General features: G+C 48.2%; 3 long non-coding RNA genes across 3 annotated transcripts in view; all 3 read left to right on the forward strand.

Moving 5' to 3' along the window:
- LOC132691454 (uncharacterized) overlaps positions 1 to 5,138 on the forward strand; it is a 15,801-nt gene extending 10,663 nt beyond the window's left edge. The window contains exon 2 of the long non-coding RNA XR_013554844.2: positions 4,877 to 5,138. This is a non-coding gene — a long non-coding RNA (uncharacterized LOC132691454). The remainder of the gene's footprint in view (positions 1 to 4,876) is intronic.
- Positions 5,139 to 57,865: 52,727 nt separating this feature from the next.
- LOC132691456 (uncharacterized) lies at positions 57,866 to 328,252 on the forward strand. The gene is made up of 4 exons (XR_014137561.1): positions 57,866 to 58,140; positions 60,402 to 60,425; positions 66,208 to 66,297; positions 328,155 to 328,252. It is a non-coding gene; the product is annotated as an uncharacterized LOC132691456 (long non-coding RNA).
- On the forward strand, positions 74,407 to 80,061 carry LOC144616078 (uncharacterized). The gene is made up of 6 exons (XR_013554949.2): positions 74,407 to 74,535; positions 77,061 to 77,115; positions 78,225 to 78,260; positions 78,341 to 78,408; positions 78,532 to 78,626; positions 79,789 to 80,061. It is a non-coding gene; the product is annotated as an uncharacterized LOC144616078 (long non-coding RNA).
- Positions 328,253 to 576,716: the final 248,464 nt, after the last annotated feature.

Here is a 576,716-nt window from a genome sequence, read left to right on the forward strand (position 1 = left end):
CGCTTTGGTTTTAACTTCTTCTGTTCCAGACTCATCCCAGCTGGCACATTACAGTCATCCTATCTCAGGCTCCACTTGGCCATGACAATTTTTAGATTTTCCATATTTTCATAATCTGCAAAGTTTTGAGGGTATGTTTGTAGAATGTATTTTGTAGAATGATCCTTGGTTGGGATATGTCTAATGTTTGTTCAAATACTTAGGCCAGAGTTACTGTGTTTTGGAGCAAAAGATCCAGGGGCATAAAGCCATCCATAATTATCATTTCACATAAAGGTTGTTTACTCTGAAGGCTGGGGTCTTTTGTGGTTCCATACAAATTTTAGGACTCTTCTAGTTCTGTGAAAAATGCTGTTGGTTTTTTTTTTTTTTTTTTTTTTTAAATTTTTTTTTCAACAGTTTTTATTTATTTTTGGGACAGAGAGAGACAGAGCATGAACGGGGGAGGGGCAGAGAGAGAGGGAGACACAGAATCGGAATCAGGCTCCAGGCTCTGAGCCATCAGCCCAGAGCCTGACGCGGGGCTCGAACTCACGGACCGCGAGATCGTGACCTGGCTGAAGTCGGACGCTTAACCGACTGCGCCACCCAGGCGCCCCATGCTGTTGGTTTTTTGATGGAGATTGCATTAAAAGTGTCAATTGCTTTGGGAAGTATAGACATTTTCATGAAATTTGTACTTCCAATCCACAAGTATGGAATGTCCTTCCATATCTTTGTGTCATCTTGAATTTCTCTCATCACTGTTTTATAGTTTTCAGAGTATAGGTCGCTCACCACTTTGGTTAGATTTATTCATAGATATCTTATTATTTGGTGTACAACTGTAAATGGGACTGTTTTCTTAATTTCTCTTTCTACTACTTCAGTATTGTCTAGAAACACAACAGATTGCTGTACAATGATTTTGTATCCTGTGACATTGCTGAATTCATTTATGAGTTCTAGTGTTGCTGGGTGGACTCTTTAGGGTTGTCTATATATAGTGTCATGTAATCTGCAAAGTGTGAAGATTTCACTTCTTCCATATTTGGATTTGTTTTTATTTTATTTTATTTTATTTTATTTTATTTTATTTTATTTTATTTTATTTTATTTCTTTTGTTTTGGTTCATTTTGTTTCATTTCATTTATCTGCTGGCTGTGGCTTGGACTTCCAGTACTATGTTTATTAAAAGTGGTAAGAGTTTATGGCCTTTTGTAGCAACGTGGATGGAACTGGAGAGTGTGATGCTAAGTGAAATAAGCCATACAGAGAAAGACAGATACCATATGGTTTCACTCTTATGTGGATCCTGAGAAACTTAACAGAAACCCATGGGGGAGGTGAAGGAAAGAAAAAAAAAAAAAAAGAGGTTAGAGTGGGAGAGAGCCAAAGCATAGGAGACTGTTAAAAACTGAGAACAAACTGAGGGTTGATGGGGGGTGGGAGGGAGGGGAGGGTGGGTGATGGGATTGAGGAGGGCACCTTTTGGGATGAGCACTGGGTGTTGTATGGAAACCAATTTGACAATAAATTTCATATATAGAAAAAAAAAAGTGGTAAGAGTAAACATCCTTGTATTCTTCCTGACCTTACAGCAAAAGCTCTCAGATTTTCCCCACTAAGGTTGATTATAACTGCAGGGTTTTCATAGATAACCTTTATTACATTGATATATGTTCCCCATAAACTTAATTTAGGGGGTTATAATCATGAATGGATGTGTACCGTGTCAAATGCTTTTTTCTGCATGTATTGAAATGACCATATGGTTCTTTTCTTTTAAAGTTTATTAATCTTGAGAGAGAGCGTGAGCATGGGAGGGGCAGAGACAGAGTGCAAGACACAGAATTCAAAGGAGGCTCTTGGCTCTGAGCTTTCAGCACAGATTCTGATGTGGGACTTGAACTCACGAATCATGGGGTCATGACCTGAGCTGATGTCGGACTGTTACATTATTGAGCCACCCATATGCCCTGATCATATGGTTCTTATCCTTTCTCCTGTTGATGTATTGTATCACATTGATTGATTTGCGAATATTGAACCACCTTTGTAGCTTGGGAATAAATCCCACTTAATTGTGGGATATATTTACAGATGTTAGATCTTCTTTTTGGATTGTACCCTTTACTGTTATATAGTGTCCTCCTCTGTCTCTTGTTATGTACTTTTTTTTTTAAGTGTATTTTTTCTGATACAAATTTTGCTACTCCAGCTTTTGTTTTTTCATCCATTCTTACACCCTATGTCTCTAGATTGGAGCATTCATTCCATTTACCTTCAAAGAAATGATTGATATATATGTATGTATTGCCATTTTATTACCTGTTTTCTTGTGGTTTCTAATGATTTTCTCCGATCCTTTCTTGTCTGTCTTTCATGTTTTGCTTATTTTCTTTAGTGATCTATTTGATTTCTTTATCTTTATTCTTAGCATATTTATGACTGGTTTTAGTATATGGTTACTTTAGGTGTTTATATAACCTCTTCTGCATTTAGCAGTTTGTATTAAGTTGATGGTCATTTACCTTTGCACCCATTATTTTCTCCTCCCTAGGTTTTTGGTAGATGTTATTATATTTCAAATCCATTTCTCTGAGTTTCTTAACTGATTTTTTACAGAAATATTCATTTTTTACTTGATTTGTGTCTTCTACTCTATACTGTCACTTTGGTCTCTTCTTTCCACTCAGAGTCCCTCTTAATATTTCTTACAGGACTGGTTTAGTGGTACAAACACCTTTAGTTTTTGTTTGGGAAACTCTGTGTCTCCTTCCATTCTGAATGATAGCCTTGCTGGATAGAGTATTCTTGGCTGCTGATTTTTCCATTCAGTACTTTGAATATGTGATGTCACTCACTTCTGGCTTGCCAAATTTCTGTTCAGAAATCTGTAGCTAGCCTTAAGGGTCTTCCCTTCTAAGTTAAGGTCTCTTTGTCTTGCTGCTTTTAAGAGTTTTTCTTTATTGTCACTGTAATTTGCAAGTTTGCTTACAATATGTTTGTGTGTTGGCCTGATTTTGTTGATTTTGATGGGAGTTCTCTAGTCTCCCGGGTGTGGATGTTTGTTTCCATCCCCCAATTAGGGATGTTTTCAGCTATTATTTCCTCAAATAAATTTTCTGCCCCCTTTTCTCTTTCTTCTGGGACTCCTACAATATGAATATTATTATGTTTGCTGTAGTCACTGAGTTCCCTTAGTCTCATCTCACATTGCAGAATTCTGTTCTCTCTCTTTGGTTCAGTGTGATTAATTTCCATTACTCAGTCTTTGAGGTCCCTGGTTTGTTCCTCTGCATCTTCCATCCCTCTGTTCATTCCAGCAAGCGTGTTTCTCCTTTATTGTGTCCTCAATGTCTACTGTATTATTTCTTATCTCTAGTCAGGGGTCTCACTCTTCTACTCATTTTGCAACTCCAATGAGTATCCTTATAATCATTGCTTTCAATTCTTTATCAGGTATGATACTTATATCTCTTTGGCTTAGGTCTCTGGCTGTGGCTTTGACTAGGTCTTTCATTGTGGACAAACATCTCTGTGTGTCCATTTTGTCTGTCTCTCTGGCTCTATTTCTCTATGTTAAGAATGTCAGCTGTGCCTTCTGCTCTTGAAACTAATGACATTATGAAGAAGAGGTTCTGGAGACCTCCGTAGTGCACGTCTCCATTTATAGGACCTGGACCTTCAGGGGGATATCATATTGCTCACGGCCTGATGTTGTGTCTGGGTTACTTTTCCTTTTAGTACAGGTGTCTGCACTGATTGCATGCCTGTTGTGGGCTGTGCTTGCTCTCATTGGTGTTAGTGGGACCCAGGCAGGCCATCTGCGGAGTGTTATGCCCGCTGGGTAACTTGGGAGCAGGGCAGGAGTGGTAGCAAACTTGCACAGGGCTACTAGTCCTATGCCATATTTCCCAATGTTTGGTGGCTGGGGCCAGGGGTGGAAGCTAGGGGCTTGAGGATATGCACAGAGCATATCTATGCCTGAGGACATGTGGCTGGGTGAGACGGATGAGGGTGCCTGGATGTGCACAGCTGGGTGAGGTTCAGATGTGCACAGCATGCTGTGGCAGCTATGCATGCAAGTTGTCCGGCAGGGTGCCCTTGTGGTTTTAAGAATGTTTTCCCTGGGGCGCCTGGGTGGCGCAGTCGGTTAAGCGTCCGACTTCAGCCAGGTCACGATCTCGCGGTCCGTGAGTTCGAGCCCCGCGTCAGGCTCTGGGCTGATGGCTCGGAGCCTGGAGCCTGTTTCCGATTCTGTGTCTCCCTCTCTCTCTGCCCCTCCCCCGTTCATGCTCTGTCTCTCTCTGTCCCAAAAATAAATAAAAAACGTTGAAAAAAAAATTAAAAAAAAAAAAAAGAATGTTTTCCCTGAGACCAGCAGTCTTGGTTTGGTGAGTCCCCCAATGAACCCTTGGGACTGGCACACTGCTAGCGGGTTAGGTAGCAAGTGTCTGTGCAGCCTCACCCTCTGGTGGGTGCTTCTATGCTTATTCTGGGAGGCTGGGGAGAAGAATGGTGCCTGTGAGCGCCCTCATTGTTGGAGAAGTCCTCCAACACACTCAGGAATCAGCATGAATACATCTGTCTCCTGTGGCCTCGGCATTGTGTAAAATGCCATGTTCACATCGCCTCACTACACAGGCAGGGACTTGGCTATCACTCATCCCCCTGGATCACCCAGTGCTGGGTCAGCTGACCTCCAAAGCTCCAGGATCTAAACTCAAGGGAATTCAGCTCCTCTGGGTTTTAATGCCAAGTGTTATGGAGATTAGTCTTCCCTGTGTCAGCTCCCTGGTGTGAGCTCACTTTCTCTGCCCATTCTGCAGGCAGCCAGCCTCCACCTTTCTGACCTTCCTAACCTTTCTGATGCAGCTTCTTTCTATTTAGGTGTGGAGTTTGTTCTGCCAGTCTTTGGATCGCTCTCTGGTTCATGGACTTGGATGTGGATGTTATGTAGTTGAAAACATGGGGCAGGGTGAGCTCAGGGTCCTCTTATTCTGCTATTATTAATTTTTTAAATGTCTTATTATTTTGGATTTTTGAGACATGGGCAGACTCATATCACTCATGCGCTTCAGTATTAAAAAGGAACTTTCCCACATTTTCTTCTAGTATTTTATGTTTTGAAACTCTCTTTAATGAGGTATAATTACATATAACAAATAGCCTCAAGTTAAAGGGTATAATTTGATGAGACTTGAGGGTACAGGACCATGGGTACAGCACCATGAAATCATATGGTTTCCTCCTAAACCTTCCATCACGATCCCTTTGTCTAAGGCTAATGTTGCTTTTGAAGTAAGGAGTACTTTTTTTTCACGTTTTCAGATATTGCCCAGGTGTCTGAAAGCCTGCCTTGTGGCACCTCCTTTTCCGATAGTCTATATTCTTATAAGTATTGCAGTCCGTCTACCTTTGGACTTTTGCTTCTAGTGTATCTCTCTGTATGTTCACATACTTTTGTTCCACTGCTTTAATGTTGAGGCCTTCATCATTGCTTTAATTTTCACTAAATAGTATGAGCTGTAGTTCCACTTATGACAGAAAGCACAGGCTTCCTGTGTTAGGTGTTCAAGAGCAAGGCAGATATCCTGAGCACTTGAGCTGAGAATTTCACTGTGTCTTTTTTCCAGCCCTCTTCCCTTCGCTTGGAGACAGGAATCTCCTTTTGTTCACACAGAAATGTGGGTGAAGTCAGTAGAAAACATTCCCTTCTCTCCTCTTCCCTTTATCTCTCAAACTCCCTGTCGCTACCTTCTGCCTTTCCCTTTCTCTGACTCAATCCCCCAGGCCCACTGTTCCACTCCAGCCATGATCAGGGTGTCCTCCAGCTGCTGGCCTCTGCCCTGTCCATCCCTCAGTAAGGAATCTGGAGTAGGATTATGGAGTTCACAGGACTGATCAACAAATCTGTGATCCTCAGAGCCCTTCTGCACAAGGTTGCTCTCTTGTGGAGACATGACATCCTGGGTGAGGATCTGACTCCATGTCTGGTCTCCTCACTCATCTCCCACAGTCACTGTTGGTCCCTGATCCTTACCCACCCTTAGAAACCAGCCATATGCTAGGGTCAGGTACCTGTCTATCTGACCCCAAGCACCAGGAGTCAGTGAATATTTCTAAAATAAATGAGCACAAGCACCCCATGCATCTAGATGTAGGAAGTTACCATCACCCCAGAAAACTCTCTTGGGCTCCTCTGCACAAAGGGTTATCTTGCTACTATCCTCCATCACCTCAATTTCTGCTAGTTCATTACCGGTGTGTATAGGAACCGACTGTGTGCATTCGATGGGCAGTGAGATTAGGTGCTCCTAGAAGCAGACACTGAAACAGAGACAGAACAGTAAAAGTAGAATTAAGGGATACTAAGAAGGACAAAGTGGAGAGCGCAGGGTGGGCAGTGAAAGCATGCAGACAGATCTGACACATTTTTAAGATATATAACCACCATAGTCTGTCACGTCACACAGTCCTCTTGAAATTTCAAAATAGGTGTCATATAAGGCAGTGAGATTTACGAGATTTGGGGTTATTTCCCTATGGTCTTATGTTTTCCTACATGCATTCCTCTTCAGTAGTTAATCAGTGGCCTCAGATGAACACTTTAGTGTGTGGATGCATCTGCGAGTCTATATGTAATGGAATATGATTGTCTTCAGATCTCAGATGTAGAACTCTGATATACATACAGATTCTCATAATTATCTTTTGCTTTCTTTGTCTTGTAGGGCCTGAATTTTAATAGAAAAAGTGTGTCTTTGTTTTATTGTTTAAAATGGCGATTCCCAATCCCTGGGCTGAGGCGTTAACAGTCTTAGTTTAATGTACTTCCGTGAACATCTTTTTTTGATGATCATTTGTGTGGAGATATCTTAATTGAAACTGTGAGAAGGGTGAGTGGACATTTCCCAGACATTTTGCAGATGCATTCTGTATTCAATGTCTTCTTTTTGTTATGTCCTTAGAAACAAATATTACCTCTGTTTCACAGATAACACAGCTCAGGCTCTGTGTAGGTCCCACTGAGAATTGGTATTCTGGCTGAGACAGCAGGAACACAGGCAAATCCTTGGGATATTGTGAGAGAAGTTTAAGGAGATAGATGCAAAGCTGTAGTCAGGGTGATGTCAGGGGTCCAGCAGGGGTGGCATCTGGGCATCCCTGAATTGTAGGTTGACCCAGGCTGAAGGCCAATGCAGGCACTCAGCTGATCTAGATCCTGTCTTCGCTTTTAGTCTCACTGAGGGATATGAACTTAGGCAGACAAGCAATTCCTTAAGACCAAGTTAAATTTCCTATATATCCAGGGCATTTTTTTCACCCATAAATATCCAGAACCTTAGAAAATGCAGGGAGACAACCACCCTTTTAGATGATCACCTAGGTGCACTTTGACAAAAATGACATTTTGGAGATGAACCCTGCATTGTGCACTGAGAGTGATCCCACATAACAGCTCTGTGTGGAACTCATGCTCCCTGCTCAGGCTGTGGTCAGGAATGGCCTGCAATTGCATCTCACTGAACCCAGGACCCTCCCCTCTGCACCTCCTCAAACTCTGCTTACTGTCCTCAAATTCCCTTCTATTCCTGTGTGATTCAAGTTTCCCCCACTCCTTCACTGGTGCTTCCATTATGGTGACCACAAGGTCTGTGTCATATAATGTCTGTGCCCTATTTCACACAGGACACCTGGAGCACCTACACTTAGGGGTGCATCTCATCCTTCACAGAACTCAAAACATTGTGTCTGTAAAATATGCACCAGTACTCCCGATACATCTGCCTTTGTGTAAAAATCCTTTCTTTTGACCTCATTACAGGGAAATAACACAGTCCATTGTATATATGTACTGAGAAACTTGAGATATGTTACACTGTCCTCAGGCAGGTTTGCAGTTGAATTGCCAAGCCCTCACAACCATCTCTACAACATTCCCACCAAGTCTTTCATTAAGAAGATGAATATGCTTTACAAGACCCTCATCCAGTTCAGGTCATCTTACCAAATGGAGGAGATTGGGGTGAGTGGTTCATAGCCCATGACTGGTGATGAAGGACGGTCCATGGAGTAGGACATGCAAAGCAGTCGTGGGTAAGGACCAGGCTCTCTTGTATACATAATGACCCATAGAATATAAATTAAAGGTATAACATTTCCGAGGCTGTGTCATCCCCCTCTTTCCGATTACTAGGGTTAGGACTCTCATTTTTTTAGTAGAGCATTTAGGGGCTGAGCCTTAAGAGAGAAGTTTGGAATTCAGTTTTGAGAGTAGACAGCCAGTCCAAGAAAGCCTTGTAATTGGCTCTTAGTTTTAGGTTGTGAGAGATTGTGGATGCCTTGAGTCTGCCTGGATCTAGATGTGGGCCTTGTTCTGAGAACAGGTGAGCTAAATACCTAACCTGAGTTTGAGCAAACTGTAATATTTCTTTGGAGATTTTATGGGCGTTTTAAAACCAAAAGTTTTCCTAGGGGGATGCTGTCTTCATGTGAAGAGGCATGAGCAGGGGAGCAGAGAAGCAAATCATCTACACATTGTAACAAAGTAGAGCCTGCAGAACACTTTCCATCATCCAAATCAGCCTTTAAGGTTTGTGGGAAACATGAATCACTCTGTGAAACCTGTACATTTTAATTTCCTACTTAATTTCTTGGTTAGCCCATTCATTCTTTAGTAGGATGTTCTTTACTCTCAAAGTTTTTGTGGAGTTTCCAAATTTTATCTTATGATTGATTTTGAGATTCATAGAATTGTGATCTGAAATTATGCACAGTATGATCTTGATCCTTTTATACTTGTTGAGGGCTGATTTGTGACCCAGTAAAGTAATCCATTCTGGAGAATGTTCCATGTACACTGAAGAAGAATGTGTATTCTTGTGCTTTAGGAAGAAATGTTCTGAATATGTCTGTTAAGTCCATCTGGTCCAGTGTATCATTCAAAGCCATTGTTTCCTTGTTGATTTTCTACTTAGATGATCTGTCCATTGCTGTGAGTGGGGAGTTGAAGTCCCCTACTATTATGGTATTATTATCAAAAAGTGTCTTTGTATTTGTGATTAATTGGTTCACATATTTGGGTGCTCTCACGTTGGGGGCTTAAATGTTTACATTTGTTAGCTCTTCTTTGTGGGTAGACCTCTTAATTATGATATAATGCCCTTCTTCATCTCTTTGCACAGTCTTTATTTTAAAATCTAGTTTGTCTGATATCAGTATGGCTACTTGGTCTTTCTTTTGGCGACAACCAGCATGATGGATCCCCTTACTTTCTATCTGAAAGTGTTCTCCATCCCCTTACTTTCAATCTGAAGGTGTCTTTAGGTCTAAAATGGGTCTTTTGTAAACAGCCTATAGATAGATTTTGTTTTCTTATCTGTTCTGATACCCTGCATCTTTTGATTGGAGTGTTTAGTCCATTGACATTTAGAGTGAGTACTGAAAGATATAAATTTATTGCATTGTGTTGCCTGTAGAGTTGGAGTTTCTGGTGGTGGTCTCTGGTCCTTTCTAGTCTTTGTTGCTTTTGGTCTTTTTGTTCTGTTTCATCTTTTCTCCCCTCAGAGAGTCCCCCTTAACATTTCTTGCAAGGCTGGTTTGGTGGTCACAAACTCCTTTAGTTTTTGATTGTCTGGAAAACCCTTTATTTCTCCTTTATCTTGAATTACAGCCTTTCTGGGGAAAGAATTCTTGGCTGCATATTTTTCTGATTCAGCACAGTGAATATATTCTGCCACTCTTTTCTGGCCTGCCAAGTTTCTGTTTAAAGGTCTGCTGCCAACCTGACCTGTCTTCCCATGTAGGTTAAGGACATTTTTTTCCCTTGCTGCTTTCATGTTTCTTTCCATTACTGAATTTGACTATGATATGCCTTTTTGATGGTCAGTTTTTGTTGAGTCTAATGGGAGTTCTCTGTGCTCCTTGGATGGTGATGTCTGTGTCCATCCCAGATTAGAAAAGTTTTCCATTACAATTTGCTCACATAAACCTTCTGCCCTCTTTTCTCTCTTTTCATCTTCTGGGAGTCCTATGATTCAGATGTTATCCCTTTTTTTTTAAAGACTGAGTTCTCTACTTCTTGTATTATGCTCTTTTGCCCTTGTTTCCCTATTTTTTTCCTGCTTAATTATTGTCCATAATTTTGTCTTCTGTGTTGCTGATTCACTCCTCTGTTTTGTCTACTTTTTCCACCATGGCATCCACTCAAGATTGCATCTTGGTTATAGTAGTTTTAATTTCATCCTAGAAATTTTACTAGGTTCACTAGATTTTACTTCCTTTATCTCTGCAGGAAGGGAAATGGATTCTATGGTTTTCTCAACCTGTGCTAGTATTCTTATTATTGTGGTTCTAAATGCTAGTTCAGACATCTTGCCGTATCTGTGTTGAATAAGCCCCTGGCTGCCACTTCTTCCTGTTATTTCTTTTAGTTTGAATTCCTTCACTTTGTCATTTTGGAAGAAGAAAAAAACATTAATAAAATAAAAATTAAATTAAAAAATTAAAACAACACATAAAATCAAGTAAAGGTAGCTAGATCCTAGGTGTGTTTCAGTCTGGTGGTTGAAAGAAGTTTGATAGAATAGAGGAATAAAGGAAATAAGTAAAAAAAAGAAAAAAATAAAAAAGTAAGAAAAAGTTTAAAAATTAAAAACAAATATATACAACAAAATACAATAAAATGAAATGAAGAAATTAAATAGAATAAACATATTTACAAAAAATTTTTTAAAACATGGTAAAAATTTTTTTTAAAAAAAGGAAAATAAAAATATTTTTTTCCTTTCTGTATGTAAGAAAAAGAAAAGAAAGGTGGAAAAGGCAAAAAAACAATAGAACACATGAACCAGCAGACAGAACGAAATCTGAATCAAGTTACATCCAGTTTCCCCTAGAACTCAAACTATGAAGCACTCTATAATCCATACTCTAAGCAGGCAGAGAGTTTGTGGTCATCCTCTAGGGCATGTGCTTAGAAGTCATAGTTGGGCAGGGCTTGATATAATGGCTCCATTATCCACTAGGTGGTGCTGCTTAGCTTACTGGGCTGGATTGTTGTGGCATGTGAGCACGTGCATGCACATGCATGAGACAGGTGAAACTGGCATCACCCAGCTTCCTAGTTTCTGGCACAGGAACCCTGTGCTCTCACCCACCCACAGTCAAGTATTCCTCCTTTTTCTCTGGCTTCCATCCACTCCCCGCTTCTACACTGTCCGTGTCCAAGCTGTCAGCCTGCCAGGTAGCACCTCTCTCTAGAATTTTATCTCAGATGGGGCTGTGTTTCCAAACCCCTCAGTTCTGAGAGCTCTGCTGCTTGGACCCACTCAGACCATCTGGGGGAGGGTCTCACTGAGCAGTGGCTGGATGCTAGCTTGCCCCAGAAAATATTCATGCGATCCTTCCAGTGGTAAAGGTTCAGAGATTATGGCAAATTACAACACATAGCTGGCACCAGGTTTCACTCCACTCTGGCATCTTTGTTCTAATACCAGCAAACATGGCTGCTCTCCAGGGTCCGCTGGGACCTTTGCCTGTGGGAAGACTGTATGGCCTCTACCAAATGCCCTCCAAGCAGGGGAACCACTTCTCCACATGTGGCCCACAGACCCCTCGGGCCTCGCTGTCTGCTATTGGGGATTCATCCGTCCCACCAGAGCACCACCAGGTATTGAGCTCTGGAATTTCCAACTTTGTGCTCCCCTGTTTATAGAGTCCTAATGGTATTGAAACCCTCTCCTTTCTCCCCATCAGTGGTTTTGGGGAACAGATTTCTTGTTCAGTCCATTATGGGTATTTCCACTCTTCCTCTTTCTCTCCAGCAGCTTTCAGGGGAGTGTTTTTCCTGTTCTCTCACAGTGCACCACACTCTCCCCCAGTTTCTCTGTCCTCTCTCCCCCAAAACAGCTCCTCACTGTCTGCGGCCTTTCTCTCCCCCACTTTACTTCTCTGCACCACGTACCTGAAAGTCCTGTGGCTCAAATTATGCACATTGTTGTGTTAATCCTCAGATCAATTTCCTAAGTGTGCAAAATGATTTGGTGCTGATCTAGCTGCATTTCAAGGATGAGAGAAACTGAGAACTTCCATGCTGCTCTGCCATCTTGGCCCCACCCTGAGAAGTTTCTCTGTTTCTCTAAATCTAGTTCAGGATGTTACCAGTGGGAGAGTTTTATGCAATATTTGGCCTAGCCCTCAGCAACAAGCATGTGAGCCAACTGATAAAAATCTGACAAACCAGGTTGGTAAGTTGGAATAAATATATTAAATTGTTCAGCAAACGTATCGCGGTCTTCAGTCACTTTAGGAAATGCTTTAACTCTGGCTTGAAATTCAGCTTTAGTCTTATGCACATAAAATACTTGGGGTCTGTTTATTTTGATGAATTTCCAATAGTTTATTTTTGCTTTTGATTCCTTTGTCTTAGATGTATCTAGAAAAATGTTGCTGTAACTGATGTCAGAGAAATGACTGCCTGTGTTTTCTTCTAGGATTTGTATGGATTTATGTCTTTAATCAATTTTGAGTTTATTTTTGTGTATGGTGTTAGAAAGTAGCCCAGTTTAATTATTTTATATGTAGCTGTCTAGTTTCCCCAGCAGAAGTTATTGAAAAGACTGTCTTTTCCCTATTGTATATCCTTGTCTCCTTAGTCATAGATTGGGTGTCTACCTGTGGGTTTATTTCTGGGTTCTATATTCTGTTCCATTGATCTATGTGTCTGTTTTTGATCTAGTACTATCCTGCTTTGATTACTACAGCTTTAGAATATATCTTCAAATCTGGATTGTGCTATCTCCAGCTTTGTTCTTCTTTCTCATTATTGCTTTGGCTACTTGGGGTTTTCTGTGGTTCCATATGTATTTTTGGATTGTTCTAGTTTTGCACAAAAATCCTTTTGTTATTTTGATAGGGGTTGCATTGAATCTGTAGATTGCTTTGGGTAATATGGAAGTCCCAACAATCTCATTATTCCAATCTATGAGCATGGAATATCATTCCATTTGTGTTATCTTTGATTTCATCAGTGTTTTATAGTTTTCAGAATGCATGTCTTTCACTTCTCATAAAGAACTTTTGCACTGCAAAGGATACCATCATCAAAACAAAACACAACCTACTGAATGGGAGAAGGTATTTGCAAGTGATATATGTAATAGGACTTAATATCTAAAATATAAAAAGAACTCCTACAATTCAACACCAAAAAATGATCCAATTAAGAAATGGACAGAGGACCTGAAAAGACATTTTTCCAAAGAAGTCATACTGATGGCCAACAGACACATGCAAAGATCAGATGCTCAACATCATTCATCAACAGGGAAATGCAAATCAAAACTGCAATGTGATACCACCTCATGCCTGTTAGAATGGCTAAGATCAAGAACACAGAAAACAAGTGTTGGTGAGGATGTGGAGAAAGGAGAACCTTGTGCACTGTTGTTGGGAATGTAAGTTGGTACAGCCACTGGAGAAAACAGTATGGTCTTTACACGCAAAATTAACAACAGAAATACCACATGACCCAATAGTACCCCTATTGATCTTTACCCAGGGAAAAGGAAAACACTAACTAGAAAAGATACACACACCGTTATGTTTATTGCAGTACTATTTACAATAGCCAAGATATGCAAGCAACATTAGTGCCCATTAGAACACAAACGGATAAGGGAAAATGGCATACATACATGATGGAACAATATACAGCTTTAAAAAGCATGAGATCATGCCATCTGAGACAACATAGAAGGACCCACAGGGCATTATACTGAATGAAATAAGTCATGCTGAGAAAGACAAATACCATATGATTTCACTCATACATGGAGTCTAAAATAGTGAATAAGAAAACAAGCAGAATCAGAACTATAAATACAAAGAATAAAATGATGGTTGCCAGACGGCTGGGGGGTACAAAATGGAAGAAGGGGAGAAGGAGATACAGGCCTCCAGTTGTGAATGGAGTAAGTCATGGGAATAAAAAGCAGAGCATAAGGAATACTTATTATATTAATATAATATGTAATATATAATAATATGATATTGTAACAGTGATGTAATGGGATAGGTGGTAGCTATGTGGTAGAGGCCTTCTCAGAACAAAGGAAGGCAATGTGGCCCCATGAACTCCCACACATATATGCATAGCTCTGACATAACTCTGTAACTTGGAGTGGGTCCAATCAGACTATATGTGTCAGCACATATGGGAGACAAAGAAATAGAAATTGCATAAAAGGCTACATCACGCTGTACTTGGGGTTCAGTTTTTCAAGTATGAACCCACTGAGCCTGGGAAAGCACGACGACAAAAGTTGCTTCCAGGACAAAGAAAGCCTCAGTGTCTTGTCTCTCTGCAAGAATCCTGTTATATTTCTTGGGGGTTTGCTTGTGGGACTCAGGGATGGTGCATTTCCACCTCCTTTATCGCTGGGGTATGAACCTTGGAGCTCCAGGAGAAGTGACCTTGCCTGGTGCCATCAGACCACTTGATTCTTAGGAGACCAGCCCCTCCCGACACACTGGGGCAAGGGCCCCAGATACACAACAGAACATGGTGAGGCCCAGGAACCAGCTCAGGGAGCACCAGTGGTCAGACTGGTAAAAACCCAGGTTCGTTTTGGTAGACCTGCCCCTAAGAGGCAGAAGGGGAGCCTGATCACCTCCCAGAGATGCCTGAGTAGTTCCATAAGAAATAAGGAATAAAGCCGCAACTCTAAGGTGCTGGTCACTGGGCGGCTGGTTGGAGTCACTCTATGACTGTGTGAATGAGGTGGACAGTGGAAAGGTTCCTACCTGATGAGGTGGCTGAAGCGAGTGCTGAATCCCAATCTGTAGTTCTTTGGTGACCCGTATGGCTTAAGGCAGTGTCAGAATTCCTCGGGAGTCTTATCCGGGTCAGGACTTGATACTGGACCTGCCAATGCTAAGAGGTGCCTGAAATACCTTTTGGAGAATGGAGATGCCTGGTCTCCTGATGGAGGCATTCAGTCAGTACTATCTTAAAGTTTGATCTATATTGTAAAAGAGAGGGTACATGGTCAAAATTTCCTTATGTAAGAGTTGTAAGTTAGGTGCCAACCTTTTGGCCCTTAAAGGGGCTGAGAAAAGCAAGTTCTTGCAGACTTGCCCTCTGAGGGCTTTTCTCAGGAAAAGCCACCTGTTAGACCCTCATGCCCTCCTTATCCAGAATTGTCAGAGATGAAAAATCTTCCCCTCGAAAGGAAGGCACATTCCTTTGTATCTATTGACTAAAATGCTTCACGGTGAATTTGGTCCCATGAAGGTTCCATTTTCATTGCAATAGTCTAAGCAAATAAAAGGACCTGAGCAAAGTTGCAGACAACCCTGAGCAATATATAGAAGTGTTCCAAAACCTAACCCAGGGTGCTGGGGAAAGAAAAAGGCACAGGCCATCCCTAACAAAGGGGACTCTAACACTCTTTCACTGCTTTTCCTAATACATTCCGGTTACTGTAACTGTATGTGGGGGCCTCTCCCTCATTCATTTCCTGGTTCAATGACTATGGTGATTAGAGCCAACTGTCTCTAGTTAGTCTACCTCTGAATGGAGGCTTTCAGGAATATTCCCAAGCTGCTGCCAAAACTCCTTTTAATTGGTGGGAAGTTCTCTGTCTTCTCTAGCCCGACATGGACTGCCTAATTTCTCTTGTTGGTGGAAAAAAACCTGACGTCTGCTCATCTGTTCAAGTTGACAGACTTTAGGACCAGAAGATGTCTCTCTCTGCCCTCTAGGCTTTTATCTGCCTCAGGCTTTTAGGCAGAATCTTGCCTCTTCTGCCTTCCCCTCCTCCTCCTGTTTCTGCTCCACCTTGGGTGAGGCCTGCATAACTGGCTCCTATACCATCCTCAGTGCCTTAGGCACTATTGGCTTCTCCTCCCACCCTCTAATGTCAGGGAGTGAAGAGCATGACATTGGGCCACCCACTTCAGATCTCCCCACTAGTGTTCCAGGTAAAAACTGACAATAGGGAACAAATTGAGTGTCTTTTAAGTGGATGTAAGAGAAACTTAATTAGGTATGTAAACGAATTTAAGTTTGTTGGCTTAATTAAAAGTAGAGTTGTCAGCATTAAATAGAAAACTTTATTCTATCTAGGTTTACTAAAGGTCAAATAAGCTCATGTTATCTGTGTTGCAATTTGTTAGCAAAAAGGTAACTGAAAATGATGGTTAATTCTTTCTCAAAGTTTTCATGGGTAATTGTGAAGATGGCTTTCAAAGTCTTTGGTAACCTGAAATGTATAAGTTTTGCTAGGATGATAAATTGAAATTGAATTCATTGGACATCTAGGTCTTTTCCAAAAGAGATAAAGTGATAAAGCTTTGATTGCTAAACATAGGTTTGTGCTTTTGGCTTCTTATTGCACAGAAACAAAGGATATTTGGGTCTTTCAGAAAACATGCTTTTGCTTAATTGATAAACTTGCCATCTGCAGAATTCTTCTGTAACAGTTTACAATTGGTTAATACTTAGTTTTCACTGGAGACTAAGGTTTCTATGAATTAAAATTCTGCTTAATGTAATTAGATGGATAAAAATAAGAAAGTTATTATGTATAAAAGTAGAGATATGTAAGAAAGATATAAGGAATGGGAATAGATTTTTCTTGAAGGTAAAAGAAAGTAATTTTGTCCCAAATGAGACTGCTTGTTTGGAGAAAAGGGGCTTAGGTCACAATCTGAAAGCAAGAGAAAGTTGTAGAAGGTTTGTGAAGGGAAATATTTGGAAATAAATTTTATATGTGCTCAGGATGGACTAAGGTTCAAATAAATGGATTTTAAAAGTACAGTGGTATAAGATTAAAATTCTGCCCTAGTCTCTGTTACAAAAGCAAAGGTTTCTTGGATTGTTGGTATGCTTTTGATGAAAAGAAAAAGAAAAAAAGGTAAGGAAAGTTCCCCCCTCACACTTTTTTTTTTTTTTTTTTTTTTTTTTTTATTTTTTTTTATTTTTTTTATTTTTTAATATATGAAATTTACTGTCAAATTGGTTTCCATACAACACCCAGTGCTCATCCCAAAAGGTGCCCTCCTCAGTACCCATCACCCACCCTGCCCTCCCTCCCACCCTGCCCTCCCTCCCACCCCCCATCAACCCTCAGTTTGTTCTCAGTTTTTAACAGTCTCTAATGCTTTGGTTCTCTCCCACTCTAACCTCTTTTTTTTTTTTTTTTCCTTCCCCTCCCCCATGGGTTTCTGTTAAGTTTCTCAGGATCCACATAAGAGTGAAACCATATGGTATCTGTCTTTCTCTGTATGGCTTATTTCACTTAGCATCACACTCTCCAGTTCCATCCATGTTGCTACAAAAGGCCATATTTCATTTTTTCTCATTGCCACGTAGTATTCCATTGTGTATATAAACCACAATTTCTTTATCCATTCATCAGTTGATGGACATTTAGGCTCTTTCCATAATTTGGCTATTGTTGAGAGTGCCGCTATAAACATTGGGGTACAGGTGCCCCTATGCATCAGTACTCCTGTATCCCTTGGATAAATTCCTAGCAGTGCTATTGCTGGGTCATAGGGTAGGTCTATTTTTAATTTTCTGAGGAACCTCCACACTGCTTTCCAGAGCGGCTGCACCAATTTGCATTCCCACCAACAGTGCAAGAGGGTTCCTGTTTCTCCACATCCTCTCCAGCATCTATAGTCTCCTGATTTCTTCATTTTGGCCACTCTGACTGGCGTGAGGTGGTATCTGAGTGTGGTTTTGATTTGTATTTCCCTGATAAGGAGCGACGTTGAACATCTTTTCATGTGCCTGTTGGCCATCCGGATGTCTTCTTTAGAGAAGTGTCTATTCATGTTTTCTGCCCATTTCTTCACTGGGTTATTTGTTTTTCGGGTGTGGAGTTTGATGAGCTCTTTATAGATTTTGGATACTAGCCCTTTGTCCGATGTGTCATTTGCAAATATCTTTTCCCATTCCGTTGGTTGCCTTTTAGTTTTGTTGGTTGTTTCCTTTGCTGTGCAGAAGCTTTTTATCTTCATAAGGTCCCAGTAATTCACTTTTGCTTTTAATTCCCTTGCCTTTGGGGATGTGCCGAGGAAGAGATTGCTACGGCTGAGGTCAGAGAGGTCTTTTCCTGCTTTCTCCTCTAAGGTTTTGATGGTTTCCTGTCTCACATTCAGGTCCTTTATCCATTTTGAGTTTATTTTTGTGAATGGTGTGAGAAAGTGGTCTAGTTTCAACCTTCTGCATGTTGCTGTCCAGTTCTCCCAGCACCATTTGTTAAAGAGACTGTCTTTTTTCCATTGGATGTTCTTTCCTGCTTTGTCAAAGATGAGTTGGCCATACGTTTGTGGGTCTAGTTCTGGGGTTTCTATTCTATTCCATTGGTCTATGTGTCTGTTTTTATGCCAATACCATGCTGTCTTGATGATGACAGCTTTGTAGTAGAGGCTAAAGTCTGGGATTGTGATGCCTCCTGCTTTGGTCTTCTTCTTCAAAATTACTTTGGCTATTCGGGGCCTTTTGTGGTTCCATATGAATTTTAGGATTGCTTGTTCTAGTTTCGAGAAGAATGCTGGTGCAATTTTGATTGGGATTGCATTGAATGTGTAGATAGCTTTGGGTAGTATTGACATTTTGACAATATTTATTCTTCCAATCCATGAGCAGGGAATGTCTTTCCATTTCTTTATATCTTCTTCAATTACCTGCATAAGCTTTCTATAGTTTTCAGCATACAGATCTTTTACATCTTTGGTTAGATTTATTCCTAGGTATTTTATGCTTCTTGGTGCAATTGTGAATGGGATCAGTTTCTTCATTTGTCTTTCTGTTGCTTCATTGTTAGTGTATAAGAATGCAACTGATTTCTGCACGTTGATTTTGTATCCTGCAACTTTGCTGAATTCATGTATCAGTTCTAGCAGACTTTTGGTGGAGTCTATCGGATTTTCCATGTATAATATCATGTCATCTGCAAAAAGCGAAAGCTTGACTTCATCTTTGCCAATTTTGATGCCTTTGATTTCCTTTTGTTGTCTGATTGCTGATGCTAGAACTTCCAGCACTATATTAAACAGCAGCGGTGACAGTGGGCATCCCTGTCGTGTTCCTGATCTCAGGGAAAAAGCTCTCAGTTTTTCCCCGTTGAGGATGATGTTAGCTGTGGGCTTTTCATAAATGGCCTTTATGATCTTTAAGTATGTTCCTTCTATCCCGACTTTCTCAAGGGTTTTTATTAAGAAAGGGTGCTGGATTTTGTCAAAGGCCTTTTCTGCATCGATTGACAGGATCATATGGTTCTTCTCTTTTTTTTTGTTAATGTGATGTATCACGTTGATCGATTTGCGAATGTTGAACCAGCCCTGCATCCCAGGAATGAATGCCACTTGATCATGGTGAATAATTCTTTTTATATGCTGTTGAATTCGATTTGCTAGTATCTTATTAAGAATTTTTGCATCCATATTCATCAGGGATATTGGCCTGTAGTTCTCTTTTTTTACTGGGTCTCTGTCTGGTTTAGGAATCAAAGTAATACTGGCTTCATAGAATGAGTCTGGAAGTTTTCCTTCCCTTTCTATTTCTTGGAATAGCTTGAGAAGGATAGGTATTATTTCTGCTTTAAATGTCTGGTAGAACTCCCCTGGGAAGCCATCTGGTCCTGGACTCTTATTTGTTGGGAGATTTTTGATAACCGATTCAATTTCTTCGCTGGTTATGGGTCTGTTCAAGCTTTCTATTTCCTCCTGATTGAGTTTTGGAAGAGTGTGGGTGTTTAGAAATTTGTCCATTTCTTCCAGGTTGTCCAATTTGCTGGCATATAATTTTTCATAGTATTCCCTGATAATTGTTTGTATCTCTGAGGGATTGGTTGTAATCATTCCATTTTCATTCATGATTTTATCTATTTGGGTCATCTCCCTTTTCTTTTTGAGAAGCCTGGCTAGAGGTTTGTCAATTTTGTTTATTTTTTCAAAAAACCAACTCTTGGTTTCGTTGATCTGCTCTACAGTTTTTTTAGATTCTATATTGTTTATTTCTGCTCTGATCTTTATTATTTCTCTTCTTCTGCTGGGTTTAGGCTGCCTTTGCTGTTCTGCTTCTATTTCCTTTAGGTGTGCTGTTAGATTTTGTATTTGGGATTTTTCTTGTTTCTTGAGATAGGCCTGGATTGCAATGTATTTTCCTCTCAGGACTGCCTTCGCTGCATCCCAAAGCATTTGGATTGTTGTATTTTCATTTTCGTTTGTTTCCATATATGTTTTAATTTCTTCTCTAATTGCCTGGTTGACCCACTCATTCGTTAGTAGGGTGTTCTTTAACCTCCATGCTTTTGGAGGTTTTCCAGACTTTTTCCTGTGGTTGATTTCAAGCTTCATAGCATTGTGGTCTGAAAGTATGCATGGTATAATTTCAATTCTTGTAAACTTATGAAGGGCTGTTTTGTGACCCAGTATATGATCTATCTTGGAGAATGTTCCATGTGCACTCGAGAAGAAAGTATATTCTGTTGCTTTGGGATGCAGAGTTCTAAATATATCTGTCAAGTCCATCTGATCCAATGTATCATTCAGGGCCCTTGTTTCTTTATTGACTGTGTGTCTAGATGATCTATCCATTTCTGTAAGTGGGGTGTTAAAGTCCCCTGCAATGACCACATTCTTATCAATAAGGTTGCTTATGTTTATGAGTAATTGTTTTATATATCTGGGGGCTCGGGTATTTGGCGCATAGACATTTATAATAGTTAGCTCTTCCTGGTGGATAGACCCTGTGATTATTATATAATGCCCTTCTTCATCTCTTGTTACAGCCTTTAATTTAAAGTCTAGTTTGTCTGATATAAGTATGGCTACTCCAGCTTTCTTTTGGCTTCCAGTAGCATGATAAATAGTTCTCCATCCCCTCACTCTCAATCTAAAGGTGTCCTCAGATCTAAAATGAGTCTCTTGTAGACAGCAAATAGATGGGTCTTGTTTTTTTATCCATTCTGATACCCTATGTCTTTTGGTTGGCGCATTTAATCCATTTACATTCAGTGTTATTATAGAAAGATATGGGTTTAGAGTCATTGTGATGTCTGTATGTTTTATGCTCGTAGTGATGTCTCTGGTACTTTGTCTCACAGGATCCCCCTTAGGATCTCTTGTAGGGCTGGTTTCGTGGTGACAAATTCCTTCAGTTTTTGTTTGTTTGGGAAGACCTTTATCTCTCCTTCTATTCTAAATGACAGACTTGCTGGATAAAGGATTCTCGGCTGCATATTTTTTCTGTTTAGCACACTGTAGATATCGTGCCAAGCCTTTCTGGCCTGCCAAGTTTCAAAGGAGAGATCCGTCACGAGTCTTATAGGTCTCCCTTTATATGTGAGGGCACGTTTATCCCTTGCTGCTTTCAGAATTTTCTCTTTATCCTTGTATTTTGCCAGTTTCACTATGATATGTCGTGCAGAAGATCGATTCAAGTTACGTCTGAAGGGAGTTCTCTGTGCCTCTTGGATTTCAATGCCTTTTTCCTTCCCCAGTTCAGGGAAGTTCTCAGCTATAATTTGTTCAAGTACCCCTTCAGCACCCTTCCCTCTCTCTTCCTCCTCTGGGATACCAATTATGCGTATATTATTTTTTTTTAGTGTATCACTTAGTTCTCTAATTTTCCCCTCATACTCCTGGATTTTTTTATCTCTCTTTCTTTCAGCTTCCTCTTTCTCCATAACTCTATCTTCTAGTTCACCTATTCTCTCCTCTGCCTCTTCAAGCCGAGCCATTGTGGATTCCATTTTGTTTTGCAATTCGTTTAAAGCGTTTTTCAACTCCTCGTGACTGTTCCTTAGTCCCTCGATCTTTGTGGCAAGAGATTCTCTGCTGTCCTGTATACTGTTTTCAAGCCCAGCGATTAATTTTATGACTATTATTCTAAATTCACTTTCTGTTATATTATTTAAATCCTTTTTGATCAGTTCATTAGCTGTTGTTATTTCCTGGAGATTCTTCTGAGGGGAATTCTTCCGTTTGGTCATTTTGGAGAGTCCCTGGCGTGGTGAGGACCTGCAGGGCACTTCCCCTGTGCTGTGGTGTATAACTGGAGTTAGTGGGCGGGGCCGCAGTCCGACCCGATGTCTGCCCCCAGCCCACTGCTGGGGCCACAGTCAGACTGGTGTGTGCCTTCTCTTCCCCTCTCCTAGGGGCGGGATTCACTGTGGGGTGGCGTGTCCCGTCTGGGCTACTTGCACACTGCCAGGCTTGTGTTGCTGGGGATCTGGCGTATTAGCTGGGGTGGGTAGGCAAGGTGCACGGGGGCTGGAGGGGCAGGCTTAGCTCGCTTCTCCTTAGGTGATCCACTTCAGGAGGAGCCCTGTGGCAGCGGGAGGGAGTCAGATCCGCTGCCGGAGGTTTGGCTCCGCAGAAGCACAGAGTTGAGTGTTTGCGCAGAGCGAGCAAGTTCCCTGGCAGGAACTGGTTCCCTTTGGGATTTTGGCTGGGGGATGGGCGGGGGAGATGGCGCTGGCGCCTTTGTTCCCCGCCAAGCTGAGCTCTGCCGTCCGGGGGCTCAGCAGCTCTCCCTCCCTTTGTCCTCCAGCCTTCCCGCTTTCCGAGCAGAGCTGTTAACTTATGACCTCCCAGACGCTAAGTCGCGCTTGCTGTCGGAACACAGTCTGTCCGGCCCCTCCGCTTTTGCCAGCCAGACTCGGGGGCTCAGCTTGGCCGGCGAGCCGCCCCTCCGCCCCGGCTCCCTCCCGCCAGTCCGTGGAGCGCGCACCGCCTCGCCGCCCTTCCTACCCTCTTCCGTGGGCCTCTAGTCTGCGCTTGACTCCGGAGACTCCCTTCTGCTAATCCTCTGGCGGTTTTCTGGGTTCTTTAGGCAGGTGTAGGTGGAATCTAAGTGATCGGCAGGACGCGCTGTGAGCCCCGCGTCCTCCTACGCCGCCATCTTCCGGAACCCCCGACCCCCCTCACACTTTTGTGCACACTTTTGTCTGCCCAAAAAGATGGAAAAAATGTGATTTTAACCAAAAGGGCAGGACAGCATGCCGTTTTGATTTGTTTTACTCAAGCCTTGGTTGAAATTTCCCCTTCTTTGATCCAAAGGCTGGGGAGATGGTGACAGTATCCTCGCTGCCAGACTCCAAATGCTCCACATTTGGGTTGTTTCTTTTTAGAACAGGAATGGATGCCTGTACCACTTAAGGGATAGATCACTATTATATATAAAGGGCTTGTACTAAATACATAGGAGCCATTTTGCTACACTTAGCCCAGTGTCTGCCAATTTGTAACAACCTAGATACTCTAAATGGCTGGAACATATTTCTGTGGGCACTGCTGAAAAGGGCAAGGAAATAGACCTGTATTTTGGCCCTTTTAGCCCTCTTGGCTGCCGATTTTATCCTTACAAAAAATGGTTTTTGCAAGCCTTTCAAAATATATTTGTAAAGACGATTACTGTTGGGCCAAAATAAAATTAGTGCATCCTTCTACAACCAGGGAAGTCTTGCTTGGTCGTAGTCTATACCCCCAAAGTCCTGCAGGTGGAAAACGGAGGGATAGGAGAAATCAGGGAGGACAAGGTCCATTCTGGGAGGTAGGGTCAAGCCTGGATAAGAGTGACTGCTCCCAGCATCTCATGAGACTGACAAAGCTTCTGGTTGCCAGTCAAATAGCCAGACAAAATGCAGGGCCCAGAGATGAAGCTTCTTCTCCTGTCCAACTATCAGGGTCAGGACATGAGGCTTCTTCTGGCCAGCTATGAAAAATTAAGATAAGGGATACCTCTTCCTGCTTTTCCTATAGATGGGCAATTCCCCAACCAAGGCCAATACTCCTGTGGGAGGCATTCTGAAAAGTTGGATGATTTTGACCCGTAAATTCTGAAAGAAAAACATAAAGACAACTCATTAATTATCATGGGGTTGCAGGCCCTATAGGGAACTTCCAGTTTCCTACTGGGGCCCAGGTAATTACATCCCAAGATCCTAATTGGGACTATGACCATCTCATTAAGAATGGTATTGCCACCACTTCTAAGCTTGTGCTTTAGAGACATTAAGGAGGTCTAAGGTTAAGCCCTTAAATTATGTTAAATTAGCCACAGTTTTACCAACACAAAATGGGAGCCCGATGGCCTTTCTAGAGAGGTTGAGGAAGGCTCTCTTTAAATATATGGCTATCTCCCCTGACACCCCTGAGGCTGAGATGATTTTAAACGACAAATTTGTCACTCAATTGCCCCCAGATATTCAGAGGAAGCTGAAAAAATTGAGTATTGGCCTGGAAGGGATGCTGGAGGTGGTCTTATGAGCTGCCAATTGGGGACATTACAACCAAGATAAAAACAAATCAAAACAAAACAACAGGAATGGAGCCTTAAGAGAAACCTGAGGCCTTAGTCATAGCCTTACACACTATGTCAGACAGAAGAAGGTGGGCACCAGAGGCAGGGCCTGAGGTGTGGCCTGAGCACAAGGTGGTTGCCTCCTGTCTGTAGACAGAGAAGGTGGGGGAAGGGACGAAGAGGACTCAGAAGCCCTGTTTTGTCTTTTTAATCTATGCTTGCGTCATTTAGTTTGTAAATTGTATTTGGAGAGATGGAATTTTTGATTCTTGATAGCATTTGGAAGCTTCAAAACACCTATTGAAATAGACATATCATTCAGTTTTGTCCATTTTAGAACCACAGTTGTTCAATTTAGCTTTGAGAAAATTAAGTTTGAGATGACCAAAAGTTCCCCATCATGGCCATTGAAGTTTTAAATTATTTCTGGTTAAGTCAGTCTATTAATTTATAAATGTGTATACAGAGAGGGACCACTGTTTTTTAAACATAAAACCATCCAGAGTCCCAGTAGGCAGGATGCCCTCAAAACATTTTGATGTCTGGGATCCCATTTCTTAGAAACTTTTCAGGGATAGCCTGTTTCCAGAAGGAATCAGACCCAGGCCAGCACAGTTCCAGAGAGAAGAGTCGAGTCCCAAACAGGTCATAGACTGAAAGCTAACACAGTTCCAACTAATAGAGTTCCAGTGGGAACAGTCCAGTCACAAAGAGGAATAGGAACAAAGGCCTTCACAATTCCGACTGGCACAGTTCCAACTGGAAAGGTTTGATTGTGAAACGTACTCAGGCTGAGGGCTAGCCCAGTTCCATTAGGAGCAGTCTCATTCAAAACAGGAATTAGACCAAAAGCTAGCACAGTGCCTTTAGACTGAAGGCCAAACGAGTACCCCCACCCCCCCGAGATGATTAAAAAAAACCCAAACAAATCGTAAATAGATCCCAATTAAATCCTGGAGAGCTGACACATGAGGTGTGGAGCTTGAAATCCAGGATAAAACTTGTACTTAAAACCCCAGGGTAGGCATGAAAGCAGCTCAAAAAGGTCCATGGGTACTGCACCCATTTGCTAGCCAGCTCTGGAGCAGTTGGGGTCTTCTCTGGAGCCCACTTCTGATCACCACTTCTGATTGTTAACCTCAAAAATAGAAACTGCCAGTTATTTTACCAGAAGAAGATGTTTTTATTGAGGAATGAAAGAGAATTGTAATCTGGGACATACAAGCTGTGCCAAAACCATAAGCAAGTACAGGAAACAAAGGAGGGGAATGCTTTTTTAAGGAGAAAAGGGGTAAGTAGGAAAGGCTGATGAAAAGTCCATTGGAGTAAAATGAGGGTTTGAAATGTGGTGGCTTCTCATTGTTTGAGCTGTTGCAGAGATGGTGGTGGTGAGGAAAGAGTTTCTTCGCTGTGGCTGGAGTAGTAGATTAGTATCCACATGCAAGGTCAAGTCTTTGTAAGGTCAAGGCCTTCTCTTCCTGTTGTGTCTACAATTAATTTGCCATGGTAGGGTGGGAGAGTTGCCCCTACCAAAACATCCTGTGTCCATTTTGTCATGTTTTCCATTACTAATTTTCACAAGTTCATACATGTTTTTAATGAAATGTGAAAAATTTTTTGAAGGTTTGGGTTTGAGCGAGTGAACAGCTAAGAAAGAATTCTTGAGATGTCTTTGGTGCAAAAATGTGATTTTTTTTATAACACAGGGACAGGAACCATGGGCAGAAAGATCTGCACTGGGATTTTTAAAATTTTATTTTAAAGAGAGTGAACACAAGTTGTGGAAAGGGGAGAGAGAGAACCCCAAGGAGACTCCATGCTCTGCCTGGAGCCTGATTGAGCTCTTCTAATCTGGAAGAGCAAACATTAGAGAACAAATAATGTTTCAAACAAAAATCATAAAAATCATATATTTTTTTCAGTTCATTTAGTGTCATGTTACTCATCTTTTGTTCAGTTTGAATGTAGCTTCTTAGTTCTAGAAATTCTTGCCCATTTCACTTTTATGATTTTGAAGATATCAAAAAGCTGTATTTGTTTTTTTAAAGTTCTTTTTATGAATCTTCTTGAAGATGAAACTTATTTTGCAAATGACAAATGACTGTAATGCACTTGACAAGAAAATTCAGTTATTTTTGTGACACAGAACACTTCAATAATCAGAATATCAAGTGATGACCTTATTATCAAAGCATATTAAAACCTCCGGAATTTCATATATATATATTTGAACACTTACAGAATTTACCCAAGCACTACAACCTAAGGTTTATCATTATTTGTTTGAGAGTTCTTTCCAAGTAATTTAACATACCAAATAAAAAAGCCTAATTAGTCAAAAAGACTTCATTTACAATTCACATCTTGAGGAAGTTTGTTAAAACCCTCTGAGAGTTTTACATTTATTTATTTTTGAGAGAGAGAGAGAGAGAGACAGAGCACAAGTGGGGGTGGGGCAGGGAGAGAAGGAGACAGAGAATCCAAAGCAGGCTCCAGGCTCTGAGCTGTCAGCACAAAGCCTGATGCGGGGCTCAAACTCACAAACCATGAGATCATGAACTAAGGTGAAGGTGGATGCTTAACTGAGTCACTCAGGCACCCCAACCCTTAGAAAGTTTAAACTACATGTCTAAATAGGATTATGGATCATTATAAAACTTAAAACTTAACTATTTATTTAACCAAGGTGGCAATAAGATTTTAAAGGCAAATATATAGAGTTATATAGCTGTGAGTAAAACTTAGCTCCTTTAATATTTAGAAGTTTTAACATTTTGTAAGTAACCAAAGACCTGATAAAGACAAAACATAGAAACTTTGGTTATCTAGGGAGACAAAAGAGAAGAAAAAAACAACCTTGTTTACATTTTTTCATCAAGAGCCAACCAACAATCCAAGAAACCTTTGTCTTTTTTAAAAGAGAGAAAAGCAGAATTTCAATCTTATACCAGTGTACTTGTTAAAATCCATTTATTTCAACCTTGTTCCAACAGCTTGTAAAATTCCTTTCCAAAGATTTCCCTTCATGAAACTTTTACAACCTTTTTTAAAAAAATTCAGAGTTGCTTTCCTTATTTCCATCAAAGTTAATTGCATTTAGCAGAAGAATTTTAACGCTTAGAAACCTTAGTCTCCAGTGAAAACTAAGTAGTGACCAATTGTGAACTGTTACATCAGAATTTTTCTAGATCTGAATTTTAATACAGGGGTTTTTCCCTAGTACAATCTTTCAACGAAGCACGCAGCATATTTACCAACAAACCCAAGTATGCTCAGGTTCTGTGCAATAAGAAGCTGAAAGCACAAAACTACCTTCAGTAAACATTGTTTTCGTATTTTATCTCATTTGGAAAATAATACCAATGAATTCAACCCAATTTATCATTTAACTTAGCAAAACTACAAAGTTACAGGTTACCAAAGCTCTTGATAGCTATCTTAACAATTACTCATGAAAACTTTGAGACAGATGAAATTAACCATCATTTCAAGTCATCCCTTTGCTGACAAATGGCCACAGAGATAACAGGAGCTTATTTGACATTTAGCAAATGTTGGTAGAGTAAAGTTTCACATTTCATGCTGACAACTCCAAAGACATGTCTATCTAAATTAAACCATCAAACTTAAATTAGTTTAAATATTGAGTATGTTCCACCCGTGTCCACTTAAAAGTCAACCAATTTGTTCCCCATTGTCAATTTGTAGCTGGGACATTGGTGGGGAATCTGAAGTGAGCATTTAAAGTCCAAGGGGGTGTTCTTTGCTCTCTGACAGTGAAGGGAACAGGAGGAGCCAATGGTGCCAGAGACACCCAGGATGGTGTAGGAACCAGTTAGGCAGGCAGTACCCAAGATGGTGCAGTAACAGGAGGAGGGGGACGGGAAGGCAGGGATGGGAGACCATCTTCCTGCTGTCAGGCAGGCTGGAGGCAAGTCAAAGCCCAGAGGGTAGAGAAAGAGCTTTTCTGGTCCTAACGCCTGTCAGCTCAGACAGATGACCAGATGCAGATTTTTTTCCCCCACCAACAAGGGGAAATGAGCAGTCCATATCTGGCCAGAGAAGACAGGGAATTTCCCTGAAACAAAAGGAGTTTTGGCAGCTGCTTGAGAATATTCCTTAAACTCCCTGTCCCAAGTAGACTCACCAGAGACAATTGGGTCAATTATCATAGCCATTAACCTGGGAAATGAAAGAAGGAAACGCTCCCACTTACACCTAGAGGAACCTGAGTCTGTAAGGAGGAACGAAGAATGTCAGCATCCCCTTTGTTAGGGATGGCCTGTGTTTCCTCCAGCAAGCTGGGTTTATTCAGAGGAGGCTTGTTGAGACAATCATCCAATATATCAGAAGGCAATTTATCAGCCTGGTTAGTGGCCAAACACATTCTGCAAGAGGCCCTTAGATTGGGCTCCTGATTTAGGACCACTCAGGCTTGGACATAGGGTACCTCAGTCCATGTGCCCTGTTTCCTGCAGAATAGACCTAACGGAAAGTTTATACTGAAGCTTAATGTCCCATTAACTGGCCATTTTTCCTCATGTCCTAAGGAATAATGAGGTCTTGCAGTGTTAGAGAAGACCAGTCCTTTTGTAAGCCTTGCAATCCTAATTGGTTCCAGTGGGTTGAAAGGTAGGCCAAAGGAGAGTCCTTGGGAACCAACGAAGCAGCTAGAGAAGGTCCATTACCAAAAATCCACACCATCCGTGCCCCCGCTCCCACCCCCCCTCCCAACTCCTGGGTGGAATCCCACACAGGATATGTCTTGGACACTAGGAACCTATGTATGACCTACCGTAGTTTTCATTTGGGTTCACTCTTGGATTGTACATTCTGTTGGATTGGACAATTTTTGATGACATGTATCCACCATTATACTATCATACCCACTAGTTTCACTGCCCTAAACGTCCTCTGTGCTGCACCTATTCATCCCTCCACTTCCCTCTGCCCTAAGTCTTGACAGTCACTGACCTTTTTACTATCTCCATCATCATTCCTTTTCTAGAATGTCATATAGTTGGAATCATAGTGTATGTAGCCTTTTCAGATTGGCTTCTTCCACCTAATAACATCTGTTTAGGTTTTCCTCCGTGATTTTTCACAACTTGATACCTTATTTCTTTATAGCCCTGAATAATATTCCATTGTCCAGATGTACCACGATTTTCTTTCTTTTTTTTCTTAAATTTTTATGTTTATTTTTCAGAGAGAGAGAGAGAGAGAGAGAGATAGAGATAGAGAGAGACAGAGCGTGAGAGGGAGAGGGTGAGAGAGAGAGGCAGACACAGAACCTGAAGCAGGCTCCAGTCTCTGAACTGTCAGCACAGAGCCTGCCACGGGGCTTGAACCCACAGAACACAAGATCATGACCTGAGCTGAAGTCAGACACCTCACCGACTGAGCCACCCAGGCGCCCCATGGATATACCACAGTTTTCTTTATCGTTCGCCTACTGACAGACACCTTGGTTACTTCCCACTGTTGGAAATTATTATTAAAACCGCTCTTATCATCCATGTTCAGGGTTTTGTGTGGGTAAAAGTTTTCAACTTTTTGGATAAGTACCTGAGGAGCACAATTACTGGATTGTACGGTAAGTGTTTTGTAGAAACCACCCAACTCTCACCAAAGTGGCTATACCACCATTGTGCATTCCGTCCAGGAATGTATGAGTTTCTGTGGCTCCACATCCACAACAGCATTGGTGTAATCAGTGCCCTAGGTTCTGGCCATTCTAACAGGTGTAGTGGTATCTCACTGTTGTTTTAATTTGCATCTACCTTGTGACATATGATGTAGGGCACGTTTTCATATGCTTATTTATTATGTGTTTATTATTTATTTATCTTCCTGTTGTGGCATCTGTTAAAGTCATAGCCCCATTTTTCTATCAGGTTGTTTGTTTTCTTACTGTTGAGTTTGAAGAGTACTTGGCATATTTTAGATAACAGTCCTGTACAGGTGTCTGCTTTACAAATATTTTCTACCAGTGTGTGGCTTCTCTTTTTGTTCTTTGATGAGGATGACTTATTATTTGGTTTTGCTCCTAATTTTGTATTTGAAACATTGGAATCCAAAACTTAATACTAGTGTTGAGAAAAGAAAGCAAAACTGTTTGAGAATTAGCCCTGAAAACACCTTGTGTATTTTAGCTTACTTTGTGTAATAACATTGAAGCTATAGTTGCAACTATGTGCTCATTCCTGACATAAGGACTTACTGAGTCAAGTGTTGATGTAGGAGAGTTTGGATGCAAATTTTCTGACAAAAATTATGTGTCAACTATACTTTAATGTTTTGAAATCCATTCCTAATTGTACAATACTATCATGAAAATTGTTCTTTTTAAAAATTTTCTTGGAGAGACAGTGCACATGAGCAGGGGGAAGGAGCAGAGAGGGAGAGAGAGAGAATTCTAAGCACGTTCCATGCTCAGTGTGGAGCCCAATGCAGGTCTCCATCCCATGACCCTGGGATCATGACGTGAGCCAAAATGAAGTCAGATGCTCAACAAACTGAGCCACTCAAGCAACCCAAAAATGGTTCTTGTTTAATGAAAAATATTTGAAGGCTTCAGAAATGTTCTCAGGATATGGAATCTGCTCGTTTTTTTTCTTAAAGGGCTTGTCACATCATTCCTCCTGTTCATTTTCTCTCCTTCAGATGTTTCTGATCTAACTCTCTGACATCCTCCTTTGTCATGTTATGAGTGATTTCAATACTTTCCAGCATCAGTCCTCTTAGCATCTTGAAATCTTATACCTCATAGACCATTGGCAGCAGAGGCCAGCTTCAAGAATGTTGCAAAGAGGGTGAGGAATGGCCACTTGAATGAATTAGAGAGGAATACGTGAGAACATTACCCAAGGACAAAACTTTCTAGGGAAAGAATTTAGTGTGTTTTCAGTTGTACAAGGTTTAGTTGGATCCTGGGGGAAGCATGACTTTGTCATTGAATTTGTGTGGAGGTTACATGTGGGTTTAGGAAATGTGTGTGGTGCTCTGCTGATGCATGACAAAGCCATCACAGTGATTAGTGGTACATGCAGCAGGTTCCTTAGGAAAATCATTGTGTTAGTGGCCAGTGCTGGTTCCCTCAGCATCATCCTAACCATGGATCCTAATGAGGATCTGGATGATCCCTTCCCCATGGTTCAGTCTGAAGCAACTGACTGTTCTAGGGCTAAGATGAAATTTTCTAATGCCCACACCACCAGGGCCATGATAGTTGCTACTTTCATCCCTTCTGAGATGGACAAGGCCTCTCAGAACTTTTGTACTCACTTCTGAGGAGGAAGCCTGTTTGAGGGATCAAGGGAGGATCTCATCAGCCCTTCTTTGCTGCATAACATGTGGGATCAACACCTGACCCTTCTAAGTCACTGCCTCTTGTTCTCTACTACAAGGGGCTTTAAGAATGGTTAGTGGTCATTCTGGGGGTGGGAATACCAAGTGGGAGAGGGCCTGGGGAGCCAACTAGGTGGCTGGAGGTGTCCTAAGAATCTTGATGTGGTAGGTGGTTACACAGATGAATGCACATTTACAAATTTCATTGATCTGTTTTACAGTATGTGTGCAAATTAAATTGTGTATTTTATAAACTCACATATTATTTTAAAATAATTTTGATAAGAACAAAGTGTACTTAAAAGCAAGTGCATCTAGCAGTGATGGTTGTAGAACCTTATGAATATACTAAAATCCACCATGATAAATTTCATGGTGTGCAAATATCTTTTTCTCTCATTTTCTAAAAAAAAATTAACTGAAGTATAAAATATCTACATAAGAGTGCTCAATGAAGTATCCCACAGTATGTCAATATCTCAATTAAAATATCCAACCCAGAGTGATTCTGTGATAATTACAAGTTGTTCAGCTTCTCTGGAACCTCAGATTATTCATCCTCCACTCAGCTTGTTGTCTTACTGTGACAGAGAATGGGGAATGGATGTTGGGTGACAGTTATCATCTTGGCTATAAATGGTCTGGAAGGTCTAGACCAAGCCCACCTCTCAATGACCCCTGACATCCAACCCCCGACACTCAGTAGTGTGTGTATGACCCTTCTGAGCATTCCTCCGGTGCAAGCTGCCCCCCTTCCACGCACCCCACCTCACCTGGTAAAGTCCCATTTATCCTTCAGATGTCAGGGCAAGTAGGACTTTTTTTAGGGAAGGTATCATTTTTCTCCTAAAATAGGTAATTTCCTTCTAAATGTATCTTCATGGCCTTATCCGGTCCTTCCCATAATAGCACTTATTTCAGTTTGTGGCTATATTCTTACCACATGGTTTTTAGACTAAATTTTTTTCCTCTTCTGTATCTGATTCCCATGAAGCTGGGCCATGTGTTCTGGTTCACCACGATGTACTTTGCTTAGAAGAGAATAGGCTTATGATGGGGGAGTTGCCCAGCAAGGTGACCAGGTAGAAGTAAAGCACCTCCCAAAACAGAGGACCCCGAAGGGGACAAAAACCTGAGAACCCCAGCAAAACAAACTCAGTTACTGCTGTGCCATTGCCACTACCCATATCCTCAAGTCCAGACTGGAAGAAGGAGCTGGGCAGGGGCTCATGCAGCACCAGAAGGCAGCTAGTCAAAGGCAAAGGCTCCTGCTGCAGTAGGAAAGGCATGAAATAGTCTACAGGAACATTGCAGTTACCAGGAATGAGATGGGTGAGCACCTGAGTTGCCAACAATTCCCTCCCAGAAAATCCCTCAGAACAGAAAGAAGACAAAACAGAGGAATAGAGGGAGAATGGCAGGCCTTCCTCAAGCCTGGGAACTGGAAAGACATCAGGGTGGTTGTTCTACTCACTGAGTCTGGGTTCGAGGAGCAAAGAGCTGGTACAGGTAAAAGAACTCCCTTTGAGAAAGTCATGGTGAAAATGGGCAGAAAGATGGGTGAGCAGACAGAATAAACAAAGCTAGTAGCAAACTGGAAGAAAACGAGATCAACCATGAGGCAGAGGAAGAGCTGGAGTGAGAACAAGAGAAAGAAAGGAAAGCACAGAATCACAGGATAAAGAGAGAAGGCACAGGGTGCTTTTACCTACAGATGAGTCCCCAGAGCCCTCAGGATGCCCTCCTTGGCAGCACATCAACAGGTGCTCTATCCCCCCAAGAGCCAGATTCCCAGAGGATAGGGAGGGAAAAGAGGCAACAGAAGCTAAGGAGGGGGAAGAGAGTTTTGTCTGGGGCCCAGGAATAAGGGAACAGTTTTCTGCTGCCCCATCACCATGCCTAAGCACCTCTGAATTCCCTGCTGTCAAGCCTGGGGTCTGGATCCCACCCCAAGGACAGTGGAGAGACCATAGTGCAGACACGGTAGAATGTATCTAGGGTCCCTCTGCAAGGCCTGGATGAATCTTGGCTCAGAAACAAAGTGTTCTATCTCCCTGGCCAATGCCTCTCTGCTAAACTGTTCAGTCTGCTGCCCTAAAGGCTGCCCTCTGCCCGTGGCCCATTCCAAGAATCAGTCCTGGGCTTCTCCTATCCAGCACCTGGAAAGCAGTGAAAGCACTTTTTCAAAATCCTTTTGTAAAACAGTGCTAATACTCAAAGAAAAGAAATTGCTGAAATAGCTAGCAGGTCTGACTTCTGGTAGAACTTCCCAAACCAGCCCAAGGATCCAGACCTGTCTCCAGCTGCTGAGGAAGGCTCTAGAAATAGGAAACACTCACCCAAATCTCAGCTGGGGCAAAATCGTCCCAACAGCTGGTGATGACAGAGATGGCCCAAGAGAGTGTCTGGAGCACTAATGGCCCAGTGAAGAAAGACCAGAGAGAAATTACAGATCCTTTGAATTATATGTTATCACTTAACCAGGAAAGAAGTCTTCTTCATTTCCATTAGTTCACGTCCTGTTTAGTGTTCTGTGGTATCCTTCTAATTCAAGGAAGTCTCTTGTTTGTTTGTGTTAGAGTCTTTCCTAGGCTGCAAAAAGTTTATTAAGAATTTCAAATAATTCATGTAAACAGTCCACCTTCAAGGAGGGGAAGGATAACTCCCTACTCCTTAAGTGTGGGCTACATATAGTGACTTTCTGGAAAGAAGGTGACAAAAGAGTAACTTTACAGTGGAGCAACCTCGCAAACACCACCTCAGCCAAGTGATAATCAGCTGTGTCAAATCATGTTGATAGTATGTACCTTTGATCTCGTGTGATGACAATGGCATGTCACTCCTGTGGCCTTTCTCCTGAAACCCATAACTCCAGACTAATCATAAGAAAAATGTCAGACAATTCCAATAGAGACACATGCTACAAAATATCTGACCAATACTCCTCAAAACTGCCAAGGAAGGTCATCCAAAACAAGGAACATCTGAGAAACTACAGAGCATAACAACTAAATGAAATGTAGTATCCCTGAAGGGAGAAAAAAAAGAATATTGGGCCAAAACTAAGGAAATCTGAACAAAGCGTGAATCTTAGTTAATAATAACATATCAGTATTGGTTCACTAATTGTGAGAAATGTATCATACTAACTTAAGACGTTACTAATAAAGGAAACTGGACACGGAGTAAAAAAAAAAAAAAGAAGAGAAGAGGCTTTCTGTTAGTATTCATGGAATGAATGAATGAATGAATGAATCAGAAACTTGGATACAGACAAGGATGTAGGGGAACCTTTGCATGTTCCTTCAGTTGTTCCTTAGCACACGGGAAAACTAGGTCTTGGATCTCAAGTTCAGAGTATCTCCACATTATTTTAGAAAATCCTTCAAAGTATAAGAAATGTTGACTTTGTTCATACCTCTGTGTGTTATCTGCCTACACGTTGGAGCGAGCCATATTTTTTTTTAAAGTTTATTGGTTTATTTTGAGAGTGCGGGGAGAGGGAGGGGCACAGAGAGAGGAAGAGAGAGATAATCCCTAGCAGGCTCCACACTCAGCATAGAGCCTTATGTGGGGCTTGATCCTATGAACGTTAAGATCATGGCCTGAGCCGAAATCAAGGGTCGGATGTTTAATGGACTGAGCCACACAGGTGCCCCTAGAATGAGGCATTTTCATTAACCTGAAAACTCATAAGCTGAGATAGTAATACAATAGGACATGTAGGAGGCAGTCTTCAACTTCAGATCAGAAAATCTTACTGACTTTGTTACAATTACAGTCCATGTGCCAAAAAACATGCAGCCTGAACATTAGAATGAAACAGGTGATAATTCAACTCTGAGGCCCCAACACTAGCTGGTGACATGGGACAAATTACTTCACCATTTGAGTCTGTGTTACCTTAGAGAAACTGGGGAAGTAACTGTGTACTTTCTAATCCTTTATGAAGTGTAAGAGTCATGATGTGTGGAAATGAATCTGCACCACGCTTGCATACTGTAACAGCTTAATCTGTGGTAACCTTCTTATCATTGTGAGAATGTAACTTACTGAGAGTCTGTTTGTTCTCTACGGTGTCCCCAAGACCATGAATCATGTCTGACACATAGCAGGTACTTAACATTTGTTGAATGAATATTTGGCAGTCTTGGAGAGAAAGCAGAAGGAGGAATGGGACATATTTGTAAAATAAAGTGATTTTTCTAGGAAAAAGTTTACATTATCCTACAGCACCCCATTTCCATGTATATTTAGACAATAGAGAGTCTTTTCTTCTTTTTCCCAAAACATGCTCATATAATGAGGAATAGGATGCAGAATTTTCCTGAAGGTTTCAGATGAAGCCCCAGAGCTCAGGGATGACTAAACATGTGTCCTCTTCCCTGACCAGAGGCAGTGAGGTAAAAAACTTTGGGGAGCATGTGACTATCATATTTCTTTTTTTTTTAATCCTTATTTATTTTTGAGAGGGCAGAGAGAGTCAGAGTGTGAGAGGAGAAGGGGCAGAAAGAGAGGGAGACACAGAATTTAAAGCAGGCTCCGGGCTCTGAGCTGTCAACACAGAACGCAATGCAGGGCTCAAACTCACAACCTGCCAGATCATGACCAGATCTGGAGTCGGATGCTTCACCCACTCAGCTACCCAGGTGCCCCATGACTGTCATATTTATTACATGGAGTGCCCATTCTTCATATCTGGGGCCCAAGACAGAGGCAGGTCACAGGTATCTGGGCTCCCTGAGACAGTTATCCTACATACCAAAGTAAGATGTGACACTCCAAAATATTACACTTTATGGCCTGGGTCACCCAGCCTTGCCAGTTGCTCAGAAGCTGACAAGGAGTCATTGATCCTTCAGGTGCTGAATTGGGCCAGTGAGGTGGAGAATGCCCTGATGGAATATCTGGCAGTAGCTGAATCAGCTGTGGTGAGCAGCTGCACCCAATTCAAAGGGAGGTAGGGACGAGGACACAGAGAGCATCATGTCTGTGTGTGGCACCCGGAAGGCAAGTGCAGGAAAAAGATTTTCCAGGCCATATCTCCCCAGCCTCCCACCTAAGGTGGAGGGAGGGCAAAGTGAATGTGCACGTGCATTTACACTGTGTGGCCATCAGAAGGTATTGTGGCCCTAACTGTGTGTGACAGAAAATGAGGCTTGTGAATGCTGCTTCTGCTGCTGCTGCTGCCAATCTCCTACTGAATGAGACCTTACTATGTACAAGCTCATTTTCCCTTCACAACAGCCTAATTCATTAAGGATTCTGATACCCTTTTTTAATAGCAAAGAAGCATAAAGAGATTAAACAACTTGTCCAATCACAAAGCCCTTAAGTGGTGGAGGTGGAATGGGAATCTGAGAGGTCTGGCTTCCGAGCATGCATTCATTGATTCAACATGTGTGTGCTGAGTACTCACTATGTACAAGGCCCTGTGTCCATAAACCAGGTTTATGGTTGTAGGGTTATGGCTAGAGTTGGTATGAAGTTTAAGTTGAAGGGTATGTTTAGGGTCACGGTTACTGTTAGGGGTAGGACTCAGTAGGTTCCAGGAGGTGAACCCCTAGCAATGCAGTTGTCTCCACTGAGGGCTGAGTGGAGGCTGCATGGGAGCCTTCAGTTCAGACTTAGTCTTTTCATGCCAGGACCAGAATCCCTTGTGTGTGACTCTTCAGTTGGGCCTCAGAAACCTCCTTGTGCAGCTCCATCCTGGCGGTTCAAATGACATGATGATGTTCCAATTCCATCCTGAACAATACAGCAGGGATTGGGCGCTATGTGCGTGGTGTTCTCAGAGTTAGGAACCGAATCCCCATTGGGAGAGAGCTATAGCTAGGGTGAGGGATGGTTCCAGGGACATAAGCATGGCCGAAGCCACACCAGTCCCGTTATCTACATGGAGGGCTGAATGAGGGCTCATGCACGGGTGTGTAGGGTTAGGGTTAGTGCTGGTGAGGTTGAGATTGATGTGTTTGGTTCTGGTGACTATTAGGTTTGGGATGACATCCCAGGCGGCTCCAGGCGATAAACCATCAGCAGTGCAGGGAGCTTCCTGAAGGGCTTAGTGGAGGGCACATTGGAGTTTGCCCATCATGGTTAGTCTTTGTGTGCAGGGGAAGCCTCCCTTGTGGGCCACTCTTTGGTTGAGCCTCAGCAACTGCTTCTGCAGCAACATCTGGGCTTTGGATATTACATGGTGATATTCTTTGTTCCACGCCAAGAAATCCTGCTCCTCTTCTGGACCCATTGTGTGTGGTATCCTCAGGCTTAAGAATTGGTTCACCATCAGGAGAGAGCCTTAGTTTGAGTTAGGGTTTGGTTCAGGGCCGTAATCAGGGCTGAAACAACACTACATCTGTTATCTACATTGGGTGCTGAATAAGGGACCATGCGCGGGTGAGGGTCACATATAGGGTTAGCATTAGAGTTGGAGTGAAGTTTATGTTAAGGAGTACAGTGAGGGTCACAGTTAGGATTAGGATCCAGGAGGCCCTAGGTGCTGAAACCCAAGAAGTGCAGTGGTCCTCATAGAGGGCTGGCTGGACGGAGCATGGGAGGGTGCCGGTCAGGCTTAGTCTGAGGCTGAGCCTCAGCAACCCCCTTGTGCAGCTCCCTCTGGGCTTTGGAAATTACCTGGTCATGTTCCACGTTCCATGCCGAGGAATCCGGCTCCTCTTCTGAACCCCATGTGTGTGGTTTGCATAGAAGTAAGTATTGGGTCGCCATTGGGACACAGCCTTAAATGGAGTTAAGGTTTGGTCCAGGGACATAAGCAGGGCTGAAGTGACAGCAGTCCCGTGATCTCCCTGGAGGGTTGAAGTGAGGGCCCCTGCAAGGGTGTGGGTCAGTTGTAGGTTATGTTTAGAGTAGGGTTGATGTTTAGGTTGAGGGGTACTTTGAATGTCATGGTTAGTGCTAGGTTTCACAAGACCTCAGGCACAACAACCCCACCAGGGATGTGGTCTCCCAGAAGGGCTGAGTGGAGCCCACATGGGATTGTGCTGGTCAGGCTTTGTCTTTGAGTGCCAAGTCAGTCCTCTGTTGTAAGCCACTCTTCAGTTGTGCTTCAGGAACCCCCTTGTGCAGCTCCTTGTGGGCATTGGAAATGACATGATTATGTTCCAGGATCCATGCCGAGTAATCCTGCAAACCTTTGGGCCCCATGTGTGTGGTCTCTCAGAGTTTGGCATTGGATTCCCATCAGGACTCAGACACAGCTAGGGTTAGGGTTTGGTCCAGGGAAGTAAGCAAGGCCAAAGCAACAACAATCCCATTACCTACACGGAGGTCTGAATGAGAGCCCATGCGCGGGTGAGGGTCAGGTGTAGGGTGTCAGGTGTAGCCTTGGAGGTGGGGTGAGGTTGAGGTTGAAGAATATGGTGATGATCATGGTTAGGGTTTGGGTTATGTTCCAGGAGGCACAAGGTTCTGAAACCCAAGCAGTGCAGTGGTCTCACTCGAGGACTCAATGGAGGTCGCATGGTAGGGTGCCAGTCAGGCTTAGTCTTTGGGTGCTGAAGCCACCATCGGTTGTGGGCCAATCTTTGGTTGGGCCTCAGCAAACCCTTTGTGCAGCTTCCTCTGGACTTTGGAAATTACCTGTCAATGTTCCACGTTCTATGCGAGTAACGCTGCAGCGCTTCTGGACCCCATATGCATGGTGATTCAGACTTAGGAATTTGGTCCTCAATGGGAGAGAGCCATAGCTCGGGATAGGCATCGGCCCAGGGATGTAGATAGGGCCAAAAAAACATGAGTCCCATGATCACTCTGGAAGACTCAATAGGGCCCATGCTTGGGTGTGGGTCAGGTGTAGGGTTAGTGTTAGATTTGGTGTGAAGTTTAGGTTGAGGGGTATGGTGAGGGTCAAGTTTAGTGTTAGGGTTAGTTCCCAGGAGTTTCCAGAAGGTGAACCCCTAGCAACGCAGTGGTCTCCAAGGAGGGCTGAGTGGAAGCTGCATGGGAGCCTACGTTTAGACTTAGTCTTTGTGTGCCAGGGCCAGCCTCCCATGAGTGGCATTCTTCAGTTGGGTCTCAGCCACCTCCTTCTGCAGCTCCATCTCAGCAGTGGAAATGAAATGATGATGTTCCAATTCCACACTGAAGAATACTGCAGGGGTTTGGGCCCTATGTGCATGGTATTCTCAGAGTTAGGAACTGGATCCCCATTGGCGGAGAGCCATAGCTAGGGTCAGGGTTCGGTCCAGGGACATAAGCAGGACCGAAGCGACACCAGTCCCATTACCTACATGGAGGGCTGAATGAGCGCCCATGCAGGGTTGCAGGTCAGGTGTAGGGTTACCTTTAGAGTTGGGGTGAGTTTGAGGATGATGTGTATGGTTCCGGTTAATATAATGGTTAGGTTATGTCCCAGGTGGTTCCAGGTGCTGAAGCACCAGCAGTGCAGTGGTCTCCCCAGGAGGCTCAATATTGGGCACATGGGAGGGTCTCAGTCATGCTTAGTCTTTGAGAGCCAGGGCGAGCCTCCTTCATGGGCCACGCTTTAGTTGAGCCTCAGGAACCGCTTCTGAAACAACATTTGGGCTTTGGATATTACATGGTGATATTCCATGTTCCATGCCAAGTAATCCTGCTCTTTTTCTGGACTCCATGTGTGTGGTATCCTCACACTTAAGAATCAGGTCACCATCAGGAGAGAGCCTTAGGTAGAATTGGGTTTCGATCCAGGGCCATTAGCATGGTCGAAGCTACACCATTCTACTTACCTCCATGGGGTGATGAATGATGGCCAGTGTGCAGGTGAGGGTCAGTTGTAGGGTTAGCGTTAGTGTTGGAGTGAGTTTTAGGTTCAGAGTATGGCGAGGATCACGGTTAGTGTTAACTTTAGGGCCCAGGAAATTCCAGGCAGTGAACCCTAAGCATCGCAGTGGTCTCCACAGAGGGCTGAGTGGAGGCTGCATGGGAGCCTTCAGTTGAGACTTATTCTTTGTTTCAAGACCAGCCTCCCATGTGTGCCACGCTTCAGTTTGGCCTGAGCACCCTCTGTGGGAAGCTCCATCCCGGCACTGGAAATGAAATGATGATGTTCCAATTCCATACCAAATAATACTACTGAGGCTTTGGCCTATATGCGTGGTGTGTCAGAGTTAGGAACTGAATCCTCATTGGGAGACAGCCATAGATATGGTGAGGGTTCCGTCTAGGGACATAAGCAGGGCCAAGCGACACTAGTCCCAATATCTCCATAGACGCCTGTATGAGGGCCAATGTGCAGGTGAGGGTCAGGTGTAGGGTTAGCATTAGAGTTGAGGTGAAGTATAGGTTGAGGAGTACGGGAAGGGTCACGCTTAGGGTTAGGGTTTGGTTCCAGGAGGCCTAACGTGCTGAAACCAAAGCAGTGCATTTGTCTCCTTGGAGGACTCAGTGGATGGTGCATGGGAGGGTAATGGTCATGCTTAGTCTTTGGGTGCCACGACCAGCTCGTGTGTGTGCCACTTTTCGTTTGGGCCTCAGCAAGCCCCTTGTGCACCTCCCTCGGGGCTTTGGACATGACATGGTGATGGTCGACGTTCCATGCGGAGTATCCTGCACTGCTTCTGGGCCCCATGTGCATAATGTTCTCCGAGTTAGGAATTGGGTCCCAATGGGAGTTAGCCATAGCTAGGGTAATGGTTTGATCCAGGGAAGTAAGCAAGGTTGAAACAACAATAATTCCCTTATCTCTGCGGAGGTCTCAATGAAAGCCCATTCACAGGTGCGCATTAGGTGTAGGGTTAGCGTTAGTGTTGGGGTGAGGTTTAGGTTGAGGAGTACGGTAAGGGTCATGGTTAGGGTTAGGGATAGCTCCAAGCAGCCCCCAGGTGCTGAATCCCAGTCAGTGCAGTGGTCTCCCTGGAAGGCTCAGTGGAGGGCACATGGGAAGGTGCTGGTCAGGCTTAGTCTTTGGGTGCCAGTGCCAGCATCATGTGTGGGTCACTCTATGGCTGGGCTTTAGCAAGACCTTTGTGCACCACCCTCTGAGCTTGGACATGACATGGTGATGTTCCCGTTCCATGCAGAGTAATCCTGCACTGCTTCTGGGCCCCATGTGTATGATGTTCTCCCAGTTAGGAATCGGGTCCCCATCAGGATTGAGCCATAGCTAGGGTTACGGTTTGATCCAGGGACATAAGCAAGGCCAAAGCAACAACAATCCAGTTATCTCCATGGAGGTCTGAATGAGGGCCCATGTGCGGTAGCAGGTCAGGCAGGTCTAGGGTTAATGTTAGTGTTAGGGCGAGGTTTAGGATGAGGAATAGGGCGAGGTTCATGGTTAGGGTTTGGGTTAGGTTCTAAGAGGCTCTAAGTAGGGAAACCTGAGCAGTGCAGTGGTCTCCTGGAGTATTGAGTGGAGAGCGCATGGGAGGGTGCCAGTCAGGCTTAGTCTTTAGGTTCCAGGGCCAGCCTCGAGTGGGGCCAATCTTCAGTTGGGCCTCAGCAACACCCTTGTGAAGCTCCCTCTAGGCTTTGGAAATTACCTTGTCATGTTCCACATTCCATGCCGAGTAATCCTGCTCTTCTTCTGAACCACATGTGTGTGGTGTCCTCTGACTTAAGATCTGTGTCACCATCCTGAGAGAGCCTTTGCTAGAGTTCGGATTTGATCCAGAATGTAGATAATTCTGAAGCGACATGAGTCCCCTGAAGTGAGAGTCCATGCGTGGGTGAGGGTCAGGTGTAGGGTTAGCCTTAGAGTTGATGTGAGATTTAGGTTGAGCAGTATGATGAAACACATGGTGAGGGTTAGGGATAGGTCCAAGGAGGCCCCAATGATGAACCAAACGCAGTGAAGTGGTCTCACTGGAGGGCTCAGTGGAGGGCGCAAGGGAAGGTGCAGGGAAGGCTTAGTCTTTGGGTGTCAGGGCGGCTGCAGTTGTGAGCCACTCTTCGGCTTAGCCTCAACAACTCCCTTGTGCAGCTCCCTCTGGGCTTTGGAAATGCCATGGTGATGTTCCACGTTCCCTGCCAAGTAATTTTGCACCACGTCTGGGCGCTACGTGCGTGGTGTTCTCTGAGTTAGGAATTGGGTCCCCATCGGGAGTGAGCCATAGCTAGGGTTACGGTTTGATCCAGGGATGTAAGCAAGGCAGGGGCAACAATTCAGTTATCTCCATGGAGGACTGAATGAAGGCCTATGCACGGGTGTGGGTCAGGTGTGGGGTTAGTGTTAGAGTTGGGGTGAGGTTTAGGTTGAGGAGTATGGTGAGGGTCATGTTTCAGGTTAGGGTTAGCTTCCAGGAGGCCCAAGGTCCTTAGAGCAAACCAGTGCAGTTGTCTCCCTGGAACACTCAGCGGAGGGCACATGGGAGGGTGCCAGTAATTCTTATTTTGGGTGCCAAGGCCTGCCTTGGGTGTGGGCCACTCTTCGGTTGGGCCTCAGCAACCCCACTGTGCAGCTCCCTCTGCGCTTTGGAAATTACCTGGTCATGATCCATGTTCCATGCTGAGGAATACTGCTCCTCTTCTGAACCCCATGTGTGTGGTGTCCACAGACTTAAGAATTGTGTCACCATCAGGAGAGAGACTTACCTAGAGTTAGGGTTCGGTCCAGGGACGTAAGCAGGGCCGAAGCAACAGCAGTCCCTTGATCTCCCTGGAGTGTTGAAGTGAGGGGCCATGTGAGGGTGCGGGTCAGTTGCAGGGTTATGTTCAGTAGGGGTGATCTTTAGGTTTAGAGGTACGTTGAAGGTCATGGTTAGGGTTAGGTGCCAGGAGGCTCCAGGTGCCAAAACACCAGCAGGGATGTGGTCTCCAAGAAGGACTGAGTGGAGGCAACAGGGATCGTGCTGGTCAGGATTTGTCTTTGAGTGCCAGGGCAAGTCTCCGGTGTGGGCCACTCTTCAGTTGGGCCTCAGCAACCCCCTTGGGCAGCTCCATGCAGGCAGTTGAAATGACATTATGCTCCACATCCCATGCCGTGTAATCCTGCACTGATTTGGACCTCATGTGTGTGGTCTTCTCAGAGTTAGGAATTTGATCCCCATCATGAGGGAACCATAGGTAGGGTTGGGATTCGGTCAAGGGACATAAGCAGGGCTGAAGTGACACTAGTCCCATTAACTCCATGGAGTGCTGAATGAGGGCCCATGCATGGGTGCGGGTCATATTAGGGTTAGTGTTAGAGTTGAGGTGAGGTTGAGGATGATGTGTATGGTTTTGGTAATTATTAGGGTTGGGGTTACATCCGAGGTGGCCTCCTGTGCTGAACCAGCAGCAGTGCAGTGGTCTCCCCCGAGGGCACAGTGGAGGGCACATAGGAGGGTGTTGGTTGTGCTTAGTCTTTGAGTGCCAGGGAGAGCCTCCTTTGTGGACCACTCTTTGGTTGAGCCTCAGCAGCCCCCTTCTGCAATGACATCTGGGATTTGGATATTACATGGTGATATTCCACATTCCATGCCGAGTAATCGTGGTCCTCTCCTGGACCCCATGTGTGTGGCATCCTCAGACTTAAGTACTGGGTCACCATCGGGAGAGAGTCTTAGCTAGAGTTAGGGTTCTGTCCAGGGACGTAAGCAGGGCCGAAGCAACAGCAGTCCTTTGATGTCCCTGGAATGTTGAAGTGAGGGCCCATGCGAGGGTGTGGGTCAGTTTTAGGGTAATGTTTAGATTAGGGTGATCTTTAGATTGAGGAGTAGGTTGAAGGTCACTGTTAGTTTGGGTCTCAGGAGGCTCCAGGCGCAAAAACCTCAGCAGGGATGTGGTCTCCCAGAAGGGCTGAGTGGAAGCCACATGAAATTGTACTGTTCAGGCTTTGTCTTTGAGTGCCAGGGCAAGCCTCTGGTGTGGGACACTCTTCAGTTGGGCCTCAGCAACCCCTTAGTGCAGCTCCATGCGGGCAGTGGAAATGACATGATTATGCTCCACATGTCATGCTGAGTAATCCTACACTGCTTTTTGCCCCACGTGTGTGCTCTTCTCAGATTTAGGAATTGGATCACCATCAGGAGTCAGCCATAGGTATTATTGGGGTTCGATCAGGGATCATAAGCAGGGCCAAAGCGACACAAGTCCTGTTATCTCCATGGAGGGCAAAATGAGGGCCCATGCAGGGGTTCGTGTCATCTGTAGGGTTAGTGTCAGAGTTGGGGTGAGGTGGACAATGATGTGTATGGTTCTGGAAATATTAGGGTTGGGTTTACATCCCGATTGGCCTCATGCACTGAACCAGCAGCAGTGCAGTGGTTTCCCTGGAGGGCTCAGTAGAGGGCACATGGGAAGGTGTTGGTCATGCTTAGTCTTTGAGTGCCAGGGCGTGCCACCTTTGTGGACCACCCTTGGGTTGCGCCTCAGCAACCCCTTCTGCAACTATATCTGGGCTTTGCATATTACATTTTGACATTCCACATTCCATGCCGAGTAATCCTGCTCCTCTTCTGGACCCCATGTGTGTGGTATCCTCAGACTTAAGAATTGGGTCACCATCGGGAGAGAGCCTTGTTGCATCCACACGACTCCTGAAACAGAATGCTACGGGCACCAGTGACAGTTGCAACAAAGTTTATTACAATGAGAGGCAAGGCCGACCGGTCGGAACCAACACTCTTGATAAGAGTGTGGCCTCGAACAGCCGGGGTACAGAGTTTTTAAAGCCGATCACATCGTTTTATCATTATCTGGGAACAGAACAGAGAAACAGTTCCCAGATGAGTTAGAAACAGTTGCCAGATGAGTCAGAAACAGTTATTGAATGAGGTGATTATTTTAGACTTTCTGCCACTAAGTTGCAACCAGTGGATCTCCTTGACCTTGTCTCTGATGCTCTTTTTTGAGGGTTTGTTTCCTTCATTGGTAAACCCTGATTCACAAGAGTATGAAGTATGATTTACAAGAGTAAAAGCAAGGTTGTTATCTTTTGACCTTCAGTGTCAGAACAAAGTTATCTTTCAAGCTAAGCGTTAGCCCTACAGTACAATTTAACCCTTACAGCCTTAGCTAGAGTTAGGGCTCGGTACAGTGACATAAGCATGGGTGAAGCTACACCAGCCCATTATCTCCATGCAGGTCTGTATGAGAGTCCATGTGTGGGTGAGGGTCAGGTGTAAGGTTAGCATTGGGGTGAAGTTTAACTTTTGGAGTATGGGGAGGGACACTCTTAGGGTTGGGGTTAGGTTCAAGGAGGCCCAAGGTGCTGAAACCAAAGCAGTGCAGTTGTTTCCCTGGAGGACTCAGTGGAGGGCACATGGGAGGGTGCAAGTAATGCTTAGTCTTTGGGTGCCAGGGCCAGCCTCGGGTGTGGGCCACTCTTTGGTTGGGACTCAGTGACCCCCTTGTGCATCTCACTAGGGGCTTTGATAATGACATGGTGATATTCCACGTTCCATGCCTAGTAATTCTGCACCGCCTCTGGGCCCTATATGCGTGGTGTTCTCCGGGTTAGGAATTGGGTCCCAATCGGAGGTGAGCCATAGCTTGGGTTACGGTTTGATCCAGTGACGTAAGCAAGGCCAAAGCCACAAAATCCAGTTTTCTCCATGGAGGGTTGAATGAGGGCCCATGCACGGGTGTGGGTCAGGTGTAGGGGTAGAGTTAGTGTTGGGTTGAGGTTTAGGTTGAGGATTATGGCATGGGTCATGGTTAGGGTTAGGGTTAGGTTCCAGGAGGCCCAACGTGCTGAAACCAAAGCATTGCAGTGGTCTCCCTGGAGTGCTCGGTGGAGGGCGCATGGAAGGGTGCCATTCAGGCTTACTCTTTAGGTGGCAGGGCCAGCCTTGCGTGTAAGCTACTCTTCAGCTGGGCCTCAGCAACCCCATTGTGCAGCTCTTGAGTGCATTGGAAATGACTTGTTTATGCTCCACCTTCCATGCCGAGTACTCCTGCACCACTTTGTGCCTCTTGTGTGTGGTCTCTCAGATTTCGGAATTGGATCCCCATTGGCAGTGAGCCATAAATAGGGTTAGGGTTTGGCCCAGGGACGTAGATAGGGCCACTCACTTGATTGCCCTTGAGGGCTGATGTGACGGCCCATGGGCAAATGCTTGTCAGGTGTAGGATTATGTTTCCAGTAGGTGTGAGATTAGGTTGAGGAGTATGGTGAGGGTCATGGTTAGGGTTAGGGGTAGGGCCAAGGAGGCTGCAGATGCGGAAACGCAAGCAGTGTAGTGTTCTGTATGGATTGGGAGAGAGTCCTAAGTAGTCTTGGGTTTTGGCCCAGGGACGTAGATAGGGCTGATTCATGGGGTGCTGAATGATGGCCAGTTCTCAGGTGAACGTCAGTTGTACGTTTAGCGTTAGTGTTGGAACGAGTTTTAGATAGAGGAGTATGAAGAGGGTCATGGTTAGGGTTAGGGGTAGGTCCAAGGAGACAACAGATGCTAAACCCCAAGTAGTGCAAGGGTCTCCCTAAAGAGCTAACTGGAGGGCGCATGGTAGGGTGCCAGTCAGGCTTAGTCTTTGAATGCCAGGGCCAGCCTCGGTTTTGGGCCATTCTTTGCTTGGGCCTCAGCAAATCCCTTGTGCATCTCTCTCTGGGCTTCAGAAATTACCTGGTGATGTTCCACGTTCCATGGCGAGTAACATTGCACTGCTCTGGGCCCCATATGCGTGGTGATATTAGAGTTAGGAATTGGTCATAATCGGGAGAGAGCCTTAGCTAGAGTTAGGGTTTGGCCCAGGGATGTAGATAGGGCCGAAGCGACACGACTCCCATGATCACCCTGGAGGGCTGAAGTGAGGGCTCATGCAAGAAATGTGTGTCATGTGTAGGTTCACGGTTAGAGTTATTGTGAAGTTTAGGTCCAGGTTATGGTGAGGGTCACTGTCAGTGTTAGAGTTAGGTCCCAGGAGGTTCTAGGCGGTGAAACACTAGCAGTGCAGTGGTCTCCCCGTAGGGCTAAGTGTAGGGCACATTGGAGGGTGTCAGTCATTGTTAGTCTGAGTGACAGGGCAAACCTCCTTTGTGGGCCACTCTTTGGTTGAGCCTCAGCAACTGCTTCTGCAAGTACATCTGGGCTTTGGATATTACATGGTGATATTACATGTTCCATGCTGAGTAATCCTGCTCCTCTTCTGGACCCCATGTGTGTGGTATCTTCAGACTTAAGAATTGGGTCACCATTAGGAGAGAGCCTTTGATTGAGTTGGGGTTCTTTCCAGGGCCGTAAGCAGGGCCAAAGCTACACTAGTCCAGTTATCTCCATGGGGGACTGAATGAGGTCCCATGCAGGGGTGAGAGTCAGGTATAGGTTAGTGTTAGTGTTGGGGTGAGGTTTAGATTGAGGAGTATGGAGAGGGTCATGTTTAGGGTTATGGGTAAGTCCAAGGAGGCCCCATATGCTGAGGTCCAAGCAGTGCAATGGTCTCCCTGGAGGGCTGGGTTGAGGGCGCATGGTAGGGTGTCAGTCATGCTTAGTCTTTGGGTACCAAGGCCAGCATCAGGTGTATGTCACTCTTTGGTTGGGCCTCACAACTCCCTAGTGCACATCTGGGCTAGGACATGACATGGTGATGGTAACCTTCCATACGGAGTAATCCTGCACCAATTCTGGGTCCCATGTCTGTGATATTCTCCGAGTTAGGAATTGGGTCCCCATCAGGATTGAGCCATAGCTAGGGTTATGGTTTGATCCAGGGACATAAGCAAGGCAGAAGCAACAACAATCCAGTAATCTCCATGGAGGTCTGAGAGAGGGCCCATGCCTGGTAGCATGGAGTATGTTCAGGGTCACGGTTAGGGTTAGGGGTAGATCCAAGGAGGCTCCAGATGCTGAACCCCAAGCAGTTCTATGGTCTCTACGGAGGGCTGAGAGGAGGCTGCATGGGAGCCTTCAGTTCAAACTTAGTCTTTGCGTGCCAGGACCAGCTTCCCATGTGGGTCACTCTTCAAGTGGGCCTCAAAAACGTCCTTGTGCAGCTCCATTACAACAGTGGAAATGACATGATGATATTCCAATTCCATCCTGAACAATACTGCAGGGGTTTGGGCCCTATTTTCGTGTTGTTCTCAGAGTTAGGAACCGGATCCCCATTGGGAGAGAGCAATAACTATGGTGAGGGTTTGGCCCAGGGACATAAGAAGGGCTGAAGCGAATCCATTCCCGTTATCTCCATAGAGAGCATGCATGGGTGCAGGTCAGGTGTAGGGTTAGCGTTAGACCTGAGGTGAGGCTGAGGTTGATTTGTATCGTTATGGTCAATATTTTGTCCCCAGTGGATTCAGGCGCTGAAGCACCAGCAGTGTACTTATCTCCCCGGAGAGCTGAGTGGAGGGCACATGTTAGGTGCCAGTCAGGCTTGGTCTTTTGATGCCCGGGCCAGCCTTGGTGAGGGACACTCTTCGGTTTGGCCTCAGCAACCGCCTTGCTCTGCTCCCTCTGGAATTCAGAAATTACCTGGTGATGTGTCTCGTTCAATGGCAAGTAACACTGCATCGCTTATGGGCCCCATATGCGTGGTGATATCACGCATCATGGTGAGGGTCAGGGTTAGTGTTGGGATTAGGTCCCAGGAGGTTCTAGGCGGTGAACACCTAGCAGGGGAGTGGTCTCCACAGAGGGCTGAGTGGAGGCTGCATGGGAGCTTTCAGTTAAGACTTAGTCTTTGCGTGCCAGTGCCAGCCTCCCTGATGGTCAACTCTTTAGTTAGGCCTCATCAACTGCCTTGTGCAGCTCCATTCTGGCAGTGGAAATGACATGATGATGTGCCAATTCCATACTGAATAATACTAAGGGGGTTTGGGCCCTATTTCCGTGTTGTTCTCAGAGTTAGGAACTGGATCCCCATTGGGAGAGCCATAGCTAGAGTGAGGGTTCATTCCAGGAATATAAGCAGGGTCGAAGCGACACCAGTCCCGTTATCTCCATGGAGGGCTGAATGAAGGCCCATGAACAGGTGCGGGTCAGGTGTAGGGTTAGCATTACAGTTGGGGTGAGTTTGAGGTTGATATGTATGTTTCTGGTCAGTACTAGGGTTAGGGTTACATCCCAGGTGGCTCCAGGCACTGAACTGCCAGCAGTGCAGTGGTCTCCCCAGAGGGCACAGTGGGGGACACCTGGGAAGGTGTCGGTCATGCTTAGTCTTTGAGTGCCAGGGCAAGCCTCCTTTTTGGGCCAATCTTTGGTTGAGCCTCAGGAACCGCTTCTGTAAGTACACTTGGGCTCCAGATATTACATGGTGATATTCCACGTTCCATGCCGAGTAATCCTGCTTCTCTTCTGGACCCCATGTGTGTGGTATCCTCAGACTTAATAATTGGGTCATCATAGGGAGAGAGCCTTGCTTAGAATTGGCATTAGGTCCAGGGCCGTAAGCAGTGCCAAAACTACACCAGTCCAGTTATCTCAGTGGGGGCCTGAATGAGGGCCAACGTGCAGGTGAGGGTCCGGTATAGGGTTAGCATTAGAGTTAGGGTGAGGTTTAGGTTGAGGAGTATGGTGAGGGTCATGGATAGGGTTAGGGGTAGTTCCAAGGAGGCCCCAGATACTGAAACCCAACCAGTGCAGTGGGTCTCCCTGGATGGCTGAGTGTAGAGAGCATACTAGGGTGCCAGTTAGGCTTAGTCTTTGGGTGCCAGGGCCAGCCTCAGGTGTGGGCCACTCTTCAGTTGGGCCTTAGCAAACCACTTGTGCAGCTCCCTCTCTTCTTTGGATAGTACCTGGTGATGTTCCACGTTCCATGACCAGTATTGCTGCACCGCTTCTGGGCCCAATATGCATGGTGATATCAGACTTAGGAATTTGGTCCTCATTGGGAGAGAGCCTTAGCTAGGGTTAGCGTACTTCTGAAGGACGTAGATAGGGCCATAGTGACATGAGTCCCGTTATTGCCCTGAAGGGTTGAAGTGAGTGCTCTTGTGCGAGTGCGTGTCAGTTGTAGGGTTGTGTTTAGAGTTGGTGTGAAGTTTAGGTTGAGGGGTATGTTGAGGGTCACTGTTAGTGTTAGGGTTAGTTCCCAGGAGGTTCTAGGCAGTGAACTCCTAGCAGTGCAGTGGTCTCCACGGAGGGCGGTGTGGAGGCTGCATGGGAGCGTTCAGTTCAGACTTAGCCTTTCTGTGCCAGGGACAGCCTCCCGTGTGTGCCACTCTTCAGTTAAGTGTCAGCAACCTCCTTGTACAGCTCCATCCAGGCAATGGAAATGACATGATGATGATCCAATTCCATACCGAATAATACTAGAGTGGTTTTCACTTTATGTGCGTGGTGTTCTCAGACTTAAGAACTGGATCCTCATTGGGAGAGAGCCATAGCTAGGGTGAGGTTTTGGTTCAGGGACATAAGCAAGGCTGAAGAGACACCAATCCTGTTATCTCCTTGGAGGGCTGAATGAAAGCCCATGCACAGGTGTGGGTCAGCTGTAGGGTTAGCGTTACAGTTGGGGTGAGTTTGACACCCCTCTGGTTATCTCCCTGGAGGGGTGAAATGAGGGTCCATGCGTGGGTGAGGGTAAGGTTTAGAGTAAGGGAGTAAGGGTGATGGTTAGGTTGAAGAGTAGGTTGAAGGTCACAGTTAGGGTTAGGGTTAGGTCCCAGGAAGCTCCAGACCCAGAAACCCCAGCAGGGATATGGTTTCCCCGAAGGTCTCTGTGGAGACCAAATGGCATCGTGCTGGTCAGTCTTTGTCTTTCAGTGCCAGGGCAAGCCTCTTGTATGGGCCACTCTTCAGTTGGGCATCAGCAACCCCCTTGTACAGCTCCATCTGGGGTTTGGGCATGACATGGTGAAGTTCTATGATCCATGCTGTGTAATTTCTCACCACTTCAGGGCCCCATTTGCCTGGTGTTCTCAGACGTAGGTATTGGTTGCCCATCGGGAGAGAGTCTGAGATAATCTAGCATTCTGTCTAGGGACATAGATAGGTCCAAAGCGACAGGAGTCCCGTGATTGCCCTCGAGTTCTGAAGTGAGGGCCCTTGCGCAGGTTCGAGTCAGGTGTAAGGTTAGGGTTAGAGTTAGGGTGAGGTTTAGGTTGACGGTTAATGTGCGGGTCAAGGTTAAGGTTAGGCTTAGGTCCAAGGAGGCTCCAGGCACTGAACCGCATCAGGGCAGTGGACTCCCCAGGGTCTGTGTGGAGGGCTGATGGGTGGGTGCCAGTCAGTCCTAGTCTTTGGGTGCAAGGGCCAGCCTTGGTTTTGGACCACTCTGCAGTTGTGCTGTAGCACCCTCTTTGTTCAACTCCATCCAGAATTTAGAAATGACACGGTCATGTTACATATTCCATGTTGAGAAAACCTGCATTTCTTCTCGGCCCCACATGTGTGGTGTTCTCAGACTTCTTAATTGGGTCTCCATCGAAAGGGAGCCTTAGCTCGGGTTAGGGTTCAATCCATGCATGGCACCAGGGCCTACACGATACCAGTCCCGTGTTTTCCCTGAGGGCTGAAGTGAGGGCCTGTGCACCAGTGCGGTTCAGGTGTAGGGTGAGGGTACACTTGGGGTACCCTTGGGGTAGATTGAGGGGTATGGTGCGGGTCAAGGTTAGGGCTAGGGTTAGGTCCCAGGAGGCTCCAGGTGCTGAACCCCCATCTGGGACGTGGTGATGTTCCACATTCCATGCTGAGTAATCCTGCACTGTGTCTGCGCCCCATGTGCGTGGTTCCCCTAATTCCAAAGGAGAGATCCTTAGCTAGGATTAGGGTTCGGTCAAGGACATAGATAGAGCCAAAGCAACACCATTCCCGTGATTTTCCTAGAGGGATGTTTTGAGGGCCTATGCGTGGGTGTGAGTCAGGTTTAGAGTTCGGGTGACGTTTAGCTTGAGGGATAAGATGCGGGTCATGTTTTGGGTTTGGGTTTGGTCCAAGGAGGCTCCAGGCACTTATACTGCAGCAGAGCAGTGACCTCTCCAGAGGGCTGAGTGTAGGGTGCATGAGAAGGTGCCAGTCAGGTTTAGTCTTTGGGTGCCAGGGCCAGGCTCGGGTGTGGGTCACTCTTTGGTTGAACCTCAGAAACTCCCTTGTACAGCTCCATCTAGGCTTTGTAAAAAACATGGTGGTGTTCCATGTTCCATGTCAAGTAATCTTGCAAATCTTCTGGGACCCATGTTGGTGGTGATCTCAGACTCAGGAATTGGGTCCCCATCAGGAGAGAACCTTAGCTTGGGTTAGCGTTTGGTCCAGGGATATCACTAGGGCCAAAGCAACACCAGTCCCATGATCTCCCTGGAGGGCTGAAGTGAGGGTCCATGCGCTGGTGCGAGTCAGTTGTAGGGTTAAGGTTAGAGTTGGGGTGCAGTTTAGTTGAGTTCTATGGTGAGGGTCATGGTTAAGTTTAGGGTTAGGTCCCAGGAGACTGCTGGCGCTGAACACCCAGCAGGGAAGTGGTCTCCCTGGAAGGGTGAGTGGAGGGTACATCAGAAGGTGCCGGTAAGCTTAGTCTGTGGGTGCCAGCCCCAGTGTCTTGTGTGGGCCACTCATCATTTGGGCTTCAGAAACCTCCTTGTTTACCTCTGTCCACAGGCTTTGGAAATGCCATGGCAATATTCCATGTTCCATGCCAAGTAATCTTGCTCCTCTTCTCAGCCCTATGTGAGTGGTGTTCTCTGATTTAGAAATTGGGTCCCCATTGGAAGAGATCATTACCTAGGGTTAGCGTTAGGTTCAGTGTTGTATATTGGGCCAAAGTGACACCAGTCCTGTTATCTCTCTGGAGGGCTGAAGTGAGGGCCCATGCACGGGTGTGGCTCAGGTGTATGGTGAGGGTTACATTTGAGATGAAGTTTAGGTTGAGAGGTACTATGAGGTTCAAGATTACGGTTAGGGTTAGGACCTAGGAGTCTCCAAGCCCCGAACCCCCATCAGGGCAGTGGTCTCCCAAGATGGCTGAGTGGAGGGTGCATGGAAGGGTGCCAGTCAGGCTTAGGCTTTGGGTGCCATGGCCAGCCTTGGGTGTGGGCCACTCTTCAGTTGGGCCTCTGCAAGCCCCTTGTCCAGCTCCATCTGGGGTTTGGAAATACCATGGTGATGTTACACATTCTACGCTGGAAAATCCTGCATTGCTTATGGGCCCCATGTGCTCGTGTTCTCACACTACGGAGTTGGGTCCCCATCAGGAGAGAGCCTTAGCTAGGGTTAGGGTTCTGTCCATGGACGTCTTCAGGGCCAAAGCGACACCAGTCCCGTGATCTCCCTGAAGGGTTGAAGTGAGGGCCCATGCGCAGGTGCAGTCAGGTGTAGGGTTATGGTTACAGTTGGGGTGAGGTTTGTGTTCAGGGATAAGTTGCAGGTCAAGGTCAGGGTTAGAGATAGTTCCCAGGAGGCTCAGGAACTAAACCCCCAGCACTACATAGGTCTCTCTGGAGGCCTGAGTGAAGGCTGCATGGGAGGGTGCTGGGTCAGGCTTAGTCTTTGGTTGCCTCCGCCTGCCTCATATGTGGACCACTCTTCTGTTTGGCTTCACCAAACCCCTTGTTCAGCTCTGCCCCGGCAGTGGGAATGACATGGTGATGTTCTATGTTCTGTGTCAAGTTATCCTGCACCACTTCTGGGCCCCATGTGCGTTATGTTCTCAGCCTTAGGAATTGGGTCCCCTTCAGGAGAGATCTTTAGCTAGGCTTAGAGTTAGGTCCTAGGATGTCACCAGAGCCGAAGTGACAATGGTCCTGTAACCTCCCTGGATGGCTGAAGTGATGGCCCATGCACAGGTGCGGGTCTGGTAAAAGGTTAGGGTTAGAGTTTGGGTGCGGTTTAGGTTGAGTTCTACTGTGAGAGTCAAGGTTAAGTTTAGGATTAGGTCCCAGGAGCCTCCAATTCCTGAATCCCCAGTAGGCCATGGTATCCCTGGAGGGCTGAGTGGAGGCTGCGTGGAAGGTGCCTGACAGGCTTAGTCTTTGCATGTCAACACCAACCTCTTGTGTAGGCCACTCTTTGTTTGGGCCTCAGCAATCCCCTTGTGTAACTCCATCTGGGCTTTGAATATAACATGGTAATATTCCACGTTCCATGCTGAGTAATTCTGCACTGCTCTTGGGCCCCATGATTGTAGTGTTCTCAGACTGAGGATTTGGGTCCCCACTGGGAGAGACCCTTAGCTAGGGTTAGGGATTGGACCAGGGATGTAGCAAAGGCGAAAGTGACAGCTGTCCTGAGATCTCCATGGAGGCTGAAGTTAGGGCCCATACACAGGTATGGGTCAGGTGTAGGGTGACGGTTAAGGTTGACGTGAGGTTTAGCTTCAGGTGTATACTGAGGGTCACAGTTAAGGTTAGGGTTAGGTCCCAGGAGGCTCCAGGCGCTGAACCCCCAGCAGGGCTGTCGTCTCCCCGGATGGCTGTGTGGAGACCGCATTGGAGGGTGCTTGTCAGCTTAGTTTTTGGGTGCCTGTGCCAGCCTCAGGTGTGGGCCACTCTTTGGTTTGGCCTCAGCAACCCCTAGTGCTTCTCCTTCCAGGAGAATGTTGGAATGTTGGATTACTCGCCAGTGTTTCACATGGCGAGTAATCCTTCACGTCTTCTCGGCTCCATAATGGTGGTGTTTTCAGACTTTGGAATTGGGTCCCCCTTGGGAAAGACCCTTAGTTAGGATTAGGGTTCGGTCCAGGGATGTCTCCAGGGCCAAAACGACACCAGTTTGGTGATCTCCCTGGATTGATGAAGTGAGGGCCCATGTGCGGTGCGGGTCAGGTGTAGGGTGAGGGTTAAAGATGAGGTGAGGTTTAGGTTCACATGTATACTGAGGGTCACCGTTAAGATTAGGATTTGGTCACAGGAGTCTTCTGGCACAATACCCCCAGTAGGGCAGTGGTCTCCCCACAGGGCTGAGTGGAGGGTTTTTTGGAGGGTCCCAGACAGGCTGAGTTTTGGGTGCCAGGGCCACTCCTCGGTTAGTCCTCAAGAAGTCCTCTGTGAATCTCCTTCTGGTCTTTGGAAATGACATGGTGATGTTCCAGGTTCTATGGTGAGTAATCCTCCTCCGCTTCTGGGCCCCATGTCCATCATGTCCTCAGACTTAGGAATTGGGTCCCCATTGGGAGAGAGCTTTAGCCAAGGTTACGGTTCGGTCCAGGGACGTTGCCAGGGCAGAAGCGACACCAGTGCCGTGATCACCCTGGAGGTCTGAATGAGGGTCCATGCCCGGGTGCGGGTCAGGTGTAGGGTTAAGTTTAGAGTTGGGGTGAGGTTTAGGTTGAGCGGTATGTTGAGTGTCACGGTTAAGCTTAGGGTTAGGTCCCAGGAAGCTTCAAGCGCTGAAACTCCAGCACAGTAGTGGTCTCCCCAGAGGATTGAGTGTAGGTCTCATCGGAGCAGGCTGTTCAGGCTTCGTCTTTTCGTGCCAGGGCCAGCCTAATGTGTGTGTCATCTTCAGTTGGGGCTCATCAACCACCTTGTGCAGCTCCATGCAGGCCTTGGAAATGTCATGATGATGTTCCCCGCTCCATGCCGAGTAATCCTGCACTGCTTTGGGCCCTTTGTGGTGTTCTCAGAGATAGGAATTGGGTCCCCATCCAGAGAGAGCATTAACTAGGGTTAATGTTTGGTCCAGGGACTTCACCAGTGCTGAAGTGACACCATTCCTGTGTGTCGTGGGCATTGGGTTAGGGTTTGGGATTGGGTTTGGTGTTAGGGGTTAGCGTTAGGGATTAGAGTTAGGTTTATGCATTAGGGTTGGGTTTAGGGTTATGGTTAGTGTTTAGGATTATGGTTATGGGTTAGGGTTTGGAGTTAGAGTTAGGTTTAGGCATTAGGTTTGGGCTTGGTTTAGGCTTAGGTTTAGGGTTTGGGTTTGAGAGTTAGGATTATCGTTAGAGAGCTAGGTGTTAGCATTAGTGTTAGGGTTTGCATTAGGTTAAGGGTTAAGTTTAGGGCTAGGTCTAGGACTTGGATTAGGGTTAGGGGTTAGGGATTTGGATTAGGGGTTATCGTTAGGGTTACTGTTAGAGTGTTATGGTTCAGGTTAGTGTTAATTTTAGTTTTTTTAGTTTTAGGGTTTGCGTGTTAGAGTATCAGGGTTAGGGTTTTAGGGTTAGAGTGATAGGGTTAGGGTTAGAGGGTTAATGTTAAGTTTAGGGTTAATTAGGTTATGTTTACATTTACGGTTAGTTAGAGTTAGAGATAGGGTTAGGGGTAGTGGTAGGGGTAGTGTCAGGGTTTAGCATTAGTTTTATGGTTAGGATTAGGTGTTAGGTTTAGGTGTTGGGATTTTGGTTAGTGATAGGGTTAGTGTTAGGGCAAGGAGTAGGTCATGCTTGCACCCGCACTTGGAGTGGGAGGGTGTTCATGCCTGGATACCCCCCTCCATCTGTGAGGGAGTGTGTTCTTGATATTGCCCCAGTCTCTCTGCACTGGAGGTTGTTCTCGCCTCTCCCCAACCCAGCTTTGCTCTGGAGTGTTTCCTGCCGTCACTCCTCCTTCTCTTTGTATGGTAGGATTTTATGTGTCACCCCATCCCTTTTTGGTGCATGGGGTGGGTTCACACATGCCACCCTCTAATCCTTCTGCATGCGAAGGCATCACCCATGTCCTCACCACACCTTAGATTGGGATTAGTGATGCCAGTATTAAAACTGATGTTTCTTGAATGGCTATTTTCACTTTCACAGGTGAAGAGGCAGACATCTATTAAGGTAAGGGTTATGGTTAGGATTAATAATAGGTGTCAGTGTAAAGTTTAGGTCATGATCTCAATCCACCCTTAGTGTGCAAGGGCTTCATGAATGTGCCCCATTAGCTCTACTTTATCTGCGATGTAGCCGTAATACTCCTTTTAATTCAGATGTTTTCTTTGACTCCTAGGTGGCTCATTGGGTTAAGCGTCCCACTTCATCTTGGGTTGTGGTCTTTAGGTTGCTGGTTTTGAGCCCTGGGTGGCCTCTGTGCTGATGGCTCTGAATCTGGAGCCTGGTTCAGATACTGTTTGTCTGTCTCTCTCTGCCCATGTCCCACTTATGTTCTGTCTTTTTCTCTTTCAAAAATTAATGTACCTAAAAGCATTTTCAATCAGACATTTCCTGGATGGCTCTTTTCACTTTCATTCCTGAAGAAGCAGGCATCTGTCTCATCCATTGTTCTTTTGTTATCTTTGGAATAGGTGAAGACATATACGACATTTCCCCAGCCAGCATCGGGGATGTGCAGCATTTGTTCTATCAGCTGGATACCTCTCATCCACTGAAATACTGCATTCCTCTATCGCATCCTACATGCTCCCAGAAACTGGACTGTAACTGTGGATGGTAGCACTGTCCCATAGTCTTCTGATGGTATTTCAGGAGGCTCTTCATTCACATCTTTGAATACCTGAGTGTCTTCTGACATATTCTCTCATTTTTCCACTAGGCCGCTGCTATGACACCCGACAGGGAACCTGAAGTAGAGAGGGATCCAGGAGCAGCCCAGCTACTCTTGGCTCCCAAAAGTAGTCACCCTGCAACTCTTTATGGAAGAGGAGAAAACATCACCACCACCACCACCACCACTACCATTTCATAACCCTGCACTGAATGTGGATACAACAAGAACTCACTCCCAAAAGGAAACTCCAGCAGGGTACATGTACAGAACCTACAGTGTTGGTCAAGTATTTTGGATCACTAAGTGAGATTGTACTTTTGACTGGTAAGTGTACATCTAAATCTCTCGGAGGGGATTTTATTCTCCGAGGTCACCACAACCTAAATTGTTGGCCCATGGGGAGATGTGTTGTCCCTATTGGTTGTATTGATGTAGTCTCTTTGGGCCAGTGAATTAAAGCTCCATAGGGTCTTGTCCTATTCCCGCCTCTTCACGGGAAGGTCCATTTCACCGATTGGAAGAGACGGTAAAACCCTCGTGTGGCCATTCATATGAGTCACTATTTAGTGACTCATGTCACTAAACAAGTGATTATGCTACCTTTGCACGATCAGGATACCACGGCCATTTCACGAATGTCCCTGGGCAGGCAAGGCCTCTAATACTAGAAATGCTAGAGGTGATTTTACTGGTAAACAGGCGGGGTTTGTGTTCGCTGATTTCCTTTACTTCTTTTCATCTTTGTGTGATTGTCTATCTGTGTTGGGTCAGCAATTGGTTTGATATTGACTTTACAGTTAGGTTATTTTTATCTCATTGTTAACTATCCGTGTTTATCTGCTTTGATAGGAGCTTATGAAAGGCAAATATTTCTTGTTGCACATACTAGCATTATTGCTTCTATTGTGAAATTCACCTAGTCATAACTTAGGAGTTGGTTGTCTGGTTTTGGTATTCAGTTCTTAAGATAATATACCAATGCCTGAGCCCTACTATGAATGCTCATCGCCACAGCCCTAACAGCCACCTACAGTACACAAATCATATTTTTCGCCCCTCTAACAGCCTCAGTACACCTACTTGGCGATGCAGGGGTGTAATGCTCGAACCCCTCATTGGCGATGGAGGGGTGTCACACTTGCACCCCCCCCCCCCCATCAGCAAGGAGGTAGTGATGCCACTACTAAACCTGACATTTTGTGAATAGCTTTTTTCACTGTCAGAACTGAAGAAGCAGTCATATGTTACAGTTAGGGTTAGGGTTAGGATTAGAGTTAGAGTTAAGGGTTAGGGCAAAGGTTAGGTCACACTTACACCCTCCATTAGGTGTGGGAGGGAGACACCCATGCACCTTGCCACACCTCAGCATGGGAGGGGGTCATCAATATGCCGGGCCCCCCTCAGTGAGGGAGTAGTGATGTCCCCCCTCTGCATGGGAGGGTGTTCATGTATGTGCATGAACCACCACCCCCGCCCCCCCGCCCAGCATGGGAGGTGGTTCACGCATGTGCCCTGCCCCCCTGTGGCACTGGAGGGGTCACCCGTGCACAGCGCCACCACTCAGTGAGGGAGTAGTGATGCCACTATTAAATCTGATGTTTCATGGATGGCTGTTTTCACTTTCACAGCTTAAGAACACGCATCTGTTAAGGTAAGGGTAGGGTTACCATTACAGTTAGGGGTTAGGGTAAGGGTTAGGTCATGCTTGCTCACCGCCTCTGTGTGGGAGGTTTTCACGCATTACCCCACCATCCTCAGCATGGGAGGGTATACACCCTTTCTCCCTGCCCCGCCCCTCAGAGCGGGAAAATATTGAAGCATGTGCCCTGCTCCACTTCCGTGGGAGAGGGCGTTCACGCATGCACAGATCCCCCCTTGGGACAGAAGATTTTTCACACATGTGCACCACCACCCCTCGGTGCAGGAGTGTGTTCACTCATGGGCACACCCCACCTCCGCATGGGAGATGGTTCAGGCATGTGCCCCACCCATCTCAGCATTGGAGAGTGTTTAGGCATGTGCACAGCCCCCCTCCGTGTGGGAGAAGGTCACCCATGTGGAGCGCCTCCAATGAGTGCCTCCAATGAGGCAATAGTGATGCCACTATTAAGTGTGACGTTTCATGAATGGTTCTTTTCACTTTCCCAGCTGAAGTAGCAGATATCTCTGAAGTAACGGTTAGGGTTAGCATTACCATTAACGGTTAGGGTAAGGGTTTGGTTGTGCTTCCACACCCCCTCATCGCCAGAGTGTATTCACGCAATAGCACCACCCCTCAGTGCGGGAGAATATGTACGCATGGGCCCTGCTCCCTTCAGCACAGGAGGGCGTTCACACATGCGCCCTGTCCCCTTCTGCTCTGAAGGGTGTTCACGCATTCCCACATTTGCACAGCCCCCCCACGGGGAGGGAGGGCGTTGGCACGTGTGCCCTCTCCCCCTCGGTATGGGAGGTGGTTCACACATGCTCCCCACCCCCTCAGCGAGGGAGGGTGTCACCGGTGAACAGCACCACCCCTGGGAGAGGGAGAAGTGTTGTCACTATTAAATGTGATATTTCATCAATGATTCTTTTCACTTTCACAGCTGAAGAAGCACGCATCACTTAAGGTAAGGGTTAGGATTAGCATTTCATTTAGGATTTAGGGTAAGGGTTAGGTCATGCTTGCTCCCCCTCTCTGCAGGAGAGGTGTTTCACTCATGCTCCCTGCCCTGCTCGGCACGTGAGGGGTTCACGGATGCGCACAGCCCTCTCTCGGGGTGGAAGGGTGTTCTCACGCACAACCCTTCTTGGCCACAGAGGGCGTTTTTGCATGCACCCTGCCTCACTAGCACAGGAGTTTGTTCTTGTGTAAGGCCCCCCTCCTGATGGAAGGGCGTTCACCCATGTGCACCACCCACCCCCTCCTTTGGCATGGGAAGGTGTTGACCTATGTGCCTTGACACGTCAGCATGGGAGAATATTCACGCATGGGCCCCGCCACCTTTGGGTGCAGAAGGGTGTTCGTGCATGCGCCCAACCCCCTTCGGCATAAGAGGTGGTTCCTGTATGCCTCTTCAACACTCTGGCGTGGGTGGGTGTTCATGCATGCAGACAAATCCCCTTCAGCGAGGGAGGGTGTTCATAGATGCACACAGCACCTCTCGTGGCAGAAGGGTTTTCACGCTTGCAAGCAACCCCTGCTTGGGGAGGGATGCCATTCGCGCATGGGCCCTGTGCCATACCACGGCGGGGGGGGGGGGGGGGGACTGTTCACACATGTGCACAGCTCTCCCTACTGGCGCAAGTGTGTTCACGCATGCACACAACTCCCGCTCCAGGAGGTAGCATGATTCCACATGCGCACAACCTCCCTCAGCAAGGGAGAGCATTCATGCATGCTCCCTGCCCTCTACTGCAGGAGGCTGTACACGCTTGCACACAGCCCACTCTACTGGCAGGTGTTCATGCATGCGCACAGCCCCCCTCAATGAGGAAAGTCATTTGCACATGCGCCCCACTCCTCTGGGTAAGGAAGGGTGTTCAGGCATACGCAGAACCCCGACCTCAGTAAGGGAGGTTGTTCGCGCATGCGCCTTGCCCCACTTAGCACAGGAGGTGGTTCAGGCTTCCGCCTGGCCCTCTGTCAGCATGTGAGTCGGTCACCCATGCACAGTGCCACCCCTCAGGGAGGAAGTAGTGATGTCACTATTAAATGTCATGTTTCATGAAAGGTTCTTTTCACTTTCATAGCTGAAGAAACATGTGTCTCAAGGTAATGTTTAACGTTAACATTACTATCGGGTAGGGTTAGGGTTTGGTCAAGCTTCCTCTCCCCCTGGGCATGGATTTCCAAGCATTAGCGTGTCCCCCTTTGGCACGGGAGCATGTTCACCCACGTGCCGGACCCCACTTTGGCACAGGAGGATGTTGACCTATGCGCCCCACCCTCATATCGCAGGAGGCTATTCATACACGCACACTGCCACCCCTAGGGAGAGAAGGGAGTTCACACGTGTGCACAAACCCTCTCATTGAGGGATGGTGTTCATGTATGCGCCCAGCCCTCTCCACAAGGGAGATGGTTCTCATATGCACCCCACCCCTGCGTCAAAACGGGGTGTTCACACATGTGCAAAAACTCCCTCCTGGCGGAAGGGTGTTCAGGCATGCCTTCAACCCCTGCTCGGTGAGGTAGACCATTTTGACATGTGTACAACCCTCCCTCAGTGAGGGAGAGTGCTCGTGCTTGGCCCCACTCACCTCGGCAGGGAAGGGTGTTCACGCATGCACAGAACACCCCTCGGCGATGGAGGGTGTTCACCCTTGCACGCTGCCCCATTTGACACCAGAGGTTGTTCAGGATTCTGCCTCAACCCTGGTTGGCGCGAATGCTCATGGCTGCATCACTAACAGCCCCTGCATGTCGCTAATCATATTTCTCGCCCTTCTTGGACAGCCTCGATATACCTACATTGGCGATGGGGGGGGTCTGACGCTTGCTCCTCTTCTGTGCCCCTTCATCAGCCATGTAGATATGGCACGTCTGTGCACCTTTATGGGCCATGTAGGGGCGAGCTGCCTGTGCCTCTTCATGGGCTATGTAGGGGTGTGCCACCAGCACCCCTTCATGGCTACTATATGTACTGTCTGTGGTTTCAGGGACCCTCCTGGGGTCTCTGGACATATCCCCATGGATAATGTGGAGCTTCTGTAGTCGTGTTCCTCTGCATTACAACTACCCACAAGACCCTCATCTCCAGATAAATATTACAGGATCAGGAACCAATTTTCTTTGCACTTTCTGCTTAGTGGAAACATCTTGCTTTTCTTACCATGGCCGCGTTGCCCTTTCTTCCATCTCCAGGAGGTTCCCTTTACCTGCACTTCTCTTCACTCACTGCTTTTGGGTGTGCTGTCTGCCTCCTGTCCCAGTCCTGCACCAATGGTAGTTTGTACCATGAGTGGCTGTAGGAAACCGCCTATGGAACTGGGACTCTGGGACTGGACTGCTCTTCTCCCTGGTAGACATACAAGTAGCTTCCTTGATGGCAGAAGTGGATACTGGTCATTGGTGGCAAGAGGTGATTTCACATTTGCTCACATTTCCACTGGTGCTGGTGTTGAATGATGGAGGACACCATGCTGGAGGATCGCGGATGGAGTCATCACTGTGGCTGTGGGGGGGGGGGGGGCAGCTACAGAACCTGTCTGGGGTGAGTTTTGGGTGTATAGGGTATACGCAGGAAATAGGATGGGTTGAAAGCAAGGGCAACACATCAAAAAACATATGGCCTCATGAGTGGGTATCTTGTGTTTTGTTGCCAAGGGAAACGGCTCCCCCTCATCTGAGGAAAATAGTCTTACCCCACCCCCAGGACTCCTAGAGGATAGGTTTCAATGGCTTCACCTAAGACAATACAGTCGTGACAGAGAGCAGTGATCTTCAGGCTCCGAGTCTCTCATCTGTGTTTACTTCCTGGAAAATGATGGGATGCAAGTGTATTCCAAATGGAGGTACAGAATCGGGCCCACACAGGATCCGGTGCCCATGCAGGAGAGTTGCAGAGTATTACCACTTCGCACTGGTAGGAGATGGGGGGACGAATATGGGAGTGGGTTCAAAGAATATTACACCAAAGAGGGTGACATATGACAGGCCAGACATGGATACACGGTTCTTCCTGCAGGAAATGTAATTCAATGTGTTGCCTGGAGAACTGGGAATGGTCATAATAATGACTCAATGGCTGCCTGCAGTCAAGTAGATTGAAATGCCAGAGCTTCCCTGATTTTCTCAGGGAAGGAAGACTCCAAAGTCTGAGGGAGATGGAAATGGGGGCCTGTTGTGCACACACCTGCTCGTTTACCATAAACTTGGTGGTTTATGAGAACAAAATCATGTTCTCCCACAGTTCTGGAGTCCAGGAACCCAAAATTTGCTTCACTGAGCCTAAGGCGTCAGCAGGGCTGTACTCCCTCTGGAGACTCCAGGGCTCCAGGGGACAGTGTATCCCTTCCCTCTGGTATCTCCTGGTGGCCACCAACCTCCCTTGGCTTGTGTCCACATCACCCCGGTCTGTCTCCATGGACACAGTACTTCCTCTTTTGTCAACTCTCCCTTTGCCTCTCTAAGGATGCTCGTGATTCCATCTAGGGCTCACTCAGACAACCCAGGACTCAAGATCCTTAACTAGATCCCATCGATGGGAGTTAGATTCCAGCTATTAGGACTTGCTTTCTTTAATGGCCATTGCCCAGACTGGTACAACCTGTCCTTCCATAGGGAGACAGCCAAACCATGCTATCCCCATGTGGTGGGGCACTCACCGGTCAGCAGTCCCATGGCATGCACTGCTGATAGACATTGCAGCAGGACCAAATCTCCAGAGAATTATGCCCAGAGGGGAAAAGCAAATCCTAAAAAGGTCACATGCTTTTTTATTCCATTTGTATAATATTCTTGATGTGACAAAATCATAAAAATGGAAAGCAGATCAGGGATTGCCTGGCATCAGAGAGGTGATGGATGCAGGAAGGAGGTGGGAATATCTACTCTAAGAGGACAACTTGGGTGTCCCTATGGAAGGCTTGATGCTGTTTCTCATGTGCATCAGTATTGAAATGCTGGCCATGATCCTGTTCTACCGGCAGAGAGAACATAGGGCATCTTTATTGTGTTTTCCAATCACACACAGTACCAGCACCTCACAGCCATCCACCTTAGTACATCTATCCCCATGGCTTTGGCTGGTATCCCGTTGCCACAGTTGAGTCGTGTGCCTAGGGGAGGAAACCATGTCTCGCTAACAGGCCTCCCACACCGCTTCCCTCTCTCCTGCACACCGGGAGTTTCTTAGGGACCTGGCCATCCTGTGCACCTGCAGCTGTTTCTCCCAGCCCACAGGGAGCAATCACTTCCCATACAGCACCAACTGTTTGGTCTTCCTATGCCTAGCATTGCACATGCCGGCACCTGACGTCCTTACCTCGTTGTCTCTGTCAGCTGAGTCTGAGTGGGCTTCCTCTCCCACTCGTCCCTAGTTCTCATCTCATTAATGAACGACACTCACATCGCTGAAGCTTACAGTGAAGTCTCAACCCCCAGTATGTGGACTACGTGGCACCATTTTACAGACTCACTTGATTACTCCCTTTAAAAATTACTTCCTTCCTCCTCCCACCGTCTGGGCCTCTGCTCACCAGTGTCTGTGTTGGTTGGTCCACATCTTCCCGCCCCCCATTTGCTTTCCGTCTGCCCTTACTCTGGGGTGATCTCAGCCAGCCCCAGGCTTTTATATACCAGCAGCTGGGGCCTCCAAGTCTTTATGCACTGCCCCCAGCTCTTCATGTCTCCAGACGCCTGACTCCAACTGTGCACCACACAGGTGCTACCCTCCCCAGACTCTGCTACCTGCCTGAAGGTATCTCCTCTTCCCCTCCCCTTGTTTACTGGTCTGTGGCCACAGTGACCCCTCCCTGCTCCCTGAGGACGTCAGGCACATACATACTCCTGCTTCAGATTTTTGCACTCACTTTTCAACTCTCTGTCCGGAATGTTCTCCCATATGCCAACATGACATACTCCATCATTTCCGTGATGCTTGCTCTGACATGTGCTCAGAGATCAGTGGGGTCTCTGCTAGCACTCTATCTAAAACTGAAAACTGTTCATTCTCAGACCTGGACACCTGATATCACTTCCCTGCATTCTTTTTCTTCCCCGTCCTTGGCATCATCTGTTTTTCTTACTTGCTTGCTGTCTGTGGCCTGCTTCAGTCCCTGCCAGAATGTTGGCTCCATGGGGTCCAAAGACCAAACTAGCTTTGTTTAGGGTGTTTCATCAGGGCCCTAGAACAGTGCCAGACTTCTTCAAAGGCTCAAACACTATTCATTGAGGGAGTAAATGTTGGGATTTTGTATTAGTTGGCTGGGTCAGCCACCACAAAGTACCACAGACTGGGTGGCTTAAGCAACAGGAATTGATTTATTTATTTTCTCACACTTTAGATCAAGGTGTGGCCAGGGTGGGTCTCCTCTCTCCGTGACTGGTGGACGACCTCCTTCCCACTGTCTTCACGGGGTCTTCCTTTTGTGTTTGTAGGTGCCCATTCTCTTCTTATAGGACACCAGTTATCAGATTAGGGTCCTTCCCCCAAAATGAGCTATTTGAACCTCCACTTTACCTTTCAAGATCTGGTATCCACGTATAGTCACATGGGTAGTTAAGACTTCAACGTATGCATTTTGGGGGCAAATTCATTCCATAACAGGTTTCTGTCTGTTGTACCTAGTCACTACCTACATGGGCTTTTTTCCTGTATGCCCTTGTCCCCATTATTTGCTCACTCACTGCTAACTAATCCCAGTTTGCCCTTAGCCCAATTTATAACTGTTTATTTATTTGTATAGGCTTGCATCTTCCCTCTACCTCTATACTCCAAGTTCCTGGCTGGCACTGGAATTACATCCTTAGCATGGGCATCATGCCCTCCAGGTGAGGTAAGTATGATTACTCTCATTTTGAAAATTGACAATCTGAAGCTCAAAAGAGAGTAGGTCATGTTTCTGAGATCACAGTACTAGTAAGTGCTGTCCTTCTGATAATTTGTTCTCATAGTTTCCAAAGCCCAATTTTTTTTATCTACCACACTGTCCCCAAGATGAACAGGGAAAGCCATACTTCAGCCTGATATATTATAAGCAATTGTACCTGTAAAGCTCATGTCACATTTCAGGAAATGGGTTTAAGTTTAGAATCTGAGTAATTATACCCACAGGTTGAATTTGAATCTGACATCCTTTAATTTTTTACTGCTGCAAGTTCTGTTATCTTTAATGATTATCTAAATGTATTCTTCCCTTTGCAAAGTTTAGCCACTAAGAGTACTAAGAGAGTTTGTTTCCTTTGTAAGAGGTCGGAATTATACAATGAATTCATAATGTCAAGGAAATAGCTGTTATTTTATCATAAAATATAGAGGAAAAGGTCATTGCCTTTGTTGTAAGAGTTTACCATGTGTTATTGATAACATGCCTGAGCTCTATTGGTGAAACCATCGTAGTCTTTGAAAGTCAGTTATTTATAATTAAGAGAGTATTGTTCTCTCTTTGGGTGCAGCTGATTGTTTAAAATAGAACTTAGGATTTTTTTGCATAGATTTTATGTTTCAGAATGAGCTTTGGTTTAAAAAGTATGTTAAATTTGCATTCATGCAAGTTGTGCAATCATTAAATTGATGGGAAAGCAGTTATTAATAGTTTTCTTTTGAACATGTAGATGGAAATAATGTAGGTCATGTTGTTACTCCTTACACATGTTGAGCTCTGGTTTCGTTTGGCATTTCCAAACCATTGTCCTGAGCTTATGGATGTTGATCAAGTAGCCATGTAATGGTTCTTTTAAATTGGTAACAGGGGTGTAGAGATGATTCTTAAGATGTGTATGAGGAATCTGTTGGTTTCTGCTTCTATGTCTGTGTAGCTCTTAAAAATAGAAGACTAGGGCATCTTATTGAAATTAATTTTGTTCAAAGTAAATGCACCTTGTGAATGAGCTAAAGGCTTAGATAATAGTCAATACTTTTGGAGTCTGATATTAATTTGCAAATTTAAAATAGGTCTAGGGGCATCTGTGTGGCTCAGTTGGTTAAGCATCTGACTTTGGCTCAGTTCATGATCTCACTGCTCATGATTTTGAGCTCCGTGTTGGGCTCTGTGCTGGCAGCTGGGAGCCTAGAGCCTGATTCATATTCTGTCTCCCTCTCTCTGTCCCTCCCTGGTTCATGCTCACTGTCTGTCTCTGTCTCTGTCTCTGTCTCTCTCAAATATAAACTAAAACATAGAAAATAGGTCTAGGATAAATCTGTAGACAGTAACATACTTATAGTGACTGCTGGTTGGAAGAAAGAAACAACCTGAAACTCCAAGCATAAATTACTGTTGTTTTCCTAGGAACCCATCATATATCAAGTTGACCATTAAGCTGAATACAAGCATTTATCTTTTAGAAACTTGGAAGAGATAAGCATACTATATTAGCTAGGAAGGTTTGGTATATGTCATTGTTGTAGACCTATTTTCTTTAATGATCAAAAAATTAATTTGAGATCTCTTTTATTTGGGTATTCAGGATTTAGATAAATAACCTGAGGCATATGAATTAAGACCATTTTAGAACTGACCTGGACTTAAAAATCCAGAGAATGGAGTCATGATAAAGATAGTTTGAACATTCCATTTTATCAAAAAAAAAAAATTACAGCTCCTGGGTGACAATAGTTATGTTGGAGAAGGGTTTCTGTGGTTCCCTCCACAAATGGTACATGATTTTGAGTCAAGGATACAGCCTCACTGACTGTACTTTTACTGAAATGATGGATCAGATAGCAACATTTCTGAATACCCTCTTTCTGAACCATAATCCCATTTGTATTTAGAGTTATTAAAAATAGTATTTCTGAAAATGCTTAATAAATTGGAAGTCAACCTAAATTTGCTTGTGAAGTTATCAAATGGAAAACTGTTTCCAAAGCAGTTATGTTACATTTTATAGGAAAAATAATCTTTTATGTCCTTACTGCATTTATATCATATTCACTTTTGTTTCATGCTATTTGTGTGTGTGTGCGTTGTGTGTGTGCATGTGCACATGTGTGTGTGATTAAGTGAAATGTGCAATATTTTGTCATTTAAAAAGCTTCACTAATTTAGGCAAAGTCAGCCAGAAACAAATGCAGTACATTATGTCGAAAGTAATCATGTAGATTTCCATCATGAGAAATAGTTGGTTTATCTCAAATGAATTTTCTTTCCTCTTTTCTTTTCCTTTTAACAATCTAAGTCATAGGACAATATTTTCTTTCTGCTAACCTTGAGACAGGGCAAGCGCAGATTTGTGTCAGAGCACATGGTCTGTATTTATGAGAAAGTAGGGAAATTAAGAGAACCACTTAGTTACAAAGCTTAGTGGGGACTCATGACTGACTCAGAGTTTTCAACATTATTCTGTGGGGAAGTCTTTTATTTACTTGTTAGTTTTTTTTTAATTTTTACTTTATTTTTTTAAGTTACATCCAAGTTAGCATAATATGCAAGAATGATTTCAGGCATAGATTCCTTAATTCCCCTTACACATTTAGCACATCACCCCTCCCAAATCCCTCCAGTAACCCTCTGTTTGTTCTCCACATTTAAGAGTTTCATATGTTTTTGTTCCCCTCCGTGTGTTTATATCATTTTTGTTTCCCTTCCCTTATGTTCATCTGTTTTGTATCTTAAAGTCCTGATATGAGTGAAGTCCTATGATATTTGTCTTTTCCTGACTAATTTCGCTTAGCATAATACCCTCTAGTTCCGTCCATATAATTTCAAATGACAAGATTTTATTCTTTTTGATTGCTGAGTAATACTCCATTGTGTATGTATATATGGTATATATATGTGTATATACATATATGTATGCATATATATATGTATATATGTGTGTGTGTGTGTGTATATATATATATATATATATATATATATATATATACCACATCTTCTTTATCCATTCATCCATCGATGGACATTTGGGCTTTTTCCATACTTTAGCTATTGCTGATAGTGCTGCTATAAACTTTGGGGTTCACGTGTTCCTTTGAAACAGCATATCTGTATCCCTTGGATAAATACCTAGTAGTGCAACTGCTGGGTTGTAGGATAGTCCTCTTTTTCATTTTTTGAGGAAACTACTTACTGTTTTCCAGAGTGGCTGCACCAGTTTGCATTCCCACCAGCAGTGCAAGAGTTCGTCCTTCTCCATTTCCTCGCCAACATCTGTTGTTGCCTGAGTTGTTAATGTCAGTCATTCTCACAGGGGTGAGGGGGTGTTTTATGTGGTTTTGATTTGTATTTCCCTGATGATGAGTGATGTTGAGCATTTTTTCATGTGTCAGTTGGCCATCTGGATGTCTTTCTTGGAGAAGTGTTTGCTCATGTCTTTGCCCATTTCTTCACCGGATTACTTGTTTTTTGGGTGTTGAGTTTGATATGTTCTTTATAGATTTTGAATACTAATCCCTTATCTGATATATCGTTTGCAAACATCTTCTCCCATTCTGTTGGTTGCCTTTTAGTTTTGCTTATTGTTTCCTTCTCTGTGCAGAAGCTTTTTATTTTGATGAGGTCCTAATAGTTCATGTTTGCTTTTGTTTCCCTTGCCTCTGGAGATGTGTTGAGTAAGAAGTTGTGGAGGCCAACATTAAGAGGTTTTTGCCTGCTTTCTCCTTGAGGATTTTGATGGCTTTCTATCTTACATTTAGGTCTTTCAGCTGTTTTGAGAGTCATTTTGTGTGAGAAAGTGGTCCAGGCTCATTGTTCTGCATATCACTGTCTAGTTTTCCCAGGACATTTGCTGAGGAGACTGTCTTTATTCCACTGGATATTCTTAATTTTTGTCAAAGATTAGTTGGTGATACATCTGTGGTTCCATTTCTGTGTTTCTATTCTGTTCCATTGATCTGAGTGTCTGTTCTTGTGCCAGTACCATAGTGTCGTGATGATTACAACTTTGTAATATAGCTTGAAGTCCGGGATTGTGATGCCTCCTACTTTGGTTTTCTTTTCCAAGACTGCTTTGGCTATTCAGGGTCTTTTCTGGTTCCATACAAATTGAAGGATTGTTTGTTTTAGCTCTGTGAAGAATGATGGTGTTATTTCGATAGGTATTGCATTGAATATGTAGATTACTTTGGGTATTTTGACATTGTAACAATATTTGTTCTTCGTATCCAGGAGCATGGAATGTTTTTCTTTTTTGTGTGTTTGTCATCTTCAATTTCTTTCATAAGCTTTCTTTAGATTTCAGTGTATAGATTTTTCACCTCTTTGGTTAGAGTTATTCCTAGGTATTTTATGATTTTGGTGCAATTGTAAATGGAATCGATTCTGTGTTTTCTCTTTGTGTTGCTTCATTGTTTGTGTACAGGAATGCAACTAATTTCTGTGCATTGATTTTATATCCTGCCACATTGGTGAATTCATGGTTCATTTCTAGCAGTTTTTTGGTGGACTATTTTGGGTTTTCCACACAGAGTTTCATGCTTACTTCAAAGAATGAAAGTTTGAGCTACTCCTGGCTAATTTGGATGCCTTTTATGTCTTTGTGTTGTCTGATTGCTGAGGTTAAGACTTCCAATATTATGTTGAATAACAGTGGTGAGAGTAGACATCCTTGTCTTCTTCCTGACCTTAGGAGGAAAGCTCTCAGTTTTGCCCCACTGAGCATTTTAGTGTCGGGTCTTTCATATATAGTTTTTTTGATCTTGAGGTATGATCTTTCTATCCCTACTTTCTTGAGGATTTTTATCAAGAAACGATGCTGTATTTTGTCAAATGCTTTCTTTGCATCTTTTGAGAGCATCATGTGGTTCTTGTCCTTTCTTTTATTGATGTGATGAATCACATTGATTATTTTGCGGATATTGATCCAGCCTTACATTCTAGGTATAAATCCCACTTGGACGTGGTGAATAAAGTTTAAATGTATTGTTGGATCTGGTTGACTAATATCTTGTGGAAGATTTTTGCGTCCATGTTCATCATGAAAATTGGTCTATACTTCTTGTTTTTAGTGGGATCTTCATCTGGTTTTGGAATCCAGGTAATGCTGGCTTCATAGGAAGAGTTTGGAAGTTTTCCTTCCATTTCTATTTTTGGGACAGCTTCAAGAGCATAGGTGTTAACTCTTCCTTAAATGTTTGGTAGAATTCCCCTGGAAAGCCATCTGGCCATGGGCTTTGTTTTTTGGGAGATTTATGATTACTAATTCAATTTATTTACTGGTTATGGGTCTGTTCAAATTTTCTATTTCTTCCTCTTTCAGTTTTGGTAGTTTGTATATTTCTAGGAATTTGTCTATTTCTTCCCGATTTCCAATTTTATTGCATATAATTGCTGATAATATTCTCTTATTATTGTTTGTATTTCTGCTGTGTTCGTTGTGATCTCTCTTCTTTCATTCTTGATTTTATTTATTTGGGTCCTTTCCTTTTTCTTTTTTGATCCAACTGGCTAGTGGTTTATTAATTTTATTAATTATTTAAAGAACCAGCTTCTGGTTACTTTGATCTCTTCTACTGTGTTTGTTTTTTTCGTGTGTGGGGGGGAGGTTTTGTTGTTGTTTTTTGTTTTCGATTTTGTTTTCAGTTTTGATAGCATCGATTGTTGCTGTAATCTTTATCATTTCTTGTCTTCTGCTGGATTTGGTTTTTATTTGTTGTTCTTTTTCCATCTGTTTAAGGTGTAAGGTTAGGTTGTGTATCTGAGACTTTTCTTCCCTCTTTAGGAAGGCCTGGATTGCTATAAACTTCTACTTATGACTACCTTTGCTGCATCCCAGAGGTTTTGGGTTGTGGTGTTATCATTTTCATTGGCTTCCATGTACTTTTCAATTTTCTCTTTAACTTCTTGGTTCACCCATTCATTCTTTTTTTAATTTTATTTTTTATTATTTACAATTTACATCCAAATTCGTTACCATATAGTGCAAGGGTTATTTCATGAGTAGATTCCTTAGTGTCCCTTACCCATTTAGCCCATCCCCCCCCCCAAACCCTACAGTAACCCTATGTTTGTTCTCCATATTTATGTATGTGCTTCTGTTTTGTACCCCTCCCTGTTTTTATATTATTTTTGTTTCCCTTCCATTATGTTCATCTGTTGTGTCTCTTAAAGTCCTCATATGAGTGAAGTCATATGATTTGTCTTTCTCTGACTACTAATTTCACTTAGCATAATACCCTCCAGTTCCATCCATGTAGTTGTAAATGGCATGACTTCATTATTTTTGATTGCTGAGTAATACTCCATATTATACACACACACCACATCTTTATCCATTCATCCATCAATGGACATTTGGGCTTTTTCCATACTTTGGCTATTGTTGATAGTGGTGCTATAATCATGGGGGTGCATGTGTCCCTTAGAAACAGCACACCTTTATCACTTGGATAAATGCCTAGTACTGTACTGGCTGCATCATATGGTAGTTCTGTTTTTAGTTTTTTGAGGAACCTCCATACAGTTTTCCAGGATGGCTGCACCAGCTTGCATTCCACCATTCATCCTTTAGTAGGATGTTTTTTAGTCTCCAAGTATTTGTTATCTTTCCAAATTTTTTCTTGTGGTTGATTTCGAGTTTCATAGTGTTGGGTCTGAAAATATGCACGGTATGATCTCTATCTTTTTGTATTTGTTGAGTATAAGTAAACATAAAATTATTTATGTTTATTTATTTTTGAGAGACAGAGAGAGACAGAGCGTGAGTGGGGTAGGGACAGAGAGAGAGGGAGACCCAGAATCCGAAGCAGGCCTCAGGCTCTGAGCTGTCAGCACAGAGTCCAACACAGGGCTCAAACTCACAAACCACGAGATGACGTCCTGAGCTGAAGTCTGATGCTTAACTGAGTGAGCCACCCAGGCACTCACTTTAATGAAATTTTAAATGACATCCTTCAAAGTGAAGTTGCTACCAAACTCAGAAAGAAAGAAATGAGAAGAATCAATAAGTGATAAGAGTTTACTGCTGAGTTTTACTGTAATTTGGCTTTGGAGGCTTTTTGTTCATTGGCTGAAGTGAGCACAGCATATTTGCTTGCCATTTACCACAGTGGAGAGTGGGCCTCTGGGATCCAAACCTCTTTCTGACCAATGAGCTGGAATTTTATAGGACCACGAAGATGAGTTTTGCTATTTCAAGGACTAGGAGTTATCTTTTATTTTCACAACTAGGTAATTATCACATCATTCAACTCTGCCCTCCAAGATATGTACAAAATACCCAACTATAGTTGAGAGAAAAAGGGTAATAGCCAATGTGTATAATCCTTTCCCTTAAATTTTTTTAAAAATTATTCCTTATGAATTCTTAAAAAAATTTTTGTGAGAGAGGTCATGAGAGTGGGGGAGAGGGGCAGAGGGAAAGAGAGAGAATCTTAAGCAGGATTCATGCTCAGTGTGGAGCCCAACACATGTCTGGATCGCATGATCCTACAATCATGACCTGACCCAAAATCAAAAGTCTGATGCTCAACTTACTGAGCCACCCAGGTGCTCCATAGTCTCTTTCTCCCTGAATGGTGAATAGTGAATTTTCAATGTGAATGGGGGGATAAACACATACATACATACATACATATGTATACCACTAAGAAAGCCATTTATGAGTTGTTAGACATGAACTATTTTCCACCATCTTTGTCTTCTAGTTATATTCATGCCTCAAGGTGTTTGTTCATTGCAATGCACGATCTTGCTGTGTGAGGTACAAATTGTGTGATCAGTTTTCCGTGAAAGTCTTTCCTCATATCTGCCTTAACCACAAGATGCAAATATTGAATTCGAGGATGTAGAGCTAAGAACCTTGAGGTCCAATAACCGTCAACTAGAAGGTATATTTTCTGTTGGGGAGAAATCCCCATATGATGGCAATGACTTTGCATTGGTAAGGGAAAGAATACCTTTACGCCTTCATGGTTCTTGCCCTTTTTCTGTCTCACCAAAATCAAGACTCAGGTCATGTGCATGTTTATTGAGAAAACACCTTTTTTTTTCCCCCAGAAGATAAAAAGGTATTGGAAGACAAGTGTAATGCATTGAGGTCTGTGAAAGCCACAAAGGAACAAAAGTTAAACAGCTGAAGGAGAAAGCACATAACCTGGAAGAATTTTATGAACAAAGAAAAGTGCCTACAGAAAAGTAAGATGGAGCGCCTGGGTGGCTCCATAGGTTGAGTGTCCGACTTCAGCTCAGGTTACGATCTCACGGTCCATGAGTTCGAGCCCCATGTTGGGCTCTGTGCTGACAGTTCAGAGCCTGAAGCTTGCTTTGGATTCTCTATCTCCCTCTCTGCCCCTCCCCAACTCACGCTCTGTCTCTCTTTATCAAAAAATGAGTAAACGGTAAAAAAAAAATGTAGAAAAGTAAGATGTTCATGTGAGAACTGTCACAAGGACTGCGTTGTATGAGAGAACGTGGTGGCCAGTAGAGATAATTGTATTTCTTTTGGAAATGGGTCCAGAGCATTTTTGCCAAATACATTTAGTAGAATTGTGCCTGCCCTTCCTATCTTGCTTTCTGTAATGTAACCTGCATTTTCCTTTCTGTCCTAAGTGCTTGTCACACATTGGGTCATGTATTTGGGGTGGAAGAGGGAAGGTACCATCATGAATAATGATACCTGGATCCACTCTGGATCCACCTACACTGTCCTATAGGTTTCAATCGCATCACACTGTTTTGTCATCCAGCAATTAGGTCATTTTTCTTCAGGACCAGACATGGGTCAAAAATGTGTGGGGAAAAAATTGAATTATCTTGCTGGAGAAACAATGGAAGTTGCTTTCTGGAAAGTGGGTAGGGGTGCCAGAAGTACTGGATCCCTATATCCATTCTGCCAGTGAGATTGTTCACTGCAGGCCCAATCCCTAAGAAAGTCAAGTTGTTTCCTGTCCCCTGATTTTTTTAGTGTAACTTTTCTGAGTCTTGACCAAAGCCCGCAGCTTCACTAGGGCTCATCTTTGCTGGCCACCCCTGAACTACACTTGTTTACTTCTAAGTCTGTGCCCATAAAGTTGTCCAGCTTCTTTGCCATTCAAATGTATGTCCCCCATATCAGAAATGAGTTCTAGGGAGTTTGGGTCCAACTGCCAGGCTGGCTTTGTCCTGGGCTTGCCTCTTCTCCATCTTGGTGTTGTGTGTTTTCGTGGGGTTGTTAGATATTTGGTGCATTCAGTCACACGCTTCCTCCCTTGTACAGTATTTCCTTTTGTTCTCAGGAGGATATCGGGGACTTTAGAGTCCCTCACTCATGTTGGAAAGTGAAGTCTTCCTTCTCTTCCCTGGAGACTCACCTTTATGTTAGTCCTTCCCACACCTGGGGTTAGCACCTGCTCTGTCTCACTGGCATCTTGTTTTTGTTAATTCATAAGCTCTTTCTGTGAGTGGGTACAGCACCATGGCCACCCCTCTATCTTCAACCCCTTACAACAGAGCCACTACATTACAACCACTCCAGCAAGCATTTGCTGAAGAACTGCCTGAGGGGCCAGAAGGAAATGCATGTGACTTTCTCTGTCTAGTGCTTTTGTGTCTGTTTCTTAATTTTTTTTTTCCAACGTTTTTTATTTATTTTTGGGACAGAGAGAGACAGAGCATGAACGGGGGAGGGGCAGAGAGAGAGAGGGAGACACAGAATCGGAAACAGGCTCCAGGCTCCGAGCCATCAGCCCAGCGCCTGACGCGGGGCTCAGAGCCTGACGCGGGGCTCGAACTCACGGACCGTGAGATCGTGACCTGGCTGAAGTCGGACGCTTAACCGACTGCGCCACCCAGGCGCCCCTGTGTCTGTTTCTAAGAGATTTTCAATTTTGCATGTGATTCTTGAGAACATCAATGTCAAGTTGAAACTGTCTCAATCAACACCACAAACAAATTAGTCTGAGGGCAACACAGCCACCCAGCCTTGCCAAGCATTGCCTTTTGCTGCCTTCAATATCAATGGAATGAGTCTTGTTAAAGTAGATTTGGCTCCATGTAGTTGAGAGTTTTCCATCTGAAATCTGTTTCCTGGAAGTAAACCCAGACTGTGACACTTCATATCAGGTGGTATTTCAGGAGATGTTGTTGCTCTAAGATTGGCCTTTTCCTCCACCAGAATAGGTGAAGGTGGAGGCAGGGGTTGCAATCTTGAATTCTAGCGATGTCTGGGAGTGAGCTGCAATGTTGGTGAAGCCATATCCTGGCAGGTCGTCTTTCATGGTGATTGTCTGTGTCATGGTACAACTTTCGGCCTGAGAATTGGGGCTCCCCATGGAAGTCTAAGACTAGTGATGATCCCCTGCTTCATCCTAATGGGTACAGTTGGCCAGACATGGTTTTTCACTCACTGATGAAATGAGTCTTCACCATCTCAAACAAAAGACCAACTCTGGGAAGGCACAAAGTGCAATGTTATTTGATGACTTTATGATAAAGGAGAGGAAACAGAAAACTAGAAAGACAGTTCCCATAGCATAGATGTGGCAGCAGACAGAAGTTTAATTTTCTTTAACTTAAATGGGGTGTTCACTTCATTTCTCTGATTGGGTTGTCAGTCGGTGCACTTATGGGAGAGGTGGGGGAAGGGATATTTGCATAGGCCTTCAAGAGTGCTGGGAGGTAAAAAGGGGGATCTTCTGGACCTTCTGGACCTCCTTATAGTGTATATATCTTTCCCATCTTAGGAAGCTGAAAATGACACTGAACCGGCGGCAAAGAAGAATCAGCTGGCAGCTGCAGGTAAAACTTGAAAATAGCTACAGAAGGGGCACTGGGGTGGCTCAGTTGTTTAAGCGTCCAACTTCAGCTCAGGTCATAATTTCACAGTCTGTGACTTCAAGCGTCGTGTCAGGCTCTGTGCTGACAGGTCAGAGCCTGAAGCCAGCTTCGGATTCTGTTACCTCTCTCTCTTTGCCTCCCCCTCTCATGCGTGTGCTCTTTCTCTGTCTCAAAAATAAATAAACATTAAAAAAAGAAAATAGCTACAGAAGAAATAAACAAGTACAAGTGAGTTCAGCTACGAATTACCAACAGCTCATGAATCCACTGTTCATTTTTTTGTTTTTAATCTTTTTGCAATGTTTAAAGTCAACATAGTAATATAAACAAAAATTCAGAGGACATATGCATAGAGTATTAACAGATAAAAAAGGTAAGTTTTAGAAAGAACAGAACAATTGAGTGCCTGAAAATTTGCGGATCTCAAGTAGTGGGCAGACTGTGTGGAAACTTTGTCCATGCCAACATTCCTTGGGGGTGGTGTCAATTGTCACAATGTATAGGAAAACAGTGTGTCATACGATGAATCATATCCTTCAACATGGTAGTGCCATTTCATGGCCCTCGTCTTTGCAACCCTGGGAAACATGGTAAGGATATAAGTTAATGAAGAATAGAGCTTTATGACAACAGACACTTGTCACATGATGAGTTATGGAAAGATTGAAAATGGGAAGGAATTCTATGAACTCTGAACCCTATGGGAATGGAATAATGAGTAGGGAAAGGATGTAACGATAGCTTTGATCCTACTGTACATTGATAATCATGTGCAAAGTGTTTCATGTATAAGAATAAATTGTATTAGGAGACAGATATGAGGTTGTTGGGAACGTGGGCAGATTATTTAAAATCATACCCAATATTGGGCCTTATCTGACAAGAGCAATTGTAACTCACAGGCAACAAATTGAACAAACACAGGAATAGTTGCAGCAGGCAGAGCTCACCTTTAGATACCATGTAACCTGAGTTCTGCCTGACATACTGAACCCTTAGCACCTCATGCGGGTGAGAGTAGTGGCCCTTGGAATCCCTAACCACGGGTTTTTCATTGTTGGCTTTTTCAGATTGCAGTTCATGAGAAGAATGCTCAGGACAACTAGGTAAGTGTTTTCTTGTTTCCCCGCTTTCTTTGGTGCACAGTCTGACACGACTGAAGGTAGATGTGTTTTTTCTCCCCCAGATCAAGACTCAGATCTGGGACAGGAAGATGGCGGAGCAGGGCAGGGAGGTCACTTACTTGAAATACAGGTATGGTCATTTGACTTGCGTTTTTATGGGTGTTTCCAGGGATGACACCCGCGCTGTTTGTTGTCTAGTAGACGACGTGGTGTTGCAACTCTTATAGAAGTCCATTATTTTTCTGTATCCAAGACTGAACGGGATGGGAGCAAAGAGGCTGCCTGAGGGATACACAAGGCAGAAACCAATGGCTGCAAGACCAGAGACGCAGAACCCTCCAAGGAGAGGTAAGGAGCACGTTGTGATGTGCCGCAGTTTAATTTCTGTTGTGCAGCCTGTTCCTGTTGATGATCATCGTGTGGTCTGGAAAGAATCACAAGCACTAAGGACATCAGGTGGTCTGAAGGGGTGACAGAAGGGTGTTCTCCTCTGGTGCCGCAGGCAGTGAGGCACTTGTCCCTGTGACTGGTGGAACTCATGCCCCTCCTCTGACTGTGACCCTCCCACCTCCTCTAGAATCCCCCTGTCTGAAGAGCCTGGAAAGGATGACAGGACATGGGCCTCATCCTTCTTCCCACCCGGACTCAATGTGAAGACTTTAGTTTATTTGAGAAGAAGGTCATTTATTCACTATTTTTAACGGTCTTTATTTTTGTTTGTTTTGGGGAACTGTAGCCCTACATCCCTAAATTCAAGTTCCATAGAGCTTAGCTTAGTCCTCTGATGGTATCAGTGTAACTCTGCAGCTTCACTGCTAAATTCTCATAGTTTTCCTTTTCTCAATAGTGTAAAATTAGTCTTTCGTTATACAACAACTGCTCTCATGTGGAAGACAGCTTGTAGATAAGCTGAGAGATTTAACAATTTGCTGAAGTCTGAAGAAATGCACTTCTTCTTGAGGATTCATTGAGGATATACACCAAACCAGTATTCTCAATTTTATTCTTTTTTTTTAATGCTTATTTATTTTGAGAGAGGCAGAGACAGAATGCCAAGCAGGCTCCACACTGTCAGTGAGGAACCCAACGCTGGGCTTGAATTCACAAGCTATGAGATCGTGACCTGAGCCAAAATCAAAAGTCGGATGCTTAATCCAAGCATCCTCATATTTGTTCTTGATCTGTAATAAAATCGTGATTTCCCATGAGGTTTACTGAGAAACCTCTGTTTTACTGATGAATTCTAAATTGCTAGTTGTGCCTGACCTGTCCACAGTTATGTGATTAATTACAAAACAACATGAACTAGGGCACCGTGAGGTCTTTATCAAGGTGAGGGGATGGTTCTCCCCCTTATCTTTGGGGGTCACCTGAGGCATGTGGGATACCCTCTGCCTCTGGTCAGGGACCTGAGTGTAGGGAAATTTTAAGATATTTGAGGAATGAGATGAGGGATTGTTTTCATTCCGCACAGTCCTCTAAAAGCAGAATAAACCTCTGTCCCTTCTAGGGTCTTTAGTAGATCGAGAAACTGCTGAAACCTCTGTGAGTTACAGCAGCTCTGACTGTACCAAGAATGCAGACAAGGACAAGGTAAATGCCAGGGCCATTATCAGTTGTAACTCTTTTGGGAAACCCTCATCTTTATGTATAGCACGCTTTCCCGGCCTTGTCTCGTTTTGCGTGTTGTGTTATATGTCTGTTTGTTCTTTGTTTTCCAAGTGCACACTCAACCCAGGGGCCCACAGGCTTCTCAATTTTTAGTCTGTCAGCTTTCTGTGGTAAGTTTGAAGCCAAAAGCGCTTACAGACTGAGTACATTAAGGTTTTTCCATGAATTTCAGGAAATAATGAGAGGAGGATGACCTCACACTCCAAACAGAAGTCTCCTGGCCTGGGTGACCCCTTCGAGACTTCACCTCTGTGGGAACAGTGTGGTTGCTGCGTCTTCCTTTCTTGATTCTGGCTAGGAGATGAATCTGTTAGAAACGATATCATGACTCCAACTTTATATTTTGTGCCCTGTGCCATTTAGAGTGGTCCTAGATAAAGTCAATGTCATCACTCATCACCTTCCCGTCTTGGTTGGTAAATGATTTGTCTGGAATCCTTCCAGCTATACCTTAGGTAAACATTGTTTGAACACTGTGTCCTTCAATTGTGTTTCTATAAGCAGTTTCTGGTTGTGTCCCCCGTCACAATTAGAGTTGATACAGTCTCATGACACATACCAGGAGTTTTATACCAAAACACTTGCATAAAATCTGTTATGTGAATTTCTCCCTCTTTTTTTCTGTTGCACATAATTACTCTGTGTCCTGTAGTATGCTTAAAGTCAGAATTCCCTATGATTTAAGATGAACACATCTGATCTTTGTAGACATTCACCACAAGTAACGTGTTCCTCACAGAAGACTCTCATTCCTTACAAGATTCCAGGCATCCTCCACTTCCCAGAGGTCTCAGAGGCCTGTGACAACACTTCAAGAGGGAAGACTCCTTTCTCAGGGAGAGGAGCAGAGGAGGCACAGTGAGGGTCAGGCTTCAGAACTTTTTGCCAGGAGTGGCTGTGATTCCATGAGCAGAATATGAGTCATTTATTCCCACTCATTTTTTTGTGTTCTTAATATACCAAAAGCAGAGCATCTGGAGTCGCCATCGAGGAGGGATGAAGGGTGAACCAGGACATTGATGGCTGCCTGTCTGGAGAATGCTACTTCATTAGTCTGTAATTACTTCTGTTAAACCTCTAGGACAGGACACTTGCCATTTTACTTCCGCAGACCTGGGCAGTGATGTGTGGTGGCCATAGGTTAACCTCTTGCATCTACTACCCCAAGCTGTAGGTGGTATCCAGTGTCAGGGACAGAGTTTTCAGGTAGTGATGTTACTCTCTTGGATCCTGGTGGCAGAGAATGTGGCAGGTGCTGACGCATTCTTCTCTGGGTTACAGCTGCTTTTGGTATTGGTTCTCTTCTCTGGCATATGGATATAGCTGTCACTTCTGCAGGGCAGTCTGGATCCTGGGGATCTCCTCTGTTAACTGGACTATTCTGCATGCCTCGCCCCCATGGACTATTAGGCACATCCACCTCCTGAACCTTGGTAGCCCTGAGGCCACCCGGAACCCCTCCACCTGCAACACTTGGTAAGATGATCTGAGCACTAGAAGTTGACTTGTAAAACACACTCACCTTATTTTTGTTGCTGTTAAGTCTTGGGCCAAGGTGCAGAGGCGGTACCACAGACCATTGTGATGCAAGGGGAATGTGTCTGTTGCCATTACCACATTCCTCAAGTTTCTTAGGATCTCATCTTTGTCATTTCCCCCCACCATGTGTTGGTACAGGTGTCTCTTGTGGAGAAGGAATGGGGCTGTATGCAGAAAAGCAGACAGAGCGCTTCAGCAGAAATGCCCTGTACACAGTCCACGTGCTGGAATCTGTGAGGCCTGAGGTACAACGTTACGTATGTCCATCCAGTTGTGCCCCAAGCCATCCATAGTTGTTCGACGAATGATGAATACATCTGAATCAGGGCTTTTAGGGGTATTCATCAAGTTATACAGGATGGTTCTTCAAGTTCTTCTTGGGGATCACTGGAGGCATGTGGGATACCCTGTGCATGTGATTTGGGATCTGACTGGGGCAAAGAGTTTAAGTTGTCAGAAGTATGAGGGGAGGGTGTTTTCTTTTTGATCTCCAAACAGTCTACTCAAATCAGAATAAACCTCCATCCCTTCTAGGGCTTTTTGCAGGTCCAGAAGCAGGTGTCACACCTAAGAGTGACATCGACACTGGCTCTGCCAGAACCGCCAAGAAGCACAAAGTAAATTCTGTGGCCCTTTTCAGTTCTAAGTCTTTATGGACAGCCACATACTTCTGTACAGGACACTCTCCTGCCATTGTCTCTGGTTTGTGTGTTGTATGGTAGGTATGCTGTTTTTTTTTTTTTTTTTTCCCAAATGCAAAACCTTTACCCCTGAGTCTTCAGGCTTCCCTGTTTTCCACCTGGCATCTGTTTGTGGTAACTTGAGCAGCTAAGCGTGCCTAAGGGTGGGGACCATAGGGCTTTTCCAATGTGTTCCTGGAATAAATCAAGGAGGATGACACCACACTCCACTTGGAAGTCTCCTACCTTGCCTCATTCTTTGTGGATCTCCTCAATGTGGAATCATTGCTCTTGCTGTTTCTTCCCCTCCTGTTTCCTTCTATCGAGGGTTTTACTGTGGTCAGAAAAATCTGTGGGTATCCTTACAATTTGAAAAGGCGAACTCCCTTCACTCCAACTTTTATTTTTGTATGTGTCATTTAGAATGGTCTTAGACAAAGTAAATTTCATACCCATCAGCATTTTGGTAAACATGCTGCCCAGAATCCCTTCAGGTGTGTCCTGGGCATAAATACTCTGAACTATAAGATGTGGCATATTTGTCATAGAAAACATGCACTGAAACTTAAGTTGTGAAGAGAAAAAATTCAAAATTACTTGTGTGGCAAGTCCCCACCATGTCCTTCACTTGTGTTCACATGAGCACGTTCTCTCGTGTCCTGTGTCACAGGTACAGCTAAAACATGGAAACTTACACCAGACATCAAAGTGCATTTGTGTTAATTTTGTCTTTTAGAATTTCAGCTCATTTTTCCAGAGGACACAATTACCCTGCAAAGTGTACTGCACTTAAGCTGAGAAGTACCTCCGAAGTAAAATAAATTAGCTGAAACCAACTAACATGTATAGGTTACCCGTTTCTCTAAGAGCATGCTTTCCCAGGTCCTCTGCAGGCCCTCAGGATCTCCATCTCCCCATGTGTCTCTGTGCCCATGGATAGCACTTGCAGAGAGGAGGAGAACCCATTGTCGGGACAGAAGTAGTTTGGGCACAGGCAGGGGCTTAGAGGCAGAGCTTTGAGCCACGAGGGCTATGATTCCATGTGTGGACACTGGCATTGTCATTCCTTCTCATTCTGTAGTTCTTCAGATACACCATAAACAGCCTCTGTGGTGGAGTGGGATGAAGGGTGGATGGTGATCCTGGACACAGATGTCTTCCTATCTGGAATATGTTACTTTGTTAATTTGGGGTTCAGTCTATAAATCTTCTAGGAAAAGGACCCTTGCTGTTTCTACCTTTCCAGACACGTGGAGGCACTAGTTTATCCCAATGACATCCATTCCCCACCCCAAAGCTGTAAGTGGAACCCAAAGTATGGGTAGAGATTTTGGCGCTGCTGTTGCTCTCTTGGAACCTGGTGGTGGGGAAGCTAGTAGGATGTGAGCACTGTTTCTTTGGGTGTCCACTTTTTGCTGGTGTTGGCGCTCTGTTTGGTCCTATGAACATACCTCTCATTTCTTTTCCGCAGGGTATTTTGTATGCAAGAAGGCCTGGTCCTTTCCCAGGATCGCCTTGCAGGCTGTACCCCATGGACCACCCTTCACCACCATCATGGGCTATAGGCCACATACCCCTCCTCTACCAGCTCCTCCACCTACTCTATTTGTTAAGATGACCTGAACTGGATGAGTGGCTGGTAAAGTATATTCATCTTCTTTATGATTGACTTTGTGGCAATGATGTAGCGATGGTTGTAGGTCTTGGCAATCCAACTACAAACTGCCTGAGGACACTGTAGCATATCTCAAGTTTCTCAGGACATACATACAATGGGCAGTGTCATGTCCCTGTAATACAGTGAGCTATATGTTTCTCTTGTCAAATGAAAGAGGATGCTTTACACAAAAGCAGACTTATCAGCAGTACTGGTGCATATTTTGGAGACACAGTGTTTTGAGTTCTGTAAAGAATGAGGTGCCCCCCTAACTTTTAGAGCATCAGGTTTCCTGTGTGAAAGAGGGACAGTCATTAAACGATGCAGACCTTGTGATCACCATAATGGAAACACCAGTGAAGGATCCAGTGCAAAAACGGGGGAAACTTGCATCATACAGGAATAGAAGGGAAGTTGAGCACAGTAAGCAGAGTTTGAGGAGGTGCAAGAGAGGAGGGTATTGGGGTCAGTGAGATGCAGTTGGAGGTCATTCCTGGCCACAGCCTGAGCAGGGAGTGTGAGGTCCATACAGAACCGCTATGTGGGATCGCTCAGTGCACAATGCAGTGTTCATCTCCAAAATGTCAGTGTGTTGCCAAAGTGCACGCAGGTAGTCATCTAAAAAGATTGTTGTCTCCCTGGATTTTCCTGAAGGTTCTGGATATTTGTGGGGGGAAAAACTCTGGAGATATGGGGAATTTAACTTGGTCTTATGAAAATGCTGTATGCCCAAGTTCATATCCCTCAGTGAGACTCAAAGTGGAGACTGAATCTAGATCAGCTGAGTGCCTGCATTGGCCTTCAGCCTGGGTCAACCTACAGTTCAGGGCTGGCCAGATGCCACCCCTGCTGGGCCCCTGTCATCACCCTGACTACAGCTTTGCATCTCCTCAAATTTCTCTCACAATATCCTGAAGCTTTGCCTGTGTTCCTGCGGTCTCAGCCCTAATACCAATTGTCAGTGGGACCTACACAGAGCTTCAGCTGTGTTATCTGTGAAAACAGGGATAATATTTGTTTCTAAGAACAAGAGAAAAAGAAGACATTCAGTGCATAAAGCATCTGCAAAATCTCTGGGAAGTGTCCCCTCATGCTTCTCACAGTTTCAATTAAGATATCTCCACACAATGATCCTCCAAAAAAGATGGTCACAGGAGTTCATTAAACTAAGGCTGTTAGCTCAGGGAGTGGGAATCACTGTTTTAAAAAATAAGACGATGTCCCTCATTTTTCTATTAAAATTTGGGCCTTGTCACACAATGAAAGAAAAGATAATCATGAGAATGTGTACATTCAGAGACCTAGATCTGAAGACAATCATTTTCTAGTACACGTAATCTCACAGATGCAGCCACACACTAAAGTATTCATTTGATACCGCAGATAAACTACAGAAGACAGAATGCATGTAGGAAAACATAAGATCACAGGGAAATAAACCAAAATCTCTTTGCCTTATAGGACAACTCTCTTGAAATTTGAAGAGGACTGTGCACGGTGACAGACTATGGTGATTATATACACATTTTAAGAAGATGTCAGATCTACCTAAATGCTTTCCCTGCCCATCATGTCCCCTCCAGTTTGTCCTTCCTACTGTCCCCTAATCCACCTTTCATCGTTTTGTCTCTGTGTCAGCGTCTGCTTCTGGGACCATCTACTCTCACTCCCCCATCGAGTGCACACAGTGGGGTTCCTGTACACACAGGTAACAAAGTGGCAGAAATGGTGGTGATGGAGGATAGAAGCAAGATCACCCTTTGTGCAGGGGAGCCCAAGGGAGTTTTCCGGGGTGATGGGAACTTCCTATATCTAGATTGATGGGGTGCTTATGCTCAATTATTTTGGAAATATTCCCTGACTCCATGGTGACTTGGGATCAGATAGACAGGTATCTGTCCTTAGGAAATGGCTATGTTCTAATGGTGGAGAAGGATGAGTGGTGGAGAAGGTGGAAATGGTGGAGAAGGATGACCAGCAGTGACTGTGAAGAGGAGTGAGGGTCAGACCCACGCCCAGGATGCCAGGTCTCCACAGACAGCACCACGTGTAGGAAGACTCTGAGGAGTAGAGATTTCTTGATCAGACCCATGAACTACATAATCCTCCTGCAGTTTCCTCACTGAGCGATGGCCAGAGCAGAGGCCAGCAGCTGGAGGACACCCTGATCATGGCTGGAGTGGAGCAGTGGGTTTGGGGGATTGAGTCAGGGAAAGGGACAGGCAGAAGGTAGTGACAGGGAGTTTGAGAGACGAACCGAAGAGAAGGGACCCTTCTCTGCTGATTTCACTGACATTTCTGTGTAACCAAAAGAGATCCTTGTCTCCCAGGGAAGGGAAGAGGGCTGGCAAATAGAGTGACATTCTTAGCTCAACTGCCCAGGTTATCTGCCTTGTTCTTGAGTACCTAACACAGGAAGCACGTGCTTTCTGTCATGACTGGAACTGCAGCTCGTACCATTTAGTGAAAATCAATCCAATTATGAATCCCTCAGCATTGAAGAACTGCAATGAAATTAAGTGAACAGACTGAAGATACAACACAGGATAAAGTCCAAAGGTTGACCAACTGCAATACTTACGGGAATACTAGAAGCAAATGTGGGAACGTTCCTTTCTAATCCTGAAGTGCATGTGTGATATGAGTCTTTCTGCCCATGTCTCAAAAATCCAAAATAATAAGACATTTAAAACATTAATAATAGCAGAGTAGCGGACCCTTATCTCACCCTGTCCCATATGTTCAACTACATAATATCCACATCCAAGTCCATGAAACAGAGAGCAATCCAAAGACTCGCAGAACAAACTCCACACCTAAATAGAGAGAAGCTGCATCAGAAAGGTTAGGAAGGTAATGGGGCGCCTGGGTGGCGCAGTCGGTTAAGCGTCCGACTTCAGCCAGGTCACGATCTCGCGGTCCGTGAGTTCGAGCCCCGCGTCAGGCTCTGGGCTGATGGCTCGGAGCCTGTTTCCGATTCTGTGTCTCCCTCTCTCTCTGCCCCTCCCCCGTTCATGCTCTGTCTCTCTCTGTCCCAAAAATAAATAAAAAAAGCATTGAAAAAAAAAAAAAAAAAAAAAAAAAAAAGAAAGGTTAGGAAGGTAAGAAAGGTGGAGGCTGGCTGCCTGCAGAAGGGGGAGAGAAAGTGAGCCATCATGCAAGGAGGCTGACACAGGGAAGACTAATCTCTATAACATTGGGCATTAAAACCCAGAGGGGCTGAATTCACTTGAGTTTAGATCATGGAGCTTTGGAGGTCAGCTGACCCAGCACTGGGTGATCCAGGGGGATGAGTGATAGCCAGGTCCCTGCCTGTGTAGAGAGGCAATCTAAACATGGCATTTTACACAATACTGAGGCTACAGCAGACAGATGTATTCATGCTGATTCCTGAGTGTGTTGGAGGACTTCTCCAACAATGAGGGAGCTATCAGGCACCATTCTTCTCCCCCAGCCTCCCAGAATAAGCATAGAAGCACCCACCAGAGGGTGAGGCTGCACAGACACTTGCTACCTAACCCGTTAGCAGTGCACCAGTCCCAAGGGTTCACTGGGGAACTCACCACAGCACGCCTGCTGGTCTCAGGGCAAACATTCTTAAAACCACAAGGGCACCCTCTCCGACAAGCTGCATACATAGCTGCCACAGCACGCTGTGCACATCTGCACCTCACCCAGCTGTGCACATCCAGGCACCCTCATCCGTCTCACCCAGCCACATGTCCCTGGGCACTGACAAGCTCTGTGCATATCCTCAAGCCCCTAGCTTCCACCGCTAGTCCACAGCCCCCAGCCACCAAAGCATATCGGGAAACCTGGAATAGTGCTAGTAGTCCTGTGCAATTTTGCTAACACTCCTGCCCTGCTCCCATGTTACCCAGCGTGCATAACACCGCACAACTGGCCTTCCTGGGTCCCACTAACACCACTGAGAGCAGGCACAGCCCACAACAGGCACACAATCAGTGCAGACATCTGCACTGAAAGGAAAAGTAACCCAGACACAACTGAAGGCCGTGAGCAATACCCATACAATATCCTCCTGAATATCCAGGTCCTGTAAATGGAGACATGTACTGCTGAGGACTCCAGGACCTCTTCTTCATAACGTCCTTAATTTCAAGGTCAGAAGGCACAGATGACTTTCTTAACACAGAGAAACAGAGCCAGAGAGACAGACAAAATGGACACACAGAGATGTTTATCCACAATGAAAGACCTAGTCAAAGCTACAGCCAGAGATCTAAGCCAAAGAGATATAAGTATCATACCTGATAAAGAATTTAAAGCAATGATCATAAGGATATTCATTGGAGTTGTGAAATGAGTAGAACAGTGAGACCCCTTACAATGATATAACACAGTAGACATTGAGGACACAATAAAGGAGAAACACGCTTGCTGGAATGAACAGAGGGATGGAAGAAGCAGCGGAACAAACTAGTGACCTCGAAACTGAGTGATGGAAATTAATCACACTGAACCAAAGAGAGAGCACAGGATTCTGGAATGTGAGATGAGACTAAGGGAACTCAGTGACTACATCAAACATAATAGTATTCATATTGTAGGAGTCCCAGAAGGAAGAGAAAATGGGGCAGAAATTTATTTGAGGAAATAATAGCTGAAAACATCCCTAGTTGGGGAAGGGAAACAAACACCCACATCCGGGAGACTAGAAAACTCCCATCAAAATCAACAAAATCAGGCCAACACACAAACATATTGTAAGGAAACTTGCAAATTACAGTGACAATAAAGAAAATCTCTTAGCAGCAAAAGAGTCCTGAACTTAGAAGGGAAGACCCATAAGGCTAGCTACAGATTTCTGAACAGAAACTAGGCAAGCCAGAAGTGAGTGACATCACATATTCAAAGTGCTGAATGGAAAAATCAGCAGCCAAGAATACTCTATCCAGCAACACTATCATTCAAAATGAAGGAGACACAGACTTTCCCAAACAAAAACTAAAGGAGTTTGTACCACTAAACCAGTGCTGCAAGAAATATTAAGAGGGATTCTTTGAGTGGAAAGGAGAGACCAACAGTGACAGTATAGAGGTAGAAGACACATCAAGTAAAAAAATAAATATTTCTGTAAAAAATCAGTTAAGGAACTCAGAGAAATGGATTTGAAATATAATAACATCTACCAAAAACCTAGGGAGGAGAAAATAATGGAGGCAAAGATAAATGACCATCAACTTAATAGAAACTGATAAATGCAGAAGAGGTTATATAAACACCTAACAGTAACTATATACTAAAACCAGTCACAAATATGCTAAGGATAGAGATAAAGAAATCAAAATATATCACTAAAGAAAATAAGCAAAACATGAAAGAAAGGCAAGAAAGGATAAGAGAAAATTATAGAAACCACAACAGAACAGGCAATAAAATGGCAATATGTACATACATATCAATCATTACTTTGAAGGTAAATGGAGTGAATGCTCCAATCTAGAGATGTAGGGTGTAAGAATGGATGAAAAAACAAAACAGATTTAGATGCCTACAAGTGACCCACTTTACACCTCAAAATGATAGTGAGAGGATAGAGAAACATCACACAAATCAATGTCAAAGGAAAGCTGGAGTAGCAATACTTGTATCAGAAAAAATACACTTAAAGTACATAACAAGAGACAGAGGAGGACACTATATAACAGTAAAGGGTACAATCCAAAGAGAAGATATAACAACTGTAAATATATCCCACAATTAAGTGGGATTTATTCCCAAGCTACAAAGGTGGTTCAATATTCGCAAATCAATCAATGTGATACAATATACTAACAGGAGAAAGGATAAGAACCATATGATTGGGGCACCTGGGTGGCTCAATCCTTTAACAGTCCGACATCAATTCAGGTCATGACCCTATGATTCATGAGTTCAAGTCCCGCATCAGACTCTGTGCTGAAAGCTCAGGGCCAATGGCCTCCTTTGAATTCTGTGTCTCTCTCTCTCTCTGCCCTCCCCTGCTCACGCTCTCTCTCAAAATTAATAAACGTTAAAAGAAAAGAACCATATGGTCATTTCAATACATGCAGAAAGGAGCATTTGACAAGGTACAACATCCATTCATGATTGTAACCCCCTAAAGTAGGTTTACAGGGAACATACATCAAAGTAATAAAGGTTATCTATGAAAACCCTGCAGTTATAATCAACCTTAATGGGGAAAATCTGAGAGCTTTTCCTGTAAGGTCAGGAAGAAGACAAGGATGTTTACTCCTACCACTTTTAATAAATTACTGGAAGTCCAAGCCACAGCCAGCAGACAAATGAAACAAAACAAAATAAAGTAAAATAAAATAAAATAAAATAAAATAAAATAAAATAAAATAAAATAAAAACAAATCCAAATCTGGAAGAAGTGAATCTTTCACACTTTGCAGATTACGTGACACTATATATAGAAAACCCTAAAGAGTCCACCCAATAACTGCTAGAACTGATAAATGAATTCAGCAATGTCACAGGATACAAAATCATTGTACAGAAATCTGTTGCAATTCTAGACAACAATAATGAAGCAGTAGAAAGAGAAATTAAGAAAATAGTCCCATTACAGTTGTACACAAAATAATAAGGTATCTATGAATAAATCTAACCAAAGTGGTGAGCGACCTATACTTTGAAAAGTGTAAAACATGATGGAAGAAATTCAAGATGACACAAAAAGATGGAAGGACATTCCATACTTATGGATCGGAAGTACAAATATAATGAAAATGTCTATACTTCCCAAAGCAACTGACACAATTAATGCAGTTTCCATCAAAATAGCAACAACATTTTTCAGAGAACGAGAACAGTCCTAAAATTTGTATGGAACCACAAAAGACCCCAATCTTCAGAGTAAACAACCTTTATGTGAGGTGATAATTATGGATGGCATTATGCCTCTGGATCTTCTGCTCCAAAACACGGTAACTCTGGCCTAAGCATCTGAACAAATGTCACACATATCCCAACCAAGGATCATTCTACAAAATACATTCTACAAACATACCCTCAAAACTTTGCAGATTATGAAAAATATGGAAAATCTAAAAATCGTCATGGCCAAGTGGAGCCTAAGGAGACAGGATGACTGTAATATGCCAGCTGGGATGAGTCTCAGATAGAAGAGGTTAAAACCAAAGCAATCTGAATACAAATATAAATTTTACTTCATACTACTATATCTCTTGGGGATATTGATTGTGATTATGTACCAACTCATATGACATCAGTAGTCAGAAAACAGTCTGATGTATGTGGAGACTCAGAAATACCTTCCCAATTTTTCTGGTAAATAGAAACCCATCACACATGAAAAGATTATTAAAATCATGGTTTTATGTTTTCAACACATAATATTATATGACTAGTTCTAGTATTAGTTCCTAGTGATGGCCATGTACCTATTCTTATTGTTCTTACTATTGTTTAACTTAAATAATATCATTCATGGTACAGAAAACTGAATGCATGATATACAATTCATACAAACATCTACTTTACATATTTTAAGACAGTAATGTATGTATATACCACTGTATTATGTGGTATGTAAATTGTTTTTCTGATCTTGAACGAGCATGTCATTGAATGGCTTTCCATAAAGGTGGTTATCCTAGATAAGGAACGATACTTAGATTTTACAGATCATGCCTGAACATTGTCAAAAACAAAAATATACACACGGCCAGATGAATCATTGCGACTGGCTCACTTATTGTAAAGAATCCTTGCTTTAATATTTTCACACATATTTTTAGCAGGAATACAAGAGAATCAAATATTTCCAAATCAAAGAGATATTCAAAGACTGGAAGAATGATAGGGAGTTCAAGGGGTTTCAGAAGGAAGAGATGTGGCAATGAATGGGAGTCACAGGCAAGCAGCTTTCTCTGGGCCACTCTGACATGTTTGCATGAGGATATGTGATTTGCCAAAGGGTAAGACCCAGAATTACAGGAGGGAAAGACAGCGCTCTGGGAAGAGGTGACTTGGAAAAGGTGCTTCTGTGCCTAAGTGATGGCTCAGCAACCTAGCTGGGAATCCCTGGGTCAAAGACTTCAAAAGGCTAGCAGTAAACTAGACTCACAAATATCTTAGTAACATAGATCAATGTAACTTAGAGCCACAAAGATCTTAGAGCCACAGAGTTGATCTTCACCTATGATTAGGAGATGGCCACAGTTTCACAGGATATGATCATTGGGCCTGCAGTAGATGGCTAAAATATTATTTAGGGCTATATTTTTAATAAAAAAATGTATGTGTAAAAATTTGGGATTGGAATGTTAAGAAAAATCACAGGCCCAACGTTACTTACTTTAATGTCCCATGTCACTAAACCTAATTTCATTCCTGTAGGAATCTAACCTTTAACCAGTCAGCAAAGAATTTCTTAGTCAGTGCTGGAAATTTAACTGATAGATCCATGCCATTCCCCTCAGAGGCAGTCTTGCCTAAATAAGGTATTCCATGCCACTAATTTTTTTAAGTTTATTTATTTTTAGAGCAAGAGAAAGAGAGCACATGTAAGGGAGGGGCAGGACGAGAGGGAAAGAGAGAATCCCACAACCAAGAGGTCATGATCTGATCAGGATCAAGAGTCAGACACTTAACCAAGCCATCCAGGAACCCCGAGATTGTGAGGTTTTAAAGGTTAGCAGGCTTGATGGGATACAGCCCCGGGGGCACTGGCCTACTCCTGAAGAGAAGGCAGCAAACAATTTGCAGGCAGACGGCATGGAAACAGTGATCTGTACAACGCCTGGTGCACACCGTGTGGAGATTATGCACTCATCGTGGAGAGCATACCTGAGAAAGTGTTCACAATGAGGGGACAAAGGAACTAGGACAGAGGAGCTGTGTGGTGCCATTTCGCTGCTCTGCCACCACCCCCCCCCCCCCCCCCAACATAAACACGGAGCCGTCTGCTGGAAACAAGGCAATTCCCACACTGGCTGCCCAAGCTGCTTACACCAACCCCACCTTCCTGTGCTCTGGCAAGACTGGTTTTCTAGGTCATTCAAGCTTGCCTCAGTCCCAATGGAGCTGGCCCCTTCCCCAGAAGACCAGGTGAAGCCCATGACTACACCACCTCTCTTGACCAGAGAGTTGTGCAGGGCTTCACTTCTAGTGGCAGTCGTTTCAAGTCTGATTTAACAAGCAGATCATAGCATACCTAGATAAGACCCACCACATTCTGGCCAAGGACCATACCTTTCCCATACAACTGGCCTGAAGGATAGTGCAGTCAGAACACAAAACAGTGCATGTAACACACAACACAGACACTCCCTGATGTGCCAGGCCCTGCACATTGGATTACCTCCTCTTCATAAAACCATTCAACTCACAGGCAGGTAACATAATGAGCTTTGGTAACAGAGAAGGCAAATACTCAGCCAAAATGCCAAGACAAGAAGAATGCATCCCAAATGAAAGAACAAGATAAGGTCATGGGCAGAGAAATGGAAGGAACACTTCCAAACTCATTCTATGAGGCCAGCATGGCCTTGAGTCCAAACTGGACAATGACTCCACTAAAAAGGAAAACTACAGACCAATTTCCCTGATGACCCTGGATGCAAAAATTCTCAACAGAAAGTAGCAAACCTGATCCAAAGATACATAAAAAGAATTATTCAGCACAATGAGGTGGAATTTATTCCTGGGATGCACAACAGATTCAATACCTGAAAATCAACTGATGTGATACCTCACATTGATAAAAGAAAGGATAACAACCACATGATCCTCTCAATAGATGCAGAATAAACGTTTGAACAAAATGCAGCAGCATCCTTTCTTGATGAAAAAACAAAAAACAACCCTCATGAAAGGAGGGATAGAAGGATCATTCCTCAACATGAGAATGTCCAGATACAAAAGTCTCACAGCTAATATCTTCAATGGGGAAAAACTGAGAGCTTTCCCCCTAAGGTCAGGAACACAACAGGGATGTCCATTCTCAGCACTGTTATTCACCATTCTGTTGGAAGTCCTAGCCTCAGCAATCAGACATCAAAAAGAAATACAAGGTGTCCAAGTTGACAAGGAGGGGTCAAACTTTCCCTGCTCACAGACATGATACTCTCCGTGGAAAATCCAAAAGACTCCACCAGAAAAATTCTAGGACTGATACAGGAATTCAGGAGAGGTTCAGAATATAAAATCAATATACAGAAATTGATTGCATTTCTATACCCCAATAATGAATCAGCAGAAAGAGAAATCAAGAAATTGATCTCATTTAAATTGCACTGAAAACCATAATATACCCAGGGATAAACCTAATCAAAAGGTAAAAGATCAGTACGCTTAAAACAATAGAGGGGCGCCTGGGTGGCTCAGTCGGTTAAGTGCCGACTTCGGCTCAGGACATGATCCTGCATTTGTGGGATGGAGTCCCACGATGGGCTCTGTGCTGACAATTTGGTTTCTGGAGCCTTCTTTAGAGTCTGTGTCTCTCTCTCTCTGCCCCTGCCCTGCTCATGCACTCTCACTCACTCGCTCACTCTCTCTCAAAAATAAACATTAAAAAAATTAAAAGAACAAACCATACAACGTCTATGAAAGAAGTTGAAGAAGACACAAAGAAATCGAAAAACATCCCATGCTCATGGATTAGAAGAACAAATATTGTTAAAATGTCAATACTACCCAAAGCAATCAACAAATTCAATGCAGTTCCTATCAAAACAACACCAGCATTCTTCACAGAGCTAGAACAAACAACCTTAAAATTTGTATGGAACCAGAAAATACCCCAAAGAGCCAAAGTAATGTTGAAAAAGAAAAAACAAAGCTGGAGACATTACAATTCTGGACTTTATGGTGGATTAGAAAGCCACAATCATCAAGACAGTATGGTACAGGCACAAAAACGGACACATAGATCAAAGGAACAGAATAGGGAACCCAGAAATGGACCCTCAAACAAACGGCTTAGTAATATTTGACAAAGCAGGAAAGAATATCCAAAGGAAAAAAAGAGTCTCTTCAGCAAATGGTACTGGGAAAACTGGACAGTGAGAAGAATGAACCTGGACTATGTTCTTAAACTTCTTTCTCTCTCTCTGTCTCTCTCTGTCTCTCTCTGTCTCTCTCTCTCTGTCTCTCTCTCTCTCTCTCTCTCTCTCTCTCACACACACACACACACACACACACACACACGCACACACACACACACACACCTCAAATGGATGAAAGATCTAAATGTAAGACAGGAAACCATCTAAATCCTAGAGGAGAAAACAGGAAAAAAAAAAAAAAAAAACTACCTCTTTGATCCTGACCACAGCTTCTTCTAGCTTGTCATGTCTCCAGAAGCAAGGGCAATAAAAACCAAAATAAACTATTAGGACCTCAAATAAAAAGCTTCTACACAGCACAGGACACAATCAGCAAAACTAAAAGGCAACTGAATGGCATGGGAGAAGATATTTGCAGGTGACATATCAGATAAAGGGTTAGTATCCAAAATCTATAAAGAACTTATCACACTCAACACCCAAAAACTAAATAACCCAGTGAAGAAATGGGCAAAAGACATGAAGAGACACTTTAACAAATATGACATCCAGATTGGTCACACAGGAAAAGATGCTCAACCTCACTTATCATAAGTGAAATACAAATCAAAACAATAATGAAATATCACCTCACACCTATCAGAATGGCTAAAATTAACATCTCAGGAAACGACAGATGTTGGCAAGGATGCAGAGAAAGGGAAGGCTTTTGCAATGCTGGTGGGAATGCAAAGTGGTGTAGCCACTCTGGAAAATAATATGGAGATTCGTTACAAAAACCAAAAATAGAACTACACTAGGACCCAGCAATTGCACAACTAGGTATTTATCCAAAGGATACACTAACTCTGACTAAAAGTGGCACATGCACTCCAATGTTTATAGCGTCATTATCAACAATAGCTAAGTTATGCAAAGAGCCCAAATGACCATTGATAGATGAATGGATAAAGAAGATGTGGTATATTCATGCAATGGAATATTACTCGGTGATCAAAAGGAGTGAAATCTTGCTATTTGCAACAAAGTGGATGGAACCAAAGTTTATTATGATAAGCAGAAATAAGAGAAAGACACACATCATATGATTTCTCTCATCTGTGGAATTTAATAATACTGATGAACGTAGTGAAAGGAAAGCAAAACTAAAATACAAACAGAGACGGAGTCAAATGATAAGAGACTGTTAAATAGAGGGAAGAAGCTCAGGGTTCCTGGAGCGTTATTGAATAGGGGTATGGGCTACATGGGTGATGGGTATTGGGGAGAGCAATTGGGATGAGTACTGGATATATATTGTAATTGATGGATCACTAAATTCTAATCCTGAAACTGTATTCCACTATAAGGTAACTAACTTGGGCTTAAATTTAAAAAAAGAAGAAATATTTTAAAAAAGTAAAGAATGTACTACTAGTCAAAAGAAAAGAATATTTAAATCAGACTCTATGAGTGGAAATGAAAGACCAAAAGTGTTACAGACAAGAAAGGATCAGAGAAAACATCAAGAAACAATGGCAAAGCAACTAGTAGAATGGCACTAATATATACCTATCAATAATTACTCTGAATGTAAATCGACTAAATGCTCCAATCAAAAGACATTGGATAGGGTGTCAGAATGGACCCCCCCCCCCAAAAAAAAAAGAAAAGAAAAGAAAAAGAAAAGAAAACAAACAAACAAACAAACAAGGCCTATCTAGATGCTGCCAACAAAGCTTTATTTGGACTGAAGACACCTGCAGATTTAAGTTGAGGGAATGAAAAAACATTTATCATGTCAATAATGTGAAAAGAAACCCAGTAGCAATACTTGTATCTGACAAAATAAACTTTATTTTTTATTTATTTATTTTTTCAATATATGAAGTTTATTGTCAAATTGGTTTCCATACAACACCCAGTGCTCATCCCAAAAGGTGCCCTCCTCAATACCCATCACCCACCCTTCCCTCCCTCCCACCCCCCCATCAACCCTCAGTTTGTTCTCAGTTTTTAAGAGTCTCTTATGCTTTGGCTCTCTTCCACTCTAACCTCTTTTTTTTTTCCTTCCCCTCCCCCATGGGTTTCTGTTAAGTTTCTCAGGATCCACATAAGAGTGAAACCATATGGTATCTGTCTTTCTCTGCATGGCTTATTTCACTTAGCGTAACACTCTTCAGTTACCTCCATGTTGCTACAAAGGGCCATATTTCATTCTTTCTCATTGTCACATAGTACTCCATTGTGTATATAAACCACAATTTCTTTATCCATTCATCAGTTGATAGACATTTAGGCTCTTTCCATAATTTGGCTATTGTTGAGAGTGCTGCTAGAAACATTGGGGCACAAGTGCCCCTATGCATCAGTACTCCTGTATCCCTTGGGTAAATTCCTAACAGTGCTATTGCTGGGTCATAGGGTAGGTCTATTTTTAATTTTCTGAGGAACCTCCACACTGTTTGCCAGAGTGGCTGCACCAATTTGCATTCCCACCAACAGTGCAAGAGGGTTCCCGTTTCTCCACATCCTCTCCAGCATCTATAGTCTCCTGATTTGTTCATTTTAGCCACTCTGACTGGCGTGAGGTGATATCTGAGTGTGGTTTTGATTTGTATTTCCCTGATGAGGAGCGACGTTGGGCATCTTTTCATGTGCCTGTTGGCCATCCGGATGTCTTCTTTAGAGAAATGTCTATTCATGTTTTCTGCCCATTGCTTCACTGGGTTATTTGTTTTTCGGGTGTGGAGTTTGGTGAGCTCTTTATAGATTTTGGATACTAGCCCTTTGTCTGATATGTCATTTGCAAGTATCTTTTACCATTCCGTTGGTTGCCTTTTAGTTTTGTTGGTTGTTTCCTTTGCTGTGCAGAAGCTTTTTATCTTCATAAGGTCCCAGTAGTTCATTTTTTGCTTTTAATTCCCTTGCCTTTGGGGATGTGTTGAGTAAGAAATTGCTGCTACTGAGGTTAGAGAGGTCTTTTACTGCTTTCTCCTCTAGGGTTTTGATGGTTTCCTGTCTCACATTCAGGTCCTTTATCCATTTTGAGTTTGTTTTTGTGAATGGTGTGAGAAAGTGGTCTAGTTTCAATCTTCTACATGTTGTTGTCCAGTTCTCCCAGCACCATTTGTTAAAGAGACTGTCTTTTTTCCATTGGATATTCTTTCCTGCTTTGTCAAAGATTAGTTGGCCATACGTTTGTGGGTCTAGTTCTGGGGTTTCTATTCTATTCCATTGGTCTATGTGTCTGTTTTTGTGCCAATACCATGCTGTCTTGATGATTACAGGTTTGTAGTAGAGGCTAAAGTCTGGGATTGTGATGTCTCCTGCTTTGGTCTTCTTCTTCAAAATTACTTTGGCTATTCGGGAGTTTTGTGGTTCCATATGAATTTTAGGATTGCTTGTTCTAGTTTCGAGAAGAATGCTGGTGCAATTTTGATTGGGATTGCATTGAATGTGTAGATAGCTTTGGGTAGTATTGACATTTTGACAATATTTATTCTTCCAATCCATGACCACGGAATATTTTTCCATTTCTTTATATCTTCTTCAGTTTCCTTCATAAGCTTTCTATAGTTTTCAGCATACAGATCTTTTACTCTTTGGTTAGATTTATTCCTAGGTATTTTATGCTTCTTGGTGCAATTGTGAATGGGATCAGTTTCTTTATTTGTCTTTCTGTTGCTTCATTATTAGTGTATAAGAATGCAACTGAATTCTGTACATTGATTTTGTATCCTGCAAATTTGCTAAATTCATGTATCAGTTCTAGCAGACTTCTGGTAGAGTCTATTGGATTTTCCATGTATAATATCATGTCATCTGCAAAAAGTGAAAGCTTAACTTCATCTTTACCAATTTTGATGCCTTTGATTTCCTTTTGTTGTCTGATTGCTGATCCGAGAACTTCCAACACTATGTTAAACAACAGCGGTAAGAGTGGACATCCCTATCGTGTTCTTGATCACAGGGGAAAAAGCTCTGAGTTGATGTTAGCTGTGGATGGTTGTTAGCTGTGGATGATGTTAGCTGTGGGCTTTTCATAAATGGCTTTTATGATGTTTAAGTATGTTCCTTCTATCCCGACTTTCTCGAGGGTTTTTGTTAAGAAACATTGCTGAATTTTGTCAAATGCCTTTTCTGCATCGATTTACAAGATCATATGGTTCTTATCTTTTCTTTTTATTAATGTGATATATCACATTGATTGATTTGTGAATGTTGAACCAGCCCTGCATCCCAGGAATGAATCCCACTTGATCATGGTGAATAATTCTTTTTATATGCTGTTGAATTCGATTTGCTAGTATCTTATTGAGAATTTTTGCATCCATATTCATCAGGGATATTGGCTTGTAGTTCTCTTTTTTTACTGGGTCTCTGTCTGGTTTAAGAATCAAAGTAATACTGGCTTCATAGAATGAGTCTGGAAGTTTTCCTTCCCTGTCTATTTTTTGGAATAGCTTGAGAAGGATAGGTTTTATCTCTGCTTTAAACGTCTGGTAGAACTCCCCTGGGAAGCCATCTGGTCCTGGACTCTTATTTGTTGTGAGATTTTTGATGACTGGTTCAATTTCTTCACTGGTTATGGGTATGTTCAACTTTCTATTTCCTCCTGATTGAGTTTTGGAAGGGTGTGGGTGTTTAGGAATTTTTCCATTTCTTCCAGGTTGTCCAGTTTGTTGGCATATAATTTTTCATAGTATTCCCTGATAATTGTTTGTATCTCTGAGGGATTGGTTGTCATAATTCCATTTTCATTCATGATTTTATCTATTTGCATCATCTCCCTTTTCTTTTTGAGAAGCCTGACTAGAGGTTTATCAATTTTGTTTATTTTTTCAAAAAAACACCTCTTGGTTTCGTTGATCTGTTCAACAGTTTTTTTTTAGATTCTATATTGTTTATTTCTGTTCTGATCTTTATTATTTATCTTTTTCTGCTGGGTTTGGGGTGTCTTTGCTGTTCTGCTTCTATTTCATTTAGGTGTGCTGTTAGATTTTGTATTTGGGATTTTTCTTGTTTCTTGAGATAGGCCTGGATTGCAATGTATTTTCCTCTCAGGACTGCCTTCGCTGCATCCCAAAGCGTTTGGATTGTTGTATTTTCATTTTCATTTGTTTCCATATATTTTTTAATTTCTTCTCTAATTGCCTGGTTGACCCATTCATTATTTAGTAGGGTGTTCTTTAACCTCCATGCTTTTGGAGGTTTTCCAGACTTTTTCCTGTGGTTGATTTCAAGCTTCCTAGCATTGTGGTCTGAAAGTATGCATGGTATGATTTCAATTTTTGTATGCTTATGAAGGGCTGTTTTCTGACCCAGTATGTGATCTATCTTGGAGAATGTTCCATGTGCACTCGAGAAGAAAGTATATTCTGTTGCTTTGGGATGCAGAGTTCTAAATATATCTGTCAAGTCCATCTGATCCAATGTATCATTCAGGGCCCTTGTTTCTTTATTGACCATGTGTCTAGATGATCTATCCATTTCTGTAAGTGGAGTGTTAAAGTCCCCTGCAATTACCACATTCTTATCAAAAGGTTGCTTATGTTTGTCAAAATAAACTTTAAAACCGAGACTGTAGTTTGGTACCCTTTGGGTCAATACCTACTAGTAAAATTACATGCACCATATATTTATAGCAGCATTATCACCAGTCGCCAAATTATGGAGAAAGTATCCATCAACTGATGAAGGTATAAAGAAGTTGTGGGGTGTGTGTATGTGTGTGTTTGTGTGCATGTATTCGCATATGTACATATGTGTATGTTCATATATGCATACATTACATTTGTATATACAATGAAATATAAGTCAGCTTCAAAAATAATGAAATTGTGCCACTTGCAATGATGTGGATGGAGCTAGAATGTATTATGCTAAGTGAAATATGACAATCAAAGACAAATGATTTCGCTCATGTGGAATTTAAGAAACAATACAGATGAAAACATGGGTAGGGGGCAGGAAAGAGAAGAGTGATAACAAACCACATGAGTCTCTTAATGATAGAGGGAAAAAAAAGTGAAGGTTGATGGAGGGAGATGGGTCAGCGCTGGCCTGATGGGGAAGAGTATTAAGGAGAGCACTTGTTGTGATGAGCACTGGGTTTTGTATGTAAGGGATGAATCACTGAATTCTACTCCTGAATCCTAGAATGCACGGTATGTCAACTAAGACTTAAATTAAAAAAATAAATAAAGCTCTAACAAGAGATGAAGATGGGCACTATCTCATACTAAAGGGGACAACCAAACAAGAAGATCCAATGATTGTAAATTTTGATGTACTCAACATGCAATCACCAAGTATATAAAACATTTAACAACAACCATAAAGGAACTCATTTATAATAATATAATTATAGTAGATGACTTTAACACATCACTCCCATCAATGGACAGAATCTGTACACAGAAAATCAACAAGGAAACAATGGCTTTGAATGACACACTGGACCAGATGGGTTTAACAGATATATTCAGAACACTCCATACTAAAATGGCAGAGTACACATTCTTTTCAAATGCACATGGGGAATTCTCCAGAATTGATCACATTCTAGGTCACAAATCAGGCCTCAAGAGGTACCCAAAGACAGAGATCAGACCAAGCATCTTTTCTGACCACAAAGCTAGGAAGCTTGAAGTTAACCACACACACACACACACAAAGGGGGAAAGGCCACAAATAAAGGGAGGTTAAATAACATGCTACTAAATGAATGGGTCAAACAGGAAATTAATGAGAAAATACACTGAAACAAATGAAAATGAAAATGAAAATACACCTGTAAAAACCTTTGGAATGCGGCAAAAGCAGTCTACAATGGAAGTATATAGCAATACAAGCCTATCTTAAAGAGCAAGAAAAATCTCAAACTATCCTGACAACTAAAGGAATGAGAAAAAGAACAGCAGAAGGAAGGAAATAATAGAGATTAAGGCAGAAAAAAGGGATATAGAAACCAAAAAGACACTAGACCAACTCAATGAAACCAGGGGCTGGTTCTTTGAAAACAGTAATCAACATGAAAACCTCCTAGGTAGACTTTTCACAAAGAAGAGAGAAAGGACTCAACTAAATAAAATCACAAATAAGAAAGGAAAAATAACAGTTAACACCACAAATATACAGCTAGAAGATAATATTATGAACTATATGTAACAAATTGGACACCCTGAGAAAAATGGACAAATTCCTAGAAACACACAAACTACCAAAACTGAAACAGGAAGATACATAAAATCTGAAAACAGAAAGAAATCAAATCAGTAACAAAAAAAAAATCTCTCCCCAACACAAGAGTTCAGGGCCAGATGGCTTCACTGATGAATTCTACCATCCATTTAAGGAAGAGTTAATATGTATTCTCCTCGATTATTACAAAAAATAAAAAAGAAGGAAAACCTACAAATTCATCTTGTGAGGCCATCATTACCCTGAAACCAAAACCAGATAAGGCCTCCACTAAAACCAAAAACTGGAGTGGCGCCTGTGTGGCTTGGTCGGTTTACTGTCCAACTCTTAATTTCTGATTAGGACATTGTCTTGCGGTGAGTGGGTTCGAGTCCCACGTTGGACCCTGTGTTGACAGTGTGGAGCATGGCCAGTATTCTCTCTCTCCCTGTCTCTCTGCCCCTCCCTCACTTGTATGTACTCTATCTCTCTAAGTAAGTAAATAGACATTTTGAATATGTTAAAAATTTTTAAATAAAACTGCAGACCAATAGCCTGATGAGTATGTATGCAGAAATTCTCATTCAAATACCTTCAAATTAAAGTCAACAATACGTTAATAGAATCATTTACCATAATCAAATAGGATATATTCCTGGGCTGGGAGGGTGGTTCTACATTCACAGGTCAATCAACATGATGCACCACAGTAATAGAAGAAAGCATAAGAACAATATGATGCTTTCCACAAATGCAGGAAAACCATTTGACAAAATGTCGGATCCATTCATGATAAATACCCTCAGCAAAGTACATGGAGACTCAACCTACCTGCACATAATAAAAGTCATCTAGGAAAAATCCACAGGTCATCTCATCCTCAATGGGGAAAAATTGAAAGTTTTTCCTCCAAGGTCAGGGACAAGACAGGGATGACCCCTGTCACCACTGTTATTCCACATAGTACAGGAAGTCCTAGCCATAGCAATCAGATAACAAAAGAAATAAGAGGCATCCAAATCGGCAAGGAAAAAGTAGAACTTTCACTATTTGGAACTGACATGATACTCTCTATAAAAAACATGGAAGACTTTCATAAAAATTGCTAGAATTGATATATGAATATGACAAATCACAATATATAGAAATCAATGTACATAAATCTATTGCATTTCTATAGGCGAATAATGAATTAACAGAAAGAGGAAGTAAGGGATCAATCCCATTGACAGGTGCACCAAATACCCCAAGATACCTGCAATAAACCTAACCAAGGAGGTGAAAGACTTGTACTCTAAAGGCTATGAAACAGTGATGAAAGAAATGGAAGAGTACACAAAGAAAAGGAAATACATTTCATGTCATGGATAGGAAGAACAAAATGCTGTTAAAATGTCTACACTCCTCAAAACAATCTACACATGTAATGAAATCCCTATCACACTAACAAAAACATTTGTCACAGAAGTAGAACAAATAATCCCAAAATTTGTATGGAATGACAAAGACCCCAAAGAGCCAAAACAAAATTAAAGGTGAAAACTAAAGCTGGAGACATCACACTTCCAGACTTTAGGTTATATTACAAAGCTGTACTGAACAGAACAGTATGGTATTGGTAACCAACAACAACAACAACAAAAACACAATGCAGAGATCAATAGAATGGGAACCCAGAAATGAACTCAAACCTATATGGTCAATTACTTCTCAACAAAGCAGGAAAGGATATCCAATGGGAAAAAAAAGATAGTGTTGGGACACATGGGTGGCTCCAAAGTGTGTGAATGGGGTTTCAGCTCAGATCATGATCTCAGAGCATGAGTGGGATTCTCTCTCTCCATTTTTCTCTGCCCCTCTTCTGCATGTTCTCTCTCTCTCTCAAAAATAAATACATAAACTTAAAAAAATTCTCCTCAACATATGTTTTGGCAAAACTAGACAGCAACCTGCAAAACAAAACAAAACCAACAAAGGACCACTTTCTTACACCATACACAACAATAACTCCAACATGGATAAAGACCTATGAGTGAAACCTGAAACCATAAAAATCCCAGAGGATGATAACTAACACAGGCAGTACCTTACTTGACACTGGCTGTACAAACATCTTTGTAGATATATCTCCTGAGGTAAGAGAAACATAAGCAAAAATAATGGGACTTCATAAAAATGAAAAGCTTCTGTCACCAAGGAAGTAATCAACAAAACTAAAACACCTACAGGATAATATTTGTAAACGACATCTGACAAAGGGTTAGTGTCCAAAATATATAAAGTTATACAGCACCCCCAAAAAATGAGAAATCCGATTAAATATGGGCAGACGATATGAATGAACATTTTCCCAAGGAAGACATACACATAGCCAAGAGACACATGAAAAGATGTTCAACATTACTCATTTTCAGGGAAATACAACTCAAAAGTACAATGAGATAACACGTCATATCCGTTAGAATGAATAAAATCAATGAATGATTAAACAGCAGGTGTTGACGAGGATGTGGGGAAATAGAAACCCTCTTGCATTGTGGGAAGGAATGCAAGCTGGTGCAGCCACTCTGGAAAACATCATGGAGATTCGTCAAAAAAATGGAAATAGAATTACCTTATGATACAATAATTTCACTACGAGGTATTTACAGAAAGAATACAAAAATAATTCTTCAAAGGGATACATGCACCGTAATGTTTACAGCAGTATTTTCTACAACAGCCAAATTACAGAAACTGCCCAAGCATCCATCAACTGATGAATGAACTGAGATATAGTATATGGAATATAATATTATTTAGCCATAAAAACATGAAATCTTGTCATTTGCCAGGAGGTGCATGGAGAGAGAGAATGTTATGCTGGGTGAAATAAGCCTGTCAGAGAAAGACAAACACCAGATGATTTCACTAACACATGGCAATAAAACAAAACAAGGGGGGAGGAAGTAGACAGTGACAAACAAACAGACTCTTAAATAGGAAACAAACTGAGGGGTTCCACAGTGAGGTGGGGAATGGGTGAAACCACTGATGGGGATTAAGAAGTGCACTGGGATGAGCACTGGGTGACTTGTGGAAGTGTTGCTCTATATTGGACACCTGAAACTAATATTACACTGTTATCTTCACTCACTGGAATTTAAATTAAAATATAAAATAAGGTTAATGACACTTATCTACCAGGTTTTCTGTAGTTCTCAATCACTTCATTAGTTTGGAAAAATAACGATTAAATTTTTAAAAAAGTATGTATGATGTGGGGGACAGTTTGTGCCCTTACCTCAGTCTGGTTCCAGCAGCACTCGGAAAGTGGGTCCCAGCTCATTCTTCTGGAAGGTCATGAGACGAGTATTTCATGTATTCATGTCCTAACAGAATGCAGCTCCTGTTCTTCTAATTTTCTGTCAGGGTTTCTTCCCAGAAACAAGCCTGAATCTGGAACAAACCATCGACTGCATCTATGAGGTGATGTCATGGTACTCCACAATCCATGAGTCCTTTAGCAAAATACATCTTGTTCAAAAACTGTCCAGGAAGGGGAGGAATGAAACACGGGAACAACCCAGAAAATGCAAGGGCCTGTGCAGCTCAGCAACCAGCTTTCCCAGGGAAGCCACCCAGCGCCCCCTCCTCAGCACTCAGTACAACAAGGCAGCTTCTCTCTGGTGACTCAGGAGACGCCAAGTTGCTGCAAAGCTCCCAAGGTCTCCCCTGGTGCGGACAGCAGAACCTGCTGGAAATGCAGCTCTGCTCTCTGTCCTGAGGCGGCGGCAGAGGCTCGGTGTCCTCTGGGAGCAACAGCAGCCCTTCCTGCTCTGAAGTGCCCTGGGTCAGAAAAGCCAATGGTGTGTCCTCTGCTAGCCATCACTGCCCAGGCAGAGGAACCTACCCTCCAGGTATCTGGTGCTCGAGCTCTCTCTGGTATAACTAAGGAATACCACTATGGGTATTCCTTCAATATGGAAGGCTGTGGTCGCTCAGCATAGAGACCAAAGGTGCTCTGGGCAACTAAGCCTGTTCTCCACAATGGGAAGGGTCTTAGTGATAGGGCCTGGGACACAAAGAAATCTTTTCCTTCTCCTTTCCTGTGAGTGAAGAATGAAACCGAATTTATTAATGTAATGACATCATTTGTAATGTTTTAAGCAATGTTCACAGAAAAATGGATCGCCAATTTACACATGCTGAACAAGAGGTAATTGTGTTTACCATCATAATATTTAGGTTAGATAAAGAATTGACACCTTTGAGAGAGAGATACTGGCTTCCAGGTATGGAATGAATGAGTCCTAGGGATACAAGGGACAGCCAATGGAATAGAGTCAATCCTGTAATAATACTGTTGCATGCTTTCACAGGATAGCTACACTTGTGCTGCAGTACAACATAATTTATAGGCATATGGAAGGACTACAATGTATGTCTAAAACTAATGCAACAAATGTGTGAACAATATTTCAATTAAAAGTCGGCATCTTTTATGTTATCTTTAATTTCTCTTTCTTTGCCAATAAACTATCATTCCTGGGAGCTTGGGTGGCTTAGTTGGTTAAGCTTCTGACTTCCACCCAGGTCGTGATGTTGCAGCCCATGAGTTTGAGCCCTGTGTCAGGCTCTGTCCTGACAGCTCAGAGCCTGGAGCTTGCCTCAGGTTCATTGTCTCTTGCTCTCTCCCCCCACCCCCTTTCTCCTTCAGGCTCTAACCAAAAAAGAAAAAGAGAAACATTATAAATGAAAAAAATCATTCCTAATTTAGAATCTGTGAAATTCCATTTATACCAGATTCTCTAACGTCACCACCTTGATGTTGAGAGCTTATCTGAATAGTCACTAATAATGTCTTTGATGACACATATGTGACAAGGTCAGAATGCACCTTACAGGGAGCTACACATCTGTTATGAATTTACTGTATGTATCTTTAGCTAATATTTCCAATGAAATGTGCTTTAGGGATACAGATGGATGAAATAGTGTCCATCAGTCATATAGGTCAAATTCCTATAGGACCATTATGCCTTCAATTACTAATTGCCATCTCTTCAAAATTAAAAGAAAGCTGGGACAAAAAAATGTGTTTGAATTTGATGTAAGAGAAGACTATGGTGTTTTAAAGGGTTCACCTACCAACTGGCCTCCGCAGTTTGGCAGTAGGCAGGAGGATAGCAACCCACGGTCCTGATGAACACTGCTAGTTCCAGAGGGAGAATTATGGACCTTATTGTCAAATACTTTTTATCAATATCAGCAGTTCAACTCTGACAGGTCCAGACTGCCGGAACTGGGGGCAACACAATGCCTGATGCCTGGGATCAGAACATGAAGAAGGCCAGCTGGTGGGGACGGGAGGCGGGGGGATATCCGACAGGGCCTGGGGCAGTGAGGGAGATGGCTCCAGGTCACCTCCCCACAGGGAATGCTCTGGAGTTTACCCACCAAAAAGCAGCACACTCTCCCTCAAGACATCCTTCTCCATGACAGAACATGAGGCTGTGCCTCCACAATTCCAGGAGAAATGAGGGATACCCATCTTTTCAAATGCAATGTCTTCTGAAAAGCTTGGCCCCAAGGATGTTGAAGTCTTGGAGTCACGAAACTCTGATGCCCATGATACCAGCCATTTCTGCCCCAGCACTCAGAGACACTTCATACACCCCTCTCCCCTGGCCCATCTCACCCCATCCACATACCTGGACCAGGTCTCTACTTTCCTCCTTGTACTTCCTCTTTCTCTCTGTTTCTCTCTAACCACATCTCTCTCTGTTTCTGCCTTTCACTCTCTAGGACTTGCCCAATTCCCCTATCACTCATTCAGGGTCTCTCTCCTGCCTGTCTCTTTCCCTACCTCTCCCCAGGCTTCAGGCTATGTACTCTGTGCATGCAGCCCTGTCCAGGAGCAAGGGCACTCCTGTATCTCCCTCTCCACATCATGTTTTGTCCCAGGCCCTGATCACAATGGAGGAGAATCCCCTGTACAGAAGCTGCTCAGGTTGACATTTGCTAGAGCAATGCTGGCAGCATGTGGACAGCCAGACATTTACCCTTAGTGGCCCAGCCATGACCCAAAAGCTGCTGGAGGGCTGGATGCTTCCCTAAGCTGGGAGGAAAAGGGGGCTCAGAGGGTTCAGGGTCCCTGGGGCAAAGTGGATTGGATTGGCCGATGTAGAAGGAGCCATATGCTTACACACAACTCTCCTGGGAGGTGTCAAAGGAACCTATCTCAGACCATGGACCTCTGCCCTACCTATCCCTCAATAAGGCAACAGGGGAAGCTTTGTGGGACATGATGTGACTCGCCACAAAAGTTGTGCCATTTGCCCCCTTGGAGGCCACCTGGATTGGTGCTATTGGGGGCAGCTGGTAAGGTGCACAAGGGCACAGGAGGTGAGTTAATGCAGGGCTTCCTTACTGGTCTCCTGAAACCATTCCTAACCATCAGAAGAGACCCTTTCCTGGAGACAGATGCCTGCCCTGATAATCAACACAAACCCCATCAACTAGCATGTGTGCCATGTGCTCATGAGTATCTATCTACAGAATTAACAATGATCACCAGAGCTCCCTAAAGGATGTATCTAACTCCTCAGATGGAACTATAGGTCCCTTCCAGGCAATAAATTCCCAAGGAATGATCTGTCTTCTTCCATCAATACTATACACATTATGTGTTGGTTAACTGCTATACAGGAACCCCCAAAGTGTATACTTGATGGGGAATGAGTTTCGATTTCCTGGAAGCAGACGCTGACACAGAAACACAACTGTGACCAGCGTATTAGGGGACATTAGGAAGGACAAAATGGAGGGGACGGGGTGGGCAGAAAAGCATTCACCAAGGGGCAGATTAGACTCCATCTCTAAATATATAATAACCACAGCTGATTTGTAATGGTTCAGTGTCCTATTCAAATTTCAAATTGATTGTCCTCTATGTCAAAGTGCTTTTGAGTTATTGAAAAGGGATCTTCTGTTCTCTTCTATGCATTTTGTCTTCTACAATACATCTGTGGCCTTGGATGAGTACATATTTGTGTGGCTACATTTGTGTGTCTACCTCAGATCTTAGGTGTAGATCCCTGAATGCACACATTATCATACTTATCTTTTCCTTCTTTTTAAAGTAGGACCTGAATTTTAAAAGAAAAAACTCAGGGGTCTTTGTTGTATCTTTTGAAACAGGAATTGCCAATCTCCCAGCCTCAGGCATTATAGCCTTAGTTTCATGAAATTGAATGAACATCTGTTGATGAACTTCTGTGTGCAGATACATTCATTTCCACCCTGAGAAGGGTGAATGCCTACTCATCCCATACATTTTACAAATTCCTTATATGCTTAATCACGTCTTCATTGCACTGACCTCAGGGACCAACATTGTCCCTGCTTCTAGATTACAAAGCTGAGGCTCTGAGATGGCCCCACTGAGAGCTGGCATTAGGCTGAGACAGCGGGATCACAGGCAATGCCTCAGGAAATTGTAAGGAAAATTTTATAGATGCAAACCTTCATGCAGGGTGGTGACAGTAGGTTCAAGGGTGTGGTGACAAGAGTCCAGCAGGGGCGTTTCCTGGTCATCCCTGAATTCCCCGCTAAGAGTCTGACTCAGGCTGAAGGCCAAGGAAGCTACACAGCTAATCTAAAACCTTTCATCACATTTAGTCTCACAGAGGCACACAAACTTAGGCAGGCAAGCATTCCATAAGAACCAAGTTAAACTACAAATCTCCAGGGCATTCTTTCACATGGATCCAGAACCTTCAGAAAACCAAGGGAAACAACAGTCTTTATTTATATAAGGAACTAGGTGCACTTTGGCCACAATGGTATTTCAGAGATGATACCTGCGTGAACTCTCCTTGAATCCATGCAGCAGCCCTGTGTGGACTTCACGCTGTGCCCACTCTCCCTGCCTAGGTTGTGGGGCCTGCCAGATATGGCTTCCAACTCCCTCTCACTGATCCAAAATCCTCCCCTCTGCACCATCTCAGCTATCCCTTCTCATGCACAGCCTCCAATTCATTTCCATGAGATTCATGTCTCCGTCTCTTGTACTTGAGGACCCATTACTGGAGCTGCCACTATTGTAGATCAGAAGCTCCATGTAATTTAACGCATGTGACTCTCTCCCCATTAGGACAGTTGAAGCCCCTGATGGTAAGGGTTTGCCTCATCTCTCACAGAGCCAGGGACATGGACTGTGTACAAGGCACTTCTGCAGAACTGATATGCCTGCTTTTCTATTAAAAGACTCTTTTCTTCTCCACAAGAGACATATGCAGCCCAGCTGAGTAATGGAAATGACATAGCCCAATATATTTATGTCCTGAGAAACTTGAGAAATCTTAACTGTGTCCTCATCCAGCAGCACCTTTGCATTACAAAGCCTGTGAGGCCATCTCTATGTCTTCTCAAAGACTCAACAACACAGAAGCTGAACATGCTGATCATGTCAATTCATACTGTTCAGATCATCTCACAAATAGTCGAGGTGGAGGTGGTGGGTCCTGTCCCTGAGAACACCAAGGAGCTCAAGGTGGCTCATAGAGCCCATGAACAGTGATAAAGGATATCTTTTGGGGGTAGACCTGGGAAAGGAGGAGGTCCTCTTGCATCAATAGGGACCTACAGAACATAAGTGACAGGTATGTTGGTATGACAGACAGAAGAAGAACGCACACAGGAGTTGAAACACAATGAAGCAGGTGTCGGCACCTGGCCTCTTGTTCATTCATTGGTTCTAATAGAACAGATCATCAGTGCCAGAAAACTCTACCCTCCCATGATGTCCCACCTACAGCCTGAAGGTACCAGATGGCACAACAAAAAACTACTGTCGTCGCACGTCACTGCCCATGTTTACAAATGCAGAAAACCAAGGAGTCCTATTCTAGAAGATTGATGGCAGTAATGCCAGTCTAATAAAGGAGTGTATTCCAGAGAGGCAGGCATCTGTGTCCAGGACCCCTCTGGTGTCCTCTTCCACCAGATCTGCAGACTTTTTATTTGCACATTGAGAATAGACAGAACATGAAGGAATGAAAGAAAAGCCCAGCACCACAGAGATTCAGGGCCACCCCAGGGTCAAAGCTCAACCTACCATCCCATACCTGTCCTCACTCTGCTTCCCTCCCTGAAAAAGACATCTTCTGTGCAAGGCCAGGGAGACCTTTGAGGAGATGGGGATTCCTGAAATCCTGCAGGGGGCCTGGAAATGTATTTTCTGAGAGAAACACGTTACCTGTGCACATTTATTGGTCTCAAGTATGTTTATCTTAATTCACAGGTAATTCAGCTTTTAAATACAGTATGAGTTGCAGAGCTATTTTGTCCCATTGTAAAAGAGAGGCAGAAGTTCTACATAAAAGAATGAACAGAAAAATGTCTCAATTTCAGGTGTAAAACTCCCATACGGTATCATGAGATAAAGTACCAATTACAACTGCTCCCGGGACACAAGAGAACCTGCTCATATAAACACAACTGAAGAACTGTGAGATACAAGCCCTGCAGGTAATCACTGATTCTCTCCCGTCACGACTGCAGTTCCACATACATTTTCGATTACACATGCCCCTTCTGAGAATTCAGAGTATTTGAACCTAGGGGACAACTGGAGAAATTCTCTATCGCACATTGACCAACACAGAAGAACCAGTAATGAATTCTGAAATTTATCTAAGAAACCTCAACACTGCACAAAGCACACAATATAATGTTGGAAAGAGTTGTTATCTTTTCCAGTCACGAGGCTCATAGCAGACATTCTGAACAAATTCATGGCCTACACTGAAATAGGAAAAAATGAAAATAATAAGGATAATCCCATGTAAAGAAGGTGTGGAAGGAGTCAGATGCCCCAGAAGACTTGAGGGTGCAGTGAAGTGTCATCCTCATCAAGTTATTTCCACAAACACAAAGTGAGAGCCACGTGGTCCTCTGTCTCCATGTACTTGTGGCGTCCAGAGGCACTAGATAACATGATGATGTTAAACTGCAGAAGCCTGGAGGCTTGTGAGGACATAAATCAAACAGTAAAGATACCAGAGGGCATAGAAAACCAGACAAGGCAAGATAAAAGTTTCCAGAAAGCATTGCAACTGGAACAGGCAACAGAATTTACCTTGTCTTTCTCTGTATCCTTGGTAGAGACACAACTGATATTCCCCATGGGAGCCGCACCACGTCCTAGGTCTCATAACGGATGCAGGTGGATGGAGGTTGATTCTGACTTGCATAGACTGTGTGGAAGAAAAACAAACCATCTGTCACATGTTTCATTATATTCAACTCATTCACACTCTCGGGTCCCTTACCAGGAGCAGAGGGTTTTTCATGTGCTTCGGGTGACCCTTGAGGATAAGAGGGAGATCTGATCCTGTCTCTTGAGGAAGGTTTACAGGGCCTTGGTTCAGGTGTTTTTATAACTAATCAAGCAGCTGTGAACAGCTCAGGCCTCAACTCTCTAGAAAATAAGTTATGGGTGTGTCACATCCCTCTGAGAGCCCAGCACATAGTCTCTGTACAAGCTACATCTTAGGGAGTGCTATGTCTCTCAGCCTGTATAAGGCCTATTTCCTTCTCTATCAGAGACACGTGTTGCCCAGCTCACTATGGGGAAATGACTGCCCATTTCGTGCATGTCCTGAGAAACTTGAAGAACATGATAACGTCCTCACTCAGGCTGATCTGAAAGCCCTGTGGTGCCAACACTGCATCTTCTCCAAACACATAAAAGTTAAAGACAAAATGTGTTTTATAAGTCAATTCATACTGGTCATATCATCTACATGGTGGAGGAGGAAGGTGAGGTCTCACAGGACCCCAGTTTGGAGAAGGTGGGGGTGGCCCAAAGCCACGGATAGTGATAAAGGGCAGCCCATGGGGTATGACATGGAGGGCACTTCTTGGAAAGGAGGAAATATCCTGGAAAGCACGTGGACCTGCAGGACATAAATTAAACTTTTGAGATTTGGTAGGGTAAAAGGTGAAAAATCCAATACCAACACCAACACTAACATACCTGAACCCCAATGAAGCTGGAATATGGTACCTCTCTCCTTCCCCTCCACCTGGTTTCAACAGCGCAGCATCAGTGCCACTAAACTTCACCCTTCCCACTGGGTCTCACCTAGAACTTCTAGGAGTTGGAGGAGACAAAGCAGTACATTGTTGGCAGCATGCAGGGTACTAACTGTGCCTGAAAATGTAGGGAAGTGGCTAGTCTTAAAGGATCAGAGGGATAATTCCAGACTACTAAAGAAAGTCTGTTCCACACACACAGGCTTCTATTTCCAGGACTTATCTCCACCCAGCCCTTACTACCTCAACAGCTCCATCTTGGCATAATAAGAGCTGAAATGATGAGGAAGGATTTTGTGTCTGTACCATTCATTTACATCTTTAATCCATTTCAAGTTAATTCTTGGAGTGCTATAACATAAGGTGCTAAGCTTTATTCTTACACATGTGAATATCCATTTTTCCCAGCACCAGTTATTTAAGAGACTACCCTTCTCCACTGTGTATTCTTGACTCCCTTGTCAAATAGTAGTTGACTGTGCATACATGGGTTTGGTTTGGGCTCTCAATTTCCGTTCCATTGTCTTGTGTGTGTGCTTATCCCAGTGACATAACTGATTTCTTTGTGTTAGAATGCAGCTTGAAATCAAGAAGTGTGATGCCTCCTGTTTTGTTCTTTCTTGCATTGGCTACTTGCAGTCTTTTTGTGGTTCCAAATACATTGTAGGATATGTGTTTCTAATTGCATAAAAATTGCATTGGAGACTTGATAGAGATTGCACTGAATCTCTAGAGGGCTTTGGGTAATATGAACATTGTATCTATATTAATTCCTCTGAAAGATGGACGTGGGATGGATTTTCACTGACTTGTGTGCTCTCCTGTTTCTTTCATCCAAATTGAATTTCTTCCATTTCTGCACACAGGTTTTATAGTTTTCTGTAGAGAGATCTTTTACTTCCTTCGCTAAATTTATTCCTATAAAGTTTATTGTTTTTGATGCTATTGTAAATGGGATTGTTTTCTTTCCTTCTTAGATAATTTGGTTAGTGTATAGGAATGCTATAGAATTTGATATGGTGAGGGAGGTTCCGGAAGATGGCGGCGTAGGAGGACGCGGGGCTCACAGCGCGTCCTGCCGATCACTTAGATTCCACCTACACCTGCCTAAAGAACCCAGAAAACCGCCAGAGGATTAGCAGAAGGGAGTCTCCGGAGTCAAGCGCAGACTAGAGGCCCACGGAAGAGGGTAGGAAGGGCGGCGAGGCGGTGCGCGCTCCACGGACTGGCGGGAGGGAGCCGGGGTGGAGGGGCGGCTCGCCGGCCAAGCAGAGCCCCCGAGTCTGGCTGGCAAAAGCGGAGGGGCCGGACAGACTGTGTTCCGACAGCAAGCGCGACTTAGCGTCTGGGAGGTCATAAGTTAACAGCTCTGCTCGGAAAGCGGGAAGGCTGGAGGACAAAGGGAGGGAGAGCTGCTGAGCCCCGGATGGCAGAGCTCAGCTTGGCGGGGAACAAAGGCGCCAGCGCCATCTCCCCCGCCCATCCCCCAGCCAAAATCCCAAAGGGAACCAGTTCCTGCCAGGGAGCTTGCTCGCTCCGCGCAAACACCCAACTCTGTGCTTCTGCGGAGCCAAACCTCCGGCAGCGGATCTGACTCCCTCCCGCTGCCACAGGGCTCCTCCTGAAGTGGATCACCTAAGGAGAAGCGAGCTAAGCCTGCCCCTCCAGCCCCCGTGCACCTTGCCTACCCACCCCAGCTAATACGCCAGATCCCCAGCAACACAAGCCTGGCAGTGTGCAAGTAGCCCAGACGGGCCACGCCACCCCACAGTGAATCCCGCCCCTAGGAGAGGGGAAGAGAAGGCACACACCAGTCTGACTGTGGCCCCAGCAGTGGGCTGGGGGCAGACATCGGGTTGGACTGCGGCCCCGCCCACTAACTCCAGTTATACACCACAGCACAGGGGAAGTGCCCTGCAGGTCCTCACCACGCCAGGAACTCTCCAAAATGACCAAACGGAAGAATTCCCCTCAGAAGAATCTCCAGGAAATAACAACAGCTAATGAACTGATCAAAAAGGATTTAAATAATATAACAGAAAGTGAATTTAGAATAATAGTCATAAAATTAATCGCTGGGCTTGAAAACAGTATACAGGACAGCAGAGAATCTCTTGCCACAAAGATCGAGGGACTAAGGAACAGTCACGAGGAGCTGAAAAACGCTTTAAACGAAATGCAAAACAAAATGGAAACCACGATGGCTCGGCTTGAAGAGGCAGAGGAGAGAATAGGTGAACTAGAAGATAAAGTTATGGAGAAAGAGGAAGCTGAAAGAAAGAGAGATAAAAAAATCCAGGAGTATGAGGGGAAAATTAGAGAACTAAGTGATACACTAAAAAAAAAAAATATATATACGCATAATTGGTATCCCAGAGGAGGAAGAGAGAGGGAAAGGTGCTGAAGGGGTACTTGAACAAATTATAGCTGAGAACTTCCCTGAACTGGGGAAGGAAAAAGGCATTGAAATCCAAGAGGCACAGAGAACTCCCTTCAGACGTAACTTGAATCGATCTTCTGCACGACATATCATAGTGAAACTGGCAAAATACAAGGATAAAGAGAAAATTCTGAAAGCAGCAAGGGATAAACGTGCCCTCACATATAAAGGGAGACCTATAAGACTCGTGACTGATCTCTCCTTTGAAACTTGGCAGGCCAGAAAGGCTTGGCACGATATCTACAGTGTGCTAAACAGAAAAAATATGCAGCCGAGAATCCTTTATCCAGCAAGTCTGTCATTTAGAATAGAAGGAGAGATAAAGGTCTTCCCAAACAAACAAAAACTGAAGGAATTTGTCACCACGAAACCAGCCCTACAAGAGATCCTAAGGGGGATCCTGTGAGACAAAGTACCAGAGACATCACTACAAGCATAAAACATACAGACATCACAATGACTCTAAACCCATATCTTTCTATAATAACACTGAATGTAAATGGATTAAATGCACCAACTAAAAGACATAGGGTATCAGAATGGATAAAAAAACAAGACCCATCTATTTGCTGTCTACAAGAGACTCATTTTAGATCTGAGGACACCTTTAGATTGAGAGTGAGGGGATGGAGAACTATTTATCATGCTCCTGGAAGCCAAAAGAAAGCTGGAGTAGCCATACTTATATCAGACAAACTAGACTTTAAATTAAAGGCTGTAACAAGAGATGAAGAAGGGCATTATATAATAATCACAGGGTCTATCCACCAGGAAGAGCTAACTATTATAAATGTCTATGCGCCAAATACCCGAGCCCCCAGATATATAAAACAATTACTCATAAACATAAGCAACCTTATTGATAAGAATGTGGTCATTGCAGGGGACTTTAACACCCCCCTTACAGAAATGGATAGATCATCTAGACACACAGTCAATAAAGAAACAAGGGCCCTGAATGATACATTGGATTAGATGGACTTGACAGATATATTTAGAACTCTGCATCCCAAAGCAACAGAATATACTTTCTTCTCGAGTGCACATGGAACATTCTCCAAGATAGATCATATACTGGGTCACAAAACAGCCCTTCATAAGTTTACAAGAATTGAAATTATACCATGCATACTTTCAGACCACAATGCTATGAAGCTTGAAATCAACCACAGGAAAAAGTCTGGAAAACCTCCAAAAGCATGGAGGTTAAAGAACACCCTACTAACGAATGAGTGGGTCAACCAGGCAATTAGAGAAGAAATTAAAAAATATATGGAAACAAACGAAAATGAAAATACAACAATCCAAACGCTTTGGGACGCAGCGAAGGCAGTCCTGAGAGGAAAATACATTGCAATCCAGGCCTATCTCAAGAAACAAGAAAAATCCCAAATACAAAATATAACAGCACACCTAAAGGAAATAGAAGCAGAACAGCAAAGGCAGCCTAAACCCAGCAGAAGAAGAGAAATAATAAAGATCAGAGCAGAAATAAACAATATAGAATCTAAAAAAACTGTAGAGCAGATCAACGAAACCAAGAGTTGGTTTTTTGAAAAAATAAACAAAATTGACAAACCTCTAGCCAGGCTTCTCAAAAAGAAAAGGGAGATGACCCAAATAGATAAAATCATGAATGAAAATGGAATGATTACAACCAATCCCTCAGAGATACAAACAATTATCAGGGAATACTATGAAAAATTATATGCCAGCAAATTGGACAACCTGGAAGAAATGGACAAATTTCTAAACACCCACACTCTTCCAAAACTCAATCAGGAGGAAATAGAAAGCTTGAACAGACCCATAACCAGCGAAGAAATTGAATCGGTTATCAAAAATCTCCCAACAAATAAGAGTCCAGGACCAGATGGCTTCCCAGGGGAGTTCTACCAGACATTTAAAGCAGAGATAATACCTATCCTTCTCAAGCTATTCCAAGAAATAGAAAGGGAAGGAAAACTTCCAGACTCATTCTATGAAGCCAGTATTACTTTGATTCCTAAACCAGACAGAGACCCAGTAAAAAAAGAGAACTACAGGCCAATATCCCTGATGAATATGGATGCAAAAATTCTTAATAAGATACTAGCAAATCGAATTCAACAGCATATAAAAAGAATTATTCACCATGATCAAGTGGCATTCATTCCTGGGATGCAGGGCTGGTTCAACATTCGCAAATCGATCAACGTGATACATCACATTAACAAAAAAAAAGAGAAGAACCATATGATCCTGTCAATCGATGCAGAAAAGGCCTTTGACAAAATCCAGCACCCTTTCTTAATAAAAACCCTTGAGAAAGTCGGGATAGAAGGAACATACTTAAAGATCATAAAGGCCATTTATGAAAAGCCCACAGCTAACATCATCCTCAACGGGGAAAAACTGAGAGCTTTTTCCTTGAGATCAGGAACACGACAGGGATGCCCACTGTCACTGCTGTTGTTTAATATAGTGCTGGAAGTTCTAGCATCAGCAATCAGACAACAAAAGGAAATCAAAGGCATCAAAATTGGCAAAGATGAAGTCAAGCTTTCACTTTTTGCAGATGACATGATATTATACATGGAAAATCCGATAGACTCCACCAAAAGTCTGCTAGAACTGATACATGAATTCAGCAAAGTTGCAGGATACAAAATCAATGTGCAGAAATCAGTTGCATTCTTATACACTAACAATGAAGCAACAGAAAGACAAATGAAGAAACTGATCCCATTCACAATTGCACCAAGAAGCATAAAATACCTAGGAATAAATCTAACCAAAGATGTAAAAGATCTGTATGCTGAAAACTATAGAAAGCTTATGCAGGTAATTGAAGAAGATATAAAGAAATGGAAAGACATTCCCTGCTCATGGATTGGAAGAATAAATATTGTCAAAATGTCAATACTACCCAAAGCTATCTACACATTCAATGCAATCCCAATCAAAATTGCACCAGCATTCTTCTCGAAACTAGAACAAGCAATCCTAAAATTCATATGGAACCACAAAAGGCCCCGAATAGCCAAAGTAATTTTGAAGAAGAAGACCAAAGCAGGAGGCATCACAATCCCAGACTTTAGCCTCTACTACAAAGCTGTCATCATCAAGACAGCATGGTATTGGCATAAAAACAGACACATAGACCAATGGAATAGAATAGAAACCCCAGAACTAGACCCACAAACGTATGGCCAACTCATCTTTGACAAAGCAGGAAAGAACATCCAATGGAAAAAAGACAGTCTATTTAACAAATGGTGCTGGGAGAACTGGACAGCAACATGTAGAAGGTTGAAACTAGACCACTTTCTCACACCATTCACAAAAATAAACTCAAAATGGATAAAGGACCTGAATGTGAGACAGGAAACCATCAAAACCTTAGAGGAGAAAGCAGGAAAAGACCTCTCTGACCTCAGCCGTAGCAATCTCTTACTCGGCACATCCCCAAAGGCAAGGGAATTAAAAGCAAAAGTGAATTACTGGGACCTTATGAAGATAAAAAGCTTCTGCACAGCAAAGGAAACAACCAACAACACTAAAAGGCAACCAACGGAATGGGAAAAGATATTTGCAAATGACACATCGGACAAAGGGCTAGTATCCAAAATCTATAAAGAGCTCATCAAACTCCACACCCGAAAAACAAATAACCCAGTGAAGAAATGGGCAGAAAACATGAATAGACATTTCTCTAAAGAAGACATCCGGATGGCCAACAGGCACATGAAAAGATGTTCAACGTCGCTCCTTATCAGGGAAATACAAATCAAAACCACACTCAGATACCACCTCACGCCAGTCAGAGTGGCCAAAATGAAGAAATCAGGAGACTATAGATGCTGGAGAGGATGTGGAGAAACGGGAACCCTCTTGCACTGTTGGTGGGAATGCAAATTGGTGCAGCCGCTCTGGAAAGCAGTGTGGAGGTTCCTCAGAAAATTAAAAATAGACCTACCCTATGACCCAGCAATAGCACTGCTAGGAATTTATCCAAGGGATACAGGAGTACTGATGCATAGGGGCACCTGTACCCCAATGTTTATAGCGGCACTCTCAACAATAGCCAAATTATGGAAAGAGCCTAAATGTCCATCAACTGATGAATGGATAAAGAAATTGTGGTTTATATACACAATGGAATACTACGTGGCAATGAGAAAAAATGAAATATGGCCTTTTGTAGCAACATGGATGGAACTGGAGAGTGTGATGCTAAGTGAAATAAGCCATACAGAGAAAGACAGATACCATATGGTTTCACTCTTATGTGGATCCTGAGAAACATAACAGAAACCCATGGGGGAGGGGAAGGAAAAAAAAAAAAAAGAGGTTAGAGTGGGAGAGAGCCAAAGCATAAGAGACTGTTAAAAACTGAGATCAAACTGAGGGTTGATGGGGGGTGGGAGGGAGGGCAGGGTGGGTGATGGGTATTGAGGAGGGCACCTTTTGGGATGAGCACTGGGTGTTGTATGGAAACCAATTTGACAGTAAATTTCATATATTAAAAAATAAAAAAAAAAAAAAGAAAAAAAAGAAAAAAAAAGAATTTGATATGGTGACTCTCTAGTTTGGAACTTTAATGCATTTCTTGATTAGATATTAACAGGTTCATCTGCATTAAACTTTTTATTTAATTCTTTTACCTTAAAAAATCATGTTATTTGGGAATAGCTGACACAGTATGTTACATTAGTTTCAGATGAACAACATAGTGATTGGACAAGTGTATACATTCTGCTAGGCTAACACAGGTGTAGCTACAGTCTGTCACCATGCATCACTATTCCAGTACCATTCTGAATGTTCCCTATGCTATATCTTCTACCTGTGATTTATTCATTCCATAACCAGAAGCCTGCATGACCCAATCCCCTTCACGTATCTAGGAGGGCATCCTTGTCTTGTGCCTGATCTTAGAGGGAACTCTTTCACAATTTCACTATTGAGTATGATGTTAGCTGTGGGCTTCACATACATGGCCTTTCTTATGTTGAGATATGTTCCTCCTACCCGGAGTTTTTAAAGAGTTTTTTAGCACAAATGGATACCAAATTTTCTCAGAACTTTCTTTCTGTGTCTATTGACATTGTCACAGGAGTTTTCTTTTTAATTTTTAAAATGTATGGGGCGCCTGGGTGGCTCATTTGGTTGAGAGTCCGACTTAGATACAGGTCATGATCTCACGGTCTGTGGGTACGAGCCCCGCATCAGGTTCTGTGCTGACAGCTCAGAGCCTGGAGCCTGCTTCGGATTCTGTGACTCACTCTCTCTCTGCCTCTCTCCTGCTCATGCCCTGTCTCTCTTTCTCTCTTTGTAAAAAATAAACAAACATTAAGAAAAATTCTTTTAAAAAGTATTTATTTATTTTAGTTTCAATTTATTTATGTATTTCTTTAGTTTTTATTTTTTCAAGTTTTTATTTAAATTCCAGTTGGTTAACACACAGTGTAATGTTAGTCTCAGGTATAGAATGTAGTCATCCATCACTTACATACAACACCCAGTGTTCCTCACTACTGGCGCCCTCCTTAGCCTATCACCCATTTAACCCACCCGCCTCCACAACTCCCTTCTAGTAACCCTCCGTTTGCTATTTATAGTTAAGAGTCTGGTTTCTGGTTGATTTTTCTTTCATTCCACTATGTGAGGGGTCATATTTATTGATTTGCATTTCTGAAACATCCTTCCTTTACAGGGAAAAAACCCTTCATCATGGTCAATGATCCTTTTAATGTGATGCTGAATTTGGCTTGCCTGTATATTACTGAGAATGATTCATCTATATTCATCACGGGGATACTAGCCTATAGATTTCTTTTTAGGTAGTATCCTTTTCTGGCTTCCTACCAGGGTAATTCCAGTCTTATGAAATGAGTTTGGTGGTGTTCATTCCTTTTGAATCAGTGAGAGGACTGCTGTTAGTTTCTTCTACAAATGTTTGGTCATATTCACCCGTGAATCCACCTGGTCCTCTGCTTTTCTTCCCTGAGAGAATTTTGATTACTGATTCCATTTACTTACATTGGTTATCTTCTTGTATTGATGCAGTCTTCCTTTAATGGGTCTGTGCAAACGTTCTATATCTTCCTGATACAGTCTTGTTAGGTTGTGTGTTTCTAAGAACTTATCCATTTCTTCTAGGTAGGAGGTTTGCTGGCATCTAATTTGGCCATAGTCACCTCTTTGTCACTTTTATGTTTCTTTGGTATCAGGTGTAATGTCTACTCTTTTATTTATAATTCTTTTGATGGGTCTTCTCTCTGTCTTAGCATAGTCTATGTAAAATCTTGACAATTTTGTTTCACTCTTCTGAAAACCCACTTTTGGTCTTCTTCATATTTTCTATTGATTTCATGGTCTCAGTTTCATTGGTTTCCACTCTCATATGTATTACTTTATCTCTTTTGAGAACACTGGATGTAGATTGTTGTTTTTTTTCTAGTTCTTTGAAGTTAAAGGTAGGTTGTTCATTTGAGTCCCAACTCTTTCCTCCATGCATGCAAGTCTAGTGACTGGTCAGAGAAGCTTCAATAGGTATTTTCTGTCCTATTTCTCATTCTCAGAACTCTGAGAAATAGAACCAGAAAATTTATTTGAAGACACAATAGATGAAAACTTCCCGAATGCGGGGAAGGAAAGAGATCCAGAAGCAGGAGGCACAAAGAACCCCCAATATATTCAACAGAAGCAGATCCACACCAAGTCACATAGTAATTAAAACACAAAATGTCATGATAAAGAAAAATTTTTACAACAGAAAAACAAAAGATGACAGTTACTTGCAAGGAAAACCCCATAAGGTTATCACTGGATGTTTTTCAGAAGAAACTGTGAAACCCTAAGTGAGCAGTATGGTATGGCAAAGGTGCTGAATGGGAAATATCTGCAGCCAAAGAGAGTCTATCCAGAACACTATCATTCAGATGGAAGGAGAGATCAAGAGGTTCCCAAATAAATACCTAGCAAGCTCACAACCAATAAACCACCCCTGCAAGTAATGTTAAAGGGGACCCTTTAAGTGGAAAAGAAACACCTAAAGTGACAGTATTAAAGTGCGAACTGCAAAAGCAATAAAAATGAGTATATCTGTAAAACATCAGCCAAAGTATTCGCTATATGAAAGGTTTTGAAATATTACATTACATATCTACAACATGGGGAGGAGAGGAGTAAACAACTGGTTCAAACTTAAACAACTATCAACTTAATATAGACTCCTATATGCAGAAGTGGTTAGGTATAAACCTAATAATAACTATAAATCTAACACCACTAATACATATGCAGAGTATAAAGACAACCAATTTCAACTGTGCTACTAAAGAAACTCAGCAAACCATAAAAAAGAGAAAGAGAAGAAAGGATCAGAAAGATTCAGAAACAACCATCATCAAGTAATAAAAGGACAAGTACGTGTCTATCGATTACTTTGAAAGGAAACAGACTAAATGCTCAAATCAAAGGCACTGGATGACAGATAGGGGCATATGGATGGCTCAATCATGAGATTTCCACTCTTGATTTCATCTCAGGCTATGATGCCAGGATCACGGGATTGAGCCCCAATCTGCACTGAGCATGGAACTTGTCTAAGATACATACTCATTCTCAAATTCTCTCTCTCTCTCTCTCTTTTTCTATCTTCCCCCATTTCCCCCACCTCACCCTCCCATGCCTGTGCTCTTTCTCTTCATAATAAAAGGCACTGGGTGATAGAATGAATGAAATATATGACCCATCTATATTCTATCTAAAAGAGAATAATTATAGAACTAAAGTATCAAAAGAAAACTGCAGTAGCCATACCTATATCAGACAAATAGATTTCAAAATAAAACTGTAACAAGAGGCAAAGAAGGACACTATAGTAATAAAAGGTATAATCCAACAAAAAGAACAATTGTAAACATATATGCGCCCAACCTGAGAGCATCCAATACACAAAACAGTAAAAACCTAAAGTAAAGAATTGATACTCATAGAAACATAGTAGGGCTTTTAACACCCCAATGACATCAATGGAGACATGATTCCATCAGAAAATATACATGTGTATATTTTCTAACAACAGAATGCACATGGGTTTGAGAATCGGTGAAGAAATACTCGACATGGAACATGGAATATCACTATGTCATTTTCAAAGCACGACTGCAGCTGCATGAGAGGATTGCTGAAGCCTACCCGAAGGGTTGTACATACATTTGTCTAGCTTTGGAAGCCAGAGAATAACCCTGACCGGCACCCACCCTTGTGTACTCCACTTAGCCCTTTGGGGAGACAACTGCTCTGCTATGGGGTAACCGCCTGGAGCTTCCTGGGACCTAACCCTAAACCTAACAGTAACCCTAACCAGAACCCTCTCCCTACACGCGACCCTATATATCACACTAACTCTACAACAGATCCACATATGAGCATGTGCCCTCACTTTAGCCTTCCATGCAATTCACAACACTGATGTTGCTTTGACCGTGGCAACATCCCTGGACCGAACCATAAACCTAGCTAAGGCCCTCTCCTCATGGGGACCCAATTTCAAAGTCTGACAACAACAAGCACACGGGTTTGAAAATCAGTGCAGAAATACTCAGCATGGAAGATGGAACATGACCATGTCATTTCCAAAGCTTGACTGCAGCTACAAGAGAGGATTTCTGAGGCCTACCTGAAGAGAGTCCCATACAGTTGTCTGGACTTAGAACCCAAGGACTAATCCTGAATGGCACGAACCCTTATGCACTCCATTCAGCCCTTTGTGACACAACTGCACTGTTGTGAGTTCAGGTCCTGGAGTCTTATGGGACCTAACCCTAACCCTAACCCTAAACTTATCCCTGTCCATAATCCTCAACATACACATAACCATAACTCAAACCATAACCCTACACTAGACCACGCACCCTCACATGGGCCCTCAATTCAGCCCTTGAGGGAGATCATGAAACTGGAGTCGCTGCGGCCCTGGCGATGTCCCTGGATGGAAGTTGAACCCTAGCTAAGGCTCTATCACCTTGGGAACCCAATTCCATAGTCTGACAACAGCAGAAACACGGGTTCGAGAATCAGTGCAGAGATACTCGATATGGAACCTGGAATATCACCATGTCATTTCCAAAGCGCAACTGCAGCTGCATGAGAGGACTCCTGAGGCCAGCCCGAAGGGTGGCCCATACATTTGTCTGGCTTTGGAACACAAAGACTAACACTGCCCTGCATCCTCCATGTGTACTCCAATCAGCCCTTCGGGGAGATAATTTCACTGCTGTGGGTTCAGCATCTGGAGCCACCTGGGACCTAACCCTAAAACTAAACCTAACCCTAACCTATAACCCTCACTCTACACCTAACCTACGTATCTCACTAAGTCTACAGCAGACCACAGCCACGCCTGTGCCCTCACTCCAGCCCGCCATGGAATTCATAACATTGGTTTCACTTCGGCCCAGGTGACATCCCTGGAACGTACCCTAACCCTAGCTATGGCTCTCTATTCATGGGGACCCAATTCCAAAGTCTGACAACAACATGCACACGGGCTAGAGAATAGGTGCAGAGATACTTGGCATGGAACCTGGAACATTCACCATGTCATTTCCAAAATGGAATTCCAGCTGCATGAGAGGATTCCTGAGGCCTACACGAAGGGTGACCCATATATTTGTCTGGCCTTGGAACCCTAGGACTATCCCTGAATGGTACCCACCCTTGAGTACTCCACTCAACCCTTTGGGGAGACAACTGCTCAGCTTTGGGTCAGTGTCTGGAGCCAAGTGGGACCTAGCCCTAATCCTAACCATAACCCTATCTATAACCCTCAACCTACACCTAACCCTATCTATCTCACTAAGTCTACACTAGACCCACAGCCGCCCATATGCTCTCACTTAAGCCCTCCATGTAATTCACAACACTGGTGTGGCTTCAGCCCTGGTGATGTCTTTGGACCAAACCGTTATCCTAGCGAAGGCTCTCTCCCCATGAAGACACAATTTCAAAGTGTGACAAGAGCACGCACATGGGTTCGAGAATAGGTGCAGAAATACTTGGCATGGAACCTGGAACATCACCATGTATTTGCAAAGCACGACTGCAACTGCACTAGAGAATTCCTGAGGCCTAAATGAAGGGTGGCCCATACATTTGTCGGACCTTGGAACACAAAGACTAATCCTGACCGGCACCCTGCCATGTGTACTCCACTCAGCCATTCAGGGAGACCACTGCTCAGCTGTGGGGTCAGTGCCAGGGGCCTCCTGGGACCTAACCTTAACCCTAGCCATAACCCTAACGTATAACCTTCAACCTACACCTAACGCTATTTATCTAAGTCTACACCACACCCACAGCCACGCATGTATCCTCACTTCAGCCCTCCATGAAAGTCACAACACTGCTGTTGCTTCAGCCAAGGCGACGTCCCTGGACAGAAACCCAAAACTAGCTAGGTCTCTCTCCCCATGGGAACCCAATTCCAGAGTGTGACAACAGCACGTACACGGGGTCGAGAATTGGTGCAGAAATAGTTGACATGGAAGCTCGAACATCACCATGTCTTTTCCAAAGTGCGACTGCAGCTGCACAAGAGGACTCCTGAGGCCTACTTCAAGGGTGGCCCATACATTTGTCTGGCCATGCAACCCAAAGACTAATCCTCTCCGGCATCCTCCCTTGTGTACTAGAGTGAGCCCTTCATGGAGACAACTGCTCTTCTGTGGGGTCCATGCCTGGAGCCCTGTGGGAATTAACCCTAACCCTATCCATAACCCTCAACGTACACCTAATCCTAACTGGAACCCTAACCCTACACTTGACCTGCCCCCTCTCATGGACCTTCAAATCAGCCCTCGAGGGAGATCATGAAACTGGGTCACTGTGGCCCTGGCGATGTCCCTGGATGGAACCTTAACCCTAGCTAAGGCTCTTTCCCAAAGGGGACCCAATTCCAAAGTCTGACAACAGCACGCACATGGGTTGGAGAGTCGGTGCAGAGATACTCGGCATGAAACCTGGAACATCACCATGTCATTTCCAAAGCGCGACTGCAGACGCAGAGAGGATACCTGAGGCCTACCCGAAGGGTGGCTCATACATTTGTCTGATCTTTGAACCCAAAGAATACTCCTGAGCAGCACTCTCCCTAGTGTACTCCACTCAGCCTTTTGTGGAGACAATTGCTCTGTTTTGGGGTCAGGGCCTGGAGCCTCCTGGGAACTAACCCTAACTGTAACCTAACCACAACCCGCAATGTATACTTAACTGTATCTCTAACCCTAACCCTACATTTGACCTGCACCCTCTCATGGGCCCTTAATTTGGCCCTCGAGGAAGAACATGAAACTGGGTCACTGGGGCCCTGGTGATGTCCCTGGATGGAAGCTTAACCCTAGCTAAGGGTCTCTCACCTTGGGGACCCAATTCCAAAGTCTGACAACAGCATGCACACGGGTTTGAGAATCAGTGCAGAGATAGTTGGCATGGAAGCAGGCACATCACCATGTCATTTCCAAAGCGCAACTGCAGCTGCACAAGTGGATTCCTGAGGCCTATCTGAAGGGTGGCCCATACATTTGTCTGGCCTCGGAACACAAAGACTAATCCTGCCTGGCAAACTCCCTTGTGTACTCCACTCAGGCCTTCGGGGAACAATTGCTCTGCTGTGGCGTCAGGGCCTGAAGCCTCCTAGGACCTAACACTAACCCTAACTGTAACCCTAACCTATAACCCTCAATCTACACCTAACCTATCTATCTCACTAAGTCTACACCAGACCACAGCCGCACATGTGCCCTCCCTACAGCCCTTCATGGCAATCAAAACCCTGGTGTCACTTCGGCCCTGGTGACATCGCTGGAACAAACAATAACCCTAGTTAAGGCTCTCCCCCACGGGGACCCAATTCTAAAGTCTGACAACAGCACACACAAGGGCTGGAGAATTGATGCAGAAATATTCGGCATGGAACTGGAACATCACCATGTCATTTCCAATGGATTGGAATCTGCTGCATGAGAGGATTCCTGAGGGCTACCTGAAGGGTGGCCCACACATTTGTCTGGCCTTGGAACCAAACACTACTCCTGACTGGCACCCTCCCTTGTGTACTCACTCAGCCTTTCGTGGAGACATCTGCTCTACTGTGGGTTCAGTGTGTACAGCCTCCAGGGACCTAACCCTAACCAAAACCCTAACCATAACTTGCAACGTACACCTAATCCTATCTCTAACCCTAACCCTAAACTTGACCTGCAACCTCGCATGGGCCCTCAATTCAGCCCTCAAGGGAAGTTATGAAACTGGAGTCGCTTCTGTCCTGGCGACATCCCTGGACCGATCTCTCACCCTAGCTAATGTTCTCTCCCCATGGGGACCCAATTCCAAAGTCTGACAACAGCACGCACACAGGTTGGAAAATTGGTGCAGAAATACTTGGCATGGAACCTGGGACGTCACCATGTCATTTGAAAAGTGCGACTGCAGCTGCACAAGAGGATCCCTGAGGTCTACCCCAAGGGTGGCCCATACATTTGCCTGGCCTTGGAACCAAAGACTAATCCTGTTCTCCACCCTCCCTTGTATACTCCACTAAGCCCTTCAGGGAGACAAATGCTCTCCTGTGGGGTCAGTACCTGGAGGCTCCTGGGAATAAACCCTAACCCTAACCGTGACCCTAACCATAACCCGCAACCTACACCTAACCCTATCTATCTCACTAAGTCTACACCAGAAACACAACCGCGCATGTGCCCTCACTTAAGCCCTCCATGGAATTCACAAGAGTGGTGTCGGTTCAGCCCTGGCAAAGTCTTTTTACCAAACCTTTATCCTAGCTAAGCCTCTCTCAGCTTGGGGACCAAATCCAAATTCTGACAACAGCACACACACGGGTTTGAGAATCGGTGCAGAAATACTGGGCATGAACCTGGAACATCACCATGTCATTTCAAAAGCATGACTGCAGCTGCAGGAAAGGATTCCTGATGCCTACTTGAAGGGTGACCCGTATATTTTTCAGGCCTTGGAACCCAAAGACTAATCTTGACCGGCACCCTACATTGTGATCTATACTCAGACCTTTGGGGAGACAACTGCACTGCTGTGTGTTCATGCTTGGAATGTCCTGGGAACAAACACTAAACCTAACCCTAAATTTAACAAGAACCCTCAACAGAAACCTAACCCTATCTCCAACACTAACCCTGAATTTGAACCGCACCTTCACATGGGACCTCACTTCAGCCATCAAGGGAGAACATGAGACTGGAGTCGCTTCAGGCCGGCCAACGTCCTTGGACTGAACCCTAATGCTAGCTAGGAGTCTCTCCTCATAGGGACCCAATACCAAAGTCTGACAACACCACGTGCCTGGGGTCCAGAAGTGGTGCAGGATCACTCAGCATAGAACCTGGAACATCACCATGTCATTTCCAAGGCCTGGCTGCAGTTGTCCAAGAGGATTCCAGAGGCCTAGCTGACCAGTGGCACATACAGTTGTATGGCCTTGGAACCCAAAGACTAATCCTGACCGGCACTCTCCCTTGTGCCCTCAACTCAGTCCTTTGGGGAGACAACTGCACTGCTGTGGGTTCAGCGCCTTGAGCCTAATGGGAACAAACACCGAACCCTACCCCTAACCCTAATCAGAAACCTCAACTGAAACCTAAACCTAACCCGAACCCTAAACCTACACTTGCTCTGCACCGTCGTATTGGCACTCGCTTCAGACCTCGAGGGAGATAACAAGACTGGATTAGCTTGGAGCTAGTGACGGCCCTGGACCGGACCCTAACACTAGTTAAGGCTCTCTGCCCATTGGACCCAATACCAACGTATGACAACACCACACCCCTGGGGAACAGAAGCAGTGCAGCATCACTCGGGATAGAACCTGGAACATCATTATGTCCTTTCAGAAGTCTGGCTGAAGCTCCTGAGAGGATTCCAGAGGACTACCATACTAGTGGCCCATAGAGTTGTCGGGCCTTGGAACCCAAAGACTAATCCTAGCTGGCACTCTCCCTTGTGCCCTCAACTAAGCCCTTCAGGGAGACAATTGCTCTGCTCTGGGTTCAGCGTCTGGTGTCTCCTGGAACATAACCCTAACCCTACCCCTAAGCAGAACCCTCAACCGAATCATAACACTATAACGACCCTAACCCTATACTTGAACCCCACCGTCACATGGGCCCTTACTTCAGCCCTCGAGGGAGATCACGAGACTGGAGTCGCTTCGGCCTTGGTGGAATCCTTGGACCGAACCCTAACCCTAGCTAAGGATCTCTCCCCATGGGGACCCAGTACCAAAGTCTGACAACACCACGCACCTGGGGTCCAGAAGCAGAGCAAGATCACTCAGCATACAACCTGGAACATCACCATGTCGTTTCCAAAGCCTGGCTGCAACTGCCCGAGAGAATTCCTGAAGCCTACAGACCAGTGTCCCAGAGAGTTGTCTGGGTTTGGAATCAAAACACTAATCCTGACAGGCAACCTCCCATGTGCCCACAACTCAGCCCTTTGGGCAGATGACTGCAATGCTGTGGGATCTGCCCCTGCAAAGTCCTGGAACCTAATCCTAACTACTAATCCTAAACCTAATCCTAATCCTAACACTAACCCTATCCCTAAATCTTATCACTAACACAAACCAGAGTACTAACCATACACAAACCCTAACCACAATCCCAAACATAATCCTAAACCTAAACACTACACCATACACTGAACAATAATTCCCAAAACCTAACCCAAACCCTAAACGTAAATCTAAGCCAAAATCTAAACCCTAACACTAAACCCTAACCCCTAAACCATAACCCCTAAACCCTAAGCCTAAACCAAACACTGACCCTGACCCTAACCATAAATATTAACCCCTAATGCCGAAAGCCTAAACACTAACCCCAAACCCTAAATCTTAAACTCTAAACCCTAGCCCCGATCCCCTGACACTGACACTGACGCCTACCTTCATCCTAACTTGATGCTAACCCTGACCCTAACCCTAACCCCTAACCTAAACCTAACCGTCACCCAAACCCTAACCCCTAACCCCTAACCCTAACATTCACCCTAATCCTAACCCTCTAACTCTAACCATCTAAACTTAAACCTAACCCTAACCCTAATTCCTAACCACTAACCCTAACCCCTAAACCTAACCCTAACCTCATGGACAGTCCTTCATCCCCAGTCATGGGCTATGAACCACCGCCCCCCCTCCTCCACCTCCTCCATTTGGTAAGGTAACCTGAACTGGTTGAGGGATTTGTAAAGCATATTCATCTTTTTCGTGAAACACTTTGTGGGAAAAATGTAGAGATGGTTGTTAGGGCTTGGCAATTCAATTGCAAAACTGCCTGAGGACTTTGTAACATATCTCAAGTTTCTCAGGACATGTGTACAATGGACTGTGTCAATTCCCTGTAATGAGGTCAGCTTTAGGTTTCTCTTGTCAAAAAGAAAGAGGATTTTTACACAAAGGCAGATGTATCGGGAGTACTGGTGCATATTTTAGAGACACAATGTTTTGAGTTCTGTGAAGGATGAGATGCACCCCTAAGTGTAGGTGCCTCAGGTGTCCTGTGTGAAATGGGGCACATGCATTATATGACACAGACCTTGTGGTCACCATAATGGAAGCACCAGTGAAGGAGTGGGGGAAACTTGAATCACACAGGAATAGAAGGGAATTTGAGGACAGTAAGCAGAGTTTGAGGAGGTGCAGAGGGGAGGGTCCTGGGTTCAGTGAGATGCAGTTGCAGGCCATTCCTGACCATAGCCTGAGCAGGGAGCATGAGTTCCACACGGAGCTGGTAAGTGGTATCACTCTCAGTGCACAATGCAGGGTTCCCCTCCAAAATGTCATATTTGTCAAAGTGCACCTAGGTGATCATCTAAAAAATTTTGTTGACCCCTGCGTGGTCTGAAGATTCTGCATATTTATGGGTGAAAAAATGCCCTGGATGTATAGGAAATTTAACTTGGTCTTAAGGAAATGCTTGTCTGCCTAACTTCACATCCCTCTGTGAGACTAAAAGTGGAGACAGGATCTAGATCAGCTGAGTGCCTGCATTGCCCTTCAGCCTGGGTCAACCTACAATTCAGGGATGCCCAGATGCTACCCCTGCTGGACCCCTGACATCACCCTGACTACAGCTTTGCATCTATCTCCTTAAACTTCTCTCACAATATCCCGAGGATTTGCCTGCGTTCCTGCTGTCTCAGCCAGAATACCAATTATCAGAGGGACCTACACAAAGCCTGAGTTGTGTTATCTGTGAAACAGGGGTAATATTTGTTTCTAAGGACATAACGAAAAGAAGACATTGAATACAGAATGCATCTGCAAAATGTCTGGGAAATGTCCACTCACCTTCTCACAGTTTAAATTAAGATATCTCCACACAAATGACCATCAATAAAAGATGGTCACAGAAGTTCATTAAACTAGGACTGTTAACACCTCAGCCCAGGGATTAGGGATCACCACTTTAAACAATAAAACAAAGACACGCTTATTCTCTATTAAGATTCAGGCCCTACCAGGCAAAGAAACAAAAGATAATTACGAGAATGTGTATATCAGAGATCTACATGTGAAATCTGAAGACAATCCTATTCCATTACATATAGACTTGCAGATGCATCCACACACTAAAGTGTTCATCTGAGGCCACAGAATAACTACCGAAGAGGGAATGCATGTAGGAAAACATAAGACCATAGGGAAATAACCCCAAATCTCATAAATCTCACTGCCTTATATGACAACTATTTTGAAATTTGAAGAGGACTGTGTGAGGTGACAGAGTATGGTGATTATATATGTTAAAAATGTGTCAGATCTGCCTGCATGCTTTCTCTGCCCACCCTGCACTCTCCACTTTGTGTTTCTTAGTATCCCTTAATACTACTTTCACTGTTCTGTCTCTGTTTCAATGTTTGCTTCTAGGAGGACCTACTCTCACCCCCCATCGAATGCACACAGTGCGGTTCCTACACACAGGTAACAAACTAGCAGAAATTGTGGTGATGGAGGATAGCAGCAAGATCACCCTTTTTGCAGAGGAGCCTGAGAGAGTTTTCCGGGGGGATTGTAACTTCCTATAACTAGATGCATGGGGTGATTGTGCTCATTTATTTTAGAAATATTCACAGACTCCTGGTGCTTGGGGTCAGGCAGACAGGTACCTGACCCTAGCATATGCTGATTTCTAATGGTGAGTAAGGATCAGGGACCAGCAGTGACTGTGGGAGATGAGTGATGAGGCCACACATGGAGTCAGATCCTCCCCCAGAATGCCATGTCTCCACGGACAGCAACCTTGTGCAGGAGGGCTCTGAGGATCACATATTTCTTGATCAGTCCTGTGAACTGCATAATCCTACTCCAGATTTCTCACTGAGGGATGGACAGGGCAGAGGCCAGCAGCTGGAGGACACCCTGATCATGGCTGGAGTGGAACAGTGGGCCTGGGGGATTGAGTCAGAGAAAGGAAAAGGCAGAAGGTAGAGACAAGGATTTTGAGAGATAAAGGGAAGTGTAGAGAAGGTAATGTTTTCTACTGACTTCACCGACATTTTTCTGTGAACAAAAGGAGATTCTTGTCTCGCAGGGAAGAGAAGAGGGCTGGCAAAAAGACAGAGTGACATTCTTAGCTCAAGTGCTCAGGATATCTGCCTTGCTCTTGAATACTTATCACAGGAATCCTGTGCATCCTGTCATAAGTGGAACTGCAGCTCATACCATTTAATGAAATTAAAACGATGATGAAGACCTCATCATTAAAGTAGTGCAACAAAAGTATGTGAACATACAGAGAGATGCAATAGAAGCAAAAGTCAAAAGGTAGACCGACTGCAATATTTATCGGAATATAGACTATTGGAAAAGGAGGTACCCCAATGCAGGCTTTCAGACAGCTGGGCAATATCTGAAAATGTGGAAAAAAAGGTGTCCTTACTTCAAAAGCAACATTAGCATTGGACACAAAGCGATTGTGATGGAAGGTTTAGGGAGAAACCATGCGATTTCATGGTGCTGTACCCATGGTACTATACCCTCAAGTCTCATCAAATTATACCCTTTAACTTGAGGCTGTTATATGTAATTATACCTCATTAGAGAGAGTTTCAAAACATAAAATACTAGAGGCAAATGTGGGAAAGTTCCTTTTTTTTTTTTTTTTTTTTTGGAAAGTTCCTTTTTAATTCTGAATTGCATGGGTGATATGAGTCTGCCTGCCCATGTCTCAAAAATCCAAAATAATAAGACATTAAAAAATTAATAATACTAGAATAAGAGGACCCTGAGCTCACCCTGTCCCATGTTTTCAACTACATAACATCCACATCCAAGTCCATGAACCAGAGAGTGATCCAAAGACTGGCAGATGAAACTCCACACCTAAATAGAGAGAAGCTGCATCAGAAAGGTTAGGAAGGTCAGAAAGGTGGAGGCTGGCTGCCTACAGAAGGGGCAGAAAAAGTGAGCCTTCACACCAGGGAGCTCACACAGGTAAGACTAATCTCCATAACATTGGGCATTAAAACCTAGAGAGGCTCAAGTCCCTTGTGTTCAGATCCTGGAGGTTTGGAGGTCAGCTGACCCAGCACTGGGTGATCCAGGGGGATGAGTGATAGCCAGGTCCCTGCCTGTGTAGAGAGGCAATCTAAACATGGCATTTTACACAATGCCAAGGCAACAGGAGACAGATGTATTCATGCTGATTCCTGAGTGTGTTGGAGGACTTCTCCAACAATGAGGGCGCTCACAGGCACCATTCTTCTCTCCCAGCCTCCCAGAATAAGCGTAGAAGCACCCACCAGAGGGTGAGGCTGCACAGACACTTGCTACCTAACCCATTAGCAGTGTGCCAGTCCAAGGGTTCACTAGGGGACTCACTAAACCAAGACTGCTGGTCTCAGGGCAAACATTCTTAAAACCACAAGGGCACCCGTGGAACAGTCTGCTTGCATTGCTGCCAAAACACGCTGTGCACATCTGCATCTCACCCAGATGTGCATATCCAGGCACCCTCATCTGTCTCACCCAGCCACATGACCCCATGCACAGATATACTCTGTGCATATCCTCAAGCCCCTAGCTTCCACCGCTGGTCCACAGCCCCCGGCCACCAAAGGACTTTGGGAAATCTGGCATAGGACTAGCCGCCCTGTGTTATTTTGCTAACACTCTGGCCCTGCTCCCAAGTTACCCAGAGGGCATACCACCCCACAGCTGGCCTGCCTGGGTCCCACTAACACCAATGAGAGCAAGCACAGCCCACAACAAGCATGCAATCAGTGCAGACACCTGAACTAAAAGGAAAAGTAACCCAGACACAACATCAGGCCGTGAGCAATACCCATACGATATCCTCCTGAAGTTCCAGGTCCTATAAATGGAGACGTGTACTACGGAGGTCTCCAGGACCTCTTCTTCATAATGTCATTAGTTTCAAGAGCAGAAGGCACAGCTTACTTTCTTAACACAGAGAAATAGAGCCAGAGAGACAGACAAAATGGACACACAGAGATGTTTATCCACAATGAAAGACCTAGTCAAAGCGACAGCCAGAGATCTAAGCCAAAGAGATATAAGTAACATACCTGATACAGAATTGAAAGCAATGATCACAAGGATACTCATTAGAGTTGTGAAATGAGCAGAAGAGTGAGACCCCTTACTAGAGATAAGAAATAATACAGTAGACATTGAGGACACAATAAAGGAGAAACACACTTGCTAGAACGAACAGAGGGATTGAAGAAGCAGTGGAACAAACTAGTGACCTCAAAGACTGAGTGATGGAAATTAATCACATTGAACCAAAGAGAGAGCACAGAATTCTGCAATGTGAGACAAGACTAATGGAACTCAGTGACTACAGCAAACATAATAATATTCAAATTGTAGGAATCCCAGAAGGAAGAGAAAAGGGGGCAGAAAATTCATTTGTGGAAACAATAGCTGAAAACTTCCCTAATTGGGGGTGGGAAACAAACATCCACATCTGGGAGACTAGAGAATTCACATCAAAATCAACAAAATCGGCCAACACCCAGACATATTGTAAGCAAACTTGCAAATTACAGTGACAATAAAGAAAAACTCTTAAAAGCAGCAAGACAAAGAGACCTTCACTTAGAAGGGAAGAACCATAAGGCTAGCTACCAGATTTCTGAACAGAAACTTGGGAAGCCATAAGCGAGTGACATCACATATTCAAAGTACTGAATGGAAATATCAGCAGAAAAGAATACCCTATCCAGCAAGTCTATCATTCAGAATGGAAGGAGACACAGACTTTCCCAAACAAAAACTAAAGGAGTTTGTACCACTAAACCAGTACTGTAAGAAATATTAAGGGGGATTCTTTGAGTGGAAAGGAGAGACCAACAGTGACAGTATAGAGGTAGAAGACACAAATCAAGTAAAACATGAATATTTCTGTAAAAAATCAGTTAAGAAACTCAGAGAAATGGTTTTGAAATATAATAACATCTACCAAAAACCTAGGGAGGAGAAAATAATGGGTTCCAAGGTAAATGACCATCAGCTCAATACAAACTGCTAAATGCAGAAGAGGTTATATAAACACCCAACAGTAACCATATACCAAAAACCAGTCACAAATACGCTAAAAATAAAGATATAGAAATTAAAATACATCACTAAAGAAAATAAGCAAAACATGAAAGATAGACAAGGAAGAATTGAGGAAATCATTTGAAACCACAAGAAAACAGGTAATAAAATGGCAATACATACATACATATCAATCATTTCTTTGAAGGTAAATGCAATTAATGCTCCAATCTAGAGACATAGGGTGTAAGAATGGATGAAAACACAAAAGCTGGAGTAGCAATACTTGTATCAGAAAAAATACACTTAAAAAAAAGTACAGGGGCACCTGGGTGGCTCAGTCGGTTAAGCGTCCGACTTCGGCTCAGGTCATGATCTCGTGGTCCGTGAGTTCGAGCCCCGCGTCAGGCTCTGTGCTGACAGCTCAGAGCCTGGAGCCTGTTTCAGATTCTGTGTCAGATTCTGTGTCTCCCTCTCTCTCTGACCCTCCCCCGTTCATGCTCTGTCTCTCTCTGTCTCAAAAATAAATAAATGTTAAAAAAAAAAGTACATAACAAGAGACAGAGGAGGACACTATATAACAGTAAAGGGTACAATCCAAAAAGAAGATCTAACAACTGTAAATATATCCCACAATTAAGTGGGATTTATTCCCAAACTGCAAGGGGGTTCAGTATTCACAAATCCATCAATGTGATACAATATATCAACAGGAGAAAGGATAAGAACCATATGATCAGGGCACCTGGGTGGCTCAATCCTTTAACAGTCCGACATCAGCTCAGGTCATGACCCCATGATTCGTGAGTTCAAGTCCCACATTGGACTCTGTGCTGAAAGCTCAGAGCCAAGAGCCTCCATCGAATTCTGTGTGTCCCACTCTCTTTCTGCCCCTCCCTTGCTCACGCTCTGTCTCTCTCAAAATTAATAAACGTTAAAAGAACCATATGGTCATTTCAATACATGAAGAAAAAGTATCTGACATAGTACAACATCCATTCATGATTATAACCCCCTAAAATATGTTTACAGGGAACATACATCAATGTAATAAATGCTTTCTTTGAAAACCCCGCAGCTATAATCAACCTTAATGGAGAAAATCTGAGAGCTTTTCCTATAAGGTCAGGAAGAAGACAAGGATGTTTACTCTTACCACTTTTAATAAACATAGCACTGGAAGTCCAAGTCACAGCCAGTAGATAAATGAAACGAAACGAAACAAAACAAAACAAAGTAAAGTAAAATAAAATAAAAATAAAATAAAATAAAATAGAATAAAATAAAATAGAATAAAATAAAATAGAATAAAATAAAATAACATAAAATAAAATAAAATAACATAAAATAACATAAAATAAAAACAAATCCAAATCTGGAAGAAGTGAAACCTTCACACTTTGCAGATTACATGACACTATATATAGAAAACCTTAAAGAGTCCACCCAATAACTGCAAGAACTGATAAATGAATTCAGCAATGTCACAGGATACAAAATCATTGTACAGAAATCTGTTGCAATTCTAGACAACAATAATGAAGCAGTAGAAAGAGAAATTAAGAAAGCAGTCCCATTTACAGTTGTACACCAAATAATAAGGTATCTATGAATAAATCTAACCAAGATGCTGAGGGACCTATACTCTGAAAACTATAAAACAGTGATGAAAGAAATACAAGATGACACAAAAAGATGGAAGGACATTCCATACTTATGGACCGGAAGTACATGGGTCCTTAACATAAGCAACTCCATGGGCCCACACCCACCCCACACTGGCTGCCCAAGTTGCTTACACCAACCCCACCTTCCTGTGCTCTGGCAAGACTGGCCTTCTAGGTCATTCAAGCTTGCCTCAGTCCCAATGGAGCTGGCCCCTTCCCCAGAAGACTAGTGGAAGCCCATGACCACACCACTTCTTTTGACCAGACAGTTCTGCAGGGCTTCACTCCTAGTGGCAGTCGTTTCAAGTCTGATTTAACAAGCAGATCAGAGAAGACCTAGATAAGTCTCACTGCATTCTGGTCAAGGACAATATATTGCCCATACAACTGGCCTGAAGGATACTGCAGCCAGAACACAAAACAATACATGCAACACACACCACAGACACTCCCTGATGTGCGAGTCCCTGGACACTAGATGATCTCCTCTTCATAACGTCATTCATCTCACAGGCAGGTAACGTAATGAGCTTTGGTAACACAGAGAAGGCAAATAGCCAAAATGCCAAGACAAGAGGAAGACGTCCCAAATGAAAGAACAAGATAAGGTCATGGGCAGAGAAATGGAAGGAACACTTCCAAACTCATTCTATGAGGCCAGCATGGCCTTGAGTCCAAACTGGACAATGACCCCACTAAAAAGGAAAACTACAGACCAATTTCCCTGATGACCCTGGATGCAAAAATTCTCAACAGAAAGTAGCAAACCTGATCCAAAGATACATAAAAAGAATTATTCAGCACAATGAGGTGGAATTTATTCCTGGGATGCACAACAGATTCAATACCTGAAAATCAACTGATGTGATACCTCACATTGATAAAAGAAAGGATAACAACCACATGATCCTCTCAATAGATGCAGAATAAACGTTTGAACAAAATGCAGCAGCATCCTTTCTTGATGAAAAAACAAAAAACAACCCTCATGAAAGGAGGGATAGAAGGATCATTCCTCAACATGAGAATGTCCAGATACAAAAGTCTCACAGCTAATATCATCTTCAATGGGGAAAAACTGGGAGCTTTCCCCCTAAGGTCAGGAACATGACAGGGATGTCCACTCTCAGCACTGTTATTCACCATTCTGTTGGAAGTCCTAGCCTCAGCAATCAGACAACAAAAAGAAATACAAGGTGTCCAAGTTGACAAGGAGGGGTCAAACTTTCCCTGCTCAAAGACATGATATTCTCCGTGGAAAATCCAAAAGACTCCACAAAAAAAAACTTCTGGGACGGACACAAGAATTCAGGAAAGTCTCAGAATATAAAATCAATATACAGAAGTTGATTGCATTTCTATACACCAATAATGCATCAACAGAAAGAGAAAGCAAGGAATTGATCTCATTTACAACTGCACTGAAAACCATAAAATACCCAGGGATAAGCCTAACCAAAGAGGTAAATGATCAGTACACTTAAAACAATAGAGGGGCGCCTGGATGGCTTAGTCGGTTAAGTGCCGACTTCGGTTCAGGACATGATCCCGCATTTGTGGGTTTGAGTCCCGCGACGGGCTCTGTGCTGACAGCTTGGAGCCTGGAGTCTGCTTCAGATTCTGTGTTTCCCTCTCTCTCTCTGCCCCTCCCCTTCTCATGCACTCTCGCTCGCTCACTCTCTCAAAAATAAATAAACATTAAAAAAATTAAAAGAACAAACCATACAATGTCTATGAAAGAAGTTGAAGAAGACACAAAGAAATGGAAAAACATCCCATGCTCATGGATTAGAAGAAGAAATATTGTTAAAATGTCAATACTACCCAAAGCAATCGAGAAATTCAAGGCAATTCCTATCAAAATAACACCAGCATTCTTCACAGAGCTAGAACAGTCCTAAAATTTGTATGGAACCAGAAAAGACCCCAAAGATCTAAAGTAATGTTGAAAAAGAAAAATCAAACCTGGAGACATTACAATTCTGGACTTTATGGTGCATCAGAAAGCTGCAATCATCAAGACAGTGTGGTATGGGCACAAAAACGGACATATAGATGAAAGGAAGAGAATAGGGAACCCAGAAATGGACCCTCAAACATATGGCTGAATAATCTTTGACAAACCAGGAAAGAATATCCAAAGGAAAAAAAAGAGTCTCTTCAGCACATGGTACTGGGAAAAATGGACAGTGCGAAGAATGAACCTGGACTATGTTCTTAAACCTCAATCTCTGTCTCTCTCTCTCTCTGACACACACACACACACACACACACACACACACACACACACACACACACCTCTCAAAATGGATGAAAGATCTAAATGTAAGACAGGAGACCATCAAAATCCTAGAAGAGAAAGGAGGCAACCTACCTCTCTGATCCTGACTGCAGCAACATCTTGCTTGTCAAGTCTCCAGAAACAAGGGCAATAAAAACCAAAATGAACTATCGGGACCTCAAGATAAAAAGCTTCTGCACAGGAGAGGACACATCAACAAAACTAAAAGGCTACTGAATGGTATGGGAGAAGATATTTGCAGGTGACATATCAGATAAAGGGTTAGTATCCAAAATCTATAAAGAACTTATCACACTCAACACCTAAAAACCAAATAACCCAGTGAAGAAATGGGCAAAAGACATGAAGAGACACTTTAACAAAGATGACATCCAGATTGGTCACACAGGAAAATTGCTCAACCTCACTCATCATAAGTGAAATACAAATCAAAACCACGATGAGATATCCCCTCACACTTATTAGAATGGCTAATAATTAACATCTCCAGGAATGATAGATGTTGGCAAGGATGCAGAGAAAGCGAACGCTTTTGCAACACTGGTGGGAATGCAAAGTGGTGTAGCCACTCTGGAAAGTAGTATGGAGATTCGTTACAAAAACCAAAAATAGAACTACACTAGGACCCAGCAATTGCACAACTAGGTATTTATCCAAAGGATAAACTAACGCTGACTCGAAGTGGCACATGCACTCCAATGTTTACAGCGGCATTATCAACAATAGCTAAATTATGCAAAGAGCCCAAGTGACCATTGACAGATGAATGGATAAAGAAGATGTGGTATATTCATACAATGGAATATTACTCGACCATCAAAGGAATGAAATCTTGCTATTTGCAACAACGTGGATGGAACCAGACTTTATTATGCTAACCAAAATATGTCTGAGAAAGACACACATCATATGATTTCTCTCATCTGTGGAATTTAATACACTGATGTATGTAGTGAAAGGAAAGCAAAAATAAGATACAGAGAGGGAGTCAAACGATAAGAGACTGCCAAATGGAGGGAAGGAGCTCAGGGCTCCTGGAGGGTTGCTGAATAGGGTATGGGCTAAATGGGTGATGGGAATTGGAGGGGCACTTGGGATGAGTACTGGATATATTTTGTAATTGATGGATCACTAAATTCTAATCCTGAAACTGTATTCCACTATAAGGTAACTATCTTGGGCTTAAATTTTAAAAAAAGAACCAATATAAAAAAGAAGTAAAGAAATGTACTACCAGTCAAAAGAAAAGAATATTTAAATCAGACTCTATAAGTGGAAATGAAAGACCAAAAGTGTTACAGACAAGAAAGGATCAGAGAACACATGAAGAAACAATGGCAAAACAACTAGTAGAATGGCACTAAATATATACCTATCAATAATTACTCTGAATGTAAATCGACTAAATGCTCCAATCAAAACACAAGGACAGGGTGTCAGAATGGAAAAAAAAAAAAAAAAAAAAAAAAAAGGATAAGAAACAAAACAAACAACAACAGAAAAAACAAGGCCTATCTAGATGCTGTCTACAAAGACTTATTTGGACTTAAGTCATCTGCAGATTTAAATTGAGGGAATGAGAAAACATTTATCATGCCAATAATGTCAAAAGAAAGCCAGTAGCAATACTTTTATTAGGCAAAATAAACTTTAAAACCGAGAGTGTAGTTCCTCGAGAGGAAGAGAGAGAGAGAGAGAGGGAGAGCGAGAGGGAGTTTGGGACCCTTTGGGTCAATACCTAGTAGTAAAATTGCATGCACCCAATATTTATAGCAGCATTATCAACAGTAGCCAAACTATGGAGAAAACCCAAGTATCTATCAACTGATGAAGGTATAAAGAACTTGTGGGGTGTGTGTGTGTGTGTGTGTGTGTGTGTGTGTGTGTATGTATATGCATATGCCTATGTGTATATGTGTATACTTATATATACATACATATATACATACGTATATACAATGAAATATAACTCAGCTTCAGAAAAGAATGAAATCCTGCCATTTGCAATGATGTGGATGGGCCTAGAATGTATTATGCCAGTGAAATATGTCAATTAGAGAAGACAAATATATGATTTCATTCACATGGAATTTAAGAAACAATACAGATGAAAACATGGGAAGGGGGCAGGAGAAGAGAAGAGTGGTAACAAACCACATGAGTCTCTTAATGATAGAGAAAAAAAGTGAAGCTTGATGGAGGGAGATGGGTCGGTGCTGGGCTAGATGGGGGACGAGTATTAAAGAGAGCACTTGTTGTGATGAGCACTGGGTGTTGTATGTAAGGGATGAATCACTGAATTCTACTCCCAAATCCGAGAATGCACTGTATGTCAACTAAGACTTAAATTAAAAAAAAATAAAGCTGTAACAAGAGATGAAGACGGACACTATCTCAAAGTAAAGGAGACAGCCAAACAAGAAGATCCAATGATTGTAAATTTTGATGCACCCAACATGCAATCATCAAGTATATAAAACATTTAACAACAACCATAAAGAAATTCATTTATAATAATATATCGATAGTAGAGGACTTTAACACATCACTCACATCAATGGACAGAAACTGTACACAGAAAATCAACAAGGAAACAATACCTTTGAATGACACACTGGACCAGATGGGTTTAACAGATATATTCAGAACACTCCATACTAAAATGGCAAAATACAAATTCTTTTCAAGCGCACATGGGGCATTCTCTAGAATTGATCACATTCTAGGTCACAAATCAGGCCTCAAGAGGTACTCAAAGACAGAGATCAGACCAAGCATCTTTTCTGACCACAAAGCTAGGAAGCTTGAAGTTAACCACACACACACACACACACACACACACACACACACACACACACACACAAAGGGGGAAAGGCCACAAATAAAGGGAGGTTAAATAACATGCTACTAAATGAATGGGTCAAACAGGAAATCAATGAGAAAATACACTGAAACAAATGAAAATGAAAATGAAAATACACTGGTAAAAACCTTTGGAATGCAGCAAAAGCAGTCTAAGATGGAAGTATATAGCAATACAAGCCTACCTTAAGGAGCAAGAAAAATCTCTAACTATCCTAACTGACAACTAAAGGAATGAGAAAAAGAACAACAGAAGGAAGGAAATAATAGAGGTTAAGGTGGAAATAAGGGATATAGAAACCAAAAAGACACTAGACCACCTCAATGAAACCAGGGGCTGGTTCTTTGAAAACAGTAATCAACATGAAAATCTCCTAGGTAGACTTTTCACAAGGAAGAGAGAAAGGACTCAAGTAAATAAAATCACAAATAAGAAAGGAGAAATAACAGTCAACACCACAAAATACAGTTAGAAGATAATATTATGAACAACTATATGCAACAAATTGGACGCTCTGAGAAAAGTGGACAAATTCCTAGAAACACACAAACTACCAAAACTGAAACAGGAAGATACATAAAATCTGAAAACAGAAAGAAATCAAATCAGTAACAAAAAAAAAAATCTCTCCCCAACACAAGAGTTCAGGGCCAGATGGCTTCACTGATGAATTCTACCATCCATTTAAGGAAGAGTTAATATGTATTCTCCTCGATTATTAAAAAAAATAAAAAAGAAGGAAAATTTACAAATTCTTCTTATGAGGCCATCATTACCCTGATACCAAAATCAGATAAAGCCTCCACTAAAACAGAAAACTGCCAGGGTGCCTGTGTGGCTCGGTCGGTTTACTGTCCAACTCTTAATTTTGGATTAGGACATTATCTTGCAGTGAGTGGGTTCGAGTCCCACGTTGGACCCTGCGTTGACAGTGTGGAGCATGGCTAGTATTCTCTCTCTCCCTGTCTCTCTGCCCCTCCCTCACTTGTATGTACTCGATCTCTCTAAGTAAATAAATACGCATTTTAAATATGTTAAAAAAATTTAAATAAAACTGCAGACCAATAGCCTGATGAGTATGTATGCAGAAATTCTCATTCAAATACCTTCAAATTAAAGTCAACAATATGTTAATAGAATCATTTACCATAATCAAGTGGGATATATTCCTGGGCTGCAAGGGTGATTCCACATTCACAGATCAATCAACATGATGCACCACAGCAATAGAAGAAAGGATAAGAACAATATGATGCTTTCAACAGATGCAGGAAAACCATTTGACAAAATGTCGGATCCATTCATGATAAATACCCTCAGCAAAGTACATGGAGACTCAACCTACCTGCACATAATAAAAGTCATCTAGGAAAAATCCACAGGTCATCTCATCCTCAATGGGGAAAAATTGAAAGTTTTTCCTCCAAGGTCAGGGACAAGACAGGGATGACCCCTCTCAGCACTGTTATTCCACATAGTACAGGAAGTCCTAGGCATAGCAATCAGACAAAAAAAGAAATAAGAGGCATCCAGATCGGCAAGGAAGAAGTAGCACTTTTGCTATTTGGAGCTGACATGATGCTCTCTATAAAAAACATGAAAGACTCCCATAAAAATTGCTAGAATTGATATATGAATTCGACAAATCACAGTATACAGAAATCAATGTACATAAATCCATTGCATTTCTATAGACGAATAGTGAATTAACAGAAAGAGGAAGTAAGGGATCAATCCCATTGACAGCTTCACAAATACCACAAGATACCAGGAATATACCTAACCAAAGAGGTGGAAGACCGGTACTCTAAAGGCTATGAAACACCGATGAAAGAAATGGAAGAGGACACAAAGAAAAGGAAATACATTTCATGTTCATGGATGGGAAGCACAAAATACTCTTAAAATGTCTATACTCCTCAAAACAATCTACACATATAATGAAATCCCTATCACACTAACAAAAACATTTGTCACAGAACTAGAACAAATCATCCCAAAATTTGTATGGAATGACAAAGACCGCAAACATCAAAAACAAAATTGAAGAAGAAAACTAAAGCTGGAGGCATCACAATTCCAGACTTTAGGTTATATTACAAAGCTGTACTGAACAGAATAGTATGGTACTGGCAAAAAACACCATCAACAACAACAACAACAACAACAACAACAAAACACAGATGCGGAGATCAATAGGATGGAAACCCAGAAATGAACTCACACCTATATGGTCAATTAATTCTCAACAAAGCAGGAAAGAATATCCAATGGAAAAAAAAAGATAGTGTTGGGACACATGGCGTGGCTCCAGAGCATGTGATTGTGGATTCAGCTCAGGTCATGATCTCAGGGTAGTGCAGAGCATGTGTGGGATTCTCTCTCCCCATTTCTCTCTGCCCCTCTTCTGCATTCTCTCTCTCTCTCAAAAATAAATACATAAACTTAAAAAAGTCTCTTCAACATATGGTTTTGGAAAAACTAGACAGCAACTTGCAAAACAAGACCAACAACGGACCACTCTCTTACAACATACACAAAAATAAATCCATATGGATAAAGACCTATGTGTGAAACCTGAAACCATAAAAATCCCAGAGGATAATTAACACAGACAGTATCTTATTTGACATTGGCTGTACAAACGTCTTTGTAGATATATCTCCCGAGTTAAGGGAAACATGAGCAAAAATAATGGGACTTCGTAAAAATAAAAAGCTTCTGTCACCAAGGAAATCATCAACAAAACTAAAACACCTACAGAATACTATTTGCAAATGACATCTGATAAAGGGTTAGTGTCCAAAACATGTAAAGCTATACAGCACCCAAAAAATGAGAAATCCAATTAAAAATGGGCAGAAGACACGAATAGACATTTTCCCAAGGAAGACATACACATGGCCAAGAGACACATGAAAAGATGCTCAACAATACTGATCTTCAGGAAAATACAATTCAAAAGTACAATGAGATAACACATCACATCTGTCAGAATGACTAAAATCAATGAAGGCTGAAACAGCAGGTGTTGCCAAGGATGTGGGGAAAGAGAAAGACTCTTGCACTGTGGGTAGGAATGCAAATTGGTGCAGCCACTCTGGAAAACATCATGGAGATTTGTCAAAAGAAAAAAAACTGGAAATAGAACTACGTTTTGATCCAGAAATTTCACTACGAGGTATTTAAAGAAAGAATACAAAAATAATTCTTCAAAGGGATACATGCACCGTGATGTTTAAAGAAGCATTTTATACAACAGCCAAATTACAGAACCTGCCCAAGCATCCATCAAATGATGAATACATTGAGATGTAGTAAATGGAATGTAATATTATTTACCTGTAAAAACATGAAATCTTGTCATTTGTGACGAAGTGGATGGAGCGAGAGAATGTTATGCTGGGTGAAATAAGCCTGTCAAAGAAAGAAAAATACCAGATGATTTCACTAACACATGGCAATAAAACAAAACAAATGGGGGGGAGGACACAGTGACAAACAAAGAGACTGTTTACTAGGAAAAAAACTGAGAGGTTCCACAGTGAGGTGGGGAATGGGTGAAACAGCTGCTGGGGATTAAGAAGTGCAGCTGGGATGAGCACCGGGTAACGTGTGGAAGTGTTGCTCTATATTGGACACCTGAAACTAATATTACACTGTGTCTTTACCCCACTGGAATTTAAATTAATAGATAACATAAGGTTAATGATACCTACCTACCAGGTTTTCTGTAGCATTCAATCACTTCACTAGGTTGGAAAAATAACAATTAAATATTTTAAAGCATGTATGATTTGGGGGACAGTTTATGACCTTACCTCAGACTCTGGTTCCAGCAGGACTCGGAAAGTGGGTCCTAGCTCATTCTTCTAGGAGGTCGTGAGATGAGCATTTCATGTATTCACATCCTAACAGAATGCAGCTCCCGTTCTTCTGAATTTCTGTCAGGATTTCTTCTCAGAAACAAGCCTGAATCTGGAACAAACCATCCACTGCATCTATGAGGTGATGTCATGGGACCCCGCAATCCACGAGTCCTTTAGTAAAATACGTCTTGTTCAAAAACTGTCTGAGAAGGGGAAGAATGAAACACGGGAACATCCCAGAAAATGCAAGTGCCTGTGCAGCTTAGCAACCAGCTTTCCCAGGGAAGCCACCCAACGCCCCCTCCTCAGCACTCCGTACAAGACAACTTCTCTCTGGCGACTCAGGAGAAGCCAAGTTGCTGCAAAACTCCCAAGGTCTCCCCTGGGGTGGGTGGCAGAAAGCACTGTAAATGCTGCTCTTCTCTCCCACCTGAGGCAGCAGCACAGGCCCTGCCTCCTCTGGGAGCAACAGAAGCCCTTCCTGCTCTGAGGTGCCCTGGTCAGAAAAGCAGATGGTGCGTCCTCTGCTGGCCACCATGGGAATTCCTGCAATGTTGAAGACCCTGGTCGCTCAGCTGAGGGACCAAATGTGCTCTGGGCAACTAAGCCTGTTTTCTACACTGGGAAGGGTCTTAGTGACAGGGCCTAGGACACAAAGAATTCTTTTCCTTCTCCTTTCTTGTGAGTGAAGCATGAAACCTGGCCCTGCAGGTAATCAATGATTCTCTCCCTTCATGACTGCAGTTCCTCGTACATTTTCGAGTACACGTGCTGCTTCTGAAAATTTAGAGTATTTCCACTAGGGGACAACTGGAGAAATTCTCTATCGCACATTTACCAACACAGAAGGATCAATAATGAATTCTGAAATTTATGTAAGAACACTCAGCACTGCACAAAGCACACAACATAATGTTGGAAAGAGTTTTCATCTTTTCCAGTCACGAGGTTCATCGCAGATTCCGAACAAGTTCATCGCCTACACTGAAATAGGAAAAAATGAAAATAATAATCATAATCCCATGTAAAGTAGGTGAGGAAGGAGTCAGACGCTCCAGAAGACATGAGGGTATGGTGAAGTGTCATCCTCCTCAAATTATTGCCACAAAGTGAGAGCCACGTGGTCCCCAGCCTCCACACACTTGTGGCTTCCAGAGCCACTAGCTAACATGATCATCTTAAACTGGAGAAGCCTGGAGGCTTGTGAGGACGTAAATAAACAGTAAAGATACCAGAGGACATAGAGAACCAGACAAGTCCAGATAAAAGTTCCCAGAAAGCATTGCAACTGAAATAGGCAACAGAATTTACCTTGTCTTTCTCTGCATCCGTAGTAGAGACACAACTGATATTCCCCATGGGAGTTGCACCACGTCCTAGGTCTCATAAAAGATGGAGGGGGATGGAAGTTGATTCTGATTTGCATAGACTGTGTGGAAGAAAAACAAACCATCCGACACATGTTTCATTATATTAAACTCTTTCACACTCTCACGTCCCATAACAGGGGCAGAGGGTTTTTCAGGTGTCTCAGGTGACCCTTGACGACAAGAGGGCGATGTGATCCTGTCCTTTGAGGAAGGTCTACATGGCCCTGGTTCAGGTGTTTTTATAACTAATCAAGCAGCTGTGAACAATTCAGGTCTCAACTAGCTAGAAATAAAGCCAGGGGTGTGTCTCTTACCTCAGAGAGCCCAGCACATGGTCTCTGTACAAGCTACATCTTAGGGAGTGCTGTGTCTGTCAGCCTGTATAAGGCATCTTTCCTTCTCTATCAGAGACACGTGTTGCCCAGCTCACTACGTGGAAATGACTGCCCATTTTGTGCATGTCCTGAGAAACTTGAAGCACGTTACAACGTCCTCACTCAGGCTGACCTGGAAGCCCTGTGGGGCCATCACTGCATCTTCTCCAAACACTCAACAAGTAAAAAGAAAAAACGTGTTTTATAAGTCAACCATACTGTTTCAATCATCTTTCCAGATGGTGGAGGTGGAGGGTGAGGTCCCAGAGGTCACCAGGTTGGAGAAGTTGGGGGTGGCCCAAAGCCCATGGATGGTGATAAAGGGGTAAAGCCCATGGGCTATGACATGGAGGGCACTTCTGGGAAAGGAGGAAATGTTCTGGAAGCCACTTTGACCTGCAGGACAGAAATTAAACTTTTGAGATTTGGTAGGGTAAAAGGTGAAAAATCCAATACCAACACCAACACTAACATACCTGAACCCCAATGAAGCTGGAATATGGTACCTCTCTCCTTCCCCTCCACCTGGTTTCAACAGCGCAGCATCAGTGCCACTAAACTTCACCCTTCCCACTGGGTCTCACCTAGAACTTCTAGGAGGAGACAAAGCAGTGCATTGCTGGCAGCATGCAGGGTACTAACTGTGCCTGAAAATGTAGGGAAGAAAGTGGCTAGTCTTAAAGGATCAGAGGGATAATTCCAAACTACTAAAGAAAGTCTGTTTCACACACACAGGCTTCTATTTCCAGGACTACTCCCCATCCAGCCCTTCACCACCTCAACAGCTCCATCTTGGCATAATAAGAGCTAAAATGATGAGGAAGAATTTTGTGTCTGTACCATTCATTTACATCGTTAATCCATTTCAAGTTAATTCTTGGAGTGGTATAACATAAGGTGCTAAGCTTTAATCTTATACATTGGAATATCCAATTTTCCCAGCACCAGTTATTCAAGAGACTACCTTTCTCCACTGTGTATTCTTGACTCCCTTGTCAAATAGTTGTGCATGCGTGGCTTTAGTTTGGGCTCTCAATTTCTGGTCCATTGTTTTGTGTGTGTGCTTATGCCAGTGACATAACTGATTTCTCTGTGTTACAGTGCAGCTTGAAATCAAGATGTGTGATGCCTCCTGTTTTGTTCTTTCTTGCATTGGCTACTTGGGGTCTTTTTGTGGTTCCAAATACATTTTAGGATATGTGTTTCTAATTGTATAAAAATTACATCGGAGCCTTGATACAGATTGCACTGAATCTCTAGAGGACTTTGAGTAGTATGGACATTGTATCTCTATTAATTCCTCTGAAAGATGGACATGGGGTGGCTTTTCACTGACTTGTGTGTTCTCCTGTTTCTTTCATCCAAATTGAATTTCTTCCATTTCTGCACAGAGGTATTATAATTTTCTGTAGAGAGATCTTTCACTTCCTTGGCTAAATTTATTCCTATAAAGTTTATTGTTTTTGATGCTATTGTAAGTGGGATTGTTTTCTTTCCTTCTTAGATAATTTGGTTAGTGTATAGAAATGCTATAGAATTTGATATGGTGACTTTCTATTTTGGAACTTTACTGCATTTCTGGATTAGATATTAACAGGTTCTTTTACATTAAACTTTTTATTTCATTCCTTTATCTTATTTTAAAAAAACATGTTATTTGGGAATAGCTGCCACACTATGTTACATTAGTTTCAGATGAACAACATAGTGATTGGACAAGTATATACATTCTGCTATGCTAACACAGGTATAGTATCATCTCTCACCATGCATCACTATTCCAGTACTATTCTCTATGTTCCCTAAGCTATATCTTCTATCTGTGATTTATTCATTGCATAACCAGAAGCCTGCATGACACAATCCCCTTCACATATCTAGGGCATCCTTGTCTTGTGCCTGATTTTAGTGGAAAATCTTTCACAATTTCACTATTGAGTATGATATTAGCAGTGGGCTTCACATACATGGCCTTTCTTATGTTGAGATATGTTCCTTCTACACTGAATTTTTGAAGAGTTTTTTAGCACAAATGAATACCACATTTACTCAGAACTTCTCTTCTGTGTCTATTGACATCATCACATGAATTTTCTTTTTATTTTTTAAAATGTATTTATTTATTTTAGTTTAAATTTATGTATGTATTTCTTTACTATTTATTTTTTCAAGTTTTAATTTAAATTCCAATTGGTTAACATACAGTGTAATGTTAGTTTTAGGTATAGAATGTAGTCATCCATCACTTACATACAACACCCAGTGATCCTCAGTACTAGCGCCCTCCTTAGCCCATCACTCATTTACCCCATCCCCCTGCCCACCTCCCTTCTAGTAACCCTCCGTTTGGCATTTATAGTTAAGAGTCTGGTTTCTGGTTGATTTTTCTTTCATTCAATTATGTGAGGGGTCACATTTATTGATTTGCATTTTTGAAACATCCTTCCTTTACAGGGAAAAAAAACACCCTTCATCATGGTCAATGATCCTTTTAATGTGATGCTGAACTTGGTTTGCCTGTACATTATTGGGAATTATTCATCCATATTCATCACAGGGATACTGGCCTATAGTTTTCTGTTCAGATAGTATCCTTTTCTGGCTTCCTACCAGGGTATTCCAGTCCCATGAAATGAGTTTGGAGGTGTTTATTCCGTTTTAATCAGTTAGAGGACTGCTGTTATTTTCTTCTACAATGTTTGTTCAAATTCACCAGTGAATGCACCTGGTCCTGGGCTTTTCTTCCCTGAGAGAATTATGATTAAGGTTCAATTTACTTGCATTTGTTATCTTCTTGTTTTCATACAATCTTCCTTTAAAGGGTCTGTGCAAACCTTCTATTTCTTCCTGATACAGTCTTGGCAGGTTGTGTGTTTCTAAGAACCTATCCATTTCTTCTAGGTAGGTACTTTGCTGGCATCTAATTTGGCCGTAGTAGCCTCCTTGTCTCCTTTATGTTTCTTTGGTATCAGGTGTAATGTCTTCTCTTTTATTTATAGTTATTTTGAATTGGGTCCTCTCTCTGTCTTAGCATAGTCTATGTATAGTCTTGACAATTTTGTTTCACTGTTCAGAAAACCTACTTTAGGTCTTCTTTATATTTCCTATTGATTTAATGGTCTCAGTTTCATTGGTTTCCACTCTCATATGTATTATTTTCTCCCTTTTGAGAACATTGGACATAGATTGTTGTTGTTTTCTAGTTCTTTGAAGTTAAAGGTAGGTTGTTCATTTGAGTCCCATGCATCCTCCACGCATGCAAATCCAGTGACTCATCAGAGAACCTTCAATAGGTCCTTCCTGTCCTATTTCTCATTCTCAGAACTCTGAGAAATAGAACCAGAAAATTTATTTGAAAACACAATAGATAAAAACTTCCCTAATGCAGGGAAGGAAACAGATCCAGAGCAGGAGGCACTAAGAACCCCAATATATTCAACAGAAGCAGATCCACAGCATGTCGTACAGTAATTAAAACACAAAATGTCATAATAAAGAAAAAATTTAACAGTAAGGAAACAAAAGATGGCAGTTACCTATAAGAGAAACCCCATAAGTTTATCATTGGATGTTTTTCAGAAGCAAATTTGAAACTGTAAGTGAGCAGCACGGTATGGTAAAGTTGCTGAATGGAAAACATCTGCAGCCAAAGAGAGTCTATCCACAACACTATCATTCAGATGGAAGGAGAGATCAAGAGGTTCCCAAATAAATACTCAGGGAGTTCACAACCAACAAACCACACCTGTAAGAAATGTTAAAGGGGACTCTTTAAGTGGAAAAGAAACACCTAAAGTGACAGTATTAAAGTGTGAAATGCAAAAGAAATAAAAGTGAGTATATCTGTAAAACATCAGCCAAGGTATTCACGATATGAAAGGTTTTGAAATATGACACTACATATCTACAACACGGGGAGGAGAGGAGTAAAGAACTGGTTCAAACTTCAACAACTATCAACTTAATATAGACTCCTATATGCAGAAGTGGTTAGGTACAAATCTAATAATAATCACAAATCAAACACCACTAGTACATATGCAGAGTATAAAGTCAAGCAATTTCTTTTTTTTTTTTAATTTTTTAAACGTTTTATTTATTTTTGAGACAGGGAGAGACAGAGCATTAACAGGGGAGGGTCAGAGAGACGGAAACACAGAATCTGAAACAGGCTCCAGGCTCTGAGCTGTCAGCACAGAGCCTGATGCGGGGCTTGAACTCACGGACCGAGAGATCATGACCTGAGCCGAAGTCGGCCACTTAACCGACTGAGCCACCCAGGTGCCCCAAAGACAAGCAATTTCAACTGTGCTACTAAAGAAACCCAGCAAACCATTAAAAAGAGAAAGAGAAGGAAGGATCAGAAAGATTCAGAAACAACCCGCATCAAGTAATAAAAGGACAAGGACATGTCTATCAATTACTTTGAATGGAAACAGACAAAATGCTCAAATCAAAGGCACTGGGGGACAGATAGGGGCACCTGGATGGCTCAATCGCTTGAGATTTCGACTCTTGATTTCAGCTCAGGGTATGATTCCAGGATCCTGGGATTGAGACCCAACTGGGCTCTGCACTGAGCTTGGAATTTGCTTAAGATACATTCTCACTCTCATTTTTTCTTGCTCTCCTTCTATCTTTCCCCATTCCCCCACCCTGCCATCCCATGCCTGTACTCTCTCTCTTCATAATAAAAGACACTGGGTGATAGAATGAATAAAATACAGGACCCATCTATCTTCTACCTACAAGAGACTAATTATAGAACTAAAGTATCAAAAGAAAACTGCAGTAGCCATACCTATATCAGAAAAAATAGATTTAAAAAGAAAACTGTAACAAGAGACAATGAAGGTACAATCCAAAAAAATAATAATAAATAATTATAATAATATAAATAATAAAAAGGTACAATCCAAAAAAATATAGAACAATTATAAATATATATATGCTCAACCTGAGAGCATCCAAATACACAAAACTGTCCAAAACTAAAGAATTGATAGTCATACAATCATAGTAGGACACTTTAAAACCCCAATGACATCAATGGAGAGATCATTCCATCAGAAAATCAATAAGGAAGTAGTGACTTTGAATGATAGAGTACACAAGATGGACTTCACCGATATATTTAGGACATTCCATCCTAAAACAGCACAATACACATTCTTTTCACGTGCACATGGAACATTCCCCACACTCGATAAAATATTAGGTCATAAAACAAGCCAAATCAAAATCAAACCGATGAAAGTCATAGCATTGTGTCTTTTCAGACCACCATGCTATGAAAGTAGAAATCTACAACAAGAAAAAACTCTGGAAAAAGCACAAAAATATAGAAGTTTAATAACATGCTCATAGACAATCAGTGGGTCAACCAAGAAATCAAAGACAAAATCCAAAACAACATGGAAACAAATAAAAATGAAAACACAACAATCCAAACTTCTGTAAAGAAAGAAAACTGGTTCTAACAGGGAAGCTTATAGCAATACAGGTCTGCCTCAGGAAAAAAAGAAAAAACAAAAAACCCTGAAGTAAACTCCATAACCTTATAACTGTAAAAGCCAGACAAAGGACAACAAACCCCCAAACAGCAGAATGAAGAAAATAATTAAAAGCAGAGGAGAAATAAATGATTTAGAAATTAAAACTACAGTAGAACAAGGTAAGTGAAATTAGGAGCTGCTTCCATGAAAAGAACATTAAAATTGATAAGCCCTAGCCAGACTAATCAGAAAACAGAAATGACGCATATAAATAACAATGACAGAGAAGAACAACCAACACGACAGAAATACAAACAATTGTAAGAGAATATTATGAGAAACTATATGCCAACAAGCTGGACAAACTGGATTCTATGGATCAATTCCTAGAAACATGGAACCTACCAAAAGTTGATGAAGAAAAGTTGATGCCTATACTTGTCAAACTATTTCAGAAATTAGAACAGGAAGGTTAATATCCAAATTAATTCAGCATTACCCTGATACCAAAACCAGATAAAGACACCACAAAAAACCAAAACTACATGTCCATATCGTTCAAGCACACAGATGCAAATGTCCTCAACCAAGATTTGGCAAACAGAATCTAACAACGTATTCAAAATATAGTCAACCAGCATAAAGTGGGTGGTGAATGTAAAACTGAGGCAGGTCTACGAATCTCTGAATGAGAAAATGGGCAAAAACAGAAACATAAAAAAAATGGAAATGTATCAGACAGGAGATCTAAGCATCAATTTTCATAAAGACAAACTATCTTCAGGCTTTTTCTTCTAAAATTGATTCACAATGCTTGCTTAGTACAATCTTGCCCACACTGAGAAGTGGCCTTGTTCTTTGACCAGCAGCAGTCTCAGAGGGATGCCGTGAATCAGCTTTTAGTAAAAACTGCAATCAATTTAAAAGTATTTCACTTTTTCACACGTTCATGAGAAATTAGAAAACATGCCAAATCTCAACTGAAAAAGAGATAAGGTAACTAGCATGTTTTTAAGATATTATTGATGAGATTCCTTCCAATGAAGACAAGAAAGGATAACTGTAACAAATTCTGTTGTAGGAATAATACTGAACATTCAAATAATGGGAGGTGCCTGACAAAAGGCACCTGTCAGGTTTTCAGTTGTTTTCAGCGACTACAACATTGTTGGGGAAAAAATACCCACTGAAAATTAATAAAAGCCTGTATGATGTGGAGGGCACATTGTGTTTTTACCCCTGGCTCTGGTTCCAGCAGGACTGGGAGAGTGGGTCCCAGCTGATTCTTCTAGAAGTTCCCGAGAGTCAACATTTGGTGTCTTTACTTCCAAACTGAATGCGACTCCTGTTCCTCCGAATTTGTGACAGGATTTCTCCCCCCAAACAATCCTGAACCTGGAACAAAAAAAAAAAAACCCAGCCTCTCTGATGTGGCATCGCAGGATCTCCTGAATCCACAGATCCTTGAGTGAAATACATCTTGTTCACATACCGGCAGGGGAAATGAGGAACAAACCACGGAACAGCCCTGAAAATGCAAGGGACTGTGCTGCTCACTGACCATCCAGTGTTTCCTGGAAGCTGCCCAGCACCCCTCCCCAGTACTCAGCCCCACCACTGAGGAGACACCAAGTGGCTGGGAAACCTCCAGAGTCTCCCTCAGGCCTGGGCGCGGAGCCTGCTGGAAACCCAGCTCTGGCTCTTTGCCCACACTCAGAGTCACTGGGTCCTCAGGAGCAAGGGAGCATTTCCAGCTCTGAGGCACCCTGGATCAGAAAAGCCTAATGGGTGCCTTCTCTGGCCATCGCTGAGCCTGCAGAGGACCGGCCCCTCCATGGGCATGCTGTGTGCGCGCCCTCTGCTGGCCGCCGTGGGAATTCCTGCAATGCTCAAGGCCATGGCCGCTCAGCTGGAGGTACTGAGGGTATAGCTGGTCCAGTTAAGCCTGTCCTTCAGATTGGGAAGGGTCTTAGTGACAGGGCCTGGGACACAAAGAAATCTCTTCTTTCTCCTTTTTACTGAATGAAGGATGAAACCGAATTTATTGATATAATGATGTAATTTGTAATGCTTTAAGCAGCATTCCCAGAAATACAGACTGGAAATTGACACATGCTGAATGAACCACAGGCAGTGGTGTTTACCATGAAAATATGTGGGTTGAATAAAAAATTGACACCCTTGAGAAAGAGATACAGGCTTCCAGCTATGGAATGAATACGTCATTGGAATACAAGGTACAGATTATGGAATATACTCAATCCTGTAAGAAAGTGTTGCATGCTTTCCACGATCGCTACGCTTTTCTAGGTATATGGAGAGCACATTGTGTACACACGGAATCACTGTGATATACGCCTGAAACTAATACAACATGGTGTGTCTACTATATGTCAATAAAATTTGACAATACTTTAACTTTCTCCTTCACCATTAAAATTTATTTCTAATTGAGAACACATGAAATTCCTTTGACACCATATTCTCTAATGTCACCATCTTGATGTTGAGAGCTTATTTTTCATGTTGTCAGTAATGTGTTTGATGACACAAATGTGACAAGGTCAGAATGCATACCTAGAGGGAGCTACACATCTGTTATGAATTTCCTGCTTCTATAGGGGTAATATTTTCTATGAAAAGTGCTTTAGGGTTGAAGATGGATGGAATAATTTCCATCAGACTCATAGGTAGATAATTGTGCCTTCAAATAATAATTGCCATGTCTTCACAATCAGAGGAAGTCTGGGTGAAGACATAGGTTTCTCTTTTCATGTAAGAGAAGGTGGTGGTGTTTTAAATTGCTCACTTACAACCCAGAATCCAGAGATCAGCAGTAGATGTAAGAATAGCAATGCACTATCATGTTGCACATAACTAGTTCTGTTGGGGAAGTGGAGAAAGTACACTAAAGATGGCTGATTGGACTAAAACAAACTCTGGTCTCTAGCTTAGAGACCCCCTCCTCTGGGTTTTTCTTCCTTTGTTTGCTGCACATTTGAAAACCACCCCCTCCACACTCACAAATATGGAGGCTGATACCTATAAATTACTTTTCCTGCTCACATTCGGGGCTCATATCTTTGGAGAAATACGGTCTCCTCTGAGCCCGTTGGTGTTAAATAAATCTCCAATCCCCCAAATCTCTGAGTGCCACTTGGTTTTTCCACCAGCATTCCAACCTGGTTCTGTAACAAATTTGGTTCCCTGAGCAGGAAACCCAACCATGCTGGCTCATTGTTGCCACCGGTTTGGAAGAACAGTGAGGAGGTGATGGAATGAGGGATCACAAGGTAGAGTGAGCAACCTGCCTAAATATTGGCAGTCTCCTTCTCTGTCCCATTCAGGCAGCACCTCTCCGCCATTCCCACCGGACTCAAGGACACTCGGCAGGTGAGGTACTGGACCCGAGGGTCAGAACCGGTAAGGCTGGGGCCCAATCCAGTCAGGGCCATTCGCAACAGAGGAAGGATGACCTGATCACTCCCCAAGACTTCAGAAGTCTCACAGGTAGGGAATATAGTAACCTCTGGTGTGTATGTGAATGTGAATGTGCGATTCGGTCTAGCTTGCCTGCTGAGTAAGATTCTATGACTCCAAATACAGGTACCCTTGGCGTCCCCAGGGGCCAATGGAGACTGAGTGGGCCTGTCTGAGATTCCATAATGAATGGAGCTTGGTCTGTGGTGATATCAGAATGGTTTCTGATCGTGTGTCACAGGGCTGGGACCTGTGGGGCTGAGCTTCACCTGGGTTCCTTCAGGACATAGCCAGGCAGGCATCTGCTGGTCTCCTCATTGGAGGGGGTGCCCCTGTCCCTCTGTCTTTGTGACTCTGTCTCATGGGTGAATTGTGGAGTCGGGATGGAGCAAGGAGAGCCAGGCAAAAGTTTTACCACTTTATCCAGAGACCCACCCAAGGAACAAAAGAAACGACAGACTGCTCCTCTAATGTTCCCCTCTTCATGACACTTTAGGCCCCCCACTCCCCTGAGCTTGAAACTTCTCCCCTGGCAGGCTGGCTGCTGCCACTGCTGCCACTTCTGCAGCCTCCCCAGCCAGGGAGCTGCCACTGCAGCCGCCTATTTTCCTCCCCTTCCATGCCAGACAACCCTCCCCCCAAGGTCCTGTGGCCAGATTGTGCCCTCAGCCTGGCGCAGGTGCTTTCCAGATACAGGACCACCACATCTGCTGATATCAAGAGGGTCTCAGGGAGATCACAACAGGGGGCTTATAAGGCCATAAATATTCCCAGTAGCAAGGGAGGAGGCCGAGAAACTCCTTAGCAAGGGGTCAATGATCCTACCTCAAGGGGAAAGGACATTGGAAAGAATAAGTGTCCCAACCAGGGAAAGTCCCAAAAACCCAGCAGATATCAGGAGAAACCTCCAGAAGAGGACTTTATTGGTCTAGCCGAGATAGACCTGACTAAAAGTGGACACTGACTCTCTCTCCCTGTTCCTCTGCTTAATAGATGTGAGGGATTCTCCCTCATTTCCCAGGTTAACAGCTATAATTGGAATGTGCCATGGGGCACACTCTGGACGTTACCTGCTAACAAGCTGCACACTCTGCCTCAACCCATTTCTATCCATGACTGATACTGAGATGGCCTTAACATGCCAGGCAAAATGAGGGGCACCCATCTCTTGTAATGCCCAAAGTTCTAAAACCTCCCACAAAAGACCACCAGAGTCGTAAGTCAAAGCCAAGCGGCAAGGGTCGTTTATTGCAGGTTCGAACCTGGTCCTCTGCGCACTCGTCGCCGGTGACGCAAGAGGCCACGAATAGGGTTGGTATAGCGTTTTTATAGACAGAGACAAATAGCACAGGGGAGGTTTTTACTTGTGGCGAGAGGAAGAAAGGGGGAAGGGGGTAAGTGAGGAATGTGCTAAGCAAGCAGGTTTACAGAAGCGAGAAATGCCGGTTAGTTTGTATACAATCACTTATTTCATTACATATCAGACTACATTTAGGAAGTTTTACAGCCCATTCTACTACACAGCGGGTTACAGGAAAGGTCTCACAATGCTTGTAAAACAGACTTCTCAGCAATTGTATTTCTTATCAAAGATCCATAATAAGCAGAAAAGAGAACCTAGCTTTAAACTAAGGCAGGGCTGTCATTTGAATTCAAAGCTGTTCCTTTCATTCCCCCCTTTTCCTTGTGCCTAAAGAGCCAATCTTGGATCTTCAGTTTTCTATTTGTAATGTCTCGAGCGGTTGGTACTGAGTTCGTAAGACCATTAATTGTACAGCATTGAACCTGTCTTGGATAAGATTAATAATTTTGTTTATGATGCAGGGGCCTAATGTGAGAGCGAGAAGTAGAATGGCCAGAGGCCCAAGTAAAGCGGAGAGCAGGGTAGTTAACCAAGGGGACGCGTTGAACCAGGATTCAAACCACCCTGCCTCCTGTTCTCTTTCTTTTTTTCGTTTGGCTAGCCCTTCTCGAATCTTGGCCATAGAATCCCTTACAATTCCTGTGTGGTCAGCATAGAAGCAACACTCTTCTCCTAGTGCTGCACAGAGACCACCCTGCTGTAGGAACAGCAGGTCTAATCCTCTCCTGTTTTGTAAAACTACCTCTGAGAGGGAGGTTAGGGATTTTTCAAGAGAAGTGATGGCAGTCTCAATTCTTTCTATATCTTTGTCAACCGCTTCTCTAAGTATACTAAAACCCTTGTTTTGTATAGTTAAGGCCGAGATCCCTGTCCCTGTTCCGATGGCCCCGAGTCCGAATATGGTGGCTAGAGTTAGAGCCCCTGCAGTAATGAATGCTCTCTTAGTTACTCTTTTGGGTGCTATCCACATCTGGTCTACATACTCAGTTGTGTGGTATATGATTTTTGGGAACACAATTACCATTATACAGAATTCTGACTGATTGAACATATCCTTATAGAGGCAAGGGGTTAATCCTGCATGAGAACAAAGCCACCATGAGTTATTTGGTGGAATAATCCAGTTTTCTGAAGTATTGAATATATTTCTGTTACTTATGCATAAGTGGCTATATTTTGTTGGCACTGTTCCTATACATGTCCCATTTCCCGTAAGCACTGGTAGTGTGAGGCCGGGCCTCTGTCCCCAACTGCAAGCGTCTGAGTTGTTTGCAGTGCTATAATTTCCTACTATTGCTACTGACTCGTAAAATGGAGGTTTTGTGGAATAGCACAGCCAACAAGCTTCTGTTTCATTGGGTTTAGTATGGTTTAAGGCCTTATAAGTGGTATTCATCATTACCCATAAGGGGTCATCTTTGAATGGGATTTGAATTTTTTGGGGTTTTTTTGGAGTAGTCCTGGTTACAGTGACTACCTGAGTGGCCGGAGGATTAGTACCCTTATTTGTGGACTGCGGGGTAGTATTAGGCTTACTTGTGGGCCATACTGACTGGTTTGGCCCTATTAGTGTTGGTGAAGCTTTGGGTTTTATTTTTAATCTTATCTGAATAACAGTTGCAAAGTAAGGTGGTCCCCGATATAGGTAAATTCCCCAATTTAGTCCTGTGATCCATCTTGTCTCCTTTTTTCCGTCCTCTAGGAATTTGATACGAATAAGGTTACAGGCACGGGTTTGCTTGGGACAGGGGCTGGCAAATTTCATGTCAATATAATGGGGTTTTACTTCCCATTTCCAGTTTCCATCACTGATAGTGACACAACTCCAAGCCTTACAGTAGAGGGATTCGATTCCTCCACAGGTTTTTTTCATTGCTCCTGTTCTGAACCCGGGACATGCATAAAACCCACCAGATCTTATGCGCTTTTTTTCATTTTCTGGGGTTCCGGTCCATGACGGATTAGGACGCTGGCGGCTTCCGTTGGGGGGAAGTACCCCCATGGTTACGGCTACGTCCTCTAGGTTAAAATATAGATCAGGCCACCAGGCATTTAGGGGAGTATCGTCTGCTGTGGTAGTATTATAGACTTCCTGGGTTTCTAAATTAGAAACCTCCCAAGTTAAAGTATAGGGTATGTGGGGGTTGCCCATAATACTTATCAGTCCGTAGGAGGTGAGCAGGAGCACGCTAGTGAGTGTTCCTCCGATCATTGTGGGTCCGGAGCTGCTGCAACAGTCTTGGTATGGGACACCCAGGCCTTTGGTTTCAGCTGGTTTTCGGGGTCAGGTTTTCGACGCAGAGTCAATTTTAAAGGATGTGTCTTACTCTGGTCAACCGTCCAGGCGGTGTTGGCTTCTGGCACGAAGTCTTCTCGAACCGCAAAGGGATCAGCTGGTCGGGCGTGGGTGTAATGGATCCAGGTAGCAATCCCGTCGACTTTGAGAGCAGTGGGTGTGGTTAGGATCACAATGTAGGGTCCCTTCCACCGTGGTTGGAGGGTCTCTTGCTTGTGTCTCCGCACGTATACCCAATCTCCGGGTCGGTAGTGATGCGGCTCAGGAGGGGGCCCGTTTTCATAAATGGCTCTCAATCTGGGCCAAACTTCCTGGTGGGTGTGCTGGAGTTCCCTCAGGGAAATAAGAAGTTTATGATCATCAAATTCAGTTAACACATTAGACTGTAGGTTGGGAATTATAGGGGGGGGCACTCCATACATGATTTCAAAGGGGGTTAATCCCAGTTTGTAAGGGGAGTTCCGCACCCTGAACAGAGCGTAGGGGAGTAAGACTACCCAATTAGCGCCAGTCTCCATGGTCAATTTAGTTAAGGTCTCTTTTAGAGTTCTATTCATTCTTTCTACCTGTCCTGAGCTTTGGGGTCTATATGCACAATGTAGTTTCCAATCAGCCCCAATAAACTGCGCTATCCCTTGTATTACCTTTGAAATGAATGCTGGTCCGTTGTCTGATCCTATTAGGGTAGGAAATCCGTACCTGGGTATGATGTCTTCTAACAATTTTTTTGCTACTACCTGCGCAGTCTCATGCTTGGTGGGGAAGGCCTCTGTCCATCCTGAAAAGGTATCTATAAACACTAACAAATATTTATATCTATATTTTCCAGGCTTTACCTCGGTGAAGTCTACTTCCCAATAGGCTCCCGGCCTGGTTCCGCGGGTTCTGGAGCCAGGGTTTTTCCCGTGGTTGGTGGCGTTAGTTAATTGACAAGCTTTACAGCTAGTAACTATCTGCTCAATTTTTGTCCTGGAGTCTTTAATGGTGATCCTAGCATGTCTTATTAAGTCTTGCATTTTTCTTGTGCCCATATGAGTGGCTCGGTGCATCTTGGATAAGACTTTATTTCCCATTTCTTCTGGGAGGATTATGCTACAGTCTGCTGCTCTCCACCATCCATTAAGGCACTGAGTGAAAGGTAATTTTTGGATCCAGTTTAGGTCTTCTTTAGTGTAGGTGGGATTTTCTGGTAAGCTAGCTGACCCGGGGTCTGGTAGGGTGGTCATTAAAGCACAGTCCACCTGTAAGGCCGCCTCTCGGGCCACCTGGTCAGCCAAATTATTTCCTCTGGCCACCGGTGTGACCGGTTTTTGGTGGCCTGGGCAATGTATGATGGCTAGTCGTTTAGGCAGCCAGAGTGCCTTTAAAAGAGCCAATATTTCTTTTTTGTTTTTGATAGTTTTCCCCTCTGCAGTTAACAGCCCCCTCTCTCTGTATATAGCTCCGTGTATGTGGGCCGTAGCAAAAGCATATCTGCTGTCGGTATACACGTTTAGTTTCTTGTCTTTTCCTAAAGTCAGTGCCTTGGTTAAGGCCACAAGTTCAGCTCGTTGGGCAGAGGTGCCAGCTGGTAAAGGCTCTGCCCAAACAGTCTCAGTTTCAGTTGTGACTGCTGCCCCCGCGTACCTTTGACCCTGATGTACAAAGCTGCTGCCGTCAGTGAACCAGGTAACCTCAGCGTCTGGTAGCGGGTGATCCTGTAAATCTTCCCGAACTCCATGAACCTGTGCCAATATCTCAGCGCAGTCATGGAAGGGGGTATCCAAGTCCGAGTCTGGTAACAGGGAGGCAGGGTTTAGTGTTCGGGGGGGAGCATAAATGATTCTGAGGGGATTTAATAATAGTCCCTGGTAGTGAACCAGTCGGGCGTTACTTATCCATCGGTCAGGAGGTTGTTTGAGGACTCCCTCGATGGCATGAGGGGTTGTAACACGTAACTCTTGTCCCATAGTTAACTTATCAGCATCCTTTACCATTAGAGCTGTAGCAGCGATCATAGGCAAGGGGGCCAGCCAGCCGCTACTGGGTCTAGTCTTTTCGAAAGATAGGCAATGGGCCTGGGCCATGGACCAAGGAGTTGCGTCAGCACTGCTTTGGCTACCCCCTTGTTTTCATCTACGAAGAGATGAAAGGGTTTGGAGACATCGGGGAGCCCTAAGGCTGGCGCCGACAATAGGGCGAGTTTGATTTGCTGGAAAGCCTGCTCAGTTTTCTCTGTCCACTCAAAGGGCGCCTGTTCTCGGGTGACCAGGTAAAGAGGCTTAGCTATCTCGGCGAACCGAGGTATCCACAAGCGGCAGAACCCGGCCGATCCCAGGAATTCTCTTACCTGCCTTCGCGTTGTGGGTCGGGGGATGCGGAGGACGGTTTCCTTCCGTGCATCAGTGAGCCATCGTTGGCCTTCTCTTAACAGATACCCCAAGTAGGTTACCTCGGATCTGCAAATTTGGGCTTTCTTTGCTGAAGCCCGGTACCCCAGGGCACCAAGTGTCCGGAGGAGATTTTTGGTGCCTTGCAAGCAAGCTTCGGCAGTCTCAGCGGCGATTAAAAGATCGTCAACGTACTGCAAGAGAGTCACTTTGGGGTTTTGATTCCGGTACTCACCCAGATCCTCATGAAGTGCCTCATCGAACAAGGTGGGTGAGTTTTTAAATCCTTGGGGGAGCCGGGTCCAGGTGAGTTGCCCATTTATGCCTCTCTCAGGATCAGACCACTCGAAGGCGAAGAGCTCTTGACTTTTGGGGGCCAGAGGCAGGCTGAAAAAAGCATCTTTTAAATCAAGGACAGTATACCATTGTCTTTCTGGGCTGAGGGCACTTAGGAGGGTATAGGGGTTGGGTACTGTTGGGTGTATGTCCATGACTCGGCGGTTAACTTCTCTCAGATCTTGTACCGGACGATAGTCCGCACTGTTAGGTTTTCGTACAGGCAGCAGGGGGGTGTTCCAGGCTGAATGGCAGGGACGCAAGATGCCTAAGTCTAGGAGACGACGGATATGTGGCGTGATGCCATTTCTGGCCTCCATTGACATCGGGTATTGTCGGACCCGAACTGGATCTGCCCCTGGTTTCAGCTCTATGAATAGAGCTGGGCGATGTTTAGCCAACCCCATACCCCCGGTTTCAGCCCATGCCCCTGGAAACTGTTGGAGCCAGGGCTCTATGTTTTGACTTTGTGAGGGTGGCCCCTGGTGGAGTCGGTATTCATCTTCTAATCTTAGAGTAAGTGTGGTAATGGGTTGGTTGTGAGGGCCAGTCACTTGGGGGCCCCCTGGCGTAAAATGAATTTGAGCCTCCATTTTAGTGAGTAAGTCTCTTCCTAATAAGGGGCATGGGCTGTCGGGGATGACTAGGAAGGAATGGGTGACCTTTCCATTTCCTAGGTCCACAGTCCTCTGGGTGGTCCAGGGATATTTTTTTATTCCGGTAGCCCCTTGGACCCAGGAAGATTTTTTAGAAATTTTTCCATGCGGCCTGATCAAGACCGAATGTTGTGCTCCTGTGTCAACTAAAAATTGAACTGGGTTCCCCTCCACTTGTAGCGTTACCCTAGGTTCGGGGAGGGGATCCGAACCCCGTCCCCCCTATTCTGCATCTTGAGTGAAGAGGGAGGGTGTGGTTTTTGGCCGCCACGGTTTCTGATCATGACGTGGCTTTTTCTTTCTAGGGCATTCTCGGGCCCAATGGCCTTTTTCTTTGCAATAGGCACATTGGTCCTTATCTAGGGGCTTTTGGACAACAGCGGCCAGGACTTTGGTCATTTTCTCAGTGGCTTTAAGTTGCCTGTCCTCTGGAGTCTCTCTATTATTAAAGACACGCTGGGCAATGCGGAGTAAGTCCTGAATCTGTTTTCCCTCCAGGTCCTCTAGTTTCTGGAGTTTCTTTTTAATATCAGTGGCTGCCTGATTTACAAAGGCCATTACAACAGCAGCTTGATTTTCGGGGGCCTCGGGGTTCATGGGGGTATACTGTCTGAAGGTTTCCATTAATCTTTCTAAATAAGCGGCAGGGCTCTCTGTCTTACCTTGTATCACTGAATACACTTTTGCCAAATTAGTGGGCTTGCGTGCAGCAGCCCGGAGACCCGCCATTAGAGTCTGGCGATAAATGCGTAGCCGTCCCCTACCTTCTGCCGTGTTGTAGTCCCAGCCATCCTGTGGGGGTCGGGTCAAGGGAAAAGCTGCATTAATGAGATCAAGGTTAGCAGTGGGTTGGCCGTCATCTCCAGGAACCAGCTTTCTTGCTTCCAATTGAATTCTTTCTCGCTCCTCGGTGGTGAACAGGATTCGGAGGAGCTGCTGACAATCATCCCAGGTGGGTTGGTGGGTAAACATAACGCTGTCTAAGAGACTTATTAAATCTTTGGGGTTGTCAGAAAATCGGGCATTCTGGGTTTTCCAGTTATATAGGTCACTGGTAGAGAAGGGCCAGTATTGAAGTCGGGGGCTCCCCGTCTCATCGGGAGGCCCTATTTCCCGTAAGGGTAAAGCTACGGTGGAGTCAGGAAGGCGGAGTCCTGGCTCATGTGGGGCCCGCCTACGGGTACGTCCGGCCGGCCCTTGGACTTCGCCCCCACTAGGCATAGGCGCGGGTTGAGCCTCCCTATTCTCTAGTTCTCCTATGGGCTGGGCTACGGGAGGCTCTGCCGGCGCAGCAGGGATAGGGGCAACTTGTGGAATAAGAGGAGGAACCTGGTAAGGGGGAGGGTCAAAGGAAAGTAAATCTTGGTTGTCGGGGAGAACAGGGGGTGCAGTTGGAGTTGGCGGCTTGGGAGGGTTGATAGGTTTAGCCGCTAGGATTTGGCATGACTCTGCTATTAAGGAAGTGGCCATCCAAGGAGGTGGGTTTTCTACTAAATCTTGCCACACCAGAATATAGGGAATCTGATCCGAGTGACCTTTTTTTTCTAGTAGGAAAATTTTTGATTTTACTTTAAGGACCACAGGGAGGCAGAAGGTTCCCTCTGTAGGCCAATTGACCCCAAAGGTGGGCCATTCAGAGCGGCAATAGGTGATCAACTTCCTTTTGCGAATGTCTAGGCTTAAGTTGTGTCCTCTAGCTTTTACGTCCCTGAAGTTGGCGAGAAGGAGGGAGAGAGGGGTGCTCTGCGTTTGGCCCATGTTATGATTCTGAGGAAGAGGAGAAGAGAAGGGGGCGGCACGGAGGGGCGGGAGGGAAAGCCGCAGGCAGCTGAGGAAGGAGGAAAGAGGAACAAAGGATGGAATAATTAATTCTGATCAGCCAAAAAAACACTTAATTCCAATAAAACATCCGACGCACGAAAGAAAAACAAGAGCCAACAAGAATCTCTGACAGTGGTTTCAACTTTCTGGGGCCGTCTCGGCCAGCCCAACAGAAAGGGTTATGGCTAGGACGGCGGTTATTACAAGGGCCCAGGGGTGACAATACATTTAGACTGACATAGAAGCACTCGCGTACTCGCCCGTCCGCGTCCCTCGCGGGAACTTAGGTGCCTCTTAGCATGGGCGGGCAGGTATAAACCCCCTGCTTGGATCAAAATAAATTTTGACCGCCTTAAGCCGTATGAGGATCACCGCGGAAATCGGGTTAGAGCCCACTCGAATCCCGTAGCTTATGCCGTGGGACTACACATAGGGTAAGTCAGGCGCGTGCCCCTGACTCCCAACAATCATTCCAGTCGATTTAACAGACAGACACACAGACACACATCACATCAAAATACGGATAACAATTGGCATGCCTAGATGGTTTTTTTTCTTTTAGACGCCTAGAGATATTTCTTAGCACTCTGGAAGTTCATAGAGAAAATGAAAGTATTTAGTTCGCAGGCGCGTTGGGCATAAGCAGCCCACAGAAAAGAATCCTGATGGGCCAAAAAGGCCCCCCCGATGGACCAGGAAGGTCCCTTGATGGACCAAGAAGGTCCCCAGATGGGCCAAGAAGGCCCCCAGATGGACCAAGAAGGTCCCCAGATGGGCCAAGAAGGCCCCCAGATGGACCAAGAAGGTCCCCAGATGGGCCAAGAAGGCCCCCAGATGGACCAAGAAGGTCCCCAGATGGGCCAAGAAGGCCCCCAGATGTCAGTGGACGTCTCCAACTGACCCCGGCCGGGTGCCCTATAGCGCGTCCGCCAGGGTCACACCAGCTTCCAGACAGAACCGGTTCTCCAGAGAAGAAACACAGATCAGAGAGAAAAGGAAGAACGTTAGAGCCGGCTTACTTACCGATCGGAATCAAATACGACCCGTTGACCAGAAGTCTGGTGGGCTCGGGGGAGATCTCGCTGGGGCCTCCAAATGTAATGCCCAAAGTTCTAAAACCTCCCACAAAAGACCACCAGAGTCGTAAGTCAAAGCCAAGCGGCAAGGGTCGTTTATTGCAGGTTCGAACCTGGTCCCCTGCGCACTCGTCGCCGGTGACGCAAGAGGCCACGAATAGGGTTGGTATAGCGTTTTTATAGACAGAGACAAATAGCACAGGGGAGGTTTTTACTTGTGGCGAGAGGAAGAAAGGGGGAAGGGGGTAAGTGAGGAATGTGCTAAGCAAGCAGGTTTACAGAAGCGAGAAATGCCGGTTAGTTTGTATACAATCACTTATTTCATTACATATCAGACTACATTTAGGAAGTTTTACAGCCCATTCTACTACACAGCGGGTTACAGGAAAGGTCTCACAATGCTTGTAAAACAGACTTCTCAGCAATTGTATTTCTTATCAAAGATCCATAATAAGCAGAAAAGAGAACCTAGCTTTAAACTAAGGCAGGGCTGTCATTTGAATTCAAAGCTGTTCCTTTCACTCTCCAAAGGCAATGGCCTGCACAGAGGTTGCCCCAGTGAGGTTGGAGCCTTGTACTCAGGGAACTGTCATGCCCAGGGTTCCTACACTTTCTGCCTCCAACACTAAGAGCATCATCACAGAGCCCCTTCTGCATGGCCCATCGCCCCCTCCACACACTGTGACCAGCTCCATCCTTTCCTCCTTGTTTCCTCTTTGTCTCTGCTTCTCTCTACTCCTGTCTCCCTCTGTTTCTTCCTCTCACTCTCTCAGACATGCCCAATTCCCCCATCACTGACTCAGTGTCTCTCTCCCTACCTGTCTCTTTCTCTGCCTCTCCCCAGGCCCTTGTCCTTCTTCTCTATGCAGCCCTGTCCATGAAGTGTGGCACCACATGTCCTGTGCCCTCTCTCCTGACATCATTTAGCTCAGGCCCTGATCGCAGTGTATGTGAATCCTGTTCACAGAAGCTGCTCATGCTGACCTGTACTGCAACATTGCTGTTCCAAGACACTCCTGGAAGCGTCTGGACAGCCAGACCTTGATGCCTTGGTGGCCCAGCCATGACCCCAAAGTTGCTGGAGGGCTGGTTGCCTCCACAACCTGGGAGGAAGGAGGGCCCTGCAGGCATCAGGGGCTCAAGGGCAGAATGCATGGGCTTTGAAGACCTGGACAGAGCCCGATGCTTACAACAAACCCCGCCTTGGTGGTGAGGGAGGAAAGGGTATCATGTCTTCGACCTCTGCCCTGCCCATCCGTCACTAAGAAAACAGTGGGAGGAGGGGCACCTGGGTGGCTCAGTCGGGTAAGTGTCTGACTTTGGCTCAGGTTGGGATCTCATGGGTTATGAGTTTGAGCCTCTCATCAGGTTCTGGGCTGACAGCTCAGAGCCTGGAGATTGCTTTGGATTCTGTGTCTCCCTCTCTCTCTCTGCCCCTCTCTCACTTGTGTTCTGTCTCTCTTTCTCTCCTGCTCAATAAATAAACAACCATTGCAAGAAAAATAAAAGAAAAAATAAAGAAAACACTGGGAGGAATATGAGACCTCATAAGTCTCACCCCAAAGACTACTACCATAAGTCTACCTCAGCTCCCACCTGGATTGGTGCTACTGCGAGGTAGCTGGTAGTTGGGAAAAGTCCACAACATCTGGATCAATGTAGGGTTTCCTCACTGCAAACATTGCAGTGTTCTACTGCAAATATGTCTTCCCTGAGAATTCATAATATTTTTACTACATGAACAGCTGCAGTGACTCTGCAAAAGCACATTTCCCAGAGATGGGAAAACTGATGAATTATGAAATTTGGAAAAAAATAACCTTTGACTAATGCATTCAAAATTGATAAGCACATCTCAGAAAGTAGGACTTTTCATGTTTTTCAGTTAGTGAGGATCACAACCAAAGTTCTAACCAGGTTAATTACTAACTCTGTACAGAAAAGGAGTAAAATGACAACAATTAAACTGTTTCAGTTTTCAGGAATATTCCCATGAAAGGAGGTCTGGAAGAAGCGAGCCAGGCCAGGAGACGTAAGTGTGGAGTGAGTTGTCATCCTCCTCATGTTATTTCCACAAACACACAGTGACTGCCCTGTGATCCTCAGCCTCTAAACAGTAATGGCTTCTGGAGGCACCACCAAAGATGACAAACAAGCTAAGAACAGAGAGGCCTGTAGGCTCCTTGGGAAAGAGTTTTACTCTTTGTAAAATAAATAACACCATAGATATATGTCAGAACACATAACCTAGAGACAACTCCAGGAGAGACTGCTGTATAAAGAGACAAAAGATTCCAGAGAGAGAGTTACAACTGAAAATTGTCACATCATTTCCCTTGATCTTCTCTGTGTCCATAGTAGGAACTGAATTCTTGTTCCTCACCGAAGCTGCTCCAGGTTCTGCATTTGATAGAGGCCAAAGAAGGGATGGAGGTTTATTCCCGGGTTGCATAGACCGCATGGAAAAAAACAAACAAAACAAAAGAAAACAAAACCTCTGTGCCTTCCTCCACCATCTTTCACTGCTTCCTACAATCAGGTCCCTTACCAGAAACAGAGCGTTTTCCACATGGCAAAGGTGACCCCTGGGAACTCAGGGGAGCCTTGAGGAAGACACCAGAAGGCTTTGTTTGGATATTTTTAATAAGCCAACTGCGGACAGGTCAGGGCTGAATTTATTGGAAATCAACACTAAAAGAAGGGTTTCCTAATACACATTATGGGAAACGACAATTTATCACACGTTAAAAATTAAAATATGAATGGCTTAGTTAGGATAATGTCTGTAAATGTCAGCATGAACAGCACACTGTCCTTTTCTACAAGGCATGGGTGGGATTTTTCAAATGGTGTACTGTATATATCATCTGTCTTATATATCTGACAAGGGATTATGTAAGTATTCATGAAAATAAATGATCTTGAAGAGACTAATACTGTAGTAATAAGGAAGGGAAAGGTTAATGCTATGTGGAATGAGCTGCAAAGTTTCAGAGTTACAAAAATAAAATAACTTTAGAGGAGTGAAATTTCACAAGGATTTACTTTACTAATGGAGTACTATAGTTCACAATACAAAAAAAAAAATTAAAGAATAAAGGGACCTCTAAATAGAGGAAGAAATGTGTGCTTTCTTTATACAAAGCATATTTTCTATGGGGCATTTATCCAAAAGCCAATTCAAGAAAGCTCATCAGGACATACAGCCTCCAATTCATGCTGTTGTTCACGTCATTCATGTGAAACAAAAGAAAAAGCCTTCAACATTGCCTCAAGGTGGAAGGGGCGCTGACCCATGATCGTTCTAGCACCCTCTCTCCAGTGAAGTGTAATCCGGATGTGGCAGCGGGACCCACAGTCAGTGGAAGGGTGTGAGCTTCACCACACACAAGGGAGAGACCCAAAGAGCCCTGCTGGTTGGTGCATCTGAGGGAACTAGTGTCCCATCACCACTGTGAGACAACCTGTGCCCTCTTTCACCACCTGGGACTGTTGGCATGAGACCAAACAATGACACCCACTGGAACAAGAAGCCGATTGTGTGGATGTTGCTGTGGAAGTTAAGCTACTGCATTTCACAATGTGCTCCGTACCTCTCCATGGAGGGATATTCTTGTCAGGTCCTTGTGCCATTGGTTTGTGCCTCCTGAATTCCTCTGGAAGCCTCTGTCTTCGGATGACTTCCAGTCTTGAAGATCAAGATGAATCAGTTTCACTAAGAGCTACCACAACCAGACCTCCATTGGACACCAAATGGTTTAGACTTTTTAAAAAATGTCACAGCGCCCTTAAAAGAAATATTTCAAAATCCTGTACTTGCATTTCAAGTAGGCGGCCTCCCTGCTCTGCTCCACCACTGCCCTCTCCAGATCATGAGCCCTGAGCTCAAGAGAGAAACACATCCAAGTTTAGCTGTGGCAGGGTGTGCATAAGAGGAGGAGAGAAAACATTCTCACCCAGTTGTCCTGAAACACGTCCTCACAAAGAGCAATCAGAAACAGTCAGCACATCAATAAAACCCATATGGAGAGATTCAGTGTCCCATTATGATCATCTGTGTTAGGTGCTGAAGCACTCAGGAACTCCTAGGCAGAGTGCAGGCTACCTGGTGTCTGAAGGTGAGCTCTGACTGCTGCAGCTGTTCTTGTGTTTCTTCTACTCTTCTCCTGGGTGTGCAATGGCTTTCATCAGATGAAGCACCATGCTGAGGGTGATGTTAATTGCCCCAGGTTCCCATTATAAAAACTGAATTCTCATACACATGACCCAATCATAGAAGACACATTTCACATGAGGAGGAGAGTACAGAAAGCTCAAAGCCATCGCTACATCATCTTGGATTTATTATTTAATGCCTGTGGGGTTCCACGTTGACATGGTCTCCTTAACTGTGGTGACAGTTCTCTAATTCTGCAGTGAGGATCTTTCATTGTAAAGTTCAAACTTTCTTTTCCTTGTATCCTTATAATATTTCTCATGGTTACAAGTGGGTCTCTAAAATGGGATCGTCATACTTGTTGATGTGATTTGTCCTCAACCAAACTGCTTCCTGAGGTCTGTAATCATTTCCAGTACCTCCAGAAACATGTTCAGAAACGATTTCCACGTAGTCTGGCCAGGATTGAGGATCAGGAAATCTTTAGTTACTTAACTTGTTTAGATTAATAGTTTTAACTTAACATCTGGAAAATGTTACATCTCTTTTGAAGTCCCTATAGAAATGAATGTCTCCTGAATGTTTGGGTATATTTGTATGCTACTTGACTCTAAACACTGTACAAAGTTTCAAAGTAATACAATGGCCATCGTGTGAGCTGCTGGTAGGAGCTGAACTCACTTGTAGTTCCAAAGTTCTTCTGCAGCTAATTTCCCTTTCCCCTCTGTGGCTGACAGCTGCTTCTCCCCTTCCACTGCTCCCATTCTTTCAGTCCCAGCTTCCTATGAAGGGAAAGAAACATATATTTCCTGGTAACCCATGTAAAATTCTGCCTTTATTCCCCCTCCCTGAAATCTGAAGACAGGACTCAAATGTCCCCTCTGCCCTTCCTCGTAAATGCACAGATCCACAAATACACAGGGGGAAGCAATGACGCCCCCCCCCCCCCATTAAGGGACTAAAAAACGCAAACTCCAGCATGCTGACAAGTCTTTGGCAACACTGAGCTTCTCCTCACAGCTCTCTATTCATACTCATCAATACATCACATAAATATAAAAAGCCCACATGAGATGCACTAAGAGCCCTCCCAGTCTCAGGCTTTTGTGATTGGGATGGCAAAAGTGTATTTCTTTTCAATGTACAAAACTAAGCCTGGCCAACTAATCACAACTAAACACATAAGGATGATGCAGGGGTTTCTGACTTGACTGATTTCTCCAAAGGGTCTGAACTTTCAATCAAGGTTCGGGCCATGACATTGCCATAGAGACATCTTTCTTGGACATGGTGTCATTGACACTGTACAATTACCTCCTGGATATTTCTACAGTTCACGAGGGAACTCCTACCTCTTGCCTCAAAGACACCAGTTGAGAAGAATGTAAAATACACTGATGAAAAGAAAATGATGTGAATTGCCCACCTTCATAATATTTTCTCCTGGAAAAGGAATGCGGGGAAGGGAAAGGAAGGGAAGGGAAAGAGGGAAAGGAACGAAAACTGAGTTCACAGGTTTCACTAATGCTGGCACTCCTGATCTCCTACCAGACATAACTCCCATATCATCTGCAGCAAGATACCATCACAGTACACCTGAATTCTCCTCCCAATATTTCCTACCTAATGTCTAGAGTTTAAACAAAAATATATATACATATGGCAGTCATGTCGCTATGATGGGGCTGAAATGTAAAGGACAATGAAAATGAACCCTGAGGTTTCCACAAAGTAAAGGAAGGTGCAGATCACAGAAATCAAGGCAGAAGGGAGAAACACAATTCTTTACTGATTACTACGGTAAAAGTATGGTTGGTGTTAAATGTGCTCAACAAAAGAAAATTATCCCCACTGTTTGACACATTCGTTCTTACAACAGTGTTTGTAACAATTAACTCCTGAAAATCTTACTCTTCTGTGAGCTTCTGTCTTTGTCCACACATTCCATCACGAACATCTACATTCTTCTTCAGCGTGTCCCATTTGGCGTCCTTTGCCCCTTTCACACACCTAAGTGCATCACAGTTGTCCCCCAGTTCCCTTTTTCTGCCTGTCAAGCATAAAACAGTTTACTTGAGTGTGCACACCTGTTTCCACGAGTGTGGCCATGAGGGGGTAGAGGAGAAAGGACAAGATTCCCCAAACAGGAAGCCACTTTTTACCTTCCCAGAGCAAACTCATTCTACCAAGTGCGGTTTTCTCCCCGCCAAAGCAACACCTATTCCAGGTTACATTATTAGATGTCAAGACTCCTTGCATCTAATCCTAGATGCGTGCAGTAGTATCTCCTGACTTTAAGACATATTTGAGAAAGGTGGAATGACTATAGAAGAATGTACAGTTTAGTGAATGTACTTACCAATACTAAAAGGTGCACTTAAAGGTTTATGATGGGAATCTTTCTAATGCATGTATTTTACCACAGTTAAAGAAGAGAAACTTAAAAAGAAAGTAATGATGTTCTGTTCTCTGATTTATATTACATCTGATAGTAAATTATGTTACCTGATTCTTTTGGATCTTAAGCTGAGCATTTTCTTTCTGCAGTGGCTGTTTTTCAGACTTCGATTTCACTTTGCTGGTATCAACTTCATTAAGGGAGTGGTGAACCTGAGCAAAATATTCTCTCTAGTGACTTCTTCCCAAGAAGAAGATCACTCAGTAGATAACATATAAATCGAATATTCTAAGACATGAAGATTTGTTTTTCCTCAAAGCTAAAGTGCACAATGGAAATCCTGCAGGAAATAGAAGGAATTTACTTCTGAAACTTCTAAAGTGTTTACTAAATTAGCACCTTTTAAGTTCTTTGTAGATTTTTCCTTTCCCTGATTTGCAAGTAAAATAGAAACAAAACGTGTACTACACTTTCCAAACATACACTGGACAATGTGTCACGAAGAAGCATTGTCAATAGAACATACCCCACAGTCAGTCTCTGTATCATTAAAATAGTCGATCCAGTTTGGGACAAAGCGAAAAGCCAGACACATAAAGAAATGAAGGACAAGGAGAAGAGTGGAAGTTGTAAATGTTTCAGAGCAACTATCTTGGTTTTGAACAATGGAACTGTGACTGGATGACAATGAAAAAGTGAAGAAAGTGTAAAATCTTTCAAGCCAAACAGCTCCAATGAATGACTTTTCTTTACGGAAGAGAAATATTGTCACCAGATTCACTTTCAAAATTCTCTGAATTAAGAGGAACACAACTGTTCAACATGGCGAGAAACCTCTAGTGCTCTCTTCTGGCAGCACTGAATGATATAAAACTTAAGCCTGGGTTATGAAAACAAATTCTGCCTCACTCCTACCTAAAAGAGGTACTGTGGTGTTCCTGCTTGAAACAGCAGTGAACACCATGGAAGGTTGAGGGGCTCAATTCACCCAATGACCAAAAGGGCTCAAACATCAAATTATGGTAGCTCAGGAAGCCCCGATTCCTGACATTCTGATTTCTCTCAGACTGCAACGAAGCGTGCACACTTGGAACGATGTCCTAAAAAATTCATTAGTGCGCTCAAGTGTCTCATGGTTCTTCTTCAACAAAACACATAGTCATCAGGAATACTTACTCCTTACTTTTACTTCCATTTGTAAAGGACAAAGAAGGGATTTTAATACTTTTTTAAATTTATTTTTTGAGAGAGAGACAAAGCGAGCGAGCAGGGAAAGGGCAGACAGAGACAGAGGGAGAGAATCCCAAGCAGGCTCCCCACCATCAGCATGGAGCCTGATGCAGGGCTCAAACTCAGGAACCATGAGATCATGACCCAAGCTGAAACCAAGAGTTGGATGTTTAACCAACTGAGCCACCCAGGCGCCCCAGGACAAAGAAGGGATTTTTATCTTACATCTATGTGCTTCATAACAGGGAAGATTATTTTGCCACATGGTTTCTTGAGCACATTTCTTTGCTCCATTGATCTACACGAATATGCAATAAAGGATTCAGAATTCAAAGACATTAATTACGCTGACATAAAAACCTATCTCTTGTGGGTAAATCATTACAGAAATAAAGGATGTGGTATTTTACATATGTGATGATTGCTTTGAATTTAGCCTGGTAGAGAATGGGATGAAATGGGATATCAGGATAGAAGAGGAGATGGAAAAATCAGTGAACCATAAGTGAACACATGTTCATAAGTGAACACATGATGAAATAATGAAAATGAAAAAAAAAAAAAACGGGGGGGGGTGGTTATTCCTGCTGTTCACAAATGGATATTTTTTTCTGAACGTTTTGCATTTTCCTTCATGTAGTACTTAATCTTCTCAGAAATTTGATCTAAATTAACCAAAAAAGATTAATAAAGCAATTTCTTAAGATTATTACCAAAACCAGTAAAATCAAATTACCCATTGTGTCAACAGAAAGGCACATGATCTGGCACTTTGGTCACACATAATATTTTGGCATTACTGTGGTCCCTGAAGAAAGCAAGTTTTAGTTACTGGCATTTTATTTTTCTTTCTCTCTTTCTCTCCTTTCTCTCCTCTCTCTCTCTCTCTCTTTCTCTCTCTCTCTCTCTCAGTCTCTGTCTCTCTCTCCTCTTTCTTTTTCCTTCAGAGAGAGAGAGAACACATGAGTGGGAGAAGGGTAGGAAGACAGAGATATTCTTAAGCATATTCCAGACTCAGTGGGAGTCCAAGTCAGGGCTCCATCCCATGACCCTGCGATCATTTCCTGAGCCAAAATCGAAAGTCAGACACAACCGACTGAGACACACAGGTGTCCCCTAATATGCCATCATTAAGCAAGATTATTCTTAGAATATATGAACAGTTCAAATTTCCCTGATTTCACTGGAGGAGAAATGGAGAAAGTCAAGTCTCCTACATACTTATATTCTGTATTTCATGATCAAATAAACAAATCAGTTCAATTATTTTAAAAACAAAAGTCAAACAGAAAAAATAACCTACCTAATTTCATCCAGGTTTTCCCCCACTTTCACTCACACTTTAAAAATAAAGAAAGGGACTCCTGGGTGGCTCAGTCAGTTGAGATCCAACTTCAGTACAGGTCATCATCTTACCACTCACCAGTTTCAGCCCATATCAGGCTCGCTGCTGTCAACACATAGCCTGCTTCAGATCTTTTGTCCTCTCCCACTGTCCCTTCCTCACTTGTACCCTCACTCCCTCTCATAAATAAATAAATCTTTTAAATAAATGGATACATAAATAACTATAATAACTATAACTATAACTATAACTATAACTATAACTATAACTATAACTATAACTACAAGAGAGTCAGGCTTCTGGGCACGTGATCAGTTGATTTTGGCTCAGCTTATGATCTCACGGTCGGTGAGATTGAGCCCCATGTGAGGCTCTATACGGAAAGTATGGAGGCTGCTTGCAATTCTCTATCTCTCCTTCTCTCTCTGCCCCTCCACCACTCGTGCACACTCTCTTTTTCAAAATAAGTAAATAAACATTTAAACAAATACTGAGAGAGAAGTTATTCTAAATGTCACTTTTTTGGCACTAGAGGCCTCCAATGTCTTTCTGCTGTTCCACAGGGTCCCATCCATGGGACCCAGGGTGGGATGCTCAGGTGCATATGACCTTGGAATCAAACACACTTGGGTAAAAATCTCAGCTTTACTACTTAGTAGCTAGAACCTTGGATAACTCCTCATCTCCCCAAATCACAAGATGGTGAAAGCCCAAGATGCAAACATTACCACCTGCATTGTTGGTAAACACCATGCATGCAGGAACCACTCATCTTACACGTGGATAGCACATGGAAAGCACCTAGAACAGGGCCCAGGACTCCAGAATCTTCTGACAGGCATTGAATTCTATTGTTCAGTCCCAAGCTGCAAGCTTACCTTCTATTTGTACAATGTGAGAGCTCTGCTGCCCTGAGGCCACCCTTCTCTATACCAGCAGTACTGTATTCCCCATAGCAACACCAGCATTTGAGGACCCACTATATGCCGGGTCACTTAATCAGCCCAGTCCGTGAAGCCCATACACAATCCATTAGCCCCATTTTGCATCTTGTTCACTTCCACTCACTCTCCATCCAGGACTCATAACACATGTTTAAACCTCTCTAGTGACACACCCGTGGCCTTGCAATATCTGACTTCTTCTCTAAGCCTTGAGCCTCTTGACAGGCTCAGATAGTACCTTAATTTGTACATTTCCCCCAGTAGGCAGGCCATGTCAAAATAGTCCTGCCACTGTATACTTAAACATTTCTGACCAGAGTTAAATTCATTCAGTTCTCTCTAATTGTCTGATTTTTTCCCTCTACTTGGTCACCTGTCTCAGTTGCTGGCAACTCAATCTGTGTTATCACATAGGGTGCAAACAAGGAAAAGTCACTGTAAAGAGTTAAGGGGCTAACTAGACCTGATAAGTCAATGACTTTACTTCTAGCTGAATTAGAAACCACAGTGAACAGCTGTATTTAAAAAAGATTAAGGAGCACCTGGGTGGCTTAGTCGGTTGAGCATCCAACTCTTGATTGTGTCTCAGGTCATGATCTCATGGTTTGTGAGATCGAAACCTGCACCAGGATTTTGAATCTTTTAAAAAGAGATTTAAAAACAAAAGATTACAAGGAAAATAGAAGCCTGAAATCTTACCTTCATATACTCGATTCTACCTAGAAGAGGGATAAAGAAAATTAAATTTGATAGAAACACTATTTTTGATAAAAGTATACCTCATGACAACAATGTCAAAATCATAATCCAATGTGGTATTATAATAAGGGTGGTTCAGCAAAATAAATTATTTTTGTAACTGTTGCAATTCTGGTATAGTTAACATACAGTGCTATATTTGATTTGGGCGCATATATCTGGATTCAACAATGCTGTACATTACTCAGGGATCATCCTGGTAAGTGTACCCTTTAATCCCCATCACCTATTTCTCCCATCCCCCCACTCCCCTCCGCTTTGGTAACCATCACTTTGTTCTCTGAAGTTAGGAATCTGTGTCTTGGTTCGTCTCTCTCTTTTCTCCCCCTTTGCTCATTTGTTCTGTTTCTTAGATTCCACATATGAGTGAAATCATATGGTATTGATCTTTCCTTAGCATTATATCCTCTCTTTCAATCTGTGTTGTTGCACATGGCAAGATTTCATTCCTTTTTTGGCTGAGTAATATTCTAGTGTGTGTGAGTGTGTGTGTGTGCGCGCGCGTATGTGTGCGTGTGTGTGTGTGTGTTAATGTATATATCACCTCTTCTTCATCCACTTATCTATGGATGGACACTTGGGCTGCTTCCACAATTTGGCTATTGTAAATAACGCTGCAGTAAACATAGGGGTGTGTCGTAGACTCTATGTCTAAAGTTCTCTTTTGGCCAGCAAAAGAGCAGATGCAGGATTCAAACGAGAGATGGCTAATGTCCAGGAAAAGGACAAGAGCCCCGAATAAGGGTCCTTGCCCCATATTTATTCAGATCAGAAGTCTTGCAAATGTGATGGGTGTGTACAAAGACACAAAGAAACTAGGAACATTAACTTGTGGATGTGAGGAGGAAAAGGGGATTTTGAAGATATACAGTGTTTGGGGTTTGGGTCAACATAAAACAAAACCCAGGCACCGGACAGATGGGTAGATGGTTGTTAACAGCAGACAGGAGGTGCTGTGCCTATTTATCTTTGCCAGCCTAGGGGATGAGACAGATATGGAGAATAACCTCAGGGTTAATAAGCCACCTTTTCTTTTGTTAGCCATTTCCACTCTGGGCTGCTTTGCCTGAATCGCAGTGGTCCAAAGTCCAATTCACCAATATACCTATCCTGGCCCTATTCTCCTATGAAAGCAGCTTTCTGCTATAGTACTAAATTTGGAGTACTTTCACCCAGAATATCTAATCTTGTTATTTCTGTGTATTGGCCATCTTTTCACCATTTCTATTTCAGTCCTTTACCTCTCTCTATATATTTTTGGGGTTCAGCACCCCCTGCCCATTTTGGGTTACTTTTGCACCTCCATATTCCTGGCACCTTTGTTCCTCCTGATTCTCAGGGTGTCTTTGAACCCCTCCCTATTCTTGGAGTGTCAATCTGGTTTACCCAAACTCGGTTGTGAGTATTATATTGACTTTGTGTTGATTTGTGCCCTGTTAACCCATTGGTGTAAGCCCAGGCGATTCTTAAGCTTATCCCACACAGGGTTACTTATATCCTTTAGAAGTAGGGTTTTTTTTTTGTTTTTTTTTTGTATTCTTTGGGTAAATTCCCAGTAGTGCAATTACTGCCTCACAAATTAGTTCCATTGTCAATTATCTGACGAAACTCCATACTGTTTTTCAACATGGCAACAGCAATTTGCATTCCCAGCAGAAGTGCATGAGTGTTCCTTTTTCTCCACATCCTCACCAATACTAGTTTTTTTTTTCTTGTCTTATTGATTTTAGCCCTTCTGACAGGTGTAAGGTGATATCATGTGGTGGTTTTGACTTGCATTTCCCTGACCAGGAATGATGTTGAGCATCTTTTCATGTGTTTGTTGGCCTTCTGAACATCTTCTTCGTGGAAATGTCTGTTTGTGACTTTGGTCCACTTGTAAATTGTATTATTTGTTTTCTGGCTGTTGAGTTGTCTAATTTATTCATATATTTTGGTTACTAACCCTTTATCACCTATGTCATTTGCAAATATCATCTCCCATTTAGTGGGTTGCCTTTCAGTTTTGTTGATTGTTTCCATACCTGAGCAGGAGTGATTTATTTTGATGTAGCCCCAATAGTTTAATTTTGTTTTTATTTCCTCTGCCTCAGGAAACACTCTAGAAAAGTGTACCCATGCCCTAGCATACTAAAACTTTAGAAGAAGAATAACCTACGGAAAGAATTTCCTTTTTACTTGCTGATATTTCAACCACCATTTCTATGGAAGAGAATTAAGGTAGATACCTTATATTTGACCAAAAGCTCTGTTTCCATTCTATGAAACAGATATCAAACTAGTAATCTTCAATAATGGAAATTGCAGGCTTATTTTAATTTAATAACCAATGCACCATTTACTTACAATTCTTTTTTGTCAAGTCCAATTGCCATAATAAATTCCAGAACCACAAATATTTCAGAGATTCAGACAAAACAAAAGTAAAGGTAAAATCTTTGGACTAAAAGATGCCTCTGACCCACCAGAAACACTGGAGAAATGTCTGCTGCAGTTGGATATTTTCTGAACTGACAAACAATTCTGTAAAATCAGGTCCTATGATTTTTCCCACATCACCAACAACAAAGGTTTTCAAATCAGAAAGGAAGTGGGAGATGGCTAGAGAAAACACACAAGCAACAACAAAAATGAAAACAAACGTTTCCAGAAAGTGCAAAAAGTGCTTCCTTGACCAGAGTCATTCCCTGAAGACATTATAAAATTAGAGCAGGTACTTAAGACATTACAGAGAGATCTGAACAAAGTAAACGAAAACATAGGAAGTATGTTCTCAGACCACAAATCACTCAAACTAGACATCAAGAACAAAAAGTTCTTAGTTGGACAATGAAACAAAATGAGATTAAACAACAACCTTCTCAAAAAGACATGGATTCGAGGGGAGTTGGGTGGGGGGATGGGAGAAATAGGTGAAGTAGATCAAGAGTACACTTGGGATGAGCACGAGAAATGCATGAAATCCCTGAATCATATGGAACACCTGAAACTGATATTGAACTGTATGTTAATTATAGTTGAATTAAAAAAAAGTCCATATAGGTCAAAGAAGACATTTCTGCAGAAATTTTAGCGTATTTAGTCTCAATGATAATGAAAATTGAACGTATTAGAGGGAAATTTGTAATATTGAGTGCATATAAAAGGTCCAGCTAGTATAAAATTTTCTGCTTACTTATGATTACAAGTCTATCTATAAGGTACTTTGGTATACACACAGCAAAACAAGTTCACCAGAGGTAAATTAGACAAGCGTTAGTTCCCGCGGAGGCATGGGAACTGCTATGTTTCCAGTGAATTTCAAACACATCACAGCCAAGAGAGAAATGTTCAGGCAAAATACGGACAGGGTGAAATAATATTGGAGATGATGAGGAATCTTAAAGACGTTTACAATATATCTGTCATAGATAATCATCCTTATAAACCTACCAGCCTCCAGGAGGTTAATAAGCACACCTCTCAAATGTCTCCTCATGGAAGATCGAGAGGACAGATGGCTTACAAAGGAGCAGGAACGAACTTATGAAGACTGTGTTTGCTATCTTACTGTGGTCATGGTTTCATTGCTGCTTACATTTGTCAAATATCAATGAATTGTATTCTTTAAAAAGGTATTGTTATTCTATACAAAGTATAGGACACTGAAGCTGTAGGAAAGATATAATAGGCAACACTGAGAAGTTTTATTTTGCTGACAAACATATTGCAACTGTTTTAATAGTAAGGATGTGTAAGCCAATGTAAAATAGAATAATTAAGAAAATGCAAATTTATAGTAGATAAGAAGTCAATGACTTCTATTGTACATTCAGGAAGTACCTGGATAAAATGCTTTGGAATATCTCTAAACTATGCCCAAAATTCATGGAAGAATGGAAGAAAGTAAAAACACAAAATGTACTAGAGATACAAATGAGATTGTTCTAAAGAAAGATGTTTACAGATATGGATATATCTGAGAGAGATGGGCAACTGCTATTATACTAATATGCGATTATTTTTCCAAGAAGAGGAATTACACATTAACGTTCACTTTTTGATGTTTTCTTTCAATGTTCACTTTGATTCTGAATCACAGCTCAAAATGTCAGATTTCTGAGGTACAAAAAGATTTGCATAATCAGGTTGTATAGTTTGATAATATATGTGGTATTTTAACTTACCTGAACACACATCTCCAGATAGCCAGTGAAAGGAATTCATGTTTCTATTTCATGGTATTGTGCCAAAATCAATCACTAGCAACTCTGAAAATTGATCTCTAAAAGAACACAGGGATGCCTGGGTGACTCAGTTGGTTCAGCAACTGACTTTGGCACAGGTCACGATCTCGTAGTCCATGAGTTTGAGCCCCACATGGGGCATTGTGTTGACAGCTCACAGCCTGGAGCCTGCTTCACATTCTGTGTCTCCTTCTCTCTCTGCCCCTCCCCTGCTCACACTCTTTCTCTCAAAAATAAATAAACATTAAAAAATATTTAATAAAAAATAAAGAATACAAAATTCCAGGATATGGTTACCAAAACAACAGAACACATATCATTCTACAAAAACTGGACTTAGAAGCACTTTAGGAGCAAAACAGTCACAATGCAATTCACACTAATTCACATACCAAGCTTAATTTTGTGCAAATGAACATATCTAGAAAGTAGCCTCTGAAATCTGTAACATTTTCATCTTCATCTCTCACAGATGAGGTCACAAAAATGTGTAATGGTGGGAAATATACACTGTCTTTGTCTAGCCACTGTCTGAAAGAAAGCAGTAGCTGTCAGCACAATGGTTGGTCATGGGGCTCAAATGCACCAAAGACACAGGCCATCTTGTCACGAAGGTAAAACATCCTCAGCTGTGGGCACTCTTGGTGCATCTGGCAGCTGTCTGGCTACTGATATTGGGAGTTGACGCTGAACTAGATTAGATCCATTGGGGCCAATAACACTAGGTTCTCACAGTCAATGGCCATGAGTAGGTGGAGGTGGGAAATGCAAGACAAGTTAGTTGGTGGAAGAATTCAGAGATGAGGTAAGGAGAGTTGAACCTATCTGTGAGAGGCAGGTACAGGAGGGAAATTCTAATAAAGACGATCAAGAATTTTCCTCCTTTGCATTCTCAAAAGAAAGAGAATTGATTCTATTTAGATTGGAGGCATTCATGTGGAATGATTCTGCCTCAGTGCTAGGGTTATTCCTGACTACTGGGACTTGTCAGGTCCTGCTGTAAGGATCTGGTACATGCCAATCTAAAGAAATCGACTTATCTCTACGGTGTTCCCTGTCTGTCTGCCTCTCTCACTCTCCTAGGGGTACGAGTTTTGATTAGTCACACTGGTAACCAGATATTTCATTTTGTTTGGACAATCCCAAGGACATTCAAAACCCTTCCTGTTTTGAGTAAATCAACACTCTGCACATACTTAGCTAAAGAAAGGACAACAATTTATCCACTTCCTGATCATGTAGCTCCTAGTGACTTTCCTATTGCAAATGTCCAAGAAGATGCAGTCACTTAGTTTCTGCTGGGCTTATAAGGCTCCCAACAACACAGTTGGACACAGAGTCCCTGGGGGAAGCTTCTAAGACCAGAGGCAAAGGGATGACTTAGAAGTTGCTAAAAGTCAACACAGCAGGACGTACAGAGCCCAAAGTCATTACACTTTTTAACACTCTAGTACTAACCCCAATCCAGTGATCACTGTTCCCAGGCCTACCAAACATCACAAATATGAACAATGTGCTGATAGGAAAATGAACTACATATAAGATGGACCCTAAGCTTACAAAGCTTGAAGCAGGATCTTAACAGGGCTTCCAGGAGCCAGTCCCATACCCATAGTTCCTATTAAATAAGAGTTTTTGACGTTTTTAAAAACAACTCTAATGAAATAATTCACACATCAGAGAAACACCTATTTCAGTCAATCAGCTCTATAGCTTTTAGTATCCATAAGACAGAGATCTTGATAGCAAACCATCTGAATCCCACAGCTATATCCATATGTGTGTACACATGGCCATAACACTGCAGAGGACACATTCACCTTAGGCACAGAGGATACAGTTACAAACATTCACCCTATTTATTATGGCCATAAGGGAAATTTCAAAGGAGTGAAATGATTTGAGAGGAAGGAAATCACACAAAGCATGGTTTGATATTAGAATGTGCTAGAAATCACTAATAAAGAGGTAACTAGAAATTCCCATATATTTAGAAATTGAGAAATTCCTCTAGAAGTAGAATATGAGTCAAGAAATCCCAAAGAAACAGAGCGATATTTGACCTGAATGATAGAAGCATGATAAAATTGTAATCCAAAATGTCTCCTGGCCTGCAATATCCTGGAATATTGGTGGGAGAAGATTGTCTGGTCCCCAAATCATCTCTAATTGACCTAGACATTTTAACACCACAAACAGTGGTAGATCTGTCACTTATCTGTGTGACCCTCCTACCTATTGGCATGGCTGTACATTATGAACTTATGGGGTGGTGAGGGGGGTCGTCAGAGAAGAAATCCAGCTGACTCAATAGGGATCTCCTGCGATCTCCAGGAATGACAGCATTTTAAGAGAAATAGTTCATCTGTGTCTCTCCTGGGGGACCTGCAACAACACCCAGATTGTTGGCAGCACCAGGTGTGCTGGGCAGGGAGGGCCAAGCGTGTGGGCAGGGTCCAGGAACCCAGGGGACTAGACAAACCTACTGTGTTCATCTCTCCTGGGCTCTGTCCTGACCTGAGCTTCCTAAATAGTTTCTCTACATGATTGACTCAATGATTACCCATCTGAAAATCATTGTTCTAAATCCCTTCACTTTTATTTTTATGTAAATTAGTTGTAACAGGAACCACTTTGGCACTGCTAAAAGAGCAAAGGAAGGTCTCCAACCTAAGTATAAAGAAACCATACAAAACAATGAAAACCAAACCCAAAACAAAACAGGAGTGAAAAACCAATAGTTACATTCCCTTAAGATCCTGCTGCCTGCCTAAAGAGCCCCAGTGTTGGGCTGTCCTGGTTATACAAGGAGAGGTCAGCTCCAGAGGGGGTGGAGTCTGACTGGCCCAAAAGTGAATGGGAGAGAGGCCCTGATTATAAGGGGGCCTAGGGAATTCCAAGAAGGGTGGCCGGGGTCACCCTGATTATAACTGGGGGAGAGACCAGGGAAAGTAGACCCAGTGAACAGAGTTTTGGCAGACTTGAACAAGTGAGATCATTCATTTCAGTGTCCCCAAAGCCAATGTCAGCCTCATCTGGGGAGCCTCTCATTGCCCCTGGCAGGAGAGCCAAGAGCCTAGAGTTTGAGATCCAGTGTGCTGCTTACCAGCTGTGTGAGCCTGGGCTGATTTCCTCCAGTAAAATGGGAGTGTCCATGTCTGTGTCCAGAACTGTGCTGAGGACAAGATGAAACCACGTGCTGAGCACTAGTGGATAGCAGCGACATCACCTCCCTGGGGCATATGTCTTCCCAGTTTGGTGCCTTAAAAGTTGCACAGCAGTTAAAGGCAACAAAGATGAAAACCACAGTTCCCTCCAGTTGCAGGCCTGTGCCAAACCTTTGCCTTTGCAGACATCAGCGCTCAGGGCCCAGCGGCAGTACCATCTCTAACCCCTTGCACAGATGGAGAACCAGGCTCAGAGCCCTCAAGGGGAGGGCTGGACTCAGGCTGAGAAAAGGCTCACAGCTGACATGGGTCTGGAAGGGCATGTTGGGAGAGTGGGAAGCTGGGGCCTGGGGATTCCAGAAGGAGCAGGGTCCACAAAGATGCTTGGCCCCATAGCCCAGCTTTGTTCCAGGTCAGCCTGTACAGAAGCAGAGGCCAAACCAGAGGGCAAGGTCACATCCCGGCTCCTGCACCTCAGGCTGATGGTCATTCATCTCTGTGGTGAGGATAATGCTATCATATACTAGTCCTGATGATGCCATTAGTGCTATTATTGTTGTGGGAGAGAGCTCAGCCCACTTTGACACACCAAAGGATTCTGGAGAGGCCTGTCTCCCTCACTTGACCTGGCCCCATACAACACCCCCACTCTAAGTGTACCCTGTCTCTACCCTGTCTCCTGTCCCTGTGTCCACCCTACCCTGGCCACTTTCTGGAATCCAGGACTGGGCACTGTTAGGATGTCCTTGGAACCACAGTAGAGGGGACGGCCATCTTGCCAGCTCAACCCAACGAAAAGCCCCTAGTAGCGTGCCAGAACGAATTGGAGGTCAACCAATCACTGAGCGACAGCACGACCTGATGCGAAAAAGGCCCACCTGGACCTAAACCTGGAACAGCTGCAGCTTAAAAACCCCACACCACCACACCTGGGCGTGACTTCCCTGACTCCTCTCTCTCTCTCCCTGAGTCACGGAATCTCGCCTGAGACCTTAGTTCCCAAATAAAGCCTTTGATTGCTAAAATTTTTTAGCCTCTGACTCCTATCTTTACCCTGCATTATGCCTGATCCTAACAGGCACAACCCTCCATAAAACACTGACATGTGGCAGATGCCCAGCCCAGAGATGGAACCAGGAAAACACCCCCTTCCATGACAACTTCAATGGGACAGGTCATGCCAGAGTCTGTTTCCCCCCTTCTTGTAATGGCCTGTACTGCAGTGCCAGACCTGTCCTGGAGAAAGAGACAGAAACAGAGAGAGAGAGAGAGAGAGAGAGAGAGAGAGAGAGCGCGTGTGTGTAATCTGCATTATGCATCTGTGAGGCTGAGTTCTGAGTCTGTGGGTATATTGACTGTGGACATGAATTTCCTGTTATTTGGTTGTTTTCATGTTTTCTGACGAGGGTTTGGGTGACAGTGGGGTTCATAGTGTCTGGAGCTGACGGTCAAGAAAGAATTCTTGAAGTCATCTTTGTTGCAAAAAAGGTGATTTCATTAAAGATCTGGGACAGGACTCGGCCAAAGAGCTGGCCAGGCACCAGGAGGAGAGACTAGTTATACATGGAGCTGGGGGGAGGTCAAGTCTAGGGAAGTTTCCAATGAGTCTTTCATATGCTAAAGAGATTCCCAGGATACTGGAGGCCTATATATTGTCAAACTAGGGTTGTTTGCCCTCTAGCAAAGCATTAGCATCAAGACAAAGGGAGTTCCTAGAGAAATGTTTTAGTCTGCATACCTCAAGTATCTGTCAATGGGCTTCAGGGTATAAGGAAATTTCATTCTTTCTGCCATTTCCTTCTGCCTTTGTTTCCTACAACACTATGGAGGGATGATGTTGGAGTTCTAGGAAACCAAGTCCATAGATTTCTGGAGATTAGTCTATTAATAAGATTGTGTTTTTCTCGTGATTTATTAAGTTATTTGTAAATAGATGGAGACAGGCCCTGCAGGACTATGATCTCTATCAGTTAACCATTCATTTTTTTCTTTTCCTTTGTTCTTGGGCAGCCAGCAGTGCCCAGGGGATATCACACATATCCCACCTGGGGGTGGGGGTGGGGGTTTGAGGCCCTGCAGCTTGCCTTATGATCCCTCATCATTTTTCTCTGTTGTTTGTCTATATGCATGTGTATCTGTGTCTGTGTCTCTGAATGAGCATATATCCACTGTGTAAATCTCTGTATCTGTTACTGTACTATCTGTCTCTTTTGGGTACATGTGTCCCTGTGGGAGTATCTGTGTGTATCTGTGTTACGTGTCTGTGTGTGTATTGGTTGCACGTGTGAATTTGCTCTCACTTTGAGTGTTTCTGATCAACAACTGTGTGTGTGTGTGTGTGTGTGTGTGTGTGTGTGTATTTTCTGTGTGTCCAGTGTGTGTAGGGTGTGTTTCATGGGAGGGCTGCCCATGTCCCTGAATGTGTGTATCTCTGTGTGTGTCTGTATGTGTGTACATGTGTGTGTGTGTGTGTGTGTGTGTGAGAGAGAGAGAGAGAGAGAGAGAGAGAGTGAGTGAGTTCCTCTCAGGGTGTCTATGTCTGCAGTGTGAGTCTGTGTGTGTGTGAGCCTATCCACGAGCCTCATACCTGAGTCCCCAGGGAAGGCTGTGCGTGGTTCCATGCCTGTGTGTCTCTGTGCTTGTGGTGTCTGTTTCTCTGTGCATGTGTACTTTTGTGCACCTCAGAAATGAGCAGCTGCAGAGGGGGGGACACTTCAAGAGTGACTCTTGGGGTGGGTGAGCACGAGACAATATGTGCTTCCCCCAACCTCAGGCTCAGCTCCCTCTACCCATTTTTCTCTCATCCTCCCATAATCTCATTCCCCAAGGATGTATGGAGTGAAGAGTCAGCTCAGGATCACAGGCCAGCAGCTGGGAGAGCTGCAGATGGCAGGAGGAGGTCATAAGGAGTGTGTGTGTGTGTGTGTGTGTGTGTGTGTGAGAGAGAGAGAGAGAGAGAGAGAGAGAGAGAGAGAGAGTGTTTGTGTGTGTGTGTGTGTGGGCGGGTGGGGGAGCTCTGGGCCCCTGGCAAGGCTGAGGGATTCCTGGGCCCTGAGAGGGGTACATGAGTGGGGGCCCCTATGAAGGGCCGAGGAATGGAGCTCCTGGGCACCATGGAAGGAATGTGGGACTGGGAACCCCTGGAAAGAGCTGGAGGAGTCCTGCAGGACTCATGAGTCCCCAAAGGGCAGAACCCTCACTCACCTGTGCTGGTGCAGGCTGGGGGGTGGAAGCAGTAGCAGCATCCAGGGGCAGAAGAGGCAGCAGATCCATGGGGTGGTGGATGGAGCAGTGAGCCACTGCAATGATCTTGCAAACAAGTGGAATCACCACTCTGGGTTGCCTTTGGTTCTTTCCCCCTTCCCCATCCACCTCAATAGCTCTGGCCCTGGCTTTACCCTCCACCAGGGCATGGGAAAGCCAGGCAGAGATGGACATGTGGGCCACAGGAGTGTCCCCCCTGACCTCTTTGTCCTAGTTTTTGTACAGGCATAAGGAGTCACCCAGGGACCTTGGAACAAGGAGGGAGAATCTGGCCCCAGAGTCTTCTCCAATGGGGTTAGGAAAAATTATGGAGGGACAGCATTTAGTGCCAGTTCATTCACAGAATAAAAGCACAACACAAGGTCACCTTGGCTGCTGATGTCAGTGCTTTCTTACCCAGGCCACATTTGACCACTTACCCAGGGACTTGGAGGACTTAGATGAAAAATAACTTAAAATTCAAAACTCTCAATAAATTTGGTATAAAAGGAATTTACTTCAACATAATAAAGGCTATTTATGACAAGCCCACAGCAAATATCACATTCAGTAGTCAAAGCTGCAAGCTTTTGCTATAAGATCAGGAGCAAGATAAGGGTGTCCACTCTCACCACCTCTATTCAACATAGTATTGGAAGTCCTACCACAACAATCAGGCAAGAAAAAGAAATAAAAAGCTTCCAAAACAGGAAGGAAGAAGTGAAATCACCCATTTGCAAATAACATGATCTTATTATATAGAGAAATCACAAAGGCTCCACCAGGAAAGAAAGAAAGAAAGAAAGAAAAAAAGAAAGAAAGAAAGAAAGAAACATATACACGCTATTCCTACATTTACCAAGTCACCGTATTTTAAGGGCAAATCCTGGCAATATGCCATTCTATCCATTCCAAGGCTCTACAGTAGTTGCACTTAATCTGCTGTATGTACTGCAGTGGCTGACTCGGTCAGTGGAGCATGCAACTCTTGATCTCAGGGTCATGAGCTTGAGTCCCACGCTGGGTGTAGAGATGGCATAAACATACAAACAAACAAACAAACTTAAAAAAATAGAACTACCATATGATCCAGCAAACCTACTCTGGATGTACAACCAAATCTGTTTACTCTCTTAGGAAACAAAGTCACTACCTCAAAGAGATATCCTCTCCTACATGTTCACTGTAGTATTACTCAAAATAGCCAAGACATGAATGGATAAAGAAGATGTGATATGTGTATATGTATGTGTGTGTGTGTGTGTATATACATGTGTGTATGTGATATATATATATACATCATATATATATACAATATATATATGATATATCATATGGATATATGATCTGTAATATGAGTATCACATATATAATGAAATATTCTTCAGCCATAACAAAGGAAATCCTCCCATATGTGACAACATGGATGGACTGTGAGAACATTATGCTAAGTAAAATAAGTCAGACAGAGAAAGACAAGTCTTGTATAATACCACTTATTTGTGAATCTCAAAAAGTCATATTTACTCATAGAAACCGAGAGCAAATTGGTGATTGCCAAGGGCTAGGGATGGAAAGATGTTGGTCAAAGTGCACAAACCTTCAAGTATAAGATGAGTAAGTTCTGGGGATTGTGCCACATGGAGACAATGGTTAACAATACTGTACTGTGTACATGAGAGTTGCTAATAGAGTTAAGTGCTTTTACCACCCCCAACCCCACATACACAAACAGGTAACGATGTGAGGTGTTGGATGTGTTGACCAACCTTACTATGGTAATATCTGTTTCACAATATATATGTGTACCAAATCATCACATTGTACATCTTGACCCTACATAATGTTATTTGTCAATTATATCTCAATAAAACAAGAAAAAAATGAGGTCAAGCATCTAAGGTCAAAGACTAGCAAGGATGGGGGCAGATAATATAAGATCTCATAAGCCACAGGGTAATGACTTTGGGTTTTACTCCAAGAGAGCTGGAACACAATGTAGAATTGTGAGTAGAAGAGTCACATAATCATACTTCAGTTTTTAAAGGACTATTTTGGCTTCTGGGTTAAAATAATAATGATCAAATTATGAGTCAAAGAGGGATAAAGGAGGATAACAATGAGAAGGCGGTTACAATGCTTTAGAAGAAGAATGATGGTAGCTTGGACCAGGGTGGTCATTTCAGAGAGGATGAAAAGGAGTCTGATTTAGATATATTTTAAAGGTATGGCAAATAGTACCTGATGAGAGGCTGGATATGAGGGTAGGGTATAAAACAAACTGGGGAGTCAAAAAAACCTCCAAGATATGAAAACTCAATACATGGGAAAATGGAATTTATATATTATTAAAAAATTTTTTAATGGTCATTTATTTTTGAGAAAGAGACAGAAAGAGAGACAGAGTGTGAATGGGGGAGATAAAGAGAGATGGAGATACTGACTCCAAAGCAGGTTCCAGGCTCTGAGCTGTCAGCACAGAGCCCAACATGGGGCTTAACTCACAACCACGAGATCATGACCTGAGCTGAAGTTGGACGCCTAACTGACTGAGCCACCCCGGTGCCCCAGAATATATATTTACTATGTGTAGAGGACTTTGGAATGAGAAGGTTGTAAGAGGATCATGATTTTTGTTTTCAATATAATGTGTTTGAGACGTTTGTTAGACATACAAGCAAGGGCATCAAGTGGAAATAGGAGATGGCAGTTCACGGGGAGGTCTGGGCTGGTGATTTAAATTTGAGGATCATCAGGGGAAAAGGTATTTAGGAGAGTGATAACAGCGAAAAGAAGAGATGTAAGGATTGAGACAGGGAGCCTCCAATATTTAGGGTTGGGGAGACAACAGAAACGAGCAAAGAAAACACTGAGTTAGAAGAGACTTTATCGATGTGGTATATTGCAAGATAAGTGATGAAGCTGATTCAAGGAGAGTGTCTTAGTTCTGATTAACATAACAGAATACTACACATGGGTGGCTTTTAAACAATACAAACTTGTTTCTCAAAGTTCTGGCGTCTAGAGGACCAAGATCAAGGAGCATCTTGTTCAGGTTCTGGTGAGAGCTCTCTTCTGGGGTACAGATTTCTCTTTGTATCCTCATGTGCCAGAAGCAGAGAAAGGAGGCAGGCTCTCTCATGTCTCATTACAAGGGCACTAATCCCATCCCTAAGGACATCATCCTCATGACCGCATCTAATCCTAGTTACTTCCCGAATGTCCCACCTCCTAATACCATCATATTGGCGAGTAGATTTTTAACATATAAATTTAGGGTAGGACATAAACACTCAGGCCCTACCAGTGAACATTTGCATTGATCTAAATATTATTGATAGGTCAAGTAAGATGAAGACTAAGAATAAAGAAAGAAGTCTCCTATTGCCCAAGGGACTTAGCAATATGGAGGTCTTTGGTGACGTTGAAAAAAAGAAGCCTTATTTGAGTAGATTCTAGAGGTCATGGATGAGAGAAACTGGAAAAAATGAATGTATCTCTGGTTTAGGCAGAGAAAGGGGAACAGAAAAAGGGAATGGGATTTAAGAATGACCAATGGGATCAGGACAGGAATATTTTTCTTAGGGGAAAAGCAATAACATGTTTATATGCTTTGGGGGATGATGCAGGCAATAGGGGAAACTTGACCATGCCAACGAGGTGAGAGTTGCCAACATCCTAAGGAAGGGGGAAGGAATTGAAGGTCGTGAATTTAATGGGATCTAATATAAGGCTGGAGGGGCTGGCCTTGGGCAGGAGCATGGACAATTCCTCTCTAGGAGCAGCAAGATATACCTACTAATTCTGCTTTTTCAGTGGAATAGAGAACAAAGGAATCAGATGAGATGAATGATCAAGACTGATGTATTAGAGGGGCCCTGGGTGGCTCAGTTGGTTAAGCAACGGACTTTGGCTCAGGTCATGATCTTACGGTCTGTGGGATCAAGTCCTGTGTTGGGCTCTGTGATGAGAGCCCAGAGCATGGAGCCTGCTTCAAATTCTGTGTCTTCCTCTCTCTTTGCCCCTCTTCTGCTTGCTCTCTTTCTCTCTCTCAAAAATAATCAATTAACATTAAAAAAATTAAAAAAGACTGATGTATTAGAGATTGGAGGAGGGAAGGAAGGCTATGGAACAGTCACGTAGGTGAGTGGAACAGAGAAATGCAGTAGGATGGCAGGGCAGCACCACCCCCCATTTAATATTAGCACTTAGGGTTTCAATGAGACCAAGCATCTAGAAAAGACAGGGACAGAGGAGGCATGAGTGAAGAGTTGGAAGGTTTGTTAAACAGTATAAAAACCCTATTAAGGATTTTATCCTCCAACCTACAAGATAAAGGGAAGCTAATCCTGCTTGTCAAGCAGGGCAATGGTATAATTTAATTGGGCTTGCCAGAGAGAAAACTCTGTTGGATAAGAACATGATGGGCTCAAATATTTTAGTGGAGATATGGGCTTTGTGGTATCTAAAACTCATGCTTATGACCAAAAAATATATATATAGTTTGCTCTTTAAACCTAACCAAGCAGGGGAGGAGCCAAGATGATGGAACAGCATGGAAGGTTTTTTTGTGTCTCACATCCATGAAATACAGCCAGATCAACACTGAACCATCCTGCACACCTAGAAAGCTTATTTGAAGATTAACACAACAATCTGTATAACCTAAACAACAGAACTCAGCAGGTATACAGTGCACATAGATGAATGGGGGAGAGAGAAGCTGCAGAGGGCTGGGAGGTGTTTTAGCTTGCAGACAGAGAACAGAGATGGGGAGAGATTATGGGAAAAGCAGCCCCTTCAAAGCAGCCAGAAAGAAAGTTGAAAAGTGTCAACTGTCGCAGGGACTGAACTATAAAGGCAAAAGGAAGGGGGTTTAAAATCCATTAAGACTCTATAAACAGGGGGAGTACAGAGTCTGAACCTCCACAGCTCAATACTGGCAGTATTCTGGTGGGAAGGGCAAATACCCAGGAGCAGAGTGGGTTCCGGGAGGTCCTTAGTCCACCCATGGAGAAGCGGTTCCACTGCTGGAAGGACATTTGGTAGAGGCTGTGTGGCCACCTGGTCCCAGCAGTCCCCAGCAAACAACCACATTTGCTGGTGCTGGAACAAAGTCATCGAGGGTGAAGTCTGGTGCCAGATGTGTGTTGTGATTTGCCATAATCCCTGAAATGCCGCTGCTGTAGGATCAGGTGAACGTTTTCTGGGGTGGGCTAGCACCCAGCTGCAGATGTGGGCATTGGCAGCAGCATGGGCCTGGGTGCGGATGGAATCCAGCCATTGCTCAGTGATAGCCTCCCCCAGAAGATCTGAGCAGGTCAAACCTACAATGCCTCAGAAGTGAGGGGTGGGGAAACACAGCCACATCTGAGATAAAACTCAGGAGGGAGGTGCCACCTGGAAACTTGAAGGCTTGTTAATGGACAGTGTTAAAGTGGGGAGTAGAGAGAAACCAGACACAAAGGATGGGTGTGCAACTGCTGGTCGGCGAGAGCACAGAGTTACGATACTAGAGACTGGGTTACTGGGTGATGCCATTTTCACCATTCCATGCATGTGCATACACACCAACAAGCTCCACAACATTCCACCCTTAGCTTCGTAAGCGAAGCAACACCATCTAGTGGAGAACAGAGCTGTTACACTAAGCCCCACCTGACTGGGCCAAACTCACTCTTCAGGAAAAACACAAATCTCTCTGCCTGCTTAGTTGATGGACTACAAAGTTCTTCATCGTTTGACTTCTAGGGGAAAGCAATGTAATTTCAATCGTACTTCAGTCTGTTGGCTGGTCCATCTATTCAAATTTCTTTTTTTAATTTCTTTCCTTTTTCTTGTATACAGAAAGAGTAAAATTTATTTTTATTGTCACTTTTTTATTAAAAATATTTTTCTGTATTTGTTCTGGTATATGTTTTATTTTTTTGTACTTTTTTTCAAATTCTATTTTACATCCCTTATTTCATTTTATTTCATTGTATTCATTTTCTGAAATTTTCAAACGTTTTCCTTTTTCTCCCCATTTTTAATCTAATCTATCAAGCTTCTTTCAATAACCAGACAAAAACAAACCTAGGATCTAGCATCATTTATTTGATTTCTGTGTGTGTGTATGTGTGTATATGTTGTTTTTAATTCTTTAAATTTAATTGATTTCCTTATTAATTCCTTTTCTTCCTTCAAAATGAGGAAAAGGAATTCACCCCAAAAGAAATTGCAGGAACAAATGACAGCCAGGGACGTAATCAACACAGGAACAAGCAAGATGTCTGACCCAGAATTTAGCATCACGATAATAAGAATACTAGCTAGGGTCGAAATGCTATAATTGAGCTGCAATCTCTAATGGATGCCACGATGACAAGGATGGATAAGGCAGAGCAGGAATTCAGTGATAGAGAGGACAAACTTATGGAGAATACTGAAGCAGAGTAAAAGAGGGACACTAAAGCAAAAGAGCACTATTTAACAATTAGAGAAATCAGTGACTCATTAAAAAGGAACAACATCAGAAACATCAGAGTCCCAGAAGATGAAGAGACAGAGAAATAGGGTAGAAGGGTTATGTCAGCAAATCAAAATGGATATTTTTCCTTACCTGGGGAAAGGCACATACATCAAAATCCAGGAAGCACAGAGGACTCCCTTAAGATAAAACAAAACCTGCCATTAAAATACATATCATATTCAAATTCACAAAATACTCAGGCAAGGAAAGAATCAGGAAGGAAGCAAGGGAAAAAAGTCCTTAACCTACAAGGAAAGACAGATTAGTTTTGCAGCACACTTATCCACAGAAACTTGGCAGGCCAGAAAGGAGTGGCAAGATATATTCAATGTGCTGAATCAGAAAAATATGCAGCCAAGAATTCCTTATCCAGAAAGGTTGTCATTCAAAATAGAAGGAGAGATTAAAAGTTTCCCAGACAAACAAAACTTAAAGGAGTTCGTGACCACTAAAGGAGCCCTCAAGAAATTTCGGGGGGACTCTCTGAGGGGTGAAAACATGAAAAAAAAAAAAAACCACCAAGAGCACCAAAGACTGGAAAGCACAAGAAAACACCACCACAAAATCCAACTCTACAAGAAACATAATGGCAATAAGCTCATATCTTTGAGTACTCACTCTGAATTTCAATGGGCTAAATGCTCCAATCAAAAGATACAGGTAACAGGGTGGGAAAAAAAAAACAAGATCCATCTATATGCTGTTTACAAGATACCCACATTAGACCTAAAGACACCTTCAGATTGAAAGTAAGGGGGTGAAGAATGATGTATCATGTTAATGGTCGCTTAAGAAAGCCGGAGTAGCCTTATTCATATCAGACAATATAGACTTTAAAATAAAGACTGTAATAAGAGATGAAGAAGGGTGTTGTATCATAATTAAGGAGTCTATCCACCAAGAAGACTTAACAATTGTAAACATTTATACTCCAAATGTGAGAGCACGCAAAGATATAAATGAATTAATCACAAATATAAAAAAGCTCATTGATAATAATACCATAATACTATGGGACTCCAACACCACACTTACAGCAATGGAAAGATTATCTAAACAGAAAATCAACAAACAAACAATGGTTTTGAGGGAGACACTGGACCAGATGGACTTAACAGATATACTCAGAACATTTCATCCTAAAGCAGCAGAATATACATTCTTCTCCAGGGCACATGGAACGTTCTGCAGAATAGATCACTTACTGGGACACAGATCAGCCTGCACCAAGTACAAAAATATCGAGATCATACCGTGCATATTTTCAGACCACAACGCTATGAAACTTGAAATCAACCACAAAAAAAAATTTGGAAAGATAACAAATATTTGGAGACAAAAGAACATCCTACTAAAGAATGAATAGTGGAAAGCAAGCTGGTGCAGCCTCTCTGGAAAACAGTGTGGCTGTTCCTCAAAAAACCACAAAGAGATGGGGCGCCTGGGTGGCTCAGTCGGTTAAGCGGCCAACTTTGGCTCAGGTCATGATCTCGCAGTCCGTGAGTTCGAGCCCCGCGTCGGGCTCTGTGCTGACGGCTTGGAGCCTGGAGCCTGTTTCGGATTCTGTGTCTCCCTCTCTCTGACCCTCCCTCATTCACGCTCTGTCTCTCTCTGTCTCAAAAATAAATAAACATTAAAAAAAAACCCACAAAGAGAACTACCCTACGACCCAGCAATTGCACCCCTAGGCATTTATCTAAGGGATACAGGTATGCTGTTTCGAAGGGACACATGCACCCCCATGTTTATAGCAGCATTATCAACGATAACCAAAGTATGGAAAGGGCCCAAATGACCATCGATGGATGAATGGATAAATAAGATGTGGTGTATATATATATATACTCCATATATATATATATATATATATATATATATATATATACATATATATATATATATATATATATAATACTCCATATATATATGGAGTAATTCTCCATATATATATATATATATATATATATATATATATATATATAATTACTCGGCAATCAAAAAGAATGAAATCTTGCATTTTGCAACTGCAAGGATGGAACCTGAGGATATTATGCTAGGTGAAATTAGTCAGTCAGTGCAAGACAAAAATCATATGACTTCACTCATATGAGGACTTTAAGAGACAAAACAGATAAACATAAGGGAAGAGAAACAAACATAATATAAAAACAGGGAGAGGGAAAAAACAGAGTTGACTCATAACTATGTAGAACAGACAGAGGGTTACTGGAGGGGTTGTGGGTAGGGGGATGGGCTAAATGGGTAAGGGGCATTAAGGAATCTACTCCTGAAATCAATGTTGCACTTTATGCTAACTAATTTGGATGTAAAGTGTAAAAAATTAAAAAATAAAATAAAAAAAAGAATGAAAAGGTGAACCAAGAAGTTAAAGAGTAAATAAAAAAGTACATGGAAGCCAATGAAAATGATAACAGCACAGCCCAAAACCTCCTGGATGCAGCAAAGATAGTCATAGGAGGAAGTTTATAGCAATCCAGGCCTTCCTAAAGAGGGAAGAAATGTTTCAGATACACAACCTAACCTTATACCTTGAAGAGGTGGAAAAAGAACAACAAATAAAAACCAAAACCAGCAGAAGACAAGAAATGATAAAGATGAGAGCAAAAATCAATGCTGTCGAAACTGAAAACAAAAACAAACAAACAAAAAAACCCACATAAAGCAAACAAACAAACAAAAGGAACAGATCGATGAAACCAGAAGCTGGTTCTTTGAAATAATTAACAAAATTGATAAACTACTAGCCAGTTGGATCAAAAGACAAAGGAAAATACCCAAATAAATAAAATCAAGAATGAAAGAGGAGAGATTAAAACCAACACAGCAGAAATACAAACACTAATAAGAGAATATTATCAGCAAATATATACTAATAAAATGGGCAATCTGGAAGAAATGGACAAATTCCTAGAAATATATAAGCTACCAAAACTGAAACAGGAAGAAATAGAAAATTTGAACAGACACATAACAGTAAAGAAATTGAACTAGTGATCAAAAATCTCCCAAAAAACAAGAGCCCAGGGCCAGATGGGTTTCCAGGGGAATTCTATCAAACATTTAAGGAAGAGTGAACACCTACACTCTCGAAGCTGTCCCAAAAATAGGAATGGAAGGAAAACTTCTAAACTCTTCCTATGAAGCCAGAATTACCTTGCTTCCAAAATCAGACAAAGATCCCACTAAAAAGGAGAAGTATAGACAAATTTTCAGGATGAACATGGATGCAAAAATCTTCCACAAGATATTAGCCAACCAGATCCAACAATATATTTAAACATTATTCACCATGACCAAGTGGGATTTATACCTGGAATGCAAAGCTGGGTCAATATCTGCAAAACAATCGATGTGATTGATCACATCAATAAAAGAAAGAACAATAACCACATGATGCACTCAATAGATGCAGAGACAACATTTGACAAAATACAGCACCCTTTCTTGATAAACACCTTCAAGAAAGTAGGGATAGAAGGATCATACCTCGAGATCATAAAAGCCATACATGAAAGACCCAACGCTAATATCATGATCAATGGGGCAAAACTGAGAGCTTTCCTCCTAAGGTCAGGAACTAGACAAGGATGTCCACTCTCGCCACTGTTACTCAACATGATATTGGAAGTCTTAGGCTCAGCAATCAGACAACACAAAGACATAAAAGGCATCCAAATCAGCCAGAAGGAGCTGAAACTTTCACTCTTAGTACATGGCATGAAATTCTATGTGGAAAACCCAATATAGTCCACCAAAAACCTGCTAGAAATGATCCCTGAATTCAGCAAGTTGCAGGATATAAAGTCAATGCACAGAAATAAGTTGCATTCCTATACACCAACAATGAAGCAACAGAAAGAGAAATCACGGAATTGATCCCATTTACAACTGCACCAAAAACCATAAAATACCTAGGAATAAATCTAACCAAAAAGGTGAAAAATCTATATACTGAAAACTATAGTAAGCTTATGAAAGAAATTGTAGATGACAAACACACAAAAAAGAAATATACTGCATGCTCCTGGATAGGAAGAACAAGTATTGTTAAATGTCAATAGTTCAAAGCAATCTACATATTGAATGCAATACTTACCAAATAACAGCACTATTATTCCAGAGCAACAATAAACAATCCTACAATTTGTATGGAACCATAAAAGACCCCAAATAGCCAAAGCAATCTTGAAAAAGAAAACCAAAGCAGGAGGGATCACAATCCCAGACTTCAAGCTGTATTACAAAGCTGTAATCATCAAGATAGCATGGTACTGGCAGTAGAACAGACACTCAGATCAATGGAACAGAATAGGAACACAGAAATATACCCACAGATGTATCACCAACTAACCTCTGACAAAGAAGGAGAAAATATCCAATGGAATAAAGACAGTCTCCTCAGCACATGTGCTGGGAAAACTGGACAGGGATATGCAGAAGAATGAGTCTGGACCATTTTCTCACACAAAAATAAACTCAAAATGGATGGAACACTTAAATGTAAGATAGGAAGCCATTAAAATCCTCAAGAAGAAAGCAGGCAAAAACCTCTTTGATGTTGGCTTCCACAACTTCTTAGTCAACAGAGGCAAGGGAAACAAAAGCAAAAATGACTATTAGGACCTCATCAAAATAAAAAGTTTCTGCACAGTGAAGGAAACAATCAGCAAAAGTAAAAGGCAACCAACAGGATGGGAGAAGATATTTGCAAACAACATATTAGATAAAGGATTAGTATTCAAAATCTATAAAGAAGTTATCAAACTCAACACCCAAAAAACAAGTAATCCAGTGAAGAAATGGGCAAAGACACGAGAAAACACTTCTCCAAGGAAGACATCCAGATGGCCAACTGACACATGAAAAAATCCTCAACATACTTATCATCAGGGAAATACAAATCAAAACCACAATGAGATACCCCCTCACCCCTGCAAGAATGGATAATATTAACAACTCAGGCACAGCAGATGTTGGCAAGGATGCAGAGAAAGAGGAATTTTGCACTGCTGGTGGGAGTGAAAACTTGTGCAGCCACTCTTGAAAACAGTAGGTAGGTTCCTAAGAAAATGAAACAGAGGACTACCCTACAACCCAGCAGTTGCACTACTACGTATTTATCCAAGAGATACAGATATGCTATTTCGAAGGGTCATGTGAACCCCAAAGTGTATAGCAGCACTATCAATAATAGCTAAAGTATGGAAAAAGCCCAAATGTCCATCGAAGAATGAATGGATAAAGAACATATGATATGTATACACACACACACACACACACACCATATATATACCCACACATATATGTTTATAAATATATGTGCATATATATATGTATACATATGTGTATATACATATATATACACACATATATGTGTATGTATATATACCTACACAATGGAGTATTACTAAGCAATCAAATCTTGCCATTTGAAACTATATGGATGGAACTAGAGGGTATTATGCTAAGCGAAATTAGTCAGAGATAGACAAATATCATAGGACTTCACTCATATCAGGACTTTAAGATACAAAACACAAGGGAAGGGCAGCAAAAATAATATAAAAACAGGGAGGGAGTGGGACAAAAACATAAGAAACTCTTAAATGTGGAGAACAACCAGAAGGGTTACTGGAGGGATTGTGGGAGGCGTGATGTGCTAAATGGGTAACGGGCATTAAGGAATCTACATCTGAAATCATTGTTGCACATTATGCTAACTAACTTGGATGTAAATGAAAAAAAATTAATTAAGTAAAAGTTAAAAAATAAAACTAACCCAGTAAATAAAAGACTTCCCAACAGAATATTGTTGAAATCTTCGAGTCAGGCATGAATCCCCACTAAGCTTTGTAACTAACTGGCTTTCTTAATTTCCCTAGTTTCTCATAAATATGGAAAATGTGCTCTGACACAAATCTGCTCTTGCTGCCTCAAGGTTAGCAGAAAGAAAATATTCTCCTATGACTTGGCTTGTTAAAAAGAAAAGAAAAGAGGAAGGAAAATTCATTTGAGATAAACCAACTATTTCTCATGATGGAAAATCTGCATGATTACTTTGGACATAATATATTGCATTTGTTTCTGGTTGACTTTGCCTAAACTAGTGAAACTTTTTAAATTACAAATATTGCACATTTCACTTAGTCACACACACAAACGCACACACACACACGCACACACATAGCATGAAACAAAAATGAATAGGATATAACATAAATGCAGTAAGAACATACAAGATTAGTTTTCCTATAAAGCGTAAAATAACTGCTTTGGAAACAGTTTTCATTTGATCACTTCACAAGCAAATTTATGTTGACTTCCAATTTATTAACCATTTTTAGAAATATTTTTTTAAATGTTTTATTTTTGAGACAGACAGATAGAGTGTGAGTGGGGAAGGGGCAGAAAGAGAGAGGGAGACAAAGAATCTGAAACAGGTTCCAGATATGAGCTGTCAGCAGAGACCCCCGACGCGGGGCTTGAAACCATGAACTGTGAGATCATGACCAGAGCCTAAGTCGGATGCTTAACCGACTGGGCCACCCAGGCACCCCTAGAAATACTATTTTCAATGATAACTCTAAATACAAATAGGATTATGCTTCAGAAAGAGGGAAACATTGTTTTCTCTTTAGTAAATTAATCACGCCGAAAACTGAAAGGATATCAGTTTTGCAAAAGACAATTCCAACACACAACATTGTTGGTATCTGAACCATCATTTCAGTAAAAGTACATTCAGTGAGGCTGTAACCTTGAATCAAAATCATGTACCATTTGTGGAGGGAACCCCAGAAACTCTCCTCCAACATGATGATTGTCATCCAGGAGCTGTAATTTTTTTTTTTTTTTTATTGATGAAATGGTATGTTCAAACTATCTTTATTATGACTCCAGTGTCTGGCTTTTTAAGTCCAGCTGTGCTCTAAAATGGTCTTAATTCATTTGCCTTGGGTTACTTATCTTAAACCTGAATACCCAAATAAAAGGGACCTCAAATTATTTTTTTTGGTCATTAAAGAAAATAGGTCTACAACAATGATATATACCAAACCTTACTAGCTAAGATAGTATGCTTATCTCTTCCAAAGTACTAAAAGATTAATGCTTTTATTCAGCTTAATGGTCAACCTGATATATAATGGGTTCCTAGGTAAACAACAGTAATTTATGCTTGGAGTTTCAGGCTATTTCTTTGTTTTAATCAGCAGTAATGCTAAGTATGTTACTGTCTACAGATTTATTCTAGACCTATTTCCTATGTTTTAGTCTATATTGAGAGAGAGAGACAGAGCATGAGCCAGGGAGGGCAGAGAGAGGGAGACACAGAATCTGAATCAGGCTCCAGGCTCCCAGCTGCCAGCAAAGAGCCTAACACGGAGCTCCAAGTCATGAAGAGTGAGATCATGACCTGAACCCAAGTCAGACCTTTAAAAAACTGAGCCACACAGATGTCCCTGGACCTATTTTAAATTCTCAAATTAATATCAGACTCCAAAAGTATTAACTATTACCTAAGCCTTTAGCTCATTCACAAGGTGCATATACTTTGAACAAAATTAATTTCGATAAGACGCCCTAGTCTTCTATTTTGTAGGAGCTACACAGACATAGAAGCAGAAAACCAACAGCTTCCTCATACACAATGTAAGAATCATCTCTACACCCCTGATATGAATTGAAAACAACCATTACATGGCCACTTGATCAACATCAATAAGCTCAGGGCAATGGTTTGGAAATGCCAAATGAAACCAGAGCTCAACACGTGTAAGGAGTCACACCATGACCTATAACATTTCCTTCTACATGTCCAAATGACAACTATTAACAGTTGCTTTCCTGTCAATTTAATGATTGCACAACTTGCATGAATGCAAATATTACATACCTTTTAAAAAAAGCTCATTCTGAAATATCAAATCTATGGAGAAAAATCCCGAGTTCTATTTCAAACATTCAGCTGCACCCAAACAGAGAACGATACTCTCTTAACTATAAATAACTGACTTTCAAAGTCTACGATGGGTTTTCACCAATACAGCTCAGGCATGTTATCAAGAACACATGACAAACTCTTATAACAAGGGCAATACCCTTTTCTTCTATATTTTAGGATAAAATAACAGCTATTGCCTTGACATTATGAATTCATTGTATAATTCAGACCAGTTAGAAAGGAAACAAACTCTCTTACTATTCTTAGTGGCTAAATTTTACCAAGGGAAGAATACATTTAGAAAATCAATAAGGATAACAGAAATTGCAGCAGTAAAAAAAATAAATAAAATAAAAATATGTGAGATAGAAATTCAACCTGTGGGTATAATTACTCAGATTCTAAAGTTAATCCCATTTCCTGAAATGTGACACCAGCTTTACAGGTACTATAGCTTATAATATATCAAGCTAAAGTAAGGCTTTTCCCCGTTCATCTTGGGGACAGTGTGGTAGATGAAAGAAAGTGGGCTTTGGAGCCATGAGAACAAAGTTATCCAAAGGACAGCACTTACTAGTACTGTGATCTCAGAAACATGACCTACTCTCTTTTGAGCTTCCGATTATAGTTTTTAGAAATGAGAGTAATCATAATTCCCTCACCTGGAGGTTATGATGCACATGTTAAGGATGTAATTCCAGTGCCAGCCAGGAACTTGGAGTATAGAGGTAGAGTTAAGATGCAAGCCTATACAAATAAGTAAATAGAGTTATAACTTGGGCTAAGGGCAAACTGGGAATAGCGCTGTGTGAGCAGATAATGGAGACAAGGGCATACAGAAAAAAAAAAAAAACATGTAGGTAGTGACTAGGTACAACAGACAGAAACCTGTTATGGGACAGATTTGCCCCCAAAATACATATGGTGAAATTCTAACTACCCATGTGACTATACATGGGTACCAGATCTTGAAAGATAAAGTGGAGGTAGAATGAGCTCATTTGCGGGGAGGGACCCTAATCTGATGACTGGTGTCCTATAGGAAGAGAGTGAGCACCTGCACACACAGAAAGAAGGCCATGTGAAGACAGTGGGAAGGAGGTCATCCACCAGTCATGGAGACAGGACACCCACCCTGGCCACACCTTGATCTAAAGTGTGAGAAAATAAATAAATCAATTTCTGTTGCTTAAGCCACCCAGTCTGTGGTACTTTGTGATGGCGGACCCAGAAAAATGATACGAAATCCCAATATTTACTTGCTCAGCAAATGGTGCTTGAGCCTTTGAAGGAGTTAGGCACTGTTCTAGGGCCCTAAGGAAACAGCCCTAAACAAAGCTAGTTTCGTCTTTGAACCCCATGAAGCTGACATTCTGGCAGGGACTGAAGCAGGCAACAGAGAGCAAGCAGGTCAGAAAAACAGATGATGCCAAGGGCCCAGAAGTAAAGGAAGGTGGGGAAGGGATATCAGGTGTTCAGGTCAGAGAAGGAGCAGTTTTCAGTTTTAGATAGAGAGCTAGCAGAGACTCCACTGAGCAGGTGATGTCAGAGCAAATATAGGACAGAAATTTGGACTATGTCATGTTGGCACATGGGAAAATATTCCGGACAGAGAGATGTAAAGTGAGTGCAAAGACCTGAAGCAGGAGTATGTGCCTGACATACTCAGGGAGGGAGCAGGGAGGGGGCCAATATGGCCGCAGCTTAGTAAACAAGAGGAAGGGAAGAGGAGATACCTTCAGGGAGGTAGCAGAGTCTGGGGAGGGTAGCTCCTGTGTGATGCCCAGTTGGAGTCAGGCGTCTGGAGACATGAAGAGCTGGGGGCAGGGCATAAAGACTTGGAGGGCCCAGTTGCTGGTAGATAGAAGCCTGAGGCTGGCTGAGATCACCCCAGAGTAAGGACGGGCAGAAAGCAGATATGGGGGCAGGAACAAGATGAGGAACAATCAACACAGACACTGGTGAGCAGCGGCCAGGTGGTGGGAGGAGGAAGAAAGTAATTTTTAAAGAAAGGGAGTAATCAATTGTGTCTGTAAAATGGTGCCACGTAGTCCACATACTGGGGTTGAGACTTCAACGAGAGCTTCAGCAATGTGTCATTCATTAATGAGAACTAGGGACGAGTGGGAGAAGAAGCCCACTCAGACTCAGCTGACAGAGACAACGAAGAAGGTCTGCAGGCTCCAGCAGTGCAATGCTAGGGGCATAGGAAGACCAAACAGGTGGTGCTGGATGAGAAGTGATTGCTCCCCGTGGGCTCAGAGAAACAGCTGCAGGTGCACAAGATGGCCTAAGGCTTACCCTACCCCTTATGGCAATGCTAACCTTACCTTAAGAGATGTGTGTTTCTTCAACTGTGAAAGTGAAAAGAACCATTCGTGAAACATCACATTTAATAGTGACATCACTACTCTCTCCCTGAAGGGTGGTGCTCTGCATGGGTGACTATCTCACAAGCCAACTAAGGGCAAGGCAGAATCATGAACCACCTCTTGTGTCAAGTAGGGTGGGGCACATGTTTGAATGACCTCCGTCACCTAGGGGTGGTCTGTGCATGCGTGAACACCCTTCCCCACTGGGGTGAGTGAGGCCAAGCACGAACTCTCTCCCTGCTGAGGGAGGGTTGTGCGCATGTACAAAAGGTCTACCTCACAGAGCGGGGGTTGTGGGCATGCCTGAACACCCTTCTGCCGGGGGGGGGGGCTTTACACATGAGTGAACACCATCCCACACTGAGAGGGTTTGTGCACAAGTGTGAACAACCTTCTGTCCCTAGGGGCCGTAGCGTACATACGTGCGATATGGGGATGGGGCGCATAGGTCAACACCCTCCTGTGCCAAAGTGGGGTTGGGTGCATGGGTGAACACGCTCCCGTGCCAAAGGGGGACACACTAATGCTTGGAAATCCGTGCCAGGGGGAGGAAGCTTAATCAAACCCTTACCCTACCCTGATGATAATGTTAACCCTAAATATAACCTTAAGAGATGTGTGTTTCTTCAGCTGTGAAAGTGAAAAGAGCCATTCATAAAGCGACACATTAAATAATGACATCACTACTCCCTCGTGGGGGGGGGGGGGTGGGGGCAGGGTGCATGCGTGAACACCCTTCTGCACCAAGGGTGACGGGTCAGGTGTGATCTTCCTCCCTTGCCAAACGAGGGGTGCAAGTATGACCTAACCCTTACCCTAACCCCAGGGTACTCCAAACCTTAACCCTTATCATAAGAGATGCTTCTTCTTCAGCTATGAAAGTGAAAAGACCCATTCATGAAACGTCAGATTTAATAGTGGCATCACTACTCCCTCGCTGAGGGGGGGCTGGCACATGGATGACCCCCTCCCATGCTGAGGGGTGGCAAGGTGCATGAGTGCCTTCCTCCCGCACCTAAGGGGGGATGTAAATGTGACATAACCTTTACCCTAACCCCTAACTCTAACTCTAATCCTAACCCTAATCCTACGGTAACATATGACTGCTTCTTCAGCTCTGACAGTGAAAAAAAGCTATTCACGAAATGTCAGATTTAGCAGTGGCATCACTACTCCCTTGTCGATAGGGGGGGGGCAGTGCAAGCGTGAGTGACACCCGTCCATCGCTGATGAGGGGTTCAAGAATTACACCCCTGCATTGTCAAGTACGTATATCGAAGCTGTCCTACAAGGGTGAAGAATACGATTCGTGTACTGTAGGTGGTTGTTAGGGCTGTGGCGATGAGCGCTCGTAGTAGGGCTCAGGCACTAGTATATGATCTTAAGAACTGAGAACCAAAAATACACAACCAACTCCTAAGTTACGACTGGGTGAATTTCATAATAGAAGCAATAATGCTAGTATGCGCAACAAGAAATATTTGTCCTTGTATAAGCGACTATCAGAGCATATAACCACGGATAGTTAACAATACGATAAAAATAACCTAACTGTAAAGTCAATATCAAACCAATTGTTGACCCAGCACAGATAGGCAATCAAGCAAAGATGAAAAGAAGTAAAAGGAACTTAGCAAACACAAACCCTGCCTGTTTACTAGTAAAATCACCTCTAGTATTACTAGTATTAGAGACCCTGTCTGCCCAGGGACTTTGTGAAATGGCCGTGGTATCCTGACAATGCAAAGGTAGCATAATCACTTGTTACCTAAATAGTGACTCATGAATGGCCACGCGAGGGTTTTACTGTCTCTTCCAATCTGTGAAATGGACCTTCCCGTGAAGTGGCGGAGGAATAGGACAAGACCCTTTGGAGCTTTAATTCACTGACCCAAAGAGACTACATCAATACAACTAATAGGGACAATAGATCTCGTATGCGCCCACAATTTAGGGTGGGGTGACCTCAGAAAATAAATCCCCCTCCGAGGGATTTAGGTGTACACTTACCAATCGAAAGTACAACCTCACTTACTGATCCAAAATACTTGACCAATGCTGTAAGTACTATACATGTACCCTAGCCGAGTTTCCTTTTGGGGATGGGTGGTTGATGTCTTCACATTCAGTGCAGGGTTATGAGACGGTGGTAGTGGAAGTGGTGGTGGTTTTCTCCTCTTTCATAAAGCGTTCCAAGGTGACCTTTTTGTTGGAGCCAAGCGGTAGCTGGGCTGCTCCTGGATCCCTCTCTGCTTTGGGTTCCTTGTCGGGCATCATAGCAGTGGCCTAGTGGAAAAAATGAGAGAAGATGTCAGAAGACACCTAGGTAACCAAAGATGTGAATGAAGAGCCTCCTGAAATACCATCAAAACACTATGGGACAGTGCTACTGTCCACACTTACAGTCCAGTTTCTGGGAGCATGTGGGATGCGTTAGATGAATACTGTGATAGAGTGGATGAGAGGTGTCCAGCTTATAGAAGAAATGCTGCACATCCCCAATGCTGGTTGGGGAAATGCCATATTTGTCGTCACTTATGCCAAAGATAACAAAAGAACAATGGACGAGACAGATGCCTGCTTCTTCAGGAATGAAAGTGAGAAGAGCCATCCAAGAAATGTCTGATTGAAAATGCTTTTAGGTACATTAATTTTTGAAACAGACAAAGACAGAACACTGGTGGGGCATGGGCAGAGAGAGACAAACAGACAGCATCTGAAGCAGTCTCCAGATTCAGATCCATCTGCACGGAGGCCACCCAGGACTCAAAACCAGAAACCAAGGGACCATGACCCAAGACGAGGTGGGACGATTAACCCAATGAGCAACCCAGGTGCCAAAGAAAACATCTGAATTAAAGGGAATATTACTGCTACATCGTGGATAAAGTGCAGCAGATGGGGAACATTCATGTAGCCCTCGCACACCAATGGGAGACTGGATTAAGAATTAAACCTAACAGTGACATGTAACATTAATCCTAACCACAATCCTTATCTTAAGACATGCCTGCTCCTTCACGTGTTCAAGTGAAAAGAGCCATTTATGAAACATCAGATTTAATACACACATCAGCATTCCCTCTCTAAGGAGTGGCAAGGCACATGTGTGATGTCTTCCCATGAGGAGGGGGTGGAGGGTCAATGCACGAATGCACCCCATGCACCAAAAAGGAATGGGGCGGTACGTGAAATATTACCATCCCAAGAGAGGGCGGAATGACGGTGAGAAACACTCTGGAGGCAAGCTGGAATGGGGGTAGGCTTGAATAACTTCTGTACAGAGAGAATGGGAAAAGAATGAACACACTATATCCGGGGAGGAGGGAAGTATCCACGCGTGAACACCCACCTGCCTGAAATGGGCGAGAAAGCATGACATAACCCTTCCCTTAGCCCTAATCCTAACACTAACCCAAATCCCAACACATAAATATAACATCTAACCCTAACACTAACCCTTGACTGTACCCCTACCACTAAAGCTAACCCTAACCCTAATTAACTCTAAAGGTAAACATAACCCGAACTAACCATAACCTTAACCCTAAACCTTTAATTCTAAACCTAAAAACCTAACCTTAGTGCTCTAACTCTACCCGCTAGCCCTAACTCTAAACCTAACACTAACGCTAACCCTAACCTTAACCCTCTGACACTAACCCTATGATAATACCTAACTCAAAACCCTAAACCATAACCCTAACCAAAGTCTTAGACCTAGCACTAAACTTAACCCTAAACCTAAGTCTAACCCTAACCCTAACCCTAACCCTAACCCTAACACTAACACTAACATCTAACCCTAACCCTCTAACCAAAACGCTATCAGACCCTAAGCCTAACCCTAACCCAAACCTAACGCCTAACCCTAATCTCACTCCAAACACTAACCCCTAACTATAACCCTAAACACTAACCATAACCCTAACCCCAACCCTAATGCCTAAACCTAACTCTAACCCCTAAACCTAACTGCTAACACTAACCCTAACTGTAACCTTAACCCCTAACCTCAAACCCTAACTCAACACCCAAGACACACAGGAATGGCGTGAAGTCCCTGGACTGAACATTAACCCTAGTTAATGCTCTCTCTGGTTGGGGACCCAATTCCTATCTCTGAGAACATCACAAAGGGCCCAAAAGCAGAGCAGGATTACTCGGCATGGAGCATGAAACATCATCATGACATTTCCAATGCCCTCATGGAGCTGCACAAGGGGATTACTGAGGCTCAACTGAAGAGTGGCACACAGGGGAGGCTGGTCCTGGCACGCAAAGACTAAGTCTGAACTGAAGGCTCCCATACAGCCTCCACTCAGCCCTTTGTGGAGACTACTGCACTGCTGGGGTTTTACCACCTGGAACCTCCTGAACCTAACCTAACACTAACCATGACCCTCACGATACCCTTCAACCTAAACCTTACAACAGCGCTAACCATAACCCTACACCTGACACGAATTCATGAATGGGCCAGTACATCAGCCGTCCAGGGCGATCACCCGTCCAGGGCGTCAGGACTCATGTCGCTTTGGCTCTATCTATATCACTGGGGGGAACCATAACCCTAGCTAAGTCTCTTTCCCGATAAGGACCAAATTCCTAAGTCTGATATCACCAGGCATATGGGGCCCAGAAGTGGTGCAGTGTTATTCCCCAAGGAACATGGAAGATCACCAGGTAATTTCCATAGGTAACAGGGAGCTGCACAAGGGGTTTGCTGAGGCCCAAGCAAAGACTGGCCCACACCTGAGGCTGGCTGTGGCACCAAAAGACTAAGCCTGACTGACACCATCCCATGTGGAATCCACTCAGCCTTCCAGGGATATCAATGCACTGCTAGGGGTTCACTGCTGGGAGCCTCCTGGGACCTAAACCTAACACTACCTGTGACCGTCACCATAGCTGTGAAGGTAAACCTCACCCAACTCTAACCATAACCCCACACCTGACACGCATTCGAGCATGGGCACTCACTTCAGCCCTCCAGGGCAATCACGGGACTCCTGTCACGTTGGCCCTATGTAGGTCCCTGGGCCAAACCCTAAACCTAGTGTAGGCACTCTCCCGATGAGGACCAAATTCTTAGGTCTGATATCACCACGCATATGGGGCCCAGAAACAGTGCAGTGTTACTCCCCATGGAACATGGAACATCAACAGGTAATTTCCAAAGCCCAGAGGTAGCTGCAAAAGGGGTGTTTTGATGCCCAAACAAAGACTGACCCACGCCCAAGGATGAACTGGGCACCCAAAGCCTAAGCCTGAAGGGGACTGTACAATTTGTCCTACACTCAGTCCTCCAGGGAGACCACTGCATTGCTTGGGGTTCAGCTTCTGGGCCTCCTTGTACTTACCCTTGACTCTATCCATCAACCTCACTGTACCCCTCAACCTCACCCTCATCCTCTCCCCAACTCTAACGCTAACCCTACACCTGATGTGTACCCATGCAGGGACCCTCATTCAGCCATCCATGGATATAACAGGACCTATGTTGCTTCAGCCCTGTTTATGGCCCTGGACTGAACCTTCATACTAGCTATGGCTCTGTCTCATAGTGATCCATTTCTTAACTCTGAGAACACCATGGACATAAGGCCCAAACCCCTGCAATATTATTCAGAAAGAAATTGGAACATCATCATGTCATTTACACTGCCAGGATGGAGCTGCACAAGGAAGTTGCTGATGACTAACTGAAGACTGGCACACACGGGAGCCTGGCCCTGCCACGCAAAGATTATGTCTGAACTGAAGGCTCCCATGCATCCTCCACTCAGCCCTGTGTAGAGACCACTGCACTGACAGGGGTTCACCGCCTAGAACTTCCTAGGACCTAACCCTAACACTAACTGTGGCCCTCACTTTATCCTTCATCTAAGCCTCACCTCACTGTAACCCTCACCCTATGCCTGACTGGCACCTGCGCATGGGCCCTCACTTGAGCCCTCCAGGGATATCACAGGGCTGGTGTAACTTTGGCCCTGGTGACATACCTAGAATGAATCCTAACCCCAAATAAGGCTCTCTCCCAATGGTTACACAATTCCTAAGCCTGATGATACCATGCACATGAGGCCCAGAAGTAATGCAGGATTACTTGGCATGGAACGAGGAACATCACCATGTCATTCCCAAATCCTGGCTGTTGTTGTACAGGGGATTCATGAGGCCCAACAATAAGAATGACTCACAAAAGTCTGGCCCTGGCACCCAAAGACTATACCTGACCGGCGGCTTTCCAGGCGCCCTCCACTCAGCCCTCGGGGTTGATCACTGCAATGCTGAGGACAAAGCACCTATAGCCAACCGGGACATAACCCTAACCCTAAACCTAACCCTCAAGAGAAAAAACAACTTAATGGTTACACTATACCCTAAACCATAACATGCAAACCCTAACCCCAAAACCTAACCCCAAAACCTAACCCTTAGCCTATACCTAAGCCTAACGAACCATAACCCTTAAACCTAACCCTTAATCCCTAAACCCTAATGCTAATCCTAACCTAACCCCAAACCCAAATCCTAAACTCTAATTGCAAACATAATCCTAAACTTTGAACTCTAAATCCTTAATCTATTCTGGACAATGATATTTGACACAGACCCCTACCCGATCCCAAAAGCTAACACTAACCCTAACCCCTAACTACTGACACATAATACCCACACCAATCACAAACCTAAACCAAACCCCAAAGCACAACACCTATCCTAACCACTAACCCTTATCCCCATCCCCCAACTTCAATGCCACCCCTAACTCCTAGTCCCTAACCCAAAACTAAACACTAAACACCAAACTCTTAATCTCAAACACTAAACCCAAACCCTAATGCTAACCCTAACTCCAACTCCTAACCCATAACCTTAATTCTATCCATAAACATAAATCCTAACCCTAATCCTAACCCTGAACCTAGCCCCTAGCCCTAACCTCTAACCCTAACCCTAGCCCTAACCTTGAACCCCAGCTCTAACTCTTACCCTATCCCCTAAACTCTCACCATGATCCTGACCCTGATCCTGACCTTTTACCCTGACTTTCACCTTGATTCTCATCTTACTCATCTGTTCTTAATGCAGATTCTGACCCTTAACCCCTGAATTATCTTTTTCCTTTGACCATAACCCATAATGTAACTGTAACATTTACCCATTCTAATCCCATCCTCATACCTTATTCTGGACATGACCATGGTTCTTTAAACCCTAATACCTTTCCCAGTCATATAACAACAATACATCACAAAACCTGAAAAAAAAATCTGTATCCCTTAAATACAGATCTAAGAATCCTCCAGAGAATACAGCGATATAAAACCAAAACACATAAAAGTATTGCACTCCATAAGCAAGTCTACCCCAGACATTCAAGGTGATTCAACACAATGAAACCAAGCATTGGTATGCACCACAATTTTTTTAAATGAAAACATGTGATCATATTAATTGATACAGAAAAAAAACTCTAAAGAAAATCCAAAGCTAGTTCATGATATGGCCCCAATAAATTTGGAATAAAGAGTAATTTGTTTAATAAACCATAGCAAATATCATTCTCAAGTTTCAAGACTGTAAGGTTTCCTCTGATACCGGGGACAAGGCCAACATAAAGGCTTTGCACTCATTACTCAATACTGTACTGAAAGTTCTACCCAGAGCAATGAGAAAAGAAAAAGTGTATCCACATGTGAACGGAAAAGGTAGAACTACATCTATTCAGAAACCAGAGATGACATCATCTTATATAAAGAACCTCCTAAAAAATCAACAAATGATTGGAGTTACTCACCTAATTCAGGAAAGTTACAGAGCAAAATATTGATGCACAAATATCTCACTTATTTGTATACACTAGTATACTAGTAATGAATCTTATCTGTATACACTAGTATACACTTATTTGTATACACTAGTATACTAGTAATGAATCTTATGAAGAAGAATTTAAGAAAACAATTCCATTTTACATAACAACAACATCAATAAGATACTTGGGAATAGATATAAAAAACACTGCGGAAAGAAATTAAAGACAATCTAAAATGTACTATTGCTATATGGTGATAGTACACAATGCAACATGTAGTTTCAATGTGACTTCCAGGAAAATTCACAAAGGCCTCTGAGAAGAAATGCACAAGCTCATCCTAATAGTCACATGGAAAATCAAGGGACCACAAAATAAACAAAACAATCAAAAAACTCAAAGGTAGAAGCTCATACTTCCCAATTTCAAATCTTCAAACAAAGTAACAGTAAATAAACATTGTGATACTTCAATAAAGATATACACAGATCAGTGGGATTTAATTGAAAACTCAGAAATACACCCTTTCATCTATGGTCACCTGAATTTTGACAAGGGCGGACAACATGATATTGGGGAAACAATGGTCTTTGCAAAAAAAAAAGGTGCTAGACAATTGGCCATCCGTGGCCAGAGGAATGAAACTGGACCCTTACCCTCACACCAATTACAAACAGTAACTCAAAGTGGATCAAAAGCTTACATGTAAGAGGTAAACTTATAAACTCTAGAAGAAATAAATGGAGATAAATCTCCATGAGCATTGAGTTTAACAATGCTCTTAGAGCTGACACCAAAGCACAAGCAAGGAAAGAAAGACCAATTTAGCTTCCTCAACATTAAAAACCTTTGTACATCAAAAGGTGCTATCCCAAAAGTGAAAAGACAATACCTAGAATGGAAGAAACTATTTGCACATTATTTGTCTGGTAAAAGTCTCTTAGACAGAATATATAAAGAGCTTGTACAACTCACCAAAAAACCACAAAAACACACCATTTTTAAAATGGACAAAGGAATTGGATATACCTTTCCCCAGAGAGATCATATGTATGGTGAATAGACATGAAAAGATGTTAAACGTCATTAGTCCTTACGGAAATGAAGATTTAAACCATAGTTAGATAGCCTTTTACATGCACTAAAATTTCTATAATCAAGAAAACTAAAAAATAACAAATGTTGGCAACGATGTTGAGAAATCCAAACCTTTAAGCCTTGCTTGTGTTCATGTAAAATGGTGGAGCCTATATGTAAAATAGTTTGGAAGTGGGAGGGACCCCGCACGGCTGGAGCGCCTGGAGCATGAGCACTGCCCAGGCACTTGCTCCCAGACCGCGAACCGCGTGAGGACGTGGGGACAACCCAGCGGGCATGGAGCAGAAACAGGAACGCGTGGGCCCGCGGCCCCGCGGCCACAGAACCCGGAGAGTGAAGACCTGACAGCCTCACACACAGCCCCGCTGGGGACACACTATCGCTGCGCTGGAATCCGCGCCTGACCCTTCCCTCGCGGGTTCCTGCACGGTGACTCCCTCAGTGTCCATGCTCAGGAAGCTCCTCCTCCCCAGGCCTCGCTTTCTCACCTGCTCCTCCTGGCACCGGTACTGCGGTGACCGTGTTCCTGCGCCTGTGGATGCAGCTTCATCCCTCCGGAATCCTCCACAGCGGATCCTGTGGAGGCCGGGTTTTTATTGGCGTGGATGCGAGCCCTCGTCCTCCCGATTCCTCCATAGCAGATCCTGAGGAGACCTGGTTCCTGTCCCTGTGGATGTGGCCGCAGGTCCTCCAGAAGTCTCCACAGCTGGTCCCGAGGAGGCGGCCCCACTCCTCCTGAAACTTTCACAGTGTGTTCTGAGGAGGCGGGTCTTCTGTAAGCATGGCCGCGGCCCCACCTCCTAGGAAGCTTTCACAGTGGGTTCTGAGGAGGCCGGGCTCCTGTACCTGTGGATGCGGCTCCACGTGCCCCTGAATTCCCCACAGCGAGTTCTGAGGAGGCAAGTTTCTGTCATCATGGCCGTGCAACACCACGTACCCCCCAAAATCTGCACAGCAGGTCCTGAGGAAGTCAAGGAGAGAGGTGTCAAGACTCCTTCACAGCCATAACTTCTAGAAGACAGATGATCCTTTCTACTCAAGGAGGTTCATATATGTTTTCTACCTTGGATTGGCTGCCTCTGCCTGTGGTGACTCATATATAAATACCTTCCCCAACTGACCAATGTTGACCCATAGGTAGGGACATCACTATGCCCCTATTCAGCAGAAAGAAGTTACAAAAGAGAAGACCTTCCTCTCTTAGGAACCTTAAAGATTTTAGGGTCAAAATTGTGCAGGGGGAAATGATGTGGGAAACAGAGGTAGAAGGAAATGACAGATAACATTAAATTTCCTTATAACCTGCAGCCCATTGACAAATACTTGAGGCTGGCAGGGTGTCTTTGTGTTACTGCTTTGCTAGAGGGAAAAACAATCTTAGCTTGACAATAGCTAGGCCTCCAGTATCCTGTGAGTCTTCTTTAGCATATGAAAACCTTTTTGTAACCTTCCCCTGGACTTTACCTCCCCCAACTCCCAAGTATATAACCAGTCTCTCCTCAGGGTTCCTGGGTAGCTCTTCCTGACCATGGGTCCTGTCCCTATGCTGTAATGAAATCACCTTTTTAGGACCAAAGATATCTCAAGGATTCTTTCTTGGCCAATGGCTCTGGATAGCGCCATCATGCCAAAAACCTCATCACTCAGGGGTGCCTGGGTGGATCAGTTGGTTAAGCATCTGACCTCGGCTCAGGTCATGACCTCATGACTTGTGAGTTCAAGCCCCACGTCAGGCTCTGTGCTGACAGCTCAGAGCCTGAAGCCTGCTTCAGATATTCTCTCTCTCTCTCTCTCTCTCTCTCTCTCTCTCTTTCGGTTCCTCCCTGACTCAAACTGCCCCGTCTGTCTCAAAAATATATAAACGTTAAAAAAATTAAAAACTTTTAAAACAAAAGAAAAAAAAAAAAACTCATCACACAGAGGAAGAGATATCTCATCTCCATCACCGATTAGAAATTAGAACATGTGTTTGACACCCCTGGGTTCAGCCTCTCTGATCCTTTCCAGGGAAGGATTGTGTCACTACTCCTCAGTGCTTCCCAGTGGGCCTGGGAAGTGTACCTCAAAATTGGAAAACATACAAAGATTGCTTTCGGGAACCTAGAAATCTGCTCAGGGGAATCTTTCCCCTGTCTTGTGAATTCCTGTGTCTCCCCACAGTCAAAGCTTCCTGAGAGGATGCCAAAATCCTAAAACTTTCTTAACTCTGATCAGCCTAATGTTGTATGCTTACTGCCTTATTGATGGTACAATAAGCAACTCAGAACTGTGAAGCTAAAGGCTACTGGTGAGTGACTCTCCACATCACTGTTGTACTTCAGCCTAGAGTTAGGATGTCCTTGGAACCACAGTAGAGGGGACGGCCATCTTGCCAGCGCAACCCAATGAAAAGCCCCTAGTAGCGTGCCAGAACGAATTGGAGGTCAACCAATCACTGAGCAACAGCATGACCTGATGTGAAAAAGGCCCACCCAGTCCTAAACCCAGAACCACTGCAGCTTAAAAACCCCACCCCACCACACCTGGGTGCGACTTCCCTGACTCCTCTCTCTCCCTGAGTCACGGAACCTCGCCTGAGACCTTAGTTCCCAAATAAAGCCTTTGACTGCTAAAATTTTTTAGCCTCTGACTCCTATCTTTACCCTGCCTTACGCCTGACCCTAACACCTAGGACACAGGGTGAGGGGAGCACAGATTGGCAATCCCACTGGGTTCTTTTTGTGCTCCTGAAACCACCACTTTAGGCTGTTATCCTGATAAGGTGATCTTGAGAATGTCTTTCATTTATGTTTAAGATTACAAATGCTACTCTACGGGTGAACTTTTCACTCCAGAATCACCTGTGTAGCTTTTTCAAAAATTTTTTTTTTTCAACGTTTTTTTTTTTTTTTTTTTTTTTTTAATTTATTTTTGGGACAGAGAGAGACAGAGCATGAACAGGGGAGGGGCAGAGAGAGAGGGAGACACAGAATCGGAAACAGGCTCCAGGCTCCGAGCCATCAGCCCAGAGCCCGACGCGGGGCTCGAACTCACAGACCGCGAGATCGTGACCTGGCTGAAGTCGGACGCTTAACCGACTGCGCCACCCAGGCGCCCCATGTGTAGCTTTTTCAAATGGAAGATGCTCATGCCTGCTGCCCACATCAAGGCACCTGTACTTTTTGAAAGCATCCAGGTGAATTTCAGCCACGGCCAGGGTCAACTCCCTCTCAAAGAGATTCTAATCATCAGATGATCACCAATGACCAACCTGCTTCTGGAGTTCTATGATCTGCAACAAAACATTTCTGTCTCCACAATAGTGAGAGAAAATGACATCCCATTGTTTGTTCTGTTGGCCTCTTCTAGGACCCCAAGATTCTTAGGAGAAGGTGTTTAGTACTGAGCATAATGTCCGGGTTTAAAATCAGATTTCATTTTCCTCCTAATGCTCACCATTACTAAGTGAGAGGTAAATGAGTGGTTGTGGTCCTCCTGACCCACTCCATTACTGAAAGGAATTGAAAGGTCTCAAAACAGTGTCCCTGGCCAAGCCATCAATAATGTAAAAACATGTTCCCTGTGGATTGCAAAATAGATGTCTGTCTCAACAGGAGCATCCTGTGTGGCCTTTGTGTGTCAGGGGTGACTATTTAATTAAAAGAGTGCAGAGTCCCTGTCAGAATGAAGTTGCTGTTCAAAAGCCAGCATCAAATCTTAACCAGAGCAAGTCTGCCACCCGGTGTTCAAAGCCAGCATGAAATTCTGTCAGCATTCCTGGAGAAGCAGCTCCTTTCCAAGGGGGGGCCCACTTCCATTTTACTTGCTTTAGTTAAAGTCAATTCTGGGATTCTTGGGGCTATAGGGAGAGGCACTTATTTCTGGGTAAAGCCTATAAAAATACAAACACTTGCACTCATTACCCACTCACTCACTAAGACAACAAAAATCATACCAAAAAAGTCACGATCCATCTGCCTGACCTTCATTCTCAATAAATTGACGCCAACAACTGGGAGCCAGAACTCCAAGTTTGTGGAGCCAGAACTTTGCTGCAGTCAGTGACAGGTGGTGTCTCCAGGCAGGTCTATAATCCTGAGGAACTTCTGATCTTCATTTGCTGAAGGTAGTTGGTTAATTACAGTAATTGAAATGTCAACAATAGCTGTATTTTGGTGCTAAAACTTACATTTTGCAAAGTATCATTCACATCAAAATGTTCTGTCCCTAGGAAATATCTGGGCTCACAGCTCTGGGGACTAATCAGTCCAAACTCCCTGGGTGATTATGATAAAGACACTTAATCTCTCAATCTCAGCTGCACAATAAGACTGAATTTACTTACAAAGAAGTGTTGAGGAATAGTACACAAGAGTAAAATTCTGTTCGAAGTAAAATATAGATGTACCTTACCTGACATAAGGCCCCTTCCCCCATCAGGACTGGCCAGGGATGGGTCACCATCAGGTGTCCTGAGACAGGAGACCACCTTCCTCCTGGTCCCACCTGGACAGTGCAGTCTATCCTCTTTCCACTGAAGAAGTGGGAGTTTTGGTGTGGTGAGGGGTTTGGAGCTGATGGCCAAGAAAGAATTCTTGAAAGGCCTTTGTGGCAAAAAGATGGTTTCATTAAAGCATAGGGACAGGGCCAGCAGGCAGAAAGAGCTGCACTGGGGTTGTGAGGAGTGGCTGATTATATACCTTCAAGTAGGGAGGGGTAGAGGCCAGGGGAAGTTCCCAAAAGGACTTTCATATGCTAAAGAAGTCTCACAGGACCCTGGAGGTCTAGGTAAAGTTATTTTTCCTTCTAGCAAGGCATTAATATTAAGACAGTTGGGAGTTTATTAGAGGAATATTTCTGTCTATCTCAAATATTTGTCAATAGGCTACCGGTTATAAAGAAATTTAATTTTGCCACCATTTCCTTCTTGCCTTTGTTCCTCACATCACTATAGAGGGGAGGGTGATGTTAGGGCTCCATAGAAACAGAGTCTATGGGTTTCTGGAGCTCAGGATATCAGGCTGTTGACAAGATTGCCCCTTTCTTGTAATTTATTAAGATATTTATAAACTGATGAAGACCCCCATCCTGCATGACTGTGATCTCTATTAGTTAGCCATTGTTTTTGTTTTGCTTTGTTTTTTGTTTTGTTTTTATTTTTGTTTTTTCCCCATTTTCCTTTGTTCTTGGACAGCCAGGAGTGCCTGAGGAATGTCACACCCTTCCCACCATGGGGGGGGGGGGCGGTGGAGGGCTGGTTTTACTTCGTTTACTTTTACAAAGTTTTTACTTTCTCCTCAGCTTGCCTTTGGCTCCCTCTTCACCACTAAACCAGGTTAAAGATAAAATAGCCATGACTTACTGGCAACAGATAAAGGACTAATGGCCATGATGGGAACTCATCTAACCCCACTGACTGTTGTCTAAAACTGACCCTTCCTGTAGTTACCACATTTCACCACAAAAGGAACTAACCAGCATCAATCAAGCACACAGGATTCGCTGGGCACCATGTTTTACCTACATTATTACTCCCATTTACCAGGAAGTTAGAATTACCTATCTGACACAGAAGCCCATTCTCTTCCTGATACCCTGCACCAATCAGACTGGAAGGATCTAGAAGTCCTCCCAACATCGAGGAAATCCTTGGTTCCATTTACCCTTGGTACCAGATGCCACCAAAGCACTAGGAAAAAAGTTTTTGAGAACCCCAAACCAATATACCTCAAAGATTACTTAATCACATTTATATTGTCTGGTACCAATACTTCCGTGATCTAAATTCATACAGACAAAAAGTCACCCAAGACCCTTTCACCTCATGACAGGATTTTAACTACAGTCTCTTAACTGATATCCTTCAGTCCATTAGTCTTTCTTCCCAATCCATTAGGCTTTAAATTAATTTTTCTACATCCTTCCTGCATCAAAACACGAGGGGCACCTGGATGGCTCAGTTAGTTAAGCAGCCGACTTTGGCTCAGGTCATGATCCCACAGTTCATGAGTTTGAGCCTCACATCGGCTCTGTGCTGACAGCTTGGAGCCTGGGGCCTGTTTCAGATTTTTTCTCCCTCTCTCTCTGGTCCTCCCCTGCTTGGGCTCTGTCTTTCCCTCAAAAATAAATAAACATTAAAAATTAAATTAAAAATTTTGAAAAAGAAAACAAATTCAAGAGTTTGTATTTTTCCCGTGGGTGGAATTTGAGGTTTTACTCAATGTTACCATAAGCCACAAGTCCAGCTTTATCTGCTCCTTGATTTCATGCATCTTCCTTTTAATCAAGTGTAGGTATCTATTTATGAGAAAAATCCCTTGCTTACATTTGTCTGCTCCTTCATCTACCATATTCCTCAAATCTGAATAAATTTTCTAATCCTGTCTGCTTGTTCTGATGCTCCTATATTTTCTTAGTCTCAGCTTTATTCCCTTCTCCTTTATGAGGACTTCCCTATCATGTCAGCTCTCAGTGGTGACTCTGACCACAAAATTCCTCCTGCCCTGCCAGCCTTACATGGTAGAGTGTATGTGTGTGCATGTGTGTGCATGTGTGTCCACGTGTTTTCCTACTGTACTGAAGTACCTTTGGAGCAGACTGAAAGGAACAGCTTTGAATCCAAATGACAGCCCCGCCTTAGTTTAAAGCTAGGTTCTCTTTTCTACTTATTATGGATCTTTGATAAGAAATACAATTGCTGAGAAGTTTGTTTTGCTTGCTGTTTACTATGAGCATTGTGAGACCTTTCCTGATTGTAACCCACTGTAAAATGGGCTGTAAAACTTCCTAAATGTAGTCTGATATGTAATGGAATGAGTGATTGTATACAAACTAACCGGCATTTCTCGCTTCTGTAAACCTGCTTGCTTAGCACATTCCTCACCTACCCCCTTCCCCCTTTCTTCCTCTCGCCACAAGTAAAAACCTCCCCTGTGCTATTTGTCTCTGTCTATAAAAACGCTATACCAACCCTATTCGTGGCCTCTTGCGTCACCGGCGACGAGTGCGCAGAGGACCAGGTTCGAACCTGCAATAAACGACCCTTGCCGCTTGGCTTTGACTTACGACTCTGGTGGTCTTTTGTGGGAGGTTTTAGAACTTTGGGCATTACATTTGGAGGTCCCACCGAGATCTCCCCCGAGCCCACCAGACTTCTGGTCAACGGGTCGTATTTGATTCCGATCGGTAAGTAAGCCGGCTCTAACGTTCTTCCTTTTCTCTCTGATCTGTGTTTCTTCTCTGGAGAACCGGTTCTGTCTGGAAGCTGGTGTGACCCTGGCGGACGCGCTATAGGGCACCCGGCCGGGGTCAGTTGGAGACGTCCACTGACATCTGGGGACCTTCTTGGTCCATCTGGGGACCTTCTTGGTCCATCTGGGGGCCTTCTTGGCCCATCTGGGGACCTTCTTGGTCCATCTGGGGGCACTCTTGGCCCATCTGGGGACCTTCTTGGTCCATCTGGGGGCCTTCTTGGCCCATCTGGGGACCTTCTTGGTCCATCTGGGGGCCTTCTTGGCCCATCTGGGGACCTTCTTGGTCCATCTGGGGACCTTCTTGGTCCATCTGGGGGCCTTCTTGGCCCATCTGGGGACCTTCTTGGTCCATCTGGGGGCCTTCTTGGCCCATCTGGGGACCTTCTTGGTCCATCTGGGGACCTTCCTGGTCCATCGGGGGGCCTTTTTGGCCCATCAGGATTCTTTTCTGTGGGCTGCTTATGCCCAACGCGCCTGCGAACTAAATACTTTCATTTTCTCTATGAACTTCCAGAGTGCTAAGAAATATCTCTAGGCGTCTAAAAGAAAAAACCATCTAGGCATGCCAATTGTTACCCGTATTTTGATGTGATGTGTGTCTGTGTGTCTGTCTGTTAAATCGACTGGAATGATTGTTGGGAGTCAGGGGCACGCGCCTGACCTACCCTATGTGTAGTCCCACGGCATAAGCTACGGGATTCGAGTGGGCTCTAACCCGATTTCCGCGGTGATCCTCATACGGCTTAAGGCGGTCAAAATTTATTTTGATCCAAGCAGGGGGTTTATACCTGCCCGCCCATGCTAAGAGGCACCTAAGTTCCCGCGAGGGACGCGGACGGGCGAGTACGCGAGTGCTTCTATGTCAGTCTAAATGTATTGTCACCCCTGGGCCCTTGTAATAACCGCCGTCCTAGCCATAACCCTTTCTGTTGGGCTGGCCGAGACGGCCCCAAAAAGTTGAAACCACTGTCAGAGATTCTTGTTGGCTCTTGTTTTTCTTTCGTGCGTCGGATGTTTTATTGGAATTAAGTGTTTTTTCGGCTGATCAGAATTAATTATTCCATCCTTTGTTCCTCTTTCCTCCTTCCTCAGCTGCCTGCGGCTTTCCCTCCCGCCCCTCCCCCCGGGGCCCAGCCAGGCCGCCAGGGGTCTCACCCTCGGAGGTCGCCTGTGCGAACTCCATCGCTGATTTCAGCCGCTTCAGGGCCCCCTCCGTGCCGCCCCCTTCTCTTCTCCTCTTCCTCAGAATCATAACATGGGCCAAACGCAGAGCACCCCTCTCTCCCTCCTTCTCGCCAACTTCAGGGACGTAAAAGCTAGAGGACACAACTTAAGCCTAGACATTCGCAAAAGGAAGTTGATCACCTATTGCCACTCTGCATGGCCCACCTTTGGGGTCAATTGGCCTACAGAGGGAATCTTCTGCCTCCCTGTGGTCCTTAAAGTAAAATAAAAAATTTTCCTACCAGGGAAAGAAGGTCACTCGGATCAGATTCCCTATATTCTGGTGTGGCAAGATTTAGTAGAAAACCCACCTCCTTGGATGGCCACTTCCTTAATAGCAGAGTCATGCCAAATCCTAGCGGCTAAACCTATCAACCCTCCCAAGCCGCCAACTCCATCTGCACCCCCTGTTCTCCCCGACAACCAAGATTTACTTTCCCTTGACCCTCCCCCTTACCAGGTTCCTCCTCTTATTCCGCAAGCTGCCCCTATCCCTGCTGCGCCGGCAGAGCCTCCCGTAGCCCAGCCCATAGGAGAACTAGAGAATAGGGAGGCTCAACCCGCGCCCAAGCCTAGTGGGGGCAAAGTCCAAGGGCCGCCGGACATACCCGTAGGCGGGCCCCACATGAGCCAGGACTCCGCCTTCCTGACTCCACCGTAGCTTTACCCTTACGGGAAAAAGGGCCTCCCGATGAGACGGGGAACCCCCGACTTCAATACTGGCCCTTCTCTACCAGTGACCTATATAACTGGAAAACCCAGAATGCCCGATTTTCTGACAACCCTAAAGATTTAATAAGTCTCTTAGGCAGCGTTATGTTTACCCACCAACCCACCTCAGCAGCTCCTCCGAATCCTGTTCACCACTGAGGAGCGAGAAAGAATTCAATTGGAAGCAAGAAAGCTGGTTCCTGGAGATGACGGCCAACCCACTGCTAACCTTGATCTCATTAATGCAGCTTTTCCCTTGACCCGACCCCCACAGGATGGCTGGGACTACAACACGGCAGAAGGTAGGGGACGGCTACGCATTTATCGCCAGACTCTAATGGCGGGTCTCCGGGCTGCTGCACGCAAGCCCACTAATTTGGCAAAAGTGTATTCAGTGATACAAGGTAAGACAGAGAGCCCTGCCGCTTATTTAGAAAGATTAATGGAAACCTTTAGACAGTATACCCCCATGAACCCCGAGGCCCCCGAAAATCAAGCTGCTGTTGTAATGGCCTTTGTAAATCAGGCAGCCACTGATATTAAAAAGAAACTCCAGAAACTAGAGGACCTGGAGGGAAAACAGATTCAGGACTTAGTCCACATTGCCCAGCGTGTCTTTAATAATAGAGAGACTCCAGAGGACAGGCAACTTAAAGCCACGTCATGATCAAAAACCGTGGCAGCCAAAAACCACACCCGCCCTCTTCACTCAAGATGCAGAATAGGGGGGACGGGGTTCGGATCCCCTCCCCGAACCTAGGGTAACGCTACAAGTGGAGGGGAACCCAGTTCAATTTCTAGCTGACACAGGAGCACAACATTCGGGCTTGATCAGGCCCCATGGAAAAATTTCTAAAAAATCTTCCTGGGTCCAAGGGGCTACCGGAATAAAAAAAAATATCCCTGGACCACCCAGAGGACTGTGGATCTAGGAAATGGAAAGGTCACCCATTCCTTCCTAGTCATCCCTGACAGCCCATGCCCCTTATTAGGAAGAGACTTACTCACTAAAATGGAGGCCCAAATTCATTTTACGCCAGGGGGCCCCCAAGTGACTGGCCCTCACAACCAGCCCATTACCACACTTACTCTAAGATTAGAAGATGAATATCGACTCCACCAGGGGCCACCCTCACAAAGTCAAAACATAGAGCCCTGGCTCCAACAGTTTCCAGGAGCATGGGCTGAAACCGGGGGTATGGGGTTGGCTAAACATCGCCCAGCTCTATTCATAGAGCTGAAACCGGGGGCAGATCCAGTTCGGGTCCGACAATACCCGATGTCAATGGAGGCCAGAAATGGCATCACGCCACATATCCATCGCCTCCTAGACTTAGGCATCTTGCGTCCCTGCCATTCAGCCTGGAACACCCCCCTGCTGCCTGTACGAAAACCTAACAGTGCGGACTATCGTCCGGTACAAGATCTGAGAGAAGTTAACCGCCGAGTCATGGACATACACCCAACAGTACCCAACCCCTATACCCTCCTAAGTGCCCTCAGCCCAGAAAGACAATGGTATACTGTCCTTGATTTAAAAGATGCTTTTTTCAGCCTGCCTCTGGCCCCCAAAAGTCAAGAGCTCTTCGCCTTCGAGTGGTCCGATCCTGAGAGAGGCATAAATGGGCAACTGACCTGGACCCGGCTCCCCCAAGGATTTAAAAACTCACCCACCTTGTTCGATGAGGCACTTCACGAGGATCTGGGTGAGTACCGGAATCAAAACCCCAAAGTGACTCTCTTGCAGTACGTTGACGATCTTTTAATCGCCGCTGAGACTGCCGAAGCTTGCTTGCAAGGCACCAAAAATCTCCTCCGGACACTTGGTGCCCTGGGGTACCGGGCTTCAGCAAAGAAAGCCCAAATTTGCAGATCCGAGGTAACCTACTTGGGGTAAAGAAGACCTAAACTGGATCCAAAAATTACCTTTAACTCAGTGCCTTAACGGATGGTGGAGAGCAGCAGACTGTAGCATAATCAACCCAGAAGAAATGGGAAATAAAGTCTTATCCAAGATGCACCGAGCCACTCATATGGGCACAAGAAAAATGCAAGACTTAATAAGACATGCTAGGATCACCATTAAAGATTCCAGGACAAAAATTGAGCAGATAGTTACTAGCTGTAAAGCTTGTCAATTAACTAACGCCACCAACCACGGGAAAAACCCTGGCTCCAGAACCCGCGGAACCAGGCCGGGAACCTATTGGGAAGTAGACTTCACCGAGGTAAAGCCTGAAAAATATGGATATAAATATTTGTTAGTGTTTATAGATACCTTTTCAGGATGGACAGAGGCCTTCCCCACCAAGCATGAGACTGCGCAGGTAGCAGCAAAGAAAATGTTAGAAGACATCATGCCCAGGTACGGATTCCCTACCCTAATAGGATCAGACAATGGACCAGCATTCATTTCAAAGGTAATACAAAGGATAGCACAGTTTATTGGGGCTGATTGGAAACTACATTGTGCATATAGACCCCAAAGCTCAGGACAGGTAGAAAAAATGAATAAAACTCTAAAAGAGACCTTAACTAAATTGACCATGGAGACTGGCGCTAATTGGGTAGTCTTACTCCCCTACGCTCTGTTCAGGGTGCAGAACTCCCCTTACAAACTGGGATTAACCCCCTTTAAAATCATGTATGGAGTGCCCCCCCCCCCATAATTCCCAACCTACAGTCTAATGTGTTAACTGAATTTGATGATCATAAACTTCTTATTTCCCTGAGGGAACTCCAGCACACCCACCAGGAAGTTTGGCCCAGATTGAGAGCCATTTATGAAAACGGGCCCCCTCCTGAGCCGCATCACTACCGACCCGGAGATTGGGTATACGTGCAGGGAACACAAGCAAGAGACCCTCCAACCACGGTGGAAGGGACCCTATATTGTGATCCTAACCACACCCACTGCTCTCAAAGTCGATAGGATTGCTACCTGGATCCATTACACCCACGCCCGACCAGCTGATCCCTTTGCGGTTCGAGAAGACTTCGTGCCGGAAGCCAACACCGCCTGGACGGTTGACCAGAGTAAGACCCATCCTTTAAAATTGACTCTGCGTCGAAAACCTGACCCCGAAAACCAGCTGAGACCAAAGGCCTGGGTGTCCCATACCAAGACTGTTGCAGCAGCTCTGGACCCACAATAATCGGAGGAACACTCATTAGCGTGCTCCTGTTCACCTCCTACGGACTCATAAGTATTGCAGGCAACCCCCACATACCCTATACTTTAACTTGGGAGGTTTCTAATTTAAAAACCCAGAAAGTCTATAATACTATCCTGCTCTCCGCTTTACTCGGGCCTCTGGCCATTCTACTTCTCGCTCTCACGTTAGGCCTCTGCATCATAAACAAAATTATTAATTTTATCCAAGACAGGTTCAATGCTGTACAATTAATGGTCTTACGAACTCAGTACCAACCGCTCGAGACATTACAAATAAAAAACTGAAGATCCAAGATTGGCTCTTTAGGCACAAGGAAAAGGGGGGAATGAAAGGAACAGCTTTGAATCCAAATGACAGCCCCGCCTTAGTTTAAAGCTAGGTTCTCTTTTCTACTTATTATGGATCTTTGATAAGAAATACAATTGCTGAGAAGTTTGTTTTGCTTGCTGTTTACTATGAGCATTGTGAGACCTTTCCTGATTGTAACCCACTGTAAAATGGGCTGTAAAACTTCCTAAATGTAGTCTGATATGTAATGGAATGAGTGATTGTATACAAACTAACCGGCATTTCTCGCTTCTGTAAACCTGCTTGCTTAGCACATTCCTCACCTACCCCCTTCCCCCTTTCTTCCTCTCGCCACAAGTAAAAACCTCCCCTGTGCTATTTGTCTCTGTCTATAAAAACGCTATACCAACCCTATTCGTGGCCTCTTGCGTCACCGGCGACGAGTGCGCAGAGGACCAGGTTCGAACCTGCAATAAACGACCCTTGCCGCTTGGCTTTGACTTACGACTCTGGTGGTCTTTTGTGGGAGGTTTTAGAACTTTGGGCATTACACAGACACCATGTTTCCAGTTCATTCATTGAGAAACTACTTTGTGCTAGGCAATAATCTCCGTGCCACCTTATTTATACTCTTTTTAAACCCAAGCATAATACCTGACAGGCAGCTGGATATAAATTGGATGTTCAGGATATATTTGTAGAAAAGGAAAGAAAATTAACACTTTTAAAGGCAAATCTCTATAGTAGATGTTTTTTGTATGCTATATTATTTATCCTAAAATTTTATTTTATTTACCCTAAAAACAACCCTAGAAGGAAGTTATTTTCCCATTTTTGCAGATGAGAAACCATTATTCTAAGACCTTAAACATTTACCAAAGGTCACCTAAAATGTCATATTTGCATCAAAGATAGTTGTTCTCTCCAAAATATGTTTTTTTTCTACTGTGTTATGGAGTTATCTTGTCTTTATCATAGTTAAAAAACTCCTGTGATTTATTTCCACTTCAAACAAATACTTAAATAAATTAATTGGTAAGAGATTCCTTGTAAGAATACCTTTCTTGGGAGACACTTGAGACTTCCAAATAAATGCCATGTTGTGGGGAGAATCTTGTTTTGTCACCAGACTGTACCCTAAATTAGTTAGGTGTACTTGAGCTGAAGCTATAAATTTGATGATGCAATCTTGTTATAATATTTTGAATACAAGCATAAATACTGTGATTGAATTTTAAGAATGGAATAATATGAAAAATTGTGTTCCTAAAAGTTAAACTTCTAGATGTAACTACAAGGTTATGGAAAATATAGAGGTCTAAGGACAAGCTGAACAATGTCATGAAGAATCAATCAGCAAATCTAGAAATGTGAAGAATTTTATGGGACAAATGACCCAATTTGGACAATAGGTCAATGTCTCATCAATCAGTGGCTGAGCCAGAACTGAGTCCAGGCAGTCTGCAGTCATCCCGAGAATCTGGTTCTTAAACACTCAACTGCCCATCACAGCATAATGTTGTACATCCTCCCTTGACAGCTTGTTCTCTGATCAAGAGAAACAAAAAAAGAAACATCTCAATGTGATGCCACTGAAACTTACATCAGAAAGTGAACAGCTTCACTTTTCTCAACAACAACAGAAGAGGAAAAACCATTCTAGAAATGTCTGATTCTTAGGGCATCTGAGTGAATCAGTTAGTTAAGCGTCTGACTCTTGATTTCAGCTCAGGTCATGATATCGTGGCTTGTGAGTTCGAGCCCCACATCAGGCTCTGTGCTGACAGCATGGAGCCTGCTTGGGATTCTCTGTCTTCCTCTCTCTCCACTCTTCCCCCACTCATGCTTGCTCTTTCAAAATAAATAAATAAACTTAAAAATATTTTTAAAAAAGAAATGTCTAATTCTCTCCCAGTGGTATAAATACTCCTGAGAGCTGGCTCCTGAAAGCATAGCTCAGGGCCAGAGTAAGACATAGGACCCCAGAACCATTCCTGGGCCACCACCCCTGACATAAGCAAGACCAGGGAAGGGCTATCAGGCTCCAACAATGCTATGAACACCATTGCCTTGCAGCCCTGGTCATTTCCCTGATTGTACGACATGACCATGTACAATAACTGGGATGCATTTCTACCAGGTTGGATATTGGCACTTATGCAACCATACATTAATGTACACATTTCCAAGCATTTACACTTTGTCAAGCAATTTAAGACAAAAATTTTGAAGACAACCCAAATTGATAGCTAACCATTTTCTATGGTTTTAATTCCTTATACTGGGATTTTACTCATTTGTTTGTACTTTCCTCCCAGCAGAGAGAATGCATTTCTGGAATATGAAAAAGCTCAAGGATGACAGAGCTCCAAGGCTTTGAGTTAGTGAATCAAGACCTAACTAGTCATCAGAACTTCCTGGCTACATTTTCAAAGCACAGGCTCCATGCTCCACCTGCAGCCTCTGAATATAATTGTGATGAGGCCCAAGAATTTTGTAAAACTCCCAGTGATTCTGATGGTCAGTTTTCCCTACAAACCCAACTCCCTCTGCATGCAAGTCCCAAGGTCTAGATGGCCATGGGTGAAAGGAGATTCGTATACAGACAACAAAACGGCTCATGCGTGTTGATTCCTATCAGATTCCTAAATCTGTGTCTCCACTGGCTCCTCCAGAGCTCCTAGTGAAGACCGCCTGACATCTAACATGTCCGAATGGCCCCAGGCCACACTTCACCATCAATAAAGAGCTGAGTACAAAGTTGGAGATAAAGCAGGCAAGAATTTTGTGAAGGGTGCCTTTTAGGACTGACTCTGCCAAACCTTGCCTATGGCATCAAGAGGTCTGGACTAGGGGAGAGGGCAAAGGAGGAAGTACTGGTTACAAAAATAAAAATAAAGGGATTGCAGGGGACAAAACAAAAACTATTCTCTCCCAGTTGCCTTTCCTCAGTGGAGCCAGGTGCACCAGCATCTGAGGGTAGAGGGCTGATCCTTCCAGCAATTCTTCCTTCTCTCTCATTATACACATACACACAAACACATATACACACTCACTCCCCAGCATATACACACATATGCACATGCATACACACGTATGTGCACCCCACATACAAACATGCAAGCATATACACACGTATGCATATGCATTCAAATGTATACACACATACACATGTATGCACATCCGCACACGTGTACACATGTATACACAACCACATACCCCTCAATTTAAATGTATTCTTATGGCCTAGTCACCTGACCCAGTGAAAACATATGCCTTGGGCATGCCATTTTGCTGAATGTGTTTCAGTGTGAATTCTATGTTATTATTGCACAACAGATCAAAAGCAGGTTTTCCAAAAGGAGTGCTATAACAAAATACTCCAAACTGAGTTCATGTCAGCTTTCTTTGTTTAAACTCCATTATGTTGCAGGTATACATGGAGAGTGTTTGTTTGTGTCACTTATAAAAAGTGCCCATGTTTTTTCCATTTTAAAGATAAATGCTCTTTATGGAACCAGACAGAGTTCATGTAGAAAAGTAAATATATCTTTCAATACACTTCAATCCAGATTGTGTAGGGGAAGTTTTTATTTGGAGCTCCAGAGTGTACTGGCAGAGTAGCAATGAGAAAAAGTGTCAAAATGAAACATTCCACCAGGAAGCAACTGATGCCAAAAGATGGAACTAAAGGCCTCTTAATGTAGCAAATTATCTTCCATCAGAGTTTAACTAACATGTATACAATCAACATGCATCAAGCTTGATTTAACCAACTTAAATTTGATTATAATTCACATGGCGGCTAATCTTTTAATTTTCTTGTGTATGTGAAGAAAGAGTTTATGAAGAAAATCAAGGGTATTGATAGGATATATGGGAGAGTGATTCTTAACTTGTGTGAAGATAAAGAAAGGAAACATCATTTAAAATGCAGTGGAGGGGGGCACCTGGATGGCTCAGACGGTTAAGGATTCGACTTTGCTCAGGTTATGATCTCATGGTTCATGGGATTGAGCCCCACGTGGGGGTCTGTGCTGACAGCTCGGACCCTGGAACCTGCTTCAGATTCGATGTCTCCCTCTCTCTCTGTCCCTCCCCTGCTTGTACTCTGTCTGTCTCTCTGTCTCTCTCAAAAATAAGTAAACATTAAAAAAGTAATAAAAATAAATAAAATGTAGTCAGGAATCCCTGGAGGCAGGTCTCATGCACAAACCACTCCTGTAGCCTATATCACTAGCAAGAAAAAGGAAGATAAAAATTATTTTGACAAGGGAAGACATTTTTTTTTTCACGTAAGAATTTTATCTCCTGTATTGTTTTATTTTATTTTATTTTATTTTATTTTATTTTATTTTATTTTATTTTATTTTTTATTTTGAGAGAGAGAGAGAGAGCAAGAAAGCATCAGTAAGGGAGAGGGGTACAGGAGAGAGAGAGAATCCCAAGCAGGTTCCATGCTCAGTGTGGGGCTTGATCCCACAACCCTGGGATCATGACCTGAGCCAAAATCAAGAGTTAGATTCTCAACCAACTGAGCCGCCCAAGAGTCCTCTGTCTCCTGCTTTAAAGAACACACTAATCACTGCTTCCAGGTGGTAAGAAACCACCCTAACCCTGAACTCTTGTTCTCCAATTAAGTTGTGTTCAAAGAAATCTTCCCCAGTTTCCTCCTAAAACCTAGTAAAAGCTGACCTTCCTTTTGTCTCTTTGGATTTGCTTATGTTTCACCACAGCTTGCATGTCCCAAATTGCAATTCCTCTGCCATGCCTAAACTCAATTTTACTTAAATAAAATTGTTCCTTGCTTTGTTTAAACTTAACGCTTGAAAAATAAAGAGTAGCCACTTTATATAAATCTTTGGCAAAAATAATATTCACTTCAGAAGCAAACGCTATTGCCTCATCACATGTAAACACCTGTATGCTGTTATTTAGCAGAAACAGGTCAGCGCTGATGTGTGTGAAGAGTCTTAGTGAATGTGCTCTCTGATCTATTCTCATTTTCTTCCATGAGCCTCCTACTGACCAGTCAGGCTCATCTGCAGAAAAATGACTCCAACCCAGAGGAATACTCATGGACCAATATGCAGATAGTTCTAAATTGGTGAGAACTGTGCCCTGACTTGGTTGGAATCATTTTTCTGCAGATGAGCCCGACTGGTCAGTAGGAGGCTCCTAGTCCTCATTGAAACTGAAACATGGCTTTAACAGCCCTCACCAACCTGTGCGCACGTGTGTAAACAGCGCAACCACAGTACCTGAAATCAGTTGTTTCATGAACTTACCTGTTCATTAATGTAAGCCTTCTAGGAACTTTTGTGTGCAAACAAGCCCTTGAAAAATTCAACTGAATTCATTTACAATTTTTCCTTTCAAATTTATTCAATTTACATGGACATATCCACCCCGTTCATCTAAATGTAACATGGAACTAGAGTGTTGAGTTCTGAAGAACTCATTTGATGTGTGCTTTACAAAATGCTTCCCAATTATGAGATAAGCTGAAACAGTGCTCTTCTGCATTTTCCTTTAAGAGTGATTATATATTATCCATCTTGCAGCTAATATTTAGAAGTAAGCGATCTCAATAAATTTATAAACAAATAGAATATGTTTCAAGGGCATAAGGACTGATTCTGTCATTTTTTAATATGCCTCACATCAAAGGCATTGATTATTTTTTGACATTGATATTCTTAGGTTATCTGGCAAGATGAGATCCCAAGCAAGGTATGATTTAATCAAATATCTGGAAGTCATCCAATTTCACATAAAAGTGAGCGAAAGAAAACACATTAACTGTCAAATAGAGTGTATTTCCACCTATAGGAATATTGATTTGCTCATATGAATGAAGATCACCTATTTACTTTACCAGTGAAATATCTCATTTGGACCCATAGGGTCTATTTTGCACAATAATTTCAAGCATTTGAAAGTTAAATTCTTCCACCAAGTTCCAAATTTATTCCTCTTACAATAAAAAATTTATTCCTGTGTGTGATTTTCCCACTTTAGCATGAAAAATGTATTGCAAGATGTCTTTAAAAGACGGCAAAAACTATGATTACCTCTTCGATTCCCTTTTAATCAAAAAGTGGACTGGAATGCATAAGGATCTTTCAGTTACATATGGAGGGAGGAAAATTTAACTAACTTGCTATTTTCTTATACAATTTCAGGAAAGGAATCCTTCTAAATAACGTTTGCTGTTTGTTAAATCTCTTTTCCTAGAGGAAATGCCAATAGCTGAGTGATGGTGACAAGAAAAACAAATTGTATTCTTCTGCTTTTTCTTCACAGCCCACGTGAAGAAGGATAAGAAAGAAAGCAGCAAAGTGCCATCTCACAGTAACAAGAAACAAGGTCACAACCATCGGAGGAGTGTTGTGTGTGAAGGGGCAACTCCTTGGCATGTTAAATGTTGAAGGACATAAATCAGCATCCTCATCTATTGCAAGATGATGTTCAGTTAGACAACTGATAAACATCATATCACAGCAACACTGAAGGGGTTTGAATTACAGTATATTTTAGGGGTTTTGGTTCAAGATGGTGACATAGGAAAATCCTAAAGTCACTTCCTCCCATGGACACACCAATCTACAGTTGTATATGGAAAATTTTCTTCTGGAAAAAAAACCCTAAAAATTAGTGAGCAGAAGAGAAATAAAACACATGGAAGGGGTAGGAAAGACTGATTCATAATCTCACCATAAACCACACCTCCAGCACCTACACCCACAGTCAGGAGGGGATGGACGACCCAGAGCTTCTCCCTGAGGAGTCAAGGGTTCATGTCCAACATTGGGCACCCTGAATTTTAAGACCTGACCCCGACTGATGACCTGCGAAAACATCCAGCTATGAAAGCCAGTAAGGCTCATAGCCAAGGAGCCAGCAGGCTCTGAAGACCTGAGAGATGTCTCTTCTAGGGACCCTGTAGAAGCTGCTTTTTTGTTTTAATTTTATTTTTTTATTTTTAAAAATTTACATTCAAATTAGCATATAGGGAAACAATGATTTCAGGAGTAGGTTTCTTAGTGCCCCTTACCCATTTAGCCCATTCCCCCTCCCACAACCCCTCCAGTAACCCTCAGTTTGTTCTCCATATTTATGAGTCTCTTCTATTTTGTCACCCTCCTTGTTTTTATATTATTTTTGTTTCTCTTCCCTTATGTTTATCTGTTTTGTCTCTTTAACTCCTCATATGAGTGAGGTCATACGATTTTTGTCTTTCTCTGACCCACTAATTTCACTTAGCATAATACCCTGCAGTTCCATCCACGTAGTTGCAAATGGCAAGATTTTATTCTTTTTAATTGCCGAGAAATAATATATATTAATAATATATATTATATTAATTATGTATATATTATTATATTATATTTGTATTAATATATATATGTATATATGTATATATCACCTTTTCTTTATCCATTCATCCACTGATGGACATTTGGACTCTTTCCATACTTTGGCTATTGTTGATAGTTCTGCTATAAACATGCAGGTGCATGTGTCCCTTTGAAACAGCACACCTCTAACCAATGGGTAAATGCCTAGTAGTGCAATTGCTGGGTCGTAGGGTAGTTCTATTTTAGTTTTTTGGGGAACCTCCATACTGTTTTCCAAAGTGGCTGCACCAGCTTGCATTCCCACCAACAATGCAAAAGAGATACTCTTTCTCTGCATCCTCACCAAAATCTATTGTTGCCTGAGTTGTTAATGTTAGTCATTCTGACAGGTGTAAGGTGGTATCTCATGGTGGTTTTGCTTTGTATTTCCCTGATGATGAGTGATGTTGAGCATTTTTTCATGTGTCGGTTGGCCATCTGGATGCCTTCTTTGGAGAAGTGTCTATTCATGTCTTTTGCCCATTTCTTCACTGGATTATTTGTTTTTTGGGTGTTGAGTTTGATAAGTTCTTTATAGATTTTGGATACTAACCCTTTATCTGATATGTCATTTGCAAATATCTTCTCCCATTCTGTTGGTCACCTTTTAGTTTTGTTGATTATCTCCTTCGCTGTGCAGAAGTGTTTTATTATGATGAGGCTCCAGTAGTTCATTTTGGCTTTTGTTTCCCTTGCCTCCGGAGACATGTTGAGTAAGAAGTTGCTGCAGCCAAGATCCAAGAGGTTTTTGGCTGCTTTCCCTTCAAGGATTTTGATGGCTTCCTGTCTTACATTGAGGTCTTTCATCCATTTTGAGTTTGTTTTGTGTATGGTGTAAGAAAGTGGTCCAGGTTCATTCTTCTGCATGTCACTGTCCAGTGTTCCCAGCACCACTTGCTGAAGAGACTGTCTTTATTCCACTGGATATTCTTTCCTGCTTTGTCAAAGATTAGTTGGCCATACGTTTGTGGGTCCATTTCTGGGTTCTCTATTTTGTTACATTGATCTGAGTGTCTGTTCTTGTGGCAGTACCATGCAGTCTTGATGATGACAGCTTTGTAGTATAGCTTGAAGTCTGGGATTGTGATGCCTCCTGCTTTGGTTTTCTTTTTCAAGTTCACTTTGGCTATTTGGGGTCTTTTCTGGTTCCACACAAATTTTAGGATTGTTTGTTCTAGCTCTGTGAAGAATGCTGGTGTTACTTTGAAAGGGATTGCACTGAATATGTAGATTCCTTTGGGTAGTATTGACATTTTAACAATACTTGTTCTTCCTATCCTGGAGCATGGAATCTTTTTTTTCCTTTTTGAGTCTTCTTCAATTTCTTTCATAAGCGTTTCTATAGTTTTCAGCATATAGATGTTTCACCTCTTTGGTTAGATTTATTCCTAGGTACTTTATGGTTTTTTGTGCAACTGTAAATGGGATCGATTCCTTGATTTCTCTTTCTGTCGTTTCATTGTTGGTGTATAGACATGCAACCGATTTCTGTGCATTGATTTTATATTCCACAACTTTGCTGAATTCATGAATCAATTCTAGCAGTTTTTTGGTGGAATCTTTTGGGTTTTCCATATAGAGTATCATGCCATCTACAGAGTGAATGTTTGACCTCTTCCTGGCTGATTTGGATGCCTTTTATGTCTTTGTGTTGTCTGATTGCAGAGGCTAAGACTTCCAATACTATGTTGAATAACAGTGGTGAGATTGGACATCCCTGTCTTGTTCCAGACCTTAAGGGGAAAGCTCTCAGTTTGTCCCCATTGAGGGTGATATTAGCGTTGGGTTGTTCATATGTGGCTTTTATGATCTCAAGATATGCTCCTTCTATCCCTGCTTTCTTGAGGGTTTTTATCAAGAAAGGATGCTGTATTTTGTCAAATCCTTTCTCTGCATCTTTTGAGAGGATCATATGGTTCTTGTCCTTTCTTTTATTGATGTGATGAATCACGTTAATTTTTTTGCGGATATTGAACCAGCCCTGCATCCCAGCCCTGCATCCCCACTTGGTCGTGGGGAATAATTTTTTTAATGTATTGTTGGATCTGGTTGGCTAATATCTTCTTGAGGATTTTTGTATCCATGTTCATCCGGGAAATTGGCCTATAGTTCACCTTTTTAGTGGGGTCTCTGTCTGGTTTTGGAATGAAGGTAATGCTGGCCTCTAAGAAAGAGTTTTGAAGTTTTCCTTCCATTTCTGGTTTTTGGAACAGTTTCAAGAGAATAGGTGTTAACTCTTCCTTAAATATTTGGCAGAATTCCCCTGGAAAACGATCTGGCCCTGGACTCTTGTTTTGGGGCAGATTTTTTATTACTAATTTGATTTCCTTACTGGTTATGGCTCTGTTAAAATTTTCTATTTCTTCCTGTTTCAGTTTTGGTAGTGTATATGTTTCTAGGAATTTGTCCATTTCTTTCCGATTACCCATTTTTTTGGCATATAATTGCTCATAATATTCTCTTATTATTGTTTTTATTTCTGTAGTGTTGGTTGTGATCTCTCCTCTTTCATTCTTGTTTTTTTTTTTTTTTTTTTTTTTTTTTTTTTAATTTGGGTCCTTTCCTTTTTCTTTTTGATCAAACTGGCTAGTGGTTTATCAATTTTGTTAATTCTTTCAGAGAACAAGATTCTGGTTTCATTGATCTGTTCTACTGTTTTTTTTGCGTTTCGGTAGCCTTAATTTTTGCTCTAATCTTTATTATTTCCTGTCTTCTGCTATTTTGGGGTTTTATTTCCTGTTCTTTTTCCAGCTCCCTAAGGCGTAAGGTTAGGTTGTGTATCTGAGATCTTTCTTTCTTCTTTAGGAAGGCCTGGATTGCTATATACTTTCCTCTTATGACCGCCTTTGCTACATCCCAGAGGTTTTGGGTTGTGGTGTTATCATTTTCATTGACTTCCATATACTTTTTAATTTCCTCTTTAACTGCTTTGTTAGCCCATTCATTCTTTAGTAGGATGTTCTTCAGTCTCCAAGTATTTGTTACCTTTCCAAATTTTTTCTTGTGGTTGATTTCGACTTTCATAGCGTTGTGGTCTGAAAATATACATGGTACAATCTCGATCTTTTTGTACTTACTTAGGGCTGATTTGTGTCCCAGTATATGGTCTATTCTGGAGAATATTCCATGTGCACTGGAGAAGAATGTTTATTCTGCTGCTTTAGGATGAAATTTTCTGAATATATCTGTTAAGTCCATCTGTTAAGTGTCATTCAAAGCCATTGCTTCCTTGTTGATTTTTTGATTAGATGATCTGTCCATTGCTGTGAGTGGGGTGTTGAAGTCTCCTACTACTATGGTATTACTATCGATGAGTTTCTTTATGTTTGTGATGAATTGATTTATATTTTGGGGTGCTCTCATATTTGGCACATAAATGTTTACAACTGTTAGGACTTCTTGGTGTATAGACCCTTTGATTATGATGTAATTACGTTCTCCATCGCTTGATAGAGTCCTTATTTTAAAGTCTAGATTGTCTGATATAAGTATGGCTACTCCGGCTTTCTTTTGTTGACCATTAGCATGATGGAAGGTTCTCCATCCCCTTATTTTCAATCTGAAGGTGTCTTTAGGTCTAAAGTGGGTAAACGGCATATAGATGGATCTTGTTTTCTTATCCATTATGCTACGCTATGTCTTTTGATTGAAGCATTGAGTCCATTGATGTTTAGAGTGAGTACTGAAAGATATGAATTTATTGCCATTATGATGCTTGTAGAGCTGGAGTTTCTGGTGGGGTTCTCTGGTCCTTTCTAATCTTTGTTGCTCTTGAGATATATATTTTTTCATCTTTTCTCCCCTCAGAGAGTCCCCTTTAAAATTTCTTGCAGGGCTGGTTTAGTGGTCACAAACTCCTTTAATTTTTGTTTGTCTGAGAAACTTTTTACCTCTCCTTCCATTTTGAATGACAGCCTTGCTGGATAAAGAATTATTGGCTGCCTATTTTTTTGATTCAGCATACTGTATATATCCTGCCACTCATTTCTGGCCTGCCAAGTTTCTGTGGATAGGTTTGCTGCAAACCTGATCTGTCTTCCCTTGTATGTTAGGGATTTTTTTTTTTTTTTTACTTTACTGCTTTCATGATTCTCTCCTTGCCTGAGTATTTGGGAATTTGACTATGATATGCCTTGTTGGTGGTCGGTTTTTGTTGAATCTAATGGGGTCCTCTGTGCTTCCTGGATTTTGATGTCTGTGTCTTTCCCCAGGTTAGGAAACTTTTCCACTATGATTTGCTCACATAACCCTTCTACCCCTATTTCTCTCTCTTCCTCTTCTGGGACCCCTATGATTCTGATATTGTTCCTTTTTAATGAGTCACTGATTTCTCTAATTCATAAATCATGTTTTTTTTGCCTTAATCTCCCTCTTTTTTTTCTGATTTATTACTCTCTATAAGTTTGTTCTCTATATCACTGATTCTCTGTTCTGCCTCATCCATCCTTGCCACCACTGCATCCATCCGTGACTGCAGCTCAGTTATAGCATTTTTAATTTCATTCTGGCTATTTTTTTACTTCTTTTATCTGTGAAGAAAGGGATTCTAATCTATTTTCGACTCCAGCTAGTATTCTTATTATTGTGATTCTAAATTCTGGTTCAGACATCTTGTTTGTATCTGTATTGGTTAAATCCCTGGCTGTCCTTTCTTCGTGCTCTTTCTTTTGGGGTGAATTCCTTACTTTTGTCATTTTGAAGGGAGAAAATGAATTAATGAGGTGGCAAAATTGAAAATAAAATACTAAAATTAAAAAAAATATTAACATTAAAAATTAAACACACACACACACAGACACACACACCCACACACATAAATCGAATAGGTGATGCTAGATCCTAGGTATATTTTGGTCTGGGTGTTGAAAGTGGTTTGACAGATTAGAGAAAAAGGGTGGGGAGAAAAAAAAGGAAATAGTTTGAGAATTTGAAAAGATGCATACACTGAATTAGACTAAAAAGGGATGATGTGGGTAAAATAGAATTTGAAAAAAATATACACAAAAGTAAAGAATATAGTAGAAAGAAATTAAAGAAATATTTTTAATAAAAATTAAAAATAAATATGAATTTTTTTCTTTGTCTCTATTCAAGAAAAAAGAAAAGCAATGAAAAAGAGAAAAAAGATTTAAAAAAAGAAAAAAGAAAAAAGAAGGAAATCGTTTGAAAATTTATAAAAGTGAATACAATGTAGTGCACTAAAATAAAATGATGTAAGTAAAATAGAATTTGAAAAATGTTACATAAAACCAAAAAAGTAATAAAATATTAAATGAAAATATTTTAATAGGAAGTGAAAGTAAAAATGAAACTTTTTTCTCTTTTTGCATTCAAGAAAAAGAAAAGAAACAAAAATGAGAAAAAAAGAAAAAGAAAGAAAAGAAAAATAAAGGAAATTGTTTTTGAAAATTTGAAAAGGTGAACACACTGAATTAGACTAAAATAAAATGATAGAAGTAAAATAGAATTTTAAAGAATTCACTCAAAAGTAAAAAATATAGCAATAAAAATTGAAAAATAATGTTAAAAATTGAAAATAAAAATATATTTTTTCTCTTTCTGTATTCAAGAAAAAGAAAAGAAGTGTAAAAGAGAAAAAGAAGAAAGAAAGAAAATTGAATAGATGAACCTGTTAATAGACTGAAATTACTTTGTTTTCCCCTAGAAGTCACTCTATGTAGCACTTTGTAGCCCATAAACTAAGCCGGCGGTAAGACTTGTGTTTTTGAAGAGTGAAGTTGGCCCAGTTGGGTGGGGCTCAGAGTAACTGCTTCGCTCTCCAATAGATGGCACTGCTAGCCTACTGGGGTGGATTGTTGCGGTGCTCATAGGTGCATATGCGCATGTGTGGGAGCGGTGAAAATGGTGCCACCCAGCTACCCAGTCTGTTCTCCTGGCTCAGCAATTGTGCACCCGTCTTCTGTCTTCAGCTTTCGTCCACTCCCTGCTTTTTCACTCTCCATGACCAGGCCCCAGGCAGTACCTCTCTCCTGAGTTTTGTCTCAGATGCGGCTGTTTTCCCCAGCCCCTTACTTCTGAAGGACTGTGGCTTTGACCCATTCCACCCCTCTGCAGGAGGGTCTCACCGAGCAATTCCCGAGTGAGCAATGGCCTAATGTCGGCTGTACCCAGGAACACTTTCTGGACCCTGCTGCTGCTGGTGCCCCAAGACTGTGGCCAGGTGCCAGCCTGCCACAGAAAAAGTTCCCGAGATAGTGTAGCAGCAGCGTTTCAGGGATTATGGAAAATCACAACACACATCTGGCACCAGGCTTCACCCTTAATGACCTTGTTCCAGCATCAGCGAATGTGGCCGTTTTCTGGGGTCTGCTGTGACCAGGTGGCTTCAACAGTCTCTACAAAATGTCCTTCCAGCAGTGGAACTGCTTTTCCCCGTGTGGTCTGAGAACCTCCCAGACCCCACTCTGTTCCTGGGGATTTGGGCTTCCACCAGAGGACCACCAGGTATTGAGCTGCAGAGTTGCAGACTTTGCACTCCCCTTGTTTACAGTCTTAATGGAATTTAAACCCTCTCCTTTCTCTTTTCTCCATTTTTAGTTTAGTCCCTGCGGCTGTTTCCAATTTTCCACTTTCTCTCCAGCTGCTTTTGGGGAGGGGTGCTTTTCCCATATTCTCCCCCTCTCTCCAGTCTCTGTCCTCTCTCTGGCCCCAAAAGTGGTTCCCTACCTTCCAAGGCTTCTTGCTCCCCAAATTCACCTCTCCGCACTGTGTACCTGCTGAATTCTGTGGCTCAGGTTGTGAAGATTGTTGTGTTAATCCTCCAATCAGTTTTCTAGGTGTGTAGGATGGTTTAGTGTTGGTCTGGCTGTATTTCATGGACGCGACACACACACAAAACTTCCATGCTGTTCTGCCATCTTGGATCTTCTTCCAGAAGCTGCTTTTTTGAAAGGGGACCCAGACTTGCTGTGAAAGAAGTGTGTTTGCTCATTTTAAAGCACTGCACTGGGGAACAGAGGCTTGCTGAGGTACTCTTGGGGATGGACACCAGTGGGTGTCCTTCCTGTGCCTCAGAGCCCCAAGATCTCCCATACAGGAACATCTGCATGTGTCTGGGGTATCCTGTGCATCCTGTGTATCAGGTTTTGAGGATGCCACCCAGGGATATCCTTTGATTTCCTGGGTCTGGAGGCTGTGGGGCTTGTACTGTAATTTAATACTTTTCTATCTTAGAGATGGACATTGGAGGCTATCTATCTAGATGACCCCTTGTGTTTTGCGGATGTGGAAACTAAGGCCTAGGGAAGGTAAGGGACTTGTTAGAGCATTAGTTTATTTATTTCTATATTTTTTGAGAGAGAGAGCAAGAGAGAGCAAGTATGAGCAGTGGAGAGGGACATAAGGAGAGAGAGAATTTCAAGCATGATCCATGCCCAGCACAAACCCTGACATGGGGCTTGATCCCATGACCCTGGGGTCATGACCTGCGCTAAAGTAAGAATCAGACTCTCATACAACTGAGCCACCCAAGCAGCCTGAGAGTTCAACAAAAAAAATTAAGGCTACAGGAGGGAATAGAGTTCCTTGTCTTCTGGCTTTTAAACAAGTGCTTGAAGTGAAATATGTTCTAGCCCATCCAGCTGACTTGGAACAAAGGATCAAGTCACTATTTATTGAGCTCTTCCTATGAGCAAATACAAGGAAACCCTGTGTACCAGTTATCAATGTATTGTCTCTCAGCTTTCAATTCTCCCCTTAATACATGCTCTGCAATAATGGATGGATTTTTCTTATGCATCTCCCTTTTATATTGAGTGTGATGTTAAGTAGAGGGTGCTGCAGCAATATTTCAGAAGAGAGGTTTTTGTTTTCTGTCACTGCATAAGCAATCAGTGATGTTGGAGTGAAGGCATTGGGTTGTGCTTGGCCCCAGCCATTTGTCTAGAATGCAGTCCTTTGATTTCATTACAACCCTGGCTTGGCCTATGGGGCCATCTCAACCCTGACAGCAATGATGCCCTGTCACATACCCTCAATTGACTGCATCCCTTATGTGCCCTACAGATTCCTGAAGACTTGTTCCCTCCTGCCCATGGTCTGCAGACCAGCTCTTGCCCATGGTCAAACTAGCAAAATCTGTGATCCAGTGGGCTGCAACTACATGTTCAACAAAATCTGAACGCCAACCCAAGGGTGAGCCCTTCGTTCATGTTTGTCTTTCCTGTATACTCTCCCTCAGTCCTAGTGTACCTATGAGGCTTCTTATATCTTATAATTATTCTCCTATCATAGTTCAATAATTTTTTTATATCTTGCTTCTCATATTTATATCATTTCATGATTCTTGTCTCCTGAGTAGACCCAGACTGATAAACCCTGCCAAAGATGGAGTCATAGCTATCAAACTAAGAAACACAGCACCAAGAACAGTGATAAACAAAAATCTGCCATTGAAGATGCTGTGAATGGAGCCAAGTCATCCAAGGTGCCTGGTTACTACTCAGCTCTCAGCTACAGAACAGAAGTTCTTTTTTCCTGAGTGGAATATGTGAGTTTAGGTGAAAACCTAATTGTTCGGGATCACAGACAGGATTTGATAGCCTGTGAGATTAAAAAAAGAAAGAAAGAAAGAAAGAAAGAAAGAAAGAAAGAAAGAAGTGTGAAGTGTAAGAAAAGGTAAAGAACATATCAGGAAGTGCAGAATTAGGTTATTCTGACTTTGGTTAAGCTGAGTCCTGCCTCAAGGTATGCCACTAGCAAGAAGAGAGTCTGCTCACAGGAGCCATCCTGCCCAGGATTAAATGAGCTAATACTGCTATGTCAGCATAATAGGGCATTCCCAATTCCTGTGCAGAGGCCCAGTGGGCCTCAGGCCTGTTGTCTCCGGTTGCAAGAAGCTGTACTCAGATCTTGAGGATTGTAAGAAGAGCAAAGGAGGAGAGGCAAAACAGAATGTTATCATAGTTTTTACCATCTAAAATGAAGTTTTGGAAACTTTCTTAACAGGGCATTCAAAACAGCACAGTTATAGAAAGTATAGAATAAGATAAAAATGAATAGGGTAAATTGCATTGGTGGAGAATAAAACGATGTCAGGTAAAGAAGACATAGCACACTATGGAGGGAGTGATGGCAAGATCTAGTAAGGGAACATAGTTGGGTGAGTTGTGAACAGTGTTGTTCTGGGAAAGCTTCACAAAGAATGTGAGTTCTCCAAATCTGATCTTTGCTGTGGGTGAAATATAAAACATACCTGAAAACTTCCATTTGCCCCTGAAGGGAAAGCAGGCCGGCTACTGAAAGTTTCTGTGTTGACCCAGAATTGCAGCCATGGAGTCTTCAAGGGACTGGCTCCATCAGAGAAGAGGGTAGATCCTGCCTGCAGAGGTGTTTTCCTGGCGTGCAATGCTTCCCGACCTGTCCTGTCCTGAAAGCTTTCCCTGAAATGCCCCTCTGCTCTGCTCTGTAGGCTGCAGGCTGAACGCCTCTGAACATTTCATCTCAGCTTGAGGGAAGTTGGGGTTAACCTGTATTTCCAGACTTCTGACCATCATTACCTACCTTATTTCATGAATTCTGAAGACGCTGATGCTATTTTCTAGGTGAAGAAAGACATCTGCCCCTTCCCTCACCTCTGGCTTACCCATGGCCACTCCAGTTATTTTGCATTAGAACCTCTTGTTCTGTAGTCAAGCCACCTGAATCTGGAGGTCTCACACAGGCCACATAAGTGCTGAATGGCAGAGATATTCTGGCGGCCCCTGCCTCCCTCCTTCATTCAGCAACTATATGCATGGGTCCCCTGCTGCAGGCCAGGCACTGGACTCAGCCCAGGGTGCAGTTATGAAAACACCTACTTTTTCAGATTTGAAAGTCTATTGCGGAGACCCAATATATGCATGGAAATGATGCAGGAAGGACCATGGGCTTCTGTGAAAAGCAGGCGGCAGCCAAACCAGGTCCGAAGGAAGGAGAGGCTTCTCAGAAGTGATATGTCAGCTGTTGAGACTGAGCAGGGATTGGCAGCTGACTGTCTTCTCACCCCCAGGTGTCTAGACCCTGCATTTCCCAGGTCCTGAAGGGCCCCCAACCTGGTGCCTCATCCTAGCTTTCTTTTCCCAGGAGACACTGCATTTCCCCTGTCATTCCACGCTCACCCCCAAAATGAAGGAAGCAAGCCCCTGTGTCATGTTGTCTTGAGTCCTTTGTAAATCGTGGTCATAGTCACATCACCTGAGATACCATTTTGACTACACCACTAATGAGCTTTGTGAATAAGGCAAATCATATTTCTTTTCTCACCCCCAATTTTCCTTAATCTGAAAGAGAAAAGAGAAAGAGTAAATGAAATAGCGGTGTTATTGATCCCACATGATAGTAGGAAACTTTAAAGAAGTAGAATTATCTCACAGATAAATTTCTGTTAGGCCATCCCCATCCCCTCCCATAGTGTCACTAATATAATTACCAGCAGCAACAGCCCCCCAAAATAACATTTTTATTGCTTACTTTGGCTTCCATGTACAGCATTCTACAAATGTGTTTCAATCATTTAATCTTTCCAACAGCTCTGAGGTAGATATGCTGGAGGAGGGCATCAAGAGGATACAGCCACTGGTTGACCCACAAACTGGGCCTGGGCAATCTGAAGCTCTTTCCTCCTCCACCCTGTCTTTGGGATTTACATTCTCCCTACTATTCCCATACCAGCAGCCATTTCCAGGACACAGCCTGACAGTTTAAGTGTTGTTGAGAGCATGTGTACTGAATTCACTGAAGCAATTACTGCCTCTATATAAACTGAAGATTCTGGCAAACAGATACAAACATCTACCTGTCCACAGCTGCCAAAGACAAGCCTCTATGTATGTTCCCTTGCTTATTAAACCTGTGACCTACCAAAATAAAGTGGCCTGGCTGCAAATACAAGGGCCACATTCAAATTTACCTGGGGACCTCCTGAGCTTATGAATCAAGATATTACTATTATTCCCATTTTCAGATAGATGTGAGGAAGGGAGACGCTCAGTAATCCATGCATGATAACACAGCCAAGAAGTGATGGAACCCAGAGCATTTGTGCCTGTGAGCACATCACATCTGACCTCCCTCACTGCCCGAATATCTGCTTCCAGACCCTCCCTCACTCTGCCCTGGAATTGTTTTCTGTGGTCCACAGGGAAAGGCAGAAGCAACTTTTTCTTGATGGCACCACAGCAAGGCTAACTTTTATATGCTGCAAGCACAGAAAATTTCCATCCACTTCTTCAACAGGCAGGCACACAAAGTTAGAGTGTGACAGAGCCCTGTTCTAAGTCACCACCGGGAAAGTGATTTCATTGAGTGGTTCAGAAGTAGCAGATGAAATGGAAGCCTCCTGCTGTAAGTGCTAGATGTCCTTTTAAACAACAGCATCAACCTCTCTTTGCAGAAAGCAGCCTGTGAATTCAGGACAATAGACTCATTGTCTCTATTCCGATCTCTGGATTAAGTTCGAAAGAGTAGAGAGAGAAAATAAGAGGGTTCCTTGAGCCTAGGGCCTTTTTGTTACCCTGAGATTTCTGGATGCCAATTATCACCATTGATGCTCAAGATAATCGCACAATACTCACTCCTGTTCTCTGTTGAAGCTCTTGGGCAACTTGCTTTCCAACAAACAGCAGATTCAGAGTCCTGGATGGTATATGCCCAAGGCACTCTTCCAGAAGCTCATTTTCATTTTTTTTTTTAATTTATTTTTGGGACAGAGAGAGAGACAGAGCATGAACCGGGGAGGGGCAGAGAGAGAGGGAGACACAGAATCCGAAACAGGCTCCAGGCTCCGAGCCATCAGCCCAGAGCCTGACGCGGGGCTCGAACTCACGGACCGCGAGATCGTGACCTGGCTGAAGTCGGACGCTTAACCGACTGCGCCACCCAGGCGCCCCCAGAAGCTCATTTTCAAAATAGAATTGAATCCGTTATAATTTGGGGGAAGACCCTAGAAATATGCAGTGTGAAGTAAAGTAATAAGGCAGGAGGTAAGACAAAAAATGAATGAAACAAACAAAAAAGACAAACATGTCTGTTGAAATAAAATAGTCATGTCAGGAAATGACATATTTTCTGAAAGGAAACTAACCATATGCCTACTGGATGGCCTGGCTGCTCCATCTACACCTGACCCCTTTCTTCCTCCTCACCACTTGGCCACCCTTTGGGTCTTCTGACAAAGACTTAGCTCACAAGGATGGAGCTAGTTCATCTTCCCTATAAAGTAGCTGGCACATACTAGCACTGGTATGTGAACTCCCTCATCTATTGACCTCTGGGCTCCCTTTTTCCAGCAAGGCCACTACCTGCAACCAGACACCTCACTGAACATGGTTAGCCAGGTGTTTTCTACTCAACTTCCATGGTCTCTGTCTTAATTTAGGCTGCCATAACCAAATGCCACAGATAGGGTGGTTTGTAAGCAATAAAAGTTTTTTTTTTTTTCACAGCTCTGGAGGCTAGGAGTCTTAGATCAAATTGCAGGGTTCTGGTGAGAGTTCTATTCCAGTTTGCAGACTGTGACATCTTGATATGTGCTGGGAAAGGTGAGCTAGCTTTCTGGGGTCCTTTAATGAGGCACTAATCCTACTCATAAGGGCTCCTTCTTCGTGACCTAATCACCTCGAAAGGCCCCACTTCCTAACATCATGGCCTTGGGCAATAAGATTTCAGCATATGAATTTCAGAGGGACACAATCATTCAGACCATTGCCTTCTCCATACACATGTAAAGTAGCAGCAGGGTTGTTGTCATGGAGCATTTCCCATGGTGTCTCCAGCTGTGCCTATTAAGCACCCTACACACAATACAGCTGATCTTTTTACATCTTCCCCAACAAATCACACTTTGTACTTCTGTCACTAGAGGTGCCTATCTCTGGCCTGTGGCATGACACCTATATGACAAAATGCAAAAGGGAATAAATATTCTCGCTTTATAGTAGTTTTTATTCCAAAGAAAATCAGACTTAAGGGGGAATAATGGTGGAAAGGGGCACCACAGTCTTTGGAGTGAGACAGATCTAGGATTGAGTCCTGGCCTTGGCAATATGAGCTATTCATCCTGAGGCCATTTCTACAACTTCTTATGGGTAAAATGGAGTTACTAATGCCCACATAGTTTGCAGGATTTCATGAGTTTTAACAAAACTTAATAAAAGTTCCTATCCCTTCTAATTCTACCCTTTAGCCTCTTTCTTCCCAGACTTACCTGACTTAATTTTTAATATTTATTTATTTTTGAGAGAAAGAGCATGTGTGCATGTGTGCAAGAGAGAGAGAGAAAGAGAGAGTGGGGAGGTAGAGACAGAGGGGGACAGAGGATCCATAGCAGGTTCCAGGGGCTCCATACTAACAGCAGTGAACCCGATGCAGGGCAGGAACACACAAGCTGTGAGATCATGACCTGAGCTAAAGTTGGATGCTCAAGCAACTGAGCCACCCAGATGCCCCGCCAGACTTAATTCTGATTAAAATTTGGTTCTTGTCAGAAGTATAAACATTTCATATGATGAAGCTTTGTCACTACTGAGTTACAAAGAAAAAAAGACCACAGATTTTGAAGGCAATTCATAAGACCATTTCTCGATGGCCTTATTATTACTTTAAAAGTAATAATTGGTATTTCATGAGTTTTGGTCTGTTGACATGAAATTAGTTAGATGTCTGGTGGTGGTCAATCATGCCATTGTTAAGCACTGCTCTTCTGAAGGAACCACTCTGCCCTGTGAGAAGTACAAGACTGAGTAATATCCAGTCTTAGTTTTCCTACCCAAATGATAGATATGTTTTGAGAACTGACGTAGGAAAATGGCACACGTGAAACACTCCGTAACTCTGTAAATAAATAGGGGGAGTATTGGTCAGGAATCTTTTAGTCACAAGCTCAATTTGCTTAAGCAAACAATAAAGGGAGGAAATCTTATTCCTCAAGCAGTTAAAATCCAAGAATATTTAGCCTCAGGTATGGCTGCATCAAATGATCCACTGATGTCATAATGTGTGTGTGTGTGTGTGTGTGTGTGTGTGTGTGTATGTGTGTGTGTGTTTGCATGTTGTGTGTACTCCATTCCAGCACTTTTCCCTTGTTGACTTCTATTTCAGACAGGCGGTCCTTTGTGTTAATCAGACCTTCAGCTGTGGTGGAAAGAGTTTCTCTCTCTCGTGTTAATTACAGCATAAGTCTCAGATTGCATCTCAACAGTCCAGTAAGGATCATGTGACCTTCCATGAACCAAACACTGAGGCCCATTCGATGCCATGCTATGATTGGTGAGGCACCACTCATATGCCCTTTCTTGAAACTGAGGGACTAGGATCGGTCTTCCCTAATCATATGGACAAGAATAGGAAAATCAGGGTGATGTTTCCTGAAGAATGGGAAATGTATGCTGGACATGCATAAACACTATGAAGTCTATTGATTTAAATTATATTAGAATGTGAGTGTCAGAATAACCCAAATTTATAGTGGTTTAAACAAAAATAGATGTTTATTTCTCTCTCATATTCAAGAAGCCCAATAGTACATCAGAACTGTTAAGTCACTCAAAGTTGTAAGAGACCCAGGTTCAATTACTTTGTTGTGCTTTATAGTATTTCTATTCTAAAGGTTGACTCATAGTTCAAAATGTGTGCTGCAGCTCCAGCTATTACATCCCATTCTTCCCAACACATAGGAAGAAGTATACAAGAGATGCAGATCTCACTCCATCTTTAAGATCACTTGCAGTTATATCCCTTTGAGTAGAACATAGTCATTTGGCCATATCTAGCTATAAAGGAGGATTTGGAATCTATGGCATTTATTCTCAGTTACCATGCACTAAACCAAACTTTGGGAGTTAAAAATTAAGATTTTTAGACAATAAGGATGACTACTAGGAGAAAACTAGAAGTCTTTACCACACAGATTTAAATAAATACTTACTAGTGCAAAATAAGGCGTAAGTGTTAATAAGACAAAATAAGAGAATGGTGTGTTTGAGTTTATATTTCTGGAACACTTAGCTGTAATTCAAGTTGGTCTCTTGACAACACAGCCAAATTAGGGAATCATTGATTCTGAAGAATACTAAATAATGATAAGAATAAAATTGATGCAGCCAGATACTTAAAGCATATCACTTATATAGCTTTATACACTCATCAAATACATTCTTTTGAGAATAATAATGAGATACTTTTAAAAAAGATATTAGGAGTTTATAATTTCAGATCTTCAAATCATATCACAAATAACAATCAGTTTGTACGATCACTTTGAGAATACTCTTGTTTCCCTAGTTCTATTATTAAGGAATCAGAATCAAAACCCAGACAACAAAGGGTCTAAGAACACTATATAGTCCACAGAATACAATAAAGAGCCTTATTTCAAAGATCATTACCATTACACTTTTAGTCTCTCACCCTAGACATTCCTACCACCACCAGTGCTGCAGCAGAACTATGCATTCATTTTGCACTGTCCCTGCATTTTCTTTTGGTGGTGATGGGAACTCTAGGTAAAACGTCCTGAAACATGGCTTCTTTTTACAATTGCAAAACCATCAAAGAACAATAAATGAGCATATCAGGAGAAAATAATGACTAAAATAAAAAATAAGAAAATAAAAAAGAAAGTCCTCCAAGTGCCAAATAATTGAAAAAAAAATATGATCAAAGATAAGTGTATTCAATTTTTGTAATTGTTTAACAAAGACAAAAATAATTATCAGATGTTCATCAAAATAAAAATAATAAACAGAGCAACTATAATTCTAAAACTATGTTACAGATTTATGACATAATCTATATAAATAAACTAATATACCAAGAAGACAAGAATCAGTGAAGTAATCAAAGACATGAACAATTAATACTGTATTGGATGAATTAGATATATGAAATATATGTTGGAATACACACACGCACGTGCACACACACACACACACACACACACACTTACATGCATACAGCCAATGAAGAATATACACTTTTTGGATATACACGTAACATTCATAAAAAAAAATTTAGACCTTTGTAATAATCTCAATAAATTCCAAAAGATCAATATATAATTAAATTTTCTGTTCCAACCATAGTGAAATAAAATTAGAAATTAATGCCAAAAGTATAGCTATTAACACATTTCAAATGTTTGGGGACTAAATGACATGACCAAGAAACCCAGAGTTAAGAAAATGTAAACAAAATTAAGAACTACTTAGAACTGAATAGAAATGAAACCATTCATAGAAAAATTTTTTTGACATAGCTAAGGCAGTGCATAGAGAGAAAATTATTATTTTACACGCATTCACTAGGAACTAAGAAAGGATAAAAATAGACATCTTTATTATTTATTTCCTATTAATCTCTTTGTTACTCTATTCCAATTCATTGAGTTAAATATTGTACTTGAATGACTAATAAGTATAGGAAAAACGATGCTCAGCTTCATTAGTATTCAGAGATAAGAAAATGAAAACAATGAGATACAATCTGATTTGTTACCCACATCTGCAAATACAAGATACCTCCTTACTATATCTGGTTTCCAGCCACCAGGATAAGAAGTAAGGAAATGAAGGGCAAAGGGGGAAACCCTTCCTTTTAAAAGGGTATGAGAGATGCAGATGCACACATGACCACATCTCACATCCCATGGCCCCGTGCTTGGTGACATGACTACACATGACTATACCTCAGAGCCCTCTGAGCATCTGGGGATGTATGCTCTTTGCAAGGGTTCTGAATCTAGGGTTTCTATTACTGTAGAAGGAACAGTGAAGGAATACAGAATGGACAGCAGGCATGTTCTGTCACAAGTGTCATAAGTGGCACACTTAAGTGCATTTTCTTAAACTCTCAGACTTCTGTGGGTATTCCAACACTCTGTATTCTCAGATAGTTTATTTGGTTGTGAAAAAGATTTGCTGCTCAGATTTGTCATTTCAAAAATAGACCAAAAATAGCTGTGGAAAGAAGAAAAAGGTATGCATGCAATGCTCTTTTAGGAAACTATTTAGTCCAGTGTTTAATTACTAGAAGCTTTCTGGGGGCACCTGGGTGGCTCAGTCAGTTAAGCATCCGACTTCGGCTCAGGTCATGATCTCATGGTTTGTGAGTTCGAACTCTGTGTCGGTCTCTGTGCTGACAGCTTGGAGCCTGAAGCCTGCTTTGTATTCTGTGTCTCATTCTCTCTCTGCCCCTCTCCCACTTGTGCTCTGTCTCTCTCTGTCTCTCAAAAATAAATAAATGTAAAAGAAAAAAATTTAAAAAAATATTTGATGCTTTATAAGCATGTACCTTTCACGGAGCTTTTGGAATAATGTTATCTGCAGTCTTATAAAGTAGAACTAATAGATAGTTCACACCCTGGGGATTGATGGCAGCCAACTACCTACAGTTAAAATCAGTTCTATTTCTGTGTATGATATTCCATTATTTACTAATGGCTTTACCTTTTCCATTCTTTTCACCCTAAAACAACAATAACAACCCCCCCCCCCAAAAAAAAAAACCTATAAATCTCTTTGCATGCTGTTACAAGAATTTTCAATACCTCATTAGTGTGAACACAATCTCTGGAAAATAAATGGGCATTTGAAAAATCAGTTAATTGCTTAATTGAATACTAAGTAGAATATTTTCTTTGTGGTAATTGGATCCTCCCAATTGATTTGAAATGCCATAATTTCTTCTGACAGGCTACTTCCTTTGATTTTCCAAGAAATAGAATGATCAGGGTTATCAATTTAAAAAAAGCCTAATTTCTTTATTCACAAGCATTTTAGTCTCCAACCTTCAAGGGAAAAATCTTAACATTCTGAGAGAATAAACAATATAAGAATCAAGAGACCTGTTGCCACCTATGACTCACAACAAATAGAAGAAAGCAGAAGAATGAGAGTATATGGGGAGAAAAGCAAACCAAGAGAGGGAGGGCTTGATATGAGGTCAAGAGATGTTACCCTTTGGGGCCAGTTTTAGGGTTCATGATTTTGTAACCATCCAAGTTCAGCAGGACCCATATCCTCAACCAGCTGCTGGAACAGGGATAAATACCACTTTCCAAAATGCCTCTTCTCTGCTTTCCCCCAGCCCACTTAAACAAATGTAGATATGAGTAAAATCAGTCTAAAATTTATATTTCTTTGGAAGAATGCATAAAAGGGAGAAGAGTATAGGAAGTGGTAATACTGTCTATTCACTGGGGTGTATGGACTGTCTGTCAAAGTCAATGCCCAGGACTGGGCATAATAATAGCAGATTTATTATACAGCAGACTGGGTATAATAAATAGCAGATTTATTATACAGAGATGGATCTAATTATAGCCAGGGAAACATAGCTTCTTTCAAGTGACAAATGTCCTTTCCTATGGCCCTGGGCTCTGAAATATGTGTTTGTGTTCATACATTTGTCTATCCTTCCTCCACTCTTCAGAAATCTTGGGAGAGGCTCAGCAGGAACGGGCAGGTACAAGAGGTGCAAAAATGAAAAAGGATCAAGAGGAAGCATGAGAACCAGTGGTTGACAAAGACAGTGTAGGGGGTTGAATTGTGTCCCATAGAAAGGAATGTTCACTAGGACTCAAGCAAAAGAGGGCAAGACATTGGAAGGAACTGAAATACAGGTAGCAGTGTGCAGCGAATAAAAACTAAAAAGAAGCTTTTTCAGGGATTAAAAAGCTTTCTATGAGAAAAAGAAATAGAGTGAATGGTATATAAGGGCTTTAAAAAATTAAGATTTCCAATATGATTTAGCACTTCAGTCTATATGAAGGTATAATTTGATTTATTTTTTAGGTTTATTTATTTATTTTTGAGGGTGAGGGAGGGTCAGAGAGAGAGGGAGACAGAATCCTAAGCAGGCTCTGCACTGTCGGCATGGAGCCCGAATCAGGGCTCTATCTCATGAACCATGAGATCATGACTTCAGCTGAAATCAAGAATCAGACACTTAACTAGCTGAGCCACACAGACACACCTGAAGATATAATTTGATTTAAAATTAAACATTAAATTATGTTTTAACAAAACTGAGAGAGATTGAGATTCAATTTCTAACCCTAACCTAACTTCTCTTGAAGTAGTAAGTGTGTGTGTTTGTGTGTGTGCACGTGTTCCCACCTCAGTCCTGTTAAAAATGGCGAAAAAGTGCAAATGGACTTGAAGAACCATTTGTGGGTGATGGAAAATTCCTAAAAGTGGATTGCAGTAATGGCTCACAAAGTTAAATTACAATTTTTTTTAACAAGTCTTGAGGTATACCTCAATGAAACTATAAAAAGAAAAGAAAGCTAAGATAAAAATTTTCCATACATGGTATATCTGAGACAATTCATATATTTGTCTATATATTAATAAGATATATTTGTGGTTAGCTGCAAGTTAAAACTTAAAAATCGTTTATATACTCTGGGCATGACTCCACCACAGTACTTCTACTCCTTTCCCCTGCATGCTTTAAAATTGCCTTACAACATCAGAAAACCCTCATAATGATTCAAATAAGTAACTAATCTGTATGTTTAAGTACATATTTAAAATCTCTGCTCCTGGGTTATGTTGTATATTTGGATGAATAGAAACAATTCATTTTTAGTTCTGGCCTTTTAACATCTCTAACATGTAGATATCTCCAGGAAGAGTAAAAGCCCATAAAACCACTTTTTAAAATTATTTATTTATTTATTTATTTATTTTTTCATGTTTATTCATTTTGGAGGGACAGAGCATGAGCAGGGGAGGGGCAGAGAGAGAGGGAGACACAGAATCTGAAGCAAGCTTCAGGCTCTGAGCTGTCAGCACACAGCCCGACGTGAGACTTGAACTCACGAACTGCGAGATCATGACCTGAGCCAAAGTTGGACGCTCAACCGACTGAGCCACCCAGGCGCCCCATAAACCCACATTTTAAATTTGGGTAATATTTTTAGCATTTACTTTGATTATAAACCTTTTTTCCTCCAAAGATAGCACATGGTGCAGCATATTTTTACTAATCAGAATCCCTCATCAGGTAAGTCAGAACATTGGGAAGCAGACAAGTCTTGTGTGGTAGAGCATTTCCGCCTCTTAGGTCTAGGTGGGACTCCTTGTGATAAACTCTGAACTTGCAAGGTTACAAGTTACTTAAGCTCCATATGCCTTTTCTTAATGTGTACATCTGAAATAAAACTTTCACATAAAGATTTTGTGAGGATTCAATGGGTTTGACATCAGTAACATAAATGGAGAAAATGGTACTAAAACTCCCATAGCCAATTGTGCTTGTTAAAGAGTGCTTATCATAATTCATTTTAGTATAACTAAATCTCTGTTTTCTATTTGCAGATATAGCTATGAAAGAGGGGGAAAAACAAAGACTGAAAACTCTGGTCATTGCTGTTATATTTAAGATCTAAAGCAGGGAGAAGGCACATTTTTAATAAAGAATCAGATATAGTAGCTTTTAAACATTCCAGGAGATAAAGTAGAGGGATTAAAGGTTTGTTTAAGACAGGTATGTTTAATATTCTATTCTGTTCTGTTTGTGTTATTGCAATGTAACTGAGTTTTCAATTCCCAAGCCTTCCTTAGCTTGCTACACAAACCAAGACTCTGTGTAAATAGTTTGAGAGGAAATCAAGTAAAGGAGCAGAATTCCATCCCTGGCTTTGTATGGACCAGAAAGAACAGCTACAGAGACAAACAATATCAAACACTCAGGAGTATGAACCTGGGGCTATACTGAACACAAGCCCCAGGAAACAGTTCCTGTTGAACATAAGCCCCAGGGAAGTACATTGAACTTCTTAGAGTATAGATGGTTCCATCCATCATATTTAGACCCCAAACTGAGAGAATTGAGTTATAGACGGAATAATACACAAATTACTTAGTGCAGTGGCTGCTATAAACATTCTCTCTCTCTCTCTTGATAGATAGATAGATAAATAGACACATACATACATGTATACATAAATACACAATTGAGCCTAATTATTCATGGATTCCATATTTGCAAATTCAACAACTTACTCAAATTTATTATAGCCCCAAGTCATTACTTGTGGCATTTTTGCAATCACCTGTGGACATGCACAGAACAACAAAAATATTAATTCACCCAATGAACACATTTCCAGTCCAGGATGAACAAGGCAATGCTCTGCTTTCTTGTTTCGGCCCTCATACTATAAATAAATATCTTTGTGTACTTTATTTAGTGTTATGTTTTTTTGTATTTCAGTTATTTTTATTTTGATATCACTGTTTAAATGGCCTCCAAGCAGTGCTGAACTGTTGCTTAGTGTATCTAAGCAAAGAAGGCTGTAATGTTTTCTAGCCTTGACAAAAAACCCCATATATATATATATATATATATATATATATATATATATGTATGTGTGTGTGTGTGTGTTAGATAAGTGTTGTCCAGTTATGAGTTATAGTGCTGTTGGCCATGATTTCAGTGTTAAAGAATCAATATATATTAACTAAGGTCTGCGTTGACCCAGAGTCTAGCATCATGCTCCACAGATTAAAGGGTGGTCCCCAACAACACTGCTCTTACTTCAGACCCCGCCCACAAGTTTGGGTGCACATATGTGGAAATCAACAAGAGTAACTTCAGAAATTCGGCAGAGTGCATGGCTGTGAGCCAGGCACTATCTTTGACATTACTGAGGGGCTGTGAATAGATACTTGCAGTAAAGAGGGAAAGCAGGGAGCTGACAGAAGTTTGCTTTTGTTTTGTTTTGTTTAAGGAAGGAGGCATGAATAATAATAATTCCAGAAATGGCTACAGAATACCTATCACCTCCTGGCCTAAAGTTATATATGTTTGAAGACAAAGCAATCATCAGTTGCCTTCAATGTCTTCTTCTGAAAAAATAAGGAGTTGTGCAGTGTTTTTGGAAGGATTACTATAAACAGTTTAAGAATATTGTAATACTGGAGGTCATTTGTAGATTTGCTATGTGGAAGCTTTTAATATGTTGTCTTCAATCCATGGCTTAACTCAAAAGCATGTGAGTATCATATTTCTAAAGAGTCAAATATAAAGCCCTATTATAAAAGCAACGTGTCTACAAAAGATGTGAAGAAAAAAATAAAAATTAAACAGTCAGGAAAAGCTACATAGCATATGTTTGTATGGATATTGTGCACGTGTCTGATTAATCATCCTACTTAAGCTGACACAAAATCACCATAAACCTAGAAACTGGAAATTAGGGATAAGCCCGTAGACTTCTTTGGATAAATAAAGTGCAGAGTGCTAGATGTCATTATTAAAATTTTTTTTTAAATATTTATTTATTTTGAGAGAGAGAGAGCAAGTGGGCACATGAGTGGGGGATGGGCAGAAAGAGAGGCAGGCACAGGATCCAAAGCAGTCTCCAGGCTCTGAGCTATCAGTACAGAGCCCAACACGGGGCTCAAACTCACGAACCATGAGATTATGACCTGAGCCAAAGTTAGCCACTTAACTGACTGAGCCATCAGGCTCCCCTAGATGTCATTCTTCAAAGAAGATATATGAATTTCATTTTCCCTAAGAAATAATTTTAGAAAAAATTAAAAGGGTAAAAAATGGGAAATGCAGAGGAAAACGAAATTATGAAGTAAACAGATATTCTTTTTTTGAGAGAGTGAGAGAGAGAGTTGGGGAGAAGGAGAGAGTGAGAATCTTAGGCAGGCTCCATGCTCATCACACAGCCCAACACTGGGCTCAATCCCATGACCCTGGGATCATGACTGGAGCCAAAATCAAGAGTTGGACCAACTGAGCCACTTATGTGCCCCAGTAAACAGACATTCTTCCTCTGATTTTTTATGTTGACTCTTGTTGTTACACTACTAATAAAAAATATATAGTAGTGAGAAAATGGAAATCAATAAATTAATGTGAAACTCTAATTTACAAAAACTAAACTCCACCTAAACTGACAATAAAATAATACATTCAATTTCAAATAGTATCTTAGAAATAAGTAGCTCCTGCACCTAAAAACTGAGCTGAGTATTTAAGATGGAGGAGTAGTGTGGAGACCCTGAGCTTGTCTCCTCCCTGAAACATAGCCAGATCAGCATTAAACCATTTTGAACAACTAGGAAATTGATTTGAGGATTAACACAGCAACCTACATAATTTGATCCAGAGAACTTGGCAGGTATGCAGTGAGGAGAAGTGAGTGAGGGCAAGGTGAAAGCGAGGAGGGTAGGGAGTCACAGAAAGCAGGGAGCCTTTTTTGCATAGAGAGGAAGGAGAAAGAATGAAAAAGGGATAGAGTGCTGCATGTCAGGATCATGCAAGAAAAGCACTCCTCCTGAAAGTATCAGGAGAGAAAGATTGAAAACCTCCCAGGCAACTGGAAAAGAAACCTGTTCCCCAAAATCATTGACAGGGAAAAGGAGAGAGTTTCAATACCACCAGGATTCTATAAACAGTGGAGTGCAGAGTCTCAAGTTCCTGAGCTCAGTACCTGGTTGTGCTCTGGTGAGGAAATAGGGTGAATCCCCAGGATCAGGCAGCTGAGTCTGAAGGGTCCATGTGCCACATGGGGAGAAACCATTCCCCTGCTTGGAGAACATTTGGTAGAGACCCATAGGGCCTCCCTACAGGCAAAGGTCTTGACAGACCCCGGAGACCAGCTATGTTTGCAGGTATTGGGACAAAGACGTAAGAATGCAGCAAAACTTGGTGCTGACTGTGTGTTGTGATTTACCATAAATTCTGAGAATCTCCTGCTGCTGCGCCATCACATGAACATTTTCTGGAGCAAGCCAGCACATAGTCATTCCTCATGAGGCCCTCCCACAGAGAATCTGGGTCTAAGCCATGGGGGTGTCTGAAGTGTGAGGTTCTGAAACATAGCCCCATCTGAAGTAAAACTCTGCAGGGAGGTGTTTCCTGGCATGCAGACAGCTTGGACACAGACAGGAAAGAGCAAAAATTCTGTTTTATTTTCTTTAGTTTTTTTGTTCTATTTTATTATTTAAAAATTAAAAAAAATATATATATATATATATATTTCAACTTTTTTCCTTTCTGTTTTCTCCTCTTTGCTATCAAGTTTCTTTCAACAAGCAGACTAGGATCTAGCTTCCTTTATTTAACTCTTTTGGTTTTATTTTTAATTTTTTTTTCTTTTCACTTTTTCTTTTTTTTAAAATTTTTTTCTTCCTCCAAAACGACAAGATGGAGGAATTCAACCCAAAAGAAAGAAGAGGAAAAAATGATGGCCAGGGATTTAATCAACACAGATATAAGTAAGATGTCTGAACTAGAATTTAAAACCACTATTATAAGAATACTAGTTTGGGTTGAAGAAAGCAAAGACACCAGAGAATCCCTTTCTGCAGATATAAAATAGCTAAAGTCTAGTCAGGTGGAAATTAAAAATGCTATAACTGAGATGTAATTTCGAATGGCTGCCATGATGGCAAGGATGGATGAAGCAGAGCAGTGAATCAGTGATATAGAATGAAAAATTATGGAAAATAATGAAGCTGAAAAAAAGGATGGAAACAAAGGAAAAAGATCATGATACAAGACTGAGAGAATAGAGTGACTTATGAAAGAGAAATAATATTTGTATCATAGGAGTCCCAAAAGATGAGAGAGAAAAAAGGGACAGAAGGTTTAGGTGACCAAATCATAGCTGAAAACTTACCTAATTTGGGAAAGGACACAAACATGAAAATCCAAGAATCACAAAGAACCCCCCTTTAGATTCAACAAAACAGACCATCACCAAGGCATATCATAGTAAAACTCACAAAATACACAGACAAGGGAAGAATCATGAAAGCATCAAAGGACTAAAAGTCCTTCACCTAAAAGAGAAGACAAATCATGTTTGAGGCAGATATTTCCACAGAAACTTGGAAGTTCAGAGGGAGAGTGGCAGGATATATTCAACAGGCTGAATTAGAAAACCATTCTGCCAAGAATTATTTATCCAGCAAGGCTGTCATTCAGACTAGAAGGAGAGATGAAGAGTTTCCAAGACAAGCAAAAACTAAAGGAGTTTGTGAACACGGAACAAGACTTACAAGAAATTTTAAGGGGGATTGTCAAGTGGAAAAAATCAAAACAAAACGAAGCAAAAGACCAAAAGCAACAAAGACTAGAAAGGACCAAAATCACCAACTGTACAGGAAACACAGTGACACTAAATTTGTATCTTTCAATAATCACTCTGAATGTAAATGGACTAAATGTTTCAATCAAAAAGACATAAGATGTCAGAATGAATTAAAAAAAAAAAACAAAACAGGATCTAACTGTATGCTCCCTACAAGAGACTCATTGTAGACTTAAAGACACCAGTAGATTTAAATTGAGGGGATCGAGAACCATATATCATGCTAATGGACATCAAAAGAAAGCTCAAGTGGCCATACTTACATCAGACAAACTAGATTTCTTTTTAAAGACTGTAACAAGAGATGAAGCAGGGTATTATATCATAATGAAGGGGTCTAGCCACCAAGAGGATCTTACCACTGTAAATAATTATTCTCCCAACCATGCACACCCAAATATATAATCAGTCACTAACAAACATAAAGAAACTCATTGATAATGATACAAAAATAGTAGTGGACTTTATCACCCCACTTACAACAATAGACATATCATCTAAGCAGAAAATCAACAAGGAAACCGACTTTGAATTCACACTACACCAGATGGAATTAACAGATATATTCAGAACATTTCACCCTAAATCAGCAGGAGGCGAGCACTCTTCTCAAGTGTACATGGAACATTCTCCAGAATAGATAACATACTGGATCACAAAACAGCCCTCAACAAGTACAAAAAGATCGAGATCATACCATGGGTTTTTTCAGACCACAGCACTATAAAACCTGATATCAGCCAGAAGAAAAAATTTGGAAGGACCATGAATACTTGGAGATTAAGGAACATCCTACTAAAGAGTGAGTAGGCCAACCAAGAAATTAAAGAGGAAAATAAAAAGTACATGGAACCCAATGAAAATGAAAACACAACAGTCCAAAACTTTTGGGATGCAGCAAAGGGAGGGGGGGGTCATACGAAGGAAGTATATAGCAATCCAGGCCTTCCTTTCTAAAGAAGGAAGAAATGTCTCAAATGCACAACTAATTTTACACCTAAAAAAGGCTAGAAAAAGCACAGCAAATAAAGCCACGAACCAGCAGAATAGGGGAAATGATAAAAATTAGAGCAGAAATAAGTGATATTGAAATAATAATTTTTTTGAAAAGTAGAAGATATCAATGAAAGTAGGAGCTGGTTTTTTGAAATAAGTAACAAAATTGAATAACCCATAGCCAGGTTTATCAAAAAGCAATAGGAAAGGACCCAAATAAATAAAATCACAAATGAAAGAGGATAGATCACAACTGACACTGCAGAAAAACAAATAATAAGAGAATATTATGAGCAATTATATGAAAACAAATTGGGCAATCTGGAAGAAAAGGATAAATTCCTAGAAACAAAAACTACCAAAACTGAGAGGAAGAAATAGAAAATTTGAATAGAACCATAACCAGTAAATATATTGAATCAGTAATAAAAAGTCTCCCAACCAACAAGAGTCCAGGGCCACATGGCTTCCCAGGGGAATTCTACCAAACAATTAAAGAAGAATTAATGCCTATTCCTTTGAAGCTGTTTCCACAAATGAAAATGGAAAGTAAACTTCTAAACTCATTCTATGAGACCAGTATTACCTTGGTTCCAAAACCAAAGACCCTACTAAAAAGGAGAATTACAGACAAATTTCCCTAATGAACATGGATGCAAAAATGGTCAACAAGATACCATCAAATTGAATCCAACAATTCAGTAAAAGAATTATTCACCACGCTCAAGTAGGATTTATTCCTGGGTTGCAGGGGTGGTTCAGTATCTGCAAGTCAATCAACGTGATACACCACATTAATAAAAGAAAGGATAAGAACCACATGATCCTCTCAATAGAAGCGGGGAAATCATTTGACAAAATACAGCATCGTTTCTTGATAAAAACCCTCAAGAAAGTAGGGAAAGAAAGAACATACCTGCAATCACCCACCTACCTCCTGCCTTGATGCACTCACCCACTTGCCCCATTGCATACACTGGCCTGCCCGCCTGCACACACCCACCTGTCCCACTGCGTGTACCCAAACACCTTCATTCCCCCTGCAGGCACCCACCTGTCCCCCTGACCCTCTGTAAGCACCCCTCTGCAAGCACCCACCTGCCCCTGCATGTATCCATCACCTCCCCACCTTCAAGCACACACCTGCCTCCTGTGTGCACCCACCCTACTTCAGTCCTCTGGACTCACCAGCCTTCCCCTTTATGCATACCCATCTGCCCCCCTGCCCCTCTGCAAGCACCCACCTAACCCTAACCCACCTTCCCCCCGTGGCCCTGCTGAAAATACCCACCTGCTTCATTGCACACACCCACCTGTCCCTTGCACACATCTGTGAGCCCCCCTGCAATCACCCACCTGCCCCCTGCCCCCCTGAATGCACCCAACTGCCTCATTCATTCTGCACATACCCACTTGCCCCCCTCCATGCACTCACAGTCCTTACTCTCCCTGCATGCACCCACTGGCCCCGCTGCATGCACCTTCCTGCCCCTCTGCACACACCCAGGGGCTGCTATCCCACATCTCCCTCTAGGACACCCTGGCCCCAGTTACAGGGAAAAGATGAGGTTAAGCAGTCATGGGGACACCTAGTTTAGCCAGAGGAAAATCCTGGAGTACCACCTCCTAGGGAGGAAGAAGGGGTTCCCATGCTTGCAGCAGGTGTGGCCAAGTCCTTGACGTGCCTGAGAGGCTGCACGACACGACTGGAGCCAGGGAAGCCCTCATCTAAGCTGGAACATGAAGAGTAGAGTTTCTCTCAGGATCTTCCTGGATTCGGGTCCTACGTTACTGGAGGTTTATCTCAGGGGAAAGCCCGTGAGTGGAACTTCTGACTTGTCCTGTAATGTCCTCCCTGGAGGGAAGGTCTGCATGGGTGAGGAGGTCCCTGGTGGAGGTCGGCTTTGGGGCCTCCAAGCGGGCGCTGCTCTGCCCTCAATGGTGCCCTGTTCTTCTGCCATCTCCCTTCTCCAGGTGTCCGTGAAACAAGCAGGGAAATGGAATTGCTGGTGAAGAGGCTACCTCCCCTTACTTGCTTGGAACCGTCATCCCTGACACTCATGGGATCACTAATGTCTGGTCATCACCTGCCCGCACTCTGTGACAATGACTTTTCTTGTTGTGACCTACTTTACTATTCCTGAGACTTTCACTCACTGTACAACCATGATTGATTTAAAGATCACAAAGGGCTCTAATCTGGGCAGTTTTTCTATGTGGCTTCTATAATTTAGTATGTTTTCAGTCTGCGTTCATGTTGTGACATGTTTTAGTACTTCCATCATGACTTTAATTGTGGTTCAATTTACAAAACATAATAACGACCATTTAAAAGATTTTAGGTCTACAGTGTATGACACTAAGTATATTCCCATGTGCACACATCACTGCCTTCCACCTTGAGAATGTTTACATTTTGACCTAGTGAAAGTCTGTGTATATTAAACATTAACTCCCCATTTCCCTTTCCCCTCTGCTGGCAACTATATTTTACTTTTTGTAAGTGAATTTGATTATTTTGGATACCCCAAACAAGTAGAATCTTACAATATTCTTTTCTGTGATTGAATTCTTACATTTGTCATAGTGAATTGAAGGTTCATTCATATTGTGATATGAATCAATACTATATTCCTTTGCATGGCTGAATAATATTCCATTGTGCATATATCACCCGTTCATCCTGCAATGGACATTTGGTCGGTTAGCCTTTTGACTATTGTGCATAATGGTTCTATGAATTTGGGGGAAGAAATGCAGATTGAGTCCCTGCTTTCAAATATTTGGGGTATATACCCTGAGGTATATTAATTAATTCAATTGTTAAGACTTTGAGGAACCACCATTCAGTTTTCCCCAGCAGCTGTACAGTTTTACTTCATTCCTTGATGTGTTGGAAGAAGATTTCAGTGTACGGATCTACTCCATGTTGTATATTCATTTACACTTTTTTTTTGGCATATTTTGTACCATTTTCCAAATGTGAATGGTGTTGATATGAATATTTATGTTGGTTTTGTTTATGATTATGGTTCTGATTCATAATGTATGGATCATGGTTATGGTTTATTCCTATGACTTAGAGTATCCAGTTAGAGTTCATGGTGTATGGTTTATGGGTTATGGCTTTATGACTCTATTGTTTAATGGTGTATGGTTATGGGTTTATGATATATGCTTTTCGATTACACACCCTATGATTTGGATGTTCTAGTATGAAGAGGTGGAAAGAAGAGGGAATGAGTGTTATTGGATTTGAAGCAAAATGTTTTTGAGGAGTGAGTGGATGATGGGATGAGGTGGTGTGTATTTCTGGGGGGAGGGTTTAGGAGGTTCTTTGGGTGGTCTCTGGGGAGCTAGTTGGTTCAGAATTTGGAGGGTGATGGTTTAAGGGTGAGTGAGTGAGGGTTTGAGAGGATGTTTAGGTGGCGACAGAATTGGGTGTATGTGTAGAAGGTTTTGAGGATGACTGCTTATTAGTTGAGAGATTAGAGGGATCAGCTGGTAATGGTTTAGGGAATGAGAGTTTAGGAGATGAAGATAGGAGTGAGAACTGAGTCACTGGAGATAATGGTTAATGAGTTTAGGCTGGGGCACAAGATCCAAAGAGAATCCTGTTGTCCAGAAGACTCATTAGGGAGAGCACTAGACTCAGTAATGGAGTTTATGGGTTCCAACTTAGAGGTAGAAGACCTTGAGAGAGCTAGGGTTTAGGATCAGGGTACATTCTGAATTCAGATACGTGGTTTGCAAATATTTTCTCCCAGTTAGTGGCTTGTCTTTTGGTTCTTTGAACAAGGTTTATCAGAGTAGAAGTTTTAATTTCATAAAGTCCATGTTATCAATTTTTCTCTTTTTTGGATTGGCCTTTGTGTTTGTGTTTTATTTTTTTTAATGTTAATTTATTTTGAGAGATCAGCACTGTCTGCACAGAGCCCAATGTGAGATCGCAATCGTGTGATCAATGACCTGAGTGGAAATTAAGAGTCAGGCACTTAACTGACTGAGCCACGCAGGTGCTGCTTGTGTTTCTATTTTATTTTATTATTGTATGTATTTATATATGTATGTGGATACATATGGTGCAAAAAAGTGATTTTATTGAAGCACGGGGACAGCACCCGTGGACAGGAAGTGATGCCCGGGTACTATGAGGAGACTGGTTATATACTATGGGGTTGGGGGAGGTAAGTCCTGGGGAAATTTCCTGTGAGATTTTCTTATGCTAAAGAAGACTCACAGAATACTGGAAGCCTAGCTATTGTCAAGCTAAGGCTGATTTTCCCCCTAGGAAAGCATTACTGTTCAGACAGTAGGGAGTTCCTGGAGAAATATTTTACTATGCGAGCCTCAAGTATTTGCCAATAGGCTGCAGGTTATAAGGAAATTTAATTTTATCTGCCATTTCCTTCTGCCTTTGTTTACTACATGATTTCCCCCTGCACAGTTTTGACCTTTAAAATCTTTGAAGTTGCTGAGGGTGGAAGGTCTCATTTTCTGTAACGTCCTGCTAAGTGGGGGCATAGAAATGTCCCTAACTATGGGTCAACATTGGTCAGTTGGGGAAGGTATTTATATATAGGAGTTACCACAGGCAGAGGCAGCCAATCCAAGGTAGACAACATATATGAACCTCCTTGAGGAGAAAGGATCATCTGTCTTCTAGAAGTTATGGCTGTGAAGGAGTCTTGGCACCTCTCTCCTCGGCTTCCTCAGGACCTGCTGTGGGGGATTCTGGGGGGATGTGGGGCCGCGTCCACAGGGATAGGAACTGGGTCTCCTCAGAACCCACTGTGCAGATTTGGGGGCGGGGAAGTGGGGCTTCGCGGCCATGATGATGGAACCTTGCCTCCGCAGAACTCGCTGTGGGGAATTCAGGGGCACGTGGAGCTACATCCTCAGGTACAGGAGCTCGGCCTTCTCAGAACCTGCTGAGAAAGCTTCCTAGGAGGTGTGGCCGAGGCCATGCTTACAGAAGCCCCGCCTCCTCAGAACACGCTGTAAGTTTCAGGAGGAGTGGGGCCGCCTCCTCAGGACCAGCTGTGGAGGCTTCCGGAGGACGTGGGGCGGCGTCCACAGGGACAGGAACCAGGTCTCCTCAGGATCTGCTATGGAGGAATCGGGAGGACGAGGGCTCGCATCCACGCCAATAAAAACCCGGCCTCCACAGGACCCGCTGTGGAGGATTCCGGAGGGCGTGGAGCTGCGTCCACAGGGGCAGGAACACAGTCTCCTCAGGACCCCCAGCGGGAGGAGAAGGTAAGGATAAAGCGAGGCCTGGGGAAGAGGCGCTTCCTGATCAGGGACACTGAGGGCGTCGCTTTTCAGGAACCCGCGGGAGAAGGGTCAGGCGCGGATTCCTGCGCAGCGACATCGTGTCCCCAGCGGGGCTGTGCGCAAGGCTGTCGGATCTTCCCTCTCAGGGTTCTGGGGCCGCGGGGCCGCGGGGCGGCGCGTTCGTGTTTCTGCTCGGCGCCGACTGGGTTGCCGCTGCGTCCTCACGCGGTTCGCAGTCTGGGAGCAAGTGCCTGGGCTGTGCTCGCGCTCCCGCCGCTCCAGCCGCGCCGGGTCCATCCCACTTCTGCACGCGGGTCCTATGTCTGCCCCGTGTCTGCGATGGCATTGTGGGGAGTTCAGTGCCGATGGCCCCCCGATCTGCAGATCGCTTCGGGCAGGACGGAAGTGGTCACAGGATAGATTCCTCCACGTCCAGGAGCACAGAGTAGCTTTTCATCCCTGTGCGTCTTCATCCATTTCTGTCCCCAGTGTCCTGTCCTCAGAGAGTAGGTCTGTCACCTCCTTGCTTAAATTTCCTCCTGGGCACTTCGTTCCTTCTGATGCGGTTGTAAATGGTACCATCTCTTTATTTTGCTTTCCGATGGGTCGTCATGAGTGTGTAGATGTTCACGTGGTATTTGTGTATTAATCTCGTATACTACGAGTGTACTTATTCATTAGTTCTGTTAACCTTAAGTAAAACACTGCCGTTTTTTTCTCAGCAAAAATGGGTTTATTTGGGAAGAAGAGAGTATTTGTCCTCCTGTGACTGGTGTATTTCACTCAGCATAATGACTGCAAGGTTCCGTCCACGTTGTAGCTGGTTGTAGCAGAATTCCCACCCTTTGTAAGGCTGAGCCATATTCCATTGTGTATAGCCATATTTTGTTTATTTCTCTGTCAACGGTCACTTGGGTTGCTTCCATCTTGTGGCTGTTGTGAAGAAGCTGCTATGAACACCGGAACATGAATATCTGCTCAAGGCTTTGCTTTCAATTTCTGGGTGTGTGTGTGCAGAGGTGGAGTTCTGTGTTAACTTTATGAGGAACCCCTATAGTATTCTCTACAGCCACACCATGTTACTTTAGTCCTTTATATGACAGAATGATATTGCTGTTTATGGGTCTACCCCAGGTTTTGTTACCCATTCACCCACTGATGGGCATTTGCATAGGTTCTACCATTTGGCTATTGTGAACAGTGCTGCTGTGTATGTTTCTGCATGTGCTCTTTTTGTAAACTACTGTTTTCAGTTCTTCAGGATACATATCTAGGAGTAGAATTGTTGAGCCAAATGGTTATTCTGTGTTTTTATCTTTCTGAAGAAAAGCCAAACTATTTTACATATAGACTCCACCATTTCACATGAACACAAGCACGGCTTAAGGGTTTGGATTTCTCAACATCGTTGCCAACATTTGTTATTTTTTAGTTTTCTTGATTATAGAAATTTTAGTGCATGTAAAAGGCTATCTAACTATGGTTTAAATCTTCATTTCCGTAAGGACTAATGACGTTTAACATCTTTTCATGTCTATTCACCATACATATGATCTCTCTGGGGAAAGGTATATCCAATTCCTTTGTCCATTTTAAAAATGGTGTGTTTTTGTGGTTTTTTGGTGAGTTGTACAAGCTCTTTATATATTCTGTCTAAGAGACTTTTACCAGACAAATAATGTGCAAATAGTTTCTTCCATTCTAGGTATTGTCTTTTCACTTTTGGGATAGCACCTTTTGATGTACAAAGGTTTTTAATGTTGAGGAAGCTAAATTGGTCTTTCTTTCCTTGCTTGTGCTTTGGTGTCAGCTCTAAGAGCATTGTTAAACTCAATGCTCATGGAGATTTATCTCCATTTATTTCTTCTAGAGTTTATAAGTTTACCTCTTACATGTAAGCTTTTGATCCACTTTGAGTTACTGTTTGTAATTGGTGTGAGGGTAAGGGTCCAGTTTCATTCCTCTGGCCACGGATGGCCAATTGTCTAGCACCTTTTTTTTTTGCAAAGACCATTGTTTCCCCAATATCATGTTGTCCGCCCTTGTCAAAATTCAGGTGACCATAGATGAAAGGGTGTATTTCTGAGTTTTCAATTAAATCCCACTGATCTGTGTATATCTTTATTGAAGTATCACAATGTTTATTTACTGTTACTTTGTTTGAAGATTTGAAATTGGGAAGTATGAGCTTCTACCTTTGAGTTTTTTGATTGTTTTGTTTATTTTGTGGTCCCTTGATTTTCCATGTGACTATTAGGATGAGCTTGTGCATTTCTTCTCAGAGGCCTTTGTGAATTTTCCTGGAAGTCACATTGAAACTACATGTTGCATTGTGCACTATCACCATATAGCAATAGTACATTTTAGATTGTCTTTAATTTCTTTCCGCAGTGTTTTTTATATCTATTCCCAAGTATCTTATTGATGTTGTTGTTATGTAAAATGGAATTGTTTTCTTAAATTCTTCTTCATAAGATTCATTACTAGTATACTAGTGTATACAAATAAGTGTATACTAGTGTATACAGATAAGATTCATTACTAGTATACTAGTGTATACAAATAAGTGAGATATTTGTGCATCAATATTTTGCTCTGTAACTTTCCTGAATTAGGTGAGTAACTCCAATCATTTGTTGATTTTTTAGGAGGTTCTTTATATAAGATGATGTCATCTCTGGTTTCTGAATAGATGTAGTTCTACCTTTTCCGTTCACATGTGGATACACTTTTTCTTTTCTCATTGCTCTGGGTAGAACTTTCAGTACAGTATTGAGTAATGAGTGCAAAGCCTTTATGTTGGCCTTGTCCCCAGTATCAGAGGAAACGTTACAGTCTTGAAACTTGAGAATGATATTTGCTATGGTTTATTAAACAAATTACTCTTTATTCCAAATTTATTGGGGCCATATCATGAACTAGCATTGGATTTTCTTTAAAGTTTTTTCTGTATCAATTAATATCACATGTTTTCATTTTAAAATTGTGGTGCATACCAATGCTTGGTTTCAGTGTGTTGAATCACCCTTGAATGTCTGGGGTAGACTTGCTTATGGTGTGCAATACTTTTATGTGTTTTGGTTTTATATCGCTGTATTCTCTGGAGGATTCTTAGATCTGTATTTAAGGGATACAGATATTTTTTTCAGGTTTTGTGATGTATTGTTGTTATATGACTGGGAAAGGTATTAGGGTTTAAAGAACTATGGTCATGTCCAGAATAAGTTATGATGATGGGATTAGAATGGGTAAAGGTTACAGTTACATCATGGGTTATGGTCAAAGGAAAAAGATAATTCAGGGGTTAAGGGTCAGAATCTGCATTAAGAACAGATGAGTAAGATGAGAATCAAGGTGAAAGTCTGGATAAAAGGTCAGGATCAGGGTCAGGATCACAGTGAGAGTTTAAGGGGTAGGGTAAGGGTTAGAGTTGGGGTTCAGGGTTAGGGTTAGGCATTAGGGTTAGGGGCTAAGGTAGAGTTTAGGGCTAGGGGTTAGGGGCTATGTAGAAGTTTAGAATTAGGGTTAGGATTTATGTTAGAGATAGGATTAAGGTTAGGGGTTAGGAGTTGGAGTTAAGATTAGTGTTTAGGGTTTGAGTTTAGTGTTTGGGATTAAGGGTTTGGGGTTTAGTGCTTAGGGTTAGTGGTTAGGGAATAGGAGTTTGGTATGGCGTTGAAGTTGGCATGGGGTTAGGGGTTAGGGGTTATGATAGTTGTTGTGCTTTGGGGTTTGGGTTTAGGTTTGTGATTGGGGTGAGGATTATGTGTCAGTAGTTAGGGGTTAGGGTTTGCATTTGGGTCGGGTAGGGGTCTGTGTCAACGTCATTTTCTAAAATAGATTAAGGGTTTGGAGTTCAGGGTTTAACGTTATGGTTACACTTAGGGTTTATGATTTGGGTTTGGGGTTCGGTTTAGGATTAGCTTTAGGGGTTAGGGATTAAGGGTTGGGTTTAATTGTTATGGTTGGTTAGGCTTAGGTATAGGTTAGGGTTATGGTTTCAGCTTAGGGTTTGCGGGTTATGGTTTAGGGTATAGTGTAACCGTTAAATTGTTTTTTCTCTTGAGGGTTAGGTTTAGGGTTAGGGTTATGTCCCAGTTGGTTATAGGTGTTGAATCCTCAGCAGTGCAGTGGTCAACCTGTAGGGCTGAGTGGAGGGTGCCTGGAAAGCTGCCCGTCAGACATAGTCTTTGGGTGCCAGGGCCAGCCTCGTGTGTGCGTCATTCTTATGGTTGGGCCTCATTAATGCCCTATTAGAACAACAGCCAGGATTTGGAAATGACATGTTGAAATTCCACCTTCAATTCCGAGTAATCCTGCATGGCTTCTTGTCCCCAAGGGTGGAATGTTCTCACACTTAGGAATTGGGTCTAAATTGGGAAAAAGCCTTAACTAGGGTTAGGTTTTGGTACCGGGACATCACCAAGGCCAAAGTGACCCCAGTCCCGTGATCTCCCTGGAGGGCTGAAGTGAGGGCCCATGCACTGTTGCTGGTCATGTGTAAGGTGAGGGTTACACTTGGGGTAAGGTTTAGGTTGATGGGTAAAGTGCGGGTCAAGGTTAGGGTTAGGGTTAGGACCCAGGAGGCTACAGACACTGAAACCTCAACAGGGTTGTAGCCTCAGAGGAGGGCTGAGTGGAGGGCTCATGTTAGGGTGAAAGTCAGGTTTAGTCTTGGGTGCCAGGACGAGCCTGGTGTGTGGGACACTCTTAGGTTGTTCCTCAGCAACCCCTTTGTGCAGCTCCCTCTGGGCTTTGAAATGACATGGTGTTATTCCACGTTCCATAACAGGTAATCCTGCATCGCTTCTCGGCACCATGTGAGTGGTGTTTTCATATTTAGATTTGGGTGCCCATTGGGAGAGAGACTTAACTAGGGTTAGAATTCGTTCCAGGGATGTCACCAGGGCTGAAGCGACACCGGTCCCATGATCTCTCTGGAGGGGTGCATTGAGGGCCCATGCGTGTGTGCAGGTCAGGTGTAGGGATAGGTTTAGTGTTGGGGTGGGGTTTAGTTTTGGGAGGTATGGTGAGAAACACGGTAGGGTTAGGGATATGTCCCAGGAGGCTCCAGGCGATGAACCCCAAGCATTGTTGTGGTCTCCTCGGAGGACTGAGTAGAGTGTACATGGGAGGGTGCAGGTCACGCTTAGTCTTTGGGTGCCAGGGCCAACTTTGTGTGGGGGCCACTCTTCCGTTAGGTGTTAGCCACCACCTTGTGCAGCTCCCTCTGGACTTTGGAAATGACACAGTGATGTTCCGTGTTCCATGTCGAGTAATCCTGCACCGCATCTGGGCCCCATGTGCGTGGTGTTTTCAGACATAGGACTTGTGTCCCCACTGTAAGAGAGCCTTAGCTAGGGATAGGATTAGGCCCAGACATGTAGAGAGGGCCGAGACAACACCAGTTTTGAGATCTCTCTAGAGGGCTGAAGTGAGTGTCCATGCGTGGGTGTGGGTCAAGTGTAGGGTGAGGTTTACAGTTGGGTTGAGGATTAGGTTGAGGGGTACAGTGACAGTCAAGGTTAGGTTTAGGGTTTAGTCCCAGAGGCTACAGGGTCTGAAACTCCAGAAATGCAGTGATCTCTCTGAAGGGCTGAGTGGGGGGCTAATGGGTGGATGCTGGTCATGCCTAGTCATTGAGTGCCAGGACTAGCTTCATGTGCATGCCACTCTTTGGATGAACTTTAGCAAACCCCTTGTACACCTCCATCCAGGATTGGAAATGACATGGTGGTGTTTCACGTTCCATGCCTAGTAATCCTTCACCATTCTTGGGCCCCATGTGTTTGGTGTTCTCAGATGTAGGCACTCGGTCCCCATCAGGACAGATCCTTAGCTAGGGGTAGGGTTCATTCCAGAGATGTCACTAGGGCTGAAGTGACACCAGTCTCAAGATCTCCCTGAAGGTCTGAAGTGAGGGCCCGTGTGCCAGTGCAGGTCAGGTGTAGCGTCAGGGTTATGTTTTGGGTGAGGGTTCAATGAGGGGTACAGTGAGGGTCATGGTAAGGGTTAGGATTAGGTTCCAAGAGGCACCAGCTGCTGAACGCCAAGCAATGCAGTGGTCTCCCTGGAGGGCTCAGTGGAGGGTCCATGGGAAGGTGCTGGTCAGGCTTAGTCTTTGGGTGCCAGGGCCAGCCTCAGGTGTGGGCTACTCTCTGGATGGGCCTCAGCAACCCCCTTTTGCAACTACATCTTGACATTGGATATTACATGGTGATATTCCACATTCCATGTCTAGTCATCCTCCTCCTGTTATGGGCACCATGTGTGTGGGCTCCTCAGACTTAAGAATGGGGTCACCATTGGTGGAGAGCAATAGTTAGAGTTAAGATTTGGTCAAAGCCATAAGCAGGGGCAAAACCACACCAGTCCCGTTATCTCTATGGAGGGCTGAATGAGGGCCCATGCGCGGATGCGGGTAAGGTGTAGGGTTAGCAATAGAGATGAGGTGAGGTTTAGGTTGAGGAGTATGGTGACAGTCACAGATAGGAGGAGTATGGTTAGGGTCGCAGACAGGGTTAGCGTTAGGTTCCAGGAGTCACAAGGTGCTGAAACCCAAACAGTGCAGTGGTCTCTCTGGAGGGCTCAGTGGAGGGCACATGGAAGAATGTCAGTAGCGCTCAGTCTTTGGGTGCCAGGGCCAGCTTCGGGTGTGGGCCACTCTTCAGTTGGGCCTCAGCAACACCCTTGTGCATCTCCCTCTGGGCTTTGGAAATTATCTGGTCATGTTCCACGTTCCAAGCTGAGTAATCCTTCTCCTCTTATGAACCCCATGAGTGTAGTGTCCTCAGACTTAAGAATTGGGTCACCATCGGGAGAGAGCCCTAGCTAGATTTCGGGTTTGGTCCAGAGATGTAAGCAGGGCCGAAGTGAAACCAGTCCTGTTATCTCCATGGAGCGCTGAATGAGGACTCATGCACGGGTTTGGGTCAGATGTTGGGTGAGCGTTAGATTTTCAGTGAGGTTGAGGTTGATGTGTATTGTTCTGGTCACTATTAGGGTTGGGGTTACATCCCAGGTGGCTCTAGGCGCTGAACAACCAGCAGTGCAGTGGTTTCCCCAGAGGGCTTAGTGGAGGACACATGGGAGGGTGTCGTTCATGCTTAGGCTTTGGGTGCCAGGGCGAGCCTCCTTTGTGGGCCATTCTTTGGTTGAGCCTCAGCAACCACTTCTGCAACTACATCTTGGCTTTGGATATTATATGGTGATATTCCACGTTCTATGCCGAGTAATCCTGTTCCTCTTCTGGACACCATGTATGTGGTATCCTCAGACTTAAGAATTGTGTCACCATCAGGAGAGAGCCATGTTAGAGTTGGGGTTTGGTCCAGGGCTGTAAGCAGGTCGGAAGCTACACCAGTGCCGATATCTCCATGGTGGGCTGAATGAGGGCCCTTCAGTGGGTGACAGTCAGGTGTAGGGTTAGCATTAGATTTCGGGTGCGGTTTTCGTTGAGGAGTATGATGAGAGTCACATTTAGTGTTAGGGGTAGGTCCAAGGGGGCCCCAGATGATGAACTAGCAGTGCAGTGGTCTCCATGGAGGGCTGAGTGGAGGCTGCATGGGAGCCTTCAGTTCAAACGTAGTCTTTGCATACCAGGTCTAGGCTCCCATGTGTGCCACTCTTCAGTTGTGCCTCAGCAACCTCCTTGTCCAGCTCCATCACGGCAGTGGAAATGACATGATGATGTTCCAGTTCCATACCGAATAATACTGCAAGGATTTGGGACCTATGTGCATGGTGTTCTGAGATTTAGGAACTGGATCCCCACTGGGGGAGAGCCATAGCTAGGGTGAGGGTTCGGTCCAGGGACATAAGCAGGGCCAAAATGACACCAGTCCCATTATCTCCATGGAGGGCTGATTGAGGGCCCTTGCAAGGAGCGGGTCAGGTGTAGAGCTGAGGTTAGTGTTTGGGTGAGGTTGAGGCTTATGTGTATGGTTCTGGTCACTATTAGGGTGGGGTTACATCCCATGTGGCTCCAGATACTGAACCACCAGCAGTGTAGTAGTCTCCCCAGAGGGCTCAGTGGAAGGCACAAAGGCAGGTGCCGGAGGATTAGCATTTAGGTGTCAGGGCCACAGCCACGCATGTGGACCACTCTCCTGTTGGGCCTCAGCAACCCCCTTGTGCAGCTTCCTCTGGGCTGTGGAAATTACATGGTCAGGTTCCTCATTCCATGTCAAGTAATCTTGCTCCTCGTCTGAAACACATGTGTGTGGTGTAATCTGACTTAAGAATTGGGTTGCCATCGGGGCTCCTGGGTGGGTCAGTCTGTTAGGCTCCAACTTCAGCTCAAGTAATGATCTCACGGTTCATGAGTTAGATCCACACGTCGGGATCTGTGCTGACAGATCAGAGCCTTTAGCTGCTTCGGATTCTGTGTTTCACTGTCTTTCTCTGATGATCCCCCACACTTACTTTGTCTCTCTCAAAGCAAATATTAAAAATTAAAAAAAATTTTTTTAAAAGAATAGGGTTACCATCTGAAGACAGCCATAACTAGAGTTGGGATTCGGTCCAGGGACATGAGAAGAGCTGAAGCGACAGCAGTCCCGTGAACTCCCAGGAAGGGTGAAGCTAGGGCCCATGTGAGGGTGCGGGACAAGTGTAGGGATAGACTTAGAAATAGGGTTGGGTTTAGTTGGAGGGTTATGGCAATGGTTACAGTTAGGGTTAGGGTTAGGGCCCAGGAGTCTCCAGGCACTGAACCCACAACAGAACAGTTGTCTCCACGAAGGGCTGAGTGGAGTGGACAAGGGAGGTGCTGGTCAGGATTAGTGTTTGTGTTCCAAGTCCAGAAAACTGTATGGGACGCTCTTCGGTAGGCCTCAGAAATCCTCTCTTGTAGCTGCACTCCCGCCTTGAAAATGACACGATGCTGTTCAAGGTTCCGTGCGGAGTCTTTGTGCACTGATTCTCGAATCCATTTGCATGCTTTTGTCAGACTTTGGAATTGGGTTGCCATGGGGAGAGAGCCTTAGATAGGGTTAGGGTTCGGTCCAGGGAAGTTGCCAAGGCCCAAGTGACTCCACTTTCGTGATCTCCCTCAAGTGCCCATGCAAGGGTGCAGGTCAAATGTAGGGTTAGATTAGAGATAGGGTTAGGTGTAGGTTGAGGGTTATGGTTAGAGTTATGGTTAGGGTTAAGTCCCTCTAGGCTCCAGGAACTGAACCCACAACAGTGCTGTTGTATCTATGAAGGGCTTAGTGGAGGGCACAAGGGAGGGTGCCAGTGAGGATTACTCTTTGGGTTCCAAGGCCAGACAACTGGATGGGATGCTCTTTGGGTAGGCCTCAGAAATCCTCTCTTGTAGCTGCAGTCACCCTTCGGAATGATATGGTGATGTTCCCCCTTGCATTCCGAGTATTTCTGAACCGATTCTCGAACCCGTGTGCCTGCTGTTGTCAGATTTTGTAATTGGGTCCCCATGGAGAGAGAGGCTTAGCTAGGGTTAGGGTTCAGTCTAGGGATGTCGCCAGGGCTGAAGCGACACCAGTGTTGTGAATTCCATGTAGGGCTGAAGTGAGGGCACATGCCGGGCTGTGGGTCTGGTGCAGACTTAGTGAGACAGAAAGGTTAGGTATAGGATGAGGGTTATGGTTAGGGTGACGTTTAACGTTAGGGTTAGGTCCCAGAAGGCTCCAGGCACTGATTCCAAAGCAGAGCAGGTGTCTCCTGGATGGGCTGGGTGAAGTACACAAGGGGGGGTGCTGGTCAGGATTAGTCTTTGGGTCCCAAGGACAGACAAATGTATGGGCCATCCTTCGGGTAGGCCTCAGAACTCCTCTCATGCAGGTACAGCCACACTTTAGAAATGACATGGTGGTGTTCCACATTGCATGCCAAGTATTTTGGGACCGATTCTCAAACCCGTGTGCGTGTTATTGTCAGATTTTGGAATTGGGTTCCATTGGTGAGAGAGCCTTAGCTAGGGTTAGGGTTCGGTCCAGGGAAGTCGCCAGGGGCGAAGTGAATTCAGTTCTGTTATCTCCCTCGAGTGCTGAAATGAGAGCCCATGCGAGGGTGCGGGTAGAGTGTAGGGTTAGGGTTAGAGATAGGTTTAGGTGTAGGTTGAGGGTTATGGTTAGGGTTATGGTTAGGGTTAGGGTTAGGTCCCAGGAGGCTCCAGGCACTGAACACACAATAGTGCAATTGTCTCCATGAAGGGCTGAGTGGAGTGCACAGGGAGGGTGCCATTCAGGATTACTCTTTGGGTTCTAAGGTTGACAGCTGTATGGGACTTTCTTTGGATAGGCCTCAGATATCCTTTCTTGTAGCTGCAGTGTCACTTTGGAATGACATGGTGATGTTCCAGGTTCCATGCTGAGTATTTCTGCACCGATTATCAAACCTTTGTTCATGCTGTTGTCAGACTTTGGAATTGGGTCCCCATGGGGAGAGAGTCTTAGCTAGGGTTAGGGACTTGTCAGGGTCATTGCCAAGGCCTAAGCGACATCAGTGTTGTGATTCCATGGAGGGCTGAAATGAGGGCACATGTGTGGCTGTGGGTCTGGTGTAGAGATAGTGTGATAGATAGGGTTAGGTGTAGGTTGTGGGTTATGGTTATGGTTACGGTTAGGGTTAGGGTTAGGTCCCAGGAGTCTCCAGGCAATGACCCCACAGCAGAGCAGTTTTCTCCCCGAAGGTCTGAGTGGAGTACACAAGGGACGTTGCTGGCCAGGATTAGTCTTTGGGTTCCAAGGCCAGACAAATGTTTGGGCCACCTCTGCATGGGCTGCAGGAATCCTCTTGTGCAGCTCCAGTCACACATTGGAAATGACATGGTGATGTTTCCCCTTGCTTGCCGAGTATTTCTGCACCGATTCTTGAACCTGTGTGTGTGCTGTTGTCAGACTTTGTAGTTGGGTCCCCATGGGGATATACCCTTAGCTAGGCTTAGGGTTCAGTTCAGGGACGTCACCAGGGCCAAAGCGACACCAGTGTTGTGAATTCAATGGAGGGCTGAAGTGAGGAATATGTGCTGCTGAGGGTCTGCTGTAGACTTAGTGAAATAGATAGGGTTAGGTGTAGGGTGAGGGTTATATTTAGGCTTATGGTTAGGGTTAAAGTTTGGACCCAGGAGGCTCCAGTCACTGAACCCACAGCAGAGAAGTTGTCTCCCCAAAGGCTGAGTGGAGTACGCAAGCGAGTTTGCTGGTCAGGATTAGTCTTTGGGTTCCCAGACCAAACAAGTGTATCGACCACCATTCGGGTAGACCTTAGGAATCCTCTCGTGCACCTGCAGTCAAGCTTTAGAAATGACCTTGTGTTGTTCCATGTTCCATGCCGAGTATTTCTGCTCCGATTCTCAAACCCATGTGCATGCTGTTTTCAGACTTTGGAATTTGGTCCCCATGGGGAGAGAGTATTAGCTAGGGTTAGGGTTCAGTTCAGGGACCTCGCCAGGTCTGAAGTGACACCAGTGTCATGAATTCCATGGAGGGCTGAATTGAGGGCCCATGTGAGGGTGTGGGTCAAGTGTAGGTTTAGGGTTAGAGATAGGGTTAGGTGAAGGGTGAAGGTTATGGTTAGGGTTATGGTTAGGCTTAGTGTTGGGTCCTAGGAGGCTCCAGGCCCTGAACACAGCAGAGAAGTTGTCTCCTCGAAGGGTTGAATGGAGGACACAAGGGAGGGTGCTGGTCAGGATTAGTCTTTGGGTTCCAAGGCCAGACAAATGTATGGGCCACCATTTAGGTAGGCTTCAGGAATCCTCTTGTGCAGCTGCAGTGTCACTTTGGAAATGACATGGTCATGTTCCAGGTTCCATGCTGAGTGTTTCTGCACTGATTATCGAACCTATGTGCATGCTCTTGTCAGACTTTGGAATTGGGTCCCCATGGGGAGAGAGCATTAGCTTGGGTTAGGGTTCAGTCCAGGGACGTTGCCAGGGCCAAAGCGACTCCAGTATCATGATCTCTCTGGAGGGCTGAATTGAGGGCCCATGCGAGGGTGCAGGTCAAGTGCAGGGTTAGGGTTATAGATACGGTTAGGTGTAGGTTGAGGGTTATGGTGGGTTACAGTTACAGTAAGGGTTAGGTCCCAGGAGGCTCCAGGCACTGAACCCACAACAGTGCAGTTGCCTCAACGAAGGGCTGTGTGGAGTGCACAAGGGAGGATGCCAGTTAGGACTAGTCTTTCGCATCCTAGGGTAGAAAACTTTATGGGATGCTCTTCAGATATGCCTCAGAAATCCTCTTTGTAGCAGCAGTTGTGCTTTGGAGACGACATGGTGATGTTCCAGGCTCCATGCCTAGTATTTCTGAACGGATTCTTGAACCCGTGTGCGTGCTGTTGTGAGATTTTGGAATTCCATCCAGATGGAGAGAGAGCCTTAGCTAGGGTTAGGGTTCGGTCCAGGGATGTTGCCAGGGCGGAAGCGCCACCAGTATTGTGAATTCCATGGAGGCCTGAAGTGAGGGCACATGTGCAGCTTTGGGTCTGGTGTAGAATCTGTGTGACAGATAGGGTTAGGTGTAGGTTGAGGGTTATGGTTATTGTTCCAGGTAGGGTTCAGGTTAGGTCCCAGGAGCCTGCAGACACTGACCCCACAGCAAAGCATTTGTCTTCCTGAAGGGCTGAGTGGAGGACACAAGGGAGGGTGCCTGTCAAGATTAGTCTTTGGGTTCCATGGCAAGACAAATATATGGGCCACTCTTCGGGTAGGCCTCAGGAATCCTCTCGGGCAGCTGCAGTCGTGCTTTGAAAATGTCATGGTGATGTTCCAGGTTCCATGCCGAGTGTTTCTGCACTGACTTGAACCCACGTGCATGCTGTTGTCAGACTTTGGAATTGGGTCCCCATAAGGAGAGAGCCTTAGTTAGGGTTAGGGCTTGGTCTGGCGACATCGCCAGGGCCAAAGCGCCTTCAGTCTCATGATCTCCCTTAAGGGATGAATTGAGGGCCCATGTGAGGGTGTGGGTCAAGTGCAGGGTTAGGGTTAGAGATAGGGTTAGGTGTAGGTTGAGGGTTATGGTTAGGGTTACAGTTAGGGTTAGGGTTAGGTCCCAGGAGGCTCCAGGCACTGAACACACAACAGTGCAATTGTCTCTACGAAGTGCTGAGTGGAGTGCACAGGGAGGGTGCCAGTCAGGAATAGTCTTTGGGATCTAAGGACAAACAAGTGTATGGGGAGCTCTGGGTAAGCCTCAGAAATCCTTTCTTCTAACTGCAGTTGCTCTTTGGAAATGACATGATGATGTTCCAAGGTTCCATGCCTAGTATTTCTGCACCGAATCTCGATCCCTTTTGCGTGCTTTTTTAAGACTTTTGATTTGAGTCCCCATGGGGAGAGAGCCTTAGCTAGGTTTTGGGTTCGGTCCAGGGATGTCGCCAGGACCAAAATTACACCATTGCTGTGATTTCCATGTAGCGCTGAAGTAAAGGTACATAGGCGGCTGTGGGTCTGTTTTAGTGATAGTGTGATAGGGTTAGGTGTAGGTTGAATGTTATGGTTGTGGTTACGGTTATGTTTAGGGTTAACCTTTCTATCAGAGATAGGGAAAGTGTTTGATCAAGCTTTCTCCCCCCGGGTATGGATTTCTAAGCATTATCGTGTCCCACTTTGGCACGGGAGCATGCTCACCCATGTGCACAACCCTACTTTGGTACAGGAGGGTGTTGAACTATGCTCCCCGCCCCTATATCGCGGGAGCCTATTCCCACACACCCACTGCCGCTCCTAGGGTTAGAATGGTGTTCACACGTGTGCACAAACCCTTTCATTGTGGGAAGGTGTTTACGCATGTGACCAACCCTCTCTGCAAGGGGGATGATTCTCATATGTACCCTGACCCCACGTCATGGCAGGGTGTTCACGTATCTGAATAATCCCTGCTCTATGAGTGGGGTGCTTTCACGCATGTGCCATGCAACTCTGTCGCGAGGGCGGGAATTGACGTATGCTCCCCGCTCCCCTCACCAGGATGGTGTTCACGCATGTGCAAAGCCCTCCCTCCTGACGGAGGTGTGTTATGGCATGCCCATAACCCCCTCTCTGTGAGGTAGGCCATTTGTACAGGCGCAGAACCCTTCCCAGCAAGGGAGAGTGTTTGCACCTGGTCGCAGTCACTTCAACGGAGAAAGGTGTTTACGCATGCACAGAACCCCCTTGGCAATGGAGGACGTTCAAACATGAACCCCACCCCACTTGATGCCAGGGGTCTGACGCTTGCAGCCCTTCTGTGCCTCTTCATTGACCATGTATATATGTCACACCTCTGCCCCTTCCTGGGCCATGTAGGGTCTAGCCGCCTGTGCCCCTTCATGGACTATGTAGGCATGAGCAGCGTGCACCCATTCATGGGCCCTGTAGGGGTGTGCCACCAGCACCCCTTCATGGCTACTATAGTATTTGTACTGTCTGTGGTTTCAGGGACCCTCCTGGGGTCTCCGGACATATCCCCATGGATAACAGGGAGCTTCTGTAGTCGTGTTCCTCTGCATTACATCTCCCCACAAGACCTTCATCTCCAGATAAATATTACCCGATCAGGAACCACTTTTCTTTGCACTTTCTTCTTAGTGGAAACATCTTGCCTTTGCTTACCACGGCTGCTTTGCCCTCTCCGCCATCTCCTGGAGGTTCCCTTACCCTTGAACTGCTCTTCACTCACTGCTTTTGGGTGTGCTGTCAGTCTCCTGTCGCAGTTTTGCAAAAATGGTAATTTGTACTATGAGGGGCCACAGGAAACTGCCTGGAACTGGGACTCTGGGACTGGACTGCTCTTTTCTCTGTTACACATACAAGTAGGTTCCTTGATGGCAGAATTGGATACTTGTCATGGGGATAAGAGGTGATTTCACATTTGGTCACATTATCACTAGTGCTGGTGTGGAGTGATGGAGGACAGCACGCTGGAGGATCGCAGGTGGATTCATCACTGTGGCCATGGCGGGCAGTTACAGAGCCTTTCCGGGTCAGTTTTGGGTACCTGGGGTATACGCAGGAAATAGGATACGTTGAAAGCAAGGGCAAAACGCAGAAAATGTATGGCCTCATGAGGTGAGTATCTCGTGTTTGTTGCCAATAGAAGCAGCTCCCCACTGTCTGAAGAAAATAATCTTACCCCACCCTCAGGACCCCTAGAGAAAAGGTTTCAGTGGCTTCACCTAAGACAATACTGTCATGACCGAGAGCAGTGATATTCAGGCTCCATGTCTACCATCCGTGTTTGCTTCCTGGAAATAGCGAGATTCCAGTGTACTCCAAACGGAGGTGTGGGATCAGGTCCATGCATGATCAGGTGCCCATGCAGGGAAATTTCAGGGTATTACTACTTTGCACTGGTAGGAGATGGGGGAATGAGTATGGGAGTGGGTTCAAAGAGTATTACACCAAAGAAAGTGACATACGATAGGCCACACATGGATACACGTTTCTTCCTGCAGGAAATGTAATTTAATGTGTTGCCTGGAGAACTGGGAATGGTCATAATAATGACTCAATGGCTGCCTGCAGTCAACTAGGTTGAAATGCCAGAGCTTCCCTGACTTTGTCAGAGAAGGAAGACTCCAAAGTCTGAGGGAGATGGGAATGGGGACCTATTGTGCCCACATCTGCTCTTTTACCACAAACTTGGTGGCTTATGAGAACAAAATCGTGTTGTTTCACAGTTCTGGAGGCCAGGAACCCGAAATTCCTTCACTGAGACTAAGGTGTCAGCAGGGCTGTACTCCCTCTGGAGACTCCAGGGCTCCAGGGGACAGTGTATCCCTTCCCTCTGGTAAATCCCGGTGGCCACCAACCTCCCTTGGCTTCGACCACATCACCCCAGTCTGTCTCCATGGACACAGTGCCTCCTCTTTTATCAAGTCTCCCTTTGCCTTTCTAAGGATGCTCGTGATTCTATCTAGGGCTCACTCAGACAACCCAGGACTCAAGATTCTTAACTACATGCCATTGATGAGAGTTAGATTCCAGCTATTAGGACTTGCTTTCTTTGAGGGCCATTGCCCAGCCTAGTACAAGGTGTCCTTCCATAGAGAGACAGACAAACCATGCTATCCCCATGTGGTGGGGTGCTCACAGGTGAGCAGTGCCAAGGCAAGAACTGCTGACAGACAATGCAGTAAGACTGAATCTCCGGAGAATTATGCCCAGAGGGGAAAAGTAAATACGAAAAAGGCCACATGCTTTTGATTTGATTTGTATAATATTCTTGAGGTGACAAAATCATAGAAATGGAGATCAGATGATGCATTGCCAGGCATCACAGAGGTGATGGGTGCAGGAAGGAGGTGGGAATGTCTGCTGTAAGAGGACAACATGGGAGACCCTATGGAGGGCTTGATGCTCTGTTTCTCGAGTGCATCAGTATTGAAATTCTCGCCATGATCTTTTTTTTTTTTTTTTATGTGATGTGGCAGTTAAAAAAAACACAATAATTTGATACCCTTCCTATTGAAGGTGGAAACTATGCCCCTCTCCTTGAATCTGATTGGGTTTGTGACTACTTTATCCTTTAGAACCAGCGGAAGTGATGCTATAGTATCTCTGTTGTTTCTACTGGGAAACTCCTTCTGGAGCATTGAGTCATTATTTAAAAAGTGATCACTCTGAGTCTTCCATGCTATCAGAAGTCCTTGCTACAAGGAATGGCATGAAGAAGAACTCTGTGGTCGTCAGTCCCATCGGAGACAAATTTTTGAGGCCTTCCAACACAGGCATTAGCTATGTGGATAAAGATGCCTCCAGGTGATTATAGTCTCTAGCCCTTGAGTCACGCTCACTACCAACACTACAGGAGAAAGTGTTAAGGGCTTAAAATGAGAAGAATGCTATTAAAAGCTGGAGGAAAGGAGACTTTTGTTCTGTCATGGCAGAAAGTTTAGTAAAACTCTTGCCTGCATTAGTGTGGAAAATAGAAAATGTAATAATAACAGGAATGCTGTTAACGGGATTTCCAGACAAAATATTGAAAGTGCCAACCAGCTCTTTTAGCTTTTATGATAAGCTACAGATAGAATTACATAAGCTAAAAAAGATCTGTGCAGTTTTTTTTTGTTTTTATTTTTTTAATTTTTATTTTTATTTTTATTTTATTTTATTTTATTTTATTTTATATTCAGTTGATTTTTTTTAATTTACTTTTTAATATATGAAATTTACTGTCAAATTGGTTTCCATACAACACCCCGTGCTCATCCCAAAAGGTGCCCTCCTCAATACCCATCACCCACCCTGCCCTCCCTCCCACCCCCCATCAACCCTCAGTTTGTTCTCAGTTTTTAACAGTCTCTTATGCTTTGGCTCTCTCCCACTCTAACCTTTTTTTTTTTTCCTTCCCCTCCCCCATGGGTTTCTGTTACGTTTCTCAGGATCCACATAAGAGTGAAACCATATGGTATCTGTCTTTCTCTGTATGGCTTATTTCACTTAGCATCACACTCTCCAGTTCCATCCACGTTGCTACAAAAGGCCATATTTCATTTTTTCTCATTGCCACGTAGTATTCCATTGTGTATATAAACCACAATTTCTTTATCCATTCATCAGTTGATAGACATTTAGGCTCTTTCCATAATTTGGCTATTGTTGAGAGTGCCGCTATAAACATTGGGGTACAAGTGCCCCTATGCATCAGTACTCCTGTATCCCTTGGATAAAGTCCTAGCAGTGCTATTGCTGGGTCATAGGGTAGGTCTATTTTTAATTTTCTGAGGAACCTCCACACTGCTTTCCAGAGCGGCTGCACCAATTTGCATTCCCACCAACAGTGCAAGAGGGTTCCCGTTTCTCCACATCCTCTCCAGCATCTATAGTCTCCTGATTTCTTCATTTTGGCCACTCTGACTGGCGTGAGGTGATATCTGAGTGTGGTTTTGATTTGTATTTCCCTGATGAGGAGCGACGTTGAACATCTTTTCATGTGCCTGTTGGCCATCCGGATGTCTTCTTTAGAGAAGTGTCTATTCATGTTTTCTGCCCATTTCTTCACTGGGTTATTTGTTTTTCGGGTGTGGAGTTTGGTGAGCTCTTTATAGATTTTGGATACTAGCCCTTTGTCCGATATGTCATTTGCAAATATCTTTTCCCATTCCGTTGGTTGCCTTTTAGTTTTGTTGGTTGTTTCCTTTGCTGTGCAGAAGCTTTTTATCTTCATAAGGTCCCAGTAATTCACTTTTGCTTTTAATTCCCTTGCCTTTGGGGATGTGCCGAGTAAGAGATTGCTACGGCTGAGTTCAGAGAGGTCTTTTCCTGCTTTCTCCTCTAAGGTTTTGATGGTTTCCTGTCTCACATTCAGGTCCTTTATCCATTTTGAGTTTATTTTTGTGAATGGTGTGAGAAAGTGGTCTAGTTTCAACCTTCTGCATGTTGCTGTCCAGTTCTCCCAGCACCATTTGTTAAAGAGACTGTCTTTTTTCCATTGGATGTTCTTTCCTGCTTTGTCAAAGATGAGTTGGCCATACGTTTGTGGGTCTAATTCTGGGGTTTCTATTCTATTCCATTGGTCTATGTGTCTGTTTTTATGCCAATACCATGCTGTCTTGATGATTACAGCTTTGTAGTAGAGGCTAAAGTCTGGGATTGTGATGCCTCCTGCTTTGGTCTTCTTCTTAAAAATTACTTTGCCTCTTCGGGGCCTTTTGTGGTTCCATATGAATTTTAGGATTGCTTGTTCTAGTTTCGAGAAGAATGCTGATGCAATTTTGATTGGGATTGCATTGAATGTGTAGATAGCTTTGGGTAGTATTGACATTTTGACAATATTTATTCTTCCAATCCATGAGCAGGGAATGTCTTTCCATTTCTTTATATCTTCTTCAATTACCTGCATAAGCTTTCTATAGTTTTCAGCATACAGATCTTTTACATCTTTGGTTAGATTTATTCCTAGGTATTTTGTGCTTCTTGGTGCAATTGTGAACGGGATCAGTTTCTTCATTTGTCTTTCTGTTGCTTCATTGTTAGTGTATAAGAATGCAACTGATTTCTGCACATTGATTTTGTATCCTGCAACTTTGCTGAATTCATGTATCAGTTCTAGCAGACTTTTGGTGGAGTCTATCGGATTTTCCATGTATAATATCATGTCATCTGTAAAAAGCGAAAGCTTGACTTCATCTTTGCCAATTTTGATGCCTTTGATTTCCTTTTGTTGTCTGATTGCTGATGCTAGAACTTCCAGCACTATATTAAACAACAGCGGTGAGAGTGGGCATCCCTGTCATGTTCCTGATCTCAGGGAAAAAGCTCTCAGTTTTTCTCCGTTGAGGATGATGTTAGCTGTGGGCTTTTCATAAATGGCCTTTATGATCTTTAAGTATGTTCCTTCTATCCCGACTTTCTCAAGGGTTTTTATTAAGAAAGGGTGCTGGATTTTGTCAAAGGCCTTTTCTGCATCGATTGACAGGATCATATGGTTCTTCTCTTTTTTTTTGTTAATGTGATGTATCACGTTGATCGATTTGCGAATGTTGAACCAGCCCTGCATCCCAGGAATGAATCCCACTTGATCATGGTGAATAATTCTTTTTATATGCTGTTGAATTCGATTTGCTAGTATCTTATTGAGAATTTTTGCATCCATATTCATCAGAGGTATTGGCCTGTAGTTCTCTTTTTTTACTGGGTCTCTGTCTGGTTTAGGAATCAAAGTAATACTGGCTTCATAGAATGAGTCTGGAAGTTTTCCTTCCCTGTCTATTTCTTGGAATAGCTTGAGAAGGATAGGTATTATCTCTTCTTTAAACGTCTGGTAGAACTCCCCTGGGACGCCATCTGGTCCTGGACTCTTATTTGTTGGGAGATTTTTGATAACCGATTCAATTTCTTCGCTGGTTATGGGTCTGTTCAAGCTTTCTATTTCCTCCTGATTGAGTTTTGGAAGCGTGTGGGTGTTTAGGAATTTGTCCATTTCTTCCAGGTTGTCCAATTTGTTGGCATATAATTTTTCATAGTATTCCCTGATAATTGTTTGTATCTCTGAGGGATTGGTTGTAATGATTCCATTTTCATTCATGATTTTATCTATTTGGGTCATCTCCCTTTTCTTTTTGAGAAGCCTGGCTAGAGGTTTGTCAATTTTGTTTATTTTTTCAAAAAACCAACTCTTGGTTTCGTTGATCTGCTCTACAGTTTTTTTAGATTCTATATTGTTTATTTCTGCTCTGATCTTTATTATTTCTCTTCTTCTGCTGGGTTTAGGCTGCCTTTGCTGTTCTGCTTCTATTTCCTTTAGGTGTGCTGTTAGATTTTGTATTTGGGATTTTTCTTGTTTCTTGAGATAGGCCTGGATTGCAATGTATTTTCCTCTCAGGACTGCCTTCGCTGCGTCCCAAAGCGTTTGGATTGTTGTATTTTCATTTTCGTTTGTTTCCATATATTTTTTAATTTCTTCTCTAATTGCCTGGTTGACCCACTCATTCGTTAGTAGGGTGTTCTTTAACCTCCATGCTTTTGGAGGTTTTCCAGACTTTTTCCTGTGGTTGATTTCAAGCTTCATAGCATTGTGGTCTGAAAGTATGCATGGTATAATTTCAATTCTTGTAAACTTATGAAGGGCTGTTTTGTGACCCAGTATATGATCTATCTTGGAGAATGTTCCATGTGCACTTGAGAAGAAAGTATATTCTGTTGCTTTGGGATGCAGAGTTCTAAATATATCTGTCAAGTCCATCTGATCCAATGTATCATTCAGGGCCCTTGTTTCTTTATTGACCGTGTGTCTAGATGATCTATCCATTTCTGTAAGTGGGGTGTTAAAGTCCCCTGCAATGACCACATTCTTATCAATAAGGTTGCTTATGTTTATGAGTAATTGTTTTATATATCTGGGGGCTCGGGTATTTGGCGCATAGACATTTATAATAGTTAGCTCTTCCTGATGGATAGACCCTGTGATTATTATATAATGCCCTTCTTCATCTCTTGTTACAGCCTTTAATTTAAAGTCTAGTTTGTCTGATATAAGTATGGCTACTCCAGCTTTCTTTTGGCTTCCAGGAGCATGATAAATAGTTCTCCATCCCCTCACTCTCAATCTAAAGGTGTCCTCAGATCTAAAATGAGTCTCTTGTAGACAGCAAATAGATGGGTCTTGTTTTTTTATCCATTCTGATACCCTATGTCTTTTAGTTGGCGCATTTAATCCATTTACATTCAGTGTTATTATAGAAAGATACGGGTTTAGAGTCATTGTGATGTCTGTATGTTTTATGCTTGTAGTGATGTCTCTGGTACTTTGTCTCACAGGATCCCCCTTAGGATCTCTTGTAGGGCTGGTTTAGTGGTGACAAATTCCTTCAGTTTTTGTTTGTTTGGGAAGACCTTTATCTCTCCTTCTATTCTAAATGACAGACTTGCTGGATAAAGGATTCTCGGCTGCATATTTTTTCTGTTTAGCACACTGTAGATATCGTGCCTAGCCTTTCTGGCCTGCCAAGTTTCAAAGGAGAGATCAGTCATGAGTCTTATAGGTCTCCCTTTATATGTGAGGGCACGTTTATCCCTTGCTGCTTTCAGAATTTTCTCTTTATCCTTGTATTTTGCCAGTTTCACTATGATATGTCGTGCAGAAGATCGATTCAAGTTACGTCTGAAGGGAGTTCTCTGTGCCTCTTGGATTTCAATGCCTTTTTCCTTCCCCATTTCAGGGAAGTTCTCAGCTATAATTTCTTCAAGTACCCCTTCAGCACCTTTCCCTCTCTCTTCTTCCCCTGGGATACCAATTATGCGTATATTATTTCTTTTTAGTGTATCACTTAGTTCTCTAATATTCCCCTCATACTCCTGGATTTTTTTTTATCTCTCTTTCTTTCAGCTTCCTCTTTCTCCATAACTTTATCTTCTAGTTCACCTATTCTCTCCTCTGCCTCTTCAAGCCGAGCCGTTGTGGTTTCCATTTTGTTTTGCATTTTGTTTAAAGCGTTTTTCAGCTCCTCGTGACTGTTCCTTAGTCCCTTGATCTCTGTGGCAAGAGATTCTCTGCTGTCCTGTATACTGTTTTCAAGCCCAGCGATTAATTTTATGACTATTATTCTAAATTCACTTTCTGTTATATTATTTAAATCCTTTTTGATCAGTTCATTAGCTGTTGTTATTTCCTGGAGATTCTTCTGAGGGGAATTCTTCCGTTTGGTCATTTTGGATAGTTTCTGGAGTGGTGAGGACCTGCAGGGCACTTCCCCTGTGCTGTGGTGTATAACTGGAGTTGGTGGGCAGGGCCGCAGTCCGACCTGATGTCTGCCCCCAGCCCACCTCTGGGGCCACAGTCAGACTGGTGTGTGCCTTCTCTTCCCCTCTCCTAGGGGCGGGATTCACTGTGGGGTGGCGTGGCCCATCTGGGCTACTTGCACACTGCCAGGCTTGTGTTGCTGGGGATCTGGCGTATTAGCTGGGGTGGGTAGGCAAGGTGCATGGGGGCTGGAGGGGCAGGCTTAGCTCGCTTCTCCTTAGGTGATCCACTTCAGGAGGGGCCCTGTGGCAGCAGGAGGGAGTCAGATCCGCTGCCGGAGGTTTGGCTCCGCAGAAGCACAGAGTTGGGTGTTTGCGATGCACGAGCAAGTTCCCTGGCAGGAACTGGTTCCCTTTGGGATTTTGGCTGGGGGATGGGCGGGGGAGATGGCGCTGGCGAGCGCCTTTGTTCCCCGCCAGGCTGAGCTCTGCCGTCCGGGGGCTCAGCAGCTCTCCCTCCCTTTGTCCTCCAGCCTTCCCGCTTTCTGAGCAGAGCTGTTAACTTATGACCTCCCAGACGCTAAGTCGCGCTTGCTGTCAGAACACAGTCTGTCCGGCCCCTCCGCTTTTGCCAGCCAGACTCGGGGGCTCTGCTTGGCCGGCGAGCCGCCCCTCCACCCCGGCTCCCTCCCGCCGGTCCGTGGAGCGCGCACCACCTCGCAGCCCTTCCTACCGTCTTCCGTGGGCCTCTCGTCTGAGCTTGGCTCCGGAGACTCCGTTCTGCTAATCCTCTGGTGGTTTTCTGGGTTCTTTAGGCAGGTGTAAGTGGAATCTAAGTGATCAGCAGGATGCGCAGTGAGCCCAGTGTCCTCCTACGCCACCATCTTCTGGAACCTCTCTCTCCTTCTATTCTAAATGACAGACTTGCTGGATAAAGGATTCTCGGCTGCATATTTTTTTCTGTTCATCACATTGAAGATTTCCTGCCATTCCTTTCTGGCCTGCCAAGTTTCAGTAGATAAATCTGTCACTAGTATTATCTGTCTTCCTTTATATGTTAGAGCGTGTTTATCCCTAGCTGCTTTCAGAATTTTCTCTTTATCCTTTTATTTTGCCAGTTTGATGATGATATGTCATGCAGAAGATCGATTCAAGTTACGTCTGAAGGGAGTTCTCTGTGCCTGTTGGATTTCAATGCCTTTTTCCTTCCCCAGATCAGGGAAGTTCTCAGCTATGATTTCTTCTGGTACACCTTCAGCACCTTTCCCTCTCTCTTCCACCTCTGGAATCCCAATTATGCGTATGTTATTACGTTTAATTGTGTCATTATTTCTCTTATTCTCCCCTTATACTCCTGGATTTTTTATCTCAATTTTTTAAGCTTCCTCTTCTTCCATAATTTTGTCTTCTAATTCACCTATCCTCTCCTCTGCCTCTTCAATCTGAGCTGTGGTCGCCTCTATTTTATTTTGCACCTCATTTATAGCATTTTTTAGCTCCTCCTGACTGTTTCTTAGTCCCTTGATCTCTGTAATAGTTTCTCTGCTGTCCTCTATACTTTTTTCAAGCCCAGTGATTAATTTTATGACTATTATTTTGAATTCCTGTTCTAGTATATTTAAATCGTTTTTGATCAATTCGTTAGCTGTCGCTACTTCCTGGAGTTTCTTTTGAGGAGAATTCTTCTGTTTCATCATTTTGGATAGTCCCTGGAGTGGTGAGGAACTTCAGGGCACTTCCGCTGTGTTGTCTGGAGTAACTTGTGTTGGTGGGCGGAGCCACAGTCCGGCCTGATATCTGCTCCAGCCCACTGCAGGGGCCACAGTCAGACTGGTGTGTATGTTATCTTCCCGTCTCCCAGGGGCAGGACTCACTGTGGAGTGGTGTGGCCCCTGTCTGGGCTACTTGCACACTGTCAGGCTTGTGGTGCTTCTAATATGGGATCTGGCATATTAGCCAGGGTGGATCCGCAAGGTGCACAGGCCTGGAGGGGCAAGCTTAGCTCCCTTTGCCTTCAGTGGTCCCCTGTGGGAGGAGTCCTGCAGCACCGGGAGGGAGGCAGGCTGACCCGTCGGAGGGATGGATGCACAGAAGCACAGCTTTGGGTGTTTGCGCAGTGCAAGCAAGTTCGATGACAGAAAATGGTTCCCTTTGGAATTTCAGCTGGGGGATGGGAGAGAGAGATGGCACTGGCCAGCGCCTTTGTTCCCCAACGAGCTGAACTGTTTCTTCCGGGGTTCAACACCTCTCCCTCCTGTTGGCCTCTCACCCTCCTGCTCCCCGAGCAGAGCTGTTGACTTATAACATTCCAGATGTTAAGTCCTGGTGGCTGTCAGAGCTCACACAGTCCGGCCCCTCCGCTTTTGCAAGCCAGACTTGGGGGCTCTGCCTTGCCAAGCAGGCTGCCCCTCCACTGCCCCTGTCCCTCCACCCGTCCGTGTAGCGTGCACCTCATCTCCACCCTTCCTACCCTCTTCCGTGGGCCTCTTGTCTACGCTTGGCTCCAGAGAGTCCGTTCTGCTAGTCTTCTGGTGGTTTTCTGGGTTATTTAGGCAGATGTGGGTGGAATCTAAGTGATCACCAGGACGCGGTGAGCTCAGTGTCCTCCTATGATGCCATCTTCTCTCCTCTTTCCATGCACTTTTTAATTTACTCTTTAACTTTTTGGTTCACCCATTCATTTTTTTAAATTTTATTTATTTTATTTTTTAAAATTTATATCAAAATTAGGTACCATATAGTGCAACAATGATTTCAGGAGTAGATTCCTTAGTGCTCCTTAGCCATTTAGCCCATCCCTCCTCCCACAACTCCTCCAGTAACCCTCCGTTTGTTTTCCATATTTATGAGTCTCTTCTGTTTTGTCCCCCTCCCTGTTTTTATATTATTTTTGTTTCTCTTCCCTTATGTTTATCTGTTTTGTCTCTTAAAGTCCTCATATGAGTGAAGTCATACGATTTTTGTCTTGCACTGACTGACAAATTTCACCTAGCGCAATACCCTCTAGTTCTATCTGTGTAGCTGCAAAATGCAAGATTTCTTTCATTTTGATTGCTGAGTAATTCTCTCATATATATATATATATATATATATATATATATATATATATATGTATGTATATAAAGATGATGTGATTTATGTAAATCACATCTTTATCCATTCATCCATCGATTATTGATGGACATTTGGGCCCTTTCCTTACTTTGGCTATTGTTGATAGTGCTGCTATAAAGATGGGGGTGCATGTGTCCCATCGAAACTGCACACCAGGATCCCTGGATAAATGCCTAGGAGTGCAATTTCTGGGTCATAGGGTAGTTCTCTTTGTAGTTTTTGGGGAACCTCCAGACTGTTTTCCAGAGTGGCTTCATCAGCTTGCTTTCAACCATTCATTCTTTAGTAGGATGTTCTTCAGTCTCCAAGTATTTATCTTTCCAAATATTTTCTTGTGGTTGATTTCAAGTTTCATAGCATTGTGGTCTGAAAATATGCACAGTATGATCGTTACCTTTTTGTACTTGATGAGGGCTGATCTGTGTCCCAGTATGTGATCTATTCTGCAGAACATTCCATGTACCCTGGAGAAGAATATATATTCTGCTGCTTTAGGATGAAATGTTCTGAATATATCTGTTAATTCCATCTGGTCCAGTGTCTCATTCAAAGCCATTGTTTGCTTGTTGATTTTCTGTTTAGGTGATCTCTCCATTGTTAAGTGGGGTATTGGAGTCCCATACTATTATGGTATTATTATCGATGAGCTTCTTTATATTTGTGATTAGTTCATTTTTATATTTGGGTGCTTTCTCATTTGGAGCATAAATGTTTACAGATTTTAAGTCTTCTTGGTGGACAGACCCTCCTAATTACGATAGAACATCTGTCTTCATCTCTTGTTACAGTCTTTATTTTAAAGTCTAGATTGTCTAATATGAGTAAGGCTACTCCGGCTTTCTTTGGTGACCATTAGCATGATAGATGGTTCTCCATACCCTTACTTTCAATCTGAAGGTGTCGTTAGGTCTAATGTGGGTATCTTGTAAACAGCATATAGATGGATCTTGTTTTTTTTCCCCCACTCTGTTACCTGTGTTTTTTGATTGGAGCATTTAGTCTATTGACATTTAGAGCGAGTAATCAAAGATATGAGCTTATTGCCTTATGTTTCTTGTAGAGTTGGATTTTGTGGTGGTGTTTTCTTGTGCTTTCCAGTCTTTGGTGGTAATTTTTTTTTTTCATTTTTTCACCCTTCAGAGAGTTCCCCTGAAATTTCTTGAGGGCTCCTTTAGTGGTCACGAACTCCTTTAAGTTTTGTTTGTCTGGGAAACTTAATCTCTCCTTTTATTTTGAATGACAGCCTTGCTGGATAAGGAATTCTTGGCTGCATATTTTTCTGATTCAGCACATTGGATATATCTTGCCACTCCTTTCTGGCCTGCCAAGTTTCTGTGGGTAGGTCCGCTGCAACCTGGTCTGTCTTTCCTTGTAGGTTAAGGACTCTTTTCCCTTGCTTCCTTCCTGATTCTTTCCTTGCCTGAGTATTTTGTGAATTGAATATGATATGCCTTTCGATGGTCGGTTTTTGTTGAATCTTATGGGAGTCCTCTGTGCTTCCTGGATTTTGATGTCTGTGCCTTTCCCCAGGTAAGGAAAGTTATCCACTATGATTTGCTGACATAACACTTCTACCCCTTTTTCTCTCCCTTCATCTTCTGGGACTCCTATGATTCTGATGTTGTTCCTTTTTAATGAGCCACTGATTTCTCTATTGTTAAATAGTGCTCTTTTGCCTTAGTGTCCCTCTTTTATTCTGCTTCAGGATTCTCCATAAGTTTGTCCTCTCTATCGCTGATTTCCTGTTCTGCCTTATCCATCCTTGCCGCCGTGGCATCCATTGGAGATTGCACCTCAGTTATAGCATTTTTTATTTCATCCTGACTAGGTTTTATTTCTTTTGTCTCCACAGAGAGGGATTCTCACCTATTTTCGGCCCCAGCTGGTATTCTTATTATCGTGATGCTAAATTCTGGGTCAAACATCTTGCTTTTTCCTATGTTGATTACGTCCCTGGCTGTCGTTTGTTCCTTCTGTTTCTTTTGGGGTGATTTCCCGTTTTGTTGTTTTGAAGGAAGAAAAGGAATTAATAAAGTAAAAAATTAAAATTAAAAAATTAAAACACACACATACACACACACAAATCAAAAAAATGCTAGATCCTAGGTGTGTTTTTTTCTGGCTATTGAAATGAGCTTGATAGATTACATTAAATACGGGGGGGAAAAGGAAAACTTGAAAAATTTGAGAAAATGAATACATTGAAATAAAATAAAATGAAATGAGGGATGTAAAATAGAATTTGAAAAAAGCTACAAAATATTAAAAAATATAGCATAAAAATAGCAAAAAATATTTTTAATAAAAAGTGACAATAAAAATAATTTTTCTCTTACTGTATCAAGAAAAAGAAAAAATACTAAAAAAAAGAAAACTGAATAGACGGACCAGCGAACAGATGGAAATACGATTGATATTACATTGCTTTCCCCTAGAAGTCAAACGATGAAGCACTTTGTAGTCCATCAACTAAGCAGGTGGAGAGATTTGTGGTTTTCCTGAAAAGTGAGTTTGGCCCAGTCAGGCAGGGCTTTGTGTAACAGATCTGTTCTCCACTAGATGGTGCTGCTTAGCTTACTGAGGTGGAATGTAGTGGCGCTTGTTGGTGTGTATGCACATGCATGGGAAAGGTGAAAATGCTATCACCCAGCTACCCAGTCTCTAGTATTGGAACTCTGTGCTCTCGCCGACCAGCAATTGCACACCCATCCTTTGTCTCTGGTTTCTCTCTACTCCCCACTTTAACACTGTCCATGATGAAGCCTTTAAGTTTCCAGGCGCCACCTCCCTCCTGAGTTTCATCTCAGATGCAGTTGTGTTTCCCAACCCCTCACTTCTGAGGCACTGTAGGTTTGATCTGCTCAGATCTTCTGGGGGATGGTCTCACTGAGCAATGGCTGGTATCCAGCCACACCCAGGACCATGCTGCTGCCAATGCCCAGATCTGTGGCTGGGTGCCAGCCCGCTCCAGAAAACGTTCACCTGATCCTGCAGCAGCGACATTTCAGGGATTATGGCAAATCACAACACACATCTGGCACCAGACTTCACCCTCAATGACCTTGTTCCAGCACCAGTGAATGTGGTTGTTCACTGGGGACTGCTGGGACCAGGTGGCCACACAGCCTCTACCAAATGTCCTTCCAGCAGTGGAACCGCTACTCCATGTGTGGCCCGAGGACTTCCTGGAACCCACTCTGCTCCTGGGAATTCGCCCTTCCCACCAGAACACTGCCATGTATTTTGCTATGGAGTTTCAGACTCTGCACTTCCCCTGTTTATAGAGTCTTAATGGATTTTAAGCCCCCTCCTTTCTCCATTTATAGTTCACTTCCTGCAACGGTTTCCACTTTTCCACTATCTCTCTGGCTGCTTTGAAGGGGCTGCTTTTCCCGTAACCTACTGCCACTTATGTCCTCTCTCCAGAAGCCAAAAGAGCTCCCAGCACTCTGCTACTTCTCCCTCCCCCGTTCACCTATTTGTACTGTGTACCTGCTCAGTTCTGTTGTTTTGGTTATACAGATCAATGTGTTAATCTTCAAATAAGTTTTCTGGGTGTACAGGATGGTTCAGTGTTGATCTGGCTGTATTTCATGGATGCAAGACATGAAAAAAACTTCCATGCTGTTCCGCCATCTTGGCTCCTCCCCTACTTGGTTAGGTTTAAAGAGCAAAGTATATATTTTTTTGGTCATAATCATGAGTTTTAGATACCACAAAGCCCATATCTCCACTAAAAACTTTTAGCCCATCATGTTCTTACCCAGCAGACATTTTCTTTTGCAAGCCCTATTAAATTATGCCATTGCCCTGCTTGACAAGCAGGATTAGCTTCCCTTTATCTTGTAGGTTGGAGGATAAAATCTTTAATAGGGTTTTTATACTGTTCAACAAAACTTCCAACTCTTCACTCTCGCCTGTTCTGTACCCGTCTTTTCCAGGTGCTTGGTCTCATTGAAATTCCTCTGTGCTACTATTAAACGGGGGGTGGTGCTGCCCTGCTATCCTATAGCATTACTGTGTTCCACTCATATAAATGACTGCTCCATAGCCTTCCTTCACTCCTCCAATCTCTAATGCATCAGTCTTTTAAATTTTTTAATGTTTATTATTTTGAGAGATAGTGAGAGAGAGAGAGAGAGAGAGAGAGAGAGAGAGAGAGATCAAGCAGAAGAGGGGCAAAGAGAGAGGAAGACACAGAATTTGAAGCAAGCTCAATGCTCTGGGCTATCAGCACAGAGCCCGACACAAGGCTTGAAACCATGGACCATGAGATCATGACCTGAGCCAAAGTTGGTTGCTTAACCAACTGAGCCACCCAGGTGTCCCTCTAATACATCAGTCTTGATCATCCATCTCAGCTGATTCCTTTGTTCTCTATCCACTGAAAACGCAGAATTAGTAGGTATATCTTGCTGCTCCTAGGGAGGATTTGTCCATGCTCCTGCCCAATGCCAACCCCTCCAGCCTTACATTAGATCCCATTAGATTCACAACCTTCAATTCCTTCCCCCTTCCTTAGGATGTTGGCAACTCTCACCTCGTTGGCATGGTCAATTTTCCCCTATTGACTGCATCATCCCCCAAAGCATATAAACATGTTATTGCTTTTCCCCTAAGAAAAATATTCCTGTCCCGATCCCATTGGTTATTCTTAGATCCCATTCAATTTTTCTGTTCCCTTTTCTCTGCCAAAACCAGAGATACATTCATTTTTTTCCAGTTTCTCTTATCCATGACCTCTAGAAGCTACTCAAATTAGGCTTCTTTTTTTCAACGTCACCAGAGACCTCCATATTGCTAAGTCCCTTGGGCATTACTAGACTTCTTTCTTTACCTTTAGTCTTCATCTTACTTGACCTATCATTAATATTTAGATCAATGCAAATGTTCACTGTTAGGGACTGAATGTTTATGTCCTACCCTAAATTTATATGTAAAAATCTACTTGCCAATATGATGGTATTAGGAGGTGGGACATTCAGAAAGTAATTAGGATTAGATGCGGTCATGAGGATGATGTCCTTAGGGATGGGATTAGTGCCCTTGTAATGAGTCATGAGAGTACCTGTCTCCTTTCTCTGCTTCTGGCACATGAGGATACAAAGAGAAATCTGTACCCCAGAAGAGAGCTCTCACCAGAACCTGAACAAGATGCTCCTTGATCTTGGTCCTCTAGACTCCAGAACTTTGAGAAATAAGTTTGTATTGTTTACAAGCCACCCATGTGTCGTATTTCGTTATATTAATCAGAACTGAATAAGACACTCTCCTTGCATCAGCTTCATCACTTAGCTTGCAATATACCACATCGATCAAGTCCCTTCTACCTCAGTGATTTCTTTGCTGGTTCCTGTTGTCTCCCCAAACCCTAAATATTGGAAGCTCCCCATCTCAATCCTTACAGCTCTTCTTTTCGCTGTTATCACTCTCCTAAATACCTTTTCCCTTGATGATCCTCAAATTTAAATCACCAGCCCAGACCTCCCCGTGAACTGCCATCTCCTATTTCTCCATTTGATGCCCTTGCTTGTATGTCTAACAAACGTCTCAAACACATTGTATTGAAAACCAAAATCATGATCCTCTTACAACCTTCTCATTCCAAAGTCCTCTTCACATAGTAAATATAAATTCTGGGACACCTGGGTGGCTCAGTCGGTTAGGCATCCGACCTCAGCTCAGGTCATGATCTCTTGGTCCTGAGTTCAAGCCCCATGTTGGGCTCTGTGCTGACAGCTCAGAGCCTGGAACCTGCTTTGGAGTCTGTGTCTCCATCTCTCTGCATCTCCCCCATTTGCACTCTGTCTCTCTTTCTGTCTCTTTCTCAAAAATAAAGAAACATTAAAAATTTTTAAAAATATATAAATTCTATTTTTCCATGTGTAGGGTTTTAATATCTTGGAGTTTTTTTTTTTTTGACTCTCCAGTTTGTTTTATACCCTACCCTCATATCCAGCCTGTCACCAGGTATTGTTTTCCATACGTTTAAAATATATCTAAATCAGACTCCTTTTCATCCTCTCTGAAATTGACCACCCTGGTCCAAGCTGCCATCCTTCTTCATGTAGAGCATTGTAGTTGCTTTCTCATTGTTATCCTGCTTTATCCCTCTTTGACTCATAATTTGATCATTATTATTTTAACCCAGAAGCCAAAATGGTCCTTTAAAAACTGAAGTATGACTATGTGGCTCTTCAACTCATAATTCTGCATTGTCTTCCAGCTCTCTCAGAGTAAAACCCAACGTCATTACCCCGTGGCTTTTGAGATCTTATATTATTTGCCCCCATCCTTCCTAGTCTTTGACCTTAGATCCCTGACCTGATTTTTTTTCTTGCTTTATTGAGATATAATTGACAAATAACATTATGTAGGTTCAAGGGGTACAATGTGATGATTTGGTACACATATATATTGTGAAACAGATATTACCATAGTAAGGTTCGTCAACACATCCAACACCTCACATCATTACCTGTTTGTGTATGTGGGGTTGCGGGTGGTAAAAATACTTACTCTATTAGCAACTCTCATGTACACAGTACAGTATTGTTAACCATTGTCCTAATGTGGCACAAACCCCAGAACTTACTCATCTTATACTTGAAGGTTTGTGCACTTTGACCAACATCTTTCCACCCCTAGCCCTTGGCAATCACCAGTTTGCTCTCTGTTTCTATGATTGAATATGACTTTTTGAGAATTATAAATAAGTGGTATTATACAAGACTTATCTTTCTTTGTCTGACTTATTTCACTCAGCATAATGCTTTCAAGGTCCATCCATGTTGTCACATATGGGAGGATTTCCTTTGTTATGGCTGAAGAATATTTCATTATATATGTGATACTCATATTACATATCATATATCCATATGATATATCATATGACATATCATATATATGTATATATATATAAATCACACATACACACATATATTTATACACACACATATATACTTGTGTGTGCATATATATATATATATATATATATATATATACACACACACGCACACATACATACATACATATACACACATCACATCTTTATGCATTCATGTCTTGGCTATTTTGAGTAATACTGCAGTGAACAGGTAGGGGTGGATATCTCTTTGAGGTAGTGATTTTGTTTCCTAAGAAAATACTTATATTTTTTTTAAAGTTTGTTTGTTTGTTTGTTTATGCCATCTCTACGCCCAGCGTGGGACTCAAACTCATGACCCTGAGATCAAGAGTTGGATGCTCCACTGACTGAGTCAGCTAAGTGCCCTGGTAGTTCTATTTTCCATATTTCGAGGATCCTCCATACTGTTTGCCATAGTGGACATACTAATTTATATTCTTACGAGCATTGCACAAAGGTTCCCTTTTCTGTACATTCTCATAAATACTTGTTATCGCTTGCTTTTTTTTTTTATTTTTTAATATATGAAATTTACTGTCAAATTGGTTTCCATACAACACCCAGTGCTCATCCCAAAAGGTGCCCTCCTCAATACCCATCACCCACCCTGCCCTCCCTCCCACCCCCCATCAACCCTCAGTTTGTTCTCAGTTTTTAACAGTCTCTAATGCTTTGGCTCTCTCCCACTCTAACCTCTTTTTTTTTTTTTTTTTTTTTTTTTTCCTTCCCATCCCCCATGGGTTTCTGTTATGTTTCTCAGGATCCACATAAGAGTGAAACCATATGGTATCTGTCTTTCTCTGTATGGCTTATTTCACTTAGCATCACACTCTCCAGTTCCATCCATGTTGCTACAAAAGGCCATATTTCATTTTTTCTCATTGCCACGTAGTATTCCATTGTGTATATAAACCACAATTTCTTTATCCATTCATCAGTTGATGGACATTTAGGCTCTTTCCATAATTTGGCTATTGTTGAGAGTGCCGCTATAAACATTGGGGTACAGGTGCCCCTATGCATCAGTACTCCTGTATCCCTTGGATAAATTCCTAGCAGTGCTATTGCTGGGTCATAGGGTAGGTCTATTTTTAATTTTCTGAGGAACCTCCACACTGCTTTCCAGAGCGGCTGCACCAATTTGCATTCCCACCAACAGTGCAAGAGGGTTCCCGTTTCTCCACATCCTCTCCAGCATCTATAGTCTCCTGATTTCTTCATTTTGGCCACTCTGACTGGCGTGAGGTGGTATCTGAGTGTGGTTTTGATTTGTATTTCCCTGATAAGGAGCGACGTTGAACATCTTTTCATGTGCCTGTTGGCCATCCGGATGTCTTCTTTAGAGAAGTGTCTATTCATGTTTTCTGCCCATTTCTTCACTGGGTTATTTGTTTTTCGGGTGTGGAGTTTGATGAGCTCTTTATAGATTTTGGATACTAGCCCTTTGTCCGATGTGTCATTTGCAAATATCTTTTCCCATTCCGTTGGTTGCCTTTTAGTTTTGTTGGTTGTTTCCTTTGCTGTGCAGAAGCTTTTTATCTTCATAAGGTCCCAGTAATTCACTTTTGCTTTTAATTCCCTTGCCTTTGGGGATGTGCCGAGTAAGAGATTGCTACGGCTGAGTTCAGAGAGGTCTTTTCCTGCTTTCTCCTCTAAGGTTTTGATGGTTTCCTGTCTCACATTCAGGTCCTTTATCCATTTTGAGTTTATTTTTGTGAATGGTGTGAGAAAGTGGTCTAGTTTCAACCTTCTGCATGTTGCTGTCCAGTTCTCCCAGCACCATTTGTTAAAGAGACTGTCTTTTTTCCATTGGATGTTCTTTCCTGCTTTGTCAAAGATGAGTTGGCCATACGTTTGTGGGTCTAGTTCTGGGGTTTCTATTCTATTCCATTGGTCTATGTGTCTGTTTTTATGCCAATACCATGCTGTCTTGATGATTACAGCTTTGTAGTAGAGGCTAAAGTCTGGGATTGTGATGCCTCCTGCTTTGGTCTTCTTCTTAAAAATTACTTTGCCTCTTCGGGGCCTTTTGTGGTTCCATATGAATTTTAGGATTGCTTGTTCTAGTTTCGAGAAGAATGCTGGTGCAATTTTGATAGGGATTGCATTGAATGTGTAGATAGCTTTGGGTAGTATTGACATTTTGACAATATTTATTCTTCCAATCCATGAGCAGGGAATGTCTTTCCATTTCTTTATATCTTCTTCAATTACCTGCATAAGCTTTCTATAGTTTTCAGCATACAGATCTTTTACATCTTTGGTTAGATTTATTCCTAGGTATTTTATGCTTCTTGGTGCAATTGTGAATGGGATCAGTTTCTTCATTTGTCTTTCTGTTGCTTCATTGTTAGTGTATAAGAATGCAACTGATTTCTGCACGTTGATTTTGTATCCTGCAACTTTGCTGAATTCATGTATCAGTTCTAGCAGACTTTTGGTGGAGTCTATCGGATTTTCCATGTATAATATCATGTCATCTGCAAAAAGCGAAAGCTTGACTTCATCTTTGCCAATTTTGATGCCTTTGATTTCCTTTTGTTGTCTGATTGCTGATGCTAGAACTTCCAGCACTATATTAAACAGCAGCGGTGACAGTGGGCATCCCTGTCGTGTTCCTGATCTCAGGGAAAAAGCTCTCAGTTTTTCCCCGTTGAGGATGATGTTAGCTGTGGGCTTTTCATAAATGGCCTTTATGATCTTTAAGTATGTTCCTTCTATCCCGACTTTCTCAAGGGTTTTTATTAAGAAAGGGTGCTGGATTTTGTCAAAGGCCTTTTCTGCATCGATTGACAGGATCATATGGTTCTTCTCTTTTTTTTTGTTAATGTGATGTATCACGTTGATCGATTTGCGAATGTTGAACCAGCCCTGCATCCCAGGAACGAATCCCACTTGATCATGGTGAATAATTCTTTTTATATGCTGTTGAATTCGATTAGCTAGTATCTTATTAAGAATTTTTGCATCCATATTCATCAGGGATATTGGCCTGTAGTTCTCTTTTTTTACTGGGTCTCTGTCTGGTTTAGGAATCAAAGTAATACTGGCTTCATAGAATGAGTCTGGAAGTTTTCCTTCCCTTTCTATTTCTTGGAATAGCTTGAGAAGGATAGGTATTATCTCTGCTTTAAATGTCTGGTAGAACTCCCCTGGGAAGCCATCTGGTCCTGGACTCTTATTTGTTGGGAGATTTTTGATAACCGATTCAATTTCTTCGCTGGTTATGGGTCTGTTCAAGCTTTCTATTTCCTCCTGATTGAGTTTTGGAAGAGTGTGGGTGTTTAGAAATTTGTCCATTTCTTCCAGGTTGTCCAATTTGCTGGCATATAATTTTTCATAGTATTCCCTGATAATTGTTTGTATCTCTGAGGGATTGGTTGTAATCATTCCATTTTCATTCATGATTTTATCTATTTGGGTCATCTCCCTTTTCTTTTTGAGAAGCCTGGCTAGAGGTTTGTCAATTTTGTTTATTTTTTCAAAAAACCAACTCTTGGTTTCGTTGATCTGCTCTACAGTTTTTTTAGATTCTATATTGTTTATTTCTGCTCTGATCTTTATTATTTCTCTTCTTCTGCTGGGTTTAGGCTGCCTTTGCTGTTCTGCTTCTATTTCCTTTAGGTGTGCTGTTAGATTTTGTATTTGGGATTTTTCTTGTTTCTTGAGATAGGCCTGGATTGCAATGTATTTTCCTCTCAGGACTGCCTTCGCTGCATCCCAGAGCGTTTGGATTGTTGTATTTTCATTTTCGTTTGTTTCCATATATGTTTTAATTTCTTCTCTAATTGCCTGGTTGACCCACTCATTCGTTAGTAGGGTGTTCTTTAACCTCCATGCTTTTGGAGGTTTTCCAGACTTTTTCCTGTGGTTGATTTCAAGCTTCATAGCATTGTGGTCTGAAAGTATGCATGGTATAATTTCAATTCTTGTAAACTTATGAAGGGCTGTTTTGTGACCCAGTATATGATCTATCTTGGAGAATGTTCCATGTGCACTCGAGAAGAAAGTATATTCTGTTGCTTTGGGATGCAGAGTTCTAAATATATTTGTCAAGTCCATCTGATCCAATGTATCATTCAGGGCCCTTGTTTCTTTATTGACTGTGTGTCTAGATGATCTATCCATTTCTGTAAGTGGGGTGTTAAAGTCCCCTGCAATGACCACATTCTTATCAATGAGGTTGCTTATGTTTATGAGTAATTGTTTTATATATCTGGGGGCTCGGGTATTTGGCGCATAGACATTTATAATAGTTAGCTCTTCCTGGTGGATAGACCCTGTGATTATTATATAATGCCCTTCTTCATCTCTTGTTACAGCCTTTAATTTAAAGTCTAGTTTGTCTGATATAAGTATGGCTACTCCAGCTTTCTTTTGGCTTCCAGGAGCATGATAAATAGTTCTCCATCCCCTCACTCTCAATCTAAAGGTGTCCTCAGATCTAAAATGAGTCTCTTGTAGACAGCAAATAGATGGGTCTTGTTTTTTTATCCATTCTGATACCCTATGTCTTTTAGTTGGCGCATTTAATCCATTTACATTCAGTGTTATTATAGAAAGATATGGGTTTAGAGTCATTGTGATGTCTGTATGTTTTATGCTTGTAGTGATGTCTCTGGTACTTTGTCTCACAGGATCCCCCTTAGGATCTCTTGTAGGGCTGGTTTCGTGGTGACAAATTCCTTCAGTTTTTGTTTGTTTGGGAAGACCTTTATCTCTCCTTCTATTCTAAATGACAGACTTGCTGGATAAAGGATTCTCGGCTGCATATTTTTTCTGTTTAGCACACTGTAGATATCGTGCCAAGCCTTTCTGGCCTGCCAAGTTTCAAAGGAGAGATCAGTCACGAGTCTTATAGGTCTCCCTTTATATGTGAGGGCACGTTTATCCCTTGCTGCTTTCAGAATTTTCTCTTTATCCTTGTATTTTGCCAGTTTCACTATGATATGTCGTGCAGAAGATCGATTCAAGTGACGTCTGAAGGGAGTTCTCTGTGCCTCTTGGATTTCAATGCCTTTTTCCTTCCCCAGTTCAGGGAAGTTCTCAGCTATAATTTGTTCAAGTACCCCTTCAGCACCCTTCCCTCTCTCTTCCTCCTCTGGGATACCAATTATGCGTATATTATTTTTTTTTAGTGTATCACTTAGTTCTCTAATTTTCCCCTCATACTCCTGGATTTTTTTATCCCTCTTTCTTTCAGCTTCCTCTTTCTCCATAACTTTATCTTCTAGTTCACCTATTCTCTCCTCTGCCTCTTCAAGCCGAGCCATCGTGGATTCCATTTTGTTTTGCAATTCGTTTAAAGCGTTTTTCAACTCCTCGTGACTGTTCCTTAGTCCCTCGATCTTTGTGGCAAGAGATTCTCTGCTGTCCTGTATACTGTTTTCAAGCCCAGCGATTAATTTTATGACTATTATTCTAAATTCACTTTCTGTTATATTATTTAAATCCTTTTTGATCAGTTCATTAGCTGTTGTTATTTCCTGGAGATTCTTCTGAGGGGAATTCTTCCGTTTGGTCATTTTGGAGAGTCCCTGGCGTGGTGAGGACCTGCAGTGCACTTCCCCTGTGCTGTGGTGTATAACTGGAGTTAGTGGGCGGGGCCGCAGTCCGACCCGATGTCTGCCCCCAGCCCACTGCTGGGGCCACAGTCAGACTGGTGTGTTCCTTCTCTTCCCCTCTCCTAGGGGCGGGATTCACTGTGGGGTGGCGTGGCCCATCTGGGCTACTTGCACACTGCCAGGCTTGTGTTGCTGTGGATCTGGCGTATTAGCTGGGGTGGGTAGGCAAGGTGCACGGGGGCTGGAGGGGCAGGCTTAGCTCGCTTCTCCTTAGGTGATCCACTTCAGGAGGGGCCCTGTGGCAGCGGGAGGGAGTCAGATCCGCTGCCGGAGGTTTGGCTCCGCAGAAGCACAGAGTTGGGTGTTTGCGCGGAGCGAGCAAGTTCCCTGGCAGGAACTGGTTCCCTTTGGGATTTTGGCTGGGGGATGGGCGGGGGAGATGGCGCTGGCGCCTTTGTTCCCCGCCAAGCTGAGCTCTGCCGTCCGGGGGCTCAGCAGCTCTCCCTCCCTTTGTCCTCCAGCCTTCCCGCTTTCCGAGCAGAGCTGTTAACTTATGACCTCCCAGACGCTAAGTCGCGCTTGCTGTCGGAACACAGTCTGTCTGGCCCCTCCGCTTTTGCCAGCCAGACTCGGGGGCTCTGCTTGGCCAGCGAGCCGCCCCTCCGCCCCGGCTCCCTCCCGCCAGTCCGTGGAGCGCGCACCGCCTCGCCGCCCTTCCTACCCTCTTCCGTGGGCCTCTAGTCTGCGCTTGACTCCAGAGACTCCCTTCTGCTAATCCTCTGGCGGTTTTCTGGGTTCTTTAGGCAGGTGTAGGTGGAATCTAAGTGATCGGCAGGACGCGCTGTGAGCCCAGCGTCCTCCTACGCCGCCATCTTCCGGAACCCCCCTGGCTTGCTTTTTTTTTTAATAATAAGAATCCTAACAGGTGTGAGACAATATTCTATTATGATTTTGATTTGCACTTTCCTGATGTTCATGATGTTGAGCACTTTTCATGTACCTGTAGGCCATTGTGTATCCTTGGAAACATCTTTGGGAAAATGTGTATTTAAGTTCTTTGCCCATTTTTAAATTGGATTATTTGTGGGTTCTGCTATTGAGTGATAGGGGTTCTTTATATGTTTTGGATAGTAACCCCTAATTGAACATATGATTTGTAAATATTTTCTCTTATTCTGTAGGTTCACATTTGATTTTGTTGACAATTTCCTTTGCTGTGAGATGCTTCTTAGTTTCATGTAGTTCCACTTGTTTATTTAATTTTTATTGCTTGTGCTTTTGGTGTCACATCCAAAAAATGTTGTCAAGACAAATATTAAGTGGCTTTTCCTGTTGGTTTTCTTCTAGGAGTTTTACAGTTTTATGTATAACATTTAAGTACTTCGAGTTAATTTTTGTGACTAGTATAAAATGTGAGTTCAATTTCATCCTTCTGCATGTAGCTAGTCAGTTTTTCCAGCACCATTTATGGGAGAGACTGTCCTTTACCCATTGTATATTCTTTCCTTCTTTGTTATAAGTTAATTGACCACATGTGCATGGGTTTATTTGGGGGCTCTTTATTCTGTTGGCCTATGTGTCTTTTTTTATGCTAGTACCATAATGTTTTGATTGCTGTAACTTTGTGATACAATTTCAATCAGGAAGCATGATGCCTCTAGCTTTATATACTTCCTCAAATTGATTTGGCTATTTGGAATCTTTTGTGGTTCCATACTGTTATGGAACCAGGCTGGGACGCTGGAGGAAAAACCAAGCGACACTCAGAAATCTTGGTGGATCAGAGATTTATTTAACACCGGCAGGCTCAGAGGAGACTTTCTCCAAAAATCTGAGTGCCGAATGCAAGTGGGGAAAGTAATTTATAGTCCTCAGCTTCCACATCTGTGAGCTTTCCCGTGAGCAGCAAAGAAAGAAAGAAGAACACAGAGGAGGGGTGTCCAAGCCAGAGAGCAGAGTCTGTTTTAGTGCCATCGGCCATCTTTGGCATACTTTACTCACTTCTGCAACAATACAAATTTTAGAACTGTTTTTTTTCTACTTATGTGAAAATGCCATTGGAACCTTGATTTCCAGCACCTACTAGGAAATTCTTTGCTGACTGGTTAAAGGTTACATTCCTGGAGGAATGAAATTAGGTTTAGTGACATGGGGCATTAACGTAAGTAACTCCATGATGGTCCTGTGAGTTTTCTTAACATTCCAAACGCATATTTTTACACATCGAGTTTTTTATTAAAAATATAGCCCTAAATAATATTTTAGCCATCTACTGCCAGCCCGATGATCATATCCTGTAAAACTGTGACCATCTCCTAATCATAGATGAAGATCAACTCTGTGGCTCTAAGATTTTTGTGACTCTAAGTTACCTTGATGTATGTTACTAGATCTTTGTGAGTCTAGGTTACTGCTGGCCTTCTGAAATCTTTGAACCAGGGACCCCCAGCCAGGTTGCTGAGCCATCACTTAGGCACAGAAGCACCCTTTCCAAGTCACCTCTTCCTAAAGCATTGTCTTTCCCTCTGGTACATTTGGGTCTTACCCTTTTGCAGATCACCTGCTGTGATGGACATCCCCTCATGAAAACCTGTCAAAGTGGACCAGAGGAAGCTGCTTGCCTGTGACTGCCACTTCATGGTCACAACTTTTCTTTCTCAAACCCCCTGAACACTCTATCATTCTTCCAGGCTTTGAATATCTCGTTGATTTGAAAATATTTCATTCTCTTGTATTCCTGCTAAAAATATGCGTGAATATATTAAAGCAAGGATCCTTTACAATAAGTGAGCCAGTCACAATGATCCATCTGGCCGTGTGTACATATGTTTTTCTTTTTTTTGACAATGTTCAGGCTTGATGTGAAGTACAGCCTGTAAAATCTTAATATCATTCCTTATCTAGGATAACCACCTTTATGGAAAGCCATTCAATGACATGCTCGTTCAAGATCAGAGAAACACTTAATTTACATGCCACATCATACAGTGGTATATACATACGTTATTATCATAAAATATGTCAAGTAGATGTTTCTATGAATTGTATATCATGCATTCAGTTTCTGTAACATGAATGCTGTTATTAAATGAAACAATAGTAAGAACAACAAGAATAGGTACATGGCCATCACTAGGAACTAATACTAGAACTAGTCATATAATATTATGTGTTGAAAACATAAAACCATGATTACTAATAATCTTTTCATTCATGATGGGTTTCTAGTTACCAGAAAAATTGGGAAGATATTATTGAGTCTCCACATACATCAGAGTGTTTTCTGACTATTGATGTCCTATGAGTTGATACATGATCACAATCAATATCCCGAAGAGATATGGTAGTATTACCTAAAGTTTATATTTGTATTCAGATTGCTTCGGTTTTAACCTCTTCTGTCCCAGACTCATCCCAGCCATTCTGTCTCCTTAGGCTCCACTTGGCCATGATGATTTTTAGATTTTTCCATATCTTTGATAATCTGCAAAGTTTTAAGGGTACGTTTGTAGAATGTATTTTGTAGAATGATCCTTGGTTGGGATATGTCTAATGTTCGTTCATATGCTTAGGCCAGAATTCCTGTGTTTTGGAGCAGAAGATCCAGAGGCATAATGCCATCCATAATGATCACTTCACATAAAGGTTGTTTACTCTGAAGATTGGGGTCTTTTGTGGTTCTGTACAAATTTTAGGACTGTTCTAGTTCTATGAAAAATGTTGTTGCTATTTTGATGGCGCTTGCATTAATTGTGTCAGTTGCTTTGGGAAGTATAGACATTTTCATGATATTTGTGCTTTCTATCCTTGAGTATAGAATATCCTTCCATTTCTTTGTGTCATCTTGTAGTTCTTTCATCACTGTTTTATAGTTTTCAGAGAATAGGTCGCTTAGCACTTTGGTTAGATTTATTCATAGATACCTTATTATTTCGTGTACAACTATAAATGGGACTGTTTTCTTAATTTCTTTTTCTACTGCTTCATTATTGTTGTCTAGAATTGCAACAGATTTCTGTACAATGATTTTGTATCCTGTGACATTGCTGAATTCATTTATCAGTTCTAGCAGTTATTGGGTGCACTCTTTAGGGTTTTCTATATATAGTGTCATGTAATCTGCAAAGTGTGAAGGTTTCACTTTTTCCAGATTTGGATTTGTTTTTATTTTATCTTATTTTATCTTATTTTATTTTATTTTAATTTTATTCTACTTTTTTGTTTTGTTTTGTTGTGCTTCATTTCGTTGCATTTCATTTCGTTTCGTTTATCTGCTGGCTGTGACTTGGACTTCAAGTGCTATGTTTATTAAAAGTGGTAAGAGTAAATATCCTTGTCTTCTTCCTGATCTTATAGGAAAAGTTCTCAGATTTTCTCCATTAAGGTTGATTATAGCTGCGGGGTTTTCATAGAAAACATTTATTACATTGATGTATGTTCCCTGTAAATCTACTTTAGGGGTTATAATCATGAATGGATGTTGTACTATGTCAAATGCTTTTTCTTCATGTATTGAAGTGACCGTATGGTTCTTTCTTTTAACATTTATTAATTTTGAGAGAGACAGAGCGTGAGCAGGGAAGGGGCAGAAAGAGAGTGGGAGACACAGAATTCGATGGAGGCTCTTGGCTCTGAACTTTCAGCACAGAGTCCAATGTGGGAGTTGAACTCACGAATCATGGGGTCATGACCTGAGCTGATGTCGGACTGTTAAAGGATTGACCACCCAGGTGCCCTGATCATATGGTTCTTATCCTTTCTCCTGTTGCTATATTGTATCACATTGATTGATTCATAAATATTGAACCACTCTTGCAGCTTGGGAATGAATCCCACTTAATTGTGGGATATATCTACAGTTGTTATATCTTCTTTTTGGATTGTACCCTTTACTATTATATACTGTCCTCCTCTGTCTCTTGTTATGTACATTTTTTAAGTGTATTTTTTCTGATACAAGTATTGCTACTCCAGCTTTTGTTTTTTCATCCGTTCTTACACCCTACGTCTCTAGATTGGAGCGTTAATTGCATTTACCTTCAAAGAAATGATTGATATGTATGTAGGTATTGCCATTTTATTACCTGTTTTCTTGTGGTTTCTAATGATTTTTTCTGATCCTTTCTTGTCTGTCTTTCATGTTTTGCTTATTTTCTTTAGTGATGTATTTTAATTTCTATATCTTTATTTTTAGCATATTTGTGACTGGTTTTTGATATATGGTTACTGCTGGGTGTTTGTATAACTTCTTCTGCATATAACAGTTTGTATTAGCTGATGGTCATTTACCTTGGAACCCATTATTTTCTCCTCCCTAGGTTTTTGGTAGATGTTATTATATTTCAACCCATTTCTCTGAGTTCCTTAACTGATTTTTTACAGAAATATTCATGTTTTACATGATTTGTGTCTTTTACCTCTATACTGTCACTTTCGTCTCTTCTTTCCACTCAAAGAGTCCCTCTTAATATTTCTGGCAGGACTGGTTTAGTGGTACAAACTCCTTTAGTTTTTGTTTGGGAAAGTCTGTGTCTCCTTCCATTTTGAAAGATAGCCTTACTGGGTAGAGTATTCTTGGCTGCTGATTTTTCCATTCAGTACTTTTAATATGTGATGTCACTCGCTGGCTTGCCAAGTTTCTGTTCAGAAATTGGGTAGCTAGCCTTATGGGTCTTCCCTTCTAAGTGAAGGTCTCTTTGTCTTGCTGCTTTTAAGATATTTTTTTTATTGTCACTGTAATTTGCAAGTTTGCTTACAATATGTCTGGGTGTTGGCCTGATTATGTTGATTTTGGTATGAATTCTCTAGTCTCCCAGATGTGGATGTTTGTTTCCCTCCCCCAATTAGGTAAGTTTTCAGCTATTGTTTCCACAAATAAATTTTCTGCCCCCTTTTCTCTTCCTTCTGGGACTCGACAATATGAATATTATTATGTTGGCTATTCACTGAGTTCCCTTGGTCTCATCTCATGTTGCAGAATTCTGTTCTATCTCTTTGATTCAGTGTGATTAATTTCCATCACTCAGTCTTCGAGGTCACTGGTTTGTTCCTCTGCTTCTTCCACCCGTCTGTTCATTCCAGCAAGTGTGTTTCTCCTTTATTGTGTCCTCAATGTCTACTGCATTATTTCTTATCTCTAGTCAGGGGTCTCATTCTTCTACTCATTTCACTATTCTAATGAGTATCCTAATGATCATTGCTCTCAATTGTGTTTCCGGTATGTTACTTATATCTCTTTGGCTTAGATCTCTGGCTATGGCTTTGACTAGGTCTTTCATTGTGGATAAACATCTCTGTGTGTCCATTTTGTCTGTCTCTCTGGCTCTATTTCTCTGTGTTAAGAAACTCAGCTGTGCCTTCTGCTCTTGAAAATAATAACATTATGAAGAAGAGGTCCTGGAAAACTCAGTAGTTCACGTCTCCATTTATAGGACCTGGACCTTCAGGAGGATATTGTGTGGATATTGCTCATGGTCTGATGTTGTGTCTGGGTTACATTTCCTTTCAGTTCAGGTGTCTGCACTGATTGCGTGCCTGTTATGGGCTGTGCTTGCTCTCAGTGGTGTTAGTGGGACCCAGGCAGGCCAGCTGTGGGGTGGTATGCCCACTGGGTAATGCCAGCTGTGTCGGTGGTATGCCTGCCTGGAAGCAGGGCAGGAGTGTTAGCAAAATTGCACAGGGCTACTAGGCCTATGCCAGATTTCCTGATGTCCTTTGGTGGCTGGAGGCTGTGGACCAGCGGTGGAACCTAGGGACTTGAGGACATGCACAGAGTATGTCTGTGCCTGGGTACATGTGGCTGGGTGAGACAGATGAGGGTGCCTGGATGTGCACAGCTGGGTGAGGTGCAGATGTGCACCGCATGCTGTGGCAGCTATGCATGCAGGCTGTCAGACAGGGTGCCCTTGTGGTTTGAAAAATGTTTGCCCTGAGACCAGAAGTCTTGGTTTGGTGAGTTCCCTAGTGAACCCTTGGGACTGGTGTACTACTAACGGGTTAGGTAGTGAGTGTCTGTGCAGCCTCACCCTCTGGTGGGTGCTTCTATGCTTATTCTGGGAGCCGAGGGGAGACTAATGGTGCCTGTGATCTCCCTCATTATTTGAGAAGTCCTCCAACACAGTCAGGAATCAGCATGAATACATCTGTCTCCTGTTGCCTCGGCATTGTGTAAAATGCCATGTGTACATTGCCTCTCTACACAGGCAGGGCTATCACACTGGCTATCACTCATCCCCCTGGATCACCCAGTGCTGGGTTAGCTGACCTCCAAAAGTCCAGGATCTGAACACAAGGGAATTGAGCCCTTCTAGGTTTTAATGCCCAATGTTATGGAGGTTAGTCTTCCCTGTGTGAGCTTCCTGGTGTGAGGGCTCACTTTTTCTGCCCCTTCTGCAGGCAGAAAGCCTCCACCTTTCTGACCTTCCTAACCTTTCTGATGCAGCTTCTCTCTATTTAGGTGTGGAGTTTCTTCTGCCAGTCTTTGGATTGCTCTCTGGTTCATGGACTTGGATGTGGATATTATGTAGTTGAAAACATGGGACAGGGTGAGCTCAGGGTCCTTTTACTCCACTATTATTAATTTTTTAAATGTCTTATTATTTTGGATTTTTGAGACATGGGCATACAGACTCATATCACACATGCACTTCCGGATTAGAAAGGAACTTTCCCACATTTGCTACTATTATTTTGTGTTTTGAAACTGTATATAATGAGGTATAATTACATATAACAGTCTCAAGTTAAAGGGTATAATTTGATGAGACATGAGGGTACAGGACCATGGGTACAGCACCATGAAATCATATGGTTTCTTTCTAAACCTTCCATCATGACCCCTTTGTGTCTAATGCTAATGTTGCTTTTGAAGTCAGGACTACTTTTTTCCCCCCACTACTTTTTTCCCCCCACCTTTTTGCCCAGGTGTCTGAAAGCCTCTATTGGCATATCTTCTTTTCTGATAGTGTATATTCCCAGAAGTATTGCGGTCGGTCTACCTTCAGACTTTTGCTTCTATTGGATCTCACTGTATGTTCACATACTTTTGTTGCACTACTTTAATGATGAGGTCTTCATCATCGCTTTGATTTTCACTAAATGGTATGAGCTGTAGTTCCACTTATGACAGAATGCACAGGCTTCCTGTGATAGGTATTAAAGAGCAAGGCAGATATCCTGAGCACTTGAGCTGAGAATGTCACCCTGTCTTTTTGCCAGCCCTCTTCCCTTCCCTGCGAGACACAGAAATGTGGGTGAAGTCAGTAGAAAACATTCCATTCTCTCCTCTTCCCTTTATCTCTCAAAATCCTTGTCGCTACCTTCTGCCTTTCCCTTCTCTGACTCAATTCCCTAAGCCCACTGTTCCACTCCAGCCATGATCAGGGTGTCCTCCAGCTGCTGGCCTCTGCCCTGTCCATCCCTCAGTGATAAATCTGGAGTAGGATTATGGAGTTGACAGGACTGATCAAGAAATATGTGATCCTCAGAGCTCTCCTGCACAAGGTTGCTCTCTTGTGGAGACATGGCATCCTGGGTGAGGATCTGACTCCATGTGTGGCCTCCTCACTCACCGCCCACAGTCACTGCTGGTCCCTGATCCTTACTCACCATTAGACATCAGCCATATGCTAGGGTCAGGTACCTGTCTATCTGACCCCAAACACCAGGAGTCAGTGAATATTTCTAAAATAAATGAGCACAAGCACCCCATGCATCTAGATATAGCAAGTTACCATCAACCCAGAAAACTCTCTGGGGCTCCTCTGCAAAAAGGGCGATCTTGCTGCTATCCTCCATCACTGCAATTTCTGCTAGTTTTTTACCTGTGTGTATAGGAACCGCACTGTGTGCATTCGATGGGGGGGTGGTGAGAGTAGGTCCACCTAGAAGCAAACACTGAAACAGAGACAGAATAGTGAAAGTAGTATTAAGGGATACTAAGAAGCACAAAGTGGAGAGCACAGGGTGGGCAGAGAAAGCATGCAGGCAGATCTGACACATTTTTAACATATATAATCACCATACTCTGTCACCTCACACAGTCCTCTTCAAATTTCAAAATAGTTGTCATATAAGGCAGTGAGATTTACGAGATTTGGGGTTATTTCCCTATGGTCTTATGTTTTCCTACATGCATTCCCTCTTCGGTAGTTAATCTGTGGCCTCAGATGAACACTTTAGTGTGTGGATGCATCTGTAAGTCTACATGTAATGGAATAGGATTATTTTCAGATCTCAGATGTAGAACACTGATATACACATTCTCGTAATTATATTTTTCTTTCTTTGTCTGGTAGGACCTGAATCTTAATAGAATAAGTGTGTCTTTGTCTTTTTGTTTAAAGTGGTGATCCCCAATCCCTGGGCTGAGGTGTTAACAGTCTTAGTTTAATGAACTTCTGTGACCATCGTTTTTTGATGATCATTTGTGTGGAGATATCTTAATTGAAACGGTGAGAAGTGTGACTGGACATTTCCCAGACATTTTGCAGATGCATTCTGTATTCAATGTCTTCTTTTTGTTATGTCCTTAGAAACAAATATTACCCCTGTTTCACAGATAACACAGCTCAGGCTCTGTGTAGGTCCCACTGAGAATTGGTATTCTGTCTGAGACAGCAGGAACACAGGTAAATCCTCAGGATATTGTGAGAGAAGTTTAAGGAGATAGATGCAAAGCTGTAGTCAGGGTGATGTCAGGGGTCCAGCAGGGGTGGCATCTGGGCATCCCTGAATTGTAGGTTGACCCAGGCTGAAGGCCAATGCAGGCACTCAGCTGATCTAGATCCTGTCTTCGCTTTTAGTCTCACTGAGGGATATGAACTTAGGCAGACAAGCATTTCCTTAAGACCAAGTTAAATTTCCTATATATCCAGGGCATTTTTTCACCCATAAATATGCACAATCTTCAGACAACACAGGGAGACAACAAACTTTTTAGATGATCACCTAGGTGCACTTTGACAAATATGACATTTCGGAGAGGAACCCTGAATTGTGCACTGAGAGTGATCCCACATAGCAGCTCCGTGTGGAACTCATGCTCCCTGCTCAGGCTGTGGTGAGGAATGGCCTGCAAATGCATCTCACAGACCCCAGTACCCGCCCCCCCCCCCCAACCGCACTTCCTCACACTCTGCTTACTGTCCTCAAATTCCCTTCTATTCCTGTGTGATTTAAGTTTCCCCCACTCCTTCACTGGTGCTTCCATTATGGTGACCACAGGGTCTGTGTTATATAATGCATGTACCTCATTTCACACAGGACACCTGAAGCACCTACACTTAGGATGCATCTCATCCTTCACAGAACTCAAAACCTTGAGTCTGTAAAATATGCACCAGTACTCCCGATACATATGCATTTGTGTAAAAATCCTCTTTCTTTTTGACAAGAGAAACGTAAAGCTGACCTCATTACAGGGAAATGACACAGTCCTTTGTACATATGTCCTGAGAAATTTGAGATATGTTTCAAAGTCCTCAGGCAGTTTTGCAGTTGAGTTGCCAAGCCTTAACAACCATCTATAGATTTTTCCCACAAAGTGTTTCACGAAGAAGATGAATATGCTTTACAAATCCCTCATTCTGTTCAGGTTATCTTACCAAATGGAGGAGGTGGAGGATAAAGACTGGTTCATAGCCCATGACTGGTGATGAAGGACTATCCATGGGGTTAGGGTTAGGGTTAGCGGTTAGGGAATAGGGTTAGGGTTAGGTTTAGATGGTTAGAGTTAGAGGGTTAGGATTAGGATGAAGGTTAGGGTTAGGGTTTAGGGGTTAGAGTTGGGGTGACGGTTAGTGTTAGGGTAGGGCCTAGCGGTTAAGGTTAGGGTAAGTTTTCGCGTCAGGGTTAGAGTCACGGTCAGTGTCAGTGTCAGTGTCAGGGGATATGGGTTAGGGTTTAGGGTTTAGGTTTTAGAGTTTTGGATATATGGTTTGGAATTAGGGGTTATGTTTTCAGGGATAGGGTTTAGGGGTTAGGATTAGGGTTATTGTCAGGGTCAGTGTTTCATTTAGTGTTAGGGTTTATGGTTTATGGTTTAGTGGTTAGGGTTAGGGTTTAGTGTTAGGGTTTAGGGTTATGGTTACGGTTAGTGTTTGGGTTAGGATTTGGGATTTAGGGTTCGGGTTTATAGTGTAACGTTTAGTGTTAGGGTTATGGTTGGGTTAGTTCTCTGGTTTGGTTTAGGGTAGGATTTAGGGCTATGGTTAGGGTTAGGATTAGGGTTAGGTTTAGGGTTACGGTTAGTAGTTAGGTTTATTTCCCAGGACGTTTCCGGGGCTGATCCTATAGCATTGCAGTCGTCTCCCCAAAGAGCTGAGTTGAAGATCCAAGGCCGGGTGCCAGTTAGGATTAGTCTTTTGGATCCAAAGCCAGACAATTATATGGGACACTGGTCTGGTAGGTGTCAGGATTCCCCTCAGTCAGCTGCAACCCGGCCTTGGTAATGACATGGTGATATTCCAGTTTCAATGCGGAGTGATCCTTCACCTGTGCTGGACCCCAGGCGCATGGTGTTGTCACACTCTTGTATTTGGTTCACATGAGGAGAGACCCTTAGCTAGCGTTAGGTTTTGGTCCAAGGACGTTGCTGGCATGAAGCGACTCCAGTCTCGTGATCTCCCTCGAGGGCCAAAGTGAGGTCACATGCGAAGATGAAGTTCAAGTGCAGGGTTAGGGTTGGAGATAGGGTTAGGTTTTTGTTGAGGGTTCTTGTTAATTTTAGGGTTAGGGTTAGGGTTTGTTCCCAGGAGGTTCCAGGGGTGAACACAGAGCAGTGCAGTTGTCTCCCCGAATAGCTGAATGTAGATCACAGGAAGGGTGTTGGTCAGGATTAGTCTTTGGGTTCCAAGGCCTGACAAATGTATGGGTCAACCATAGTAGGCCTCAGGAATCATTTCCTGCAGCTGCAGTTGCAATTTGGAAATGACATTGTGATGTTCCAGGTTCCATGCCGAGTGTTTCTGCACTGATTCTCGAACCCCTGTGAATGCTGTTGTCACACTTTGAATTTGGGTCCCCATGGGGAGAGAGCCTTAGATAGGGTAAATGTTTGGTCCAAAGACGTCGCCAGGGCTGAAGAGACACCACTTTTATGAATTCCATGGAGGGCTTAAGTGAGGGAATATGCGCAGCTGTGTCTGGTGTAGACTTAGTGAGAGAGACAGGGTTAGGTGTAGGTTGAGTGTTAGGGTTAGGGTTACAGTTAGGGTTAGGGTTAAGTCCCAAGAGGTTCTAGGCACTGACCCAATAGCAGAGCAATTGTCTCTCTGAAGGGCTTAGTGGAGTATACAAAGGAGTGTGAGGAACAGGATTCGTCTTTGGTGCCAAGGCCAGGCAAATGTAAGGGCCACCCTTCAGATAGGACTCAGGAATCCTCTTGTGCAGCTGCAGTTGTGCTTTAGAAGTGACATGGTTATGTTCCAGGTTGCATGCCGAGTATTTCTGCACCGATTCTCATCTTCATGTGCATGCTAATGTCACACTTTGAAATTGGGTCTTCATGGGGAGAGAGCCTTCGCTAGGATAAGGGGTCGGTCCATAGACATTGCCAGGGCTGAAGTTGCATCAGTGTTGTGAATCCCATGGAGGGCTTAAGTGAGGGCATATGGGTGGCTGTGGGTCTGGTGTACACTTAGTGAGATAGATAAGGGTAGTTGTAGGTTGAGGGTTATAGACAGGGTTAAAGTTAGGGATGAGGTTAGGTCCCAGGTGGCTCCAGACACTGACCCCACAGCCGAGCAGTTGTCTCCCCAAAGGGCTGAGTGGAGTACACAAGGGAGGGTGCCGGAGAGGATTAGTCTTTGGGTTGCAAAGCCAGACAAATTTATGGGCCACACTTCGGGTAAGTCTCAGGAATCCTCTAGTGCTTCTGCAGTCGCGCTGTGGAAATGACATGGTGATGTTCCAGCTTCTACGCCAAGTATTTCGGCACCGATTTTCAAACCCGCCTGCATGCTGTTGTCACACTTTGGATTTGGGTCTCCATGGGGAGAAAGCCTTAACTAGGGTTAGGGAACGGTCCAGGGATGTCGCCAGGGTCGAAGTGACACCTGTGTTGTGAATTCCATGAAGGGCTGAAGTGAAGACACTTGCGCTGCTGTGGGTCTATTGTAGACTTAGTGAGATACATAGGGTTACGTGTAGGTTGAGGGTTATGGTTAGCATTAGGGTTAGGTTCCAGGAGGCTCCAGGCACTGACCCCACAGAAGAGCAGTTGTCTCCGCTAAGGGCTGAGTGGAGTGCACAAGTGAGGATGCCGATCAGGAGTAGTCTTTGTGTTCTAAGGCCAGACAAACGTGTGGCCACCCTTCGGGTAGGCCACAGGAATCCTCTCGTGCAGCTGCAGTCGGGCTTTGGAAATGACATGGTGATTTTCCAGGTTCCATGGTGAGTATTTCTGCACCGATTCTCCAACCCATGTGCGTGCTGTTGTCAGACTTTGGAATTGGGTCCCCATGAGGAGAGAGCCTTACCCAGGGTTAGGGATCGGTCCAGGGAAGTCTCCAGGGCTGAAGCAACTCCAGGTTCATGATCTCATTCAAGCACTTAATAGAGGGCCCATGCGAGGGTGCAGGTCAATTGCAGGCTTAGGGTTAGAGATTCGGTTAGGCTTCAGTTGAGGGTTCTGGTTAGGTTTAGGGTCGGGGTAGGTCCTGGGAGGCACTAGGCACTGAAACCACAACAGTGCAATTGTGTCCCTGAAGGGCTGAGTGAAGTATACAAGGGAGGGTGCTGGTCAGGATTATCTTTGGGTTCCAACTCAAGACAAAAGTATGGGTCACCCTTCGTGTAGGCTTCAGGATTCCTCTTGTGCAGCTGCAGGTGCAGTTTGGAAATTATATGGTGTTGTGCAGCTTCAGAGTGCAGCTTCAGAGATTACCCATGCCATTCAGGCAATGGGAGTAACTACAGGCACCGGGAGTGCATTCAGGCACGGGGAGGGCCTTCAGGCACGGTGAGTGGCTTCAAGAGCTGGAGGGTATGGGCCGAGGGCACTGGGGTGCCGGTGGCTGCAGTGCCATGGTCACCGGGGCACTGGAGGCTGCGGTGCCGAAGGCACTGTGTTCACTGTACGGTGCAGTGCCGCGGGCACTGGATTCACTGCAGACTGCAGTGTCACGGGCACTGGGTTCACTGCAGGCTGCAGTGCCGCTGGCACTGTGTTCACTGGAGGCTGCAGTGCCGCTGGCACTGGTTTCACTGGAGGGTGCAGTGCCGCGGTCACTGGGTTCACTGCAGACTGGTTTCACTGGAGGGTGCAGTGCCATTGGCACTGGGTTCACGGTAGGCTACAGTGCCGCTGGCACTGGGCTCACTGGAGGGTGCAGTGTCACCGGCACTGGGTTCACTGGAGGCTGCAGTGCTGTGGCAATATGTTCCCTGCATGGTGCAGTGCCAGAGGAACTGGGTTCACTGGATGGTACAGTGCCTCCGGCAAAGGGTTCACTGAAGAATGCAGTGCCGTGGGCACAGGGTTCACTGCGGAATGCAGTGGGCCACCCTTCAGGTAGCCCTCAGGAGTTCTCTCATGCACCTGCAGTCCCGATTTGGAAATGACATGGTGATGTTCCAGGTTGCATGCTGAGTATCTCTGCTCCGATTCTCCAACCCTCGTACCTGCTGTTGTCAGAGTTGGAATTTTGTCCCCATGGGGAGAGAGCCTTACCTAGGTTTAGGGATCGGTCCAAGGAAGTTGCCAGTGTCAATCAACTCCAGTTTCATGATCTCACTCGAGCGCTTAATAGAGGGCCCATGCGAGGGTGTGTGTCAATTGTTGGCTTAGAGTTAGAGATTTGGTTAGGTTTCAGTTGAAGGTTCTGTTTAGTTTTAGGGTTAGGGTTAGGTCCCATGAGGTACGAGGCCCTGAAACCACAAGAGTGCAGTTGTCTCCCCAAAGGGCTGAGTAGAGTGTACAAGGGTGGGTACCGTTCAAGGATAGTCTTAGGGTTCCAAGGCCAGAGAAATACATGGGTAACCCTTCGTGTAAATGTCAGGAATCCTCTCGTGCAGCTGCAGTTGTGTTTTGGAAAGGGTATGGTGAATGTTCCAGGTTTCATGCCAAGTATCTCTGCACCGATTTTCGAGACTGTGTGCATGCTGTTGTCATTCTTTGGAATTGGGTCCCCATGGATAGAGAGACATAGTAGGGTTAGGGTTTGTTCCAAGGACGTCACCTGGCCCGATGCGAAACCAATGTTATGAATTCCATGGAAGGCAGAAGTGACTGCACATTCGTGGTTGGTGTAGACTTAGTGAGATAGGTAGGTTAGGAGTAGATTGAGGGTTATAGGTTAGGGTTACATTTAGGGTTAGGGTTAGGTCCCAGGAGGCTCCAGGCACTGAACCCACAGCAGTGCAATTGTCTCCCTGAAGGACTGGGTGGAGTACACAAGGGAGGGTGCCTGGCAGTGTTAGTCTTTGTGTTCTAAAGCCAGACAAATATATGGGCCACCCTTCGTGTAGGCCTCCAGAATCTTCTCGTGCAGCTGTAGTCGCGCTTTGCAAATGACATGGTGATGATCCTGCTTCCATGCCGAGTATCTCTGCACCGATTCTTGAACTGTGTGGGTGCTGTTGTCAGACTTTGGAATTGGGTCCCCAAGGTGACAGAGACCTAGCTAAGGTTAAGCTTCCATTGAGGGACATCGCCAGGGCCGCAGCAACTCCAGTTTCGTGATCTCCCTCGAGCACTTAATAGAGGGCCTATGAGAGGGTGCAGGTCAATTTTAGGGTTAGGTTTAGAGATACAGTTAGGTGTACGTTGCGGGTTATGGTTTGGTTATGGCTAGGGTTAGGGTTAGGTCCCAGGAGGCTCCAGGCACTGAACCCACAACAGTGCATTTGCCTCCCCGAGGGGCTGAGTGAAGTACACAAGGGAGGGTGCTGGTCAGGATTAGTCTTTGGGTTGTAATGCAAGACAAATGTATAGGTCACCCTTCCTGTAGGCCTCAGGAATCCTCTCATGCAGCTGCAGGTGCGCTTTGGAAATGACATGGTGATGTTCCATGTTCCATGCCCAGTATTTCTGCACCGATTCTCCAACCCATGTGTGTGCTGTTGTCACACTGTGGAATTGGGTCCCAATGGGGAGAGAGCCTTAGCTAGGGTTTGCATTCGGTTCAGCGAAGTTCCCAGGGCTGAAGCGACACCAGTGTTGTGAGTTCCTTGGAGGGGTGAAGTGAGGACACATGGGCTGCTCTGGGTCTGGTGTAGACTTAGTGAGATAGATAGGGTTAGGTGTATGTTGAAGATTATATGTTAGGGTTATGGTTAGGGTTAAGGTTAGGTCCCAGGAGGCTCTAGACACTGATGCCACAGCTGAGCAATGGTCTCCCCAAAGGGCTGAGTGGAGTACATGTGGGAGGTTGCCGGTCAGGATTCGTCTTTGGTTCCAAGGCCAGGCAAATGTAAGGGCTACCCTTCAGATAGGCCTCAGGAATCCTCTTGTCAAGCTTCAGTTGCACTTTGGAAATGACATGGTGATGTTTCAGGTTCCATGCCGAGTATTTCTGCACTGATTATCGAACCTATGTGCATGCTATTGTCACACTTTGAAATTGGGTCTTCATGGGGAGAGAGCCTTCACTAGGATAAGGAATCGGTCCAAAGACGTCGCCAGGGCTTAAACCACACCAGTGTTGTGAATTCCATGGAGGGCTTAAGTGAAGGCATATGGGCGGCTGTGTGTCTAGAGTAGACTTAGTGAGATAGACAGGGTTAGGTGTACGTTGAGGGTTATACATAGGGTTACGGTTAGGGTTAGGGTTAGGTCCCAGGTGGCTCCAGACACTGACCCCACAGCCGAGCAGTTGTCTCCCTGAAGGGCTGAGTGGAGTACACAAGGGAGGGTTCCAGTCAGGATTAATCTTTGGGTTCCAAGGTCAGACAAATTTATGTGCCACACTTTGGATAGGTCTCAGGTATTCTCTAGTGCATCTGCAGTTGCACTGTGGAAATGACATGGTGATGTTTCATGTTCCATGATGATATTTCTGCAAGGATTCTTGAACTCGTGTGTGTGCTGTTGTCAGACTTTGGGACTGGGTCCCCATGGGGAGAGAGACTTAGCCAGGGCTTGGGTTTGGTCCAGGGACTTTGCCAGGGCCTATGGGACACGAGTGTTGTGAATTCCACGGAGGGCTTAAGATTGGGCACATGCGCAGCTGTGGGCCTGGTGTAGAGTTAGTGTGATAGATAAGGTTAGGTTTCGGTTGAGGGTTATGGTCAGGGTTACAGGTAGGGTTAAGTTTAGGTCGTAGGAGGCTCCAGGCACTGACCCCACAGCAGAGCATTTGTCTCCTCAAAGGGTTCAATGGAGTACACAAGGGAGGGTTGCGGTCAGGATTAGACTCTGGGTTCCAAGGCCAGATACTCTATGGTCCACCCTTTGGGTAAGCCTCAGAAATCCTCTCCTGTAGCTGTATTCGCACTTCGGAAATGACATGGTGATGTTTTAATTTCCTTGTTGAGTATTTCTGCACTGATTCTCAAATGGGTGTTCGTGCTGTTGTCAGACTTTGGAGTTTGGTCCCCAATGGGAGAGAGCTTTAGCTAGGGTTCGGGTTCGATACAGGGAAGTCACCTGGTCCGATGAGACTCCAGTCTCATGATCTCCCTCAAAGGCTCTATTGAGGACCCAAGAGAGGGTGCTAGTCATTGTAGGGTTAGATTCAGAGATAGGGTTATGTGTAGGCTTAGGGTTATGGTTACGGTAACGGTTAGGGTTAGGTTTCCATCCCAGGAAGCTCCAGGCACTGAAATCACAATTCATTTGTCTCCACGAAGTGATGAGTGGAGTGCACAAGGGAGGGTTCCAGTCAGGAATGGTCTTTGGGTTCCAAGGCCAGACAACTGTATGGGATGCTTTTGGGGTAGGCCTCCGAAATGCTCTCTTGTAGCTTCAATTGGCTTTGCAAATGACATGGTGATGTTCCAGGTTCCATGCCAAGTGTTCTGCACCATTTCTCCAATCCGTGGTCATGCTGTTTTCAGATTTGGCTTTGGGTCTTCATGGCTATAGAGCCTTAGGGAGTGTTAAGTTCGGTCCAGGGACATCACCAGGGCCAATGCAACACCAGTGTTGTGAATTCCATGGAGGGCTGACATGAGGGCACATGGGCGGCTGTGGGTCTCGTGTAGAGTTGTGATAGATAGGGTTAGGTGTAGGTTGAATGTTATGGTTAGGGTTCGGTTAGGGTTAGGTCACAGGAGGCTCTAGGCACGGAACACACAGAAATGCAGTTTTCTCCACAATGGGCTGAGTGGAGTGCGCAAGGTAGGATGCCAGTCAGGATTAGTCCTTGTGTTCCAAGTCCAGACAACTGTATGGGACGCTCTTCGGGTAGGCCTCAGAAATGCTCTCTTGTAGCTGCAGTCAAGCTTTGGAAATGACATGGTGATGTTCCATATTCCATGCCGAATATTTCTGCACCGATTTTTGAACGCATGTGTGTGCTGTTGTCAGAATTTGGAATTGTGTCCCCATGAGGAGAGGGTCTTAGCTATGTTTATGGTTTGGTCCAGGGACGTCGCAAGCGTCGAAGCGACATCAGTGTTGTGAATTGCATGGAAGGCTGAAGTGAGGGCACATGCTTGGATGTGGTTGTGTTGTAGAGTTAGTGGGATATGTAGGGTTACATGTAGGGTGAGTGTTCTGGTTAGGGTTACCGTTAGGTTTAGGGTTAGGTCCCAGGAGGCTCCAGGCAGTTACCTCACAGCAGAGCAGTTGTCTCTCCAAAGGTCTGAGTGGAGTACACAGGGTCGGTGCCAGTCTGGATTATTCTCTAGCTTCCAAGGCTAGACAATTGTATGTGCCACCCTTTGGGTAGGCCTCAGGAATCCTGTTGTGCAGCTGCAGTCACGCTTTGGAAATGATATGGTGATATTCCATGTTCCATGTCGAGTATTTCTTCACCGATTCTTGAACCCATGTGCATTCTGTTGTTAGAAAATATACAAATGTATATTTTCTTATGTAATGATATCTCCATTGATGTCGTTGGGCTGTTATAGTGCCCTACTTTGTTTTTATGAGTAACAATTGTTTTCTTTAGGTTTGTACGGTTTTGTGTATTGGATGCTCTCAGGTTAAGCGCATATATGTTTACAATTGTTCTTTTTGTTGGATTATACCTTTTATTATTATAGTGTCCTTCTTTGTCTCTTGTTACAATTTAATTTTGAAATCTATTTGTCTGATATAGGTATGGCTACTGCAGTTTTCTTTTGATACTTTAGTTCTATAATTAGTCTCTTATAAATAGAAGATAGAGGGGTCATATATTTCATTCATTCTATCACCCAGTGCCTTTTATTATGAGGAGAGAGAGCACAGGCACGGGAGGGCGGGGTGTTGGGAATGGGGGAAGATAGAGAGAGAGAAAGAGAGAGAATGAGAATGAGAATGAGTATGTATCTTAGGCAAGTTCCATGCTCAGGGCAAAGCCCAGTTGGGGCTCAATCCCGTGATCCTGGCATCATAGCCTGAGCTGAAATCAAGAGTGGAAATCTCAAGCTATTGAGCCACCCAGGTACCCCTATCTGTCACCGTGTTTTTGATTTCAGCATTTATTCTGTTTCCTTTCAAAGTAATTGATAGACATGTACTTATCCTTTTATTACTTGATGATGGTTGTTTCTAAATCTTTCTGATCCTTTCTTCTCTTTCTCTTTTTTATGGTTTGCTGGGTTTCTTTAGTAGCACAGATGAAATTTGTTGTCTTTATACTCTGCATATGTATTAGTGGTGTTTGATTTGTGGGTATTATTAGGTTTGTACCTAACCACTTGTGCATATAGAAGTCTATATTAAGTTGATAGTTGTTTAAGTTTGAACCAGTTGTTTACTCCTCTCCTCTCCGTGTTGTAGATATGCAGTGTCATATTTCAAAACCTTTCATATCGTGAATACCTTGGCTGATGTTTTACGGATATACTCATTTTTATTGCTTTTGCATTTCCTACTTTAATACTGTCACTTTTGGTGTTTTTTTTTTTCCAGTTAATGAGTCCCATTAACATTTCTTGCAGGGGTGGTTTGTTGGTTGTGAGCTCGCTTAGTATTTATTTGGAACCTCTTGATCTCTCCTTCCATCTGAATGATAGTGTTCTGGATAGACTCTCTTTGGCTGCAGATGTTTTCAATTCAGCACCTTTACCATACCATACTGCTCATTTATGGTTTCAGAGTTTCTTCAGAAAAACATGCAGTGATAACTTTATTGGGTTTTCCTTGCAGGTAACTGTCATCTTTGGTTTTCCTGTTGTTAAAATTTTTCTTCATCATGACATTTTGCGTTTTAATTACTATATGACTTGGTGTGGATCTGCTTCTGTTGAATATATTGGGGGTTCTTGTGCCTCCTGTTTCTGGATCTGTTTCCTTCCCCATATTAGGGAAGTTTTCATCTATTGTGTCTTCAAATAAATTTTCTGGTTCTATTTCTCAGAGTTGTGAGAATGAGAAATAGGACAGGAAAGACCTATTGAAGGTTCTCTGATGAGTCACTGGATTTGCATGCGTGGAGGATAGATTTGGGACTCAAATGAACAACCTACCTTTAACTTCAAAGAACTAGAAAAAAACAACAACCTACGTCCAATGTTCTCGAAAGGGATAAAGTAATACATATGAGAGTGGAAACCAATGAAACTGAGACCATGAAAACAATAGAAAATATGAAGAAACCTAAAGTGGGTGTTCAGAAGAGTGAAACAAAATTTTCAAGATTATACACAGACTATGCGAAGACAGAGAAGACCCAATTCAAAGGAACTATAAATAAAAGAGTAGACATTACACCTGATACCAAAGAAACATAAACGCGACAAAAAGGTGACTATGGCCAAATTAGATGCCAGCAAACCTCCTACCTAGAAGAAATTGATAGGTTCTAAGAAACACACAACCTACCAAGACTGTATCAGGAAGATATACAAGGTTTGCACAGACCCATTAAAGGAAGTCTGCATCAATACAAGAAGATAACCAATGCAAGTAAATTGAATCAGTAATCGAAATTCTCTCAGGGAAGAAAAGCCCAGGACCAGGTGGATTCAATGGTGAATGTGACCAAACATTTGTAGAAGAAACTAACAGCAGTCCTCTCACTGATTCAAAAGGAATGAGCACCACCAAACTCATTTCATAAGACTGGAATTACCCTGGTAGGAAGCCAGAAAAGGATACTATCTGAACAGAAATCTATAGCCCAGTATCCCCGTGATGAATATAGATGAATCATTCCCAGTAATATACAGGAAAACCAAATTCAGCATCACATTAAAAGGATCATTGACCGTGAAGAAGGGTTTTTTCCTTGGAAGGGTGTTTCAGAAATGCAAAACAATAAATATGACCCCTCACATAATTGAATGAAAGAAAAATCAACCAGAAACCAGACTCTTAACTATAAATAGCAAACGGAGGGTTACTAGAAGGGAGTTGTGGAGGGGGGTGGGTTAAATGGGTGTTGGGCTAAGGAGGGCTCTAGTAGAGAGCAACACTGGGTGTTGTATGTAAGTGATGGATGACTACATTCTATTCCTGAAACCTACATTCCACTGTATGTTAACCAACTGGAATTTAAATAAATACTTGAAAAAATAAGTATTAAAGAAATACATAAATAAATTTAAACTAAAATAAATACTTTTTAAAAAATTTTCTTAATGTTTATTTTTGACAGACAGAGAAAGAGAGACAGGGTATGATCAGGGGAGGGGCAGATAGAGAGTGAGACACAGAATCCGAAGCAGGCTCCAGGCTGTGAGCTGTCAGCACAGAGCCTGATGCGGGGCTCATACCCACAGACCGTGAGATCATGACCTGAATCTAAGTCAGATGTTTAACCAAATGAGCCACCCAGGCGCCCCATACATTTTAAAAATTGGAAAGAAAACTCCTGTGATGATGTCAATAGACACAGAAAGAAAGTTCTGAGAAAATTTGGTATCCATTTGTGCTAAAAAATCTAAAAATTTCTTGTAGAAGGAACACACCTCAACATAAGAAAGGCCATGTATATGAAGCCCACAGCTAACATCATACTCAATAGTGAAATTGTGAAAGATTTTCCTCTAAGATCAGGCACAAGACAAGGATGCCCTAGATATGTGAAGGGGGTTGGGTCATGCAGGCCTCTGGTTATTTAATGAATAAATCACAGGTAGAAGATATAGCATAGGGAACATTCAGAATGGTACTGGAATAGTGATGCATGGTGACAGATTGTAGCTACACCTGTGTTAGCCTAGCAGAATGTATACACTTGTCCAATCACTATGTTGTTCATCTGAAACTAGTGTAACACAGTGTATCAGCTATTCCCACATAACATGATTTTTTTTAGTAAGGTAAAAGAATGAAATAAAAAGTTTAATGTAAATGAGCCTGTTAATATCTAATTAAGAAATGCATTAAAGTTCCAAACTAGAAAGTCACCATATCAAATTCTATAGTATTCCTATACAATGTCCAAATTACCTAAGAAGGAAAGAAAACAATCCCACTTACAATAGCATCAAAAACAATAAACTTTATAGGAATAAATTTAGCCAAGGAAGTAAAAGATCTCTCTACAGAAAACTATAATACCTGTGTGCAGAAATGGAAGAAATTCAATTTGGATGAAAGAAACAGGAGAACACACAAGTCAGTGAAAAGCCATCCCATGTCCATCTTTCAAGGGAATTAATATAGATACAATGTCCATACTACCCAAAGCCCTCTAGAGTTTAGTGCAATCTCTATCAAGACTCTGATGCAATTTTTATGCAATTAGAAAATCATATCCTACAATGTATTTGGAACCACAAAAAGACCCCAAGTAGCCAATGCAAGAAAGAACAAAACAGGAGGCATCACACTTCTTGATTTCAAGCTGCATTCTAACACAAAGAAATCAGTTATGTCACTGGCATAAGCACACACACAAGACAACGGAAATTGAGAGCCCAAACTAAACCCATGCATGCACAGTCAACTAGTATTTGACAAGGGAGTCAAGAATACACAGTGAAGAATGGTAGTCTCTTGAATAACTGGTGCTGGGAAAATTGGATATTCACATGTATAAGTTAAAGCTTAGCACCTTATATTATACCACTCCAAGAATTACATGAAATGGATTAAAGATGTAAATGAGTGATACGGAAACAAAATTCTTCCTCATCATTTCAGCTCTAATTATGCCAAGACGGAGCTGTTGAGGTGGTAAGAGCTGGGTGGAGAGAAGTCCTTGAAATAGAAGCCTGTGTGTGTGGAACAGACTTTCTTTAGTAGTCTGGAATTATCCCTCTGATCCTTTAAGACTAGCCACTTCCTTCCCTACATTTGCAGACACAGCTAGTACCCTGCATGCTGCCAGCAATGCACTGCTTTTTCTCCTCCAATTCCTAGAAATTCTAGGTGGGACCCAGTGGGAAGGGTGGAATTTAGTGGCACTGATGCTGCCCTGTTGAAACCAGGTGGAGGGGAAGGAGACAGGTACCATTCCGGCTTCATTGGGGTTCAGGTATGTTAGTGTTGGTGTTGGTGTTGGATTTTTCACCTTTTACCCTACCAAATCTCAAAAGTTTAATTTCTGTCCTGCAGGTCCACGTGGTTTCCAGGATATTTCCTCCTTTCCCAGAAGTGTCCTCCATGTCATACCCCATGGGCTGCCCTTTATCACTATCTATGGGCTTTGGGCCACCCCCAACTTCTACAAACTTGGATCCTCTGGGACCTCACCTTTCTCCTCCACCATGTGAAAGATGATATGACCAGTATGAGTTGACTTCAAAACACGTCTTGTCTTTTACTTGTTATGTTTTTGGAGAAGATGCAGTGATGGCACCACAGGGATTTCAGGTCAGCCTGAGTGAGGACGTTGTAATGTTCTTCAAGTTTCTCAGGACATGCATGAAATGGGCAGTCATTTCCCCATAGTGAGCTGGGCAACACGTGTCTCTGATACAGAAGGAAAGAGGCCTTATACATGGTGACAGACATAGTACTCCCTAGGATGTAGCTTGTACAGAGACCATGTGCTGGGCTCTCTGAGAGGTGAGACACACCCCTAACTTGTTTTCTAGTGAGTTGAGACCTGAGCTGTTCAGAGATGCTTGATTAGTTTTAAAAACACCTGAACCGAGGCCCTGTAAACCTTCCTCAAGAGACAGCATCAGATCTCCCTCTTGCCCTCAAGGGTCACCCGAGGCACATGAAAAACCCTCTGCCCCTGGTAAGCGACCCGAGAGTGTGAATGAGTTGAATATAATGAAACATGTGACAGATGGTTTGTTTTTCTTCCACACAGTCTATGCAAGTCAGAATCAACCTCCATCCACCTACATCCGTTATGAGACCTAGGACGTGGTGCAGCTCCCATGGGGAATATCAGTTGTGTCTCTACCATGGATGCAGAGAAAGACAAGGTAAATTCAGTTGCCTGTTTCAGTTGCAATGCTTTCTGGAAACTTTTATCTTGCCTTGTCTGGTTTTCTAGTCCTGTGGTGTCTTTACAGTTTGATTTACATCCTCACAAGCCTCCAGGCTTCTCCAGTTTAACATCATCATGTTAGCTAGTGCCTCTGGACGCCACAAGTGCATGGAGACTGAGGACCACGTGGCTCTCACTTTGTGTTTGTGGAAATAACTTGATGAGGATGACACTTCACTGCACCCTCAAGTCTTCTGGGGCATCTGACTCCTTGCGCACCTTCTTTACATGGGATTATCCTTACTATTTTCATTTTTTTCCCTATTTGGATGTAGGCCATGAATTTGCTCACAATATCTGCTATGAGCCTCGTGACTGGAAAAGATAACAACTCTTTCCAACATTATATTGTGTGCTTTGCACAGTGTTGAGGGTTCTTAGATAAATTTCAGAATTCATTACTGGTTCTTCTGTGTTGGTCAATGTGCGATAGAGAATTTTTCCAGTTGTCCCCTAGGTTCAAATCCTCTGAATTCTCAGAAGCGGCATGTGTAATCGAAATGTATGTGGAACTGCAGTCGTGACAGGAGAGAATCAGTGATTACCTGCAGGGCCGGTATCTCACAGTTCTTCAGTTGTGTTTATATGAGCAGGTTCTCTTGTGTCCCAGAAGCAGTTGTAATTGGTACTTTGTCTCATGATACCTTATGGGAGTTTTACACCTGAAATTGATACGTGTTTCTGTTCATTCTTTTATGTAGAATTTCTACCTCTCTTTTTCAATGGGACAAAATAGCTCTGCAACTCATATTGTATTTAAAAGCTGAATTAGCTGTGAATTAAGATAAACATACTTGAGACCAATGAATGTGCACAGGTAACGTGTTTCTCTCAGAAAACACATTTCCAGGCTCCCTGCAGGACTCCAGGAATCCCCATCTCCTCAGAGGTCTCTGTGGCCTTGTACAGAAGATGTCTTTTTCAGGGAGGGAAGCAGAGTGAGGACAGGTATGGGATGGCAGGTTGAGGTTTGACCCTGGGGTAGCCCTGAATCTCTGTAGTGCTGGAATTTCTTTCATTCCTTCATGTTCTGTCTGTTCTCAATGTGCAAATAAAAAGTTTGCAGGTCTGGTGGAAGAGGACACCAGAGGGGTTCTGGACACAGATGCCTGCCTCTCTGGAATACCCTCCTTTATTACACTGGCATTACTGCCATCAATCTTCTAGAATAGGACTCCTTGGCTTTCTGCATTTGTAAACATGGGCAGTGCCATGTGGCGACAGTAGTTTTTCCTTATGCCATCTGGTACCTTCAGGCTGTAGGTGGGACCTCATGGGAGGTAGAGTTTTGTCACTGATGCTCCGTTCTACTAGAACCAATGAATGAACAAGGGGCCAGGTGCTGACACCTGCTTTATTGTGTTTCAGCTCCTGTGGGCGTTCTGCTTCTGTCTGTCATGTCAACATACCTGTCACTTCTGTTCTGTAGGTCCCTATCGATGCAACAGGACCTCCGCCTTTCCCAGGTCCACCCCCTACAGATACCCTTTATCACTGTTCATGGGCTCTATCAGCCACCTCGAGCTCCTTGGTGTTCTCAGGGACAGGACCCACCATCTCCACCTCGACTATTTGTGAGATGATCTGAACAGTATGAGTTGACATGATCAGCATGTTCAGTTTCTGTGTTGTTGAGTCTTTCAGAAGACGTAGAGATGGCCTCACACGCTTTATAATGCAAGGTTGCTGCTGGATGAGGACACTGTTAAGATTCCAAAGTTTCTCAGGACATACATATGTTGGGATGTGTCATTTCCATTACTGAGCTGGGCTGCATATACCTTTGTGGAGAAGGAAAGAGTCTTTTAATAGAAAAGCAGGCATATCAGTTCTGCAGATGTGCCTTGTACACAGTCCATGTCCCTGGCTCTGTGAGAGATGAGGCAAACCCTTACCATCAGGGGCTTCAACTGTCCTAATGGGGAGAGAGTCCCATGCGTTAAATAGCATGGAGCTTCTGGTCTACAATAATGGCAGCTCCAGTAATGGGTCCTCAAGTACAAGAGACGGAGACATGAATCTCATGGGAACGAATTGGGAGGCTGTGCATGAGAAGGGATAACTGAGATGGTGCAGAGGGGAGGGTGTTGGACTCAGTGAGATGGAGTTGGAGGCCATTTGTGGCAGGGCCCACAACCTGGGCAGGGACAGTGAGCGCAGAGTGACATCCACACAGAGCTGCTGTATGGGTTCAAGGATAGTTCATGCAGGTATCATCTCTGAAATGTCATTGTGGCCAAAGTGCACCTAGTTCATTATCTAAATAAAGACTGTTGTTTCCCTTGGAGGTTCTCCTGAACATTCTGGATCCGTGTGAAAGAATGCCCGTGTGAAATCCATGTGAAAGATTTATAGTTTAACTTGGTTCTTATGGGATGCTTGTCTGCCTAAGTTTGTGTGCCTCTGTGATACTAAATGTGACGAAATGTTGTAGATTAGCTGTGTAGCTTCCTTGGCCTTCAGTCTGAGTCAGACTCAGCGGGGAATTCAGGGATGACCAGGAAATGCCCCTGCTGGACTCTTGTCACCGCACCCTTGAACCTACTGTCACCACCCTGCATGAAGGTTTGCATCTATGAAATTTCCCTTACAATTTCCTGAGGCATTGCCTGTGATCCCGCTGTCTCAGCCTAATGCCAGCTCTCAGTGGGGCCATCTCAGAGCCTCAGCTTTGTAATCTGAGAAGCAGGGACAATGTTGGTCTCTGAGGTCAGTGCAATGAAGACGTGATTAAGCACATAAGGAATTTGTAAAATGTATGGGATGAGTGGGCATTCACCCTTCTCAGGGTGGAAATGAATGTATCTGCACACAGAAGATCATCAACAGATGTTCATTCAATTTCATGAAACTAAGGCTATAATGCCTGAGGCTGGGAGATTGGCAATTCCTGTTTCAAAAGATATAATGAATGCCCCCGTGTTTTTCCTATTAAAATTCAGGTCCTACTTTACAAAGAAGGAAAAGATAAGTATGAGAATGTGTACATTCAGGGATCTACATCTAAGATCTGAGGTAGACACACAAATGCAACCACACAAATATGTGCTCATCCAAGGCCACAGATGTATTATAGAAGACAAAATGCATAGAGGAGAACAGAAGATCCCTTTGCGGTAACTCAAAATCACCTTGACATAGAGGGCAATCAGTTTGAAATTTGAATAGGACACTGAATGATTACAAACCAGCTATAGTTATTATATATTTATTTTTTTTTTTTTCAACGTTTTTTATTTTTTTTTATTTTTGGGACAGAGAGAGACAGAGCATGAACGGGGGAGGGGCAGAGAGAGAAGGAGACACAGAATCGGAAACAGGCTCCAGGCTCCGAGCCATCAGCCCAGAGCCTGACGCGGGGCTCGAACTCACAGACCGCGAGATCGTGGCCTGGCTGAAGTCGGACGCTTAACCGACTGCGCCACCCAGGCGCCCCTAGTTATTATATATTTAGAGATGGTGTCTAATCTGCCCCTTGGTCTGAATGCTTTTCCTGTCACCCCGCCCCCTCCATTTTGTCCTTACTAATGTCCCCTAATACGCTGGTCACAGTTGTGTTTCTGTGTCAGCGTCTGCTTCCAGGAAATCGAAACTCATTCCCCATCAAGTATACACTTTGGGGGTTCCTGTATAGCAGTTAACCAACACATAATATGTATAGTATTGATGGAAGAAGACAGATCATTCCTTGGGAATTTATTGCCTGGAAGGGACCTATAGTTCCATCTGAGGAGTTAGATACATCCTTTAGGGAGCTCTGGTGGTCGTTGTTAATTCTGTAGATAGATACTCATGAGCACACGGCGTGCGTGCTAGTTGATGGGATTTGTGCTGATGAGCAGACCTGGTATCTGTCTCCAGGAAAAGGTCTCTTCTGATGGTGAGGAATGGACTCAGGAGGCCAATAAGGAGGCCCTGCATTAACTCACCTCTTGTACCCTTGCACACCTTACCAGCTGCCCCCAATAGCACCAATCCAGGTGGCCTCCAAGGGGGAAAATGGTGCAACTTTTGTGGTGAGTCACATGATGTCCCACAAAGCCCCCCCTGTTGCCTTATTGAGGGATGGGGAGGGCAGAGGTCCATGGTCTGAGATAGGATCCTTCGACACCACCCAGGAGAGTTGTGTGTAAGCATATGGCTCCTTCTACATCGGCCAATCCAATCCACTTTGCCCCAGGGGCCCTGAACCCTCGGAGCCCCTTTTTCCTCCCAGCTTAGGGAAGCAGCCAGCCCTCCAGCAGCTTTTGGGTCATGGTTGGGCCACCAAGGGTAAATGTCTGGCTGTCCACATGCTGCCAGCATTGCTCTAGCAAATGTCAACATGAGAAGCTTCTGTACAGGGGATTCTCCTCCATTGTGATCAGGGCCTGGGACAAAACATGACAGGAGAGAGGGAGATACAGGAGTGCCCTGTGCTCCTGGACAGGAATGCATGCACAGAGCAGATAGCCTGAAGCCTGGGGAGAGGTGGAGAAAGGAACAGGCAGGAGAGAGACAATGAGAGTGATAGGGGAATTGGGCAAGGCCTAGAGAGTGAAAGGAAGAAACAGAGATGTGGTTAGAGAGAAACAGAGACAAAGAAGAAATACAAGGAGGAAAGTAGGGACCTTGTCTGGGAATGTGGACGGGGTGAGATGGGCCAGTGGAGAGGGGATGTATGAAGTGGCTCTGAGTGCTGGGGCAGAAATGGCTGGTATCATGGGCATCAGAGTTCTGTGACTCCAAGGCTCCAACATCCCTGGGGCCAAGCTTAGCAGAGGACATGGCATTTGAAAAGATGGGTATCCCTCATTTCTCCTGGAATTATGAGGCTCAGCCTCATGTTCTTTCATGGAGAGGGATGTCTTGAGGGAGAGTGTGCTGCTCTTTGGCAGGTAAACTCCAGAGCCTGCCCTGTGAAGAGGTGTCCTGGGGCCATCTCCCTCACTGCCACTGTACCTGTTGGATTTCCCCCCTCCCCCACCAGCTGGCCTTCCTCATGTTCTGAACCCAGGCATCTGGCATTGTGTTGCCCTCAGGTCCAGCAGTCTGGACTTGGCAGAGTTGAACTGCTGATATTGATAAAAAGTATTTGACAATAAGGTCCATATTCTCCCTCTGGAACTAGCCGTGTTCATCAAGACCATGGGTTGCTATCCTCCTGTCCACTGCCAAACTGAGGATGCCAGATGGTAGGTGAACCCTTTAAAACACCATAGTCTTCTCTTACATCAAATTCAAAGACATTTTCTTGTCCCAGCTTTCTTTTAAATTTGAAGAGATGGCAATTAGTAATTGAAGGCATGATGGTCCTATAGGAATTTGACCTATACGACTGATTATTTCATCCATCTGTATCCCTAAAGCACATTTCATTGGAAATATTAGCCAAGGATACATACAGTAAATTCATAACAGATGTGTAGGTCCCTGTAAGTTGCATTCTGACCTCGTCACATATGTGTCATCAAAGATATTATTAGTGACTATTCAGATAAGCTCTCCACATCAAGATGGTGATGTTAGAGAACTTGGTATAAATGGAATTTCACAGGTTCCAAATTAGGAATGATTTTTTAAATTTATAATGTTTCTGTTTTTCTTTATTGGAGAGAGCCTGAAGGATGAAGAGAGGGAGAGAGCAGGAGACACCAAATCTGAGGCAGTCTCCAGGCTCTGAGCTGTCTGGACAGAGCCTGACGCAGGGCTCAAACTCATGGGCTTCAACATTATGACCTGAGTGGAAGTCAGACGCTTAACTGACTAATCCACCCAAGCACCCCAGGAATTTTAGTTTATTGGCAAAGAAAGAGAAATTAAAGATAGTGTAAAAGATGTCAACTTTTAATTGAAATATTGTTCACACATTTGTTGTATTAGTTTTAGGCATACATTGTAGTCCTTCCATATGTCTATAAATTATGTTGTACTTCAGCACAGTGCAGCTATCCTGTGAAAACATGCAACAGTGTTATTACAGGATTGACTCTATTCCATTGGCTGTCCCTTGTATCCCTAGGACTCATTCATTCCATACCTGAAAGCCAGTATCTCTCTCTCAAAGGTGTCCATTCTTTAACCTAAATACTATGGTGATAAACACAATTACCTTTTGTTCAGCATGTGTAAATTGGCGGTCTATTTTTCTGGGAACATTGCTTAAAACATTACAAATGATGTCATTATGTTAATAAATTCGGTTTCATTCTTCACTCACAAGAAAGGAGAAGGAAAAGATTTCTTTGTGTTCCAGACCTTGTCACGAAGACCCTTCCCAGTGTAGAGAACAGGCTTAGTTGCCCAGAGCACCTTCAGTCTCATCTGAGCGACCACGGCCTTCCACATGGAAGGAATACCCATGGTGTCCAGCAGAGAGAGCTCGAGCACCAGATACCCGGAGGGGTGGGTTCCTGTGCCTGGGCAGTGCTGACCAGCAGAGGACACACCATTGGCTTTTCTGACCCAGGGCACTTCAGAGCAGGAGGGCTGCTGTTGCTCCCAGAGGACACAGGGCCTCTGCCGCTGTCTCAGGATTGAGTCAGAGCTGCCTTTCCAGCGCGTTCTGCCGTCTGCCCCAGGGGAGAAGTTGGCATCTCCTAAGTCACCAGAGAGAAACTGCCTTGTTGAACTGAGTGCTGAGGAGGGGGCGCAGGGTGGCTTCCCTGGGAAACCTGGTTGCTGAGCTGCACAGGCTCTTGTATTTTCTGGGCTGTTCCCGTGTTTCATTCCTCCCTTTCCCGGACAGTTTTTGAACAAGACGTATTTTACTAAAGGACTCGTGGATTGCGGGGTCCCTTGACATCACCTCATAGATACAGTTGATGGTTTGTTCCAGATTCAGGCTTGTTTCTGGGAAGAAACCCTGAGAGAAATTCAGAAGAATGAAAGCTGCATTCCGTTAGGATGTGAATACATGAAATGGTCATCTCACGACCTTCTAGAAGAATGAGCTGGGACCAACTTTCCTAGTCCTGCTGGAGCCAGAGACCGAGGTAAGGGAACAAACTGTCCCCCATATCATACATACTTTTTAAAAAAATTGATGGTTATTTTTCCAATCTCATGAAGTGATTGAAAACTACAGAAAACCTGGTAGGTACATGTCATTAACCTTATGTTATCTTTTAATTTAAATTCCAGTCAATGAAGATATAGTGTAATATTAGTTTCAGGTGTACAATATAGAGCAACACTTCGACATGTCACCCGGTGCTCATCGCAGGTGCACTTCTTAATCTCCATCATCTGTTTCATCCATTCCCCCACCTCGCTGTGGAAGCCCTCAGTTTGTTTCCTAGTTAAGAGTCTGTTTGTCATTGTCTCCTTTCTCCCCCTCCCCCCCCACCACACTTTGTTTTGATTTATTTCCATGTGTTAGTGAAATCATGTGGTATTTGTCTTTCTCTGACAGGCTTATTTCATCCAGCATAACATTATCTCTCTCCATGCACCTCCTGGAAAATGACAAGATTTCATGTTTTTACGGCTAAATAATATTACATTCCATATACTACATCTCAGTTTATTCATCAGTTGATGGATGCTTGGGCAGTTTCTGTAATTTGGCTGTTGTAGAAAATGCTGCTGTAAACATCACGGTGCATGTATCCCTATGAAGAATTATTTTTGTATTCTTTGTGTAAATACCTCGTAGTGAAATTGCTGGATATAAGGTGGTTGTATTTCCAGGGTTTTTTTTTTTTTTTTTTTTTTTTTTTTTTTTTTTGATGAATCTCCATGATGTTTTCCAGAGTGGCTGCACCAGTTTGCATTCCTTCCCACAATGCAAGAGGGTTTCTATTTCCCCACATCCTTGTCAACACCTGCTGTTTCATCCTTCATTGATTTTAGTCATGCTGACAGATGTGATGTGTTATCTCATTGTACTTTTGAATTGTATTTCCCTGAAGATGAGTAATGTTGAGCATCTTTTCATGTGTCTCTTGGCTATTTGTATGTATTCCTTGGGAAAATGTCCATTCATATCATCTGCCCGTATTTAATCGATTTCTCATTTTTTGGGTGCTGTATAACTTTATATATTTTGGACACTAACCCTTTGTCAGATGTTGTTTACAAATATTATCCTGTAGGTGTTTTAGTTTTGTTGATTATTTCCTTGGTGACAGAAGTTTTTTATTTTTATGTAGTCCCATTATTTTTGTGTATGTTTCCCTTACCTCAGGAGATATATCTACAAATATGGTTGTACAGCCAATGTGAAATAAGATACTGCCTGTGTTAGTTATCCTCTGTGATTTTTATGGTCTCAGGTTTCACACATGTCTTTATCCATGTTGGATTTATTTTTGTGTATGTTGTAAGAAAGTAGTCCATTGTTGTTTTTGGGGGTTTTTTTGCAGGTTGCTGTCTAGTTTTTCCAAAACCATATGTTGAGGAGACTTTTTTTAGGTTTATGTATTTGTTTTTGAGAGAGAGAGAGAACATGCAGAAGAGGGACAGAGAAAAATGGAGAGAGAGAATCCCACGCAAGCTCTGCACTGCCCTGAGATCATGATCTGAGCTGAAACCCCAATCACACGCTTTGGAGCCACCCATGTGTCCCAACACTATCTTTTTTTCCCATTGGATATCCTTTCCTGCTTTGTTGAGAATTAATTGACCATATAGGTTTGAGTTTATTTCTGGGTTTCCATTCTAATGATCTCTGCATCTGGGTTTTTGTTGTTGGTGGTGGTGGTTGCCAGTACCATACTGCTCTGTTCAGTAAAGCTTTGTAATATAACATAAAGTCTGGAATTGTGATGTCTCCAGCTTTAGTTTTCATCTTCAGTTTGTTTTGGCTGTTTGCGGTCTTTGTCGTTCCATACAAATTTTGGGATTATTTGTTCTAGTTCTGTGACAAATGTTTTTGTTAGTATGATAGGAATTTCATTACATGTGTAGATTGTTTTGAGGAGTGCAGACATTTTAGCAGAATTTTTTTCTTCCTATCCATGTACATGAAAAGTACTTCCTTTTCTTTGTGTCCTCTTCCATTTCTTTCATCAGTGTTTCATAGCCTTTAGAGTACAGGTCTTTCACCTCCTTGGTTAGGTTTATTCCAGGTGTCTTGGGGCATTTGGTACACCTGTCAATTGGATTGATCCTTTACTTTCTTTCTCTGTTAATTCATTATTCGCCTACAGAAATACAATAGATTTATGTACATTGATTTCTGTATATTTTGATTTGTCGAATTCATATATCAATTCTAGCAATTTTTATGGGAGTCTTTCATGTTTTTTATAGAGAGCATCATGTTAGTTCCAAACAGTGAAGGTTCTACTTCTTCCTTGCTGATTTGGATGCCTCTTATTTCTTTTTTTGTCTGATTGTTGTGGCTAGGACTTCCTGTACTATGTAGAATAACAGTGGTGAGAGTGGTCATCCCTGTCTTGTCCCTACCTTGGAGAAAAACTGTCAATTTTTCCCCATTGAGGATGAGATTAGCTGTGGGTTTTTCCTAGATGACCTTTATTATGTGCAGGTAGGTTGAGTCTCAATATACTTTGCTGAGGGTTTTTATCATGAATAGATGTGATATTTTGTCAAATGGTTTCCCTGCATCTGTTCAAAGCATCGTATTGTTCTTATCCTTTCTTCTATTACTGTGGTGCATCATGTTGATTTATCTGTGAATGTGGAACCACCCTTGCAGCCCAGGAATATATCCCACTTGATTATGGTAAATGATTCTATGAATGTATTGTTGACTTTAATTTGAAGGTATTTTAATGAGAATTTCTGCATACATACTCATCAGGCTATTGGTATGCAGTTTTATTTAATTTTTTTTAACATTTTTTAAATGTTTCCTTCTTTCTTTAGAACACATGAAAGTGAGGGAAGGGTAGAGAGACAGGGAAAGAGAGAATCCTGGCCATTCCTCACACTGTCATGGCAGGGTCCAAGGTGGGACTCGAACCCATGCACCGCAAGACAATGTCCTAATCCGAAATTAAGAGTTGGACAGTAAACCGACCGAGCCACACAGGTGCCCCAGCAGTTTTCTGTTTTAATGGAGGCTGTATCTGGTTTTGGTATCAGGGTAATGATGGCCTCATAAGATAAATTTGTAAGTTTTCCTTCTTTTTTATTTTTTGTAATAATTCGAGGAGAATACATATTACCTCTTCCTTAAATGGATGGTAGAATTCATCAGTGAAGCCATCTGGCCCTGAGCTCTTGTGTTCGGGGAGATTTTTTTCATTACTGATTTGATTTCTTTCTGTTTTCAGATTTTATGTATCTTCCTGTTTCAGTTTTGGTAGTTTGTGTGTTTCTAGGAATTTGTCCACTTTTCTCAGAGTGTCCAATTTGTTGCATATAGTTGTTCATAATATTATCTTCTAACAGTGTTTTAGTGGTGTTGACTGTTATTTCTCCTTCTTATTTGTAATTTTATTTATTTGAGACCTTTCTCTCTTCTTTGTGAAAAGTCTGCCTAGGAGGTTTTCATTTTGATTACTGTTTTCAAGGAATCAGCCCTTGGTTTCATTGATTTAGTCTAGTGTCTTTTTGATTTCTATATTCCTTATTTCTGCCTTAATCTCTATTATTTCCTTCCTTCTGCTGTTCTTCTTCTCATTCTTTTAGTTGTAAGTTAAGATTGTTTGAGATTTTTCTTTCTCTTTATAGTAGGCTTGTACTGCTGTATACTTCCATTGTAGACTGCTTTTGCCACATTCCAAAGGTTTTTACCAGTGTATTTTCATTTCCATTTGTTTCAGTGTATTTTCTCATTGATTTCCTGTTTGACCCATTCATTTAGTAGCATGTTATTTAACCTCCTTTTATTTGTGGCCTTTCCCCCTGTGTGTGTGTGTGTGTGTGTGTGTGTGTGTGTGTGTGTGTGTGTGTGTGTGTGTAACATCAAGTTTCCTAGCTTTGTGGTCAGAAAAGATGCTTGGTCTGATCTCTGTCTTTGGGTACCTCTTGAGGCCTGATTTGTGACCTAGAATGTGATCAATTCTGGAGAATGCCCCATGTGTGCTTGTAAAGAATGCGTACTCTGCCATTTTAGTATGGAGTGTTCTGAATATATCTGTTAAACCCATCTGGTCCAGTGTGTCATTCAAAGCCGTTGTTTCCTTGTTGATTTTCTGTTTACAGTTTCTGTCCATTGATGTGAGTGATGTGTTAAAGTCCTCTACTATTGTTATATTATTATTAATGAGTTCCTTTATGGTTGTTGTTAAATGTTTTATATACTTGGTGGTTGCATGTTGGGTGCATCAAAATTTACAATCATTAGATCTTCTTGTTTGGTTGTCCCCTTTAGTATGAGATAGTGTCCGTCTTCATATCTTGTTACAGCTTTATTATTATTTTTTTAAATTTAAGTCTTAGTTGACATACAGTGCATTCTCGGATTTGGGAGTAGAATTCAGTGATTCATCCCTTACATACAACACCCAGTGCTCATCACAACAAGTGCTCTCCTTAATACTCGTCCCCTATCTAGCCCAGTGCTGACCCATCTCCATCCATTAACCTTCACTTTTTTTCTCTAATATTAAGAGACTCATGTGGTTTGTTACCACTCTTCTCTTTTCCTGCCCCCTTCCCATGTTTTCATCTGTTTTGTTTCTTCAATTCCACATGAGTGAAATCATATATTTGTCTTTCTCTGATTGACATATTTCACTTAGCATAATATATTCTAGTTCCATCCACATCATTGCAAGTGGCACGATTTCATTCTTTTTGAAGCTGAGTTATATTTCATTGTATATACATATGTATGTATTTATGTACATATATATGAACATACACATATGTACATATGTGTATACATGCATACACACACACACACATACATACACCCCACAACTTCTTTATACCTTTATCAGTTGATGGATACTTGGGCTTTCTCCATAATTTGGCTACTGGTGATAATGCTGCTATAAATACTGGGTGCATGCAATGTCACTATTAGGTATTTACCCAAAGGGTACCAAAATAGAGTCTCAGTTTTAAAGTATATTTTGCTTGATACAAGTATTGCTACTGGCTTTCTTTTGACATTATTGGCATAATAAATGTTTCTTCATTCCCTCACTTTAAATCTGCAGGTGACTTAAGTCCAAATAAGGCTTTGTAGGCAACATCTAAATAGGTGTTGTTTTTGTTTGTTTGTTTGTTTGTTTGTTTTGTCCATTCTGACGCCCTACCCAATGTCTTTTGATTGGAGCATTTAGTCCATGTACATTCAGAGTAATTATTGATAGGTGTATATTTAGTGCCATTCTACTAGTTGTTTTGCCATTGTCTCTGATGTTTTCTCTGATCTTTTCTTGTCTAACACTTTTGGTCTTTCATTTCCACTCAAAGAGTCTGATTTAAATATTCTTTTCTTTTGACTGGTAGTACATTCTTTACTTTTTAAAAGTATTTCTTCTTTTTTAAAATTTAAGCCCAAGTTAGTTATCTTATAGTAGGATACAGTTTCAGGATTAGAGTTTATTGATCCATCAATTACAATATACATACACTGCTCATCCCAATTGCCCTCCCCAAAGCCCATCACCCCTGTAGCCCATACCCCTATTCAGTAACCCTCCAGGAACCCTGAGCTTCTTCCCTCTATTTAACAGTCTCTTATCGTTTGACTCCCTCTCTGTTTGTATCTTATTTTTGCTTTCCTTTCACTACGTTCAACTGTTGTATTAAATTCCACAGATGAGAGAAATCCTGTGATGAGTGTCTTTCTCTGACATATTTTGCTTAGCATAAGAAAGTCCGGTTCCACCCACTTTGTTGCAAATAGCAAGATTTCACTTTTGATCGCCGAGTAATATTCCATTGTATGAATATACCACAACTTCTTTATCCATTCAACTATCAATGGTCATTGGGCTCTTTGCATAATTTAGCTATTGTTGGTAATGCCGCTATAAACATTGGAGTACATGTGCCACTTTTAGTCAGAGTTAGTGTATCCTTTGGATGAATACCTAGTTGTGCAATTGCTGGGTCCTAGTGTAGTTCTATTTTTGGTTTTTGTAACGAATCTCCGTACTATTTTCCAGAGTAGCTACACCACTTTGCATTCCCACCAGCATTGCAAAAGCCTTCCCTTTCTCTGCATCCTTGCCAACATCTGACATTTCCTGAGATGTTAATTTTAGCCATTCTGATAGGTGTGAGGGGATATCTCATTATGGTTTTGATTTGTATTTCACTTATGATTAGTGAAACTGAACCTCTTTTCAAGAGGTGACCAAACTGGATGTCATCTTTCTTAAAGTGTCTCTTCATGTCTTTTGACCATTTCTTCACTGGCTTATTTGGCTTTTGGGTGTTGAGTGTGATAAGTTCTTTATAGATTTTGGATACTAACCCTTTATCTGATATGTTACCTGCAAATATCTTCTCCCATTCCATTCAGTTGCCTTTTAGTTTTGCCGATTGTGTCCTCTGCTGTGCAGAAGCTTTTTATCTTGAGGTCCCAATTGTTTATTTTGGTTTATATTGCCCTTGCTCCTGGAGACATGACAAGCAAGAAGAAGCTGCCGTCAAGATCAAAGTCAAAGAGATAGGTTGCCTGTTTTCTCCTCTAGGATTTAGATGATTTCCTGTCTACATTTAGATCTTTCATCCATTTTGAGGTGTGTGTGTGTGTGTGTGTGTGTGTGTGTGTGTGTGTGTGTGTGAGAGAGAGAGAGAGAGAGAGAGAGAGAGAGAGAGAGAAGTTTAAGAGCATAGTCCAGGTTCATTCTTCTCATTGTCAAGTTTTCCCCTACCATTTGCTGAAGGGACTCTTTTTTTCCTTTGGATATTGTTTCCTGCTTTGTCAAAGACTACTCAGCCATATGTTTGAGATTCCATTTCTGGGTCCCCATTCTGTTCCTTTGATCCATGTGTCCTTTTTTGTGTCCATACCATACTGTCTTGATGATTCTGGCTTTCTAATGCACCATAAAGTCCAGAATTGTAATATCTTCAGCTTTGTTTTTCCTTTTCAACATTACTTTGGCTCTTTGGGGTCTTTTCTGGTTCCATACAAATTTTAGGATTGTTGGTTCTAGCTCTGTGAAGAATGCAGGTGTTATTTTGATAGGAATTGCATTGAATGTGTCAATTGCTTTGGGTAGTATTGACATTTTAACAATATTTGTTCTTCTCATCCATGAGCATGGGATGTTTTTCCATTTCTTTGTGTCTTTTTCAACTTCTTTCATAGACGTTGTATGGTTTGTTCTTTTAATTTTTTTAATGTTTATTTATTTTTGAGAGAGTGAGCGAGTGAGAGTGCATGAGCAGGGGAGGGGCAGAGAGAGAGAGAGGTGGTGCTTTAGAGACAGACTCTAAAGCAGGCTGCAGACTCCAAGCTGTCAGCACAGATGCTGTCATGGGACTCCATCCCACAAATGCGGGATCATGTCCTGAACTGAAGTCGGCACTTAACCGACTGAGACACACAGGCGCCCCTCTATTGTTTTAAGTGTACTGATCTTTTACCTTTTGGTTAGGTTTATCCCTGGGTATATTATGGTTTTCAGTGCAATTTAAATGAGATCAATTCTTTGATTTCTCTTTCTGCTGATTCATTATTGGGGTATAGAAATGCAATCAACTTCTGTATATTGATTTTATATCCTGAGACTTTCCTGAATTCCTGTATCAGTCCTAGAATTTTTCTGGTGGAGTCTTTTGGATTTTCCACGGAGAGTATCATGTCTGTGAGCAGGGAAATTTTGAGTCCTCCTTGCCAACTAGGACACCTTGTATTTCTTTTTGTTGTCTGATTGCTGAGGCTAGGACTTCCAACAGAATGGTGAATAACAGTGCTGAGAAGGGACATCCCAGTCGTGTTCCCGACCTTAGGGGGAAAGCTCTCAGTTTTTCCCCATTGAAGATGATATTAGCTGTGAGACTTTTGTATCTGGACATTCTCATGTTGAGGAACGATCCTTCTATCCTTCCTTTCATGAGGGTTGTTTTTTCATCAAGAAAGGATGCTGCTGCATTTTGTCAAACGTTTATTCTGCATCTATTGAGAGGATCATGTGGTTGTTATCCTTTCTTTTATCAATGTGATGTATCACATCAGTTGATTTGCAGATATTGAATCTGTTGTGCATCCAAGGAATAAATTCCCCCTCATTGTGCTGAATAATTCTTTTTATGTATTGTTGGATCAGGTTTGCTACTTTTGTTGGGAATGTTTGCATCCAGCGTCATCAGGGAAATTGGTCTGTAGTTTTCTTTTTTAGTGGGGTCATTGTCCAGTTTGGACTCAAGGCCAAGCTGGCCTCATAGAATGAGTTTGGAAGTGTTCCTTCCATTTCTCTGGCCATGACCTTATCTTGTTTTTTCATTTTGGATGCATTCCTCTTCTCTTGGCATTTTGGCTGAGTATTTGCCTTCTCTCTGTTACCAAACCTCATTGTGTTACCTGCCTGTGAGATGAATGGCTTTATGAAGAGGAGGTCATTAGTGTCCAGGGACTCACACATCAGGGAGTGTCTGCGGTGTGTGTTGCATGCAGTGTTTTGTGTTCTGGCTACACTATCCCTCAGGCCAGTTGTATGGGCAATGTATGGTCCTTGGCCAGAATGTGCAGAGTTTTATCTAAGTCTGCTCTGATCTGCTTGTTAAATGAGACTTGAAACGACTTCCACTTGAAGTGAAGCCCTGCAGAACTGTCTGGTCAAGAGAGGTGGTGTGGTCATGGCCTTCCACTAGTCTTCTGGGGAATGGGCCAACTCCATTGGGACTGAAGAAAGCTTTAATGACCTAGAAGGCCAGTATCGCCAGAGCACAGGAAGGTGGGGTTGGTGTAAGCAGCTTGGGCAGCCAGTGTGGGAATTGCCTTGTTTCCAGCAGATGGCTCTGAGTTTATGCTGGGGAGAGGTGGGGCGGGAAGAGCAGGGAAATGGCACCATGCAGCTCTTCTGTCCTATCTCTTTGTCCCCTCATTGTGAACACTGCTTCTCAGGGATGCTTTCCATGATGAGTGTATGATCTCCCCACGGTGTGCAACAGGTGTTGTACAGATCACTGTTTCCATGCCATCTGCCTGCAGATTGTTTGCTGCCTTCTCTTCAGGAGTAGGCCAGTGCCCTCATGGCTGTATTCCATCAAGACTGCTGACCTTTAAAACCTCACATATTCAGGGTGCCTAGATAGCTTGGTTAAGTGTCTGACTCTTGATCCTGGATCAGATCATGGTCGCGTGGTCATGGGATTCTCTCTCTCCCTCTATTCCTGCCCCTCCCTTGCATGTACTCTTTTTCTCTCACTCTAAAAATAAATAAACTTAAAAAAAATTAGTGGCATGGAATACCTTATTTAGGCAAGACTGCCTCTGAGGGGAATGGCAGGGATGTATGAGTTAAATTTCCAGCACTGACTAGGAAATTCTTTGCTGACTGGTTAAAGGTTACATTCCTGGAGGAATGTAATTAGGTTTAGTGACATGGGGCTTTAACGTAAGTAACGTTGGGCCTGTGATTTTTCTTAACATTCCAAACCCAAATTTTTACACACACAATTTTTTTTTATTAAATGTATAGCCCTAAATAATATTTTAGGAATCTACTGCCGGCCCAATGATCATATCCTGTGAAACTGTGGCCATCTTCTAATCATAGGTGAGGATCAACTCTGTGGCTCTAAGATCTTTGTGGCTCTAAGTTACTTTGATCTATGTTACTAAGATCTTTGTGAGTCTAGGTTACAGCTGGCCTTCTGAAGTCTTTGACCCAGGGACCCCCAGCCAGGTTGCTGAGCCATCACAGGCACAGAAGCACCTTTTCCAAGTCACCTCTTCCCAGAGCGTTTCCCTCCTGTAATTCTGGGTCTTACCCTTTGGCAAGTCACATATCCTCATGCAAACATGTCAGAGTGGCCCAGAGAAAGCTGCTTGCCTGTGACTCCCCACTCATGGTCACATCTCTTTCTTCTGAAACCCCTTGAACTCCCTATCGTTTTTCCAGTCTTTGAATATCTCTTTGATATGGAAATATTTGATTCTCTTGTATTCCTGCTAAAAATATGCCTGAAAATATTAAAGCAAGGATACTTTGCAATAAGTGAGCCAGTCACAATGATCCATCTGGCCGTGTGTATATTTTTGTTTTTGACAATGTTCAGGCATGATGTGAAGTACATCCTGTAAAATCTGAGTATCATTCCTTATCTAGGATAACCACCTTTATGGAAATTCATTCAATGCCATGCTCATTCAAGATCAGAAAAACACTTAATTTACATACCACACAATACAGTGGTATATACATACGTTATTATCTTAAAATATGTAAAGTAGATGTTTCTATGAATTGTATATCATGCATTCAGTTTTCTGTACCATGAATGCTATTATTTAAATTAAACAATAGTAAGAACAACAAGAATAGGTACATGGCCATCACTAGGAACTAATACTAGAACTAGTCATATAATATTATGTGTTGAAAACATAAAACCATGATTACTAATAATCTTTTCATTAGTGATGGGTTTCTAGTTACCAGAAAAATTGGGAAGGTATTACTGAGTCTCCACATACATCAGACTGTTTTCTGACTATTGATGTCCTATGAGTTGGTACATAATCACAATCAATATCCCCAAGAGATATAGTAGTATGAAGTAAAATTTATATTTGTATTCAGATTGCTTCAGTTTTAACCTCTTGTATCCCAGACTCATCCCAGCTGGCACATTACAGTCATCCTGTCTCCTTAGGCTCCCCTTGGCCATGACGATTTTTAGATTTTTCCATATTTTTCATAATCTGCAAAGTTATGAGGGTACGGTTTTAGAATGTATTTTGTAGAATGATCCTTGTTTGGGATATGTCTAATGTTTGTTCAAATGCTTAGGCCAGAGTTACCGTGTTTTGGAGCAGAAGATCCAGAGGCATAATGCCATCCATAATGATCACTTCACATAAAGGTTGTTTACTCTGAAGATTGGAATCTTTTTTGGTTCCATACAAATTTTAGGACTGTTCTCATTCTGTGAAAACTGCTGTTGGTATTTTGATGGAAATTGCATTAATTGTGTCAACTGCTTTGGGAAGTATAGAAATTTTCATGATATTTGTTCTTTCCATCCATGAGTATAGAATATCCTTCCATTTCTTTGTGTCATCTTGTAGTTCTTTCATCACTGTTTTACAGTTTTCAGAGAATAGGTCGCTTAGCACTTTGGTTAGATTTATTCATAGATACGTTATTATTTGGTGTACAACTGTAAATGGGACTATTTTCTTAGTTTCTCTTTCTACTGCTTCATTGTTGTTGTCTAGAATTGCAACAGATTTCTGTACAATGATTTTGTATCCTGTGACATTGCTGAATTCATTTATCAGTTCTAGCAGTTATTGGGTACACTCCTTAGGGTTTTTTATATATAGTGTCATGTAATCTGCAAAGTGTGTAAGTTCTACTTCTTCCAGATTTGGATTTGTTTTTATTTTATTTTATTTTATTTTATTTTATTTTATTTTATTTTACTTTATTTTATTTTTACTTTACTTTATTTTATTTTACTTTATTTTATTTTGTTTTGTTTCATTTCGTTTGTCTGCTGGCTGTGACTTGGACTTCCAGTGATATGTTTATTAAAAGTGGTAAGACTAAACATTGTTGTCTTCTTCCTGACCTTAGAGGAAAAGCTCTCAGATTTTCCCCATTAAGGTTGATTATAACTACAGGGTTTTCATAGATAACCTTTATTAGTTTGATGTATGTTCCCGGTAAACCTACATTAGGGGGGTTACAATCATGAATGGATGTTGTACTTTGTCAAATCCTCCTTTCTGCATGTATTGAAATGACCGTGTGGTTCTTTTCTTTTAACGATTCTTAATTTTGAGGGAGCGTGAGCAGGGGTGGGGCAGAGAGAGAAGGAGACACAGAATTCGAAGGAGGCTCTTGGCTCTGAGCTTTCAACACAGAGTCTGACGCGGAACTAGAACTCATGAATCATGAAGTCATGACCTGAGCTGATGTCAGACTGTTAAAGGATTGAGCCACCCAGATGTCCTGATCATATGGTTCTTATCCTTTCTCCTGTTGATATATTGTATCACATTGATTGATTTGCCAATATTGAACCACCTTTGTAGCTTGGCAATAAATCCCACTTAATTGTAGGATATACTTACAGTTGTTATATCTTCTTTTTGGATTGTACTCTTTACTGTTATATAGGGTCCTCCTCTGTCTCTTGTTATGTACTTTTTTTAAGTGTATTTTTTCTGATTCAATTATTGCTACTCCAGCTTTCTATTGACATTCAATTGTGTGATGTTTCTCTATCCTCTCACTATCATTCTTGAGGTGTAAAATGGGTCACTTGTAGGCATCTAAATCTGTTTTGTTTTTTCATCCATTCTTACACCCTACGTCTCTAGATTGGAGCATTCACTCCATTCACCTTCAAAGTAATGATTGATATGTATGTACGTATTGTCATTTTATTGCCTGTTCTGTTGTGGTTTCTTATGATTTTCTCTGATCCTTTCTTGCCTTTCTTTCATGTTTTGCTTATTTTCTTTAGTGATATATTTTGATTTCTTTATCTCTATTCTTAGCATATTTATGACTGGTTTTAGTATATAGTTACTGTTAGGTGTTTATATAACCTCTTCTGTATTTAGCAGTTTGTATTAAGTTGATGGTCATTTACCTTTGCACCCATTATTTTCTCCTCCCTAGGTTTTTGGTAGATGTTATTATATTTCAAATCCATTTCTCTGAGTTCCTTACTTGATTTTTTCCAGAAACTTTCATGTTTTACTTGATGTGTCTTCTACATCTATACTGTCACTGTTGGTCTTGCCTTTCGACTCAAAGAATCCCTCTTAATATTTCTTGCAGGACTGGTTTAGTGGTACAAACTCCTTTAGTTTTGTTTGGGCAAGTCTGTGTCTCCTTCATCCTGAATGATAGCCTTGCTGTATAGAGTATTCTTGGCTGCTGATTTTTCCATTCAGCACTTTGAATATGTGATGTCACCTGCTTCTGGCTTGCCAAGTTTCTGTTCAGAAATATGTAGCTAGCCTTATGGGTCTTCCCTTCTAAGTTAAGGACTCTTTTGCTGCTTTTAAGAGTTTTTTTTTATTGTCACTGTAATTTGCAAGTTTGGTTACAATATGTTTGTGTGTTGGCCTGATTTTGTTGATTTTGATGGGATTTCTCTAGCCTCCTGTAGGTGGATGTTTGTTTCCCTCCCCCAATTAGGTAAGTTTTCAGGTATTATTTCCTCAAATAAATTTTCTGCCCCCTTTTCTCTTCCTTCTGGGACTCGACAATATGAACATTATTATGTTGGCTGTAGTCACTGAGTTCCCTTAGTCTCATCTCACGTTGCAGAATTCTGTGCTCTCTCTTTGGTTCAGTGTGATTAATTGCCATCACTCAGTCTTTGATGTCACTAGTTTGTTCCACTGCTTCTTCCATCCCTCTGTTCATTCCAGCAAGCGTGTTTCTCCTTTATTGTGTCCTCAACGTCTACTGTGTTATATCTTATCTCTATGTCAGGGGTCTCACTGTTCTACTCATTTCACAACTCCAATGAGTATCCTTATGATCATTGCTTTAAGTTCTTTCTCAGATACGTTACTTATATCTCTTTGGCTTAGATCTCTGGCTATGGCTTTGACTAGGTCTTTCATTGTGGATAAACATCTCTGTGTGTCCATTTTGTCTGTTTCTCTGGCTCTATTTCTCTGTGTTAAGAAACTCAGCGCTGCCTTCTGCTCTTGAAATTAATCATGTTATGAAGAAGAGGTCCTGGAGTCTTCAGCAGTGCATGTCTCCATTTATGGGACCTGGACCTTCAGGGGGATATCATATGGGTATTGCTCACGGCCTGCTGTTGTGTCTGGGTTACTTTTCCTTTTAGCGCAGGTGTCTGCACTTATTACGTGCCTGTTGTGGGCTGTGCTTGCTCGCAGTGGTGTTAGTGGGACCCAGAGAGACCAGCTGTGGGGTGTTATGCCCGCTGGGTAACTTGGGAGCAGGGCAGGAGTGTTAACAAAATTGCACAGGGCTACTAGTCCTATGCCAGGTTTCCCAATATCCTTTGGTGGCTGGGGGTTGTGGACCAGTGGTGGAAGCTAGGGGCTTGAGGATATGCACAGAGTGTGTTGGTGCCTGGGGACATGTGGCTGGGTGAGACAGATGAGGGTGCCTGGATGTGCACAGCTGGGTGAGGTGCAGATGTGCACAGTGTGCTATGGCAGCTATGCATGCAGCTTGTCAGACAGGGTGCCCTTGTTGTTTTAAGAATGGTTGCTCTGAGACCAGCAGGCTTGGTGTCGTGAATTCCCCAGTGAAACTTTGGCACTGGCGCACTGCCAACAGGTTAGGTAGCAAGTGTCTATGCAGCTTCACCCTCTGGTGGGTGCTTCTATGCTTATTCTTGGAGGCTGGGGGAGAAGAATGGTGCCTGTGAGCTCCCTCATTATTTGAGAAGTCCTCCAACACATTCAGGAATCAGCATGAATACATCTGTCTCCTGTGGCTTCGGAATTGTGTAAAATGACATGTTTACATTGCCTCTCTACACAGGCAGGGATCTGGCTACCACTCATCCTCCTGGATCACCCAGTGCTGGGTCAGCTGACCTAAAAAGCTTCAGGATCTAAACTCAAGAGAATTCAGAACTTCTGGGTTTTAATGCCCAATGTTATGGAGATTAGTCTTCCCTGTGTAAGCTCCCTGGTGTGAGGGCTCACTTTTTCTGCCCATTCTGCAGGCAGCCAGACTCCTTTTCTGACCTTCCTAACCTTTCTGATGCAGCTTCTATTTAGGTGTGGAGTTTGTTCTGCCAGTCTTTGGATTGATCTCTGTTTCATGGACTTGGATGTGGAAGTTATGTAGTTGAAAACATGGGACAGGGTGAGCTCAGGGTCCTTTTACTCTGCTATTATTAATTTTTGAAATGTCTTATTATTTTTGATTTTTGAGACATGGGCAGACAGACTACTATCACCCATTCACTTCAGGATTAGAAAAGAACGTTCCCACATTTGCTTCTAGTATTTTGTGCTTTGAGACTCTCTTTAATGAGGTATAATTTACATAAAACAAATAGCCTCAAATTAAAGGGTATAATTTGATGAGACTTGATCTCATGGGTACAGCACCATGAAGTCATATGGTTTCTCTCTAAACCTTAAATCATGATCTCTTTGTGTCTAGCGCTAGTGTTGCTTTTGAGTAAGGAAAGTGTGTGTGTGTGTGTGTGTGTGTGTGTGTACATACACATATATATTTACCTTTTCAGATATTGCCCACGTATCCAAATACCTGCACTGGGGTACCTACCTCCTTTTCTGATAGACTGTGTTCCCGTAAGTATTGTAGTCGGTGTACCTTTGGACTTTATCCTGTGTTGTATCTTTCAGTCTATTCACTTAATTTCATTGCAGTTCTTCAATGCTTAGAGATTCATAATTGGATTGATTTTCACTAAATGGTACGAGTGCAGTTCCAATCATGACAGAAAGCACATGCTTCCTGTGTTAGGTACTTAAGAGCAAGGCAGATAACGTGGGCACTTGAGCTGAGAATGTCACTCTATTTGCCAGCCCTCTTCCCTTCCCTGGGAGACAAGGATCTCTTTTGGTCACTCAGAAATGTCGGTGAAGTCAGCAGAGAAGGGTCACTTCTCTTCTCTTCCATTTGTCTCTCAAACTTCCTGTCACTACCTTCTGCCTGTCCCTTTCCCTGACTCAATCCCCCAGACCCACTGCTCCACTCCAGCCATAATCAGAGTGTCCTCCAGCTGTTGGCCTCTGCTCTGGCCATCGCTCAGTGAGGAAACTGCAGGAGGATTATGTAGTTCATGGGTCTGACAAGAAATCTCTACTCCTCAGAGTCCTCCTACACGTGGTGCTGTCTGTGGAGACCTGGCATCCTGGGCGTGGGTCTGACCCTCACTCCTCTTCACAGTCAATGCTGGTCCCTCATCCTTCTCCACCATTAGAACATAGCAATTTCCAAAGGACAGATACCTGTCTATCTGACCCCAAGGCACCATGGAGTCAGGGAATATTTCCAAAATAATTGAGCATAAGCACCCCATCAATCTAGATATAGGAAGTTTCCATCACCCCGGAAAACTCCCTCGGGCTCCCCTGCACAAAGGGTGATCTTGCTTCTATCCTCCATCACCACCATTTCTGCCACTTTGTTACCTGTGTGTACAGGAACCCCACTGTGTGCACTCGATGGGGGAGTGAGAGTAGATGGTCCCAGAAGCAGACTCTGACACAGAGACAAGACGATGAAAGGTGGATTAGGGGACAGTAGGAAGGACAAACTGTAGGGTGCATGATGGGCAGGGAAACCATTTAGGTAGATCTGACATCTTATTAAAATGTGTATATAATCACCATAGTCTTTCACCGTGCACAGTCCTCTTCAAATTTCAAAAGATTTGTCCTATAGGCAAAGAGATTTTGGTTTTTTTTCCCTGTGATTTTATGTTTTCCTACATGCATTCTGTCTTCTGTAGTTTATCTGTGGCATCAAATGAATACTTTAGTGTGTGGCTGCATCTGTGAGATTACGTGTAATAGAAAATGATTGTCTTCAGATCTAGGTCTCTGAATGTACACATTCTCATAATTATCTTTTCTTTCATTGTGTGACAAGGCCCAAATTTTAATAGAAAAACGAGGGACTTATTTTTCAAAACAGTGATTCCCACTCCCTGAGCTGAGTTGTTAACAGTCTTAGTTTAATGAACTCCTGTGACCATCTTTTTTGGAGGATCATTGTGTGGAGATATCTTTTTTTTTTTTTTTTTTTTTTTTAATTTTTTTTTCAACGTTTTTTTATTTATTTTTGGGACAGAGAGAGACAGAGCATGAACGGGGGAGGGGCAGAGAGAGAGGGAGACACAGAATCGGAAACAGGCTCCAGGTTCCGAGCCGTCAGCACAGCTCGAACTCACGGACCGCGAGATCGTGACCTGGCTGAAGTCGGATGCTTAACCGACTGCGCCACCCAGGCGCCCCAAGATATCTTAATTGAAACTGTGAGAAGCGTGAGGGGACACTTCCCAGAGATTTTGCAGATGCTTTATGCACTGAATGTCTTCTTTTTCTCCTGTTCTTAGAAACAAATATTACCCCTGTTTTCACAGATAACACAGCTGAGGCTCTGTGTAGGTCCCACTGAGAACTGGTATTAGGGCTGAGACCGCAGGAACACAGGCAAAGCCTCAGGATATTGTGAGAGAAGTTTGAGGAGATGCAAAGCTATAGTCAGGGTGATGACAGGGGTCCAGCAGGGGTGGCATCTGGCCAGCTCTGAACTGTAGGTTGACCTAGGCTGAAGGCCAATGCAGGCACTCAGCTGATCTAGATTCTGTCTCCACTTTGAGTCTCACTGAGGGATATGAACTTGGGCATACAGCATTTTCATAAGACCAAGTTAAATTCCCCATATCTCCAGGGTTTTTCCCCCCACAAATATCCAGAACCTTCAGGAAAATCCAGGGAGACAACAATCTTTTTAGATGATTACCTGCGTGCACTTTGGCAACACACTGACATTTTGGAGATGAACACTGCATTGTGCACTGAGTGATCCCACATAGCAGTTCTGTATGGACCTCAGACTCCCTGCTCAGGCTGTGGCCAGGAATGACCTCCAACTGCATCTAGCTGACTCCAACACCCTCCTCTCTGCACCTCCTCAAACTCTGCTTACTGTGCTCAACTTCCCTTCTATTCCTGTATGATGCAAGGTTCCCCCGTTTTTGTACTGGATCCTTCACTGGTGTTTCCATTATGGTGATCACAAGGTCTGCATCATTTAATGACTGTCCCTCTTTCACACAGGAAACCTGATGCTCTAAAAGTTAGGGGGGGTGCCTCATTCTTTACAGAACTCAAAACACTGTGTCTCCAAAATACGCACCAGTACTGCTGATAAGTCTGCTTTTGTGTAAAACATCCTCTTTCATTTGACAAGAGAAACATATAGCTCACTGTATTACAGGGACATGACACTGCCCATTGTATGTATGTCCTGAGAAACTTGAGATATGCTACAGTGTCCTCAGGCAGTTTGTAGTTGGATTGCCAAGACTCACAACCATTGCTACATCATTGCCACAAATTCAATCATGAAGAAGATGAATATACTTTACCAGCCACTCATCCAGTTCAGGTCATCTTAACAATTATAGTAGATGGAGGAGCTGGTGGAGGAGGGGGATGTGGCCTATAGCCCATGACTGGTGGTGAAGAGTGGTCCATGGGGTACAGCCTGCAAGGCGATCCTGGGAAAGGACCAGGCCTTCTTGCATACAAAATAGCCTGCAGAAAAGAAATGAGAAGTATGTTCATAGGACCAAACAGAGCGCCAACACCAGCAAAAAGTGGAAACCCAAAGAAGCAGTGCTCATATCCTACTAGCTTCCCCACCACCAGGTTCCAAGATGGCAACAGCAGCGCCAAAATCTCTACCCATACTTTGGGTTCCACTTACAGCTTTGGGGTGGGGAATGGATGTGATTGGGATAAACTAGTGTCTCCACATGTCTGGAAAGGTAGAAACAGCAAGGGTCCTTTTCCTAGAAGATTTATAGACTGAACCCCAAATTAACAAAGTAGCATATTCCAGATAGGAAGACATCTGTGTCCAGGATCACCATCCACCCTTCATCCCGCTCCACCACAGAGGCTGTTTATGGTGTATCTGAAGAACTACAGAATGAGAAGGAATGACAATGCCAGTGTCCACACATGGAATCATAGCCCTCGTGGCTCAAAGCTCTGCCTCTAAGCCCCTGCCTGTGCCCAAACTACTTATGTCCCAACAATGGGTTCTCCTCCTCTCTGGAAGTGCTATCCATGGGCACAGAGACACATGGGAAGATGGGGATCCTGAGGGCCTGCAGAGGACCTGGGAAAGCATGTTCTTAGAGAAACGGGTAACCTATACATGTTAGTTGGTTTCAGCTAATTTATTTTACTTCGGAGGTACTTCTCAGCTTAAGTGTAGTACACTTTGCAGGGTAATTGTGTCCACTGGAGAAATGAGCTGAAATTCTAAAAGGCAAAATTAACACAAATGCACTTTGATGTCTGGTGTAAGTTTCCATGTTTTAGCTGTACCTGTGACACAGGACACGAGAGAACGTGCTCATGTGAACAGAAGTGAAGGACACGGTGGGGACTTGCCACACAAGTAATTTTGAATTTTTTCTCTTCACAACTTAAGTTTCAGTGCATGTTTTCTATGAAAAATATGCCACATCTTATAGTTCAGAGTATTTATGCCCAGGGCACACCTGAAGGGATTCTGGGCAGCATGTTTACCAAAATGCTGATGGGTATGAAATTTACTTTGTCTAAGACCATTCTAAATGACACATACAAAAATAAAAGTTGGAGTGAAGGGAGTTCGCCTTTTCAAATTGTAAGGATACCCACAGATTTTTCTGACCACAGTAAAACCCTCGATAGAAGGAAACAGGAGGGGAAGAAACAGCAAGAGCAATGATTCCACATTGAGGAGATCCACAAAGAATGAGGCAAGGTAGGAGAATTCCAAGTGGAGTGTGGTGTCATCCTCCTTGATTTATTCCTGGAAGACATTGGAAAAGCCCTATGGTCCCCACCCTTAGGCACGCTTAGCTGCTCAAGTTACCACAAACAGATGCCAGGTGGAAAACAGGGAAGCCCGAAGACTCGGGAAGCCCGAAGCCTGAAAACCCAAAAAAAGGTTTTACATTTGGGAAAAAAACAAAAACAGCAGACCTACCATACAACACACAAACCAGAGACAATGGCAGGAGAGTGTCCTGTACAGAAGGATGTGGCTGTCTGTAAAGACTTAGAACTGAAAATGGCCACAACATTTACTTTGTGCTTCTTGGCAGTTCTGGCAGAGCCAGTGTCGATGTCACTCTTGGGTGTGACACCTGCTTCTGGACCTGCAAAAAGCCCTAGAAGGGATGGAGGTTTATTCTGATTTGAGTAGACTGTTTGGAGATCAAAAAGAAAACACCCTCCCCTCATACTTCTGACAACTTAAACTCTTTGCCCCAGTCAGATCCCAAATCACATGCACAGGGTATCCCACATGCCTCCAGTGATCCCCAAGAAGAACTTGAAGAACCATCCCGTATAACTTGATAAACACCCCCTAAAAGCCCTGATTCAGATGTATTCATCATTCATCGAACAACTATGGATGGCTTGGGGCACAACTGGATGGACATACGTAACGTTGTGCCTCAGGCCTCACAGATCCCAGCACGTGGACTGTGTACAGGGCATTTCTGCTGAAACGCTATGTCTGCTTTTCTGCATATGGCCCCATTCCTTCTCCACAAGAGACACCTGTACCAACACATGGTGGGGGGAAATGACAAAGATGAGATCCTAAGAAACTTGAGGAATGTGGTAATGGCAACAGACACATTCCCCTTGCATCACAATGGTCTGTGGTACTGCCTCTGCACCTTGGCCCAAGACCTAACAGCAACAAAAATAAGGTGAGTGTGTTTTACAAGTCAACTTCTAGTGCTCAGATCATCTTACCAAGTGTTGCAGGTGGAGGGGTTCCGGGTGGCCTCAGGGCCACTAAGGTTCAGGAGGTGGACGTGCCTAATTGTTCATGGGGGCGGGGCGTCTCTAGGATACGGCATGCAGAATCGTCCTGTTAACGGAGGAAGTCCCCAGGATCCAGACTGCCCTGCAGAACAGAAGTGACAGCTACATCCATATGCCAGAGAAGAGAACCAATACCAAAAGCAGCTGTAACCCAGAGTAGAATGTGTCAGCACCTGCCACCTTCTCTGCCACCAGGATCCAGGAGAGTAGCATCAGTACCTGAAAACTGTCCCTGCCACTGGATACCACCTACAGCTTGGGGTAGTAGATGCAAGAGGTTAACCTACTGCCACCACACATCACTGCCCATGTCTGCGGAAGTAAAATGGCAAGGGTCCTGTCCTAGAGGGTTAACAGAAGTAATTATACATTAATGAAGTAGCATTCTCCAGACAGGCAGCCATCAATGTCCAGGTTCACCCTGCATCCCTCCTCGATGGCGACTCCAGATGCTCTGCTTTTGGTATATTAAGAACACAAAGGGGCGCCTGGGTGGTTCAGTCGGTTGGGCGGCCGACTTCGGCTCAGGTCATGATCTCACAGTCTGTGAGTTCGAGCCCCGCGTTGGGCTCTGTGCTGACAGCTCGGAGCCTGGAGCCTGTTTCGGATTCTGTGTCTCCCTCTCTCTCCCCCGTTCACGCTCTGTCTCTCTCTGTCTCAAAAATAAATAAATGTTAAAAAAAAAAAAAGAACACAAAAAAAAAATGAGTGGGAATAAACGGCTCATATTGTGCTCATGGAATCACAGCCACTCCTGGCAAAAAGTTCTGAAGCCAGACCCTCACTGTGCCTCCTCTGCTCCTCTCCCTGAGAAAGGAGTCTTCCCTCTTGAAGTGTTTTCAAAGGCCTCTGAGACCTCGGGAGTGGATGATGCCTGGAATCTTTCAGGGGAACGAGAGTCTTCTGTGAGGAACAAGTTACTTGTGAATGTCTACAAAGTTCAGATGAGTTCATATTAATTCATAGGGAATTCTGACTTTAAGCATACTACAGGACACAGAGTAATTATGTGCAACAGAAAAAAAGAGGGAGAAATTCACATAACAGATTTCATGCATGTGTTTTGGTATAAAACTCACGGCCTGTGAAATTATGACCTGAGCTGAAGTTGGACGCTTAAACGACTGAGCCACCCCGGTGCCCCTTCTGTAGCTATTTTCAAATTTTACCTGCAGCTGCCAGCTGATTCTTCTTTGCCGCCAGTTCACAGTGTCATTTTCAGTTTCCTAAGATGGGAAAGATATATACACAGTAAGGAGGTCCAGAAGGTCCAGAAGATCCCCCTTTTTACCTCCCAGCACTCTTGAAGGCCTATGAAAATATCCCTTCCCCCACCTCTCCCATAAATGCACAGACTGACAACGTAATCAGAGAAATGAAGTGAACATCCCATTTAAGTTAAAGAAAATTAAACTGTCTCTGCCACGTCTCTGCTATTGGAAATTTCTAGTTCTCTGTTTTCTCTCCTTTATCATAAAGTCATCAAATAACATTGTACTTTGTGCCTTCCCAGTGTTGGTCTTTTGTTTGAGATGGTGAAGACTCATTTCATCAGTGAGTGAAAAACCATATCTGACCAACTGTACCCATTAGGATGAAGCAGGGTATCATCACTAGTCTTACACCTCCATGGGGAGCCCTGATTCTCAGTCCAAAAGTTGTACCATGACACAGGCAATCACCTGAAAGACGACCTTCCAGGATATGGTTTCACTAACATTGCAGCTCACTCCCAGACATCGCTAGAGTTCAGGACTGCAACCCCTGCCTCAGCCTTCAAAAGGCCAATCTTAGAACAACATCATCTCCTGACGTACAACCTGATATGAACTGTCACAAATTTGGGTTTACTTCCAGGAAACAGATTTCAGATGGAAAACTCTCAACTTCATGGAGTCAAATCTACTTTAACAAGACTCATTCCATTGATAGTGAAGGCACCAAAAGTCAATGCTTGGCGTGGCTGGGTTGCCCTCAGACTATTTTCTTTGTGGTGTTGATTGAGACGGTTTCAACTTGACACTTGATGTATTCAAGAATGACATGCAAAATTGAAAATCTCTTAGAAAATGACACAAAAGCCCTAGACAGAGAAAGGCACATGCATTTCCTTCTGGCCTCTCAGGCAGCCCTGCAGCAAATGCTTTCTGGAGTGGTTGTAATGTAGTGGCTCTGTTGTAAGGGGTTGAAGATAGAGAGGTGGTCAGGGTGCTGTATCCACTCATAGAAAGAGCTTATGACTTAACAAGATGCCAGTGAGATAGAGCAAGCCCTAACCCCAGCTGTGGGAAGGACGAACATAAAGGTGAGTCTCCAGGGAAAAGAAGGAAGACTTCACTTTCCAACATGAGTGAGGGACTCTAAAGTACCCCATCTCCTCCTGAGAACAAAAGGAAATACTGTACAAAGGAGGAAACATGTGACTGAATGCACCAAATATCTAACAACCCCACGAAGACACACAAGACCAAGATGGAGAAGAAGGAAGTCCAGGACAAAGCCACCCTGGCAGTTGGACCCAAACTCCCTAGGACTCATCATTGATGTAGGGGGCATACATTTGAATGGCAAAGAAGCTGAACAACTTTATGGGCACAGACTTAGAAGTAAACAAATGTAGTTCAGGGGCGGCCAGCAAAGATGAGCCCTAGTGAAGCTGCAGGCTTTGGTCAGGACTCAGAAGTGTTACACTTAAAAACTCAGGGGACAGGAAACAACTTGAATTTCTGAGGGATTGGGCCTGCAGTGAACAATCTCACTGGTGGAATGGATGCAGGGATCCAGTACTGCTAGTACCCCTACCCACTTTCCAGAAAGCAACTTCCATTTTTTCTGCAGCAAGATAATTCAAGTTTTTTCCCCACACGTTTTTGACCCATGTCTGGTTCTGAACAAAAATGACCTAACTGCTGGGTGAAAAACAGTGTGATGCGACTGAAACCTACAGGATAATGTAGGTGGATCCAGAGTAGATCCAGATATTAAGGTTATTAATGATGGTACCTTCCCTCTTCCACCCCAAATATATGGCACAATGTGTGACAAGCACTTAGGACAGAAAGGAAAATGCAGGTTACGTTACAGAAAGCAAGATAGGAAGGGAAGACAATTCTACTGAATGCATTGGGAAAAAATACTCTGGACCCAGTTCCAAAAGAAATATAATTATCTCTACTGGCTGCCACGTTCTCCCATGCAATGCAGTCCTTGTGACAGTTCTCACATGAACATCTTTTCTAAATTTTTTTTAACGTTTATTCATTTTTTGATAGAGACAGAGTGCGAGTTGGGGAGGGGCAGAGGGAGATATAGAATCCAAAGCAAGCTCCAGGCTCTGAACTGTCAGCACAGAGCCTGACGCAGGGCTTGAACTCAAGGACTGTGAGATCATGGACGTTCAACTGACTGTGCCACCCAGGTGCCCCCATCTTACTTTTTTGTAGGCACTTTTCTTTGTTCATAGAATTCTTCCAGGTTATGTGCTTTCTCCTTCAGCTGTTTTACTTTGCTTCCTTTGTGGCTTTCACAGACCTCAATGCATCACACTTGTCTTCCAGGGCCTTTTTATTTTCTGGAAAAAGAAAAAAAGTTGTTTTCTTGATAAACATGCACATGACCTGAGTCTTGATTTTGGTGAGACAGAAAAAGGGCAAGAACCATGAAGGCATGAAAGTATTCTTTCCCTTACCAATGCAAAGTCATTGCCATCATATGGGGATTTCTCCCCAACAGAAAATATACCTTCTAGTTGACAGTTATTGGACCTCAAGGTTCTTAGCTCTACATCCTCGAATTCAACATTTGCATTTTGTGGTTAAGGCAAACATGAGGAAAGACTTCCATGGAAAACTGATCACACAACAATTTGTACCTCACAAAGCAAGATCGTGCATTGCAATCAACAAACGCCTTGAGGCATGAATATAACTAGAAGACAAAGATGGTGGAAAATAGTTCATGTCTAACAACTCATAAATGGCTTTCTTAGTGGTATACATATGTATGTATGTATGTATGTATGTATGTATGTATGTATGTGTGTATGTATGTATGCGTGTTTATCCCCCCATTCACGTTGAAAATCCACTATTCAGAATTCAGAGAAAAAGAGACTATGGAGCACCTGGGTGGCTCAGTAAGTTGAGCATCAGACTCTTGATTTTGGGTCAGGTCATGATTGTAGGATCATGCGATCCAGACATGTGTTGGGCTCCACACTGAGCGTGAATCCTGCTTAAGACTGTCTTCCCCCTCTGCTCCTCTCTCCCACTTGCATGCCCCCCTCACTAAAATTAAAAAAAAATAATAAAGAATAATTTAAACACATTTTTTAAAAGGGAAAGGATTATACACTTTGGCTATCACCCTTTCTCTCTCAGCTATATTTGGGTATTTTCTACATATCTTGGAGGGCAGAGTTGAATGATGTGATAATTACCTAGTTGTGAAAATAAAAGATAACTCCTAGTTCTTGAAATAGCAAAACTCATCTTGGTGGTACTAGTAAAATTCCAGCTCATTGGTCGTAAAGAGTTTTGTCTCCCAGAGGCCCACTGTCTACTGTGGTAAACTGCAAGCCAATATGCTGTGCTCACTTCACCCAATGAACAAAAAGCCTCCAAAGCCAAATTACAGTAACATTCAGCACCCAACTCTTATCACTTACTGATTCTTCACATTTCTTTCTCTCTCTCTGAGTTTACAAGGTAGCAAGTGCACTTTGAAGGGTATCATTTAAAATTTCATTAAAGTGGGTGCCTGGGGGGCACAGTCAGTTAAGCATCCGACTTCAGCTCAGGTCATCGTCTCGTGGTTTGTAAGTTTGAGCCCTGTGTCGGACTCTGCGCTGACAGCCCAGAGCCTGAGGCCTGCTTCGGATTCTGTGTCTCTCTCTCTGCCCCTCCCCCGCTCATGCTCTGTCTCTCTCTCTCTAAAATAAATAAACATAAATAATTTTATGTTTACTTGTACTCAACAAGCACAAAAAGATAGAGATCATACCATGCATATTTTCAGATCACAATGTTATGAAACTCAAAATCAACCACAAGAAAAAATTTGGAAAGATAACAAATACTTGTAGACTAAAGAAAATCCTAATAAACAATGAATGGTGGAATGCAAGCTGCTGCAGCCACTCTGGAAAACACTATGGAGCCGCCTCAAAAAGCTAAAAAGAGAACTATCCTATGACGCAGCAATTGCAATACTAGGCATTTATCCAAGGGATACAGGTGTGCTGTTTCAAAGGACACATGCACCTCCATGATTATAGCACCACTATCAATAATAGCCAAAGTATGGAAAAAGCCCAAATGTCCACTGATGGATGAATGGATAAAGAAGATGTGGTGTGTGCGTGTGCGTGTGTGTGTGTGTGTGTATGTATATATATATTCATTCAAAAAGAATGAAATCTTGCCATTTGCAACTATATGGGTGGAACTGGAGGATATCATGCTAAGTGAAATAAGCAGTTAGAGAAAGACAAAAATCATATGACTTTACTCATAGGAGGACTTTAAGAGACAAAACAGACGAACATAATGGAAAGGAAACAAAAATAATATAAAAACAGGGAGGTGCACAAAACAGAAGCGCACATATAAATATGGAGAAGAAACAGAGGGTTACTAGTGGGTTTGGGGGGGGCTAAATGGGTAAGGGGCACTAAGGAATCTATTCATTAAATAACTGTTGCACTGTATGATAACTAATTTGGATGTAAATTGTAAATAATAAAATAAAATTAAAAAAAAAAGAATGAATGGGTGAACCAAGAAGTTAAAGAGAAAATTAAAAAGTACATGGAAGCCAATGAAACTGATACCACCACAGGCCAAAACCTCTGGGATGCAGCAAAGGTAGTCATAAGAGGAAGTTTATAGCAATCCAGGACTTTGTAAAGAGGGAAGAAAGGTCTCAGATACACAACCTAACCTTATACCTTAAAGAGATGAAAAAAAGATCATCAAATAAAAACCAAATCCAGCAGAAGACAAGAAATGATAAAGATTACAGCAAAAATCAATGCTATTGAAACTGAAAACAAAAATAAGAACAAACAACAACACTGCCCACCCACACACACACAAAGAGTAGAAGAGATCAATGTAATCAGAAGCTGGTTCTTTGAAATCATTAACAAAATTAATAAACCACCAGCCAGTTGGATCAAAAAGAATAAGGACCCAAATAAATAAAATCAAGAATGAAAGAGGAGAGATCACAACCAACACAGCAGAAATACAAACAAGAATAAGAGAATATTATCAGCAATTATATACCAATAAAATGGGCAATCTGGAAGAAATGGAAAAATTCCTAGAAATATACAAACTACGAAAACTGAAAGAGGAAGATATAGAAAATTTGAACAGACCCATAACCAGTAAAGAATTGAATTAGTATTCAAAAATCTCCCAAAAAACAAGAGCCTAGGGCCAGATGGCTCTCCAGGGGAATTCTACCAAACATTTAAGGAAGAGTTAAAACCTATACTCTTGAAGCTGTCCCAAAAATAGAAATGGAAGGAAAATTTTGAAACTTTTCCTATGAATCAGTATTACCTAGATTCCAAAACTAGACAAAGATCCCACTAAAAAGGAGAAGTATAGACCAATTTTCATGATGAACATGGACGCAAAAATCTTCCACAAGATATTAGCCAACCAGATCCAACAATACATTTAAACTTTATTCACCACGTCCAAGTGGGATTTATACTTGGAATGCAAGGCTGGATCCATATCCACAAAATAATCAATGTGATTCATCACATCAATAAAAGAAGGGGCAAGAGCCACATGATGCACTCAATAGATGCAGAGAAAGCATTTGACAAAATACAGCAACCTTTCTTGATAAAAGGATTCCACCAAAAAACTGCTAGAAATGATCCATGAATTCAGCAAAGTGGCAGGATATAAAATCAATGCACAGAAATTAGTTGGATTCTGTACACAAAAAATGAAGCAACAGAAAGAGAAATCACAGAATCAATCCCGTTTACAATTGCACCAAAACCCACAAAATACCTAGGAATAAATCTAACCAAAGAGGTGAAAAATCTATACACTGAAATCTATAGAAACATTATGAAAGAAATTGAAGATGACATACACATAAAAATGAAAAACATTCCATGCTCCTGGATAGGAAGAACAAATACTGTTAAAACGTCAATAGTACCCAAAGCAATCTACATATTCAATGCAATGCCTATCGAAATAACACCAGCATTCTCTACAGAGCTACAACAAAAAATCCTTCAATTTGTATGGAACCAGAAAAGACCCTGAATAGCCAAAGCAATCTTGAAAAAAGAAAAACAAAGCAGGAGGTATCACAATCCTGGACTTCAAGCTGTATTACAAAGCTGTAATCATTAAGACAGTAGGGTACTGGCACAAGAACAGACACCCAGATCAATGGAACAGAATAGGAACACAGAATTGGACCCACAGATGTATGGCCAACTAATCTTTGACAAAAAGGAAGAATATCCAATGGAATAAAGACAGTCTCCTCAGCAAGTGTGCTGGGAAAACTGGACAGTGATATGCAGAAGAATGAGCCTGGACCACTTTCTCACACAAAAAGACACTCAAAACGGATGAAAGACCCAAATGTAAGATAGGCAGCCATCAAAATCCTCAAGGGGAAAGGAGGCAAAAACCTCTTAATGTTGGCGTCCACAACTTCTTACTCAACATGTCTCCAGAGGCAAGGGAAACAAAAGCAAAAATGAACTCTTAGGACCTCATCAAAATAAAAAGCTTCTGCACAGAGAAGGAAACAATCAGCAAAACTAAAAGGCAACCAAAACAATGGGAGAAGATATTTGCAAACGCCATATGAGATAAAGGATTAGTATTCAAAATGTATAAAGAACATACCAAAGTCAACACCCAAAAAACAAGTAATCCAGTGAAGAAACGGGCAAAGACATGAGCAAACACTCCTCTAAGGAAGACATCCAGATGGACAACCAACACATGAAAAAATGCTCAACATCACTCATCATCAGGGAAATACAAATTAAGACCAAAATGAAACACCCCCTCACCTCTGTGAGAATGGCTAACATTAACAATGCAGGCAACAACAGATGTTGGCGAGGAAATGGAGAAAGAGGAACTCATGCACTACTGGTGGGAATGCAAACTGGTGCAGCCACTCTGGAAAACAGTATGTAGGTTCCTCATAAAATGAAAAAGAGGACTATACTACAACCCAGCAGTTGCACTATTAGGTATTTATGCAAGGGATACAGATATGCTATTTCGAAGGGAAAGGTGCTCACCAAAGTTTATAGCAGTACTATCAACAATAGCTAAAGTATGAAAAAAGCCCAAATGTCCATCGATGGATGAATGGATAAAGACGTGGTATATATACATATACATATATACATAGTATATATATGTATATATGTACATGTGTGTATAAATATATACATATATGTATGTATATATACATACAAATGGACTATTACTTAGCCATCAAAAAGAATAAAATCTTGCCATTTGAAACTACATGGATGGAGAGCCTCCTGGGACCTAACACTAACCGTAACCATAACCCTAACCATGACCCTCACCCTACACTTAACCCTATCTAGCACACTAACTGTTAACCAGATCCACAGCCGCGCATGTGCCCTCACTTCAGCCCTCCATGGAATTCACAACACTGGTGTCACTTCGGCCTTAGCAACTTCCCTGTACCGAACCCTGACCCCTGCTAAGTGTCTATCCCCATGGGGACCCATTCCAAAGTCTGACAACAGCACGCACACAGGTTCGAGAATCGGTGCATAAATACTCGGCATGGATGTGGAACATCACCATGTCATTTCCAAACGCAATTGCAGTTGCACGACAGGATTTCTGAGGCCTATTCCAAAGGTGGCCCAAACATATCTCTGACCTTGGATCCTAAGACCTGATACTGAACGGCACGCTTCCTTAGGTACTCCACTCAGCCCTTTGGGTAGACAACTGCACTGTTATGGGTTCAGTGCCTGGAGCCTCCTGGGACCTAAACCTAACCCTAAAGGTGACCCTAACCATAACCCTCAACTTACACCTAACCCTATCTCTAACTGAACCCTATAGTTGACCCCCACCCTTGCAAGGGACCTCAACCCAGCCCTCGAGGGAGATCATGAGACTGGATTGGCCCTGTCGGCTTCCATAGACTGAACCCTAACCCGAGCTAAGGCTGTCTCCCAATGGGGACCCAATTCCAAAATCTGATAACAGCACGCACACAGGTTCGAGAATCAGTGCAACAATACTCGGCATGGAACAAGGAACATCACCATGTCATTTCAAATGCGCGACTGCAGCTGCACCAGAGGATTCCTGAGGCCTACCTGAAGGGTGGCCCATACATTTGTCTGGCCTTGGAAACCAAAGACTAATCCTGACCGGCCCCTTCCCTAACCCTTCCCTTATGTCCTCCACTCAGCCCTTCGTGGAGACAATTGCTCTGCTGTGCGTTCAGTGCGTGGACTTGCTGGGACCGAACCCTAACCCTAATTGTAACCCTAATTGTAAACCTCAACCTACCCCTAACCCTATCTCTAACCCGAAGACTATACTTGACCCGCACACTTGCATGGGCACTCAATTGAGCCCTCCAGTGAGAACATGAGACTGGAGCCTCTTTGGCTGTGGCAACATCGCTGGAACGAACTCTAACCTTAGCTAAGACTCTGTCCCCACTGGGACCCATTTCCAATGTCTGACAACAGCTCGCACACTGGTTCAAGAATGGGTCCAGAAATAGTTGGCATGGAAGGTGGAACATCACCATGTCACTTCCAAAGCGTGACTGCAGCTGCACGAGAGGATCCTGAGGCTTACCCAAACGGTGGCCCATACATTTGTTTGGTCTTGGAACCCAAATACAAAGACTGACGGGCACCCTCCCTTGTGTACTACACTCAGCTCTCCGGGTTGACACCTGCTCTGTTTGGGTTCAGTGCCTGAGCCCTGTGGGACCTAAACTTAATCCTAACAGTAACCCTAACTATAAACATCACCCTACACCAAACCCTATCTATCTCACTAAGTCTATACCAGACTCACAGCCATGCATGTGCCCTCACTTCAGCCCTCCATGGAATTCACAACACTGGAGTCGCTTCAGCCCTGGTGATGTCCCTGGAACAAACCCTAACTCTATTTAAGTGTCTCTCCCCATGGGGAACCAAATCCAAAGTCTGACAACAGCACACACAAGGTTTAGAAAATAGGTGCAGAAATACTTAACGTGGAAGGTGGATTATCACCATGTTATTTCCAACCCTGACTGCAGCTGCACTACAGGATTCCTGAGGCCTATTCAGAAGGTGGCCCATACGTCTCTCTGCCTTTGGATCCTAAGGAATGATACTGACCGGCACCCTCCCTTGTGTACTCCACTTAGCATTTGGGGATACAACTGCTGTACTGTGGGGTCAGTGCCTGGAGCCTCCAGGGACCTAACCCTAACCCTAACTGTAACCTAACCATAACCCTCACACTACAACTAACCCTATCTATAACACTAACTCTAAACCAGATCCACAGCCACGCGTGTTCCTAATTTCAGCTCTCCATGGAGTTCACAACAGTGGTGTCGCATCATCCATGGCGACGTCCCAGGACTGAACCATAACCCTAGCTAAGGCTCTATCCATGGGAACCCAATTCCAAATCTGACAAGAGCATGCACACTGGTTCAAGAATCGGTGCAGAAATACTCGGCATGAAAAGTGGAACATCATCATGTCATTTCCAAAGCGGGAGTGCAGTTGCACGAGAGGATTCCTGAGGCCTATGGAAAAGGTGGCACATATATATCTCTTGCCTTGGGCCAAAAGACTAATCCTCACTGGCAACCTCCATTGTGGACTCCACACAGCACTTTGTGGAGACAACTACACTGTTGGGCATTCAGTGCCTGGAGACTACTGGGACCTAACCGTAACCCTAACCGTACCCACTAACCATAACCCTCATGATACACCTACGCCTATATCTAACCCTACCCTACACTTGACCCACACCATCTCATGTGTCCTCAATTCAGCCCTCGAGGGAGATGACGAAACTGGAGTTGCTTCGGCCCTGGCCACTTCCCTGGACCAAAACCTAACACTAGCTAAGTCTGTCTCCAAATGGGGACGCATTTCCAAATCTGACAAGAGCACAGACAAGGGTTGGAGAATCACTGCAGAAATACTCGGCATTGAACGTGGAAATCACGTCATTTCCATAGCATGATTGCACCTGTAAGAGACAATTCCTGAGCCCTACACGAAGGGTCCTCATATATCTGTCTGGTCTTAGAACCCCAAGACTAATCCTGAACAGCACCCTCTCTTGTGCCCTCAACTCATCCCTTCGGGGAGACAAATGCACTGCTGTGGGTTCAGCGCCTGGAGCCTACTGGGACCTAACCCTAACCCTAACCAGAACCCTCAACCAAACCTAACCCTATCTCGAACCTTAACCCTACACTTGATCTGCACCGTCGCATGGGCCCTCACTTCAGCCCTCGAGGGAGATCATGAGACTGAAGTCGCTTCAGCCCTGGAGCCGTCCCTGGACCGAACCCGATCCCTAGCTAAGGCTCTCTCCCCATGGGGACCCAATTCCAAAGCGTGACAACAACATGCATGCGGGTTTGAGAATCAGCGCAGAAATACTTGGCATAGAAGCTGGAACATCACCATGTCATTTCCACAGCATGACTGTAGATGCACGAGACGATTCCTGAGACCTACCCAAAGTGTGGCCCATACATTTGTCTGGCCTTGGAAACCAAACACTACTCCTGATCGGCCCCCTTCATTGTGTATTCCACTCAGCCCTTTTTGGAGACAACTGCTCAGCTGTGGGGTCAGGGTCTGGAGCCTCCTGGGACCTAACCCTAAACATAACCCTAACTGAAACCCTCAATGGACATGTAACTGTATCTATCTCAATAAGTTTACACAACACCCCCATCCCTGAACATGCCCTCACTTCAGGCCTCCATGGAATTCACAACACTGGTGTCGCTTCGGCCCTGCCGACTTTACTGGACTGAACCCTAACCATAGTTAAGGCTCTCTTCCAATCGGTATCCAATACCAAAGTCTGACAACAGCACACACACAGGTCCGAGAATCGGTGCAGAAACACTCAGCATTGAACTTGGAACATCACCATGTCATTTCCAAAGCACGACTGCAGCTGCACGAGAGGATTCCTGAGGCCTAACCAAAGGGTGACCCATACATTTGCCTGGCCTTGGAACCAAAGACTAATACTCTTCAGCACCCTCCCTTGTGTACTCCACTAAGCCCTTCAGGGAGACAATTGCTCTGCTGTGGGGTCAGTGCCTGGAATCTCCTGGGATTTAAACCTAACCCTACCTGTAACTCTAACCACAGCCCTCACCCTACACATAAACCTATCTATCCACTAAGTCTACACCAGAAACACAGCCACGCATGTGACCTCACTTAAGCCCTCTATGGAATTCACAAGAATGGTGTGGCTTCAGCCGTGGTGATGTGTTTGGACTGACCCCTTATCCTAGGTAAGGCTCTCTCCACATGAGGACCCAATTTCACAGTGTGACAACAGCATGCACACAGGTTTGAGAATCAGTGCAGAAATACTCGGCATGGAACCTGGAACATCACTATGTCATTTCCAAAGCACGACTGCAGCTGCACGAGAGGACTCCCGAAGGCCTACCCGAATAATGGCCCGTACGTTTGTCTGGCCTTGCAACCCAAAGACTAATCCTCTCTGGCACCCTACCTTGTGTACTAGAGTGAGTCCTTCAGGGAGACAACTGCTCTGTGGTGGGGTCCATGCCTGCAGACTCCTGGGAACTAACCCTAACCCTAACCCTATCCATAACCCTCAATGTACACCGAACCCTAACTCGAACCCTAACCCTACATGTGACCTGCCCCCTCGCATGGACCATCAAATCAGCCCTTGAGGGAGATCACGAAACTGGAGGCGCTTCGGCCCTGGTGACGTCCTTGGAACAATTCCTGACCCTAGTTAAGGCCTTTCCCCATATACCAAATACCCAATACCAAAGTCTGAAAACAGCACACATCCTGGGACCTAACCCTAACTGTAACCCTAACCTATAACCATCAAACTACACCTAACCTATCTATCTCACTACATCTACACCAGACCACAGCCGTGCATGTGCCCTCACTTAAGCTCTCCATGGAATTCATAACATAGGTTTCACTTAAGTCCAGGCGACGTCCCTGGACCGAACCCTAACCCTAGCTATGACTCTCTCTCCATGGGGACCCAATTCCAAAGAGTGACAACAGCACGCACACGGGTTTGAGAATCCTTGCAGAGATGTTTGTCATGGAAACTGTAACATTCACCATGTTATTTCCAAAGCGTGACTGCAGCTGCATGAGAGAAATCCTGAGGTCTACACGAAGGGTGACCCATATATTTATCTCCCTTGGAAACTTAAGACTATTCCTGAATGGTACCTGCCCTTGTATACTCTACTCAGACCTTCAGGGAGACAACCACACTGTTGTGGTTTCAGTGCCTGGAGCCTCCTGGGACCTAACCCAAACCCCAACCTTAAACATAACCCACAACCTACACCTAACCGAATCTCTAACCCTAACCCTAAAATTGACACGTACCCTCGCATGGGCCCTCTATTAAGCGCTCGAGTGAGATCACGAAACTGGAGTCGCTTCGGCCCTGATGACTTTCCAGACCGAAACCTAACCCTAGACATGGCTCTCTCCCCTGGGAACCCAATTCCAAAGTGTGACAACAGCATGCACATGGATCTGAGAATCGGTGCAGAAATACTTGACAAGGAAGCTGGAACATCACCATGTCATTTCCAAAACGTGACTGCAGCTGCACGAGAGGATTCCTGAGGCCTACCCTAAGGGTGGCCCATACATATGTCAGGCCTTTGAACACAAAGACTAATACTGCCTGGCACCCTCTCTTTGTACTCCATTCAGCCCTTTGGGGAGACAACTGCACTGCTATGGGTTCAGCGCCTTGAACCTCCTGGGAACAACCCCGAACCCTACCCCTAAACCTAATCAGAAACCTCAACTGAAACAGAAACCTAACTCAAACCCAAATGTTGCAATTGCTCCGCATCTTCGTATTGGCGCTCACTTCAGACCTTGAGGGAGATAACGAGACTTGATTAGCTTAGAGCTGGTGACTTCTTGGACCGACCCTACCCCTAGATAAGGCTCTCTCCCCATTGGACCCAATACCAACGTATCACAACACCACACGCCTGTAGAAAAGAAGCAGTGCAGCATCACTCGGAATAGAACATGGAACATCACCATGTTGTTTCCAAGGCCCAGTTGCAGGTGCCAGAGAGGATTCCAGAGGCCTAACCGACCAGTGTCACATACAATTGTCTGGTCTTAGAACCCAAAACCAATCACTAACCGGCACCCTCCCTTGTGCCCTCAGGTCAACCCTTAGGGGAGACAACTACACTGCTTTGGGTTCAGCGCCTGGAGCCTCCAGGGACATAACCCTAACCCTAACCCTAACCCTTCGGGGAGATTACTGCAATGCTGTGGGTTCAGCCCCTGAAACGTCCTAGGACCTAATCCTAACTACTAACACTAACCCTAGCCCTAAATCCTATCCCTAACCCAAAACATAGTACTAAACCTAACCTAACCCAACCACAACCCCAACCATAATCCTAACCCTAAACCCGACACCATATGTTTGAACCCTAAACCATATATCCTAACAAAAACCTTAACCGTAACCATAACCCGAAACCCTAACCCCTATCCCCTGACCCTGACACTGACCCTGACCCTGACACCACCCTGACCCTAATCCTAACCCCTAAGCCCTACCCTAACCATAACCGTCACACCAACCCTAACCCCTAAACCCTAACCTTCACTTTAATCCTAACCCTCTAACTCTAACCATCTAAACCTAACCCTACCCTAATCCCTAACCACTAACCCTAACCCCTAACCCTAACCCTAACCCCATAGACAGTCCTTCATCACCAGTCATGGGCTAGGAACCACCCCTCCCTCCTCCACCTCCTCCATTTAGTAAGATAACCTGAACTGGATGAGGGATTTGTGAAGCATATCCATCTTCCTCGTGAAACACTTTGTGGGAAAAATGTAGAGATGGTGGTTAGGGCTTGGCAATTCAACTGCAAAACTGCCTGAGGATTTTGTAACATATCTCAAGTTTCTCAGAACGTATGTACAATGGACTGTCTCATTTCCCTGTAATGAGGTCAGCTTTAGGTTTCTCTTGTCAAAAAGAGGATTTTTACACAAAGGCAGATGTATCGGCAGTACTGGTGCATATTTTACAGACACAAGGTTTTGAGTTCTGTGAAGGATAAGATGCATCCCTACGTGTAGGTGCCTCAGGTGTCCTGTGTGAAATGGGGCACATGCACTATATGACACAGACCTTGTGGTCACCATAATGGAAGCACCAGTGAAGGAGTTGGGGAAACTTGAATCACACAGGAATAGAAGGGAATTTGAGGACAGTAAGCAGGGTTTGAGGAGGTGCAGAGGGTAGGGTACTGGGGTCAGTGAGATGCAGTTGCAGGCCATTCCTCACCACAGCCTGAGCAGGAAGGATGAGTTCCACACGGAGCTTCTATGTGGGATCACTCTGTGCACAATGCAGGGTTCCTCTCCGAAATGTCATATTTGTCAAAGTGCACTTAGGTGATCATCTAAAAAGTTTGTTGTCTCCCTGCGTTGTCTGAAGGTTTTGGATATTTATGGGTGAAAAAATGCCCTGGATATATAGGAAATTTAACTTGGTCTTAAGGAAATGCTTGTCTGCCTAAGTTCATATCCCTCAGTGAGACTAAAAGCGAAGACAGGATCTAGATCAGCTGAGTGCCTGCATTGGCCTTCAGCCTGGGTCAACCTACAATTCAGGGATGCCCAGATGCCACCCCTGCTGGACCCCTGACATCACCCTGACTACAGCTTTGCATCTATCTCCTTAAACTTCTCTCACAATATCCTGAGGATTTACCTGTGTTCCTGCTGTCTCAGACAGAATACCAATTCTCAGTGGGACCTACACAGAGCCTGAGCTGTGTTATCTGTGAAACAGGGGTAATATTTGTTTCTAAGGACATAACGAAAAGAAGACATTGAATACAGAATGCATCTGAAAAATGTCTGGGAAGTGTCCACCCACCCTTCTCACAGTTTCAATTAAGATATCTCCACACAAATGATCATCAAAAAAAGATGGTCACAGAAGTTCATTAAACTAAGATTGTTAACACCTCAGCCCAGGGATTGGGGAATCACCACTTTAAACAAAAAGACAAAGACACACTTATTCTATTAAGATTCAGGTCCTACCAGACAAAGAAAGAAAAATATAATTACGAGAATGTGTATATCAGAGTTCTACATCTGAGATCTGAAGACAATCCTATTCCATTACATATAGACTTACAGATGCATCCACACACTAAAGTGTTCATCTGAGGCCACAGATTAACTACCGAAGAGGGAATGCATGTAGGAAAACATTAAGACCATAGGGAAATAACCCCAAATCTCATAAATCTCACTGCCTTATACGACAACTATTTTGAAATTTGAAGAGGACTGTGTGAGATGACAGGGTATGGTGATTATATATGTTAAAAATGTGTCAGATCTGCCTGCATGCTTTCTCTGCCCACCCTGCGCTCTCCACTTTGTGTTTCTTAAGTATCCCTTAATACTACTTTCACTGTTCTGTCTCTGTTTCAGTGTTTGCTTCTAGGAGGACCTACTCTCACCCCCATCGAATGCACACAGTGCGGTTCCTATACACACAGGTAAAAAACTAGCAGAAATTGTGGTGATGGAGGATAGCAGCAAGATCGCCCTTTTTGCAGAGGAGCCCCAGAGAGTTTTCTGGGGTGATGGTAACTTGCTATATCTAGATGCATGGGGTGCTTGTGCTCATTTATTTTAGAAATATTCGGTGACTCCTGGTGCTTGGGGTCAAATAGACAGGTACCTGACCCTAGCATATGCTGATGTCTAATGGTGAGTAAGGATCAAGGACCAGCAGTGACTGTGGGCGGTGAGTGAGGAGGCCACACATGGAATCAGATCCTCACCCAGGATGCCATGTCTCCACAAGAGAGCAACCTTGTGCAGGAGAGCTCTGAGGATCACATATTTCTTGATCAGTCCTGTGAACTCCATAATCCTACCCCAGATTTCTCACTGAGGGATGGACAGGGCAGAGGCCAGCAACTGGAGGACACCCTGATCATGGCTGGAGTGGAACAGTGGGCTTAGGGAATTGAGTCAGAGAAAGGGAAAGGCAGAAGGTAGCGACAAGGATTTTGAGAGATAAAGGGAAGAGGAGAGAATGGAATGTTTTCTACTGACTTCACCCACATTTCTGTGTGAACAAAAGGAGATTCTTGTCCCACAGGGAAGGGAGGAGGGCTGGCAAAAAGACAGAGTGACATTATTAGCTCAAGTGCTCAGGATATCTGCCTTGCTCTTGAATACTTATCACAGGAATCCTGTGCATTCTGTCATAAGTGGAACTGCAGCTCATACCATTTAGTGAAAATTAAAGTGATGATGAAGACCTCATCATTAAAGTAGTGCAACAAAAGTATGTGAACATACAGAGAGATTCAATAGAAGCAAAAGTACAAAGGTAGACCGACTGCAATACTTATGGGAATATAGACTATCGGAAAAGGAGATATGCCAATGCAGGCTTTCAGACACCTGGGCAATATCTGAAAACGTGGGAAAAAAGTAGTCCTTACTTCAAAAGCAACATTAGCATTAGACACAAAGGGATTATGATGGAAGGATTAGGGTGAAACCACATGATTTCTTGGTGCTGTACCCATGGTCCTGTATCCTCAAGTCTCATCAAATTATACCCTTTACCTTGAGGCTATTTGTTATATGTAATTATACCTCATTAAAGAGAGTTTCAAAACATAAAATAATGGAAGCAAATGTGGGAAAGTTCCTTTGTAATCCTGAAGTGCATGTGTGATATGAGTCTGTGTGTCCATGTCTCAAAAATCCAAAATAATAAGACATTTAAATAATTAATAATAGCAGAGTAAAAGGACCCTGAGCTCACCCTGTCCCATGTTTTCAACTACAAAACATCCACATCCAAGTCCATGAACCAGAGAGCAATCCAAAGAATGGCAGAACAAACTCCACACCCAAATAGAAGGAACCTGCATCAGAAACGTTAGGAAGGTAAGAAGGTGGAGGCTGTCTGCCTGCAGAAGGAGTAGAGAAAGTGAGCCCTCACACCAGGGAGCTGGCACAGGGAAGACTAATTACCATCACATTGGGCATTAAAACTTAGAGAAGCTGAATTCCCTTGTGTTCAGATCCTGGAGCTTTGGAGGTCAGCTGACCCAGCACTGGGTGATCCAGGAGGATGAGTGATAGCCAGAGCCCTGCCTGTGTAGAGAGGCAATGTAAACATGGCATTTGACACAGTTCTGAGGGAACAGGAGACAGATGTATTCATGCTGATTCCTGAGTTTTGGAGGACTTCTTAAATAATGAGGGAGCTCACAGGCACCATTCTTCCCCCCAGCCTCCCAGATTGGGCATAGAAGCACCCACCAGAGGGTGAGGCTGCACAGACACTTTCTAACTAACCCGTTAGGAGTATGCCAGTCTCAAGGGTTCACTAGGGAACTCATCAAACCAAGCCTGCTGGTCTCAGAGCAAACATTCTTAAAACCTAAAGGTCACCCTGTCTGACAGCCTGCATGCATAGCTGTGAGAGCACGCTGTGCACATCTGCAACTCACCCGGCTGTACATATCCAGGCACCCTCATCTGTCTCACCCAGCCACATGTACCCAGGCACAGACATGCTCTGTACATATCCTAAAACCCTGGCTTCCACCACTGGTCCACAGCCCCCAGCCACCAAAGGACATCAGGAAATCTGGCATAGTACTAGTAGCCATGTACAATTTTGCTAACACTCCTGCCCTGCTCCCAGTTACCCAGCGGGCATACCACACCACAGCTGGCCTGCCTGGGTCCCACTAACACCACTGAGAGCAAGCACAGCGCACAACAGGCATGCAATTAGCGTAGACACCTGCACTAAAAGGAAAAGTCACCCAGACACAACAGCAGGGAGTGAGAAATACCCATACGATTTCCTCCTGAAGGTCCAGGTCCTATAAATGGAGACGTGCACTACTGAGGACTCCAGGACCTCTTCTTCATAACGTTATTTGTTTCAAGAGGAGAAGGCATAGCTGAGTTTCTTAACACAGAGAAATAGAGCCAGAGAGACAGACAAAATGGACACACAGAGATGTTTATCCACAATGAAAGACCTAGTCAAATCTACAGCCAGAGATCTAAGCCAGAGTTATAAGTAGCATACCTGATACAGAATTGAAAGTAATGATCATAAGGATACTCATTAGAGTTGTGAAATGAGTAGAAGAGTGAGACTCCTGACTAGATATAAGAAATAATACAGTAGACATTGAGGACACAATAAAGGAGAAACACGCTTGCTGGAATGAACAAACGGATGGAAGAAGCAGCGGAACAAACTAGTGACCTCGAAGACTGAGTGATGGAAGTTAATCACACTGAACCAAAGAGAGACCACAGAATTCTGCAACGTGAGATGAGACTAAGGGAACTCAGTGACTACAGCCAACATAATAGTATTCATATTGTAGGAGTCCCATAAGGAAGAGAAAAGGGGGCAGAAAATTTATTTGTGGAAACAATTGCTGAAAACTTACCTAATTGGGGGAGGGAAACAAACATCCACATCTGGGAGACTAGAGAATTCACACCAAAATCAACATAATCAGGCCAACACCCAGACATATTGTAAGCAAACTTGCAAATTACAGTGACAATAAAAAAAATATCTTAAAATCAGCAAGACAAAGAGACCTTCACTTAGAAGGGAAGACCCATAAGGCTAGCTACCCAATTTCTGAACAGAAACTTGGCAAGCCAGCGAGTGACATCACATATTAAAAGTACTGAATGGAAAAATCAGCAGCCAAGAATACTCTACCCAGCAAGGCTATCCTTCAGAATGGAAGGAGACACAGACTTTCCCAAACAAAAACTAAAGGAGTTTGTACCACTAAACCAGTCCTGCCAGAAATATTAAGAGGGACTCTTTGAGTGGAAAGAAGAGACGAAAGTGACAGTATAGAGTAGAAGACACAAATCAGGTAAAAAATGAATGTTTCTGTAAAAAATGAGTTAAGAAACTCAGAGAAATGGATTTGAAATATAATAACATCTACCAAAAACCTAGGGAGGAGAAAATAATGGGTTCCAAGGTAAATGACCATCAGCTTAAAACAAACTGCTAAATGCAGAAGAGGTTATACAAACACCCAGCAGTAACCATATATCAAAAACCAGTCACAAATATGCTAAAAATAAAGATATAGAAATTAAAATACATCACTAAAGAAAATAAGCAAAACACGAAAGACAGACAAGAAAGGATCAGAAAAAATCATTAGAAACCACAAGAAACAGGTAATAAAATGGCAATACCTACATACATATCAATCATTTCTTTGAAGGTAAATGCAATTAATGCTCCAATCTAGAGACGTAGGGTGTAAGAACGGATGAAAAAACAAAAGCTGGAGTAGCAATACTTGTATCAGAAAAAATACACTTAAAAAATGTACATAACAAGAGACAGAGGAGGACAGTATATAATAGTAAAGGGTACAACCCAAAAAGAAGATATAACAACTGTAGATATATCCCACAATTAAGTGGGATTCATTCTCAAGCTGCAAGCGTGGTTCAATATTCATAAATGAATCAATGTGATACAATGCATCAACAGGAGAAAGGATAAGAACCATATGATCAGGGCACCTGGGTGGCTCAATCTTTTAACAGTCCGACATCAGCTCAGGTCATGACCCCATGATTCGTGAGTTCAACTCCCACATTGGACTCTGTGCTGAAAGCTCAGAGCCAAGAACCTCCATCGAATTCTGTGTCTCCCACTCTCTTTCTGCCCCTTCCCTGCTCACGCTCTGTCTCTCTCAAAATTAATAATCATTAAAAAGAACCATACGGTCATTTCAATACATGAAGAAAAAGCTTTTTATATACTACAACATCCATTCATGATTATAATCCCGTACAAATGATGTATAGGGAACATACATCAATGTAATAAATGTTTTCTATGAAAACCCTGCAGCTATAATCAACTTTAAAGGAGAAAATCTGAGAGCTTTTCCTATAAGGTCAGGAAGAAGACAGCAATGTTTAGCCTTACCACTTTTAATAAACATAGCAGTGGAAGTCCAAGTCACAGCCAGCAGATAAATGAAACGAAATGAAACACAATGAAATGAAACAAAACAAAATGAAACATAACAAAACAATGTAAAGTAAAATAAAAATAAAATAAGATAAAATAGAATAAAATAAAATAAAATAAAATAATAAAATAAAAACAAATCCAAATCTGGAAGAAGTGAAACCTTCACACTTTGCAGATTACATGACACTATATATAGACAACCCCAAAGCGTGCACTCAATAACTGCCAGAACTCATAAATGAATTCAGCAATGTCACAGGATACAAAATCATTGTACAGAAATCTGTTGCAATTCTAGACAACAATAATGAAGCAGTAGAAAGAGAAATTAAGAAAACAGTCCCATTTACAGTTGTACACCAAATAATAAGGTATCTATGAATAAATCTAACCAAGATGCTGAGGGACCTATACTCTGAAAACTATAAAACAGTGATGAAAGAACTACAAGATGACACAAAGAAATGGAAGGATATTCCAACTCATGGATCAGAAGTACAAATATCATGAAAATGTCTATACTTCCCAAAGCAACTGACACAATTAATGCAATCGCCATCAAAATAGCAACAACATTTTTCATAGAACTAGAACAATCCTAAAATTTGTATGGAACCACAAAAGACCCCAATCTTCAGAGTAAACAACCTTTATGTGAAGTGATCATTATGGATGGCATTATGCCTCTGGATCTTCTGCTCCAAAACACAGGAACTCTGGCCTAAGCATGTGAACAAATGTTAGACATATCCCAACCAAGGATCATTCTACAAAATACATTCTACAAACGTACCCTCAAAACTTTGCAGATTATCAAAGATATGGAAAAATCTAAAAATCATCATGGCCAAGTGGAGCCTAAGGAGACAGGATGGCTGGGATGAGTCTGGGACAGAAGAAGTTAAAACCGAAGCAATCCGGGGCGCCTGGGTGGCGCAGTCGGTTAAGCGTCCGACTTCAGCCAGGTCACGATCTCGCGGTCCGTGAGTTCGAGCCCCGCGTCAGGCTCTGGGCTGATGGCTCGGAGCCTGGAGCCTGTTTCCGATTCTGTGTCTCCTTCTCTCTCTGCCCCTCCCCCGTTCATGCTCTGTCTCTCTCTGTCCCAAAAATAAATAAAATTTGTTAAAAAAAAAAAAAAAAAAAAACCGAAGCAATCTGAATACAAATATAAACTTTAGGTAATACTACCATATCTCTTCGGGATATTGATTGTGATCATGTATCAACTCATAGGACATCAATAATCAGAAAACACTCTGATGTATGTGGAGACTCAATAATATCTTCCCAATTTTTCTGGTAACTAGAAACCCATCATGAATGAAGAGATTATTAGTAATCATGGTTTTATGTTTTCAACACATAATATTATATGACTAGTTCTAGTATTAGTTCTTAGTGATGGCCATGTACCTATTCTTGTTGTTGTTACTATTGTTTAATTTAAATAATAGCATTCATGTTACAGAAACTGAATGCATGATATACACATCATAGAAACATCTACTTGACATATTTTAAGACAATAACGTATGTATATGCCACGATATTATGTGGTATGTAAATTAAGTGTTTTTCTGGTCTTGAACGAGTATGTCATTGAATGGCTTTCCATAAAGGTGGTTATCCTAGATAAGGAATGATATTAAGATTTTACAGGCTGTACTTCACATCAAGCCTGTACATTGTCAAAAAAAAAAAAAAAAAAAAACATGTACACATGTACAGATGGATAATTGTGACTGGCTCACTTATTATAAAGAATCATTGTTTAATATTTTCATGCACATATTTAGCAGGAATACAAGAGAATGAAATATTTTCAAATCAAGGAGATATTCAAAGGCTGGAAGAATGATAGGGAGTTCAAGGAGTCTGAGAAGGAAAGGATGTGACCATGAAGTGGCAGTCACAGGCAAGTAGCTTTCTCTGGTCCACTTTGACAGGTTTTCATGAGGGGATGTCCATCACAGCATGTGATTTGCAAAAGGGTAAGACCCAGAAGTACCAGAGGGAAAGACAATGCTTTAGGAAGAGGTGACTTGGAAAGGGTGCTTCTGTGTCTAAGCAACCTGGCTGGGTGACCCTGGGTCAAAGATTTCAGATGGCCAGCAGTAACCTAGACTCACAAAGATCTAGTAACATACATCAATGTAACTTAGAGTCACAAAAATCTTAGAGCCACAGAATTGATCATCATTTATGATTAGGAGATGGTTACCATTTTACAGGATATGATCATTGGGCTGGCAGTAGATAGCTAAAATATTATTTAGGGCTATATTTTTAATAAAAAAATCAATCTGTAAAAATATGCGTTTGGAATGTTAAAGAAACTCACAGGACCATCATGGAGTTACTTACGTTAAGGTCCCATGTCACTAAACCTAATTTCATTCCTGCAGGAATGTAACCTTTAACCAGTCAGCAAAGAATTTCCTAGTCAGTGCTGGAAATTTACTGATAGACCCCTGCCATTACCCTCAGGGAGGAAATTTTTCCTAAATAAGGTATTTCATGCCACTAAATTTAAGTTTATTTATTTTGAGAGAGATAGAAAGAGAACACATGCAAGGGAGGGGCAGGAATAGAGGGAGAGAGAGAATCCCACAACCACGAGGTCATGATCTGAGGCAGGATCAAGACTCAGACACTTAACCAAGCCATCCAGTCACCCCAAGAATGTGGAGTTTCAAAATTTAGCAGCCTTGGATGGGATACTGCCCTGAGGTCACTGGCCTACTCCTTGAGAGAAGGCAGAAAACTACTTGCAGGCAGATGGTATGGAAACAGTGATCTGTACATCGCCTGGTGCACACAGTGGGGAGATTATACACTCATTATGGAGAGCATCCCTGAGAGGCAGTGTTCACAACAAGGGGACAAATGAGCTAGGACAGTGGAGCTGGGTGGCGCCATTTTCCTCCTCTTCCCCACAGCATAAACACAGAGCCATCTGCTGGAAACAAGGTCATCCCCACACTGCCTACCTAAGCTGCTTACACCAACCCCACATTCCTGTGCTCTGGGGAGACTGGCCTTCTGGGTCAATTAGGCTTGCCTCAGTCCCAATGGAGGTGTCCCCTTCCCCAGAAGACCAGCGGAAGCCCATGACCACACCACCTCTCTTGACCAGACAGTTCTGCAGGGCTTCACTTCAAGTGGCAGTCGTTTCAAGTCTCATTTAAGAAGCAGATCAGAGCAGACCTAGATCTTATTGATGATAAGTCTTATTGATGATGAATATGGATCCAAAAATTCTCAATAAGATACTAGCAAATCGAATTCAACAGCATATAAAAAGAATTATTCACCATGATCAAGTGGGATTCATTCCTGGGATGCAGGACTTGTTCAACATTCGCAAATCAATCAACGTGATATATGACATTAATAAAAGAAAAGACAAGAACCATACGATCCTGTCAATTGGTGCAGAAAAGGCATTTGACAAAATTCAGCACGCTTTCTTAATAAAAGCCCTTCAAAAAGTCTGGATAAAAGGAACATACTTAAACATCATAAAAGCCATTTATGAAAAGCCCACAGCTAACATCATCCTCAATGGGGAAAAACTGAGAGCTTTTTCCCTGAGATCAGGAACACGACAGGGATGCCCACTCTCACCGCTGTTGTTTAACATAGTGCTGGAAGTTCTAGCATCAGCAATCAGACAACAAAAGGAAATCAAAGGCATCAAAATTGGCAAAGATGAAGTCAAGCTTTCACTTTTTGCAGATGACATGATACTATACATGGAAAATCCGATAGACTGCACCAAAAGTCTGCTAGACTGATACATGAATTCAGCAAAGTTGCAGGGTACAAAATCAATGTACAGAAGTCAGTTGCATTCTTATACACTAATAATGAAGCAACAGAAAGACAAATAAAGAAACTGATCCCATTCACAATTGCACCAAGAAGCATAAAATACCTAGGAATAAATCTAACCAAAGATGTAAAAGATCTGTATGCTGAAAACTATAGAAAGCTTATGCAGGTAATTGAAGAAGATATAAACAAATGGAAAGACATTCCCTGCTCATGGATTGGAGGAATAAATATTGTCAAAATGTCAATACTTCCCAAAGCTATCTACACATTCAATGCAATCCCAATCAAAATTGCATCAGCATTCTTCTCGAAACTAGAACAAGCAATCCTAAAATTCATATGGAACCACAAAAGGCCCCGAAGAGGCAAAGTAATTTTTAAGAAGAAGACCAAAGCAGGAGGCATCACAATCCCAGACTTTAGCCTCTACTACAAAGCTGTAATCATCAAGACAGCATGGTATTGGCATAAAAACAGACACATAGACCAATGGAATAGAATAGAAACCCCAGAACTAGACCCACAAATGTATGGCCAACTCATCTTTGACAAAGCAGGAAAGAACATCCAATGGAAAAAAGACAGTCTCTTTAACAAATGGTGCTGGGAGAACTGGACAGCAACATGCAGAAGGTTGAAACTAGACCACTTTCTCACACCATTCACAAAAATAAACTCAAAATGGATAAAGGACCTGAATGTGAGACAGGAAACCATCAAAACCCTAGAGGAGAAAGCAGGAAAAGACTTCTCTGACCTCAGCCGTAGCAATCTCTTACTCGGCACATCCCCAAAGGCAAGGGAATTAAAAGCAAAAGTGAATTACTGGGACCTTATGAAGATAAAAAGCTTCTGCACAGCAAAGGAAACAACCAACAAAACTAAAAGGCAACCAACGGAATGGGAAAATATATTTGCAAATGACATATCGGACAAAGGGCTAGTATCCAAAATCTATAAAGAGCTCACCAAACTCCACACCCGAAAAACAAATAACCCAGTGAAGAAATGGGCAGAAAACATGAATAGACACTTCTATAAAGAAGACATCTGGATGGCCAACAGGCACATGAAAAGATGCTCAACGTCGCTCCATATCAGGGAAATACAAATCAAAACCACACTCAGATATCACCTCATGCCAGTCAGAATGGCCAAAATGAACAAATCAGGAGAGTATAGATGCTGGAGAGGATGTGGAGAAACGGGAACCCTCTTGCACTTTTGGTGGGAATGCAAATTGGTGCAGCCACTCTGGCAAACAGTGTGGAGGTTCCTCAGAAAATTAAAAATAGACCTACCCTATGACCCAGCAATAGCACTGCTAGGAATTTACCCAAGGGATACAGGAGTGCTGATGCATAGGGGCACTTGTACCCCAATGTTTCTAGCAGCACTCTCAACAATAGCCAAATTACGGAAAGAGCCTAAATGTCCATCAACTGATGAATGGATAAAGAAATTGTGGTTTATATACACAATGGAGTACTACATGGCAATGAGAAAGAATGAAATATGGCCCTTGGTAGCAACGTGGATGGAACTGGAGAGTGTTACGCTAAGTGAAATAAGCCATGCAGAGAAAGACATACCATATGTTTTCATTCTTATGTGGATCCTGAGAAACTTAAGACCATGGGGGAGGGGAAGGGAAAAAAAAAAGTTAGAGAAGGAGGGAGCCAAAACATAAGAGACTCTTAAAAACTGGGAACAAACTGAGGGTTCATGGGGGGTGGGAAGGAGGGGAGGGTGGGTGATGGGTATTGAGGAGGGCACCTTTTGGGATGAGCACTGGGTGTTGTATGGAAACCAATTTGACAATAAATTTCATATATTGAAAAATAAAAAAAAGAAACATCTTGCCTCAATATCAGTATGTCTAGATATGTAAGCCCCATAGCTAATATCATCTTCAATGAGGAAAAACTGAGAGCTTTCCCCCTAAGGTCAGGAACATGACTGGGTAGTGTACTCTCACTACTGTTATTTCACAAACTGTTAGAAGGCCTAGCCTCAGCAATCAGACAACAAAAAGAAATACAAGGTGTCCAAGCTGGCAAGGAGGGGTCAAAGTTTGACTCTTTGCAGACATGATACTTTCCATGGAAATCCAAAAGGCTCCACGGAAAAACTGTTAGGACTGATACAGGAATTCAGGAAAGTCTCAGGATATAAAATCAATATACAGAAGTTGATTGCATTTCTATAAACCAGTAATGAGTCACCAGAGAGAAATCAAGGATTGATGCACTTTACAACTGCACTGAAAACTATAAAATACCCAGGAGTAAACCTAACCAAAGAGGTAAAAGATCAGTACACTTAAAACAATAGAGTTGCGCCTGGGTGGCTCAGTCAGTTAAGCGCTGACTTCGACTCAGGTCATGATTCGCATTTGTGGGTTCGAGTCCCTTGGTGGGTTCTGTGCTGACAGCTCAGAGCCTGGAGCCTGCTTCAGAGTCTGTGTCTCCCTCTCTCTCTCTTTCTGCCCCTCCCCTGCTCATGTGCTCTCTCTTTCTCTCTCTCTCTCAAAAATAAACAAACATTAAAAAAATAAAGGAACAAACCATACAACGTCTATGAAAGAAATTGAAGGAACACAAAGAAATGGAAAAACATTCCATGCTCATGGATGAGAAGAACAAATATTGTTAAATGTCAATACTACCCAAAGCAATCGACACATTCAATGCAATTGCTATCAAAATAACACCAGCATTCTTCACAGAGCTAGAACAAACAACCCCAAAATTTGTAGGGAGCCAGAAATGACCCCAAAGAGCCAAAGTCATGTTTAAAAAGAAAACAAAGCAGGAGACATTATAATTCCGGACTTTATGGTGTATTAGAAAGCCGCAATCATCAAGACTGTATGGTATGGACACAAAAACGGACACAGGCATCAATGGAACGGAATAGGGAGCCCATAAATGGACCCTCAAACATATGGCCGAGTAATATTTGACAACACAAGAAAGAATATTCATTGGAAAAACAAAAGTCTCTTCAGCAAATGGTACTGGGAAAACTGGACACTGAGAAGAATGAACCTGGACTATGTTCTTAAACCACATATACACACCTCAAAATGGATGAAAGATCTAAATGTAAGAAAGGGACCATCAAAATCCTGGAGGAGAAAACAGGGAATCTACCTCCTTGATCCTGGCCACAGCAACTTCTTGTTTGTCATGTCTCCGAAGCAAGGGTAATAGAAACCAAAATGAACTATTGGAACGTGAAGATAAATAGCTTCTGCACAGCAGAGGACACAATCAGCAAAACTAAAAGGCAACTGAATAAAATGGGAGAAGATATTTGCAGGTGACATATCAGATAAAGGGTTAGTATCCAAAATCTATAAAAAATTATCACACTCAACACCCAAAAACCAAATAATCCAGTGAAATAATGGGCAAAAGACATGAAGAGACACTTTAAGAAAGACGACAACCAGATTGGTCACACATAAAAAGATGCTCAATCTCACTCGTCATCACTGAAATAAAAATCGAAACCACAATGAGATATCCCCTCACACCTATCAGAATGGCTAAAATTAACATCTCCAGAAAGGACAGATGTTGGCAAGGATTCAGAGAAAAGGAATGCTTTTGCAATGCTGGTGGGAATACAAAGTGGTGTAGCCACTCTTGGACCTAGTATGGAGATTTGTTACAAAAACTAAAAATAGAACTACACTAGGACCCAGCAATTGCACTACTGGGTATTTATCCAATGGATTCACTAACGCTGACTCGAAGTGGCACGTGCACTCCAATGTTATCAACAATAGATAAATTATGCAGAGACCAAATGACCATTGACAGATGAATGGATAAAGAAGATGTGGTATATTCATACAATGGAATATTACTTGGCAATCAAAAGGAACGAAATCTTGCTATTTTCAACAACGTGGATGGAACCGGACTTTATTATGCTAAGCAAAATATGTCAGAGAAAGACACACATCATATGATTTCTCTCATCTGTGGAATTTAATACAACAGTTGAACGTAGTGAAAGGTAAGCAAACATAAGATACAAACAGAGAGGGAGTCAAATGATAAGATACTCTTAAATACAGAGAAGAAACTCAGGGTTCCAGGAGGGTTACTGAATAGGCATATGGGCTAAATGGGTGATGTGCATTATGGGCGGCACTTGGGATGAGTATTGGGTATACTTTGTATTTGACGGATCACTAAATTCTACTGCTGAAACTGTATTCCACGATAAGGTAACTAACTTGGGCTTAAATTTAAAAAAGAAGAAATATTAAAAAGAAGTAAAGAAATGTACTACCAGTCAAAAGAAAAGAATATTTAAGTTGGGCTCTTTGAGTGGAAATGCAAGACTCAAAGTGTTACAGACAAGAAAGGATCAGAGAAAACATCAAGAGACAATGGCAAAACAACTAGTAGAATGGCACTAACTATATACCAATCAATAATCACTCTGAATGTACATGGACTTAATGCTCCAATCAAAAGACACTGGATAGGGTGTCAGAATGGACAAAACAAACAAACAAACAAACAAACAAACAAACAAACAAACAAAAACACCTATCTAGATGCTGCCTAGAAAGCCTTATTTGGACTTAAGTCACCTGCAGATTTAAAGTGAGGGAATGAAGAAACATTTATTATGCCAATAATGTCAAAAGAAAGTCAGTAGCAATACTTATATCAGGCAAAATAAACTATAAAACCGAGACTCTATTTTGGTACTCTTTGGGTAAATACCTAATAGTGAGATTGCATGCACCCAGTATTTATAGCAGCATTATCAACAGTAGCCAAACGATGAAGAAAGCCCAAATATCCATCAACTGATGAAGGTATAAAGAACTTGTGGGGTGTGTGTGTGTATACATATGTATACACATATGTATGTTCATATATACATATATACGTATATACAATGAAATATAACTCAGCTTCAGGAAGAATGAAATCTTGCCATTTGCAACGATGTGGATGGAGCTAGAATGTATTATGCTAAGTGAAATATGTTAATCAGAGAAAGACAAACATATTATTTCACTCATGTGGAATTGAAGAACAAAACAAAGGGGGCAGGAGAAGAGAAGAGTGGTAACAAACCACATGAGTCTCTTAATGTTAGAGAAAGAAAACTGAAGGTTGATGGAGGGAGATAGGTCAGCGCTGGGCTAGATGTGGGACGAGTATTAAGGAGAGCACTTGTTGTGATGAGTACTGGATGTTGTATGTAAGTGATGAATCACCGAATCCTACTCCCGAATCTGAGAATGCACTGTATGTCAACTAAGACTTAAATTAAACAATAAATAAATGAATAAAAGCAATAACAAGAGATGAAGACAGACACTATCTCATACTAAAGGGGACAGCCAAACAAGAATATCCAATAATTGTAAATTTTCATGCACTCAACATGCAATCACCAAGTATATAATACATTTAACAACAACCATAAAGGAACTCATTTATAATAATATAACGATAGTAGAGGACTTTAACATATCACTCACATCAATGGACAGCACCTGTAAACAGAAAATCAACAAGGAAACAATGGCTTTGAATGACACACTGGACCTGATGGGATTAACAGATAAGTTCAAAACACTCCATACTAAAATGGCAGAGTACACATTCTTTTCAAGCATACATGGGGCATTCTCCAGAATTGATCACATTCTAGGTCACAAATCAGGCCTCAACAGGTACCCAAAGACAGAGATCGGACCAAGCATCTTTTCTGACCACAAAATTAGGAAACTTGAAGTTAACCACAAAAAAGCAGGGGGGAGGGGGAGTGTACAAGGCCACAAATAAAGGGAGGTTAAAACACATGCTACTAAATGAATGGGTCAAACGGGAAATCAATGAGAAAATATACTGAAACAAACGAAAATATACTGGTAAAAACCTATGGAATGTGGCAAAAGCAGTCTAAGATGGAAGTATATAGCAATACAAGCCTACCTTAAAGAGCAAGAAAAATCTCAAACAATCCTAACTTACAACAAAAGAAATGACAAGAAGAACAGCAGAAGGAAGGAAATAATAGAGTTAAGGCAGAAATAAGGGATATAGAAACCAAAAAGACACTAGGCCAAATCAATGAAACCAGGGGTAGTTCTTTGAAAACAGTAATCAACATGAAAACCTCCTAGGCAGACTTTTCACAAAGAAGAGAGAAAGGTCTCAAATAAAATCACAAATAAGAAAGGAGAAACAACAGTCAACACCAGTAAAATACAGTTAGAAGATAATATTATGAACAACTATATGCAACAAATTGGACACTCTGAAAAAAGTGGACAAATTCCTAGAAACACACAAACTACCAAAACTGAAACAGGAAGATACATAAAATCTGAAAACAGAAAGAAATCAAATCAGTAATGAAAAAAAAATCTCCCCGAACACAAGAGTTCAGGACCAGATGACTTCACTGATGAATTCTACCATCCATTTAAGGAAGAGGTAATATGTATTCTCCTCGAATTATTACAAAAAATAAAAAAAGAAGGAAAACTTACAAATTTATCTTATGAGGCCATCATTACCCTGGTACCAAAACCAGATAAAGCCTCCACTGAAACCTAAAACTGCTGGGGCACCTGTGTGGCTCGGTCGGTTTACTGTCCAACTCCTAATTTCGGATTAGGACATTGTCTTGCGGTGTGTGGGTTCGAGTCCCACCTTGGACCCTGCCATGACAGTGTGAGGCATGGCCAGGATTCTCTCTCACCCTGTCTCTCTGCCCCTCCCTCACTTTCATGTACTCTAAAGAAAGAAGGAAACATTTAAAAAATGTTAAAAAAAATTAAATAAAACTGCAGACCAATAGGCTGATGAGTATGTATGCAGAAATTCTCATTAAAATACCTTCAAATTAAAGTCAACAATACATTCATAGAATCATTTACCATAATCAAGTGGGATATATTCCTGGGCTGCAAGGGTGGTTCCACATTCACAGATCAATCAACATGATGCACCACAGTAATAGAAGAAAGGTAAGAACAATATGATGCTTTGAACAGATGCAGGAAAACCATTTGACAAAATGTCACATCTATTCATGATAAAAACCCTCAGGAAAGTATATTGAGACTCAACCTACCTGCACATAATAAAGGTCATCTAGGAAAAACCCACAGCTCATCTCATCCTCAATGGGGAAAAATTGACAGTTTTTCCTCCAAGGTTAGGGACAAGACAGGGATGACCACTCTCACCACTGTTATTCTACATAGTACAAGAAGTCCTAGCCACAACAACCAGACAAAAAAACAAATAAGAGGCATCCAAATCGTCAAGGAAGAAGTAGCACTTTCACTATTGGGAACTGACATGATGTGTTCTATAAAAAACATGAAAGTCTCCCTTACAAATTGCTAGAATTGATATATGAATTCGCCAAGTCACAATATACAGAAATCAAGGTACATAAATGTATTGTATTTCTATACACAAATCATGAATTAACACAGAGAGAAAGTAAGGCATCAATCCCATTGACAGGTTTACAAATATCACAAGATACCAGTAATATACCTAACCAAAGAGGTGAAAGACCTACTCTAAAGGCTATGAAACACTGATGAAAGAAATGCAAGAGGACACAAAGAAATGGAAATACATTTCATGTCATCGATGGGAAGCACAAAATATTGTTAAAATGTCTACACTCCTCAAAACAATCTACACATGTCATGAAATTCCTATCACACTAACAAAAACATTCGTCACAGAACAAATAATCTCAAAATTTGTATGGAATGACAAAAGTGGTGAAACAGCCAAAACAAACTTGAAGAAGAAAAGCAAAGCTGGAGACATCACACTTCCAGACTTTAAGTTATATTACAAAGCTGTACTAATCAGAACAGTATTGTACTGGCAAAACAACAACAACAACAAAAACAACAACAACAACAACAACAGCAACAACAACAACAAAACACAGAGGCATAGATCAATAGAATAGAAACCCAGAAATGAAGTCACACCTATATGGTCAATTAATTCTCAACAAAGCAGGAACGAATATCCAATGGAAAAAAAGATAGTCTTGGGACACATGGGTGGTTCAATCAACAAAGCATGTGATTGTGGATTCAGCTCAGGTCATGATCTCAGGGCAGTGCAGAGCATGCGTGGGATTCTCTCTCTCCATTTCTCTCTGCCCCTCTTCTGCATGCTCTTTTTCTCTCTCAAAAATAAACACATAAACTTAAAAAAAATCTCCTCAACCTATGGTTTGGAAAAACTGAATAGCAACCTGCAAAACAAAACAAAAACAACAACGGACCACTTTCTTACAACACACACAAAAATAAATCCAACATGGATAAAGACCTATGTGTGAAACCTGAAACCATAAAAGTCCCAGAGGATAACACGGTAGTATCTTATTTGATATTACCTGTACAAACGTCTTTGTAGATATATCTCCTGAGGTAAGGGAAACACAAGCAAAAGTAATAGGACTTCGTAAAAATTAAAAACTTCCATCACCAAGGAAATAATCAACAAAACTAAAACACCTACAGAATGCTATTGGCAAACGACATCTTATAAAGGGTTAGTGTCCAAAATATATACAGTTATACAGCACCCAAAAAATGAGAAATTCGATTAAAAATGGGCAGAAGACACGAATACACATTTTCCCAAAGAAGACACACACGTGGCCAAGAGACACATGAAAAGATGATCCACAATACTGATATTCAGGGAAACACAATTCAAAAGTACAATGAGATAACACATCATATTTGTCAGAATGACAAAAATCAATGAATGATGAAACAGCAGGTGTTGTCAAGGATGTGTGGAATGAGAAACCCTTTTGCACTGTGGGTAGGAAGGCACATTGGTGCAGCTGCTCTGGAAAACATCATGGAGATTCATCAAAAAAAAAACAAAAAACAAAAAACAAAAAACACTGGAAATAGAACTACCTTATGATCCAGCAATTACACTATGAGGTATTTCCACGAAGAATACAAAAATAATTCTTCAAAGGTATACATGCACCGTGATGTTTACAGCAGCATTTTCTACAACAGCCAAATTATGGAAACTGCCCAAGCATCCATCAACTGATGAATAAATTGAGATGTAGTGTATGGAATGTAATATTATTTAGCCGTAAAAACATGAAATCTTGTCATTTGCCATGAGCTAGATGGAGCGAGAGAATGTTATGCTGAGTGAAATAAGCCTGTCAGAGAAAGACAAATACCAGATGATTTCACTAACACATGGAAATAAAAGAAAGTGGGGGTGGGGGAAGAAAGGAGACAGAAACAAACAGACTCTTAACTAGGAAACAAACTGAGGGCTTCCACAGCGAGGAGGGGAAAGGGTGAAACAGCTGCTGGGGATTAAGAAGTGCACCTGGGATGAGCAACGTGTGGAAGGTTGCTCTATATTGTACACCTGAAACTAATATTACACTGTATCTTTACTCACTGGAATTTAAATTAAAAGATAACATAGGTTAATGACAGGTATGAACCAGGTTTTCTGTAGTTTTCAATCACTTCACTAGGTTGGAAAAATAACCATGAAATTTTTTAAAAAGCATTTATGATGTGGGGGACAGTTTATGCCATTACCTCGGTCTCTGGTTCCAGCAGGACTCGGATAGTGGGTCCTAGCTCATTCTTTTAGGAGGTCCTGAGATGAGCATTTCATGTATTCATGTCCTAACGGAATGCAGCTCCCGTGCTTCTGAATTTCTGTCAGGGTTTCTTCCAGGAAACAAGCCTTGAATCTGGAACAAACCATCGACTGCATCTATGAGGTGATGTCGTGGGACCCCGCAATCCACCAGACCTTTAGTAAAATACGTCTTGTTCACATATTGTCCAGGAAGGGGAGGAATGAAACACGGGAACAACCTAGAAAATTCAAGTGCCTGTGCAGCTCAGCAAGGAGCTTGCCCAGGGAAGCCACCCAGCGCCCCCTCCCCAGCACTCAGTACAACAAGGCAGCTTCTCTCTGGTGACTCAGGAGATGCCAAGTTGCTGCAAAGCTCCCAAGGTCTTCCCTGGGGCGGGCGGCAGAACCTGCTGGAAATGCAGCTCTGCTCTCTGTCCTGAGGCAGTGGCAGAGGCCCTGAGTCCTCTGGGAGCAATAGAAGCCCTTCCTCCTCTGAGGTGCTCTGGTTCAGAAAAGCCGATGGTGCGCCCTCTGCTGGCCATAATTCCCTAGGCAGAGGAACCCGCCCCTTAGGGTCTGTGGTGCTCGAGCTCTCTCTGCCGGCCATCATGGGAATTCCTGCAATGTGCAGGCCCTGGTCGCTCAGCTGAGACACTGAAGGTGCTGTGGGCAACTAAGCCTGTTCTCCACATTGGGAAGGGTTTTAGTGACAGGGCCTGGGACACAAAGAAATCTTTTCCTTCTCCTTTCTTGTGAGTGAAGAATGAAACCGAATCTATTAACGTAATGACATCATTTGTAATGTTTTAAACAATGTTCCCAGAAAAATAGACTGCCAATTTACACATGCTGAGCAAGAGGTAATTGTGTTTACCACGAAAATACTTAGGTTAGCTAAAGAATGAGCCCCTGTGAGAGAGATACCAGTGTCCAGCTCTGGAATGAATGAGTCCTAGGGATACAAGGGACAGCCAATGGAATAGAGTCAATCCTGTAATAATACTGTTGCATGCTTTCACAGGAAAGCTACACTTGTGCTTAAGTACAATATAATTTATAGACATATGTAATGACTAAAATGCCTAAAACTCATACAAAAGTGTGAACAATATTTAAATTAAAAATAGACATCCTTTACACTATCTTTAATTTCTCCTTCTTTGCCAATAAACTATATTCCTGGGGAACTTGGGTGGCTTAGTCGGTTAAGCATCTGACTTCGACTCAGGTCATGATCTTGCAGTCCATGAGTTTGAGCCCTGCATCAGGCTCTGTCCTGAGAGCTCAGGGTCTGGAGCCTGCTTCAGAATCGGTGTCTCCCACTCTCTCCCCCCTCCCCAGCTCGGGCTGTCTCAAAAAATGAAAAAATGAAACATTAAAAATGAAAAATCATTCCTAATTTAGAATCTGTGAAATTCCATTTATACCAGATTCTCTAACATCACCATCTTGATGTGGAGAGCTTGTCTGAAAGTCACTAATAATATCTTTGATAACACATATGTGTCAAGGTCAGAAGGAAACTTACAGGGAGCTACGCATCTGTTGTGGATTTACAGTATGTATCCTTGGCTAATATTTCCAATGAAATGTGCTTTAGGGATACGGATGAATGAAATAATGTCCATCAGTCATAAAGGTAAATTTACTATAGCGCCATTATGCCTTCAATTGCTAATTGCCATCTCTTCAGAATTAAAAGAAAGCTGGGACAAGAAAATGTCTTTGAATTTGATGTAAGAGAAGACTGTGGTGTTTTAAAGGGTTCATCTACCTTCAGGAATTCTCAGATTGGTTGTGGACAGGAGGATACCAGTCCACGATTTGGATGCACACCGCTAGTCCCAGAGGGAGGATATGGAACTTATTGTCAAATATTTTTTTTATCAATATCAGCAGCCCACCTCTGCCAGGTCCAGACTGCAGGACCTGGGGGCAACACAATGCCTGATGCCTGGGTTCAGAACTTGAGGAAGGCCAGCTGGTGGGGGAGGGGAGAAATCCAACAGGGCCTGGGGCAGTGAGGGAGATGGCCCCAGGACACCTCTCCACAGGGCAGGCTCTGGAGTTTACCTGCCAAAGAGTAGCACACTCTCCCTCAAGACATCCCTCTCCATGACAGAACATGAGGCTGAGCCTCACAATTCCAGAAGAAATTAGGGATACCTGTCTTCAATTCCAATGACTTCTGCAGAGCTTGGACCCAGGGATGTTGGAGTCTTGGGATCATGGAACTCTGATACCCATGATACAAGCCCTTTCTGCCCCAGCACTCAGAGCCACCTCATACATCCCCTCTCCCCTGGCCCATGTAACCCGTCCACATACCTCGACCAGGTATCTACTTTCCTCTTTGTACTTCCTCTTTGTCACTGTTTCTCTCTAACCACATCTCTCTATGATTCTTCCTTTCACTCTCTAGGGAGTGGTGTACATACGGTGCTAAGCTTTAATCTTATACATGTGAGTATCCAATTTTCCCAGCACCAGTTATTCAAGAGAATACTCTTATCCACTGTGTATTTTCGACTCTCTTGTCAAATACTAGTTGACTGTGCATGCGTGGGTTTAGTTTGGGCTCTCAACTTCCGTTCCATTGTCTTGTGTGTGTGCTTATGCCAGTGACATAACTGACTTCTTTGTGTTAGAATGAAGCTTGAAATCAAGAAGTGTGATGTCTCCTGTTTTGTTCTTTCCTGCATTGGCTACTTGGGGTCTTTTTGTGATTCCAAATACATTGTAGGATATGATTTTCTAATTGCAAAAAAATTGCATTGGAGTCTTGATAAAGATTGCACTGAATCTCTAGAGGGCTTTCGGTAATCTGGAAATTGTATCTATATTAATTCTCTTGAAAGATGGACGTGGGATGGCTTTTCATTGACTTGTGTGTTCTCCTGTTTCTTTCATCCAAATTGAATTTCTTCCATTTCTGCACACAGGTTTTATAGTTTTCTGTACAGAGATCTTTCACTTCCTTGGCTAAATTTATTCCTATAAATTTTATTGTTTTTGATGCAATTGTAAATGGAATTGTTTTCTTTACTTCTTAGATAATTTGGTTAGTGTAAAGGAATACTCCCGAATTTGATATGGTGACTTTCTATTTTGGAAATTTACTGCATTTCTTGATTAGATATTAACAGGTTCTTTTACATTAAACTTTTTATTTCAGTCCTTTACCTTATTTAAAAAAACATGTTATTTGGGAATAGCTGACACTCTATGTTACATTAGTTTCAGATGACCAACATAGTGATTGGACAAGTGTGTACATTCTGCTAGACTAACAAAGGTGTAGCTATTATCTCTCACCATGCATCACTATTCCATTACCACTCTCTATGTTCCCTATGTTATATCTTCTATCTGTGATTTATTCATTGCATAACCAGAAGCCTGCATCACCCAATCCCCTTCACATATCTAGGGCATCCTTGTCTTGTGCCTGATTTTAGTGGATAATCTTTCACAATTTCACTATTGAGTATGATATTAGCTGTGGGGTTCACCTACATGGACTTTCTTATGTTGAGATATGTTCCTTTTACACTGAATTTTTAAAGAGTTTTTTTTTTAGCACAAATGAATACCAAATTATCTCAGAACTTTTTTTCTGTTTCTATTGACAAAATCACATGAGTTTTCTTTTTAATTTTTAAAATGTATTTATTTAGTTTAAATTTATTTATGTATTACTTTAGTATCTATTTTTTCAAGTTTTTATTTAAATTCCAGTTGGTTAACATACAGTGTGATGTTAGTTTCCGGTAAAGAATTTAGTCATCCATCACTTACATACAACACCCAGTGATCCTCACTACTAGCGTCCTCCTTAGCCCATCACCCATTTACCCCATCCCCCTGCCCACCTCCTTTCTAGTAACCCTCCATTTGCTATTTATGTTAAGCAGTATGGTTTCTGGTTGATTTTTCTTTCGTTCAATTATGTGAGGGGTCACATTTATTGATTTCCATTTCTGAAACATCCTTCCTTTGCAGGGAAACAACCCTTCATCACGGTCAATGATCCTTTTAATGTGATGCTGTATTTGGTTTGCCTGTATATTACTGGGAATGATTCATCTATATTCATCTCAGGGATACAGACCTATAGATTTCTGTCAGATAGTATCATTTTCTGGCTTCCTACCAGGGTAATTCCAGTGTCATGAAATGAGTTTGGTGGTGTTCATTCCTTTTGAATCAGTGAGAACACTGCTATTAGTTCTTCTACAAACTTTGGTTAAATTCACCAAATGAACCCACCTGGTGGATCCACCAGTGAATCCACCTGGTGTTGGGCTTTTCTTCCCTGGGAGAACTTCGATTACTGATTCAATTTACTTGCATTGGTTATCTTCTTGTATTGATACAGTCTTCCTTTAATGGGTCTGTGCAAACCTTGTATATCTTCCTGATACAGTCTTGGTAGGTTGTGTGTTTCTAAGAACCTATCCATTTCTTCTAGGCAGGCGGTTTGCTGGCATCTAATTTGGCCATAGTCGCTTCTTTGTCTCCTTTATGTTTCTTTGGTATAAGGCATAATGTCTTCTCTTTTATTTATAATGCCTTTGAATTGGGTCCTCTCTCTGTCTTAGCATAGTCTTTGTAGAGTCTTGACAATTTTGTTTCACTATTCTGAAACCCACTGTTGGTCTTCTTCATATTTCTATTGATTTCATGTTCTCAGTTTCGTTGGTTTCCATTCTCATATGGATTACTTTCTCCCTTTTGAGGACATTGGACGTAGATTGTTGTTTTTTTTTTCTAGTTCTTTGAAGTTAGATGTAGGTTGTTCGTTTGAGTCCCAAATCTATCCTCCATGCATGCAAATCTAGTGACTCATCAGAGAACCTTCAATAGGTGTTTTCTGTTCTATTTCTCATTCTCAGAACTCTGAGAAATAGAACCAGAAAATTTATTTGAAGACACAATAGATGAAAACTTCCCTAATGTGGGGAAGGAAACAGATCCAAAGCAGGAGGCACAAAGAACCCTCAATATATTCAAGAGAAGCAGATCCACTTCAAGTCATATAGTAATAAAACGCAAAATGTCTTGATCAAGAAAAATTTTCACAGCAGGAAAACAAAATATGACATTTACCTACAAGGGAAACCCCATAAAATTATCACTGGATGTTTTTCAGAAGAAACTTTGAAACCGTAATTGAGCAGCACGGTTTGGTAAAGGTGCCCAATGGAAAACATCTGCAGCCAAAGAGAGTCTATCCACAACACTATCATTCAGATGGAAGGAGAGATCAAGAGGTTCCCCAATAAATACTAAGTGAGTTCACAACCAACAAAGCACCCCTGCAAGAAATGTTAAAGGGGACTCTTTAAGTGGAAAAGAAACACCTAAAGTCACAGTATTAAAGTGCAAAACGTGAAAGCAATAAAAATGAGTATATCTGTAAAACATCAGTCAAGGTATTCACGATACGAAAGGTTTTGAAATAGGAACACTCCATAGCTACAACACGGGGAGGAGAGGAGTAAAGAACTGGTTCAAACTTAACTATCAACTTATTATAGACTCCTATATGCAGAAGTGGTTAGGTACAAACCTAATAATAACCACAAATCTGACACCACTAATACATATGCAGAGTATAAAGACAAAAAATTTCAACTGTGAAATTGTGAAGAAACTCAGGAAATCAAAAAAAAGAGAAAGAGAACAAAGTATCATAAATATTCAGAAATAACCAACATCAAATAATAATAGGACAAGTACATGTTTATCAATTACTTTGAATGGAAACAGGAAAAATGCTCAAGTCAAAGGCACTGGCTGCCAGATAGGGTCAACTGGATAGCTCAGTCGCTTGAGATTTCGACTCTTGATTTCAGCTCAGGCTATGATCCCAGGATCCTGGGATTGAGCCCCAACTGGGCTCTGCACTGAGCATGGAACTTGGTGAGGATTCATTCTCATTCTCATTCTCTCTCTCCCCCTCTCTCTCTTTGTCTTTCTCTTCCCTCATTTCCCCCACCCCAGCCTCCCATGCCTGTGCTCTCTCTCTCTTCATAATAAAAGGCACTGGGTGATACAATGAGTAAAAATATAGGACCCATCTATTTTCTACCTACAAGAGACTAATTATAGAACTAAAGTATCAAAAGAAATCTGCAATAGCAATACCTTTATCAGACAAAATAGATTTAAAAAGAAAACTGTAACAAGAGACAAAGAAGGACACTATACTAACAAAAGGTACAATCCAACTACAAGATCGAAAAATTGTAAACATATATGCGCTCAACCTGAGAGCATCCAAATACACAAAACAGTCCAAAACTAAAGTAAAGAATTGATAGTCATACAATAATAGTAGGGCACTTTAAAACCCCAATGACATCAATGGAGAGTTCATTCCATCAGATAATCAACAAGGAAGTAGAGACTTTGAATGATAGAGTAGACCAGATGGACTTAACTGATATATTTTAGACATTCCATCCTAAAACAGCACAATACACATTCTTTTACACGTGCACATGGAACATTCCCCACACTCGATAAAATATTAGGTCATAAAACAAACCAAAACAAAATCAAACCGATCGACGCCATATCATGTGTCTTTTCAGACCACAATGCTATGAAACTAGAAGTCAACAAGAAAAAAAAATCTGGAAAAGGCACAAAACCATGGAAGTTAAATAACAGGCTACTAAACAATCAATGGCTCAACCAAGAAATCAAAGAAAATATCCAAAAAAAACATGGAAACAAATGAAAATGAAACACAATACAAACTTCTGTAAGGCAGGAAAACTGGTTCTAACAGGGAAGTTTATAGCAGTACAAGTCTGCCTCAGGGGGGGGAAAAAAAAACCCTCAACCAAAAAACTCCACAAAGTTATAACTATAAAAGCCAGAGAAAGAACAACAAACGAAACCCCTAAACAAAAGAATGAAAAAAATAATTAAAATCAGAAAGAAAATAAATGATACAGAGATTAAAACTATGCACACCATGTACCAAAAATGGATGAGTCAGTACGTGATATACTATCATAACGAGAGAGGGCAGGGACCTAGCGCTCACCCTAACCCTAACCCTAACCAGAACCCTCAACCAAAACCTAACCCTATCTCGAAACGTAACCCGACACTTGACCCGCACTGTTGCATGTGCCCTCATTTCAGTCCTCGAGGGAGATCACACGACTGGAACTGCTTCGCCATTGGCGACATCCATGGATCAAACCCTAACCCAATCTAAGGCTCTCTCCCCATGGGGACCCAATTCCAAAGTCTCAAAACAGCACAAACATGGGTTCGAGAATCGGTGCGGAGATACTCAGCATGGAAGCTGGAACATCACCATGTCATTTCCAAAGCGCGCCTGCATCTGCACGAGAGGATTCCTAAGGCCTCACTGAGGGGTGGCCATACATTTGACTGGCCTTGGAACTCAAAGACTAATCCTGACCGGCATCCACCCTTGTGAACTCCACTCAGCCCTTCGGGGAGACAGTTGCTCTGATGTGGGGTCAGTGCCTGGAGTCTCCTGGGACATACCCTAACCTTAACCATAACCCTAACCATAACCCGCAACCTGCACCTAACCCTATCTATCACAGTAACTCTACAGCACGCCCGCAGCTGTGCATGTGCCCTCACTTCAGCCCTCCGGGATTCACGACACTGGTGTTGCTTCAGCCCTGGCGACACCAGTGGTCTGAACCCTAAACCTAGCTATGGCTCTCTCCCCATGGGACCCAATTCCAAAGTCTGACTACAACACGCACATGGGTTTGAAAATAAGGTGCAGAAATACTCGGCATGGAACCTGAAACATCATCATGTCATTTCCAAAGCGCGAGTGTGTCTACAAGAGAGTATTTCTGAGGCCTAACCGAAGAGCATCACATAGAGTTGTCTGGTCTTGGAACCCAAAGACTAATCCTGACTGGCACCCTTCCTTGTGTCCCCCCACTCAGCCCTTCGTGGAGACAAGTGCACTATTGGGGTTTCAGTGCCTAGAGCATCCTGGGACCTAACCCTAACCCTAACCTTAACCCTAACCATAACCCTCAACCTACACCTAACCCTGTCTCATTAAAAAGGACAACATCAGAATCTTAGGGCTCCCAGAAGAGAGAGACAAAGGGGTAGAAGTGTTAAGTCAGCAAATCATAGCGGATAATTTTTCTTACCTGGGAAAAGACACAGGCAATAAAATCCAGGAAGCACAGAGGATTCTCATAAGATTCAACAAAAACCCACCAGTAAAAGGAATATCATATTCAAATTCACAAAATACTCAGGCAAGGAAGAATTATGAGTGCAGCAAGGGAAAAAAGTCCTTAACCAACAAGGGAAGACAACAATGATCAGGTTTGCAGCTGACCTACACACAGAGGCTTGGCAGGCCAGAAAGGAGTGGCAAGATATACTCAATGTGCTGAATCAGAAAACTCTGCAGCCAAGAATTCCTTATCCAGGAAGTCTGTCATTCAAAATAGAAGGACAGATTAAAAGTTTCCCATACAGGAGAGACCGGCAGAAGATGGCGGCATAGGAGGACGCTGGGCTCACCGCGCGTCCTGCTGATCACTTAGATTCCACCTACACCTTCCTAAATAACCCAGAAAACTGCCAGAAGACTAGCAGAACAGAGTCTCTGGAGCCAAGCTCAGACGAGAGGCCCATGGAAGAGGGTAGGAAGGGCGGAAGAGGGTAGGAAGGGCGGAGAGGCGGTGCACGCTCCATGGACTGGCGGGAGGGAGCCGGGGCAGATGGGTGGCCCGCCGGCCAAGCAGAGCCCCCGAGTCTGGCTTGCAAAAGTGGAGGGGCCAGATGGAGTGTATTCCGACAGCAAGAAGGACTTAGCATCTGGGAGGTCATAAGTTAACAGCTCTGCTCGGAAAGCGGGAATGCTGGAGGACAAAGGGAGGGAGAGTTGCTGAGCCCCGGGACGACAGAGCTCAGTTTGGTGGGGAACAAAGGCGCTCGCCAGCGCCATCTCCCTCGCCCACCCCCCAGCCAAAATCCCAAAGGGAACCAGTTCCTGACAGGGAACTTGCTTGCTCCGCGCAAACATCCAACGCTGTGCTTCTGCAGAGCCACCCCTCCGGCAGCGGGTCTGACTCCCTCCGCTGCCACAGGGACCCTCCTGAAGTGGATTACCTAAGGAGAAGCGAGCTAAGCCTGCCCCTCCTGCCCCCATGCACCTTGGCTGCCCACCCCAGCTAATACGAAAGATCCCCAGCACCACAAGCCTGGCAGTGAGCAAGTAGCCCAGATGGGCCACGCCACCCCACAGTGAATCCCGCCCCTAGGAGAGGGGAAGAGAAGGAACACACCAGTCTGACTGTGGCCCCAGCGGTGGACTGGGGGCAAACATCAGGTCTGAATGCGGCCCCGCCCACCAACTCCAGTTATACACCACAGCACAGGGGAAGTGCCCTGCAGGTTCGCATCACTCCAGGGACTATCCAAAATGACCAAACGGAAGAATTCCCCTCAAAAGAATCTCCAGGAAATAACAACAGCTAATGAACTGATCAAAAAGCATTTAAATAATATAACAGAAAGTGAATTTAGAATAATAGTCATAAAATTAATCGTTGGGCTTGAAAACAGTATAGAGGACAGCAGAGAATCTATTGTTACAGAGATCAAGGGACTAAGGAACAGTCAGGAGGAGCTGAAAAACGCTTCAAACGAGATGCAAAATAAAATGGAAACGACCACGGCTCGGATTGAAAAGGCAGAGGAGAGAATAGGTGAACTAGAAGATAAAATTATGGAAAAAGAGGAAGCTGAGAAAAAGAGAGATAAAAAAATCCAGGAGTATGAGGGGAAAATTAGAGAACTAAATGATACACTAAAAAGAAATAATAAATGCATAATTGGTATCCCAGAGGAGGAAGAGAGAGGGAAAGGTGCTGAAGGGGTACTTGAAGAAATAATAGCTGAGAACTCCCCTGATCTGGGGAAGGAAGAAGGCATTGAAATCCAAGAGGCACAGAGAACTCCCTTCAGATGTAACTTGAATCGATCTTCTGCACGACATATCATAGTGAAACTGGCAAAATACAAGGATAAAGAGAAAATTCTGAAAGCAGCAAGGGATAAACGTGCCCTAACATATAAAGAGAGACCTATAAGGCCCGTGACTGATCTCTCTTTTGAAACTTGGCAGGTCAGAAAGGATTGGCACGAGATCTTCAATGTGTTGAACAGAAAAAAATATGCAGCCGAGAATCCTTTATCCAGCAAGTCTGTCATTTAGAATAGAAGGAGAGATAAAGGTCTTCCCAAACAAACAAAAACTGAAGGAATTCGTCACCACTAAACCAGCCCTAAAAGAGATCCTAAGGGGGATCCTGTGAGACAAAGTACCAGAGACATCGCTACAAGCATAAAACATACAGACATCACAATGACTCTAAACCCGTATCTTTCTATAATAACACTGAATCTAAATGGATTAAATGCACCAACCAAAAGACATAGGGTATCAGAATGGATAAAAAAACAAGACCCATCTATTTGCTGTCTACAAGAGACTCATTTTAGACCTGAGGACACCTTTAGATTGAGAGTGAGGGGATGGAGAACTATTTATCATGCTCCTGGAAGCCAAAAGAAAGCTGGAGTAGCCATACTTATATCAGACAAACTAGACTTTAAATTAAAGGCTATAACAAGAGATGAAGAAGGGCATTATATAATAATTACAGGGTCTATCCATCAGGAAGAGCTAACAATTATAAATGTCTATGCTCCGAATACCGGAGCCCCCAGATATATAAAACAATTACTTATAAACATAAGCTAGGAATTTACCCAAGGGATACAGGAGTGCTGATGCATAGGGGCACTTGTACCCCAATGTTGATAGCAGCACTCTCAACAATAGCCAAATTATGGAAAGAGCCTAAATGTCCATCAACTGATGAATGGATAAAGAAATTGTGGTTTATAAACACAATGGAGAACTACAGGGCGATGAGAAAGAATGAAATATGGCCCTTTGTAGCAACGTGGATGGAACTGGAGAGTGTGATGCTAAGTGAAATAAGCCATACAGAGAAAGACAGATACCATATGTTTTCACTCTTATGTGGATCTTGAGAAACTTAACAGAAACCCATGGGGGAGGGGAAGGAAAAAAAAAAAGAGGTTAGAGTGGGAGAGAGCCAAAGCATAAGAGACTCTTAAAAACTGAGAACAAACTGAGGGTTGATGGGTGTGGGAGGGGGGGAGGGTGGGTGATGGGTATTGAGGAGGGCACCTTTTGGGATGAGCACTGGGTGTTGTATGGAAACCAATTTGACAATAAATTTCATATATTGAAAAAAAAATAAACATAAGCAACCTTACTGATAAGAATGTGGTAATTGCAGGGGACTTTAACACTCCACTTACAGAAATGGATAGATCATCTAGACACATGGTCAATAAAGAAACAAGGGCCCTGAATGATACATTGGATCAGATGGACTTGACAGATATATTTAGAACTCTGCATCCCAAAGCAACAGAATATACTTTCTTCTCGGTGCACATGGAACATTCTCAAAGCTGGATCACATACTGGGTCACAAAATAGCCCTTCCTAAGTATACAAGAATTGAAATTATACCATGCATACTTTCAGACCACAATGCTATGAAGCTTGAAATCAACCACAGGAAAAAGTCTGGAAAACCTCCAAAAGCATGGAGGTTAAAGAACACCCTACTAACGAATGAGTGGGTCAACCAGGCAATTAGAGAAGAAGTCAAAAAATATATGGAAACAAACGAAAATGAAAATACAACAATCCAAACACTTTGGGATGCAGCGAAGGCAGTCCTGAGAGGAAAATACATTGCGTTCCAGGCCTATCTCAAGAAACAAGAAAAATTCCAAATACAAAATATAACAGCACACCTAAAGGAAATAGAAGCAGAACAGCAAAGGCAGCCTAAACCCAGCAGAAGAAGAGAAATAATAAAGATCAGAGCAGAAATAAACAATATAGAATCTAAAAAAAAAAACTGTAGAGCAGATCAATGAAACCAAGAGTTGGTTTTTTGAAAAAATAAACAAAACTGACAAACCTCTAGCCAGGCTTCTCAAAAAGAAAAGGGAGATGACCCAAATAGATAAAATCATGAATGAAAATGGAATGATTACAACCAATCCCTCAGAGATACAAACAATTATCAGGGAATACTATGTAAAATTATATGCCAACAAATTGGACAACCTGGAAGAAATGGACAAATTCCTGAACACCCACACTCTTCCAAAACTCAATCAGGAGGAAATAGAAAGCTTGAACAGACCCATAACCAGCGAAGAAATTGAATCTGTTATCAAAATTCTCCCAACAAATAAGAGTCCAGGACCAGATGGCTTCCCAGGGGAGTTCTACCAGACTTTTAAAGAAGAGATAATACCTATCCTTCTCAAGCTATTCCAAGAAATAGGGAAGGAAAACTTCCAGACTCATTCTATGAAGCCAGTATTACTTGATTCCTAAACCAGACAGACACCCAGTAAAAAAAAGAGAACTACAGGCCAATATCCCTGATGAATATGGATGCAAAAATTCTCAATAAGATACTAGCAAATCGAATTCAACAGCATAGAAAAAGATTATTCACCATGATCAAGTGGGATTCATTCCTGGGATGCAGGGCTGGTTCAACATTCGCAAATCAATTAACGTGATACATCACATTAATAAAAGAAAAGATAAGAACCATATGATCCTGTCAATCGATGCAGAAAAAGCCTTTGACAAAATCCAGCACTCTTTCTTAATAAAAACCCTTGAGAAAGTCGGGATAGAAGGAACATACTTAAACATCATAAAAGCCATTTATGAAAAGCCCACAGCTAACATCATCCTCAATGGGGAAAAACTGAGAGCTTTTTCCCTGAGATAAGGAACACAACAGGGATGCCCACTCTCACCGCTGTTGTTTAACATAGTGCTGGAAGTTCTAGCATCAGCAATCAGACAACAAAAGGAAATCAAAGGCATCAAAATTGGCAAAGATGAAGTCAAGCTTTCACTTTTTGCAGATGACACGATACTATACAAGGAAAATCCGATAGACTCCACCAAAAGTCTGCTAGAACTGATACATGAATTCAGCAAAGTTGCAGGATACAAAATCAATGTACAGAAGTCAGTTGCATTCTTATACACTAATAATGAAGCAACAGAAAGACAAATAAAGAAACTGATCCCATTCACAATTGCACCAAGAAGCACAAAATACCTAGGTATAAGCCTAACCAAAGATGTAACAGATCTGTATGCTGAAAACTATAGAAAGCTTATGAAGGTAATTGAAGAAGATATAAACAAATGGAAAGACATTCCCTGCTCATGGATTGGAGGAATAAATATTGTCAAAATGTCAATACTACCCAAAGCTATCTACACATTCAATGCAATCCCAATCAAAATTGCACCAGCATTCTTCTCGAAACTAGAACAAGCAATCCTAAAATTCATATGGAACCACAAAAGTCCCCGAATAGCCAAAGTAATTTTGAAGAAGAAGACCAAAGCAGGAGGCATCACAATCCCAGACTTTAGCCTCTACTACAAAGCTGTCATCATCAAGACAGCATGGTATTGGCATAAAAACAGACACACAGACCAATGGAATAGAATAGAAACCCCAGAACTAGACCCACAAACGTATGGCCAACTCATCTTTGACAAAGCAGGAAAGAACATCCAATGGAAAAAAGACAGTCTCTTTAACAAATGGTGCTGGGAGAACTGGACAGCAACATGCAGAAGGTTGAAACTAGACCACTTTCTCACACCATTCACAAAAATAAACTCAAAATGGATAAAGGACCTGAATGTGAGACAGAAAACCATCAAAACCCTAGAGGAGAAAGCAGGAAAAGACCTCTCTGACCTCAGCCGTAGCAATCTCTTACTCGGCACATCCCCAAAGTCAAGGGAATTAAAAGCAAAAGTGAATTACTGGGACCTTATGAAGATAAAAAGCTTCTGCACAGCAAAGGAAACAACCAACAAAACTAAAAGGCAACCAACGGAATGGGAAAAGATATTTGCAAATGACATATCGGACAAAGGGCTAGTATCCAAAATCTATAAAGAGCTCATCAAACTCCACACCCGAAAAACAAATAACCCAGTGAAGAAATGGGCAGAATACATGAATAGACACTTCTCTAAAGAAGACATCTGGATGGCCAACAGGCACATGAAAAGATGCTCAACGTCGCTCCGTATCAGGGAAATACAAACCAACACCACACTCAGATATCACCTCACGCCAGTCAGAGTGGCCAAAATGAAGAAATCAGGAGACTATAGATGCTGGAGAGGATGTGGAGAAACGGGAACCCTCTTGCACTGTTGGTGGGAATGCAAATTGGTGCAGCCACTCTGGCAAACAGTGTGGAGGTTCCTCAGAAAGTTAAAAATAGACCTACCCTATGACCCAGCAATAGCACTGCTAGGAATTTACCCAAGGGATACAGGAGTGCTGATGCATAGGGGCACTTGTACCCCAATGTTTCTAGCAGCACTCTCAACAATAACCAAATTACGGAAAGAGCCTAAATGTCCATCAACTGATGAATGGATAAAGAAATTGTGGTTTATATACACAATGGAGTACTACATGGCAATGAGAAAGAATGAAATATGGCCCTTGGTAGCAACGTGGATGGAACTGGAGAGTGTTACGCTAAGTGAAATAAGACATGCAGAGAAAGACATACCATATGTTTTCATTCTTATGTGGATCCTGAGAAACTTAAGACCATGGGGGAGGGGAAGGGAAAAAAAAGTTAGAGAGGGAGGGAGCCAAAACATAAGAGACTCTTAAAAACTGGGAACAAACTGAAGGTTCATGGGGGGTGGGAAGGAGGGGAGGGTGGGTGATGGGTATTGAGGAGGGCACCTTTTGGGATGAGCACTGGGTGTTGTATGGAAACCAATTTGACTGAAAATTTCATATATTGAAAAAAAAAAGTTTCCCAGACAAAAAAAAACTTAAAGGAGTTCGTGACCAGTAAACAAGTCCTCAAGGAATTTTCAGGGGGACTCTCTGAGGGGAGAAAAGAGGAAAAAATGAAAAAAAAAAAAACACCAAAACTACCAAACACTGGGTAGCACAAAAAACACCACCACAAAATCCAACTGTACAAGACACATAATGACAATAATCTCTAATCTTTGAGTACTCACTCTAAACGTCAGTGGCATAATGCTCCAGTCAAAAGACACAGGGTAACAGACTGGGGAAAAAAACAAGATCCATGTATATGAGGTCTACAAGAGACCCACGTTACCTAAAGTCACCTTCAGATTGAAAGTAATGGGATGGAGAACCATCTATCATGCTAATGGTCACCAAAGAACGCCAGAGTAGCCTTACTCATATTAGACAATCTAGCCTTTAAAATAAAGACTGTAACAAGAGATGAAGAAGGGTGTTGTATTATAATTGAGGGGGTCTATCCACCAAGAAGACTTAACAATTTTAAACATTTATGCTCCCAATGTGAAAGCACCCAAAAATATAAATCAAGTAATCACAAATATAAAGAAGCTCATCGATAATAAAACCATAATTATATGGGACTTCAACACCCCATTATAACAACAGAAAGATCATTTAAACAGAAAATCAACAAACAAACAATGGATTTGAGTGAGACACCGGACCAGATGGACTTAACAGTTACATTCAGAACATTTCATCCTAAAGCAGCAGAATATACATTCTTCTCCAGGGCACATGGAATGTCTGCAGAATAGATATCACACTGGAAAACAAATCAGCCCTCAAGAAGTACAAAAAGTTCGAGATCATACCGTGCATATCATCAGACCATAATGCTATGAAACTCAAAATCAACCACAAGAAAAATTTTGGAAAGATAACAAATACTTGGAGACAAACAACATACTACTGAAGAATGAATGATGGAATGCAAGCTGGTGCAGCCACTCTGTAAAACAGTATGGAGGTTCCTCAAAAAACTAAAAACAGAACTACCCTACTACCCAGCAGTTGCACTGCTAGGCATTTATCCAAGGGATACAGGTGTGCTGTTTCAAAGGGACACATGCACTACCCCCATGATTATAGCAGCACTATCAACAATAGCCAAAATATGGAAAGAGCCCAAATGTCCATCAATGGATGAATGGATAAAGAAGAAATGGTATATATATATATATATATATATATATATATATATATATATATACAATGGTGTATTACTTGGCAATCAAAAAGACTGAAATCTTGCCATTTGCAACTACGTGGATAGAACTGTAGGGTATTATAGTAAGTGAAATTACTCAGAGAAAGACAAAAATCATATGACTCCACTCACATGAGGACTTTAAGAGACAAAACATATGAACATAAGGGAAGGGAAACAAAAAGAAAATAAAAACAGTGAGGGGTCAAAACAGAATGGACTCATAACTATTTAGACCAGACAGAGGGTTACGGGATGGGATGTGGGAGTGGGTTGGGCTAAATGGGTAATGCACATTAAGGAATCTACTCATGAAATCATTGTTTCACTATATGCTAACTAATTTGGATGTAAATTTCAAAACATAAAAAATACAATTAAAAAAAAGGAATGAATAGGTGAGCCAAGAAGTTAAATTGGAAATTAAAAAGTACATGGAAGCCAATGAAACTGATAACACCACACCCCAAATCCTCTGAGAATCAGCAAAGTTAGTCATAAGAGGAAGTTTATAGCAATCCAGTGTTTCCAAAAATGGTAAGAGGGTCTCAGATACACAGCCTAAGCTTATACCTTAAAGAGCTGGAAAAAGAGCAACAAATAAAACCAGAACCAGCAGAAGACAAGAAATGATGAAGATTACAACAAAAATCAATGCTACCGAAACTGAAAACAACAACAAAAAAACCCCACACACATTAAAAAAAATGAACAACAACAAATAACCCCCCCCACACACACACACACAGACACACACACAAACAGTAGAACAGATCAATGAAATCAGAAGCTGGTTCTTTGAAATAATTAAGAAAATTGATAAACCACTAGCCAATTGGAACAGAAAGAAAAAGGAAAGGACCCAGATAAATAAAATCAAGAATGAAAGAGGAGAGATCACAACCAACACAGCAGAAATACAACAAATAATAAGAGAATATTATCCGCAAATATATGCCAATAAAATGGGCAATCTGGGAGAAATGGACAAATTCCTAAAATATATAAACTACCAAAACTGAAACAGGAAGAAATAGAAAATTTGAATACACCCATAACCAGTAAAGACATTGAATTAGTAATCAAAACTTTCCCAAGAAAAAGAGCCCAGGGCCAGATGGCTTTCCAGGGGAATTCTACCAAACATTTAAGGAAGAGTTAACACCTATGCTCTTGAAGCTGTTCCCAAAAAAGAAATGGAAGGAAAACTTCCAAACATTTTCTCTCAACCCAGCATTACCTTGATTCCAAAACCAGAAAAAGACCCACTAAAAAGGAGAAGTATACACAAATTTTCATGATGAACATAGACACAAACATCTTCCACAAGATATGAACCAACAAGATCCAACAATACATTTAAACGTTATTCACCACGACCAAGTGGGATTTATACCTGGAATGCAAAGCTGGCTCAATATCTGCAAAACAAACAACGTGACTTATCACATCGATAAAAGAAAGGACAAGAACCACATGATCCTCTCAATAGATGCAGTGAAAGCATTTGACAAAATACAGCATCCTTTCTTGATAAAAACCCTCAAGAACGTAGGGATAGAAGGATCATACCTCGAGATCATTAAAGGCATATATGAAAGGCCCGATGCTAATATAATCCTCAAAGGGGCAAAACTGAGAGCTTTCTTCCTAAGGTCAGGAACAAGACAAGGATGTCCACTCTCGCCACTGGTATTCAACATAATATGGGAAGTCTTAGCCTCAGCAATCAAACAACACAAAGAAATAAAAGGCATCCAAATCGTCCAGGAGGAGCTCAACCTTTCACTCTTCATAGATGGCATGAAATTCTATGTGGAAAGCACACAATAGTCCACCAAAAACTGCTAGAAATTATACAGGAATTCAGCAAAGTGGAAGGATATAAAATCAATGCACAGCAATCAGTTGCATTCCTATGCACCAACAATGAAGCAACAGAAAGAGAAATCAGGGAATCTATCCCATTAACAATTGCACCAAAACCCATAAAATACCTAGGAATAAATCTAACCAAAAAGGTGAAAAATATATACACTGGAAACTATAGAAAGCTTATGAAAGAAACTGCAGATGGCAAACACACAGAAAAGAAAAATATTGCATGCTCCTGGATAGGAAGAACAAATATTGTTAAAATGTCAATAGTACCCAGAGAAGTCTACATATTCAATTTTTTGATGATTAAAGAAAATAGGTCTACCAAACGACATATACCAAACCTTACTAGCTATGATAGTATGCTTATCTCTTCCAAGTTACTAAAAGATTAATGCTTTTATTCAGCTTAATGGTCAACCTGACATTTAATGGGTGCCTAGGGAAACAACAGTAATGTATGCTTGGAGTTTCAGGCTATTTCTTTGTTTCAGTCAGCAGTCACTATAAATATGTTATGGTCTACAGATTTATTCTAGACCTATTTTCTATGTTTAAGTTTATATTTGAGAGAGAGAGAAAGAGCATGAGCCAGGGAGGGGCAGAGAGAGGGAGACACAGAATCTCAATCAGGCTACAGGCTCCCAGCTGCCAGCACAGAGCCCAACATGGAGCTCAAAGTCATGAGCAGTGCAATCATGACCTGAGCCGAAGTCAGATGCTTAACAAACTGAGCCACACAGATGCCCCAGACCTATTTTAAATTTGCAAATTAATATCAGACTCCAAAAGTATTGACTATTATCTAAGCCTTTAGCACATTCACAAGGTGCATTTACTTTGGACAAAATTAATTTTGATAAGATGCTCTAGTCTATTTTTAGGAGCTACACAGATATAGAAGCAGAAAACCAACAGCTTCTTCATACACAACTTAAGAATCATCTCTACACCACGGATGCCAATTCAAAACAACCACTACAGGGCCACTTGATCAACATTCATAAGGTCACGGCAATGGTTTGGAAATGCCAAATGAAACCAGAGCTCAACACGTGTAAGGAGTCATACCATGACCCTTAGGATTTCCATCTATGTGTCCAAATGACAACTATTAACAGCTGCTTTCCTGTCAATTTAATGATTGTACAACTTGCATGAATCCACATATAACATACTTTTTAAAACAAAGCTCACTCTGAAATAGACAATCTATGCAGAAAAACCCTAAGTTCTTTTTCAAACAATCAGCTGCACCCAAAGAAAGAATGATACTCTCTTAACTATAAATAACTGACTTTCAAAGTCCACGGATGATACCTTCCCCATGGTTCAGTCTGAAGCAACTGACTGTTTTAGGGCTAAGGTGAAATTTTCTAATGGCCACACCACCAGGGTTATGATAGTTGCTGCTTTAATCCCTTCTGAGATGGACAAGGCCTCTCAGGACTTTTCTACTCACTTCTGAGGAGGAAGCCTGTTTGAGGGAGCAAGGGAGGATCTCATCAGCCCTTCTTTGCTGCATAACATGTGGGATCAACACCTGACCCTTCTAAGTCCCTGCCTTCTTATTCTCTACTATAAGGGGCTTTAAGAATGGTTAGTGGTCATTCTGGGAGGACATACCAAGTGGGAGAGGGCCTGGGGAGCCAACTAGGTGGCTGGAGGTGTCCTAAGCATCTGATGTCCTAAGCATCAGATGAATGCACATGTAAAAATTTCATTGAGCTGTTTCACAATATGTGTGCAAATTAAATTGTGTATTTTATAAACTCAAATAGTATTTTGAAAACAATTCTGATAAGAATGAAGAGTACTTAAAAGCAAGTGCATCTAGCAGTGATGGTTGTAGAACCTTATGAGTATACTAAAATCCACCATGATAAACTTAATGGTGTGCAAATACCTTTTTCTCTCGTTTTCTCAAAAGAATTAACTGAAGTACAAAATATCTACATAAAAGTGCTCAATGAATTATCCCATGGTATGTCAATATGTCAATTAAAATATCCAACCTAGAGTGATTCTGTGATCAGTACAAGTTGTTCAGCTTCTCTGGAGCCTGAGATTATTCATCCTCCATTCAGCTTGTTGTCTTACTGTGACAGAGAAGGGGTAATTGATGTTGGGTGACAGTTATCATCTTGGCTCTAAATGGCCTGGAAGGTCTAGACCAAGCCCACCTCTCAGTGACCCCTGATATCCAACCCCCGACACTCAGAAATGTGTGCATGACCCTTCTGAGAGTTCCTCTGGTGCGAACTGCCCCCCTTCCAGACACCCCATCTCACCTGGTAAAGTCCCATTTATCCTTCAGATGTCAGGGCAAGAAGGACTTTTTTAGGGAAGGTATCATTTTTCTCCTAAAATTGGTAATTTCCTTCTAAATGTATCTTCATGGCCTTATCTGGTCCTTCCCTTAATAGCATTTATTTTCGTTTGTGGCTATTCTCTTACTACACGGTTATTAGGTTAAATTTTTTCCTCTGTTGTATCTGATTCCCATGAGGCTGAGCCATGTGTTCTGGTTCACCACGATGTACTTTGCTTAGAAGAGAATAGGATTTCTGTTAGTATTCATGGAATGAATGAATGAATGAATGAATAAGTGAATGAATCAGAAGCTTGGATACAGACAAGGATGAGGGGAACCTTTGCGTGTTCCTTCAGTTGTTCCTTAGCACACGGGAAAACTAGGTCTTAGATCTCAAGTTCAGAGTATCTCCACATTATTTTAGAAAATCCTTCAAAGTATAAGAAATGTTGACTTTGTTCATACTTGTGTGTTACCTGTCTACACTTTGGAGTGAGACATTTTTTTTTAAGATTAATGGTTTATTTTGAGAGTGCATGGAGAGGGAGGGGCACAGAGAGAGGAAGAGAGAGAGAGAATCCCTAGCAGGCTCCTTACTCCGCATAGAGCCTTATGTGGGGCTTGATCTTATGAACGTTAAATCATGACCTGAGCCAAAATCAGAGTCGGACGTTTAATGGACTGAGCCACCCAGGCGCCCCTACAGTGAGGCATTTTCATTAACCTGAAAACTCATAAGCTGAGGTAGTAATACAATAGCAATAGAACATGTAGGAGGCAGTCTTCAACTTCAGATCAGAAAATCTTACTGACTTTGTTACAATTACAGTCCATGTGCCCAAAAACATGCAGCCTAAACATGAGAATGAAACAGGTGATAATTCCACTCTGAGCCCAAACACTATCTGGTAACATGGGACACATTACTTCACCATTTGAGTCTGTGTTACCTTAGAGAAACTGGGAAATTAACTGTGTACTTTCTAATCCGTTATGAAGTGTAAGTCATGATTTGTGGAAATGAATCTGTACCACGCTTGCATACTGTAACAGCTTAATCTATGGTAAACTTCTTATCATTTTGTGAATGGAACTTACTGAGAGCAGGGACCCTGTCTGTTTGTTCTCTACGGTGTCCCCAAGACGATGAATAATGTCTGACACATAGCAGGTGCTTAACATTTGTTGAATGAATATTTGGCAGTCTTGGAGAGAAGGCAGAAGGAGGAATTGGTCATATTTGTAAAATAAAGTGATTTTTCCAGGAAAAAGTTTACATTATCCTACAGCACCCCATTTCCATGTATATTTAGAAAATAGAGAGTCTTTTCTTCTTTTTCCTAAAACATGCTCATATAACGAGGAATAGGATGCAGAACTTTCCTGAAGGTTTCAGATGAAGCCCCAGAGCTCAGGGAGGACTAAACATGTGTCCTCTTCCCTGACCACAGGCAGTGAGGTAAGAAACTTTGGGGAGCATGTGACTATTGTATTTCTTTTTTTTTTAATGCTTATTTATTTTTGAGAGGGCTCAGATAGCCAGAGTGTGAGAGGAGAAGAGGCAGAAAGAGAGGGAGACACAGAATTTAAAGCAGGCTCCGGGCTCTGAGCTGTCAACACAGAACGCAATGCAGGGCTCAAACTCACAACCTGCTAGATCATGACCAAATCTGAAGTCGGATGCTTCACCCACTCAGCTACCCAGGTGCCCCGTGACTGTCATATTTATTAGATGGAGTGCCCATTCTTCATATATGGGCCCCAAGACAGAGGCAGGTCACAGGTATCTGGGCTCCCTGAGATAGTTATCCTACATACAAAAGTAAGATGTGACACTCCAAAATATGACACTTGATGGTCTGGGTCACCCAGCCCTGCCAGCTGCTCAGAAACCGAGAAGGAGTCATTGATCCTCCAGGTGCTGAATCGGGCCAGTGAGGTGAAGAATGCCCTGTTGGAATATCTGGCAGTAGCTGAATCAGCTGTGGTGAGCAGCTGGACCCAATTCAAAGGGAGGTAGGGACGAGGACACAGAGGGCATCATGGCTATGTCTGGGCTCCTGGAAAGCAGGTGCAGGAAAAAGATTTTCCAGGCCATATCTCCCCACCATCCCACCTAGGGTGGAGGGAGGGCAAAGTGCATGTGCATGTGCATTTACACTGTGTGGTCACCAGAGGGTATTGTGGCCCTAACTGTGTGTGACAGAAAATGATGCTTGTGAATGCTGCTTCTGCTGCTGCCAATCTCCTACTGAATGAACCCTTACTATGGGCAAGCTCATTATCCCCTCACAACACTCTAATTCATTAAGGATTCTGGTACCCTTTTTTTTAATAGCAAAGAAAAATAAGAGATTAAATAACATGCCCAATCACAAAGCCCTTAAGTGGTGGAGGTGGAAAGGTTATCTGAGAGGTCTGGCTTCAGAGCATGTATTCATTGATTCAACATGTGTGTTCTGAGTACTCACTATGTACAAGGCCCTGTTTCGTGTAGGTTTATGGTTGTAGGGTTATGGTTAGAGTTGGTATGAAGTTTAAGTTGAGGGGCATGTTTAGGGTCATGGTTAGTGTTAGGGGTAGGACCCAGGAGGTTCCAGTCGGTGAACCCCTAGCAGTGAAGTTGTCTCCACTGAGGGATGAGTGGAGGCTGCATGGGAGTCTTCAGTTCAGACTTAGTTTTTCATGCCAGGATCAGCCTCCCGTGTGTGCCACTCTTCAGTTGAGCCTCAGCAACCTTCTTGTGCAACTCCATGCCGGCAATGGAATTGACATGATGATGTTCCAATTCAAATCTGAACAATACTGTAGGGATCGGGCCCTATGTGTGTGGTGTTCTCAGAGATAGGAACCGGATCCCCATTGGGAGGGAGCCATAGATAGGGTGAGGGTTTGGTCCAGGGATATAAGAATGGACGAAACGACACCAGTCCTATTGTCTCCATGGAGGGCTGAATGAGGGCCCATGAATTGGCGTGGGTCAGGTGTAGGGTTAGCGTTAGAGCTGGAGTGAGCTGGATGTATATGTTTCTGGTCACTATTAGTGTTGGGATTACTTCCCAGGTGGCTCCAGTTGCTGATCCACAGAAGTGCAGTGGTCTCCCCGGAGGGCTCAGCGGAGGTCACATGGGAGGGTGTCAGTCATGCTTAGTCTTTGTGTGCCAGGGTGAGCCTCCTTTGTGGGTCACTCCTTGGTTGAGCCTCAGAAACCCCCTTCTGCACCTGCATCTGGGTTTTGGATATCACATGGGTGGTATTCCATGTTCCATGCTGAGTAATCTTGCTCATCTTCTGGAACCCATGTGTGTGGTATCCTCAGACTTAAGAAATGGGTCTTCCTTGGGAGAGAGCCTTAGTTAGACTAAGGGTTCATTCCAGGGCCGAAAGCAGGGCTGAAGCTACATCAGTCCCATTATTTCCATGGTGGGCTGAATGAGGGCCCAAGTGCGTGTGAGGGTTAGGTGTAGAGTGAGACTTAGATTTGGGGTGAGGTTTAGGTTGAGGACTATGATGTGGGTCACAGATAGGGTTAGGGGTAGGTCCAAGGAGACCCCAGATGCTGAACCCCTAACAGTGCAGTGGTCTCCATGGAGGGCTGAGTGGAGGCTGCATGGGAGCCTTCAGTTCAGACTTAGTCTTTTTGTGTCAGGGCCAAACTCCCTTGTGTGCAACTCTTTAGTTGGGCCTTAGCAACCTCCTTGTGCACCTCCATCCCGGCAGTGGAAATGACATCATGATGTTTCAATTCTAACCTGAACAGTACTGGAGGTGTTTGTGCCCTATGTGCGTGGTGCTCTCAGAGGTAGGAAGTGGATCCCCATTGGAGAGAGACATAACTAGGGTGGGGGTTCGATCCAGGGATATACACATGGCTGAAGAGACACCAGTTCCATTATCTCCATGTAGGGCTGAATGAGGACACATGCATGGTGCAGGCCAGGTTTAGGGTAAACGTTAGTGGTGGTTTGAGGTTGAGGTTGATGTGTACGTTTCTGGTCACTATTAGGGTTGAGCTTATATCCCAGGTGGTTCCAGGCATTGAAGCACCAGAGTGCATGGTCTCCCACAAGGGCTCAGTAGAGGGCACATAGGAGGGTATTTTCATGCTTTGTCTCTGAGTGCCAGGGCGAGCCTCCTTTGTCGGCCACTCTTTGCTTTGCTGTCAGCAAACCCCTTCTGCAACTCCATTTGGAGTTGCATACCCCATGTGTATGGTCTTAAGAGTTAAGAAATGGGTCATCATTGGGAGAGAGCCTTAGTTAGAGTTAGGGTTCCTTCCAGGGCCAAAAGCAGGGCAGAATCTCACCAGTCACGTTACTTTCATGGAGGGATAGTTGATGGCCCGTGAGTGGGTGAGGGTCAGGTGTAGGGTTAGCATTAGAGTTGGGGTAAGGTTTACTTTGAGGAGCACAGTGAGGGTCACAATTAGGGGTAGGGGTAGGTCTAAGAAGGCCCCAGATTCTGAACCCCAAGCAGTGCAGTGGTGTCCCTGGAGGGCTGAGTTGAGGACGCATGTTAGTGTGTCGGTAAGTCTTAGTCTTGGGACCTAGTGCCTGCCTCAGCTGTGGGCCACTCTTTGGTTGGGCCTCAGCAACCCCCTTGTGCAGCTCCCTCTGGGCTTTGGAAATTACCTGGTGATGTTCCACGTCCCTTGGTGAGTACCACTGCACTGTCTCTGGACCCCGTATCATGGTAATATCAGACTTAGGAATTTGATCTTCATTGGGAGAGACCCTAGCAGGTTTAGGGTTCAACCCAGTGACGTAGAGAGGGCTGAAGCGACACGAGTCCCATGATCACCCTGGAGGGCTGATGTGAGGTATTATGTGTGAATGCAATTCAGGAGTAGGGTCATGGTTAGACATGGTGTGAGGTTTTGGTTGAGGGGTATGGTGAGGGTCACGGTTAGTGTTAGGGTTAGGACCCAGGAGGTTCCAAGTAGTGAAACCCTAGTAATGCAGTAGTCTCCATGGAGGGCTGAGTGGAGGCTGCATGGGATCCTTCAGCTCAGACTTATTCTTTGCGGGCCAGGACCAGCCTCCCGTGTCTGCCACTCTTCAGTGGGACCTCCGCAACCTCCTTGTACAGCTCCATCCTGGCAGTGGAAATGACATGATGAACCTCCAATTCCATACTGAATAATACTGCATGGGTTTGGGCCCTATGTGTGTGGTGTTCTCAGAATGAGGAACTGGATCCCCACTGGGAGGGAGCCATAGTTAGGGTGAGGGTTCGGGCAAGGGATATAAGCGGGGCGGAAGCCACACCAGTCCTGTTATGTCCGTGGAGGGCTTGATCAGGGGCCATGTACAACTGTGGGTCAGGTGTAGGGTTAGCGTTAGAGTTGGGGTGAGGTTGAGGTTGATGTGTATGTTTCTGTTCACTATTAGGGTTCGGCTTACATCCCAGGTGGCTCCAGGTGCTGAACCACAAGCAGCAGTGTTCTCCCCAGAAGTCTCAGTGAATGGCCATGGGAGAGTTTCAGTCATGCTTAGTCTTTGAGTGCCAAGGCAATTCTCCTTTGTGGGCCACTCTTTGGTTGAGCCTCAAAAACTGCTTCTGCAACTACATCTAGGCTTTGGATAATACATGGTGATATTCCATGTTCTGTGCCAAGTAATCCTGCTCCTCTTCTGGAACCTATATGTGTGGTATCCTCAGACATAAGAAATGGGTCACCATCGAAAGAGAGCCTTAGTTAAAGTAAGGGTTACGTCTCATTAATACACCAGTCTCGTTAAGTCCATGGAGGGCTGAATTAGAGTCCATGCGTGGGTGAGGGTCAGGTGTAGAGTTAGTGTTAGAGTTGGGGTGAGGTTTAGGTTAAGGACTATGATGAGGGTCACGGATAGTGTTACGGATAGTTCCAAGGAGGCCCCAGATGCTTAACTCCTAGCAGTGCAGTGGTCTCCACAGAGGGTTGGGTGGAGACTGCATGGGATCCTTCAGTTCAGACTTAGTCTTTGCATGCCAGGGCCAAACTCCCGTGTGTGCAACTCTTTAGTTGGGTCTCAGAAACCTCTTTGTGCAGCTCCATCCTGGCAGTGGAAATTACATGATGATGTGCAAATTCCATCCCGAATAATACTGCAGGTAATTTGGGCCCTGTGTACATGGTGTTCTCAGATTTACAAACTGGATCCCCATTGGGAGAGAGCCATAGCTAGGGTGAAGGTTTGGACAAGGGACATAAGCAGGGCTGAAGCAACACCAGTCCCTTTATGTCCATGGAGGGTTGAATGAGGGTCCATGCAAGGGTTCCTGTCAGGCGTATGGTTAGCGTTAGAGTTGGGGTGAGGTTGAGGTTTATGTGAATGGCTCTGGTGACTTTAAGGGTTGGGGTTACATCCAAGGTAGCTCCTGGTGCTGAACCCTCAACAGTGCAGTGGTCTCTCCAGAGGGCTCAGTGGAGTGCACATGGGAGAGTGTCGGTCATGCTTAGTCTTTGAGTGCCATGGCAAGCCTCCATTGTGGGCCACTCTTTGGTTGAGCCTCAGCAACTGCTTCTGCAACTACATCTGAGATTTGCATATTACATGGTGATAATCCACATCCGATATCCATTAATCCTGCTCCTCTTCTGGATACCCCATGTGTGTGGTGTCCTAATACTGAAGAATTGCGTGACCATTGGGAGAGAGCTTTATCTAGAGTTAAGGTTCAATCAAGATGTGTGAGCTGAACTGAAGCGACAGCTGTCCCGTGATCTCCCTGGGGTGGTGAAATGAGGGCCCATGCAAGGATGTGGGTCAATTATATGGTTATGTTTAGAGTAGGGTTGATTTTTATGTTGAGGGGTACGTTGAAGGGCACGGATAGGGTTGGGTCCCAGGAGGATTCATGTGGAAACACCCCAGCATGGATATGGTCTCCCAGAAGGGCTGAGTGAAAGCCCCATGGATCGTGCTGGTCAGGATTTGTCTGTGAAGGCCAGGGAAAGCCTCTGGTGTAGGCCACTCTTCAGTTGGACCTCAGCATCTCCCTTGTTAAGCTCCATGAAGAAATTGGGAATTATATGATTACACTCCACATTCCATGCTGAGTAATCCTGCACTGCTTTGAGCCCCAGGTGTGTGGTCTTCTCAGAGTTAGGAGTTGGATCTGCATCGGGAGTGTACCATAGTTAGGGATGGGTTTTGAACCAGGGATATATGTATGGCCACTAGCGACACTAGTCCCATTATCTCCATTTAGGTCTAAATGAGAGACCATGCACAGGGTGAGCGTCATGTGTAGGGTTAGCGTTAGACAGAGTGAGTTGAGGATGATGTGTATGGTTCTGGTAAGTATTAGGGTTGGGTTTACGTCCCAGGTGGCCTCATGAACTGAGCCATCATCAGTGTAGTGGTCTTCCCATAGGGCTCAGTAGAGGGCACATGGCAGAGTATGGGTCGTGCTTAGTGTTTGCGTGCCAGGGTGAGCCTCCTTTGTGGACCACTCTTTGGTTTAGCCTCAGCAACTCCTTCTGCAATGACATCTGGGCTTTGGATATTACATGGTGATATAATCCTGCTGAGTAATCCTGCTCCTCTTCTGGACCCCATGTGTGTGGTATCCTCAAACTTAAAAATTGGGTCATCATTGGAGAGAGTCTTAGGTAGAGATATGGTTTGGTATAGCGACATAAGCAGGGCCGAAGCTACATCAGTTCCGTTATCTCCATGCAGGCCTGAATTAAGGCCCATGAGCGGATGCATGTCAGGTTTAGGTTTAGCATTAGAGTTGGGGTGAAGTTTAGGTTGAGGATTATGGCATGGTTCATGCTTAGGGTTAGGGTTAGGTTCCAGGAGGCCCTAGGTGCTGAAAGCCAAGCAGTGCAGCAGTCTCCCTAGAGGGCTCAGTGGAGAGCGCATGGGAGGGTGCCATTCAGGCTTAATCTTTAGGGGCTAGTGCCAGCCTCGGATATAGGCCACGCTTTGGTTGGGCCTCAGCAACCCCCTTTTGCAGCTCCCTCTGGGCTTTGGAAATTACCTTGTCATTTTCCACGTTCCATGCCGAGGAATCCGGTTCCTCTTCTGAACCCCACGTGTGTGGTCTCTCAGATTTAGGAATTGGATCACCATCGGCAGTGAGCCATAACTAGGTTGAGGGTTCATTACAGGAACATTGATAGGGCTGAGGTGACATTAGTCCCATGTTTGCCCTTCAGGGCTGAAATGGGCGCCCATGCCTGAATGCTAGTCAGGTGTAGGGTTATTTTTAGAATTGGGGTGAGGTTACGTTGAGGAGTATGGTTAGGGTCATGGTTAAGGTTAGGGGTAGGGCCAAGGAGGGCCCAGATTCTGAAATGCAAGCAGTGCAGTGGTCTGTATGGACAGCTGTGTGGAGGCTGCATGGTAGCCTTCAGTTCAGATTTACACTATGTGTGCCAGGGCCAGCCTCCCATGTGTACCACTCTATAGTTGGGCCTCAGCAACCTCCTTTTGCAGCTCCATCCCAGCAGTAGAAATGACATGATAATGTTCCAGTACCATCCTGAATAATACTGCAGGGGTTTGGGGCCTATGTACATGGTCTTCTCAGAGTTAGGAACTGGATACACATAGGGAGAGAGCCTTAGTTAGAGTTAGGGTTTGGTCCAGGGCCATAAGCATGGCTGAAGCTACACCAGTCCCGTTGTGTCCGTGGGAGGCTGAATGAGGGCCCATGCGTGGGTGCGGTTCAGATGTAGGGTTAGCATTAGTGTTGGGGTGAGGTTGAGGTTGAAGAGGACAACGAGGATCCTGGTTATGTTTAGGGTTAAGTTCCAGGAATCCCCAGATGCTGAACCCCTAGCTGTGCAGTGGTCTCCCTGAAGGGCAGAGTGGAGGGTGCATGGGAGGGTGTCGTTCAACTTAGTCTTTGCTTGCCAGGGCCAGCCTCAGGTGTGGGCCACTCTTCACTTGGGCCTCAGCAACACCCTGTGCACCTCCCTCTGGACTTTGGAAATTACCTGGTGATGTTCCACTTTCCATGGAAAGTAACACCTTACCGCTTCTGGGCCCACATGTGTGTGGTCATATCAGACTTAGGAATTTGGTTATCATCGAGAGAGAGTCTTAGCTAGTGTTAGGGTTTGGCCCAGGGACATCGATAGGGCTGAAGGGATAGGAGTCCCGTGATCACCCTGGAAGGCTGAAGTGAGGGCCCATGCACTAATGCGTGTAAGGTTTAGGATTATGGTTAGAGTTGGTGTGAACTTTAGGTTGAGGGGTATGGTGAGGGTCACCATTACTGTTAGGGTTAGGTCCCAGGAGGTTCCAGGCGGTGAACTCCTAGCAGTGCAGTGGTCTCCACGGAGGGCTGAGTGGAAGCTTCATGGCAGCCTACAGTTCAGACTTAGTCTTTGCGTGCCAGGGCAGTATCCTATGTGTGACACTCTTCAGTTGGGCCTCAGCAACCTTCTTGTGCAGCTCCATCCGAGCAGTGCAAATGAAATGATGATATTCCAATTCGATCCTGAAGAATACTGCAGGGGTTTGGGCCCTATGTGCATGGTGTTCTCAGTTAGGAACTGGATCCCTATTGGGGGAGAGCGATAGCTAGGGTCACGATTCAGTCCAGGGACATAAACAGGGCTGAAGCGACACCAGTCCCATTATCTACATGGAGGGCTGAATGAGCACACATGCGGGGGTGCAGGTCAGGTGTAGGGTTACCTTTAGAGTTGGGGTGAGGTTGAGGATGATGTGTATGGCTCCGTTCAATATAATGGTTAGGTTTTGTCCCAGGTGGCTCCAGGCGCTGAAGCACCAGCCGTGCTGTGGTTTTCCCGGAGGGCTCAGTGGTGAGCACGTGGGAGGATGTGGGTCATGCTTAGTCTTTGAGACCCAGAGCGAACCTCCTTTGTGGGCCACACTTTGGTTGAGCCTCAGGAACTGCTTCTGAAACAACATCTGGGCTTTGGATATTACATGGTGATATTCCATATTCCATGCCGAGTAATCCGACTCTTCTTCTGGACCCCCTGTGTGAGGTATCTTTAGACTTAAGAATCGGGTCACCATCTGGAGAGAGCTTTAGATAGAGTTGGGTTTCAGACCAAGGCCATAAGCAGGGCCGAAGCTACCCCATTCCACTTACCTCCATGCAGTGAAGAATGATGGCCAGTGTGCAGGTGAGGGTCAGTTGTAGGGTTAGCGTTAGTGTTGGAATGAGTTTGAGTTTCAGGGTATGGTGAGGGTCACGGTTAGTGTTAGGGTTAGGGCCCAAGAAATTCCAGGCGGTGACCCCCTAGCATCACAGTGGTCTGCATGGAAGGCTGAGTGGTGGCTGCATGGGAGCCTTCAGTTCAGACTTATTCTTTGTGTTTCAAGGCCAGCCTCACGTGTGTGCCATGCTTCATTTGGGTCTCAGCAACCTCCTGGGGCAGCTCCATCCCGGCAGTGGGAACAAAACGATGATGTTCCAATTCCATACCGAATAATACTGCAGGGGTTTTGACCTATAGGCGTGGTGTTTCAGAATTAGGACCTGGATACCAATTGGGAGAGAACCATAGATAAGGTGAGGTTCTGCCCAGGGACATAAGCAGGGCTGAAGAGATACCACTCCCGTTATCTCCATGGGGGCCTGTATGAGGGCCAATGCACAGGTGAGGGTCAGGTGTAGGGTTAGCATTAGACTTGGGGTGAGGTATGGGTTGGGGTGAGGTTGGGCTGAGGGTTACGGTTGGGGTTAAGACTAGGTTCCAGGAGGCCCAAGGTGCTGAATCCAAGGCAGTGCAGTTGTTTCCCTGGGGGATTCAGAGGAGGGCGCATGGGAGGGTGCCGGTCATGCTTAGTCTTTGGGTGCCAAGGCCAGCCTCTTGTTAGCGTTAGACTTGAGGTGAGGTTCCGATTGAGGAGTATGGTTTGGGTCATGATTAGGGTGAGGGAAAGCTCCAAGTAGTCCCCAGGTGATGAACCCCATGCAGTGCAGTGGTCTCCCGGGAGGGCTCAGTGGAGAGCGCATGGGAGGGTGCAGGTCAGGCTTAGTCTTTGGTTACCAGTGCCAGCCTCGTATGTGGGCCACTCTTCGTTTGGGCCTGAGCAAGCACTTTTGCACCTCCCTCTGGTATTTGGACATTACATGATGGTGGTCCACGTTCCATGTGGAGTAATCCTGCACCGCTTCTGGGCCCCATGTGCGTGATATTCTCTGCATTTGGAATTGGATCCTCATCGGGATAGAGAAATAGCTAGGCTTACAGTTTGATCCAGGGACATAAGCAAGGCTGAAGCAACAACATTCCATTTATCTCCATTGAGTCTGAGTGAGGACCATGCGTGGTAGCAGGTCATGGGTAGGGTTAGTGTTAGAGTTGGGGTTAGGTTTAGGTTGAGGAATATGGCAAGGGTCATGGTGAGGGTTAGGGGTAGGTTCCAGGAGGCTCTTAAGTGCAGAAACCTAAGTAGTGCAGAGGTCTCCTAGAGGGTTGAGTGGAGGGCGCAAGGGATGGTGTCATTCCTTCTTAGTCTTAGGGTGTCAAAGCCATCCTCGGGTGTAGGACACTCGTTCGTTGGGCCTCAGCAGCGCCCTTGTGCAGCTCCCTCTGGGCTTTGGAAATGACATGGTGATGTTCCAGGTTCCACGCCGAGTGATCCTGCACTGCTTCTCTATACCATGTGCGTGCTGTTGTCCGTCGTCGGAATTGGGTCCCCATGAGGAAGGAGACATAGCTAGGGTTAGGATTCAGTGCCGGGACATCACCAGGGAAGAGGGACTCCAGTCTCGTGAATTTCATGGAGGGCTGAAGTGAGAACCCTTCTGAGGGTACGGGTCTGGTATAGAGTTAGTGTGAGAGATAGGGTTAGGTTTAGGTTGAGGGTTATAGTTAGGGTTATAGTTAGGTTTAGAGTTAGGTTCCAGTAGTCTCCAGGCGCTGAACCCACAGCAATGCAGTTGTCTCCCCGAAGGGCTGAGCAGAATGCACAATGGAGGCTGTCAGTCAGGATTAGTCTTTGGTTTCCAAGGCCAGATAAATGTTTCTGGCATGCTTAGCGTAGGCCTGTTGAATCCTCGAGTGCAGTGGCAGCTGGGCTTTTGAAATGATATGATGATGTTCCACATTCCACACTGAGTATTCCTGCACTGGTTCTCGACACCATGGGCGTGCTTATGTCAGACTTTTAATTGAGTCCCCATGGGGATGGAGCCTTAGCCAGAGTTAGGGTTCGGTGCAGGGAAGTCACCAGTGCTGAAACAACTCCAGTCTTGTGATTTCCCTCAAGGGCTGACCTGAGATCCCATGGGAGGGTGCAGCTCAAGTGTAGGGTTAGGGTTAGAAACAGGGTTACGATTAGGTTGAGGGCTATGGTTAGGGATACGGTTAGGGTTTTCATTGGTCCCTACGCTCCAAGCGCTGAATCCATAGCAGTGCATTTGCCTCCCGGAATGACTGAGTGGAGTGCACATGCGAGGCTGCCGGTCAGGATTAGTCTTTGGGTTCCAAGACCAGACAACTGTATGGGTCACCAATTGGTTAGGGCTCAGGAATCCTCTTGTGTAGCTGCATCCGCACTTGGAAATACATGGTGATGTCTATGTTCCATGCTGAGTGTTCATGAACTGTTTCTGGTCCCCATGTGCATGCTGTTGTCAGTCTTTCGATATGGATCCCCATGGGGAGAGGGCCTTAGGTTTACAGTTTTACAGTTAGCGGGTAGAGTTAGAGCATTAAGGTTAGGGTTTTAGGGTTAGAGTTAGACGGTTAGTGTTAGAGGGTTAGTGTTAGAGGGTTAAGTTGAAGGTTAGGGTTAGTTCAGGTTATGTTTACGTTAACAGTTAGTTGGAGTTAGGGATGGGGTTAGGGGAAGAGTAGGGGCAGGATTTAGCATTACTGTTATGGTTATGGTTAGGTGTTAGGTTTAGTTGGTCGGATTTTGTTTAGTGATAGGGTTAGGATTTGGGCTAGGTGTAGGTCAGGCTTGCACCCCCACTTTGAGCGGGAAGGTGTTCATGCGTGGACACCACCCTCCATCTTTGAGGGATTGTGTTCATGCTATCACACCAGCTCTCTCTGCACTGCAGGTTGTTCTCGCCTCGCCCCATTCCAGCTTTGCTCTGGAGTGTTTCACACCCCACCCTCTCTCCGTATCGCCCATTCCTTTTTTGGTGCATGGGGTATGTTCACACATGCGACCCTCCACACCCTCTTCGTGCTATGGTATCACCCATGAGCCTCACCACTCCTTAGATTAGGATTACTGATGCCAGTTTTGAATCTGATACTGATGTCAGTATTAAATCTTGGATATCTGTTTTCCCTTTCACAGCTGAAAAAGCAGGCGGTTCATAAGGTAAGGTTTATGGTTAGGATTAATATTAGGTGTCAGTGTAAGGTTTAGGTCATGGTCACAATCCCCCTTGGTGTGGGAGGGCTTCACGAATGTGTCCCATCTTCTCCCCTTTATCCACGATGTAGCAGTGATATTCCTTTTAATTCAGATATTTTCTTTGGCACCTGAGTGTCAATTGGGTTAAGCATCCCACTTCGTCTTGGGTCATGGTCTCTAGGTCTGGTTTTGAGCCCTGGGTGGATTCTGTGCTGATGGTTCTGAATCTGGAGCCTGCTTCAGATACTGTCTCCCTCCCTCTCTTCCCATGCCCCACTTGTGTTCTTTGTCTCTTTCAAAAATTAATGTACCTAAAAGCATTTTCAATCCGATATTTCCTGGATGGCTCTTTTCACTTTCATTCCTGAAGAAGCAGGGTGTCTGTCTCGTCCATTTTTCTTTTGTTATCTTTGGCATAGCTGACGACATATACGACATTTCCCCAACCAGCATCGGGGGTGCGCAACATTTCTTCTACCAGCCGGATACCTCTCATCCATGGTAACACTGCATCCTCTAGCGCATCCCACATGCTCCTGGATACTGGACTGTAACTGTGGATGGCAGCACTGTCCCATAGTCTTCTGATGGTATTTCAGGAGGTTCTTCATTCACATCTTTGGTTACCTTAGTGTCTTCTGGCATCTTCTCTCATGTTTCCACTAGGTCACTCCTATGACGCCCAACAGGGAACCCGAAGCAGAGAGGGATTCAGGAGCAGACCAGGAGCAGACCAGTTACTGCTTGGCTCCCACAAATGGTCGCCTTGGAACTCTTTATGGATGAAGAGAAAACACCCACCACCACCGTTTCATAACCCTGAACTGAATGTGGAGCATTCTGAATGTGGAGCAACAACCACCTACCCCCCAAAGGAGACTCCAGCAGGGTACATGTATCAAACCTAAGGTGTTGGTCATGTATTTTGGATCAATAAGTGAGGTTGTACTTTTGACTGGTAAGTGTACATCTAAATCCCTCAGAGGGGATATTATTCCCTGAGGTGACCCCAACCTAAATTGTTGGCCTACGGGGAGATATGTTGTCACTATTGGTTGTGTTGATGTTGTCTCTGTAGGCCCGTGAATTAAAGTTCCATAGGGTCTTGTCTTATTCCAGCCTCTTCACCGGAAGGTCCATTTCACTGAATGGAAGAGACAGTAAAACCCTCGTGTGGCCATTCATATGAGTCACTATTTAGGGAACAAATGATTATGCTACCTTTGCACGGTCAGAATACCACAGCCATTTCACGAATGTCCCTGGGCAGGCAGGGCCTCTAAAACTACAAATGCTAGAGGTGATTTTATTGGTAAACAGGCGGGGTTTGTGTTGAGTTTCTTTTATTTCTTTTCATCTTTCCTTGATTGCCTATCTGTGGTGCATCAACAATTGGTTTGATACTGACTTTACAGTTAGGTTATTTTTATCTTATGGTTAACTATCCATGGTTATCTACTCTGATAGATGTTTATGCAAGGAAAAATATTTCTTGATGCACATACTAACATTATTGCTTCTATTGTGAAATTAACCCGGTCATCACTTAGGGGTTGGTTGTCTTTTTTTCGTATTCAGATCTTAAGATCATATACCAGTGATCTTATGATCTACTATGAACGCTCATTGTCACAGCCCTAACAACCGCCTATAGTACACGAATCATATTTTTGCCCTTCTAGGACAGCCTGATACACGTACTTGGCGATGCAGGTGTGTAATGCTCGAACCCCTCATCGGCGATAGACGGGTGTCATGCTAGCACTCCCCCATCGGCAAGGAAGTAGTGATGCCACCACTAAATCTAACATTTCCTGAATAGTTTTCATCACTGTCAGAGCTGAAGAAGCAGTCATATGTTACAGTTAGGGTTAGGGTTAGGATTAGAGTTAGAGTTAGGGGTTAGGGTAAAGGTTAGATCACACTTACACCACCCCCCCGTTAGGTGCGGGAGGGAGGCACTCATGCACCTTGCCACCCCTCAGAATAGGAGGGTGTCATCCATGTGCCGGCCCCCCCCCTTGGCAAGGGAGTAGTGATGCCACTATTAAATCTGATGTTTCATGAATGGGTCTTTTCACTTTCATGGCTGAAGAAGCAGCATCTCTTATGATGAGGGTTAGGGTTTGAATTACCCTGAGGGATAGGGTAAGGGTTAGGTCATGCTTGCACCCCCCGTTTGGCAAGGGAGGAAGGTCACACCTGACCCCCGCCACCCTCGGTGCCAAAGGGTGTTCAGGCATGCACCCTGCCTCCCCTCCACAAAGTAGTGATGCCACTATTTAATGTGTTGTTTTATGAATGGCTCTTTTCACTTTCACAGCTGAAGAAGCAGGCATTTATTAAGGTAAGGGTTATGGTTAGGATTGCCATTCATGGTTCGGATAAGGGATAGGCCATGCCTGCACCCTCCCTTGGAGTGGGAGGGCGTTCACACATGCTCCATGCCCCCTCTCATCTTGGGAGGGTGTTCACCAATAGGACCCAGCCCCCTTCAGCAGGGGAGCGTGTTGATGTATGCATCTGCACCCCTCTCGTGTGCGAGGGTTTTCACGCATGGGCACCACAACCCTAGGCGAGGGAGGGCATTTGCCCCTGTGCCCTGCCCTCTTTGGCTCAGGAGGGTGTTCACTCATGCGCACAGTCCCCCCTTGGCTTGGGAGGGTGTTCAGGTATGTGCACGCACATGCCTCCAGGTGTGGGAGCGGGTTCACGCATGTGCCCTGCCCCCCTGAGGCGCTGGAGAGGGTCACTTGTGCACAGCGCCACTACTTAGTAAGGGAGTAGTGATGCCACTATTAAATCTCACATTTCATGGACGGCTGTTTTCACTTTCACAGCTGAAGAAGCATACATCTCTTAAGGTCAGGGGTAGGGTTAGCATTACAGTTAGGGGTTAAGGTAAGGGTTAGGTCATGCTTGCTCTCCCCCCTCAGCATGGGAAGGTTTCACGTATTACCCTGCTATCCTGAGCAATGGAGAGTGTTCACCCTTTCACCCCACCCCCTGAGAGTGGTAAAATATTGAAGCATGTGCTCCACTCCACTTCTGCTGGGGAGGGCTTTCATACATGCGTAGGTCCCCGCTTCGGGACAGATTGTTCATACATGTGCACCACCACCTCTCATTGTGGGAGGGTGTTCACTCATGGGCATACCCCACCTATGCATGGGAGATGGTTCATGTATGTGTCTTGCCCACCTCAACACGGGAGGTTTTTAGACATGTGCACAGCCCCACCTTGGTGTGGGAGGAGGTCACCCATGCAGAGCGCCACCCATCAATTAGGGAATAGTGATGCTACTATTAAATGTGATGTTTCATGAATGGTTCTTTTCACTTCCACCGCTGAACTAGCAGACAACTCCTAAGGTAAGGGTTAGGGTTAGAATTACCATTAATGGTTAGGGTAAGGGTTAGGTCATGCTTCCACACTCCCTCGTCACCAGAGTGTATTCACGCAGCAGCACTGCCCCTCAATGCGGGAGAATATTCATGCATGTGCCCCGCCCCTTTCAGTGTGGTAGGGTGTTCACACATGCGCCCATCCCCTTCTACTTGGTAGTGTGTTCACGCATTCGCACATTTGCACAACCCCCACCAAGGTGATGGAGGGTGTTGACACATGTGCCCTGTCTCCCTCCACATGGGAGGTGGTTCACACATGCTCCTCACCCCTCAGCGAGGGAGGGTGTCACCCATGAACAGTGCCACTCCTCGGAGTGGGAGTAGTGTTGTCACTATTAAATGTGACATTTCATCGATGATTCTTTTCACTTTCACAGCTGAAGAAGCACGCGTCACTTAAGGTAAGGGTTAGGGTTAGCATTACATTTAGGGTTTAGTGTAAGGGTTAGGTCATGCTTGCTCCCCCTCTCTGCACGAGAGGTGTTTCACTCATGTTCCCTGCCCCACTCGGCACGTGAGGGTGTTCACGGATGTGCACAGCCCTCCCTCGGGGTAGAAGGGTGTTCTCACGCACAACCCCCCTTTGCAGCGGAGGGTGTTTGCGCATGCACCCTGCCCCACTAGCACGGGAGTTTGTTCTCATGTGTGTAAGGCCCCCCCTCCTGGCGTAAGGGAATTCACCCATGTGCACCATCCCCCCTTTGGCATGAGAAAGTGTTGACCTATGTGACTTGATACGTCACCATGGGAGAATATTCACGCATCTGCCCTGCCCTCCTCTGCCCGGGAGGGTGTGTTCATGCATGGGCACAGCCCACAGTCAGTGAGGGATGGTATTCATGCATGCACACAACAACCCCTCCATGAGGGAGGGTGTTCACGCATGCGCCATGCATCCCTCAGCAAGGGAATGGTTCAAGCATGAGCCCCATACCCACTTTGGCACGGGGGTGTGTGTTGACCTATGCACCTTGCCCCCTCAGCACTGGAGGGTGTTCATAGATGTGCCCAGCCCCTGTCGTGGCGGAAGTGTGTTCACGTTTGTAAACAACACCGGCTAGGGGAGGGAGGCCATTCGCAGGTGGGCCCCACCCCATACCACAGGGGGCTGTTCACACATGTGGACATCTCTCCCTAATGGCGGAAGAGTGTTCACACATGCACAAAACTCTGGCTCGAAGATGTAGGGCGTTTCCACATGAGCACAATCCCCATCAGCGAGGGAGGGCATTCATGCATGCTCCTTACCTGCTACTGCAGTAGGCTATACAGGCATGCGCGCAGCCCCCCCTACTGGCTGGTGTTCACGCATGCGCACAGCCCCCCTTAGTGAGGGAAGGCATTTGCACATGCGCCCCCCTCCCTTGAGCAAGGAAGGGTGTTCAGACATGCGCAGAACCATCACCTCAGCCAGTGAGGTCGTTGGCGCATGCCCCCTGCCCCACTTAGCACCGGAGGTGCTTCAGGCTTCCGCCTGGCCCCCTGTCAGCATGTGAGTCGGTCACCCATGCACAGCGCCACCCATCAGGGAGGAAGTACTTTTGTCACTATTGAATGTAATGTTTTATGAATGGTTCTTTTCACTTTCACAGCCTAAGAAACACGTATCTCTTAAGGTTATGTTTAGGGTTAACATTACCATCAGTGACAGGGTAAGGGTCTCATCAAGCTTCCTCCCCCTGTGCATGGAGATCCAAGCATTAGCGTGTCCCCCTTTGGCATGGGAGCGTGTTCACCCATGTGCCCAACCCCACTTTGGCACAGCCCCACCCCCATATTGCAGGAGGCTATTCACGCACGGGCACTGCCACACTTAGGGACAGAAGGGTATTCACACATGTGCACAAACCCTCTCATTGTGGAATGGTGTTTGCGCATGCGCCCAGCGCTCTCCACGGGGAGAAGGTTCTCATATGCACCACGCCCCCTTGATATGGCAGGGTGTTCATGCATACGAACCAGCCCCTCCCTATGAGGGAGGGGTGCTTTCGTGCATGTGCCATACAACTCTGCGGCCAGGGAGGCCGTTGACATTTGTGCCCCACTTCCCTTGCCAGAATGGTGTTCACGCATATGCAAAGCCCCCCCTCCTGTCCGAAGGGGGTTCAGGCATGCCCAGAACCCCCTCTCTGTGAGGTAGACCATTTGTGCAGGCACACAACCCTCCCTCAGCAAGGGAGAGCGTTCACGCTTGGCCCAACTCACCTCGGCGTGAAGGGTGTTCACACACGCACAGAACCCTCCTCAGCGATGGAGGGCGTTCAAACATATGCCCCACCCCACTTGACGCCAGATGTGGTTCAGGATTCTGCCTTGCGCCTGGTTGGTGTATGAGATGGTCTTGCATGCACAGTGCCATCCTTCAGGGAGAGACTAGTGATGTCACTATTAAATGTGATGATGCACGAATGGTTCTTTCACTTTCACAGTTGAAGAAACATGCATCTCTTATGGTAAGGGTTAGGGTTGGCACTGACATAAGGGGAGGGTATGTCTTAGGTCATACTTCCTCCACTCTGGGTATGGAAGGTTTTCAAGCATTAGCGCTCCCCCCCCCCCCCCCCCCGCTTTGGACAGGAGGGAGTTGAAACATGCACCCTCCCACATCAAGGGTGGCGGTCACCATTGCGCCATTGTCTCTGGAATGGAAGGGTGTCACTCATGTGCTCTCCCCCACCTCAGCATGGGAGGGGATCATGCATGTGTCCCTTCTGCATCCCTTCATCGGCGATGTAGTGTTGATGTTCCTTTTAGGTCACACATATTTTGCACTGCCTCAGCCATTCAGTGGATTAAGTGTCCCACTTTGGTTCAGGTCATGGTCTCACGGTTTGTGGGTTCGAACCCTGGCTTCACCTCTGTGTTGATGGATCTGATCATGGAGCCTGCTTCAAATACTGTGTCTCGCTCTCTGTCTTCCCCTTCCCCACGTGTGTTCTTTATCTCTCTCTCCCTCTCTCTCTCTCTCTCTCTCAAAAAAAAAAAAATAAAGGTAAAAACATTTGAAAGCAGCTCCATCAGTCAACTTGTCTTCTTGCCCTATTCCCACCTCTTCACCGGAAGGTCCATTTCACTGAATGGAAGAGACAGTAAAACCCTCGTGTGGCCATTCATATGAGTCACTATTTAGGGAACAAATGATTATGCTACCTTTGCACGGTCAGAATACCACAGCCATTTCACGAATGTCCCTGGGCAGGCAGGGCCTCTAAAACTAGAAATACTAGAGGTGATTTTACTGGTAAACAGGTGGGGTTTGTGTTCACTGAGTTCCTTTTACTTCTTTTCATCTTTCCTTGATTGCCTATCTGTGTTGCATCAACAATTGGTTTGATATTGACTTTACGGTTAGGTTATTTTTATCTTATGGTTAACTATCCATGGTTATCCACTCTGATAGAGCTTAGGCAAGTACAAATATTTCTTGTTGCACATACTAGCATTATTGTTTCTATTGTGAAATACACCCAGTGTTAACTTAGGAGTTGGCTGTCTATTTTTGATAATCAGATTTTAAGATCATATACAAGTGCCTGAGCTCTACTACGAATGCTCATGGCCGTATCTCTAACAGCCGCCTACAGTGTGTGAATCATATATTTTGACCTTCAAGGACAGCCTTGATACCCCTACATTGGCAATACAGGGGTCTGACGCTTGCAGCCCTTCTGTGCCCCTTCATTGGCCATGTAGATATGTCACACCTGTGTCCCTTCCTGGGCCATGTAGGGGCAAGCCACCTGTGCCCCTTCATGGTCTATGTAGGGGTGTGGCGCCAGCACCCCTTCATGGCCACTATAGTGTTTGTACTGTCATAGTTTCCGGGACCCACCTGGGGTCTCCGGACATATCCCCATGGATAATGGGGAGATTCTGTAGTCGTGTTCCTCTGCATTACACCTCCCTACAAGACTCTCCTCTCCAGGTAAATATTACAGGATCAGGAACCACTTTTCTTTGCAGTTTCTTCTTGGTGGAAACATCTTGTCTTTGCTTAGCATGGCTGCTTTGGCCTCTCCACCATCTCCTGGAGGTTCCCTTACATTTGCACTGTTCTTCACTCACTGCTTTTGGGTGTGCTGTCTGCCTCTGTCGCAGTCCTGGACCAGTGGTAATTTGTACCATGAGTGACCACAGGAAACCGCTTGGAACTGGGACTCTGGGACTGGACTGCTCTTCCAGTAGAAGACATACAAGTAGCTTCCTTGATGGCAGAAGTAGATACTGGACATTGGTGGTAAGAGGTGATTTCACATTTGCTCACATTACCACTAGTGCTGGTGTGGAGTGATGGAGGACAGCACGCTGGAGGATCACAGGTGGGGTTGTCACTGTGGCCATGGGGGGCAGTTACAGAGTCTGTCTGGGGTCAGTTTTGGGTGTCTGGGGTATACGCAGGAAATAGGAGAGGTTGAAAGCAAGGGAAAAACACCAGAAAACGTATGACTTCATGAGGTGAGGATCTTGTGTTTGTTGCCAAGAGAAGCAACTTACCTGTCTGAGGAAAATAGTCCTATACCACCCAGGACCCCTAGAGAAAAGGTTTCAATGGCTTCACCTAAGACAATATTGTCATGACCGAGAGCAGTGATCTTCACGCTCCATGTCTACCATCTGTGTTTACTTCCTGGAAGATAGCGGGATTCCAGTGTACTCCAAACGGGGGTGTGGGATCAGGTCCACGCATGATCAGGTGTCCATGCAGGGGAGTTGCAGGATATTACCACTTTGCACTGGTAGTAGATGGGGGACGAGTATGGGAGTGGGTTCAAAGAGTATTACACCAAAGAGGGTGACATAAGATAGGTCAGACATGGATACACGGTTCTTCCTGCAGGAAATGTAATTTAATGTGTTGCCTGGAGAACTGGGAATGGTCATAATAATGACTCAATGGCTGCCTGCAGTCAACTAGGTTGAAATGCCAGAACTTCCCTGACTTTCTCAGGGAAGGAAGAGTCCAAAGTCCAAGGGAGATGGGAATGGGGGGCCTGTTGTGTGCACAACTGCTCTTTTACCACAAACTTGATGGCTTATGAGAACAAAATCATGTTCTCTCAGAGTTCTGGAGGCCGAAATCCCTTTACTGAGACTAAGGTGTCAGCTGGGCTGTACTTCCGGTGGAGACTCCAGGGCTCCAGGGGACAGTGTACCCCTTCCATCTAGTAGCTCCCAGTGGCCACCAACCTCCCTTGGCTTGTGACCACATCACCCCAGTCTGTCTCCATGGACACAGTGCCTCCTCTTTTGTCAAGTCTCCCTTTGCCTCTCTAAAGATGTTCGTCATTCCATCTAGGGCTCACTCAGGCAACCCAGGCCTCAAGATCCTTAACTAGATCCCATCGATGGGAGTTAGATTCCAGCTATTAGGACTTGCTTTCTTTGAGTGTCATTGCACAGCTTAGTACAACGTGTCCTTCCAAAGGGAGACAGCCAAACCATGCTATCCCCGTGTGGTGGGCGCTCACCTGTGAGCAGTGCCAGGGCATGCACTGCTGACAGACACTGCAGCAGGACCGAATCTCTGGAGAATTATGCCCAAGTGGAAAAGCGAATCCTAAAAAGATCACATGCTTTTCGATTCAATTTGTATAATATTCTCAATGCGACAAAATCATAAAAATGGTTAGCAGATCAGGGATTGCCAGGCATCACAAAGGTGATGGGTGCAGGAACGAGATGGGAATGTCTGCTGTAAGAGGACAACTTGGGAGACCCTATGGAGGGCTCGATGCTGTGTTTCTCGTGTGCATCAGTATTGAAATGTTGGCCATGATCCCATTCTACAGGCAGAGAGAACATAGGGCATCTTTATTGTGTTTCCCAATCACACACATTCCCAACAACCTCACAGCCGCCCACCTTGCTACATCTATCCCCACGGCTCTGGCTGGTGTCCGGTTGACACAGTTGGGTCGTATTCCTAAGGGAGGAATCCATCTCTTGCTAACATGCTTCCCATACCGCTTCCCTCTCTCCTGCACACCGTGGGTTTTCTCAGGACCCGGCCATCCTGTGCACCTGCAGTTGTTTCTCCCAGCCCACGGGGAGCAATCACTTCTCATCCAGCACCACCTGTTTGGTCTTCCTATGCCTAGCATTGCACATGCCAGTACCTTCAGACCTTCCCTTGTCTCTGTCAGCTGAGTCTGAATGGGTTTCCTCTCCCACTCGTCCCTAGTTCTCATCTCTTTAATGAATGACATACATCGCTAAAGCTCACAGTGAAGTCTCAACGCCCAGTATGTGGACGACGTGGCACCATTTTACAGACTCACTTGATTACTCCCTTTCTTTAAAAATTACTTCTTTCCTCCTCCCACCATCTGGTCTGCTGCTGACCAGTGTCTGTGTTGGTTGGTCCTCATCTTCTTCCCACCCCCCACCCCCATCTGCTTTCAGTCCACCCTTACTCTGGTTTGGTCTCAGCCAGCCTCAGGCTTCTATCTACCAGCAGCTGGGGCCTCCAAGTCTTTATGCCTTGCCCCCAGCTCTTCATGTCTTCAGACTGCTGACTCCAATGTATACCACAAAGGTGCTACTCTCCCCAGACTCTGCTTCCTCCCTGAAGGCCTCTCCTATTCCCCTCCCCTTGTTGACTAGGCTGCGGCCACACCTGTCCCCTCCCTCCTCCCTGAGCATGTCAGGCACATATTCCTGCTTCAGGTCTTTGCACTCACTTTTCCTCTCTGTGTCCAGAATGTTCTCCCACAGACCAACATGACATACTCCATCATTTCCATCATATCTTTGCTCTGACATCACCTGCTCAGTGGAGTCTCTGCTAGCTCTCTATCTAAAACCGAAAACTGCTCTTTCTCCGACCTGAACACTTGATATCCCTTCCCAGCATTCTTTTCCTTCCCGGCCCTTGGCATCATCTGTTTTTCTTTCTTGCTTGCTGGATGTCACCTACTGCACTCCCTGCCAGAATGTCAGCTCCATGGGGTTCAAAGACCAAACTAGCTTGTTTAGGGCTGTTTCCTTAGGGCTCTAGAACAGTGTCTAACTCCTTCAAAGGCTCAAACACCATTTGCTGAGCAAGTAAATATTGGGATTTGATATTACTTTGCTGGGTCCACCATCAGAAAGTACTGCAGACTGGGTGGCTTAAGCAACAGAAATTTATTTATTTATTTTCTCACACTTTATTTTTTTAACGTTTATTTTTGAGACAGAGAGAGACAGAGCATGAATGGGGGAGGGTCAGAGAGAGAGAGAGGGAGGCACAGAATCTGAAACAGGCTCCAGGTTCTGAACTGTCATCACAGAGCCCGACGTGGGGCTTGAACTCATGAACCGTGAGATCATGACCTGGGCCAAAGTCGGGCGCTTAACCGACTGAGCGACCCAGGTGCCTCCAACTTTCTCACACTTTAGATCAAGGTGTGGCCAGGGTGGGTGTCCTTTCTCCATGACTGGTGGATGACCTCCTTCCCACTGTCTTCATGTGGTCTTCCTTCTGTGTGTGTAGGTGCCTACTCTCTTCCTATACAACACCAGTTATTAGATTAGGGTCCCTCCCCGCAATTGAGTTCATTCGACCTCCACTTTACCTTTCAAGATCTGGTATCCAAGTACAGTCCCATGGGTAGTTAGGATTTCAATGTATGGACTTAGGGGGCAAATGCATTCCATAACAGGTTTCTGTCTGTTGTACCTAGTCACTACCTACATGTTTTTTTTCTCCATGCCCTTGTCCCCATTATTTGCTCACACAGTGCTAATCCCAGTTTGCCCTTAGCCCAAGTTATAACTCTGTTTATTTATTTGTATAGGCTTGCATCTTCCCTCTACCTCTATACTCCAAGTTGCTGGCTGGCACTGGAATTACATCCTTAACATGGGCATCATAACCTCCAGGTGAGGTAAGTATGATTAGTCTCGTTTTGAAAATCCACAATCTGAAGCTCAAGAGAGAGTAGGTCATGTTTCTGAGATCACAGTACTACTAAGTGCTGTCCTTTGGATAACTTTGTTCACATGGGCTCCAAAGCCCACTTTCTTTCATTTACCACATGTCCCCAAGATGAACGGGGAAAAGCCATACTTCAGCCTGGTATATTATAAGCCACGGTACGTGTAAAGCTGCTGTCACATTCCAGGAAATGGGATTAAGTTTAGTATCTGAGTAATTATACCCACAGGTTGAATTTCAATCTCACATACTTTTATTTTTTCTGCTGCAATTTCTGTTATCCTTAATGATTATATAAATGTATTCGTCCCTTTGCAAAATTTAGCCAGCAAGAATACTGAGAGAGTTTGTTTCCTTTGTAACAGGTCTGAATTATACAATGAATTCATAATGTCAAGATAATAGCTGTTATTTTTTCCTACAATATAGAGGAAAAAGTCATTGCCTTTGTTGTAAGAGTTTACCATGTGTTCTTGGTAACATGACTGAGCTGTATTGCTCAAAACCGTCGTAGACTTTGAAAGTCAGTTATTTATACTTAAGAGAGTATCGTTCTTTCTTTGGGTGCACCTGGTTGTTAGAAATAGAATTTAGGATTTTTCTGCATAGATTGTCTATTTCCGAATGAGCTTTGTTTTAAAAAGTATATTTGCATTCATGCGAGTTGTACAATTATTCTTTTGTGTTGCTAAGTAATACCCCATTGTGTATGTATATATACATACATATATATACCACATCTTTTTATCCATTCATCCATCAATGGACATTTGGGCTTTTTCTATACTTTAGCTGTTGTTGATAGTGCTGCATAAACTTTGGGGTTCACTTGTCCCTTCGTAATAGCATATCTCTTTCTCTTGGATAAATACCTAGTAGTGCAACTGCTGGGTTAGGGTAGTCCTCTTTTTCATTTTGTGAGGAACCTACCTACCGTTTTCCAGAGTGGCTTCACCATTTTGCATTCCGGCCAGCAGTGCAAGAGTTCCTCTTTCACCACTTTTCCGCCAACATCTGTTGTTACCTGAGTTGTTAATGTTAGCCATTCTCACAGGGGTGAGGTGTTATCTCATTGTGGTTTTGATTTGTATTTCCCTGATGATGAGTGATGTTGAGCATTTTTTCATGTCTCATTTGCCTATCTGGATGTCATCCTTGGAGAAGTGTTTTCTCATGTCTTTGCCCATTTCTTCACTGGATTACTTGTTTTTTGGGTGTTGAGTTCGGTAAGTTCTTTATAGATTTTGAATACTAATCCTTTATCCATATGTCGTTTGCAAATATTTTCTCCCTTTCTGTTGGTTGCCTTTTAGTTATGCTGATTGTTTCCTTCTCTGTTCAGAAGCGTTTTATTTTAATGAGGTCCTAATATTTCATTTTTGCTTTTGTTTCCATTGTCTCTGGAGACTTGTTGACTAAGAAGTTGTGGAAGCAAACATCAAAGAGGTTTCTGCTAGCTTTCTTCTCGAGGGTTTTGATAGCTTCCTATGTTACATTTAGGTCTTTCATCCATTTTGAGTGTGAGAAAGTGGTCCAGACTCGTTCTTCTGCATGTCGCTGTCCAGTTTTCTCAGCACTCTTGCTGAGGAGACTGTCTTTATTCCATTGGATATTCTTTCCTTCATTGTCAAAGATTAGTTGGCCACACGTCTGTGGGTCCGTGTTTGTATTCTCTTCCAATGATCTGAGTGTCTGTTCTTGTGCCAGGACCATACTGTCTTGTTGAATACAGCTTTGTAATACAGCTTGAAGTCCAGGATTCTGATGCCTCCTACTTTGGTTTTCTTTTTCAAGATAGCTTTGGCTATTCAGGGTCTTTTCTGGTTCCATAAAAATTGTAGAATTCTTTGTTGTAGCTCTGTGAAGAATGCTGGTATTATTTTGATAGGTATTGTGTTGAATATATACATTGCTCTGGGTACTATTGACATTTTAACAATATTTGTTCTTCCTATCCAGGAGCATGCAATATTTTTCCTTTTTGTGTTTGTCATCTGCAATTTCTTTCTTAAGTTTTCTATAGTTTTCAGTGTATATGTTTTTCACCTCTTTGGTTAGATTTATTCCTAGGTATTTTATGGTTTTTGGTGCAATTGTTAATGGGATAGATTCCCTGATTTCTCTTTCTGTTGCTTCATTGTTGGTGCATAGGAATGCAACTGATTTCTGTGCATTGATTTTATATCCTTCCACTTTGCTGAATTCATGTATTATTTCTAGCAGTTTTTTGGTTCACTATTTTTAGATTTCCACATAGAATTTCATGCCATCTATGAAGAGTGAAATGTTGAGCTCCTCCTGGATGATGTGGATGCCTTTTATTTCTTTGGGTAGTCTGATTGCTGAGGCTAAGACTTCCCATATTATGTTGAATACCAGTGATGAGAGTGAACATCCTTGTCTTGTTCCTCACCTTAGTAGGAAAGCTGTCAGTTTTGCTCCATTGAGGATGATCTTAGAGTCGGGTCTTTCACATATGCCTTTTATGATCTCGAGATATGATCCTTCTATCCCTACTTTCTTGAGGCTTTTTATCAAGAAAGGATCCTGTATTTTGTCAAATGCTTTCTCTGCATCTATTGAGAGGATCATGTGGTTCTTGTCCTTTCTTTTATTGATGTGATAAGTCACATTGATTGTTTTGTGGATATTGAACCAGCTTTGCATTCCAGGTATAAATCCCACTTGGTTGAGGTGCGTAACGTTTAAATGTATTGTTGGATCTGGTTGGTTCATATCTTGTGGAAGATGTTTGCGTCCATGTTCATCATGAAAATTTGTGTATACTTCTCCTTTTTAGTGGGTCTTTTTCTGGTTTTGGAATCAAGGTAATGCTGGGTTGAGAGAAAATGTTTGGAAGATTTCCTTCCATTTCTTTTTTTGGGACATCTTCAAGAGAATAGGTGTTAACTCTTCCTTAAATGTTTGGTAGAATTCCCCTGGAAAGCCATCTGGACCTGGGCTCTTGTTTTTTGGGATATGTTTGATTACTAATTCAATGTCTTTGCTGGTTATGGGTATGTTCAAGTTTTCTATTTCTTACTTTTTCAGTTTTTGTAGTTTATATATTTCTAGAAATTTGTTCGTTTCTTCCAGATTGCCGATTTTATTGGCATATATTTGCGGATAATATTCTCTTATCATTGTTTGTATTTCTGCTGTGTTGGTTGTGATCTCTCCTCTTTCATTCTTGATTTTATTCATTTGGGTCCTTTACTTTTTCTTTTTGATCCAACAGTCTAGTGGTTTATAAATTTTATTAACTATTTCAAAGAAACAGCTTCTGGTTTCATTGATCTGTTCTACTGTTTGTTTGTTTGTTTTTGTTTTTTGTGGGGTTATATATTGTTGTTGTTGTTGTTGTTGTTGTTTTTCCTGTGTGTGTATTTGTTTTAGTTTTCAGTTTCAATAGCATTGATTTTTGCTGTAATCTTTATCATTTCTTTCCTTCTGCTGGTTTTGGTTTTATTTGTTGTTCTTTTTCCAGCTCTTTAAGGTGTAAGGTTAGGTTGTGTATCTTTGACGTTCTTACTTCTTTTTGAAAGCCTGGGTTGCTATAAACTTCCTCTTATGACTACCTTTGCTGAATCCAAGAGGTTTGGGGGTGTGGTGTTATCCATTTCATTGCCTTCCATGTTTTTTTTTTAATTTTCTCTTTAACTTCTTGGTTCACCCATTCATTCCCTGTTTTTTGAATTTTATTTTTTATTTTTTAAAGTTTACATCCAAATTAGTTAGCATATAGTGTAACAATGGTTTCATGAGTAGATTCCTTAATGCCCCTTATCCATTGAGCCCAACCCCCTCCCACATCCCGTCCAGTAACCCTCTGTCTGTTCTACATAGTTATGAGTCAATTCTGTTTTGACCCCTCACTGTTTTTATTTTCTTTTTGTTTCCCTTCCCTTATGTTCATATGTTTTGTCTCTTAAAGTCCTCATGTGAGTGAAGTCATATGATTTTTGTCTTTCTCTGACTGACTAATTTCACTTAACAGAATACACTACAGTTCGATCCACATAGTTGCAAATGGCAAGATTTCAGTCTTTGTGATTGCTGAGTAACACACCTTTGTATATATGTACCACTTCTTCTTTATCCATTTATCCATTGATGGACATTTAGGCTCTTTCCATACTTTGGCTATTATTGATAGTGCTGCTATAATCATGGGGGTGGTGCATGTGTCCCTTCGAATCAACACACCTGTATCCCTTGGATAAATGCCTAGCAGTGCAATTGTTGGGTCGTAGAGTAGTTCTGTTTTTCGTTTTTTGAGGAACCTCCATACTGTTTTACAGAGTGGCTGCACCAGCTTGCATTCCACCATTCATTGTTTAGTAGTATGTTCTTTAGTCTCCAAGTATTTGTTTTCGTTCCAAATTTTTTCTTGTGGTTGATTTTGAGTTTCATAGCGTTGTGGTCTGATAATATGCATGGCATGATCTCGAACTTTTTGTACTTCTTGAGGGCTGATTTGTTTCCAGTATGATATGTATTCTGAAGACATTCCATGTGCCCTGGAGAAGAATGTATATTCTGCTGCTTTAGGAAGAAATGTTCTGAATATAACTGTTAAGTCCATCTGGTCCAGTGTTTCACTCAAATCCATTGTTTGTTTGTTGATTTTCTGTTTAAATGATCTTTATGTTGTCATAATGGGGTGTTGAAGTCCCATACTATTATGGTTTTATTATCGATGAGCTTCTTTATATTTGTGATGACTTGATTTATATTTTTGGGTGCTTTCACATTGGGAGCATAAATGTTTACAATTGTTAAGTCTTCTTGGTGGATAGACCCCCTCAATTATGATGCAACATCGTTCTTCATCTCTTGTTACAGTCTTTTTTTTTAAAGTCTAGATTGTCTCATATGAGTACGGTTACTCTGGCTTTCTTTGGCGACCATTAGCATGATAGATGGTTCTCCATCCCCTTACTTTCAATCTGAAGGTGTCTTTAGGTCTCATGTGGGTCTCTTACAAACAACATATAGATGGATCTTCTTTTTTTCCCCACTCTGTTACCCTGTGTCTTTTGATTGGAGCATTTATTCCATTGACGTTTAGAGTGAGTACTCAAAGATATGGGATTATTGTCATTATGTGTCTTGTAGAGTTGGATTTTGTGGTGGTGTTTTTTGTGCTATCCAGTCTTTGGTACTTTTGGTGTTTTTTTTTTTTCCTTTTTTACATCTTTTCTTCCTCAGAAAGTCCCCCTGAAAATTCCTTGAGGTCTTGTTTAGTGGTCATGAACTCCTTTAAGTTTTGTTTGTCTGGGAAACTTGTAATCTGTCCTATTTTGAATGACAGACTTGCTGGATAAGGAATTCTTAGCTGCATAGTTTTCTGATTCAGCACATGGAGTATACCTTGCCACTCTTTTCTGCCCTGCCAAGTTGCCGTGGATAGGTGTGCTGCAAACCTGATCTGTCTTCCATTGTTTGTTAAGGACTTTTTTCCCTTGCTGCTTTCATGATTCTTTCCTTGCCTGAGTATTTTCTGACTTTGAATATAATATTCCTTTTACTGGTGGGTTTTTGTTGAATCTAATGAGAGTCTTCTGTGCTTCCTGGATTTTAAAGTCTGTGCCTTTTCCCAGGTAAGAAAAATTATATGTTATGATTTGCTAACTTAACACTTCTACCCCTTTTCTCTCTCTTTATCATCTGGGACACTATGATTCTGATTTTTTTTTTAATGTGACAAGGTTAAGTGTAGGTTGATGGTTATGGTCAGGGTAAAGGTTAGGATTGGGGTTAGGTCCCAGGAGGCTGCAGCACTGAAACCCCAACAGTGCACTTGCGTCCATGAAGGGCTGAGTGGAGTACACAGTGGAGGGTCCAGTCAGGATTAGTCTTTGGGTACCAAGAGCAGCCAACTCTAAGGGACGCCTTTTGAGTAGAACTTAGAAATTCTCTCTTGTAGATGCAGTCATGCTTTGGAAATGGCATGGTGATGTTTCAGGTTCCATGCCGAGTATTTCTGCACCGATTTATGAACCCGTGTGCGTGCTGTTGTCAGACTTTGAAAGTGGGTCCCCATGGGGAGACAGCCATAGCTAGGGTTAGATTTTGTCCAGGGACATCACAAGGTCTGAAATGACACCAGTGTCATGAATTACATGGAGGGCTGAAGTGAGGGCACATGGGCAGATGCGGGTCTGCTGTAGAGTTACTGTGACAGATAGGGTTAGGTGGAGGTTGAGGGTTATGGTAAGGGTTAAGGTTAGGGTTAGGGTTATGTCCGAGGAGGCTCCAGGCACTGACCCCCAGGAGAGCAATTGTCTGCCTGAAGATCTGAGTGGAGTACACAGGGAGGGCGCCAGTTAGGATTAAGCTTAGGTTCCAAGACAAGACAAAATATGGTCAACCCTTCAAGGATGCCTCAGGTATCCTCTCATGCAGCTGCAGGTGCACTTTGGAAATGACATGGTGATGTTCCACATTCCATGCTGAGTATTTCTGTACTGATACTCGAACCCATGTACGTGATGTTGTCAGACATTGGAATTGGGTCCCAATTGGGAGAGAGCTTAACATCGGTTAGGGTTCGATCCAGGCACTTCGCCAAGCTGAAGCAACTCGAGTCTCATGATGTTTGTATATACGGTAGGGTTTGGTTGAGGAATAAACTTAGGGTTAGGGTTAGGTTTATTTCGCAGGAGGCTCAAGGAGCTAAAACCACAGCAATGCAGTTGTCTCCCCAAAGTCCTGAGTTGAAGACAAAATGGAGGGTGCTGGTCAACATTAGTCTTTGGTTTCCAACGACAGTCAACTCTATGGCCACTAGTCGGGTAGGCATCAGGAAACCTCTCAGGCAGCTGCAGCCAGGCCTTGGAAACGACATGCTAATGTACCAGGATCTAGTCCAAGTGATCCTTAATCCCTTATGAGCCCAGGCTTAGGTGTTGTCAGATTCTGGTTTTGGATCTCCATGGGGAGAGAGTCTTAGCTAGGTTTGAGGTTCAGTCCAGGGACTTCACCAGGGCCGAAGCAAAACCAGTCTCGTTATCTCCCTCGAGGGCTGAAGTGAGGACACATGCGAAGGTGCGGCTCAAGTGTAGGGTTAGGCTTCGAGGTCGGATTAGGTTTTGATGGAGTGTTCCGGATAAGGGTAGGGTTATGGTTAGGGTTAGGTCCCAGGAGCCTCTAGGCACTGAACCGACAGCAGGACAGTGGTCTCGGTGAAGGGCTCACTTGAGGGCACAAGGAAGGGTGCTGGTCAGGATCAGTCTTTGGCTTCCAAGGCCGCACAAATCTATGGACACCTGGCAGTGTAGGCTTCAGGAATCCTCTAGGGCAGCTGCGGCCCCACCTGGGAAATGACATGGTGGGGTTCCAGGTTCCATTCCGAGTGACCCTGCACCGCTTCTGGACCGTAGGCATGTGGTGTTGTCAGACTTTGTTATTGCGTCCCCATGGAAAGAGAGAGTTAGGTATGGTTAGGGTTCGGTCCAGGGATGTTTCCATGGCCAAGCGACTCCAGTCTTGTGATGTCACCCGAGGGCTGAAGTGAGGGCGCATGCGACAGTGTGGCTCAAGTGTAGGGGTAGGGTCGAGGCCGGCTTAGGATTCGGTGGAGGGTTCTGGTTAGGGGGAGGGTTAGGGTTATGGTTACCTCCAGGAGGCTCCAGGCACCGAACCCACAGCAGTACAGTGGTTTCCCTGAAGGGCTGAATTGAGGGCACAAGGAGGGTGCTGCTTAGGATCAGTCTTTGGCTGCCAAGACCACACAACTCTATGGTCCCCTTATCCGGGGGCCTCAGGAATCCTCTCGGACAGCTGCAGCCCGGCCAGGGAAACGACACGGTGAGCCTCCAGATTCCATGCTGAGTGACCCTGCACCACTTCTGGGCCCCAGATGCGTGGGAAGTCAGACTTTGGTATTGGGTCCCCATGGGGAGAGAGCCTTAGCTAGGGTTAGGGTTCGGTCCAGGGACGTCACCAGGGATGAAGTGACTCCAATCTCGTGATATCCCTCGAGGGCTGAAGTGAGGGCCCATGCGACAATGCGGCTCAAGTGTAGAGTTAGGTTTCGAGGCCGGTTTGGGTTTGGATGTAGGGATCCGGATGGGTATAGGGTTATGGTTAGTGTAGATACCAGGAGGTTCCAGGCGCTGAAACCACAGCCATGCAGTGGTCTCCCCGAAGGGCTGAGTTGATGGCACAAGGGAGGGTGCCGGTCAGCATCAGTCTTTGGCTTCCAAGGCCACACAACTCCATGGGCCCCTGGTCGGGGAGACCTCAGAAATCCTCTCGGGCAGCTGCAGCCGGGCCTGCGAAACAAAATGGTGAGCTTCCAGATTCCATGCCGAGTGAGCCAGCACCGCATATGGACCCCAGGTGTGTGGTGTAATACTTTGGTATTGGGTCCCCATGGGAAGAGAGCCTTAGGTAGTGTTAGGATTCAATCCACGGACGTCGCCAGGCCCGAAGCGACTCTAGTCTCGTGATCTCCCCCGAGGGCTGAAGTGAGGGCCAAGCGATGGTGCAACTCAAGTGTAGGGGTAGGGTTAGAAGCTGTCTTGGGTTTCGGTGGAAGTTTCCAGTTATGGACAGGGTTAGGGTTCATGTTAGGATGCAGGAGGCTCTAGGCACTGAACCCACAACCGTCCAGTGGTATCCACTAAGGGCTCACTTGAATACACGAGGGACGGTGCCGGTCAGGATCAGTCTTTGGCTTCCAAGGCACACAACGCTGTGGGCCCCTTGTCAGGGAGACCTCAGGAATCCTCTCGGGAAGCTGCAGCTGGGCCTAGGAAATGACATGTTGAGGGTCCAGGATCCATGCCGAGTGACTCTGCACCTATTCTGCACCTCAGGCGTGTGGCGTTGTCAGACTTTGGTGTTGGGTCCCAATGGGGAGAGAGCCTTAGCTAGGGTTAGGGTTCAGTCCAGAGACATCGCCAGGGAAGACGTGACTCAAATCTCATGATCTCCCTCAAGGGCTGACGTGAGGGCCCATGGGATGGTTCGTCTCAAGTGTAGGACTAGGGTTCAAGCCGGCTTGGGTTTCAGTGAATGAATCTGGTTAGGGATAGGTTTCGGGTTAGTCTTAGGTCCCAGGAGGCTCCAGGGTCCGAACCCACAGCCGTGCAGTGGTCTCCCCACAGGGCTGAGGTGATGGCACAAGGGAGGGTTCCAGTCAGGATCAGTGTTTGGCTTCCAAGGCCACACATCTCTATGGGTCCCCGTTCGGGTAGGCCTCAGAAATCCTCTCAGACAACTTCAGCCTGGCCTGGGAAAGGACATGTTGAGCTTCCAGGTTCCATGCAGAGTGAGCCTGCACCGCTTCTGAACCCCAGGCGCGTGGTGTTGTCAGACTTTGGTATTGGGACCACATGGGGAGAGAGCCTTAGCTAGGGTTAGGGTTCGGTCCAGGGACATCGCCAGGGCCGAAGCGACCGCAGTCTCGAGTTCTTCGAGGGCTGAAGGGAGGGCTCATGTGACAGTGCGGATCAACTCTTGTTAGGGTTCGAGGCCGGCTTAGGTTTCAGTGGAGAGATCCGGTTAGGGGTGGGTTTAGTGTTAGGGTTATTTCCCAATAGGCTACAGGCGCTGAACCCACAGCCGTGCAATTGTCTCAGTGAAGGGGTGAGTTGAGGCCACGAGAGAGGGTGCCAGTCGGGATCAGTTTTGGCTTCCAATGCCACACTGTATGGGCCTCTGGTCGGGGAGGCCTCTGGAATCCTCTCGGACAGCTGCAGGCGGGCCTGAGAAACGACATGTTGAGCTTCCAGCTTCCATGCCGAGTGACCCTGCACTGCTTCTGGTCCCCAGGCCCGTGGTGTTGTCAGACTTTGGTATTGGGTCCCCATGGGGAGAGAGCCTTACCTAGGGTTAGAGTTCGGTCCATGGACGTCACTAGGGCTGAAGCGACTACATTGTTGTGATCTCCCTCGAGGACTGAAGTGAGGGTTCATGGGATGGTTCGCTCAGGTGTAGGTTTAGGGTTTGAGGTCGGCTTAGGTTTCAGTGGAGGGTTCCGATTAGTGGTAGGTTAGGGTTTGGGTTAGGTTCCCTGAGGCTCCAGACATTGAACCCACAGCTCTGCACTGGTCTCCCCATAGGGCTGAGTTGAGGCCACAAGGACGATGCCGGTGAGGATCAGTCTTTTGCTTCCAAGGCACAGAACTCTATGGGCCTCTGGTTCGGGAAGACTCAGGTATCCTCTCGGGCAGCTGCAGCCTGGCCTGGGAAATGACATGTACTACCCCAGGTTCCATGCTGAGTGACCCTGCATGGCTTCTTGACCCCAGGTGCGTAATATTGTCAGACTTTGGTATTGGGACTCCATGGTGAGATAGCCTTAGCTAGGTTTAGGGTTCAATCCAGGGACAATGCCAGGGCCGAAGCGACTCCAGTCTCACGATCTCCCAAGAGGGCCCATGCAGAGGTGTGGTCAAGTGTATGGTTACGGTTAGAGGCCGATTTAGGTTTAGTTGCAAAATTCTTCTTAGGAGTAGTGTTAGTGTTAGGGATAGGTCCCAGGATGCTTCGGGCTCTGAACCCACAGCAGTTCAGTGGTCTCCACAGAGGGCTGAGTTAATGGCAAGAGGGAGCGTGCCTAGTAAGTATCACTCTTTGGCTTCGAGGCCACACAAATCTATGGGCCCCTGGTCGGGGAAGATTCAGGAATCCTCTCGGGCAGGTGCAGCTGGGCCTGGCAAATGACAGGGTGAGCTTCCAGGTTCCATGCCAAGTGATCGTGTAATGCTTCTGGACCGCAGGCATGTCGTGTTGTCAGACTTTGGTATTGGATCCCCAAGGGGAGAGAGACTTGGGTACGTAGGTTTCAATCCAGGGACGTCGCCAGGCCAGAAGCGACTCCGGTCTCGTGATCTCCCTCGAGGGCTGAAGTGAGGGCCCATGCAGCAAGGCGGCTCAAGTGCATGCTTAGGGTTCGAGGCCGGCTTAGGTTTCGGTGGAGGGTCCCCGTTCGGTGTGGGGTTAGGGTTATGGTTAGGTCCCAGGAGGCTCCAGGAGCCGAACCCACAGCAGGGCCGTGGTCGCCCCGAAGGGCTGAGTTGAGGGCACAAGGGAGGCTGCCGGTCAGGATCCGTCTTTGGCTGCCAAGGCCACACACATGATTGGGCCCCTGGTCGAGCAGGCCTCCGGAATCTCCTCGGCAGCTAAACCCGGGCCTGGGAAACGACATGGTGAGTTTCCAGGTTCCATGCCGAGTCAGCCTGCACCTCTTCCGGACGCCAGGCGCCTGGTGTTGTCCGACGTTGGCATTGGGTCCTCTTGGGGAGAGAGCCTTAGCTAGGGTTAGGGTTCGGTCCAGGGACGTCGCCAGGGCCGAAGCGACTCCGGTCTCGTGATCTCCCTCGAGGGCTGAAGTGAGGGCCCATGCAGCAAGGCGGCTCAAGTGCAGGCTTAGGGTCCGAGGCCGGCTTGGGTTTCGGTGGAGGGTCCCAGTTCGGTGTCGGGTTAGGGTTAGGGTTAGGTCCCAGGAGGCTCCAGGCGCCGAACCCACCGCAGGGCAGTGGTCTCCCCGAAGGGCTGAGTTGAGGACACAAGGCACGGTGCCGGTCAGGATCCGGCTTTGGCTGCCAAGGCCACAGACGTCCATCGGCCCCTGTTGGAGGAGGCCTCCGGAATCCTCTCGCTCAGCTGCAGACAGGCGGGGAAACCACATGGTGAGCTTCCAGGTTCCATGCCGAGTCAGCCTGCACCGCGTCTGGACCCCAGGCGCGTGGTGTTGTCAGACGTTGGCATTGGGTCCCCATGGGGAGGGAGCCTCAGCTAGGGTTAGGGTTCGGTCCAGGGACGTCGCCAGGGCCGAAGCGACTCCGGTCTCGTGATCTCCCTCGAGGGCTGAAGTGAGGGCCCATGCCCGAAGGCGGCTCACTTGCAGGGTTAGGGTTCGAGGCAGGCTTAGGTTGCGGTGGAGGGTCCCTGTTCGGGGTACGGTTAGGGTTAGGGTTAGGTCCCCGGAGGCTCCAGGCGCCGAACCCACAGCAGGGCCGTGGTCTCCCCGAAGGGCTGAGTTGAGGACACAAGGGGGGCTGCCGGTCAGGATCCGTCTTTGGCTGCCAAGGCCACACACGTGATTGGGCCCCTGGTCGAGGAGGCCTCCGGAATCCTCTCGGCAGCTGCAGCCGGGCCTGGGATTCGGCATGGTGAGCTTCCAGGTTCCATGCCGAGTCAGCCTGCACCTCTTCCGGACGCCAGGCGCCTGGTGTTGTCCGACGTTGGCCTTGGGTCCTCTTGGGGAGAGAGCCTTAGCTAGGGTTCGGGTTCGGTCCAGGGACGTCGCCAGGGCCGAAGCGACTCCGGTCTCGTGATCTCCCTCGAGGGCTGAAGTGAGGGCCCATGCAGCAAGGCGGCTCAAGTGCAGGCTTAGGGTCCGAGGCCGGCTTGGGTTTCGGTGGAGGGTCCCAGTTCGGTGTCGGGTTAGGGTTAGGGTTAGGACCCAGGAGGCTCCAGGCGCCGAACCCACCGCAGGGCAGTGGTCTCCCCGAAGGGCTGAGTTGAGGACACAAGGCACGGTGCCGGTCAGGATCCGGCTTTGGCTGCCAAGGCCACAGACGTCCATCGGCCCCTGTTGGAGGAGGCCTCTGGAATCCTCTCGCTCAGCTGCAGACAGGCGGGGAAACCACATGGTGAGCTTCCAGGTTCCATGCCGAGTCAGCCTGCACCGCGTCTGGAACCCAGGCGCGTGGTGTTGTCAGACGTTGGCATTGGGTCCCCATGGGGAGGGAGCCTCAGCTAGGGTTAGGGTTCGGTCCAGGGACGTCGCCAGGGCCGAAGCGACTCCGGTCTCGTGATCTCCCTCGAGGGCTGAAGTGAGGGCCCATGCCCGAAGGCGGCTCACTTGCAGGGTTAGGGTTCGAGGCAGGCTTAGGTTGCGGTGGAGGGTCCCAGTTCGGTGTCGGGTTAGGGTGAGGGTTAGGTCCCAGGAGGCTCCAGGCGCCGAACCCATCGCAGGGCAGTGGTCTCCCCGAAGGGCTGAGTTGAGGACACAAGGCACGGTGCCGGTCAGGATCCGGCTTTGGCTGCCAAGGCCACAGACGTCCATCGGCCCCTGTTGGAGGAGGCCTCCGGAATCCTCTCGCTCAGCTGCAGACAGGCGGGGAAACCACATGGTGAGCTTCCAGGTTCCATGCCGAGTCAGCCTGCACCGCGTCTGGACCCCAGGCGCGTGGTGTTGTCAGACGTTGGCATTGGGTCCCCATGGGGAGGGAGCCTCAGCTAGGGTTAGGGTTCGGTCCAGGGACGTCGCCAGGGCCGAAGCGACTCCGGTCTCGTGATCTCCCTCGAGGGCTGAAGTGAGGGTCCATGCCCGAAGGCGGCTCACTTGCAGGGTTAGGGTTCGAGGCAGGCTTAGGTTGCGGTGGAGGGTCCCAGTTCGGTGTCGGGTTAGGGTTAGGGTTAGGTCCCAGGAGGCTCCAGGCGCCGAACCCACAGCAGGGCCGTGGTCTCCCCGAAGGGCTGAGTTGAGGGCACAAGGGGGGCTGCCGGTCAGGATCCGTCTTTGGCTGCCAAGGCCACACACGTGATTGGGCCCCTGGTCGAGGAGGCCTCCGGAATCCTCTCGGCAGCTGCAGCCGGGCCTGGGATTCGGCATGGTGAGCTTCCAGGTTCCATGCCGAGTCAGCCTGCACCTCTTCCGGATGCCAGGCGCCTGGTGTTGTCCGACGTTGGCCTTGGGTCCTCTTGGGGAGAGAGCCTTAGCTAGGGTTCGGGTTCGGTCCAGGGACGTCGCCAGGGCCGAAGCGACTCCGGTCTCGTGATCTCCCTCGAGGGCTGAAATGAGGGCCCATGCAGCAAGGCGGCTCAAGTGCAGGCTTAGGGTCCGAGGCCGGCTTGGGTTTCGGTGGAGGGTCCCAGTTCGGTGTCGGGTTAGGGTTAGGGTTAGGTCCCAGGAGGCTCCAGGCGCCGAACCCACCGCAGGCCAGTGGTCTCCCCGAAGGGCCGAGTTGAGGACACAAGGCACGGTGCCGGTCAGGATCCGGCTTTGGCTGCCAAGGCCACAGACGTCCATCGGCCCCTGTTGGAGGAGGCCTCCGGAATCCTCTCGCTCAGCTGCAGACAGGCGGGGAAACCACATGGTGAGCTTCCAGGTTCCATGCCGAGTCAGCCTGCACCGCGTCTGGACCCCAGGCGCGTGGTGTTGTCAGACGTTGGCATTGGGTCCCCATGGGGAGGGAGCCTCAGCTAGGGTTAGGGTTCGGTCCAGGGACGTCGCCAGGGCCGAAGCGACTCCGGTCTCGTGATCTCCCTCGAGGGCTGAAGTGAGGGCCCATGCCCGAAGGCGGCTCACTTGCAGGGTTAGGGTTCGAGGCAGGCTTAGGTTGCGGTGGAGGGTCCCTGTTCGGGGTACGGTTAGGGTTAGGGTTAGGTCCCCGGAGGCTCCAGGCGCCGAACCCACAGCAGGGCCGTGGTCTCCCCGAAGGGCTGAGTTGAGGGCACAAGGGGGGCTGCCGGTCAGGATCCGTCTTTGGCTGCCAAGGCCACACACGTGATTGGGCCCCTGGTCGAGGAGGCCTCCGGAATCCTCTCGGCAGCTGCAGCCGGGCCTGGGATTCGGCATGGTGAGCTTCCAGGTTCCATGCCGAGTCAGCCTGCACCTCTTCCGGACGCCAGGCGCGTGGTGTTGTCCGACGTTGGCATTGGGTCCTCTTGGCGAGAGAGCCTTAGCTAGGGTTAGGGTTCGGTCCAGGGACGTCGCCAGGGCCGAAGCGACTCCGGTCTCGTGATCTCCCTCGAGGGCTGAAGTGAGGGCCCATGCAGCAAGGCGGCTCAAGTGCAGGCTTAGGGTCCGAGGCCGGCTTGGGTTTCGGTGGAGGGTCCCAGTTCGGTGTCGGGTTAGGGTTAGGGTTAGGTCCCAGGAGGCTCCAGGCGCCGAACCCACCGCAGGGCAGTGGTCTCCCCGAAGGGCTGAGTTGAGGACACAAGGCACGGTGCCGGTCAGGATCCGGCTTTGGCTGCCAAGGCCACAGACGTCCATCGGCCCCTGTTGGAGGAGGCCTCCGGAATCCTCTCGCTCAGCTGCAGACAGGCGGGGAAACCACATGGTGAGCTTCCAGGTTCCATGCCGAGTCAGCCTGCACCGCGTCTGGACCCCAGGCGCGTGGTGTTGTCAGACGTTGGCATTGGGTCCCCATGGGGAGGGAGCCTCAGCTAGGGTTAGGGTTCGGTCCAGGGACGTCGCCAGGGCCGAAGCGACTCCGGTCTCGTGATCTCCCTCGAGGGCTGAAGTGAGGGCCCATGCCCGAAGGCGGCTCACTTGCAGGGTTAGGGTTCGAGGTAGGCTTAGGTTGCGGTGGAGGGTCCCTGTTCGGGGTACGGTTAGGGTTAGGGTTAGGTCCCCGGAGGCTCCAGGCGCCGAACCCACAGCAGGGCCGTGGTCTCCCCGAAGGGCTGAGTTGAGGGCACAAGGGGGGCTGCCGGTCAGGATCCGTCTTTGGCTGCCAAGGCCACACACGTGATTGGGCCCCTGGTCGAGGAGGCCTCCGGAATCCTCTCGGCAGCTGCAGCCGGGCCTGGGATTCGGCATGGTGAGCTTCCAGGTTCCATGCCGAGTCAGCCTGCACCTCTTCCGGACGCCAGGCGCCTGGTGTTGTCCGACGTTGGCCTTGGGTCCTCTTGGGGAGAGAGCCTTAGCTAGGGTTCGGGTTCGGTCCAGGGACGTCGCCAGGGCCGAAGCGACTCCGGTCTCGTGATCTCCCTCGAGGGCTGAAGTGAGGGCCCATGCAGCAAGGCGGCTCAAGTGCAGGCTTAGGGTCCGAGGCCGGCTTGGGTTTCGGTGGAGGGTCCCAGTTCGGTGTCGGGTTAGGGTTAGGGTTAGGTCCCAGGAGGCTCCAGGCGCCGAACCCACCGCAGGGCAGTGGTCTCCCCGAAGGGCTGAGTTGAGGACACAAGGCACGGTGCCGGTCAGGATCCGGCTTTGGCTGCCAAGGCCACAGACGTCCATCGGCCCCTGTTGGAGGAGGCCTCCGGAATCCTCTCGCTCAGCTGCAGACAGGCGGGGAAACCACATGGTGAGCTTCCAGGTTCCATGCCGAGTCAGCCTGCACCGCGTCTGGACCCCAGGCGCGTGGTGTTGTCAGACGTTGGCATTGGGTCCCCATGGGGAGGGAGCCTCAGCTAGGGTTAGGGTTCGGTCCAGGGACGTCGCCAGGGCCGAAGCGACTCCGGTCTCGTGATCTCCCTCGAGGGCTGAAGTGAGGGCCCATGCCCGAAGGCGGCTCACTTGCAGGGTTAGGGTTCGAGGCAGGCTTAGGTTGCGGTGGAGGGTCCCTGTTCGGGGTACGGTTAGGGTTAGGGTTAGGTCCCCGGAGGCTCCAGGCGCCGAACCCACAGCAGGGCCGTGGTCTCCCCGAAGGGCTGAGTTGAGGGCACAAGGGGGGCTGCCGGTCAGGATCCGTCTTTGGCTGCCAAGGCCACACACGTGATTGGGCCCCTGGTCGAGGAGGCCTCCGGAATCCTCTCGGCAGCTGCAGCCGGGCCTGGGATTCGGCATGGTGAGCTTCCAGGTTCCATGCCGAGTCAGCCTGCACCTCTTCCGGACGCCAGGCGCCTGGTGTTGTCCGACGTTGGCCTTGGGTCCTCTTGGGGAGAGAGCCTTAGCTAGGGTTCGGGTTCGGTCCAGGGACGTCGCCAGGGCCGAAGCGACTCCGGTCTCGTGATCTCCCTCGAGGGCTGAAGTGAGGGCCCATGCAGCAAGGCGGCTCAAGTGCAGGCTTAGGGTCCGAGGCCGGCTTGGGTTTCGGTGGAGGGTCCCAGTTCGGTGTCGGGTTAGGGTTAGGGTTAGGTCCCAGGAGGCTCCAGGCGCCGAACCCACCGCAGGCCAGTGGTCTCCCCGAAGGGCCGAGTTGAGGACACAAGGCACGGTGCCGGTCAGGATCCGGCTTTGGCTGCCAAGGCCACAGACGTCCATCGGCCCCTGTTGGAGGAGGCCTCCGGAATCCTCTCGCTCAGCTGCAGACAGGCGGGGAAACCACATGGTGAGCTTCCAGGTTCCATGCCGAGTCAGCCTGCACCGCGTCTGGACCCCAGGCGCGTGGTGTTGTCAGACGTTGGCATTGGGTCCCCATGGGGAGGGAGCCTCAGCTAGGGTTAGGGTTCGGTCCAGGGACGTCGCCAGGGCCGAAGCGACTCCGGTCTCGTGATCTCCCTCGAGGGCTGAAGTGAGGGCCCATGCCCGAAGGCGGCTCACTTGCAGGGTTAGGGTTCGAGGCAGGCTTAGGTTGCGGTGGAGGGTCCCTGTTCGGGGTACGGTTAGGGTTAGGGTTAGGTCCCCGGAGGCTCCAGGCGCCGAACCCACAGCAGGGCCGTGGTCTCCCCGAAGGGCTGAGTTGAGGGCACAAGGGGGGCTGCCGGTCAGGATCCGTCTTTGGCTGCCAAGGCCACACACGTGATTGGGCCCCTGGTCGAGGAGGCCTCCGGAATCCTCTCGGCAGCTGCAGCCGGGCCTGGGATTCGGCATGGTGAGCTTCCAGGTTCCATGCCGAGTCAGCCTGCACCTCTTCCGGACGCCAGGCGCGTGGTGTTGTCCGACGTTGGCATTGGGTCCTCTTGGCGAGAGAGCCTTAGCTAGGGTTAGGGTTCGGTCCAGGGACGTCGCCAGGGCCGAAGCGACTCCGGTCTCGTGATCTCCCTCGAGGGCTGAAGTGAGGGCCCATGCAGCAAGGCGGCTCAAGTGCAGGCTTAGGGTCCGAGGCCGGCTTGGGTTTCGGTGGAGGGTCCCAGTTCGGTGTCGGGTTAGGGTTAGGGTTAGGTCCCAGGAGGCTCCAGGCGCCGAACCCACCGCAGGGCAGTGGTCTCCCCGAAGGGCTGAGTTGAGGACACAAGGCACGGTGCCGGTCAGGATCCGGCTTTGGCTGCCAAGGCCACAGACGTCCATCGGCCCCTGTTGGAGGAGGCCTCCGGAATCCTCTCGCTCAGCTGCAGACAGGCGGGGAAACCACATGGTGAGCTTCCAGGTTCCATGCCGAGTCAGCCTGCACCGCGTCTGGACCCCAGGCGCGTGGTGTTGTCAGACGTTGGCATTGGGTCCCCATGGGGAGGGAGCCTCAGCTAGGGTTAGGGTTCGGTCCAGGGACGTCGCCAGGGCCGAAGCGACTCCGGTCTCGTGATCTCCCTCGAGGGCTGAAGTGAGGGCCCATGCCCGAAGGCGGCTCACTTGCAGGGTTAGGGTTCGAGGTAGGCTTAGGTTGCGGTGGAGGGTCCCTGTTCGGGGTACGGTTAGGGTTAGGGTTAGGTCCCCGGAGGCTCCAGGCGCCGAACCCACAGCAGGGCCGTGGTCTCCCCGAAGGGCTGAGTTGAGGGCACAAGGGGGGCTGCCGGTCAGGATCCGTCTTTGGCTGCCAAGGCCACACACGTGATTGGGCCCCTGGTCGAGGAGGCCTCCGGAATCCTCTCGGCAGCTGCAGCCGGGCCTGGGATTCGGCATGGTGAGCTTCCAGGTTCCATGCCGAGTCAGCCTGCACCTCTTCCGGACGCCAGGCGCCTGGTGTTGTCCGACGTTGGCCTTGGGTCCTCTTGGGGAGAGAGCCTTAGCTAGGGTTCGGGTTCGGTCCAGGGACGTCGCCAGGGCCGAAGCGACTCCGGTCTCGTGATCTCCCTCGAGGGCTGAAGTGAGGGCCCATGCAGCAAGGCGGCTCAAGTGCAGGCTTAGGGTCCGAGGCCGGCTTGGGTTTCGGTGGAGGGTCCCAGTTCGGTGTCGGGTTAGGGTTAGGGTTAGGTCCCAGGAGGCTCCAGGCGCCGAACCCACCGCAGGCCAGTGGTCTCCCCGAAGGGCCGAGTTGAGGACACAAGGCACGGTGCCGGTCAGGATCCGGCTTTGGCTGCCAAGGCCACAGACGTCCATCGGCCCCTGTTGGAGGAGGCCTCCGGAATCCTCTCGCTCAGCTGCAGACAGGCGGGGAAACCACATGGTGAGCTTCCAGGTTCCATGCCGAGTCAGCCTGCACCGCGTCTGGACCCCAGGCGCGTGGTGTTGTCAGACGTTGGCATTGGGTCCCCATGGGGAGGGAGCCTCAGCTAGGGTTAGGGTTCGGTCCAGGGACGTCGCCAGGGCCGAAGCGACTCCGGTCTCGTGATCTCCCTCGAGGGCTGAAGTGAGGGCCCATGCCCGAAGGCGGCTCACTTGCAGGGTTAGGGTTCGAGGCAGGCTTAGGTTGCGGTGGAGGGTCCCTGTTCGGGGTACGGTTAGGGTTAGGGTTAGGTCCCCGGAGGCTCCAGGCGCCGAACCCACAGCAGGGCCGTGGTCTCCCCGAAGGGCTGAGTTGAGGGCACAAGGGGGGCTGCCGGTCAGGATCCGTCTTTGGCTGCCAAGGCCACACACGTGATTGGGCCCCTGGTCGAGGAGGCCTCCGGAATCCTCTCGGCAGCTGCAGCCGGGCCTGGGATTCGGCATGGTGAGCTTCCAGGTTCCATGCCGAGTCAGCCTGCACCTCTTCCGGACGCCAGGCGCGTGGTGTTGTCCGACGTTGGCATTGGGTCCTCTTGGCGAGAGAGCCTTAGCTAGGGTTAGGGTTCGGTCCAGGGACGTCGCCAGGGCCGAAGCGACTCCGGTCTCGTGATCTCCCTCGAGGGCTGAAGTGAGGGCCCATGCAGCAAGGCGGCTCAAGTGCAGGCTTAGGGTCCGAGGCCGGCTTGGGTTTCGGTGGAGGGTCCCAGTTCGGTGTCGGGTTAGGGTTAGGGTTAGGTCCCAGGAGGCTCCAGGCGCCGAACCCACCGCAGGGCAGTGGTCTCCCCGAAGGGCTGAGTTGAGGACACAAGGCACGGTGCCGGTCAGGATCCGGCTTTGGCTGCCAAGGCCACAGACGTCCATCGGCCCCTGTTGGAGGAGGCCTCCGGAATCCTCTCGCTCAGCTGCAGACAGGCGGGGAAACCACATGGTGAGCTTCCAGGTTCCATGCCGAGTCAGCCTGCACCGCGTCTGGACCCCAGGCGCGTGGTGTTGTCAGACGTTGGCATTGGGTCCCCATGGGGAGGGAGCCTCAGCTAGGGTTAGGGTTCGGTCCAGGGACGTCGCCAGGGCCGAAGCGACTCCGGTCTCGTGATCTCCCTCGAGGGCTGAAGTGAGGGCCCATGCCCGAAGGCGGCTCACTTGCAGGGTTAGGGTTCGAGGTAGGCTTAGGTTGCGGTGGAGGGTCCCTGTTCGGGGTACGGTTAGGGTTAGGGTTAGGTCCCCGGAGGCTCCAGGCGCCGAACCCACAGCAGGGCCGTGGTCTCCCCGAAGGGCTGAGTTGAGGGCACAAGGGGGGCTGCCGGTCAGGATCCGTCTTTGGCTGCCAAGGCCACACACGTGATTGGGCCCCTGGTCGAGGAGGCCTCCGGAATCCTCTCGGCAGCTGCAGCCGGGCCTGGGATTCGGCATGGTGAGCTTCCAGGTTCCATGCCGAGTCAGCCTGCACCTCTTCCGGACGCCAGGCGCCTGGTGTTGTCCGACGTTGGCCTTGGGTCCTCTTGGGGAGAGAGCCTTAGCTAGGGTTCGGGTTCGGTCCAGGGACGTCGCCAGGGCCGAAGCGACTCCGGTCTCGTGATCTCCCTCGAGGGCTGAAGTGAGGGCCCATGCAGCAAGGCGGCTCAAGTGCAGGCTTAGGGTCCGAGGCCGGCTTGGGTTTCGGTGGAGGGTCCCAGTTCGGTGTCGGGTTAGGGTTAGGGTTAGGTCCCAGGAGGCTCCAGGCGCCGAACCCACCGCAGGGCAGTGGTCTCCCCAAAGGGCTGAGTTGAGGACACAAGGCACGGTGCCGGTCAGGATCCGGCTTTGGCTGCCAAGGCCACAGACGTCCATCGGCCCCTGTTGGAGGAGGCCTCCGGAATCCTCTCGCTCAGCTGCAGACAGGCGGGGAAACCACATGGTGAGCTTCCAGGTTCCATGCCGAGTCAGCCTGCACCGCGTCTGGACCCCAGGCGCGTGGTGTTGTCAGACGTTGGCATTGGGTCCCCATGGGGAGGGAGCCTCAGCTAGGGTTAGGGTTCGGTCCAGGGACGTCGCCAGGGCCGAAGCGACTCCGGTCTCGTGATCTCCCTCGAGGGCTGAAGTGAGGGCCCATGCCCGAAGGCGGCTCACTTGCAGGGTTAGGGTTCGAGGCAGGCTTAGGTTGCGGTGGAGGGTCCCTGTTCGGGGTACGGTTAGGGTTAGGGTTAGGTCCCCGGAGGCTCCAGGCGCCGAACCCACAGCAGGGCCGTGGTCTCCCCGAAGGGCTGAGTTGAGGGCACAAGGGGGGCTGCCGGTCAGGATCCGTCTTTGGCTGCCAAGGCCACACACGTGATTGGGCCCCTGGTCGAGGAGGCCTCCGGAATCCTCTCGGCAGCTGCAGCCGGGCCTGGGATTCGGCATGGTGAGCTTCCAGGTTCCATGCCGAGTCAGCCTGCACCTCTTCCGGACGCCAGGCGCCTGGTGTTGTCCGACGTTGGCCTTGGGTCCTCTTGGGGAGAGAGCCTTAGCTAGGGTTCGGGTTCGGTCCAGGGACGTCGCCAGGGCCGAAGCGACTCCGGTCTCGTGATCTCCCTCGAGGGCTGAAGTGAGGGCCCATGCAGCAAGGCGGCTCAAGTGCAGGCTTAGGGTCCGAGGCCGGCTTGGGTTTCGGTGGAGGGTCCCAGTTCGGTGTCGGGTTAGGGTTAGGGTTAGGTCCCAGGAGGCTCCAGGCGCCGAACCCACCGCAGGGCAGTGGTCTCCCCGAAGGGCTGAGTTGAGGACACAAGGCACGGTGCCGGTCAGGATCCGGCTTTGGCTGCCAAGGCCACAGACGTCCATCGGCCCCTGTTGGAGGAGGCCTCCGGAATCCTCTCGCTCAGCTGCAGACAGGCGGGGAAACCACATGGTGAGCTTCCAGGTTCCATGCCGAGTCAGCCTGCACCGCGTCTGGACCCCAGGCGCGTGGTGTTGTCAGACGTTGGCATTGGGTCCCCATGGGGAGGGAGCCTCAGCTAGGGTTAGGGTTCGGTCCAGGGACGTCGCCAGGGCCGAAGCGACTCCGGTCTCGTGATCTCCCTCGAGGGCTGAAGTGAGGGACCATGCCCGAAGGCGGCTCACTTGCAGGGTTAGGGTTCGAGGCAGGCTTAGGTTGCGGTGGAGGGTCCCTGTTCGGGGTACGGTTAGGGTTAGGGTTAGGTCCCAGGAGGCTCCAGGCGCCGAACCCACAGCAGGGCCGTGGTCTCCCCGAAGGGCTGAGTTGAGGGCACAAGGGACCGTGCCGGTCAGGATCCGTCTTTGGCTGCCAAGGCCACACACGTGATTGGGCCCCTGGTCGAGGAGGCCTCCGGAATCCTCTCGGCAGCTGCAGCCGGGCCTGGGATTCGGCATGGTGAGCTTCCAGGTTCCATGCCGAGTCAGCCTGCACCTCTTCCGGACGCCAGGCGCCTGGTGTTGTCCGACGTTGGCCTTGGGTCCTCTTGGGGAGAGAGCCTTAGCTAGGGTTCGGGTTCGGTCCAGGGACGTCGCCAGGGCCGAAGCGACTCCGGTCTCGTGATCTCCCTCGAGGGCTGAAGTGAGGACCCATGCAGCAAGGCGGCTCAAGTGCAGGCTTAGGGTCCGAGGCCGGCTTGGGTTTCGGTGGAGGGTCCCAGTTCGGTGTCGGGTTAGGGTTAGGGTTAGGTCCCAGGAGGCTCCAGGCGCCGAACCCACCGCAGGGCAGTGGTCTCCCCGAAGGGCTGAGTTGAGGACACAAGGCACGGTGCCGGTCAGGATCCGGCTTTGGCTGCCAAGGCCACAGACTTCCATCGGCCCCTGTCGGAGGAGGCCTCCGGAATCCTCTCGCTCAGCTGCAGACAGGCGGGGAAACCACATGGTGAGCTTCCAGGTTCCATGCCGAGTCAGCCTGCACCGCGTCTGGACCCCAGGCGCGTGGTGTTGTCAGACGTTGGCATTGGGTCCCCATGGGGAGGGAGCCTTAGCTAGGGTTAGGGTTCGGTCCAGGGACGTCGCCAGGGCCGAAGCGACTCCGGTCTCGTGATCTCCCTCGAGGGCTGAAGTGAGGGCCCATGCCCGAAGGCGGCTCACTTGCAGGGTTAGGGTTCGAGGCAGGCTTAGGTTGCGGTGGAGGGTCCCTGTTCGGGGTACGGTTAGGGTTAGGGTTAGGTCCCAGGAGGCTCCAGGCGCCGAACCCACAGCAGGGCCGTGGTCTCCCCGAAGGGCTGAGTTGAGGGCACAAGGGGGGCTGCCGGTCAGGATCCGTCTTTGGCTGCCAAGGCCACACACGTGATTGGGCCCCTGGTCGAGGAGGCCTCCGGAATCCTCTCGGCAGCTGCAGCCGGGCCTGGGATTCGGCATGGTGAGCTTCCAGGTTCCATGCCGAGTCAGCCTGCACCTCTTCCGGACGCCAGGCGCGTGGTGTTGTCCGACGTTGGCATTGGGTCCTCTTGGCGAGAGAGCCTTAGCTAGGGTTAGGGTTCGGTCCAGGGACGTCGCCAGGGCCGAAGCGACTCCGGTCTCGTGATCTCCCTCGAGGGCTGAAGTGAGGGCCCATGCAGCAAGGCGGCTCAAGTGCAGGCTTAGGGTCCGAGGCCGGCTTAGGTTTCGGTGGAGGGTCCCAGTTCGGTGTCGGGTTAGGGTTAGGGTTAGGTCCCAGGAGGCTCCAGGCGCCGAACCCACCGCAGGGCAGTGGTCTCCCCGAAGGGCTGAGTTGAGGACACAAGGCACGGTGCCGGTCAGGATCCGGCTTTGGCTGCCAAGGACACAGACGTCCATCGGCCCCTGTTGGAGGAGGCCTCCGGAATCCTCTCGCTCAGCTGCAGACAGGCGGGGAAACCACATGGTGAGCTTCCAGGTTCCATGCCGAGTCAGCCTGCACCGCGTCTGGACCCCAGGCGCGTGGTGTTGTCAGACGTTGGCATTGGGTCCCCATGGGGAGGGAGCCTCAGCTAGGGTTAGGGTTCGGTCCAGGGACGTCGCCAGGGCCGAAGCGACTCCGGTCTCGTGATCTCCCTCGAGGGCTGAAGTGAGGGACCATGCCCGAAGGCGGCTCACTTGCAGGGTTAGGGTTCGAGGCAGGCTTAGGTTGCGGTGGAGGGTCCCTGTTCGGGGTACGGTTAGGGTTAGGGTTAGGTCCCAGGAGGCTCCAGGCGCCGAACCCACAGCAGGGCCGTGGTCTCCCCGAAGGGCTGAGTTGAGGGCACAAGGGACCGTGCCGGTCAGGATCCGTCTTTGGCTGCCAAGGCCACACACGTGATTGGGCCCCTGGTCGAGGAGGCCTCCGGAATCCTCTCGGCAGCTGCAGCCGGGCCTGGGATTCGGCATGTTGAGCTTCCAGGTTCCATGCCGAGTCAGCCTGCACCTCTTCCGGACGCCAGGCGCCTGGTGTTGTCCGACGTTGGCATTGGGTCCTCTTGGCGAGAGAGCCTTAGCTAGGGTTAGGGTTCGGTCCAGGGACGTCGCCAGGGCCGAAGCGACTCAGGTCTCTTGATCTCCCTCGAGGGCTGAAGTGAGGGCCCATGCAGCAAGGCGGCTCAAGTGCAGGCTTAGGGTCCGAGGCCGGCTTGGGTTTCGGTGGAGGGTCCCAGTTCGGTGTCGGGTTAGGGTTAGGGTTAGGACCCAGGAGGCTCCAGGCGCCGAACCCACCGCAGGGCAGTGGTCTCCCCGAAGGGCTGAGTTGAGGACACAAGGCACGGTGCCGGTCAGGATCCGGCTTTGGCTGCCAAGGCCACAGACGTCCATCGGCCCCTGTTGGAGGAGGCCTCCGGAATCCTCTCGCTCAGCTGCAGACAGGCGGGGAAACCACATGGTGAGCTTCCAGGTTCCATGCCGAGTCAGCCTGCACCGCGTCTGGACCCCAGGCGCGTGGTGTTGTCAGACGTTGGCATTGGGTCCCCATGGGGAGGGAGCCTCAGCTAGGGTTAGGGTTCGGTCCAGGGACGTCGCCAGGGCCGAAGCGACTCCGGTCTCGTGATCTCCCTCGAGGGCTGAAGTGAGGGCCCATGCCCGAAGGCGGCTCACTTGCAGGGTTAGGGTTCGAGGCAGGCTTAGGTTGCGGTGGAGGGTCCCTGTTCGGGGTACGGTTAGGGTTAGGGTTAGGTCCCAGGAGGCTCCAGGCGCCGAACCCACAGCAGGGCCGTGGTCTCCCCGAAGGGCTGAGTTGAGGGCACAAGGGGGGCTGCCGGTCAGGATCCGTCTTTGGCTGCCAAGGCCACACACGTGATTGGGCCCCTGGTCGAGGAGGCCTCCGGAATCCTCTCGGCAGCTGCAGCCGGGCCTGGGATTCGGCATGGTGAGCTTCCAGGTTCCATGCCGAGTCAGCCTGCACCTCTTCCGGACGCCAGGCGCGTGGTGTTGTCCGACGTTGGCATTGGGTCCTCTTGGCGAGAGAGCCTTAGCTAGGGTTAGGGTTCGGTCCAGGGACGTCGCCAGGGCCGAAGCGACTCCGGTCTCGTGATCTCCCTCGAGGGCTGAAGTGAGGGCCCATGCAGCAAGGCGGCTCAAGTGCAGGCTTAGGGTCCGAGGCCGGCTTGGGTTTCGGTGGAGGGTCCCAGTTCGGTGTCGGGTTAGGGTTAGGGTTAGGTCCCAGGAGGCTCCAGGCGCCGAACCCACCGCAGGGCAGTGGTCTCCCCGAAGGGCTGAGTTGAGGACACAAGGCACGGTGCCGGTCAGGATCCGGCTTTGGCTGCCAAGGCCACAGACGTCCATCGGCCCCTGTTGGAGGAGGCCTCCGGAATCCTCTCGCTCAGCTGCAGACAGGCGGGGAAACCACATGGTGAGCTTCCAGGTTCCATGCCGAGTCAGCCTGCACCGCGTCTGGACCCCAGGCGCGTGGTGTTGTCAGACGTTGGCATTGGGTCCCCATGGGGAGGGAGCCTCAGCTAGGGTTAGGGTTCGGTCCAGGGACGTCGCCAGGGCCGAAGCGACTCCGGTCTCGTGATCTCCCTCGAGGGCTGAAGTGAGGGCCCATGCCCGAAGGCGGCTCACTTGCAGGGTTAGGGTTCGAGGCAGGCTTAGGTTGCGGTGGAGGGTCCCTGTTCGGGGTACGGTTAGGGTTAGGGTTAGGTCCCCGGAGGCTCCAGGCGCCGAACCCACAGCAGGGCCGTGGTCTCCCCGAAGGGCTGAGTTGAGGGCACAAGGGGGGCTGCCGGTCAGGATCCGTCTTTGGCTGCCAAGGCCACACACGTGATTGGGCCCCTGGTCGAGGAGGCCTCCGGAATCCTCTCGGCAGCTGCAGCTGGGCCTGGGATTCGGCATGGTGAGCTTCCAGGTTCCATGCCGAGTCAGCCTGCACCTCTTCCGGACGCCAGGCGCCTGGTGTTGTCCGACGTTGGCCTTGGGTCCTCTTGGGGAGAGAGCCTTAGCTAGGGTTCGGGTTCGGTCCAGGGACGTCGCCAGGGCCGAAGCGACTCCGGTCTCGTGATCTCCCTCGAGGGCTGAAGTGAGGGCCCATGCAGCAAGGCGGCTCAAGTGCAGGCTTAGGGTCCGAGGCCGGGTTGGGTTTCGGTGGAGGGTCCCAGTTCGGTGTCGGGTTAGGGTTAGGGTTAGGTGCCAGGAGGCTCCAGGCGCCGAACCCACCCAGGGCAGTGGTCTCCCCGAAGGGCTGAGTTGAGGACACAAGGCACGGTGCCGGTCAGGATCCGGCTTTGGCTGCCAAGGCCACAGACGTCCATCGGCCCCTGTTGGAGGAGGCCTCCGGAATCCTCTCGCTCAGCTGCAGACAGGCGGGGAAACCACATGGTGAGCTTCCAGGTTCCATGCCGAGTCAGCCTGCACCGCGTCTGGACCCCAGGCGCGTGGTGTTGTCAGACGTTGGCATTGGGTCCCCATGGGGAGGGAGCCTCAGCTAGGGTTAGGGTTCGGTCCAGGGACGTCGCCAGGGCCGAAGCGACTCCGGTCTCGTGATCTCCCTCGAGGGCTGAAGTGAGGGCCCATGCCCGAAGGCGGCTCACTTGCAGGGTTAGGGTTCGAGGCAGGCTTAGGTTGCGGTGGAGGGTCCCAGTTCGGTGTCGGGTTAGGGTTAGGGTTAGGTCCCAGGAGGCTCCAGGCGCCGAACCCACAGCAGGGCCGTGGTCTCCCCGAAGGGCTGAGTTGAGGGCACAAGGGGGGCTGCCGGTCAGGATCCGTCTTTGGCTGCCAAGGCCACACAAGTGATTGGGCCCCTGGTCGAGGAGGCCTCCGGAATCCTCTCGGCAGCTGCAGCCGGGCCTGGGATTCGGCATGGTGAGCTTCCAGGTTCCATGCCGAGTCAGCCTGCACCTCTTCCGGACGCCAGGCGCGTGGTGTTGTCCGACGTTGGCATTGGGTCTTCTTGGCGAGAGAGCCTTAGCTAGGGTTAGGGTTCGGTCCAGGGACGTCGCCAGGGCCGAAGCGACTCCGGTCTCGTGATCTCCATCGAGGGCTGAAGTGAGGGCCCATGCAGCAAGGCGGCTCAAGTGCAGGCTTAGGGTTCGAGGCCGGCTTAGGTTTCGGTGGAGGGTCCCAGTTCGGTGTCGGGTTAGGGTTAGGGTTAGGTCCCAGGAGGCTCCAGGCGCCGAACCCACGGCAGGGCATTGGTCTCCCCGAAGGGGTGAGTTGAGGACACAAGGCACGGTGCCGGTCAGGATCCGGCTTTGGCTGCCAAGGCCACAGACGTCCATCGGCCCCTGTTGGAGGAGGCCTCCGGAATCCTCTCGCTCAGCTGCAGACAGGCGGGGAAACCACATGGTGAGCTTCCAGGTTCCATGCCGAGTCAGCCTGCACCGCGTCTGGACCCCAGGCGCGTGGTGTTGTCAGACGTTGGCATTGGGTCCCCATGGGGAGGGAGCCTCAGCTAGGGTTAGGGTTCGGTCCAGGGACGTCGCCAGGGCCGAAGCGACTCCGGTCTCGTGATCTCCCTCGAGGGCTGAAGTGAGGGCCCATGCCCGAAGGCGGCTCACTTGCAGGGTTAGGGTTCGAGGCAGGCTTAGGTTGCGGTGGAGGGTACCTGTTCGGGGTACGGTTAGAGTTAGGGTTAGGTCCCAGGAGGCTCCAGGCGCCGAACCCACAGCAGGGCCGTGGTCTCCCCGAAGGGCTGAGTTGAGGGCACAAGGGGGGCTGCCGGTCAGGATCCCTCTTTGGCTGCCAAGGCCACACACGTGATTGGGCCCCTGGTCGAGGAGGCCTCCGGAATCCTCTCGGCAGCTGCAGCCGGGCCTGGGATTCGGCATAGTGAGCTTCCAGGTTCCATGCCGAGTCAGCTTGCACCTCTTCCGGACGCCAGGCGCCTGGTGTTGTCCGACGTTGGCTTTGGGTCCTCTTGGCGAGAGAGCCTTAGCTAGGGTTAGGGTTCGGTCCAGGGACGTCGCCAGGGCCGAAGCGACTCCGGTCTCGTGATCTCCCTCGAGGGCTGAAATGAGGGCCCATGCAGCAAGGCGGCTCAAGTGCAGGCTTAGGGTCCGAGGCCGGCTTGGGTTTCGGTGGAGGGTCCCAGTTCGGTGTCGGGTTAGGGTAAGGGTTAGGTCCCAGGAGGCTCCAGGCGCCGAACCCACCGCAGGCCAGTGGTCTCCCCGAAGGGCCGAGTTGAGGACACAAGGCACGGTGCCGGTCAGGATCCGGCTTTGGCTGCCAAGGCCACAGACGTCCATCGGCCCCTGTTGGAGGAGGCCTCCGGAATCCTCTCGCTCAGCTGCAGACAGGCGGGGAAACCACATGGTGAGCTTCCAGGTTCCATGCCGAGTCAGCCTGCACCGCGTCTGGACCCCAGGCGCGTGGTGTTGTCAGACGTTGGCATTGGGTCCCCATGGGGAGGGAGCCTTAGCTAGGGTTAGGGTTCGGTCCAGGGACGTCGCCAGGGCAGAAGCGACTCCGGTCTCGTGATCTCCCTCGAGGGTTGAAGTGAGGGCCCATGCCCGAAGGCGGCTCACTTGCAGGGTTAGGGTTCGAGGCAGGCTTAGGTTGCGGTGGAGGGTCCCTGTTCGGGGTACGGTTAGGGTTAGGGTTAGGTCCCAGGAGGCTCCAGGCGCCGAACCCACAGCAGGGCCGTGGTCTCCCCGAAGGGCTGAGTTGAGGGCACAAGGGGGGCTGCCGGTCAGGATCCGTCTTTGGCTGCCAAGGCCACACACGTGATTGGGCCCCTGGTCGAGGAAGCCTCCGGAATCCTCTCGGCAGCTGCAGCCGGGCCTGGGATTCGGCATGGTGAGCTTCCAGGTTCCATGCCGAGTCAGCCTGCACCTCTTCCGGACGCCAGGCGCCTGGTATTGTCTGACGTTGGCTTTGGGTCCTCTTGGCGAGAGAGCCTTAGCTAGGGTTCGGGTTCGGTCCAGGGACGTCGCCAGGGCCGAAGCGACTCCGGTCTCGTGATCTCCCTCGAGGGCTGAAATGAGGGCCCATGCAGCAAGGCGGCTCAAGTGCAGGCTTAGGGTCCGAGGCCGGCTTGGGTTTCGGTGGAGGGTCCCAGTTCGGTGTCGGGTTAGCGTTAGGGTTAGGTCCCAGGAGGCTCCAGGCGCCGAACCCACCGCAGGGCAGTGGTCTCCCCGAAGGGCCGAGTTGAGGACACAAGGCACGGTGCCGGTCAGGATCCGGCTTTGGCTGCCAAGGCCACAGACGTCCATCGGCCCCTGTTGGAGGAGGCCTCCGGAATCCTCTCGCTCAGCTGCAGACAGGCGGGGAAACCACATGGTGAGCTTCCAGGTTCCATGCCGAGTCAGCCTGCACCGCGTCTGGACCCCAGGCGCGTGGTGTTGTCAGACGTTGGCATTGGGTCCCCATGGGGAGGGAGCCTCAGCTAGGGTTAGGGTTCGGTCCAGGGACGTCGCCAGGGCCGAAGCGACTCCGGTCTCGTGATCTCCCTCGAGGGCTGAAGTGAGGGTCCATGCCCGAAGGCGGCTCACTTGCAGGGTTAGGGTTCGAGGCAGGCTTAGGTTGCGGTGGAGGGTCCCTGTTCGGGGTACGGTTAGGGTTAGGGTCAGGTCCCAGGAGGCTCCAGGCGCCGAACCCACAGCAGGGCCGTGGTCTCCCCGAAGGGCTGAGTTGAGGGCACAAGGGGGGCTGCCGGTCAGGATCCGTCTTTGGCTGCCAAGGCCACACACGTGATTGGGCCCCTGGTCGAGGAGGCCTCCGGAATCCTCTCGGCAGCTGCAGCCGGGCCTGGGATTCGGCATGGTGAGCTTCCAGGTTCCATGCCGAGTCAGCCTGCACCTCTTCCGGACGCCAGGCGCGTGGTGTTGTCCGACGTTGGCATTGGGTCCTCTTGGGGAGAGAGCCTTAGCTAGGGTTAGGGTTCGGTCCAGGGACGTCGCCAGGGCCGAAGCGACTCCGGTCTCGTGATCTCCCTCGAGGGCCTAAGTGAGGGCCCATGCAGCAAGGCGGCTCAAGTGCAGGCTTAGGTTCCGAGGCCGGCTTGGGTTTCGGTGGAGGGTCCCAGTTCGGTGTCGGGTTAGGGTTAGGGTTAGGACCCAGGAGGCTCCAGGCGCCGAACCCACCGCAGGGCAGTGGTCTCCCCGAAGGGCCGAGTTGAGGACACAAGGCACGGTGCCGGTCAGGATCCGGCTTTGGCTGCCAAGGCCACAGACGTCCATCGGCCCCTGTTGGAGGAGGCCTCCGGAATCCTCTCGCTCAGCTGCATACAGGCGGGGAAACCATATGGTGAGCTTCCAGGTTCCATGCCGAGTCAGCCTGCACCGCGTCTGGACCCCAGGCGCGTGGTGTTGTCAGACGTTGGCATTGGGTCCCCATGGGGAGGGAGCCTCAGCTAGGGTTAGGGTTCGGTCCAGGGACGTCGCCAGGGCCGAAGCGACTCCGGTCTCGTGATCTTCCTCGAAGGCTGAAGTGAGGGCCCATGCCCGAAGGCGGCTCACTTGCAGGGTTAGGGTTCGAGGCAGGCTTAGGTTGCGGTGGACGGTCCCTGTTCGGGGTACGGTTAGGGTTAGGGTTAGGTCCCAGGAGGCTCCAGGCGCCGAACCCACAGCAGGGCCGTGGTCTCCCCGAAGGGCTGAGTTGAGGGCACAAGGGGGGCTGCTGGTCAGGATCCCTCTTTGGCTGCCAAGGCCACACACGTGATTGGGCCCCTGGTCGAGGAGGCCTCCGGAATCCTCTCGGCAGCTGCAGCCGGGACTGGGATTCGGCATGGTGAGCTTCCAGGTTCCATGCCGAGTCAGCCTGCACCTCTTCCGGACGCCAGGCGCCTGGTGTTGTCCGACGTTGGCTTTGGGTCCTCTTGGCGAGAGAGCCTTAGCTAGGGTTAGGGTTCGGTCCAGGGACGTCGCCAGGGCCGAAGCGACTCCGGTCTCGTGATCTCCCTCGAGGGCTGAAATGAGGGCCCATGCAGCAAGGCGGCTCAAGTGCAGGCTTAGGGTCCGAGGCCGGCTTGGGTTTCGGTGGAGGGTCCCAGTTCGGTGTCGGGTTAGGGTTAGGGTTAGGTCCCAGGAGGCTCCAGGCGCCGAACCCACCGCAGGCCAGTGGTCTCCCCGAAGGGCCGAGTTGAGGACACAAGGCACGGTGCCGGTCAGGATCCGGCTTTGGCTGCCAAGGCCACAGACGTCCATCGGCCCCTGTTGGAGGAGGCCTCCGGAATCCTCTCGCTCAGCTGCAGACAGGCGGGGAAACCACATGGTGAGCTTCCAGGTTCCATGCCGAGTCAGCCTGCACCGCGTCTGGACCCCAGGCGCGTGGTGTTGTCAGACGTTGGCATTGGGTCCCCATGGGGAGGGAGCCTCAGCTAGGGTTAGGGTTCGGTCCAGGGACGTCGCCAGGGCAGAAGCGACTCCGGTCTCGTGATCTCCCTCGAGGGTTGAAGTGAGGGCCCATGCCCGAAGGCGGCTCACTTGCAGGGTTAGGGTTCGAGGCAGGCTTAGGTTGCGGTGGAGGGTCCCTGTTCGGGGTACGGTTAGGGTTAGGGTTAGGTCCCAGGAGGCTCCAGGCGCCGAACCCACAGCAGGGCCGTGGTCTCCCCGAAGGGCTGAGTTGAGGGCACAAGGGGGGCTGCCGGTCAGGATCCGTCTTTGGCTGCCAAGGCCACACACGTGATTGGGCCCCTGGTCGCGGAAGCCTCCGGAATCCTCTCGGCAGCTGCAGCCGGGCCTGGGATTCGGCATGGTGAGCTTCCAGGTTCCATGCCGAGTCAGCCTGCACCTCTTCCGGACGCCAGGCGCCTGGTATTGTCCGACGTTGGCTTTGGGTCCTCTTGGCGAGAGAGCCTTAGCTAGGGTTAGGGTTCGGTCCAGGGACGTCGCCAGGGCCGAAGCGACTCCGGTCTCGTGATCTCCCTCGAGGGCTGAAATGAGGGCCCATGCAGCAAGGCGGCTCAAGTGCAGGCTTAGGGTCCGAGGCCGGCTTGGGTTTCGGTGGAGGGTCCCAGTTCGGTGTCGGGTTAGCGTTAGGGTTAGGTCCCAGGAGGCTCCAGGCGCCGAACCCACCGCAGGGCAGTGGTCTCCCCGAAGGGCCGAGTTGAGGACACAAGGCACGGTGCCGGTCAGGATCCGGCTTTGGCTGCCAAGGCCACAGACGTCCATCGGCCCCTGTTGGAGGAGGCCTCCGGAATCCTCTCGCTCAGCTGCAGACAGGCGGGGAAACCACATGGTGAGCTTCCAGGTTCCATGCCGAGTCAGCCTGCACCGCGTCTGGACCCCAGGCGCGTGGTGTTGTCAGACGTTGGCATTGGGTCCCCATGGGGAGGGAGCCTCAGCTAGGGTTAGGGTTCGGTCCAGGGACGTCGCCAGGGCCGAAGCGACTCCGGTCTCGTGATCTCCCTCGAGGGCAGAAGTGAGGGCCCATGCCCGAAGGCGGCTCACTTGCAGGGTTAGGGTTCGAGGCAGGCTTAGGTTGCGGTGGAGGGTCCCTGTTCGGGGTAAGGTTAGGGTTAGGGTTAGGTCCCAGGAGGCTCCAGGCGCCGAACCCACAGCAGGGCCGTGGTCTCCCCGAAGGGCTGAGTTGAGGGCACAAGGGGGGCTGCCGGTCAGGATCCGTCTTTGGCTGCCAAGGCCACACACGTGATTGGGCCCCTGGTCGAGGAGGCCTCCGGAATCCTCTCGGCAGCTGCAGCCGGGCCTGGGATTCGGCATGGTGAGCTTCCAGGTTCCATGCCGAGTCAGCCTGCACCTCTTCCGGACGCCAGGCGCGTGGTGTTGTCCGACGTTGGCATTGGGTCCTCTTGGGGAGAGAGCCTTAGCTAGGGTTAGGGTTCGGTCCAGGGACGTCGACAGGGCCGAAGCGACTCCGGTCTCGTGATCTCCCTCGAGGGCCTAAGTGAGGGCCCATGCAGCAAGGCGGCTCAAGTGCAGGCTTAGGGTCCGAGGCCGGCTTGGGTTTCGGTGGAGGGTCCCAGTTCGGTGTCGGGTTAGGGTTAGGGTTAGGACCCAGGAGGCTCCAGGCGCCGAACCCACCGCAGGGCAGTGGTCTCCCCGAAGGGCCGAGTTGAGGACACAAGGCACGGTGCCGGTCAGGATCCGGCTTTGGCTGCCAAGGCCACAGACATCCATCGGCCCCTGTTGGAGGAGGCCTCCGGAATCCTCTCGCTCAGCTGCATACAGGCGGGGAAACCATATGGTGAGCTTCCAGGTTCCATGCCGAGTCAGCCTGCACCGCGTCTGGACCCCAGGCGCGTGGTGTTGTCAGACGTTGGCATTGGGTCCCCATGGGGAGGGAGCCTCAGCTAGGGTTAGGGTTCGGTCCAGGGACGTCGCCAGGGCCGAAGCGACTCCGGTCTCGTGATCTCCCTCGAAGGCTGAAGTGAGGGCCCATGCCCGAAGGCGGCTCACTTGCAGGGTTAGGGTTCGAGGCAGGCTTAGGTTGCGGTGGACGGTCCCTGTTCGGGGTACGGTTAGGGTTAGGGTTAGGTCCCAGGAGGCTCCAGGCGCCGAACCCACAGCAGGGCCGTGGTCTCCCCGAAGGGCTGAGTTGAGGGCACAAGGGGGGCTGCCGGTCAGGATCCCTCTTTGGCTGCCAAGGCCACACACGTGATTGGGCCCCTGGTCGAGGAGGCCTCCGGAATCCTCTCGGCAGCTGCAGCCGGGCCTGGGATTCGGCATGGTGAGCTTCCAGGTTCCATGCCGAGTCAGCCTGCACCTCTTCCGGACGCCAGGAGCCTGGTGTTGTCCGACGTTGGCATTGGGTCCTCTTGGCGAGAGAGCCTTAGCTAGGGTTAGGGTTCGGTCCAGGGACGTCGCCAGGGCCGAAGCGACTCCGGTCTCGTGATCTCCCTCGAGGGCTGAAGTGAGGGCCCATGCAGCAAGGCGGTCAAGTGCAGGCTTAGGGTCCGAGGCCGGCTTAGGTTTCGGTGGAGGGTCCCAGTTCGGTGTCGGGTTAGGGTTAGGGTTAGGTCCCAGGAGGCTCCAGGCGCCGAACCCACCGCAGGGCAGTGGTCTCCCCGAAGGGCTGAGTTGAGGACACAAGGCACGGTGCCGGTCAGGATCCGGCTTTGGCTGCCAAGGCCACAGACGTCCATCGGCCCCTGTTGGAGGAGGCCTCCGGAATCCTCTCGCTCAGCTGCAGACAGGCGGGGAAACCACATGGTGAGCTTCCAGGTTCCATGCCGAGTCAGCCTGCACCGCGTCTGGACCCCAGGCGCGTGGTGTTGTCAGACGTTGGCATTGGGTCCCCATGGGGAGGGAGCCTCAGCTAGGGTTAGGGTTCGGTCCAGGGACGTCGCCAGGGCCGAAGCGACTCCGGTCTCGTGATCTCCCTCGAGGGCTGAAGTGAGGGCCCATGCCCGAAGGCGGCTCACTTGCAGGGTTAGGGTTCGAGGCAGGCTTAGGTTGCGGTGGAGGGTCCCTGTTCGGGGTACGGTTAGGGTTAGGGTTAGGTCCCAGGAGGCTCCAGGCGCCGAACCCACAGCAGGGCCGTGGTCTCCCCGAAGGGCTGAGTTGAGGGTACAAGGGGGGCTGCCGGTCAGGATCCGTCTTTGGCTGCCAAGGCCACACACGTGATTGGGCCCCTGGTCGAGGAGGCCTCCGGAATCCTCTCGGCAGCTGCAGCCGGGCCTGGGATTCGGCATGGTGAGCTTCCAGGTTCCATGCCGAGTCAGCCTGCACCTCTTCTGGACGCCAGGCGCCTGGTGTTGTCCGACGTTGGCATTGGGTCCTCTTGGGGAGAGAGTCTTAGCTAGGGTTAGGGTTCGGTCCAGGTACGTCGCCAGGGCCGAAGCGACTCCGGTCTCGTGATCTCCCTCGAGGGCTGAAGTGAGGGCCCATACAGCAAGGCGGCTCAAGTGCAGGCTTAGGGTCCGAGGCCGGCTTGGGTTTCGGTGGAGGGTCCCAGTTCGGTGTCGGGTTAGGGTTAGGGTTAGGTCCCAGGAGGCTCGGGGCGCCGAACCCACCGCAGGGCAGTGGTCTCCCCGAAGGGCCGAGTTGAGGACACAAGGCACGGTGCCGGTCAGGATCCGGCTTTGGCTGCCAAGGCCACAGACGTCCATCGGCCCCTGTTGGAGGAGGCCTCCGGAATCCTCTCGCTCAGCTGCAGACAGGCGGGGAAACCACATGGTGAGCTTCCAGGTTCCATGCCGAGTCAGCCTGCACCGCGTCTGGACCCCAGGCGCGTGGTGTTGTCAGACGTTGGCATTGGGTCCCCATGGGGAGGGAGCCTCAGCTAGGGTTAGGGTTCGGTCCAGGGACGTCGCCAGGGCCGAAGCGACTCCGGTCTCGTGATCTCCCTCGAGGGCTGAAGTGAGGGCCCATGCCCGAAGGCGGCTCACTTGCAGGGTTAGGGTTCGAGGCAGGCTTAGGTTGCGGTGGAGGGTCCCTGTTCGGGGTACGGTTAGGGTTAGGGTTAGGTCCCAGGAGGCTCCAGGCGCCGAACCCACAGCAGGGCCGTGGTCTCCCCGAAGGGCTGAGTTGAGGGCACAAGGGGGGCTGCCGGTCAGGATCCGTCTTTGGCTGCCAAGGCCACACACGTGATTGGGCCCCTGGTCGAGGAGGCCTCCAGAATCCTCTCGGCAGCTGCAGCCGGGCCTGGGATTCGGCATGGTGAGCTTCCAGGTTCCATGCCGAGTCACCCTGCACCTCTTCTGGACGCCAGGCGCCTGGTGTTGTCCGACGTTGGCATTGGGTCCTCTTGGGGAGAGAGTCTTAGCTAGGGTTAGGGTTCGGTCCAGGTACGTCGCCAGGGCCGAAGCGACTCCGGTCTCGTGATCTCCCTCGAGGGCTGAAGTGAGGGCCCATGCAGCAAGGCGGCTCAAGTGCAGGCTTAGGGTCCGAGGCCGGCTTGGGTTTCGGTGGAGGGTCCCAGTTCGGTGTCGGGTTAGGGTTAGGGTTAGGTCCCAGGAGGCTCCAGGCGCCGAACCCACCGCTGGGCAGTGGTCTCCCCGAAGGGCCGAGTTGAGGACACAAGGCACGGTGCCGGTCAGGATCCGGCTTTGGCTGCCAAGGCCACAGACGTCCATCGGCCCCTGTTGGAGGAGGCCTCCGGAATCCTCTCGCTCAGCTGCAGACAGGCGGGGAAACCACATGGTGAGCTTCCAGGTTCCATGCCGAGTCAGCCTGCACCGCGTCTGGACCCCAGGCGCGTGTTGTTGTCAGACGTTGGCATTGGGTCCCCATGGGGAGGGAGCCTCAGCTAGGGTTAGGGTTCGGTCCAGGGACGTCGCCAGGGCCGAAGCGACTCCGGTCTCGTGATCTCCCTCGAGGGCTGAAGTGAGGGCCCATGCCCGAAGGCGGCTCACTTGCAGGGTTAGGGTTCGAGGCAGGCTTAGGTTGCGGTGGAGGGTCCCTGTTCGGGGTACGGTTAGGGTTAGGGTTAGGTCCCAGGAGGCTCCAGGCGCCGAACCCACAGCAGGGCCGTGGTCTCCCCGAAGGGCTGAGTTGAGGGCACAAGGGGGGCTGCCGGTCAGGATCCGTCTTTGGCTGCCAAGGCCACACACGTGATTGGGCCCCTGGTCGAGGAGGCCTGCGGAATCCTCTCGGCAGCTGCAGCCGGGCCTGGGATTCGGCATGGTGAGCTTCCAGGTTCCATGCCGAGTCAGCCTGCACCTCTTCCGGACGCCAGGCACCTGGTGTTGTCCGACGTTGGCCTTGGGTCCTCTTGGGGAGAGAGCCTTAGCTAGGGTTCGGGTTCGGTCCAGGGACGTCGCCAGGGCCGAAGCGACTCCGGTCTCGTGATCTCCCTCGAGGGCTGAAGTGAGGGCCCATGCAGCAAGGCGGCTCAAGTGCAGGCTTAGGGTCCGAGGCCGGCTTGGGTTTCGGTGGAGGGTCCCAGTTCGGTGTCGGGTTAGGGTTAGGGTTAGGTCCCAGGAGGCTCCAGGCGCCGAACCCACCGCAGGGCAGTGGTCTCCCCGAAGGGCTGAGTTGAGGACACAAGGCACGGTGCCGGTCAGGATCCGGCTTTGGCTGCCAAGGCCACAGACGTCCATCGGCCCCTGTTGGAGGAGGCCTCCGGAATCCTCTCGCTCAGCTGCAGACAGGCGGGGAAACCACATGGTGAGCTTCCAGGTTCCATGCCGAGTCAGCCTGCACCGCGTCTGGACCCCAGGCGCGTGGTGTTGTCAGACGTTGGCATTGGGTCCCCATGGGGAGGGAGCCTCAGCTAGGGTTAGGGTTCGGTCCAGGGACGTCGCCAGGGCCGAAGCGACTCCGGTCTCGTGATCTCCCTCAAGGGCTGAAGTGAGGGCCCATGCCCGAAGGCGGCTCACTTGCAGGGTTAGGGTTCGAGGCAGGCTTAGGTTGCGGTGGAGGGTCCCTGTTCCGGGTACGGTTAGGGTTAGGGTCAGGTCCCAGGAGGCTCCAGGCGCCGAACCCACAGCAGGGCCGTGGTCTCCCCGAAGGGCTGAGTTGAGGGCACAAGGGGGGCTGCCAGTCAGGATCCGTCTTTGGCTGCCAAGGCCACACACGTGATTGGGCCCCTGGTCGAGGAGGCCTCCGGAATCCTCTCGGCAGCTGCAGCCGGGCCTGGGATTCGGCATGGTGAGCTTCCAGGTTCCATGCCGAGTCAGCCTGCACCTCTTCCGGACGCCAGGCGCCTGGTGTTGTCCGACGTTGGCCTTGGGTCCTCTTGGGGAGAGAGCCTTAGCTAGGGTTCGGGTTCGGTCCAGGGACGTCGCCAGGGCCGAAGCGACTCCGGTCTCGTGATCTCCCTCGAGGGCTGAAGTGAGGGCCTATGCAGCAAGGCGGCTCAAGTGCAGGCTTAGGGTCCGAGGCCGGCTTGGGTTTCGGTGGAGGGTCCCAGTTCGGAGTCGGGTTAGGGTTAGGGTTAGGTCCCAGGAGGCTCCAGGTGCCGAACCCACCGCAGGGCAGTGGTCTCCCCGAAGGGCTGAGTTGAGGACACAAGGCACGGTGCCGGTCAGGATCCGGCTTTGGCTGCCAAGGCCACAGACGTCCATCGGCCCCTGTTGGAGGAGGCCTCCGGAATCCTCTCGCTCAGCTGCAAACAGGCGGGGAAACCACATGGTGAGCTTCCAGGTTCCATGCCAAGTCAGCCTGCACCGCGTCTGGACCCCAGGCGCGTGGTGTTGTCAGACGTTGGCATTGGGTCCCCATGGGGAGGGAGCCTCAGCTAGGGTTAGGGTTCGGTCCAGGGACGTCGCCAGGGCCGAAGCGACTCCGGTCTCGTGATCTCCCTCGAGGGCTGAAGTGAGGGCCCATGCCCGAAGGCGGCTCACTTGCAGGGTTAGGGTTCGAGGCAGGCTTAGGTTGCGGTGGAGGGTCCCTGTTCGGGGTACGGTTAAGGTTAGGGTCAGGTCCCAGGAGGCTCCAGGCGCCGAACCCACAGCAGGGCCGTGGTCTCCCCGAAGGGCTGAGTTGAGGGCACAAGGGGGGCTGCCGGTCAGGATCCGTCTTTGGCTGCCAAGGCCACACACGTGATTGGGCCCCTGGTCGAGGAGGCCTCCGGAATCCTCTCGGCAGCTGCAGCCGGGCCTGGGATTCGGCATGGTGAGCTTCCAGGTTCCATGCCGAGTCAGCCTGCACCTCTTCCGGACGCCAGGCGCCTGGTGTTGTCCGACGTTGGCCTTGGGTCCTCTTGGCGAGAGAGCCTTAGCTAGTGTTAGGGTTCGGTCCAGAGACGTCGCCAGGGCCGAAGCGACTCCGGTCTCGTGATCTCCCTCGAGGGCTGAAGTGAGGGCCCATGCAGCAAGGCGGCTCAAGTGCAGGCTTAGGGTCCGAGGCCGGCTTGTGTTTCGGTGGAGGGTCCCAGTTCGGTGTCGGGTTAGGGTTAGGGTTAGGTCCCAGGAGGCTCCAGGCGCCGAACCCACCGCAGGGCAGTGGTCTCCCCGAAGGGCTGAGTTGAGGACACAAGGCACGGTGCCGGTCAGGATCCGGCTTTGGCTGCCAAGGCCACAGACGTCCATCGGCCCCTGTTGGAGGAGGCCTCCGGAATCCTCTCGCTCAGCTGCAGACAGGCGGGGAAACCACATGGTGAGCTTCCAGGTTCCATGCCGAGTCAGCCTGCACCGCGTCTGGACCCCAGGCGCGTGGTGTTGTCAGACGTTGGCATTGGGTCCCCATGGGGAGGGAGCCTCAGCTAGGGTTAGGGTTCGGTCCAGGGACGTCGCCAGGGCCGAAGCGACTCCGGTCTCGTGATCTCCCTCGAGGGCTGAAGTGAGGGCCCATGCCCGAAGGCGGCTCACTTGCAGGGTTAGGGTTCGAGGAAGGCTTAGGTTGCGGTGGAGGGTCCCTGTTCGGGGTACGGTTAGGGTTAGGGTCAGGTCCCAGGAGGCTCCAGGCGCCGAACCCACAGCAGGGCCGTGGTCTCCCCGAAGGGCTGAGTTGAGGACACAAGGCACGGTGCCGGTCAGGATCCGTCTTTGGCTGCCAAGGCCACACACGTGATTGGGCCCCTGGTCGAGGAGGCCTCCGGAATCCTCTCGGCAGCTGCAGCCGGGCCTGGGATTCGGCATGGTGAGCTTCCAGGTTCCATGCCGAGTCAGCCTGCACCTCTTCTGGATGCCAGGCGCCTGGTGTTGTCCGACGTTGGCATTGGGTCCTCTTGGGGAGAGAGTCTTAGCTAGGGTTAGGGTTCGGTCCAGGTACGTCGCCAGGGCCGAAGCGACTCCGGTCTCGTGATCTCCCTCGAGGGCTGAAGTGAGGGCCCATACAGCAAGGCGGCTCAAGTGCAGGCTTAGGGTCCGAGGCCGGCTTGGGTTTCGGTGGAGGGTCCCAGTTCGGTGTCGGGTTAGGGTTAGGGTTAGGTCCCAGGAGGCTCCAGGCGCCGAACCCACCGCAGGGCAGTGGTCTCCCCGAAGGGCCGAGTTGAGGACACAAGGCACGGTGCCGGTCAGGATCCGGCTTTGGCTGCCAAGGCCACAGACGTCCATCGGCCCCTGTTGGAGGAGGCCTCCGGAATCCTCTCGCTCAGCTGCAGACAGGCGGGGAAACCACATGGTGAGCTTCCAGGTTCCATGCCGAGTCAGCCTGCACCGCGTCTGGACCCCAGGCGCGTGGTGTTGTCAGACGTTGGCATTGGGTCCCCATGGGGAGGGAGCCTCAGCTAGGGTTAGGGTTCGGTCCAGGGACGTCGCCAGGGCCGAAGCGACTCCGGTCTCGTGATCTCCCTCGAGGGCTGAAGTGAGGGCCCATGCCCGAAGGCGGCTCACTTGCAGGGTTAGGGTTCGAGGCAGGCTTAGGTTGCGGTGGAGGGTCCCTGTTCGGGGTACGGTTAGGGTTAGGGTTAGGTCCCAGGAGGCTCCAGGCGCCGAACCCACAGCAGGGCCGTGGTCTCCCCGAAGGGCTGAGTTGAGGGCACAAGGGGGGCTGCCGGTCAGGATCCGTCTTTGGCTGCCAAGGCCACACACGTGATTGGGCCCCTGGTCGAGGAGGCCTCCGGAATCCTCTTGGCAGCTGCAGCCGGGCCTGGGATTCGGCATGGTGAGCTTCCAGGTTCCATGCCGAGTCAGCCTGCACCTCTTCCGGACGCCAGGCGCCTGGTGTTGTCCGACGTTGGCCTTGGGTCCTCTTGGGGAGAGAGCCTTAGCTAGGGTTCGGGTTCGGTCCAGGGACGTCGCCAGGGCCGAAGCGACTCCGGTCTCGTGATCTCCCTCGAGGGCTGAAGTGAGGGCCCATGCAGCAAGGCGGCTCAAGTGCAGGCTTAGGGTCCGAGGCCGGCTTGGGTTTCGGTGGAGGGTCCCAGTTCGGTGTCGGGTTAGGGTTAGGGTTAGGTCCCAGGAGGCTCCAGGCGCCGAACCCACCGCAGGGCAGTGGTCTCCCCGAAGGGCTGAGTTGAGGACACAAGGCACGGTGCCGGTCAGGATCCGGCTTTGGCTGCCAAGGCCACAGACGTCCATCGGCCCCTGTTGGAGGAGGCCTCCGGAATCCTCTCGCTCAGCTGCAGACAGGCGGGGAAACCACATGGTGAGCTTCCAGGTTCCATGCCGAGTCAGCCTGCACCGCGTCTGGACCCCAGGCGTGTGGTGTTGTCAGACGTTGGCATTGGGTCCCCATGGGGAGGGAGCCTCAGCTAGGGTTCGGGTTCGGTCCAGGGACGTCGCCAGGGCCGAAGCGACTCCGGTCTCGTGATCTCCCTCAAGGGCTGAAGTGAGGGCCCATGCCCGAAGGCGGCTCACTTGCAGGGTTAGGGTTCGAGGCAGGCTTAGGTTGCGGTGGAGGGTCCCTGTTCGGGGTACGGTTAGGGTTAGGGTCAGGTCCCAGGAGGCTCCAGGCGCCGAACCCACAGCAGGGCCGTGGTCTCCCCGAAGGGCTGAGTTGAGGGCACAAGGGGGGCTGCCAGTCAGGATCCGTCTTTGGCTGCCAAGGCCACACACGTGATTGGGCCCCTGGTCGAGGAGGCCTCCGGAATCCTCTCGGCAGCTGCAGCCGGGCCTGGGATTCGGCATGGTGAGCTTCCAGGTTCCATGCCGAGTCAGCCTGCACCTCTTCCGGACGCCAGGCGCCTGGTGTTGTCCGACGTTGGCCTTGGGTCCTCTTGGGGAGAGAGCCTTAGCTAGGGTTAGGGTGCGGTCCAGGGACGTCGCCAGGGCCGAAGCGACTCCGTTCTCGTGATCTCCCTCGAGGGCTGAAGTGAGGGCCTATGCAGCAAGGCGGCTCAAGTGCAGGCTTAGGGTCCGAGGCCGGCTTGGGTTTCGGTGGAGGGTCCCAGTTCGGAGTCGGGTTAGGGTTAGGGTTAGGTCCCAGGAGGCTCCAGGTGCCGAACCCACCGCAGGGCAGTGGTCTCCCCGAAGGGCTGAGTTGAGGACACAAGGCACGGTGCCGGTCAGGATCCGGCTTTGGCTGCCAAGGCCACAGACGTCCATCGGCCCCTGTTGGAGGAGGCCTCCGGAATCCTCTCGCTCAGCTGCAAACAGGCGGGGAAACCACATGGTGAGCTTCCAGGTTCCATGCCGAGTCAGCCTGCACCGCGTCTGGACCCCAGGCGCGTGGTGTTGTCAGACGTTGGCATTGGGTCCCCATGGGGAGGGAGCCTCAGCTAGGGTTAGGGTTCGGTCCAGGGACGTCGCCAGGGCCGAAGCGACTCCGGTCTCGTGATCTCCCTCGAGGGCTGAAGTGAGGGCCGATGCCCGAAGGCGGCTCACTTGCAGGGTTAGGGTTCGAGGCAGGCTTAGGTTGCGGTGGAGGGTCCCTGTTCGGGGTACGGTTAAGGTTAGGGTCAGGTCCCAGGAGGCTCCAGGCGCCGAACCCACAGCAGGGCCGTGGTCTCCCCGAAGGGCTGAGTTGAGGGCACAAGGGGGGCTGCCGGTCAGGATCCGTCTTTGGCTGCCAAGGCCACACACGTGATTGGGCCCCTGGTCGAGGAGGCCTCCGGAATCCTCTCGGCAGCTGCAGCCGGGCCTGGGATTCGGCATGGTGAGCTTCCAGGTTCCATGCCGAGTCAGCCTGCACCTCTTCCGGACGCCAGGCGCCTGGTGTTGTCCGACGTTGGCCTTGGGTCCTCTTGGGGAGAGAGCCTTAGCTAGGGTTAGGGTTCGGTCCAGGGACGTCGCCAGGGCTGAAGCGACTCCGGTCTCGTGATCTCCCTCGAGGGCTGAAGTGAGGGCCCATGCAGCAAGGCGGCTCAAGTGCAGGCTTAGGGTCCGAGGCCGGCTTGGGTTTCGGTGGAGGGTCCCAGTTCGGTGTCGGGTTAGGGTTAGGTTTAGGTCCCAGGAGGCTCCAGGCGCCGAACCCACCGCAGGGCAGTGGTCTCCCCGAAGGGCTGAGTTGAGGACACAAGGCACGGTGCCGGTCAGGATCCGGCTTTGGCTGCCAAGGCCACAGACGTCCATCGGCCCCTGTTGGAGGAGGCCTCCGGAATCCTCTCGCTCAGCTGCAGACAGGCGGGGAAACCACATGGTGAGCTTCCAGGTTCCATGCCGAGTCAGCCTGCACCGCGTCTGGACCCCAGGCGCGTGGTGTTGTCAGACGTTGGCATTGGGTCCCCATGGGGAGGGAGCCTCAGCTAGGGTTAGGGTTCGGTCCAGGGACGTCGCCAGGGCCGAAGCGACTCCGGTCTCGTGATCTCCCTCGAGGGCTGAAGTGAGGGCCCATGCCCGAAGGCGGCTCACTTGCAGGGTTAGGGTTCGAGGCAGGCTTAGGTTGCGGTGGAGGGTCCCTGTTCGGGGTACGGTTAGGGTTAGGGTCAGGTCCCAGGAGGCTCCAGGCGCCGAACCCACAGCAGGGCCGTGGTCTGCCCGAAGGGCTGAGTTGAGGGCACAAGGGGGGCTGCCGGTCAGGATCCGTCTTTGGCTGCCAAGGCCACACACGTGATTGGGCCCCTGGTCGAGGAGGCCTCCGGAATCCTCTCGGCAGCTGCTGCCGGGCCTGGGATTCGGCATGGTGAGCTTCCAGGTTCCATGCCGAGTCAGCCTGCACCTCTTCCGGACGCCAGGCGCCTGGTGTTGTCCGACGTTGGCATTGGGTCCTCTTGGGGAGAGAGCCTTAGCTAGGGTTAGGGTTCGGTCCAGGGACGTCGCCAGGGCCGAAGCGACTCCGGTCTCGTGATCTCCCTCGAGGGCTGAAGTGAGGGCCCATGCAGCAAGGCGGCTCAAGTGCAGGCTTAGGGTCCGAGGCCGGCTTGGGTTTCGGTGGAGGGTCCCAGTTCGGTGTCGGGTTAGGGTTAAGGTTAGGTCCCAGGAGGCTCCAGGCGCCGAACCCACCGCAGGGCAGTGGTCTCCCCGAAGGGCTGAGTTGAGGACACAAGGCACGGTGCCGGTCAGGATCCGGCTTTGGCTGCCAAGGCCACAGACGTCCATCGGCCCCTGTTGGAGGAGGCCTCCGGAATCCTCTCGCTCAGCTGTAGACAGGCGGGGAAACCACATGGTGAGCTTCCAGGTTCCATGCCGAGTCAGCCTGCACCGCGTCTGGACCCCAGGCGCTTGGTGTTGTCAGACGTTGGCATTGGGTCCCCATGGGGAGGGAGCCTCAGCTAGGGTTAGGGTTCGGTCCAGGGACGTCGCCAGGGCCGAAGCGACTCCGGTCTCGTGATCTCCCTCGAGGGCTGAAGTGAGGGCCGATGCCCGAAGGCGGCTCACTTGCAGGGTTAGGGTTCGAGGCAGGCTTAGGTTGCGGTGGAGGGTCCCTGTTCGGGGTACGGTTAGGGTTAGGGTCAGGTCCCAGGAGGCTCCAGGCGCCGAACCCACAGCAGGGCCGTGGTCTCCCCGAAGGGCTGAGTTGAGGGCACAAGGGGGGCTGCCGGTCAGGATCCGTCTTTGGCTGCCAAGGCCACACACGTGATTGGGCCCCTGGTCGAGGAGGCCTCCGGAATCCTCTCGGCAGCTGCAGCCGGGCCTGGGATTCGGCATGGTGAGCTTCCAGGTTCCATGCCGAGTCAGCCTGCACCTCTTCCGGACGCCAGGCGCCTGGTGTTGTCCGACGTTGGCCTTGGGTCCTCTTGGGGAGAGAGCCTTAGCTAGGGTTAGGGTTCGGTCCAGGGACGTCGCCAGGGCTGAAGCGACTCCGGTCTCGTGATCTCCCTCGAGGGCTGAAGTGAGGGCCCATGCAGCAAGGCGGCTCAAGTGCAGGCTTAGGGTCCGAGGCCGGCTTGGGTTTCGGTGGAGGGTCCCAGTTCGGTGTCGGGTTAGGGTTAGGGTTAGGTCCCAGGAGGCTCCAGGCGCCGAACCCACCGCAGGGCAGTGGTCTCCCCGAAGGGCTGAGTTGAGGACACAAGGCACGGTGCCGGTCAGGATCCGGCTTTGGCTGCCAAGGCCACAGACGTCCATCGGCCCCTGTTGGAGGAGGCCTCCGGAATCCTCTCGCTCAGCTGCAGACAGGCGGGGAAACCACATGGTGAGCTTCCAGGTTCCATGCCGAGTCAGCCTGCACCGCGTCTGGACCCCAGGCGCGTGGTGTTGTCAGACGTTGGCATTGGGTCCCCATGGGGAGGGAGCCTCAGCTAGGGTTAGGGTTCGGTCCAGGGACGTCGCCAGGGCCGAAGCGACTCCGGTCTCGTGATCTCCCTCGAGGGCTGAAGTGAGGGCCCATGCCCGAAGGCGGCTCACTTGCAGGGTTAGGGTTCGAGGCAGGCTTAGGTTGCGTTGGAGGGTCCCTGTTCGGGGTACGGTTAGGGTTAGGGTCAGGTCCCAGGAGGCTCCAGGCGCCGAACCCACAGCAGGGCCGTGGTCTCCCCGAAGGGCTGAGTTGAGGGCACAAGGGGGGCTGCCGGTCAGGATCCGTCTTTGGCTGCCAAGGCCACACACGTGATTGGGCCCCTGGTCGAGGAGGCCTCCGGAATCCTCTCGGCAGCTGCAGCCGGGCCTGGGATTCGGCATGGTGAGCTTCCAGGTTCCATGCCGAGTCAGCCTGCACCTCTTCCGGACGCCAGGCGCCTGGTGTTGTCCGACGTTGGCCTTGGGTCCTCTTGGGGAGAGAGCCTTAGCTAGGGTTAGGGTGCGGTCCAGGGACGTCGCCAGGGCCGAAGCGACTCCGGTCTCGTGATCTCCCTCGAGGGCTGAAGTGAGGGCCCATGCAGCAAGGCGGCTCAAGTGCAGGCTTAGGGTCCGAGGCCGGCTTGGGTTTCGGTGGAGGGTCCCAGTTCGGTGTCGGGTTAGGGTTAGGGTTAGGTCCCAGGAGGCTCCAGGCGCCGAACCCACCGCAGGGCAGTGGTCTCCCCGAAGGGCTGAGTTGAGGACACAAGGCACGGTGCCGGTCAGGATCCGGCTTTGGCTGCCAAGGCCACAGACGTCCATCGGCCCCTGTTGGAGGAGGCCTCCGGAATCCTCTCGCTCAGCTGTAGACAGGCGGGGAAACCACATGGTGAGCTTCCAGGTTCCATGCCGAGTCAGCCTGCACCGCGTCTGGACCCCAGGCGCGTGGTGTTGTCAGACGTTGGCATTGGGTCCCCATGGGGAGGGAGCCTCAGCTAGGGTTAGGGTTCGGTCCAGGGACGTCGCCAGGGCCGAAGCGACTCCGGTCTCGTGATCTCCCTCGAGGGCTGAAGTGAGGGCCCATGCCCGAATGCGGCTCACTTGCAGGGTTAGGGTTCGAGGCAGGCTTAGGTTGCGGTGGAGGGTCCCTGTTCGGGGTACGGTTAGGGTTAGGGTCAGGTCCCAGGAGGCTCCAGGCGCCGAACCCACAGCAGGGCCGTGGTCTCCCCGAAGGGCTGAGTTGAGGGCACAAGGGGGGCTGCCGGTCAGGATCCGTCTTTGGCTGCCAAGGCCACACACGTGATTGGGCCCCTGGTCGAGGAGGCCTCCGGAATCCTCTCGGCAGCTGCAGCCGGGCCTGGGATTCGGCATGGTGAGCTTCCAGGTTCCATGCCGAGTCAGCCTGCACCTCTTCCGGACGCCAGGCGCCTGGTGTTGTCCGACGTTGGCATTGGGTCCTCTTGGGGAGAGAGCCTTAGCTAGGGTTAGGGTTCGGTCCAGGGACGTCGCCAGGGCCGAAGCGACTCCGGTCTCGTGATCTCCCTCGAGGGCTGAAGTGAGGGCCCATGCAGCAAGGCGGCTCAAGTGCAGGCTTAGGGTCCGAGGCCGGCTTGGGTTTCGGTGGAGGGTCCCAGTTCGGTGTCGGGTTAGGGTTAGGGTTAGGTCCCAGGAGGCTCCAGGCGCCGAACCCACCGCAGGGCAGTGGTCTCCCCGAAGGGCTGAGTTGAGGACACAAGGCACGGTGCCGGTCAGGATCCGGCTTTGGCTGCCAAGGCCACAGACGTCCATCGGCCCCTGTTGGAGGAGGCCTCCGGAATCCTCTCGCTCAGCTGCAGACAGGCGGGGAAACCACATGGTGAGCTTCCAGGTTCCATGCCGAGTCAGCCTGCACCGCGTCTGGACCCCAGGCGCGTGGTGTTGTCAGACGTTGGCATTGGGTCCCCATGGGGAGGGAGCCTCAGCTAGGGTTAGGGTTCGGTCCAGGGACGTCGCCAGGGCCGAAGCGACTCCGGTCTCGTGATCTCCCTCGAGGGCTGAAGTGAGGGCCCATGCCCGAAGGCGGCTCACTTGCAGGGTTAGGGTTCGAGGCAGGCTTAGGTTGCGTTGGAGGGTCCCTGTTCGGGGTACGGTTAGGGTTAGGGTCAGGTCCCAGGAGGCTCCAGGCGCCGAACCCACAGCAGGGCCGTGGTCTCCCCGAAGGGCTGAGTTGAGGGCACAAGGGGGGCTGCCGGTCAGGATCCGTCTTTGGCTGCCAAGGCCACACACGTGATTGGGCCCCTGGTCGAGGAGGCCTCCGGAATCCTCTCGGCAGCTGCAGCCGGGCCTGGGATTCGGCATGGTGAGCTTCCAGGTTCCATGCCGAGTCAGCCTGCACCTCTTCCGGACGCCAGGGGCCTGGTGTTGTCCGACGTTGGCATTGGGTCCTCTTGGGGAGAGAGCCTTAGCTAGGGTTAGGGTGCGGTCCAGGGACGTCGCCAGGGCCGAAGCGACTCCGGTCTCGTGATCTCCCTCGAGGGCTGAAGTGAGGGCCCATGCAGCAAGGCGGCTCAAGTGCAGGCTTAGGGTCCGAGGCCGGCTTGGGTTTCGGTGGAGGGTCCCAGTTCGGTGTCGGGTTAGGGTTAGGGTTAGGTCCCAGGAGGCTCCAGGCGCCGAACCCACCGCAGGGCAGTGGTCTCCCCGAAGGGCTGAGTTGAGGAGACAAGGCACGGTGCCGGTCAGGATCCGGCTTTGGCTGCCAAGGCCACAGACGTCCATCGGCCCCTGTTGGAGGAGGCCTCCGGAATCCTCTCGCTCAGCTGCAGACAGGCGGGGAAACCACATGGTGAGCTTCCAGGTTCCATGCCGAGTCAGCCTGCACCGCGTCTGGACCCCAGGCGCGTGGTGTTGTCAGACGTTGGCATTGGGTCCCCATGGGGAGGCAGCCTCAGCTAGGGTTAGGGTTCGGTCCAGGGACGTCGCCAGGGCCGAAGCGACTCCGGTCTCGTGATCTCCCTCGAGGGCTGAAGTGAGGGCCCATGCCCGAAGGCGGCTCACTTGCAGGGTTAGGGTTCGAGGCAGGCTTAGGTTGCGGTGGAGGGTCCCTGTTCGGGGTACGGTTAGGGTTAGGGTCAGGTCCCAGGAGGCTCCAGGCGCCGAACCCACAGCAGGGCCGTGGTCTCCCCGAAGGGCTGAGTTGAGGGCACAAGGGGGGCTGCCGGTCAGGATCCGTCTTTGGCTGCCAAGGCCACACACGTGATTGGGCCCCTGGTCGAGGAGGCCTCCGGAATCCTCTCGGCAGCTGCAGCCGGGCCTGGGATTCGGCATGGTGAGCTTCCAGGTTCCATGCCGAGTCAGCCTGCACCTCTTCCGGACGCCAGGCGCGTGGTGTTGTCCGACGTTGGCATTGGGTCCTCTTGGGGAGAGGGCCTTAGCTAGGGTTAGGGTTCGGTCCAGGGACGTCGACAGGGCCGAAGCGACTCCGGTCTCGTGATCTCCCTCGAGGGCTGAAGTGAGGGCCCATGCAGCAAGGCGGCTCAAGTGCAGGCTCAGGGTCCGAGGCCGGCTTGGGTTTCGGTGGAGGGTCCCAGTTCGGTGTCGGGTTAGGGTTAGGGTTAGGTGCCAGGAGGCTCCAGGCGCCGAACCCACCGCAGGGCAGTGGTCTCCCCGAAGGGCTGAGTTGAGGACACAAGGCACGGTGCCGGTCAGGATCCGGCATTGGCTGCCAAGGCCACAGACGTCCATCGGCCCCTGTTGGAGGAGGCCTCCGGAATCCTCTCGCTCAGCTGCAGACAGGCGGGGAAACCACATGGTGAGCTTCCAGGTTCCATGCCGAGTCAGCCTGCACCGCGTCTGGACCCCAGGCGCGTGGTGTTGTCAGACGTTGGCATTGGGTCCCCATGGGGAGGGAGCCTCAGCTAGGGTTAGGGTTCGGTCCAGGGACGTCGCCAGGGCCGAAGCGACTCCGGTCTCGTGATCTCCCTCGAGGGCTGAAGTGAGGGCCCATGCCCGAAGGCGGCTCACTTGCAGGGTTAGGGTTCGAGGCAGGCTTAGGTTGCGGTGGAGGGTCCCGGTTCGGGGTACGGTTAGGGTTAGGGTCAGGTCCCAGGAGGTTCCAGGCGCCGAACCCACAGCAGGGCCGTGGTCTCCCCGAAGGGCTGAGTTGAGGGCACAAGGGGGGCTGCCGGTCAGGATCCGTCTTTGGCTGCCAAGGCCACACACGTGATTGGGCCCCTGGTCGAGGAGGCCTCCGGAATCCTCTCGGCAGCTGCAGCCGGGCCTGGGATTCGGCATGGTGAGCTTCCAGGTTCCATGCCGAGTCAGCCTGCACCTCTTCCGGACGCCAGGCGCCTGGTTTTGTCCGACGTTGGCCTTGGGTCCTCTTGGGGAGAGAGCCTTAGCTAGGGTTAGGGTTCGGTCCAGGGACGTCGCCAGGGCCGAAGCGACTCCGGTCTCGTGATCTCCCTCGAGGGCTGAAGTGAGGGCCCATGCAGCAAGGCGGCTCAAGTGCAGGCTTAGGGTCCGAGGCCGGCTTGGGTTTCGGTGGAGGGTCCCAGTTCAGTGTCGGGTTAGGGTTAGGTTTAGGTCCCAGGAGGCTCCAGGCGCCGAACCCACCGCAGGGCAGTGGTCTCACCGAAGGGCTGAGTTGAGGACACAAGGCACGGTGCCGGTCAGGATCCGGCTTTGGCTGCCAAGGCCACAGACGTCCATCGGCCCCTGTTGGAGGAGGCCTCCGGAATCCTCTCGCTCAGCTGTAGACAGGCGGGGAAACCACATGGTGAGCTTCCAGGTTCCATGCCGAGTCAGCCTGCACCGCGTCTGGACCCCAGGCGCGTGGTGTTGTCAGACGTTGGCATTGGGTCCCCATGGGGAGGGAGCCTCAGCTAGGGTTAGGGTTCGGTCCAGGGACGTCGCCAGGGCCGAAGCGACTCCGGTCTCGTGATCTCCCTCGAGGGCTGAAGTGAGGGCCCATGCCCGAAGGCGGCTCACTTGCAGGGTTAGGGTTCGAGGCAGGCTTAGGTTGCGTTGGAGGGTCCCTGTTCGGGGTACGGTTAGGGTTAGGGTCAGGTCCCAGGAGGCTCCAGGCGCCGAACCCACAGCAGGGCCGTGGTCTCCCCGAAGGGCTGAGTTGAGGGCACAAGGGGGGCTGCCGGTCAGGATCCGTCTTTGGCTGCCAAGGCCACACACGTGATTGGGCCCCTGGTCGAGGAGGCCTCCGGAATCCTCTCGGCAGCTGCAGCCGGGCCTGGGATTCGGCATGGTGAGCTTCCAGGTTCCATGCCGAGTCAGCCTGCACCTCTTCCGGACGCCAGGCGCGTGGTGTTGTCCGACGTTGGCATTGGGTCCTCTTGGGGAGAGAGCCTTAGCTAGGGTTAGGGTTCGGTCCAGGGACGTCGCCAGGGCCGAAGCGACTCCGGTCTCGTGATCTCCCTCGAGGGCTGAAGTGAGGGCCCATGCAGCAAGGCGGCTCAAGTGCAGGCTCAGGGTCCGAGGCCGGCTTGGGTTTCGGTGGAGGGTCCCAGTTCGGTGTCGGGTTAGGGTTAGGGTTAGGTGCCAGGAGGCTCCAGGCGCCGAACCCACCGCAGGGCAGTGGTCTCCCCGAAGGGCTGAGTTGAGGACACAAGGCACGGTGCCGGTCAGGATCCGGCTTTGGCTGCCAAGGCCACAGACGTCCATCGGCCCCTGTTGGAGGAGGCCTCCGGAATCCTCTCGCTCAGCTGCAGACAGGCGGGGAAACCACATGGTGAGCTTCCAGGTTCCATGCCGAGTCAGCCTGCACCGCGTCTGGACCCCAGGCGCGTGGTGTTGTCAGACGTTGGCATTGGGTCCCCATGGGGAGGGAGCCTCAGCTAGGGTTAGGGTTCGGTCCAGGGACGTCGCCAGGGCCGAAGCGACTCCGGTCTCGTGATCTCCCTCGAGGGCTGAAGTGAGGGCCCATGCCCGAAGGCGGCTCACTTGCAGGGTTAGGGTTCGAGGCAGGCTTAGGTTGCGGTGGAGGGTCCCTGTTCGGGGTACGGTTAGGGTTAGGGTCAGGTCCCAGGAGGTTCCAGGCGCCGAACCCACAGCAGGGCCGTGGTCTCCCCGAAGGGCTGAGTTGAGGGCACAAGGGGGGCTGCCGGTCAGGATCCGTCTTTGGCTGCCAAGGCCACACACGTGATTGGGCCCCTGGTCGAGGAGGCCTCCGGAATCCTCTCGGCAGCTGCAGCCGGGCCTGGGATTCGGCATGGTGAGCTTCCAGGTTCCATGCCGAGTCAGCCTGCACCTCTTCCGGACGCCAGGCGCCTGGTTTTGTCCGACGTTGGCCTTGGGTCCTCTTGGGGAGAGAGCCTTAGCTAGGGTTAGGGTTCGGTCCAGGGACGTCGCCAGGGCCGAAGCGACTCCGGTCTCGTGATCTCCCTCGAGGGCTGAAGTGAGGGCCCATGCAGCAAGGCGGCTCAAGTGCAGGCTTAGGGTCCGAGGCCGGCTTGGGTTTCGGTGGAGGGTCCCAGTTCGGTGTCGGGTTAGGGTTAGGGTTAGGTCCCAGGAGGCTCCAGGCGCCGAACCCACCGCAGGGCAGTGGTCTCCCCGAAGGGCTGAGTTGAGGACACAAGGCACGGTGCCGGTCAGGATCCGGCTTTGGCTGCCAAGGCCACAGACGTCCATCGGCCCCTGTTGGAGGAGGCCTCCGGAATCCTCTCGCTCAGCTGCAGACAGGCGGGGAAACCACATGGTGAGCTTCCAGGTTCCATGCCGAGTCAGCCTGCACCGCGTCTGGACCCCAGGCGCGTGGTGTTGTCAGACGTTGGCATTGGGTCCCCATGGGGAGGCAGCCTCAGCTAGGGTTAGGGTTCGGTCCAGGGACGTCGCCAGGGCCGAAGCGACTCCGGTCTCGTGATCTCCCTCGAGGGCTGAAGTGAGGGCCCATGCCCGAAGGCGGCTCACTTGCAGCGTTAGGGTTCGAGGCAGGCTTAGGTTGCGGTGGAGGGTCCCTGTTCGGGGTACGGTTAGGGTTAGGGTCAGGTCCCAGGAGGCTCCAGGCGCCGAACCCACAGCAGGGCCGTGGTCTCCCCGAAGGGCTGAGTTGAGGGCACAAGGGGGGCTGCCGGTCAGGATCCGTCTTTGGCTGCCAAGGCCACACACGTGATTGGGCCCCTGGTCGAGGAGGCCTCCGGAATCCTCTCGGCAGCTGCAGCCGGGCCTGGGATTCGGCATGGTGAGCTTCCAGGTTCCATGCCGAGTCAGCCTGCACCTCTTCCGGACGCCAGGCGCCTGGTGTTGTCCGACGTTGGCCTTGGGTCCTCTTGGGGAGAGAGCCTTAGCTAGGGTTAGGGTTCGGTCCAGGGACGTCGCCAGGGCCGAAGCGACTCCGGTCTCGTGATCTCCCTCGAGGGCTGAAGTGAGGGCCCATGCAGCAAGGCGGCTCAAGTGCAGGCTCAGGGTCCGAGGCCGGCTTGGGTTTCGGTGGAGGGTCCCAGTTCGGTGTCGGGTTAGGGTTAGGGTTAGGTGCCAGGAGGCTCCAGGCGCCGAACCCACCGCAGGGCAGTGGTCTCCCCGAAGGGCTGAGTTGAGGACACAAGGCACGGTGCCGGTCAGGATCCGGCTTTGGCTGCCAAGGCCACAGACGTCCATCGGCCCCTGTTGGAGGAGGCCTCCGGAATCCTCTCGCTCAGCTGCAGACAGGCGGGGAAACCACATGGTGAGCTTCCAGGTTCCATGCCGAGTCAGCCTGCACCGCGTCTGGACCCCAGGCGCGTGGTGTTGTCAGACGTTGGCATTGGGTCCCCATGGGGAGGGAGCCTCAGCTAGGGTTAGGGTTCGGTCCAGGGACGTCGCCAGGGCCGAAGCGACTCCGGTCTCGTGATCTCCCTCGAGGGCTGAAGTGAGGGCCCATGCCCGAAGGCGGCTCACTTGCAGGGTTAGGGTTCGAGGCAGGCTTAGGTTGCGGTGGAGGGTCCCTGTTCGGGGTACGGTTAGGGTTAGGGTCAGGTCCCAGGAGGTTCCAGGCGCCGAACCCACAGCAGGGCCGTGGTCTCCCCGAAGGGCTGAGTTGAGGGCACAAGGGGGGCTGCCGGTCAGGATCCGTCTTTGGCTGCCAAGGCCACACACGTGATTGGGCCCCTGGTCGAGGAGGCCTCCGGAATCCTCTCGGCAGCTGCAGCCGGGCCTGGGATTCGGCATGGTGAGCTTCCAGGTTCCATGCCGAGTCAGCCTGCACCTCTTCCGGACGCCAGGCGCCTGGTGTTGTCCGACGTTGGCCTTGGGTCCTCTTGGGGAGAGAGCCTTAGCTAGGGTTAGGGTTCGGTCCAGGGACGTCGCCAGGGCCGAAGCGACTCCGGTCTCGTGATCTCCCTCGAGGGCTGAAGTGAGGGCCCATGCAGCAAGGCGGCTCAAGTGCAGGCTTAGGGTCCGAGGCCGGCTTGGGTTTCGGTGGAGGGTCCCAGTTCGGTGTCGGGTTAGGGTTAGGTTTAGGTCCCAGGAGGCTCCAGGCGCCGAACCCACCGCAGGGCAGTGGTCTCCCCGAAGGGCTGAGTTGAGGACACAAGGCACGGTGCCGGTCAGGATCCGGCTTTGGCTGCCAAGGCCACAGACGTCCATCGGCCCCTGTTGGAGGAGGCCTCCGGAATCCTCTCGCTCAGCTGCAGACAGGCGGGGAAACCACATGGTGAGCTTCCAGGTTCCATGCCGAGTCAGCCTGCACCGCGTCTGGACCCCAGGCGCGTGGTGTTGTCAGACGTTGGCATTGGGTCCCCATGGGGAGGGAGCCTCAGCTAGGGTTAGGGTTCGGTTCAGGGACGTCGCCAGGGCCGAAGCGACTCCGGTCTCGTGATCTCCCTCGAGGGCTGAAGTGAGGGCCCATGCCCGAAGGCGGCTCACTTGCAGGGTTAGGGTTCGAGGCAGGCTTAGGTTGCGGTGGAGGGTCCCTGTTCGGGGTACGGTTAGGGTTAGGGTTAGGTCCCAGGAGGCTCCAGGCGCCGAACCCACAGCAGGGCCGTGGTCTCCCCAAAGGGCTGAGTTGAGGGCACAAGGGGGGCTGCCGGTCAGGATCCGTCTTTGGCTGCCAAGGCCACACACGTGATTGGGCCCCTGGTCGAGGAGGCCTCCGGAATCCTCTCGGCAGCTGCAGCCGGGCCTGGGATTCGGCATGGTGAGCTTCCAGGTTCCATGCCGAGTCAGCCTGCACCTCTTCCGGACGCCAGGCGCCTGGTGTTTTCCGACGTTGGCCTTGGGTCCTCTTGGGGAGAGAGCCTTAGCTAGGGTTCGGGTTCGGTCCAGGGACGTCGCCAGGGCCGAAGCGACTCCGGTCTCGTGATCTCCCTCGAGGGCTGAAGTGAGGGCCCATGCAGCAAGGCGGCTCAAGTGCAGGCTTAGGGTCCGAGGCCGGCTTGGGTTTCGGTGGAGGGTCCCAGTTCGGTGTCGGGTTAGGGTTAGGGTTAGGTCCCAGGAGGCTCCAGGCGCCGAACCCACCGCAGGGCAGTGGTCTCCCCGAAGGGCTGAGTTGAGGACACAAGGCACGGTGCCGGTCAGGATCCGGCTTTGGCTGCCAAGGCCACAGACGTCCATCGGCCCCTGTTGGAGGAGGCCTCCGGAATCCTCTCGCTCAGCTGCAGACAGGCGGGGAAACCACATGGTGAGCTTCCAGGTTCCATGCCGAGTCAGCCTGCACCGCGTCTGGACCCCAGGCGTGTGGTGTTGTCAGACGTTGGCATTGGGTCCCCATGGGGAGGGAGCCTCAGCTAGGGTTAGGGTTCGGTCCAGGGACGTCGCCAGGGCCGAAGCGACTCCGGTCTCGTGATCTCCCTCAAGGGCTGAAGTGAGGGCCCATGCCCGAAGGCGGCTCACTTGCAGGGTTAGGGTTCGAGGCAGGCTTAGGTTGCGGTGGAGGGTCCCTGTTCGGGGTACGGTTAGGGTTAGGGTCAGGTCCCAGGAGGCTCCAGGCGCCGAACCCACAGCAGGGCCGTGGTCTCCCCGAAGGGCTGAGTTGAGGGCACAAGGGGGGCTGCCAGTCAGGATCCGTCTTTGGCTGCCAAGGCCACACACGTGATTGGGCCCCTGGTCGAGGAGGCCTCCGGAATCCTCTCGGCAGCTGCAGCCGGGCCTGGGATTCGGCATGGTGAGCTTCCAGGTTCCATGCCGAGTCAGCCTGCACCTCTTCCGGACGCCAGGCGCCTGGTGTTGTCCGACGTTGGCCTTGGGTCCTCTTGGGGAGAGAGCCTTAGCTAGGGTTAGGGTGCGGTCCAGGGACGTCGCCAGGGCCGAAGCGACTCCGTTCTCGTGATCTCCCTCGAGGGCTGAAGTGAGGGCCTATGCAGCAAGGCGGCTCAAGTGCAGGCTTAGGGTCCGAGGCCGGCTTGGGTTTCGGTGGAGGGTCCCAGTTCGGAGTCGGGTTAGGGTTAGGGTTAGGTCCCAGGAGGCTCCAGGTGCCGAACCCACCGCAGGGCAGTGGTCTCCCCGAAGGGCTGAGTTGAGGACACAAGGCACGGTGCCGGTCAGGATCCGGCTTTGGCTGCCAAGGCCACAGACGTCCATCGGCCCCTGTTGGAGGAGGCCTCCGGAATCCTCTCGCTCAGCTGCAAACAGGCGGGGAAACCACATGGTGAGCACCAGGTTCCATGCCGAGTCAGCCTGCACCGCGTCTGGACCCCAGGCGCGTGGTGTTGTCAGACGTTGGCATTGGGTCCCCATGGGGAGGGAGCCTCAGCTAGGGTTAGGGTTCGTTCCAGGGACGTCGACAGGGCCGAAGCGACTCCGGTCTCGTGATCTCCCTCGAGGGCTGAAGTGAGGGCCCATGCCCGAAGGCGGCTCACTTGCAGGGTTAGGGTTCGAGGCAGGCTTAGGTTGCGGTGGAGGGTCCCTGTTCGGGGTACGGTTAAGGTTAGGGTCAGGTCCCAGGAGGCTCCAGGCGCCGAACCCACAGCAGGGCCGTGGTCTCCCCGAAGGGCTGAGTTGAGGGCACAAGGGGGGCTGCCGGTCAGGATCCGTCTTTGGCTGCCAAGGCCACACACGTGATTGGGCCCCTGGTCGAGGAGGCCTCCGGAATCCTCTCGGCAGCTGCAGCCGGGCCTGGGATTCGGCATGGTGAGCTTCCAGGTTCCATGCCGAGTCAGCCTGCACCTCTTCCGGACGCCAGGCGCCTGGTGTTGTCCGACGTTGGCCTTGGGTCCTCTTGGCGAGAGAGCCTTAGCTAGTGTTAGGGTTCGGTCCAGAGACGTCGCCAGGGCCGAAGCGACTCCGGTCTCGTGATCTCCCTCGAGGGCTGAAGTGAGGGCCCATGCAGCAAGGCGGCTCAAGTGCAGGCTTAGGGTCCGAGGCCGGCTTGGGTTTCGGTGGAGGGTCCCAGTTCGGTGTCGGGTTATGGTTAGGGTTAGGTCCCAGGAGGCTCCAGGCGCCGAACCCACCGCAGGGCAGTGGTCTCCCCGAAGGGCCGAGTTGAGGACACAAGGCACGGTGCCGGTCAGGATCCGGCTTTGGCTGCCAAGGCCACAGACGTCCATCGGCCCCTGTTGGAGGAGGCCTCCGGAATCCTCTCGCTCAGCTGCAGACAGGCGGGGAAACCACATGGTGAGCTTCCAGGTTCCATGCCGAGTCAGCCTGCACCGCGTCTGGACCCCAGGCGCGTGGTGTTGTCAGACGTTGGCATTGGGTCCCCATGGGGAGGGAGCCTCAGCTAGGGTTAGGGTTCGGTCCAGGGACGTCGCCAGGGCCGAAGCGACTCCGGTCTCGTGATCTCCCTCGAGGGCTGAAGTGAGGGCCCATGCCCGAAGGCGGCTCACTTGCAGGGTTAGGGTTCGAGGCAGGCTTAGGTTGCGGTGGAGGGTCCCTGTTCGGGGTACGGTTAAGGTTAGGGTCAGGTCCCAGGAGGCTCCAGGCGCCGAACCCACAGCAGGGCCGTGGTCTCCCCGAAGGGCTGAGTTGAGGGCACAAGGGGGGCTGCCGGTCAGGATCCGTCTTTGGCTGCCAAGGCCACACACGTGATTGGGCCCCTGGTCGAGGAGGCCTCCGGAATCCTCTCGGCAGCTGCAGCCGGGCCTGGGATTCGGCATGGTGAGCTTCCAGGTTCCATGCCGAGTCAGCCTGCACCTCTTCCGGACGCCAGGCGCCTGGTGTTGTCCGACGTTGGCATTGGGTCCTCTTGGGGAGAGAGCCTTAGCTAGGGTTAGGGTTCGGTCCAGGGACGTCGCCAGGGCCGAAGCGACTCCGGTCTCGTGATCTCCCTCGAGGGCTGAAGTGAGGGCCCATGCAGCAAGGCGGCTCAAGTGCAGGCTTAGGGTCCGAGGCCGGCTTGGGTTTCGGTGGAGGGTCCCAGTTCGGTGTCGGGTTAGGGTTAGGGTTAGGTCCCAGGAGACTCCAGGCGCCGAACCCACCGCAGGGCAGTGGTCTCCCCGAAGGGCTGAGTTGAGGACACAAGGCACGGTGCCGGTAAGGATCCGGCTTTGGCTGCCAAGGCCACAGACGTCCATCGGCCCCTGTTGGAGGAGGCCTCCGGAATCCTCTCGCTCAGCTGCAGACAGGCGGGGAAACCACATGGTGAGCTTCCAGGTTCCATGCCGAGTCAGCCTGCACCGCGTCTGGACCCCAGGCGCGTGGTGTTGTCAGACGTTGGCATTGGGTCCCCATGGGGAGGGAGCCTCAGCTAGGGTTAGGGTTCGGTCCAGGGACGTCGCCAGGGCCGAAGCGACTCCGGTCTCGTGATCTCCCTCGAGGGCTGAAGTGAGGGCCCATGCCCGAAGGCGGCTCACTTGCAGGGTTAGGGTTCGAGGCAGGCTTAGGTTGCGGTGGAGGGTCCCTGTTCGGGGTACGGTTAGGGTTAGGGTCAGGTCCCAGGAGGCTCCAGGCGCCGAACCCACAGCAGGGCCGTGGTCTCCCCGAAGGGCTGAGTTGAGGGCACAAGGGGGGCTGCCGGTCAGGATCCGTCTTTGGCTGCCAAGGCCACACACGTGATTTGGCCCCTGGTCGAGGAGGCCTCCGGAATCCTCTCGGCAGCTGCAGCCGGGCCTGGGATTCGGCATGGTGAGCTTCCAGGTTCCATGCCGAGTCGGCCTGCACCTCTTCCGGACGCCAGGCGCCTGGTGTTGTCCGACGTTGGCCTTGGGTCCTCTTGGGGAGAGAGCCTTAGCTAGGGTTAGGGTTCGGTCCAGGGACGTCGCCAGGGCCGAAGCGACTCCGGTCTCGTGATCTCCCTCGAGGGCTGAAGTGAGGGCCCATGCAGCAAGGCGGCTCAAGTGCAGGCTTAGGGTCCGAGGCCGGCTTGGGTTTCGGTGGAGGGTCCCAGTTCGGTGTCGGGTTAGGGTTAGGTTTAGGTCCCAGGAGGCTCCAGGCGCCGAACCCACCGCAGGGCAGTGGTCTCCCCGAAGGGCTGAGTTGAGGACACAAGGCACGGTGCCGGTCAGGATCCGGCTTTGGCTGCCAAGGCCACAGACGTCCATCGGCCCCTGTTGGAGGAGGCCTCCGGAATCCTCTCGCTCAGCTGCAGACAGGCGGGGAAACCACATGGTGAGCTTCCAGGTTCCATGCCGAGTCAGCCTGCACCGCGTCTGGACCCCAGGCGCGTGGTGTTGTCAGACGTTGGCATTGGGTCCCCATGGGGAGGGAGCCTCAGCTAGGGTTAGGGTTCGGTCCAGGGACGTCGCCAGGGCCGAAGCGACTCCGGTCTCGTGATCTCCCTCGAGGGCTGAAGTGAGGGCCCATGCCCGAAGGCGGCTCACTTGCAGGGTTAGGGTTCGAGGCAGGCTTAGGTTGCGGTGGAGGGTCCCTGTTCGGGGTACGGTTAGGGTTAGGGTTAGGTCCCAGGAGGCTCCAGGCGCCGAACCCACAGCAGGGCCGTGGTCTCCCCGAAGGGCTGAGTTGAGGGCACAAGGGGGGCTGCCGGTCAGGATCCGTCTTTGGCTGCCAAGGCCACACACGTGATTGGGCCCCTGGTCGAGGAGGCCTCCGGAATCCTCTCGGCAGCTGCAGCCGGGCCTGGGATTCGGCATGGTGAGCTTCCAGGTTCCATGCCGAGTCAGCCTGCACCTCTTCCGGACGCCAGGCGCCTGGTGTTGTCCGACGTTGGCCTTGGGTCCTCTTGGGGAGAGAGCCTTAGCTAGGGTTCGGGTTCGGTCCAGGGACGTCGCCAGGGCCGAAGCGACTCCGGTCTCGTGATCTCCCTCGAGGGCTGAAGTGAGGGCCCATGCAGCAAGGCGGCTCAAGTGCAGGCTTAGGGTCCGAGGCCGGCTTGGGTTTCGGTGGAGGGTCCCAGTTCGGTGTCGGGTTAGGGTTAGGGTTAGGTCCCAGGAGGCTCCAGGCGCCGAACCCACCGCAGGGCAGTGGTCTCCCCGAAGGGCTGAGTTGAGGACACAAGGCACGGTGCCGGTCAGGATCCGGCTTTGGCTGCCAAGGCCACAGACGTCCATCGGCCCCTGTTGGAGGAGGCCTCCGGAATCCTCTCGCTCAGCTGCAGACAGGCGGGGAAACCACATGGTGAGCTTCCAGGTTCCATGCCGAGTCAGCCTGCACCGCGTCTGGACCCCAGGCGTGTGGTGTTGTCAGACGTTGGCATTGGGTCCCCATGGGGAGGGAGCCTCAGCTAGGGTTAGGGTTCGGTCCAGGGACGTCGCCAGGGCCGAAGCGACTCCGGTCTCGTGATCTCCCTCAAGGGCTGAAGTGAGGGCCCATGCCCGAAGGCGGCTCACTTGCAGGGTTAGGGTTCGAGGCAGGCTTAGGTTGCGGTGGAGGGTCCCTGTTCGGGGTACGGTTAGGGTTAGGGTCAGGTCCCAGGAGGCTCCAGGCGCCGAACCCACAGCAGGGCCGTGGTCTCCCCGAAGGGCTGAGTTGAGGGCACAAGGGGGGCTGCCAGTCAGGATCCGTCTTTGGCTGCCAAGGCCACACACGTGATTGGGCCCCTGGTCGAGGAGGCCTCCGGAATCCTCTCGGCAGCTGCAGCCGGGCCTGGGATTCGGCATGGTGAGCTTCCAGGTTCCATGCCGAGTCAGCCTGCACCTCTTCCGGACGCCAGGCGCCTGGTGTTGTCCGACGTTGGCCTTGGGTCCTCTTGGGGAGAGAGCCTTAGCTAGGGTTAGGGTGCGGTCCAGGGACGTCGCCAGGGCCGAAGCGACTCCGTTCTCGTGATCTCCCTCGAGGGCTGAAGTGAGGGCCTATGCAGCAAGGCGGCTCAAGTGCAGGCTTAGGGTCCGAGGCCGGCTTGGGTTTCGGTGGAGGGTCCCAGTTCGGAGTCGGGTTAGGGTTAGGGTTAGGTCCCAGGAGGCTCCAGGTGCCGAACCCACCGCAGGGCAGTGGTCTCCCCGAAGGGCTGAGTTGAGGACACAAGGCACGGTGCCGGTCAGGATCCGGCTTTGGCTGCCAAGGCCACAGACGTCCATCGGCCCCTGTTGGAGGAGGCCTCCGGAATCCTCTCGCTCAGCTGCAAACAGGCGGGGAAACCACATGGTGAGCTTCCAGGTTCCATGCCGAGTCAGCCTGCACCGCGTCTGGACCCCAGGCGCGTGGTGTTGTCAGACGTTGGCATTGGGTCCCCATGGGGAGGGAGCCTCAGCTAGGGTTAGGGTTCGTTCCAGGGACGTCGACAGGGCCGAAGCGACTCCGGTCTCGTGATCTCCCTCGAGGGCTGAAGTGAGGGCCCATGCCCGAAGGCGGCTCACTTGCAGGGTTAGGGTTCGAGGCAGGCTTAGGTTGCGGTGGAGGGTCCCTGTTCGGGGTACGGTTAAGGTTAGGGTCAGGTCCCAGGAGGCTCCAGGCGCCGAACCCACAGCAGGGCCGTGGTCTCCCCGAAGGGCTGAGTTGAGGGCACAAGGGGGGCTGCCGGTCAGGATCCGTCTTTGGCTGCCAAGGCCACACACGTGATTGGGCCCCTGGTCGAGGAGGCCTCCGGAATCCTCTCGGCAGCTGCAGCCGGGCCTGGGATTCGGCATGGTGAGCTTCCAGGTTCCATGCCGAGTCAGCCTGCACCTCTTCCGGACGCCAGGCGCCTGGTGTTGTCCGACGTTGGCCTTGGGTCCTCTTGGCGAGAGAGCCTTAGCTAGTGTTAGGGTTCGGTCCAGAGACGTCGCCAGGGCCGAAGCGACTCCGGTCTCGTGATCTCCCTCGAGGGCTGAAGTGAGGGCCCATGCAGCAAGGCGGCTCAAGTGCAGGCTTAGGGTCCGAGGCCGGCTTGGGTTTCGGTGGAGGGTCCCAGTTCGGTGTCGGGTTATGGTTAGGGTTAGGTCCCAGGAGGCTCCAGGCGCCGAACCCACCGCAGGGCAGTGGTCTCCCCGAAGGGCCGAGTTGAGGACACAAGGCACGGTGCCGGTCAGGATCCGGCTTTGGCTGCCAAGGCCACAGACGTCCATCGGCCCCTGTTGGAGGAGGCCTCCGGAATCCTCTCGCTCAGCTGCAGACAGGCGGGGAAACCACATGGTGAGCTTCCAGGTTCCATGCCGAGTCAGCCTGCACCGCGTCTGGACCCCAGGCGCGTGGTGTTGTCAGACGTTGGCATTGGGTCCCCATGGGGAGGGAGCCTCAGCTAGGGTTAGGGTTCGGTCCAGGGACGTCGCCAGGGCCGAAGCGACTCCGGTCTCGTGATCTCCCTCGAGGGCTGAAGTGAGGGCCCATGCCCGAAGGCGGCTCACTTGCAGGGTTAGGGTTCGAGGCAGGCTTAGGTTGCGGTGGAGGGTCCCTGTTCGGGGTACGGTTAAGGTTAGGGTCAGGTCCCAGGAGGCTCCAGGCGCCGAACCCACAGCAGGGCCGTGGTCTCCCCGAAGGGCTGAGTTGAGGGCACAAGGGGGGCTGCCGGTCAGGATCCGTCTTTGGCTGCCAAGGCCACACACGTGATTGGGCCCCTGGTCGAGGAGGCCTCCGGAATCCTCTCGGCAGCTGCAGCCGGGCCTGGGATTCGGCATGGTGAGCTTCCAGGTTCCATGCCGAGTCAGCCTGCACCTCTTCCGGACGCCAGGCGCCTGGTGTTGTCCGACGTTGGCATTGGGTCCTCTTGGGGAGAGAGCCTTAGCTAGGGTTCGGGTTCGGTCCAGGGACGTCGCCAGGGCCGAAGCGACTCCGGTCTCGTGATCTCCCTCGAGGGCTGAAGTGAGGGCCCATGCAGCAAGGCGGCTCAAGTGCAGGCTTAGGGTCCGAGGCCGGCTTGTGTTTCGGTGGAGGGTCCCAGTTCGGTGTCGGGTTAGGGTTAGGGTTAGGTCCCAGGAGACTCCAGGCGCCGAACCCACCGCAGGGCAGTGGTCTCCCCGAAGGGCTGAGTTGAGGACACAAGGCACGGTGCCGGTCAGGATCCGGCTTTGGCTGCCAAGGCCACAGACGTCCATCGGCCCCTGTTGGAGGAGGCCTCCGGAATCCTCTCGCTCAGCTGCAGACAGGCGGGGAAACCACATGGTGAGCTTCCAGGTTCCATGCCGAGTCAGCCTGCACCGCGTCTGGACCCCAGGCGCGTGGTGTTGTCAGACGTTGGCATTGGGATCCCATGGGGAGGGAGCCTCAGCTAGGGTTAGGGTTCGGTCCAGGGACGTCGCCAGGGCCGAAGCGACTCCGGTCTCGTGATCTCCCTCGAGGGCTGAAGTGAGGGCCCATGCCCGAAGGCGGCTCACTTGCAGGGTTAGGGTTCGAGGCAGGCTTAGGTTGCGGTGGAGGGTCCCTGTTCGGGGTACGGTTAGGGTTAGGGTCAGGTCCCAGGAGGCTCCAGGCGCCGAACCCACAGTAGGGCCGTGGTCTCCCCGAAGGGCTGAGTTGAGGACACAAGGCACGGTGCCGGTCAGGATCCGTCTTTGGCTGCCAAGGCCACACACGTGATTGGGCCCCTGGTCGAGGAGGCCTCCGGAATCCTCTCGGCAGCTGCAGCCGGGCCTGGGATTCGGCATGGTTAGCTTGCAGGTTCCATGCCGAGTCAGCCTGCACCTCTTCTGGACGCCAGGCGCCTGGTGTTGTCCGACGTTGGCATTGGGTCCTCTTGGGGAGAGAGTCTTAGCTAGGGTTAGGGTTCGGTCCAGGTACGTCGCCAGGGCCGAAGCGACTCCGGTCTCGTAATCTCCCTCGAGGGCTGAAGTGAGGGCCCATGCAGCAAGGCGGCTCAAGTGCAGGCTTAGGGTCCGAGGCCGGCTAGGGTTTCGGTGGAGGGTCCCAGTTCGGTGTCGGGTTAGGGTTAGGGTTAGGCCCTAGGAGGCTCCAGGCGCCGAACCCACCGCAGGGCAGTGGTCTCCCCGAAGGGCCGAGTTGAGGACACAAGGCACGGTGCCGGTCAGGATCCGGCTTTGGCTGCCAAGGCCACAGACGTCCATCGGCCCCTGTTGGAGGAGGCCTCCGGAATCCTCTCGCTCAGCTGCAGACAGGCGGGGAAACCACATGGTGAGCTTCCAGGTTCCATGCCGAGTCAGCCTGCACCGCGTCTGGACCCCAGGCGCGTGGTGTTGTCAGACGTTGGCATTGGGTCCCCATGGGGAGGGAGCCTCAGCTAGGGTTAGGGTTCGGTCCAGGGACGTCGCCAGGGCCGAAGCGACTCCGGTCTCGTGATCTCCCTCGAGGGCTGAAGTGAGGGCCCATGCCCGAAGGCGGCTCACTTGCAGGGTTAGGGTTCGAGGCAGGCTTAGGTTGCGGTGGAGGGTCCCTGTTCGGGGTACGGTTAGGGTTAGGGTTAGGTCCCAGGAGGCTCCAGGCGCCGAACCCACAGCAGGGCCGTGGTCTCCCCGAAGGGCTGAGTTGAGGGCACAAGGGGGGCTGCCGGTCAGGATCCGTCTTTGGCTGCCAAGGCCACACACGTGATTGGGCCCCTGGTCGAGGAGGCCTCCGGAATCCTCTCGGCAGCTGCAGCCGGGCCTGGGATTCGGCATGGTGAGCTTCCAGGTTCCATGCCGAGTCAGCCTGCACCTCTTCCGGACGCCAGGCGCCTGGTGTTGTCCGACGTTGGCCTTGGGTCCTCTTGGGGAGAGAGCCTTAGCTAGGGTTCGGGTTCGGTCCAGGGACGTCGCCAGGGCCGAAGCGACTCCGGTCTCGTGATCTCCCTCGAGGGCTGAAGTGAGGGCCCATGCAGCAAGGCGGCTCAAGTGCAGGCTTACGGTCCGAGGCCGGCTTGGGTTTCGGTGGAGGGTCCCAGTTCAGTGTCGGGTTAGGGTTAGGGTTAGGTCCCAGGAGTCTCCAGGCGCCGAACCCACCGCAGGGCAGTGGTCTCCCCGAAGGGCAGAGTTGAGGACACAAGGCACGGTGCCGGTCAGGATCCGGCTTTGGCTGCCAAGGCCACAGACGTCCATCGGCCCCTGTTGGAGGAGGCCTCCGGAATCCTCTCGCTCAGCTGCAGACAGGCGGGGAAACCACATGGTGAGCTTCCAGGTTCCATGCCGAGTCAGCCTGCACCGCGTCTGGACCCCAGGCGCGTGGTGTTGTCAGACGTTGGCATTGGGTCCCCATGGGGAGGGAGCCTCAGCTAGGGTTAGGGTTCGGTCCAGGGACGTCGCCAGGGCCGAAGCGACTCCGGTCTCGTGATCTCCCTCGAGGGCTGAAGTGAGGGCCCATGCCCGAAGGCGGCTCACTTGCAGGGTTAGGGTTCGAGGCAGGCTTAGGTTGCGGTGGAGGGTCCCTGTTCGGGGTACGGTTAGGGTTAGGGTCAGGTCCCAGGAGGCTCCAGGCGCCGAACCCACAGCAGGGCCGTGGTCTCCCCGAAGGGCTGAGTTGAGGGCACAAGGGGGGCTGCCGGTCAGGATCCGTCTTTGGCTGCCAAGGCCACACACGTGATTGGGCCCCTGGTCGAGGAGGCCTCCGGAATCCTCTCGGCAGCTGCAGCCGGGCCTGGGATTCGGCATGGTGAGCTTCCAGGTTCCATGCCGAGTCAGCCTGCACCTCTTCCGGACGCCAGGCGCCTGGTGTTGTCCGACGTTGGCCTTGGGTCCTCTTGGGGAGAGAGCCTTAGCTAGGGTTAGGGTGCGGTCCAGGGACGTCGCCAGGGCCGAAGCGACTCCGGTCTCGTGATCTCCCTCGAGGGCTGAAGTGAGGGCCCATGCAGCAAGGCGGCTCAAGTGCAGGCTCAGGGTCCGAGGCCGGCTTGGGTTTCGGTGGAGGGTCCCAGTTCGGTGTCGGGTTAGGGTTAGGGTTAGGTGCCAGGAGGCTCCAGGCGCCGAACCCACCGCAGGGCAGTGGTCTCCCCGAAGGGCTGAGTTGAGGACACAAGGCACGGTGCCGGTCAGGATCCGGCTTTGGCTGCCAAGGCCACAGACGTCCATCGGCCCCTGTTGGAGGAGGCCTCCGGAATCCTCTCGCTCAGCTGCAGACAGGCGGGGAAACCACATGGTGAGCTTCCAGGTTCCATGCCGAGTCAGCCTGCACCGCGTCTGGACCCCAGGCGCGTGGTGTTGTCAGACGTTGGCATTGGGTCCCCATGGGGAGGGAGCCTCAGCTAGGGTTAGGGTTCGGTCCAGGGACGTCGCCAGGGCCGAAGCGACTCCGGTCTCGTGATCTCCCTCGAGGGCTGAAGTGAGGGCCCATGCCCGAAGGCGGCTCACTTGCAGGGTTAGGGTTCGAGGCAGGCTTAGGTTGCGGTGGAGGGTCCCTGTTCGGGGTACGGTTAGGGTTAGGGTCAGGTCCCAGGAGGCTCCAGGCGCCGAACCCACAGCAGGGCCGTGGTCTCCCCGAAGGGCTGAGTTGAGGGCACAAGGGGGGCTGCCGGTCAGGATCCGTCTTTGGCTGCCAAGGCCACACACGTGATTTGGCCCCTGGTCGAGGAGGCCTCCGGAATCCTCTCGGCAGCTGCAGCCGGGCCTGGGATTCGGCATGGTGAGCTTCCAGGTTCCATGCCGAGTCGGCCTGCACCTCTTCCGGACGCCAGGCGCCTGGTGTTGTCCGACGTTGGCCTTGGGTCCTCTTGGGGAGAGAGCCTTAGCTAGGGTTAGGGTTCGGTCCAGGGACGTCGCCAGGGCCGAAGCGACTCCGGTCTCGTGATCTCCCTCGAGGGCTGAAGTGAGGGCCCATGCAGCAAGGCGGCTCAAGTGCAGGCTTAGGGTCCGAGGCCGGCTTGGGTTTCGGTGGAGGGTCCCAGTTCGGTGTCGGGTTAGGGTTAGGTTTAGGTCCCAGGAGGCTCCAAGCGCCGAACCCACCGCAGGGCAGTGGTCTCCCCGAAGGGCTGAGTTGAGGACACAAGGCACGGTGCCGGTCAGGATCCGGCTTTGGCTGCCAAGGCCACAGACGTCCATCGGCCCCTGTTGGAGGAGGCCTCCGGAATCCTCTCGCTCAGCTGCAGACAGGCGGGGAAACCACATGGTGAGCTTCCAGGTTCCATGCCGAGTCAGCCTGCACCGCGTCTGGACCCCAGGCGCGTGGTGTTGTCAGACGTTGGCATTGGGTCCCCATGGGGAGGGAGCCTCAGCTAGGGTTAGGGTTCGGTCCAGGGACGTCGCCAGGGCCGAAGCGACTCCGGTCTCGTGATCTCCCTCGAGGGCTGAAGTGAGGGCCCATGCCCGAAGGCGGCTCACTTGCAGGGTTAGGGTTCGAGGCAGGCTTAGGTTGCGTTGGAGGGTCCCTGTTCGGGGTACGGTTAGGGTTAGGGTCAGGTCCCAGGAGGCTCCAGGCGCCGAACCCACAGCAGGGCCGTGGTCTCCCCGAAGGGCTGAGTTGAGGGCACAAGGGGGGCTGCCGGTCAGGATCCGTCTTTGGCTGCCAAGGCCACACACGTGATTGGGCCCCTGGTCGAGGAGGCCTCCGGAATCCTCTCGGCAGCTGCAGCCGGGCCTGGGATTCGGCATGGTGAGCTTCCAGGTTCCATGCCGAGTCAGCCTGCACCTCTTCCGGACGCCAGGCGCCTGGTGTTGTCCGACGTTGGCCTTGGGTCCTCTTGGGGAGAGAGCCTTAGCTAGGGTTAGGGTTCGGTCCAGGGACGTCGCCAGGGCTGAAGCGACTCCGGTCTCGTGATCTCCCTCGAGGGCTGAAGTGAGGGCCCATGCAGCAAGGCGGCTCAAGTGCAGGCTTAGGGTCCGAGGCCGGCTTGGGTTTCGGTGGAGGGTCCCAGTTCGGTGTCGGGTTAGGGTTAGGTTTAGGTCCCAGGAGGCTCCAGGCGCCGAACCCACCGCAGGGCAGTGGTCTCCCCGAAGGGCTGAGTTGAGGACACAAGGCACGGTGCCGGTCAGGATCCGGCTTTGGCTGCCAAGGCCACAGACGTCCATCGGCCCCTGTTGGAGGAGGCCTCCGGAATCCTCTCGCTCAGCTGCAGACATGCGGGGAAACCACATGGTGAGCTTCCAGTTTCCATGCCGAGTCAGCCTGCACCGCGTCTGGACCCCAGGCGCGTGGTGTTGTCAGACGTTGGCATTGGGTCCCCATGGGGAGGGAGCCTCAGCTAGGGTTAGGGTTCGGTCCAGGGACGTCGCCAGGGCCGAAGCGACTCCGGTCTCGTGATCTCCCTCGAGGGCTGAAGTGAGGGCCCATGCCCGAAGGCGGCTCACTTGCAGGGTTAGGGTTCGAGGCAGGCTTAGGTTGCGTTGGAGGGTCCCTGTTCGGGGTACGGTTAGGGTTAGGGTCAGGTCCCAGGAGGCTCCAGGCGCCGAACCCACAGCAGGGCCGTGGTCTCCCCGAAGGGCTGAGTTGAGGGCACAAGGGGGGCTGCCGGTCAGGATCCGTCTTTGGCTGCCAAGGCCACACACGTGATTGGGCCCCTGGTCGAGGAGGCCTCCGGAATCCTCTCGGCAGCTGCAGCCGGGCCTGGGATTCGGCATGGTGAGCTTCCAGGTTCCATGCCGAGTCAGCCTGCACCTCTTCCGGACGCCAGGGGCCTGGTGTTGTCCGACGTTGGCATTGGGTCCTCTTGGGGAGAGAGCCTTAGCTAGGGTTAGGGTGCGGTCCAGGGACGTCGCCAGGGCCGAAGCGACTCCGGTCTCGTGATCTCCCTCGAGGGCTGAAGTGAGGGCCCATGCAGCAAGGCGGCTCAAGTGCAGGCTTAGGGTCCGAGGCCGGCTTGGGTTTCGGTGGAGGGTCCCAGTTCGGTGTCGGGTTAGGGTTAGGGTTAGGTCCCAGGAGGCTCCAGGCGCCGAACCCACCGCAGGGCAGTGGTCTCCCCGAAGGGCTGAGTTGAGGACACAAGGCACGGTGCCGGTCAGGATCCGGCTTTGGCTGCCAAGGCCACAGACGTCCATCGGCCCCTGTTGGAGGAGGCCTCCGGAATCCTCTCGCTCAGCTGCAGACAGGCGGGGAAACCACATGGTGAGCTTCCAGGTTCCATGCCGAGTCAGCCTGCACCGCGTCTGGACCCCAGGCGCGTGGTGTTGTCAGACGTTGGCATTGGGTCCCCATGGGGAGGGAGCCTCAGCTAGGGTTAGGGTTCGGTCCAGGGACGTCGCCAGGGCCGAAGCGACTCCGGTCTCGTGATCTCCCTCGAGGGCTGAAGTGAGGGCCCATGCCCGAAGGCGGCTCACTTGCAGGGTTAGGGTTCGAGGCAGGCTTAGGTTGCGTTGGAGTGTCCCTGTTAGGGGTACGGTTAGGGTTAGGGTCAGGTCCCAGGAGGCTCCAGGCGCCGAACCCACAGCAGGGCCGTGGTCTGCCCGAAGGGCTGAGTTGAGGGCACAAGGGGGGCTGCCGGTCAGGATCCGTCTTTGGCTGCCAAGGCCACACACGTGATTGGGCCCCTGGTCGAGGAGGCCTCCGGAATCCTCTCGGCAGCTGCAGCCGGGCCTGGGATTCGGCATGGTGAGCTTCCAGGTTCCATGCCGAGTCAGCCTGCACCTCTTCCGGACGCCAGGCGCCTGGTGTTGTCCGACGTTGGCATTGGGTCCTCTTGGGGAGAGAGCCTTAGCTAGGGTTAGTGTTAGGTCCAGGGACGTCGCCAGGGCCGAAGCGACTCCGGTCTCGTGATCTCCCTCGAGGGCTGAAGTGAGGGCCCATGCAGCAAGGCGGCTCAAGTGCAGGCTTAGGGTCCGAGGCCGGCTTGGGTTTCGGTGGAGGGTCCCAGTTCGGTGTCGGGTTAGGGTTAAGGTTAGGTCCCAGGAGGCTCCAGGCGCCGAACCCACCGCAGGGCAGTGGTCTCCCCGAAGGGCTGAGTTGAGGACACAAGGCACGGTGCCGGTCAGGATCCGGCTTTGGCTGCCAAGGCCACAGACGTCCATCGGCCCCTGTTGGAGGAGGCCTCCGGAATCCTCTCGCTCAGCTGTAGACAGGCGGGGAAACCACATGGTGAGCTTCCAGGTTCCATGCCGAGTCAGCCTGCACCGCGTCTGGACCCCAGGCGCTTGGTGTTGTCAGACGTTGGCATTGGGTCCCCATGGGGAGGGAGCCTCAGCTAGGGTTAGGGTTCGGTCCAGGGACGTCGCCAGGGCCGAAGCGACTCCGGTCTCGTGATCTCCCTCGAGGGCTGAAGTGAGGGCCGATGCCCGAAGGCGGCTCACTTGCAGGGTTAGGGTTCGAGGCAGGCTTAGGTTGCGGTGGAGGGTCCCTGTTCGGGGTACGGTTAAGGTTAGGGTCAGGTCCCAGGAGGCTCCAGGCGCCGAACCCACAGCAGGGCCGTGGTCTCCCCGAAGGGCTGAGTTGAGGGCACAAGGGGGGCTGCCGGTCAGGATCCGTCTTTGGCTGCCAAGGCCACACACGTGATTGGGCCCCTGGTCGAGGAGGCCTCCGGAATCCTCTCGGCAGCTGCAGCCGGGCCTGGGATTCGGCATGGTGAGCTTCTAGGTTCCATGCCGAGTCAGCCTGCACCTCTTCCGGACGCCAGGCGCCTGGTGTTGTCCGACGTTGGCCTTGGGTCCTCTTGGGGAGAGAGCCTTAGCTAGGGTTAGGGTTCGGTCCAGGGACGTCGCCAGGGCTGAAGCGACTCCGGTCTCGTGATCTCCCTCGAGGGCTGAAGTGAGGGCCCATGCAGCAAGGCGGCTCAAGTGCAGGCTTAGGGTCCGAGGCCGGCTTGGGTTTCGGTGGAGGGTCCCAGTTCGGTGTCGGGTTAGGGTTAGGTTTAGGTCCCAGGAGGCTCCAGGCGCCGAACCCACCGCAGGGCAGTGGTCTCCCCGAAGGGCTGAGTTGAGGACACAAGGCACGGTGCCGGTCAGGATCCGGCTTTGGCTGCCAAGGCCACAGACGTCCATCGGCCCCTGTTGGAGGAGGCCTCCGGAATCCTCTCGCTCAGCTGCAGACAGGCGGGGAAACCACATGGTGAGCTTCCAGGTTCCATGCCGAGTCAGCCTGCACCGCGTCTGGACCCCAGGCGCGTGGTGTTGTCAGACGTTGGCATTGGGTCCCCATGGGGAGGGAGCCTCAGCTAGGGTTAGGGTTCGGTCCAGGGACGTCGCCAGGGCCGAAGCGACTCCGGTCTCGTGATCTCCCTCGAGGGCTGAAGTGAGGGCCCATGCCCGAAGGCGGCTCACTTGCAGGGTTAGGGTTCGAGGCAGGCTTAGGTTGCGTTGGAGGGTCCCTGTTCGGGGTACGGTTAGGGTTAGGGTCAGGTCCCAGGAGGCTCCAGGCGCCGAACCCACAGCAGGGCCGTGGTCTCCCCGAAGGGCTGAGTTGAGGGCACAAGGGGGGCTGCCGGTCAGGATCCGTCTTTGGCTGCCAAGGCCACACACGTGATTGGGCCCCTGGTCGAGGAGGCCTCCGGAATCCTCTCGGCAGCTGCAGCCGGGCCTGGGATTCGGCATGGTGAGCTTCCAGGTTCCATGCCGAGTCAGCCTGCACCTCTTCCGGACGCCAGGGGCCTGGTGTTGTCCGACGTTGGCATTGGGTCCTCTTGGGGAGAGAGCCTTAGCTAGGGTTAGGGTGCGGTCCAGGGACGTCGCCAGGGCCGAAGCGACTCCGGTCTCGTGATCTCCCTCGAGGGCTGAAGTGAGGGCCCATGCAGCAAGGCGGCTCAAGTGCAGGCTTAGGGTCCGAGGCCGGCTTGGGTTTCGGTGGAGGGTCCCAGTTCGGTGTCGGGTTAGGGTTAGGGTTAGGTCCCAGGAGGCTCCAGGCGCCGAACCCACCGCAGGGCAGTGGTCTCCCCGAAGGGCTGAGTTGAGGAGACAAGGCACGGTGCCGGTCAGGATCCGGCTTTGGCTGCCAAGGCCACAGACGTCCATCGGCCCCTGTTGGAGGAGGCCTCCGGAATCCTCTCGCTCAGCTGCAGACAGGCGGGGAAACCACATGGTGAGCTTCCAGGTTCCATGCCGAGTCAGCCTGCACCGCGTCTGGACCCCAGGCGCGTGGTGTTGTCAGACGTTGGCATTGGGTCCCCATGGGGAGGCAGCCTCAGCTAGGGTTAGGGTTCGGTCCAGGGACGTCGCCAGGGCCGAAGCGACTCCGGTCTCGTGATCTCCCTCGAGGGCTGAAGTGAGGGCCCATGCCCGAAGGCGGCTCACTTGCAGGGTTAGGGTTCGAGGCAGGCTTAGGTTGCGGTGGAGGGTCCCTGTTCGGGGTACGGTTAGGGTTAGGGTCAGGTCCCAGGAGGCTCCAGGCGCCGAACCCACAGCAGGGCCGTGGTCTCCCCGAAGGGCTGAGTTGAGGGCACAAGGGGGGCTGCCGGTCAGGATCCGTCTTTGGCTGCCAAGGCCACACACGTGATTGGGCCCCTGGTCGAGGAGGCCTCCGGAATCCTCTCGGCAGCTGCAGCCGGGCCTGGGATTCGGCATGGTGAGCTTCCAGGTTCCATGCCGAGTCAGCCTGCACCTCTTCCGGACGCCAGGCGCGTGGTGTTGTCCGACGTTGGCATTGGGTCCTCTTGGGGAGAGAGCCTTAGCTAGGGTTAGGGTTCGGTCCAGGGACGTCGCCAGGGCCGAAGCGACTCCGGTCTCGTGATCTCCCTCGAGGGCTGAAGTGAGGGCCCATGCAGCAAGGCGGCTCAAGTGCAGGCTCAGGGTCCGAGGCCGGCTTGGGTTTCGGTGGAGGGTCCCAGTTCGGTGTCGGGTTAGGGTTAGGGTTAGGTGCCAGGAGGCTCCAGGCGCCGAACCCACCGCAGGGCAGTGGTCTCCCCGAAGGGCTGAGTTGAGGACACAAGGCACGGTGCCGGTCAGGATCCGGCTTTGGCTGCCAAGGCCACAGACGTCCATCGGCCCCTGTTGGAGGAGGCCTCCGGAATCCTCTCGCTCAGCTGCAGACAGGCGGGGAAACCACATGGTGAGCTTCCAGGTTCCATGCCGAGTCAGCCTGCACCGCGTCTGGACCCCAGGCGCGTGGTGTTGTCAGACGTTGGCATTGGGTCCCCATGGGGAGGGAGCCTCAGCTAGGGTTAGGGTTCGGTCCAGGGACGTCGCCAGGGCCGAAGCGACTCCGGTCTCGTGATCTCCCTCGAGGGCTGAAGTGAGGGCCCATGCCCGAAGGCGGCTCACTTGCAGGGTTAGGGTTCGAGGCAGGCTTAGGTTGCGGTGGAGGGTCCCTGTTCGGGGTACGGTTAGGGTTAGGGTCAGGTCCCAGGAGGTTCCAGGCGCCGAACCCACAGCAGGGCCGTGGTCTCCCCGAAGGGCTGAGTTGAGGGCACAAGGGGGGCTGCCGGTCAGGATCCGTCTTTGGCTGCCAAGGCCACACACGTGATTGGGCCCCTGGTCGAGGAGGCCTCCGGAATCCTCTCGGCAGCTGCAGCCGGGCCTGGGATTCGGCATGGTGAGCTTCCAGGTTCCATGCCGAGTCAGCCTGCACCTCTTCCGGACGCCAGGCGCCTGGTTTTGTCCGACGTTGGCCTTGGGTCCTCTTGGGGAGAGAGCCTTAGCTAGGGTTAGGGTTCGGTCCAGGGACGTCGCCAGGGCCGAAGCGACTCCGGTCTCGTGATCTCCCTCGAGGGCTGAAGTGAGGGCCCATGCAGCAAGGCGGCTCAAGTGCAGGCTTAGGGTCCGAGGCCGGCTTGGGTTTCGGTGGAGGGTCCCAGTTCAGTGTCGGGTTAGGGTTAGGTTTAGGTCCCAGGAGGCTCCAGGCGCCGAACCCACCGCAGGGCAGTGGTCTCACCGAAGGGCTGAGTTGAGGACACAAGGCACGGTGCCGGTCAGGATCCGGCTTTGGCTGCCAAGGCCACAGACGTCCATCGGCCCCTGTTGGAGGAGGCCTCCGGAATCCTCTCGCTCAGCTGTAGACAGGCGGGGAAACCACATGGTGAGCTTCCAGGTTCCATGCCGAGTCAGCCTGCACCGCGTCTGGACCCCAGGCGCGTGGTGTTGTCAGACGTTGGCATTGGGTCCCCATGGGGAGGGAGCCTCAGCTAGGGTTAGGGTTCGGTCCAGGGACGTCGCCAGGGCCGAAGCGACTCCGGTCTCGTGATCTCCCTCGAGGGCTGAAGTGAGGGCCCATGCCCGAAGGCGGCTCACTTGCAGGGTTAGGGTTCGAGGCAGGCTTAGGTTGCGGTGGAGGGTCCCTGTTCGGGGTACGGTTAGGGTTAGGGTCAGGTCCCAGGAGGCTCCAGGCGCCGAACCCACAGCAGGGCCGTGGTCTCCCCGAAGGGCTGAGTTGAGGGCACAAGGGGGGCTGCCGGTCAGGATCCGTCTTTGGCTGCCAAGGCCACACACGTGATTGGGCCCCTGGTCGAGGAGGCCTCCGGAATCCTCTCGGCAGCTGCAGCCGGGCCTGGGATTCGGCATGGTGAGCTTCCAGGTTCCATGCCGAGTCAGCCTGCACCTCTTCCGGACGCCAGGCGCGTGGTGTTTTCCGACGTTGGCCTTGGGTCCTCTTGGGGAGAGAGCCTTAGCTAGGGTTAGGGTTCGGTCCAGGGACGTCGCCAGGGCCGAAGCGACTCCGGTCTCGTGATCTCCCTCGAGGGCTGAAGTGAGGGCCCATGCAGCAAGGCGGCTCAAGTGCAGGCTTAGGGTCCGAGGCCGGCTTGGGTTTCGGTGGAGGGTCCCAGTTCGGTGTCGGGTTAGGGTTAGGGTTAGGTCCCAGGAGGCTCCAGGCGCCGAACCCACCGCAGGGCAGTGGTCTCCCCGAAGGGCTGAGTTGAGGACACAAGGCACGGTGCCGGTCAGGATCCGGCTTTGGCTGCCAAGGCCACAGACGTCCATCGGCCCCTGTTGGAGGAGGCCTCCGGAATCCTCTCGCTCAGCTGCAGACAGGCGGGGAAACCACATGGTGAGCTTCCAGGTTCCATGCCGAGTCAGCCTGCACCGCGTCTGGACCCCAGGCGCGTGGTGTTGTCAGACGTTGGCATTGGGTCCCCATGGGGAGGCAGCCTCAGCTAGGGTTAGGGTTCGGTCCAGGGACGTCGCCAGGGCCGAAGCGACTCCGGTCTCGTGATCTCCCTCGAGGGCTGAAGTGAGGGCCCATGCCCGAAGGCGGCTCACTTGCAGCGTTAGGGTTCGAGGCAGGCTTAGGTTGCGGTGGAGGGTCCCTGTTCGGGGTACGGTTAGGGTTAGGGTCAGGTCCCAGGAGGCTCCAGGCGCCGAACCCACAGCAGGGCCGTGGTCTCCCCGAAGGGCTGAGTTGAGGGCACAAGGGTGGCTGCCGGTCAGGATCCGTCTTTGGCTGCCAAGGCCACACACGTGATTGGGCCCCTGGTCGAGGAGGCCTCCGGAATCCTCTCGGCAGCTGCAGCCGGGCCTGGGATTCGGCATGGTGAGCTTCCAGGTTCCATGCCGAGTCAGCCTGCACCTCTTCCGGACGCCAGGCGCCTGGTGTTGTCCGACGTTGGCCTTGGGTCCTCTTGGGGAGAGAGCCTTAGCTAGGGTTAGGGTTCGGTCCAGGTACGTCGCCAGGGCCGAAGCGACTCCGGTCTCGTGATCTCCCTCGAGGGCTGAAGTGAGGGCCCATGCAGCAAGGCGGCTCAAGTGCAGGCTCAGGGTCCGAGGCCGGCTTGGGTTTCGGTGGAGGGTCCCAGTTCGGTGTCGGGTTAGGGTTAGGGTTAGGTGCCAGGAGGCTCCAGGCGCCGAACCCACCGCAGGGCAGTGGTCTCCCCGAAGGGCTGAGTTGAGGACACAAGGCACGGTGCCGGTCAGGATCCGGCTTTGGCTGCCAAGGCCACAGACGTCCATCGGCCCCTGTTGGAGGAGGCCTCCGGAATCCTCTCGCTCAGCTGCAGACAGGCGGGGAAACCACATGGTGAGCTTCCAGGTTCCATGCCGAGTCAGCCTGCACCGCGTCTGGACCCCAGGCGCGTGGTGTTGTCAGACGTTGGCATTGGGTCCCCATGGGGAGGGAGCCTCAGCTAGGGTTAGGGTTCGGTCCAGGGACGTCGCCAGGGCCGAAGCGACTCCGGTCTCGTGATCTCCCTCGAGGGCTGAAGTGAGGGCCCATGCCCGAAGGCGGCTCACTTGCAGGGTTAGGGTTCGAGGCAGGCTTAGGTTGCGGTGGAGGGTCCCTGTTCGGGGTACGGTTAGGGTTAGGGTCAGGTCCCAGGAGGCTCCAGGCGCCGAACCCACAGCAGGGCCGTGGTCTCCCCGAAGGGCTGAGTTGAGGGCACAAGGGGGGCTGCCGGTCAGGATCCGTCTTTGGCTGCCAAGGCCACACACGTGATTGGGCCCCTGGTCGAGGAGGCCTCCGGAATCCTCTCGGCAGCTGCAGCCGGGCCTGGGATTCGGCATGGTGAGCTTCCAGGTTCCATGCCGAGTCAGCCTGCACCTCTTCCGGACGCCAGGCGCCTGGTGTTGTCCGACATTGGCCTTGGGTCCTCTTGGGGAGAGAGCCTTAGCTAGGGTTAGGGTTCGGTCTAGGGACGTCGCCAGGGCCGAAGCGACTCCGGTCTCGTGATCTCCCTCGAGGGCTGAAGTGAGGGCCCATGCAGCAAGGCGGCTCAAGTGCAGGCTTAGGGTCCGAGGCCGGCTTGGGTTTCGGTGGAGGGTCCCAGTTCGGTGTCGGGTTAGGGTTAGGGTTAGGTCCCAGGAGGCTCCAGGCGCCGAACCCACCGCAGGGCAGTGGTCTCCCCGAAGGGCTGAGTTGAGGACACAAGGCACGGTGCCGGTCAGGATCCGGCTTTGGCTGCCAAGGCCACAGACGTCCATCGGCCCCTGTTGGAGGAGGCCTCCGGAATCCTCTCGCTCAGCTGCAGACAGGCGGGGAAACCACATGGTGAGCTTCCAGGTTCCATGCCGAGTCAGCCTGCACCGCGTCTGGACCCCAGGCGTGTGGTGTTGTCAGACGTTGGCATTGGGTCCCCATGGGGAGGGAGCCTCAGCTAGGGTTAGGGTTCGGTCCAGGGACGTCGCCAGGGCCGAAGCGACTCCGGTCTCGTGATCTCCCTCGAGGGCTGAAGTGAGGGCCCATGCCCGAAGGCGGCTCACTTGCAGGGTTAGGGTTCGAGGCAGGCTTAGGTTGCGGTGGAGGGTCCCTGTTCGGGGTACGGTTAGGGTTAGGGTCAGGTCCCAGGAGGCTCCAGGCGCCGAACCCACAGCAGGGCCGTGGTCTCCCCGAAGGGCTGAGTTGAGGGCACAAGGGGGGCTGCCGGTCAGGATCCGTCTTTGGCTGCCAAGGCCACACACGTGATTGGGCCCCTGGTCGAGGAGGCCTCCGGAATCCTCTCGGCAGCTGCAGCCGGGCCTGGGATTCGGCATGGTGAGCTTCCAGGTTCCATGCCGAGTCAGCCTGCACCTCTTCCGGACGCCAGGCGCCTGGTGTTGTCCGACATTGGCCTTGGGTCCTCTTGGGGAGAGAGCCTTAGCTAGGGTTAGGGTTCGGTCCAGGGACGTCGCCAGGGCCGAAGCGACTCCGGTCTCGTGATCTCCCTCGAGGGCTGAAGTGAGGGCCCATGCAGCAAGGCGGCTCAAGTGCAGGCTTAGGGTCCGAGGCCGGCTTGGGTTTCGGTGGAGGGTCCCAGTTCGGTGTCGGGTTAGGGTTAGGGTTAGGTCCCAGGAGGCTCCAGGCGCCGAACCCACCGCAGGGCAGTGGTCTCCCCGAAGGGCTGAGTTGAGGACACAAGGCACGGTGCCGGTCAGGATCCGGCTTTGGCTGCCAAGGCCACAGACGTCCATCGGCCCCTGTTGGAGGAGGCCTCCGGAATCCTCTCGCTCAGCTGCAGACAGGCGGGGAAACCACATGGTGAGCTTCCAGGTTCCATGCCGAGTCAGCCTGCACCGCGACTGGACCCCAGGCGCGTGGTGTTGTCAGACGTTGGCATTGGGTCCCCATGGGGAGGGAGCCTCAGCTAGGGTTAGGGTTCGGTCCAGGGACGTCGCCAGGGCCGAAGCGACTCCGGTCTCGTGATCTCCCTCGAGGGCTGAAGTGAGGGCCCATGCAGCAAGGCGGCTCAAGTGCAGGCTCAGGGTCCGAGGCCGGCTTGGGTTTCGGTGGAGGGTCCCAGTTCGGTGTCGGGTTAGGGTTAGGGTTAGGTGCCAGGAGGCTCCAGGCGCCGAACCCACAGCAGGGCCGTGGTCCCCCCGAAGGGCTGAGTTGAGGGCACAAGGGACCGTGCCGGTCAGGATCCGTCTTTGGCTGCCAAGGCCACACACGTGATTGGGCCCCTGGTCGAGGAGGCCTCCGGAATCCTCTCGGCAGCTGCAGCCGGGCCTGGGATTCGGCATGGTGAGCTTCCAGGTTCCATGCCGAGTCAGCCTGCACCTCTTCCGGACGCCAGGCGCCTGGTGTTGTCCGACGTTGGCATTGGGTCCTCTTGGGGAGAGAGCCTTAGCTAGGGTTAGGGTTCGGTACAGGGACGTCGCCAGGGCCGAAGCGACTCCGGTCTCGTGATCTCCCTCGAGGGCTGAAGTGAGGGCCCATGCAGCAAGGCGGCTCAAGTGCAGGCTTAGGGTCCGAGGCCGGCTTGGGTTTCGGTGGAGGGTCCCAGTTCGGTGTCGGGTTAGGGTTAGGTTTAGGTCCCAGGAGGCTCCAGGCGCCGAACCCACCGCAGGGCAGTGGTCTCCCCGAAGGGCTGAGTTGAGGACACAAGGCACGGTGCCGGTCAGGATCCGGCTTTGGCTGCCAAGGCCACAGACGTCCATCGGCCCCTGTTGGAGGAGGCCTCCGGAATCCTCTCGCTCAGCTGCAGACAGGCGGGGAAACCACATGGTGAGCTTCCAGGTTCCATGCCGAGTCAGCCTGCACCGCGTCTGGACCCCAGGCGCGTGGTGTTGTCAGACGTTGGCATTGGGTCCCCATGGGGAGGGAGCCTCAGCTAGGGTTAGGGTTCGGTCCAGGGACGTCGCCAGGGCCGAAGCGACTCCGGTCTCGTGATCTCCCTCGAGGGCCGAAGTGAGGGCCCATGCCCGAAGGCGGCTCACTTGCAGGGTTAGAGTTCGAGGCAGGCTTAGGTTGCGGTGGAGGGTCCCTGTTCAGGGTACGGTTAGGGTTAGGGTCAGGTCCCAGGAGGCTCCAGGCGCCGAACCCACAGCAGGGCCGTGGTCTCCCCGAAGGGCTGAGTTGAGGGCACAAGGGGGGCTGCCGGTCAGGATCCGTCTTTGGCTGCCAAGGCCACACACGTGATTGGGCCCCTGGTCGAGGAGGCCTCCGGAATCCTCTCGGCAGCTGCAGCCGTGCCTGGGATTCAGAATGGTGAGCTTCCAGGTTCCATGCCGAATCAGCCTGCACCTCTTCCGGACGCCAGGCGCGTGGTGTTGTCCGACGTTGGCATTGGGTCCTCTTGGGGAGAGAGCCTTGGCTAGGGTTAGGGTTCGGTCCAGGGACCTCGCCAGGGCCGAAGCGACTACGATCTCGTGATCTCCCTCGAGGGCTGAAGTGAGGGCCCATGCAGCAAGGCGGCTCAAGTGCAGGCTTAGGGTCCGAGGCCGGCTTAGGTTTCGGTGGAGGGTCCCAGTTCGGTGTCGGGATAGGGTTAGGGTTAGGTCCCAGGAGGCTCGGGGCGCCGAACCCACCGCAGGGCAGTGGTCTCCCCGAAGGGCTGAGTTGAGGACACAAGGCACGGTGCCGGTCAGGATCCGGCTTTGGCTGCCAAGGCTACAGACGTCCATCGGCCCCTGTTGGAGGAGGCCTCCGGAATCCTCTCGCTCAGCTGCAGACAGGCGGGGAAACCACATGGTGAGCTTCCAGGTTCCATGCCGAGTCAGCCTGCACCGCGTCTGGACCCCAGGCGCGTGGTGTTGTCAGATGTTGGCATTGGGTCCCCATGGGGAGGGAGCCTCAGCTAGGGTTAGGGTTCGGTCCAGGGACGTCGCCAGGGTCGAAGCGACCCCTGATCTCGTGATCTCCCTCGAGGGCTGAAGTGAGGGCCCATGCCCGAAGGCGGCTCACTTGCAGGGTTAGGGTTCGAGGCAGGCTTAGGTTGCGGTGGAGGTTCCCTGTTCGGGGTACGGTTAGGGTTAGGGTTAGGTCCCAGGAGGCTCCAGGCGCCGAACCCACAGCAGGGCCGTGGTCTCCCCGAAGGGCTGAGTTGAGGGCACAAGGGGGGCTGCCGGTCAGGATCCGTCTTTGGCTGCCAAGGCCACACACGTGATTGGGCCCCTGGTCGAGGAGGCCTCCGGAATCCTCTCGGCAGCTGCAGCCGGGCCTGGGATTCGGCATGGTGAGCTTCCAGGTTCCATGCCGAGTCAGCCTGCACCTCTTCCGGACGCCAGGCGCCTGGTGTTGTCCGACGTTGGCCTTGGGTCCTCTTGGGGAGAGAGCCTTAGCTAGGGTTAGGGTGCGGTCCAGGGACGTCGCCAGGGGCGAAGCGACTCCGGTCTCGTGATCTCCCTCGAGGGCTGAAGTGAGGGCCCATGCAGCAAGGCGGCTCAAGTGCAGGCTTAGGGTCCGAGGCCGGCTTGGGTTTCGGTGGAGGGTCCCAGTTCGGTGTCGGGTTAGGGTTAGTGTTAGGTCCCAGGAGGCTCCAGGCGCCGAACCCACCGCAGGGCAGTGGTCTCCCCGAAGGGCTGAGTTGAGGAGACAAGGCACGGTGCTGGTCAGGATCCGGCTTTGGCTGCCAAGGCCACAGACGTCCATCGGCCCCTGTTGGAGGAGGCCTCCGGAATCCTCTCGCTCAGCTGCATACAGGCGGTGAAACCACATGGTGAGCTTCCAGGTTCCATGCCGAGTCAGCCTGCACCGCTGCCGGACCCCAGGCGCGTGGTGTTGTCAGACGTTGGCATTGGGTCCCCATGGGGAGGGAGCCTTAGCTAGGGTTAGGGTTCGGCCCAGGGACGTCGCCAGGGCTGAATCGACTCCAGTCTCGTGATCTCCCTCGAGGGCTGAAGTGAGGGCCCATGCCCGAAGGCGGCTCACTTGCAGGGTTAGGGTTCGAGGCAGGCTTAGGTTGCGGTGGAGGGTCCCGGTTCGGGGTACGGTTAGGGTTAGGGTTAGGTCCCAGGAGGCTCCAGGCGACGAACCCACAGCAGGGCCGTGGTCTCCCCGAATGGCTGAGTTGAGGGCACAAGGGACCGTGCCGGTCAGGATCCGTCTTTGGCTGCCAAGGCCACACACGTGATTGGGCCCCTGGTCGAGGAGGCCTCCGGAATCCTCTCGGCAGCTGCAGCCGGGCCTGGGATTCGGCATGGTGAGCTTCCAGGTTCCATGCCGAGTCAGCCTGCACCTCTTCCGGACGCCAGGCACGTGGTGTTGTCCGACGTTGCCATTGGGTCCTCTTGGGGAGAGAGCCTTAGCTAGGGTTAGGGTTCGGTCCAGGGACGTCGCCAGGGCCGAAGCGGCTCCGGTCTCGTGATCTCCCTCGAGGGCTGAAGTGACGGCCCATGCAGCAAGGCGGCTCAAGTGCAGGCTTAGGGTTCGAGGCCGGCTTAGGTGTCGGTGGAGGGTCCCCGTTCGGTGTCGGGTTAGGGTTAGGGTTAGGTCCCAGGAGGCTCGGGGCGCCGAACCCACCGCAGGGCAGTGGTCTCCCCGAAGGGCTGAGTTGAGGACACAAGGGACGGTGCCGGTCAGGATCCGGCTTTGGCTGCCAGGGCCACAGACGTCGATCGGCCCCCGTTCGAGGAGGCCTCCGGAATCCTCTCGCTCAGCTGCAGCCAGGCGGGGAAGCCACATGGTGAGCTTCCAGGTTCCATGCCGAGTCAGCCTGCACCGCTGCCGGACCCCAGGCGCGTGGTGTTGTCAGACGTTGGCACTGGGTCCCCATGGGGAGGGAGCCTTAGCTAGGGTTAGGGTTCGGCCCAGGGACGTCGCCAGGGCTGAATCGACTCCAGTCTCGTGATCTCCCTCGAGGGCTGAAGTGAGGGCCCATGCCCGAAGGCGGCTCACTTGCAGGGTTAGGGTTCGAGGCAGGCTTAGGTTGCGGTGGAGGGTCCCGGTTCGGGGTACGGTTAGGGTTAGGGTTAGGTCCCAGGAGGCTCCAGGCGCCGAACCCACAGCAGGGCCGTGGTCCCCCCGAAGGGCTGAGTTGAGGGCACAAGGGACCGTGCCGGTCAGGATCCGTCTTTGGCTGCCAAGGCCACACACGTGATTGGGCCCCTGGTCGAGGAGGCCTCCGGAATCCTCTCGGCAGCTGCAGCCGGGCCTGGGATTCGGCATGGTGAGCTTCCAGGTTCCATGCCGAGTCAGCCTGCACCTCTTCCGGACGCCAGGCGCGTGGTGTTGTCCGACGTTGCCATTGGGTCCTCTTGGGGAGAGAGCCTTAGCTAGGGTTAGGGTTCGGTCCAGGGACGTCGCCAGGGCCGAAGCGGCTCCGGTCTCGTGATCTCCCTCTAGGGCTGAAGTGAGGGCCCATGCAGCAAGGCGGCTCAAGTGCAGGCTTAGGGTTCGAGGCCGGCTTAGGTGTCGGTGGAGGGTCCCCGTTCGGTGTCGGGTTAGGGTTAGGGTTAGGTCCCAGGAGGCTCGGGGCGCCGAACCCACCGCAGGGCAGTGGTCTCCCCGAAGGGCTGAGTTGAGGACACAAGGGACGGTGCCGGTCAGGATCCGGCTTTGGCTGCCAGGGCCACAGACGTCGATCGGCCCCCGTTCGAGGAGGCCTCCGGAATCCTCTCGCTCAGCTGCAGCCAGGCGGGGAAGCCACATGGTGAGCTTCCAGGTTCCATGCCGAGTCAGCCTGCACCGCTGCCGGACCCCAGGCGCGTGGTGTTGTCAGACGTTGGCATTGGGTCCCCATGGGGAGGGAGCCTTAGCTAGGGTTAGGGTTCGGCCCAGGGACGTCGCCAGGGCTGAATCGACTCCAGTCTCGTGATCTCCCTCGAGGGCTGAAGTGAGGGCCCATGCCCGAAGGCGGCTCACTTGCAGGGTTAGGGTTCGAGGCAGGCTTAGGTTGCGGTGGAGGGTCCCGGTTCGGGGTACGGTTAGGGTTAGGGTTAGGTCCCAGGAGGCTCCAGGCGCCGAACCCACAGCAGGGCCGTGGTCTCCCCGAAGGGCTGAGTTGAGGGCACAAGGGACCGTGCCGGTCAGGATCCGTCTTTGGCTGCCAAGGCCACACACGTGATTGGGCCCCTGGTCGAGGAGGCCTCCGGAATCCTCTCGGCAGCTGCAGCCGGGCCTGGGATTCGGCATGGTGAGCTTCCAGGTTCCATGCCGAGTCAGCCTGCACCTCTTCCGGACGCCAGGCGCGTGGTGTTGTCCGACGTTGCCATTGGGTCCTCTTGGGGAGAGAGCCTTAGCTAGGGTTAGGGTTCGGTCCAGGGACGTCGCCAGGGCCGAAGCGGCTCCGGTCTCGTGATCTCCCTCGAGGGCTGAAGTGAGGGCCCATGCAGCAAGGCGGCTCAAGTGCAGGCTGAGGGTTCGAGGCCGGCTTAGGTTTCGGTGGAGGGTCCCAGTTCGGTGTCGGGTTAGGGTTAGGCTTAGGTCCCAGGAGGCTCGGGGCGCCGAACCCACCGCAGGGCAGTGGTCTCCCCGAAGGGCTGAGTTGAGGACACAAGGGACGGTGCCGGTCAGGATCCGGCTTTGGCTGCCAGGGCCACAGACGTCGATCGGCCCCCGTTCGAGGAGGCCTCCGGAATCCTCTCGCTCAGCTGCAGCCAGGCGGGGAAGCCACATGGTGAGCTTCCAGGTTCCATGCCGAGTCAGCCTGCACCGCTGCCGGACCCCAGGCGCGTGGTGTTGTCAGACGTTGGCATTGGGTCCCCATGGGGAGGGAGCCTTAGCTAGGGTTAGGGTTCGGCCCAGGGACGTCGCCAGGGCTGAATCGACTCCAGTCTCGTGATCTCCCTCGAGGGCTGAAGTGAGGGCCCATGCCCGAAGGCGGCTCACTTGCAGGGTTAGGGTTCGAGGCAGGCTTAGGTTGCGGTGGAGGGTCCCGGTTCGGGGTACGGTTAGGGTTAGGGTTAGGTCCCAGGAGGCTCCAGGCGCCGAACCCACAGCAGGGCCGTGGTCTCCCCGAAGGGCTGAGTTGAGGGCACAAGGGACCGTGCCGGTCAGGATCCGTCTTTGGCTGCCAAGGCCACACACGTGATTGGGCCCCTGGTCGAGGAGGCCTCCGGAATCCTCTCGGCAGCTGCAGCCGGGCCTGGGATTCGGCATGGTGAGCTTCCAGGTTCCATGCCGAGTCAGCCTGCACCTCTTCCGGACGCCAGGCGCGTGGTGTTGTCCGACGTTGCCATTGGGTCCTCTTGGGGAGAGAGCCTTAGCTAGGGTTAGGGTTCGGTCCAGGGACGTCGCCAGGGCCGAAGCGGCTCCGGTCTCGTGATCTCCCTCGAGGGCTGAAGTGAGGGCCCATGCAGCAAGGCGGCTCAAGTGCAGGCTTAGGGTTCGAGGCCGGCTTAGGTGTCGGTGGAGGGTCCCCGTTCGGTGTCGGGTTAGGGTTAGGCTTAGGTCCCAGGAGGCTCGGGGCGCCGAACCCACCGCAGGGCAGTGGTCTCCCCGAAGGGCTGAGTTGAGGACACAAGGGACGGTGCCGGTCAGGATCCGGCTTTGGCTGCCAGGGCCACAGACGTCGATCGGCCCCCGTTCGAGGAGGCCTCCGGAATCCTCTCGCTCAGCTGCAGCCAGGCGGGGAAGCCACATGGTGAGCTTCCAGGTTCCATGCCGAGTCAGCCTGCACCGCTGCCGGACCCCAGGCGCGTGGTGTTGTCAGACGTTGGCATTGGGTCCCCATGGGGAGGGAGCCTTAGCTAGGGTTAGGGTTCGGCCCAGGGACGTCGCCAGGGCTGAATCGACTCCAGTCTCGTGATCTCCCTCGAGGGCTGAAGTGAGGGCCCATGCCCGAAGGCGGCTCACTTGCAGGGTTAGGGTTCGAGGCAGGCTTAGGTTGCGGTGGAGGGTCCCGGTTCGGGGTACGGTTAGGGTTAGGGTTAGGTCCCAGGAGGCTCCAGGCGCCGAACCCACAGCAGGGCCGTGGTCTCCCCGAAGGGCTGAGTTGAGGGCACAAGGGACCGTGCCGGTCAGGATCCGTCTTTGGCTGCCAAGGCCACACACGTGATTGGGCCCCTGGTCGAGGAGGCCTCCGGAATCCTCTCGGCAGCTGCAGCCGGGCCTGGGATTCGGCATGGTGAGCTTCCAGGTTCCATGCCGAGTCAGCCTGCACCTCTTCCGGACGCCAGGCGCGTGGTGTTGTCCGACGTTGCCATTGGGTCCTCTTGGGGAGAGAGCCTTAGCTAGGGTTAGGGTTCGGTCCAGGGACGTCGCCAGGGCCGAAGCGGCTCCGGTCTCGTGATCTCCCTCGAGGGCTGAAGTGAGGGCACATGCAGCAAGGCGGCTCAAGTGCAGGCTTAGGGTTCGAGGCCGGCTTAGGTGTCGGTGGAGGGTCCCCGTTCGGTGTCGGGTTAGGGTTAGGCTTAGGTCCCAGGAGGCTCGGGGCGCCGAACCCACCGCAGGGCAGTGGTCTCCCCGAAGGGCTGAGTTGAGGACACAAGGGACGGTGCCGGTCAGGATCCGGCTTTGGCTGCCAGGGCCACAGACGTCGATCGGCCCCCGTTCGAGGAGGCCTCCGGAATCCTCTCGCTCAGCTGCAGCCAGGCGGGGAAGCCACACGGTGAGCTTCCAGGTTCCATGCCGAGTCAGCCTGCACCGCTGCCGGACCCCAGGCGCGTGGTGTTGTCAGACGTTGGCATTGGGTCCCCATGGGGAGGGAGCCTTAGCTAGGGTTAGGGTTCGGCCCAGGGACGTCGCCAGGGCTGAATCGACTCCAGTCTCGTGATCTCCCTCGAGGGCTGAAGTGAGGGCCCATGCCCGAAGGCGGCTCACTTGCAGGGTTAGGGTTCGAGGCAGGCTTAGGTTGCGGTGGAGGGTCCCGGTTCGGGGTACGGTTAGGGTTAGGGTTAGGTCCCAGGAGGCTCCAGGCGCCGAACCCACAGCAGGGCCGTGGTCTCCCCGAAGGGCTGAGTTGAGGGCACAAGGGACCGTGCCGGTCAGGATCCGTCTTTGGCTGCCAAGGCCACACACGTGATTGGGCCCCTGGTCGAGGAGGCCTCCGGAATCCTCTCGGCAGCTGCAGCCGGGCCTGGGATTCGGCATGGTGAGCTTCCAGGTTCCATGCCGAGTCAGCCTGCACCTCTTCCGGACGCCAGGCGCGTGGTGGTGTCCGACGTTGCCATTGGGTCCTCTTGGGGAGAGAGCCTTAGCTAGGGTTCGGGTTCGGTCCAGGGACGTCGCCAGGGCCGAAGCGGCTCCGGTCTCGTGATCTCCCTCGAGGGCTGAAGTGAGGGCCCATGCAGCAAGGCGGCTCAAGTGCAGGCTTAGGGTTCGAGGCCGGCTTAGGTGTCGGTGGAGGGTCCCCGTTCGGTGTCGGGTTAGGGTTAGGCGTAGGTCCCAGGAGGCTCGGGGCGCCGAACCCACCGCAGGGCAGTGGTCTCCCCGAAGGGCTGAGTTGAGGACACAAGGGACGGTGCCGGTCAGGATCCGGCTTTGGCTGCCAGGGCCACAGACGTCGATCGGCCCCCGTTCGAGGAGGCCTCCGGAATCCTCTCGCTCAGCTGCAGCCAGGCGGGGAAGCCACATGGTGAGCTTCCAGGTTCCATGCCGAGTCAGCCTGCACCGCTGCCGGACCCCAGGCGCGTGGTGTTGTCAGACGTTGGCATTGGGTCCCCATGGGGAGGGAGCCTTAGCTAGGGTTAGGGTTCGGCCCAGGGACGTCGCCAGGGCTGAATCGACTCCAGTCTCGTGATCTCCCTCGAGGGCTGAAGTGAGGGCCCATGCCCGAAGGCGGCTCACTTGCAGGGTTAGGGTTCGAGGCAGGCTTAGGTTGCGGTGGAGGGTCCCGGTTCGGGGTACGGTTAGGGTTAGGGTTAGGTCCCAGGAGGCTCCAGGCGCCGAACCCACAGCAGGGCCGTGGTCTCCCCGAAGGGCTGAGTTGAGGGCACAAGGGACCGTGCCGGTCAGGATCCGTCTTTGGCTGCCAAGGCCACACACGTGATTGGGCCCCTGGTCGAGGAGGCCTCCGGAATCCTCTCGGCAGCTGCAGCCGGGCCTGGGATTCGGCATGGTGAGCTTCCAGGTTCCATGCCGAGTCAGCCTGCACCTCTTCCGGACGCCAGGCGCGTGGTGTTGTCCGACGTTGCCATTGGGTCCTCTTGGGGAGAGAGCCTTAGCTAGGGTTAGGGTTCGGTCCAGGGACGTCGCCAGGGCCGAAGCGGCTCCGGTCTCGTGATCTCCCTCGAGGGCTGAAGTGAGGGCCCATGCAGCAAGGCGGCTCAAGTGCAGGCTTAGGGATCGAGGCCGGCTTAGGTGTCGGTGGAGGGTCCCCGTTCGGTGTCGGGTTAGGGTTAGGGTTAGGTCCCAGGAGGCTCGGGGCGCCGAACCCACCGCAGGGCAGTGGTCTCCCCGAAGGGCTGAGTTGAGGACACAAGGGACGGTGCCGGTCAGGATCCGGCTTTGGCTGCCAGGGCCACAGACGTCGATCGGCCCCCGTTCGAGGAGGCCTCCGGAATTCTCTCGCTCAGCTGCAGCCAGGCGGGGAAGCCACATGGTGAGCTTCCAGGTTCCATGCCGAGTCAGCCTGCACCGCTGCCGGACCCCAGGCGCGTGGTGTTGTCAGACGTTGGCATTGGGTCCCCATGGGGAGGGAGCCTTAGCTAGGGTTAGGGTTCGGCCCAGGGACGTCGCCAGGGCTGAATCGACTCCAGTCTCGTGATCTCCCTCGAGGGCTGAAGTGAGGGCCCATGCCCGAAGGCGGCTCACTTGCAGGGTTAGGGTTCGAGGCAGGCTTAGGTTGCGGTGGAGGGTCCCGGTTCGGGGTACGGTTAGGGTTAGGGTTAGGTCCCAGGAGGCTCCAGGCGCCGAACCCACAGCAGGGCCGTGGTCCCCCCGAAGGGCTGAGTTGAGGGCACAAGGGACCGTGCCGGTCAGGATCCGTCTTTGGCTGCCAAGGCCACACACGTGATTGGGCCCCTGGTCGAGGAGGCCTCCGGAATCCTCTCGGCAGCTGCAGCCGGGCCTGGGATTCGGCATGGTGAGCTTCCAGGTTCCATGCCGAGTCAGCCTGCACCTCTTCCGGACGCCAGGCGCGTGGTGTTGTCCGACGTTGCCATTGGGTCCTCTTGGGGAGAGAGCCTTAGCTAGGGTTAGGGTTCGGTCCAGGGACGTCGCCAGGGCCGAAGCGGCTCCGGTCTCGTGATCTCCCTCGAGGGCTGAAGTGAGGGCCCATGCAGCAAGGCGGCTCAAGTGCAGGCTTAGGGTTCGAGGCCGGCTTAGGTGTCGGTGGAGGGTCCCCGTTCGGTGTCGGGTTAGGGTTAGGGTTAGGTCCCAGGAGGCTCGGGGCGCCGAACCCACCGCAGGGCAGTGGTCTCCCCGAAGGGCTGAGTTGAGGACACAAGGGACGGTGCCGGTCAGGATCCGGCTTTGGCTGCCAGGGCCACAGACGTCGATCGGCCCCCGTTCGAGGAGGCCTCCGGAATCCTCTCGCTCAGCTGCAGCCAGGCGGGGAAGCCACATGGTGAGCTTCCAGGTTCCATGCCGAGTCAGCCTGCACCGCTGCCGGACCCCAGGCGCGTGGTGTTGTCAGACGTTGGCATTGGGTCCCCATGGGGAGGGAGCCTTAGCTAGGGTTAGGGTTCGGCCCAGGGACGTCGCCAGGGCTGAATCGACTCCAGTCTCGTGATCTCCCTCGAGGGCTGAAGTGAGGGCCCATGCCCGAAGGCGGCTCACTTGCAGGGTTAGGGTTCGAGGCAGGCTTAGGTTGCGGTGGAGGGTCCCGGTTCGGGGTACGGTTAGGGTTAGGGTTAGGTCCCAGGAGGCTCCAGGCGCCGAACCCACAGCAGGGCCGTGGTCCCCCCGAAGGGCTGAGTTGAGGGCACAAGGGACCGTGCCGGTCAGGATCCGTCTTTGGCTGCCAAGGCCACACACGTGATTGGGCCCCTGGTCGAGGAGGCCTCCGGAATCCTCTCGGCAGCTGCAGCCGGGCCTGGGATTCGGCATGGTGAGCTTCCAGGTTCCATGCCGAGTCAGCCTGCACCTCTTCCGGACGCCAGGCGCGTGGTGTTGTCCGACGTTGCCATTGGGTCCTCTTGGGGAGAGAGCCTTAGCTAGGGTTAGGGTTCGGTCCAGGGACGTCGCCAGGGCCGAAGCGGCTCCGGTCTCGTGATCTCCCTCGAGGGCTGAAGTGAGGGCCCATGCAGCAAGGCGGCTCAAGTGCAGGCTTAGGGTTCGAGGCCGGCTTAGGTGTCGGTGGAGGGTCCCCGTTCGTGTCGGGTTAGGGTTAGGGTTAGGTCCCAGGAGGCTCGGGGCGCCGAACCCACCGCAGGGCAGTGGTCTCCCCGAAGGGCTGAGTTGAGGACACAAGGGACGGTGCCGGTCAGGATCCGGCTTTGGCTGCCAGGGCCACAGACGTCGATCGGCCCCCGTTCGAGGAGGCCTCCGGAATCCTCTCGCTCAGCTGCAGCCAGGCGGGGAAGCCACATGGTGAGCTTCCAGGTTCCATGCCGAGTCAGCCTGCACCGCTGCCGGACCCCAGGCGCGTGGTGTTGTCAGACGTTGGCATTGGGTCCCCATGGGGAGGGAGCCTTAGCTAGGGTTAGGGTTCGGCCCAGGGACGTCGCCAGGGCTGAATCGACTCCAGTCTCGTGATCTCCCTCGAGGGCTGAAGTGAGGGCCCATGCCCGAAGGCGGCTCACTTGCAGGGTTAGGGTTCGAGGCAGGCTTAGGTTGCGGTGGAGGGTCCCGGTTCGGGGTACGGTTAGGGTTAGGGTTAGGTCCCAGGAGGCTCCAGGCGCCGAACCCACAGCAGGGCCGTGGTCCCCCCGAAGGGCTGAGTTGAGGGCACAAGGGACCGTGCCGGTCAGGATCCGTCTTTGGCTGCCAAGGCCACACACGTGATTGGGCCCCTGGTCGAGGAGGCCTCCGGAATCCTCTCGGCAGCTGCAGCCGGGCCTGGGATTCGGCATGGTGAGCTTCCAGGTTCCATGCCGAGTCAGCCTGCACCTCTTCCGGACGCCAGGCGCGTGGTGTTGTCCGACGTTGCCATTGGGTCCTCTTGGGGAGAGAGCCTTAGCTAGGGTTAGGGTTCGGTCCAGGGACGTCGCCAGGGCCGAAGCGGCTCCGGTCTCGTGATCTCCCTCGAGGGCTGAAGTGAGGGCCCATGCAGCAAGGCGGCTCAAGTGCAGGCTTAGGGTTCGAGGCCGGCTTAGGTGTCGGTGGAGGGTCCCCGTTCGGTGTCGGGTTAGGGTTAGGGTTAGTTCCCAGGAGGCTCGGGGCGCCGAACCCACCGCAGGGCAGTGGTCTCCCCGAAGGGCTGAGTTGAGGACACAAGGGACGGTGCCGGTCAGGATCCGGCTTTGGCTGCCAGGGCCACAGACGTCGATCGGCCCCCGTTCGAGGAGGCCTCCGGAATCCTCTCGCTCAGCTGCAGCCAGGCGGGGAAGCCACATGGTGAGCTTCCAGGTTCCATGCCGAGTCAGCCTGCACCGCTGCCGGACCCCAGGCGCGTGGTGTTGTCAGACGTTGGCACTGGGTCCCCATGGGGAGGGAGCCTTAGCTAGGGTTAGGGTTCGGCCCAGGGACGTCGCCAGGGCTGAATCGACTCCAGTCTCGTGATCTCCCTCGAGGGCTGAAGTGAGGGCCCATGCCCGAAGGCGGCTCACTTGCAGGGTTAGGGTTCGAGGCAGGCTTAGGTTGCGGTGGAGGGTCCCGGTTCGGGGTACGGTTAGGGTTAGGGTTAGGTCCCAGGAGGCTCCAGGCGCCGAACCCACAGCAGGGCCGTGGTCCCCCCGAAGGGCTGAGTTGAGGGCACAAGGGACCGTGCCGGTCAGGATCCGTCTTTGGCTGCCAAGGCCACACACGTGATTGGGCCCCTGGTCGAGGAGGCCTCCGGAATCCTCTCGGCAGCTGCAGCCGGGCCTGGGATTCGGCATGGTGAGCTTCCAGGTTCCATGCCGAGTCAGCCTGCACCTCTTCCGGACGCCAGGCGCGTGGTGGTGTCCGACGTTGCCATTGGGTCCTCTTGGGGAGAGAGCCTTAGGTAGGGTTAGGGTTCGGTCCAGGGACGTCGCCAGGGCCGAAGCGGCTCCGGTCTCGTGATCTCCCTTGAGGGCTGAAGTGAGGGCCCATGCAGCAAGGCGGCTCAAGTGCAGGCTTAGGGTTCGAGGCCGGCTTAGGTGTCGGTGGAGGGTCCCCGTTCGGTGTCGGGTTAGGGTTAGGCTTAGGTCCCAGGAGGCTCGGGGCGCCGAACCCACCGCAGGGCAGTGGTCTCCCCGAAGGGCTGAGTTGAGGACACAAGGGACGGTGCCGGTCAGGATCCGGCTTTGGCTGCCAGGGCCACAGACGTCGATCGGCCCCCGTTCGAGGAGGCCTCCGGAATCCTCTCGCTCAGCTGCAGCCAGGCGGGGAAGCCACATGGTGAGCTTCCAGGTTCCATGCCGAGTCAGCCTGCACCGCTGCCGGACCCCAGGCGCGTGGTGTTGTCAGACGTTGGCATTCGGTCCCCATGGGGAGGGAGCCTTAGCTAGGGTTAGGGTTCGGCCCAGGGACGTCGCCAGGGCTGAATCGACTCCAGTCTCGTGATCTCCCTCGAGGGCTGAAGTGAGGGCCCATGCCCGAAGGCGGCTCACTTGCAGGGTTAGGGTTCGAGGCAGGCTTAGGTTGCGGTGGAGGGTCCCGGTTTGGGGTACGGTTAGGGTTAGGGTTAGGTCCCAGGAGGCTCCAGGCGCCGAACCCACAGCAGGGCCGTGGTCTCCCCGAAGGGCTGAGTTGAGGGCACAAGGGACCGTGCCGGTCAGGATCCGTCTTTGGCTGCCAAGGCCACACACGTGATTGGGCCCCTGGTCGAGGAGGCCTCCGGAATCCTCTCGGCAGCTGCAGCCGGGCCTGGGATTCGGCATGGTGAGCTTCCAGGTTCCATGCCGAGTCAGCCTGCACCTCTTCCGGACGCCAGGCGCGTGGTGTTGTCCGACGTTGCCATTGGGTCCTCTTGGGGAGAGAGCCTTAGCTAGGGTTAGGGTTCGGTCCAGGGACGTCGCCAGGGCCGAAGCGGCTCCGGTCTCGTGATCTCCCTCGAGGGCTGAAGTGAGGGCCCATGCAGCAAGGCGGCTCAAGTGCAGGCTTAGGGTTCGAGGCCGGCTTAGGTGTCGGTGGAGGGTCCCCGTTCGGTGTCGGGTTAGGGTTAGGCTTAGGTCCCAGGAGGCTCGGGGCGCCGAACCCACCGCAGGGCAGTGGTCTCCCCGAAGGGCTGAGTTGAGGACACAAGGGACGGTGCCGGTCAGGATCCGGCTTTGGCTGCCAGGGCCACAGACGTCGATCGGCCCCCGTTCGAGGAGGCCTCCGGAATCCTCTCGCTCAGCTGCAGCCAGGCGGGGAAACCACATGGTGAGCTTCCAGGTTCCATGCCGAGTCAGCCTGCACCGCTGCCGGACCCCAGGCGCGTGGTGTTGTCAGACGTTGGCATTGGGTCCCCATGGGGAGGGAGCCTTAGCTAGGGTTAGGGTTCGGCCCAGGGACGTCGCCAGGGCTGAATCGACTCCAGTCTCGTGATCTCCCTCGAGGGCTGAAGTGAGGGCCCATGCCCGAAGGCGGCTCACTTGCAGGGTTAGGGTTCGAGGCAGGCTTAGGTTGCGGTGGAGGGTCCCGGTTCGGGGTACGGTTAGGGTTAGGGTTAGGTCCCAGGAGGCTCCAGGCGCCGAACCCACAGCAGGGCCGTGGTCCCCCCGAAGGGCTGAGTTGAGGGCACAAGGGACCGTGCCGGTCAGGATCCGTCTTTGGCTGCCAAGGCCACACACGTGATTGGGCCCCTGGTCGAGGAGGCCTCCGGAATCCTCTCGGCAGCTGCAGCCGGGCCTGGGATTCGGCATGGTGAGCTTCCAGGTTCCATGCCGAGTCAGCCTGCACCTCTTCCGGACGCCAGGCGCGTGGTGTTGTCCGACGTTGCCATTGGGTCCTCTTGGGGAGAGAGCCTTAGCTAGGGTTAGGGTTCGGTCCAGGGACGTCGCCAGGGCCGAAGCGGCTCCGGTCTCGTGATCTCCCTCGAGGGCTGAAGTGAGGGCCCATGCAGCAAGGCGGCTCAAGTGCAGGCTTAGGGTTCGAGGCCGGCTTAGGTGTCGGTGGAGGGTCCCCGTTCGGTGTCGGGTTAGGGTTAGGCTTAGGTCCCAGGAGGCTCGGGGCGCCGAACCCACCGCAGGGCAGTGGTCTCCCCGAAGGGCTGAGTTGAGGACACAAGGGACGGTGCCGGTCAGGATCCGGCTTTGGCTGCCAGGGCCACAGACGTCGATCGGCCCCCGTTCGAGGAGGCCTCCGGAATCCTCTCGCTCAGCTGCAGCCAGGCGGGGAAGCCACATGGTGAGCTTCCAGGTTCCATGCCGAGTCAGCCTGCACCGCTGCCGGACCCCAGGCGCGTGGTGTTGTCAGACGTTGGCATTGGGTCCCCATGGGGAGGGAGCCTTAGCTAGGGTTAGGGTTCGGCCCAGGGACGTCGCCAGGGCTGAATCGACTCCAGTCTCGTGATCTCCCTCGAGGGCTGAAGTGAGGGCCCATGCCCGAAGGCGGCTCACTTGCAGGGTTAGGGTTCGAGGCAGGCTTAGGTTGCGGTGGAGGGTCCCGGTTCGGGGTACGGTTAGGGTTAGGGTTAGGTCCCAGGAGGCTCCAGGCGCCGAACCCACAGCAGGGCCGTGGTCTCCCCGAAGGGCTGAGTTGAGGGCACAAGGGACCGTGCCGGTCAGGATCCGTCTTTGGCTGCCAAGGCCACACACGTGATTGGGCCCCTGGTCGAGGAGGCCTCCGGAATCCTCTCGGCAGCTGCAGCCGGGCCTGGGATTCGGCATGGTGAGCTTCCAGGTTCCATGCCGAGTCAGCCTGCACCTCTTCCGGACGCCAGGCGCGTGGTGTTGTCCGACGTTGCCATTGGGTCCTCTTGGGGAGAGAGCCTTAGCTAGGGTTAGGGTTCGGTCCAGGGACGTCGCCAGGGCCGAAGCGGCTCCGGTCTCGTGATCTCCCTCGAGGGCTGAAGTGAGGGCCCATGCAGCAAGGCGGCTCAAGTGCAGGCTTAGGGTTCGAGGCCGGCTTAGGTGTCGGTGGAGGGTCCCCGTTCGGTGTCGGGTTAGGGTTAGGGTTAGGTCCCAGGAGGCTCGGGGCGCCGAACCCACCACAGGGCAGTGGTCTCCCCGAAGGGCTGAGTTGAGGACACAAGGGACGGTGCCGGTCAGGATCCGGCTTTGGCTGCCAGGGCCACAGACGTCGATCGGCCCCCGTTCGAGGAGGCCTCCGGAATCCTCTCGCTCAGCTGCAGCCAGGCGGGGAAGCCACATGGTGAGCTTCCAGGTTCCATGCCGAGTCAGCCTGCACCGCTGCCGGACCCCAGGCGCGTGGTGTTGTCAGACGTTGGCATTGGGTCCCCATGGGGAGGGAGCCTTAGCTAGGGTTAGGGTTCGGCCCAGGGACGTCGCCAGGGCTGAATCGACTCCAGTCTCGTGATCTCCCTCGAGGGCTGAAGTGAGGGCCCATGCCCGAAGGCGGCTCACTTGCAGGGTTAGGGTTCGAGGCAGGCTTAGGTTGCGGTGGAGGGTCCCGGTTCGGGGTACGGTTAGGGTTAGGGTTAGGTCCCAGGAGGCTCCAGGCGCCGAACCCACAGCAGGGCCGTGGTCTCCCCGAAGGGCTGAGTTGAGGGCACAAGGGACCGTGCCGGTCAGGATCCGTCTTTGGCTGCCAAGGCCACACACGTGATTGGGCCCCTGGTCGAGGAGGCCTCCGGAATCCTCTCGGCAGCTGCAGCCGGGCCTGGGATTCGGCATGGTGAGCTTCCAGGTTCCATGCCGAGTCAGCCTGCACCTCTTCCGGACGCCAGGCGCGTGGTGGTGTCCGACGTTGCCATTGGGTCCTCTTGGGGAGAGAGCCTTAGCTAGGGTTAGGGTTCGGTCCAGGGACGTCGCCAGGGCCGAAGCGGCTCCGGTCTCGTGATCTCCCTCGAGGGCTGAAGTGAGGGCCCATGCAGCAAGGCGGCTCAAGTGCAGGCTTAGGGTTCGAGGCCGGCTTAGGTGTCGGTGGAGGGTCCCCGTTCGGTGTCGGGTTAGGTTTAGGCTTAGGTCCCAGGAGGCTCGGGGCGCCGAACCCACCGCAGGGCAGTGGTCTCCCCGAAGGGCTGAGTTGAGGACACAAGGGACGGTGCCGGTCAGGATCCGGCTTTGGCTGCCAGGGCCACAGACGTCGATCGGCCCCCGTTCGAGGAGGCCTCCGGAATCCTCTCGCTCAGCTGCAGCCAGGCGGGGAAGCCACATGGTGAGCTTCCAGGTTCCATGCCGAGTCAGCCTGCACCGCTGCCGGACCCCAGGCGCGTGGTGTTGTCAGACGTTGGCATTGGGTCCCCATGGGGAGGGAGCCTTAGCTAGGGTTAGGGTTCGGCCCAGGGACGTCGCCAGGGCTGAATCGACTCCAGTCTCGTGATCTCCCTCGAGGGCTGAAGTGAGGGCCCATGCCCGAAGGCGGCTCACTTGCAGGGTTAGGGTTCGAGGCAGGCTTAGGTTGCGGTGGAGGGTCCCGGTTCGGGGTACGGTTAGGGTTAGGGTTAGGTCCCAGGAGGCTCCAGGCGCCGAACCCACAGCAGGGCCGTGGTCTCCCCGAAGGGCTGAGTTGAGGGCACAAGGGACCGTGCCGGTCAGGATCCGTCTTTGGCTGCCAAGGCCACACACGTGATTGGGCCCCTGGTCGAGGAGGCCTCCGGAATCCTCTCGGCAGCTGCAGCCGGGCCTGGGATTCGGCATGGTGAGCTTCCAGGTTCCATGCCGAGTCAGCCTGCACCTCTTCCGGACGCCAGGCGCGTGGTGTTGTCCGACGTTGCCATTGGGTCCTCTTGGGGAGAGAGCCTTAGGTAGGGTTAGGGTTCGGTCCAGGGACGTCGCCAGGGCCGAAGCGGCTCCGGTCTCGTGATCTCCCTCGAGGGCTGAAGTGAGGGCCCATGCAGCAAGGCGGCTCAAGTGCAGGCTTAGGGTTCGAGGCCGGCTTAGGTGTCGGTGGAGGGTCCCCGTTCGGTGTCGGGTTAGGGTTAGGGTTAGGTCCCAGGAGGCTCGGGGCGCCGAACCCACCGCAGGGCAGTGGTCTCCCCGAAGGGCTGAGTTGAGGACACAAGGGACGGTGCCGGTCAGGATCCGGCTTTGGCTGCCAGGGCCACAGACGTCGATCGGCCCCCGTTCGTGGAGGCCTCCGGAATCCTCTCGCTCAGCTGCAGCCAGGCGGGGAAGCCACATGGTGAGCTTCCAGGTTCCATGCCGAGTCAGCCTGCACCGCTGCCGGACCCCAGGCGCGTGGTGTTGTCAGACGTTGGCATTGGGTCCCCATGGGGAGGGAGCCTTAGCTAGGGTTAGGGTTCGGCCCAGGGACGTCGCCAGGGCTGAATCGACTCCAGTCTCGTGATCTCCCTCGAGGGCTGAAGTGAGGGCCCATGCCCGAAGGCGGCTCACTTGCAGGGTTAGGGTTCGAGGCAGGCTTAGGTTGCGGTGGAGGGTCCCTGTTCGGGGTACGGTTAGGGTTAGGGTTAGGTCCCAGGAGGCTCCAGGCGCCGAACCCACAGCAGGGCCGTGGTCTCCCCGAAGGGCTGAGTTGAGGGCACAAGGGACCGTGCCGGTCAGGATCCGTCTTTGGCTGCCAAGGCCACACACGTGATTGGGCCCCTGGTCGAGGAGGCCTCCGGAATCCTCTCGGCAGCTGCAGCCGGGCCTGGGATTCGGCATGGTGAGCTTCCAGGTTCCATGCCGAGTCAGCCTGCACCTCTTCCGGACGCCAGGCGCGTGGTGGTGTCCGACGTTGCCATTGGGTCCTCTTGGGGAGAGAGCCTTAGGTAGGGTTAGGGTTCGATCCAGGGACGTCGCCAGGGCCGAAGCGGCTCCGGTCTCGTGATCTCCCTCGATGGCTGAAGTGAGGGCCCATGCAGCAAGGCGGCTCAAGTGCAGGCTTAGGGTTCGAGGCCGGCTTAGGTGTCGGTGGAGGGTCCCCGTTCGGTGTCGGGTTAGGTTTAGGCTTAGGTCCCAGGAGGCTCGGGGCGCCGAACCCACCGCAGGGCAGTGGTCTCCCCGAAGGGCTGAGTTGAGGACACAAGGGACGGTGCCGGTCAGGATCCGGCTTTGGCTGCCAGGGCCACAGACGTCGATCGGCCCCCGTTCGAGGAGGCCTCCGGAATCCTCTCGCTCAGCTGCAGCCAGGCGGGGAAGCCACATGGTGAGCTTCCAGGTTCCATGCCGAGTCAGCCTGCACCGCTGCCGGACCCCAGGCGCGTGGTGTTGTCAGACGTTGGCATTGGGTCCCCATGGGGAGGGAGCCTTAGCTAGGGTTAGGGTTCGGCCCAGGGACGTCGCCAGGGCTGAATCGACTCCAGTCTCGTGATCTCCCTCGAGGGCTGAAGTGAGGGCCCATGCAGCAAGGCGGCTCAAGTGCAGGCTTAGGGTTCGAGGCCGGCTTAGGTGTCGGTGGAGGGTCCCCGTTCGGTGTCGGGTTAGGGTTAGGCTTAGGTCCCAGGAGGCTCGGGGCACCGAACCCACAGCAGGGCCGTGGTCTCCCCGAAGGGCTGAGTTGAGGGCACAAGGGACCGTGCCGGTCAGGATCCGTCTTTGGCTGCCAAGGCCACACACGTGATTGGGCCCCTGGTCGAGGAGGCCTCCGGAATCCTCTCGGCAGCTGCAGCCGGGCCTGGGATTCGGCATGGTGAGCTTCCAGGTTCCATGCCGAGTCAGCCTGCACCTCTTCCGGACGCCAGGCGCGTGGTGTTGTCCGACGTTGCCATTGGGTCCTCTTGGGGAGAGAGCCTAAGCTAGGGTTAGGGTTCGGTCCAGGGACGTCGCCAGGGCTGAAGCGGCTCCGGTCTCGTGATCTCCCTCGAGGGCTGAAGTGAGGGCCCATGCAGCAAGGCGGCTCAAGTGCAGGCTTAGGGTTCGAGGCCGGCTTAGGTGTCGGTGGAGGGTCCCCGTTCGGTGTCGGGTTAGGGTTAGGGTTAGGTCCCAGGAGGCTCGGGGCGCCGAACCCACCGCAGGGCAGTGGTCTCCCCGAAGGGCTGAGTTGAGGACACAAGGGACGGTGCCGGTCAGGATCCGGCTTTGGCTGCCAGGGCCACAGACGTCGATCGGCCCCCGTTCGAGGAGGCCTCCGGAATCCTCTCGCTCAGCTGCAGCCAGGCGGGGAAGCCACATGGTGAGCTTCCAGGTTCCATGCCGAGTCAGCCTGCACCGCTGCCGGACCCCAGGCGCGTGGTGTTGTCAGACGTTGGCATAGGGTCCCCATGGGGAGGGAGCCTTAGCTAGGGTTAGGGTTCGGCCCAGGGACGTCGCCAGGGCTGAATCGACTCCAGTCTCGTGATCTCCCTCGAGGGCTGAAGTGAGGGCCCATGCCCGAAGGCGGCTCACTTGCAGGGTTAGGGTTCGAGGCAGGCTTAGGTTGCGGTGGAGGGTCCCGGTTCGGGGTACGGTTAGGGTTAGGGTTAGGTCCCAGGAGGCTCCAGGCGCCGAACCCACAGCAGGGCCGTGGTCTCCCCGAAGGGCTGAGTTGAGGGCACAAGGGACCGTGCCGGTCAGGATCCGTCTTTGGCTGCCAAGGCCACACACGTGATTGGGCCCCTGGTCGAGGAGGCCTCCGGAATCCTCTCGGCAGCTGCAGCCGGGCCTGGGATTCGGCATGGTGAGCTTCCAGGTTCCATGCCGAGTCAGCCTGCACCTCTTCCGGACGCCAGGCGCGTGGTGTTGTCCGACGTTGCCATTGGGTCCTCTTGGGGAGAGAGCCTTAGCTAGGGTTAGGGTTCGGTCCAGGGACGTCGCCAGGGCCGAAGCGGCTCCGGTCTCGTGATCTCCCTCGAGGGCTGAAGTGAGGGCCCATGCAGCAAGGCGGCTCAAGTGCAGGCTTAGGGTTCGAGGCCGGCTTAGGTGTCGGTGGAGGGTCCCCGTTCGGTGTCGGGTTAGGGTTAGGCTTAGGTCCCAGGAGGCTCGGGGCACCGAACCCACAGCAGGGCCGTGGTCTGCCCGAAGGGCTGAGTTGAGGGCACAAGGGACCGTGCCGATCAGGATCCGTCTTTGGCTGCCAAGGCCACACACGTGATTGGGCCCCTGGTCGAGGAGGCCTCCGGAATCCTCTCGGCAGCTGCAGCCGGGCCTGGGATTCGGCATGGTGAGCTTCCAGGTTCCATGCCGAGTCAGCCTGCACCTCTTCCGGACGCCAGGCGCGTGGTGTTGTCCGACGTTGCCATTGGGTCCTCTTGGGGAGAGAGCCTAAGCTAGGGTTAGGGTTCGGTCCAGGGACGTCGCCAGGGCTGAAGCGGCTCCGGTCTCGTGATCTCCCTCGAGGGCTGAAGTGAGGGCCCATGCAGCAAGGCGGCTCAAGTGCAGGCTTAGGGTTCGAGGCCGGCTTAGGTGTCGGTGGAGGGTCCCCGTTCGGTGTCGGGTTAGGGTTAGGGTTAGGTCCCAGGAGGCTCGGGGCGCCGAACCCACCGCAGGGCAGTGGTCTCCCCGAAGGGCTGAGTTGAGGACACAAGGGACGGTGCCGGTCAGGATCCGGCTTTGGCTGCCAGGGCCACAGACGTCGATCGGCCCCCGTTCGAGGAGGCCTCCGGAATCCTCTCGCTCAGCTGCAGCCAGGCGGGGAAGCCACATGGTGAGCTTCCAGGTTCCATGCCGAGTCAGCCTGCACCGCTGCCGGACCCCAGGCGCGTGGTGTTGTCAGACGTTGGCATAGGGTCCCCATGGGGAGGGAGCCTTAGCTAGGGTTAGGGTTCGGCCCAGGGACGTCGCCAGGGCTGAATCGACTCCAGTCTCGTGATCTCCCTCGAGGGCTGAAGTGAGGGCCCATGCCCGAAGGCGGCTCACTTGCAGGGTTAGGGTTCGAGGCAGGCTTAGGTTGCGGTGGAGGGTCCCGGTTCGGGGTACGGTTAGGGTTAGGGTTAGGTCCCAGGAGGCTCCAGGCGCCGAACCCACAGCAGGGCCGTGGTCTCCCCGAAGGGCTGAGTTGAGGGCACAAGGGACCGTGCCGGTCAGGATCCGTCTTTGGCTGCCAAGGCCACACACGTGATTGGGCCCCTGGTCGAGGAGGCCTCCGGAATCCTCTCGGCAGCTGCAGCCGGGCCTGGGATTCGGCATGGTGAGCTTCCAGGTTCCATGCCGAGTCAGCCTGCACCTCTTCCGGACGCCAGGCGCGTGGTGTTGTCCGACGTTGCCATTGGGTCCTCTTGGGGAGAGAGCCTTAGCTAGGGTTAGGGTTCGGTCCAGGGACGTCGCCAGGGCCGAAGCGGCTCCGGTCTCGTGATCTCCCTCGAGGGCTGAAGTGAGGGCCCATGCAGCAAGGCGGCTCAAGTGCAGGCTTAGGGTTCGAGGCCGGCTTAGGTGTCGGTGGAGGGTCCCCGTTCGGTGTCGGGTTAGGGTTAGGCTTAGGTCCCAGGAGGCTCGGGGCGCCGAACCCACCGCAGGGCAGTGGTCTCCCCGAAGGGCTGAGTTGAGGACACAAGGGACGGTGCCGGTCAGGATCCGGCTTTGGCTGCCAGGGCCACAGACGTCAATCGGCCCCCGTTCGAGGAGGCCTCCGGAATCCTCTCGCTCAGCTGCAGCCAGGCGGGGAAGCCACATGGTGAGCTTCCAGGTTCCATGCCGAGTCAGCCTGCACCGCTGCCGGACCCCAGGCGCGTGGTGTTGTCAGACGTTGGCATTGGGTCCCCATGGGGAGGGAGCCTTAGCTAGGGTTAGGGTTCGGCCCTGGGACGTCGCCAGGGCTGAATCGACTCCAGTCTCGTGATCTCCCTCGAGGGCTGAAGTGAGGGCCCATGCCCGAAGGCGGCTCACTTGCAGGGTTAGGGTTCGAGGCAGGCTTAGGTTGCGGTGGAGGGTCCCGGTTCGGGGTACGGTTAGGGTTAGGGTTAGGTCCCAGGAGGCTCCAGGCGCCGAACCCACAGCAGGGCCGTGGTCTCCCCGAAGGGCTGAGTTGAGGGCACAAGGGACCGTGCCGGTCAGGATCCGTCTTTGGCTGCCAAGGCCACACACGTGATTGGGCCCCTGGTCGAGGAGGCCTCCGGAATCCTCTCGGCAGCTGCAGCCGGGCCTGGGATTCGGCATGGTGAGCTTCCAGGTTCCATGCCGAGTCAGCCTGCACCTCTTCCGGACGCCAGGCGCGTGGTGTTGTCCGACGTTGCCATTGGGTCCTCTTGGGGAGAGAGCCTTAGCTAGGGTTAGGGTTCGGTCCAGGGACGTCGCCAGGGCCGAAGCGGCTCCGGTCTCGTGATCTCCCTCGAGGGCTGAAGTGAGGGCCCATGCAGCAAGGCGGCTCAAGTGCAGGCTTAGGGTTCGAGGCCGGCTTAGGTGTCGGTGGAGGGTCCCCGTTCGGTGTCGGGTTAGGGTTAGGCTTAGGTCCCAGGAGGCTCGGGGCACCGAACCCACAGCAGGGCCGTGGTCTCCCCGAAGGGCTGAGTTGAGGGCACAAGGGACCGTGCCGGTCAGGATCCGTCTTTGGCTGCCAAGGCCACACACGTGATTGGGCCCCTGGTCGAGGAGGCCTCCGGAATCCTCTCGGCAGCTGCAGCCGGGCCTGGGATTCGGCATGGTGAGCTTCCAGGTTCCGTGCCGAGTCAGCCTGCACCTCTTCCGGACGCCAGGCGCGTGGTGTTGTCCGACGTTGCCATTGGGTCCTCTTGGGGAGAGAGCCTTAGCTAGGGTTAGGGTTCGGTCCAGGGACGTCGCCAGGGCTGAAGCGGCTCCGGTCTCGTGATCTCCCTCGAGGGCTGAAGTGAGGGCCCATGCAGCAAGGCGGCTCAAGTGCAGGCTTAGGGTTCGAGGCCGGCTTAGGTGTCGGTGGAGGGTCCCCGTTCGGTGTCGGGTTAGGGTTAGGGTTAGGTCCCAGGAGGCTCGGGGCGCCGAACCCACCGCAGGGCAGTGGTCTCCCCGAAGGGCTGAGTTGAGGACACAAGGGACGGTGCCGGTCAGGATCCGGCTTTGGCTGCCAGGGCCACAGACGTCGATCGGCCCCCGTTCGAGGAGGCCTCCGGAATCCTCTCGCTCAGCTGCAGGCAGGCGGGGAAGCCACATGGTGAGCTTCCAGGTTCCATGCCGAGTCAGCCTGCACCGCTGCCGGACCCCAGGCGCGTGGTGTTGTCAGACGTTGGCATTGGGTCCCCATGGGGAGGGAGCCTTAGCTAGGGTTAGGGTTCGGCCCAGGGACGTCGCCAGGGCTGAATCGACTCCAGTCTCGTGATCTCCCTCGAGGGCTGAAGTGAGGGCCCATGCCCGAAGGCGGCTCACTTGCAGGGTTAGGGTTCGAGGCAGGCTTAGGTTGCGGTGGAGGGTCCCGGTTCGGGGTACGGTTAGGGTTAGGGTTAGGTCCCAGGAGGCTCCAGGCGCCGAACCCACAGCAGGGCCGTGGTCTCCCCGAAGGGCTGAGTTGAGGGCACAAGGGACCGTGCCGGTCAGGATCCGTCTTTGGCTGCCAAGGCCACACACGTGATTGGGCCCCTGGTCGAGGAGGCCTCCGGAATCCTCTCGGCAGCTGCAGCCGGGCCTGGGATTCGGCATGGTGAGCTTCCAGGTTCCATGCCGAGTCAGCCTGCACCTCTTCCGGACGCCAGGCGCGTGGTGTTGTCCGACGTTGCCATTGGGTCCTCTTGGGGAGAGAGCCTTAGCTAGGGTTAGGGTTCGGTCCAGGGACGTCGCCAGGGCCGAAGCGGCTCCGGTCTCGTGATCTCCCTCGAGGGCTGAAGTGAGGGCCCATGCAGCAAGGCGGCTCAAGTGCAGGCTTAGGGTTCGAGGCCGGCTTAGGTGTCGGTGGAGGGTCCCCGTTCGGTGTCGGGTTAGGGTTAGGCTTAGGTCCCAGGAGGCTCGGGGCGCCGAACCCACCGCAGGGCAGTGGTCTCCCCGAAGGGCTGAGTTGAGGACACAAGGGACGGTGCCGGTCAGGATCCGGCTTTGGCTGCCAGGGCCACAGACGTCGATCGGCCCCCGTTCGAGGAGGCCTCCGGAATCCTCTCGCTCAGCTGCAGGCAGGCGGGGAAGCCACATGGTGAGCTTCCAGGTTCCATGCCGAGTCAGCCTGCACCGCTGCCGGACCCCAGGCGCGTGGTGTTGTCAGACGTTGGCATTGGGTCCCCATGGGGAGGGAGCCTTAGCTAGGGTTAGGGTTCGGCCCAGGGACGTCGCCAGGGCTGAATCGACTCCAGTCTCGTGATCTCCCTCGAGGGCTGAAGTGAGGGCCCATGCCCGAAGGCGGCTCACTTGCAGGGTTAGGGTTCGAGGCAGGCTTAGGTTGCGGTGGAGGGTCCCGGTTCGGGGTACGGTTAGGGTTAGGGTTAGGTCCCAGGAGGCTCCAGGCGCCGAACCCACAGCAGGGCCGTGGTCTCCCCGAAGGGCTGAGTTGAGGGCACAAGGGACCGTGCCGGTCAGGATCCGTCTTTGGCTGCCAAGGCCACACACGTGATTGGGCCCCTGGTCGAGGAGGCCTCCGGAATCCTCTCGGCAGCTGCAGCCGGGCCTGGGATTCGGCATGGTGAGCTTCCAGGTTCCATGCCGAGTCAGCCTGCACCTCTTCCGGACGCCAGGCGCGTGGTGGTGTCCGACGTTGCCATTGGGTCCTCTTGGGGAGAGAGCCTTAGCTAGGGTTAGGGTTCGGTCCAGGGACGTCGCCAGGGCCGAAGCGGCTCCGGTCTCGTGATCTCCCTCGAGGGCTGAAGTGAGGGCCCATGCAGCAAGGCGGCTCAAGTGCAGGCTTAGGGTTCGAGGCCGGCTTAGGTGTCGGTGGAGGGTCCCCGTTCGATGTCGGGTTAGGGTTAGGGTTAGGTCCCAGGAGGCTCGGGGCGCCGAACCCACCGCAGGGCAGTGGTCTCCCCGAAGGGCTGAGTTGAGGACACAAGGGACGGTGCCGGTCAGGATCCGGCTTTGGCTGCCAGGGCCACAGACGTCGATCGGCCCCCGTTCGAGGAGGCCTCCGGAATCCTCTCGCTCAGCTGCAGCCAGGCGGGGAAGCCACATGGTGAGCTTCCAGGTTCCATGCCGAGTCAGCCTGCACCGCTGCCGGACCCCAGGCGCGTGGTGTTGTCAGACGTTGGCATTGGGTCCCCATGGGGAGGGAGCCTTAGCTAGGGTTAGGGTTCGGCCCAGGGACGTCGCCAGGGCTGAATCGACTCCAGTCTCGTGATCTCCCTCGAGGGCTGAAGTGAGGGCCCATGCCCGAAGGCGGCTCACTTGCAGGGTTAGGGTTCGAGGCAGGCTTAGGTTGCGGTGGAGGGTCCCGGTTCGGGGTACGGTTAGGGTTAGGGTTAGGTCCCAGGAGGCTCCAGGCGCCGAACCCACAGCAGGGCCGTGGTCTCCCCGAAGGGCTGAGTTGAGGGCACAAGGGACCGTGCCGGTCAGGATCCGTCTTTGGCTGCCAAGGCCACACACGTGATTGGGCCCCTGGTCGAGGAGGCCTCCGGAATCCTCTCGGCAGCTGCAGCCGGGCCTGGGATTCGGCATGGTGAGCTTCCAGGTTCCATGCCGAGTCAGCCTGCACCTCTTCCGGACGCCAGGCGCGTGGTGTTGTCCGACGTTGCCATTGGGTCCTCTTGGGGAGAGAGCCTTAGCTAGGGTTAGGGTTCGGTCCAGGGACGTCGCCAGGGCCGAAGCGGCTCCGGTCTCGTGATCTCCCTCGAGGGCTGAAGTGAGGGCCCATGCAGCAAGGCGGCTCAAGTGCAGGCTTAGGGTTCGAGGCCGGCTTAGGTGTCGGTGGAGGGTCCCCGTTCGGTGTCGGGTTAGGGTTAGGCTTAGGTCCCAGGAGGCTCGGGGCACCGAACCCACAGCAGGGCCGTGGTCTGCCCGAAGGGCTGAGTTGAGGGCACAAGGGACCGTGCCGATCAGGATCCGTCTTTGGCTGCCAAGGCCACACACGTGATTGGGCCCCTGGTCGAGGAGGCCTCCGGAATCCTCTCGGCAGCTGCAGCCGGGCCTGGGATTCGGCATGGTGAGCTTCCAGGTTCCATGCCGAGTCAGCCTGCACCTCTTCCGGACGCCAGGCGCGTGGTGTTGTCCGACGTTGCCATTGGGTCCTCTTGGGGAGAGAGCCTAAGCTAGGGTTAGGGTTCGGTCCAGGGACGTCGCCAGGGCTGAAGCGGCTCCGGTCTCGTGATCTCCCTCGAGGGCTGAAGTGAGGGCCCATGCAGCAAGGCGGCTCAAGTGCAGGCTTAGGGTTCGAGGCCGGCTTAGGTGTCGGTGGAGGGTCCCCGTTCGGTGTCGGGTTAGGGTTAGGGTTAGGTCCCAGGAGGCTCGGGGCGCCGAACCCACCGCAGGGCAGTGGTCTCCCCGAAGGGCTGAGTTGAGGACACAAGGGACGGTGCCGGTCAGGATCCGGCTTTGGCTGCCAGGGCCACAGACGTCGATCGGCCCCCGTTCGAGGAGGCCTCCGGAATCCTCTCGCTCAGCTGCAGCCAGGCGGGGAAGCCACATGGTGAGCTTCCAGGTTCCATGCCGAGTCAGCCTGCACCGCTGCCGGACCCCAGGCGCGTGGTGTTGTCAGACGTTGGCATAGGGTCCCCATGGGGAGGGAGCCTTAGCTAGGGTTAGGGTTCGGCCCAGGGACGTCGCCAGGGCTGAATCGACTCCAGTCTCGTGATCTCCCTCGAGGGCTGAAGTGAGGGCCCATGCCCGAAGGCGGCTCACTTGCAGGGTTAGGGTTCGAGGCAGGCTTAGGTTGCGGTGGAGGGTCCCGGTTCGGGGTACGGTTAGGGTTAGGGTTAGGTCCCAGGAGGCTCCAGGCGCCGAACCCACAGCAGGGCCGTGGTCTCCCCGAAGGGCTGAGTTGAGGGCACAAGGGACCGTGCCGGTCAGGATCCGTCTTTGGCTGCCAAGGCCACACACGTGATTGGGCCCCTGGTCGAGGAGGCCTCCGGAATCCTCTCGGCAGCTGCAGCCGGGCCTGGGATTCGGCATGGTGAGCTTCCAGGTTCCATGCCGAGTCAGCCTGCACCTCTTCCGGACGCCAGGCGCGTGGTGTTGTCCGACGTTGCCATTGGGTCCTCTTGGGGAGAGAGCCTTAGCTAGGGTTAGGGTTCGGTCCAGGGACGTCGCCAGGGCCGAAGCGGCTCCGGTCTCGTGATCTCCCTCGAGGGCTGAAGTGAGGGCCCATGCAGCAAGGCGGCTCAAGTGCAGGCTTAGGGTTCGAGGCCGGCTTAGGTGTCGGTGGAGGGTCCCCGTTCGGTGTCGGGTTAGGGTTAGGCTTAGGTCCCAGGAGGCTCGGGGCGCCGAACCCACCGCAGGGCAGTGGTCTCCCCGAAGGGCTGAGTTGAGGACACAAGGGACGGTGCCGGTCAGGATCCGGCTTTGGCTGCCAGGGCCACAGACGTCAATCGGCCCCCGTTCGAGGAGGCCTCCGGAATCCTCTCGCTCAGCTGCAGCCAGGCGGGGAAGCCACATGGTGAGCTTCCAGGTTCCATGCCGAGTCAGCCTGCACCGCTGCCGGACCCCAGGCGCGTGGTGTTGTCAGACGTTGGCATTGGGTCCCCATGGGGAGGGAGCCTTAGCTAGGGTTAGGGTTCGGCCCTGGGACGTCGCCAGGGCTGAATCGACTCCAGTCTCGTGATCTCCCTCGAGGGCTGAAGTGAGGGCCCATGCCCGAAGGCGGCTCACTTGCAGGGTTAGGGTTCGAGGCAGGCTTAGGTTGCGGTGGAGGGTCCCGGTTCGGGGTACGGTTAGGGTTAGGGTTAGGTCCCAGGAGGCTCCAGGCGCCGAACCCACAGCAGGGCCGTGGTCTCCCCGAAGGGCTGAGTTGAGGGCACAAGGGACCGTGCCGGTCAGGATCCGTCTTTGGCTGCCAAGGCCACACACGTGATTGGGCCCCTGGTCGAGGAGGCCTCCGGAATCCTCTCGGCAGCTGCAGCCGGGCCTGGGATTCGGCATGGTGAGCTTCCAGGTTCCATGCCGAGTCAGCCTGCACCTCTTCCGGACGCCAGGCGCGTGGTGTTGTCCGACGTTGCCATTGGGTCCTCTTGGGGAGAGAGCCTTAGCTAGGGTTAGGGTTCGGTCCAGGGACGTCGCCAGGGCCGAAGCGGCTCCGGTCTCGTGATCTCCCTCGAGGGCTGAAGTGAGGGCCCATGCAGCAAGGCGGCTCAAGTGCAGGCTTAGGTTTCGAGGCCGGCTTAGGTGTCGGTGGAGGGTCCCCGTTCGGTGTCGGGTTAGGGTTAGGCTTAGGTCCCAGGAGGCTCGGGGCACCGAACCCACAGCAGGGCCGTGGTCTCCCCGAAGGGCTGAGTTGAGGGCACAAGGGACCGTGCCGGTCAGGATCCGTCTTTGGCTGCCAAGGCCACACACGTGATTGGGCCCCTGGTCGAGGAGGCCTCCGGAATCCTCTCGGCAGCTGCAGCCGGGCCTGGGATTCGGCATGGTGAGCTTCCAGGTTCCGTGCCGAGTCAGCCTGCACCTCTTCCGGACGCCAGGCGCGTGGTGTTGTCCGACGTTGCCATTGGGTCCTCTTGGGGAGAGAGCCTTAGCTAGGGTTAGGGTTCGGTCCAGGGACGTCGCCAGGGCTGAAGCGGCTCCGGTCTCGTGATCTCCCTCGAGGGCTGAAGTGAGGGCCCATGCAGCAAGGCGGCTCAAGTGCAGGCTTAGGGTTCGAGGCCGGCTTAGGTGTCGGTGGAGGGTCCCCGTTCGGTGTCGGGTTAGGGTTAGGGTTAGGTCCCAGGAGGCTCGGGGCGCCGAACCCACCGCAGGGCAGTGGTCTCCCCGAAGGGCTGAGTTGAGGACACAAGGGACGGTGCCGGTCAGGATCCGGCTTTGGCTGCCAGGGCCACAGACGTCGATCGGCCCCCGTTCGAGGAGGCCTCCGGAATCCTCTCGCTCAGCTGCAGGCAGGCGGGGAAGCCACATGGTGAGCTTCCAGGTTCCATGCCGAGTCAGCCTGCACCGCTGCCGGACCCCAGGCGCGTGGTGTTGTCAGACGTTGGCATTGGGTCCCCATGGGGAGGGAGCCTTAGCTAGGGTTAGGGTTCGGCCCAGGGACGTCGCCAGGGCTGAATCGACTCCAGTCTCGTGATCTCCCTCGAGGGCTGAAGTGAGGGCCCATGCCCGAAGGCGGCTCACTTGCAGGGTTAGGGTTCGAGGCAGGCTTAGGTTGCGGTGGAGGGTCCCGGTTCGGGGTACGGTTAGGGTTAGGGTTAGGTCCCAGGAGGCTCCAGGCGCCGAACCCACAGCAGGGCCGTGGTCTCCCCGAAGGGCTGAGTTGAGGGCACAAGGGACCGTGCCGGTCAGGATCCGTCTTTGGCTGCCAAGGCCACACACGTGATTGGGCCCCTGGTCGAGGAGGCCTCCGGAATCCTCTCGGCAGCTGCAGCCGGGCCTGGGATTCGGCATGGTGAGCTTCCAGGTTCCATGCCGAGTCAGCCTGCACCTCTTCCGGACGCCAGGCGCGTGGTGTTGTCCGACGTTGCCATTGGGTCCTCTTGGGGAGAGAGCCTTAGCTAGGGTTAGGGTTCGGTCCAGGGACGTCGCCAGGGCCGAAGCGGCTCCGGTCTCGTGATCTCCCTCGAGGGCTGAAGTGAGGGCCCATGCAGCAAGGCGGCTCAAGTGCAGGCTTAGGGTTCGAGGCCGGCTTAGGTGTCGGTGGAGGGTCCCCGTTCGGTGTCGGGTTAGGGTTAGGCTTAGGTCCCAGGAGGCTCGGGGCGCCGAACCCACCGCAGGGCAGTGGTCTCCCCGAAGGGCTGAGTTGAGGACACAAGGGACGGTGCCGGTCAGGATCCGGCTTTGGCTGCCAGGGCCACAGACGTCGATCGGCCCCCGTTCGAGGAGGCCTCCGGAATCCTCTCGCTCAGCTGCAGCCAGGCGGGGAAGCCACATGGTGAGCTTCCAGGTTCCATGCCGAGTCAGCCTGCACCGCTGCCGGACCCCAGGCGCGTGGTGTTGTCAGACGTTGGCATTGGGTCCCCATGGGGAGGGAGCCTTAGCTAGGGTTAGGGTTCGGCCCTGGGACGTCGCCAGGGCTGAATCGACTCCAGTCTCGTGATCTCCCTCGAGGGCTGAAGTGAGGGCCCATGCCCGAAGGCGGCTCACTTGCAGGGTTAGGGTTCGAGGCAGGCTTAGGTTGCGGTGGAGGGTCCCGGTTCGGGGTACGGTTAGGGTTAGGGTTAGGTCCCAGGAGGCTCCAGGCGCCGAACCCACAGCAGGGCCGTGGTCTCCCCGAAGGGCTGAGTTGAGGGCACAAGGGACCGTGCCGGTCAGGATCCGTCTTTGGCTGCCAAGGCCACACACGTGATTGGGCCCCTGGTCGAGGAGGCCTCCGGAATCCTCTCGGCAGCTGCAGCCGGGCCTGGGATTCGGCATGGTGAGCTTCCAGGTTCCATGCCGAGTCAGCCTGCACCTCTTCCGGACGCCAGGCGCGTGGTGTTGTCCGACGTTGCCATTGGGTCCTCTTGGGGAGAGAGCCTTAGCTAGGGTTAGGGTTCGGTCCAGGGACGTCGCCAGGGCCGAAGCGGCTCCGGTCTCGTGATCTCCCTCGAGGGCTGAAGTGAGGGCCCATGCAGCAAGGCGGCTCAAGTGCAGGCTTAGGGTTCGAGGCCGGCTTAGGTGTCGGTGGAGGGTCCCCGTTCGGTGTCGGGTTAGGGTTAGGGTTAGGTCCCAGGAGGCTCGGGGCGCCGAACCCACCGCAGGGCAGTGGTCTCCCCGAAGGGCTGAGTTGAGGACACAAGGGACGGTGCCGGTCAGGATCCGGCTTTGGCTGCCAGGGCCACAGACGTCGATCGGCCCCCGTTCGAGGAGGCCTCCGGAATCCTCTCGCTCAGCTGCAGCCAGGCGGGGAAGCCACATGGTGAGCTTCCAGGTTCCATGCCGAGTCAGCCTGCACCGCTGCCGGACCCCAGGCGCGTGGTGTTGTCAGACGTTGGCATTGGGTCCCCATGGGGAGGGAGCCTTAGCTAGGGTTAGGGTTCGGCCCAGGGACGTCGCCAGGGCTGAATCGACTCCAGTCTCGTGATCTCCCTCGAGGGCTGAAGTGAGGGCCCATGCCCGAAGGCGGCTCACTTGCAGGGTTAGGGTTCGAGGCAGGCTTAGGTTGCGGTGGAGGGTCCCGGTTCGGGGTACGGTTAGGGTTAGGGTTAGGTCCCAGGAGGCTCCAGGCGCCGAACCCACAGCAGGGCCGTGGTCTCCCCGAAGGGCTGAGTTGAGGGCACAAGGGACCGTGCCGGTCAGGATCCGTCTTTGGCTGCCAAGGCCACACACGTGATTGGGCCCCTGGTCGAGGAGGCCTCCGGAATCCTCTCGGCAGCTGCAGCCGGGCCTGGGATTCGGCATGGTGAGCTTCCAGGTTCCATGCCGAGTCAGCCTGCACCTCTTCCGGACGCCAGGCGCGTGGTGTTGTCCGACGTTGCCATTGGGTCCTCTTGGGGAGAGAGCCTTAGCTAGGGTTAGGGTTCGGTCCAGGGACGTCGCCAGGGCCGAAGCGGCTCCGGTCTCGTGATCTCCCTCGAGGGCTGAAGTGAGGGCCCATGCAGCAAGGCGGCTCAAGTGCAGGCTTAGGGTTCGAGGCCGGCTTAGGTGTCGGTGGAGGGTCCCCGTTCGGTGTCGGGTTAGGGTTAGGCTTAGGTCCCAGGAGGCTCGGGGCGCCGAACCCACCGCAGGGCAGTGGTCTCCCCGAAGGGCTGAGTTGAGGACACAAGGGACGGTGCCGGTCAGGATCCGGCTTTGGCTGCCAGGGCCACAGACGTCGATCGGCCCCCGTTCGAGGAGGCCTCCGGAATCCTCTCGCTCAGCTGCAGCCAGGCGGGGAAGCCACATGGTGAGCTTCCAGGTTCCATGCCGAGTCAGCCTGCACCGCTGCCGGACCCCAGGCGCGTGGTGTTGTCAGACGTTGGCATTGGGTCCCCATGGGGAGGGAGCCTTAGCTAGGGTTAGGGTTCGGCCCAGGGACGTCGCCAGGGCTGAATCGACTCCAGTCTCGTGATCTCCCTCGAGGGCTGAAGTGAGGGCCCATGCCCGAAGGCGGCTCACTTGCAGGGTTAGGGTTCGAGGCAGGCTTAGGTTGCGGTGGAGGGTCCCGGTTCGGGGTACGGTTAGGGTTAGGGTTAGGTCCCAGGAGGCTCCAGGCGCCGAACCCACAGCAGGGCCGTGGTCTCCCCGAAGGGCTGAGTTGAGGGCACAAGGGACCGTGCCGGTCAGGATCCGTCTTTGGCTGCCAAGGCCACACACGTGATTGGGCCCCTGGTCGAGGAGGCCTCCGGAATCCTCTCGGCAGCTGCAGCCGGGCCTGGGATTCGGCATGGTGAGCTTCCAGGTTCCATGCCGAGTCAGCCTGCACCTCTTCCGGACGCCAGGCGCGTGGTGGTGTCCGACGTTGCCATTGGGTCCTCTTGGGGAGAGAGCCTTAGCTAGGGTTCGGGTTCGGTCCAGGGACGTCGCCAGGGCCGAAGCGGCTCCGGTCTCGTGATCTCCCTCGAGGGCTGAAGTGAGGGCCCATGCAGCAAGGCGGCTCAAGTGCAGGCTTAGGGTTCGAGGCCGGCTTAGGTGTCGGTGGAGGGTCCCCGTTCGGTGTCGGGTTAGGGTTAGGCTTAGGTCCCAGGAGGCTCGGGGCGCCGAACCCACCGCAGGGCAGTGGTCTCCCCGAAGGGCTGAGTTGAGGACACAAGGGACGGTGCCGGTCAGGATCCGGCTTTGGCTGCCAGGGCCACAGACGTCGATCGGCCCCCGTTCGAGGAGGCCTCCGGAATCCTCTCGCTCAGCTGCAGCCAGGCGGGGAAGCCACATGGTGAGCTTCCAGGTTCCATGCCGAGTCAGCCTGCACCGCTGCCGGACCCCAGGCGCGTGGTGTTGTCAGACGTTGGCATTGGGTCCCCATGGGGAGGGAGCCTTAGCTAGGGTTAGGGTTCGGCCCAGGGACGTCGCCAGGGCTGAATCGACTCCAGTCTCGTGATCTCCCTCGAGGGCTGAAGTGAGGGCCCATGCCCGAAGGCGGCTCACTTGCAGGGTTAGGGTTCGAGGCAGGCTTAGGTTGTGGTGGAGGGTCCCGGTTCGGGGTACGGTTAGGGTTAGGGTTAGGTCCCAGGAGGCTCCAGGCGCCGAACCCACAGCAGGGCCGTGGTCTCCCCGAAGGGCTGAGTTGAGGGCACAAGGGACCGTGCCGGTCAGGATCCGTCTTTGGCTGCCAAGGCCACACACGTGATTGGGCCCCTGGTCGAGGAGGCCTCCGGAATCCTCTCGGCAGCTGCAGCCGGGCCTGGGATTCGGCATGGTGAGCTTCCAGGTTCCATGCCGAGTCAGCCTGCACCTCTTCCGGACGCCAGGCGCGTGGTGTTGTCCGACGTTGCCATTGGGTCCTCTTGGGGAGAGAGCCTTAGCTAGGGTTAGGGTTCGGTCCAGGGACGTCGCCAGGGCCGAAGCGGCTCCGGTCTCGTGATCTCCCTCGAGGGCTGAAGTGAGGGCCCATGCAGCAAGGCGGCTCAAGTGCAGGCTTAGGGTTCGAGGCCGGCTTAGGTGTCGGTGGAGGGTCCCCGTTCGGTGTCGGGTTAGGGTTAGGGTTAGGTCCCAGGAGGCTCGGGGCGCCGAACCCACCGCAGGGCAGTGGTCTCCCCGAAGGGCTGAGTTGAGGACACAAGGGACGGTGCCGGTCAGGATCCGGCTTTGGCTGCCAGGGCCACAGACGTCGATCGGCCCCCGTTCGAGGAGGCCTCCGGAATCCTCTCGCTCAGCTGCAGCCAGGCGGGGAAGCCACATGGTGAGCTTCCAGGTTCCATGCCGAGTCAGCCTGCACCGCTGCCGGACCCCAGGCGCGTGGTGTTGTCAGACGTTGGCATTGGGTCCCCATGGGGAGGGAGCCTTAGCTAGGGTTAGGGTTCGGCCCAGGGACGTCGCCAGGGCTGAATCGACTCCAGTCTCGTGATCTCCCTCGAGGGCTGAAGTGAGGGCCCATGCCCGAAGGCGGCTCACTTGCAGGGTTAGGGTTCGAGGCAGGCTTAGGTTGCGGTGGAGGGTCCCGGTTCGGGGTACGGTTAGGGTTAGGGTTAGGTCCCAGGAGGCTCCAGGCGCCGAACCCACAGCAGGGCCGTGGTCTCCCCGAAGGGCTGAGTTGAGGGCACAAGGGACCGTGCCGGTCAGGATCCGTCTTTGGCTGCCAAGGCCACACACGTGATTGGGCCCCTGGTCGAGGAGGCCTCCGGAATCCTCTCGGCAGCTGCAGCCGGGCCTGGGATTCGGCATGGTGAGCTTCCAGGTTCCATGCCGAGTCAGCCTGCACCTCTTCCGGACGCCAGGCGCGTGGTGTTGTCCGACGTTGCCATTGGGTCCTCTTGGGGAGAGAGCCTTAGCTAGGGTTAGGGTTCGGTCCAGGGACGTCGCCAGGGCCGAAGCGGCTCCGGTCTCGTGATCTCCCTCGAGGGCTGAAGTGAGGGCCCATGCAGCAAGGCGGCTCAAGTGCAGGCTTAGGGTTCGAGGCCGGCTTAGGTGTCGGTGGAGGGTCCCCGTTCGGTGTCGGGTTAGGGTTAGGGTTAGGTCCCAGGAGGCTCGGGGCGCCGAACCCACCACAGGGCAGTGGTCTCCCCGAAAGGCTGAGTTGAGGACACAAGGGACGGTGCCGGTCAGGATCCGGCTTTGGCTGCCAGGGCCACAGACGTCGATCGGCCCCCGTTCGAGGAGGCCTCCGGAATCCTCTCGCTCAGCTGCAGCCAGGCGGGGAAGCCACATGGTGAGCTTCCAGGTTCCATGCCGAGTCAGCCTGCACCGCTGCCGGACCCCAGGCGCGTGGTGTTGTCAGACGTTGGCATTGGGTCCCCATGGGGAGGGAGCCTTAGCTAGGGTTAGGGTTCGGCCCAGGGACGTCGCCAGGGCTGAATCGACTCCAGTCTCGTGATCTCCCTCGAGGGCTGAAGTGAGGGCCCATGCCCGAAGGCGGCTCACTTGCAGGGTTAGGGTTCGAGGCAGGCTTAGGTTGCGGTGGAGGGTCCCGGTTCGGGGTACGGTTAGGGTTAGGGTTAGGTCCCAGGAGGCTCCAGGCGCCGAACCCACAGCAGGGCCGTGGTCTCCCCGAAGGGCTGAGTTGAGGGCACAAGGGACCGTGCCGGTCAGGATCCGTCTTTGGCTGCCAAGGCCACACACGTGATTGGGCCCCTGGTCGAGGAGGCCTCCGGAATCCTCTCGGCAGCTGCAGCCGGGCCTGGGATTCGGCATGGTGAGCTTCCAGGTTCCATGCCGAGTCAGCCTGCACCTCTTCCGGACGCCAGGCGCGTGGTGTTGTCCGACGTTGCCATTGGGTCCTCTTGGGGAGAGAGCCTTAGCTAGGGTTAGGGTTCGGTCCAGGGACGTCGCCAGGGCCGAAGCGGCTCCGGTCTCGTGATCTCCCTCGAGGGCTGAAGTGAGGGCCCATGCAGCAAGGCGGCTCAAGTGCAGGCTTAGGGTTCGAGGCCGGCTTAGGTGTCGGTGGAGGGTCCCCGTTCGGTGTCGGGTTAGGGTTAGGGTTAGGTCCCAGGAGGCTCGGGGCGCCGAACCCACCGCAGGGCAGTGGTCTCCCCGAAGGGCTGAGTTGAGGACACAAGGGACGGTGCCGGTCAGGATCCGGCTTTGGCTGCCAGGGCCACAGACGTCGATCGGCCCCCGTTCGAGGAGGCCTCCGGAATCCTCTCGCTCAGCTGCAGCCAGGCGGGGAAGCCACATGGTGAGCTTCCAGGTTCCATGCCGAGTCAGCCTGCACCGCTGCCGGACCCCAGGCGCGTGGTGTTGTCAGACGTTGGCATTGGGTCCCCATGGGGAGGGAGCCTTAGCTAGGGTTAGGGTTCGGCCCAGGGACGTCGCCAGGGCTGAATCGACTCCAGTCTCGTGATCTCCCTCGAGGGCTGAAGTGAGGGCCCATGCCCGAAGGCGGCTCACTTGCAGGGTTAGGGTTCGAGGCAGGCTTAGGTTGCGGTGGAGGGTCCCGGTTCGGGGTACGGTTAGGGTTAGGGTTAGGTCCCAGGAGGCTCCAGGCGCCGAACCCACAGCAGGGCCGTGGTCTCCCCGAAGGGCTGAGTTGAGGGCACAAGGGACCGTGCCGGTCAGGATCCGTCTTTGGCTGCCAAGGCCACACACGTGATTGGGCCCCTGGTCGAGGAGGCCTCCGGAATCCTCTCGGCAGCTGCAGCCGGGCCTGGGATTCGGCATGGTGAGCTTCCAGGTTCCATGCCGAGTCAGCCTGCACCTCTTCCGGACGCCAGGCGCGTGGTGTTGTCCGACGTTGCCATTGGGTCCTCTTGGGGAGAGAGCCTTAGCTAGGGTTAGGGTTCGGTCCAGGGACGTCGCCAGGGCCGAAGCGGCTCCGGTCTCGTGATCTCCCTCGAGGGCTGAAGTGAGGGCCCATGCAGCAAGGCGGCTCAAGTGCAGGCTTAGGGTTCGAGGCCGGCTTAGGTGTCGGTGGAGGGTCCCCGTTCGGTGTCGGGTTAGGGTTAGGGTTAGGTCCCAGGAGGCTCGGGGCGCCGAACCCACCACAGGGCAGTGGTCTCCCCGAAGGGCTGAGTTGAGGACACAAGGGACGGTGCCGGTCAGGATCCGGCTTTGGCTGCCAGGGCCACAGACGTCAATCGGCCCCCGTTCGAGGAGGCCTCCGGAATCCTCTCGCTCAGCTGCAGCCAGGCGGGGAAGCCACATGGTGAGCTTCCAGGTTCCATGCCGAGTCAGCCTGCACCGCTGCCGGACCCCAGGCGCGTGGTGTTGTCAGACGTTGGCATTGGGTCCCCATGGGGAGGGAGCCTTAGCTAGGGTTAGGGTTCGGCCCAGGGACGTCGCCAGGGCTGAATCGACTCCAGTCTCGTGATCTCCCTCGAGGGCTGAAGTGAGGGCCCATGCCCGAAGGCGGCTCACTTGCAGGGTTAGGGTTCGAGGCAGGCTTAGGTTGCGGTGGAGGGTCCCGGTTCGGGGTACGGTTAGGGTTAGGGTTAGGTCCCAGGAGGCTCCAGGCGCCGAACCCACAGCAGGGCCGTGGTCTCCCCGAAGGGCTGAGTTGAGGGCACAAGGGACCGTGCCGGTCAGGATCCGTCTTTGGCTGCCAAGGCCACACACGTGATTGGGCCCCTGGTCGAGGAGGCCTCCGGAATCCTCTCGGCAGCTGCAGCCGGGCCTGGGATTCGGCATGGTGAGCTTCCAGGTTCCATGCCGAGTCAGCCTGCACCTCTTCCGGACGCCAGGCGCGTGGTGTTGTCCGACGTTGCCATTGGGTCCTCTTGGGGAGAGAGCCTTAGCTAGGGTTAGGGTTCGGTCCAGGGACGTCGCCAGGGCCGAAGCGGCTCCGGTCTCGTGATCTCCCTCGAGGGCTGAAGTGAGGGCCCATGCAGCAAGGCGGCTCAAGTGCAGGCTTAGGGTTCGAGGCCGGCTTAGGTGTCGGTGGAGGGTCCCCGTTCGGTGTCGGGTTAGGGTTAGGCTTAGGTCCCAGGAGGCTCGGGGCGCCGAACCCACCGCAGGGCCGTGGTCTCCCCGAAGGGCTGAGTTGAGGGCACAAGGGACCGTGCCGGTCAGGATCCGTCTTTGGCTGCCAGGGCCACACACGTGATTGGGCCCCTGGTCGAGGAGGCCTCCGGAATCCTCTCGGCAGCTGCAGCCGGGCCTGGGATTCGGCATGGTGAGCTTCCAGGTTCCATGCCGAGTCAGCCTGCACCTCTTCCGGACGCCAGGCGCGTGGTGTTGTCCGACGTTGCCATTGGGTCCTCTTGGGGAGAGAGCCTTAGCTAGGGTTAGGGTTCGGTCCAGGGACGTCGCCAGGGCCGAAGCGGCTCCGGTCTCGTGATCTCCCTCGAGGGCTGAAGTGAGGGCCCATGCAGCAAGGCGGCTCAAGTGCAGGCTTAGGGTTCGAGGCCGGCTTAGGTGTCGGTGGAGGGTCCCCGTTCGGTGTCGGGTTAGGGTTAGGGTTAGGTCCCAGGAGGCTCGGGGCGCCGAACCCACCACAGGGCAGTGGTCTCCCCGAAAGGCTGAGTTGAGGACACAAGGGACGGTGCCGGTCAGGATCCGGCTTTGGCTGCCAGGGCCACAGACGTCGATCGGCCCCCGTTCGAGGAGGCCTCCGGAATCCTCTCGCTCAGCTGCAGCCAGGCGGGGAAGCCACATGGTGAGCTTCCAGGTTCCATGCCGAGTCAGCCTGCACCGCTGCCGGACCCCAGGCGCGTGGTGTTGTCAGACGTTGGCATTGGGTCCCCATGGGGAGGGAGCCTTAGCTAGGGTTAGGGTTCGGCCCAGGGACGTCGCCAGGGCTGAATCGACTCCAGTCTCGTGATCTCCCTCGAGGGCTGAAGTGAGGGCCCATGCCCGAAGGCGGCTCACTTGCAGGGTTAGGGTTCGAGGCAGGCTTAGGTTGCGGTGGAGGGTCCCGGTTCGGGGTACGGTTAGGGTTAGGGTTAGGTCCCAGGAGGCTCCAGGCGCCGAACCCACAGCAGGGCCGTGGTCTCCCCGAAGGGCTGAGTTGAGGGCACAAGGGACCGTGCCGGTCAGGATCCGTCTTTGGCTGCCAAGGCCACACACGTGATTGGGCCCCTGGTCGAGGAGGCCTCCGGAATCCTCTCGGCAGCTGCAGCCGGGCCTGGGATTCGGCATGGTGAGCTTCCAGGTTCCATGCCGAGTCAGCCTGCACCTCTTCCGGACGCCAGGCGCGTGGTGTTGTCCGACGTTGCCATTGGGTCCTCTTGGGGAGAGAGCCTTAGCTAGGGTTAGGGTTCGGTCCAGGGACGTCGCCAGGGCCGAAGCGGCTCCGGTCTCGTGATCTCCCTCGAGGGCTGAAGTGAGGGCCCATGCAGCAAGGCGGCTCAAGTGCAGGCTTAGGGTTCGAGGCCGGCTTAGGTGTCGGTGGAGGGTCCCCGTTCGGTGTCGGGTTAGGGTTAGGCTTAGGTCCCAGGAGGCTCGGGGCGCCGAACCCACCGCAGGGCAGTGGTCTCCCCGAAGGGCTGAGTTGAGGACACAAGGGACGGTGCCGGTCAGGATCCGGCTTTGGCTGCCAGGGCCACAGACGTCGATCGGCCCCCGTTCGAGGAGGCCTCCGGAATCCTCTCGCTCAGCTGCAGCCAGGCGGGGAAGCCACATGGTGAGCTTCCAGGTTCCATGCCGAGTCAGCCTGCACCGCTGCCGGACCCCAGGCGCGTGGTGTTGTCAGACGTTGGCATTGGGTCCCCATGGGGAGGGAGCCTTAGCTAGGGTTAGGGTTCGGCCCAGGGACGTCGCCAGGGCTGAATCGACTCCAGTCTCGTGATCTCCCTCGAGGGCTGAAGTGAGGGCCCATGCCCGAAGGCGGCTCACTTGCAGGGTTAGGGTTCGAGGCAGGCTTAGGTTGCGGTGGAGGGTCCCGGTTCGGGGTACGGTTAGGGTTAGGGTTAGGTCCCAGGAGGCTCCAGGCGCCGAACCCACAGCAGGGCCGTGGTCTCCCCGAAGGGCTGAGTTGAGGGCACAAGGGACCGTGCCGGTCAGGATCCGTCTTTGGCTGCCAAGGCCACACACGTGATTGGGCCCCTGGTCGAGGAGGCCTCCGGAATCCTCTCGGCAGCTGCAGCCGGGCCTGGGATTCGGCATGGTGAGCTTCCAGGTTCCATGCCGAGTCAGCCTGCACCTCTTCCGGACGCCAGGCGCGTGGTGTTGTCCGACGTTGCCATTGGGTCCTCTTGGGGAGAGAGCCTTAGCTAGGGTTAGGGTTCGGTCCAGGGACGTCGCCAGGGCCGAAGCGGCTCCGGTCTCGTGATCTCCCTCGAGGGCTGAAGTGAGGGCCCATGCAGCAAGGCGGCTCAAGTGCAGGCTTAGGGTTCGAGGCCGGCTTAGGTGTCGGTGGAGGGTCCCCGTTCGGTGTCGGGTTAGGGTTAGGCTTAGGTCCCAGGAGGCTCGGGGCGCCGAACCCACCACAGGGCAGTGGTCTCCCCGAAGGGCTGAGTTGAGGACACAAGGGACGGTGCCGGTCAGGATCCGGCTTTGGCTGCCAGGGCCACAGACGTCAATCGGCCCCCGTTCGAGGAGGCCTCCGGAATCCTCTCGCTCAGCTGCAGCCAGGCGGGGAAGCCACATGGTGAGCTTCCAGGTTCCATGCCGAGTCAGCCTGCACCGCTGCCGGACCCCAGGCGCGTGGTGTTGTCAGACGTTGGCATTGGGTCCCCATGGGGAGGGAGCCTTAGCTAGGGTTAGGGTTCGGCCCAGGGACGTCGCCAGGGCTGAATCGACTCCAGTCTCGTGATCTCCCTCGAGGGCTGAAGTGAGGGCCCATGCCCGAAGGCGGCTCACTTGCAGGGTTAGGGTTCGAGGCAGGCTTAGGTTGCGGTGGAGGGTCCCGGTTCGGGGTACGGTTAGGGTTAGGGTTAGGTCCCAGGAGGCTCCAGGCGCCGAACCCACAGCAGGGCCGTGGTCTCCCCGAAGGGCTGAGTTGAGGGCACAAGGGACCGTGCCGGTCAGGATCCGTCTTTGGCTGCCAAGGCCACACACGTGATTGGGCCCCTGGTCGAGGAGGCCTCCGGAATCCTCTCGGCAGCTGCAGCCGGGCCTGGGATTCGGCATGGTGAGCTTCCAGGTTCCATGCCGAGTCAGCCTGCACCTCTTCCGGACGCCAGGCGCGTGGTGTTGTCCGACGTTGCCATTGGGTCCTCTTGGGGAGAGAGCCTTAGCTAGGGTTAGGGTTCGGTCCAGGGACGTCGCCAGGGCCGAAGCGGCTCCGGTCTCGTGATCTCCCTCGAGGGCTGAAGTGAGGGCCCATGCAGCAAGGCGGCTCAAGTGCAGGCTTAGGGTTCGAGGCCGGCTTAGGTGTCGGTGGAGGGTCCCCGTTCGGTGTCGGGTTAGGGTTAGGCTTAGGTCCCAGGAGGCTCGGGGCGCCGAACCCACCGCAGGGCAGTGGTCTCCCCGAAGGGCTGAGTTGAGGACACAAGGGACGGTGCCGGTCAGGATCCGGCTTTGGCTGCCAGGGCCACAGACGTCGATCGGCCCCCGTTCGAGGAGGCCTCCGGAATCCTCTCGCTCAGCTGCAGCCAGGCGGGGAAGCCACATGGTGAGCTTCCAGGTTCCATGCCGAGTCAGCCTGCACCGCTGCCGGACCCCAGGCGCGTGGTGTTGTCAGACGTTGGCATTGGGTCCCCATGGGGAGGGAGCCTTAGCTAGGGTTAGGGTTCGGCCCTGGGACGTCGCCAGGGCTGAATCGACTCCAGTCTCGTGATCTCCCTCGAGGGCTGAAGTGAGGGCCCATGCCCGAAGGCGGCTCACTTGCAGGGTTAGGGTTCGAGGCAGGCTTAGGTTGCGGTGGAGGGTCCCGGTTCGGGGTACGGTTAGGGTTAGGGTTAGGTCCCAGGAGGCTCCAGGCGCCGAACCCACAGCAGGGCCGTGGTCTCCCCGAAGGGCTGAGTTGAGGGCACAAGGGACCGTGCCGGTCAGGATCCGTCTTTGGCTGCCAAGGCCACACACGTGATTGGGCCCCTGGTCGAGGAGGCCTCCGGAATCCTCTCGGCAGCTGCAGCCGGGCCTGGGATTCGGCATGGTGAGCTTCCAGGTTCCATGCCGAGTCAGCCTGCACCTCTTCCGGACGCCAGGCGCGTGGTGTTGTCCGACGTTGCCATTGGGTCCTCTTGGGGAGAGAGCCTTAGCTAGGGTTAGGGTTCGGTCCAGGGACGTCGCCAGGGCCGAAGCGGCTCCGGTCTCGTGATCTCCCTCGAGGGCTGAAGTGAGGGCCCATGCAGCAAGGCGGCTCAAGTGCAGGCTTAGGGTTCGAGGCCGGCTTAGGTGTCGGTGGAGGGTCCCCGTTCGATGTCGGGTTAGGGTTAGGGTTAGGTCCCAGGAGGCTCGGGGCGCCGAACCCACCGCAGGGCAGTGGTCTCCCCGAAGGGCTGAGTTGAGGACACAAGGGACGGTGCCGGTCAGGATCCGGCTTTGGCTGCCAGGGCCACAGACGTCGATCGGCCCCCGTTCGAGGAGGCCTCCGGAATCCTCTCGCTCAGCTGCAGCCAGGCGGGGAAGCCACATGGTGAGCTTCCAGGTTCCATGCCGAGTCAGCCTGCACCGCTGCCGGACCCCAGGCGCGTGGTGTTGTCAGACGTTGGCATTGGGTCCCCATGGGGAGGGAGCCTTAGCTAGGGTTAGGGTTCGGCCCAGGGACGTCGCCAGGGCTGAATCGACTCCAGTCTCGTGATCTCCCTCGAGGGCTGAAGTGAGGGCCCATGCCCGAAGGCGGCTCACTTGCAGGGTTAGGGTTCGAGGCAGGCTTAGGTTGCGGTGGAGGGTCCCGGTTCGGGGTACGGTTAGGGTTAGGGTTAGGTCCCAGGAGGCTCCAGGCGCCGAACCCACAGCAGGGCCGTGGTCTCCCCGAAGGGCTGAGTTGAGGGCACAAGGGACCGTGCCGGTCAGGATCCGTCTTTGGCTGCCAAGGCCACACACGTGATTGGGCCCCTGGTCGAGGAGGCCTCCGGAATCCTCTCGGCAGCTGCAGCCGGGCCTGGGATTCGGCATGGTGAGCTTCCAGGTTCCATGCCGAGTCAGCCTGCACCTCTTCCGGACGCCAGGCGCGTGGTGTTGTCCGACGTTGCCATTGGGTCCTCTTGGGGAGAGAGCCTTAGCTAGGGTTAGGGTTCGGTCCAGGGACGTCGCCAGGGCCGAAGCGGCTCCGGTCTCGTGATCTCCCTCGAGGGCTGAAGTGAGGGCCCATGCAGCAAGGCGGCTCAAGTGCAGGCTTAGGGTTCGAGGCCGGCTTAGGTGTCGGTGGAGGGTCCCCGTTCGGTGTCGGGTTAGGGTTAGGCTTAGGTCCCAGGAGGCTCGGGGCGCCGAACCCACCGCAGGGCAGTGGTCTCCCCGAAGGGCTGAGTTTAGGACACAAGGGACGGTGCCGGTCAGGATCCGGCTTTGGCTGCCAGGGCCACAGACGTCGATCGGCCCCCGTTCGAGGAGGCCTCCGGAATCCTCTCGCTCAGCTGCAGCCAGGCGGGGAAGCCACATGGTGAGCTTCCAGGTTCCATGCCGAGTCAGCCTGCACCGCTGCCGGACCCCAGGCGCGTGGTGTTGTCAGACGTTGGCATTGGGTCCCCATGGGGAGGGAGCCTTAGCTAGGGTTAGGGTTCGGCCCAGGGACGTCGCCAGGGCTGAATCGACTCCAGTCTCGTGATCTCCCTCGAGGGCTGAAGTGAGGGCCCATGCCCGAAGGCGGCTCACTTGCAGGGTTAGGGTTCGAGGCAGGCTTAGGTTGCGGTGGAGGGTCCCGGTTCGGGGTACGGTTAGGGTTAGGGTTAGGTCCCAGGAGGCTCCAGGCGCCGAACCCACAGCAGGGCCGTGGTCTCCCCGAAGGGCTGAGTTGAGGGCACAAGGGACCGTGCCGGTCAGGATCCGTCTTTGGCTGCCAAGGCCACACACGTGATTGGGCCCCTGGTCGAGGAGGCCTCCGGAATCCTCTCGGCAGCTGCAGCCGGGCCTGGGATTCGGCATGGTGAGCTTCCAGGTTCCATGCCGAGTCAGCCTGCACCTCTTCCGGACGCCAGGCGCGTGGTGTTGTCCGACGTTGGCATTGGGTCCTCTTGGGGAGAGAGCCTTAGCTAGGGTTAGGGTTCGGTCCAGGGACGTCGCCAGGGCCGAAGCGGCTCCGGTCTCGTGATCTCCCTCGAGGGCTGAAGTGAGGGCCCATGCAGCAAGGCGGCTCAAGTGCAGGCTTAGGGTTCGAGGCCGGCTTAGGTGTCGGTGGAGGGTCCCCGTTCGGTGTCGGGTTAGGGTTAGGGTTAGGTCCCAGGAGGCTCGGGGCGCCGAACCCACCGCAGGGCAGTGGTCTCCCCGAAGGGCTGAGTTGAGGACACAAGGGACGGTGCCGGTCAGGATCCGGCTTTGGCTGCCAGGGCCACAGACGTCGATCGGCCCCCGTTCGAGGAGGCCTCCGGAATCCTCTCGCTCAGCTGCAGCCAGGCGGGGAAGCCACATGGTGAGCTTCCAGGTTCCATGCCGAGTCAGCCTGCACCGCTGCCGGACCCCAGGCGCGTGGTGTTGTCAGACGTTGGCATTGGGTCCCCATGGGGAGGGAGCCTTAGCTAGGGTTAGGGTTCGGCCCAGGGACGTCGCCAGGGCTGAATCGACTCCAGTCTCGTGATCTCCCTCGAGGGCTGAAGTGAGGGCCCATGCCCGAAGGCGGCTCACTTGCAGGGTTAGGGTTCGAGGCAGGCTTAGGTTGCGGTGGAGGGTCCCGGTTCGGGGTACGGTTAGGGTTAGGGTTAGGTCCCAGGAGGCTCCAGGCGCCGAACCCACAGCAGGGCCGTGGTCTCCCCGAAGGGCTGAGTTGAGGGCACAAGGGACCGTGCCGGTCAGGATCCGTCTTTGGCTGCCAAGGCCACACACGTGATTGGGCCCCTGGTCGAGGAGGCCTCCGGAATCCTCTCGGCAGCTGCAGCCGGGCCTGGGATTCGGCATGGTGAGCTTCCAGGTTCCATGCCGAGTCAGCCTGCACCTCTTCCGGACGCCAGGCGCGTGGTGTTGTCCGACGTTGCCATTGGGTCCTCTTGGGGAGAGAGCCTTAGCTAGGGTTAGGGTTCGGTCCAGGGACGTCGCCAGGGCCGAAGCGGCTCCGGTCTCGTGATCTCCCTCGAGGGCTGAAGTGAGGGCCCATGCAGCAAGGCGGCTCAAGTGCAGGCTTAGGGTTCGAGGCCGGCTTAGGTGTCGGTGGAGGGTCCCCGTTCGGTGTCGGGTTAGGGTTAGGGTTAGGTCCCAGGAGGCTCGGGGCGCCGAACCCACCGCAGGGCAGTGGTCTCCCCGAAGGGCTGAGTTGAGGACACAAGGGACGGTGCCGGTCAGGATCCGGCTTTGGCTGCCAGGGCCACAGACGTCGATCGGCCCCCGTTCGAGGAGGCCTCCGGAATCCTCTCGCTCAGCTGCAGCCAGGCGGGGAAGCCACATGGTGAGCTTCCAGGTTCCATGCCGAGTCAGCCTGCACCGCTGCCGGACCCCAGGCGCGTGGTGTTGTCAGACGTTGGCATTGGGTCCCCATGGGGAGGGAGCCTTAGCTAGGGTTAGGGTTCGGCCCAGGGACGTCGCCAGGGCTGAATCGACTCCAGTCTCGTGATCTCCCTCGAGGGCTGAAGTGAGGGCCCATGCCCGAAGGCGGCTCACTTGCAGGGTTAGGGTTCGAGGCAGGCTTAGGTTGCGGTGGAGGGTCCCGGTTCGGGGTACGGTTAGGGTTAGGGTTAGGTCCCAGGAGGCTCCAGGCGCCGAACCCACAGCAGGGCCGTGGTCTCCCCGAAGGGCTGAGTTGAGGGCACAAGGGACCGTGCCGGTCAGGATCCGTCTTTGGCTGCCAAGGCCACACACGTGATTGGGCCCCTGGTCGAGGAGGCCTCCGGAATCCTCTCGGCAGCTGCAGCCGGGCCTGGGATTCGGCATGGTGAGCTTCCAGGTTCCATGCCGAGTCAGCCTGCACCTCTTCCGGACGCCAGGCGCGTGGTGTTGTCCGACGTTGCCATTGGGTCCTCTTGGGGAGAGAGCCTTAGCTAGGGTTAGGGTTCGGTCCAGGGACGTCGCCAGGGCCGAAGCGGCTCCGGTCTCGTGATCTCCCTCGAGGGCTGAAGTGAGGGCCCATGCAGCAAGGCGGCTCAAGTGCAGGCTTAGGGTTCGAGGCCGGCTTAGGTGTCGGTGGAGGGTCCCCGTTCGGTGTCGGGTTAGGGTTAGGGTTAGGTCCCAGGAGGCTCGGGGCGCCGAACCCACCACAGGGCAGTGGTCTCCCCGAAGGGCTGAGTTGAGGACACAAGGGACGGTGCCGGTCAGGATCCGGCTTTGGCTGCCAGGGCCACAGACGTCGATCGGCCCCCGTTCGAGGAGGCCTCCGGAATCCTCTCGCTCAGCTGCAGCCAGGCGGGGAAGCCACATGGTGAGCTTCCAGGTTCCATGCCGAGTCAGCCTGCACCGCTGCCGGACCCCAGGCGCGTGGTGTTGTCAGACGTTGGCATTGGGTCCCCATGGGGAGGGAGCCTTAGCTAGGGTTAGGGTTCGGCCCAGGGACGTCGCCAGGGCTGAATCGACTCCAGTCTCGTGATCTCCCTCGAGGGCTGAAGTGAGGGCCCATGCCCGAAGGCGGCTCACTTGCAGGGTTAGGGTTCGAGGCAGGCTTAGGTTGCGGTGGAGGGTCCCGGTTCGGGGTACGGTTAGGGTTAGGGTTAGGTCCCAGGAGGCTCCAGGCGCCGAACCCACAGCAGGGCCGTGGTCTCCCCGAAGGGCTGAGTTGAGGGCACAAGGGACCGTGCCGGTCAGGATCCGTCTTTGGCTGCCAAGGCCACACACGTGATTGGGCCCCTGGTCGAGGAGGCCTCCGGAATCCTCTCGGCAGCTGCAGCCGGGCCTGGGATTCGGCATGGTGAGCTTCCAGGTTCCATGCCGAGTCAGCCTGCACCTCTTCCGGACGCCAGGCGCGTGGTGTTGTCCGACGTTGCCATTGGGTCCTCTTGGGGAGAGAGCCTTAGCTAGGGTTAGGGTTCGGTCCAGGGACGTCGCCAGGGCCGAAGCGGCTCCGGTCTCGTGATCTCCCTCGAGGGCTGAAGTGAGGGCCCATGCAGCAAGGCGGCTCAAGTGCAGGCTTAGGGTTCGAGGCCGGCTTAGGTGTCGGTGGAGGGTCCCCGTTCGGTGTCGGGTTAGGGTTAGGCTTAGGTCCCAGGAGGCTCGGGGCGCCGAACCCACCGCAGGGCAGTGGTCTCCCCGAAGGGCTGAGTTGAGGACACAAGGGACGGTGCCGGTCAGGATCCGGCTTTGGCTGCCAGGGCCACAGACGTCGATCGGCCCCCGTTCGAGGAGGCCTCCGGAATCCTCTCGCTCAGCTGCAGCCAGGCGGGGAAGCCACATGGTGAGCTTCCAGGTTCCATGCCGAGTCAGCCTGCACCGCTGCCGGACCCCAGGCGCGTGGTGTTGTCAGACGTTGGCATTGGGTCCCCATGGGGAGGGAGCCTTAGCTAGGGTTAGGGTTCGGCCCAGGGACGTCGCCAGGGCTGAATCGACTCCAGTCTCGTGATCTCCCTCGAGGGCTGAAGTGAGGGCCCATGCCCGAAGGCGGCTCACTTGCAGGGTTAGGGTTCGAGGCAGGCTTAGGTTGCGGTGGAGGGTCCCGGTTCGGGGTACGGTTAGGGTTAGGGTTAGGTCCCAGGAGGCTCCAGGCGCCGAACCCACAGCAGGGCCGTGGTCTCCCCGAAGGGCTGAGTTGAGGGCACAAGGGACCGTGCCGGTCAGGATCCGTCTTTGGCTGCCAAGGCCACACACGTGATTGGGCCCCTGGTCGAGGAGGCCTCCGGAATCCTCTCGGCAGCTGCAGCCGGGCCTGGGATTCGGCATGGTGAGCTTCCAGGTTCCATGCCGAGTCAGCCTGCACCTCTTCCGGACGCCAGGCGCGTGGTGTTGTCCGACGTTGCCATTGGGTCCTCTTGGGGAGAGAGCCTTAGCTAGGGTTAGGGTTCGGTCCAGGGACGTCGCCAGGGCCGAAGCGGCTCCGGTCTCGTGATCTCCCTCGAGGGCTGAAGTGAGGGCCCATGCAGCAAGGCGGCTCAAGTGCAGGCTTAGGGTTCGAGGCCGGCTTAGGTGTCGGTGGAGGGTCCCCGTTCGGTGTCGGGTTAGGGTTAGGCTTAGGTCCCAGGAGGCTCGGGGCGCCGAACCCACCGCAGGGCAGTGGTCTCCCCGAAGGGCTGAGTTTAGGACACAAGGGACGGTGCCGGTCAGGATCCGGCTTTGGCTGCCAGGGCCACAGACGTCGATCGGCCCCCGTTCGAGGAGGCCTCCGGAATCCTCTCGCTCAGCTGCAGCCAGGCGGGGAAGCCACATGGTGAGCTTCCAGGTTCCATGCCGAGTCAGCCTGCACCGCTGCCGGACCCCAGGCGCGTGGTGTTGTCAGACGTTGGCATTGGGTCCCCATGGGGAGGGAGCCTTAGCTAGGGTTAGGGTTCGGCCCAGGGACGTCGCCAGGGCTGAATCGACTCCAGTCTCGTGATCTCCCTCGAGGGCTGAAGTGAGGGCCCATGCCCGAAGGCGGCTCACTTGCAGGGTTAGGGTTCGAGGCAGGCTTAGGTTGCGGTGGAGGGTCCCGGTTCGGGGTACGGTTAGGGTTAGGGTTAGGTCCCAGGAGGCTCCAGGCGCCGAACCCACAGCAGGGCCGTGGTCTCCCCGAAGGGCTGAGTTGAGGGCACAAGGGACCGTGCCGGTCAGGATCCGTCTTTGGCTGCCAAGGCCACACACGTGATTGGGCCCCTGGTCGAGGAGGCCTCCGGAATCCTCTCGGCAGCTGCAGCCGGGCCTGGGATTCGGCATGGTGAGCTTCCAGGTTCCATGCCGAGTCAGCCTGCACCTCTTCCGGACGCCAGGCGCGTGGTGTTGTCCGACGTTGGCATTGGGTCCTCTTGGGGAGAGAGCCTTAGCTAGGGTTAGGGTTCGGTCCAGGGACGTCGCCAGGGCCGAAGCGGCTCCGGTCTCGTGATCTCCCTCGAGGGCTGAAGTGAGGGCCCATGCAGCAAGGCGGCTCAAGTGCAGGCTTAGGGTTCGAGGCCGGCTTAGGTGTCGGTGGAGGGTCCCCGTTCGGTGTCGGGTTAGGGTTAGGGTTAGGTCCCAGGAGGCTCGGGGCGCCGAACCCACCGCAGGGCAGTGGTCTCCCCGAAGGGCTGAGTTGAGGACACAAGGGACGGTGCCGGTCAGGATCCGGCTTTGGCTGCCAGGGCCACAGACGTCGATCGGCCCCCGTTCGAGGAGGCCTCCGGAATCCTCTCGCTCAGCTGCAGCCAGGCGGGGAAGCCACATGGTGAGCTTCCAGGTTCCATGCCGAGTCAGCCTGCACCGCTGCCGGACCCCAGGCGCGTGGTGTTGTCAGACGTTGGCATTGGGTCCCCATGGGGAGGGAGCCTTAGCTAGGGTTAGGGTTCGGCCCAGGGACGTCGCCAGGGCTGAATCGACTCCAGTCTCGTGATCTCCCTCGAGGGCTGAAGTGAGGGCCCATGCCCGAAGGCGGCTCACTTGCAGGGTTAGGGTTCGAGGCAGGCTTAGGTTGCGGTGGAGGGTCCCGGTTCGGGGTACGGTTAGGGTTAGGGTTAGGTCCCAGGAGGCTCCAGGCGCCGAACCCACAGCAGGGCCGTGGTCTCCCCGAAGGGCTGAGTTGAGGGCACAAGGGACCGTGCCGGTCAGGATCCGTCTTTGGCTGCCAAGGCCACACACGTGATTGGGCCCCTGGTCGAGGAGGCCTCCGGAATCCTCTCGGCAGCTGCAGCCGGGCCTGGGATTCGGCATGGTGAGCTTCCAGGTTCCATGCCGAGTCAGCCTGCACCTCTTCCGGACGCCAGGCGCGTGGTGTTGTCCGACGTTGCCATTGGGTCCTCTTGGGGAGAGAGCCTTAGCTAGGGTTAGGGTTCGGTCCAGGGACGTCGCCAGGGCCGAAGCGGCTCCGGTCTCGTGATCTCCCTCGAGGGCTGAAGTGAGGGCCCATGCAGCAAGGCGGCTCAAGTGCAGGCTTAGGGTTCGAGGCCGGCTTAGGTGTCGGTGGAGGGTCCCCGTTCGGTGTCGGGTTAGGGTTAGGCTTAGGTCCCAGGAGGCTCGGGGCGCCGAACCCACCGCAGGGCAGTGGTCTCCCCGAAGGGCTGAGTTGAGGACACAAGGGACGGTGCCGGTCAGGATCCGGCTTTGGCTGCCAGGGCCACAGACGTCGATCGGCCCCCGTTCGAGGAGGCCTCCGGAATCCTCTCGCTCAGCTGCAGCCAGGCGGGGAAGCCACATGGTGAGCTTCCAGGTTCCATGCCGAGTCAGCCTGCACCGCTGCCGGACCCCAGGCGCGTGGTGTTGTCAGACGTTGGCATTGGGTCCCCATGGGGAGGGAGCCTTAGCTAGGGTTAGGGTTCGGCCCAGGGACGTCGCCAGGGCTGAATCGACTCCAGTCTCGTGATCTCCCTCGAGGGCTGAAGTGAGGGCCCATGCCCGAAGGCGGCTCACTTGCAGGGTTAGGGTTCGAGGCAGGCTTAGGTTGCGGTGGAGGGTCCCGGTTCGGGGTACGGTTAGGGTTAGGGTTAGGTCCCAGGAGGCTCCAGGCGCCGAACCCACAGCAGGGCCGTGGTCTCCCCGAAGGGCTGAGTTGAGGGCACAAGGGACCGTGCCGGTCAGGATCCGTCTTTGGCTGCCAAGGCCACACACGTGATTGGGCCCCTGGTCGAGGAGGCCTCCGGAATCCTCTCGGCAGCTGCAGCCGGGCCTGGGATTCGGCATGGTGAGCTTCCAGGTTCCATGCCGAGTCAGCCTGCACCTCTTCCGGACGCCAGGCGCGTGGTGTTGTCCGACGTTGCCATTGGGTCCTCTTGGGGAGAGAGCCTTAGCTAGGGTTAGGGTTCGGTCCAGGGACGTCGCCAGGGCCGAAGCGGCTCCGGTCTCGTGATCTCCCTCGAGGGCTGAAGTGAGGGCCCATGCAGCAAGGCGGCTCAAGTGCAGGCTTAGGGTTCGAGGCCGGCTTAGGTGTCGGTGGAGGGTCCCCGTTCGGTGTCGGGTTAGGGTTAGGGTTAGGTCCCAGGAGGCTCGGGGCGCCGAACCCACCGCAGGGCAGTGGTCTCCCCGAAGGGCTGAGTTGAGGACACAAGGGACGGTGCCGGTCAGGATCCGGCTTTGGCTGCCAGGGCCACAGACGTCGATCGGCCCCCGTTCGAGGAGGCCTCCGGAATCCTCTCGCTCAGCTGCAGCCAGGCGGGGAAGCCACATGGTGAGCTTCCAGGTTCCATGCCGAGTCAGCCTGCACCGCTGCCGGACCCCAGGCGCGTGGTGTTGTCAGACGTTGGCATTGGGTCCCCATGGGGAGGGAGCCTTAGCTAGGGTTAGGGTTCGGCCCAGGGACGTCGCCAGGGCTGAATCGACTCCAGTCTCGTGATCTCCCTCGAGGGCTGAAGTGAGGGCCCATGCCCGAAGGCGGCTCACTTGCAGGGTTAGGGTTCGAGGCAGGCTTAGGTTGCGGTGGAGGGTCCCGGTTCGGGGTACGGTTAGGGTTAGGGTTAGGTCCCAGGAGGCTCCAGGCGCCGAACCCACAGCAGGGCCGTGGTCTCCCCGAAGGGCTGAGTTGAGGGCACAAGGGACCGTGCCGGTCAGGATCCGTCTTTGGCTGCCAAGGCCACACACGTGATTGGGCCCCTGGTCGAGGAGGCCTCCGGAATCCTCTCGGCAGCTGCAGCCGGGCCTGGGATTCGGCATGGTGAGCTTCCAGGTTCCATGCCGAGTCAGCCTGCACCTCTTCCGGACGCCAGGCGCCTGGTGTTGTCCGACGTTGCCATTGGGTCCTCTTGGGGAGAGAGCCTTAGCTAGGGTTAGGGTTCGGTCCAGGGACGTCGCCAGGGCCGAAGCGGCTCCGGTCTCGTGATCTCCCTCGAGGGCTGAAGTGAGGGCCCATGCAGCAAGGCGGCTCAAGTGCAGGCTTAGGGTTCGAGGCCGGCTTAGGTGTCGGTGGAGGGTCCCCGTTCGGTGTCGGGTTAGGGTTAGGCTTAGGTCCCAGGAGGCTCGGGGCGCCGAACCCACCGCAGGGCAGTGGTCTCCCCGAAGGGCTGAGTTGAGGACACAAGGGACGGTGCCGGTCAGGATCCGGCTTTGGCTGCCAGGGCCACAGACGTCGATCGGCCCCCGTTCGAGGAGGCCTCCGGAATCCTCTCGCTCAGCTGCAGCCAGGCGGGGAAGCCACATGGTGAGCTTCCAGGTTCCATGCCGAGTCAGCCTGCACCGCTGCCGGACCCCAGGCGCGTGGTGTTGTCAGACGTTGGCATTGGGTCCCCATGGGGAGGGAGCCTTAGCTAGGGTTAGGGTTCGGCCCAGGGACGTCGCCAGGGCTGAATCGACTCCAGTCTCGTGATCTCCCTCGAGGGCTGAAGTGAGGGCCCATGCCCGAAGGCGGCTCACTTGCAGGGTTAGGGTTCGAGGCAGGCTTAGGTTGCGGTGGAGGGTCCCGGTTCGGGGTACGGTTAGGGTTAGGGTTAGGTCCCAGGAGGCTCCAGGCGCCGAACCCACAGCAGGGCCGTGGTCTCCCCGAAGGGCTGAGTTGAGGGCACAAGGGACCGTGCCGGTCAGGATCCGTCTTTGGCTGCCAAGGCCACACACGTGATTGGGCCCCTGGTCGAGGAGGCCTCCGGAATCCTCTCGGCAGCTGCAGCCGGGCCTGGGATTCGGCATGGTGAGCTTCCAGGTTCCATGCCGAGTCAGCCTGCACCTCTTCCGGACGCCAGGCGCGTGGTGTTGTCCGACGTTGCCATTGGGTCCTCTTGGGGAGAGAGCCTTAGCTAGGGTTAGGGTTCGGTCCAGGGACGTCGCCAGGGCCGAAGCGGCTCCGGTCTCGTGATCTCCCTCGAGGGCTGAAGTGAGGGCCCATGCAGCAAGGCGGCTCAAGTGCAGGCTTAGGGTTCGAGGCCGGCTTAGGTGTCGGTGGAGGGTCCCCGTTCGATGTCGGGTTAGGGTTAGGGTTAGGTCCCAGGAGGCTCGGGGCGCCGAACCCACCGCAGGGCAGTGGTCTCCCCGAAGGGCTGAGTTGAGGACACAAGGGACGGTGCCGGTCAGGATCCGGCTTTGGCTGCCAGGGCCACAGACGTCGATCGGCCCCCGTTCGAGGAGGCCTCCGGAATCCTCTCGCTCAGCTGCAGCCAGGCGGGGAAGCCACATGGTGAGCTTCCAGGTTCCATGCCGAGTCAGCCTGCACCGCTGCCGGACCCCAGGCGCGTGGTGTTGTCAGACGTTGGCATTGGGTCCCCATGGGGAGGGAGCCTTAGCTAGGGTTAGGGTTCGGCCCAGGGACGTCGCCAGGGCTGAATCGACTCCAGTCTCGTGATCTCCCTCGAGGGCTGAAGTGAGGGCCCATGCCCGAAGGCGGCTCACTTGCAGGGTTAGGGTTCGAGGCAGGCTTAGGTTGCGGTGGAGGGTCCCGGTTCGGGGTACGGTTAGGGTTAGGGTTAGGTCCCAGGAGGCTCCAGGCGCCGAACCCACAGCAGGGCCGTGGTCTCCCCGAAGGGCTGAGTTGAGGGCACAAGGGACCGTGCCGGTCAGGATCCGTCTTTGGCTGCCAAGGCCACACACGTGATTGGGCCCCTGGTCGAGGAGGCCTCCGGAATCCTCTCGGCAGCTGCAGCCGGGCCTGGGATTCGGCATGGTGAGCTTCCAGGTTCCATGCCGAGTCAGCCTGCACCTCTTCCGGACGCCAGGCGCGTGGTGTTGTCCGACGTTGCCATTGGGTCCTCTTGGGGAGAGAGCCTTAGCTAGGGTTAGGGTTCGGTCCAGGGACGTCGCCAGGGCCGAAGCGGCTCCGGTCTCGTGATCTCCCTCGAGGGCTGAAGTGAGGGCCCATGCAGCAAGGCGGCTCAAGTGCAGGCTTAGGGTTCGAGGCCGGCTTAGGTGTCGGTGGAGGGTCCCCGTTCGGTGTCGGGTTAGGGTTAGGCTTAGGTCCCAGGAGGCTCGGGGCGCCGAACCCACCGCAGGGCAGTGGTCTCCCCGAAGGGCTGAGTTGAGGACACAAGGGACGGTGCCGGTCAGGATCCGGCTTTGGCTGCCAGGGCCACAGACGTCGATCGGCCCCCGTTCGAGGAGGCCTCCGGAATCCTCTCGCTCAGCTGCAGCCAGGCGGGGAAGCCACATGGTGAGCTTCCAGGTTCCATGCCGAGTCAGCCTGCACCGCTGCCGGACCCCAGGCGCGTGGTGTTGTCAGACGTTGGCATTGGGTCCCCATGGGGAGGGAGCCTTAGCTAGGGTTAGGGTTCGGCCCAGGGACGTCGCCAGGGCTGAATCGACTCCAGTCTCGTGATCTCCCTCGAGGGCTGAAGTGAGGGCCCATGCCCGAAGGCGGCTCACTTGCAGGGTTAGGGTTCGAGGCAGGCTTAGGTTGCGGTGGAGGGTCCCGGTTCGGGGTACGGTTAGGGTTAGGGTTAGGTCCCAGGAGGCTCCAGGCGCCGAACCCACAGCAGGGCCGTGGTCTCCCCGAAGGGCTGAGTTGAGGGCACAAGGGACCGTGCCGGTCAGGATCCGTCTTTGGCTGCCAAGGCCACACACGTGATTGGGCCCCTGGTCGAGGAGGCCTCCGGAATCCTCTCGGCAGCTGCAGCCGGGCCTGGGATTCGGCATGGTGAGCTTCCAGGTTCCATGCCGAGTCAGCCTGCACCTCTTCCGGACGCCAGGCGCGTGGTGTTGTCCGACGTTGCCATTGGGTCCTCTTGGGGAGAGAGCCTTAGCTAGGGTTAGGGTTCGGTCCAGGGACGTCGCCAGGGCCGAAGCGGCTCCGGTCTCGTGATCTCCCTCGAGGGCTGAAGTGAGGGCCCATGCAGCAAGGCGGCTCAAGTGCAGGCTTAGGGTTCGAGGCCGGCTTAGGTGTCGGTGGAGGGTCCCCGTTCGGTGTCGGGTTAGGGTTAGGCTTAGGTCCCAGGAGGCTCGGGGCGCCGAACCCACCGCAGGGCAGTGGTCTCCCCGAAGGGCTGAGTTGAGGACACAAGGGACGGTGCCGGTCAGGATCCGGCTTTGGCTGCCAGGGCCACAGACGTCGATCGGCCCCCGTTCGAGGAGGCCTCCGGAATCCTCTCGCTCAGCTGCAGCCAGGCGGGGAAGCCACATGGTGAGCTTCCAGGTTCCATGCCGAGTCAGCCTGCACCGCTGCCGGACCCCAGGCGCGTGGTGTTGTCAGACGTTGGCATTGGGTCCCCATGGGGAGGGAGCCTTAGCTAGGGTTAGGGTTCGGCCCAGGGACGTCGCCAGGGCTGAATCGACTCCAGTCTCGTGATCTCCCTCGAGGGCTGAAGTGAGGGCCCATGCCCGAAGGCGGCTCACTTGCAGGGTTAGGGTTCGAGGCAGGCTTAGGTTGCGGTGGAGGGTCCCGGTTCGGGGTACGGTTAGGGTTAGGGTTAGGTCCCAGGAGGCTCCAGGCGCCGAACCCACAGCAGGGCCGTGGTCTCCCCGAAGGGCTGAGTTGAGGGCACAAGGGACCGTGCCGGTCAGGATCCGTCTTTGGCTGCCAAGGCCACACACGTGATTGGGCCCCTGGTCGAGGAGGCCTCCGGAATCCTCTCGGCAGCTGCAGCCGGGCCTGGGATTCGGCATGGTGAGCTTCCAGGTTCCATGCCGAGTCAGCCTGCACCTCTTCCGGACGCCAGGCGCGTGGTGTTGTCCGACGTTGCCATTGGGTCCTCTTGGGGAGAGAGCCTTAGCTAGGGTTAGGGTTCGGTCCAGGGACGTCGCCAGGGCCGAAGCGGCTCCGGTCTCGTGATCTCCCTCGAGGGCTGAAGTGAGGGCCCATGCAGCAAGGCGGCTCAAGTGCAGGCTTAGGGTTCGAGGCCGGCTTAGGTGTCGGTGGAGGGTCCCCGTTCGGTGTCGGGTTAGGGTTAGGCTTAGGTCCCAGGAGGCTCGGGGCGCCGAACCCACCGCAGGGCAGTGGTCTCCCCGAAGGGCTGAGTTGAGGACACAAGGGACGGTGCCGGTCAGGATCCGGCTTTGGCTGCCAGGGCCACAGACGTCGATCGGCCCCCGTTCGAGGAGGCCTCCGGAATCCTCTCGCTCAGCTGCAGCCAGGCGGGGAAGCCACATGGTGAGCTTCCAGGTTCCATGCCGAGTCAGCCTGCACCGCTGCCGGACCCCAGGCGCGTGGTGTTGTCAGACGTTGGCATTGGGTCCCCATGGGGAGGGAGCCTTAGCTAGGGTTAGGGTTCGGCCCAGGGACGTCGCCAGGGCTGAATCGACTCCAGTCTCGTGATCTCCCTCGAGGGCTGAAGTGAGGGCCCATGCCCGAAGGCGGCTCACTTGCAGGGTTAGGGTTCGAGGCAGGCTTAGGTTGCGGTGGAGGGTCCCGGTTCGGGGTACGGTTAGGGTTAGGGTTAGGTCCCAGGAGGCTCCAGGCGCCGAACCCACAGCAGGGCCGTGGTCTCCCCGAAGGGCTGAGTTGAGGGCACAAGGGACCGTGCCGGTCAGGATCCGTCTTTGGCTGCCAAGGCCACACACGTGATTGGGCCCCTGGTCGAGGAGGCCTCCGGAATCCTCTCGGCAGCTGCAGCCGGGCCTGGGATTCGGCATGGTGAGCTTCCAGGTTCCATGCCGAGTCAGCCTGCACCTCTTCCGGACGCCAGGCGCGTGGTGTTGTCCGACGTTGCCATTGGGTCCTCTTGGGGAGAGAGCCTTAGCTAGGGTTAGGGTTCGGTCCAGGGACGTCGCCAGGGCCGAAGCGGCTCCGGTCTCGTGATCTCCCTCGAGGGCTGAAGTGAGGGCCCATGCAGCAAGGCGGCTCAAGTGCAGGCTTAGGGTTCGAGGCCGGCTTAGGTGTCGGTGGAGGGTCCCCGTTCGGTGTCGGGTTAGGGTTAGGGTTAGGTCCCAGGAGGCTCGGGGCGCCGAACCCACCGCAGGGCAGTGGTCTCCCCGAAGGGCTGAGTTGAGGACACAAGGGACGGTGCCGGTCAGGATCCGGCTTTGGCTGCCAGGGCCACAGACGTCGATCGGCCCCCGTTCGAGGAGGCCTCCGGAATCCTCTCGCTCAGCTGCAGCCAGGCGGGGAAGCCACATGGTGAGCTTCCAGGTTCCATGCCGAGTCAGCCTGCACCGCTGCCGGACCCCAGGCGCGTGGTGTTGTCAGACGTTGGCATTGGGTCCCCATGGGGAGGGAGCCTTAGCTAGGGTTAGGGTTCGGCCCAGGGACGTCGCCAGGGCTGAATCGACTCCAGTCTCGTGATCTCCCTCGAGGGCTGAAGTGAGGGCCCATGCCCGAAGGCGGCTCACTTGCAGGGTTAGGGTTCGAGGCAGGCTTAGGTTGCGGTGGAGGGTCCCGGTTCGGGGTACGGTTAGGGTTAGGGTTAGGTCCCAGGAGGCTCCAGGCGCCGAACCCACAGCAGGGCCGTGGTCTCCCCGAAGGGCTGAGTTGAGGGCACAAGGGACCGTGCCGGTCAGGATCCGTCTTTGGCTGCCAAGGCCACACACGTGATTGGGCCCCTGGTCGAGGAGGCCTCCGGAATCCTCTCGGCAGCTGCAGCCGGGCCTGGGATTCGGCATGGTGAGCTTCCAGGTTCCATGCCGAGTCAGCCTGCACCTCTTCCGGACGCCAGGCGCCTGGTGTTGTCCGACGTTGCCATTGGGTCCTCTTGGGGAGAGAGCCTTAGCTAGGGTTAGGGTTCGGTCCAGGGACGTCGCCAGGGCCGAAGCGGCTCCGGTCTCGTGATCTCCCTCGAGGGCTGAAGTGAGGGCCCATGCAGCAAGGCGGCTCAAGTGCAGGCTTAGGGTTCGAGGCCGGCTTAGGTGTCGGTGGAGGGTCCCCGTTCGGTGTCGGGTTAGGGTTAGGGTTAGGTCCCAGGAGGCTCGGGGCGCCGAACCCACCGCAGGGCAGTGGTCTCCCCGAAGGGCTGAGTTGAGGACACAAGGGACGGTGCCGGTCAGGATCCGGCTTTGGCTGCCAGGGCCACAGACGTCGATCGGCCCCCGTTCGAGGAGGCCTCCGGAATCCTCTCGCTCAGCTGCAGCCAGGCGGGGAAGCCACATGGTGAGCTTCCAGGTTCCATGCCGAGTCAGCCTGCACCGCTGCCGGACCCCAGGCGCGTGGTGTTGTCAGACGTTGGCATTGGGTCCCCATGGGGAGGGAGCCTTAGCTAGGGTTAGGGTTCGGCCCAGGGACGTCGCCAGGGCTGAATCGACTCCAGTCTCGTGATCTCCCTCGAGGGCTGAAGTGAGGGCCCATGCCCGAAGGCGGCTCACTTGCAGGGTTAGGGTTCGAGGCAGGCTTAGGTTGCGGTGGAGGGTCCCGGTTCGGGGTACGGTTAGGGTTAGGGTTAGGTCCCAGGAGGCTCCAGGCGCCGAACCCACAGCAGGGCCGTGGTCTCCCCGAAGGGCTGAGTTGAGGGCACAAGGGACCGTGCCGGTCAGGATCCGTCTTTGGCTGCCAAGGCCACACACGTGATTGGGCCCCTGGTCGAGGAGGCCTCCGGAATCCTCTCGGCAGCTGCAGCCGGGCCTGGGATTCGGCATGGTGAGCTTCCAGGTTCCATGCCGAGTCAGCCTGCACCTCTTCCGGACGCCAGGCGCGTGGGGTTGTCCGACGTTGCCATTGGGTCCTCTTGGGGAGAGAGCCTTAGCTAGGGTTAGGGTTCGGTCCAGGGACGTCGCCAGGGCCGAAGCGGCTCCGGTCTCGTGATCTCCCTCGAGGGCTGAAGTGAGGGCCCATGCAGCAAGGCGGCTCAAGTGCAGGCTTAGGGTTCGAGGCCGGCTTAGGTGTCGGTGGAGGGTCCCCGTTCGGTGTCGGGTTAGGGTTAGGGTTAGGTCCCAGGAGGCTCGGGGCGCCGAACCCACCGCAGGGCAGTGGTCTCCCCGAAGGGCTGAGTTGAGGACACAAGGGACGGTGCCGGTCAGGATCCGGCTTTGGCTGCCAGGGCCACAGACGTCGATCGGCCCCCGTTCGAGGAGGCCTCCGGAATCCTCTCGCTCAGCTGCAGCCAGGCGGGGAAGCCACATGGTGAGCTTCCAGGTTCCATGCCGAGTCAGCCTGCACCGCTGCCGGACCCCAGGCGCGTGGTGTTGTCAGACGTTGGCATTGGGTCCCCATGGGGAGGGAGCCTTAGCTAGGGTTAGGGTTCGGCCCAGGGACGTCGCCAGGGCTGAATCGACTCCAGTCTCGTGATCTCCCTCGAGGGCTGAAGTGAGGGCCCATGCCCGAAGGCGGCTCACTTGCAGGGTTAGGGTTCGAGGCAGGCTTAGGTTGCGGTGGAGGGTCCCGGTTCGGGGTACGGTTAGGGTTAGGGTTAGGTCCCAGGAGGCTCCAGGCGCCGAACCCACAGCAGGGCCGTGGTCTCCCCGAAGGGCTGAGTTGAGGGCACAAGGGACCGTGCCGGTCAGGATCCGTCTTTGGCTGCCAAGGCCACACACGTGATTGGGCCCCTGGTCGAGGAGGCCTCCGGAATCCTCTCGGCAGCTGCAGCCGGGCCTGGGATTCGGCATGGTGAGCTTCCAGGTTCCATGCCGAGTCAGCCTGCACCTCTTCCGGACGCCAGGCGCGTGGGGTTGTCCGACGTTGCCATTGGGTCCTCTTGGGGAGAGAGCCTTAGCTAGGGTTAGGGTTCGGTCCAGGGACGTCGCCAGGGCCGAAGCGGCTCCGGTCTCGTGATCTCCCTCGAGGGCTGAAGTGAGGGCCCATGCAGCAAGGCGGCTCAAGTGCAGGCTTAGGGTTCGAGGCCGGCTTAGGTGTCGGTGGAGGGTCCCCGTTCGGTGTCGGGTTAGGGTTAGGCTTAGGTCCCAGGAGGCTCGGGGCGCCGAACCCACCGCAGGGCAGTGGTCTCCCCGAAGGGCTGAGTTGAGGACACAAGGGACGGTGCCGGTCAGGATCCGGCTTTGGCTGCCAGGGCCACAGACGTCGATCGGCCCCCGTTCGAGGAGGCCTCCGGAATCCTCTCGCTCAGCTGCAGCCAGGCGGGGAAGCCACATGGTGAGCTTCCAGGTTCCATGCCGAGTCAGCCTGCACCGCTGCCGGACCCCAGGCGCGTGGTGTTGTCAGACGTTGGCATTGGGTCCCCATGGGGAGGGAGCCTTAGCTAGGGTTAGGGTTCGGCCCAGGGACGTCGCCAGGGCTGAATCGACTCCAGTCTCGTGATCTCCCTCGAGGGCTGAAGTGAGGGCCCATGCCCGAAGGCGGCTCACTTGCAGGGTTAGGGTTCGAGGCAGGCTTAGGTTGCGGTGGAGGGTCCCGGTTCGGGGTACGGTTAGGGTTAGGGTTAGGTCCCAGGAGGCTCCAGGCGCCGAACCCACAGCAGGGCCGTGGTCTCCCCGAAGGGCTGAGTTGAGGGCACAAGGGACCGTGCCGGTCAGGATCCGTCTTTGGCTGCCAAGGCCACACACGTGATTGGGCCCCTGGTCGAGGAGGCCTCCGGAATCCTCTCGGCAGCTGCAGCCGGGCCTGGGATTCGGCATGGTGAGCTTCCAGGTTCCATGCCGAGTCAGCCTGCACCTCTTCCGGACGCCAGGCGCGTGGGGTTGTCCGACGTTGCCATTGGGTCCTCTTGGGGAGAGAGCCTTAGCTAGGGTTAGGGTTCGGTCCAGGGACGTCGCCAGGGCCGAAGCGGCTCCGGTCTCGTGATCTCCCTCGAGGGCTGAAGTGAGGGCCCATGCAGCAAGGCGGCTCAAGTGCAGGCTTAGGGTTCGAGGCCGGCTTAGGTGTCGGTGGAGGGTCCCCGTTCGGTGTCGGGTTAGGGTTAGGGTTAGGTCCCAGGAGGCTCGGGGCGCCGAACCCACCGCAGGGCAGTGGTCTCCCCGAAGGGCTGAGTTGAGGACACAAGGGACGGTGCCGGTCAGGATCCGGCTTTGGCTGCCAGGGCCACAGACGTCGATCGGCCCCCGTTCGAGGAGGCCTCCGGAATCCTCTCGCTCAGCTGCAGCCAGGCGGGGAAGCCACATGGTGAGCTTCCAGGTTCCATGCCGAGTCAGCCTGCACCGCTGCCGGACCCCAGGCGCGTGGTGTTGTCAGACGTTGGCATTGGGTCCCCATGGGGAGGGAGCCTTAGCTAGGGTTAGGGTTCGGCCCAGGGACGTCGCCAGGGCTGAATCGACTCCAGTCTCGTGATCTCCCTCGAGGGCTGAAGTGAGGGCCCATGCCCGAAGGCGGCTCACTTGCAGGGTTAGGGTTCGAGGCAGGCTTAGGTTGCGGTGGAGGGTCCCGGTTCGGGGTACGGTTAGGGTTAGGGTTAGGTCCCAGGAGGCTCCAGGCGCCGAACCCACAGCAGGGCCGTGGTCTCCCCGAAGGGCTGAGTTGAGGGCACAAGGGACCGTGCCGGTCAGGATCCGTCTTTGGCTGCCAAGGCCACACACGTGATTGGGCCCCTGGTCGAGGAGGCCTCCGGAATCCTCTCGGCAGCTGCAGCCGGGCCTGGGATTCGGCATGGTGAGCTTCCAGGTTCCATGCCGAGTCAGCCTGCACCTCTTCCGGACGCCAGGCGCGTGGTGTTGTCCGACGTTGCCATTGGGTCCTCTTGGGGAGAGAGCCTTAGCTAGGGTTAGGGTTCGGTCCAGGGACGTCGCCAGGGCCGAAGCGGCTCCGGTCTCGTGATCTCCCTCGAGGGCTGAAGTGAGGGCCCATGCAGCAAGGCGGCTCAAGTGCAGGCTTAGGGTTCGAGGCCGGCTTAGGTGTCGGTGGAGGGTCCCCGTTCGGTGTCGGGTTAGGGTTAGGCTTAGGTCCCAGGAGGCTCGGGGCGCCGAACCCACCGCAGGGCAGTGGTCTCCCCGAAGGGCTGAGTTGAGGACACAAGGGACGGTGCCGGTCAGGATCCGGCTTTGGCTGCCAGGGCCACAGACGTCGATCGGCCCCCGTTCGAGGAGGCCTCCGGAATCCTCTCGCTCAGCTGCAGCCAGGCGGGGAAGCCACATGGTGAGCTTCCAGGTTCCATGCCGAGTCAGCCTGCACCGCTGCCGGACCCCAGGCGCGTGGTGTTGTCAGACGTTGGCATTGGGTCCCCATGGGGAGGGAGCCTTAGCTAGGGTTAGGGTTCGGCCCAGGGACGTCGCCAGGGCTGAATCGACTCCAGTCTCGTGATCTCCCTCGAGGGCTGAAGTGAGGGCCCATGCCCGAAGGCGGCTCACTTGCAGGGTTAGGGTTCGAGGCAGGCTTAGGTTGCGGTGGAGGGTCCCGGTTCGGGGTACGGTTAGGGTTAGGGTTAGGTCCCAGGAGGCTCCAGGCGCCGAACCCACAGCAGGGCCGTGGTCTCCCCGAAGGGCTGAGTTGAGGGCACAAGGGACCGTGCCGGTCAGGATCCGTCTTTGGCTGCCAAGGCCACACACGTGATTGGGCCCCTGGTCGAGGAGGCCTCCGGAATCCTCTCGGCAGCTGCAGCCGGGCCTGGGATTCGGCATGGTGAGCTTCCAGGTTCCATGCCGAGTCAGCCTGCACCTCTTCCGGACGCCAGGCGCGTGGTGTTGTCCGACGTTGCCATTGGGTCCTCTTGGGGAGAGAGCCTTAGCTAGGGTTAGGGTTCGGTCCAGGGACGTCGCCAGGGCCGAAGCGGCTCCGGTCTCGTGATCTCCCTCGAGGGCTGAAGTGAGGGCCCATGCAGCAAGGCGGCTCAAGTGCAGGCTTAGGGTTCGAGGCCGGCTTAGGTGTCGGTGGAGGGTCCCCGTTCGGTGTCGGGTTAGGGTTAGGGTTAGGTCCCAGGAGGCTCGGGGCGCCGAACCCACCGCAGGGCCGTGGTCTCCCCGAAGGGCTGAGTTGAGGGCACAAGGGACGGTGCCGGTCAGGATCCGGCTTTGGCTGCCAGGGCCACAGACGTCGATCGGCCCCCGTTCGAGGAGGCCTCCGGAATCCTCTCGGCAGCTGCAGCCGGGCCTGGGATTCGGCATGGTGAGCTTCCAGGTTCCATGCCGAGTCAGCCTGCACCTCTTCCGGACGCCAGGCGCCTGGTGTTGTCCGACGTTGCCATTGGGTCCTCTTGGGGAGAGAGCCTTAGCTAGGGTTAGGGTTCGGCCCAGGGACGTCGCCAGGGCCGAAGCGGCTCCGGTCTCGTGATCTCCCTCGAGGGCTGAAGTGAGGGCCCATGCAGCAAGGCGGCTCACTTGCAGGGTTAGGGTTCGAGGCAGGCTTAGGTTGCGGTGGAGGGTCCCGGTTCGGGGTACGGTTAGGGTTAGGGTTAGGTCCCAGGAGGCTCGGGGCGCCGAACCCACCGCAGGGCAGTGGTCTCCCCGAAGGGCTGAGTTGAGGACACAAGGGACGGTGCCGGTCAGGATCCGGCTTTGGCTGCCAGGGCCACAGACGTCGATCGGCCCCCGTTCGAGGAGGCCTCCGGAATCCTCTCGCTCAGCTGCAGCCAGGCGGGGAAGCCACATGGTGAGCTTCCAGGTTCCATGCCGAGTCAGCCTGCACCGCTGCCGGACCCCAGGCGCGTGGTGTTGTCAGACGTTGGCATTGGGTCCCCATGGGGAGGGAGCCTTAGCTAGGGTTAGGGTTCGGCCCAGGGACGTCGCCAGGGCTGAATCGACTCCAGTCTCGTGATCTCCCTCGAGGGCTGAAGTGAGGGCCCATGCCCGAAGGCGGCTCACTTGCAGGGTTAGGGTTCGAGGCA

The sequence above is a fragment of the Panthera onca genome, chromosome B1 (assembly GCF_046562875.1).
Source record: "Panthera onca isolate mPanOnc1 chromosome B1, mPanOnc1 haplotype 2, whole genome shotgun sequence".
Classification (NCBI taxonomy): domain Eukaryota; kingdom Metazoa; phylum Chordata; class Mammalia; order Carnivora; family Felidae; genus Panthera; species Panthera onca.